The 411,018-nt window shown below is 37.8% G+C and overlaps 3 protein-coding genes across 3 annotated transcripts; 2 read left to right on the top strand and 1 right to left on the bottom strand.

Moving 5' to 3' along the window:
• The first annotated feature begins 32,481 nt into the window (after positions 1-32,481).
• On the top strand, positions 32,482-58,962 carry STK17B (serine/threonine kinase 17b). Its single transcript, XM_052635888.1, has 8 exons — positions 32,482-32,577; positions 42,274-42,435; positions 48,124-48,336; positions 52,328-52,472; positions 53,602-53,728; positions 55,249-55,297; positions 56,467-56,646; positions 58,678-58,962. Exons 2-8 carry the CDS (start codon positions 42,314-42,316, stop codon positions 58,958-58,960), a joined length of 1,119 nt encoding a protein of 372 aa, XP_052491848.1. The 5' UTR covers positions 32,482-32,577; positions 42,274-42,313; the 3' UTR covers positions 58,961-58,962.
• Positions 58,963-108,531: 49,569 nt separating this feature from the next.
• On the top strand, positions 108,532-363,262 carry DNAH7 (dynein axonemal heavy chain 7). Its single transcript, XM_052658581.1, has 65 exons — positions 108,532-108,546; positions 113,454-113,516; positions 131,480-131,542; positions 136,716-136,824; positions 137,552-137,699; positions 147,973-148,060; positions 149,727-149,907; positions 152,127-152,202; positions 153,980-154,105; positions 159,539-159,658; positions 162,866-163,049; positions 163,649-163,828; positions 169,484-169,756; positions 170,503-170,630; positions 172,851-172,929; positions 178,766-178,990; positions 181,351-181,497; positions 183,157-183,842; positions 185,723-185,909; positions 195,625-195,818; positions 198,189-198,387; positions 201,411-201,551; positions 207,629-207,841; positions 210,639-210,748; positions 215,670-215,838; positions 218,739-218,841; positions 218,962-219,089; positions 228,782-228,994; positions 231,786-231,884; positions 237,994-238,242; positions 242,771-242,920; positions 245,067-245,249; positions 245,611-245,787; positions 246,279-246,410; positions 247,925-248,149; positions 252,040-252,237; positions 254,841-254,996; positions 255,733-255,901; positions 258,182-258,308; positions 259,526-259,745; positions 263,472-264,344; positions 266,308-266,537; positions 273,168-273,498; positions 275,894-276,240; positions 277,355-277,535; positions 279,780-279,965; positions 289,111-289,274; positions 296,705-296,859; positions 304,311-304,501; positions 308,636-308,769; positions 309,512-309,847; positions 314,627-314,753; positions 315,701-315,895; positions 320,579-320,671; positions 328,564-328,740; positions 329,468-329,629; positions 331,775-331,975; positions 338,582-338,743; positions 345,290-345,475; positions 347,601-347,738; positions 351,699-351,929; positions 354,545-354,697; positions 356,469-356,646; positions 360,547-360,650; positions 363,056-363,262. Exons 1-65 carry the CDS (start codon positions 108,532-108,534, stop codon positions 363,260-363,262), a joined length of 12,075 nt encoding a protein of 4,024 aa, XP_052514541.1.
• Positions 363,263-366,079: 2,817 nt separating this feature from the next.
• On the bottom strand, positions 366,080-402,718 carry SLC39A10 (solute carrier family 39 member 10). The gene is made up of 9 exons (XM_052636021.1): positions 401,705-402,718; positions 399,623-399,830; positions 390,273-390,442; positions 388,016-388,204; positions 382,909-383,029; positions 381,338-381,706; positions 380,148-380,228; positions 371,549-371,739; positions 366,080-366,238 (listed from the first exon to the last, which is right to left on the bottom strand). The coding sequence occupies exons 1-9, from the start codon at positions 402,716-402,718 to the stop codon at positions 366,080-366,082; spliced, it is 2,502 nt and encodes an 833-aa protein (XP_052491981.1).
• Between the last annotated feature and the right edge of the window lie 8,300 nt (positions 402,719-411,018).

Genomic DNA, 411,018 nt, shown 5'->3' with positions numbered 1-411,018 from the left:
AACATGGTTCAAGCCAAACTGGCAGCACTTGGCCCAATCTCCAAATTAGTGCAAGTTAAATAGTATAATAAAAACAAATATATTTCCTGAAAATACATTCATTTAAGCCCTAAGTTATAACAGAATATTCATTTTCTTGCTTATGAGTACCTGCATGGTGTGTACTATAGGTTTCAGCTTTCATGGGACACAAGTGGAAAATGAAACCAAGTCAATATGAGGTAACCTTTAAGATTTGCAATAAGGTGGTCTGTGACAATGTATATGCAAAGTGATATGTGTGTAATTATGGCTGAAGACAAACTGTTATACAATGAATTACTAATGACAGATTTTATGCTTTATAATGCATGAAAACAATTTTAAAATAATTAGCAATTAATCACAGCGTATCAGGAAAAAAGTACACAGTGAGTTCTGTTTATTTTTTATAGTTTTATTATATTTGTGTTCTCTAAGATGTAGATAAGAATCTACCTATCATACTATATGTATCATCTGTTCCATTTTCATGTTCCATGCTTATTCGGGCATCATGCTTGTATGTATCCTTTTAAGCACTCTCAAGGGAACAAAAGGGCCTTTTATTTTTATAAAGGTACAAAAAATTCCCCAAAATATTTTGCACTGAATGTACCAAAGTTGAAGGGACATTATAATATGACTAACAACAACTCCATCACTTGACAAGTATAATAGAAAATAGCTTCTAAATCCAACTTTCTTCACAGTGCCATGTCTACCACTACAAGGACTGTGCATCTAAGTAATAATTTTTTAAGACTCACTATATGTGATAGTATGATATGCATTTATTTAAAATGCATTAGACTCTTCCATCCATCAAATACTTTACAGGATGGCATTTAATACAGATATTTCGTATTTCCCCCACTGCTTTTTATTTGTACAGCATCATTAAACACTAAGCTCAGTTAGGGAGCCATCAGCAACACCCAAGAGATCAGCTCTCTTTAGTAATAAGAATTCCATTTTCCCTCATCAGTGAAGACATCACAAATTGAAAGTCTCAGTACTATATTTCTAAGTCTGCATTTTCACTGATGCATAATTTTCTTATCAATATTAAGAAACAGTTTTTCTATAATATCTCAGAAACTGCATGACATCACTAGTGTTGTCTCTACTTAGTTTATCAGAGGGTGTTTTTCATTTTTATTACTTTGGGGTTACTCACCATCATGGTTTATTTCTTGACTTATGGCCTCAACTAACCAGGTGTTCGATATAATTAAGTTAAATTGAGGGTAATAAAATCATTGGAGTAAACGTTTGGTTTGCCAGCCTATGGTATTACAGGCATTGCCCAAACACTTCTTTGAGAACAACATTTATAGTAGCCATGGAATTCCTGTTATAGGGTGTTAGCAATCTTATGTTTTATAGAGGTCAAATGCATGATTTTCATAGATGGTTGATGATGGTAAGAACCGATTACACTGTTGGTTGAACTACATTTACTATGGGGACCCTCAAGAGGAATACTACTTGTTGTATTCCTACACTAAAGGCAGGTACTGCAGTGTGGAGAAACATTCTGGGAAAAAAGGTTACAACAATCTGGAAGTAAGAAGGAAAGATTTATCTGTGTACTATAATTGTATCGGAAAGAAAGGGAAGAAAAAAGCTTAACTGGAAATGTTAGTTTGTACTTACTTATCATGAATATAAGTATATATTTAATTTTACAAACTATTTTTACTTGTTTGTATTTTTTTCATTATAAGGGAAAATAGTATAACATACTTTTTAAAAAACACATTTTTGATGGTATATAAGATGTTTCAGAGCTGGCATTCCCTAAGTAGCTGATAGAAGGTTTCAAAAATACAGCATTTCTTTCAAAACTATTTTCATAGACCATGTTAGTTTGCATTTTGGTTTGTGACACTTTGTTGTCATTGTCTGCATTATTAGGTAAGAGATTTGAAATAAAATATATCTCTTTTATTATTTCTTTCCAAATACCAATATAATCATTAATTGCTACCATTCTCAGAATTGGAAATTATCCAAGATGTACCTATTACATCAGAATAGCATGATAACGGATCTCTTATTTTTCATTTGTATCAACAAAAGAATCTGATAATAACTATTTAAAACATTAAATAACATTTCCACAGAATAAATTCAACTTTAATATACTCTACAAATAGAAATATCCATAAATATTTTCTTCTGTACTATGAACCTAGATAATTTGGCTGTCTGGTCTTGTTTTCTTTAAAATGCTCACAAATGATGCATATAGTATACCATTTTATAAAAGACAGTCATGATGCATCAAATATATGTGGACATCTCTTAGGTGAGAGAAGAGGCATTGGCATTCACTCTGTGCCAGCTGCTATGGTTGATGGTTGAGCTACAAGATTCAGAATCTGTCCTCAAGAAGCTTACAGTCTAGTGGAATACATACCAAGGTTCAGAAAATATTTTAAGTAAAATTTGATATGTTCTACAGTCAAGAGAGCAGCTTGTCCATCTGGGAGTTCGAGTGATGACTTCATATGTGGGAGATACTGTGGCTAAAAGATATATATAAATGCTCTTTCTGTTGATACCTAATGGCATATAATAGTATGACGATACTGGTCAAGTGTGGAAGAAGGAAATGGAGTGGAGAAGGAAATGTAACCCACTCCAGCATTCTTTCCTGGGATATCCCATGGACAGAAGAGCCTGGCAGGCTATGGTCCATGGGGTCACAAAAGAGATACAGCTGAGTGTGCACACATGCATGCACATGGAAGCCTGGAGTTTATTTACACACATGGTTTAAAATGTGAAGGTGAGGAACTGAACCATGATGGACCAACCCAAGGATCTTCAAGTTATCCCCAAAATGACACAGTGAAGTTCAATAGTTTCCCTGTTTCTTTCATCTGCACTATGGTGTATTAGGTTGGTGCAAAAGTAACTATGGTTTCGGACCCTGAATTTTAAGTCATTTTAACTAGGCTCAGATACATCTTTATTAATCAAAATAGGAACCATCACAGTCAACACACTTTTGCCTGTGAGAAATAAGTTTGTTTATTCCTGTAGCATAAAAATCCATGCTTCAAAATTTGATGAACTCTTGGAAAGCATTTTCCCTGAAAAAAAATTGTTGAGATGCTTGAAGAAGTGGTGGTCAGTTGGTGAGATGTCAGATGAATGCAGCAGATGAGACAAAACCTCGTGGCCCAATTTGTTCAACTTTTGAAGCGTTGGTTGTATGACCTGCTGTTGGGTGTTGTGGAGAAGAATTGGGCCTCTTCTGTTGACCAGTGCTGGCTGCAGGCATTGCAGTTTTTGGTGCATCTGATTGATTTGCTGATCATACTTCTCGAATGTAATGGTTTTGCCAGGATTCAGAAAGCTGTAGTGGATCAGACCAGCATCAGACCAGCATCAGATCACCAAACAGTGACCATGGCCCTTTATTTGGTGCAAGTTTGGCTTTAGTAAGTGCTTTGGAACTCCTTCTTGGTCCACCCACTGCGCTGGTCATTGCTGGTTGTTGTGTAAAATCCACTTTTTGTAGCATGTCACAATCTGGTCAAAAAATGGCTCATTGTTGCATAGAATAAGAGAAGATAACACTTGAAAAATGATGGGTTTTTTTGGATTGGTGGTCAGTTCATGAGGCACCCACTTACTGAGCTTTTTCATCTTTCCAGTTTGCTTCAAATGCCAGACAATCATAGAATTTTTGACTTGGGCAACTTCTCATGTAGTTGTAAGAGGATCAGCTTCAGTGCTTCTCTCCATTGGTCATTGTCAACTTTCAATGGCCAGCCACTGCATTCCTTATCTTCAAGGCTCTTGTCTCCTTTGCCGAACTTCTTGAACGACCACTGCACTATATGTTCATTAACAGTTCCCAGGCTAAATGCATTGTTGATGTTGCGAGTTGTCTCCACTGCTTTACCACCCATTTTGAACTTAAATAAGAAAATTGCTTGAATTTACCTTTTGTCTAACATAATTTCCATAGCCTAAAATACATATGAAATAAACAGCAAGTAATAATTCATTAGCAAAAAACATAAAGCAAGAAATGCACATTAAAATGATGTATAACATAACCACATTTAAGAGTGTATTCCAGCATCAAATGGCAAAGTTCAGAAATGCAAAAACAAAGTTACATTTGCACCAACCTAATACCTTTGTTTTGCAGTGTTAAAAATCCCAATTCCTGAGACCATCCACCTCTGGGGTCAAAATGTTTTTCCTTGTGCAAAAAAAAAAAAAAAAAAAAAAAAGAATGTATCTTGGCCAAAGAAGTGTGATTGCAATTTTCTAGCATCTGTTACTTTGTAATTAAGGAAAAGTTCTGTAATAAATGAAGGAAAATTTGTTTCTCTTGTATAACAATCAAGTTTTTAAAAACTGCATTCAAATGATTAACAGTAATGGTGGAATATGTTTAAATAGTGCTTTAGAGTGTCTCAGTGCTTTCAGGTGCTTAGTTTGTCTTGATCTTCACATTACTCCATGGAGTAGAAGGTATCAAGTCCTGTCTGCATTGAGGCTGATTTTCACAAGTGGCTTGTGAGCTCAGTTTCAGTACTTCACAGCTACAGTTCCAGGTTTCATCTTGAGAAATGTGGACACTAATATGTATACCAGCCTATTCCAGTTTCACTGAAATTTGCAAGCTGCTTGTCTACCCAAACTCTCATTTTTTCAAACACTCTTAAAAACATGACACCTTCTGAAAAATCCTTGAAGAAATTAGCATATTCATAGAAAAAACTCCCAATATCCTTAATGTTTCCATTTTACTATGTATTATGAGAAATTAAAAACAAAATGCAAAATTTGATTGCTTTTGGTGGATTTCTATATTATAGTAAGTTTAGTTTTCTCAAATATTATTTGGAAGCAAGATAATGAAACAGCACTTTAATCAGAAGCCTGATTTTATTTTTTAATTTTAAACAAGGATGGATCTAGAAAACTCTGATAGCTGAGTTCCAATGATATGGGTGAAGGGATCACTGCAGGTTCTTTTCCTCTTTGTCTTCCTCACATTGATCCAACTTTTTTTCCTCCTTCTGCACAAATTATGACTTGATCACTTCTAACTAAGGCAAACATCTGATAATGAGTCTTTCCAATCCAACCCAGTTTTGGAAACTACCACTGAAGATGAAATGATGCTGCACCATCATTACAAACTACTTACCATACTGCATAGTACAAACACAAATAAAGACCATGGCCTCACCCTCAAACTGAATCTGACTTTCAGGCCCTTTGGTGTTCTTACCTGCTTTCTGATTTAATTGATGAGTGAAAATGCTCTAAATCTTAGACACAGACACCTTACTTCTATGAAATTGAGTTTAAATTCATGAGAATGTCACTTTCACTTAGGTTCTAATTTTGCGAAGCCTATATTGCCTTTCTAATTCGATTGTGTTTTCTAGCTAGATTTGCCTGTCTCACATGGAAGCAAAGGGATGTCATAGACATCAAGCTTTCTAAATTGTGGCTTAAGGCCAACCACTTGCTGCCCACTAGAAGGATGATAGAAACAAAAAAACCAGAAAAGGTGCAACCAGTAGTGGTGACCACCCCCCACCCCTGCCAAGAATGTAATGCTAATTATGGACCAACTGTCAAGATTCAGGAGTGGTAACTGCATTCCAAGGAGCTGGCACAGAGGATATGTTGAACATGTGTGCCCTACCCATATCCGAACAATCAATAGCACTGTTGCAGGGAGAAAGTTAAAACAAGGGTGAAAGGATCACCTTATGGCTTGGCGGCTGTGGGTAGAAACATATACTTTGGTTTCTGACTTTGAGAAAAAGAATTTTGTGCTGCCCAATGAGAGCACTGCTTGGTAATCAACCTAGTGGATTCCCTTATCTTCAGTAGGGTGATAACATTTTTCTGTATTGCAAAACAGAATTTAGTCCAAAAGTATTAAAGGTAACCATAGCTTAATTGGGAGATCCAACGATTTAGCATTAAATTGGGTTGTGGATTACTTTTAACTTAATCGTTGTTACTATAATTGAACTTTAGGGAAAAAGAGAGCACATGTTGCTTGACACATTTCTTTGTTTAATTTGTTTTTTAGCAGACATTCTTTGACGTTACAGTCACTTCCAAAACATTTTTCATGGTTTCTAATGGTAACTTATGTGTTCCCTGGTCATGTATAAGCAAAAAACCTAAGAATTGGGTTACTGAATTGCAAATAGAGATCTAATCTGCAATTCCAATCTAATCTAATCTGTATTTCCAATTTTTCAAGAAATTAATTGAGGCTGAAATAGATTTGCTTAGATTTAATCTATAAGGTAGTTTATTTGGCTTTCATGGTCAAACAGTTCAGCAGAACTGGAAGGCCCTAGTTGTATGGTTTCTGGGAAACATAGGAAAATTAAACTTATACATGAAATTTTTATGTGGAATGGCCTTGGGCAGGTGTTATCTTTCTATCCAATTTTCTTTTAGGATATTACAAGCCTGAGCAATGTTGATAGGTAAGGTGTATGATTTAAGCTGAATCAAATATTACTGATGCAGCTAAGGAATCAGTAAACTGGTTACCATCACCTTCTATAAGAAAGGATGGATAATGTTCAAGAAATACCTTGGAAGGACTAACCAGGAAACACACAAAACTGAATGTTCCTTTAGGACCTTAATGCTCTGAAAGATGGTATTACAACCTATTTTTCTTTATATGGTATCATAAGTAAAAAATTGAGGCTGTTAATATGTTGGAAGGTGCATATGATCACATGTTTTTATAATAGGGATGCAGGCATTCCAAAGTAAATGAATAAAGATACATGCATCTCTCTTGCCTCTTACTGAAAGTATTAATCTAATTTTATAATAATGATTACTTTTTAATATTTAGGCTCTGTAAAAAGAAAAAAAGCCACATTTATGTCCAAGATTTCAGTGGAGCACAGATGGTGTATTTTTTTAAGCCTTCAAATTTCTTTTCACAAATTCCACCCATTGTGTCTATTACACCATGTCACAATTAATAGCTATGTTTCTATTTTTGTTGAGTTGATTTAAGCCTCATATTTATTCAATGTTACTTTTAATAGAGAACAATAATGGGAAGTATTTGCTATTGACATTGAGATTATACAGCTCTCATTTTACCTTATATTTAAATTTCATCTTTTTTTCTCCAAGCAAATAATACAGACTGTTGACATCCTAGAAATGAATCATGGGTGGTCTTAAATGGAGCCTGGGACTCTGAAATGTAGACTTGTTTGTTTTCTGGAAAGTCTGTATTCTTATCCTTACCTGAACCCCTGACTTTTGTGTTGTATTTTTTTATGATTCTGAAATGCTTTGAGGGAAAGATATTTTATGTGTACAACTTGTTTTATTTTCATACTGATCTCTATTTTTGTTTAAAACCATGTTGCATCATGAAATCACTTAATCCAAAATAAATCTTCTTTAAAAAAATAGATTATGATTTTTCTGTGATACATTTGGGGAGGAAAAAAACTCAAGAGGAAAGAGAGCAGAGTAGGGATAAAGGTCTCGTGGGATTAGTGTACAGCTTTGTGGATACAGGAAGTTCTCTTTTCATGATATTTATAATTAGGAATCTATTTTGTTTATCCCTAAAAGATTATTTTACTATTTGGTAGTGCATAAATTAATGTTAAAAGAATGAATTAACACAAATCATAATCTCTTAAGTCACATGAGTTGAGACTGTTTGCTAAACCATCTTGGTTGAATGCTTATTTCATAACCACATATGCACACTACCACCACCACTACCACCCACATCAGTCTAATTGAGGGGTGACATATTCACAAGCCTACAGGGGCCAGACAAGTAAAACAATATTAAAACAAGCATCTAGGTGGGTGTATTTATTGAGTGCAACTAGCTGGGTGTAAGCAATAGAAAATGGTGGGTTTGCCTAAAGGAGGCATTGTAATCCTTTGCTCCAGCAGATTCTACTCACATGAAATTCAGGTCAGTGTTGAAAGATTTAGGTCAGTGTTTATTTGTCAGGAGAAACTCAGAAATCTAAAACTTTAGATTTCTAAAATTGTAGTATTTCTAGGTCTCTTTAATACTGGGTGAAAGTGAAAGCATTAGTGACTCTTTGTGACCCCAGGGACTGTAGCCCACCAGGCTTCTGTTCATGGAATTCTCCAGGCAAGAACACTGGAGTGGGTAGCCATTCCCTTCTCCAGGGGATCTTCCCAACCCAGGGATCAAACCTGGGTCTCTTGCATTACAGGCAGATTCTTCACCAACTGAGCCATCAGGGCAGCCCCTTAATACTGGGTGGCTCAAAGCAAATAAGTCTGTAGGTTGCATTTACCTTGCAGGTCTTCTGGTTTGGAACACTTGATTTACTCTAATTTTATTTTATGACTGGCTAGTAATATAAGTGAACTGACCAAATAAATACTACTGAGACATGGCAATTAATAGGAGATATGGGGAAAGGTGAATATATGCTGGAAGGGTAGATAGTCATTAAATGATATACTTGAAAAAGATGCGTGCTTACCAGTATCTTTTTGAAAACCAATTTGTGTTCATTCATTTAAGTTGAGAATCTATGTCAAGTTTTTGTGAAATAGATGTGCCATTAAACTCATGTATTTTAAACTAGAAATGAATTTCCTATATCACATAAGAGCAATTAAAGCAAAGACTCATCTTCTATAACTAACTGAAGTTTGATATTGTCATTGAAAGAGAAGAGCAAGAGATTAACCTATGACACTGACTTCATGGTTATTGTGTCATAATGTTCTCTCTATAAACCTTTGACCTCACCATGCTTTCATTATGATAAATTTATCTACCTTCATTATATTCTTTTAAGAAAACTTGAAACTCACTTGGTGAATGTTTTCAGTTCAGTTCAGTTCAGTCGCTCAGTCATGTCCAACTCTTTGTGACCCCATGAATCGCAGCACGCCAGGCCTCCCTGTCCATCACCAACACCCGGAGTTCACTCAAACTCATATCCATGGAGTCGGTGGTGCCATCCAGCCATCTCATCCTCTGTCGTCCCCTTCTCCTGCCCCCAATCCCTCCCAGCATCAGGGTCTTTTCCAATGAGTCAACTCTTTGCATGAGGTGGCCAAAGTATTGGAGTTTCAGCTTCAGTATCAGTCCTTCCAATGAACACATAGGGCTGATCTCCTTTAGGATGGACTGGTTGGATCTCCTTGCAGTCCAAGGGACTCTCGAGAGTCTTCTCCAACACCATAGTTCAAAAGCATCAATTCTTCGGCACTCAGCTTTCTTCACAGTCCAACTCTCACATCCATGCATGACCACAGGAAAAACCATAGCCTTGACTAGACGGACCTTTGTTTTAACAATGCACAATACCCACTATCAGTGTAATCACCTACAGGACGTCTTTCTTGATTTTTTAAAAAAATTTCATCCTTTACCCAGAAAGCATTTAACCCTTTTATCAAGGATTGGAAAAAAGTTTTTTTCATACTTTTCTCTATTTATTGATCAAAAAATGTTACCTATTAATGACATTTTTTCCCCTTTAAATAGATACTTTCTTCTAAACAGATATTAGGCTGACTCATATAGCATTTGTCAACCACAGTAAACTTTGGAGTAAAAGCAAGTTGAAATGGAAAAGAAAGGCAGAAAAACAAAATGGCTGTCTGCGGAGGCCTTACAAATAGCTGTGAAAAGAAGAGAAGCAAAAAGCAAAGGAGGAAAGGAAAGATTTAAGCACCTGAATGCAGAGTTCCAAAGAATAGCAAAGAGAGATAAGAAAGCCTTCCTCAGCGATCAATGCAAAGAAATAGAGGAAAACAACAGAATGGGAAAGACTAGAGATCTCTTCAAGAAAATTAGAGATACCAAGGGAACATTTCATGCAAAGATGGGCTCGATAAGGACAGAAATGGTGTGGACCTAACAGAAGCAGAAGATATTAAGAAGAGGTGGCAAGAATACACAAAAGAACTGTACAAAAAAGATCTTCACAACCAAGATAATCATGATGGTGTGATCACTCACCTAAGCCAGACATCCTGGCATTTGAAGTCAAGTGGGCCTTAGGAAGCATCACTACGAACAAAGCTAGTGGAGGTGATGGAATTCCAGTTGAGCTATTTCAAATCCTGAAAGATGATGCTGTGAAAGTGCTGCCCTCAATATGCCAGCAAATTTGGAAAACTCAGCAGTGGCCATAGGAATGGAAAAGGTCAGTTTTCATTCCAATCCCAAAGAAAGGTAATGCCAAAGAATGCTCAGACTAACGAACAATTGCACTCATCTCACATGCTAGTAAAGTAATGCTCAAAATTCTCCAAGCCAGACTTCAGAAATACATGAACTGCAAACTTCCAGATGTTCAAGCTGGTTTTAGAAAAGGCAGAGGAACCAGAGATCAAATTGCCAACAACTGCTGGATCATCAAAAAAGCAAGAGAGTTCCAGAAAAACATCTATTTCTGCTTTATTGACTATGCCAAAGCCTTTGACTATGTGGATCACAATAAACTGTGGAAAATTCTGAAAGAGCTGGGAATACCAGACCACCTGACCTGTCTCTTGAGAAACCTATATGCAGGTCAGGAAGCAACAGTTAGAACTGGACATGGAACAGACTGGTTCCTAATAGGAAAAGGAGTACATCAAGGCTGTATATTGTCACCCTGCTTATTTAACTTATATGCAGAGTACATCATGAGAAACGCTGGGCTGGAAGAAGCACAAGCTGGAATCAAGATTGCCGGGAGAAATATCAATAACCTCAGATATGCAGATGACACCACCTTTATGGCAGAAAGTGAAGAGGAACTAAAAAGCCTCTTGATGAAAGTGAAAGAGGAGAGTGAAAAAGTTGGCTTAAAGCTCAACATTCAGAAAACGAAGATCATGGCATCCGGTCCCATCACTTCATGGCAAATAGATGTGGAAACAGTGTCAGACTTTATTTTTTTAGGCCCCAAAATCACTGCAGATGGTGATTGCAGCCATGAAATTAAAAGATGCTTGCTCCTTGGAAGGAAAGTTATGACCAACCTAGATAGCATATTGAAAAGCAGAGATATTACTTCACCAACAAAGGTCTGTCTAGTCAAGGCTATGGTTTTTCCAGGGGTCATGTATGGATGTGAGAGTTAGACTGTGAAGAAAGCTGAGTGCCAAAGAATTGATGCTTTTGAACTGTGGTGTTGGAGAAGACTCTTGAGAGTCCCTTGGACTGCAAGGAGACCAACCAGTCCATCCTGGAGGAGATCAGTCCTGGGTGTTCTTTGGAAGGACTGATGTAGAAGCTGAAACTCCAATACTTTGGCCACCTCATGCGAAGAGTTGACTCATTGGAAAAGACCCTGATGCTGGGAGGGATTGGGGGCATGCTGCGATTCAATGGGTTGCAAGGAGTCAGACACAACTGAGCGACTGAACTGAACTGTAGTTGAAATGAGAATATCTAATAACGACACATTGTATATACTGATAGAAATGAAATTCACATATTTTATTTGCCCAGTTATTATAGGTCATGTCAAAAGATGTTTAGCTGATGTCTAGTTTAATGAACTAAAAAGAAAAGCCAGCAATTTCCAAACCATAAATCTCTGTCAAATATATATTTCTTTGATAATTTATAATATTGTTATAAAATACTACCTCTTGCAACACTACTTTCTTGGACATAAAAATAATTCATGTCTATCTGGTATTTAGTTGGCATTGGAAAATGGAACTCAAACCCAAACTCTTGAACCTTGTCATGACACTACCAACATATGCTCTCCCTACCTCTCACAGAACAAAACAACCGAACAAACCACTTTAAGTTTGCTAAAGAACTATTCACCAATTAGGGAAGGTTTACTATTATTCCAGTTTCAATCAGGAAACCATATCAACATTTCTTAAATGTTGCATCAAATCACCAGTAGTGACAGAGGATGCTCCAAATATGGAAATGTAGCTTGAAGTCAGCTCCACCAACACAAAATCATATGTATGTTTCATTTACTTTCAAGTAAAACTTTTATATATCATCAGACTTGGATTTAATTTGAAAATATGGATTTTTCCCATTAGCTTTAATAACAACTGCTTGCCCACTGCCCCAGATATAAAAGAAATGTGATGACCCAGTACTTTACCACTTTAATTTTGTCTGTTCCTTGGCCAGACATTGGGTAACTTGGGGTATGCACTCATTGGTTTGAAAAGCAATGTCTATATCATCAGAATCTCTTCCTCATACAATACTACTGATGATTTGGAGCTAAAATGTTTGGGTTTGTTTTCTCTCATCTGCAATTAAACTGTCTGTTATAACACTCAAAATGATGTTTAAGGAGGAATGAAGATAATAGGCTGTCTGAATCTTGGAACCAAGCAAGAATGCCAGTAGTTTTGTGGTGGGAGTATATGCACAGATCTTTACTAACCAGCCACACAGTTTGGGTGTGGTGATGGTTGTACACGTACACACTAGTAAACTAATGATTCCTAGCTGACTTTGACCTGTCCTGAGTTAAGGTCCTTAGTTAAGGTATAAATCATATATATTTAAAATCATATTTTTGAAGTTAGCACTTACTGACTCTGGGAAACATACAAGATGAGCCTGGTGCATCTTATAGTGCTGGAAACTAAGGAAATACTTAAAAAAAAAAAAAAAAGACTTGCAATGGGAGTGTGTCAAAGGGATATAGGAGCCAACCAAAAAAGCTGGAACAATTTGAGCAAAAAAAGTAGTATTGAATTAAAATACAACATATAAATATCCATGAGTCCATATTGATAATAAACACTTGAATAATTAATAAATGAAGAAGAGAGAAATCATCCATGCAGGAGAATTCCAAGTAATTTGTGTAGATACTCCACCTTTAAATGTTGGTTGCTCATAATAACTCCCTTCCACAGAGCACAGTGCAGAATAGGGAAGCGAGAGAAGAGAAACTTTAAAGTGAAACCACCTGATCAACACTACCTCAGCCAGGTGACCAAGCCAATATATCAATGGTCATAAATCATGTGGGTTGTATATTCCCTTGATATGATATGATAAAAATAACACTTTTCCTCTGTGGTCTTTCCCAAACCTATAACTGCAGTTCAACCATTAGAAAAACAGATAAATTCCAATATAGGGACATTATAAAAAATACCTGGCCTGTATTTCTTAAAACTATCAAGGTTATCAAAAATAGGAAAACCCTGAGAAACAGAGAAATAGTCACTCAAAGAGGAGCTTAATGAGACATAATGGTATGTATCCTGGACAGGATGCTGCTGCTAAGTCACTTCAGTCGTGTCCGACTCTGTGCGACCCCATAGATGGCAGCTCACCAGGCTCCCCCATCCCTGGGATTCCCCAGGCAAGAACACTGGAGTGGGTTGCCATTTCCTTCTCCAATGCATGAAAGTGGAAAGTGAAAGTGAAGTCTCTCAGTCGTGTCCGACCCTCAGTGACCCCAAGGACTGCAGCCTTCCAGGCTCCTCCGCCCATGGGATTTTCCAGGCAAGAGTATTGGAGTGGGGTGCCATTGCCTTATCCCCTGGATAGGATACTGGAAAAAGGACATCATCTAAATACCAAGGAGAAATGAATAAATCATGGACTTTAGTTAATAATAATGTATCACTATCATGAACTCACCCAACATTCTTGCTATATTAATAAATAGGCTGTTGATGAGAACATTAGGCTTATTCTTGAATAAAAGAGTGAAAATTCTGGTCCCAAGTTTTAGAGAATGGTGTGAAGCAGTGGCTTTCCCACTTGGGTGTCATATAGCAATAAAATTCAGCCCCATATAGGGCTCCAGAATCACTGCAGATGGTGATTGCAGCCATGAAATTAAAAGACACTTACTCCTTGGAAGAAAAGTTATGACCAACCTAGACAGCATGTTGAAAAGCAGAGATATTATTTTGCCAACAAAGGTCTGTCTAGTCAAGGCTATGGTTTTTCCTGTGGTCATGTATGGATGTGAGAGTTGGACTGTGAAGAAGGCTGAGTGCCGAAGAATTGATGCTTTTGAACTGTGGTGTTGGAGAAGACTCTTGAGAGTCCCTTGCACTGCAAGGAGATCCAACCTGTCCATTCTGAAGGAGATCAGCCCTGGGATTTCTTTGGAGGGAATGATGCTGAAGCTGAAACTCTGGTACTTTGGCCACCTCATGTGAAGAGTTGACTCATTGGAAAAGACTCTGATGCTGGGAGAGATTGGGGGCAGAAGGAGAAGGGGACAACAGAGGATGAGATGGCTGGATGGCATCACTGACTCGATGGACGTGAGTCTGTGTGAACTCTGGGAGTTAGTGATGGACAGGGAGGCCTGGCGTTCTGCGATTCATGGGGTCACAAAGAGTCGGACATGACTGAGTGACTGAACTGAACTGAACTGAACTGATACAACCCAAAAGAAAAATGTGGTTAGTGATGGCAGGGAAATGATTTAGTGTTATGAACTTTACATGTAGTTGAACATTTGCTAACAATTTGCAAGTATCATACACCCTTACAGTTATTCTCATAAAATGTAATAAATTTTAACACCCACATGAAGAGAAAAGCAATCTCAGAATGAGGAACTATTATTTAAATTAATTAATGTTTATTAATATTCAAGTTGGATTATGTTATTTATCTGGATGATGGTTGCAGGATGTATATATATATATATATTTAGATTTTATCAAGCTATACACTTAAAATAGGATCAATTCTTATATGTAAGTTACAGGCCAATTAAAAAATGTTTTAAAGAAAGCAGATTTGTTTTAAAAGGAAAAACGTATGGTCTTTGACATATGATAAATCAATGTCCATATTCTGGCTCTCTGTATTCTGTTTAATGACCTTGGGTAATCTCACCAATCTGAGTCTCACTTTTTTCATTTGTAAAATAGAAAAAAATTCCTTTCTCATGCAGTACTTTTATGTGAAATGAGATAATGTGTATTGAGCCCATTGCTGTGCACCTGGCAAATGCTTAGTATATTGACTTCCCTTTCCTCTCCGCCCCAGTATACTGGCCTCAAAGTTTCTTACCACCAGCTCTCAGGCCTATTTTTAGGGAAAGGATGACTGACTTAACCTTGGTCCCAGAAGTTATCCAGCCTTCCCTGGGCCAGATTACCAACTCGCCTATTCCTCAAATCTTTGGCAACTGGGAATATTCACATGTCTGCCCATCCATTCATCCATCCATTGTCCATCCATCCATCTATCCATCCATTGAATCAATATTTATTGAATTGCTACTATGTTCCAGGCACCATGATAGGTGCAGGGGAAACACTGCTGAATAAAGCAGTCACGATTCCTGTCTGTTGGGAGTTTACAGTCTCATGGGGAAGACAGGCAGTAAGCAAATAAATCCATAATTATTAATTATTATAAAAAGTGCTGTAAAGAACAGGGTGCAGCAATGGACAGGTGAGAACTGGAGGTGGAAGAGAAGTCAGTCACTGGAAGATCAGAGGGAAAGCTTCTGCAGTATCCTATCATTGAAGTCTTATAACATCCCAAATAATTACAGAGTACACATAAAAGACATAATCACCACCAAAGTGAATCTTCTCACATATGAATGCTTGTTGTAACATCTATTCTGCTCCTTAGAAGAGTTGTTTGCATACTTCCTGTTTCTTAGAAGTTAGATACCGGGTAAGTAGATTTTTGCTATAGTAATACAAACTCATTATTTTGTAAGCTGTTACAGATTTAATTTATTCTGACTTTTCCTAATAAACTTTGTTGTACTTGCAGGCAACCAAAGAATGGATGATTGTAAATGTCTCTTAATAAAAATTTTTCCAGCTAATAAACAAGGAAAATAAAATATGTTTAGAAAACTCATCTGTATAATATAATGAGTCACGAAGATGGGACACAAAGGGAAATTAAAATGAGAACAAGTAACGTACTACTTGGGATGTAGTACAGTATACTGAGCAGGACATTGGATTTGTCATCTGAGTTCAAATTTTGTCTGCATTTCTAGCTGTATGACCTTAAGCCAGTCATTCAACTTCTCTGAGCCTGAGCTGCCTCACATGAAAACCAAGAATAATAATGGTGACCTCAAGGCAGGTGGTAAGAATTAAATGAAATGATATATACTTAGCATTTTGCATGAAGAAGTATTGCCATGCATTATTTAGAACATTCCTGTCATTTCACTACAAAACTTAAATCCTGTGTACTTAGGTAGTCTCACCACAGAAATTTCAGCTTTTAAAAGTAGGTACATTCCTTTCTCTTAAATTTCTTTCTCAAACCTTGGCTGTTGGTTTGGAATTCTTAGTTTCTGTGCTAAATGTTATTTCTTTAGGTGATAAATCATTCCTGATTTTCCTAATTCTCACCCAAAATGACCTCAGGCAATCCAAGGAATAAACATGACCAGGCCGGCTGGGGAGAGGTGAACACTAAGCTTGAGGTGACACCAGGGCTCCTGGCGCTGCATCCTCCGGGGGCTCAGCCTGCCTTGCCATCTGGCCTTTGGGCTCTCCTTTCCTCTCCATTGTTCATGGTTGCTTTGTTGTTGGGCTTCCTGTAATGTTTCAGTAAACGACGAGTGGGAGAGGAGAGAACAGTAGTCAGATGATTTTGCTCTGGATCGTCCTGTCTCTCAGGGGTGGCCCAGCCAGGTCTACAGTCTGCAGTTCTAGGCTGAGCCCTCACCTCACTTGGGAAAGTCACTCTCAGAGTCCATTCTCATTTGTAACATGGAACAGCTCTAGCCTTGCTTACAGTAAATGCAGGGTTGTTGAAGCTCAGACAAAATATTGTGTGTGAAAGCTCTCTATTCACTCTAAAATGCTGTCCAGACTTCAGGTGCTATTAATACTAGTCTATCCTGTGCCACGTTCACATGCATGACTGGCTGGGAAGCTTCTTATACCTGCTCAGGACTGAGCTGCAAGAAGGGGATTTTTCTAGGTCAACCAGTAGTGGAAAATGTCTCAAAGGTATTGCCTATTTTTACTTTGAAAGGGCAACCTTCTCAGAGATAGGCTTTTAATAGTGAGAAGAACTCCAGGCTTGGAAGATTTAAAACTACATAAAACTAATCTATTTTGATGCATTGTGTAGTTTATTTGGGCAAATATATAGGTGCTGTTGGCCAAAGTTGAACTGAGCAAGTCTCATTGAAGTGATGAGAACTGATCAAATCTTTGTTCTGCAATTTCCTGTTCTTAGCAAGCAGAGAAAAAAATACACCCTAGGTAAGAGACAGGAAGAAATAAAGACAAATGAGTTTGTCTCTGCAGCTTCTCCCAAATACACCCTCAAAAACCTCATATTTTAAAAGATGCACCCCCAAATTAGGTTTGCAAGAAGTAGGTTATCATTGGTCATTACATCTGCCTGTTTTTCAGTGCCTCAACTTATTCTCAAGGTAAGGTTTGCTGATGAATGGTTTTCTGTTGACTTCTCCTGTAAACAGACCTTTCCTCTGAGAAGTTAAATGTGGAAATATCCAGATCCAAGACCCCTAAACTCAAACCTGGACAAAGAGCATGAGAGGGAAAAAGTAATGGATTACTGCGCCCATATGTTTTTGCTAAATTATTTCGAGACACTGCTTCAAAGGATCCTTAATCTGAGGTAGTATTTCAATTGTAGAAAATGCTTTTCCTAGTCAAAATTAATTTAAGCCCCTCTTAATCTGAGTTAGCATGAAATTGGGAGATCTGTAGAGCCTAACTTGTCTTTGTACTTCTCACTTTTGAAATCTAGCAAGAAAATGAGCAGAATAAAAATGTTTTATAATTTGCTTGCCAAATTTTAAAAGGCAGAACCATTCCAGGTCCTAGGAGCTCAAACAGAAAAGCATTATATTTTATATACCACATTAAATAATAAAGAAAAGTAACCTAACAAGAACCAGTTTCAAAATCCTTTCTGGATAATTTGGTACATTTGAAATCTAGTGTGCTTTTCTTGCCTTTCTTAAGCACTGTATAAAACAAGATACTCTCAAATGTGTTAGAACATTTCTGTTTTGATTGGCTCAGAATGACTGGAGGTCTTGAAATGACTTATAATGAACTAAGCACATGGCATGGTGTCATAAGTCATTCTCTTCAGAGCCTCTTGCTTGTTTTATAGAAATTACATAACTGGGAAGTAACAGATGAAAATCTTATACTGTGCTGGTTGAAAGTTGGATCATAATTCCAAAATGTAGGTAAAAGTTTAGAGTAGAAGGCCAAAAGTTATTTTCATCTTTCAAAATGGTAAACATTTAAATTTATTTGTGTAGTTACTTGTTTTCTATAGTAGATAAAGTAAAGGGTAAGTTTATTTTGCTTTTTCTTTCCTTTAATTAATCTTGGTTCACTTATGGAATTTCAGAAAGGCTGATGTTGAAAGAGGTCAGGATGGAAGTTAACTAAGAAACCAGTTTTTGGTAGAATAGTCAGAGTTATTAATTGCAAGCATTAAGCATCTTTGGATGTTTGAAGTTGAAAAGGAATATTATTTAAAGCATACTGTGCAGCTCTAGAACAGAGATCCCAGCTGGAGAGTCAGTGTCAGGACAAGATAACCAGGAATAATAGCCAGATTCACATAAGTAGATTGTTCAGGTGAAGACACCGCTGCTGCCGAAATTCAGGATTCTACAGCAATATGTGCTGTTGACACAACTTATGGTGGACTAACGAGGTGCATTAGAGCTACTGCTTCTAGGACTTTATCTCCTTGCCACTTCTGCTTCCGTTATCAAGTTGTGTCTGGCCCCAGCCTCACTTTCTCCAGATTCTAAGGCTCAATGTGTTCAGGCAGTTTGATAGGACCTAAGGTAATTGCTTCTGATCTAGCTGCAACGGAGGCTGGAAACATGAGTATGTGGCACTTCCACTTCTATAAACTCAGAAGGTGAGGAATTCTTAAAACACTGGAGAGGTTGAGATACAAGGTGACAGCAGAGTGACAAGTGTCCCAAAGCTGAAAGAGCAAACTGGTCACTACGATTAGTACAGTAGTTCTCCATCTCCAGTTCTCAAGCTTTCTACACTCAAAACTTACTAAAGATTTCAAAGAGTTTTTGCTTATATAGGTAATTTCCATCAATATTTATCATATGTATGAATTAAGAGGAATTTTTAAAAGATGTAATACTTTAACAATTACATATCAATAATAACAATTATGTCAACATCAGTTTAGTCAGTTCAGTTCAGCCGCTCAGTTGTGTCCGACTCTTTGCGACCTCATGAATCACAGCACGCCAGGCCTCCCTGTCCATCACCAACTCTCGGAGTCCACCCAAACCCATGTCCATCGAGTCAGTGATGCCATCCAGCCATCTCATCCTCTGTCATCCCCTTCTCCTCCTGCCCCCAATCTCTCCCAGCATCAGAGTCTTTTCCAATGAGTCAACTTTTCACATGAGGTGGCCAAAGTATTGGAGTTTCAGCTTCAGCATCAGTCCTTCCAATGAACACCCAGGACTGATCTCCTTTAGGATGGACTGGTTGCATCTCCTTTTAGTCCAAGGGACTCTCAAGAGTCTTCTCCAACACCACAGTTCAAAAGAATCAATTCTTCGGCACTCAGCTTTCTTCACAGTCCAACTCTCACATCCATACATGACCACTGGAAAAACCATAGCCTTGACTAGACGGACCTTTGTTGACAAGGTAATATCTCTGCTTTTGAATGTGCTATCTAGGTTGGTCATAACTTTCCTTCCAAGGAGAAAGCGTCTTTTAATTTCATGGCGGCAATCACCATCTGCAGTGATTTTGGAGCCCCCACAAATAGTCTGACACTGCTTCCACTGTTTCTCCATCTATTTCCCATGAAGTGATGGGACCAGATGCCATAATCTTAGTTTTCTGAATGTTGAACTTTAAGCCAACTTTTTCACTCTCCTCCTTCACTTTTGTCAAGAGGCTTTTTAGTTCCTCTTCACTTTCTGCCATAAGGGTGGTGTCATCTGCATATCTAAGGTTATTGATATTTCTTCTGGCAATCTTGATTCCAGCTTGTGCTTCTTTCAGCCCAGCATTTCTCATGATGTACTCTGCATATAAGTTAAATAAGCAGGGTTAAAATATACAGTCTTGACGTACCCCTTTTCCTATATTTTATGAAAAATAGCTATACTACCCAAAACAAAGGAAGTGATAAGGAAGGTATTATTTTACATGTTTGCAATTTGTCTGATTTCTAGCTTAATAGGAAGTGGTTGGATTCTCACAACTGCTTCTCCATTAACCTTTTGGTTAATGGATTACAGATTACATTCTGTAATCTCTGGAAAACTAAACCATACACTTGTGAAAGAATAAGAGAGAAAAGGGTAAATATCATCTTAATATTATTATGAAAATAGTTTTGACATTGGAGACTCCTTAAAAGGTACTGGGGTCTCCCTAACACAGTTTGAGAATTGTTAGATGAAAGATTTGCTTTGTGATTGTAATTAGGTGATATATAGTATATTGAAGCACACAATTCTCTGGATCCTATTCTACATCTACATATATATTTTTATCTAAGACTTGGAAATTTTGCTTGAAGGTTGACAGGATAGAATCTGTATCAAATTATTATGATGATGATATTTTTAATAGACTGCAAAAATAATAGCAGGACTCTATTTGGTTGTTCAATGGGGTTTTGTCCTTTCCTTTGATCTCACAGGTTATTTCCAACTCTAATTTCTGACTCTATAGTTCCCTAAATTTGCATATTATAAGCAATGGCAGATTCATTTACTTTTTTTAAACAACCTTGTTATTTTAGAACAGGTTTAGATTTACAGACAGTAAAGAATCTGCCTGCAATGCAGGAGACTCGAGTTTGATCCCTGGGTCCGGAAGATCCCCTGGAGAAGGGAATGGCTACCCACTCCAGTATTCTTGCCTGGAAAATTCCACGGACAGCGGAACTGGCAGGCTATAGTCCATGGGGCTGCAAAGGGTGGGACATGACTGAATGACTAACACTTAGATTTACATAATCATTGCAACGATAGTCCAGAGTGTACCGCACAACCAGTCTCCTATGATAGTGTCTTACACCTGTAAGACACATTTTGACATATTAGTGATTAATTCACTAGTGTTAACTAAAGTCCATAGTCTATTCTGATTTTCTTATCTATCTCTTGTTTAATGTCATTTGTCTGCTCCAAGATTCCATCTAGGACACCACATTATGTTTAGTCATCATTCATCTTAGGTTCCATTTGATTGTGACAGTTTCTCAGACTTACCTGTGTTTTGATGACCTTGACAGTTCTGAGAAGTATTTTGTAGGCCAAGTATTTTGTAGGATGTCTCTCAACTGTGATTTGTCTGATGTTCTTCTCGTGGTTGGACTGGGTTATGGGTTTTGTGGAAGAAGATCACAGAGGCAACATGTCATTTGCATTACATCAAATAATGGGTGTGTATTATCAAAATGACTTACAACTGTGGTGTTAACTTTGATCCCCTGGCTTGAAGTACTATTTTTCATGGTCTTCATAAAGTTGCTCTTTTCTTCTCAATTTCCATACTGTGCTCTTTGGAAGAAAGTCATTATGCACAGCTCATACTTAAGAAGTGGGGAGTTAGACTCTGCCAACTTGAGGGTGGAGTGGCTACATAAACTGTACATAATTCTGCATGAGAGGTTTGTCTATTCTTTCCCATTTATTTATTCAATCATTTATATTTATATGTACTCGCAGATATTTACTTTATACTTTGGTATATAATCCACTAGTACTTCTTTTATTATATAGCTCAAATTGTTCTAGCTTTAGTCACTGGGGGCTTGTCCCATTGGCTCCTAAATCCCTTTGACACACCACCATCATTGTGTGGTCGCTTGTTTGTTGGTTGGTTGGTTTGCACTTCCTTCTTTCTCATGCTACAGTGTTCCTGGCGCAGCTGTGTGTTTCCTGCCCCAGTCCTAGAAGCATCAATTTCTCCAAAGAGCTTTGTTTCCTTTTGTTGAAGAACAGTATTAGAAACCAAGACACGAGTGAGAGGTGTACTTATTGCTCTTGGGGTGTCATTGCTTTTATGTGCTCTCAGCTGACAGAGCAAGAAGATATGTGTCCTAACCCACGTACACACAGATATCTATAAATAAATCTATATGTAAACATCTGCATCTATGTTAAACTAAACGTTAGTTCATACCAATATCTCTAATCCATTGCACATGGATCATTCTACACCCTTCTCCTCTTGTATTTGTTATATACTTGTAAAATTATTTTAACAGTGAAGGACTTTTGGAATGGAGGTATGAGTGGAAACAAAAGAATGAAAAGAGCCAGAACTCCAGTGACTAAAGTGAATTAAACATCCAAGAACCTGTACTCTGTTGTTCACAGCTACAGTTATATCGTATCCACAGTAAAAGGCCTTACACAGAGTAAGCTTAAATCTTGTTACTACTCCACGAGTAACTCAGGTTACAGTTATATAGTATATAACTTCCTTGTCTCTTGAAGTTTCTTAACTTTAAAGTAGGCAAATATAGCACTTTACTCATAGGAGTGTGAGGAGTAAATGTTTACCAAAAAAGCAAATTTAGAACAGGGCCAGGATCAGAATTTATGACCAATTGTTACTATATACACTATGGGTAAGCATCTTATAATTTATACTTTACAGATGAAAAAAGAGAGGCATAGGGACGATATAACCTGCTCAAAATCTCATAGTTAGTAAACTGCAGACCCACTTTCTCATAAACTATGCCCTTTAAAGGGTTTCTGAACAGCCCTATACGTATATCTCTTTTATTACGTTAAGATATCAAGTGCCACTCTGTAAATCTAAAGGGAAGGCTAACTACTGAAAACACTCAAGGATGCTTTGAATATTCTCAATGTCTCTTATATGAATTCATTGTCACATGGATCATTCTAGCCCCCTCCTCTTGCATTTATTATACTTGTATATCTAGTGATCATCATTATCATTCCCACATTACCAACATTTTCATGGCAGGAAAGGACTCAGCTAGTGGAGTAGATGAGCCTTCTCAATGCTTATGCTGTCACCTTCAGCCAGTTGAGGCAAAGGTTAAAAGTTAGCTCTGCCTTATCTATACATGTGCCTTCTTGTTATAAGAGACTTGCTTAGTGAAAGATTCCTGGAAGCTTTACTATTTCTTACCTGTCATGTGTTCTGGGGAATGTGACACCAGGTCAAGATTCACGGAATATGCAGTTGGTAAAAGAAGTGTCTTAGAAGTACCAAAGGAGATGCTTTGTTGGACAGAACCTGTAGACACTTATCTACTCAAGTCAAGTCAATGACAATGTTACACTCTATATTTACTTGCTCCACTCCATATCTCTTCCCCTTTGAACACTATGACTCTAATTCTTTTGTCTTGCATAACCCTCTCTCTGGACGTCACTATTTGTTGAACTTACAGTTTCATTTTGAGCCTGGTGTCACTGCCAGGTAGATTCTGAAGAGGGAAGCAGCTACCTCGCTCTCCCCTTTCCTTATAACCATGTCGCCCCCACTCCCCTCCCCATTTCTCTCTCTTAGCATCAGTTAGAAGATTTGAGGGAAATCATAAGTATCTTATAACATCATCTGACAAATATTCGTTTAGGACCTACTATATCTCAGGGATTTTGCTAGTCGCAAGATGCAGTGTTGAGCCTGATACACATAGTCCTCATCCTCTGGGAGCCTGAAGACCACTGGAAAGTAACATCAGCTTGTATGAAGTGGGGGCTTCCTCTTGTCAGGCACTGGGCTCTCTGTGTGCCCTTTCACACTGAAATCTGGAAGCAGCTATTCCGACTGTCCTCATTCTGCAGGGGAGAAGACTGAGGATTGCCCAAGGCCACACACCTGGGAATGGTGGAGCTGGGACTTGAGTGCAGGTCTGTCTGATGTCACACACGTAACCACAAGTCCATCTTCTCGCCCGTCCCTCTCTCTCTCTCTCTCACACACACACACAATCACACACCCACCCTCAGGAAGCAGGACCTCAGAGTTTGGTGTGTTTGTGGCTGGATAGAAGCTCTTTTCCAACTTTGCTGCAGTTTCTACTGAATACTTTGATTTGCAAATATAAAGGACTCTCTGAAGCACAGCCTTAAACAAATTGTGGTAGACAGCTGGGAGAGGACAGCTGCAGACAGAAAAATGTGGCCGGATGCCCCAGGCGCGGGAGGAAGAGATGTGCAGTGAGGCGGCTGCGAGCAGAGGAAGCAGTGATAAGCAGAGGTAAACTGGATTGACAGATTAGACCACCTGGCCCCCAGACCACAGTGGAAGAAGGCCTTAAATACTTTAGCATGCCCTGTCTTTATCAGGTTATACAAATGCAACTAGATTATAAGTATGTTTTTCTTTGCCTATATTATTCAAGTGATTAGTCAAGTAAATTTAAAAATCCTCTTTCTTCCTGGAGAATGTCTGACATAATGAGGTAGAAAGACCTCAAGATTAAAAATAAGGAGATGTAAATTCTTGTCCAGATGAATGCCAATAGTCTAATTGTATGATCTTCTGCAAGTTACTGAACTTCTCTCATTCTAGGTACTCTTTCTTCTAATATAAGGAAATAGGACTGCTGAACCATAAGGTTTTTTGAAGTTCCTAACTGCTGTGGTGCCATGATGTACCAAGAACCAACACTGTGTCTACTGCATTAAACAATTTAAGATTCAGAGGCAATTAGCAAACATGTGTCTAGCCCTTTGGACTTGTGCTGTCCAGTACTGGAGCTGCTAGCCACATGTGGCTATGGAACACTTGTAATGTGATGGAACTATAATTCTATGTCACCTTAAATAAATTTGAAATCAGAAAGTGGTGCTGTATTCAGTTACTGAAAACTTTTACATTTGAAACAAGGTAAGGATATGAGTCTTTTTTCAGTGGTTCCCTGAGCTCAGTTGGTAAAGAATCCATCTGCAATGCAGGAAACCCCAGTTTGATTCCTGGGTCAGGAAGATCCCCTGGAGAAGGGACAGGCTACCCACTCCAGTATTCTTGGACTTCCCTGGTGGCTCAGTTGGTTAAGAATCTGCCTGCAATGTGGAAGAACTGGCTCAAATCCTGGGTTGGGTAGCTCCCCTGGAGAAGGGAACAGCTACCCACTTCATTATTCTTGCCTGGAGACTTCCATGGCAGAGGAGCAACGCAGGCTACAGTCCATGGGGTTACAAACAGTGGACATGACTGAGCAACTTCCACTTTCACTTTTTTTCAAATTTTGTACAATGTAAATACAGATCAAGTGTTTCTGATGAAAATTTAGCATCTAAATTGAGATGTATTGTACATGTAAAAGACACCAGATTTAAGACAATATAAAAAAAGGATGTAAAATATCTCCAGGAGATCTTCCTGACCCAGGGATCGAACTTGGATCTCCCATGTTGCAGGCAGATACTTTACAGTCTGAGCCACCAGAAAGCCAAACCAAAATATCTCATTAATCATTTCTCATGTTGAAATGACAGACAATATTTTAGATATATGGGATTAGGTAAATGTATTACTAAAATTAATTTTATCTATTTTTTACCTTTAATGTGATCATGCCCCTTCATGAATCACAGGCTTTTTATGGTGAAGGGGCTTGCATAACTCAGTGCAGCTATGAGCTATGGCTTGCAAGGCCACCCAAGACGGACAGGTCATAGTGAAGAGTTCTGACAAAATGTAGTCCCCTGGAGGGGAAAATGGCAAACCACTCCAGTGTTCTCAACACAAGAATCCCATAAACAGTATGAAGGCAAAAAGATGATACCAGAAGATGAGCCCCCCAGGTCTGAAGGTGTCCAATATGCTACTGGGAAGAGTGGAGGGCAATTACTAATAGCTCCAGAAAGAAAGAAGTGACTGGGCCAAAGTGGAAACGATGCTCATTTGTGGATGTGTCTGGTGGTGAAAGTAAAGCCTGATGCTGGGCAAGATTCTCTTAGAAGAAATGGAGTAGCCCTCATAGTCAACAGAAGAGTTCAAACTGCAGTACTTGGATACAATCTCAAAAATGACAAAATGATCTCAGTTTGTGTCCAAGGCAAATCATTCAGTATCACAGAAATCCAAGCCTATGCCCCAACCAGTAATTCTAAAGAAGCTGAAGTTGAACAGTTCTGTGAAGAGCTACAACAACTTCTAGAACTAACACCAAAAAAAGATGTCCTTTTCATCATAAAGGACTGGAATGCAGAAGTAGGAAGTCAATAGATATCCAGAATAACAGGCAAGTTTGGCCTTGGAATACAAAACGAAGAAGGGCAAAGGCTAACAGAGTTTTGTCACAAGAACATACTGGTCATAGCAGGCACTCTCTCCTAACAACACAAGACGACTCTACACATGGACATCACCAGATGGTCAATACCAAAATCAGATTAATTATATTCTTTGCAGCCAAAGATGGAGAAGCTGTATACAGTCAGCAAAAACAAGGCCTGGAGCTCACTCTGGCTCAGATCATCAGCTCCTTATTGCAAAATTCAGGCTTAAATTGAAGAAAGTATGGAAAACCACTAGGTCATTCAGGTATCACCTAAATCAAATCCCTTATGATTATACAGTGGAGAAGATGAATAGATTCAAGGGATTAGTTCTGGTAGGCAGAGTTTCTGAAGAACTATGGATGGAGGTTTATAAATTGTATAGGAGGCAGTGACCAAAACCATCCCTAAGAAAAAGAAATGCAAGAAGGCAAAGTGTTGTCTGAGGAGGCTTTCTAAATAGCTGAGGAAAGATGAGAAGTGAAAGTCAAGGGAGAAAGGAAAAGATATATCCAACTGAAAGCATAATTCTAGAGAATATCAAGGAGAGATAAGAAGGCCTTCTTAAATGAACAATGCAAAGACACAGGGAAAAATAATAGAATGGGAAAGACTAGAATCTCTTCAAGAAAAGTGGAGATATCAAGGGAATATTTCATGCAAGGATAGGCACAAAAAATGACAGAAACAGTAAGGACCTAACAGAAGCAGAAGAGAGTAAGAAGAGGTGACAAGAATACACAGAAGAACTATACAAAAAAAGGTCTTCATGACCGTGATAACCACGATGGTGTGGTCACTCACCAAGAGCCAGATATCCTGGAGGGTGAAGTCGAGTAGGGAACCAAGCTAGTGGAAATGATGGAATTCCCCCTGAGCTATTTCAAATCCTAAAAGATGATGTTGTTAAAGAGCTGCACAAAATATGGCAGCAAATTCTGAAAACTCAGCAGTGGCCATAGGACTGGAGAAGGTGTTTTCACTCCAATCCCAAAGAAGGGCAATGCCAAAGAATGTTCAAAGTACCATACAGTTGCACTCATTTCACATGCTAGTAAGGTTATGCTCAAAATCCTTCAAGCTGGGCTTCAGTAGTATGTGAGGTGAGAACTTCCAAATGCATAATCTGGGTTTAGAAAAGGCAGAGGAACTAGAGATCAAACAGTCAACATTGGTTGGATCATAGAGAAAGCAAGGGAATTACAGGTAAACATCTGCTTCTGCTTCATTGGTTATGCTAATGCCTTTGACTGTGTGGATCACAACAAACTGCAGAAAATTCTTAAAGTCATGGGAATACCAGACCACTTTACCTATCTCCTGAGAAACCTGAATGCGGGTCAAGAAGTAACAGTTAGAACCAAACATGGAACAATGGACGGGTTCAAAACTGGGAAAGGCTATATGTTGTCAAGCTGCTTATTTAACTTACATGCAGAGTATATCATACTGACATGTGGTCAGCATGTAGTGACTGACCTGTGTGATTGGGGAGGGTCACTTTCCCTGGAGAGAATGTGGTGAGTGTGCTGGCGTGATCAAAGACCTCCATCCCTTGTCACTTCTTCGGGTTCCCTTGGAGTGACTGAGGAGCACCGTTGTGTTAGTTTCCTAGGGCTGCCGTAACAAATACCATAGGCTTGTTGGCTTAAATGACAGAAATAAGTTTTCTCACAGATCTTGAGGCCAGAAGTCAATGGTTTCAGTTTCTTCTGAGGCCTCTCCCCTTGCCTTACAGATGACCACTTTCTCACTGTGTCCTCCGGTGGTCAGCCTTTAGTCTGTGTAGTCTGGGTCATAATGCATTTTTCAAAAGGTTTTTTTTTTTGTAAATTGAGGTATAATTGACCTATAATATTAGTTTCAGCTGTACAACAAAAGATTTGATATTTGTATATATTGCCAAATGATCACCACAATAAATGTAGTTAACATCTGTCACCTACAGTTCAGTTCAGTTCAGTTCAGTCGCTCAGTTGTGTCCGACTCTTTGCGACCCCATGAATCGCAGCACGCCAGGCCTCCCTGTCCATCACCATCACCCGGAGTTCACTCAGATTCATGTCCATCGAGTCAGTGATGCCATCCAGCCATCTCATCCTCGGTCGTCCCCTTCTCCTCCTGCCCCCTATCCCTCCCAGCATCAAAGTCTTTTCCAATGAGTCAACTCTTCGCATGAGGTGGCCAAAGTACTGGAGTTTCAGCTTTAGCATCATTCCCTCCAAAGAAATCCCAGGGCTGATCTCCTTCAGAATGGACTGGTTGGATCTCCTTGCAGTGCAAGGGACTCTCAAGAGTCTTCTCCAACACCACAGTTCAAAAGCATCAATTCTTCGGCACTCAACCTTCTTCACAGTCCAACTCTCACATCCATACCTGACTACTGGAAAAACCATAGCCTACAAAAAAGTCTTTTTCTAGTTATGGGAACTTTTAAGATATACTCAATTGGTAACTCTTAAATATGCAATATGGTATAATACGGTGACTATAGTCACCATGGTGTATATTACATCCCCATGACTTATTTATTTTATAAGCTTGTGCCTTTTGACCCCCTTCACTTTTTTCTCTTATTCTCCAGTCCCTGCCTATGGCAATGATCAGTCTGTTTCCTGTATCTACAAACTTTGTGTGTGAGTATGTGTGTGTGTTGTTTTGTATTTAATTCCATATGTCAGTGAGATAATACAGTATTTTCTTTGTCTGTCTGACTTATTTCTATTAGAATAATGCCCTCAATGTCCATTTATATTGGATAAATGGCAAGATTTCATCATTTTTATGGCTGAATCATATTCTGTTGTGTGTGTGTATGTATATATACACAAATATATGTGTATATTTATATATTTTTTTCTTTATCCAGTCGTCTATTGATGGACATTTAGGTTGTTTTGCTATTTTGACTATTGTAAATAATACTGCAGTGAACATGGAGTGCATATATCTTTTCCACTTAATGTTTTCATTTTCTTCAGATAAATACCAGGAAGTGACATTTCTGGATCACAAGGCAGTTCTGTTTCTAATTTTCAGGGGAACCCCCATAGTTCCATCACCAATTTACATTCCCACCTGCAGGGTACAAGTGTTCCTTTTTCTCCCCATTCTTACCAACATTTTTTTTTTTTTGATAATAAGTATTCTGAGAAGGGTGAGGTGATATTGCATTATGGTTTTTATTTGTATTTCCCTGATGATTAATGATATTGAGTATTTTTTTCACGTACACATTGGCGATCTGTATGTCTTCTTTGGAAAAGTGTATATTCAGATTGCCCGTTTTAAAATCAGATTGGATTTTTTTTGCTATTGAGTTCTATGAGTTCTTTATGTATTTTGGATATTAACCCCTTATCAGATATATGATTTGAAAACGTTTTTCCCATTCAGTAGGCTGCCTTTTCATTTTTGCTGAGGTGTAATCTTCTCATCTTGGATTCTGGCCCACCTGTATGCTCTTGCCTGCCTGCTCAATCACTTAGTTGTGTTAGACTCTGTCACCCCATGGACTATAAAAGCCCTATCTCCAAACTGTGTCACATTCTGAGGTACTGGGGGCTAGGACCTCAATGCATCAGTTTGGTGGAAACACATTCAGCCCATAACAATCACCATCTCTTGTCAGTGTGTGGTGTTCAAGGATCAGTTTATTGAACTGTGTGGTCAGCAGCAGTGACCACAGAATGACCAGGAGGTCACATGGGGATTTCCCACTCGAAGGATGAAGGCAAGGACATGCACCTTTGACATGACTATGAATGACTTTAGCAAATAAGGTAGGATGAAGGGTGTTTTGACTCCTGAGTTTTACTGCAAAATCACAGATGGTACAGTCTGTTCCTCAATACCAGGAATCTCTTGTTCCTTGTACTACAGAGCCTGAGACCAAGTAAGCATAGCTGAATGCTCTTGACATAAGATGATTCAGCAGGTAAAGAGTCTGACTGCAATGCAGGAGTCACAGGAGACACGGGTTCCATCCCTGAGTTGGGAAGATCCCCTGGAGAAGGAAATGGCAACCCTCTTCAGTATTCTTGCTTGGAGAATCCCATGGACAGAGAAACCTGGTGGGCTACAATCACAGGGTTGCAAAGAGTCAGACACGACTGAGCAACTAAGCACACAAATGCTAGCCGGCAAATCTGACCCCAAGGAGCAAGGGTTAACAATCTATTTAGGGGAATAAGAGAAACACAAGGAACAAGTTTAAGTCCTGCACCTAGGAAGAGAGGGCAAAGAGATGATCAGGCTGGGAGTAGAAAGCAGAAATCAGTAAAGATTTGTGATTTCTGGAAGGTGTAACTTCTTCAAGTTGGAAATTTATGAATAGGTGCTGGTGAAGAGGATGGTGAAAAGCTGGAGCCTAGGCAGAGGTAGAAAAAAACAAGACATGAAAAGACTTACCAGCCTAGCAGGGATTGGTTAGAGCAGAGGGCTTGTGACAAGGAAGCTTGGTTTAAAGCAGTGATGGGAGAGGGAAAGGTCTGCAGTGTAAAGGGATGTGGTTAGATGGGATTAGTGACAGAAGGGAAGATAGACTGAGTGTGAGGAGACTGTTAAGAGCTGGCTATTGATCAAATGTCGACAGTGAGGAGGTCCAGAATTAAACACACAGACACACACACACACAAGCATAGACAAAACAGAAATCACCACCATACTGCAGGCATGAGATTTCTGTAGGTTACTGGCCCAGTGCTAAGCCTTCTAGGAACCGCCCCATGTTCCTAAAAGAAAAGATGGAAACAACAGTCTCACTGCTTATTTATTCTTAGATAATGATAGCTGAAAAATCCATTTCAGCAGGCAGCTTTATTTTTTCTCCATCTTAACTTTAGGCTTGTCAGTCCAATTGTTAGCAACAAGAAAGTATATAGATGAAGGCAATATTCTCCAAGTGACAAGGTTTAGGGAATAGACACATTAAACTGGGATGAGTCAGTTAAGTAACAAGAAGAATTTTGTGAGTTATTTTATGTACTTATCTTGGGAAAACTACAGTATGGAAGAGGAAATGGATGGCTTGATGGAAATTTGCTTGGAGAAATCTGTTAAAAAATGATTCCCCTCCCGGTATATGTTTCCAGTGTTGTTGATGTTCACAGTCACTAAGTTGTGGACTCTTTACAAGCTAATGGACTGTAGACTTTGGGGCTCCTCTATCCATGGGATTTCCCAGGCAAGGATACTGGATTGGGTTGCCATTTGATTTCCAGAGGATCTTTCCAGACCAGGGATCGAACCTGTCTCTTCTGCATTGACAGGCAGACTCTTTACCACTGAGCCACCAGGTTAGCCCTATTTTTCCAATAGTCTTATACAATTATTAAAATACCCTTCAACTTTGTCTTCCACGAGACTTGCACATTTTTCTTTCTCTTGAATATATAACAGATCCTGAGTAGCTTGCTGAGGGGCTTTCATCTTTTCCCTTAGCACCCTAAATGCATAAACAGTCATTCATCTTATTTGGACTCTCCTTCCACTGACTTTAGCCACGCCTCAGAAGACCTCAATTCGCTGGAGCGGACTTGAGAGGTGGAGCCCAAGTTCCATAAATCCCCAAGCGATGTTGATGCTTGCCAAGTTATAGCAAACTGGAGCCTCCACTGGCCGAGTGTGTTCAGGTGATAAGGAAGATGACTGGGAACAGTCTGAAAACAGGCACAGAAGTTTGGGAATGAGTCCGAAGCAGCGACTAATTTTGCTTCTTCCCGGTCCCTAGTTTGCCGATACTCAGTCCTTGTGGATTGACCACTCTGAAGGCCGGGATGCACTCGGTTGGAGTTACAGCCGGTTGCGCGGTCAGGCTGCCGCCCACCTCACTCTTTGCTCGCCGTAATTGCTGGAGCGCCCTACCTGCCGGGCAGCTCCGCCTAGCTTCCTAAGGCCGGCGCCTGCCGCACCCCCTCACCGCTGAGCCCTGCCCCGCAGCACGCGCTGTAGGCCGGCGCTCCGCCCCTCCCGTCACGTGACAGCCCAGCCCTCCGCGTGCGCTTGGATTGGTTCTCGAGACCCAGGGGGTGGGTTCTAGCCTACAGCCCTGCCCCGCAACGCGGCTGCAGTTTTCAAACCTCAACTGTACGCTCCCGTCACCGTCTTCGCCGCCGTAGTCGGGAGCCACCTCACTGGGGAGGTCAGGTCACAACTGTTAGCCGTTGTCCGGAAGGGTAAAAGTGGGTCCTGCCACGCTCGGAGCTGCGCGGCACCTCAAGGGGCTAGAGCTGGAGAACGTGTCCTGTCGTGGCCACCTGCGTGGGGCGGGATTGGAGCCCCCTTGGAGGGGGCAGCCCCGGGAGAAGCTGCTGCGGCCCGAGCGGTCAGTGTCTTCCGCTTCGCGCGTCCTCGGTCCTGCTGGGTTTGGCGGGTAGGCTGGGGGCTGCGACTCCAAACCCCCAAGCAGCCCCCTTTACTGGTGGAAAGGAGACCCAGATCGTGGGAGGGGTCCCGAGGAGGGATGCCAGCAGTGTGGGCGGATCCGGGGTCGGCTTAGATCTCCGGTCTGGGGAAGATGGGCTCAGACACCGTCGTCCCCGGGTGGCCCGACTGCTCCGGACCCCTTGCCGCATTCCGGCTGGAGTCCTGCTTCCCTGGTTCCTTTGGGTGCGGCGCTCGGGACGGCGGCTGGACCTCCCAGTGCCTTTCTCAGCCGGGTCCGTGGGTGTGTGTGCTTGTGCATGTGTGTGTGTGGCCCGATCTCTTCCCGGGTCTCATTCCGCGGGACCCCCTTCGCCACCGGCTCGCTCGCGTCCTTTCCACGTCGCGTCGACGTGGTCCCTTTGGACCACGAGTGGGACTCCCACTCAGGTCCCATCCGAGTTCACAGCTGGGGTGTGGGGCCCAGGACGTGTTCACATCTGGACTCATGGACACATCCTGCTCACAGCTGCCTTTCGTCGGGAGAAAGTTTTTGCTCATCTTGTGGGACATTTTCAGTTACTACTTATGAACAGATTTTTTTAAAGTCAGTGAATAGAGAAGTCGAGTTGCAGTTGTTTCCGTGATTTCCTGCGATCTGGTTTTATTTTGACGCCATGTAATACAACTGCGTGACGGCTACGGTTTTGACATTTACTCAACTCTGTTTTATATAGGGAAAGCGCTTCATTTGAATTCCCTTAGAGACGAAGCTGAAAGAGACTGTGGGTGGCTAGTAGCTGATGTTAGTTCTTTCTCTGGCTGTGATGGGACAGAGGCCTTCCAACATCAATCTGCAAATTGAAGTTAAGGAAAAGAAAACATTTTAAAGCCACATATTGATAAGATTTCAGTTATATTAGGTCTGTGTGTCACATTCGCTGATTGTTTTGCCAGCGTGTAATGTTTACATCTCTGGTACTGATGATGTGCAGTGATGTGTGATACATTGATTGCCCTTATAGGTTCTCAAGAGTTTGAGAATGTGTGCCCTGAGACAGCATGGTCTACTGAGATGGCTGGGCAAGTGGCAGCATATATAACCTGGCATTTTGAGCCTGGGCCCACAATCTTATTAAAAGATGATAAACCTACTTTGTCGTTGATTCACCACTGGTTTTATAGTAAATTGTCCAGAAGTAGTTTTCAGCAACTTCCAAAGTGTTTGTTTTACAAATATTAAACCACATGCCCATAAAATGCTGTGTGTTTGAAAAAGTTGGTCCACAGAAACAGTGTCCTAGTTTAAAACTCCTCTTCTTTCCCCTTCACCCTCCTCTGAGCAGATGTTCAGTTTTAAATTTTTTTTCCTGTTTTAATAGCTGAAGTTATTAGTAGCTGCTTTATTCTTGAGGTACCTATCATACATTTTACATCACTTTTCTAAAATATGGACTTGAAATTAAGGTGAGCTATATTTACGTGGCAATATATTCAAGTTTTAAAAGTAAAAATTGTGTTATCGAAGTCCTTTCATTTTTGTGTGTGGACAGAATAGTTGTAGATTCTCTTGGGCTCATTGAAAACGGAATTACTGGTTGGCTAAGATAGAATCTGGCTTCCCTTATAGCTTCAGTTGGTAAAGAATCCACCTGCAATGCAGGAGACCATGGTTCAGTTCCTGGGTAGGGAAGATCCCCTGGAAAAGGGATAGTCTACTCACTCCAGTATTCTTGGGCTTCCCTGGGGTGGCTCAGCTGGTAAAGAATCTGCCCACAGTGCCGGAGACCTGGGCTCAATCCCTTGGTTGGGAAGATCCCCTGGAGAAGGGAGGTGACCCACTACAGGATCCTGGCTTGGAGAATTCCATGGACTGTGTAGTCCATGGGGTCACAAAGAGTCAGAGGCGACTGAGCAACTTTCACTTAAGATAGAATCAGTTTTCAGGAAAGTTGAGACTTGACTAGTTGATCACTGTGCCAGAATATTAATAGCAAAGCTGAAGAAGATACATGAATTTGATGGCATGTTTCCAATCAAACAATTCTATCTTTAAACTTGCACTGAGAGTTTTTTTACTAGTGTTAAGTAAACATTTAAATACATTTTAAATGCTTGGTTTTTGAAGCTGTTTGATAATTATAAGAGAGAATTTTTTTATCAAAATTTCCCTGTTTTTACTTACAGACCCAATTTTAAATGCAGGAATCAAGGAAATCCATTGCTGACACTTTCACTTGATCCTAAAATTGTCTTACAATTGCATGTATACTATATTGCAGTGCGTATTGGCAGCTAAGTAGGATAGTGCTACTAGATGTATTGCTTTTAAAGGATTTGGGTTTTTTTTTTTTTTTTTTTTTTTTAGGAATTCTTTGTGTTCTGTGGGTACTGGTTGTGTCAAAAACATTAACAATTGTTTTAGTTATTTTAGTATTTTACAATTTTGATGACAAAATTCAGTGATTTTAAGTATTTTGTATTCTACGATAGACTTATCAAAGGATTTCTTTGACTATTTCAGTTAATAAATGTTTGTAAGAATTAAGTTACATATGTTTATATAAATATAATGTGACAAGTATAGTTTTCAGGACATGCTTTATGAACTTTTGATTTTTTTGATTTATTTATTTATCATTTTCCCCCAAAATACATGTAACCTTGAACTTCAGGACCACTCTAACATCTAAACTAGTGAGTTTCTTTTCATTTATATGCAGCATGTGTTGTGGTGTCCTAGACCCTTTGCAACTTCTTTAAAAGAGGGACTAGTTAATACTTTTAGCATTTAAAAATTTTAATATTAACAGTGAAATGATAGTTTCATCTTTAATCCTAGGATCATATTTCATTTTGCATTGTAATACTTACTGAACAAACAGTACTTCAGACAAACAGTACTTCAGAGATGCTATAAGTAAACAGTACTTTATTTTGCAACAGAAACTCAATTTTCCATCTGATGAATGAAAAGCACCGTATGTTTGTTGGCCCACTATATTTCCGTTCTCAACATCTTTCCATCCTGGTTCACAATTATAGGGTTTAACTCTCCTTCTGAAGGTGGAAAAGATAGCACCTGGCCTTACTGAAGTGACACAGAATCAGGTCTAAGGTCATTACCTGGGACTTTAGCCCTTGGATAGTGTTTACTAGACTGGTTAGACTAGAGTCAGTTAGCTGGCTTCTTGTTGTGATTTTTCAAAGGATTAAATTCTTGGATTATACTTTCTATTCAGTCTTAAAAAAACCCAAACAAGCCGATGAACCTGTTAGTAGAATACTCAGAGGAAAGGTCTCTTCCGTGAAACTGAAAATCATCATCGTCCCTTTCCCTACACCAATACCTTTGCTTCTAATCAATGACTAATTAGAAATGGATTCTTCTGCCACACTAGCAGAAAATTCTTTATTTTGATGGATTCTAGATAAATAAATCTCCAGTTCCTCTGTTTCATAGGGAAAACTTGGTAGCTGTAAATGCTCGTGCAGAAAGAAAAAGCTTTTTTTCCCTGTAATCTTGTGCCTTACTTTGCTTTACATTGCCTTTCAGATGTCTTCATGAGGATCTTAATTTATCAGTCCTTTTGCAGGACAAGTATCTGGATTTCTTGATTGAAATAGTTCTTAAAATATTGATGTTCTTAGCTGAAGTAGGGGTATAATAACATGTGGCTACCTAGTCTGGAAAGATAGGTAAATGCAAAATAAATGATCTGTTGGTAGTATATTATAATACATGATATAATAATTTTATCCATGTTTCCAGACTTCATGGCTATCCTGTTTAAAACTGAAGTTCTCTGATAGCAATTTAAAATATTTCTTATTTTATTTAGCCAAATATTGAATTAAGCAGAGATTAGCTGCATTTGAAGCCCCAATATTATAATTTCAAAATGGATCTCAAATTCTGCTAAACCCTCGAAGATGTGAGATGTACCTAAAAATTCTTGCTGTATCTCTTAATTCTTAAGAAATATTAAGTTAATATAAACTTAATATTCAATATTATGTTCAGTTCATCAGACATTTAAAAAAATTCCTACCAGGTGCCAGACACCATGCTGGGAGTTTAGGCAAGAAAGCAAATGGTTGTTATCCTTTAGACACTAAATATAATTCCAGTCTAACATGTTACATGTTGAGGTAAAGAGGTATGTCAAGGGTCCTCCTGTTTGAAGCATAAAGTACAGGCATTAAAGACAACCTGTGGGTTTTAAGCAAAGCTTCCTGGGGGAGATGACATTCTTTGTTGAGGTAAGAAGATTAAATAAAAAGTTAACCATTTAAGGAAAGGTAGAAAGGATGTTCAGACAGAAAAGTGTAACAGAGATGTGGAGGCAAAATATGAGATACAAGTGTGGCAGGAAATAAAGCTGGCCACGAAGGGTTTTGTGTGTCTTGGTGTCAGGGTTTGAACTAGGTACCAACGAGCTAATGCAGGGATCAAAGCAGACAATTTAATTCTCTAGATGTTTTTATTTATTGTCATATGATGTGTTAGATTTTATGAAACATTTTTATAAGATAACTTTGAGGTGAATATCATGATGAGCATTTTTAAATAGAGCCATTTAGAGGTTTATAAGGGTTTTTTTTTTTAAATCTTACTATTGATCACATCATATTTGCTTTCTCCCTTCTAGTAAACTTAGTTCCAGATAAAGCCTAACATTTTCCCTCTTCCTTCCTTCACTGATCCCATCTGAATTCTTCTTGTAATTATTGTAAAGAGAGTTAATGAAGAAAAAAATCTCTACAAATAAACGAGATTCCACTCTTCCTGGCAGTACTGTGTAATTGGAAGCTTTATTGTATCTTGCCTTCTTCTATTATCCTCTTACTGTTTTTAGTGCCTAATTATGTCTATAATTGTATACCTACTCACACATACGCACATACACATTTTGCCTACTAAATCCCTTGAGATTTTTTTTTTAGTGTAGCCTAATAAAGCTTTATGGGCTTCCCATGTGGCTCTAGTGGTAAAGAACCCACCTGCTAATGCAGGAGATGTAAGAAACAGGAGTTCGATTCCCGAGTCAGGAAGATCCCCTGGAGGAGGGTATGACAGCCCTCTCCAGTATTCTTGCCTGGAGAATCCTATGGACAGAAGAGCCTAGTGGGCTACAGTCTATAGGGTCGCAAAGAGTCAGACATCACTGAAACAACTTAGCACAAATGCAGGGAGTAAAGTTCTTTAAAGGGATACATTGGTAATTTGGGCTTCCCTGGTGGCTCAGACAATAAAGAATCTGCCTGCAATGCCAGAGACACCAGTTCGATCCATGGGTTAGGAAGATCCCTTGGAGAAGGGAATGGCTACCTACTCCAGTATTGTTGTGAGAATTCCATGGACAGAGGAGCCTTGCAGACTGCAGTCCATGGGGTCACAAAGGATTGGACACAACTGAGTAACTAGCACAGATTATTGGTAATTTAGAATCGGTTATAGATTGTGAATTATGGAAGAAAGCAAGAAAAGGTCAGTGATTGCTTGTTGGAGTTAAAGAAAATTTCATGAGAAATTTAGGAAGATGCAAGACAGAAAATTAACTGATAACCTTCGTGTGCCCAAGAATTAAATCTTACGTAAAGGGTAGCATGGTGTTTGTGGAGGGATTGGTGGACAAAGGTGACATTCTTGCTCTGTTATATACAAAATTGGCCAAAGGATAGGAAATAGAAAAATATTTAGGCTGTGGCAACTGGTGCAAGTGCTGTAAATAGAAGGAAGATATGATTTATGGCATGCTGTATGGATCCCTAAAGCAGTTTGTAATATAGGTGTATTAGCCGTCTGTAGATAAGTTTAAAGTCTAACCTTCAGAAATGTGTTTTTCCTTTTTTCTGGGACATAGTTTGTGTTTCCAGCATGTTGAGAGCCAGAGTGAAATGTAACACAATTCAAAAAAATGATTTTTGAACCAGCATGTGTTTTAAAAACTGCTGATTGTCCAGTGCTGCTTTCAGCTGCATTTATAGCCATACAAATATACAAATATCCATAGGTCATTCATCCATTGTGATGACCAACAGTACATGTGAGGGGAAAAAGTTTGTTAGGGTAAAAGACTAAGCATACTCCAATGTCTAGTATTAGGAAATGCTATTAAGTAGCTTGACTATTAGGCCCTGTTTATATTATCATGATTTATTCCAGTCCTAAAAAAACACTAGCTTTTATTTTCCTTCTAATAACTAAATAGGTATTATAAAACTTAATACCTGTTAGTATAATATTTAAATATCACACTTTGGATTTTTTTTAAGAGGGATCCTGAGGTGAATTTGAATTTTCACAAGTAATATAATAATAAAGGCATATATCTTAAGGTTACAAATTATTATTTATTATATAGAACTTTGATGTTAATTCAGAATTTATAAAATTCTTTTTTCTGGGTGGTATTAAACAGGGTATTGATTCTTGCTTAGTATTTACCCTAAATGCCTGTATGATCTTTGCATAAGAATGGGCCTGTTACTTGCATAATGAACACCATCTGCTCTAAATAAATGCAGAGAAAACATTGAGGCCTTAAAAAATCTGAGCAATAATGGCTCATGTACTTCCAGCCAAGTAAACCCTTAATGTGTAAAGAGATGTTTTACTGTTGCACATGGGTTAGTTTCTGCATTTAGAGTCTAGTCATATATATTCACAGCCATCTTTTTTAGCCAAAGACATTTGTTAGTTTTTTGTCTATACTAGCTTGATATAGATAACTTAAACAAAGGAGAGTATAAATACTGCCATAATTTCACAATCCAAAGATAACCACTGTTAATATATTGTCATAGTTTCCTGTATTTTCATCTATTTGGTTTTATATTTAACAATATTATTTAAAACATATTTGAAAATTATATATAACATATATTTATAACAAAATTAACATTGTATATAAAGTTTTATCTTCTTTTTTTCATTATATGAGTTAAAATATTTGAAAGCACAATTTTTATTAGGTATGTAATATCCTGTTATTTAGGTATATTTAACCATTTCCTTATTGTTAAACTTTGGGATGCATTCACTCTGAAAGCTTTTTGGTTTTTTTCCACTATCCTAAATCATGCTTCGTTAAGCATGTCTTTGACAACATCTAAGATTCATATTGATTCTTTTGAAACTTGAGAACAGAAAATAATTATAAAATATATGTCTGTTTTACTAGATTCTTATGAATAGATTGCTTTTTAGCTGATGTATTACAGCATAAGATAAACATCTTAGATTCTAGAATCTAGATAAGGTGAACATCTTAGAATTAAGAGCCTACACTCTGTCTCTGTGGGTAAATTTGCTGTGTTCTTGTGCTCATGATTCCTAAGGCCTGATGTGGAACAGTGTTGGGAATGTAGCCCAGTTTGTATCTTTGATACAGGTATATCCCTTCTTTCTGTATATATGCTAATAACATAAGTATGATCATAAGCATACACATCTATAGACTTGTAAATTTAGGGAAAAAAATCTTAAAGCCCAAGAATGACCTGAAGAAAAAAACACTAAGCATAGAAATTGGTAACCATATTGATTTTTCAGAGAGGAATATGTGAACAGTGAAACTGAATGCCATCAGAACTAAGGTATATAAATAGTTCATCAAAACGGAATAAAAAAGACAGATTTTAAGAACTAGTTTAAGCTAACTTGGAGTGAGAGTTTTGTATATGGAGAGAGGGTAAGCTATCAGTGGCAGGGACTGTCACTGGAGATCTTTCAGAGAGTACTAACTATTTGTTTATTGAACTCCATAATGTGCTTTCACGACTAGCACTGTACCAGTGTCATTCTTCATGAGTTTGTATCTTAATTTTTAGTATTTAGGGCACTGCAAGATAGATTCTATGATTCATCCATAGTTTAGGGGCAGCAGAATTGCAGCTTTCCTCGCTAGTAATCAGGAGAAATGCAAAGTAAATCTCAAAACTGTCTGAATGGGGCATATGTCGGCAAGGAAATGATAAGCTCTCCTCCCCAGAGCTAGTGGGATGAAAAGAAGGGACCAACTCTGTGATTAATTGTTTTTAATTCAAACAAAAGAATAAGATTGAAACCTCCAAGCATTTGTTATATTTGTATCCCTTCCGACACATTTGAAATACTACTTTCTTTCTTTTTAAAAGTAGCTGTATTACTTTGCTAGGCTGCTGTAACAAAGTACTGTAGATAGGGTGAGTTAAGCAACTTGAAATTAACTTTCTTACAATTCTGGAGAATAGAATTTTGAGATCAAGGTGTCAACAGTCTTGGCTTCTCTGAGGCCTGTCTCTGGCTTGTGAATGGCCTTCTTCCCTGTGTCTTCATCTGGTCTTCCCCTGTGTGTTTCTGTATCCTAATCACAATTTTTTAATGAAGATACTTAACTTGGCGTATTGCTTTAAGGCCCACCCTAATGGCCTCATTTTAATTTAATTACCCATTTAAAGGCCCTTTCTCCTAATATAGTCACTTTCTGAGGTACTAGGGGATTAGGACTTTAAGGTAGGAATTTTGAAGGGAGGGACATAATTCACCTCAGAACAGCAGCAAAGGTAAATGCCTCATAACTGGTATGATGGATAAATGGGATTCAGACTCAGATGCGGCTCAATCCAAATGTTATTTTCAGAGTGGTACTCTGCTAATTTTGGAGCACTAGAGATGTACCTCAAAACTAGTTAGGTCTGTTTTTCCAAAGGCCAAGAGAAAAAAAATGCCGACTTAAAACCAGGGAAATACAGAAACTGAGATCACTCCCCTCTAATCACACTGTTCACTTGCTAAGTTGAATATAGGTGGCATTTGAATGTAGGAAGGTATAGAACATGTCGAGTAGGAAATAAACGGAGGAAAAACGTGACAGAAAAGGAAAAAAGCTTAGGGATTCTTGTAAGAGTGTGCTAGAAGAATAATACTGGATCTCTGTTACATAGGCATAGCAGAAGGAAGTATCTAAAAATATGTAGTTTGTCATTATATGAATTCAACTAATGTGAAATAGTAGTTTTAATATTAAAACTGAATACTTGTAAATTTCATAAAAGTTCCAGATAAGTATGAGCTTCAGATACAGATTAGAACTCCAGAATAGGGCTTTATGTGTAGTTGCTCACTCATCCGACAAAATTATACAGCTCTTCATACTCTGTGCTGGGTCCTGAATCTAAGACCCATGAAGCAAGTCTATTTCTTTTAGTGACTCAGATGTCAGGAATATAACTCACAACATGTGAATTTGCCACTATATTTGTTTGCCCATGTAAAATTAAATATAAAATGAATAATTGTTTTTCTATGTTAAATTATCGTTATGTGCAGATACAACTTTAAAGAATCAAAGTTTTAAAATGAAATTGAATGATTATATTACAATATTAACTTTTTAAAAGAATTTGGTAGGTCTTACAGGCATTTTCAGTAGTTTTATTCTGAAATGAAATTCAGTAGCTTAGGTGATACCAATTTGTGTCTGGTCTTTGTTTTTCTTTTTATGGGGTAGAATATGCTTTTAAATCTTCTTCCGTCTTTTTCTTTTTTTTGGTTGTACCTTATAGCTATATTTGGAGCTGTACAGTATAACGCATATCCTGTCTGAGATAACATTTTTTTCCCCTTAATTGCATATAAGTTATACCCTGCGTCTCCTCTTTTTTTAAACAGATAAAAATAAGTGACTGAAGAAGCCTATCTGGGAGTCATCATGTTGAGGAGAAGATTTGATTGCCGAAGTATTTCGGGCATGCTAACTACCACTCCTCAAACCCCAATTAAAGTAGAAAACTTTAATAATTTTTATACACTTACATCTAAAGAACTGGGAAGGTAAGGAAACTTTTGATGTGTGTGTGTTTAAAATCACAGGATTTCTTTGTCTATATGTTTATAAAACTCACTTGATTATTATTTAGCAATGATTAGGAAGAAAAGTCCTCATCTCTGCTGATATATACAGGGATCTAGTCTTAAGTGACCTGGAAATCAAATCCATGGAGAGTTACTGAGCCTGTATGATATATCACACCTCACTTCATAGCCCATGGTGGGAAGTCAGGGCTTTTACTTGAGTTTGTCCAAGGGAAGAGGCAGCTTAGCATAGTGGACTGTCACATCCAAATTTGGGGTTAGCCATTTGCTATTTGATCTCAAAGCACTGTTCCTCTCAGTTCTGTAGTTTCCTCATCTGAGAAGTGGGGATGAAGGCAATCGTATATATTTTATATGGTTGTTGTGAGTCTTAAACAAGTTAATATTTATAAAATAGTAGAATGCTATAAAGATTTTGTTGAATAGCTTTTCTAATTCTCAGGATATTGTGCCAGCCTAAAAAAATGTGGAGATTCTCCTCCTTCTCTTTTCTAAACAAAATGAATTAATTCATGTTTGATAATATAATTCCATATGACAAACAGTGCATGTTCTGTAAGTAAAACCTGTATTTATTTACACTGATACTGATCCGTTTTTGTTTAACGAAGGTGTAAATTCCTTCAGGCCGAGGAGTGACCTGAGATTATGAGACCTAAATTTAACACTACCATTTGAATATATATGAAAATTACAAAAGATATACCAAATAATTTGTTATGTATTCAGCATTTTGAGCTTTAAATTTAAACACTTAACAAAGGGAGGATGGTGATCATTTTCTGTCTTTAGTTTGATTTTTATGTTAAAATAGTAAAAGCCTATGTTTGTGTTGATGGATGCACAGTAAAATAGTATGAATGATTTTTTTGTGTTGATAATGTCAATGTGAAAACAAAAATTGACTGAAACATGGCAAGTAATTCTGTTCTTGGTGGTCTTTTATGTCAAAGATGAAGGCAAGTCCTGGCTTTTTCACTTGTCAGATATTGGGAGCAGTCTTTCTTTTACAAAATAAGGGTGATAATATCTATGTCATCAGACTAAGAACCAAATATGAAGGCATATTTATTTCATAATTCCAGGCATATTTATTTATTTAATTTTGTGCATAAAATATTTGGGCCTTTTAATGGTTTATGAAAAGATATAGTTTTTAAAACCTTTCATGGTATTTTTAAGAAATAGTTTAGTTCTAAGTCTGTAATTATTTCTCTTTGCATTATACAGGAAAGAGTAAGTGTTCTTTAGTTGACTGTATCTCATTACTCATTAAATAGTCATAGAGTCTTTGCTTTGGAAGAATTTCAATGGTCAGTGGCTTCTAATATAATTTTTATGCAGTGCAGCAATTTTTCCTGTAATTTTCCTGACAAGTTTTTTTTTATCCAGCCTCAATTTGAATGTCTCAGGAATAGGGAACTCACTTCCTCAGAATATGTCTGTTCCATCTTGTGGGCACTTAGGCACAGAATTCTGTTTTCTACTAATCTCTACCTAATATACATGGTTCCCCTTTTGTAGCTGCATATAATATCCATGTAAAAATCCTTTAGAGATTTGAATGTAGCTAAATGTTATCAGTTTCGTTAGATGCTCATCTTATGACCTGATTTCCAGATGGTGTTCCTTGATCCATGTATCCTCTTCTGGATCACTTTGTAGCTTTTTATCCTCAGTCTTAAAATGAAACAGTCTAGAATGGATGCAATATTGTTAATATCTTACCATCTGGAATACAACAAAACTGTATTGAGATAGCCTGTGTGGGAGCTAGAAAGACTTGATTTTTTTTCTTCAGTGGTTTTAGAGAACATAAACTTTGGGAGCAATATTAATAATTTGAAATTGTTTTGTAAATGGGGTGCCATCATAAATAACAATCATAAACTTGACTCAGTTTATAACATTTTAGAGCAAAAACTCATGATAAACTCTGATGAAAACAAATTCAGATTCCTAATATTTCATCTTTTAATAACTTCATAAAAGAGACCTTTTTTCTTTTATTTGATATGGCCTAATGAGTCACCTGGTAAATACTGATATGTCTCATTAATAAACCTTGATAAATTGAAGTCATGACCTTTCATCTGCCATGAACTTGCTTTAAATTCTTTCAATATTTTACCAATTTTGATACTATCCCACACTTTGCAAAGTGAAAATTAGGATCATAATCTTGTTTCTTCTGAGGCTTATACATTTTGAAACATACAAACATAATAATTCTAGAACGTGATGATTACAAAATTATCTTTATAAATAAGTTTTTAAATTAGTTTTAAGATGTTTAATGTTTTATAATTTTTCTTTAAACAAATGAGAATAAGATATGTAAAAGTTAGCAGTTAATTTTTGACTGTTCTCAAAAAGCTTTGCATTGTTCCTGTTTTTTAACATGTTGGGTAAGTTTTTTCCACCCCTCCCCCAACTGAATCAAGGTTTCATAGGACTTCTTGTGGTTAGAAGGGTGAGGCAGATGCAGAAATAAACGTCAGCTTCTTTTGTGGCTTACCCTCCCCCCTCCTTTCACATTTTATTGTCTGTTCTAGAATGTAGAAGAGTAACTAACTAGACCTTTTAGCTGCTGGGAAATCTAGTTAGCCTTGCCCTTTTAGGTTATACATTAAGTACTATTGTTAAGGTTTTAAATTTTCCTAAATGTTTCTGTTAAATTTCATGTAGGGACATTATGTGTTAAGTATTATTTTATGCGTGTGCTTAGGCTCTCAGTCGTGTCCGATTCTGTGCAACACCATGGACTGTGTAGCCCACCGGGCTTCCCTGTCCACGGGAGTCTCCAGGCAAGAATACTGAGGCGGGTTTCCATTTCCTTCTCCAGGGGATCTTCCTGACCCAGGGATGGAACCCACGTTTTATATCTCCTGCATTGGCAGGCAGATATTTTACCACTAGTGCCACCTGGGAAGCCCTAACTATTATTTTGGATACTTCTAAATGACAATTAGCATTTTAGAATGGAAAACAAATACTTGGTTTTTTCCCCTAAGTCATCTGATAATTATGGTAAAAATATTTGAAGATCCTCTGGAGGAGAGAATGGCTACCCACTGTAGTATTCTTGCCTGGAGAATTCCATGGACAAAGGAGCCTGGTGGGTTACAGTCCATGGGATCAAAAGTGTCAGACACGACTGAGCGGTTGACACACATAAATGAATATGTGTGTAAAATTTTGAGTCTCAAAGAAGGTTTAAAAATGTGAATGCTTTAAGTACAGTATACATAATAGCACAATGTATGGTACTGTACTAGGTCCATAACTCTTGCATTCATTCAACAGATATTTCAGTTTCTATTATGTGTTAGTTAGTGAAGTGTAGATTTTATGATTAGTAATTGGGACAGATAGGGTTTCTGCCCTCATAGGGCTTTTATTTAGCCATGAACATTGGCAAATAAGTAATTACCAACATTGTTTGGTCATCTTTGCCCTGCATTAACAAGTACTATTCTTGTAAGCCTCATGAGAATACCTGAAACAGTTAAAGTGTTATTTAATTTTGCTCTTTGTTTCTGAGAGAATTCTGGCTTGTAGATATAATTATAAAATTACAGCAGAACTTAATTGTTACAGCTGGTACTGTAAACTATTTTAGATGGACAGAGTTCTTGGCTAACTAGCCTTTGTTTCCTAAATTTTACAAGGTGAATTTCTTCCTAAAACTTAAAATTTCCTTTTTGTTTTAGACAAATTTTCACTTCTGAATCTAAATAAGAATTGGCAGAAGTGAATCTACTTCTTTAAAAAAAAAAACTATCTTAAAGGAAGGAATTATTTTGTAGTGGTCAGAATAGAAAGCTAGGATTTCACATCCTGCAATTTAAGTCATGGCAGTCCATTTCCATATATGACCTTTCATGAGTCATTTAATCTTAGTCTGACTCAATTTATCCAGTATAAAATCTATAAACATGGACACTTTGAATATAAAACAAAGGGACTGACTGAGTTTTTTTGTGAGCTCATTGAAATGCTTTGATTTATATTCCTTTTGCATATGGTGAGAAAATACAAATTAAACATTCTCAAATCTTAAATGAAAAGTTCTATCACAAATAAGTTTATGCAGGCAAATTTTCTGAGTTGATATTTATTTTGATATATGTAAAAGAATCAAAGTATAGCTTTAGCACTTTCTTAAAAATTTTTTTTGCATTAGTAGCTATACCTTTTCATCTTAATTTCCAATCAGTCCTTTTCATTGGCACCAATTTTGAGGAAATTGAGAATATAAAGAGTAGGGATCTTTGTCATCCTGCCCTTGACAATAGTAAATAAAAATGCATACGCAGTTTATTCTGTCCCTGACTTCTACCCCAAATCAAAAGTATATTAAAAATAGGTTTTTATTTATACCTGATTTATTGCTATTCAGTGAGTCATTTGAGCGTTAGGATAGAAGTTCTTAATTTTAGAACCCATGAACCAGGCTTAGGAACTTTATGGATAGTCTTTGAAATCTAAAAACCCTCTGGAATTATGTGTAAAACTTTTCTTTTTAAAGGCATGTGTACATTTTCTGGGTAGGCAGTCAATAATTTTTATTAGTTTCTTAAAACAATCTGACTCAAAATAGCTGAGTCTTTGGGAAACAAGATTTGGGAAAACTGTAGGCTTAGAATACACAGGCTTCCCTTGTGGCTCAGCTGGTAAAGAATCTGCCTGCAATGTGGGAGACTTGAGTTCAATCCCTGGGTTGGGAAGATCCCCTGGAAAAGGGAAGGCTACCCACTCCAGTATTCTGGCCTAGAGTTCCATGGCCCGTGTATAGTCCATGGGGTCTCAAAGAGTCGGACACTACTGAGCAACTTTCACAATCTTTACTTTAGAATGCATAGGTTTGCCAGAGTCTTTCAAAAATTGGCTGAAATGTTGAACACTGTTATTGGATAGAGCTCAAACATGCTTCTTCCTAAAATGATAAACATGACTTTAATAATGTGTTTGTACATAGCTTTTGATAACCATGAATTTTCTTAGTTAATCATGAAGTGTCTTTGGATACTTTCCGTAAAACATGTACACTTTTGATATCTGTTACAAGCTTTGTGGACTACTGAGCAATACTAACAGATACTCTGGTAAAACAACTGACAAATTGCGATAGAAAGCTTCAAAGGTTGGCAAAAGTGATGTTGAAAGGCAAAATGTTTACACTAATAGACGTAAATAAGATGAATACCCATTTTTGCATTTAATTTTTTTTGTTTGAAGGAAAGCTAAAATTTTTAACAGAGGGAAATAGACCAAGATACATATCTTCTCTGGAGTCTGCCAGACAGAATAATATTTACTCTATAGGATTGTTATCATACTTAAACAAAATAACTCATATCAAGAGTATGGCATGGAGTTGGTGGGCAAATGAGATCTCTCCCTACAATGGTAATGTATCATGTTAATGATATGATGGTGAAGAATAAATATAATTATGTCTTATATTACATTTTCCATTTGTATTTTTGTGTGATGATACTATAAATGTTATAAAAGTACATGTAGTGTTTGATTGGATTAAGAGAGCAAAGGTAAATTCCTAATGGCATGGATGTTTGAAGGATTGATAAAGTTATAAAAGTATCTGTGTTATACTAACTTTTGTTCTTACTTTTCCCCCAGAGGAAAATTTGCTGTGGTTAGACAATGTATATCAAAATCTACTGGACAAGAATATGCTGCAAAATTTCTAAAAAAGAGAAGGAGAGGACAGGACTGTCGAGCAGAGATTCTACATGAAATTGCAGTACTTGAATTGGCAAAATCTTGTCCCCACGTGATTAATCTTCATGAAGTCTATGAAAATACAAGTGAAATCATTTTGATATTGGAATAGTAAGTATACTCTTTAAAAAATTGAAGTAAGTTTATAGTACCTATTTGAATTGGTGGGTAAGGTGCTTGAAATGTCAAGAACAAAAATGATAAAAGTATAACAAGAACTTGTAAAGATTCCTGTTAATAAAGTATTAGAGGAACATAGTATATATTCATATATTTTCAGAAAACTTATAATGTGTAGCCTCACACAGATACCCCAAAATGAATTAAACAGCATTCAGAAAAGAAATGACAATACAATGTTTATAGAGTATAGTGAAATTGAGTATACTTTCATTGCCAGTGGCACAGAAAATAGAAGTTTTCTGCAAAACAGTCTGATGGGCAGATAGGATTGAAATAATTTGTATATTCATTTATTTGAAAAGCACATCCAGTGAAGTTACCCAAGGAGAATTTAAAGGTAAACTTGCATGAATGAAAGATAAACCATGTAGTTTGATTTTAATCTTCTGCATGTTAACTTTATTGCGTTATGGGAGTTTTTTAAATGATATTCTCGACTTCCTTACTAATTTCTAAACTGTGCTTTAGAAAACTGTAAAAGACAAATGTAGATATAAATAGTATATAGTACATAGATTTATGCGACAGTGTAACTGTACTAAAGTACTGCTATCACATCCACTCACAGATGCACAACATATATACAAGCACATAAGCAAAAAAACATAAATACTCCAAATTTCTGAATTTCTTAGTTGAGTTCCTTCAAGGGGCAAACTTTTCAATAGCGAGGAAGGGTAGAAATACATCTGAGTTTACCTTTCAGGACAATAATGATAGAAGTGGCTTCCCTGATTACAGAGAGATTGTTTCTTCTCTGTAGTCACTGCTCTGGGTGCCGTGTTTTAGCACAGGGTCTGTTAGTCTGCTGCTCCTCACTGCTTTCCATTTATGCTTCCAGCTTCTGCTAACTTCTGCTTCTTGTGTTATCGCTTCTTCTCCTCCTTTTAACTCCTCTTCATTTCCTGCTTACCGTAGCTTCATCTTTGGAAAGCTATGGTAAATTATGGTAAAGAGCATTCCCTCTTTTGTGGGAAAAATGGCAGTCCTACAAAAGGCACTGGTCAGCTGGTCAAACTAAGAGGTAGAGACAGTGTGGTTGGCTGACAGCCACAGTGTGTGTTTGATCTCGTTACTGAAATAAACAAACCCTTAGGATACTTTTCCTGGTATAAAAATGACATCTATTTATTGTGTTAGATTTAGAACCTATAGAAAATAGAAATCATTTGTTAACAGTGGCTATTTTATGACATATTCCTCTATTTTGAAATTATTTTATTTTTCTATGTATGTATACTTTCAGAAACAAAATCGTGATCTATTAAATGTATGGTATTATAACCCTTTTTTTCCACTTAAGAATATGTTGTGTGCATTTGTGTGTATATATATATATATATATATATATATATGAAATATAGTGTTTCTAAAAATGAATTTTAATTTAGCAAAGACTTTTAAAGTTGACTTCATAATCAGAGTTTAACAAGCAGCCCCCAAATTCAGAAAGGCTGGATGTTGGCTAGATTTGGAATTAATATTTGTTGACTCATTATAATAATAGCTAATATTTATTGAATATTTATTATGTGTCAAACACTGTATTAAATACTATAGGTGATCTGCTTTGATTCTTATAACATCTGTTGTACTCAGTACTTTATGTGACTTAACTGGTTTAATTCTTAGAGCAAGCCAGTGAAGTTAGAGCTGTCATTTTTTGTCGTGTATCACTATGTATCAGTAGAAGAAACAGAAGCATGTTTTGTCCCAGCTCAGGTGACTAGTTAGGCAGAGTCTGAATAGAAGTCAGGCTGCCTTGTTTTAGTGGGTACTTCTACAGGCAGCCTGTCCTCTTATGTCTAGGCACTGGGAAGTGCTTTACATATATTTTCTCAAGTAGTTTTCTTTTATTTTAGTTTGAATTTTAGAATTAATGAGGATTCTGTCTATTGAATTAACTTTAGAGAGTGTAATGTCAGTGTTGGTATATAAATAATTATGAAGTGTTCAAGAAGGAATTTTTCACCTAAGCATTTTATGCTGCCATATACTGCTGTATACTGAAGAATTTAGATCTCTCTGGTATTTCCCATAGTTTCGGGTATTTTCCATATTTTAATAGTGGCTAGGAATCCATATTCCATACAATTTTCTTTTAATTTTTAATTATTTGGCCTGATTTCTTATCAGATGTGTCTTATAAAGGGCCTAGCAAAGAACTTATTCTAAGAGAATCTGAAGTATCTCTTCATTTTCTTATCTGCTTACAACTGCATTATTAACCTTATCTGTAGTGTCCTTACAGGAATATATTTTGACCACTTGTTTTGAGAAGATTCATTTCATTAAAGCTGAATAACATAACCAGAAAGGGAAGAAGTGAGGTATCCTAAGTAGCTTGGCTTGTGGAGTCCCTCTTCCCTAAGGAGACCTTGAGCAGGGTTATGACAAATAAACAATTGATGTGTAAACTGAGGGGCCACATGTGTAGTCTGAATATTAGCTATTCATAAAGATCAGTTTTTTTTTAGATGAATGAATTTCTAACATTGTCTTCCGGTACCTAACTTTGGAGGTCACTACTACAATGTTTTATAGCAAAGTAAAATTTTCATACTCAGATTGTCTTTACTATGAAATCTTGAAGTCAGATCTTGAAGTTCGTTTCTCATGAACTCTCTGGGAGTTTGGGGGGCTGGAAGTCATTGAGATATGAAGTAAACATTATTGAAGCATTACCACATGTGCCTTAGCAGCTGTCCCACAGATTTCTCTGAAATACTGTAAAGTGTGAAGCAACAAAGCCCTGCAGCTTCTAATTGGCATGCTCTGTACAGATGCCCTGATAGCCTGGTTACCTCTGCAAGTGTGAAGGGTCAGTCCTATGACTTTCAATGAGACTCAGATTTGTGACCACTGATTCTTTTTCCTTCTTGTGACTCCAGATATATATGACATACTTCTTCCTCTTGACAGTCACCAAGACTAATGAATTGTACTTTCAGCTGCTCTGAAGAATGACTGTTTATTCCATTATTCATCCATTCAACAGACACTTACTGTGTACCTTCTATGTGTCAGACACTCTTCTTGTTGCTGTGGATACAGGAGTGAACCAAAGGGGGGGAAACAGTGTTCTGTGAAATAAATGAGTTTCTGATTTATCATATAGAGTAGGCTTTACTTGAGATATTCCCAAACATACCTTATAAGTTTTTATTAATAACCATCTAGATTTTTTGGGGGTGATTTCTGACAGTTTTTATTTCATTCATGTAGACTTAGTCCTTAGGAAAAAAGGACTAAATCAGTTCAGTTATATCTCTGTTTTACAAATGAGGAAGCTCAAATAAGTGATTGACCCTAAATTATATTCCTGGCAAATAGCAGATTTATGATTTAAATTTCAATCATTTGATTCCAAATCTAGGAATTTTCCATTATGCATTTGTTGGCATTCTTTAGATATTCAGTTCTTATAAACAAAGAAAAAAAATTGGGGTTCTGGCCCCAACTATTCTTTGTAAAGCTGCAATGCAGGATATTGGTTAAGAATGTAGATTCTCATCCATATTATACAGATTCAGATTCTGCCCTCTCACTTAGTTTCACCTCTTTGTACTTATTTCTTTTATCTGCAAAATGGGAATGATACCCATGATTCACATGATTGCTTTGAGAATCAAAATATCTATCTATATACAGATGACAGGTATGTTTACATATAATGAATAAATGAGTAAAATAGAGCAGAGCTGAGCTCATAGGTAAATACTAGCACCCAGACTTTAAACTATTCTTGTCGTTTATTTTATTTCTTAAACATCCCTCCCAGCACCAAATCAAATGTGTATGTATAGAGAGATTAAAGTTTAGGTGGCCATATCTTTTACTTAAAGGTATATAGTATTTAAAAGTTGTCATTTTTAGATCAATGATTTTTCAAGTTTCTATTCTTTGAATTCTGTTTCAGTGCTGCAGGTGGAGAAATTTTCAATTTGTGTTTACCTGAGTTGGCTGAAATGGTTTCTGAAAATGACATTATCAGACTCATTAAACAAATACTTGAAGGAGTTCATTACCTACATCAGAATAACATTGTGCACCTTGATTTAAAGGTAATGTAATGTAGTTTTAAGTACCACTACATCTCTCTTCCTTCTCTGCTCTTGCTTTGCACAACTGACTGCAAACTGTTATTGAGAGGAAACAATAGTTCATGCTTGTCTAGACTGTGCATGTGCTAGGTGGACTTACTTCTGTATTGACTGGTAGAAGACTGCATTTGTGAGCAGCTCAGATTAATCACTGGGCTTTTAAAAACCATCATTACATATGTTCTAATGCTACCATCATGTCACTGCATCCTGTTCTTATTGCCACATCTTGGACTTTTTGTCTTATAAAACCGTCTCTCTGAAATACTTAATTTTTAGCTACCTCTTGAAGATAACCTGTTGGTCCTTACTCCTTTGCTCCCATTATGCTCATTCATCTTTCTCTTGAGGCTTTTAGTCTCTTGGCTTTTCCTTTCTCCACACCCCACCCCAGACCATTCAGGCCCCTTCCCAAACCCTGAGCTAACACTTCAGCCTCTCGTTTTACTATCCTTTCTCCTTATCCTTCCTCTCTAGCCATACAAGAACCTTGAAATCTGAATCAAATTGTCTCTCATTGTTTGAACACTGGACTCTTCCCTTCCTGGATGATCTCCTTTTCATATACCCTCCCATGCCTCTTTCTATCTCAGGTACAATCCTGGGAATAGTCAGACACAGAACCATACCACTGTACTGAACCATTAGCTCTTTCTGGGTGTAAACACATGTTTATTTGGTCATGCCTTCTTCCGTGCTGTTCCCTAGACCACTTTTCTCACTGGCATGCTTCTGTTTAGCCTTCAGGATTCATCTTAAGCATCATCTCTACTGCAAAGCTTTCTTGGGACTTTCTTATGGGCAAAATTAAGCGATCTTTACTACTGAGTAGTCTGTATATCATAATCAGTTAATCAATCAATGTATCCATCTTTTTTTATTTAAACCAAGAATACTCTTGAAGTGTATTTTTTTCTTTATTTATCATTGATTATATAGCTCCTCCTAAGTAGTAGTTTAGTAAATGTTTAGTGGATGACTCAATAAATGTTTAATCGCTAAACAAATTCTACTTAAGTTACCTCTGATTTGAGTTTAGTATTCTTTTTTTGTTTTATATTATTTATCATTTCTTGTTGTGCTTTATTAGCCACAGAATATATTATTGAGCAGCATATATCCTCTTGGGGACATAAAAATTGTAGATTTTGGAATGTCTCGAAAAATAGGAAATGCATGTGAACTCCGGGAAATCATGGGAACACCAGAATACTTGGGTAAGAATTTCCTTTATTTTATATACCACTTTGAAATTTATTAATAAGTGATACCTATATAGAACTATTTTAGGGCATGTAACTCCAAGATCTATTTGGTTCAAGGATTTTAGTGCATTGAAATTTGGTTTTGACACATTTAAATGAATTGTAGTGAACTGAGACAATCACAGTTTACAGGACATTGGACATATAAGTTAAAAGTTTAATGTTTGTGTGTAAAAGCTTTGTACATAAAGAAAAATAGGTAAAAAGGAAGTTAGGAAGCAGAAGAAAATGAAAAAAGAGGAAAACTGAATCAGTGTTACTGCATTTGAAGCCTTTTTGTTTAATAGATGTCACTTTTACTTCTGTCCTAGTGAGGTTTTTGCTGAGAGTTGTAAAAGGAGGATTTTGAAAAAGAAGGGTGTTAAGTAAAATCTGTTATTAGATAATCTAGGAATATTGTGCTAAATCAACAAATTAGATCATGGAGATGAAAGATGTTTTTTAAGTCTTGTAAAGCAGCACATAAATGGTAAAGTATTTTAATTTGTAGTAACAATCTTTTTACACTTTTTTCTTGTTGCTCATATTGATATCCCTATGCAGGCATTGAAAAGATACAAGTAAACAGAACAGGTACTACTCAGCAATGGAGCTGACTTTCCCAAAATGAAAAACAAAGCAAATTACTAACTTCTGAATTCTGATAGAGGCTACAGTGTCCTAGAATAATGATTGTAATTATAGATAATATAGCTCACAGAAGTATGTGAAATGTAGCAGGTGGTGCATGCAGGCTGACAATATATGTGACTCACAGGCTTTATTAACCAGACTGTTATGCTTGCAGAAGTTATGAAATCATACTGTGAAACTGAAAAGTTATTCAAGTATAGATACTAGTTTGGACTCTACTAATTTGAAATTTATAGTAATGTTCAGAAAGTATAAAGAATTTATGTTGTAACATTAAATATTTTTGGTGGGGAGTGGGCAAAGGAGGAGACAGTGGAAAATTAATTGCTTAGGAAACTAGGTTTTACATAGTTTAAAAGGGATATTTAATCTATTTGAAAATCTAAAACACTTCCAGGAAGCTGGTTTGTTCATAGTGTCATTTTTGAATGCATATGAGTCCATTTACCCTGAGAAGAAAAACTGAAATCATTCTAATAAAGTAACTCAAACTAATTCCTAACAGAGTAATAAAACTAAAATTGTAAAAAGAATTTAGCTTCTAACATTTTACTTCTTCATAGTTGCTTTTTCTGAGGTTAATCTTAATCGTTTTTTAAAAAAATACTGCATAACTACTGGTTACTCCCAGAATATAATTGGTGCTTTTGAACCATCTGGTTATATAATTTTCTCAACATTAGGTATATCTAAATGTCCAATCACAGGATAATAAATACTGTGCTAAATTTCTGCTGATATATTGGTACTTCTTTAAAATTAAATCCAGTTTACTGCAAAGCAATTTTCATGTTTTTAGATTTGTCAGTATTGAGTTTGAACTTTATTTTCTCTTTCAGCTCCAGAAATCCTGAACTACGATCCCATTACCACAGCAACAGATATGTGGTGAGATTTTGTTAGTTACTTGTATTCCTTTATTAAGAGCTGGTTAGTACATATGCTGTGGTTCTTTGGCTCAAAATGTAAATAGTAAGGCTATCTTTAAAAGATTTTATTTGACTATCATTATTATGCCACAGGAAAACATTTACCTGTTCATTCTTTTTAGTAACACTTTGGCTCTGAGCCAAAGTACAGGAATAAACAGGAAAATCCCTTTCCTTGGAGGAAGACTCCTTCTGGTAAAAGAACAGAATAGTCACAGTACTATGCTATATGTTCTATAATAAAGATAGAATACTATTTAATAACCATGAAGGAAGCAGCAGATAAGCACCAGATGGGAGACATATGATCTTGGTCTAGAACTAGAAAGATATTTACTCAGTAGAAAAATGAGATTAGATCCATTTAAAAGTTTAGTTTTATAAGAGTATATTTCTTGGGTATTGTGAGTTTATATGGTTGACACAGACAGAATATTATAGGGTAGAGATGGCATTGATACCAGAACTTTACTTGAGACCATAGTGGCAGACTGACTCCATCAGACCAAGAGGAAGAGTTTAGTTTGCCATGTAGGGGGATGAAATGGATTTGCTAAGAAAAAAGGGTCCTATGGCTAAAGAAGTGGGTGAAATAGGTGCTATATATGTATTGTCTTTTTCTGGTTCCTGAACACAGGAGTTGTCATTAACATATTTATGGTTCTAAAAGTTTTGCAATTAAAAAGAAATCTGTCTGCCCAGTACTGTGCTTTACCAAACCTGCAGCCTCTGTTTGTATGGAATCCTATTTATGTCTCACGGATCATTACTGTGTCATTGAACACCATTTGGGAAATGCCACTCAGGACAGCTTTGTGTACTTGATAAACAGGTATCTGTGTGAAGGGCAGACTGTAGATATAATGATACATATTTAATACATTATTTTTATATAACATACATGTGTATTCCCTCAGTCTTTTTCTGTGAGGCAAACTTTGAGACAACATAATTATTTCAGCTTTAATAGTATACTGTGGGAACTTTAAAAAGCAGTTTAAAATCTGTAGTTTAACTGCACAAGATTTAAGGACAGGAATATGTCAAGAATCAATTTTACTTTATATACATGTTTTAAGATTAACACACATTTTAAGTTCCCATCTTCTCAGTTATTTGTTTTTTCAGGAATGTTGGTGTAATAGCATATATGTTGTTAACTCACACATCCCCATTTGTGGGAGAAGATAATCAGGAAACATACCTCAATATTTCTCAAGTTAATGTAGATTATTCGGAAGAAACTTTTTCATCAGTTTCACAGCTGGCCACAGACTTCATCCAGAGCCTTTTAGTAAAAAATCCAGAGTAAGTAATATTAATTTACTTAAACACTATTACAAAATAAATTATATATGACTATTAAGAAAGATACATTATAAAACAGTATAAAATTATTAGATGTATGCTCTCTCAAGTTTCAGGTAAAATGGGAAGAGAGGTGGTATGAGAGATCATTAAATGACAGATCCATAACTTCAAACATAGGAAATATAAAATATGTAACAGGAAATTTTGGAATGGAGAGAGATTTGGGTTGTCTCTCTGTCAACCTGCTACTGTCCTCTGAAATTCCTTAAAATGATTGTAGTAGAACTGATGGCTCAGCAGTAAAGAATCCACTGCAGTGCATGAGGCACAGGAGACCTGGGTTCAGTCCCAGGGTCAGGAAGATCCCATGGAGGAAGAAATGGCAACCCACTCCAGTATTCTGGAAAATCCCATGGACAGAGGAGCCTGGTGGGCTATAGTCTATGGGGTCACAAAGTCAGGCACAACTGAGCAACTGAACACACACACCAGAGATTTATAATATACATGGCTGGTTATGATGAGACTTTGTTGTGAATTATTTATAGTGAAATAACCATAGTTGTATAACAAGTTCAAATACTGATTGTCAGATTTTTAAGGGCCAGATACTCTTTGCCTACTAAAGAAGGTACTTGAAAGTATGTCTTAAAACTCTTACCTCACTCATTGGCGACTTCAAAGCAGGAAAAGAAAAAGCTGACCTCCTTTTCTTTACCTGGATATGTCCTGAATGTGTGTACTCAGTTGCTTAGTCGTGTCTGACTCTTTGCAACCCTGTGGACTATAGCCCACCAGGCTCCTCTGTCTAGGGAATTTTCCAGGCAGGAATACTGGAGTGAATTGCCATTTCTTCCTCCAGGGGATCTTCCCAACCCAGGGATGGAACCCACGTCTCCTGCATTGCTGGTGAATTCTTTACTGCTGAGCTACCTGGGAAGCCTCCGGATCAGCCCTATTTACCTTAAAATGCCTTGGCTGCATCTAACTCAGAAGCTGTGATATACTGTCTTGGGCTGGGATCCTGGTTTTGTTACTTGTCAAGTCTTCTCACTCTGACAGTTACTTAATCTCCTGGAGGATTCACTTTCCTTATTTGCTTAAGAAGAAAACCTACACTTAATGCAAGTCTTAACAAACACTGACTAGCTCTATTTTGGGCTTCCCAGGTAGTGCTCTTGGTAAAGAACCTGCCTGCCAGTGCAGGAGACATAAGAGTCGCGGTTCGATCCCTGGGTCAGGAAGATCCCCTGGAGGAGGACATGGCAACCCACTCCAGTATTCTTGCCTGGAAAATCCTGTGGACAGAGGAGCCTGGCAGGCTACCATTCATAGATGGTTATTTAATAGAAATAGTGATTATTCTATGTGTTTATGGTTTTACACTGTTTAGTTTTCTTAAATATTTTTCACTTAGATTCTAAAATTTCCGTCATGAGCACCTTAATTTTTTTATAATCATAAAAATGGAACATAAAGACTAAGGAAACCTACGTTCTAATAATAATGGTGGTTATGTTAAGGTTGAGGTTTTCTTTCTTTCTGAAATATTGTGACATTTGAACATGGTGCTTTCACAAGAGAAAACAAAATTTAAAAAGTAAAAATATTAGATAAACATCTTTGAAGAGTAGTCTCTGTTTTCAAGATTTAACTGTTACTACTTTTTAAGAATAAAGTAATTAATAATAGAGATTATAATTTACTTACATGTATTTTCCTGCAAAGGGTTTATAAACCCAAGAGTCTTTATAATTTTACTGATTTTTATTTGCAAGGCTAAAATATGTTCCCAAGTGTTTTGACTAGATAGTCCTGTCTGTAAGCTTCACAATAAATTGAATTTTCAGTACATGTCAGACTTAAACAAACTGTAGGTGTTCCACTTTTCTTATTATTGTTCCATCCTGTACTATGGGTGTGTATTATTTTCAGAATAAATTTTAAAAAGCCTATAATGTACTGAACTACAGACATTTCCAACCCGATTTTTAGATCTCAATCTTTTCTTGGTGCTTTCGTTCAAAGGAAAAGACCGACAGCCGAAATCTGCCTTTCTCACTCTTGGCTACAGCAGTGGGACTTTGGAAACTTGTTTCACCCTGAAGAAACCTCCAGTTCCTCTCAAAGTCAGGATCATCCAGTAAGGTCCTCTGAGGACAGGACTCACAGGCCCTCTTGTAATGGCACCTGCAGTGACCGGGAAGACAAAGAGAATATCCCGGAGGACAGCAGCACGGTGTCCAAGAGATTCCGCTTTGACGACTCGCTGCCCAGCCCCCACGAGCTTGTGTCTGATTTGCTCTGTTAGCACTTTCTTCCTCACCCCATTTGAACTGAGTCTGGAATCTGAAATCCACTCCAGTGTGAGATTGTGGTTTGTAGCTTCATATATGGCATGTTTATATTGTAAATGCACTTTTGCATTGAAGAATTTAGGGAAATGTTTGAATGCTAAATTAGTAGTGACTAGCACAATTTCATTCCCTATACTGAGATATCAACTCTTCAAAAAATATTTAAATATATAACAAAAATAAAATTGTACTTGTGAGTTTACATGTTAATGAAAGAGTTTGGGTTCAAATCAATTTATCAGAATGTCTTCCATATCAGGAAAAAAGTGATTTGGGTTATATTATGGTTGATGTAAACTAAACAAAATGAAGACATTTGAATTTAATAGATTCTCCAAGGTAAGCCCTATACCATGCCTCTATTGACAGAATTTTGTTTAGGATAACAGTTTCAAGTTTAAATAAAAATATAGCTATTCTATAGATGCTTGAGATATTTAACACTTGAAAATGCTTCTCAATCATGGATATTTTGAAACTGCATTACATATGATCTGTTATATGAGACAGGTCCTTTAACCAGAGCAGAGGAAGGGTTAGAAACTGGATTAGGGATATTCTATAGAAGGCAATGGCACCCCACTCCGGTACTCTTGCCTGGAAAATCCCGTGGACAGAGGAGCCTGGAAGGCTCCAGTCCATGGGGTCGCTGAGGATCGGACACGACTGAGCAACTTCACTTTCACTTTCATGCATTGGAGAAGGAAATGGCAACCCACTCCAGTGTTCTTGCCTGGAGATTCCCAGGGATGGGGGAACCTAGTGGGCTGGCATCTCTGGGGTCGCACAGAGTTGGACACGACTGAAGCGACTTAGCAGCAGCAGTATACAAGTTAAAACAGAGAAAAGAAGAGCATGGCATAATTTTTAACTCAAATGTCTTTTGCCCACTCTCACCATACTTCAGATTTAACAAGATCTAAAAGATGGAGATTAGAAGCTATACAAGTGTAGAGGGTTTTCATCCTCCAGATTCTCTAGAGTAGAAGATACTTAGATGAAACTGAATGTGCTCTATTTTCAGTCAATGAAACATATTGAATGTAGAAGACAGTACTGACAGACTTACACAACTTGCAGAATTTTTAAGTATCTTCTGAGTCTTGGAGTACAAGCCAATCATTCAGAGTTGTAAAAGTATGCATAAAACATATCATAGCACAGTAGGACTGCTAGCACAATGCCAGTCAGCTGCACAAGGTGAATGCGATCATAGAGCAGGATGACATCAAGCTCTTCTAGAGTTGTGAAGAACTCTTCCTAGTGTGTGACAAGGCTCAGCAGAGTGGCCTTTAATGGTGTTTCGCTGGGGCCACTGCAAGTAATAGTCCAAGGAGAGCAGAATTATGGGAGGCCGGTGACTATGTCCAGTCCTAAGGGGGTGGGGATTGACTCCCATTGGGTAATCTTTGATGACTTTCCACCTGGAGACTGTTTAAACTCATGTTATCAAGTTAAGGTAACTATAACTTTGCAACCATGATACTGTGTCAAAAGAAATTCGGTTTTGTCAAAAGAAATCCTTGAATTTTTTTCCCTTTGAATTATATGTTATTCTAGAAAAACTTCTTGAAATTTTGTGAGATTCCAAATAACTTAAAAACTTTTAAATAACCATCAGATTGCTTTATTTAGATAAATGGAGAATTCCTATTACATCTTCAACATTTCTTGAAGGAAAAGTTATTTCTGCTTGTGTGTGTGTATATGTGTAAATGTGTTTGTATAGATGTATGTATATATGTATAGATAGATGAAATAAGTCCTTAAACAACTTTCTGTTAGAGATTCTTCCCTCCAGTATATTGCACTCAGCTCAGGTGTTGAAGAAGCTCTCATCTTAAGACATGTAAATATACATTTAACTTCCTTAAGAAGTAGTTATCGGTTCAGTAAACTAGTCACTGCAGACTTCTGTATATCTAAAACTGATGAGATTTTCCTGAATCATTGGTTGTCCATTTATTTGCCTTCAGTATTAAGCTAATGCAGGTAAAGTTTAGTAAGTCATTGGAGAAAGAGCAAATTATTACTTTTACAAAAGACCATATTATATTTTTTAATTTCCAGAGGAACTGTGCCATACCAAAAATCAAGCAATGTTTGAATTTTGAATTATAAACTGTTTCTTAAAAAATATTTTATGCACATTTACTTTTATTCTGAGGAATCTTAAAATAGTTTATCTGCTTCCCCTTAGTTAATAGAATACACAAGGTTATAAATTTCCATACATTTTTCCCTACCAATTTTCATTGTAAAGCAACTAGTTGTTACCCAAACAGTATAAAAGTTCAATTTTTTCAGAAAGATGAACTTAAAATTTTCTCTGATTGATATATGAGAATAAACCAATTTTTAGAGGAACTTATTCACAAATAACTATTACTTACTAAATTTTTTTCTTGATAATTATAAAATGATTCATACTTTCTTCCCGCAAGATTGAAAGCAAGTGTTAATCAAAACGGTTGATATATGTCATTGAAGTGGGAATATAGAGATCCCCTCAGAGGTGAATAGATGTCAGTAATCATCTGAAGATTAATGTTATATTGTGATGAGTTTATAAAGTATAATTTGCTTTTTGGTTAGGATCTTTGGGATCAATGGGATTAAAAATAGAAGAGGTGTAGCTGACAGTCACGTGTCAGTTCAACTTTTTTCCCCCACACTAAAATTAACCTAACTCTGAGCAGTAAAATTATCATGGCACTTTAAAGAAAGTAAGCAGGACCTGTTCTCCAGGTTGTAATGAGATAAGGCACCTGTGCCAGAATATAAATCAGCACACTGCTTCCTTTCTCAAGAAAGTCTTGTTATAAAAGAAATAGCCGATTAGTGACATAATAGATTTCCATTCTGGCACAAGTTCTTTCTTTCATTTTCAGTGAGTCACAAATCATTCATAGACCAAAATTTGAATAGCCTTTCTGTAAGTAACATTTATAACTGTTGATATTTTATAACTGTTTACATTTCCTCTGTTTATATTTGAATTTTCAGTTTGACATCTGACTTGGAAACTTGTCCTTATTCATTGTTGTGTAAGCAATTGTACTTTAATTTTGAATTGTATTAAAATAAGTTATCTGACTTCCAATTTGGGGAATTATTATTAGTTTATAATTTTATGAAAGTTTAAAAAACTTTAAACTCAAGTATAAATTTCACACAAATTACAACTGCCGTCCATCTCAACTTTTATTCAGTAATCATGTTGCTTAAGGCATATTGCCTACAATTGTTTTGAATACTCTAGTAAAAAAAATTACATCAACTTAATGATCCTTTTGGTTACAAATTAAAAAGCATTTTTTTAACATTTGTGGTTGTCTTTGCTTTAAAGTACTTCTAAATTCGTTATTCCTAAATGCTAACCTCCTTGCCTGGAGTCTCTAGTCTTTGACCCACATCGTCTTTGAACTCCTTTTCTAATACAGCTGTGTTTATTAGACCCAGTCTGTTGGATAAAGCACATAAATTTGAAAACAAGAAGGGCTAGTCACTTCTAAGTAATAATACTTTTGAAAAATGTCAATGTATGGCAGTGCACTGTGTTGCATAGAGATGAGTAAAATCACCATGTAAGAAATATGAAATGTGATGAGAAAAATGATGTGCAGACTTGACAATTCATAGGAAGGAGGTATTGAGAAAATTTGGAACTTTTTTTCAGTTGTGTGAGCACCTTCAGGTTCCATATCTTCTTTCTCTGACACACAGCCACTCCCTAGTTTTTCTCTTTAGCCCCTTTTCCTCCTAGTCACTGAAGTTACATGTGTCATCTTTGTTTGGATATAAGTATCCTCAAATGTAAGCTGATGTAAGTAACTAAGTAAAAAAAAAAAAAACTAAGTAAATTGATGATCATATTCTCCCTTTCTGTATTACCTCCTCACCTGAACTTCCTGGATTCATGTTATCTCCCTTAGTTAGAGGTGAGGTGAGGTGAAGTCGCTCAGTCGTGTCCGACTCTGCGACCCCATAGATTGTAGCCCACCAGGCTCCTCCATCCATGGGATTTTCCAGGCAAGAGTACTGGAGTGGGGTGCCATTGCCTTCTCCAGAGGATCTTCCCAACCCAGGGATCGAACCCGGGTCTCCCACATTGTAGGCAGACGCTTTACCGTCTGAGCCACTCTCTAGGTGTCATTCGAAAAATTTTGTTCTCTTACTGCACCTCTTTTTATTAATTAATTTCTATCAGTGATATTTCTTTATATATTTTGTAGCCATTTCCTTTCAGCTCATACTGGGAAAAATTATTACATTTATATCTAGACTGTCTAGATCATGCAGAAAAATGTCAACAAAATTTTTCTATAAAGGGCCAATTATTAAATCTTTTAACCTTTGCAAGCCATACAATGCCTTGTCACAACTACTGAATTCTGTTCTAGGAGTATGAACTGTTCAAGAATATCTCTAATATGCAAGGGTGGGTGCAAATGTGGTCAGCATCAAATGAATAATATCACATTTAGATTCCATGCCAACTCCATGCTGTGGTCGACTTTCAGAATAAGCAAAAAAAAGGGATTGTTTTATAATTAGTCGAAAGGATTCCACCCTCTGTGGTTCACCACTGGAATTTAAATTTAGTGATTGTAATACCCCTTTGAAAGGCCAAAAGAAAGATATGTGCTAATTATACCAATATTTCTAGCCAGATGGTAAAATGCAAGTGGGTCACCAATTACAGATACAGTTGTAAGTTGTAGAGGCACTCTAGTTATACTGAGTAAACAAATGAGTGCAAAATGTATGTGGAAAAAATTAGAAGACAGTATTATTGAACAAAGAAAGATTCTCCATGTCACAGATATATCTTCCTCTATTAATCAATCACTATGAGTAAATTTATGAGGCTTCCTGGTTTTAACTGAATTCACTGCCTATACAGTCACAGGAAATCAAATTTTAGAAATGAAAACATTGCAATTTACTTGTTTCTTCTTCTGAAAGAAGTTGTTAGCCCAATTTATTAAGAACGTGATTGGTTTTTTAATTGGGATTTGCACAAAAAGGCTTCTGAAATAAATGAATATTTAAGTAATCACAGACTAAAGACTGTTGAAAACAAGCTATAAAGGGAGAAAAAGAGTTGTGCCATTTATTTAGGGGCCTTTTTGGCTGCTTTAACCTGTGTGAACATCAATTACTTCTTCAACAAAACAGTAGTAATCAGCTGTTTGCTGCTTTGATTAGTTCTGGCCCTAATTCATTTAATACTAATGATTAAGCATGGGATACTGCAAATAAACCTGTCTCCTTTATTCCCAGAAATAGAATAACTACAATGGCCAGTGGCTGAGGCCATTTTTATCATCAAATTTGTAAGAGATTTAATTACTTAGGCTTTGCTCCCCTGTCCCAAACAGCATGCAACATTGTATCTAAGTATCTGTTGAATTTTTGAAGATCTTTATGGTATGTAAATAGGTGTTGTGTGTTTATATAAAAATATTGGCTATGAAGATATCTATTCAGAGGTATATAAGATGTTAATTAAAAGAGGAAGAATATAGTTTACTAAGGGCCCAAATTAGGGATACCAAGGGAACATTTCATGCAAAGATGGACACAATAAAGGACAGAAATGGTATGGACTTTAACAGAAGCAAAAGATATTAAGAAGAGGTGGCAAGAATACACAGAAGAACTATACAAAAAAGATCTTCACGACCCAGATAATCACGATGGTGTGATCACTCACCTAGAGCCAGACATCCTGGAATGCAAAGTCAAGCGGACCTAAGGAAGCATCACTACAAACAAAGCTAGTGGAAGCTATTTCAAATCCTAAAAGATGATGCTGTGAAAGTGCTGCACTCAATATGCCAGCAAATTTGGAAAACTCAGCAGTGGCCACAGGACTGGAAAAGGTGTTTTCATTCCAATCCCAAAGAAAGACAAAGCCAAAGAATGTTCAGACTACCACACAATTGCATTCATCTCACATGCTAGCAAAGTGATGCTCAAAATTCTCCAAGCCAGGCTTCAACAGTATGTGATCAACTTCCAGATGTTCAAGCTGGATTTAGAAAAGGCAGAAGAACCAGAGATCAAATTGTCAACATCAGTTGGATCATTGAAAAAGCAAGAGAGTTCCAGAAAAACATCTGCTTTATTGACTATGCCAAAGCCTTTGACTGTGTGGATCACAACAAACTATGGAAAATTCTTAAAGAGATGGGAATACCAGACAACCTGACCTGCCTCTTGAGAAATCTGTATACAGATTAGGAGGCAAAAGTTAGAAATGGACATGGAACAACAGACTTATTCCAAATAGGGAAAAGAGTATGTCAAGGCTGTAAACTGTTACCCTGCTTATTTAACTTATATGCAGAGTATATCATGAGATGCTGGGCTGGATGAAGCACAAGTTAAAGATTGCCGGGAGAAATATCAATAACCTCATATATACAGATGACACCACTGTTAGAGCAGAAAGTGGAGAAGAACTAAAGTGTCTCTTGATGAAAGAGGAGAGTGAAAAAATTGGCTTACAACTCAACATTCAGAAAACTAAGATCATGACATTTGGTCCCATCACCTCATGGCAAATAGATGGGGAAACAGTGGAAACTGACAGACTTTATTTTGGGGGGCTCCAAAATCAATGCAGATGGTAATTGGAACCATGAAATTAAAAGATGCGTGGTCCTTGGAAGAAAAGTTATAACCAACCAAGAGAGCATATTAAAAATCAGAGACATTACTTTGCCAACAAAGGTCCATCTAGTCAATGCTATGGTTTTTCTAGTAGTCATGTATGGATGTGAGAGTTGGACAGTAAAGAAAGCTGAGCACCGAAGAACTGATGCTTTTGAACTGTGGTGTTGGAGGAGACTCTTGAGAGTCCCTTCGACAGTAAGGAGATCCAACCAGTCCATCCTAAAGGAAATCAGTCCTGAATATTCATTGGAAGGACTGATGGTGAAGCTGAAACTCCAATACTTTGGCCACCTGATGTGAAGAACTGACTCATTTGAAAAGACTCTGATTCTGGGAAAGATTGAAGGTAGGCGGAGAAAGGGATGACAGAGGATGAGATGGTTGGATGGCATCACCAACTCAACGGATATGAGTCTGAATAAACTCTGGGAGTTGGCGATGGATAGGGAGGCCTGGTGTGCTGCAGTCCATGGGGTCGTAAAAAGTCAGACACGACTGAGTGACTGAATTGACTGACTGACTGAAGGGCACACATGAGTTGAGAATTATATTTGACCCTTTTATTCATGCTGTTTCATTTAATCTTTACAATTCTGCAAATTGCATACAGTTGGCCCTCTGTTATCCACTGGTTCTGCATCCATGGATACAACCAACAGCAGATGGAAAATATTTGAAAAAAATTCCAGAAATTTTCCAAAAGCAGAATTTGTGTTCTGACGATTGTATTAGGTCTTATAAGAAATCTTATGGTTTAAAGTACATTGAAGACTGTGCATAGGTTTGTTATATGAAAATATTATATTTTTTATAGGGGAATAAGCCATCTGCAGATTTTACTATTCTCAATTCTCCTGGAATCAATCTTTCACAGATACTGAGGGATGATTGTATTTCTTTCATTTTGTAGATTTCCTCAAACTGAGTCTCAGGTTAAGCAATTTTTCAATTACCTAATTATCACAGGTGGGGATTTGAGCTCAAGTCCACCTGGGTTCAAATGCCTTCTTTGCCCTTTCTATCACACCAGATTGGAATTAAATTTTCCAGTATTAAATTTTTAAAAAATAGGAGAAAGTGATTAGAATCTGCATCATTTAGGAAAATAGATTAAATTTTAATTTATACATGCTTGATTAAAAACTGAAAATGTATCATAAAGTCAATTAAAGTTAGGACTGAATCATCTAAGTCATAGTATTTATTTAGTGCTTGCTAAGTAGGAAAGACTAGTTAAATATTTATTTGACTGTGCCGCAGCAAATGGGATCTTTAGTTGCAGCATGTGGAACCTAGTTCTCTGATGAGGGATTGAACCCAGGCTGCTACAGGGGGAGCACAGGATCTCAGCTACTAGACCACCAGAAAAGTCCTAAAAGCTGCTTCTTAAATACACTTCATAAGAAGACCTTCTTCAGGCAGAATGGGCCCTGAGACACAAAATGCCAGATTCATTGAAGGGACCAAAAAAATCTCCAGAGAGAGGTGAGACAAGGGGCTGGAGAGGAGGGCAGCTGCTGGGGCAGGACTTTTACTTGAAGGTCATGAGATGTCAGTTTTAAATGAGAGTTTCACATCAGTTCAGTTCAGTCGCTCAGTCATGTCCGACTCTCTGCGACCCCATGAGTCGCAGCACGCCAGGCCTCCCTGTCCATCACCAACTCCTGGAGTTCACTCAGACTCACATCCATCGAGTCAGTGATGCCATCCAGACATCTCATCCTCTGTCGTCCCCTTCTCCTCCTGCTGCCAATCCCTCCCAGCATCAGAGTCTTTTCCATAATCTTTTTAAAAATATGTACTTGACTGCACTGAGTCTTAGTTGCTGATGCAGGATCTTTTAGTTTAGGCATGTGGGATTCCAGCTCCCTGAACCGGGATCAAATCCTGGGCCCCTGTATTGGGAACACAGAGTCTTAGCCACTGGAACACTAGGGAAGTTCCAGTTTCACATAATCTTAATTCATGTTTTTCATTGTTTGGACACTGTGTCGAGACTATTGAAAGGAAGTAATTTGAAAGCAGAGACCTACTGGGGAGAATTATTTCAGTCACCCTGGTAAGAAATGGTAGTGGCTGAAGAAGCTGAGAGAAATGGACAGATTCGAGTGAGATTTGAGATTTAGAACTGCTGCTGCTGCTGCTGCTAAGTCGCTTCAGTTGTGGCCGACTCTGTGCAACCCCATAGATGGCAGCCCACCAGGCTCCCCCATCCCTGGGATTCTCCAGGCAAGAACACTGGAGTGGGTTGCCATTTCCTTCTCCAATGCATGAAAGTGAAAAGTGAAAGTGAAGTCGCTCAGTAGTGCCTGACTCTTAGCAACCCCATGGACTGCAGCCTTCCAGGCTCCTCTGTCCATGGGATTTTCCAGGCAAGAGTACTGGAGTGGGGTGCCATTGCCTTCTCCTGTGCTAGCCAGGAGAAAATAAACAAGTCTGCAGCCCCTACTCCTGGAGTCTTCTTCCAGCCTCTTGGCGCGCACCGTGCCTTTCATGGGTTCAGCAGTGTGCACAGTGAGATAGGCGAGACAGCTGGCACTGTGAGCAGGATCAGCAATACAGTAACCTTTTCAATGGCAATCAATTTAGTAATAGAGTTAACAGTGGAGGAGGAGCGTGTTTGAGAGGAAAATGAGTTTGGCTTTGGAATGTGTTGCTCGATTTGCCTGTGGCTGGCCATGAAGCCAAGGTGTTGTCCTTGCAAAGCTGACTGAATGAGGAAACTAACTGGGGGGTGGGCCAGTGAAATTGAACAATGCCCTTCAGTGCCTTCCGCAATGCAGCTCTCCATATTAGAGTCATATTAACCTGCAGTGAAGTCACGTCTTCAGTAAGGCACGGTTTGGGAGGAGAGAGGTAATATAGGATGAAGAGAACTGATTGGATGAAGAGTGGAATGAATTCAGAGAGGCGGTTTTTTTTTTTGGTAGCATACCCACCATTTCTATCAACAGAAATTAGAGCATAAGACACTTGGGTGTTTATGGGTTGCCCTGACAGAGTGGTGGTAGGTAAACCTGTCTCTACTTCTGTAAGCACCTCATTTCCTTCTTGATGCTCCCCCTCCCAATTCCTTTAAGGCTTTGTACTCACGTTTTCTCCCTCTTATGAAAATTGCATCTCAGAAAGGAATATATTCATGCAAAAGTGAAAATGACTAATATAAACTTTAAAAGTCATCCCTAGTGGCAAATTATATTTTCTGAAAAATAACCACAGAAATATTTACGGTTGCTCCCCTACCCCAGCCCCACTGTGTGATTGTAGGAATAGGTGTCATTTGTGAGTTGTCAAAATATGCCTGTGAAAATTAAACAACAAACAAAGGCCATCTAAATTAAACTGGCTATACTACATTTATTCTTAGAATGCTTAGAAATGGAAATAACCTCTATATGTGAGATTTATATAGAGTTTTTGTCAAAATGATTGCAAATGTAAATAAATCTTTTTCCAGTTCCTGGATAAGGAAGCTCATATTTATTTTGAATTATAGGAAAAGTCTGTGAGTTAAATTAATTTCTCTCAAAAATAACTCTTTCACTCAGGAAGCATAGTCTAACTCCATTCTTAAAAAGGCAGGGATGTAAGAGTGAACCATCTGAAACTTGACCAGAGACTGTAGTAATTATCTCCTGTGACTGTAAGAACATTTCAAACATGTTTAAAGAAATTTGATACCAAAGAGTGCTTTGCAGTTAGGCAAACTCTCTTGCCAAAAATATGGTGGGTCCTTATTGGTACATTTAAATTATGAAAAATGAGCCAATGTCTGAATATTTTCCACAATGCGCTGAGTATTCTTTTTAAATAACAGCTTTATTGAAACATAATTTTCATACCAAATGGTTCACCTATTTAAAGTGTGCAATTCAATGATTTTTAATATATTTATTAAAATATATCAACCATCACCACTGTCTAATTCCAGAACATTTTCATCTCCCCACAAGAAAACCCAAACTTCTCAGCTCTAGGCAACTGCTAAACTACCTTATGTCTCTGCATGTTTGCCTAGTCTATACATTTCATATAAATGGAATCAAAAAATGATCTTTTGTGACTAGCTTCTTTCACTTAGCATCGCTTTCATTCATATGGTCATATATATCAGCACTGCATTCCTTTTTATTGCTGAATAATATTCTTCTGTATGGATATATTACATTTTGCTTACCCATTCATCAGTTATTGAACATTTACCTTTTTACTTTTTGGCTGTTAAAAATAATGTTGCTAATAAAAGTTTTTGTGTGGATATATATTTTCAAAGCTTTGTGTGGATATATATTTTCATTTTTCTTGAGTATATAACTAGGAATAGAAATGCTGGGTCATATGGTAGCTCTATGCTTAAACTTTGAGGAACCATCGTGTTTTCCAAAGTGACTATATCAATTTACATTCCCACCAACAGTATGTGGGTTCCAGTTTCTCCATATCCTTCCCTATACTTTTTACTGTCCTTTTGATAACTGACATCCTAGTGAGTATAAAGTTAAAATTCTTATGGTTTAGATTTTGACTTCCTTGTATGGATGTGAGAGTTGGACTGTGAAGAAGGCTGAGCACCAAAGAATTGATGCTTTTAAACTGTGGTGTTGGAGAAGACTCTTGAGAGTCCCTTGGACTGCAAGGAGATCCAACCAGTCCATTCTGAAGGAGATCAGCCCTGGGATTTCTTTGGAAGGAAAGATGCTAAAGCTGAAACTCCAGTACTCTGGCCACCTCATGCGAAGAGTTGACTCATTGGAAAAGACTCTGATGCTGGGAGGGATTGGCGGCAGGACGAAAAGGGGACGACCGAGGATGAGATGGCTGGATGGCATCACTGACTCGACGGACGCGAGTCTGAGTGAACTCCGGGTGATGGTGATGGACAGGGAGGCCTGGCATGCTGTGATTCATGGGGTCGCAAAGAGTCGGACACAACTGAGTGACTGAACTGAATGACTAACGATGTTGAGCATCTTGTCATGTGCTTACTAGCCATTGGTATATCTTCTTCGAAGAAATGTCTAAAATCTTGTGCCCATTTAAAAATTGGACTATATTTATCTTTCACTGTTGATTTTTAGTTTCTACATAATTGAGATTCAAACAAGTCTCCTTAATTTCTAAGGAACTGCATCAAAGAAAATAAATATAAGATAAATATTTTGTGTCAGCACCAAAACTGAGACAGATACATATGTGTGCAAATAAATATAATGTATAATACTTTCATGTTTTAAGCAATGAAAGCTCATTACTTGAAATAACAGAGCACTTAGAGTATACAAATATACTAATGAATGTGCAAAATATACAATAACAAGAAACAAAGTTAAGCAAAATGACCTTGGATAATTCTATGATACATTATGTGAAAAGACATGCACATGCATACACACACAGTATAATCTCAACTATGTTAAAAATATACATATAGGAAAAAGTCAAGAAAAAGTTGCCAGTATACTAATCATATTGGCACATGGGTGGTGGAGTGATAGATGATATTTCTTCATGCTTCCTGGTTATCTACAATAAGCATGCATTTCTTTTATAATCAGGTATTTGATAGGGGAAGGAGCAAAGCTGCTTCAGCAAAAAATGTAAAACTAAAATATCATATTGTCCTTAAACTCTGATGATTTTGGAAGTTCTTCATGACACTTTATTATATATCTTTTTGAGTAATGCCAGGAAGTTAGTCATCTTAGCGACAAAATCCCACAGCCATTTATCTTGGACTTTATTCTTCCAAGACTTTAAGATACTTCTTGGAGGGTAGCTTGGCACACTGAAACATTTCCTTGTTCACAAACAATACTTTACAGTATTAACACATTCCACCACCTTGAAAGGTCTGTTAAATCCTGATCAAGGACAATTTTTGTTTGCCTTTTTTTTGTTTGTTTGCTTCATATATTATTGAAAGAGCTGCCTATCAAGCTTTGAAAAACATATGTTGTGCTTCCATAACCCTATGCAGTTTCTTTCATCTCAGAGGCCAAGGATATTCCCATGATGTAGGCAGGCCATGGGTCTCTGGCCACAATTCTTGCAACTGCTATCATTTCAAGACAAACCACTAATTGCTGAGGAATTCTCTGGGAGCTAAAAAAGAACTTTGCTTCCCTGTATACTTCTTGAGCTCTCCAGCATATTTCTCTTGTTCTCAGGCCCCCACTTTTCATTATACATGACAGTTCTCATTCCCTGCTCTCCATGTGAATGTATTTTAAGGCAAAACTACTTTTGAAAAACAGAATATTCTGGTGGGTTTAGATTCGTAGCGACAGAGTACTGTTGGCACCAAACTGTGGACACATCTCCAAAACTGTTGTCTGTAAATGTGATAGCAATTTTGCTAAAAATAAGGACCTTCTTTGCGATTTATAGAGGTATGGATAGAGAAGCTAGTGTTGTCCTTTATTTTTCAAATGCCCTTTCATTTCCTGCTGTGTGCTGATGTTTCAAAGCCTCCACATGAATTAAAGTTCCAATGAGATTTGCCATAGTGGTTTCTTGGGAATGTCCATAAATATTTTTTTGCTTTGGTTTTTATTCTCAGCAGAAAATGTTGCTTGTGATTATCCCTTTTCTAAATTATATCTCTCTTTAAAATCTGAAAAAAATTAGCTTTTGTCTTTTCCAGGAGGCAAACATTTTTTTTTCCCCCAGACCTGCTCAGGACTGAGGGGTTTTAGTACTTTAGGGAACATGGAGCTAGAGTTTTCAATTACTGATTTGACAAAAAGCATCAGTAAACTTACCAACATTTTCCTGGATTAAGTCAACTTTTCTTACATTTTTACTGTAAGTGATCATTGTTTTTAACCAGGTTAATTATTTTACCACATAATGTGGTCACTGTTCCTCATGCTCAGGCTCTGAATAAATAAATCAGGCCCTTCCTTGTATTGAGGCACTCATCTCCTAGCTTTAGCAACATTTACCAATTTACTCAGTGACCTTCATCTGTCTAGGCACTTAAGAGTTTGGTAGCATTTAAACAACCTTAAAGAAAAGAGAAGAATTATGGAATTCAAAAAGGATCCCTTGAAGCCTAACCCCTGCTGGGATCTGGGTCACAAAGCAGTGAGTATATTGTTCCCCAAGGCTTGGCAATATTAAATAATGGTGAACGAAGCCTCTTCTTCCACTGATTTTTCTTTTTTTTTTTTTAACAAAAGGATTCCATTAAGACACACACACACACAAAGTAGGAATGCAAGGGTATTTCCAAGTTCATTTCCTTTCCAAGGACTGCACTCTTTATTCCCTGGGGAACATGAGCAAGTAGAGCAATGTGGGCGGTTGTTGACTGATTTTGCTGTTTGACGTCCTCCTCTGGCTGGGCACAAAGACCTGAGCAGGAGGCTTCAGATATACCAATCAGATGATGAACCAGTGGATGGGAATTATAGCTAAAGTTTACTTGTTTTGCCATGTGTATTTCAAATTCTATTTTTGCCACTCCTTCTCTCATTTAAATCTCACAATCCCTGGAAGGAGTAGATATTATTGTTATTCCTTTTTTCCTGGAGTTAGTGAGTCGGCCAAGGTTATGCAGCCAGTGAGGGGCAGTGAAAGGAATTTAGTGCATCCACCCTTTATACCAATGAGCGTTGGCTTTCTACCCCTATTATTTTGGACTCAGTTACAAAAGTACCTACATCTGTCAGCTCTTCCTATTATTTCCACGTGCTTCCCACGGATAGGAGTGCAAGTTTGCAAATCTCAGCTCTTTGTCCACTGAAATAGTGCAAAACCACTATATTATACAAAATGTCTATATGTTTACAGTGTCTTCAACAAATATTACATTCTAAATTACTTGAGATTGAAATGATATAAACTAGTAAAATATAAATTTTAATAAAGTTACTATCACAGAGATTTCAGGGTGAATACTAGGTATCTATTTGCTTTAATAGCATTTAGAACTTTATCCATATTTAAGAAGTCTTGCATCATAGTTTATATACTTTTTAATAAAAAATTGCATTATAATTTATAATTTTAATTAAAGTGGTAAGTGGATTCACCTTAGAAAATACAGAAAAACAAAAATTGAAAAATAATGAAAAATAATTAGATCCCTTGTTTAGGTATAACCACTATAAGGATGATGATTCTTTTACTTAATAAATCACAAATGTATTATTGCCACAAAATACATTTAATGATTATATTCTATATTATTGTGTGGATATAGCATCTTTTATTTAACCAATATCCTATTTTTGGACATTTAATTTTTTTTAACTTCATTATTGAAAACAATACAGCAATTATTCTTATAGGCAAATCTTTGTGTACATTCATTGTTATTTCCTTTGAATATAATTTCTCAAATGTAGAATTTTAAAGTAAAAGAATACATAGAATATTGGGAATTTTTCCCTTATGGGAAAACTGAACTAATATTTTAAGGTCCAACAGCTAAGTGAGAGTGCCTCTTACTCTATCCTTGCCAATACTGAGTATTTTCAGTTTTCAAGATATTACCAATATTATAGAAATATTATATTTTAATATTCATATTTTATCATTATGAGGCCAGGCATCTTTTCATGGTTTATCAGCCACTTGTATTTCTATTTTTATTACATTTTGAGAAGCAATATTTAACAAAATTTGGGCCAGTCTAAGGGACATCAAATATTGTGATGATAGGTTAACAAAAAATCTTTAGATTTTTATTTTGGGGGAGTCTGCTTCCTTTATGCAGATGCCACAGGCATAGAATTTGGGGTTGGGGGGGTCAAACCTTAAAATTCAACACCAAGCTATGGCTTTGGTCAGCTTGGTGTGCTTTTCTGCTCTGATGGCCATGCACATGGGCACTACGTGAACATCTGAAAATAAAATATACAAACAGATGATTAATCAGACCCAAAGTAGACCTTTTCCTGACCTGACTCAAAACTAAAATGCTGAATTGATAGTTATTTGTGGCTACAAAAATATTATTGGCAAATAATCTGGGGCTATCAAATTCAGTTCCATGTGTAACTAAATTAAAGACCCACATCCTTTTCTCCAAGGAGATTGGTATACCAAATGTCTTTGATGTTGAATAGTATTAAACAGAATTCTAGCCAATGAACGAAGTTTCTATTTGTGTCAAGTGTGATAAGCATGAAGAGTGATAATATTAGTGTTTTCTATCTAACAACTTAATAATTGAACAGAGATAGTGGGAAAATTCCTGCCAAACAAATACAGATGTTCTGTCCTGAGAAAATGAGTTGTAGTTTTGTGGCATCTTAAAGGATCCAAAACAAATGCAAAACAAAAATACTTCAGATGGTGGCAATTATAGGTAGAAAGTTCCATGGAATCGTGCATATGTTTTGGGTCAAAAAAAACACAAAAAACAAAAACCTGTTTCTGAATAGGCAACGTAATGCCAGTATTATTCCCTCTTGTGTTGTTGGTGTGCTTTCTAGGATTTGGAAATCATCATTTGAATTGGTATATCTGCTTTCAGCCCTTACCCAGTGCTGCAGGCTCACACACATGCACACTCTTCAGTCAGGTTTGCAGTTCCTTAGCCATAAATTCCTCAAGGTACCAGACTTTGCACGTCCCAACTCCAACACCTAGTCTGGTACAGGGCAGTTGCTCACCAAGTGTGGGTCATGGAACAAAAGCACAAACCTACCAAAATGCCCCAGGATAAAGCATTCTGGCAGACCATCCTGGCATCATCCCCTCTACTGTCAGATGAGAAGACCAAGGCTGATAGAGCAGAGACTTATCCAAGGTTGTATAATTACTGACAGAGCCAAGACCTGAGCTCACATCTCCTGGTCCTAGAATTATGTTCTTTCAACTATTGAAGAAAACCAGCTTCTGCATTTTTAAGCCTCCAGTCACTATCATAAAAGTAGATTTATTAATAATATAAAGGTTATTTTTTCCATTCTGTATTTATTTATACCTTCTCTCATTTCCCAGATAATTCAAAGCAACTGATGTATGCACACCCTACTCCAGTACTCTCTTGCCTGGAAAATCCCCTGGAGACAGAAGCCTGGCAGGCTTCAGTCCTTGGGGTCGCTAAGAGTCAGACATGACTGAGCAACCTCACTTTCACTTTTCACTTTTGTGCATTGGGGAAGGAAATGGCAACCCACTCCAGTGTTCTTGCCTGGAGAATCCCAGGGATAGGGAAGCCTGGTGGGCTGCTGTCTTTGGGGTTGCACAGAGTCAGACACAACTGAAGCGACTTAGCAGCAGCAGCAGCAGCAGATGAATGTACAGTGAGGGAGAGAAAAAGGATTATGCACTGGGAAAATATACATCAAGATTATAATAGCTAATGTTTCATGAAGTACTATGTGCCAAACATTGTTCTAAGTGCTTTACGTAAATTAACTCATTTAACACATACAATGACTCTGTGAGGTAGTTACTACTGTTTCATAATTGTACAATCATAGGAAATGAAGCACAGAGAATTCCAGTAATTTTCTCAGGTCACAAAGCTAATATGTGATGAAACCTGGCTATAAATCTAAGTAGTCATGGCCCCAGAGCCAAGCTAGTGCTCCTTTGAGATATCCTTGGGGTCTGTAATTTACCAACTTCTATCTTCAGATCCCTGCCCTCGAGAGCCATGCCTGTACATCTGCTTTCACATGTGGTTCTGAGAACCAAACTACAGGCTCCTCTCTCAGAATTATTACACTTCCACTTTGATAGACACATATTTATTGAGATCAGCATGTGGTGAGATTTTTTTAGTTGTGCTCAGGAGGAAGCTTGATTCGTAGCAACTCTGGGTCCAAATTTTGAGCTCCCTTATTTACTGGTTGGGGCTTCCCTGGTGGCTCAGACAGTAAAGAATCTGCCTAGTGCAGGAGAAGGAAAGTTATGACCAACCTAGATAGCATATCCAAAAGCAGAGACATTACTCTGCCAACAAAGGTCCGTCTAGTCAAGGCTATGGTTTTTCCAGTAGTCATGTATGGATGTGAGATTTGGACTGTGAAGAAAGCTGAGCACCAAAGAATTGATGCTTTTGAATTGTGGTGTTGGAGAAGACTCTTGAGAGTCCCTTGGACTGCAAGGAGATCCAACCAGTCCATTCTAAAGGAGATCTGAACATTCCCTGTTCTCAGAATCTATAATTCTTTAGGCAAGAACACTGGAGTGGGTGGCCATTCCCTTCCCTAGGGAATCTTCCCAACCCAGGGATCGAACCTAGGTCTCCTGCATTCAGTTCAGTTCAGTAGCTCAGTCGTGTCCTACTGTTTGTGACCCCATGAATTGCAGCACGCCAGGCCTCTCTGTCCATCACCAACTCCCAGAGTTCACTCAAACTCATGTCCTTCGAGTCTGTGATGCCATCCAGCCATCTCATCCTCGGTCGTCCCCTTCTCCTCCTGCCCCCAATCCCTGCCAGCATCAGAGTCTTTTCCAATGAGTCAACTCTTCGCATAAGGTGGCCAAAGTACTGGAGTTTCAGCTTTAGCCTCATTCCTTCCAAAGAAATCCCAGGGCTGATCTCCCAGAACTCCCTGGCAGCTCTCTCTGTAATTCTGAGAACACCCAGACTCCCACACAGGAGCCTGGCGGGCTGTAGTCCATGGGGGAGCAAAGAGTCAGACACAACTGAGTGACTAACACTTGTGTGATCTTGGGCAAGGCGCCTATATTCTTTGTGCCTCAGTCTTCTCATCTGTTGCATTTTGACAATATTACTATCATATATTTAGTGGAACATTAAATTTGACTGTGGATGAAAAGCACTTGACACAGTATTTGGCATACAGTAGTAATTGATATTGCTGCTGCTGCTAAGTCACTTCAGTCGTGTCCGACTCTGTGCGACCCCATAGACGGCAGCCCACCAGGCTCCCCTGTCCTTGGGATTCTCCAGGCAAGAACATTGGAGTGGGTTGCCATTTCCTTCTCCAATGCATGAAAGTGAAAAGTGAAAGTGAAGTCGCTCAGTCGTGTCCAACTCTTCGTGACCCCATGGACTGCAGCCTACCAGGCTCCTTCGTCCATGGGATTTTCCAGGCAAGAGTACTGGAGTGGGTTCCCATTGCTTTCTCCAAATTGATATTAGCTCTTATAATTCATTATAAGAAAATATAGCACTTTTAAATCTCTACAGCTAGGCCCCAGTGTGGTCACTTTCTCAGAGAATAATCTGGATCATCAGGACTAAGAATATAAAATCAGGTCTAGGTAATATAACCACTGACTATTTGCAGTTTAGGGTCAATTAAACCTGAGCTTTTGATTCAATTGGCTGACTTAAATTTGGAAATACTATCTCATCCAGACTCAGGTATAATTTGTCTTTTGAATTTTTATAGCTATAGGCTTTCTAGATTTGTTTATTGTTTTAAATGTAAATTTTTAGAGTATAATGCTAATTATAGAAATTAGAAATTGTAGAAATGTATAAAGGGGAAAAGTCATCAATAACCTCATCTTCTAACAAATGTGAAAATTGAATAAATCATAATTATCAGTTGTGTCACACTGTTGTCAGTGGCTCAGCGTGGACATCTTTTATTTTGTTTCTGTATCACTGTATAATGTAATGAATAGCAAAAGACCCTGTGCCCTGTCAGGAGCTACAGGGCAGGAACTGACCTCTATCTATTTGTATTTTCCCTATTCCTCCTAACCCCATGCCTTGCTGCCAGCGAGAACTGCTACTGCTGCTGCTAAGTCACTTCAGTCATGTCTGATTCTGTGCGACCCCATAGACGGCAGCTCACCAGGCTCCTCCATCCATGGGATTTTCCAGGCAACAGTACTGGAGTGGGGTGCCATTGCCTTCTCCACCAGAGAGAACTACTGTCCCACATTTTTGTGTTTATCACCACTTTGTTTCTTAGTTTTGTCACACACACACAAGCATGCACATGTATATCTACATGTGCCTAAATAATGTAATATTTTGTTTAGCTTGTTTTCATATATTTATTAAGATCCATCTATGTTGCCTTAATATGACTCATCTACTCATTTAAAATTTTTAAAATATTTTGTCATGTGCCTACGTGCACGCTAAGTCGCTTTAGTCATGTCCATCCCTTTGCAACCCTATGGATTGTAGCCCAACAGGCTCCTCTTTCCATGGGGTTCTCCAGGCAAGAATACTGGAGTGGATCCCCAGGCCTTCCTCTAGAGGATTTTCATGACCCAGGGATCAAACCTACATCCCCTGTGACTCCCTAACTACAAGCTGATTCTTTACCACTGAGCCACCAGGGAAGCCCATTATGTCCCTATACCACAACTTATTTAACCTTTCTTTTGTTAATGGAATTAGGAGATATATTTCTTCCAGTCTTTAAAAAATGTTTTTTAATGTTGTTAAGATAAAATGCCAAACACAATGTTGCTTCTGTCTTCTGCCCACCTTGTACTAGTCAGTATATTTAAGAACTTTGTCATTTTGTTTTAAATTTTAGAGAGAATAACATTTTTTGCAGTGGATGTATCACAATTTGTATGTGTGCCTGTGTGCTAAGTTGATTCATTTCTATACAACTTTTTTGCAACTCTGTGTACTATAGCTGCCATGAAATCAAAAGATGCTTGCTCCTTGGAAGAAAAGCTGTGACCAACCTAGACAGCATATTAAACACCAGAGGCATTATTTTGCTGACAAAGGTCCATCTAGTCAAAGCTATGGTTTTTCCAGTAGTTATGTATAGATGTGAGAGTTGGACTATAAAGAAAGCTGAGCACCGAAGAATTGTTGCTTTTGAACTGTAGTGCTGGAAAAGAGTCTTGAGAGTCCCTTGGACTGCAAGGAGATCCAACCAGTCCATCCTAAAGGAAATCAGTCCTGAATATTCATTAGAAGGACTGATATTGAAGCTGAAACTCCAATACTTTGGGCACCTGATGCGAAGAGCTGACTCACTGGAAAAGACCCTGATGCTGTGAAAGACTGAAGGCAGGAGGAGAAGGGGACAACAGAGGATGAGATGGTTGGGTGGCATCACTGACTCGATGGACATGAATACTGAGCAAGCTCTGGGAGTTGGTGATGGACAGGGAGGATATGGGGTCACAAAGAGTTGGACACGACTGAGGACTGAACTGTAGCCCACCAGGCTCCTCTGTTTATAGGATTCTCTGGGCAAGAATACTAAAATGGGTTACCATGCCCTCTTCCAGGGGATCTTCCTGACCCAGGGATTGAACCCTGGTCTCTTTATGTCTCCTGCATTGGCAGGCAGGTTCTTTACCACTAGCACCACCTAGAAAGCCCATATCATAATTTATTTAACTATATTTTTATTTCCAGGCATTTTAGATTGTATCTTATCTTGGCTAACAAAATTACCATATAAACAAATATTATTGGATGTAAATTTGTTGGTGAATTTTGTGTCATTTCCTGGAAATGATTTTTGGAAGTGGAAGCATTGAGTCAGATACACAAACATTGTCGAACTCTTGTCATGTAAGGTAACGTAGTCACAAGTTCCAGGGGCAGAGCAGGGCCATCTCTGGGACAGCTTTCAGCCCTCCCCTGAAGGTAAACTGAACCAAGCTTGGAGATGAAAGGGATGAGAGCTGCTGTTACAGCCAGGTCACCCATATACTCTGGAGAGAATGAGCATGATGAAGACATTGTTAAACTGCAATTATTGGCTCCTTTATATTATTACCAGGCTCAGCTGTAATCTTTTCTAGTTGGTAGCCCTAATTTAACCCAAGATGATCAATCCTTCTTGTCTCATCTTCATAATAATAACATTTGACATTTAAATTGAGTCTCTGTGCTCTATTTTAAGAGATTTATCTGTACTAAATCATCATAAACCTCTGCAGCTGTTATTGCTGCTAATCCCATTTTACAGATGAGCAAATTCAACGGCAATTGCCTTGATTCACACAGCTCACTGTCTATGTGTACTTATTTTTATATAGGAGCTAATAGCCTGTGACTTGTAGCTCTCTTCCAAAGGTGGAAAGTGAATTTAGGTTCTTACCACCAGGAATCAGTAAAGCCAGTAAGAATGCTTTTCCTTGGCAATGTTCACCATATCCAACGGGGTTTAAACAATAGGAAGTATATCCTCTCCCTAAACAAGAAGTACAGAGGTAGGGTTGAAGGAAGGGTTAATCCAGCTGCTCAGTCATGTCAAGGTTCCTTTTATTAGGGAGGAAAACCTTTCCCAAAGCCTCTAAGCAGTGTTTTCTATTTTTTTTAAAAAGCTTGATCCCTGCACCAATCACTGGCTGAGGGGAACGGTAGGGCATGAGTCATCCCTGGGCCTGAGCCGATCTGCTATGGGCACACTGCTGCCTGAGCTCTGAATGAGGGCACTGGTCTGTCAGCACAGGGGGATGAGAGGAGGGCAAGGGGACCTGCCTCCTGAGGCACACACCCTCACAGAGTGCAGAAAGGAAGCTGTCCAACACACTTAGAACAGACAGTTCTCCAACGGATCCCAGGGATATCTCCGGCCACAGGAAAACACTAGGCCCTGGGACCATTCATTGGTGCCATGGAAACAGACTTCACAGCTGCTCCTCGGCCGCATCCAGGGTGCAGTGCAGGGGCATGGTGTCCCCACAGCCCAGTGAAGCATCGCTGGGAGTGGTGTTTGCTTTCCTCCTTATCAGCACAGCTCAAAGGATCCATGTGGTAAACAGTTCTCAACAACTTTGAAGATAATATTTTTTCACAAGGAAGGACGAAGTTCTTGTCATGGCCCAAATATGCACCTTTTCTGATAAGGCAACTTTCATATTGACTGGAATTTTTTTTGAAGTCTGTTTGCATTTTTCCCAGAATAACCTATTTTACCAAAAGTCAAGCACGTGACATCTAATTTATCTCCCGAGAACAGAGGCCAAGCTGAGTCACCCACACAGGAACTCAAATCTTCACTGCTTGTGGCTACAGGAGGCGGAGCAGGAGCCTAAGCTCAGAGCTCTCTGCTCCCGCTCCCACAGCATCAGCCCATGTCAGCGTTCGACTCTGGATGCTCGACTCGTGTGTCATAGATGAGTGTCATAGTTACTAAACAAGTCATTCCTGCATCAGCATTCCTATTGCCATTGGACCATTTCCATGTTCATTTCTTAAGAAAAGGAGGAATGTTTAGCCTGGAGGTTCAATCAGCTAGTCACACATATTGAAGCCGTGTTCTTTCTTTCTGAACATCCAAACAAGGGAGAGCAGACTCCTCATTGTTAATCAGTGACCCAACAACGGGCTGTCTGCTGGGGGAACTTTTCCTGTCTGCAGCAATGGCCTGGCCATGCTTCTGGCACAACCAGGGACAGGCAGCCTTGAACTGACTGGCATGTTAAAAATACAAAAGGAGGCAAGCAGCAGGGACCACCTCTGGTTCTGACTTCAGCTCACATCACCGTGTCTCTTGCCTCCACTGCCATTTCTGCTTTTCCCCTGTGGATCAAAGTCCCAGGAGCGATTACCCCTCAGCAAGTTCAATGTCACCCTGTGTACAGCTGGGGTCCTCCTTGAAGTTTGAGCCAGAAGGTGTTTTATGTGTAAATACAACCTTATGAAGAGTCCAACGCGTTTCTGATAACTCCTAATAAATGGTCCTGTAGGTCAGCAGAGTCAAGGATGAGGTTAGATGGGAAGTTTAGGTTTGGCGAAGTATTAAGGGCTTTTAGGCCCATTTGGTCACAGAGGTGCCCCCACAGTCGCTGCTCTGCGGCATTATCTATCTTCAGTCTCTGGCCGCTTTCGCAGGCCTCCGCCAGGACCTGGCTGAATCACTCAGGTGCTGCAGCATCTGAGAAAGTCATTCCTTGTGTCAGTCACCCATGAAGAAAGCTGAGGGAGGCACTGGAAACAGTGTTCTTGTCTCTGTCGCCCCTCCCCTCTCCCTACAAGTATTGCTTTGCACTTTTCTTTGCTGCTTTGTATTGAGAAATCCACATAGTGCCCTGCTGGCAGGTCTAAGATAATTCCTCTAATTGAAAGTGAGAGGTTATCTGCTTTGCTTAGTTTAGCATGAGTCACTGGTATGCCTGAAAAATGAAGTCCTAGCCTCTGTTATTGACACTGGAAACTACACAAAAGGAATGAATCCCTGCCGTTGAGGACACACATCGTGAGCCTCACACCAGCGGTGCCCTGGCTATGCAGGGCAATGAAAAGAAAGTCAGATCCCTAGGGTGAAGGTGATCATGAAAACCCCAGATTTTATTAGAGAGGTCTTTGGGGAGCATAACATATTGAACTTTAATATTATGGACTTGAAGGGAAAGATTTCCTTTGTAGTAGAAAGCCTCTGTTATGTTTTGGAGAAATTTTCCAGTAAATCATATAACAGCTGCTTTACTGTACAGGCCTTGAAATTTTATCCTTTCATTGGTTACATACTCTTCGGCTTTTGGAAACTTCACATGTGTCTCTCTACCAGTAATATTTTGTTCCCAAAATATCATCTCCTGGGGAGGATTTAATAAAGGCTGACCCAACAAGAAATGTTTCTGAGCAAACCTTTTGGATATCTTTGGCTAAGTACCATGTCCTATTTAAGTACATCTCTATATAAGATTCCATGGACAGAGGAACCTGGCTGGCTACAGTCCATGGGGTCGTAAAGAGTCGGCCATGACTGAGCACATCAGCACTATGTAAGACTATTACCAAAAATCCAAAAGACCATCCTATAGCGATAATGATTTTGTGACAGTGTTCACCATCTTGTAATAGAAAAGAGTTTTGTATGTGAGTATGGAAACAGTAACTATACTGGATGCTAGAAGTGGTATATGGTCTGTGTGTGTGTGTGTGTGTGTGTGTGTGTGTGTGTGTGTGTTGGAGCAGTGGAAAGGCATGATGAGACAAAGCCTTGGCAGAAACGTGACCAGTGGAAACTCTCTCCTTCAAATTGTTGATGGAAGATTCCCTTGACAGAGGAGAAAAAACCCTCCAACAGGGATAGAAACAGATAACTTGCTTAGTGCCGCTTTACTGAAATGAGCCTGCAATTTTCCAGATTTATTCCACATGAAAATCACCTGGAAGGTACATGATACAGAACAGAGTCGTGATGTATTGATTTCTAGAAGAGGCTCCTGGTCAGTAAGGATTGAAAAATAGAAAAAAAAAATAGACTAGAAACTCACCAAACATGATTTTAGTTCCTAGGACAAGAATTATCATTGAAATCCTTTATGAAAGGAAGATTCCCACTGATAGGACAAGACAGAATTGGAGGGGGAGAGGGAGGAGCAAAAGACTTTGCTCTGAGAAGCCCACTGGACACTGGTCTCAGTGTGTTATTAGGCAGAAATATAGGAGCTAGTCAATGAAAGCATTTTCAAGATTTTTCAGTGATAAATTAGAAAGAATATGAGCAGGAGAAAAGAAAAGAAGACTTGAAGATGGATCATAGGAACTATCAGAACTGAAGCACATAGTGTAAAAACTGGGGTGGGGGGGGAGTGGGTGGAGCCTCAGAGGCCTTTGGAATAGATCCAGCAATCTGTGTGTGTGCATACATACAAACACATAAGATTTACTCTTTGTGTTGTACATTCTGTGAAAAATATATAATTACATATATTCACCATTATGGTATCAAGTTTTTATTTTTGTAATTAGAGAAAAGCTTATAAAAACAAAAATAATGATTATTACACACACTATAGTGATAGGTATTTCATTGACTCTAGTAGGCTTAATTTACTGTAAAGGCTATGGCTTAATTTCACTGAAAGTAGACTAACTCTGAGTGTTCATTTCTATTTATTTCTTCTACTAATAATACCAGTTTTAACCTAGAAATATATCCTCTTTCCCTGTTAATTTATATGTGTATCCTTTGGGTCTGAGAAGGCAATTAATTTCATTGAGGTCATTCTCCAAAATATAGAACAAATGGAATATTTTTGCTTCTGTTCAATTACATGTCTAAAACTATGCCAGGTATATTTGGGGGATATCAGGCCTGGGAAGGTCAGGGGAGACTGTAGAGGAAGTGGTCTTTGAACATGGTAAAGAAGAGAGAATAGTATTCAAGCAAACAATAATGTTAATATGTTGGAAGTTGACATTATATGAATTCTTATAGCAATTCATTATATGAATTGTTTTTTTAAAAATAGACCATTTGGATGCTTGAGCAAACACTTAATTGATAGAGTACCTTTGAATTTGCTTAGTAAAGTTAAATAAAAAAGGATATAGAAGAAAAGTAAGCTCAGTCAAAATATTGTTGTTTTTTAGTGACTAAGTCACATCCAACTCTTTGTGACCCTGTGAACTATAACCACCAAGCTCCTCTGTCCATGGGATTTCCCGGGCAAGAATACTAGAGTGGGTTGCCATTTCCTTCTTCAGGGGATCTTTCCAACTCAGGGATTGAACTCAGGTCTCCTGCTTGGCAGGTAGGTTCTTTACCACTGGGCCACCTGGGAAGTCCCAATTGAAATATGGAGGATCACAACCTGAGTAGAAGTTCTATGTTGCACAATATAGAGACTGTATAGGGAAGAGAGTGGTGGGAGACAAGACTGGATTGGTAAAGAGGGAGGAATTGGAAGATAGTCTTCTGAAACAGAATTTGATGACATCAAACCCCAAGATGGAGCTGTTCTGCATCATTTTAGTGTTGGTTTTTTTTTTTTTTTTGCTTTTAAGTGTGTGTATAGGATAGACTTCTAAGGGATTCCTGCCCACAGTAGTAGATATAATGGTCATCTGAGTTAAATTCACCCATTCCAGTCCATTTTGGTTCACTGATTCCTAAAATGTCGACGTTCACTCTTGCCATCTCCTGTTTGACCACTTTCAATTTGCCTTGATTCATGGACCTAACATTCCAGGTTCCTATGCAGTATTGCTCTTTACAGCATCAGACCTTGCTTCTATCACCAGTCACATCCACAACTGGGTATTGTTTTTGCTTTGGCTCCATCCTTTCGTTCTTTCTGGAGTTATTTCTCCACTGATCTCCAGTAGCATATGGGGCATCTACCAACCCAGGGAGTTCCCCTTTCAGTATCCTATCATTTTTGCCTTTTCATACTGTTCATGGGGAAGAATACTGGAGTGGTTTGCCATTCCCTTCTCCAGTGGACCACATTCCATTAGACCTCTCCACTATGACCTGTCTGTCTTGGGTGGCCCCACATGGCATGGCTTAGTTGCATTGAGTTAGACATGGCTGCAGTCTGTGTGATCAGATTGGCTAGTTTTCTATGATTATGGTTTCAGTGTGTCTGCCCTCTGATGCCCTTTTGCAACACCTACCGTCTTACTTGGGTTTCTCTTACCTTGGACGTGGGGTATCTCCTCACGGCTGTCCCAGCAAAGCGCAGCTGCTGCTCCTTACCTTGGAGGAGGTTGCCCATGCTGACCTTGAACGTGGAGTAGCTCCTTTGCACCCTCCTGCACCCACGCAGCCACTGCTCCTTGGACGTGGAGTTGCTCCTCTCAGCCACCGCCCCAACCTTGGCCGGGGGGTAGCTCCTCTGGGCCGCCGCCCCTGACCTCAGACATGGGATAGTTCCTCTTGGCCACTCCTGCGCCGTCGCAGCCTGGCACTCTTGGTTGACCCCTGACCTTGGGCATGGGGTAGCTCCTCTTGGCTGCGTGGTCCGTCGCAGCTGCTGTGCTTCTGGATCATCGAAAAAGCAAGAGAGTTCCAGAAAAACATCTACTTCTGCTTTATTGACTATGCCAAAGCCTTTGACTGTGTAGATCACAATAACCTGTGGAAAATTCTGAAAGAGATGGGCATACCAGACCACCTGACCTGCCTCTCGAGAAACCTATATGCAGGTCAGGAAGCAACAGTTAGAACCGGACATGGAACAACAGACTGGTTCCAAATAGGAAAAGGAGTACGTCAAGGCTGTATATTGTCACCTTGCTTATTTAACTTCTATGCAGTGTACATCATAAGAAATGCTGGGCTGGAAGAAGCACAAACTGGAATCAAGATTTCTGAGAGAAATAACTTCAGATATGCAGATGACACCACCCTTATGGCAGAAAGTGAAGAGGAACTAAAAAACCTATTGATGAAAGTGAAAGAGGAGAGTGAAAAAGTTGGTTTAAAGCTCAACATTCAGAAAACGAAGATCATGGCATCTGGTCCCATCACTTCATGGCAAATAGATCGGGAAACAGTGTCAGACTTTATTTTTTTTCTGAGCTTCAATATCACTGCAGATGGTGATGGACGCCATGAAATTAAAAGACACTTACTCCTTGGAAGGAAAGTTATGACCAATCTGGACAGCATATTAAAAAGCAGAGACATTACTTTGCCGACAAAGGCCCATCTAGTCAAAGCTATGGTTTTTCCAGTGGTCACCTGTGGATGTGAGACTTGGACTGTGAAGAAAGTTGAGCACCAAAGAATTGATGCTTTTGAACTGTGGTGTTGGAGAAAACTCTTGAGAGTCCCTTGGACTGCAAGGAGATCCAACCAGTCCATCCTAAAGGAGACCAGTCCTGGGTGTTCATTGGAAGGACTGATGCTGAAGCTGAAACTCCAATACTTTGGCTACCTCATGTGAAAAGTTGACTTATTGGAAAAGACTCTGATGCTGAGAGGGATTGGGGGCAGGAGGAGAAGGGGATGACCAAGGATGAGATGCCTGGATGGCATCACCAACTCGATGGACATGAGTTTGAGTAAACTCCAGGAGTTGGTGATGGACAGGGAGGCCTGGTGTGCTGCGATTCATGGGGTCACAGAGTTGTACATGACTGAGCAACTGAACTGAACTGATGGGATAGACTAGGGACCAAAACCAATCACCAAACAAACAAAAGAAAACCAGCCAACCAAAGAGACCCAATTTAAAGACTCATACAGTTACATGAGTGTTTGGAGTGTAGATTTTAAAAGTGGCAGTAGGATTAGAAAAAATAAATGATCTATAAGACTGTCTATGGAAAAGTAATGATAGAAACTGACAGGATTTGGAAGACAAGGAGAAAACCAAGATGAACTCAAGATACTGAGTACAGACTGCAGAAAAAATAAAAAAATTGGGACAAGAAGGTCAGTTTTGTTTCTGCAGCTCTGGACAGAATTACATTAAAAGGGAAAATTCATGTGGATCATTAGACATAGATATGTGTTCAAGTGACAGAGCACATAGGAGGGGACACAGACTTGGGATCCATAAGCCTTAAGGTGATAAAGAAGCTTTAAGAGTAGATGAACAATTGGTCTGAGATCTGAGGGGTGAGGGGACCCTCTGAGCTTTAAGGAATATCTACAAATGGATGGACAAGCAAAGAAGAGCCTAAAAAGCATGAAAGAACTAAGACAAGGCTGAGCAGTCACACAAGATCACAAAGGAGAGCATTTTAAGCAGGAAGTAATTAGCAACATCACATTCTGAATAGTGCTGGTGGTAGTTTAGTCACTAAGTCATATCTGACTCTTGAGACCCCATGGACTGTAGCCCTCCAGACTCCTCTGTCCATGGGGCTCTCCAGGCAAGAATACTGGATGGGTCACCATTTCCTTCTCCAATTCTGAATAGTAGTTAAGAAAAATGAAATGTGGGTCAAGTTCAATTAATGACACTAGTCTAGTTGAATGGACTGAGAAAATAGAAGCCAGAGTACAGAAGATTTTCAAAGAGATCAAGTGGCAAGAATTGGAAAATGGATTAAGTGGGTAAAGACCACACATTTAAGGAATTGTATATGAAAGGAGGGAGAAATGGTGTAGAATTTAGAAGATAATATCAATTAAATGTTTGAGTCAGCAGCTAAGAGATATCTGAATGTTTTTCTGCATTTATTTATTTTTTTAATTAAATTTTTATTTTTACTGTCACCTTTGCCTGAGTATTCTTTAAGAAATAATTACCATACAACTCATTATTTAAAAATAATGTTGCTTCCATTATAATACTAGTATTTGAAGGCACATTCCTGTATTGTTTGTTTGAGGAACATGGAACCTTGTCTAAGTGCTCCTTAAAGGGAATGGGGCCAGCCTAAAACAGAGCCACATTGCACGTGGATCACATCACAGAGTTGCTCTGTGATTTAGTTGTCCTAAATCCTAAAGATTTAGGACAATGACTTTCTTGTATTATGGTTTGACACTTGGGGAAGAGGTGATTCATTTCATGGGTGAGTCTTTATCCACCATGACCTTGAAGAGCCTCCTTATTCCAGCTTCAGCACCCTTTTATTCTGCAGTTTTAATAATAAATGATGATAGGAACAGTCTCATTGCTGCCTCTGTGTATGCTGAAGGGGGAGAGTTCAAGCCCTGAGCTTTTGAAGTGGGAGCACTGACTCCAAGACCCTAGACTACCGAAGAACTAACCCTAGGGAGTATCAAATAGTGAGACTCACACAAAGGAAACCACCTGAATACAAGACCCAGCATCACCCAACCACCAGTAGCACCCTGTGCAGGGTGCCTCCTCTAAACAACAAACAAAACAAAAATTCAAACCCAGTCATCAGCAGACAGGATTACCACCTCACTCAGCCTTGACCATCAGAAGAAAAACAAGCAAACAAACAAACAAACAAAAACTCAGCACAAATCTCACTCTATACAAAGTTTACACAAACCACTGGACCAACCTTAGAAGGGTAGACCAAAAGGAAGAAAGAATTCAACCTTGAAGGCTGGGAAAAAGAGGCCTCAAACACAATACATTAAAAAAAAATAATAATGAAAAGACAGAGAAATACTACACAAATGGACAAACTAGAAACACAGAAGTCCAAATAAATGAAGAGGAAATAGGCAAACTACCCAAAAAAGAATTTAGAATAATGATAGTAAAGATGATCAAAAACCTTAGAAACAAAATGGAGAAAATGCAAGAATCAATTAACAAAGACCTAGAAATTAAAGAATAAGCATTCAGAGACAGACAATATGATTACTGAAATTAAAAATACTATAGAAGGAATCCAGAGAAGGTGATGGCATCCCACTCCAGTACTCTTGCCTGGAAAATCCCATGGACGGAAAAGCCTGGTCGGCTACAGTCTATGGGGTCACGAAGAGTCGGACACGACTGAGCGACCTCACTTTCACTTTTCATGTTCATGCATTGGAGAAGGAAATGGCAACCCACTCCAGTGTTCTTGCCTGGAGAATCCCAGGGATGGCGGAGCCTGGTGGGATGTCATCTATGGGGTCGCACAGAGTCGGACATGACTGAAGCGACTTAGCAGCAGCAGCAGCAGCATAGAAGGAACCAATAGCACAATATCTGAAGCAGAAAAGCGAATCAGTGAGCTGGAAGATAAAATGGTGAAAATAACTTCTGAAGAGCAGAATAAAGTAAAAATAATGAAAAGAACTGAAGATAGTCTCTGAGACCTCTGGGACAATATCAAAAGCACAAACATTCAAATTATAGGGGTCCCAGAAGAAGAAGAAAAAAAGAAAGGAAATGAGAAAATTTTTGAAGAGATTATAGTTGAAAATTTCCCCACCATGGAAAAGGAAATAGTCAATCGAGTCCAAGTGGCACAGAGTCCCACACAGGATAAACCCAAGGAGAAACACACTAAGACACATACTAATCAAACTAACAAAAACTAAACACCAAGAAAGAATATTGAAAGCAGCAAGGGAGAAGCAACAAGTAACATACGAGGGAAACCCCATACACTTAACAGCTGATCTTTCAGCAGAAATTCTGCAGACTAGAAGAGAATGGCAGGATATAATTAAAGAACTGAAAGGGAAAAATCTACAACCAAGATTACGGTACACAGCAAGGATCTCATTCAAAACTGATGGAGAAATGAAAAACTTTTCAGACAAGCACAAGTTAAGAGAATTCAGTACCACCAAACCAGCTTTACAACAAATGTTAAAGAGACTTATATAGTCAAGAAATACAAGAGAAGAAAAAAAGATCTACAAAATCAACCCCAAACAATTAAGAAAATGGCAATAGGAACATCAGTTCAGTTCAGTCACTTAGTCGTGTGCAACTCTTTGCAACCCCACGAACCACAGCACTTCAGGCCTCCCTGTCCTTCACCAGCTCCCAGAGTTCACCCAAACTCATGTCCATTGAATCAGTGATTTAATCCAACTATCTCATCCTCTGTCATCCCCTTCCAAAGTATTAGAGGTTCAGCTTCAACATTAGCCCTTCCAGTGAACACCCAGGACTGATTTCCTTTAGGAGGACTGTTTGGATCTCCTTGCAGTCCAAGGGACTCTCAAGAGTCTTCTCCAACACCACAGTTCAAAAGCATCAATTCTTCAGTGCTCTGCTTTCTTTATAGTCCAACTCTCACATTCATCCATGACTAGTGGAAAAACCATAGCCTTGACTAGACGGACCTTTGTTATATCAATAATTACTTTAAATGTAAATGGATTAAATGCTCCAAACAAAAGACATAGACTGGCTGAATGGATACAAAGACAAGACCCATATATATGCTGTTTACAAGAAACCCACTAAAGACCTCAAGACGCATATAGACTGAAAGTGAGAGGATGGAAAAATATGTTCCATGCAAATGGGAAGCAAAAGAAAGCTACAGTAGCAGTCCTCATATCAGACAAAATAGACCTTAAAATAAAGATTACAAGAGATAAGCAAGGAAGCTACATAATGATCAAGGGATCAATCCAAGAGAAAGACATAACAATTGTAAATATCTATGCACCCAAAATAGGAGCACCTCAATACATAAGACAAACACTAACAGACATAAAAGGAGAAATTGTCAGTAGCACAATAATAGTAGGAGACTTTAAAACCCCACTCACAGCAATGGACAAATCATCAAAACAGAAAATTAATAAGGAAACACAAGTCTTAATTAAATGGTACATTAGATGAGATGGATTTCATTGAAATCTTCAAGACATTCCCTCCAAATGCAGAAGAATAAACCTTCTTCTCAAGTGCACATGGAACAGTCTCCAGGATACACTACATCTTGTGTCACGAATCAAACCTCAGTAAATTTAAGAAAATTGAAATCATATCAAGCATCTTCTCTGATGACAATGCTATGAGGCTAGACATCAATTGCAAGAAAAAAACTGTTAGAAACACAAACACATGGAGATTAGACAACACGTTTCTAAATAACCAACATGTTACTGAAGAAATCAAAAGGGAAATCAAAAAATTTCTAGAAACAAATGACAATGAAAACATGACAACTCAAAACCTATGGAATGCAGCAAAAGCAGTTCTAAGAGGGAAGTTTATAGTGCAATACAATCCTACCTCAAGAAACAGGGAAAACATTGAATAGACAAGCTAACTTTACCTAAAACAACTGGAAAAAGAAGAACAAAAAGCCCACAAAATCAGTAGAAGGAAAGAATAAAGATCTGAGCAGAAATAAATGAAAAAGAAAGAAACAAGAGTATAGATTAATAAAAGTAAAAGCTTTTCCTTTGAGACGATAAACAAAATTGACAAACCTTTAGCCAGACTCAAGGAAAAAAGAGAGAAGAATCAAATCAACAAAATGAGAAATGAAAAAGGAGAGGTAACACCAGACAATGCAGAAACACAAAGGATTATAAGAGACTATTATGAACAACTATATGGCAATAGAATGGAAAACCTGGAAGAATGGAAGAAATGGACAGATTCTTAGAGAATTTCAATCTCCCAAGACTGAACCAGGAAGAAACAGAAATTATGAACAACCTAATTATAAGCACTGAAATTGAAGTTGTGATTGAAAATCTCCCAAAAACAAAAGCCCAGGACCAAATGGTTTCACAGGAGAATTTTATTAAACATTTAGAGAATAGATAATGCCTATCCTTCTAAAACTCTTTCAAAGAATTGCAGAGGAAGGAACACTTCCAAACTCATTCTATGAGGACAATCACCATGACAACAAAACCAGACAAAGACAACACAAAAAGAGAAAACTACAGGCCAACATCACTGATGAACATAGATGCAAAAATCCTGAACAAAATTTTAGCAAACAGAATTCAGAAACACATCAAAAAGTTCATACACCATGATCAAGTTGGGTTTATTCCAGGAATGCAAGGATTCTTCAATATATACAAACAAATAAACGTGATATACCATATTAACAACTGAAAGATAAAAGCCATATGATAATAGATGCAGAAAAAGCCTTTGACAAAATTCAGCACCCATTTATAATTAAAACTCTTCAGAAAATGGGCATAGAACGAAACTGCCTCAACATAGTAAAGGCCATATATGATAAGCCTACAGCAAACATTATTCTCAATGGTGAAAAACTGAAAGCATTCCTCTTAAGATCAGGAACAAGACAAGGGTGTCTGCTTTCACCACTATTATTCAACATAGTTCTGGAAGTCCTAGTTACAGCAATCAGAGAAGAAAAAGAAATAAAAGGAATCTAGTCCGGAAAAGGAGTAAAGCTCTCACTGTTTGCAGATGACATGATACTGTACATAAAAAACCCTAAAGATAGTTATTGGAAAATTACTAGAGCTAATCAGTGAATTTAGCAAAGTTGCAGATTACAAAATCAATACACAGAAATCACTTGCATTTCTATATACTAACAATGAAAAATCAGAAAGAGAAATTAGGGAATCAATCCTATTCACCATTGCAACAAAAAGAATTAAATATCTAGGAATAAACTTACCTAAGGAGACAAAAGAACTGTACAAAGAAAATTATAAGATACTAATGAAAGAAATCAAAGATGACATATGCAGATGGAGAGATATTCCATGTTCCTGGGTAGGAAGAATCAATATTTTGAAAATGAAATGACTATACAAGCAAATGCAATCTACAGATTCAGTGTGATCCCTATAAAATTACCAATGGCATTTTTCACAGACTAGAACAACAAATTTCACAATTTATATGGAAACACAAAAGACCCTGAATAGCCAAAGCAGTCTTGAGAAAGAAGAGTGGAGCTGGAGGAATCAACCTTCCTGACTTCAGATTATACTACAAAGCTACAGTCATCAAGACAGTATGGTACTGACACGAAAACAGAAACATAGACCAATGGAAATAGATAGAAAGCCCAGAAATAATCCCATACACTTATGGATACCTTATTTTTGACAAAGGAGGCAAGAATATAAAATGGGGCAAAGACAGCCTCTTCAATAAATGGTGCTACATGTAAAACAATGAAATTATAACATTTCCTAACACCACACACAAACATAAACTCAAAATGGATTAAAGACCTAAATGTAAGACCAGAAACTATAAAACTCTTAGAGGAAAACATAAGCAAAACACTCAATGACATAAATCAAAGCAAGATCCTCTATGACCCACCTCCTAGAGTAATGGAAATAAAAACTAAAGTAAACAAGTGGGACCTGATTAAACTTAAAAGCTTTTGCACAGCAAAGGAAACTATAAGCAAGGTGGAAAAACAACCCTCAGAATGGGAGAAAATAATAGCAAATGAAACAACTGACAAAGGATTAATTTCCAAAATATACAAGCAGCTCATACAACTCAATGCCAGGAAACGAACGGCCCAATCAAAAAGTGGGAAAAAGACCTAAACAGACATTTCTCCAAGGAAGACATACAGATGGCTGACAAACACATGAAAAGATGCTCAACATCGCTCATTATTGGAGAAACGCAAATCAAAACCACAATGAGATGTCACCTCACACTGGTCAGAATGGCCATCATCAAAAAGTTCTACAAACAGTAGATGCTTGGAGAGGGTGTGGAGGAAAGGGAACACTCCTGCACTGTTGATGGAATGTAAATTGATACAGCCACTACGGAAGATGGTATGGAGATTCCTTAAAAAACTGGGAATAAAATTACCATATGACCCAGAAATCTCACTCCTAGGCACATACCCTGCGGAAACCAGGGTTGAAAAAGACGCATGTATCCCATTGCTCATTGCAGCACTGTTTACAATAGCTAGAACATGGAAGCAACCTAAATGTCCATCGACAGATGAATGAATAAAGAAGTTGTGGTATATATACACAGCCATAAAAAGGAATGCATTTGAGTCAGTTCTGATGAGGTGGATGAACCTAGAATTTATTATATAGAGTGAAGTGAGTCAGAAAGAAAAAGAAAAATATCGTGATCTAACGTATGTATATGGAATCTAGAAAAATGGTACTGAAGAATTTATTTACAGGGCAGCAGTGGAGAAACAGACATAGAGAATAGACTTATGGACATGGGGAGAGGGGAGGAGAGGGTGAGATGTATGGAAAGAGTAACCTAGAAACTTACATTACCGTATGTGAAATAGATAGCCAATGGGAATTTGTTGTATGGCTCAGGAAACTCAAACAGGGGCTCTGTATCAACCTAGAGGGGTGGGATGGGGAGGGAGATGGGAGGGAGGTTCAAAAGGGAGGGGATATATGTATACCTATGGCTAATTCATGTTGAGGTTTGACAGAAAACAACAAAATTCTGTAAAGCAATTATCCTTCAATAAAAAAGAAAAATAATGATAAAATTTCATTGTCTGTTTCCATTCTATGTATGTAAAAATGGAGTCATAAATGCCAACTCTTAGAGTTTTACAGTGTCACATTACCACTCATACTTTTCTTTACTGTTAATAAGATTTGACAAAGAGGTTTAAAAAAAATGGCTTGCTGGTGATGAAAGTATTTATCATATATTCTGCTGTATTTTATCTGTGAGTGATAATCATTACATCATGGTAACTAATCTGTTCCAAATGAAAGTGAATACTCATCAAAAATCATGGCAGAGATACCAGAGTATATGGTACAAATGTAAGTGTAATATGCTATGCTTTTGGGTTCTTTCTTTTTACGAATCGATGGTTTAAATAGAAGAGATAAATTTCAGATGTTGTCCTCAGAATGGTCTAAACTACCTACACAGTTAATGTGCATGAGTTTCATTGTCAAGCTGCATACCACAAAGTAAACTGAATGAAAACTGACATGGAAATACATCTAAACACAGCCTACCTCATGTAGAGCACTATGACATATATTAAAGTTAAGCACTACAAAATATGACATAATATCAACTGTGCCTTTTAAGAAGCCACCTGGCTGGGGAGAGACGTGTAAATGAAAGGGTTAAGTAGGAATGCCAGGCCTGAATTGCCAGATGATTGAATTGGGTAAATGTTAGAGGTGTTTGGAGAGGTGAGTTTATTTAGGCCGGGAATATCTCTTGGAAAAAGGAGGATCTGAACTGGACTTTCATGGGAGTGGGGAGGTGGAATTTACATTTGTGGAGGGAAAGCGGAAGTCATTCCTCCAGGGATAGCAGTCCTCAGCAGACTTCCAATGCCACCTCTCTGCTCTCCTGACTCACGAGCCCATATTTATGAGTGGTTGATCACTTGGAAAGGTCCTATATATATCCTTGTCCTGTAGAGCACAGGACAATATAGCTGCGATGCAGCTCAGGTCGCATTCTGTACATAACCCCAGCACTTGACCAATGCCTCATAGCATGCAATCTGTGAATATATGATTTACAGTGTTGTGTTATAGAGCATTTCACATGGAAGGAGAGGGAGACCCAGGGAACTTGGAATGCTTTTTTCCCTAGGAGCTAAGCGAGATGCTTTCCCTACAATATCTGAATCAGCTCTACAATTCTAAAAGGTTGTGATTTCAATTTAGAGAAAAGAAAAGAATAGTTCAGAAAGGCAAAGTAATGTTTGCCTTCACCACCAGTAGAGATGAAGTTAGGATTTATTTTGGAGATATAATTGTCATGTAACATTGGTTTAAGTTGTTCAGCATAATGATTTGATATATGTCTGAAATGATCACTTCCATACATTTAATTAACATGATCCAAAGTCAGGATTCACAGCAGTTTGATTTCAGAAAATCACCTCTTTTCCTATACTAGATTACGTCTCTATGAATAGAAAAGATATTTTTTCCCCCTTCAATTACCAGAAGCATTTCAGTGTTGAAGTTACAGAAAGGAGGACTTATTAAATTAGTTACAAGGTCAAAGAAAGTATTTGGTAGGCTGAGAGTTGTTGGATCAGGCACATATTCAACCTTTGATCAGGAAAAGAGGACACTTTAGAGTATGTTCCTTGGAAAGATTACCAAAGTAAATAAAGGGAAAGTTTTCTAGCTGCCCCAAGCAATCATGAAAACACTACATATCTATGTGATTACCTAGCAAAGTTGAAGAGCATTTTATTGGGCAAATAAAAAGCCCAGAATGAAGTCAGTGCCAATAACCTTTAAGTCACCTGAAAAACACTGAACGTGATGAAGTCCAGCACGTTCCCAGTGTCCACAGACATAAGGTCCAGAGTCAAAGCTTTTGACACTTCAGATTACAATGAGCATATTACCAGAATTCCTTGGGAGGAAGAACTGATGCTTCTCTAAATAAAAATGGCCCAATTTCTGTATTATTGCTTCACTTTGCCCAAGAGAAAAATGATTAAGATGTCACTGGAAAATATAGCATATAATAAACATATATGAATAGCTTTTCAGCAAAACCTGGTTTAACAGAGAAATTGGGTTACTTTCCAAGCATGTGTAATTTATTTTACTGTTAAGATATGATTAATTTCTCAATGATTGCAAGAACATCAAAATTTTTAATATTCTATGATTCTATGGTAAAAGAGTAATTGTGCAGCTGTATATATCTCCCTCTAGTGTTCAAAGAAACCAAGTGCCATCACTTTGTGTTTTTCCAGATCTGGTTGTGATTAGTTGAAGGTCAATGTGTGGCAATAAAGCAGCATCGTTATTTGTTTTTATGGGAATTGGTCCATATATAGCTAGGTATTTTCACAAACAAATACCACATGCATGAATTGTCAACCAAATGTCATAGGATTCTTTTGTATCTAAGATATCCATTATAACTCTTTGTTCTTGCATAACTCTCTGTTAAAGGGTTGACAGAGTATGTAATTTTTAAATTCCTAGTTTTCAGAAAGAGAATATGAGAGCCTTGGGGCTTGATCCTTGGACCACCTTTCTTTCTTGTTTCTGTTTACTCTGTCTTACTCGATTCCTTTTAATCTCACGGCTTTAGTTACCATCTGCCTATGGCTGAGCTTCTAATCTGTTCCTTGCCCAGAGCTATACCCAGAGTTGTATAGCTTTCAGTTTCCTCAGTGTCTCACTTGGATGGCTAATGGGCGTCTTACATTTACTGTGTTTGAAAACCTACTGTTTTTTTTTTTTTTTTTCTTGCACTGTCCAGCATGTATCTCCCTGCCCCTGCTTTCCCCCTTTCAGTTAAATGTACTACCATCTACCAAGCAGCTCAGGCGAAAACAAACAAGTAGCCAGACAAACAAAAAAACCCAGTCATTTCAGCCTAGTCTTATTACTTACATCTTGTCTATCAGAAAGTCCTACTGGGTTTTTCTCCCAAATATTTCCCTTCTCTCCATATCCACTACTTTCTCCAAATTCGAGCACCATTGTTACTTCCCTGACCTTCCCCAGTAAAAGTGTTAGCTGTGTCTGACCCTCTGTGACCCCTCCAGGCTCCTCTGTGCATGGAATTCTCCAGACAATACTGGAGTGGGTTGCCATTCCCTTCTCCAGGGGATCTTGCCAACCCAAGCATCGAACCCAGGTCTCCTGCCTTGCAGGGAGATACTTTACTGTTGGAGTCCCCAGGGAAGTCAAAACCCCAAGAGGCTCTTAACTGGCCTTCCTGCTCCCACTCCCACCCCATCTCAATTCATAGTTTCTCCACCTGTTTAGAATAAGATCCTTCTTCACTGTGTTCCTGGCCCTCTTCAGGCCCTGGAATATGTCACATTTATCTTCACGTTCGAGTTCATCCATCACCTGGGAAACTCACTCCTGACATCTGTGAAAGGCTAGTCCCTTTTTGTCATTCAAGTCTTAGTTTAAATGTCTCCGCCTCAGAGAGAACTTCCTTGACTGCAAGTCTCTCTCATTACCCTGTTTCATTTTCTTTTCGTACTTTCACCATCTGAAATAAGTAATTGATTAATATACCTATTTTGTCGTGCTAGCTGTCTCTTTTTGTTTATGAGAACAGGAGGCTGCCCTACTGTCTCTCTCAAGCCTAGAACACTCCCTGGCCCATAGCTGGTGTTCAACACATATTTGTCCACTGGGCAAGATGAAGATGAGTACAGGTTCATAAGGAGAAAAGGGCATGGGCAGAGAATATTATGGTATTCTGAGCTCTGCTTTAAGTTGTACACTTGATTTTCTCAGCCTCACACCACGCCCCACAACCATAAAAAGATGTCACATTTCCTCAAAAAGAACATGTGTAACTCACACTCCTTCCTTTCACACATGTTACAGTTTCAGAAGTGGAAGAGGAAAAGATGAGTAGTAACAAATATCTTAAGTCAGAACTCAGCAGCATAAACTTACATAGTATATATGAAAGGAAAATAAATATCTTCTCATAAAAGATTCCCTTAGAACCAGAACAAATTTGGGCATAAAATCCTTAAGCAAGCATTTGTTCATGTCTAATAAAATCATTTTAGAAAAAAAAATACACCAAAAGCATCAAAGAAAACACAAGGTCGTAAAGGCAACTGATCTTGACACTCCAGGAACCAAGGTATCAGCAAGTCAACTTCTCTTCTTTATGCGGTCTTTCATATTTGGTTAAACTGAAGTAACCAGCTTCTATTCCCAGATACCTTCTCTTAAATGGACTTCCATCTTTGTAGATTAGTAAGTCAAAAGCCTATAGATCATGCTACCCAAATTAAGCACTAAGTAATTGCACGATGCAGTCTTTCAAGGAGACAAATAACGGGAGTGATAAAGTGTCTTTCTGTAACTTTTGAGGAGTCCTATGGTCCAACACATCTAATCAAAAAGTTATTTCTAATATGTTTGGAAATATGTCAGGGTTTTGAGCCTGCCTTAACCTGAATGGTGAGGACAGAGATTATATCTCAGCTACAGTCTACTTGGTGACATTACTGCCTGCTATGAGAACTGCCATGGGAATTCAGTGCCAGGAGCCACATTCCTCTTGCTTGACACTGATCACGTGTGTGCTGTGTGCTAAGTCACTTCAGTCGCATTCAACTCTTTGCGACCCGATGGACTGCAGCTTGTCAGGCCCCTCTGTCCATGGGATTCTCCAGGCAAGAATACTGGAGTGGGTTGCCATGCCCTCCTCCAGGGGATCTTCCTGACCCAGGGACTGAACCTGACCCATCTTCTGTATAGGCATGTGGGTTCTTTATTACTAGTGTCACTGGATCACAGTGTGGCAAATACAAAAAAACTCTTTGCCAAGTTTTGAAAAAGTATTTCTTTCCATGATTCTGGCAAGGTGCACAACAGAAGACAAATTTAGAAACAGAATTCATCAGATGAGAGATTGACCCCAATGGGGAGCTAGAAATGAAGGCAATGTAGAAAGTCAGATTTCCCTGATGCTTCTTTCAATTATGGTCTTTGAGTTTGGGGTGAACGGACCATGAGACAGCAGAGCACCGAAGAAGAAAAATTTGCACATGGGGGAAGGGTTAATGGCTGACTTTTCCAGGTTCACCTCTGTCTAGATGACTGCTGTAATTCCTTGTCTCTCGCTGGCCTGTAGACAAGTACCCTCCATGAAGCAATCCAGTTGGTACAGGGATTCTACCGATTACCCTAATTCCTTCTACACACCTGGGAGCTATTGGGTTTAGTTCTTTTGTCAGCACGTAGAGTGGTCACTCGGAGAAGGCAATGGCACCCCACTCCAGTGTTCTTGCCTGGGGAATCCCATGGACAGAGGAGCTTGGTGGGCTATAGTCCGTAGGGTCACAAAGAGTTGGACAGGACTGAAGCAACTTAGCAGGCACATACAGGGTGGTTACTAAATCAATGACACCTCTGTGTGTCTCTTGGTTACTACTGGTGCTGTGAGCACTTAAAAGTTTTGCTTTTGGTTTGTTTCTCATGTTCTTTCTACTTTTTTTTTTTTTTTTTTTTTGCTTCTCTTTGGCTGACTCAACCTTCCATTAATCTATGAATATTCAGATCTTTTCATTGTGCCCTGGGGCTATGAAAGCATCCTACACCTTTCCCCAGTCTCTGAACCTTACTGAAGTTTGTCTCTCCCTGAAGATGTTTTTCCTATGTGGGATTTTCAATTCTTCCACATCCCAAGTTCAGGACAAGAGGTCCTCAGCATTTATTTCTCTGTTTTCTAGTAAAAAAAAAAAATTCTTACTAATTTTAGGTTTATAGCACCTGCTCTCCTTGTCTCTTGCTTCATTCATTGAGGACTTGCTCATGGTTTTCCTTTCCACTCTGCTACTTCAACATTCAGGGGAACAAATATAGTCTTAGCAACTTAGTTCCTTGATCACCCATGGCCAAAGTTCTTTACTTCCGTCATCTGTGTCTATGGCTATGGGGACCTTGTCAATACCTGGAATTGCTTGATTTCTGAAATGACAGTCAGTAGTCAATACCCTCATTCCTATCCTTTCTGCTTTGATGGTTAGTCCCTCCCAGTGTGTTACCCTCACAAAGACCACCACCTAGTCTATTCAACAGCCCTTTCTCCTCTACTTATTTTAGGTTCAAGATTATTTCAACTTCACTCTTATCAGATGCCCCATTCTTTTGCTCTGTTGTTGTTGGAGGTCATTGAGAGCATGTGACTGCCAGTTGACCCATAAGGTGGACCCAGGCAATCAGAGGCTCTCCACCCCCTCCCCTGTCCTTGAAATGTATGTTCTTCTGTTCTCACAGTGGGAGCTGTTTGCAAAGACACAGTCTTATAGAGCAATGTGTTGTTGAGACTACTTGGACCATATCTATGTGACTGAACCCCATTAATGCCTCTATATAAACTGAAGATACCGGCAGGTATGTGCAGAGATATATGCATCTTGTGAGCACCTAAGACAAGTCTCATGTGTAAGTTCCCTGGTTTATTAAGCCTGGCACCTGCCAATCTTGAATGGCCTGTCTTCCTCTTTCTTTAGTCTGTCTGTGAGTCAAAAGTTATCCTGCTGACATACCAGCCTGGGAAATGTGTTTTTCTTTTCTGAGCCTGAGCCTGGTCTGTTGAACATCTTTGGAGTGTGGATTTCTGTCACTAATTCAGAGGCTTCGGCTTCATCTGGGCCTTTCATAAATTTCCTCGATCGCTTCTGTTCTCTTCCCTTTTTCTGCCAAGCAGTCATTTCAAACCTCTCCATTCCACTTAAGTTTTCCTTTAACCCCTGACACCTACTTTCCATCTAGTTCTTTTCAAGTGATTTTACTTTCTACATCACAAAGAAAATGAAACTCACTTTTGGAAATGCCCCCCAACTACACACCAGCAAACTGGTGTGTAATCAACACCCACACCCACAACACCCACATCTCCATTCATCCTTCCTCCTTTTATGAGTGTCCCTACAAGATGTCTCTTCATCTGGAAGTAATTCTATCTCCTTTCAACTTTTTCCTTCATCTTCATCCTCTCCCTTACTATTTTCATAAAATAGAAGCAAAGCACTCCTGTTTGAAAAAATAAGGTCCTTGTATCCATGCCTTCCCACAATCCCCACTCTATCTCTCTTGTTCATAACACAAACGTTTGTCTAAACTGACAGTCTCCTCCGCTTCATTCTCCCACCTCTGGTATCTGGACCCACATCCCCCTGAAATCCCTTTGCCACATTCGCCACTGACTTCTGTATTGCTTTATCCAGTGGATACTTTTGAATCTCTGTGCCAAAGCATTTGACAATGTCAACCAAATTCTCCTTCTTGAAATATTTTTCTCTTTGGTTTTCATGAGCCTATATTCTCAGTTTTCAATTCTCTTTGGCCACTTTTCAGTTCTCCTTCCCAGGTTTCCTTCTGTCTAACATTGTTTGCTTTTTTAATACTAGATTCTCCTCTGTTCTTGCCCTATACACTCCCTGGGTCATCTCATCTATGGATGAATGGATTGAATGTCACTCATATGATAGAGTCTCAAGTCCATGTCCTTAGTTCCAAAACTATCTTCTGAGCTTTCACTACTATGTATAATGAGTTGTGTGTGATTCTTTGTGACCCCATGGGCAATAGCCCACAAGGCTCCTCTGTCCATGGACTCTTCTAGGCAAGAATACTGGAGTGGGTTGCCACATCCTACCCCAGGGGATGTTCCCAACTCAGGGATGGAACCTGTGTCTCTTGCATCTCCTATATTGATAGGCATATTCTTTGCCACTCTGTCACCTTGGAACCCCCCAACTATGTACATTATCTACTGGCCGTATGTGCTCTTGCGTGTCCTGCAGGTATCTCGCAGTTGCCATGTCCCTCACTGGACTCATCACTTTCTCTTTAAAGTCCACTTCTCTTCCTCTTTTCTCTACCTCATCATTCCATACGGGTATACACAGCAGTAAAATGATCCTCAACATTTTTTCTCCATTTTAAGCATTCACATTCTAATGAAACTGCCTCCTAAATATCTCTTGAATTTGTCTACTTCTCTCTTTTACTTTCATTATGAGCCCAGTTCTAGCCATCATCATCTCCTGCGAACTCTCCTAATACCCTCCTATCAGGACCCCTTCTTGCCTTCACCTTACCTTTCCCTCTTCACTATAATGAAGCCAGTGTGCTCTTTCAGAAATGCAAATAGGATCCTGTCATTTCTCCTCTTCCTCCTCCTCATTTGGCTTCAATTTTCTTCTTTTGTAAAAAAAAAATTTAGTCATTGTAAAATACACATAACACAAAATTTATATTTTTTAACCGTTTTTAAGTGTACAGTTCAGTGGCATTAAGTACATTTACATTGTGCACCGATCACTGCCATTCATCTTTGGAACTTTTTTCATCTTGCAAAATGGAAGCTCTGTACCCTTTGCTAAATAGTATCTCATTCCCTCTACTCATAACCCCTGACAACTACCATTCTGTTTATATAAATTGACTAAATACCTTATGTGGGTAGAATCATAGCATATTTGTGCTTCTGTGACTAATTTTAGTTAGCATAATGCCTTTGTAGTTCATCCATATTGTAGCATGTGTCAGAATTTCCTTTCGTGATAAGTCTGAATATATAATTATTGTGGCCATCAATAATGAATTTAAGAAATTGTGGAGAAACTGCCACAGAACACTATGCAGCGTCAAAACGAATGAGTGCATGATATGGATCCATCTCTGAGATATATTGTGAGTAGGAAAAGCAAACTACGGAATAGATTGTGTCTATTCTATATGCAAGAATTGGTACAAATGAAAGAGATATATATGTTTGTGTACAGACATTTCTCAAGGTCTGCCAAAGAAACTAGTAACACTGGTTGTCTCTGGAGAGGTGAAAGATGGGTCCGGAATGCTAGGGAGACATATTTTTGTGTAAAATTTTGCTCTATTTGAGAATTTTCATGTGCCTGTATAACTTTTAAAAATAAATACTAGTATGCACATGATGAAAAATTTCCCATTGTATTACCACATTTTGTTTACTCATTCATCCTTTAATAGACACTTGGGTTTCCTCCACCTTTTGGATTATTGTGCTTAATGCTGCTATAACATATGTACACATATGTTTGTGCTTTCAATTCTTTTAGGAAAATAGCAGAAGTGGAATTGATGGATCATATGGTAATTCTATTTTTAATTTTTTAAGGAACTGCCATATCGTTTTCCACAATGATTGCATCATTTTGCATTCCCACCAACAGTGTGAAAGTGTTCCAATTTTTCCATATCTTCTACATCCAAGTGTTTCATCTTTCCATATCTCATGGTTTTGATTTGCATTTTTCTGATGGTTAGTGATGTCAAGCATCTTTTCAGATGTTTATAGGTCATTTGTAAATCTCATTTTGGTAAATTGAATCCTTTACCATTAAAAAAAATCAGATTGTTACTGTTGAGTTTTAGAAATTCTCTATATTTCTGGCTATTAATCCTTATCAGATGTGTGATTTGCAAATATTTGCTCCCTTCTGTTGGGTATATTTTCACTCTGTTGATAGTGTCTTTTGATGGACAAAGGTTTTAAATTTTGCTGAAGTCTAGTTTGTCTATTTTTTCTTTTGTTGATTATGCAATTGGTTTCACATCCAAGAAACCACTGCCAAATCCAATACCATAAAGATTTTTCTCTATGTTTTCTTTTTAAAATTTCATATTTTTAGCTGTTACATTCAGGATGTTGATCCATTTTTAGTTAATTTTTGTATATAGTGTTAGGCCAACTTCATTCTTTAGCATGTAAATATCCAGTTTTCCCAGCTCTATCTGTTGTACACTGTTTTGATTCTGTAGGTTTGTACTAAATGTCAACATCATGAAGTGTGAGTCCTTCAATTTTGTTCTTTTTCAAGAATATTCTAGCTCTTCTAGGTCCCTTGAAATTTCTTATGAATTTTAAGATGAGATCTTATTTCTGAACAAAACAATTTTCTGTGGCAGTCATTTGTCCCTGAAGTCTAAACTCCATACCACTGTTACCAGGGGCTTCCCAGGTGGTGCTAGTAGTGAAGAACCCACCTGCCAATACAGAAGATGTAAGAGACATGGTTCAATCCCTGGGTTGGGAAGATCCCCTGGAGGAGAAAATGGCAACTCACTCCAGTCTTCTTGACTAGAGAATCCCATGGACAGAGGAGCCTGGTGGGCTACAGTCTATAGGGTTGCAAAGAGTTAGACGTGGCTGAAGCGACTTAGCACATACATGCACTCTTACCCAGTCCAAGCTCATACCATTCGCCACATGACAAGCCAATAGAGACAAAAGTTGTTGGGGCAAGGTAACAACTTTATTTGGAAAGCCAGCAGACAGAGAAGATGGTGGATTAGTGTTGCAAAGAAACATCTTAACCAAGTTAGAATTCAAGTCTTATTTATACTCAAAGGTGAGAGGGTGTTGCTGGTTGTTGCAAATTTCATGGTGTCAGAATTCTTTGTTCTTGCAGCTGTCCAGGTAGATAAGGCCATGATGCTCCTGGAAAGCTCTCACAACACAAATGTTATTTTCTGTTCTGCAACATTTTTTTTTTCACTCTCTGTATGAATGAAACTGTTACACCTTTATAGGTCAGAGCCTTGAGAATGGGCTATCCTGTGCATTTCAGGCTATAGACAACATTCTTGACTTGTAGCGAAGACACTAGAACACAAAAGTTAAAAGAAACAGATCCAAAATGGAGTTAGATTTGTTCTTCATTATTACGTCCTGTTTTAGAGAGGCCTTTAAAATACAGCACCTGCGTGTCACCTCAGCTTCTTCTCCAGATTTTCTCTAAATTGCTCATCTACTCTCCAAACTTTCAGAACTACTTTCAGTTCTTCCAACAGCCATCCACCCTTGTTTAGGGCCTTTTATTACATGCTGTGTGGTAAGTTGCTTCAGTCCTGTCTGACTCTTTATGACTCTATGGATTGTAGCCGGCCAGGCTCCTCTGTCCATGGGATTCTCCAGGTAAGAATACTGGAGTGGGTTTACATGCCCTCCTCCAGGGGATCTTCCTGACCCAAGGATGAACCTGCATCTCTTAAGTCTCTTGCATTGTCAGATGGGTTCTTTACCACTTGTGCCACTGTGGAAGGCTCTCTCTCTCTCTGTATGTGTGCATGTGCATGTATGTATGTGTCAGTTCAGTTCAGTTCAGTCACTAGTTGTGTCCGACTCTTTGCGAACCCATGAACTGCAGCACACCAGGCCTCCTTGTCCATCACCAACTCCCAGAGTCCACCCAAACCCATGTCCATTCTGTCAGTGATTCCATCCAGCCATCTCATCCTCTGTCCTCCCCTTCTCCTCCTGCTCTCAATCTTTCCCAGCATCAGGGTCTTTTCAAATGAGTCAACTATTCGCATCAGGTGGACAAAGTATTGGAGTTTCAGCTTCAACAGCAGCCCTTTCAATGAACACCCAGGACTGATCTCCTTTAGAATGGACTGGTTGGATCTCCTTGTAGTCCAGGGGACTTTTAAGAGTCTTCTCCAACACCACAGTTCAAAAGCATCAATTCTTCAGCGCTCAGCTTTCTTTACAGTCCAACTCTCACATCCATACATGACCACTGGAAAACCCATAGCCTTGACTAGACAGACCTTTGTTGGCAAAGTAATGTCTCTGCTTCCTAATACACTGTCTAGGTTGGTTATAGCTTTCCTTCTAAGGAGGAAGCGTCTTTTAATTTCATGGCTGCAGTCACCATCTGCAGTGATTTTGGAGCTCAGAAAAATAAAGTCTGACACTGTTTCCACTGTTTCCCCATCTATTTACCATGAAGTGATGGGACTGGATGCCATGATCTTTGTTTTCTGAATGTTGAGCTTTAAGCCAACTTTTTCACTGTCCTCTTTCACTTTCATCAAGAGGCTCTTTAGTTCTTCTTCACTTTCCGCCGTAAGGGTGGTGTCACCTGCATATCTGAGGTTATTGATATTTCTCCTGGCAATCTTGATTCCAGCTTGTGCTTCTTCCAGCCCAGCGTTTCTCATGATGTACTCTGCATCTAAGTTAAATAAGCAGGGTGACAATATTCCGCCTTGATGTATTCCTTTTCCTATTTGGAACCAGTCTGTTGTTCCATGTCCAGTTCTAACTGTTGCTTCCTGACCTGGATACAGGTTTCTCAAGAGGCAGGTCAGGTGGTCTGGTATTCCCATCTCTTTCAAAAATTTCCACAGTTTACTGTGATCCACACAGTCAAAGGCTTTGGTAGAGTCAATAAAGCAGAAGTAGATGTTTTTCTAGAACTCTCATGCTTTTTTGATGATCCAGTGGATGTTGGCAATTTGATCTCTGGTTCCTCTGCCTTTTCTAAAACCAGTTTGAACATCTGGATGTTCACGATTCACATATTGTTGAAGCCTGGCTTGGGGAATTTTGAGCATTACTTTACTAGCGTGTGAGATGAGTACAGTTGTGCAGTAGTTTGAGCATTCTTTGGCACTGCCTTTCTTTGGGATTGGAATGTATGTGTGTATATATATATATATATATATATATATATATATATATATACACATGTGTGTATGTGTGTGTGTGTGTGTGTGTATATATATAAAATCTGCTTTCTGTCTTTCAACACAGTTTGGCTATGCACTTCTCACATCCCTTCCACATTTTCAGGAGTAAACTAAGAAGTTTGTATTTTGTGTTCTGCTTGGGGACTGCAATTCCATGTTGTCAGCACTGCATCTTAACTGCTTACTTCAGTACTCCCCTAGCCTGTGCTGAAGGGATGGCGCCTTGGTAACTTTGTACTCCTAGTGCCAAGCACAGCATCTTTCATGCAGTAGACTATCCAAGAATGTTGATTGAAATGAATTCTTGATGGCTCTTTTTCTGGTGTTTCTTCCAAGGGATAGTTTTGTAGTGTGTGGGAAAAGTCAACAAGGGGAGTTGGAAACCCATGCAAAATAGAAGAAAGGTGTTTACTTGTTCTAGACTTTGTATGCTTTGTTCTCCTACTTTGGCTCACATCAGCAGTGAAATCTGCAATCATTTCATTCCATGAGTAGTCCTCTGAGACCTTCTAGGCACAAAGTTAAATAGGAAAATAGGAGTTAAGGCAGGGACCTGGAGCACCCAGCTATGTTAGGAGGTTGCCGAAGTGTGATGGTCATCAAACGGTGTTTACTTCTCCAGGCAGAAGGAGGAGCACCCACTGCGTTTAGTTGTTCAATGCACCCGCTGCGGAAGTACCACTTTGGCTCAGGCGCCCCCCAGCGCCTTGGAAAGTGCCTCCCACTGGAACGCGCTGCTAGTTCCACAGTGCGGTCCGGGAGCACCAGATGACCGGAAAAGGAACCTGCGCGGGTCTGTTGCTTAGCAACGAACGCAGCCGGGACGCTAGACGGCCCCGGAGCGGAGGAAGCAGAGACTGCCGTGTCGCCGGGGGTCTTGTCTCTCTTCCGAGGAGTTTCGTGGGGGCGCTGGCAGGAACGATCCAGGAGCCACCCGGTGCCGCCAGCGTATCCTTGCAGCCATGAGCAGCGAGCAGGTGAGAGGTTGGCCCCTGGGTAGGCTCCTCCCAGCGGCGAAGCTTCCCTAGTATTTCAAAAGTGATAGAAGCCTAGGTTTGCCGGACTTCCCAAGTGTGACGCCGCGGGTTACAGCTTCTTTATCGCACTTGTGCTCTGGGATACTGAGATTTTTCGGTGAAAACTTTTATATGTACTCTTCCCAATCGTTTGTACTTGTTGTTGTCATAACAACCAAACACGTCAGTGGAGCAGTGCGTCAGTAGTTTAAATTACAGTTCCAGAGTGCTCCCATTGTACTAATGGTGGGTGTGTTTGGGTGGGGAAAGCTCCGGGTGGGGAATTGCCTTTGATTTGGGCTCTAGGATTGGAATACAAGCCCCTTCATAGCGGTGCAATTTTGGGCAAATCACTTGATCTGTCTTCTCTCTCTTTAATGCAGAAGGGAAGAATCAGAACAACTATTCCTTCCTTCTAAGGATATTATGAAATTCAAATAATATAAGATACCATGGTGTGGTCAGTGTCAAATGGAATTTCTTCTTAGGACAAGATTCCCATGGCATGTAACAAAAGATGCATATAAAACCTTGTGTTAGTCACTCAGTCGTGTCTGACTCTTTGTGACCCCATGGACTGTATCCATGTGTATATCTTAGTTACACCTCGCAGAACTAATTGGGCTTCCCGGTGGGTCAGTGATGAAGTTCAGTTCAGTTCAGTCGCTCACTTGTGTCCGACTCAGTGATGACGAACTGGCTGCAGTGCAGGAGCCACAGGAGACATAGGTTCCATCCCTGGGTAGGGAAGATCCCCTGGAGGAGGATCCCCAGGCTCCTCTGTCCATGGGATTCTTCAGGCAAGAATACTGGAGTGGGTTACCATTCCCTTCTCCAGAATATAAAACTTTGTTGTTGTTCAGTCACTCAGTCATCTCCTACTGTTTGCGACCCCCAGGACTGCAGCATGCCAGGCTTCCCTGTCCGTCACCATCTCTTGGAGATCGCTCAAACCACCTCGCCTTCTGTCATCCCCTTCTCCTGCCTTCAATCTTTCCCAGCATAGGGCCTTTTCTAGTGAGTTGGCTCTTTGATTCAGGTTGTGAAACTATTGGAGCTTCAGCATCAGTCCTTGCAATGAATATTCAGAATTGACTTCCTTTAGGATTGACTGGTTTCATCTTCTTGCAGTCCAAAGGACTCTCAAGAGTCTTCTCCAACACCACAGTTCAAAAGCATCAAAACCTTGGCTAATCATTGTTAGTCAAATCCATTTCATCAGGCTTCACTCATCAAGTTCCCTTTTAATTTTTGTCACAAAAGACTTGCAGGCTCAGAGTTGTTTTTTAGGAGGTTGGAATCAGCTCTGTCTATTTATGTCTGAGCTCATTAAGACTGGGTAGGCTCGCTGACCTTGCAACTGGCCATGTGCAAGTTATCTGGCTTGGTGACCTTTTGACATCAGAGGGCTGACAACTCCACTCTTAGACCCTGTTTGTTCTTGTTGAGTCAGTATGTTGTCCTGTTCGACTCTTTGCGATCCCATGGACTGAAGTCCACCAGATTCCTCTGTCCATGGGATTCTCCAGGCAAGAATACTGGAATGGGTTGCCATTTCCTTCTCCAGGGTGTCTTCCCAACTCAGGAATGGAAACTATGTCTCCTGTGGCTCCTGCATTGCAGGCAGATTCTTTATCACTGAGCCACCGCGGAAGCCCCAGATCCTTCCCGGTGGGTCAGTGATGAAGTTCAGTTCAGTTCAGTCGCTCACTTGTGTCCGACTCAATGATGAAGAACTGGCTGCAGTGCAGGAGCCACAGGAGACATAGGTTCCATCCCTGGGTAGGGAAGATCCCCTGGAGGAGGAAATGGCAACCCATTCCAGTGTTCTTGCCTGGAGAATCCTGGCAAGAATCCTGGCAAGAGGAGGAGCCTGGCAGGCTATATAGTCCATAGGGTTACAAAGTGTTGGACACGACTGAAGCAACTTAGCACTCACAGAACTAATTACGACGCCTACCACACCAGTTCCCAATCACCTTTCCCTAGGCACTAGGATCCCCTGGCCTCCTCCGAAGGCCCTGCTGCTCTCCCATGAATATCCCAGCCCCCAGTTTTGAGATTTGCTGTCCTGTCTCCTTCTTGGCTTCCTTGTGAGTTAAGCCCTGTTTTTGCCACAAACCTCCCAGTCTCATTGTTTTGGCTTGCTCTGCCTGTGGCCAAGGAACCTTGCTCTGTAACATAGTTGCAGTAGTTACTTTACGGAACTGTTTATTGAATTGAAGGGTAGCTGTAAACAGATGCTGAACAATGATTGAACTGTTAAATGTCAGAAGAAAATAGGAAGACGTTAAGTGTGGATGTTATTCGGGGCTAGCTAGAAAACAATGGTTAACTCCCAGCTTGTATGGAAGAGGCCCTCTAAGCCTCCGGGTACTGAACGGAAAACAGTTGCTTTTAAGCCTGCAAACTTTGCTTAGCTTCTTGGTTTGACACTGAACTATAGTTCTTTCCTTTACAAGGCTTTATGATATTTGAGGTGGGGGGGTGGTGGTAGTGTTAGAGTTTACTGTGAAAATGTTAAAAGTAACATTGAGTTGTAGATTACATGAATCAATATTTTCTTGATGCTTGCATCAGTCTCTGAGCTAATCTTGAATCGTATTCTATGGTGTAGAAATTTAAAATACACATTTAGGATATTTGCACTGGTATTTCTCAATAGCTGTTATTTCACAAAGCCCCAATTGACGAGTTTACAACTAAAAAGCTTCCACTAAAAACCATTTGGCAGTTAAGTTTTGCTTTATCTTAATAGAAGTGATGTTTGGAAATTACACTTCCCTCCCTGCAAAAGAACCTATATTATTGAAAAAGCAGTGGGCTTTTGAAAGAACAGGCATAAGCATGTCTAGAATTATTCACATTTTCTATATACTATATTTTTTTTAAGCAGCAGAGGTACCTCTCTCACTGCTTTGATCTGTAACTTAAAAACTCTTGATACTTTCATTTATGCTAAGTTTGAGTATAATTTTCCTTTTGAAAGGGTGGAAGTTTTTATATTTTAACCTGAAACAAACAGAATGGATTAAACTTTTAGAAATGCCATTTTTATGTGACATTTACTTATGTATTCATTTAGTTTGAAAAGTGAGCAGGTGGTAAAATCATATTTGCTGAAGGAGATTTTAATATGTTCAGCTCATTAGTGGAAGGTTTAGAGTGATATGGCATTTTTCAGGAATAGCAATTTGAACTCTTAAGTTAGGTATTTACCAGAAATATAAATCTCTCGCAACTGCTCATTTCATTTTTAAAATTACTTAAAACATAAGGCATTTTGAGTTTCAGTTGAAGAACTTTCCAGTGTTTAAAAATACAAATATCCAAAGAGCACGAAGCGCCCCCCCCCCACCCCCCAAAATCCACTACAGATTGTGGGCAAAGAAGAGAGAAAAACTGTCAGCCTATCTCTACCCAAGTACTTTTTCTAGTTGTGAAATTAAGTAGCTTTGCATTTATATGCTCATTGTGTTTTCCTTCATCCTATCTTCTTTATGTTATTGCTTAAAAAGGAGATGAGAGTAAAACAGTTGGGTATGAAGCCAACAGCTTGGTGATAATTTTAACAACCATAACTCAGAACATATTATAACTATATTTAAGTCAACCTTATTAAATTTTGAGAGGCGGTAGTTGATTAAACCAGACAACTTCATAACATTATTGTTGATTTTAACCAGGCACATTCATAGATTCTGGTCATTTCATCAGAATGGTTAAATTTGGATTACACCAGGCTTAAAATATCTCTTCCAATAGACCAGTATCTGAAAATCAAAATAAAAGCTAACTTAAGGAAGACCTTAACTCTTAAGCAGCTTTAATTCTGGTAATGTAAAATCCGTCTAGTCAAGGCTATGGTTTCTCCTGTGGTCATGTATGGATGTGAGAGTTGGACTGTGAAGAAGGCTGAGCACTGAAGAATTGATGCTTTTGAACTGTGGTGTTGGAGAAGACTCTTGAGAGTCCCTTGGACTGCAAGGAGATCCAACCAGTCCATTCTGAAGATCAGCCCTGGGATTTCTTTGGAAGGAATGATGCTAAAGCTGAAACTCCAGTACTTTGGTCACCTCACGCGAAGAGTTGACTCATTGGAAAAGAGTCTGATGCTGGGAGGGATTGGGGGCAGGAGGAGAAGGGGACGACAAAGGATGAGATGGCTGGATGGCATCACTGACTAGATGGATGTGAGTCTGAGTGAACTCCGGGAGTTGGTGATGGACAGGGAGGCCTGGCGTGCTGCTATTCATGGGGTCGCAAAGAGTTGGACACGACTGAGTGACTGAACTGAACTGAAAATTATATTAGGAACCAAACAGGAAACAGATGGCATGCTTAGAAGGGTTAAATTGAAGAAAGTTTATAAAAGGACCATTTGGAGAGGTGTGGGCAAGGTTAAGGGAGGAAGCCAACAGAGATAAGATGGCACTTAAGGATTAATAACAGGAAGTCTTCTCCATTCCTAGGTCTTGCACTTCTGCTAAATTGATTCCTAAATATTTTATCTATTTCAATACTGTTGTAAATTAGTTTCTTAATTTCAGTTTTGGATTATTCATTGTTAGCATCTGGAAGTACAGTTTTTATTTGTTCACTGTTATTGTAGCATCTAGAAATACAATTTTTGTGTATTAATATTGAATCCTGTGATCTTGCTGAATATTCATTAACTATAATAATCTTTTGTAGATTTCTTATGATTTTCTGTACACAATAGCCTGCTATCTGTAAAGTATGTTTTAATATATTTTAGATGGTAATGTTTTACTTTATATTAAACACTCAATAACATTTGGTTGAATTAATCAATTTCAGCATTAAGAGAGTAACAGTTTGGTTTGTGTGTGTGTTTTTTCATGCAGGATAAACCTCCCAGCAAAGAAAAATCCAAGACGCAAGTCAGATTTTTACCACAGTTGTCTACGGTAATTTACCAATATCTCATCACTTAAAAATTTTTTTAATTTATTTATTTTTAATTGAATGATAATTGCTTGACAGAATTGTGTTGATTTGTGCCAAACATCAACATGAATCAACCATAGGTATACATACGTCCCCTCTATCTTGAACCTCCCTCCAACTTTCCTCTCCATCCCACCCCTCTAGATTGTTATACAACATGGTGTGATAATCTTAACATCATCAGTACAAATAGGTTCACCGTTAAAACATGTACTTTGAAATGTTGAAGCACATTCATCTAAAATATTTCTTTGGAGTTTTTTTTTTTAATCTGAAAGAATCCTTAACTTCCAAGTATTAGAAATCTTCTCTGTATGAAGCCACTCACATTCCATTTCATAGTTCATTCTGAGATTTTCAAATATGTTCTGGTTTGAGTTCCTTGACTCATACAGCAAATTCCCATTGGCTAAATATTTTACATATGGTAATGTAAGTTTGCATGTTACTCTCTCCATACATCCCACCCTCTCCTTCTTCCTCCCTTCTACCTCCCACGTGCCTAAGTCTGTTTTCTGTATCTGTGTCTCCATTGCTGCCTTGCAAATAATTTCATCAGTACCATCTTTCTAGATCCCATATATATACGTTAGTATATGATATATGGCACATATTTTATTGCTTTTGTAATAATGTTGTTTACTAGTTTTCACAGTTGCGAATAAGTTACTGAATTTCTGATTAAAAATTTCTGTGCTCCATTTCTTTTCTGATGGAGAATACCTAGGAGGTATATAGTTTAGGGAAAATAGCAGTCTTAATAAAGGAGCTGTAAGCTGTAATTACCTAGTATGTGCAGAATACTTGAGTATTCTGAAGAAAAGAATTGTGAAGATGAGTTAGCAGAAGTAGTGCTAGAGTCGAGAAACACAGAGTTGGATTACAGGTTTTTCACTAGTGGCTCTATGCATGTTGCAGAGTCACTTATCTCTCTGAGCCCCAGTTTGAGTTTAAAATGAGAATAGCTAACTTGGTTTCTGAAGAGATGTCTCTTCTAGCACTTTTAGCTACAGGAGATTTTTTAGATCTTGGCATTTTCATGATTTTGATGTTAAATTATCGTTGTCATGTGGAAAAGTTAGTTAAGAGACATTTTCAGCTAATCAAGTGCTGGACAGATTAGATTTTACTGCAGTAAGATTTACTGTCAAATAATTATATTGAGTTTAATATCATTGAGTTATATTCTGGTGATTCCTGGAAGTTGAGTGTAACTGGAGGTTCAAAGCAGACATTATTTGTTTTGGAACATATTTGAAAATCTCAGAATGAACTGTGAAATGGAAAGTGAGTGGCTTCATACAGAGAAGATTTCTAATACTTGGAAGTTAAGGATTCTTTCAGATTAAAAAAAAAAAACTCCAAAGAAATATTTTAGGTGGATGTGCTTCAACATTTCAAAGTACATGTTTTAATTGTGAACCTATTTGTATTGATGATGTTAAGATTATCACACCATGTTGTATAAAATCATAGCATCTTCTTTTAGATTTGTAAATATCTAAAATATTCTATGTTGAGACAAAGAGATGTAAAATGGAATAGACATTTTTCTCTTTAAAAATTTAACTAATTTTAAAATGGAATAATATTGCAGCTAGTTTAAAAAGATATTACTAGTTTATAGATTTAGAAATATCAACTAAATTTAAATTTGCTTACTGAATAAATATTCAGTGGCTGAGATTAATAATCCTTTCTAGCCTGTGAAGCATATAATTGTTAAAAATGCTTATTTGGCTGATTTAAACCTTACACTGTGCTCATATTTGACCATATCTTGCAGTTTTTCTTTTGTATCATTTGAGTTTTATGTCTCCTTAAGAGACCATCTGATCTGCCTCTTGAGAAACCTGTATGCAGGTCAGGAAGGAACAGTTAGAACTGGACATGAAAGAACAGACTGGTTCCAAATAGGAAAAGGAGTATGTAAAGGTGGCATATTGTCACCCTGCATATTTAACAGAGTACATCATGAGAGTACATCATGAGAAACGCTGGGCTGGAGGAAGCACAAGCTGGAATCAAGATTTCCGGGAGAAATATCAATAACCTCAGATCTGCAGATGATACCACTTTTATGGCAGAAAGCAAAGAAGAACTAAAGAGCCTCTTGATGAAAGTGAAAGAGGAGAGTGAAAAAGTTGGCTTAAAGCTCAACAATCAGAAAACAAAGATCATGGCATCCAGTCCCATCACTTCATGGTAAATAGATGGGGAAACAGTGGAAACAGTGTCAGACTTTATTTTTTGGGGCTCCAAAATCACTGCAGATGGTGATTGCAGCCATGAAATTAAAAGTTGCTTGCTCCTTGGAAGGAAAGTTATGACCAACCTAGATAGCATATTCAAAAGCAGAGACATTACTTTGCCAACAAAAGTCCGTCTAGTCAAGGCTATGGTTTTTCCAGTGGTCATGTATGGATGTGAGAGTTGGACTGTAAAGAAAGCTGAGCGCTGAAGAATTGATGCTTTTGAACTGTGGTGTTGGAGAAGACTCTTAAAAGTCCATTGGACTGAAAGGAGATGCAGCCAGTCCATCCTAAAGGAGATCAGTCCTGGGTGTTCATTGGAGGGACTGATGTTGAAGCTGAAACTCCAATACTTGGCCATCTGATGCGAAAAGCTGACTCATTTGAAAAGACCTTGATGCTGTGAAAGATTGAGAGCAGGAGGAGAAGGGGATGACAGAGGATGAGATGGTTGGATGGCATCACTGACAGAATGGACATGGGTTTGAGTGGACTCCAGAAACTGGTGATGGACAGGGAGGCCTGGCGTGCTGTGGTTCATGGGGTCACAAAGTGTTGGACAAGACTGAGCAACTGAACTGAACTGAAGGAATAATATTTGAAAGTTATTTCCTTTATTTAAAAAACTTCATTTGAATGTTAAGGATTGTACTCAAACTTTTCTGACATTAAAGATTTGGACAGGGGGATACTGATTGCCTTTATTTACATTTTTGGTAAAAACTGATGTATTCTTAAATAACAGACATTGTAAATGTTTGGAAGAACAAATGGTAGAATTGGAGCCATCAGACTATTTTAGCAATACATGGCTTTTCTTTTTTTGGCCGGGAGTAGGGGTGGGGGCGGGGAGTAGGGGTGGGGGCGGGGAGTGGTGGTGGGTGCGGGTGTGGGGAGGGATTGCAGAAAACACTGAAGTTACCAGCAGTTTTTCTTTTAGCCGATTCTACCCTCATAGCTTCCATGACAGTAGACTCTTTCACTAAAGGAAGAAAGGTGCTGTGAGTGGGGTTGGGGTAGTCGACACTGCTCAGATTACCCTGGGTCATAAACAGACCGCTTGCCCTGTGGTCTCTGGTAAAGCACCCACTTTTTTCCAAACTCAGCTTCTAGTATTGTGTGCTCCACCCATCCAGAGAGTTTTTAAGCATACTGTGTGATGACCCAAAGTTTGGAGTTCTCACAACTGGCAGAAGTTGCCAGTTGTATTTAAAAAGTTATGGATTTGCATCCCATAAATTCGATGAAAAAATAAGCCCCAGGCATCTAAGCCCAAATGAGTATGTGAGCAATAAGGCCTCTCTATCTGAAAGACCTTGAATGATTTTCATTACAGACCTTCATGCTCTCAGAGATGATCCTTGTTAAAATCAAGGGTGCCCAGCACTGGTAGCTGCCAGACTTAGAGCTGGGGACCTGACTCTCACCCTTGCTGCACACCTCACTCAGAGCCCTCCCACGAATCTGAAATCCTTTATGGAGGAAGGAGAGAGTAAACAAGTGGGGAGAGGTGGAAGGATAGAAGAGCATTGCTTTTGATGTCTTAGATGATTTCCTGTGAAAAAGCCTGAAGATATGACATGTGTGCAGTTGGAGAGGTGATCCCAGAAAGCAGGAGGAAAGGATCAGGGAGAGTAAAACTAGGAGAAACCAGTATGAGGCAGCTGGGATGAACTTGCCTGAACTTCATCTGTCTGAAGATGGTTATGGTGGAGGATGGTAGCATCTAACTCGTCAGCTCTCATCCTATGTTGATGCAGGTTACTCTTGAGGATGTTAGTATTCCACCTGCTTCCAGCTGCCCATGTGTGAGTACAGAATGGGCTACCCTGAGGGTCTTGTGCATGCATGCTCAGTCGTATCTGACTCTCTGTGACCCTATGTTCTGTAGCCCACAAGGCTCCTCTGCCCATGGGATTCTCCAGGCAAGAAAACTGGAGTTGGGTAGCCATTTCCTTCTAGAGGGAATCTTCCCAACCCAGGAATCAAACCCGTGTCTCCTGCATTGCAGGCAGATTTTTTAACCACTTGAGCCATCGGGGAAGCCCCCATGTTATGGCGTCAAAGAAGCCTCACAGCACAAAGCATAAGACACTTTTCTGAGCAGAAGCTCTGCTCTTTCTACGTGAATAGAAGGCAGTACAGAACTGTTCACTGCAGCCACATCTGAAATCAAGAGGTGAGGCCAAGAGGATGTGAAAGAAAGTGTAACAAGAGTTGCCTTGATAGAAAAATCAATGGATTTCTTAGTCCAGCCTCTCAAAAGTAGAGGGAAGGAGTGGCAGATGTCTAAGTCATCTCATGAACTGCTTATCAGCATTAAAAATATGTAGATATTTCTTCAAAATTCACCCCTCTGATTTTATTGGAGATTAGCATTACTTAGCTAGATGGTATTCTGGCTAATGTGTGACTGCTCTTTTTGGTTTGCCAGAGGGCCACTATTTATAAAATATTATATATATAATATTTGTATATATTATATACAAATATTGCATATATATTATATGTATATAATTTTTTGCTGCAATGCAGGGCAGAGAAAAACATGAAGGCCCTCGCCACCCTTCACCTGGGGTGCTGATGAGAATGGGGTGGTAGCTCAGTGTGCAAAGGGATGCTGTAGAGATTCTAAGAAGTCAGGTGTATGGGAATTGGTGTACAAGGCTGGGGTTAAGAAGACGTTTTGTACTTCTGTAGTAGCTCTAATGCAGTAGACCTCATCTGGGTTGCCCCTGTATCCCAGTATGATAATTTTAGGGAACTTGGACTGTGTATTTCTTTCCTTCTATCATTTGCAGCTGTACTCTTAGGCTTTTGCTACATCCTCTTTCTCTCCAAAGGGAAGCCTTTTGCTCTGAGGACAGCTGTTGCACTTTTAGCTCATAATATGTTTTACCCTTGTTTCCCTTTATACCCTATAGCCTACTGGGGATTAAAGAAAACAGTCATTTGTGGTATAGCATGGTATAGGCATGAAACAGTCACCTTCTTTGGGAAGTATTGTTTGAAGCTCATTGCAGTTTTCTTTCACTTCCCATTTTATTGAGATACAACTGTATATATCTCACCCTCTCCTTCCTCCCCCTACAGCTGTGTCCATACGTTTGTTCTCTGTCCATTGCTGCTCTGCAAATAGGTTCATCAGTACCGTCTTCCTAGATTCCATATATATGTGTTAGTATGTAATGTTTGTTTTTCTCATTCTGACTTCTTTCACTCTGTACAAGAGACTCTAGGTTCATCCATCTCATTAGGACTGACTCAAATGCATTCATTTTTCTTGCTGAGTAATATTCCATTGTATATATGTATCACAGCTTCTTTATCCATTCATCATCAATGGACATCTAGGTTGCTTCCATGTTCTAGCCATTGTAAATAAAGCTGCGATGAGCATTATGTGTCTTTTTCAATTTTGGTTTTCTCAGGGTATATGCCTCAGAGTGGATTGCTGGGTCATATGTTGGTTTTAGTCCTAGTTTTTAAAGGAATTTCCATACTGTTCTTCATAGTGGCTGTATCAATTTACATTCCCACCAATAGTGCAAGAGGGTTCCCCTTTCTCCATACCTTCTCCACCATTCATTGTTTGTAGATTTTTTGATGAGGGCCATTCTGTCCATGTGAGGTAGTATCTCATTGTAGTTTTGATTTGCATTTCTCTAATAATGAGTGACTTTATTTTTGGGGGCTCCAAAATCACTGCAGATGGTGATTGCAGCCATGAAATTAAAAGTCACTTCTTCCTTGGAAGGAAAGTTATGACCAACCTAGACAGCATATTAAAAAGCAGAGACATTACATTGTCAACAAAAGTCCATCTAGTCAAGGCTGTGGTTTTTCCAGTGGTCATGTATGGATGTGAGAGTTGGACTATAAAGAAAGCTGAGCGCAGAAGAATTGATGCTTTTGAACCGTGGTGTTGGAGAAGACTCTTGAAAGTCCCTTGGACTGCAAGGAGATGGAACCAGTCCATCCTAAAGGAAATCAGTCCTGGGTGTTCATTGGAAGGACTGATGTTGAAGCTGAAACGCCAGTATTTTGTCCACCTGATGCGAATAGCTGACTCATTGGAAAAGACCCTGATGTTGGGAAAGATTGAAGGAAGGAGAAGAAGGGGACAACAGAGGATGAGATGGTTAGATGGCATCACCGACTCGATGGACATGAGTTTGAGTGAACTCCGGGAGTTGGTGATAGACAGGGAAGCCTGGCATGCTGTGGTTCATGGGGTCGCAAAGAGTCGGACACAACTGAGTGACTGAACTGAACTGAATAGTGAGTGATGTTGAACATCTTTTCATCTGTTTACTAGCCATCTGTATGTCTTCTTTGGAGAAATGCCTGTTTAGGTCTTCTGCCCACTTTTTGACTGGGTTGTTTGTTTTTCAGGTATTGATTTCTATGAGTTGCTTGTATGTTTTTGAAATTAATCCTTTAACAGTTGTTTCATTTTCTATTATTTTTCCCATTCTGAGGGTTGTCTTTCCCCTTGTTTATAGTTTTCTTTGCTATGCAAAAGCTTTTAAGTTTAATTAGGTCCCAGTTGTTTATTTTTGTTTTTGTTTCCATTACTCTAGGAGGTGGGTCATAGGGGAATCTTGCTGTTGTATATCTTTTTTTGACAAATGTTTATTCAGGTCTTCTGCCCATTTTAAAAGTTGGGTTATTTGTTTTTTAGCATTGAGTTTTATAAGTTCCTTGTATATTTTGGATATTCATTTCTTATTGGATACATCATTTACAAGCAAATTCTCTGATTTTGGAAGTGGGTGGCCTTCCATTTGTTGATAGTTTCCTTTGCTGTGCAAAAGCATCTTTTTTGATGTAGCTCCACTTGTTTATTTTTGCTTTTGTTTCCCTTGCCTGAGGAGACATAGCCAAAATATAAATATATATATATATATATATATATATATATATATATATATATATATAACTAAGACTGATGCCAAAAGGCATGCTACCTATGGTTTCTTCTAGAAGTTGTATGGTTTCAGATCTTATATTTATGTCTTTAAATACATTTTGAGTTTTTCTTTTATATTGTGTGAGAAAGTAGTCCTGTTTGATTCTTTTGCGTATAGCTGTTCAGTTTCCTAATATCATTTATTGAAGAGACTGCCTTTCCCCATTGCATATTTTTGCCTCCTTTGCTGTAGATTAATTGAATGTTGTTTCAATCGAATGCACTGTAAAACTACAATGGTCAAAAACAGACACACAGTGCAATTTGAGATAAAGGAGTGTGATACCTCTAGCTTTGTTCTTTCTCTGGATTGTTTTGGCTCTTCAGGGTCTTTTGTATTTCCACATAAAATAATTCTTCCAATCCATGATATTGGGAGTCAGAGATACTGAATAATACCTTGTAAACTGAGAAGAAACTTTGAGGTTGACAAATGAGGCAGGCAATTCATAAAGTGCATGTAGCAAGTATATTGTGGGTGCCTTACACACAGGCAGGAAATGTTGAACAAATGATCTAGAGGCATTCACAGGTGCACTTAGAACCACTGAAAGGGTGCAAGGGAGTTTAAAAGGACCAAAGCCAAAGACAGAGTCTGACTACCAAGAGAAGCATGTCTACACAGATGGGAACTGGGGATTTTTCCTCCACTTGAATGTCTTATGACCGTTAACCATCTGTGTCAGCAAAAACATAGCTCCAGTTTTCAGGTATCACACGGAGACAAAGGTAAAAGTTGAATGGGAATTCATCTGGCTTGGGCATATTCCTTGTGAATTAGGCTAAAGCTTAATCATGTATAAAGGAGAACGGGGTTGGACAGTGGGCCTAAGTTAGAGTTGACAAAAAGGAGTTAGTTTGGTCCAGTCACACTCATGAGCGTGGTGTATCTTTCCATTTCCTTGTCTTCAGTTTCTTATCAGTGTCTTGCAGTTTCCAAGTACAAGTCTTCTGCCTGCTTATATTTATTCTTGTATATTTTATTCTTTCATTGCATTGTAAAAAGATTGTTTACTTAAATTCTCTTTCTGATAGTTTTTTACTGTATAGAAACAGCAGATTTCTGTATTAATTTTGTATTCTGCAACTTTACCAAATTCACTGAGTTTTAGTAATTTTTTGGTAGCATCTTTACAATTTTCTATACATAGTATCATCTCGCCTGCAAACAGTGAGTTTCCATTCTTCCTTTTCCAATTAGGATTTCTTTTCTTATCTGATTGTTGTGGTTAGAACTCCCAATACTATGTGGAATAAAAGTGGAGAGATTGGGAACCTTGTCTTTTTCCTAATCTTAGAGGAAATTCTTTCAGCTTTTCACTGTTGAGTATGATGTTAGCTGTGTGTTTGTCATACGTGACCTTTGCTATGTTGAAGCATATTCTCTGGTGGCCCAGATAGTAAAGAATCCACCTGCAATGCAGGAGACCTTGGTTTGATCCCTGGGTTGGGAAGATCCCCTGGAGAAGGGAGTGGCTACCCACTCCAGTATTCTTGCCTGGAGAATTCCACCGACTGAGGAACCTGACGGGCTACAGTCCACGGGGTTGCAAAGAGTCGGACATCGCTGAGTGACTAACACTTTCACTTATATTCATTCTGCACCCACTTTGAGAGTTTTTATCATAAATGGATGTTGAATTTTGTCCAAGACTTTTTTCTGCACCTATTGAGATGATCATATGGTTTTTATTCAGTTTGCTAATGTGTATCATGTTGATTGATTTTGCAAATACTGAACCATCCTTGCATCCCTGAGATAAGTCCCACTTGTTAATGGTATATGACTCTTTTACTGTATTGTTGAATTTGGCTTGCTAAAATTTTGATGAGGATTTTTACATCTATGTTCATCAGTGATATTGACTGTAATTTTCTTTTTTGTGGTGTCTTTGGCTGGATTGGTTATCAGGGTGAAACTGACCTCATTAGAATGAGTTTGAAAGTGTTTCTTCTGCAATTTTTTGGAATAGTTTGAGAAAATGGGTACTGATTCTTCTTTAAATGTTTGGTAGAATTGACTTGTGAAGCTGCCTGGTCCAGATTTTGTTTGAAAGAGTTTTTGTTTTATCACTGATTCAGTTTCATTACTGCTAATTGGTGTGTTTAAATTTTCTATTTCTTCCTGATTCAGTCTTGGGAGATTGTACATTTCTAGGAATTTGTCCATTTTATTGGCATGTAACAGTTCATAGTAATCTCTTGTGATCCTTTGTATTTCTGTGATATAAGTTATAACATTTTTCATTTCTGATTTCATTTGGGCCTTTATTTATATATTTCTTAATGAATTTGGCTAAAGGTTGATCAATTTTATCTTTTCAAAGATAAAAATTCTTAGTTTCATTGATCCTTCCTATTTTTTTTTAAGTCTCTGTTTTGTAAAGGTCTGTCTAGTCAAAGCTATGGTTTTTCCAGTAGTCATGTATGGATGTGAGAGTTGGACTATAAAAAGAAAGCTGAGTGCCGAAGAATTGATGCTTTTGAACTGTGGTGTTGTAGAAGACTCTTGAAAGTCCCTTGGACTGCAAGGAGATGCAACTAGTCCATCCTAAAGGAGATCAGTCCTGGGTATTCATTGGAAGGACTGATGTTGAAGCTGAAACTCCAGTACCTTTGCCACCTGATGCAAAGAACTGACTCATTGGAAAGGACCCTGACGTTGGGAGAGACTGAAGGCAGGAGGAGAAGGGGACAGAGGATGAAATGGTTGGATGGCATCACCGATGCAATGGACATGAGTTTGAGTAGGCTTTGGGAGTTGGTGGTGGACAGGGAAGGCTGGCGTGTTGCAGTCCATGGGGTAACAAAGAGTCGGACATGACTGAGCAACTGAACTATTTTGTATATTTCTGCTCTAATCATTGGGATTTTATTTCCCTTCTACTAATTTTGGATTTATTCTTTTTCTATTCTTTAGGTATAAGGTTAGGTTGTCAACTGAGGTTTTCTTATTTCCTGAGGTTGGCTTGTATTGCTATAAACCTCTCTCTTATAATTGCTTTTTCTGTGTTTCATAGATTTTGGATTGTGTTTTCATTTTCATTAGTCTCCAGGTGCTTTTTATTTCCTCTTTGATTCTTTAGTGGCTCATTGGTTGTTTAGTAGCATATTGTTTAGCTTCCATGGTTTGTGGGGTTTTCTTTTAGTTTTTTTTCCTTATAGTTGATTTCTAGACCACTACAGTTATGATCAGAAAAGATGCTTGATATAATTTCATTCTTCTTTAAGTTATAGAAACTTGTTTTGTGGCCTAGCATGTGATATATCCTGGCAAATGTTCCATATGCACTTAGAAAGAATGTGTATTCTGCTGCTTTTGGTTGAAGTGTTCTGTATATATGATCTATTAAGCCCATCTGATCTAATGTATTGTCTAAGGCCAGTGTCTCCTTATTACTTTTTCTGTCTGGATGATCTGTCCATTGATTAAGTCAGGTCTTAAAGTCCCCTACAATTATTCTATTATCATTACTTTCAATTTCACTATTTTACCTTTTAGTCTTCCTTTTAGTTTTGTAAGTGGTTGATCTTTCTTTACTGTATATTGCCATTACCAATGAGATTTTTTTCCTTTCATAATCTTCATATTTCACTTAGAGAGCTCCCTTTAACATTTCTTATAAAGTCAGTTTTGTGATGCTGAACTCTAGTTTTTGCTTGTATGTAAAACTGATCTCTCCTTCAAATCTGATTGATGACTCTGCCACATAGAGTATTCTTGGTAGTAGGCTTTTTCCCCCTTTCATCCATTTAACTGTATCATGCCATCCCTCTTCGGGCCTGCAGAGTTTCTGCTGAAAAGTCAGTTGATAGCCTTATGAGAGTTCTCTTGTCTGTAACTCGTTGCCTTTCCCTTGATGCTTGTAATATTCTGTCTTTATTTTTTTCCATTTTAATTTACAGTGTGTAATGTGGAGGCCCTCTCTTTGGGTTGATCTTGTTTGAGACTCTCTGTGCTTCCTGAACCTGGATGTCTATTTCCTTTCCCAGATTAAGAAAGTTTTTGGCTATTATGTCTTCAAATGTGTTCTCTTCTTTCTCTTTTATTCTGGGAACCCTATAATGTGAGTGTTGGTAAATTTAATGTTGTCCTGGAGAACAACATTAAACTCTTAAACTTCTTATTGAAAACTTTTTTGCTTTTCAGCTTGAATGATTTCCCTTACTCTATCATCTAGTGTTGATCTATTCCTCTATATCATCTGTCTCCTAATTTTGCCTAATTCTATATTTTTATTTCTATTTAATTGGTAAGTTGGATACTTTTCCCAATCTTGGAGAAGTGGCCTTATGTAGGAGATGTCCTATGGGACCCAGCAGCATACTCATCTCTGGTCACCAGAGCTCAATGCTCTAGGGTGCCTTCTGTGTGGGCCCTTCTGCCATGGCAGGATGACTACTGACTACCTCTACTCCAGACTGATTGGTTGCCAGGCCCTTCCAAGTATGGAGGCTGCCAGCAACTGATGGACAGGGCTGGGTCATGAGAAGGTTGGTTGCACAGCTCCAGGCAGTCCTGGAGCTAGTGCCAGCCCACTGGTGGGTAGAGTTGGGTCTTGAGTGGGGCTGGCTGCAAGTTTTGGTGTCCCAGAGCTAATATCAGCCAGATATTATCTGTGGGCTAAGGCACGAGAACTGAGGGTGCTCCTGGGACTGGTGTTCACTTGCTGTTGAGTGAGGCAGTGTAATGTTGCTAGTGCTGGTCCACTGGTGGTTGGAGTTACATCTCAGAATCTCTGGCTTTGAGGGTCCCAGAGTTGCTGTTGGCCCCACTGGTGGGTGAGGCCAGGTCCCAGTGCTAATGCTGGCTCCCTGGTGGATAAAGCCAGTTCTTGGTGTGCCTGTCTGCAAGGTCCAGGAACTGGGAGCTGGTGTCTGCCTGATGGTAAGTAGTCCAGTTCCTGGGCCCCTCTGATGGGTAGGACCAAATTTCTAGGTGGCTGGGAACTGAAAGGGGTTGATGGCATCTAGTCTGCTGGTGGGTGAGGCTGTGTACCAGTGCTGGTAAGCTAGAGGGAGGGTTCCACAACAGCACTTACTAGCACCAATGTCCTTATGGTAGAATGAGCTCCCAAAAATGGCTGTCACCAGCGTCTGTGTCTCTAAGTTGAGTCCCAGTTGCCTCTTTCTGCTCTGGAAGGCTGTCTGGTATCAGCAAGTGGGTCTAACTTAGGCTTCTTTCAAATTATAGCTTTTGCTCTGGGCCTTGGAGTGTGTGAGATTTTGCATGTATCCTTTAAAAGTAAAGTCTGGTTTCCTACAGCCTTCTGGCTCTCCCAAAAGCAAGTATGCTGGCCTATAAAGCCAAATATTCTGGGGGCTTGTCTCCCTGGTTGGAGGACTCCTTGGCTGGAGAGCCTCATACAGAGCTCAAAGAGATTTCTTCAGGAGAATCTCTGCAATTGAGATTATTCTCCCTTTTGTGTATCACTTCAAACTACGACACAATTGCACTCATCTCACAAACTAGTAAAGTAATGCCCAAAATCTTCCAAGCCAGGCTTCAGCAATATGTGAACTGTGAACTTCCAGATGTTCAAACTGGTTTTAGAAAAGGCAGAGGAACCAGAGATCAAATTGCCAACATCCGCTGGATCATGGAAAAAGCAAGAGAGTTCCAGAAAAACATCTACTTCTGCTTTACTGACTATACCAAAGCCTTTAACTGTGCGGATCACAATAAACTGTGGAAAATTCTGAAAGAGATGGGAATACCAGACCACCTGACCTGCCTCTTGAGAAACCTATATGCAGGTCAGGAAGCAACAGTTAGAACTGGACATGGAACAATAGACTGGTTCCAAATAGGAAAAGGAGTACATCAAGGCTGTATATTGTCACCCTGCTTATTTAACTTCTATGCAGAGTACATCATGAGAAACGCTGGACTGGAAGAAGCACAAGCTGGAATCAAGATTGCCGGGAGAAATATCAATAACCTCAGATATGCAGATGACACCACCCTTAAGGCAGAAAGTGGAGAGGAACTAAAAATCCTCTTGATAAAAGTGAAAGAGGAGAGTGAAAAAGTTGGCTTAAAGCTCAACTTTCTGAAAACTAAGATCATGGCATCTGGTCCCATCACTTCATGGCAAAGAGATGGGGAAACAGTGTCAGACTTTATTTTTCTGGGCTCCAAAATCACTGCAGATGGTGACTGCAGCCATGAAATTAAAAGATGCTTACTCCTTGGCAGAAAAGTTATGACCAACCTAGATATAATATTGAAAAGCAGAGACATTACTTTGCCAACAAAGATCCATCTAGGCAAGGCTATGGTTTTTCCAGTGGTTATATATGGATGTGAGAGTTGGACGGTGAAGAAATCTGAGCGCTGAAGAATTGATGCTTTTGAACTGTGGTGCTGGAGAAGACTCTTGAGAGTCTCTTGGACTGCAAGGAGATCCAACCAGTCCATCCTAAAGGAGATCAGCCCTAGGTGTTCATTGGAAGGACTGATGCTGAAGCTGAAACTGCAATACTTTGGCCACCTCATGCGAAGAGTTGACTCAATGGAAAAGACCCTGATGCTGGGAGGGATTGGGGGCAGGAGGAGAAGGGGACGACAGAGGATGAGATGGCTGGATGGCATCACCGACTCGATGGATATGAGTTTGAGTGAACTCTGGGAGTTGGTGATGGACAGGGAGGCCTGGCGTGCTGTGATTCATGGGGTCGCAAAGAGTCGGACACAACTGAGCGACAACTGAACTGAATTGACTATGTAACATCTCTGTCCCTCATACATGTCTTATTCTGTCTTATTGTGGTTTCTTCTTTTTATCTTTAGTTGCAGAATATGTTTCTATAAGTCTTCAGGTCATTCTCATAGAGAGTTCTGTAATTATTTGTGATTTTGGTGTGCCCATGGGCGGAGGTGATCTCAGAGTTTTCCTGCTTTGCCATCTTGGCCCTAATTCCTTTCTCTTTACTTTTTAAAGGCTTGGTTAACCAATTTATATTTTTTCTTATGATAAAGTCAATTATTTTAAGGTCAGTTTAACTAACTCTGTAAGACTGAATTGTTAGTAGGCTGAGATGAAGCAGATTAACAGGGTAGGAGAGCAGGATAAATACATACACAAATTATATTTCAGACAGAAATTAAACAATAAGAGAATTACCAAAAGAGTGCTATACATATTTAAAAATTGCTCATCTGCTATTGGAGGGTTTTTTTAAAATCTAAATTTAGTATTGGTCTTGAAGAAAGTGTTGATTTTAACAGGGATATTGAGGGACACATTGATGGCTCTGTTAGGGTACTTAATACTAGCTGAAATAACAGACAGACCCTCAAATCTCAGAGACTTAACCTAACAGAGATTACCCCTTGATCATGTGAAGTCAGATGAGAGTCAGTTAGCTCTCCTTCACTGCCAGAGTCCAGCTCCAGCAGCCAGGGAATCAACCTGAAGAGATGAGTGGTGTCGGCGAGAAACTATGCAGGCTCTCATTTTCTTGGACTGAGTGTTTATTTCAAGCTTAAGATTATCTTTTATACTTTTACAAAAGCGTTAGGTCAGAGGTTTGACATTTTCAGTTCCCACTGACCCAGATTTGTTGTCTCCATAAATCATTGTTGCCCCTCAAAAGGAGTTCCTGCCTCAGCAATTCTCTTATCTACTTCTTCTCATGTGTCCTTGTGAATGCATTGAAACTCATGCTAATGTCTGAGTTCACTCAGACTCACGTCCATCGAGTCAGTGATGCCATCCAGCCATCTCATCCTCTGTCGTCCCCTTCTCCTCCTGACCCCTATCCCTCCCAGCATCAGACTCTTTTCCAATGAGTCAACTCTTCGCATGAGGTGGCCAAAGTACTGGAGTTTCAGCTTCAGCATCATTCCCTCCAAAGAAATCCCAGGGCTGATCTCCTTCAGAATGGACAGGTTGGATCTCCTTGCAGTCCAAGGGACTCTCAAGAGTCTTCTCCAACACCACAGTTCAAAAGCATCAATTCTTCAGCACTCAGATTTCTTCACAGTCCAACTCTTACATCTGTACATGACCACTGGAAAAACCATAGCCTTGACTAGATGGACCTTTGTTGGCAAAGTAATGTCTCTTCTTTTCAATATGCTATCTAGGTTGGTCATAACTTTTCTGCCAAGGAGTAAGCATCTTTTAATTTCATGGCTGCAGTCACCATCTGCAGTGATCTTGTAGCCCAAGAAAATAAAGTCTGACACTGTTTCCACTGTTTCTCCATCTATTTCCCATGAAGTGATGGGACCAGATGCCATGATCTTTGTTTTCTGATTGTTGAGCTTTAAGCCAACTTTTTCACTCTCCTCTTTCACTTTCATCAAGCAGCTTTTTAGTTCCTCTTCACTTTCTGCCATAAGGGTGGTGTCATCTGCATATCTGAGGTTATTGATATTTCTCCTGGCAATCTTGATTCCAGCTTGTGCTTCTTCCAGCCCAGGGTTTCTCATGATGTACTCTGCATGTAAGTTAAATAAGCAGGGTGACAATATACAGCCTTGATGCACTCCTTTTCCTATTTGGAACCAGTCTGTTGTTCCATGTCCAGTTCTAACTGTTGCTTCCTGACCTGCATATAGGTTTCTCAAGAGGCAGGTCAGGTGGTCTGGTATTCCCATCTCTTTCAGAATTTTCCACAGTTTATTGTGAGCCACATAGTCAAAGGCTTTGGCATAGTCAATAAAGCAGAAATAGATGTTTTTCTGGAACTCTCTTGCTTTTTCCACGATCCCCCTCCCAGGTCATCATTTGTGCTCCTCTCTCTGTCTTTAGTAGGTTTGTTGCTGCTACTCTAGGAGATGCAGTTGAGACTTAAGGCTAAGTTTCCATCTTTTCTCATTTTGGAAATTTCTTTGAATACTGTGTTCCACACCATCTTGTATCCTGCATGAAAGCGTGTAATTTTTAATACTGGCTGAACTGTGTACTTTCTGAAGGCAGAGACTACCTCATTGAAAAAGTCCTCATGGAAACTTCCCTGGTGGTCCAGTCATTAAAAATCTGCCTTTTAATGCAGGGGATGTAGGCTTGATCCCTGGTCAGGAACTAAGACCCCACATTCCCCAGAGCAACTAAGCCACTGTGCCATGACTAGAGAATCCATACACCATGATGAAAGATCCTATACGATACAACAAATACCCGATGCAGAAAAATAATTATTTTTTTAAAAAGTCATCATGTATACGTTACTCACAAAAGTGGTGCACTACTTACCTCACAGAGCTGTAAAGAGAACTGAATGAGGTAATTTTTGTAAACTTCTTAGTACATAGCACATGGTATGATCAATATAAAATATATTCTCATCACTATAAAGATTGACAAGATAATTTAATTTTTTTTGTACTCTTTACTGTGTCTTCAAAATCTGTGTATTTTACTGTTAAACACATCTCCCTTCATATGAGTCATGTTTCAAGTGGTCAGTGGCTCCAGGTGGCTAATGGATGCTGCTTTGGATAGTGTCGCTGAAAACGCAGAAATAGCAGACATAAAGCCATTCCTTTTGGGACCATGGAGAGTGGCTCAGGGAAGAGACTTGGAAGATGCATTCCTTCTCCAAAGCTTACATTAAGATCTCTTGGAGAGGAAACGGCTGTGGCCCACCCGGATGGCAAAGGCATTTGCTGAAATTTTGTAGGTTTAGACTGGGAGGTAAGCAAACCATGTGCTTGCATGTGGAAGAATTTGAAAGGAAATCTCCCTCTGCAATGTAAGGGAAACTTTCTGGAAAGCTGCCCTTAGGGATGCCCATGAAAACCTGCTACCCTGCTGGAGTGGGTCTGCCACTGGGTCAGCCGCACACCACAGGCTGGGAAGGTGCCCACGGGCAAGGATGCTAACTGGCAGCTGTACCATGGAAACAATGAGAAAAATCCTGGAACCAGAAATAGAGTCCCCTCCTCTCACAGGGTTGTTTTGATACCCTTCATTAGTTCCGGTTGGCAAAAGACAGATGTTTAGAGTCCTGTTCAAGAATCACAAAGGAGAGCAAAAAGGGTAGATTTGGAGCTGAGAGGCAATAAAATGACCATTAGCAAAAAGCATAGCTTATATATGTATTTTTACATTTATTTATTTTTAATTGAAGGATAATTGCTTTACAATATTGTATTGGTTTCTGCCGTACATCAACATGAATTAGCACAACTTATATTATCTGCTTTATAGATGGAAGTATGATTCTCAATAGTGCCTTCTCTTACCTAAGTGAAATTCCTACTGTGGAATCATACTCTACTCAAAGTATCAGAACTTTTTCCTGAAAGTTGGTGCTAAAAAGTACATGTTACTTCCAGTAACTTGAGGACATGTTAAGCTGAATACACTGTCAGCTTAGTTAAGTGGAGCATTCTGGTTATCAGAGGACAAAAATGGTATTTTAGTGATAGAGAAGGGAGATGGAGCAGAGTAAGCCCTGGACACTAACTAGATTCAGATAAATTCCAAGGAGATGATGTAATGAACAAGAGGCTTTGCACATTTTTAAAACTTTCTGATAGGTATTGTTGGATACCACTTTCCTTTCTTGCCTTGCCATATTCCAAGACAAACATTGAGAATTAAAAAAAAAAAATAGAGTATGCCTTTGAATGAATGTTTTGGATACTAAGTGCTTTACTCTAAAATTTGATTGTGAGAATAAGTTTTAGCTCTAACAGAGTAAACCTTTTTTTGTTGTTGTTTTTTGTTTTTTTTGCATGTAGGATAAATCAGCCAGCAAAGAAAAACCTAAGACACCAGGAAGAATTTTACCACAGTTGGCTACGGTAATTTACGTGTACACTCCCGTTGGGTTTTAGCCCTTTTAAAAATGTTTATTAGTTTTCAAACTCGTAAATAAGTAATTAAACTTATGATTTTGAATTTTGTGCTCAATTTGATTATTTTCTGATTGAGAAATTATGAGGTGCACATAAAAAAACTTTTAATAAATGTAAACTATGATTTCCTACTATTCTCTACTGAATATTTTAATATCTGGATAGAAGTGTTTCCAAGGCGGTCTAGCAGAAAATATTTCACTGTTGGAATTAGGGAGTGAAGCTGGGGGTTACGTCTTGTCACTAATGGCTCTGCCATCTAAAGGAGTCACTTACGTCTCTGAGCCTCAGTTTCTGAGTTTGAAAGTAAGAAGGATTAATGATTTTTGAGATGCATCTTTCAACACTGAAATTTACCATCTTTTTAAAATTCATCATTATGACTATAAATTGTCATTGTTCTGTGGAAGAGGCAGTTAACAAACATTTTCAGTTGACAAGTACTGGGAAAGATATACTTGACTGTAATAAATTTTTTCCATTTAGTAGTTATATTGACTTTAATGACATTTAGTGTGCTCTTGTAACTCCTGGAAGTTGAGCTTAAGTGGAGGATCAGTGCTAATAATGATGGTTTTTTTTTTGATTGTGATAAAACATACATAACATACAATTGATCATTTAAACTGTTTTAAATCTATAGTTCATTAATATTAAGCACATTCATATTGTTGTACAGCCATCACCACCATCCATCTTCAGAACCCTTTTTATATTGCCAAACTGAAACTCTATACCCGTTAGACACTAACTCTCTGTTTTGCCCTCTCCTCAGTACACAGCAACCAGCATTCTTTCCGTCTCTATGTTTTTTCTTATTCTAGGTACCTCATGTAAGTAGAATCCTACAGTATTTATCTTTTGATGTCTGGCTTATTTCACTTAGTATAATACTCTCAAATTTCATCCAAAGGATTATTTTTTGAAAGATATTTTAAAAGCTGAGAACAAACTATAAAATTGAATTTGTGTTGCTTTATACAGAAAGATTCCTGATAATTTAAGATGGGGGGCATTTTTCACTTATAAAACTTGACTTACTATTCTTAGATAAAGTAAATGAACATTTCAAAATATACATTTTAACTGAAATTTTTTTTTAATAATGCCAGATTATGCTGCAAAGTTCCATAGAATTGAGACGTATCTTTTCTGTGGTTCTGCAAAATCTATCTTAAATTTTCTAGCTTAAAATAAAGGACTTGAAATGGAATAGACACATGTTTAAAATTTGATAAATTTTAAAACAGAATTACCTTCAGTTTGTTGCATCTTGTTAGTATACAGATTTAGAGATGTAAACTCAATTAAAATTTTTTGACTTACTAGTCAGTTGCTGAGTTGAATACTAATCCTTTCTTGTCACTGGCATATACTAGTCTGAAATGCTTTTGTTGGCTAATTTATACCTGGTTTTATGTTCTTGTTTGGCCACATCTTGCATTTTTCAGCATTCTTTGAGTTTCGTGTGTTTTAGGGGAGATCATATCTTTTTTTTCAATTTCTACCTAATCAAGTTTTTTAAATTTTTTTAAATTTTTAATTTTTTAATATAAACTTATTGAGAGATCATATTTTTAAGAGATTTTGAAAAGTCCACTGACAAGCGACTAAGAAACTTTTATTTGAATATTAAAATTTGTTCTTGGATAAAATTTTCCAGCAGCAGTTAAAACATAGAGTGATTTTCATTACTGGCCTTTGTTTCTGGTGGTGATCCTTGTTGAAATCAAGGGTAACCCAGTGCTGGGGGCTCTGATCCTCTTTGAGGTGGGGACCTGATTCTGAACCTTTGTGAACATCTCACTCACCTGAAATCCTTTATGGAGCAATATCACCGCAGAAGATTGGCAAGGCAGATGAAAGGATGGAAAAGCATTGACTTACTGTCTTAGCTTACTTTCCTGTGAAAGAAGAGCTTGAAAAAAGGATTTGTGTACAACGACTTCACTTTCACGTTTCACTTTCATGCACTGGAGAAGGAAATGGCAACCCACTCCAGTGTTCTTGCTTGGAGAATCCCAGGGATGGGGGAACCTGGTGGGCTGCCGTCTATGGGGTTGCACAGAGTCGGACACGACTGAAGTGACTTAGCAGCAGCAGCAGTTTATTTAAAAGTAGCGATAAAGGATTGGGAAGAGTAAAACTAAAAGCCAATGCAAACATGGGCCATCAAGTTCTGGATATGAAAGGAAGACACAGATTCAATTCTCAATGCTTAAAAATAAGTACATTTTACTTTAAAGGCTGCCCATGTGGGCTTCTTGAAGAGCCATAGGTTCTAGCAATAGTGGGTCTGTATTCTGGCATTGTAGTAGCTGGCTTGAGCTAATTAACTGTTGCATTTTTTAAGACAGAGGTTTTCTCCTAGGCCACAGTCCCCAAGGCCCTGTAACGTTTCTTAGCACTGAAGCTGCGTGCCAGTTAGCTATCATCACTCGCTTTACTCCCTCTTTTATGATACTTGCCAGAATTGTGTAGGTATAAGAATTTATGACCCCTGCCTTAAATGACAGAATGAACGTGTGAGTTGCCAGGGTAATCTAGCTGCTAAAGTCATGAGAATAGGAAGATCCTCTGGAGCTGGAGTGTAGAGGAACTCATTAGCATTGGGTCGGGCAAGATGGAAGGCTGAAAAATCACTTGCCAATGTCTGGGGCTGAGTAAACTCTGTGGAATGAACACCCAAGTTAGGTAACAGGCACCCATATCAAACCAACAGCAGAGCACTTGCTAATGTATTCCAAATGTCACACACCATGCCATTCACAGGCTTTAATATGATTTGCTGTTGGGTGTTTATGCCTTCAGTTCAGTTCAGTCACTCAGTCATGTCTGACTCTTTGCGACCTCATGGACTGCAACATGCCAGGCCTCCCTGTCTATCACCAACTCCTGGGGTTTACTCAAGCTCATGTCCATTGAGTCGGCGATGCCAGTCAACCATCTCATCCTCTGTCATCCCCTTCTCCTCCCACCTTCAATCTTTCCCAGCTTCAGGGTCTTTTCAGAAGAGTCAGTTATTCACATCTGGTGGCCAAAGTATTGGAGTTTTCAGCTTCAGCATCAGTCCTTCCAATGAATATTCAGGACTGATTTCCTATAGGTTGGACTGGTTGGATCTCCTTGCAGTCTAAGGGACTCTCAAGAGTCTTCTCCAACACCACAGTTCAAAAGCATCCATTTTTCGGTGCTCAGCTTTCTTTATAGTCCAACTCTCATATCCATACATGACTACTGGAAAAACCATAGCTTTGACTAGATGGATCTTTATTGGCAAAGTAATGTCTCACCTTTCTAATATGCTGTCTAGGTTGGTCATAACTTTTCTTCCCAGGAGGAAGCATCTTTTAATTTCATGACTACAGTTACCATCTGCAGTGATTTTGGAGCCCCCCAAAATAAAGTCTGACACTGTTTCCCCCATCTATTTGCCATGAACTGATGGGAACAGATGCCATGATCTTAGTTTTCTGAATGTTGAGTTTTAAGCCAACTTTTCACTCTCCTCTTTCACTTTCATCAAGAGGCTCTTTAGTTCTTTACTTTCTGCATAAGGGTGGTGTCATCTACATATCTGAGGTTATTGATATATCTCCAGGCAATCCTGACTCCAGCTTGTGCTTCATCCAGCCCAGCGTTTCTCATGATGTACTCTGCATAGAAGTTAAATAAACAGGGTGACAGTATACAGCCTTGACATACTTCTTTCCCAATTTGGAATCAGTCTGTTGTTCCATGTCTAGTTCTAACTGTTGCTTCCTGACCTACATACAGATTTCTCAGGAGGCAGGTCAGGTGGTCTGGTATGTCCATCTCTTTAGGAATTTTCCAAAGTTTTTTGTGATCCACACAGTCAAAGGCTTTGGCATAGTCAATAAAACAGAAGTGGATGTTTTTCTGGAACTCTCTTGCTTTTTCGATGATCCAACGGATTTTGGCAATTTGATCTCTGGTTCCTCTGCCTTTTCTAAAACCAGCTTGAACATCTGGAAGTTCATGGTTCACGTACTATTGAAGCCTGGGTTAGATAACTTTGAATATTACTTTACTAGTATGTGAGATGAGTGCAATTGTTTGGTAGTTTGAATATTCTTTGGTATTGCCTTTCTTTCGGATTGGAATGAAAACTGACCTTTTCCAGTCCTGTGGCCACTGCTGAGTTTTCCAAATTTGCTGGCATATTGAGTGCAGCACTTTCACAGCATCATCTTTTAGGATTTGAAATAGCTCAACTGGAATTCCATCACCTCTACCAGCTTTATTTGTAGTGATGTTTCCTAAGGTCCACTAGACTTTGCATTCCAGGATATCTGGCTCTAGGTGAGTGATCATACCATCATGATTATCTGGGTCATGAAGGTTTTTTGGGTATACTTCTTTTGTGTAATCTTGCCACCTCTTCTTAATATCTTCTGCTTCTGTTAGGCCAATACCATTTCCGTCCTTTATTGTGCCCATCTTTGCATGAAATGTTCCCTTCGTATCTCTTAATTTTCATGAAGAGACCTCTAGTCTTTCCCATTCTGTTATTTCCCTCTATTTCTTTGCATTGATGACTGAAGGCTTTCTTATCTCTCCTTGCTATTCTTTAGAACTCTGCATTTACATGCTTATATCTTTTCTTTTCTCCTTTGCCTTCACTTCTCTTCTTTTCACAGCTATTTGTAAGCCTTCCTCAGACAAACATTTGACTTTTTTGCATTTCTTTTTCTTGGGGGTGGTCTTGATCCCTGCCTCCTGTACAATGTCATGAACCTCTGTCCATAGTTCGTCAGGTACTCCTAAATATCTAATCCCTTGAATCTATTTGTCACTTCCACTGTATAATCATAAGGGATTTGACTTAGGCCATGCCTGAATGGTCTAGTGGTTTTACCTACTGTCTTCAATTTAAGTCTGAATTTGGCAATAAGGAGTTCATGATCTGAGCTACAGTCAGCTCCCAGTCATGTTTTTGTTGACTGTATAGAGTTTCTTCAACTTTGGCTGCAAAAAATACAAGATGTCCTAATTCGTTTGAGAAAATGTTGTGTTTATATATTCTTATGAATTTATGAAAAAAAAGCCTTTTTTCTGATCTTGTTTTGTTGATGCTATCTGAAATTTCATATTTCAGGTGAGTACAAAGCCCCAGTGGCAGCAGGCGGCTCCATCGTTCCATTTGAATATAAAGCAGGATGAAGATATTCCAGAGCAGTTTAGTGTTAAAAATGAACAGTCGTATGGTAAGAACTCTAATATTCTGTCTTAGATTTAAGGAAATTTCCTGGAGGGAAAAGAAAATTACAACATGTAGTTAAAGCAATGAAACTGGAAAGTTATAATTATGTTTATATCAAGTGGAAAAATTTACCCCAAAAGTGTTTCCTCAGAAAATACTCAATTTCATGTCTTAGTTGTTTCAGACTGTTGCAAATGCTGTAAAAGCTGATATTTTAGGAATTGCAATGCTTATAATAAAACTTTGATTAACTGTTTTCAGAATTTGCCTCTGTGTCAAAGACTAATATTTTTTCTAAGGGGGATTGTAATAGGTTGTAAACATTACTTCTAAATTATTCACATTAATATTTTTCTTTTGACTTATTAGATTGATTACAGTAAATGTTAACATCTTTTCCTCATAGTTCTTTAAATTTGCTAAAATAATTTTATATTCTGTGTTTATAATAATTTTAATGTTAAGAAGGTTCTATGCAAAATAGTTGAAATTTATTTGCATTTATCAAAATATAAAATTAATTGAGTATTCTTGAAATAAAGGTTTCCATTATGATGACATCAAATGAGATTAGTTTAACTTCAAGAAAGGAAATGTGGTTACTTAAGAACTTAAAGAATGTGGTTTTTTCATTAAATGATGCTGCAGTGTTTTATTTTAACCAGTTAAATATTTTCACTTACCTGAAAGATCACTAATCTGCACCTTTCTTTTTCCTTTCTTAATTCAAGCTGAATACAAGGAACGCTTTGGGAAAAAGCGCAGGTTACTTGACCAGATTGATGATGGTTGTGCTGGATCATCTGCTTCCAGAGGAAAGAGCAAATCTCCACAAAAAGAACGAGAGGACTTCAGAAGCACTCTTGTGAATATCATCATGTAAGTTCTGTGAGCTAACCAGTGTGTGTTACCCTGGTTAGAGTCCTTGGAAACTCTTTAATCTAAAATTATAAGAATTCTGTGCATCTCTAAGGATTCCTGAAAGCCTTGTTGGAATGAGGTTAGGTTACAAATAATGAAAGATTGAGCTTAACTCTATTAAGGCGTCCCATTTTTAAACATCATCAGCTGAAAAGGTATGCTGATGAGAATGCTCAGTAAAATTCTGTATAGGGATAGAAGAGAGTTTTACTCAAGCCAAATTTAGGACTGTAGTCTGGGAGATGCAGGTTCAGTATGGATCTGAATTTGTAGTCCTCTAGACTACAAAATGGGGGAGGCTTGAAAAGGCAAAAATCAAGAATTATATTTGGAACTGGCCAAAAGGAAGGATGCTTGTTCAGTAAGGGGTGGTTGGGGTACAGAATAGTTGCATAGTTACAAGGAATTGTAGCTGACAGCTGCTAGCAGATATTATTTTGAGGTATCCTTGAGGTTGGTAACAGTTCAGAAAATACAGGTCCTCAGTTATGCGGAAATATGTCTGAAACCACATCCACCTGGCTCAGTTTTAAATGCCTGAAACAGTTACTCCATTTAGATTTTTAAATTCAGTCTTATCTTTAATGAAATTCAGTCTTCTCTTTAATGGTTAAAACAGATGTACAACACATGTTTGATAGGTCATAAGACAGGCTGTTGGAGTTAGCATGAAGTTCAAGCCAAATCATGTATAAGCCAGAATGACTTCCCTGAACCTCAATGTGTGAAAATTTCTTCCATCAGGTGTCAATATTAGTACTTGATATTGGTTGAGAGAATGGGCTTTCTGGTTTTAGATACGGTGGTTGGTGGAAGATTTAGGGCAGTTTTTTTCCCCATCTTGTTTATGCAGGTGGTGTGGTGAGTTCCCTGTAGTTGTAGATCTTTTTGTGCACGAAAGGAAGGAACTGGGGTAAAGTGATCAGCAGCATGGTCAGGGCAGGGCTTGCCCAGTCTAAAGTGCAGATCTGTTTATGGAGTACAATGCAGATGCAAGTTACCAGTTCCTCTCTGCCCGTTTTTTTTTTTTTTTCCCCATTGCTTGGTGCTAGTTGTTCAGCAGCCCGTTTCTTTCAGTATGACTCAAGGTGCACACATTGCCATTTGTGAACAGAGTTTAGTGACACATTGCATTAGGTCACTCACAGGAAAGCCCCGTTTTACTGTCCTCATGTGACATCTTACTGGCTGGATAGGCATCTTGAGGGGAGGGCAGTGGTCACTACGTGCCACAAACAGAAGGCAGTTTTGTGGGCCCCTGTGCAGTTAGAACCCAGGCAGGAGCCTCTGTGGAGTGGCTAGGAGTTGGCTCTTGCCAGGCACCACTGGGCTTTACCATCTTGGCCCACTTATACCACTTTTTTTCAGTTAAGCTCTCTCAGATCACACAGACTGTAAAATCAACATTTCAAGCCATGGGTGGCTAGGCATCTGGTTACAAATTCTTAGCAGCGACTCTTTCACTTCCCAATGTCCTGGTCAAAACAGATGGTCTTTTTGACACTACGTTCCTGTGCCTGTCATTTTTGGTTCTCCCCTGGTTGAGGATAGAGCCCATTTTGGGTTTCAGCTTTATACAGGGGTGTGAATTTTCCATTTAACTCTAGCCTACAAAATCATCTCCTGACCCACATGAACATTAAAGTCCAAGGCTCTACCCCACAAGGGCAGCCATAACCTCAGGGCTTGGCTGTTCTGTGCCTTATCATTCCATCTTTTTCCTCTTGAGTATTTCCTTTTTCCTTGAGAACTTGGCTATGCATTCAAAGGAATTTTGTGACATATTATTCAGTGAACAGAGTTTAGTGACGGGGAGATTTTTCAGATTATCTTTTCTGCCGAGTTTTAAGAAACAGAAGGCTCTTTTTAGCCATAAAACTCATGTCCATTGAGTCAGTAATGACATCCAACCATCTCATTCTCTGTTGCCCCCTTCTTCTGCCCTCAGTCTTTCCCAGCATCAAGGTCTTTTGCAATGAGTCAGTTCTTCGCATCAGGTAGCCAAAGTATCAGAGCTTCAGCATCAGTCCTTCCAATGAATATTCAGGATTGATTTCCTTTAGGATTGGCTGGTTTGATCTCCTTGCTGTCCAAGGGACTCAAGAGTCTTTTCCAACACCACAGTTCAAAAGCATCTATTCTTCGGTGCTCAGCCTTCTTTATGGTCCAACTGTCAAATCTATACATGACTACAGAAAAACCATAGCTTTTAGACAGTCTTTGTCAGCAAAGTGATGTCTGTGCTTTTTAATACGCTTTCTAGGTTTATCATAGCTTTTCTTCCAAGAAGCAAGCATCTTTTAATTTCATGGCTTTGGTCACCCTCTGCAAACATTTTGGAGCCCAAGAAAATAAAGTCTGTCACTGTTTTCCATCTCTTTGCTATGAAGTGATGGGATCAGATGCCATGATCTTACTTTTTTGAATGTTGAGTTTTAAGCCAGCTTTTTCACTCTGCTCTTTCATCTTCGTCAAAAGGTTGTTTAGTTCCTCTCTGCTTTCTGCCATTAGGGTAGTGTCATCTGCTTATCTGAAATTGTTGATATTTCTCCTGGCAATCTTGATTCCAGCTTGTGTTTCATCCAGCCTGGTGTTTCACATGATGTACTCAGCATATAAGTTAAATAAGCAGGGTGACAATACACAGCCTTGATGTACTCATTTCCCAATTTGGAACCGGTCTGTTGTTCCATGTCTGGTTCTAACTGTTGCTTCTTGACCTGCATATGGATTTCTCAGGAGGCAGGTAAGGTGGACTAATTACAATTCAGTCTGAGTTTCTGGACTTCAGTAGCATGTTTAACCCCATTATTAGTTATTGGTATTCTTATATATGTAGGCTTAATTCTAACAGCTTATTTTGTATTTTCTATTGACTATATGTTGCCTTATTTAATCTTTTTTATTATTTCTGTTGAATTGAATTTTCCATTTTCTTCCTTTATTCCTGTTGTCTTAAAAGTTATAAAATGTATTTTTATTGTTTTAGTGGTTATCCTAGCATTTGAAACTATATATTATAATCTATAGGGGGCTTCCCAAGTGGCACATCGGTAAAGAATCCACCTGCTAATGCAAGAGATGCAGGTTTGATCCCTGGTTTCCAGAAGATCCCCTGGAAGAGGAGACGGCAACCCACTGTAGTATTCTTGTCTGGGAAATAATCCCATGGACAGAGGAGCCTGGCAGGCTACAGTCCATGGGGTCACAAGACTCTGACGCAGCTGAGCAACTGAGCACACACATGCACACACACCCATTGTAATTTATATTTTCTTAAGTTTAAAATGTATTTGATTCATTTTCTGCCTGAGTAATATGAAAGGACTTTGGAGTGCTTTAGCTTAGCTCTGAACTTTCCTTGCATTTTTCATATGATTGCTTATTTTATTTCTACCAATATTTCTATAATATTTTAGTTTTACCAAGTCCTTAAGTTCCCCATACTCTTTTTTTTCCTCTAAAGTTAACACTTACTTAGATTTACTAACATGTCTTCTAATTTTTTAGAAAATAGTCTTTGCCTCCTGCTTCTTACCTCTAGGTTAACATTTTCTTTTTTGCTGAAGTCCATTCCTTAGTAGCTCTTCCAGTGAGAATCTGTAGAGAGTAAATCCAAAACTTCCATTTTATAAAAGTCTCTACTAATTTTGTCTTTCTCTTGAAATGATGAGTAAGCTGGCTGCAGAGTTACAGGATAATAGTAATTTTCCCCTACAAATCTGGAAAACATTAGATTGAAAAATATTAACATTTTCCCCATTTGGTGGTGATGGTTTAGTCACTAAGTAGTGTCCGACTCTTGCACCCCATGAACAGTAGCCTGCCAGGCTCCTCTGTCCATGGGATTCTCCAGGCAAGAGTACTAGAGTGGGTTGCCATTTCCTTCTCCAGGGGATCTTCCCAACCCAGGAATTGAACCTGGGTCTCCTGCATTACAGACAAATTCTTTACCAACTGAGCTACGAGGGAAGCCTCCCCTAGCTTTATTGACAAATAAAATTAAAGTGTATGATGTGATGGCTTAATATACATTGTGAAAGAATTTCTACAGTCAATTTAGCACATCCATCACCTGACATATTTAAACCCCTCCCTTTTTTTGATAAGAATCCTTAAGTTTTACTCAGTTAGTAAATTTTATTTACACAACACAGTATTTTCTATAGCCGTATGATAGCATGTATTATTGTTGATGAGAAGCCTGTGTTGCTTTGTTACTACGTTGCAATCTGTGTTTGTACAGTCAGTTTGTCTTTTCCTTTTTTTTCTCTGAATGTTATATTTTCATAGTTTTCTATATAGGCTTTAAAAAACACAGCTTTATTAAAGATATAATTTATATACCATTAAACTCACCCATATTAAATGTACATTGAATGAATTTTAGTAAATTTCTATTGTTGTACAACCTTCACCAAAGTCCAATTTTAGAATACTTCTGTCATCCATAAATTCCCTTTTGCCCATTTCAATTAATCCTCTCTACTGCTGGTTGCCCTAGGCAATCATTGATCTACTTTCTATCTCTGTAGTTTTATCTTTTCTAAAATTTCACATAAATGGAATTGTACAGTATGTATGTATTAGAAATCCATCTTGTTTATTGTTTGGGGCTATTATAAATGATGCTGCTATGAGTTTTGCATGCAAGTCTTTTTGTGGACATATGTTTTCACTTCTGGGTAGATACCCAGTTGTAGAAATTCTGTGTTATGTGTTGATAGGAGGTGTATGTTTAAATTAAGACAATTCTAAATTTTCTTTTGCAAATCATCATACTATTTTACATTCCCATAAGAATGAATAAAGAAGTTTCTAATCTCTCCACAGTCTTGCCCATGCTTTGTCTTTTGTTTTGTCATTCCAGTAAATGTACTGTTGTATCTTATCACTGCTTTAAGTTATTATGGCTCTAATGACCAATACGATGGACATCTCTTTTGTAGTTGTTTGGCATTTGCATAATTTCTTTGGGGAATTGTCAATTTAAATCTTTCTGTTTTTCAATTTTAAACTTTTTGCCCATTATTAAAAATTGAGTTGTTTGTCTGAGTATTGCATTGTAAAAGTTTTTTATATGTTTTCTATGAAGTTCTTTATCAGATATATCCTTTGAAACTATTTTCTTCCAGTCTATGGTTTATCTTTTAATTTTCCTAAGGAATTTTTTAAGAAGCAAAAGTTTAAAGTTTCAAGCTTGATTTATTGATTTTTTTAAAAATAGTTCATTCTTTTAGAGTCATATCTAAGAAACTTTTCCTATCACAAGATTGTAACTATTATGTTTTTTAGATATTTCAGCTTAACTCTAGTTTTAGTTTTGGCTCTCACATTTATATGTATGCTTTATTTCACTGTGTATGTTGTGAGGTAAGGGTTAAGGTTTTTTTTTTTTTTGCGCATAGATATCCAAATGTTTCAGTCCCATTGGTTGAAAAGGCAATTTTCGTTAAATTACCTTGGCACCTTTGTCAAAAATCATTTTACTGTATATAGGTTTCTGTTGCCCTTCAACTGTCTGTATTTACACTGCTGTTATGTTGTCTTGATCTCTATGGCTTTATATTAAGTTTTGAAATCAGGTAGTTTAATTCCACAAAATTCTCTTTCAAAATTGTTTTGGCTGTTCTAGGTCTTTTGCATTTCCATGTATGTACATTTTAATGTCATCTTGTCACTTTCTTTATAAAAAGAAAAGCTTACTGAGATATAGTAGACAATGTATTGAGTATATAAATCAATTTTGAGAGAATTGCCATTTCAGTAATATTGAGCCTTCCAGCCCATGAACATGTTATTTCCCTCTGTTGATTTAGATTTTATTTAATTGCTCTCAATAGTGTCTTATATTTTTAATGTACAAATCTTAGGCTTTAAAAAAATTATTCTGAAGTACTTCTCTTTTTGATGTGAATGAAGTTATTTAATTTCATTTTCTGGTTGTTCTTTGTCAGTATATAGAAAAATGACTTTTGCTTGTTAATCATGTATCATGAGACCTTACTAGTTACTAGTTCTGGAACTTTTTAAAAGGTTCCTTAGAATTTCCTACATATCAACCATGTTCTCTGCAAATATAGATTTATTTCTTCATTTTCAGTTTAGATGTTTTTCTTTTCTTTCTCTTTCCATTTTGCTCTTGGTAGATCTTTCAGTACATTGTTCAATAAAACTTGTGACAATGAAATTTCAAATCTTATGGGAAAGCATTCAGTCATTCACATTTATGTAGCATGTGAAATGTAGGTTTTTAAGATATTCTTTATTAGATTAAGGTAGTTTTTTGGTGAGGTTTTGTCATGAGTGGGTGCTGGATTTTTGTCAAATGCTGTTTTGATGTCCATTGCGATAATCATTTGATTTTTATTATTTTTTAAATATGGCAGTTCAGTTCAGTCACTCTGTGACACCATGGACTGCAGCATGCCAGGCTTCCCTGTCCTTCAGTCTCTCTCAGAGTTTGTTCAAACTCATGTCCCTTGAGTCAGTGATGTCATCCAACCATATCATTCTCTGTCATCCCCTTCTCCTCCTGTCTTCAGTCTTTCCCAGCATCAGGACTTTTTCCAGTGAGTCAGTTCTTCACATCAGGTGGCCAAAGTATGGGAGTTTCAGCTTCAGCATCAGTCTTTCCAGTGAATATTCAGGACTGATTTCCTTTCAGATGGACTGGTTGGATCTCCTTACAGTCCAAGGGACTTTCAAGAGTCTTCTCCAACACCACAGTTCAAAAGCATCTTCCGTGCTCAGCTTTCTTTGTGGTCCAACTCTCACATCCATACATAACTACTGGAAAAACCATAACTTTGACTAAATGGACCTATGTCGGTAAAGTAATGTCTTTGCTTTTTAATATGCTGTCTACGTTTGTCATAGCTTTTCTTCAAAGGAGCAAGCGTCTTTTAATTTCATGGCTGCAGTCACTATCTGCAGTGATTTTGGAGCCCAAGAAAATAAAGTCTGTCATTGTTTCCCTTACATTAATTGCTTTGTATATGTTAAAGAAATCTTGCATTTCTTTTAATTTCATCGTTATTTATTTTTGTGTAATCCCTTTTATACATTTGTTAAAATTTTAAGGATTTTCAAGTCTACAAATGAATAATATGACACTGTACTTATCTTGTGATGTTTTTGGCTTTGGTATCAGAACACTACTGGCTTCTTAAAATGAGTTGGAAAGTGTTTCCAACTACTCTATTTTCCAAATGAATTTGTGTAGAATTGGCATTAGTTATTCCTTATCTGTTTGATAGAACTTATTAGTGAGACCATCTGGACCTGCACTTTTCTTTGTAAAAAGGTTATTACTTACTGATTCAATTAGTTCACTTGATATAGATCTCATCATATTTTTTATCTTTTCTTGAATCATCTTTAATACTTTTTTGCCTTTTAAGAATATTTTCTTTTTATTTAAATTGTCTAATTTGCTGGCATAAAGCTATTCAGATAACTTCCGTGTTCTTAGCCTTTGTGCTCATTTCCTCCCTTGGTACCTATTGACTGCAAGTCCAGACCTTTTCCAGGAGTCTCCGAGGCAGATTTCAATCTCTCCTGCATGAGTTATTGTCTATGGTGTTTTAAATTGTTTCATCTCTTCTGTATCTTCTTTTCATGTTTGAGAAATTTGTTGAAATAATTCCTCAACTGATGACCCTCTAGTTGCTTCATAATCATCGGCTAACATTACTACCATTTTCACAGAAAAACTTGAAAAAATAGATGTTTGTGTTACTATCTTGAACCAAAAATCTCTATTGATAAAGAGAAAAAATATCAATTTCGTTCTTTCATTTTTGCAAAAAAAAAATACATCATATTTTCCCTATAACCAGGTAAAAGTGTTTCTAGCACTGATTGATTTATTTCTGAAAGGGATGTTGCTTTGATGGAAAGAGCATTGCAGTGTAGAAGCACCTATGGATAATCAAATCCTTGTTTAACATTTAATTAATGATGTGTAAAGGGGAAGTTATTTAATCTCTTTGACATTGTTTCTTCATCTGTACAGTGGGAATAATTATATCACTGTGCCCTGTAAGAGTAGATGTATGATTTAGAGATAATATATGTGGAACTATTTAGGGCTTGACTAGGTGATCAGTAAAGAGCTTCTATTACTGTTTCCAGTGAGCAGAATTTTTGCCTGTGGCCACAGAAAAATAGAGTCATGGAGTATTAGAGCTGAACGGATCTTTGTTCTGATGGCAAGAATTTCTGCAGCCTCTCTTGTTGCCCCCAGCCTCCTAACTCCTCCCCTCTCCCAACCTTGCTGCATCCTTTTAGGTCCATGTTACTCTCAGAGGATGAAATTTGAGTGCCAGGATTCAGAAAATTAGATAAGATAAGCATTTCTGCCATTAAAAAGAAAAACAACCCAGTTATTAAGGTCATATACTTTATAGTGGCAGAATCTGAGCCCAGATGTCCTGATTCCTGAAGAACATGATGGTCAGTAGTATCTTTTTACTATGCAAACATAAAACAATAAGGTGGTTTCTTTTGCAGTTAAAATAACCCTTCTCTTTCCAACCGTAGAATATCTTAACGATCTCTCACCACTCCTTTCATACGCTTATTCCCTCATTTGATAAACATTTATTCAGTTCAGTTCAGTTCAGTCGCTCAATCGTGTCCGACTCTTTGTGACCCCGTGAATCGCAGCACGCCAGGCCTCCCTGTCCATCACCAACTCCTGGAGTTCACACAGACTCACGTCCATCGAGTTAGTGATGCCATCCAGCCATCTCATCCTCTGTCGTCCCCTTCTCCTCCTGCCCCCAATCCCTCCCAGCATCAGAGTCTTTTCCAATGAGTCAACTCTTCGCTTGAGGTGGCCAAAGTACTGGAGTTTCAGCTTTAGCATCATCCCTTCCAAAGAAATCCAGGGCTGATCTCCTTCAGAATGGATTGGTTGGATCTCCTTGCAGTCCAAGGGACTCTCAAGAGTCTTCTCCAACACCACAGTTCAAAAGCATCAATTCTTCGGCACTCAGCTTTCTTCACAGTCCAACTCTCACATCCGTACATGACCACTGGAAAAACCATAGCCTTGACTTAAAAGACAGAAATCCTAAATCCTAAAGGATTTATGTTCTTTTTATTTAAACTGTCTAATTTGCTGGCATAAAGCTGTTCAGGTAACTTCCTTGTTCTCAGCCTTTGTATTCATTTCCTTCATTGGTACCTGTTGACTGAAAGTCTAGACCTTTTTCAGGAGTCTTCTAGGCAGATTTCATTCCTAAATCTACTACATACTGAATTAAACTGAGACATTACCTGAGACACTGCTTGAGACATTGCCTTGACTCTTTCCTATGGTCCATTTAATTGAAAAGAGTAAGCATGAAGCTCACGGAACAGTGGATTCTTAGATTTTCAAAAGACAAAATAAGTCAGAAGATCCATTCTGAATACCTTCTTTGGTATGATATTTAAGACAGGTATTCCATAAACCTCTGGCCTCCACTCACTGGACAGTTGGTGGGAAAAAGTATTTTATTACACTGTCACTAACCTATATCCATCCCAGATGAAGTTGGGATCTGCAGCGTGATATAATCAATGATAAGGAGGGTAAAGCTGTTTGAGAACAATTTATTTCTTTGAAGATGTGAACATAGGAGCCCCAGAGGAAGTCGCAAAATGTGGATCACATCTGGTACAGATTTTGAAGTAAATTATAGCTAGAAACATTACAGTATTGTATGAACAATTAGTCAATAATAAATACATAGCAGCATATGAACTTCTATATCACTTGTTGCTAACTTTTAATGTGGTCCTAGAAATCTGAGAAATGGTCTTTGGAAGAATATATCTGTGTCTTTGGCAAAACTATACTCAAAATCTTTCCCATCCGTGCTTTTCTAAACCTCGTTTATAAATAGTCATACATATTTCAGGAATAATGCAAGAACATTTCTATAAAATTTCAGGAGAGAGATGATTTTGGAGCAGTGAAGAAGAATGAGTAAAGCTTATCAAAAAGGATGTGGCCTCTGATTTAGATATTTCAAATCACTTCCAGTATACCTGGGTGTGTGTCTATGAATAAAGAGAAAGTAATCTGGGAGGAATATGGTACCAAGTAAATGTTTTACTATTTTAAAAATGTTCAGTAATGTACTTTTCTTATTTTTATAGACTGCAGTCTGATAAACCTATTGATATATGTTCTAACTGACCTTTATATACATTTGAATACTGTTTGTCATTTTCTTAGGCAAGAAGATGCTGCCTTAGACTCAGCGACTCCTGATGAAAGCACACTTCCAAAACTAACCACTTCTGCAATAGAGAAAGATATCTTGGTAACAAGATATTTCTTTGTCAGTATAATTAAAAGTAAAGGAAGCCCTTGAAGGTGCTTTTATGCTTTTGAGATTATTCTGCACTTCTTCCTTATGGAACTGTGTGAATGTAGAAGTAAATATGAAGTTCTATAAAATTGCTCTGTTGGATGACTGAAGGAAATTGTACTTTCCCTTGTCTCCTAAGACCACAGAGAATCTCAAGTCTCCTTGCTCCTGTGTTAAAGCTAACCTCATCATGTATAGCTTTTCCATGTCTTTATTCTATGAGAAATTATCTTAGTTATGTAATGTACGTTTCACAAACCATATCAGCTTACTTTAGAAAAAGTGATTCTTTAAGGATTTAAAATATAAAATTTTTAAAAGTAAATATCAAAGACTTTAACGTTGCTAATTTGAAAGTATTTTGATATTTGAATTCTTTTCTAAGTGACTTGTAAAAGCTTGTGAAAATACATTGAAGTTAAATGTCCATTATTAGAGAAATACTGTCACATCTTAGAATGAATTCCTCATGCACACATTTAACAACATTTGTAAAATTATGGTATAGACTACCAATAGGCCAATTGAAAATTTCATAAATCCTATGGTATAATATTTCTGAGATTAATGAATAGGGAATATTAATTCACTTACAGCTTTTAATATCTACTTCTGATTGACAATAATACAAGGTTCCTAACGCCATTTTCACACAATTCTACTTCCACATGGGTTCTGTTTAGTACATTACATATTTGGAAATCTAACTTCATGTTTTATAACATACTTATGAATTAAGATAAGAGCTTTGACTTTCTTGAAATAAAAATCATTTTTTAATATAAGTAAGTAAGTAAGTGAAGTCGCTCAGTCGTGTCCGACTCTTTGTGACCCCATGGACTGCAGCCTACCAGGCTCTTCTGTCCATGGGATTTTCCAGGCAAGAGCCCTGGAGTGGATTGCCATTTCCTTCTCCAGGGGATCTTCCCGACTCAGGGATCAAACCTGGGTCTCTTGCATGTAGATAGACGCTTTACCCTCTGAGCCTCCAGGGAAGCCACAAATAGGAGAGATCAAATAATACCAGGACTTCTCAGGTGGCACAGTGGTAAAAAACCTGCCTGCCCTGCAGGGGACCCAAGGAAAGTTAGGTTGGATCCCTGGGTTGGGAAGATCCCCGGGAGTAGAAAATGCCAACCTGCTCCAGCATTCTTACCTGGAGAATCCCATGAACAGAGAAGCCTGGCAGGTTACAGTCCATGGGATCATGAAGAGTCGGATTCTACTGAATGACTAAACACAGCACACACAAATAATGGCAATATGAATTGTAGAAGATAATTTTTTATAATTTGTAAATTCTTTGTTCTAAAACTTTAATTTTGCTCAGTAGTTTTATTTTTGATAAATACTCTTATTATAGTACTACAGTGAAAGTGCTAGTTGCTCAGTCATGCCTGGCTCTTTGCCACCTCAGGGACTATAGCCCACCAGACTCCTCTATTCATGGCATTCTCCAGCAAGAGTGGGTGGCCATTCCCTTCTCCCGGGGATCTTCCCAACCCAGGGAATGAACCCAGGTCTCCTTCATTGCTGGCAGATTCTTTACCATCTGAACCACTAGGGAAACCCATTATAGTACTAAACCCATCTCCATTTCTCGCTCTCTTTTCTATAGAGATATTACTATTATATCCACCATGGAATTGATACGGACCATGTAGCACCAATGGAAGACTCTTGGCTGGAGCATGTATTGAATTTAGTCCCCCAGCATCTGAAAGTCCTCACTAACAGCATACTTGCATTGTCTGATGAAATGAGAGAAGATTATCTTCTTAGTGTAAAAAAATCCATAGGTAAATCAGTGTTTCTCTTTGCTTTATGATTTGAATGTGTCATATTAAAGATGAATTTTTAAAAGTTTAAAGTTGACATCTATACTTAAAGCTATTTATTATATTTATTATGCTGTTTATTGTTTGCTGTTATATTGCTTCGCTGTTATATTGCTTCGCTGTTATATTGCTTCAGGTCTCAAGCAAATTTCATTAACAAAGTGTAGCAAAAAAATTTCAAAACAGTCTTTCTATTTGTAAGGGTATATCCCCTCAACAAAGAACATAACTGAAAATTTTAATGTTAGTTAGCATTCAGTTCCCTTCAGTTCAGTTGCTCAGTCATGTCCGACTCTTTGCGACCCCATGAATCACAGCACGCCAGGCCTCCCTGTCCATCACCAGCTCCGAGAGTTCACTCAAACTCATGTCCATCGAGTTGGTGATGCCATCCAACCCTCTCATCCTCTGTCATCTCCATTCTTCTCCTGCCCCTAGTCCCTCCCAGCATCAGGGTCTTTTCCAATGAGTCAACTATTCGCGTGAGGTGGCCAAAGTATTGGAGTTTCAGCTTCAGCATCAGTCCTTCCAATGAACATCCAGGACCGATCTCCTTTAGGATGGACTGGTTGGATCTCCTTGCAGTCCAAGGGACTCTCAAGAGTCTTCTCCAACATCACAGTTCAAAAGCATCAATTCTTCAGCACTCAGCTTCCTTCACAGTCCAACTCTCACATCCATACATGACCACAGGAAAAACCATAGCCTTAATATTACTGATATCATAAAGTAGAGTGTGATCAATTACAAAATTATTGCAATGGATCAGAGGTTAGCAAACTACAGCTCACAGGCCCAATTTGGCCCACTTCCTGATTTTGTAAATAAAGTTTTGCTGAAACATAGCTATACACGTTCATTTGCATATTTGCATATTTATCTATAGCTGCTTTTGTACGTAAAAGACTGAGGAGTTGTGATAGAGATCTTGTGGCTCACAAGTTGAAAATACTAGCAATCTAACCCTTTATATAAAAGTTTGCTGACTCGTGGCATAAACCAATACACTCCAAGACTGACTAATAATCAGCATCATTTAAAAAATTCTCATTTCTGGACCCATCTGAATTAAAACCTCTGGAGGCAGGGCTTTCATATCTATGCTTTTTTAAAGAAAGGTTCTCTAGTTGTTTGTGGTAGTAAGCCTGATATAACTGACTCTGTGTCAGATTGGGAGAAATTATATTGCTTTGAAATGGTCTGGGAACCCTTCAACGAGGAGACAATTCATTACATTTAAGACTGCTGTTGAGTGTCTCGGTCATGTAAAGAGCCAAATTCTTGCCCCTGAAGAGTCCGTAATGTAATAAGAGGGATGAACAGATTACTAAATGATAAAGCAGAGTAGGAAATACAGTAAGGAGAGAAATCGAGAACATGCTTTAAGGGAGAAGAGGTCATGTCTGACTTGTTAGGAAGGACTCGGGGGTACCTGAACTCAATCGTGAAGGATGAACATGTACTAGGAAATGTGCATGGCCTAAGAAATGGTGGAAATGATAGTAGACAAAAGTGAAAGGCTCTTCTGGGCTTGCAAGCCCTTCTGGTGGCCCAAGAAAAGGGTGCATTTCAGGAAGAGGGAAAGTATATTAAGGGCCTTACAAAAGGCAACTTCTTAAAAGCATTTGAGGGTAAAGGAGAGTCACTGAAAGATTTTAAGCAGAGGGGTAGTAACATATTTGCATTTTAGAAAGAGCATCTTCAAAGAAAAGTAGGAATAATAGAATTAACTGAATTAAGGACCACAGAAGCAGAGGGAGCTCACTTTACTGATTTCTTAACAAGATAGTTCTATGCTCTTGAGCAATTTAAAAGAGAACAGAGCAATATTTATCTTTCCTCAGTGAAGGGAAACTACTGCTCTGTATTGATGACTTTCAATTCAGTCAGACTACTTTCAGTGGTACATAGTTCAAAAGGAAAATGTAATATTAAAAGCAATGATTTTCAAATGAAAGAATGGGACATCATTAAGATGGAGTACATACATTCTCAAAGACACAGACATCATAGATTTTCTCATAAAAAATTAAAAAATCTTGTGTTTATTAATACACAAATTGCTCATTATTTTAAAATGCTTAATATAAACAATTTTAAAGGAGTTAATTTTGCAGTTGTTTGGGAAATACTGTAATTACTATAAGATTGTTGATCGGAACTTTTCAATTTTCTTTTAGTTGATTTTGTTTTGAAAGATCCTAGAGAAAAGGAAGATGACAGAAAGGTAGAGGAACTTCCACCCCATCGTGCTGAGTAAGCAATTAATTTTCTCTAAGAATACTGGCTTTTTGATCATCTCTGTGTATGTGGATATCTTTATACACTGGTTATATTTTCTCATATATATGTTTATAATTTGTGTACTTCATTTATACAGGTGGTTGTACTATCTTTATGTATTTAAGCCCTAATATGTTATGTTTGGGCTTCCCAGGTGGCTCAGTGATAAAGAATCTGCCTGCCAATGCAGGAGACAGGGGTTCCATCCCTAGGTCATGAAGATCCTATGGAGGAGGAAATGGCCACACACTCCAGTATTCTTGTCTGGAAAGTCCTATGGACAGAGGAACCTGGCGGGCCATAGTTCATGGGGTTGTAAAGAGTCAGATACAACTAAACAAAAACACATTATGTTTATAAATTGTTGGATAAATGGATAGGCAGGCAGACGTACTGACAGATGAATGCTTATGTGGTTAAAATATAAGTATGCTGGTGAAAGAACTTGACACAGATCTTTGTATTTCCACAGCTCCAATCATGGGCTTCAGATATGATGCAGACATGAAAACTTGATGGCATTCTGAATGCCTCAAAACATTGGGAATGTTATAGAAAATATGCAAATATAGAACATATTTCATTTTATTACATGGATTAAAATATAGAATGCATAATATGAAAATTTACTTGCTATATATTTTCCCTAAAATAATTAATGTTTAGGAATACATCTCTTAAATAGTTTGAATAGAACTTATGTAATTAAGTAACCACTTCAGTTTTGCTTTGTTTCTTTCCTATCATTTAAAATTGCCCCAAATCGTTTATCTTAACAACAAAAAAAAGGAGTCAATATATTTTCTATGGAGAATATTTTTCTCCCAGGTATAGACAAAAATTATCCTTTGTAATTGTAAAGATGGTATGGCCGCAAATGACAAACTGAATTAAACTTACTATATATTACAACAAGACTGAGTGTTTAAAATTAATGAGTAAAAACAATTGCAGACATAAAATATAAATGTTTAAATATACTCTGAAAGATGAAGACGGCCCATCTTTAATATATAAAAGATGATTATTCAAGTTGGAAGAGTTACAAAATATTATTATTAAACCCTCTATCATTCGTGTCTGAGTCTTTATGACTCCATGAACTATAGCCTGTAGAGCTCCTCTGTCTATAGAACTGTCTAAGCAAGAATACTGCAGTGGGTTGTCATTTCCTTCTCCAGGGGTTCTTTCCGACCCATTGGTCGAACCCTGGTCTCCTGCATTGCAGGCAGATTCTTTACCATCTAGCCATCAGTTACAGAGTACATGTCTTTAAATAGAATGTTAGTGTTCCTGATCTTGTAATGACCTTTAAGTCAGAGGTGAAATTTAAGGAGATTTCCAGGCTAGACTACATTCTTAAAATGTTTTAAAAACCACAGGGGTATAAAATGTTTAAATATTTCCTTTTAAAAAAATCTTTGAAGATGTACATAGAACATAGCTGGCTATTCTTTTCTGCTTAATTACTGTTAGTTATTTGTGGACTCCATCAGATCAATCTTTTAGGGAAAAAAATGTCCTTATATAATAAAAATTCAAGTATAATTTTATATGCATTAGAAAGTATACTAAACCATAATGAGTATGACTTTTATATACTTTAAAGCATAATTATATAACATGTTTTATTATTACCATGAGGGATAATTTAAATTAAACTCAAAAAAGTATTACTCAAAAAGTATTTTGAATGTTATAATATTTTTGATTTTTAAAGAAGATTATTAAATATTTTCTCTGTTTTCAGGATGGAAATTCTTCCAAAGCCTTGGAGGAAATCATTTTTAGCTGCAAGCAGTTATATTCGGGATCACTTGAATGCAATGAACCCTACAATGTTATCAGTGCTAGATTTGTGGCACAGTACTTTTAAGTAAGTATTTCTGGCCTTACTGAATTTTTTTTTTGTTGTTTGTTTTTTAAGAGAGATGAAAGCTATTCTATCTTAATTATTTCATTTATTATTTTAACTATAAATTTTAAAATTCTTGCAAATTTAACCTAAGTATTTAAACATGGTTTTAAATAACATAGAATTATATGGAGTAATAAGTGAGCATCGCCATCATCTCTAATCCAGTTCTCCCTTCCCCACCCCCCACCCAATTACCACATTTATTTTAAGGAGTAGTCATAGTTAAAGAACTGAATTGCCATGACTTGTTTTAAATCCCATGGAACATTAGCTGCTACAATAATCTGTATTGTTCAGAGACCTAGGAAATACTGCCCATGTGACTGGCATGAGGTGAAGTTTCTGGGCAACTGTTGGAGATTATACATCTCCGTGTGGGTGATGTTGTGGTATGAACACTGATGGGCACTGTGGTGCTAAAGGTCTTGGCCCTAGGGCTGAGGACAGTTTACCTCACAGTTTAGAAGCTCAAGCTTTGTATGCTTCCCTTGTGCCATCCCTTCCGAGGCACTGGGGGGAATCCTAGCAATAGGCACACGTGGACATATGTATTTATAAAATATGCAGAAGTAATATAGTTTTATATTATTTTTCTCAAAGAAGACCTCTCAAAACCTGGGTGGATCTCTGTCTCGAGGACACGGCACCCAGGTCTCCAGGGTGGTCCGTGAACCTTCTCTCACCCTCCCAGCCAAAGCCGCCACAGTTTACTTGCAATCTGCTCTCCAGGGCCTCTTGGTTCTTAATAGCAGGTATTGTTATGAGGGCACAATAATGAGCACATTTTCTCACCTCCTGCAGACCAACGAAGGGAAAGCTAGGAGCTCTGTGTGCTACAGAAGTGCAGCTGTTGTTTCTGTTCTGGGAAGCCCCCTGGACATACACCAGGGAGGCCTCACTGACCAGCTTCTCTGAATTCCTTCCGAAGTTGGGATCCTTAGCACACAGGAACCCCTAACCCTAACCAGGAAGCCAAGCCACCCAGAATCACCCCAGCTCTGCCACCCTCTCATCAGAGGCTCTCTCCAGTTCCCACCTGTGAGATGAATGTGGGTTTGCGGTGTCTGAGGCCCCTCCTCACCCTCCCTCTGTTCCTCTTTCCCCTTCTTCCTTTGTTTAACAAATTTTAATTTAATCTCTTTGTACAGATATGTATGTAATTATATATGATCACACAAATGTGATATATGCTTTTTAAGTGCAATGCTCTTTTTCTTTACTTTACCTGACTTCACCCACCTGGACTTTCTTTTCCTCATGGCTTCCCTTCTTTCCACCAACCCAGCGAAAGACGTGGGACCATTAGTGGGACATCTTCTCATTTTTTTGCTCTGGGCCCATGTAGCCAAATGTATATGTATGGCCACACACATGTATATACATACATAGCATAAAACTGGCCTTTGTCAGTGAGACTACTTAACTGTTAGAAATGACATCCTTTCAACTTTCCGTTGCATAATGTGGATTTATTTGTCTTCTTGAATTTGTCTTATAGGAATAGGAAGAGGCCATCTCCCTGCCTTGTGCTTTTTTCATTCCTTTCTTTCAGGTACTGGTTCTCAGATATCTCTCCTGGACAAGGCCTGTGATCTAGTTTTGTATGTAATGATAAGATCATACAATATAGTATCTTGCTTTCACAAAGGGTGTTTATATGCACTAGTACATTTTCAAAACACTACCACAGTGTTGTTTTTCTTTTGTTTTAAAATACCAGTTCACAGGTGGAGCTGCCAGAATACACTGGGCTGGACACTGGAGGATGAGCATCATTGCCTAATATTGTCGTAAAGGGCTTGACTTTGTCTGTTACACAGTGAAAGGAGGCAAGAGACAAAATCAAAGGAGAAAGGGGAAGAAGTAAAAACAACAAAGCTGAGATAAGAAAACAGTAAATAGTATATGTGTCCAAAATTAGTGTTCAGGGTTGTAGTGGCAGAGATATATTTAGTTGTAGCAGCTAAAGCAAGGACAAGTGAGAAAGGAGCTTTGTGGTCTGTGGGTGGGAAGAGAGCCCTATCAACTCCTATGTTGCCTTTGTTGGTGTAAGTCATTTTCACTCTGTGTGAATATTAAGAGTGGGCTGGGCTGTCAGAGTGCTGCTCCTCTGAGTAGAAGCCAGCATTGGACACACAGGGCATCCTTACTCTGAGTCTGCCCTGAATCTCAGCAGGTCTTGAAAAAATAGGCCATCTTTGTGTGACCGTCTGGTGGTTCAGACAGTAAAGAATCTGCCTGTAATGCAGGAGACCTGGGTTTGATCCCCGGGTTGGGAAGATCCCCTGGAGAAGGGAATGGCTACCCACTCAGTGGGAGATCCGAGTGACTAAGCATACACACTCTGTGTAACAATGAGTTAGGGGTGAGTTGGGAATGGTTATGCAAAAAATCATTGGAATGACTCTAAAATGCCTGAATGTGGAATCCTAAAGGGATGCTCTCTAGATGAAAATGTGCAATTTCATGTCACTCAATATTTAGGCTTATAGAAGCCACTTAATGTCAAAAATGGTATTTATAATGTAGTCAAAAATGTACATAGCACCCAGGTATTTTTGCTTGAAAAATGGTGTATGCAGGGGGACACATATATATACAGTGTATATATTAGTGTATAAATTATCATAGAAATTACAGTAGAAATCAGAGGATGTCAAAGAAAAGATAAAGTGGATTTTTTAAATTCATGGTTTGACCAAGGTGAGTCCAAAAAAATATTACTAGAACACCATGGATTAATTTACTATACAGTACTCAGGGAGGATACAACTTAATTACTCTTTAAATTAAGGGTGCTTAAAAAGGTGCTTAAACTAACTCATAAGAAGAGACATGCAAAGAAATTGAAATAAAAACTACATTGAGATATCATTGTAATTTTCATTGGATTGACAAAATTCCAATATATTAACATCATGCATTGTTAGTGAAGCTTGAAGAAATGGGCACCCTTTTGAGGGGAATCTGTTCATATCTATGAAAATTATAAATTCATTTACACTTGAATCTAGCAATTTCATTTCTGGGAAATTAGCTTACAGATAAAAACCTGAAAATATAGCAAGTGATAGAGATTCAGAGTTCTTTATTGTACCAGGTGTTAAGAGGATAAGCCTGGAAACAACCAAGTAATCATTGATAGTAGACTGGTTCAGTAAATGATGGTACAGTCACACAATGGAATACAGCTATGAAATACAAATGAGAATAGTATCAATGTGCTGCTATGGAAAGGTCTCCAGGAAGTTTTAGTAAGTGAAGAAAGCAAGTGCCGAGCACTGCCTAGAGTGTGCTACTTCGAATGCAACAAAGGAGGATAACTGACAAGAGCAGAACATGTTTCTAAATTCATGGAGCAGGCAAGAAACGTGAGCACTTGGGGTGTGATTGAGGCAACTTGGGCCCAGTAAGAAGTGAGATTGTAGCAATTCCCTGGTGGCTCAGATGGTAAAGCGTATGCCTGCAATGCGGGAGACCTGGGTTCGATCCCTGGGTTGGGAAGATCCCCTGGAGAAGGAAATGGCAACCCACTCCAGTACTCTTGCCTAGAAAATTCCATGGATGGAGGAGCCTGGTGGGCTACAGTCCATAGGGTCATGAAGAGTTGGACATGACTGAGCGACTTCACGAAGACGTGAGATTAGCTTTGAGAACTAGAAATCAAAGTCAGAGACTGACTTGATGTTAAGTCCAGAGTGTTGGGCCAAGACTGCTGAAGACCATTCTGCCTGAAATCAGTGATGGATCCAAGGATCAAGGTAGGTTACAGACTGTGATGAGCATCAAGTGGCAGGTGTGAGGATGGGAGGGATCCATGACTGACTGCTGAGTCTCCAGAAATTGACATCTGCTTGCTTGCAGCAGGTAAAGGATAGGAAGAGTTCAGGGAAGAACCCGACATTCAGTCTGGGTGATTTGGGACTGTTATTTGTTGAGTATCTTTTTTTCCTGACTCTTTCTGTAGTCTTAATCCAGTGATTAAAACTATTGTTCTCCTAGATTGTTGTAGGAATTGTCCTGAGAAAGTAAGACCAATGTCCGGTAGTACTTTTGCCATCTTAAAAATTCAGCCTTTTGACCAAATAGGGGCGTTATCAGGGATTTCATGAGAGAAGTTCTGTAAAACTTTTGTAAAAGCCTGTCAGTCTCAAAACAGGAAAGATGGGTGCCCTGTGCTTAGAACTGTCTCTAAATCAAACACCAAGGAAGTGCAGGGAAAATTGGTCTGGTTGCTCAATGGCACAGTGGATTCCAGGGCTCCTGCCCTAGCAACTGCCCTTCTTCAGGGCTGCTTCACATGGCACGCACCTGCACCCTAATTTATAGCTACAGCTTTAAAGCAGAAGGTCACATTGAACATGTTGAGCTAGAAGCCTAAAGAGAGCAGATTATGTTTAGTATGTGCCGTCATGCTACATTTTAGAAATATTTTATGTAAAATTTTGCTTTGCACTGCTCAGTTGTCCAGAATAACGTATTACCAATGATTCTTCAGCAATGGCTATACCGACTTTGTGCATAATATATCACTGATGTCATGTACTGAACTCATTATAATCTAGGAGATGGACTTCCACTTGTGAAAGGAATCTAAAGAGATGTGAAACGTGTTTTATTTACTAACCAAGATTTTATATTGGTCTTTAAGCAAAAATTAAATGTAATGTTTTAATAGTGTTTACTACCTTTCAGATAACATAGAAAATGTTTGATCATGTAGAAATTGAAAAGCAATTTCTTTAGGAAAGTAATCTGTGGTTAAACTGAGGTGCATAACAATGATACTAATAGATACTATTACTCTTTAATGGGCTAGAGAAAATTCTTGAGTGAAGCATGTTTGTAACAAGAATCATAGTGTTGTAGTCAGAACTGAAAACTATTGGCTGAAGTAAATACAGTTTTCTGAAAAAAAAAAATAAAAACCACACAAGTTCAAAAGATTTTTTTATACACTGGGTCATAATTAGGTGTGAGAACTCCCTCACCTCATGGCTTCCCAATATCCAGGATTGCTCTCTTTTCAGAATGGGTACATTTTTGTTTTCAGAGGAGTGGACCTTGTAAGCTTTGAGCCCTACCTCTTTTCCTGTTATAATTATTCTAGTTTGAAGAAAAATTCGTCTAACTATCCATAAAATTTCAGTTATTATATCCTTCTATTGTATAGCACTCTTTCATAATAACAGGAACTGTGTTCCTGTTGAATTTAATTATATTATTTTAAAATTAAAAGTTTTATGTTCTAGAATATTTTTATGAAACATAAATTTTAGTGATAAAACCTAGGAATATTGTTTTTGAGAAGGGAATAACCAATTAGCAAAATATCAAATACCAAACAAAGCCACTCATACGTAAATCACTGTTCATTGACATCTCTTGCAGAAAGTTACGGTTAGTTGATATAGAAGAATTTCACAATCGTCAGGATGCATTGGAGCTGTCAACTTTTCAGACAATTGTCATGAAACACATGGAATCTGCCAAAGAGACTCTACTGAAAATGTAAAGTTTTGAAATTTCATGTACAAAAAACATACATTTTAAAATGTGATGATTGAGCTACTATAGTTTAACTGCTTTCAGAAAATCTCATTTTAACAAGTTTGTAATCATTTCTGATTGAGAGTTAAATATGACGTCTTTAACTGTCTTGCTCTGTGATGTCTATCCAGATGTTCTATGCAGCATAGATAGTATAGAAACTAAGATGGTTATAATTGATGGTTTTTTTTCAATGTCTTGTTTCTATGCTATCCTCTGAAGGTAGGGTTGGATAACACGGGGGCGGGAGGGTAATGATCATCAATTAATCATTCTCCAGATACTTCTTTGAGTCTGCTATGAAGACATGCAAAGTAATATGCCTATTACATCTTGATTTTGGATGGAGGATACAGAAGAGTTTAAAGGGAAAATATTCTTTAAAGGAGTTTACAGTTGTATTGGGAGGGTAGACCTATCAAATGAAAATTAAACATCATTTCGATTTGGCCCTTCAAAATGCAATAGCCACATATGATAATTATTGATACTGGTGCCAGATACTATGTTCTGAAACAATACAGGAAAATTCATTAGTGAAGTGAACTCGCTCAGTCGTGTCTGACTCTTTGCGACCTCGTGGACTGTAGCCCGCCAGGCTCCTCTGTCCATGGGATGCTCCAGACAAGAATACTGGAGTGGGTTGCCATTTCCTTCTCCAGGGGATCTTCCCAACCCAGGGATCGAACCTGGGTCTCCCGTTTGGCGGGCAGATGCTTAGAGGTCATTAAGTTATTACAAATAGAACATTAAAATTGGATCACATTTAAGATGGCAGAGGACATGAAACTCCAGCTTGGTTTTATGATTTCTGAAAGGTACTTAGGAAGATACCTTTTAACAGCTTATGGCTAAATCTTTCCTTTATGTTTTTTCTTCACTAATACATTAGAAGCAAATTCTTCATTTGATATTACTTGAAAGAACTTTAGACTTTTATATAATATTAGTATTTATTTCTTATAAAAAATAGAGAAGAAGTGCGGAATGAAACTTCATAATTAATTGCAGAGAAGAATATGACCTCATAAGCACAGAATAAAAATAAATATATCTTATTCTATAACTTTAGGGTTCTACCCCAGGATTACATTTCCACTGCAAATTTTAGTAGACTGGATGTCAAAGAAAAGAGTAGAGGATAAACCTTTATTGAGTTATTTTGCTGAAAGATGTAGATTGATTAACTGTATATCTTGATGCTGCTTAATTGATTCTGAGGGAAGAATGCTCTGACCATGCTTTAAATAGGGATCCAGGATGTGTTTTATCATGGCTGAAAGGCAGAACATCAGCTCACCACAGTGGAGAAACAATTAGTAAATGATTAATTGTGACGTCTTCTTAGTCCTCGTCCTGCACTTCTATTCAGCATTTGCTGTAGTTTATCACTACTGCCTTCTCTTAAGTCTCTGTTCTGTGTCTCTGTGTCTATTTCTATTTTGGTCTCTTTTTCTGACTCTACTTAATCTTACTGTCTTCTCTAAGAATAGAGGCTGTGCAGGTATTTGCTTTCATTTTTCTTCTCTATATTCTCAACAATTTCATGATTTCTTCTCTCTTAGCTGTCTTAAGAGCTTATGTTTTCTGAGCTCTGTGTCCCTCTTATAAAATTTCTACTGTATATCTCCAGTCGAATGAAATGTCAGCACCTGGTTCTCAACATTTCCATAACAGTATTTATTCTTTATTCCAGACCTGCCATTCTTCTTCTTCTGGACAATTCCCAGGCCAAGTTGAAAAGTTTTTTTACTTTTTCTATCTCTTTTACTCATCATCTACATCTTCACCATCCCCAGGCTGCCTCTAGCCATAATCAGTGTATCTTTAACTATTCTTTTTTTGTTGAGATACATTTCATTTGTCTTCATCTCTTGCCTGAGCTACTGGAAACTTCTCAGTCCCCTTAGTATCTGCTGTATCTGGCTTCGCTCTCTCCCCTTAGTATTTGCTACCTATCCTGTTTACCTGTTGCTTTAGCAGTCGTGACCCATTGCAGAAGGATATGCTGTTTATTCATAGAGCATAAGCTTGTCCCAAGTTCTTGTGTTTAACTCCCAAGTTCTGCAAAGTCCTGCGTACTTTGCCCCACTTACTTATTCCGATTTTCTAGTCTGTTAGCTCTGATACGGATAGCAAAATGATTAGATATATTTGCCCTACCTCTCCCACCTATTTTTCATATCTTCTACTTCAGATCCTTTTCTCATGGTCTTTTCACTTCATTTTTATCTGTTCTTTAGTGAAATTGCCCTCTTCACTATAAAACTCTTCTCTAAGTAGAAAATATGACTCTATCCTTTGATTTCAAATGTATCTGCTTTTCTGCTATGACATGTTGCCTTCCCTATTCTAAAAGATAAAGGATTATGTCATATTTTTCATATCTCCTGAGGCACTGTCCCTAGCACAGGGGCACAAAACATGTATTTGTTAAAGGGACAAATACATACATTTAAAACTTTGATCTCTCTGGGAGCATTCAGGCAACTCCAGAACTTATACTGATTGCTTAAAAATTCTATCTTATAAAAGAGGTACAAATATTCCTTAATTTTAGTGTTGGACAGTGGTTTTGTAAACTGAAAACTTGGCTTATCACAACGTGTCTGTGAATATGAAATTCATTGTTTTCCTTTTATTACAAGGATGCATATACATTTGAAACTTGTTTTAAATCAATCACTCTTTTAGAATTTCTCATTAAGGAGGATAAGAAAAGAACATACTTGATTTTCTTGTTTTGTATCTTGTTTTCAACTATCATTGTGAAATAGAATAGCATAAAATATCAAGTGGGTTGAACCAAAAAAGGCTTCCCTTGATTTAATGTTACTCACATTTTAGCTTTAAATTGACAAATCCATGGGAAGCATGCCTTGTAATATTCAGTAAAGATAATTTTTATAATATCCAAAGAGTGTCATACATGGAGTTCAAGTTATGTTTTTATCAAAGCATCATGTCATTGAGCCATTTTCCATTGTCTATGATTAAAATTTCTTAGGAGGGATGAAATATGCTAGCACTTACATTTCAGAAAGTGGATAATGTCACTTGGCAATATACCTCTCTATGAAGACCTTTGGATGTTCAGAAGTTACTGTTAATGTAAGAGGAGTAATTCACTGAAAGTATTAACTTTTAAAAGTCTTTTGTTCTTTGAAGGTGGTTTCCAGAAGTGCAGAATATTTATTACCAAGGTAATAAAAAGAAACTATTGCCAACTGGTGACAGCAGTGCCAAAATGGAATCTTTTTTCAACTGTGCTGCTACACTTATGACTTTACAGCTGCAGGAACTCGCTTTGGTTTCCATGCAAGATTTCACAGACTTAATTGCACAACCTCCAGTAAGTAAGATGCAGTCATACCAATATTCACTTACCAATTTATTTTCAGTTCTTTGAGAGTGGATAATTATAACTTTTACCAGTGAGAGATCAGAAAGTATATCTTTATACCTATTGCACTTAACTGTTTTAAAAAAGACTGTGTCAGCCTACATGTGTAGAATATATTATTATTATTATATTAGTGAGGTTAGTGGGAATAAGTGAAAATTCCCATCATTGGGAAATTTGGGTCATGATGACTGGGGAAGACTTCTTCAAACAATGCTTTTCTTGCTGGAAGAAGGTCCTGTTACAGGGGAGCAGTCTGGGAATTTGCATATTCTCCTCTTGGGCTCCTTCTTGTGTGATTCTAGAGCCCCACTGCTATACACGTCTTCCTTTTTCTGGCCTCTTGACCCTATAGGAGATGCCAACAAGTCTAGCTGGGAATGGCTCTTATCGTTTTTGGTACAGCTCCTCCTTGGGTTAACTGTCTAGGTCATGAGAGGAAGGGTATATTCTCCTGGGACCAGTGCCCTCCTTAGTCTCTCACAATTGATATGCATATTTATGGATACTTTATAATATATACATTTTATATAATTTATTTGTTGCAGGATTCTATTAGAGCCTTTGAACATCCAGGTTTTGTCATGAGGCTGATTCTTGATAACGACACCATTAAGTTTGAACCTGATTTCAATGATTATACAGACATTCTTCTAAATGTTTATGATGTCATGATTAAGGCTGTGAACTTTGTGCCAAGAGTTGAGACAAAATTGTATTCCAAATGGGTAAGTAGCAACGATATTCTGATTGCTTGAATTTGTATGACAGTATTTCCTTCAAATAACTTCTAGAAGGTGTAGACTGGTATCCTCCGCTTAACGGAATATAAATGACTTAATCACATTGACTTATAAGGCAGTTTTGCTTGAAAACATACTATTTTCCCATTAGCTTCTCTTTAATACCAGTTTCTTAGACCAGTCTTTCATTGAACTCAGCTGAAAACTTTCTGAGGGGGAAGAATTAAAGTTGTGATCAGGTCTGGCTTCCCTTCTCTCTTTGGCTGAATATTTAGCAACATTCTGCTGAACTACAATATTTTAACAGTAGTTATTGCACTCTAGTATCTGAAATGAGCATGTCTGAAAATTCATTTACTTAAAAGCTTTTCAAGTTTCCTAAGTCCAACCATTAGCTTTCTTTTTCCTTTTTAATTTTTTAAATAGTTTATAAGTATGTCATGCATAAGAAGAGTACAGGACTCTTTAAAGTTTTAAGGCTAATGTTTAAAGTTTTAAGTAGTAATAAAGTTAACACCTTCATGCCTTCAATCTAACTCATACAATGTGACCTTTAAGCTCTGCCCCTCAGTTGTCCTTCCCTGTTCATAGTTTTGTTCTTCTACCTTCTAGCAAAGGATTCACTATCTTGCATTTTGTAGTTATTATTCCAAATTTTTAAAGATAAACTTACTATCAATATGCAGCTGCATATTAAATTTCTTTTTAGTTTTCTCATATTGTTGTATAGATGGAGTCATCTTATAAATAGTCCATGACTTGTTTTATTTTACTTAACATTGTGATTGTGACATTATTCATTTTGAGAATATTATCATCTCCATAGATCTAACTTTTTTATTTTCTCAGGACCCATTAACTTTTTTTTTCAACTAAGCCTGATCATTTTTGATAGTCTCTTGTACTTAGTTATATATTCATTACTCTTATCTGTGTGCCAATCGGAGTCCTGCTCCTGGTGGTTTATTTCTGTAAGTTCTTTTCCTTTATTACTATGGCCTTAAGTGTCTGCCTGCAATGCAGGAGACCTGGGTTTGATCCCTGGGTTGGGAAGATCCCCTGGAGAAGGAAATGGCAACCCACTCAAGTATTCTTGCCTGGAGCATCCCATGGACAGAGGAGCCTGGCGGGCTACAGTCCACGGGGTCGCAAAGAGTCGGACACGACTGAGCGACTTCACTTGTACAATTGAGAACTTTATGCAGGACGTCTTTGAGGCCTTGATTTGAATTGGTTCCTCTGGAATTTGCATATTGATAGGTGCTCTTGAGGCCCCTGCAAACCCAGTACCCTTTTAGACAAAATTTTTGCCTGAGGATTTGGCGGACAATACTGATAGTATGAACATTTTCCCAAATCTGTATGAGAACAGGTTTGTGATTACAAATGCTTAAGATAACCACCCTTTATCTTCTCCACTGAAAAACAAGGCCCAGATAAGACATTTACTCTTTATTGCCCCCTCAACTTGCAGCCTTCTGAAATTTTATGTCCTGAGAACCCTCATTTTGAGGTTGTGTCACCTCTCAATGTTCCTGGTTTTCTGTGGGGATACCAGTTATGACTTCCCACCTTACGTATTTTATGATGAATATTAATAAGATTCACACTGTTGTTGTTCAGTCACTAAGTCATGTCCAATTCTTTGTGACCCCATGGACTGCAGTACACCAGGCTTGCCTGTCCTTCACTATCTACCAGAATTGCTCAAACTCATGCCCATTGGGAGTTAGTGATGCTATCCAATGATCTCATCCTCTGTTGCCACCTTCTCCTCCTGCCCTCAATCTTTCCCAGCATCAGGGTCTTTCCCAGAGAACCAGTTCTATGTATTAAGTGGCCAAAGTACTGGAGCTTCAGCTTCAGCATCAGTTCTTCCAGTGAATATTCAGGACTGGTTTCCTTTAGGACTGACTGGTTTGATCTCCTTGCAATCCAAGGGGCTCTCAAGAGTCTTCCTCAGCACCACAGCTCAAAAGCATCAATTTTCTGGCACTCAGCCGTCTTTAGGGTCAAACTCTCACATCCATACATGACTACTGAAAAAACTATAGCTTTGACTATAGGGACCTTGTCAGTAAAGTCTGTGCTTTTTAATACACTCTCTAGGTTTATCATAGCTTTCCTTCTCAAGAGCAAGCATCTTTTAATTTCATGGATACAGTCAGTGTCCACAGTGGTTTTGGAACCCAAGAAAATAAAATCTGTCACAGTTTCCACTTTTTCCCCCATCTACTTGCCATGAAGTCATGGTACCAGAGAGTGTGATCTTCATTTTTTGAATATTGAGTTTTAAGCCAGCTTTTCACCTTCATCAAGCGACTCTTTAGTTCCACTTCACTTTCTGCCATTAGAGTGGTATCATATGCATAGGGTTGTTGATATTTCTCCTGGGCAGTCTTGATTCCAGCTTGTGATTCATCCAGCCTGGCATTTCGAATGATATACTATGCATATAAGTTAAATAAGCAGGATGACAATTACAGCCTTGTTGTACTCCTTTCCCAATTTAGAACCAGTCCATTGTTCCATGTCTGGTTCTAACTGTTGCTTCTTGACCTGCATATAAGTTTCTCAGGAGACAGGTAAGGTGGTCTGGTATTCCCATCTCTTTAAGAATTTTCCACAGTTTGTTGTGATCCACATAGCCAAAGGCTTTCATGTAGTCAGTGAAGCAGAAGTAGATATTTTTCTGGAATTCCCTTGGTTTCTCTGTGATCCAGTGGATGTTGGCTACTTGAGCCCTGATTCGTCTGCCTTTTCTAAAGCCAGCTTGTTTATCTGGAAGTTCTTGGATCATGTACTATGGAAGCATAGTTTGAAGGATTTTGAGCATTACCCTGCTAGCCTGTGAAATGAGTGCAATTGTGCGGTAGTTTGAACATTCTTTGGCATTGCCTTTTTTGGGGATTGGAATGAAAACTGACCTTTTCCAGTCCTGTGGCCACTGCTGCGTTTTCCAAATTTGCTGGCATATTGAGTGTAGCATTTTAACAGCATCATCTTTTAGGATTTGAAACAGCTAAATCACCTCCACTAGCTTTGTTTGTAGTAATGCTTCCTAAGGCCCACTTGACTTCACATTCCAGGATGTCTGGCTCTAGGTGAGTAACCACACGATTGTGGTTATCTGGGTTGTTAAGACCTTTTTTGTATATTTCTTCTGTGTATTCTTACCACCTCTTCTTAATCTCTTCTGCTTCTGTTAGTTCCTTGTCATTTCTGTCCTTTATTGAGCCCATCTTTGCATGAAATATTCTCTTGGTATCTCCAGTTTTCTTGGAGAGATCTCCAAGTCTTTGCCATTCTATTGTTCTCTATTTTTTTGCCTTTTTCGTTTAAGAAGGTTTTATCTCTTCTTGCTATTCTCTGGAATTCTGCATTCAGTTGAGTGTATCTTTCCCTTTCTCTTTTACCTTTTGTATCTCTTCTTTCCTCAGCTATATGTAAGGTCTCCTCAGACTACCACTTTGCCTTCTTGCATTTCTTTTTCTTCAGACTGGTTTTAGTCACCACCTCCTGTACAGTGTTATGAACCTCCACCCACAGTTCTTCAGGCACTCTATCTACCAGATCTAATCCCTTGAATCTATTCATCATCTACCCTGTATAATGATATGGGATTTGATTTAGATCATACCTGAATGTCCTAATGGTTTTCCATACTTTCTTCAGTTTAATCCTGAATTTTGTACTAAGGAGCTCATGATCTGAGCCACAGTCAGCTCCTGGTCTTTTTGTTGTTGCTGTTGACTGTATACAACTTCTCCATCTTCAGATTGATTGTATTCTTTGCAGTCAATTTCATTGTTGATCATCTGGTGATGTCCATGTGTAGAGTAGTCTTTTGTGTTGTAGGAAAAGGGTGTTTGATATGACAGTGTGTTTTCTTGACAAAACTCCCTTAGCCTTTGCCCTCCTTCATTTTGTACTCCATGGCCAAATTTGCCTGTTACTCCAGGAATCTCTTGATTTTCTCCTTTTGCATTCAGTTCCCTATGATGAAAATGATATCGTTTTTGGTGTTAGTTCTAGAATGACTTGTAGGTCTTCATAGAACCATTTAAGTTCAGCTTCTGCAGCATTAGTGGTTGGGGCATAGATTTGGATTTCTATGATGTTGAATGGTTTGCCTTGGAAAGCCATCAAGATTATTCTGTAGTTTTTGAGATTGCACCCAAGTACTGCATTTTGGATTCTTTTTTTGAGTATGAGGGCTCCTCCATTTCTTCTGAAAGGCTCTTGTCCACGGTAGTAAATATAATGGAATCAGGAAACTAAAATGGACAAGCTTCACATTAGACCCAACAATTTCACATTGCATAAATTTTACAATATGTATTTATTTATCCTAAAGTTCTTTTTCAGAAAGGATGACACCAAACATCTACTGTGCCCCAAGAGTAGGGTTGAGATGATAGTGAAGGTGGTGGGATTCACTAATGTTCTCATGAAGCATCTAGTTCTTAAAAAGTGTGATTTCCTGAAATGCCCTCTAGGGGACATAGTGGGCAAATGCACCCTGGATTCCTGACCAAATTACCTAGTTCGCTGAGGAATCATTTGATATTATCAGTTTAAAAGCTGTAGGATATTCACTACTGGCAATGATTTTATTTGTGGTAGTTAAAAATCCCTTTTCTGGAAAACAGGCAGAGAGAAAGAGAGAGAGAGAGAGAGAGAGAGAGAGAAAGAGAGAGACAGTGTGTGTGTGTGTGTGTGTGTGTGTATTTAAAGTATATCTTGGTTCAAGATAATAAACCATATTTGCACATTTACTTGTCTGTTGAGATTTGTTTGCTTATTTAAAATAATTGTCTGATAACATTCTTGCCCATGTTATTCTAATGGTGGTAGCAGAATGCAAATTTTGCAACTAGGGATTTTAGTCTGTTCTAGTTGCTGTTCACAGAATCAAAACTCAGGGTCTAATCAATGAGTAAACAGTCTTTCTTTGTTCCAGATAGATTACTCCTCAAGGTGACTAAGTATTGTGATCAAAGACTACAATCAAGTGACATTGAGCTGACTTATTTAAAAAAAAATAATGTACAATACAAGCACTACCTTTTAAGCTAGCATATACAGTTGTACAAATAAAATGTGGATTTTGCTGTTTTGATATTCTAATTGTTAATTTGTGCATGTTCTCAAGTGACTGCTCTTTCACCCATACAGAAAAACAAAACACACCTAGACAGCCTCTAAGAAAAACAAAACATTATATGAAACCTAGATATTTAAAATATGCTGTGATTAGACTGAATTTCCTTCTGTAGACATAGATTAGAAAAATCAGGGTATCTTGAGAGTAAAAAGACAGTGTGCTAAGATGGGCATTTTTACATAGCTAAATGATATGGTGTGCTTACTTGATGGCTCAGCCGTCAAGAATTCACCTGCAATGCAGGAGATGTGTCTTTGGTCTCTGTGCCAGAGAGATCCCCTGGAGAAGGGAATGGCTACTCACTCTAGTATTCTTGCCTGGGAAATCCCATGGACAGAGAAGCCTGGCAGGCTCATGATCTTGCAAAAGAGCTGGACGTGACTTAAGTGACTAAACAGCGCAACACAAATGATATGGCTACCTTAATTTAAGATAATTTAAATGACTCATATAGTTTTTATCCCTTTGTTTAGGAAAGTAAGTCTAAACCAACAGTCTTGAAGCCAATAATTCTGAATGAAATTGTCGAAGCTCACAAAGAAAAGATTAAGGAGGTGGTTATGCGTGAGAGCGTGGCACCCATTGAGCACCTCAGATTTTATGACAAGTATGATTTTTTAATTACCAGAAAAGCTGAGCAAGATGCTGATGCTTTCCTTGCAGAAAATCATCATTATGAGAGAATAATACAAGAAATTCGCAAATACCAAAAACTCATAGAGGATATACAGTACACATCTAGAAAGGTAAATCATCCATTTTGTACAGCTGTTCTTTGTACCTAGTGATCTTTTCCCTGGTTTATTAGCATATATTCCTACACTGTACAGTGAAAGAATTAGACCATTATTATCTACAGATAACTATTTACTGGACTTTTCTATATGCCAAGCATGTGGTAAGCCCTGGCTATATGGAAATAGACAAAACATAAGATTCTTCTGCTCAGAGAGCTGAACGTCTACCGTGCAAGCCTGACTTTTAAGTACTTTCTTTAATTTGACCCGTGAAAAATATGAAGAACTAATTTTTTAAATTGCTTTGGTGTTTATAAATACTTTGGAAAACAATGGTAATTATACCAAAATGTGGTTACTTATTTAGTAGAAGACTAGTAATTAAACATTTTCTACTTGTGTCCTTTTTTTAAATATTTTCCAAAATTACTACCATGAACATTCATTACTTTTTGTACAGAGCAAATATAACATTTAAATCTTGCACTGTCTATATAGCAATTAGTTAGTTCTCTGAAGTTTTTATATCCGTTATTGTCCTGAAATATAATTGGCTTAAGAATACTATTCAAGGAGATTTACTGAGAAGATAGTGGTAGAGTATTTAAAAAACCCAGCCTACATCATATTAAAAAAAAAACAAACTCAATTGTATTAGATCATACACACAAAATCAATATTGTGGAAAAGGCAAAATTGTGGGAATCATTTATGTCATTTCATGTTTATTAAACTTCTGATACCCAACATTGCAGACTATTCGTTTAGGAATGTTTGAAGTGCGCTGTGAGGAATTAATCAGAGCTTTGGTGAAGCGAGCAGATGTCATTTGTGGAAAACTTATTGCTAAAATGTTCAGAGATCATCAGGAAGTAAATACAAGGTACTGTGTGTAATACTTTTATTTGGTGGGCGGGGGGTGCGGTTTAAATAGAATCAACTGTCACCTAAAGTATTGGATAAAGCAGTGTCATAAATGACCTAAAAGAAAAGATAAAGCCAAACTTATTTCTACTTGAATCTATTTAGTGTCTTTTTTTCCACCATGAATATGTCTTCCCAGTTTTCTGAATTAAGGTGGTATTAAAATGCATTTGCATTTCTTTTGTATAAGTCATGTGGACATTATCTAACTTCACATTTTTAAGTTTGTGTAGTCAGTACACAGAGTGAGTTTTCAAAGTGGATATTCAGAGTAGTTGTCAAGGATCCCAAATTTGGAGCATCATTTTACTGTAATTACCCTTCATGTCCATGGGAACATGTTATCTTAACTACAAACTCATTTGTTGTTCAACCTGGAGATTTTAAGGAAAACTAACTCTTGTTAAGTAAACTCAAAAATGCTAATAATGTGTAAAGCAGAATACCTATTTAAGGCTAGAAGTGTAATTAGTGTAGTTTTCTAACACTGGTGATAATGTGGCTCCATGAGCCTCTTTCCTGATATCAGTTACATGGAATAAACCCCCCAACTAATCAGAATTTTTATAGTTATAGTGTTAGAGAAAATATTATTAAAAAGAATACTTCTTTTAGCCTTTGTAGAAGCCTAGAGGAAGGTCAGGCACAGCATTAGGAACATAGACTATGAACAAGGCTGCTGAAGTTATATTGCAGAAGTGGACACCCAATCCAGTAAATTACAACAGGGAACAGTAGAGACGGAAATGATCAATTTCCTTCACAGGGAAGGTTGGAGGAGAGGGGAAAATCAGGGAAGGCTGAAAAGTTGCAGTGATAATGAATTCCTTTTGAAGGTTGAGTAGGAGTCCACCAGGTGAACAATGTGGATGAAAGAATTCCAGTTAGAAGATATAGTATGTAGAAGGAAGTGAGATATGAAATGTCATGATGTGCTCTAGGAACAAGGAGTGGGTTATGTTGCTTTCACAGATACTGTGAGGGATGAGAGGTGGGGTTGCGGGGAGGCTGAAGAGGGTGGCACCACATGAAAAAGGGCTAGGACTTGGGTGGCTTATCTAAGACCCAGAATCACATATTCATCTTAAAGTACCTTTTCCTCTGCAAGTGTAGAATAGTGAATATGTGTTTTACTTATAACATTTCATGCTGAGTGAAATATTTAATTTCATAGCTATTTCCCTGCCTCTTAGCTGCCCCTAGAGCTCATGCCAGTTCTACTTTTTCCCTTTTTCTCTTAAGTATGCCTCTCACCAGACTCACAGTATTTACCGAGGACACACCAGGACTATTACAGGAACTGTTAGGTACAAATACCCTTAACTCCTTGCTCTCATCTGTCTCAGCTCACCTCTGCACAGACCCCTTCCTGTCTGACTCCCCACCTTCTCACAGGACAAGGGTCTGGCAACCATTCATTGTTCTTGTCTCCACCCATAAGCTCAGCCTCATTGCCTCCTATCTCTCTGGACCTGTGCTTTTGAGTTGTCCCCTCTGTGTCTCATCTTAAATCTCTCCTTCACTGTTGATTCTGCCTCTGAAATTTGCAAACAGGTTCAAAACTCTCTTCCATTTTCCATCTTCCACTTCAACTCAACATCATCACCATCCATTCCCTCTCTTTCACCTCACAGCAGTCTTCTTGAATAAATTTCTAGGCATTATCTCAACTTTCTTAACCTCTCACAACTCTGTCTTTTTTCTTTTTAATTTCATGGTAAGTTCATTATTTGTATTGCCCACAACTCAAGTCAGTAGGAAATATTTGCATACTACCAGAAGTTTCTGAGTACACCAGCCCATTTTAACTGTGCCTTCCAAGTAGACCACCTTTTAGTACCATCTCAACTAAATCTCTGGTAGCATCCTTGAATCTCTAGGTTGGAAGTGATTGTTCATAGTCTTGTCTTGCATACTGGAATGTGGACTGTCTGAGAACCGTTACTACATCTTCCACGTTTCTGAGTCTCTGGCACTTAATACAGTAGTTAGGAACATGGTGAATGATTAAATGTGTATTGAATGAATAACTAAGTGAGCAAAAATTTGCTTTTAATTACTTAGATGTCATATACATAAGATAATCTATTTTTCATGTAATGGAATATTAAAACAGTATACATGAATATATTTAGGAATAAAATTTAATTATATAAATGGCTTTTGTCTGGTTTTTCAGATTATGTGAGGAATTTGAAAAGATATCTGAAAAAGCTCTTAGCACACCTCCAAATACAGCAGAACTAATGGAAATGAAGGTATTGTTTATAAGCTCTGTATAGTCATATGTGTGTGAATAAATTGTTTTGCTTATTTTTCCCAGTTTTTTATAATTATTGACATGATAATATAGCAACAGATCACTCCAAAAGTTAAAACAGAGGCTTAAGTTACACACATACACTCTCTCTCTGTCTGTCTCTCTCTGAAGCTTGGTGATGCAGGCTGGATACTCCTAGACGGTTCTGACTTAGCCAGATCAACTAGTTCTCAGTTGGATTGACCATTATCATTACCTTCAGTAACTTTCTTCTGCTCCACTTTCCTCTCAAACTTCAGCAGTCTCACCTGTGCATGTTTTCATGGAGTGATAGAGACAGAAAAGCAAGCCCAATTGCACATATGGTTTTTAAGTTTCTACTTGTGTCAGAATAGCAAGTAACCTATTGACCAAAGCAAGTCACATGGCCACAGAGTCTGTGAGAGGACACCCTAAGATTAGATAGTGGAAGAGGTGAAATATTGGAGTTATTAATGCAGTCGTCTGTCTACAAGGATCTTTTTGAGAGCACTGTTAATAATCATTACTATGCTAACAGGCATAAACCAGGGCTGTCTTGGGAAACCTGAGTTATGTGGTCATCCTTCATTTCTTAAATCAATGAATGTTTAATCCTTAAGTAATGTTTTGCTTTGTTTTCCGTAGGTTATCTTTTACTCTATCATATATTAAACATTTCTGTGGTAGTTTGCTGAAAAATATTTTGAGCATAGGACTATGGTACTGAAAATATAAGATAAGTCTCCTGTGGTTGAGGTCTGCCTGATCATGAGTAAAATAATAGAAGACACCTGGCTGATCATCTTTTTATTTTGTTTCTTTTCCATTTGTGTAATGTTAAGCTTTTATAGGAGCTTTTTTTTTCCTTTTCTAGCAATCGCAACGGAGAAGGCAATGGCACCCCACTCCAGTACTCTTGCCTGGAAAGTCCCATGGATGGAGGAGCCTGGTGGGCTGCAGTCCATGGGGTCGCTAGGAGTCGGACACGACTGAGCGACTTCCCTTTCACTTTTCCCTTTCGTGCATTGGAGAAGGAAATGGCAGTCCCCCTGGGAGAATCCCAGGGACAGGGGAGCCTGGTAGGCTGCCGTCTCTGGGGTCACACAGAGTCGAACATGACTGAAGTGACTTAGCAGCAGCAGCAGCAGCAATCGCAAGATCCAAAATAGAACCTTGTGCTTCTAGATTTTAAAATATTTAAGCAAACCCAGAAAAACATGTAAAATCATTCAAAAGTTTGTATAGGTAAGAAATTACAAAAGGAGTTCATATGATTATGTACATTAAATTAATCACTTAAAGAAAATTTTATTAAAATCATTAGAACCAGCTTTTATATATCAGCCTCTATATATAATTCCTCTATTTCCTTTTCAAGTATTTATACTTGGATTGGGACTCTTGGCACCTGAATGTATGTCTGTGTATCAAATACAAACATACCTATGGTATTTTTTTTTAGAATCTTTTATATTTTATGTTAGTTGTTGCAAAAGTGATATTTTAATATGAATGATTTTAAAGGTAGCTAGAGAGTTCCATAGCTGGAAATTCCTTTGAAAAATAATGAATATTGAGTATGAAGAGTGTTATTTATTTACCCCCTTAGCCATCACTGGAATTCTGTAGGAACTTGGAGTTATTTGGTGTGAATTTCTGTTTATAGCAACATTTAACAGAATTAGCAAATAGCACTCACTACTTGATGTTATATTTCTGTATCTTGAAAAAGTTTATTTCTGTAAGGTCATAAACATCTCATTTTACTCAATACAGAAGTCAGTCATTTTTTTATCAGTGAGAGGAAATAAAAATCCATTTGTTTGACTGCTTAGAAAGCTGATTAACCAAATTGCAGCAGTGTATTTGCAATTAGACCTTTATTTGGATTTGCAACAACAACAAAAAAACAACAGCCTAATTAGAATGACATATGAAAGATTTCAAGACAGTGTCTTTTTTTTTTTTAACTGAAGGATAATTTCTTTACAGTATTGTGCTGATTTCTACCAAATATCAACATGAATCAGCCATAGATTTACCCATGTCCCCTCCCACCTCCCTCCCTATCCCACCCCTCTAGGTTGTTCAGTTCAGTTCAGTTCAGTCACTCAGTCGTGTCCGACTCTCTGCGACCCCATGAATCGCAGCACGCCAGGCCTCCCTGTCCATCACCAACTCCCAGAGTTCACTCAGACTCAAGTCCATCGAGTCAGTGATGCCATCTAGCCATCTCATCCTCTGTCGTCCCCTTCTCCTCCTGCCCCCAATCCCTCCCAGCATCAGAGTCTTTTCCAATGAGTCAACTCTTCGCATGAGGTGGCCAAAGTACTGGAGTTTCAGCTTTAGCATCATTCCCTCCAAAGAAATCCCGGGGCTGATCTCCTTCAGAATGAATTGGTTGTATCTCCTTGCAGTCCAAGCGACTCTCAAGAGTCTTCTCCAACACCACAGGTCAAAAGCATCAGTTCTTCGGTGCTCAGCCTTCTACACAGTCTAGGTTGTTACTGAACCCCAATTTGAGTTCCCTGAGTCATACAGCAAATTACTATTGGCTATCTATTTTACATATGGTAATGTATGTTTACATGTTACTCTCTCTTTTTTTCCTCTTTATTTATAAAAGTAAAAAATAATATGGAATTATATGAAATAAAAGTTCCTCTTTTCCATAATTTCTTTCTTTGAGGGTAACAGTCCTCTCCAATTGTGTGTGTATGTGTGTGTGTGTAGATAGATAGATAGATAGCTGCTGCTGCTGCTGCTAAGTCGCTTCAGTCATGTTCGACTCTGTGCAACCCCATAGACGGCAGCCCACCAGGCTCCCCACTGGAGTGGGTTGCCATTTCCTTCTCCAATGCATGAAAGTGAAAAGGGAAAGGGAAGTCGTTCAGTCATGTCCGACTCTTAGCGACCCCATGGACTGTAGCCTACCAGGCTCCTCCGTCCACGGGATTTTCCAGGCAAGAGTACTGGAGTGGGGTGCCATTGCCTTCTCCAAGATAGACAGCGGAGAGTGACAAAAAGGAAGAGCAAGAGAGAGCTGGTTATAAGAAATTTAAAAGAACTTTAAAAGCATTAAAAACAGGTACTTACTTCCTGGACAGGCAGATATGGGGTATAATACAGGTTGGGATCAGTAATTGCCAGTTTTCTCATTTTTCTGTAGGGTAGCAGGTTTCCTTCACCATTTATATATTTAAGATATATGCATAAGTTAATGGTTCCAAAGAACTTTGAGAGAACCACATGTATATGTGTACATACACATGGGCACTTCTATGTTCATGCACATATGTGCACACACACACACACACACACACACACCCCTATATATTCACCCACTCACACAAAAAGAGATCTGCTTTTGCAAAAATACAATCATTACTCCTACAAACTATTTTATTCACTTAATAGTGCACCTTCTCTGTACTTCTAAGTAAATGGGCCTCTTAGTTTCTTCCAAAATCAATAGCCAATTACTTCAGTACAATATATTAAATGATTTGTCATTTCACTCCTGATTTGAAATGCCTCTTTTTCAACAGTAAATTTCCATACATGCTTGAATCTATTTCTGAGCTCTATTCTTGTCTATTCTCTACTCCTGAAGCCAGAACAGGAACTGTTTAAATTACTGCCTCTATATAGTGCATTTTGCTGTTTAGCAGAGCTAGTCTCTATCACTTCCCTTTTTCATGATTATCTTTGCCTTCTTGAGTATTTGGGCTCAGAGGGTAAAGCTTCTGCCTGCAATGTGGGAGACCCAGGTTCGATCCCTGGGTCAGGAAAATCCCCTGGAGAAGGAAATGGCAACCACTCCAGTATTTTTGCCTGGAGAATCCCATGGATGGAGGAGCCTGGTAGGCCACAGCCTATGTGGTTGCAAAGAGTTGGACATGACTGAGTGACTTCACTTTGTTTCTTTCTCAAATATTTACTCTTGAGTACTTTCAGAGACTTAGAATCATATCAAATTTAGTTTCTTTTAATACCCTTGCAATTTTGATTGAAATTGCATTGACTTTCTAGACTGGAGGAGAAACTGTTAGTCGCTCAGTCATGTCTGACTCTTTGCGACCCCATGGACTGTAGCTCGCCAGGCTCCTCTGTCTGTCCATGGAATTCTCCAGAAAAGAATATTGGAGTGGGTTGCTATTTCCTTCTCCTGAGGAATGACTTCCTTCATAGTTCGGTTGGTAAATAATTCACCTGCAGTGCAGAAGACCCCAGTTCAATTCCTGGGTTGGGAATATTGCCTGGAGAAGGGATGGGCCACCCACTCCAGTATTCTTGGGCTTCCCTTGTGGCTCAACTGGTAAAGAATTTTAAATAGTAAAGTGACATGTTAAATAAAACTAATTGTTATTTTTGAATTTTAAAATCTGTTCTGTTTTGGGTACGTATAAACTAGAATTCTGCCAAACTGTTGCTTATATATACTATCTTGTAACATGCTTTCTTGAGATATTTTTGTGTTCTAGAGATGAAGATTCTTACAGATGTGATATGGGGACTGTGAAAGTGAAAGTCACACAGTCTGACTCTTTGCGACCTCATGGACTATATAGTCCATGGAATTCTCCAGGCCAGAGTACTGGAGTGGGTAGCCTTTCCCCTCTCCAGGGGTCTTCCCAACCCAGGAATCGAACCCAGGTATCCCACATTGCAGGCAGATTCTTTACCAGCTGAGCCACAAGGGAAGTCCACTGGGGTCTGTAAGGAGAATCGGCCTGCAATGCGGGAACCCTGGGTTCAATCCCTGGGTTGAGAAAATCCCCTGGAGAAGGGAAAGGCTACCCACTCCAGTATTCTGGTCTGGAGAATTCCATGGACTGTAACTATGGGGTCACAAAGAGTTGGACACAACTGAGCAACTTTCACTTTCTCCAGAGGATCTTTCCAACCTAGGGATCAAACCCAGGTCTCCCGCATTGCAGGCAGATTCTTTACTGTCTGAGCCATCATTTACATCTTTATAATATTATATCTTAATATGTATTTCTATATTTGTTTGGTACTTTAAAAATGTCCTTCAATAAAGTACCGTAGTCTTCCTCATAGGTTTAGCACATTCCTTGTTAAATTTGTCTATAGTTATATTTTAGTTTTTTGCTCAGCTGTGTCTGACTCTTTGTGACCCCATGGACTGTAGCCCACCAGGCTCTCCTGTTCATGAGATTCTCCAGGCAAGAGTACTGGAGTGGGTTGCCAAGACCTCCTCCACAGAATCTTCCCAACTCAAGGATCGAACCCAGGTCTCCTGCATTGCAGGCAGATTCTTTACTGTCTGAGTCACCAGGAAAGGCACATTTTAGTTTTTATGACTAAAGTCTTGCTGCACTTGTGTCTGATGCAGATTTACAATTTTACATTTGTTAACTATGTAAACATTATTTGACTGTCTCCTCCACTAAACTTTAAGCTCTCTGAGGGCAAAACCCATGTCTGTTTTTGTCCCACTGAATTGCCAGCACTTGGCACAGTATCAGGCATACAGTAGGTGCCACAAAATGCTATTCTGAAAGAATTAATGGTATCACTCATTGTCTGCTTCTTTTGTTCCGGAGAACTACAGCATTCCTTGGTTTTCCAGTGCTTTTTGTCTGTTGTTTAGTATTTCTGTCCCCCTCCCCACCACCAGCCCTGCTCTTTCAGGAGGGATGAGAAGCAGACTGTGCTGCAGTCCCCTGTTTAAACCAAAAGTCTGTCCTTCTAACAAGTCTGTACATATTTATGCAGTGTATTTCCACAGGCTATTTTTTGACATGAACTCTTCCTAAAAATGCCATCTGTAATTTTTTTCCCCTCAGGCTTATATTCAGAAAGTAGAAACAGTTGATATGATTGAACTGGGACAAAGATTGGTGGAGTCTAAAAACTGCCTCACCTTCCTCATTGAGTGTACCAGCTTTTCCCCAGCTGACATTAGGCTAAATAATAATGTCTTCCAGTGGTATGGAAGAATGGAAGAAATTTTTGATGAACATAGGAAAATCATTAAGGATAAAACAGAACAATATCAAGAAGGTCTTAAGGTAGGCATCATGGATATTTTAAATTATTTTCATTTTCTGGAAATATTTAGCTTCCGACATAGCACTGTCAGCGCCTCTATTTCACAGTTCACATATTTTAGCTCTTTCTTCCCATTAATCTTAGTAGAAGATAGTACACATATTAGATGAATGTGGCATCATTTCTTGGTTTTTCAAGGGAGAAAACTTTTTAATACATTGCCCACAAATGACTTTTAATGAAAATATTATCTTACACAGTTTATAGTACTCTCTTGAGTTTGCTCCCTTGGTGAGGTGTGCCTTCACACTGTGTAACTGCCAACTTGCCTAAGTACTCCACCAACTCTAATGTTCAGTAATTTGAACCTTTTGTGTGTGTCCTGCAAGCAAGATGGTTTGTGATTCGCCCTATTTGTCCAGCCTCATCTCCTACCTCTTCCCACTCCTTGCTCTTGTCTCTTCAGTAACCCTGAGCAACTTCTGGTACCCACTCTCCTACACCTCTCATCTCTTGCCCACACTCTCCAATTTCTTCTTCTTCTTTTTTTTTTTTTTAGTGTTTATTATTCACTTGCTTGTGCTGGGTCCTCATTGCTGCACAGGCTTTTCTCTAGTTGCAGTGCACAAGCTTCTCACTGTGGTGGCCTCTTGTTGCAACGCACAGACTCCACGATGCACTGGCTTTGGCAGTGGTACACACAGGCTCTGGAGCACAGGCTCAGTAGTTGGGACACATGGGCTGAGTTGCTCTGTAGCATGGGGGAGCTTCCCAGTCAGGGATCGAACCCACGTTTCCTGCACTGGCAGGCAGATACTTATCCACTGAGTCACCGGGGAAGCCCCACACTCTCCATTTCATCTGGAGTGCCCCACTGTCCCCCACACATGCCTGTCTATCCCGCAGAGTCATTGACTTCCGGAGAAGCCCTTCCAGTCAGACCTCAGTGCTTCTTCTCCTCTGTTCCCATGGTAGTTTTAACACTCTCCGTTGGGCTAATTATATTTTCAGTTTTTTCTCCCACTAGTTGGTCACCTCTTTGAGAGCAGGCCTTTTATTTTTACTTTTTCTCTATTTTTTTTAACCCTACTGGCTAGCACAGTGCCTGACACACAGAAATGCCTTGAGTGCTTCATAGCTATGATCTGAATAAATGACACCATATTTTCAGTCTCATTTTGCAGATAAGAGACTTAAGGCTCCCAGGTGAAGGTGAACAGACTTGTTTCAAGTCAGCCAGTAGAGCTGTTCTTTGATAGCAAGCCTAACCTCTGTCTGCCACACTATAGCAAATATAATTTATTGGCAGAATATGTTTGGAGCATAAATTATAGAGTTAAAAATTTCTTAATCCTTCATTTTAAACTGCAAGGGTATATTTAAGTATTTATTTCTGTTTTACATTTAGGCCACTTCAGAATTTTTTAAAACCTGTAGAAAACATCATGAATATTAGATGCTTATGCTACAATATAATAGATTCTTAGGAAATCACTGGGTGACCCAGAATTATCTATACTTTGTGGTAATGTATACCATTCTACAAACTATACTTCACATTAATGAATTTTTCTTCTCATTTTCCTTCTCTCACTGGGCCAGAGCAATAAATTGCCCAGGGAACTAAAGAGGACAGAAATCAACCTAGATAATCTATAAAATATGAAATTATTTTTAATAACCTAAATTTGAGTTTTGAGTGTTTTATTAAGAGCTGTTTAAGAACCATTTAATTTGGAATGTCTTTCCAATGACATTTTGTAAGAAACCTCTCATTAAAAAAACAGACACGTTTGTTTAACACTGGAAGAGTTTGGTTTTTAGGCTTGTAAATCTGTATGTATTTTTCTTTATTTCCTATGAAGTGAACTCATGGGACAAGAAAAATAAATTCAGAATGCTTTGTTTTAGCATTACTAATTGAAGAGATATCTAAATATTAGAATGCAAATAAAGAAATTCAGTTTTTTCCAGTTAGTAAAAATGCTGCAGTTACCTTCATAAGTCTTTAAAAAATTGGAGTACTCTTAGTCCCATACTTGATTATCATGAGATTTTTTTCAAGTGAATATATATTAGCAAACTAAAGAATGCCATTGTTTGTTCTTATACATTTTATTCATTAGAATTTCTTACATTGATGATAGAGAGGTAAACTTTCTCTGATTTATTAATTATAGGAATCTTAACCCATTAGTTTTAAATCCAGACTCTTCTACATGTTTTGGATCCCAGTAATCTTCAAAATCGTCCTTTTCTTTATATTTTGCCAGTGATGAAATGTAATAATTCTGATAACCGTTATAAATTCCAAAATTTTCTCTTGATGCTTAAGGGTTTTTACTCTTAAAAATAGTTACAAAAAACTGTTTTTTATTAGTTACGGTGTGAACGGTTTGTGGAGGAATTGGAAAGTTACGCTAAACAGTCAGAAGAATTTTACTCCTTTGGAGATCTTCAGGATGTACAACGGTACCTGAAAAAGGCTCAGACACTAAATGCAAAGTTGGATTTAGCAGCAGACAAGGTATAAGTTAAAAATTCTTCTAGGATGAATTAGTTCAACAGAAAGAGCATTTGACTTTGTATTGGGCATTCACCTTTAAGAAATGGATTCAAAGAGTTTAACGACATTTAATTAGAGATTAACATATATGGCACAAATAGATTTTATAGCCGCGCTTCAGGGAGAAGCAGCATTGCTGTTTTCTATTGGTAGTGATAACATTTTAGGGGCCTTCCTCTTTTATTTTAAAGATAGAGTTGTATCTGCATCTGCTTTTGGAGTTTTATTTTGTGTCTCTTGATCATTTACATTATGTGATAGCATCTGGTTACTGTTTAGATTTCCCACCTTCATGGAAGCCAGCTTAGATTTCATGGCTGTGTTTTAATGGTCCATTGTTTTCTCCCATCAAGCCACTTTGTTTCCAATACTACTGTCTCAGAAACCAGTATTCTCAGTTAGAAGCTGGGTGGGGAAAAGCCATACTCTTTGCCATGTAAGATGTTTGAAATTTTTAATTATATTTTTTATAAAAAGGGGAAATAGAAAAACGGCCTTTTGTGGTGGTTCAGTGGTAAAGAACCTGCCTGCCAATGCAGGAGATGCGGGTTCAATCCCTGGGTTGGGAAGATCCCCTGGAGCAGGAAATGGCAAGTCACTCCCGTATTCTTTCCTGGGAAATCCCATGGGCAGAGAGGCCTGGTGGGCTACAGCCCATGGGGTTGCCAAAGAGTCAGACACAACTTAGCAATTGAACAACAACAACAAAATATGAAAACAGACCATATTACGATTCTCTAACATTTCTAATATATTACAAGATTTTGATATTTTAATTCAGGTAATTAAAGAGTTTATAATAATCTCAGATGTGTAAATATATGTTGAGAAAAGAGACATTGTAGTTTTTTTTAAATTGATGCCACTGACATTTAAGTAATATGCATAATTTGCATATCTAGCTCACTCTTCAATTCAGTGGATTACTCCTGTATACCCCCTACATCCTTACAACTTTACTACTTTGCTAAGAGGAAATTAATGCTTTCTTTACATCTCTTATCCTACTTACCTTTAAGACCCAGCTTCAGTTGTAACTTCTCTACAGGAGCATCTATGATTGTGCTATTTCAGAAGGCTCTCTTGTCTTTGAGTGATAGCATTTAAAAAAATATACTATTCAATTTATATTAAATGGCTACTGTTCTAAGGCATTTCTTCTGTTGCTTATGTAATAAGTAACTGGTATTTAACTCCTCAACTGGATTACTAACTCCTTGGAATTGGTACTTTGCAATATACTTTTTTTCTGTTTTCCATAATACCTAACACAATGTTGTGTGTTTAAAAGTATTTAAATTCTTATTTAATAGAAGAAGCTATATCCTCAGTATATCTTGATGGACAGAGACTTCTTTATATGTATAAATTTACTATTTTAACTAACTTAAGAAGTCATTGTTCTCTGAAAACGGTAATAAAAAAGAAATAGGAACAGCAAAAATGAACAAACAAAATACATAGGAAAAAGAGATTATTATTTTCCAGGTATGGCCTAATTTAAGTTTACCTTCAGCATTTGATGAGAGATTTTGGGGGGTCACATTGGATATATTTTTAAAACTTAATTTTGAATATCATTTCCTTTCAGCGAAGTGTGTTTAATACTTGTCCTTTCAGATTGAGCAGTTTAATGCTGAAGAAGAGGCATTTGGTTGGCTACCTTCAATTTATCCTCAGCGTAAAAAAATCCAAGATGGTTTGAACCCTTATCTCCGTCTCTATGAAACTGCTGTAGAATTTAGCACCAAATATAGAGCATGGACAGAAGGACCATATAACAAGGTGAATCCAGACCAAGTGGAAACAGACGTTGGAAATTACTGGAGAGGACTCTATAAGCTGGAGAAAACCTTTCACGATTCTCCCAATGCGTTGGCAATGACCAAAAAAGTAAGAGCAAAGGTGGAAGATTTCAAGCAGCACATTCCTCTCATTCAAGTGATTTGTAATCCTGGTTTGCGCCCCAGGCACTGGGAGGCCATGTCCAGCATCGTTGGTTACCCGCTGCAGCCAGCAGATGATTCCACTGTCTTCTCTTTCTTAGATATGAATCTGGAGCCATATTTAGATAGGTTTGAGGGTATTAGTGAAGCAGCTAGCAAAGAATATTCTCTCGAAAAGGCCATGGAGAAGATGATTAATGAATGGGATGCAATGGAATTTGTCATTCTTCCTTATAGAGAAAGCGGGACATCTATTTTGTCATCAGTTGATGAAGTTCAGATGTTGTTGGATGACCACATTATTAAGACACAAACTATGCGAGGATCTCCCTTCATTAAGCCTTATGAAAAGCAAATGAGGTAATGTGATATTTTTATGACAGTGTTTATAGTATGTTATCAAAATTATTACTCATATATAATATACAGTTCTTTGTGAAAATTGAGTCTGCACTTTATACTTAATATTTTAAACAGTACATTGGAAGGGATATTAACCTTTATTTCTTTTAGAAGAGTCTTGATACTTTTGCTGTTATCTATATTCAGAGCAAAGGTAGTAGACAGTGTCCAGATATTCTTTTTTATTGCCCACAGTCCAATCTCATATATTTGATGCTCAAAAATAATCTTGTGTCTATGAACATAGTTATAGAACATATAAACAATAAATTGAAGACATTATGTATTTTTCCAAATAGACTAGTTAGTTTGTTGTAGATGACCCTTATCCTGTCAGTTTTTTTTTCAGTTTTTATAATCTGTATTAAGCAGTTTATATTTTACCTTAAAAAAGAGTAAATCCAAATCAGACTGCCATCTTTATTGTGAATTTACATGGCAAGGGAAAGCTATCTGCTTGGAGATATCAGCCTCTGGTTATGGGTACATTATCCTAAACCTGAGCTTGCCCAGCTATTGGTGTTGGCTCGGTCTCTGATGGCTCTGCCTTCTGCCCAGCTTGCTCCAATGTGTTCATCAAGAGTAATTTTTGAACTTCTCTGAAAGTGGCATGTCTAGATTCTATTTTTAAGAATAATGCATGAGCTCATTAGCTAGTGAGAAATTTTCTGCATTAGTAGGGATTAGATAGAGAGAGAGGGAAGAGCACCAGAAGGAAGCAAAAGCATTCATTTCCTTGTGTGAAAGACAAATTTATTGATGCACATGGAAAGGAAAGGCATTTTTAAAAGACATTTTAAAATGCCTGGTGACTTTTTGAACTCCCATATACATTTCTTGGTGTTTGCAGTCTAAAATTACAGATCACCACTTATAAATGATGAGTAATATATTAATCTATACATAAAGCCATCCCATATCTAAGTTTTGTTGCCTTTAACCAATCATTCTTCTTTATGGCTATGTTATCTCATAGCATAGTGATTACAACTGTCTAGGTTCAAATCTGGCTCTTTTGTTCATTAACTTGATGCTTACCTCTATGTACCTTAATATCCCTACTGGTAAATAAATATTACATTCTGGACCCTGCCTCTGAGGGCTTTTGTGAGGGTAGAGCAAATACACACAAAGACCTTAGAACTGTGATTGTAAAATTGTTAGTTTATGCTGTAATTATAATATTTATTCTTAAGGAAATTTAGTCATTTTTCCCTCTATATTTATAAATGAACCAATAATTCATTTTAATTCAAAAATGCCACACTAATATATGGGGTCAGAAAGAGTCAAACACGACTTAGCAACTGAACAGAACAGAATATACTTACGATTGTGTAGGATATTTTAAAAATGCCTGTTATATCTTATCAATTGGAATATTTTCTCTTGGAAAGATAGCCGTTGTGGGTCCAAATTTTTTTTTAAATGAAAAAACAGAATTCATTCATCCAGAATGAATCTTGGATGTAATTACCTTTCCTAAGAAAAAGTTCAGAGTGCCTTTGATTGAGAATACCATTACTATCTGCAAAATCTCATTCTTAACTCATACTCTTTGGCATGGAATTGGATTGCAGAAAGGTTTATTGAGATGACATGTATAGAAACCAACCCGTTTGTAGATAGGTGCATCTGTATTAGCATAAATGTTGATGCTATTATTTAGATACAGATTTTTTAGAGCCAATCTAGTGATTTATCTTTGATTGTAGGTAGATGAATGGAAATTGGCATAACAACATTGCATGTACTGTTAACAGTCTAGTTTTGAGTTTTATCATGTGAAACAGTTCTTGATTTGCTATTGATAAGCACCACTGTGTTTTGCTTCTCAGGGAGTGGGAGGGCAAGCTCCTGCTGCTTCAGGAGATTCTGGATGAATGGCTCAAGGTCCAAGCCACATGGCTGTATTTGGAGCCCATTTTTAGTTCTCCTGACATTATGTCTCAAATGCCTGAGGAAGGGAGGCGATTTACAACTGTGGATAAAACATGGAGAGATATAATGAAAAGTGTCCTACAAGTAGGTAAAAATCTGTGAGAACATGATTATTCTGTTGAAGTAACATTTTTTTCAAAACAATCCAAGTAAGCCATTGTCTTTTCCCCACATATCTAATATCCCACATTAGATATTATTTTAGAATCCCAGGAGCAAGAAACATCAAAAGGAAAATGGGTGTTTTGTCCTGATTACTTCTTGAGGTCCGAGTTGAACTTCCATTATTTAATGACAGTGGTTCTAGCAGTGGTTCTTGCCAGATGCTCTGGTAGAAAGATAGCAACGCATGCCCAGCATGGGGTGTCCTGTCTATTCTCTGGCTCCCCATTATGGCTGCACCACCTCTGAAGTGTTCTGCGGTGAGAAAAAAAGCAGCATGCCAACCACTCAATCAAGAAGTTTCTCTGTAGGGACTTAAAAAAAAAGAGCTGCAAATATATATATATATATATCTAAAGAGCCCAATAAATACAAACAAAATGCTGTCTTATCAATCAAGCAATTAACAGATACAGTGGAGAAATTATAATTTGAGAGGATTTAATAAAAACCAGTAACACTCAAGAAAGTATGGTTTATGTTCAGTCCAAAAGACATGCCTGCAAAGCATAGTTTGTGTGTTAGTGGATGTTAAAATTAAAATAGAAGAAATATTAGTTATTATATCATTAAATGAATGTGAACTTCTCTCTTGGTGTTTTGATCAAATATTGATACAAGTTTATTATAAAGTAGGGAGAGGATTATGTTAAATTTTTTTCTATCCTAAAATGGAAATATGTTTATTTTTATTATTTAAACTTTTTAAATTGTGACTACAATCCTAAATGTTGATAATATTGTATCAATGACAATTATATGATTTGATAGGAAAATATCCCATAAGATGGACATGGGTCTGTTTATTTAATAAGTTTACTTTATTTTATGTAATAATACTTGAAACAAAACATTGTATAAACCAAAATTTTGTAGAATTAATCCCATTGGAATTCCATATTTAAAGAACCTACTGATAAGTCACATTTTTCTTTTTTTTAATTCATTTCTAATTAATTTGCTTTGTAAATTTAGCTTCTCCTTTTATATATTATTTCCCTACAACATGGAAAAATCCTTGTAACATGTATATGTTTTTGTTTGGAAGAGGATGATGTTGCCCCCCATTTTTGTTGCCCCCCAAAAAGAATAAAGCAGATGCTTGTATTCTCCTAGTTAATATAATTTTAAAGGTTAAAAAAATTGTTTTTTGGCATTTGATCAAGAGAAGTTGCTCAGTCTTGTCAGACTCTTTGCGACCGCATGGACTGTAGCCTACCAGGCTCCTCTGTCCATGGTATTTTCCAGGCAAGAGTACTGGAGTGGATTGCCATTTCCTTCTCTAGGAGATCTTCCCGACCTAGAGATCGAACCCAGGTCTCCTGCATTGCAGGCAGACGCTTTCCTGGCTGAGCCACCAAGGAATCCAAATCAGGCATTTCATCAAAATGCTCTTCAAAATTCATATTGCTAAGAAAATTTAATAGTTCAATGCCTTGAAAGAGCAGTTATACTGAGACTAGTAATAATGGAAACAGACTTTTAATTCTACAAAACTGCTGAATTAAAAACATATTAACAAAAAAGCATTACTTACTCTCATTCCCAAATAAGCAGTTTTCTTTGCATGACACTTCATTTACTTTTGCTATAAGATTTGATTATCTTCCTTAACTGCCTTTACCTTTTCTTTTTTTCAGTATGTTAGCATCAGGACAGCTTTTGTCTATCTATAATCTCCAAAGCCTTAAAAATAAACCTAAGTCCATATTCTCTTAGGAAGGCTAATGAGGATGATCTGTACAATCGAGATGGATTAAGTGCTTGGTACAAAAAGTCATCACTTTCACACTTCAGCTCAGTTCAGTCACTCAGTCGTGTCCGACTCTTTGCGACCCCATGAATCACAGCACGCCAGGCCTCCCTGTCCATCACCAACTCCCGGAGTTTACTCAAACTCATGTCCATTGAGTCGGTGATGCCATCCAGCCATCTCATCCTCTGTCATCTCCTTCTCCTCCTGCCCCCAGTCCCTCCCAGCATCAGGGTCTTTTCCATTGAGTCAGCTCTTCGCAAGAGGTGGCCAAAGTATTGGAGTTTCAGCTTTAGTATCAGTCCTTCCAATGAATACCCAGGACTGATCTCCTTTAGAATGGACTGGTTGGATCTCCTTGCAGTCCAAGGGACTCTCAAGAGTCTTCTCCAACACCACGATTCAAAAGCATCAATTCTTCGGTGCTCAGCTTTCTTCATAGTGCAACTCTCACATCCATACATGACCACTGGAAAAACCATAGCCTTGACTAGACGGTCCTTTGTTGGCAAAGTAATGTCTCTGCTTTTCAATATGCTATCTAGGTTGGTCATAACTTTCCTTCCAAGGAGCAAGCGTCTTTTAATTTCATGGCTGCAATCACCATCTGCAGTGATTTTGGAGTCCCCCAAAATAAAGTCTGACACTGTTTCCACTGTTTCTCCATTTATTTCCCATGAAGTGATGGGGTTTCTAAATGTTCTTTTAGAACTATGCCAAGAGGAAAGGCTCAGAGGTTAAAAACAGAATGTAAATGATATTGTTAATATAAATGGCTTGATTGAGGTTGTTTTGATTCCTTAAGGCATAAACATGAAATAATTTTATGTTTTGCTATCTTCTCCCAACTACACTTGGCCAAAGGCTGTTTCTCACTGGGAAAGGCTCTCCTACTGAAAGTTCAGTGTAATTCCAGAATTTTCCAGCCACTTTTGGTTAGGATAATTTTGCCTATGAAGACTGAGCTATACCTATTAGAGAGCCTCAGTCTCATGTTATATTTAGAGCTCTTCTCTTCCACATAGTCAGGTACACCTGAGGCTTCTTTGGAGTGTGTGGGTGGGGACTATGCTGTCCGGCACTGCTTTTCCCTTTCCTGTGCTTACCACCAGGTACTGGGACAGGAAGGAGGCAGGGATGACGTAAAGGGAGGGGGAGAAGGTAGAAAGAGGAAGGGAAAAAAGAAAGGGAGAAAGAAAAATTCACTGGTGTAACTGATCCAGCCAAATTATCTGCTCTTTTTGTTGGTGGTCATAATTTGGATGACCTCCTGTCTCTGATGCCCATACGCTGTGCCTTTACTCTTGGTCATCACAACTAGTCTAGCTTTTTGACCAACTATGGGCAGGTGAAGTCCACAGATTAACTTGTAGTGCACAGGTGAAGACCCGGACAAGTTCTGGTTCCCAAGAGACTCTACCTTGAGCATCTCCCCTAGGTTTTGTCATCCTTGGCTTCATCTTCACACTGATTGACCAGTGATGGCTTTTGCCATGTTCTTCTCATATGTATCTTTTGCCCCATACTACAGCAGTATTTCACAGGTTTGTAGCCCTTAATTTCACCTGGGGTCTGCAGCATCTGGGATCCATCTTCTCTACCTCTTAGTAACCTTGAGCACATGGCCCTTGCCTCTCTGGTCATCCCACCACACCACGTTCTCCCAGAGCCTTTTTTTTTTGTTCTGATAGCACTGTAGCAGGTCAGCAGACTAGTGATAGCACAGACTTCTGGATGAAGACATTAGCCTTCTGTCTTTACACGCACTTGGAAAGTTTTCTAGGGGCTCTCTGAGAAGAGAGAATGTGGGAACTAATATGGGAACAATGAATTGCCTATCATTTGGAGTTGAAAGAAGTGGATGATCTTTTGCATTTATCCAAATTTGACTTTTGATCCACATGAATCTTTTATATTTCCTGAGTTCAGTTCAGTCGCTCAGTTGTGTCTTACTTTTTGCGGCCTCTTTCATACAAGGCAGGAAAAGACATTCTTGAATTTCTCCCCAAACTTTTTCCTTTTATACTCTAACCCCATCTCAATAAATATGAACGCTACTCTTCCTGTTTTTCAGGCCAAAAGCAGAAGAGTCATTGTTTTTCTTTTTCCTTTTACTGTCATAAATATCACTTGGCACCAAGTATCTCACCAGTTTCTAGGGAGCTGGAAAGCTAAAAATTATGTCTTCCAGACTCCTTAACAGCTAAGTTTCTGGAAATGAATTTGATTTTGATGGTTAGGTACACTCATCAGGGATTTGGAAGGCATACTGCAGCCATCTTCTTGCCATTTTAGCTATTTCTGCTGTCAAAAAATGTCTCTTTTTTTTCCTTTTCTTCAATGTCTGGTCACCAGATTGATGGGTACTTAAAGATGATGATGATGGTGGCTTCCTGACCCCCCTCTCTCATCCTAGAATCACAGCCACCACGGTATGCTTTTGAATGCAGTCATTCCACTGGTGGGTCCTTTTTTTCTTACTGGGGCAGAGATGACCCTTCCAGAAGATCAGTTCCACAGGGTTCTCGGAGTTTTTCTGGAAAACCAGACTGGAGTGTGCTCCCCTAGACCTTTTAGTGATTTTTCAATCACTTAATCCCCTATGTTAAATTTCTTTTTTGCTTAATTACCTAGAAAGATCCTGCACTGAATTCTGAATACAGGTATCAAAACCTCAAAGTTGGGATCTAGGATTGTCTACCTGACCCACTTGGGCTTTAGGGTAGTTAAAATCTAGTTACCATCTGAAAATGGAACACTGGTGGTACCTAGCAGGCAGTGCAAAATTCACTTACCCAAATTATGCTACTGGTCTCGTGAAGTGAAGAGTCTGTTTTACAAGCAATGCTTTGGTGGACCAAGTGGCTGCTGGAACAGGTCAGTACAGTACAAATTTGAAATACAAGGGATGTGAGATGGGTTGAATTTTTTCTAAAACCCTGGGAAAACTAAAGAAATGGTCTAATTAAAGGCTTAAATTCTCTGCTCAAGATATGGTCAGAGGATTAAGATGCTTCTATGATTACCCTCAGAGAGCCTCTTAATTCTCATAGCTACAATTCTGACATAGCCAAAAATGACAGTCTGATCCAGCAGATTGCCAAATTACAATGTAATTTAATTCACAGCCTTGTCAGATCTGTTCTGTGAACGATAAATTCCTTATTGGGAAAGAGTGGGATGGTGAGAACTGAGAATTGGGGATATTTGAGGGAATTTGATGAACTCTGGTTGCCCTGACTCTCACACTGAGAGCTTCCCTTGCCAGAAGCCTTTTCAGAATTCTAAGGAGTGTGGGAGGTATTGTATTGTAATAGTGCTTGTCTGGGGAGAACCAAAGTTAGATGCAGTCTAATGGATTGATGTGACTGCACTTACCAGACATTCGTGTTTCAATGAGATAGTCTCGGAGATGTGAGTCATTCTGTTTACTTACTTATCTCTGCCAAAACCTGCCTTAATAAGATTTAAACAAAGACCGGTTTATAGGTTTCTGCAAAATATGCTTGCATTATTCAGAAGCAAAAATTACAACCCCTCCCCATCTTAGGGGATTGACTCAAAGCGTAGTAGGAAGGGAATCCTTTCAGATGCTATAACGTCAATTAATATTAGTTGTTTGGGGTTTTTTTGACCTTGCCTATAGAGATGGTCAGAAGTGTGGATCTACATTCAGTTCAGTTCAGTCGCTCAGTCGTGTCTGGCTCTTTGCGACCCCATGAATCGCAGCACGCCTGGCCTCCCTGTCCATCACCAACTCCCAGAGTTCACTCAGATTCACGTCCATCGAGTCCGTGATGCCATCCAGCCATCTCATCCTCTGTCATCCCCTTCTCCTGCACCCAATCCCTCCCAGCATCAATGTCTTTTCCAATGAGTGATCATAGTCAATAGTAAGCAGTTTGGCTATATGATCAAGGACTTAGAAGACACAAGATTGAAAGATTGGTAATAAGGAGATCTATCAGCAATCACAGAATAGACTAGAATATGAGTATATCTGTGCTCCATGTAAATGTTTAATAAAAGGTAGTGCTGCCAAAGGAGGCACTTAATATAGTTGACCAGTTGATCTATTTGTGAATGTCAGCCAGCATATGCCATTGTATGCACAGTGAGCTGTGAAATGGAAAAATCACATAATATATTGCCCAAACTGCAGAACTTTTGAAAGAGCAATTAATAAGTAAGCGAGGAAAGCAAGCATAAGCCAGAACTCTCCTCATCAAACTGGGAATATGTGGTCACCCAGGCTACAGGCAAAGAATTCATAATGACAGAGATGGGAATTATGGAAGGATTCGCCATTATGGGCTGTCCCTTAACCAACACTGCAGAGCGTCCAAGCTGCCAACATCAGAAACGAACAAAATGCTTCTGACACAGGATCACACCTGAAGGGACCAGGCAGCCATTTAGAAGGAATTAAATACAGTGCACCTGTTTCAGAATAGAAGGGATCAGTGATGTGTCTGCACCAGAGGACTTTCTTTTCCAAGTTTCTGCCAACACTGTCATTCATTGACTTACTGAATGACTTATTGTCACAGTTTCCATACAATACTGCTTCTGCTATGGTATTCACATTACAAAGGAAATGAGGCAATTAACTGATACTCTTTAAGATTTGCAGATCCTAATGTGAACATTGACCTTATAAAAAGTGGAATGTCTCATGCTGAAGACTCAGTTGATATATGAGCAGGAAGAAAATAGTTTGTGAGTTTGGCATGCAGTTCTAGAGGATACATAGCCCATATTCTCAACCAGCTCCAAATAGTTTCTCCCATATGCACAGTTCATGGATCTGGGAATGAAGGAGTGAAAATGATGGTGACTTTTCGTACTAGTTCACCCAATAAACGACTCACAACAGTTCTGCTTCCCAACTTTTGGTCTTGCTAGTTGAAATATCTTAGTATCCAGGGGAGAAATGCTTCTGTATGGGACATAGCAGTAGTTTCATTGAGTAGGAAGTTCTTGATTTACTCACTTTACCCTTTTACCTCTCTGTCCTTATAACTTTCCACCTTACTTACTCTATTCTAGCCACACTAGCTTCTTTTTTTGAATCACACATGCCAAACATACTCCGCCCTAGAACCTTTGTACCTACTCTGGACTCTGTTCTTCCAAATAATCTGCAAAGCTGATCAGTGTCTTTGCTTCCTGGAGTCTTTTCTCAACTGTTCCCTTTATAAAGAGGCTCACACTGAGCACTGTGTTTAAATTAAAACCTGCCTTTGCCTTTTCTGGCCATCCTGATGCCCCCTTTTCTTGTTTGCAGCATTCATTACCTTCTAACTGACTATATGATGTATGAATTATTTTGTTATTTATCACCTGTGTCCTCTTGGAGGCTGGGGTCTTTGCTTTGTTCACAGTTGTGGCCCAAGCACTGAAAACAGTGTGGGGCATGTAGCAGGCTCTCCAAAATTATTTGTCCAGAGTGAATGAATAATTAAATTATTAATTATTAATGAATAATTAAATTGAGATTGATCCTTGAATTGTTGCTAGTTCTAAGAATTCTGAGTTCATTCTGAACAACCTTCTCTAAAAATTCAGTGTTAGATAACTCCTGAGTCCTAAGAGCTGAAGTAATCCTAGAAACATCCTGCATCTTGAAAGGATTTCTATTTTTGGTGAGGTCGAAGGATCTGAAAGTTGCAAGGCAGTATAAAGGTCTACTTGGTGAATCCATGTTTCCTTTCTAATTCTTAATAGGTTTAGTGAAGATCTGACCAGTTTTCTGTTGTCCAGGGGTTTCTGATTAGGAAGTTTATGCTTTTGGAAGTTTAGTGAACTGGCTCGAGCTTAATTCCATTAAGTGTACTTTCTATGCAGCTTCTCATGGCAGCAGTAATTAGAATGCCCTCTGTATACCCCCAATTAAAGTTTCGGGCCCTGATATCACCGGTATTTGCTTTAGAAATGTAAATTAGCCAGTAGTTTGTCATTTGAACTGATGAGAGTGGTGATACTTGGGAAGCAAAAGAAGACACCTAAAATTTGTAAAATTATCCTTTAACCAAAAAATATGGTAGTTAATAATTTCTTTTCCTCTCCGGAAGATAAAAAGTAATTTAAGTGTCAAAGGAGTTGCACTTAGTTTCACGTTTCTGGTAGCTTCCTGTTTTAATATCTTACTGTTCTATCTTGACAGCATTAGCTAATGAGTTGGTACAGTAGGAAAACTTCAAAACTTTCTTTTGTTGGTACAAAACAACTTCTTTAAGTTTGTGTTTCTGTGAACTGAACTCATCTTCATTCACTCAGTCAGTCAACAGATATTTATGGAATGCTTACTCTGTACCAGAATTTTGTGGCAGTGCCAGTGTGGAACTTAAAGCCAGTTTTATTTTACTATGATAATTATCTCACCAGAAGGAAGGCAGTTTATAAAATGTTCATTTTAGCTCCATTAAATCGATAGCATGATGTAAGTGACTTGGTCCATCCATTCCCCCAGGGTAGTGTCTGTTTGTCTCTTTCTCTTCAAGAGACATTTATAGAAGGTGAAATGGAAAGGGTAATTTCAAGCATATGTGTGTTCTAGGCACCATACCAGGTGCTTCCAATATTTTGTCTAAATGATCCTCATAACAACTTTGAGAGACGGCTTTTATCCCCATTTTAAAGATAAAGAGACAGAGGCTCCGGTTAAATGATCCAAAGTCACACAGGTAATAAGAAGGATGTTGGTTAGGAACAAGGCTGTGCTTTCCTTCATCTGACGCAGTTTCTATTCTGTTTACCTTCTCATGGAAAGAGAGTTCCTAGTCAGGATAATGATTACTTGTCTGTATTTTTTTCTTAAGACCATATACCAGGGTACATAGATTATCACATATATTCATTCAGAACTAGCATATTTGATTCAGAGTCTTAAACAGATCTAGATTAATAGGTTTCACATCAGGAATTCAATAAAATTGTTTTCCTACTCAAATGCTAAGTGTTTCCAGAAGTACTTCTTCTGTAATTATAATATTTAGGGAAAGAAATATGAACTGTTGTTTTAAATAACTGAATTTTTAAACTTTCAAACCTGTGATCTAAAATAGCAAATTGTGGTATATTCTTTGGCTGAAAATAAAACATTGTTAATTTGTGAAAGGAATTTTTCACATTTATTAACAACTCATTTTTTCCCCCCAACAAAGAACACCATACTTCTCCAGAAGGTGGCACTCTAAGAGCATCATTTTAGTTTTTTTAATCAAGTATGAGTACTATTCCATACTTTTTTTTAATGAGTTGCACATTAAATTATGACCTGAGTCTCTGTCATGCTGACTTTTGTGTGCATTTTAAAATGTTTATTTGAAGTATAAAACTCTTAGGAAATATAATAAAATGCCTTTAGAAAATTGCGCCACTTTAAAGATAAGTGAATTGTATGTGTTGCATATTTCATATGAACCTGTTCTACTGAAAAAAACAGGTATTAATGATAATTATTTTGTTCTTTGATTAAATTGCTGTGTTCCCATTATGTTGTTATCTTTTAAAACAAAGCAGAAAATTATCTTTCTTTCCAGTCACATTGAAAGTCTATTAACAAAAACATTTTCCTGCAGTGGAATCAAATTTCTGTATGAAACAATTTACAGTTGAAATTTTTGATTGATCTTTCAGTGAATACCAAACTCACTTTGGCTAAGTACCAAAAATAAGTTTAGTGAACTGAGGATCCAGTTAACGTGGCTTTTATGTAATTAAAGAGGCTGGTTAGATCTAGACCAGGCAAGAGCACTTTAAAAAAAAAGTATTCACTTTAAAATTTGTGTAACCTTTGTTATATTAAAACTATGCAACCTCAGCTATAATATGAAGTCAGTATCTAGTATTTTTGAGTTGTGAATTTTCTTTTATTTTTAGGATAAACATGTTCTGTCAGTTGTAACTATTGAGAGGATGCTGGAGAGGCTGAAAAAATCTAATGAGCTTTTGGAACTCATTCTTAAAGGACTTAATGAATATTTGGAAAAGAAACGTCTCTTCTTCCCCAGATTCTTTTTCTTGTCTAATGATGAACTTCTTGAGATCCTATCTGAGACTAAAGATCCCACTAGGTAAGTAAGACATATCAATATTACTATATATATCATAATGCGTACATCATACATGGCTAAGTTGATCTGCTTAAATTTAATTTTCAGAATAATGCAGAACTTGTATATGATTGTTGTTGTTGTGTTAGTCTCTCAATTGTGTCTGACTCTTTGCGACCCCATGGACTGTAACCCTCCAGGCTCCTCTGTCCATGGGATTCTCCAGGCAAGAATACAGGCGTGTGTTGCCATTTCCTTCTCCAGTTATATATGATTATGTTATGTAATAACTTAAGACTGTTGTAAATCATTCCTGTAATCAACTTATTTGATGATTAAAACATAAGAAATACCATTGAATTATATTTTTCTAAGTCTGGGATGGGTTTCTCTTTTTATCACATATTGTCTTACAGATTTTTCAGAACACATCACTATTCTGCATCCCATGTAGAATAAAAGTAGTGCCCTCTCGGTGCCTTGCAGTCACTCACCAGGTACTACACCATGATCCTTCCTGTTCATCCCCCACTAGTTTTCTTCTTGATTATTCTTCTACAGTCCTTGCAATTCTCCCATAGAAGAGTCAGCCTCCTCCCTCAGCATATTGTTCTCTTGGCCTAGGATCCTCCTCACCCAAATATTCACAAGACTTCTTTTGTTGTTATTCAGTCGCTAAGTCGTCTCCAACTCTTTGTGACCCTGTGGACTGCAGCACGCCGGGCTTCCCTGTCCTTCACTATCTTCTGGAACTTGCTCAAACTCATGTCCATTGAGTCGGTGATGCCATTCAACCATCTTATCCTCTGTCATCCCCTTCTCTGCCTGCCTTCAATCTTTCCCAGCATCAGGGTCTTTTCCAATGAGTTGGCTCTTTGCATCAGGTGACCAAAGGTTTGGAGCTTCAGCTTCAGCCTCAATCCTTCCAATGAATATTCTGGATTGATTTCCTTTAGGCTTGACTGGTTAGATCTCCTTGCTGTCCAAGGGACTCTCAAGAGTCTTCTTCAGTACCACAGTTTAAAAGCATCAGTTCTTCACTGCTCAGCCTTCTTTATGGTCCAGGTCTCACATCCTTTCATGACTACTGGAAAAACCATAGCTTTGACTATACAGACCTTTGTCGGCAAAATGATGTCTCTTCTTTTTAATACCCTGTGTAGGTTTGTCATAGCTTTTCTTCCAAGGAGCAGGCATCTTTTACTTTTGTGGCTCAGTCATCATCTGCTGTTATTTTGGAGACCAAGAAAATAAAATCGGCCCATTTCCATTTCCTTCTCCATCTATTTGCCATGAAATAATGGGATTGGATGTCATGATCTTAGTTTTTTGAATGTTGACTTTTAAGCTAGCTTTTTCACTCTCTCCTTTCACCTTCATCAAGAGGCTCTTTAGTTCCTCTTTACTTTCTGCCATTAGAATGATATCATCTGCATATCTGAGGTTATTGATATTTCTCCCAGCATCCTTGATTTCAGCTTGTGTTTCATCCAGTCTGGCATTTCACATGATGTACTCTGCAAAACCTGCCACTCAGGAAGGCCTTCCCTGGTCACTAGATTGCAACCCCTTCCACCATCCCCTAATCACCTTTCCTGATTATCTTCTCTGCCTTGTTTTTTTTTTTTTTTCCCAGCAAGCTTTCTTTGTCATCTGGCTTACTCTATAATGTGCTTATTTGCTTACTGTTTGATTTCCTCCAGCAGAACATAAGCTCCATAATGGCTGAGGTTTTTTACCTTTTTATCCCTACAGCTGATTCCTTAGAAGGGTGTCTAGTATATATCAGACAGTGATTAGATATTTGTTACAATCCCTAGTTTTGTGTCTTGTGCTTTCAGAGTAAGAGATAAGCAATCTAGAACATGCCCAAAATGAGGAATTTAGTCAGTTCCATCTATATTACAGTGTGTAACCAAAGTTGGGCACCTTCCAAGTAGTTGATTTATTTAAAGTTCTAATCCTGTTGTATAATTTGCAAGCAGTCTCTGAAGATCCCAGTTTAAATATCAATATACTTAGGTGCATTTGAAGATTCTTCAGATTAGTGTTTTATCTGTTGGTCGAGATTGATTTGGTCCTTATATTACTTTTTATGTCTTTCAATTCATTGTGCTGGAAACAAAGCCTCATGTAGCTCTTATAATAGTTGTAATTTTATAGGTCTTTTGTGATTATTCAATTAATGATGACCTCCCACTTGACTCATGTATGTATATGCCATGTGTATGTTTTTTTTTCCCTTCAACACTTCATCTGCAGCATCTAGCAGGGGCCTCACACATAATGCACATTTATGAATTTTGAATAAAGTTTGGAATACACAGAACATTGATATTTAGGGAATTCTTTTATTCGGTTAATTATTTTAAACATTCTTTTTCCTGACAGAGTGCAACCTCACTTGAAGAAATGTTTTGAAGGAATTGCAAAGGTGGAATTTACAGAAAGTTTGGACATTACTCATATGAAGAGTAGTGAGGGAGAGGTGGTGGAACTCATAGACACCATTTCAACAGCCAAAGCCAGAGGTCAAGTGGAGAAGTGGTTGGTTGAGTTAGAGAGAGTGATGATTAAATCCATCCACAAGGTAGCTGGCTATATTTATTATTATTTCTAATAAAGATGATAGAATATTAATGTATTACTGATAAATGCACTGTTATTTAGACAAACTGAGTCATAAATTATCAATTCAATAATAATAGATTGAAGGCAAAGATATGGTCTGTGGTACTATTTTTGTAATGACTCAACTTGGGTTTTTTATCTTGAGTCCGTCTCATTTCTTGTGCTTTTGATATTAGATACACTTTAATCAACATGGTCTATCTTTAGTCTTGTCTAGGAAGCACCTCTCTACAGTTTCACATCAGTTTCTATGGCGCTTTCTTTTGTTCTATGCATATGTAACATATGTACCAAAATGTTAGAAAATCATTAACAGTTACTTCACATCTCACATTAACACATTATCATCTCAATCATTTGTAATATTTTTTTTTGTTACTAGAAAATTTTAAGTCATGGAGGCAAATAGATATTAGTTGAGCAGTTAAATTCATTTTTTACCATAGTGTGAACTTATCATTCAAGTTCCTTACCAGGAGTAAAAATCATGATTCATCAGGGAAGCTTGAGGGCAAGAACTAAAAGGAAACATGACATCAGGTCCTAATCAACAGTTTTCAAATTCTATCATACATTATTGAAAAATTCATTGAAATCCAGGTATTTAATATACATCATGTACCTTAATGCCCCTTTCTGTCAAATATAATTTGAGTATCTGCTTGAATTATATTTGTTCAATAGGTGTAAAATCTTTTGGACAGTTTCCCATTTCTCCCTATTATGGACTAAATTATAATGAACATACTTATGATAGAGATGGCTTCTTTGAATTGTTTATTTTCTCATGATACCTTATATATATAGGATCACTGGACAAAAGAGAATGAGCTTCCATAGGTCTTGATAAGTATTGACAAACAATGTTTTCATTTATGTATCTATTAACGATTAAATGAATTCTACTTTGACCACTACTTAAATTGATTACATGGTTTGTTAATTGATGTGTGCAGTGATAATTCATTAATTTAGACATATTTAATACTATTTCAACTAAACTTTTAATTTTGCCCATGTATTCAGATAAAATATTTTGGTTATCATTTCAGACTATTAAGTTGGGTTGGCAAGGAATGGTATAGGAAATATCTTTTCCAAATGTTCATGTGTAAGTTGGTGGGAAAATGCAAGTAAATGCAGTATAAAATACTGCAGATAGGAGATGTGCGTTACTGTGTTGTATGTTATTTGGATGCTTGAAGGGCTACTGTGTGCCTAAAGTATGTGATTTTGGGTCATTTGTAAATGATAAAATATCGTGTTCTTGGCACCTTTGCTCCTTACCTTATTGTGTTATCATGGGTTTAATGTAGATTATACCACCAAAATATATTTAATTTTTCATATAGGGTATACATAGTTTAGTATTATATTTTATATATGATATCATAGAACTTTCTGTAATCATGTTTGTCCTCTTCCAACTATATAGAAATCTGTGAATTAGATTATATGCTTCCCTCTCCTTCTCTCCACAGAATCCTTCTAGAACACATATATATTTCATCCTTGGCATTTCTCTACTGTTCCTTCTAGTCTTTCCAGTGTTTCTCCCATTTCTCCCTTTTCACCTGCCTTTTTTGTGGCTACTTCTGGCCTTTTATTAATACATTTTCTTTATTATCAATAGTCAGCATTGCCCTTCATTTCAATTCAGCTCTGTAAATATCCTAGCTAAACTATAAAAGTCCAGAAAGGTTCACATATCCTTATATATTTCTCATAAAAATGTAACTTTGACAGCCTTTTCAGAAATTCAAACACTGACATGGCTATCACCTCATCAGTTCAGTTCAGTTCAGTTTAGTCACTCAGTTGTGTTGACTCTTTGCGACCCCATGAACCGCAGCATGCCAGGCCTCCCTGTCCGTCACCAACTCCTGGAGTTTACCCAAACTCATGTCCATTGAGTTGGTGATGCCATCCAGCCATCTCATCCTCTGTCGTCCCCTTCTCCTCCTGCCCCCAGTCCCTCCCAGCATCAGGGTCTTTTCCAGTGAGTCAACTCTTTGCATGAGGTGGCCAAAGTACTGGAGTTTCAGCTTTAGCATCATTCCCTCCAAAGAAATCCCAGGGTTGATCTCCTTCAGAATAGACTGGTTGGATCTGCTTGCAGTCCAAGGGACTCACAAGAGTCTTCTCCAGCATCACAGTTCAAAAGCATCAATTCTTCAGCGCTCAGCTTTCTTCACAGTCCAGCTCTCACATCCATACATGACCACTGGAAAAACCATAGCCTTGACTAGATGGACCTTTGTTGGCCCTTACTATTTTTGGTTGATATAATAAATTAGACTGATTGAAAAAGTGGGTCTATGGATCCACTGAAAACATATGTAGCAAAGCACATGACTTAGACTTCCTGAATTTACAACTGTCAACTCTCTGTGAATGAAGTCTATATCCACCCTGTCAGCATAGCCTTTGGCATCAAAGGGAACGAGATGTGGAGACATAGGAAAAACTTTAGAGGAGTTATGTAGTTTTCCTGATGTGCATGTACACATGTGCACATGGCTGAGTGGGGATCTGATTAAGTTCCAAGTAAGTAATTATCTGAATTTGAAGGATCTCATTTTGGATTTGAACTTACATTTTGTAATAAAATTGCTTTTTTTTTCAATCCGAAATTGTCTAAGACATCTTTGGCTGGTCAAAGAAATATTTCATATAATATGGTTCATACAAATAGATTACATATCAGCAAAATAAAATGCTATATAAAATATTTTTTTGCACACTGCTGCTGCTGCTACTAAGTCGCTTCAGTCGTGTCCGACTCTGTGCGACCCCATTTGCTCACAGGTGTATGAAAAAACTTTAAATAGTCTATTCACATGATTTGAATATTCATAATTGGCTAAAATGTAAGAAGTAGAGCAGTACAAGTTAATCCATTTAGAGTTAGCTCTTCATTGTTTAGCTTGTTCAAGTAAAATGTGAAACTGTTTACCTTTAAGCATTTTCTTTTTCAATTAGGTAATTAAAGATGCAATTCTTGCCTATACACAATATGAACGAATTAATTGGGTAAGAGAGTGGCCTGGACAAACAGTTCTCTGTGTATCTCAAACCTTTTGGACATTAGAAGTACAAACAGCTATTGCAGAAGGACAAGAGGTAGGTTTTTATTACCCCGAGGTTTTTCAACATTTCTTTAATAGTGATTATTGCCAAAATACAATTATTCTAAAAAATTAAGACCATCTACCCAAAAGCCAAGGATCCTGGAGCCTCAATCTTGTTATTATATACATTTTTATGCTTTCAAAAATAGTGATAATAGGACAAAGAAACTTCCTAAACTTAGAAGGATTAGGAAGAATTACATAATATAATTCTCTTTTATGCCCTCAATAAAACTACACTATGAAGTATGTTGTGCTAAGTTGCTTCAGTCATGTCTGACTCTTTGCAACCCTATGGACTGCAGCCCGCCAGGCTCCTCTGTCTATGGGATTCTCCAGACAAGAATACTGGAGGGAGTTGCCATTTCCTATTCCAGGGGATCATATACCCATGTGAATGCAGAGTTCCAAAGAATAGCAAGGAGAGATAAGAAAGCCTACCTCAGCAATCAAGGCAAAGAAATAGAGGAAAACAACAGAATGGGAAAGACTAGAGATCTCTTCAAGAAAATTAGAGATACCAAGGGAATATTTCATGCAAAGATGGGCTTGATAAAGGACAGAAATGGTATGGACCTAACAGAAGCAGAAGATATTAAGAAGAGGTGGCAACAATACACAGAAGAACTGTACAAAAAAGATCATGACCCAGATAATCACGATGGTGTGATCACTCACCTAGAGCCAGACATCCTGGAATGTGAAGTCAAGTGGGCCTTAGAAAGCATCACTACGAACAAAGCTAGTGGAGGTGATGGAATTCCAGTTGAGCTATTTCAAATCCTGAAAGATGATGCTGTGAAAGTGCTGCCCTCAATATGCCAGCAAATTTGGAAAACTCAGCAGTGGCCACAGGACTGCAAAAGGTCAGTTTTCATTCCAATCCCAAAGAAAGGCAATGCCAAAGAATGCTCAAACTACCGCATAATTGCAGTCATCTCACACACTACTAAGTGAGTCAGTCAGTCAGTTCAGTCCCTCAGTCGTGTCCGACTCTTTGTGACCCCATGAATTGCAGCATGCCAGGCCTCCCTGTCCATCACCAACTCCCGTCATTAACCCAAACTCTTGTCCATCAAGTCGGTGATGTCATCCAGCCATCTCATCCTCTGTCGTCCCCTTCTCCTCCTGCCCCTAATCCCTCCCAGCATCAGAGTCTTTTCCAGTGAGTCAACTCGTTGCATGAGGTGGCTAAAGTATTGGAGTTTCAGCTTTAGCATCAGTCCTTCCAAAGAACACCCAGAACTGATCTCCTTTAGGATGGACTGGTTGAATCTCCTTGCAGTCCAAGGGACTCACAAGAGTCTTCTCCAACACCACAGTTCAAAAGCATCAATTCTTCTGCACTCAGCTTTCTTCACAGTCCAACTTTCACATCCATACATGACCACTGGAAAAACCATACCCTTGACTAGACGGACCCTTGTTGGCAGAGTAATGTCTCTGCTTTTGAATAGCTATCTGAGTTGGTCATAACTTTTTCCAAGGAGTAAGCATCTTTTAATTTCATGGCTGTAATCACACTAGCAAAGTAATGCTCAAAATTCTCCAAGCCAGGCTTCAGCAATACATGAACTGTGAACTTCCAGATGTTCAAGCTGGTTTTAGAAAAAGCAGAGCAACCAGAGATCAAATTGCCAAGATCCGCTGGATCATAGAAAAAGCAAGAGAGTTCCAGAGAAAACATCTATTTCTGCTTTATTGACTATGCTAAGGCCTTTAACTGTGTGGATCACAATAAACTGTGGAAAATTCTGAAAGAGATGGGAATACCAGACCACCTGACCTGCCTCCTGAGAAACCTGTATGCAGGTCAGAAAGCAACAGTTAGAACTTGACATGGAACAACAGACTGGTTCCAAATAGGAAAAGGAGTACGTCAAGGCTGTATATTGTCACCCTGCTTATTTAACTTATATGCAGAGTACATCATGAGAAACTCCGGGCTGGAAGAAGCACAAGCTGGAATTAAGATTGCCGGGAGAAATATCAATAACCTCAGATATGCAGATGACACCACCCTTATGGCAGAAAGTGAAAGAGGAGAGTGAAAAAGTTGGCTTAAAGCTCAACATTCAGAAAACTAAGATCATGGCATCTGGTCCCATCACTTCATGGCAAATAGATGGGGAAACAGTGGAAACAGTGTCAGACTTTATTTTTTTGAGCTCCAAAATCACTGCAGATGGTGATTGCAGCCATGAAATTAAAAGACGCTTACTCTTTGGAAGGAAAGTTATGACCAACCTAGATAGCATATTGAAAAACAGAGACATTACTTTGCAAACAAAGATCCGTTTAATCAAGGCTATGGTTTTTCCAGTGGTCATGTATAGATGTGAGAGTTGGACTGTGAAGAAAGCTGAGTGCAGAGGAACTGATGCTTTTGAACTGTGGTGTTGGAGAACACCCTTGAGAGTCCCTTGGACTGCAAGGAGATCCTGGGAAGCCCTATGAAGAGAAGATATTAATTGACTTGTTTTGACTATTTTAATTTTTTCTATTATTTTTTGGTTAATATTTTGAGTAAAGCTTGTTTTTAGTTATTCTAGCAGATATATGAATTTACTATTATTAATTGAATTGCTATTATTAATTAAAAACAGAAAATGCATTCAGTGCAACATTCTTATCCTTAAAGTAGGATTTCAAGCAGATCAACTTTCACTTGACTGATGGGCCAATCAGAATCCAGCAATTGCAAATGTTGTTTTAAACCATGAATTTTAAACATGTTTTTTTTACGTGGAGTTTGGGCTTATTGTCTGTACGGTATTGGGGAACACTGAGTGTTGGGTTTGAGAGTCTTGTATTCCTTGTAAGCAAGCAGATGTCATAGAGGAACAAGCTGAGTAACACATGCTTAGTTCATTCCAACTTACCACTTACTTCTCCTCTGGGAAAGAATAAAGATATGGGGCAGGAAATCAGGGATTTTAGGGGAAAAAGTCTTTCTTCATGGAAATCAAAGCATGGGGATAAGGGTTTCTCTTACTGCAATAAGCCCTTGGATACTCCTGGACTCTTGACTCTCTGTCTCCATGTGCATTTTTCCTTTTTCCCCAGTGAGTCCAGAAACTTCATTTTGTCTTCTCATTGTGAAGCTACCATTCAGCCACCTCCCCACACAAAGGGATTCCTCCATTGCCAGTGTGGGTTACTGGGGATACGTGTAGCCTTCTGGTTCTTACTCCTTGCTGGCCCCAAACCACCAGGACAGCTTCTTCATTCATTGTTGTGGGAAATAGAGGGGACAAAGAAACAAGTTTGTTGTGAGCAAACTGGGCAAATTCACGGGCATCTTCCATGTTTCTTCAGTTTAAATGTGGTGTTAATTAAACTGCACCCGTCTGCCAAAACCATATTTTTCTCTGATAAGAATAGGTAGGAGTTGAAGTAGAGGATTTAAGTGTAAACCTTTCTTGTTTCTACTTACCTCCCAAGCATAATTTGAATCTCAAGAGACACACAGTTCAAGTCATTCCATTTCAATGTGTCCTCTCCTCAAAAATGCTGCTGCTGCTGCTGCTAAGTCGCTTCAGTCGTGTCCGACTCTGTGCGACCCCATAGACGGCAGCCCACCAGGCTCCCCCGTCCCTGGGATTCTCCAGGCAGGAACACTGGAGTGGGTTGCCATTTCCTTCTCCAATGCATGAAAGTGAAAAGTGAAACTATCTGCCTGCAATTCTTACCATATCGTATAAAGATACAAATAGTTCCCCCCCCACCTTGGTTTACATCAGTATCCACTGATACTGAGATGAGGTTATTTATTCACTCATTTATTAGTTTACTCCATTTTTTCTGTCACTTATGGTACACATATAGAACTATTCACACAGAAAGACAAACGGAGAATCCATGCCTTGAGTGACTGTTATTCCAGGGGAACTCAGCTTCATAGATGTAGGTCCTCTAAAGCTGTAATTTAGTGGGATTTAGAGAGTCTTTGCTGTTGCCTGCTAGATTGTTCTCTTCTGTTGTATTTTGTGGTGTTTTACATAGCTTAATTTCATTCCATGAAATTAAGCTTTGTATGTGTCCTTAACAATCCTTTTCTTTTTCCTCTGCTTGTGAATACTCTGCATCAATATGCCCTTCATCTGCTCCTGTGTGCCTTGTCCCTGTCACATCGCATGCATATTTGATTTATTTAAGTTCTGTAGCAGCATCAGGAGGGGCACATGTTTTAGTATTTGAAAGCACTGATGATTTAAGAAAATTTAATATGTAGTTCTATCTTGGGAGGATAGCATATGTTTTTGTGTTTTATATGTTGATAACTTTTTCCTTAATTAATGTGTGGTTCACATCTGAAACCAATTACTTTACTTGAGTAGCTGGAGACTTCTTGGCAGCCTCAGAGAAGACTAGGCATTTCCACTCGCTGCAGACACCCCGAGTTGTCTAGAGCTTAATGCTATAATGGCACCTTGTTGTACGTCCTGCTCCCAGAGGACCTGTTCCCCTCAGGATCCATTTCCATTTATTTATTCAAAGAATATTGACTGTGGAACTAGTCAGTATGAGGCATTAGAGGGGCTAAAAATGCATGAAGTAATCAAAACTTGGGTTATTGAAAATATGTATATGATTTTGAGTAAATGTATCATTGTGCATATCACCAATTCAATGGACATGAGTTTGAGCAAGCTCCAGGAGTTGGTGATAGTCAGGGAAGCCTGGTGTGCTGCAGTCAATGGGATCGGAAAGAGCCAGACATGACTGAGTAACTGAACTGAACTGAGGTATGATAAAAGTATTTTATTCCAGACCAGATTTATTTTGGCAGATTATATAATAGTAGTTATTTTTAGATTCATTAGTTTACTGTACAGAACAGTTTACAATGAAGAAAATATAACAAAAACAATTTGGTATCATGATTTATTCAATTTAGCCAATCTGAATTCTCATTGATTCATATGATATAGTTCCTAAAAAACTTAATTTATCCCAGTTTGAAGCTAAATTTTAGTCCTAAGTCTGGCTTTTCCAGTAAAGTAAAAATATATTCTGCTAATGTAAATAGTTAATTCTTGTTCAGTCGCTAAGTCGTGTCTGTGATGTAATGGACTGCACCACACCAGTCTTCCCTGTCCTTCACTATCTCCCGGAGTTGGCTCAAACTCATGTGCGTTGAGTCAGTGATGCCATCCAGCCATCTCGTCCTCTGTCGCTGCCTTCTCCTCCTGCCCTCAGTCCTTCCCAGCATCAAATCCTACTCAGAAGCTTTTGGTACTCACAGCTCCCTGTGAGTACTAGAAGGACTCATGGGATCTAAGATAGAGCATTTGGAATTAGGATCTCTGTTCATCACTCTTGCAGTTTCTCTTTTGTTGTCTGTTTTTCATCTCTGCTGGTCTCTATGGGCTTTATTCTGCAGTGAGGATGGAGGCTTTCAGTAACTTCAGATTGGTGTACTCAGTCTTCCAAGTCTTGTGAGAAGCACTTTTCTTCCTATCAGTATAGTAGTCCTTGGAAAGAATTGTGATTTGCTCTGGTTAGTCACACATTCCCTCCTTCATGTTGCTTTGGAGATGGGACAATATGATTGACAGCTCACCCCAACCACAGAACATACAGGCCTGAAAAGCAGAGAGGGAAGGATGTTGGATAGCCACAGACCATGTATGTTTACTTTGTCTGGCCTGATTGAGATTGTTCACCTAATTTATTTTTCTTGTTCAGTTGCTAAGTCATCTTCGACTCTGGGACCTCATAGACTGTAGCATTCCAGGCTCCTCTATCCTCCACTATCTCCTGGAGTTTGCTCAGATTCATGTTCACTGGGTCAGTGATGTTATCCAACCATCTTATCCACTGCTGCCTCTTTCTCCTTTTGCCTTCAGTCTTCCCCACTGAAAGATTTTTCAACTGAAAGATCGTTGCCATTGAAAACCTAATACCTTTGTAGTAAAAAGAAATTGATTATTTTTAAGTTATGTAGTATTGCAAGTTATGGTAAAAATGTAGATAATACTCTACTCTGTATGTGTGCTAGGTCAACAAATTTTTGTTCAAAGGGATTCTGACCACATTGAGTAATTATATCTTATTTTCTTTCAGGCCCTTGAGGAATATTTGGAAAGATGTAACAAGCAAATTGATGATATTGTCACCTTGGTTCGTGGCAAATTGTCCAAGCAAAATCGTGTTACTCTGGGAGCCCTTGTGGTGCTGGATGTCCATGCTAGAGATGTTCTCACAACACTTGTTAAAAAGAAAGTTAATGATGACTCGGACTTTGAGTGGTTAAGTCAGCTTAGGTACTATTGGCAAGTAAGTAATATTACTGAATGTTATTACACAGCAATTTCAGATCACAACTGTTTAATTTGTACTTGCTAGCTCACATCGGTGATAGTATTGGTAATATAGGATTTTTCTTGCTGATGGCTAACTATACCCAAACAAGCCTTCACCACATTGAAGATTAAGGCAGCCAAAAACTGTATGTCATGTGTAGGAAAACTATGTGTGTATCTATATCCAAATATATAGTTACATAGAAATAAATATTCACATATAGACACACACAAACTGTGAGGAATTATAAAAACTTACTCAGTTGAAATTAGTCATTATGCTTGCTGAATCTGCAAAATGTTGAAACTAATCAGTTTAAATTTTTTTTGACTCCTGATACATCTAAAGAATGTACAAATCAGAATGTTTTAGTCTGATTTAGTCATTAAACTTTTCTCATATTGATCAGTTGAAGGAACCTGAAATATGATCTGGAGGAAGGCTTTTATCAGCGGATCTGGGTGGCTGGTGATGGCAGTCACCATCAGGGAAGCAGGAGGAGCAGAGACAGTACAGTGAACAAGGTTCGGCCTGTTGAGAGTGGGAAGAGAGAGCTGATGATTGGAGATACAGACTCGAAAATTCTCATCATAGTCACTTTTGTGAAAGGTTTTGGGGATGTATGGAGTGGAAGGAGAAGAGATAAAAGAACCAGAACCCTGGAACACTATATGAGGCTGTGTGCATAGTGGTTAGGAGTTCAGACTGTGGAATCATAGTTTCTAATGCTATATCTTCCCCTTACCAGTTGTGTGACTTTGGCAAGTTAAGTTGCTCTCTTCAGGCACCAGCTTCCTTAGATATAAAATGGTGATGATGATAATACTCTATAGTGAAAACTCGTGGAATAAATGATTGAAAATAGAGAAGAATAATGAACTATCTAAAAGAATAATTAAGAAAGCTGCTGCTGCTGCTGCTAAGTCGCTTCATTCGTGTCCGACTCTGTGCGACCCCATAGACAGCAGCCCACCAGACTCCCCCGTCCCTGGAATTCTCCAGGCAAAAACACTGGAGTGGGTTGTCATTTCCTTCTCCAATGCATGAAAGTGGAAGGTGAAAGTGAAGTCGCTCAGTCGTGTCTGACTCTTAGCGACCCCATGGACTGCAGCCTACCAGGCTCCTCTGTCCATGGGATTTTCCAGGCAAGAGTACTGGAGTGGGTTGCCATTGATCCCATTTATAATTGCTAAAAAAAAAAAGAAAAATACCTAGGAATAAATTTAACCAAAAAAAGTGAAGGCCCTATAAACTGAAAACTATAAGACACTAATGAAAGAAATTTAAGACATGAATAAAGGGAAAGATCTGTGTTCATGGATTGGAAGGATTAACATTATTAAAAGGTCCATACTTCTCAAAGCAATCTACAGATTTAATACAATTTCTATCAAAATTCCAATGGCATATTTCACAAAAAACAGAGCAATCCTAATATTTTTATGGAAACAGGAAAAACCCCAAATAGAAAAGCAGTCTTGAGAAAGAGCAAAGCTGGAAGCATCACATTTCCTGATTTCAAGTTATATTACAAAGCTAAAGTAATAAATGAAGCTAAAGCTGAAGTAATAAAACCAGTATGGTATTGCCATAAAATCAGACACATAGATCATTGGAACAAAACAGAGTCCAGAAATAAATCTACATATATATGGTAATTTATGACAAAGGAACCAAGAATATAAAATGTGGAAAGGACAATCTCTTTAATAAATGGTGTTGGGAAAACTGGAAAACCACATGCAAAAGAATGAAGTAGGACTGTTATCTTACATCATACCTCAAAATTAATTCAAAATGGATTAAAGAATTGAGTGTAAGACCTGAAACCATAAAACTCTTAGAGAGGTAAGCACCTTGACTTTGGTAATAGGGATTTTTTTTTTTTTAATTTGACACCCAAATCAAAGGCAACAAAAGCAAAAAAAAAAAAAAAAAAAAAAACCCACACACAAGTGGGACTACATCAAACTAAAGGCCTTTTGTACATCAGGGAAGACCATCAACAGAAGGAGAAGGCAACCTACTGAATAGGAGAAAATATTTTCAAATTATATATCTGATAAGAGGTTAAATCCAAAATAAAGAACGCATACCATGGGGTCTCACTTATATGTGGAATCTAAAAATCAAAAGAAAATAAAACAAAGAACAACACGAAACAAGCTGATAAAGAAAACAAACTGGGGGTTCCCAAAGGCTGGGGGTGCGGGTTGAAAGGTGAGAGAAATGGGTGAAGGGAGTCAAAAGGTTCAAACTTCCAAGTACAAAACAAGTAATTCATGGGGATGTAATATACAGCATGACAACAATAGTTAATAATACTGTTTTGTATGCTTGAAAGTTGCTAAGAGTAGATCTTCAAAGGTCTCACAGGAAAAAATTCTGTTACTATGTATGATGATAAATGTTGATTTATTATGATGATCATTTTGTAATAAATGTAAAATGGAATCATTATGTACCTAAAGCTAATATAATATTGTATGTCAGTTATACCTTAATAAAGTAGTGTTAGCAAAGTGAAAGAAAATACGAGAAAGAACAAATATATTTTCCAAAGTTCTATGGGAAAAATTGAGGCCAGTGACTTCAAATCTTATCCAAGGAAATTAGATGTCGAATTGTTCTACTGAATTAAATTATGTCTGAAAAGTGAATTTTAAAGATATTGTTTATAGTATGGCTATTATTTATTAAAGAGCTTGAGATTTCATAGTATTTTAATTTTACAGTTTAAGCTAACTTCATTTTATCTGATTTATATTAGGAAAATAATTTAGAAACAAAGATGATCAATGCTGGCTTACGATATGGATATGAATATCTGGGCAATTCCCCTAGGCTGGTTATTACTCCACTCACAGACAGATGTTACAGGTAAACTCATTAATTTAAAGATCTAATTGGAAAAAAAACTTTCACTCATCTCTAGATCATTTAATTTTTTTAAGGACCAAAATATATCCTCTGTTATCTTTCCTGGACTATTAATTCTTTTCTCAACTTGACTTCAATTTCTTTCTCTGCTGACTTCTTCCTCTCGGCTCTAGACCTCTCAGCCCTAAATATTATTGGGCAGTGCTATTGCTTTTTTACATTGTTAGTTTCTCCTTCCTTCTTGAAACTTTTTGACTGTTCCTTTGGATCATTTGAGGCATCCTGTTTCATCCCTTGAATTGTATTTTCATGGAGTGCTTTGTGTCATGCTTCGTGGTTTCCTGAATGTTCTCATCTACTCTTAGACTTTTTAAAAAACTTATTTATTTATGTATTTGGCTGCACACGGTCTTAGTTGTGGTATGTGGGAGGCTTGATCTTTGTTGTGATATGAGAACTCTTAGTTGTGGCATGTGGGATCTAGTTCCCTAACCAGGAATTGAACCCGGGGCTATCTGCATTGAGAGCTTGGAGTTAGCCACTCGGCCACCAGGGAAGTCTCTACTCTTTAGGCTTTAACAGCCTGCATCCTGAAGATCCCCAAACCAGTGCCTCCAGCCAAGGCCTCTCTCCTGTAAGGTTTCACCACACACATACTGGTAGATATCTCCATTATATATCTCATAGGTATTTACATGTACATTATTTTCTGTTGTCCTTCTGAATAATAAAAGACCTTTATTTTTAACTTCCAGTTTCCATTCACCATATTCCAGATTTGTTAAATACTAAATTAAACTTCATTTTTTCATTTTCTTCCAACATAACTAGTTTATTGACTAAACTAGTTTCAGGATGCAAGCAGAAAGCAGTTTTATCCTTTTTTATCACTATTCTTTTAAACTTGCTCTATCAAATAGTATCCCCATTTATGGATAAAATCTAGGATACTCTACTCTTTCTCGGATATTCCCTACTCTTTCTGGTGACTCTAATATATTAATAAATAGAGTTATTCTTTTCAGATGTTACAAGTCCATTTAGGTATAAAATCAGTTACTATTTTTCATCCGATTTAAAACGTCCCTTCCTCCCAGTTCAAGCTTGACTCAAGCTTGTGGCCTGCGTTTGGGAAGGTGTTGATAAATGTGGTCAACCTTTTGTCATTATTATCCCTATCCATTGCGCCCTCCCCTCAGTAGCCCTTCTTTTGGCTTCTCCAGTGCTGGAAGTTGATAGAGGAGAGGTGAAGGAAAGGAAGAGGTCGGTTTACAGGTGACAGGTGTCTGGGGTGACAACTATCTTTTGCTATCTAGTTCCTTCCATGATGGCACACGTTCAGATGTTCCAGATGTCCCAAGGGATGTTTATGTGGATTTGGGGAAGCCCTCAGTCACCTGATCGTCCCACCTGTGGAAAATGCTTTCTCTGGCTGGCTGCTGGTGACTTTTGCTTCAGCCTCTACTGAGGTCGACTACACACAGACCCTCTTCCTGGGGTCTACTCTGATTCTGCGTGGGTCTACTGCACCTGGGCCCACTCAGCTTAACTCAAGGCTGGCTCCCTACCAGTGGGATCTAGATCTTGTCAGATGATGCACATGTGTTTTGCCATCAGTAAGAGTGCATCTTTCTTACTGTCCCTGTTTTCTCCTACTCCGCCATCAGCAGAAACTGCAGGCATCCTCTTGACTAAATATTTTAAAGCTCCCAGCTTGGGGGTTTAGTCAAAATCCTAATACAAGCTGATCTCTATTTATATACTGTTACACATTTTTACAACTAATATGTAGGTGAGTGAAGTGAGTGAGTGAAGTCGCTCAGTCGTGTCCGACTCTTTGTGACCCCATGGACTGTAGCCTACCAGGCTTCTCAATCCATGGGATTTTCCAGGCTGGAGTGGGTTGCCATTTCCTTCTCCAGGGGATCTTCCCAACCCAGGGTTCGAACCCGGGTCTCCCACAATGTAGGCAAATGCTTTACCCTCTGAGCCACCAGGGAAGCATAGGTAGATTTGCCAAAAATTTTATCATCATCTTTACTCACCATGGCTTTTTCCTTTGTCTAATTTTTGGTTTAATTTTTCTCCTTCTGAAGCAATAACTTTTAGTTATTGTTTAAGTGAGGCTCTGCAAGTAGTGAGCTATACCAGTATTTATCTAAAAATGCCTCTTTGTTTAGTTGCTCAGTTGTGTCCGACTCTTTGTGACCCCATGGACTGCAGCATGCCAGGCTTCCCTGTCCTTCACCATCTCCCAGAGCTTGCTCAGACTCCTGTCCATTGAGTTGGTGATGCCATCCAACCGTCTCATCCTCTGTTGTCCCCTTCTCCTCCTGTCTTCAATCTTTCCCAGCATCAGGTTCTTTTCCAATGAGTTGGCTCTTAGTATTGGAACTTCAACTTCAGCATCAGTCCTTCCAGTGAATATTCAGGACTGATTTCCTTCAGGATTGACTTGTTTGATCTCCTTGCAGTCCAAGGGACTCTCAAGAGTCTTCTCTAACACCACAGTTCAAAAGCATCAATTCTTTGGTGCTCAGCCTTCTTTATGGTCCAACTCTCACGTAAATACATGACTACTGAAAACACCATAGCTTTGACTGTATGGACCTTTGTTGGCAAAGTAATGTTTCTGCTACTTAATAGGTTTATTGTAGCTTTTAATATGCTGTCTAGGTTTGTCATAGCTTTTCTTCCAAGGAGTAAGCGTCTTTTAATTTCATGGCTGCAGTCACCATCTGCAGTGATTTTGGAGCCCAAGAAAATAGTCTGTCACTATTTCTGTCACTATTTCTATTGTTTCCCCATCTCTTTGCCATGAAGTGATGGGCCCCGCTGCCATGATCTTAGTTTTCTGAATGTTGAGCTTTAAGCCAACTTTTTCACTCTCCTCTTTCACCTTCATCAAGAGGCTCTTTAGTTCCTCTTTGCTTTCTGCCACAAGGGTGGTGTCATCTGCGTATCTGAGGTTATTGATATTTCTCCTGGCAATCTTGATTCCAGCTTCATCCAGCCCTGCATTTCGCATGATATACTCTGCATGTAAGTTAAAATGCATCTTGCTCTTCTTTTTTTCTTGGTCTTCACGATATTGTTGTTGTTCAGTCTCTCCGTTGTGTCCAACTCTTTGCTACCCCATGGACTGCAGCACACCAGACTTCCCTGTCCTTCACTGTCTCCCAGAGTTGGCTCAAACTCATCGATTTAGTCGATGATGCCATCCAACCATCTCATCCTCCGTCACCCTCTTTTCCCCCTGCCCTAAATTTTTCTCAGCATCAGGGTCTTTTCCAATAGATTAGCTAGGTGTAAAACTGTAGATGAACAGTAATTTCCCCTCAGCTCTCCAAAGATATTATTCTACTGGCATTTATTGCTACTGCTGACTAGTCTGTTATTCTAATTATTAGTTTTATTCCTTTATAAGTAACTTTCTCCGTTGTAGTTTTTAAGGTTTTGTCTTTATTATTGATGTTCACTGGATGTTATTAGATGTGAAGGAGTTTTTATATATCCTACTTGGGACTTTTTCTAGTTAATATCTTTTTCAATTCTAGCAAATTTTCAGCCATTGTTTTTAGAATTTTGCCTTTTCCCCTTTCTTTTCCTTCTTTTTTCTTATTGTTGGCCTCTTTCCCTGGATGATTTCCTCCTACTTATCTTCTAGTGTGCATAATTCTGTTTCTGTATGTTTTCTCTGCTATTTATTCTGTTCATTGAATTTTCAAAAGTTCAGAGATTATATTTTTCATTGCTAGATTTCCAGTTTCCTCTTTTATAAGATTGACTTCTTTTTTTCCTCACAGTTGTCCGATGTCTATTGCTTTTTATTTAAAATCTTCCTAAACCACCAGAATACCAAAGAAGGCGGAGTGCCATATATACAGTAGCCCTCTCAGACCATTGTCCAACTGCCTAATTGCCTTTGTCATTGCAAGTCTGATTCTTATTTTGATCTCTCTTTCTGGTTTTAACTGTGAGCTCATTTTAGTAGGATTGTTTCCCCAGGTGGTCTTCCATTTCTCAATTGCGGAGGTGTCCATGTGGAACAGTTTTACATTTATCTCTGTGAAGGGCTCTAGGGTTTTCTCTTGTCCAGAACAAAATTTTAATGCTAATTTCTCAGTTTGGTTTCATATGCCTATCAGTAGCCATTACCTTCTCCAGCAGATCTTTCTGATCCAGGGATCAAACTGGGGTCTTCTGCATTGCAGGTGGATTCTTTCCCAGCTGAGCTACCAGGAAATGGAAATTTGATGGCACCCTTTATGAATGATGTCGATTTCTCACTGGGCACTGCATGGAGTATAAGCTTCCTGTCCCTTCATTGACTCTTCTTTGTCTCCTGAATAGGCTGCTGAAGTAATTTTAGTTTCCATTTACACCCAAGGCAACCTTTCAAATCTTCTAGGTTTAAATAGTGAATCCATTCCAGCTCCTCAGCTTGCTCAGTTCTAAGAACTTTTGTTTCTGTGTGGGTATAAATGCACTTGTGTTCATTTACAAATTCCAAACCAATGTGCACCTCTACAACTTTAGCACCTAATTACTTTTCCAGCTATGCATTGTCTTTTCTTTGATAATTTGCTTTTCGTTCTCTCAAAAATGGTCCTATATTTCCAAAGTTATCATTTTTTATGTAGCATTTCCGTATGCTTGCAGTAAGGTAATTGGATGGTTCAGGATCAACTGAATTCTCCAGAAGTCAGCATTGAATTTCAAAGGTGAGTTTGTTCTGATTTTGTCACATATACAGCTATTCAGAAGTAAAATATAAAACAGACAAAGATTTTCATAGGTTAGTAGGAAGGAAGGAATTTTTGGTGAGGAAGTAGAAAATTTGGCTCTTGATTTAAATTTTTTCTGAATGTATATAAAAATCACATTATTACACAAAGATTGTTTATTTCTTATATTTTAGAACCTTATTTGGAGCCCTTCATCTGCACCTTGGAGGAGCACCTGAGGGGCCAGCTGGCACTGGAAAGACTGAAACTACTAAAGATTTAGCCAAAGCTGTAGCCAAGCAATGTGTTGTTTTCAATTGCTCTGATGGGTTGGACTATCTGGCTCTAGGAAAATTCTTTAAGGTTTGAGTGTACTCCTCATTTGTGATATGATAACTTCTCAGAAAGACTTTTTATAATGAAACATAATTTGATGCATATAAAAGACTTGCTGTAAGTAGAGTTATATCAAAAGCTTATTTGAGAAGGAGTTCTACCTCCCTCTCAGATAGTAAAGAATTCACCTGCAACATAGAAGACCCAGGTTCAATCCTTAGGTCAGGAAGATCCCCTGGAGAAGAGAATGGCCACCCACTCCAGTATCGTTGCCATAGAATTCCATGGACTGAGGAGCCTGGTAGGCTGCAGTCCTTTGGGATGCAGGGTGGGACATGACTGAGCTGACTAACACTTTCACACTTTCTACCTCCCTCTTCAGTCCTTGCTTTATAAAGGGTCAGTATTCCTGATAGTAATGAATGAGTGGTGTCCCTTCAATACACTGGGCAACTAGAAGTTTGAGAACCATTATTTTAAGTGAAAGTCGCTCAGTTATGTCCGAGTCTTTGTGACCCCATAAGTATAGTCCATGGTATTCTCCAGTCCAGAATACTGGAGTGGGTAGCCTTTCCCTTCTTGGGGGATCTTCCCAACCCAGGAATTGAACCCAGGTATTCTGCATTGCAGGCAGATTCTTTACCAACTGAGCCACAAGGCAAGTTCAAGAATATTGGAGTGGGTAGCCTATCCCTTCTCCAATGGATCTTCCTGACCCAGGAATTGAACCTGGGTCTCCTGCATTGCAGGCAGATTCTTTACCAACTGAGCTATATTGCATCCTGTAAATACTGAGTTCTCTAAAGACTTTGTTATTAATGAGTTATGATTCAATAATTTACTTTTATAGACACATTCTATTTAATCTTTTTGGTGAACTTGAAATCCCTTTGTTTTTTCTTATTCTGAGTCAGACTCCCACTCTTACGAGTTGGTAAGATTGCAAAAAGAGGAGTGAAAGATATAAAGTCTCTGGCTAAGTCCATTGAGTAACCTTTGAGCATCTGGTCATTTTGATGCTTTGTTGCTATAGTTTGTTGTTCCTTAAAATATTAGGTGGCACAATTGAACACAAAATTATCCATGTGGGATTATGAGTTCCACTTACTTGTTTTTTTATTTTATATTTTTGTATACTTTGCAAATTACAATTTAATGATTCTTTAATCCTTAATTTTCAAAGATAACTCCAGAAAAAGTTAACATTGAAAAAATACTCAAATCATTTGTGTACCTATGACTGATTCATGCTGATGTCTGGCAGAAACCAATGCCATAGTGTAAAGCAATTGTCCTGCAATTAAAAATAATGTTGATGTATGGCAAAACCAATACAATATTGTAAAGGAAAAAAAATAATAATAATAAAATAAAATCTGAAAAAAAATAAATTTAAAAAAATTACTAAGCTATCCCACAGTATGAAAACATTATAAATAAAGAACAAATAAATGTGTTTTAGGATTAAAAAAACTACTCACACTAACAAAACATAACAACCCTACCCTATGAGTAAACTATTCCTGACTGAAATATGGCCTAGTCATTTAATAAAATATTTGGAACATCAGAAGTTTCTATATTTGTGACACTGAAACAATTAGAATGATAGTAAAATAAAGGAAAATATTATAATAAGTAAAATATGAAGAAAACCTTTGAATGATCAGTAGCTATTTCAATCATCCTATATAATGATATACAACCTCACTGTAATGCTTATTAAAGAAATAATCAGCAAATCTAAAAAATTCCCTGTGTACTTTAAATAGCCATTATATTCCTAAATGTTTCAAGAAAATTCTGGTATGCAGTGAGTTTTCAAATCTATATAATAATATTCTTAATTCTTTGATATAGATTCATATATTAAAATATTGTTTTGTTATTGATAAGTATTGATTATATGGACAATTTATATTAGGATCATGCTGAATAATAGGGGTACAGAATTAAAAAGACAGAGATCTTACTAGAACCTCACAATCTGTATAACTCTGAACACGTGAATTCATAAGCATTTTGTTCTCTGTGATTTCTAATCCTTTTATTATGTCATGTGTTAGATTTCTAAGTCTTAGAGTCTTCACTAAATATTGGAAATGTACTATTCTTTGACATGCATGGTGTTCATGTTTAATCCAGTGTGTTTGAATAGATGGAACTGTACACAAATCCAAGGTTAGCCACTATTAGATATGTGGCATTGTACTAAATACTTAGCATCTTATGTGACATAGCCTTAGTTTCCTTGTATAAAAGATATATACAAAGTGCCATGCATCATGTCCTGCATATTATAGGTAAGCTTAGTGAAATACACATACATACATATACAGTCTAGAGAATGTACATTCAGTAATCATTTTTGCATTTTTAAAGAATTTAATTTGAATTTGGACTCAGCTACTCAAGTCTGACTTTCTAGTTTTTACTATGACCAAATGGCACATAGTTACTTTTGAGGTAGCTGTAAGTTAGAATTGCAAGCTGGGGCCTCCGATGGTGTTAGCTGGTCATTAAGGTACTCAGGTTACAGGGTAGTCTCATTGACAACAGGAGTCACCTTATTTAAAGGATTATTACAATCCATTCTATGGAGTCCGTAAGGAAAAAGTGAATAAAATCAACTTGTAACTAAAAAATAAGAAAGGCTTTAAAATTATAGATATGCATCTAAATGCCAAAAGATACACAGAGAAAGTAAAACAGAAATCAATTGGAAAAATTTTCAATTCATCAAACTCTTTATTCATGCAGAATAATGAATTGGTAATAAAAGAGTAAGCTGTCTTTAAAGATAAAGGTGAATAAGCAATTTCCTTGATAGGATATTAAATCTGTGAGGAGATGAGGTGAAAATACAACATTTCAATGTAATATTCAATCAGATAAAATTGAAAATTTTCATTACTCTTTTCTCCCAGGGACTGTTATCTTGTGGTGCCTGGGCTTGCTTTGATGAGTTTAACAGAATTGATTTGGAAGTGCTGTCTGTGGTTGCTCAACAAATTCTTACTATCCAAAGAGGTAATGGACTGGTTTGTCTCTGCGTTGTGTGGAAACAGTAGAAATATAGGACATAATGAATGGCACGAGTCCCATTTATATGTGGAATTGCTAAGTCATTTCATCCTTGATGACCCACAGGTATTAATGCAGGTGCTGATTTACTAGTGTTTGAAGGAACTGAATTAAAACTTGACCCCACGTGTGCTGTCTTTATAACAATGAACCCTGGATATGCTGGACGATCCGAGCTGCCTGATAATCTAAAGGTACAGAAAAGGCAATTATGTAATCGGTTCCCTTGTTGTGATTTACAAAGTTAATATATAAAAAGAACATGCTCTTCTTGAATTTTACATAAAACAGTTTTAGATGTTATATTTTAGACAGCTGTTTTAGAAAAATTTTAAAGCTTTGATTACCTTTAAAAAATATGCAATTTCTAGAACTTCTGTTTTAAAACTGATGGTAAGTATAAAAATTGGAAAACATAGGAAATATTGGAAAAGGTACCCATTCTACTGTTTACTATGTGGTATTCCTCAATATTAAATGTTGAAATCAGACAACTGTGAATACTGGGGGAAGGTCTGTTCCTATTAATATTATAATATGGGCATTTTTCTATCTTTATGAACATGATTCAAACTGTAAATAAGTTTATTGAACTGTGTTTACAGTTTGAAATTTACATTGTATCTAGTTTTCCTTTATAGATAATACTGCAATGGGAAATGGGAAATTTTTACTTAAGGCATTTCTCTGTTTTAAGGTATTTCATTAGGAGATTCATAGGACCAAGAGCTGGGTTGCTGAATTGCCTTCTAACAGAGGTTGAAACAATTTACGTCCTATATCAATTTTCAGTTCTCCTTAATACATAGCACTGTTTGTTTTCTTGTAAGAACAAAATAGCTAATTGACTAGACTAGAATCTTCATTAAAAAAAAAAAAACTTTGATTATTACTGAAATATGACCTTTCCCCCATTTCTTTGTTAGACCTTTTATATCCTTTTCTGGTGAACTGCAAGTTTATGGCTAGTGCATGGAGAAAAAAAGGTGAATAATAATACAGTGGTAATTGCAGATCCAAAACCAAGTCTTCTGACTCTAAGTCCTACATTCCTTCCATTATTCACATTTTTAGAATGACAGCTTCTTATATGAGGTGAGGTATTCTTGTTTTCCACCAAAAAATCTTTTGATTGGACCAACTGCTGCCAAGAATTTTTGTGGTATTTCTATTCCTTGCACTTTTCTTTGCTTGATGTGATGTTTTAGTACTTTGCCTTTGTGAAGGAAGGTATAATTTAAAAATAGAAACTGGTAAATTCTCCTTCATCTAAGAAGCATTTTGTGACTTTTTATTCCATATACATTTGGAAAAAATATACATTCCAATATACATTGGAAAAAAGCCAAATGGCTGTTTGAGGAAGCCTTACAAAGAGCTGTGAAAAGAAGAGAAGTGAAAAGCAAAGTGGAAAAGGAAAGATATACCCATCTGAATGCACAGTTCCAAAGAACAGCAAGGAGAGATAAGAAAGCCTTCCTTAGCTATCAATGCAAAGAAATAGAGGAAAACAACAGAATGGGAAAGACTAGAGATCTCTTCAAGAAAATTAGAGCTACCAAGGGAACATTTCATGCAAAGATAGGTTCAATAAAGGACAGAAATGGTATGGACCTAACAGAAGCAGAAGATATTAAGAAGAGGCGGCATGAATATACAGAAGAACTGTATAAAAAAGATCTTCACAGCCCAGATAATCACAATGGTGTGATCACTCACCTAGAGCCAGACATCCTGGAATGTGAAGTCAAGTGGGCCTTAGGAAGCATCACTATGAACAAAGCTAGTGGAGGTGATGGAATTCCAGTTGAGCTATTTCAAATCCTGAAAGATGATGCGTGAAAGTGCTGCACTCAACATGTCAGCAAATTTGGAAAACTCAGCAGTGACCACAGGACTGGAAAAAGTCCGTTTTCATTCTAATCCCAAAGAAAGGCAATGGCAAAGAATGCTCAAACTACCACACAATTGCACTCATCTCACACACTAGTAACGTATTGCTCAAAATTCTCCAAGCCAGGCTTCAGCAATACATGAACCATGAACGTCCAGATGTTCAAGCTGGTTTTAGAAAAGGCAGAGGAACCAGAGATCAAATTGCCAACATCTGCTGGATCATCGAAAAAGCAAGAGAGTTCCAGAGAAAACATCTATTTCTGCTTTATTGACTATGCCAAAGCCTTTGACTGTGTGGATCACAAGAAACTGGGGAAAATTCTGAAAGAGATGGGAATACCAGACCACCTGACCTGCCTCCTGAGAAACCTGTATGCTGGTCAGAAAGCAACAGTTAGAACTTGACATGGAACAACAGACTGGTTCCAAATAGGAAAAGGAGTATGTCAAGGCTGTATATTGTCACCCTGCTTATTTAACTTCTATGCAGAGTACATCATGAGAAACGCTGGGCTGGGGAAGCACAAGCTGGAATCAAGATTGTCGGGAGAAATATCAATAACTTCAGATATGCAGATGACACTACCCTTATGGCAGAAAGTGAAAAAAAAAAACTAGAGAGCCTCTTGATGAAAGTAAAAGAGGAGAGTGAAAAAGTTGGCTTAAAGCTCAACATTCAGAAAACTAAAATCATGGCATCTGGTCCCATCACTTCATGGCAAATAGATATGGAAACAGTGGCTGACTTTATTTTTCTGGACTGCAAAATCACTGCAGATGGTGATTGCAGCCATGAAATTAAAAGACGCTTACTCCTGGGAAGGAAAGTTATGACCAACCTAGACAGCATATTAAAAAGCAGAGACATTACTTTGTCAACAAAGTCATGTATGGATGTGAGAGTTGGACTATAAAGAAAGCTGAATGTGGAAGAATTGATGCTTTTAAACTGTGGTGTTGGAAAAGACTTTTGAGAGTCCCTTGGACTGCAAGGAGATCCAACCAGTCCAACCTAAAGGAAATCAGTCCTGAATATTCATTGGAAGGACTGATGCTGAAGCTGAAAACTCCAATACTTTGGCCACCTGATGCAAAGAGCTGACTCATTGGGAAAGACCCTGATGTTGGGAAAGATTGAGGGCAGGAGGAGAAGGGACGACAGAGGATGAGATGGTTGGATGGCATCACCGACTCAATGGACATGAGTTTGGATAGACCCCGGGAGTTGTTGATGGACAGGAAGGCCTGGCGTGCTGCGGCTCATGGGGTCGCAAAGAGTCAGACACGACTGAGTGACTGAACTGAACTGATACATTTGGAAAGCTCTTTTGGTCTAATTTTTTTATTCACTCTTGGTTTTCTTTTATTCGGCAGGATTGATCTGAATACCTAAGTATTCGTAAAGGCAAAATATCTGTGAGCAGTTAATCAGTAAAAAACGGGGGCCATCATGGGTTGAGTCTGTTAATGCCCTGTGTGGACTCCTCCACGTTTTATTTATTGTGCATGTTAAAACAGTGGTGCTTGGAGTAGTTTCTTTCTATTTTAGGTCAAAAGCTGTTCTCAAATTCTAATAGCTTTTTGTTGTTTTCATTCCTTTTGTGCAGTCTTCTTGGTTGGCTAGAGCTGCTATAAGACATCTCTTTTCAAGTACATCTGGAAGTACCTAACAATTTGGAAAAATGTCTTAGCCTGAAATGAAAGATATATAGATAAAAATATATGGGCTTCCCAGATGGCACTAGTGATAAAGAGTCCATCTGCCAATGCAGAAGAAGCAAGAGACACAGGTTCGATCCCTGAGTTGGGAAGATCTCCTGGAGTAGGAAATGGCACCCTACTCCAGTATTCTTGCCTGGAAAATTCCATGGATTGAGGAGCCTGGCAGGCTATAGCCCATGGGCCTGCAGAGTGTCAGACATAATTGAGTGTCTGAAAACTATCTATTTAAAGCCTGCTGAGACCCAGAAAGTGTTTTCATGTCTTCAGGATCATCCTTGAAGCTTCCCTCTTCTTCACCCAGCGATTTCAGTCACTTACCAAAACCAGTCTTGTAACTCCTGCCGTTCCTGGCCAGTGCTATGGCCATGCCTTGCTCCCACTCCTCTTCAGTATTCTCTTACATGTCTTACTGCAGTGGTTCACCTATCACCGTTGTGATAGCTCTTTCTCTCTCTCTATATGATGTGTATATGTCTCACATATTCTTAAACACACACATATATATATATGTATGTATATAACATATTCTTATTCCAGTCATCAGCTTATGGACACTTGGGTTGTTTCCATGTCTTGGCTCTTGTAAATAGTGCTGCTGTGAACATGGGGGTGCATTTATCTTCTCAAGTTAGAATTTTCATTTTTTTTCCCCCAGCTGTATGCCCAGGAGTTGGATTGCTGGAGCATATGGCAACTCTTTTTAGTTCATGGAATACCTCTATACAGTTTTCTGTGGTGGCTGCACAAATTACATTCCCACCAACCATGAAGGAGGGTTCCCTTTTCTCCACACCCTCTCCAGCTTTTATTATTTGTAGACCTTTATATGATGATCATTCTGACCACTGTGAGGGGATACCTTGCTGTAGTTTTGATTTGTATTTCTCTACTAATTAGAGAAGTTGAGCATCTTTTGAGATGCCTATTGGCCATATGTATGTGTACTTTGGAGAAATATTTATTTAGGTCTTCTGCTCATTTTTTGATTGGGTTGTTTGCTTTTTTGCTGTTGAGTTATATGAGATGTTTCTATATTTTGGAAATTAAGCCCCTGTTGGTTGCATTGTTTGCAAATATTTTCTCCCAGTTTATTGGTTGTCTTTTCATTTTGTTTATAATTTCCTTTGCTGAGCAAAAATTTTTAAGTTTGATTATTCCCTTTTGTTCATTTTTGCCTTTATTTCCATTGCCTTGGGAGACTAAGAAAATATTGGTACAATTTATGTCAGAGAATGTTTTGCCTGTGTTTTCTTCTAGGAGTTCTATGGTATCTGTCTTATATTTAAGTCTCTAAGCCATTTTGACTTTTTTTTTCACTTTTGGTGTGTGTAAAATGGGAGGGAATGTTATGACTTCTTTGATTTACAAGTGGCTGTCTAACTTTTCCAATACCACTCGCTAAAGAGACTATCTTTTCTCTATTGTATATTCTTGCCTTCTTTGTCAAAGATTGACTGTAGGTGTGTGGGTTTACTTCTGGGCTCTCTATTTTGTTCCACTGATGTGTCTGTTTTTGTGTCAGTACCCTGCTATTTTGATTAATGGAGGCTTGTAGTATTGTCTGAAGTCTGGGTGGGTATGCCTCCAGCTTTGTTCTTTGTCCTCAGGATTGCTTTGGCAATTCTGAGTCTTCTATGTTCAGTCACTAAGTCATGTCACACCCTTGTGATATAAATTTTAGGATTTAGTTCTGTGGAAAATGTTATGAGTAATGTGATGGGGATCTCATTAAATTCATAGATTGCTTTGGGTAGTATGGAAAATAGGCATATTCTATATCTTCTGATGTCACAAAGTCAATAACATGATACATTGTGGCATCCGACTCTAAAGGCACAAGAAGAAGAAAATGCAAGTGAAACTGGGCTCAGTTCCAGTGACAGAGCCTGGCCTCTGTGACACAAGGCTGCTCTGCATGACAGAAGGCAGAAGTAGGGAGCTGAAGGACGTGTGACTGTCTGGAGAGATTTGAGGGAGTCTGGTGTTCCAGGTGAACAAGAAGTCAGGGGTTCATTGAGGGTTTTGTCCTACAGTCAGGAGGATTTGCAAATGCTAACATTCTGATACATAGCTTTCCTCAGAGTAAGAGTGTGAAACACTCCATTAGTACAGAGAAAAAAAGTGAAATAGATCCTAAATCCTCCATTTCACTCAAGTAAAACCTAGCTCATTTCTGAACAGGTCACAACATTATGAAATCTATTTCTAATTTCTAAAGCAAGAAATGGTAACAAGTTACTGCTTGAGATTTTGTTGTTGTTGTTCTTCCAAACATATAGTTCTTTGAAAGCCTCCTCTAGGAAGTATTTATAATTCCTTATGTATTGCCCTTCTTCCACCCTATAGGGCAGAGTCAGTAGAATAATTATTCTCAATTATTTATTTCTGCTGAGGTAAACATGGAGGGTAATGCTAACACCGATTGCATGTACTGGAATTTATTCAAGCTCTGGCAGTTTACCTGGATCTATACTTTCCCGTTTTTTTTTTTTTTTTTAACACATAAGAAAGTATGCCATGGGGTAAGCCAGAATCCAAATTAATTTTTAAAGCACTAAATTACCCTTTCATTTCATGCAAGGATGCTCATGATAAAGGACAGAAATGGCAAGGACCTAACAGAAGCAGATGAGATTAAGAAGAGGTAGCAAGAATACACAGAAGAACTGTACAAAAAATATCTTAATGACCCAGATAACCACTATGGTTTGGTCACTTACTTAGAGCTGGACATACTGGAGTGTGAGGTCAAGCAGACTTTAGGAAGTGTTATTATGAACAAAGCTAGTGGAGGTGATGGAATTCTAGCTGAGCTATTTCAAATCCTAAAAGATGATACTGTTAAAATGCTGCACTCAGTATGTCAGCAAATTTGGAATACTCAGCACTGGCTACAGGACTGGGGAAGGTGAGTTATCATTCCGGCACCAAAGAAGGACAATGCCAAAGAATGTTCAAACTACCATACAGTTGTGTTCATTTCACATGTTAGCAACATAATGCTCAAAATCCTTCAAACTAGGCTTCAGCAAAATGTGAGCCGAGAACTTCCAGATGTACAAGCTGGGTTTACAAAAGGCAGAGGAAACAGAGATTAAATTGCCAACATTTGTTGGGTCATGGAGAAAGCAAGAGAATTCCAGAAAAACATCTGCTTCATTGGCTATGCTAAAGCCTTTGACTGTATAGATTACAACAAACTGTGGAAAATTCTTCAAGAAATGGGAATACCAGACCTCCTTACATGTCTCTTGAGAAACCTGTATGCAGGTCAAGAAGCAACAGTTAGAACCGGACGTAGAACAATGGACTGGTTCAAAATTGGGAAAGGAGTACGAGAAGGTTGTATATTGTCACCCTGCTTTTTTTTAACTTATATGTAGAGCACATCATGTGAAATACTGTGCTGGATGAAGCACAAGCTGAAATCAAGATTGCCGGGAGAAATACCAACAACCTCAGATACGTATCTGATGTCACTTTAATGGCAGAAAGTGAAGAGGAACTAAAGAGTCTCTTGATGAGGGTGAAAGAAGAGAGTGAAAAAACTGACTTAAAACTCAACATTCAAAAAACTAAGATCATGGCATCCTGTCCCATCACTTCATGGCAAATAGAAGGAAAAGGTGGAAGCAGTGACAGGTTTTATTTTCTAGGGCTCCAAAATGACTGTGGACGATGACTGTGCCATGAAATTAAAAGACGCCTACTTCTTGGAAGGAAAGTTATGAAAAACCTCAGTTGCTCAGTCGTGTCCAACTCTTTGTGACCCCATGGACTGCAGCACGCCAGGCTTCCCTGTCTATCACCAACTCCTGGAGTTTACACAGACTCATGTCCATTGAGTCCATGATGCCATCCAACCATCTCATCTTCTGTCGTTCCCTTCTCTGCCTTCAGTCTTTCCCAACATCAGGGTCTTTTCTAATGAGTCAGTTCTTCGCATCAGGTGGCCAAAGTATTGGCGTTTCAGCTTCAGCATCAGTCCTTCCAACGAGTATTCAGGACTGATTTCCTTTAGGATGGACTGGTTGGATCTCCTTGCAGTCCAAGGGACTCTCAAGAGTCTTCTCCAGCACCACAGTTCAAAAGCATCAATTCTTTGGCACTCAACTTTCTATATAGTCTGACTCTCACATCCATGCATGACCACTGGAAAAACCATAGCTTTGACTAGATGGACCTTTGTTGGTAATGTCTCTGCTTTTTAATGTGCTATATAGGAGAGTGAAAAAGTTGGCTGAAAACTCAACATTCATAAAACTATGATCATGGCATCCTGTCCCATCACTTCATGGCACATAGATGGGAAACAGTGGAAACAGTGACAGACTTTATTTTGGGGGGCTCCAAAATCACTGTAGGTGGTGACTGCAGCCATGAAATTAAAAGACACTTGCTCCTTGGAAGAAAAGTTATGACCAACCTAGACAGCATGACAAACCTAGACAGCTTATTAAAAGGCAGAGACATCACCTTGCTCACAAAGGCCCCCTATAGTCAAAGGTATGGTTTCTCCAGTAGTTATGTACGGACGGATGTGAAAGTTGAACCATTAAGAAGGCAGAGTGCTGAAGAATTGATCCTTTTTAAATATGATGCTGGAGCAAACCCTTGAGAGTCCCTTGGACAGCAAGGAGAACAAACCAGTCAATACCAAAGGAAATCAACCCTGAATATTCATTGGAAGGACTCTTGCTGAAGCTCCAATCCTTTGACCACCTCATGCAAAGAGCCAACTCACTGGAAAAGACCCTGATGCTGAGAAAGACTGAAGGCAAAGGGAGAAGGGGGAGGCAGTGGATGAGATGGTCAGATAGCATCACTGACTCAATGGACATGAATTTGGGCAAAGTCTGGGAGATAGTGGAGGACAGAGAAGGCTGGCGTGCTACAGTCCATTGAATCACAAAGAGTTGGACATGACTTAGTGACTGAACAACCACAAAAGAAAGTTTGTATCACCCTAACTTAGGCATTGACCAGCTAAATCACCAGTTCATTCATTCATTCTCTATTTTATTGATTAAAAAAAGTTGTTGAGAACCTACCCTTTAAAAGAGGTACCATCTTTATAGTAATTCTCTTGCATTTCCACCCCCCAGGTATGTAGTAGTTTTAAGCACATGTTTAAGCATCTCTGTTACAAATTGTTTGTTCATGCTCTATACTTTTAATATTTTATTCTTTCCTTTCTTGAACGCTAAACTTATTGATAAAATAGCAGTGCTAAGACCTCTAGCTAGTAATTAATGTAATGCATTGGAACTATCTTGCTTGATGCAAGTCTTTTATTCTCAATTAAGTATCATAACAGATCACTAAGGCAAAATGTCCTTATTCTCTCCCTCCCTTGTGTTTTCGGTAACTTAGCTAGTTCCCAAACGGTATTTATAACCTGTCTGAACGTGACTGCCATTCCGTACAATTATTATTCATTATTTGAATATATTGTCATTTTATGTAACAGTGTTGTTCTCCTGCTTTAGTATAAGACAGCCATGTTTTCATGCTCGAGCCACTGAAGTAAGTCCTGATAGAAACTCACTTTTTAAAGTTAAATTTTCTTATTTTTTCCAAATATATTCAGTTTTCTATTTGCCTTACATCACACAACATTTGTCCCACAACATTTAAAGTACCATGAGGAAAAATTATCTTAGAATTAGGAAAATGGATTTATCTCTAGTAATAATCATCCCGTACTTGTTTTCAGCTTTTCCCCCTTTATTATGCTTGAACTGACATGGTGGCTGAAGACGCAAAAAGGTTAAAAAATATCTCAAAATTCATCACTTATGTAACATACCCTTGTTATTAGGAGTTACCTTAATCAGTTAGATATCTAGAGATCTTCACTTAGAGCACAGTCTCCCAATACCAGCCACTTTCTAACAGCTCCAATGAGAAACCCAACATCTCAGCAGAGTCTAATGCTTTTTCCTTGTAACATGTCACTTTCTACAAAGGAATAGAACATAATGGATACTTAATACTTGAGTTAATAATTCACCAAAACCCTAAGTATGACAGAAATTTGAAGTGTTCTCAAAGCATAATTTCAGAAAAAATATTTGGATAGAAAGTTAATGATTTCTTCATTATATAACAATAACAAGAAGTCACATTTTAAAATGTTTTACCTATAGGATATGGATATTATAACAATATTATTGCAAAAAAGCTATAACATTGTAGCATGTTATAAAGAGTCAAGCTGTCTTCATGATGGCCTGTTTATAAAAGCACCTTTTCTCCACTCCCATAGGCGCTCTTTCGGACAGTAGCAATGATGGTGCCTGACTACGCTATGATTGCTGAAATCGTCCTATACTCCTGTGGCTTTGTCACAGCTCGGCCACTGTCAGTGAAGATTGTGGCTACATATCGCCTGTGTTCAGAGCAGTTGTCATCACAGCATCACTATGACTATGGAATGAGAGCCGTGAAGTCAGTGCTTACCGCTGCCGGGAATCTAAAGGTAGAAACTCAAGTAACTTCTTACTCATTCATTTCCTGTTTGTAAATCTCAGGACCATGCGTCTTTACAGAGCTCCAATAACTGATTGATTCCATCAACTGGAAAAAAAGTTGCCTGTTTTACTAAAATAATTGATCATTTGCACACATGAAAAAGGACATTTTATGATTTGTAAAACTTTAGCCATGTGATTAGTGATTTGAGTTCCATCCCACAGTTTTAATTGTATGAAACTGAGTACTACTGAGGAATAAAATTCCTTGCTGCTGAGAAATACTTGGAAAGCATTTAGTCTATGTGAACATATGTAATTTTAAAGGAAACAATGTATGTATAATTAATACAAATGTACAAAATTCCTAGACATTGTTATTTAATATAATTATAGAGTTGCAGCCAACTACGCACTAGCAGTAATGGGTTTGCAAGGTGCAATGGTAAAAAATCCACCTGCCATGGCAGGAGACACAAGAGACGCAAGTTCTATCTCTGAGTCAGGAATGTCCCCTGGAGTAGGAAATGGCAACCTACTTCAGTATTCTTTCCTGGAAAATTCCATGGACAGAGGAGCCTGGTGGGCTAGAGTCCAGACGGTTGCAAAGGGTCAGACATTGACTGAGCATGCACACACACATACCACCAGTAATGGATTTGCAGTATAATGTGTGCATTTTAAGATGGTATGAATCATAATTATATTGATTAAAAGGGCAAATATTTTAAGATTGGGGTAACTTTTCATGGGAAGTATTTTGTAGAAACATAAAGTATAACTGTTCTTTTTTCTTTATGAGAGTAAGCAAGATAGGCCATGTGTGCTAAGTCGTTTCAGTCGTGTCCAACTCTTTGAGACGCTATGGACTGTAGCCTGCCAGGCTCCTCTGTCCGTGGGATTAATTAACAGCAAAATGCAAACTTTGACCTTGTAGCTTATAAAAATTTTCATGTTCATGACTGTGGGAGATTTTAAAATATATCCTGTGTGATTAAAAACAATGGCATGCATTTTTGACTTCTAAATGATGTTACCAGGAATTCTGATACATAGTGGTGATATTCTATTTCACATTTGTCTAACATGACTTCAAGTCATTATTTTTAGTAATAAACAAATGCAACTAGAAGCAACAATTTGTATTAACCTGACGTGTCATGATTGCATTGTGGTCAGATAATGGGAAAGATAATGCTTTGTTCTACTGTATGTCATCACTGACATCTTGACTGTGGAATTGAACTATTAAAGTTACGCAGCAAATGAATTCTGCAAATGAATCCTATCATTCTTTGTCAAAAGCTAATTTAGAATTGTTGAATGTGTTGGCTTGAATAGTTTGAAGTTTGTTTCTATTTTATCAGGAAACAATTTAAATGTTTGTTTTAAGATGATAGCCTTTTGACAAAACAGACTTCTGACACTTCATAATTGCTGTGTGGTTAGGTTGATGCAAAGACAAAGTCCGTGTTAGCAGAGCTAGCTTTAGGTTTGGCAGCTCTGGTAATTCAGAGACAGCAGGCCTTAACTGCCAGGCATCATTGACTTTGTAAAGTTAAAGCCAGTTAAGTAGGAGCATGGAATTTGCTAGAAAGATTCCAGAGAACAGGATGAGGGTTCTGGAAACCTAAACTGATGATGGTGGGAATAGCTTTGGTGTGAAATTTTGAATCAAGTATAGAGGTTGAGAGAAACATTTCTGAGTTCAGATTTTTTTTGTGAATTACATGAACCATCTTATGGGCATGAGCAACAAATTGAGTTCAGCCACGTTTTTAGTAAACCTCTGTTTACCAGAGGTGTTTTGGAATTTAATATATATTTTCCAAAGCACCCTCTACTCAAGTGACAGTGCATTAACCAGCCCTCCCCACGCTGCCAGGGGAACACACTCAAGCATGCTAGTACCAAGTGTGCAGTCAGAAGGTGGCATGCCACCCTGCCCTCCCACTTATGGTCAGGTGGCTTGTTCTCGAAACTTGCTGAAGCTAGTTGGTTATGTTATTGTTGTTATGTCCTTTAATTAATTGTCAATGAAACTGATGGTATATGAGCATGAAAAGAAGAGGTTTGTTTTTATGAAAACTGAGTTCCTTGTTTAAGAAAGACTGAGTAAAGATGAAATGCTAAAAAGTTCACTTGGAATTAGATGTGGATAAGAAAAGTAAGACTGAAAAAGAACAATTCGTGAGGATGCTACATTTAGATTGTCTCCTAAGTATCTTTGAAGAGAATGATTATCTTTGAAAAACAGAAACAACAAAACACAAAAAATCTAGAGCGGCGACTCATTATTGACTGTTTTTGGTTTTGTTTTGTACAAGAAAAATTGTGCAGAACTCCACCCTCAGAGAAAAAGCCTTGACACCAAAATATGGGCAAATGAGTGAATATTTATATGTTTTAACTTTAAATCTTTTAATGAGTCCCCATTTTTAATGATTATTTACACTTATCAACTGACTGCTGGTTTTGAATGCATAGGACAGGCAAGGTCTTACCCAGGATAGAAGCAATGGCAACTCCCAAACTCTGAAAATCATGACCAATAGCTTTTTACCGAGAGTGTCTATGAAAAGGTAGTTAGTTAAACTTAGAATTTCATTATGTACTAGTATAAAATTCAACAAGTATAATCGTCAGTTTATGAAATTAATAACAGCCCAGTGAAATGAAAATAAATGACATCTTTGCATGGGTTTGAAGGCCCTCTGGGGCCTGGGTGCTTGTGTGTATGAACAGGCATGGAGTGCAGTTAACAGATGCAGATGTCATCATGAGTATATTTTCTTTCAGCTGAAATATCCAAATGAAAATGAAGAAATTCTGCTGCTTAGATCTATTATTGATGTAAATTTGCCAAAATTTTTGTCCCATGATTTACCACTCTTTGAGGTAAGAATATTTTGTACTCTAATATATCAAAAGTCTTGTAAAAACGTATTTATCAAGTGTCCAAGTTTTCAGGTCCCATTGAGAAACTTCCAGTGTAGAAAACAGAGAAACATAGGTCACTCCATGTTTTATTTGAAATGTGTTTAGCTAGCTTTGTTGTTACAAGTAACTTTTAACAACTTGGGATTTTTTTAAGTAGTACTTTTTTTCTACTGCAGAATATAATAAACACACAAAAGTCACAGAATTTTTGCTTATAAATCTCACTAGGAAATAGACTCCATGGAGGAAAGTAATTGGTTAAACACACCACCGAATCCCTTACACAGAGGGATACTTTGCAAATGTTTGTCAAAATTAATGATCGAAGAAGTAAAAAATAAGCTTGATTTCTTCAAAAGAGTGCAGTGTCTTTTATGAAATTGGTTTTTTTTCAGGATAATTTAAGAACTAGGTTTCATAATATTGTTATATTTAAAACTTGGATTGTAAGTAATTGTAAAGAATTATTAGAGTGACGGTTAAAGTCCTGTATTGTCATGTGATGTCATTGTTTCTCTTTTCCCATTCTCAGCAGAAGTGACTGGGGTGGTGGGTAGTGGGCTGCTGACACGTGGTGGAGGTCCTCTGTCTTGCACTGCCGTGAGGTATGGACAGTTAGCTTCCAGCGTGTAGAGACTGAGATCAGAAGACTCTCATAGGGAGGAGAGAAGTGACTCTGCCACTGTGGTGTGCTCCAGTGCCCTTAGCTATCCCTAGGAACAGTGTTGCATCATTCTAAAAGAAGCTCCCGTTAGTATTTGGAATTGACGGTGCAAATATTTTACAGATCAAGTTTTCAGGGAATTGGTTCAAAATTTCTTGTTAAAAATTTCCCTCAGTTTCTTTGGTCCTAGTATACTGTACAGATTTTCCAGGAATAAACATAAGTAAAGCTATATTTATTTTTATGAAGTAGAGGTATATCTCATTTAGATGTATCCTCCTATAGCTGTGTATTCATTGAGCAAATATTTCTTGAGCAATATTTTACAAATGGAGCATAACTGGCATTTTCAAATAGGCTAGTTCCCAGTTGTGAGAGACTGTCCCATACGCTACAAACTCTTGGCATCCCTGGTCCCCCCAGTATCTCTGGACTTGCACATTAATACAACCAGAAGGACGACTCCATGTATTCCCTACTCTCTACCTGGCAGAGAGGAACTTGTGAAAGGAATTGGTCTTGATTGAGAGCCACTAACTACCAGATATGGAATTGTCTGCTTCTTTAAGGTTAACCATAAATAATTTGAACAATCTGAGAAGATATTTTTGCTTACTTAGCAAACACTATGCATTTACAATGGACCCAACCCTATTCTAAGAGCTTGATGAATAGTTACTCCTAAGCACTGGTGGCTCAGATGATAAAGAATCTGCCTGTGATGTAGGAGATCTGGTTTTGATTCCTTGGTCAGTAAGATACCCTGGAGAAGGGCATGGTTGCCAAGCAAGGCTTTAGCAATACATGAACTGTGAACTTTCAGATGTACAAGATGGTTTTAGAAAAGGCAGAGGAACCAGAGATCAAATTGCCAACGTTTGCTGGATCATCAAAAAAGCAAGAGAGTTCGAGAAAAACATCTATTTCTGCTTTATTGACTATGCCAAATCCTTTGACTGTGTGGATCACAATAAACTGTGGAAAATTCTGAAAGAGATGGGAATACCAGACCACCTGACCTGCCTCTTGAGAAACCTGTATGCTGGTCAGGAAGCAATAATTAGAACTAGACATGGAACAACAGACTGGTTCCAAACAGGAAAAGAAGTATGTCAAGGCTGTATATTGTCACCCTGCTTATTTAACTTATATGCAGAGTACATCATGAGAAACACTGGGCTAGAAGAAGCACAAGCTGGAATCAAGATTGCTGGGAGAAATATCAATAACTTCAGATATGCAGATGACACCACCCTTATGGCAGAAAGCAAAGGAGACCTAAAGAGCCTGTTGATGAAAGTGAAAGAGGAGAGTGAAAAGTTGGCTTAAAACTCAACATTCAGAAAACTAAGAGCATGGCATCTGGTTCCATCAAAGTGAAGTGAAGTCGCTTAGTCATGTCCGACTCTTTGCGACCCCATGGACTGTAGCCCACCAGGCTCCTCCATCCTTGGAATTTTCTAGGCAAAAATACTGGAGCGGGTTGCCATTTCCTTCTCCAGGGGATCTTCCCAACCTGGGGATCAAATCCAGATCTTCCGCATTGCAGGCAGATGCTTTACCATTTGACCCACCAGGGAATCTCAACATTTCATGGCAAATAGATGAGGAAACAATGGAAACAGTGGCTGACTTTATTTTGGGGAGCTCCAAAATCACTGCAGATGGTGATTGCAGCCATGAGATTAAAAGACACTTACTCCTTGGAAGGAAAGTTATGACCAACCTAGACAGCATATTAAAAAGCAGAGACATTCCTTTGTCAACAAAGGTCCATCTAGTCAAGGCTATGGTTTTTCCAGTGGTCATGTATGGATGTGAGAGTTGGACTATAAAGAAAGCTGAGCACCGAAGAATTGATGCTTTTGAACTGTGATGTTGGAGAAGACTCTTGAGAGTCCCTTGAACTGCAACGAGATCCAACCAGTCCATCCTAAAAGGAGATCAGTCTCGGGTATTCATTGGAAGGACCGATGTTGAAGCTGAAACTCCAGTATTTTGGCCACCTGATGCGAAGAGTTGACTCACTTGAAAAGACCCTGATGCTGGGAAAGATTGAGGGTAGGAGAAGAGGAGGACAGAGGATGAGATGGTTGGATGGCATCACCGACTCAATGGACATGGGTTTGGGTGGACTCCAGGAGTTGGTGATGGACAGGGAGGCCTGGTGTGCTGCAGTTCATGGTGTTGCAAAGAGTCAGACATAACTGAGCTACTGAACTGAACTGAACTGAACCCACTCCAGTATTCTTGCCTGGAGAATCCCCTGGACAGAGCAACCTGGTGAGATACAGTCCATAGGGTCGCAAAGAGTCAGACACTACTGAGCAACTAACACGCCCCCAGTAGGACAGGAGCTGTCATTATCTCCGTTTTACAGCTGATGTAAGCGAAGTAGAGTTGATAAGTTACTTGGGGCCTTGCCCAGTATATGACAGAAAGAGAACTGCAGCCGCTTAGCCAGGCTACATCCTACTGCATTGTCTTTGTCTCCCCTTTACCCAAAGGAGACTTACTGCTCTGCACTGGAGTCGGTTTCTCTGTAACAGCATTTAAAGAACTAAATTTAAGAGTGGTCAAACTGAAAGGTTGTCAGTTCTAAGGTGTAACTCAAATGCATGCGTTCATGGTAAGCTCTTCTGAATTTTCGCTTTCATCTTCAGAGTGAAAAGAAGAGTTGTATTTCTCACATAGGTTGCTATGAAGTGAAATGAATGTCGCTCAGTTGTGTCTGACTTTTTGCGACCCCATGGACTGAGGTCTCCAGGCCAGACATGAGTTCCCCAGACATGAATTTTGCAGGCCAGAATACTGGAGTGGGTTGCCATTCCCTTCTCCAGGGGAATCTTCCCAACCCAGGAATCGAACCCAGGTCTCCCATGTTGCAGGCAGATTCTTTACCAACGGAGCCAACAGGGAAACCCTAAGTTGCTATAATGCTTATGAAATAGCCTGAGTGGTGCATAAAGGAATGTTTCTTAGACCTTGAAAGTGACTTTATATTTTCATATAAACTATATGTGGAATTACAATTCTTTCCAATTCTATATTATGTGATTATATTATTTTTCTAAAGCTTCCATAACAGAGCACCACAAACCTGGTGGCTTAAAACAACAGAAATTTATTTTCTCACAGTTCTGGAGGATAAAAGTCTGAAATAAGCTGTTGGTTACCTCTGAAAGAAGATCAAGATTCTTTAGGAAAGAACCCTTCCTTGCTTTTTCTTAGCTTCTGCTGGCTGCTGACGATCTTTGATGTTCCTTGGCTTGTCATTGGTGGTTCCCTGGTGGCTTCAGCTTCTGTCCCCATCACTAGAATGGCCTTGTTTCCAGGAGTCTTTGAGTTTGCATCTTCCTCTCCTTTATGTTGTATAGATACCAGTCACTGGAGTTAGGGTCCAGTAGGATCTCATCTGATCTAATTACATCTGCAAAGATCTTATTTCCAGATAAGGTGACATTCTGACATAAATTTTTGAGGAACACTAACAGAATTAACAGACTACCCACTACACTGATTAAAATACTGTTAAACTAATTTTTATGTATGATATGAGGTGTGGATTCAAGTTCATTATTTTGATAAATCCAGGTATCCTAGCATACTTTGTTCAAAGACTATTTTTTTAAATCTTTACTGGATTATTTTTGCTTGAGAATGAGTTTTCATATGTGTCTGAATCTATATTTGGTCTCCCTCTTCTGTTCCATTGTTATATTTTGTCTATTTTTATGCTAGTATGATACTGTTTTTATAATAAGCCTTGAAATCAGATAATGTTCATCTTTTAACTTTTTAACTGAAAAAAATGTAAAACTACAACATCTGATGAAGAAAACAGGACAAATCTCTTGTGAATTTGGGTTAGGTGAAAATTTCTTGAATACATCACCAAAAGCACAATGCATGAAACAACAAATTGATAAAATAGGCTCATCAGAATGAAAAACTTTGCTCTTTGAAATACACGGTAGGAGAATGAAAGACAAGTTAGAGCTATAAAAAATAGTTGCCTGTTAGATGTATGGTGAAGCACTTGTAAGTAGAATGCTTAACAAATGGTCAAAACTTCCCATGAAGAGAATAAACCCATTAAAATAGGCAAAAGATTTGAGATTGAGCAAACTCTGGGAGATGGTGAAGGACAGGGATGCCTGGTGTGCTGCAGTCCTTGGGGTCATGAAGAGTTGGACATGACTTGGCGACTAAAGAACAAGAACAACAAAAGATTTGAACAAACATTTCACTAAAGAAGATATACATATGGCACAAAAGTAACACAAAAGTGTTACTTTTTAGCAAATACAAATTGAAGCCATAGCAAGATACTGTTACACACTTATTAAAAAATACTGATTATACCAAATATTGAAACTCTCATACACTGCTGAGGGGAATTTAAAATAAGACAACCATTTGGGAAAGCAGACAGTTTCTTCAAATGTTAGACACATACTTGCCATTGTGTTGCATTAGTCATTCAGTAGTGACTGACTTTGCAACCCCATGGATTGTAGCCTACCAGGCTCCTCCATCCACGGAGTTCTCCAGGCAAAAATACTGGAGTGGGTTGCCATTCCCTTCTCTGGGGGATCTTCTTGACCCAGGAGTTGAACCCAGGTCTCCTGCATTGCAGGCAGATTCTTTACCATCTGAGGGTACTATCTAAGTATTCTACTTCTCAGTATTCACTTGAGAGAATTGAAAGCATTTGTCCATGCAAAGACTTGTGTGTACGTGTTCATGGCATCTTTATTTATTTCCAAAACGAAAAACAATGAAAATGTCCATCAGCAGGAAAATGGATGTAAAAACCGGCACCTCAGTATGGTGGACTACTTCCATGCAATGAACTATTGATATGTGCAGTGACATGTTTGAGTTTTCAAACCTTTATGCCGAGTGAAAGAAGCTAGATTTAAAAAAAGTAGTACACATAATGTGTAATTTCATCCCTATTAAAGTCTAGGCAATGAAATTAAAAATAGAAACAGAAAGCAAATTAGTATGTGTGCTGATTGTCTGGGGATGGAGGTAGGTGTCAAGGAGAGGGAAGAGGAGGATTACAAAAGATCATAAGGAAACTTGTGGCGATGGTTGATATGTTGATTATCTTCACTGAGTTGGTGGTTTCACTTATCAAATTATGCCCTTTAAATATAAGCAGTTCATTGTATGTCAGTCATACCTCTATGAAGCTGTTAAAAATACTGAGCTATTATTTAATGGCTTTATTTTCATCAGTATTAAATATGAGGATGTGAGAAATTTTATCAAGTTTATAAACATATACATATGTGTATAGATGTACACATATACATACAAACATATATAGAGAGATAATATGAGAGTTTATAGCTATGTAATGTCAATATAAACATCCAAATCACCTATCATCAGGGAATTACTTCAGATTTGTTTCCTGGGGTGAAATTACCAAAACCAGATTACAACGATTTGCTGGGAGCTATCAAAGACAACTGTGACTCCATGAATTTGCAAATGACCAGATTCTTTTCTGAGAAGATTCTTCAGATATATGAAATGATGATTGTGCGTCATGGCTTTATGATTGTTGGAGAACCATTTGGAGGAAAAACCAGTGCATATCGCGTCTTAGCTGGAGCATTAAATGACTTATGTGAAAAGGTAAGTGTGGTATTAATACATCAATTTACCAATAATCAGCTTTGTGTAAGATAGAATGTATGGTCACTTAAAAGGATACTTTAATGCAGCAACTTAAAATTATGAAAATACAGAGAAAATAGAAAAGTAATATGATTCAAGTAGGAAGTTCAGCATATAAAGAATATGCCAAAGATTTGCCTCAAAGCCTTTGGTTCTTTTTTAAAAAGTTTAATTATAAAGGTAACATGTTCATTGTATAAAAAAATCTGAAAATGTGAAAAAACCTTATACTTTACTAGAATAATTTATAATTTCATAGGAGAGTGTATTTTATTTTCTTGGTGTTCAGATTCATAATGCAAACTTCCTCTAGTGCTGTCTGCTAGTGGTATTGAATTGAAGTGTGTGTGTTGTGTGTATGCATAATAGAATATGTATATAAGCATAGTAAATAATGATAATTATATTATTCAAAATTACTGTCCTAGTTGACTCAGTTTGATCTACTTTGATATGCTAAAGGCGTGAGGCTGTTTTAAATTCTCCAACTAATACTGCATTTGTGTCTACTTATCTTTGTATTTCAAATAATTTTTGCCACATATGTTTCAATGTTTGTAGCCAACTGGGATTTGTATCATTATACCTTCATTGTGGAGCCTCCCCCTTCAGCCAGTATAGTATTATGTACTTGTGTTATTTGCCATGGATCCCCTGTGTTTCAGTATTGCAACCCCCGCTTTTTCCTTGCATACATATTTGCCCATGTTTGGTAATTGTGACTCTGACTGTCACTGTGATTTACTTTTTTATGGAGAGTAAATAGTTTGACTTTTATTTTCTCCATTTGATGGCCTTATCTTCTCATTGGGGAATTTAGATTCATTTGTATTTATTATCAAACTGATGTGTGCTTATTTCTGTCATTTTTCCCTTGATGCTTTTATCCTTACATGTGCTTTCCTTTCTTCACCTCCCTTCCTTTCCCTTTATCTGTCTTGCCTTCTTTTGCTGAGTTTTTGTTTGCATTCTTCCTCCTTTGTTGTTTTATTACTATATGAACTAATTATTTTGCTATAAAAATAAATCTCTAAAAGCCAAATGTGGTGCCACTAAAAGATTTAAAAAGGTGAAGGTTATGACCATGTATTCTGGGACAATATAAAGCCTCAAAGTGATTCATTACCAGGAAATTCGAAGAGTGACATTGTGGTAAGGTAAATGCGGCTTCGTAGTCACTGCCTACAACCTGCAGCTTCACACTAGCTCTGCTGCATTTGGGACAAATCTTTCTTTGATGGCAGCAACTTTGTCCTGACTGAGATATTCTAATAGAGCTTTCCCATGCTTCTGAGTTAAGGATGACATATTGTTATTCCCTTTCTGGGAACAAAGAAGAAAGCAATGACCTTGAGTTTATTTTACTGCTTCATATTATTATTCCCATATCTTTTCCTCAGTTTGGTATTTCATGCCCCAAGCTCCACTGCTGGTGGGCAGAAAGCAGTGTGGGAGAGTTGAACTTAGTATGTTGTTACATTCAGGTATGACCTAAATCAAATCCCTTACGATTATACAGTGGAAGTGACAGTTGGATTCAAGGGATTAGATCTGATAGATAAAGTGTGTGAAGAACTATGGATGTAGATTCATGACATTGTACAGGAGACAATGATCAAGACCATCCCCAAGAAAAAGAAATGGAAAATGGCAAAATGGTTGTTTGAGGAGACCTTACAAATAGCTGAGAAAAGAATAGAAACAAAAGGCAAACAAGAAAAGGAAAGATAGACTGATCTCAATGAAGAGTTCCAAAGAATAGAAAGAAGATATAAGAAAGCCTTCCTCAAATATCAATGCAAAGAAATAGAGGAAAACAATAAAATGGGAAAGATTAGAGATCTCTTGAAGAAAATTAGAGATACCAAGGGAACATTTTGTGCAAAGATGGCCACTATAAAGGACAGAAAAGATATGGAAGCATAAAATATTAAGATAGGTGACAAGAATACTCAGAAAAACTATACAAAAAAGATCTTCATGACCCAGATAACCACAGTGGTGTGATCACTCACCTAGGGCCAGACATCCTGGAACATGAAGTTGAGTGGGCCTTAGGAAGCATCACTAGGAGCAAAGCTAGTGGAGGTGATGGCATTCCAGTTGAGCTATTTCAAATCCTGAAAGATGATACTGTGAAAGTGCTTCACTCAATATGCCAGCGAATTTGGAAAACTCAGCAGTGGCCACAGGACTGGAAAAGGTCAGTTTTCATTCTAATCCCAAAGAAAGGCAATGCCAAGGAATGTTCAAACTACTGCAGAATTGCACTCATCTCACATGCTAGCGAAGTAATGCTCAAAATTCTCCAAGTCAAGCTTCAACAGTACATGAACTGTGAACTTCCAGATGTTCAAGCTGGATTTAGAAAAGGCGGAGGAACCAGAGATCAAATTGCCAACATCCATTGCATCATTGAGAGAGAAAGAGTCCTAGAAAAGCATCTACTTCTGCTTTATCGACTACGCCAAAGCCTTTGACCGTGTGGATCACAACAAACTGTGGACAATTCTTCAAGAGATGGGAATACCAGACCATCTGACCTGCCTCTTGGGAAATCTGTATGCATGTCAAGAAGCAACAGTTGGAACTGGACATGGAACAACAGACTGTTTCCAAATTGGGAAAGTAGTAAGTCAAGGCTGTATATTGTAACCCTGCTTATTTAACTTAGATGCAGAGTACATCATGCAAAATGCCAGGCTGGATGAAGCACAAGCTAGAATCAAGGTTGCTGGAAGAAATATCAATAACCTCAGATATGCAGATGACACCACCCTTATGGCAGAAAGTGAAGAAGAACTAAAGAACCTCTTGATAAAAGTGAAAGAGGAAAGTGAAAAGTTGGCTTAAAACTCAACATTCAGGAAACTAAGATCATGGCATCTGGTCCCATCACTTCATGGCAAATAGATGGGGAAACAGTGGAAACAGTGTCTGACTTTATTTTCTTGGGCTTCCAAATCACGCAGATGGTGACTGCAGCCATGAAATTAAAAGATGCTTGCTGCCTGAAAGAAAAGCTATGTCCAACCTAGACAACCTATTAAAAAGCAGAGACATTACTTTGCCAACAAAGGTCCGTCTAGTCAAAGCTATGATTTTTCCAGTAGTCATGTATGAATGTGAGAGTTGGACTTTATAAAGAAAGCTGAGTGCTGAAATATCGATGCTTTTGAACTGTGGTGTTGGAGAAGACTCTTGAGAGTCCCTTGGACTGCAAAGGGATCCAGCCAGTCCATCCTAAAGGAAATCAGTCCTGAATTCATTAGAAGGACTGATGCTGAAGCTGAAACTCCAATACTTTGGCCACCTGGTGTGAAGAACTGATTCATTTGAAAAGATCCTGATGCTAGGAAAGATTGAGGGCTGGAGGAGAAGGGGATGACAGAGCATGAGATGGTTGGATGGCTTCACCGACTATGAACATGAGTTTGAGTGAACTTTGGGTGTTGGTGATGGACAGGGAGGCCTGGCATGCTGCAGTCCATGAGGTCTCAAAGAGTCGGACACGACTGTGCGACTGAACTGATCTGAAATGAAAAAAAAAAAAAAGATCGTGAATAAGTAGAGCACAGTGAAACTATTCTGTATATGTTGTAATGGTGGATACATGATATAATGTATTTGGCAAAATCCATAGAACTGTCCAATACAAAGAGTAGACCTTAGTAAGCCATGGGATTTAGTCAATAACAAGATATCCATATCACTCATGATAATGCACCACACCAATGCCAGGCTTTAATAATACAGGAAACTGCGTGTGGGGTGGGAAGTGGAGGGAATATATGTGGATATATATACAATACTTTCTGTTCAGTTTCTCTGTAAACCTAAAGCTCTTCTAAAAAATACTATCAGTTAGAAACATAAAAAAGCTTATGCCTAGGTCTATTAATATCTTATTAATTCCATAGAACAGTTTTCAAGGTTTTAGTGGAAACTGTCAACTTAACAATATCAACTTTTTCACAACATGAAAATGGTACATATTTCCATATATTTTAATTATTTAATTTTCACTCAAAGAATGTTTTGTAGCAAGAATCATCCAAGTTCAGCCCATGGGGCAAATTCAGCCCCAGACCTGTTTTTGTAATGCCAGTGAGTTTAGAATGGTGTTAACATTTTTAAGGTTTGTAAGGAAAAACAGAAAAGAATATCTAACCCGTAAAGCATATAATAACAACTATTTATAGATCTCGACCAACATTTACTGATTTATCCCTAAGTATCTTATGAGTTTTTAAATCCATTTGTAAATTGTACTTCTAAATTTTATTGTTAAGCTTTTCATTGACATTATTTAGAAAATACAGTCAGTGTTTAGATAATGACCTTGTACTCTGGAACCTTGTTAAGTGAACTCTTTACTTCTGGTAGTTTCTTTTAGAGTCTTTAGGATTATCTACATACACAATCATGTTTTCCATGAATAAAGACAGTGTTCTTTTCAATAAATAAATAATTGTTTTCTATTAAGGGGTTAATGGAAGAAAACAAGGTTCAGATTACTGTTTTAAATCCGAAGTCCGTCACCATGGGCCAGCTGTATGGACAGTTTGATTTAGTGTCCCATGAGTGGTCCGACGGGGTCCTTGCTGTCAGTTTCAGAGCATTCGCTGCTTCATCAGTAAGTGCCAACACTTTGCATTTCTACTTGGAAAGGCTATGAGAGCTCTGATTTTTTCAGTTTCGAGTAAACTTTTGTATTTATAGTTCAAGGTACATATTTAAAGTGCAGTACTGAATAGTGTGGCAGAGCTTCTGTGAAGAGCACTTGTGAGTCTACAAAGACGGCCAGAGACCATGGGGGCAGGCATATCCTCCTCACTATGCACAGAAGAAAGGGCACGAGGAAAGGAGGCTGAGGAGAGCATTTCTGGCGCTCATTTTCCAGGCTAGGTGACCCAGCAAGGAGAGCATCTGAATAACAGGAGCCTTTTGATCCATCAGTAACAGTCTTTGCCCTGCTGCTCAGCTGGCTGTCACTGTCACACCCACTGATTGTTAGATAGACTCCAGGGCTGAAAGAGCAAATGGCAGACCAACTCCAGGACTTCCCTCTAGTGTGCTGGGAGAGCATGAGCTGTCTGTGGGAGGGAAACGCGAGGGATGTGCCAGCTGCTGACCTCTGGGAAGGGGAGTGGGAGCTTGCCCCTTCCTGGCGTACCCTGCTGAGGGGCTGCTGCCCACTCTAAGAAAGGCCACAGACCAATAAATGTTACCTTGGTTGTTGTGTTAGCAGTCTCTCCATGGACTATGATCAGATAGAGACAGCTTGTTAAGGCTAGTCCTACAGGAAAAGGGGCCTAGGCTAGAGACATCTAATTGTTTTGTTAAATCTTATATATATATATATATATATATATACACACACACACACACACACACACACACATATATATATATATATATGTTAACCTTTATTCTGACTACCATACATCCTAAATTTGGTGCTGTCTACTCATTTAAGGACAAGACAGTCATGAGTCAGTGTAATGACAGAAAAACGTTAAATCGCAGCTATACTTTTATTTCCCTGAAGGACCTTGAGCCATGAATAACGTGAGGATCGGCTCTCACAGGGCAGAGATCTTGCACAGTGTCAGGAGGTACAGGTGGGGCACACAGAGATCTGGGACCACTGATGAAACTTCTCAGATCCTTTCTTGTCACAGTAAATGTGCTCCGGCCCAGATTAATGTGTGAAGTCTCTAGATAATGTGTACTATCGCATCACTTATACAGAAATAATCATGAGATACCTCTCATTTTATACTTAGCTACATAGTATGTGTTATATTTTCCAGGAAGCTACATCCCATAAATATTAGCCTCAGGAAGGTTAAGTAGCTGTCCCCAAGTCACACAGCTGGGAAATAGTAAAGCCAGATTAAAAGTGAGGTCTCCCAGTTGTTGCAGGGCCCACCTGCTTACCGTCAGCAGAGTGTTTCTCAGAGTGGACCCTAACAGGCTTAAGAACCCAACAGCAGGAGGAAAAGTTGATCTGAAGGTTTTCTCTCCAAGACAACGCACTCTTCCATGCTTCCAGAGCTAGCTTCTGAGTGTGGCTATGGGTGACTTGAGTCCAGACAGACCCACTGTCTCGTGGATTAATGCTTTTGATCACAGGATGGAGAAGTTGTTAAGGTGGATTCAAATCCCTCACTACTTCAACTCAAGTGTGCATTTGCTGAAGGTGAACCCAAGGCATCATCTGTGTCCACAGGATGGCTTCTTCATCAGGGTCTGGAAAAGAGAATCAGTTTTTCTCACTGTGGGACTGTGAACATTATATTGATATTAATGCCAGATATTATATGACCACAAGACAGTTCAGCCCAAGAAGGATGAGTATGTGGGTGAATTCATTCAGTGGAGGGAACAGAAAATTTAACCTAACACACAAGAATAATTGATCTGGAGGAATACTAAATAGAATGTCTATATAGTCAGACAGTCTGAATTAAAACTGTTTTCCCTGGCAGTTGCATTTTTTTTCACTTTTCTAAAATATGTTGTATATGATTTCAGAGACATTGGAAAAGACAAAATCTTAAGATGTTAAAATTTGTCTCATCCATGGCACATATTAGGCTTCTTTAGTGAATATGTATGTATATTCGCACAAATATGCACTCTATTCCAAAGGTGCCTTTACATTTTGATGGTGAAATTAGTTTTAGGAGATACGCTTTAAAATTGTAAAATAACATGAATGAACTCTTTCCTTCCATAACCATTTTTGCCCTTTATTCACCATCTGCATGAACCAGACACCAGATAGGAAATGGCTAATCTTTGATGGGCCAGTAGATGCAGTATGGATTGAGAATATGAACACTGTGCTGGATGATAACAAAAAGCTATGTCTGATGAGTGGCGAGATTATCCAAATGTCACCACAGATGAATCTTATTTTTGAGCCGATGGATTTAGAAGTTGCTTCTCCTGCCACTGTAAGTTCTCAATTTTCACATCTGCTAATAAATTTGAAATGTTATAAGTGTGTTTATTGTTTAGTAATTTTGACTCTAGCTGAAAAAAAGTATTTACAGAATTCATTCTAATAGCCATCTGTGATTCTCCAAGGGCAGACATGTCTGTTGACATACCTTGACAATGATAAGAGTCAGGGATATTTCCCTCTTTGTCTAGGACCATTTGGTAAAGTCATACATGAAAATTTAGATGAGGAAATTGTATAAAAGTATGCCTTTTTCCTCCACAAGTTTCCTGAAAACTGTAAGAAACAGATGTACTGAGTCATCCTTCTTTTATAAGCAGTACCTTGGTGGTAAACAGTGATTGTTTTTCCAGGTTTCCAGATGTGGGATGATATACATGGAGCCTCATATGCTAGGCTGGAGACCACTAATGTTGTCTTGGATAAATCTTTTACCTGCTACAGTTACTGTTATTCAGAAGGAATTTATAATAGGCTTATTTGACAGAATGGTTCCTGTTTCTGTTGAATTTATTAGGAAACATACAAAGGTAAGAGGGATGAAAGTTTTAAGATTTAAAAAATAAATGGAAAATCCAAATTAGCCATATATATACATTTTAATGTCTACTTTATTGTCAACTACCAGATATTAAAATAATTTCTTAATTAGTTTGATTAAAAACTCTTATTAAAGTTTAAAAATTTTCATTAATATAGTTCTCCAAAAAAGTTTTTTAAACAAAGCATCTTATGGTTTGAGAAAATGTATGGATGATAATCTTTTCCCTTAAAAAAACAAACTTGAAGTCCCACCTAATCACATCTAGGTGAAAATACTCTAAAAGGTGATCTCTCATTTCTGATGAACTATTACTTTAAAAATAGTTTCCCTCTTATAAAACTAGAATTATAATACTAACACCTTTTTGTAGATGTTTTGGCTGTTATAACTAAATGAGTTCAATAAAAATTAGTTGATACTGTTTAAATTAGTGCCTCATTTAAACTGCTTCATAGACTTTTTTCTCTGATTTTTCAGGAATTATCTCCTACTTCAGATACAAACTTAGTCCGATCCCTAATGAATCTGATAGACTGTTTTATGAGTGACTTTGCTGATGAAGTCAAAGTAAGAGAGAGACATGATCGAGAAACTTACTCTTTACTTGAGGTAAGTCCATGTACTCTTTACATGAGGTAAGTCTTTGAATCTTGCAATAGAAAAGGATTTATTGCTTTCCCCAGTAAATTTTCCTAATTAATTAACCTCATTTTTCCTGGAACTGGAGGCTGGAAAATGGGTGGAAGCTGAACAGTGAGAAAGAATCAGGTCCCAAATACCAGGTGCTGATAGGAAAACTCCTTGCCTGGTGTTGTATTGAGTCATGAAGTTTGGGTGGAGCCAGTGACCCCCACAGATCTGCTACTGATACCTTGAATCATTTGGCCCAGTCTCAAAGATGATGGCAGCTCTGTTGGTAAAGAATCTGCCTGCAGTGCAAGACCTGGATGCAGTCCCTGGGTTGGGAAGATTCCTTGGAGGAGGGAATGGCAACCCACTCTAGTATTCCTGCCTGGAGAATATCCATGGACAGAGAAGCCTGGTGGGTTGCAATCCATGGGGTCACAGTCAGACAAGACTGAGCAACTGAGCACAGCACGCAGCAAAGATGATCAGTCCCCAAAATGTCAATGACCATTTGACAACAAGATTCACTTCCCCCTTCAACCTCCAATTATAATTTATTTTTTCTTCCCTAATATTTCTCCTTTTTCATGAGATATAAATATTTAAAATATACGTGTGTATATAAATATTTAGAATTAAGAAAGCAAGAAGATATATAATCTATAAATGTTTTAAATATAGGAATAAAATTATCAACAGACCTTGAATCTTCTTTAATAAAAAATTACATATGGCTAATGGTAGCACTTTTAATGTAGTCAGTGTTACTTTTCTGCTTTTTTTATGAAATGCATTTTAAATTTCATTTAAAATAGTTTTCAAAAAGAGTCTGAATAATCTAGGTGTAGATGAATGGTGTCAAGCTAGAGTTCACAACTTTTATGAGTATAGTCAGAACTGTTTTAGCTTTGGCATGGAAAAGGAGATTTGATTTTGAAACAAACAAACAGACCCTCTTATTTGAGCGGTGTCTTGTTCTGTTCCCTCTGCCTGAGTCATAAGAAAGCTTGCAGGACTTTGGTTCTAATGATACAGTCAATGCTTGGATAATTATTACAACAGGTAAATGAAAGTGTACGAATTTGTTTTACTTTACAAAACATTGTATCAAAATTTAATACACATATATTGTGAGTTGATTATTCTTTATTAAAATATGCTTTTACTTTAATAAAAAGTTATCTCAATGTTCTTTTTAATATCAAAGTTCAGCTGTATACTTGAATTAGCACCTGATTTACCAGACTAATCATTCTGTTTTTACTATGCCTAGAATTTATGCTTTGCATTATATTGTCTTCTCTGATAGTAAGATTTTATGACATGTAACTTAATAGAAAAAACTAATTATTACAAAATCCCGAGATTACCTACTACCATATATCAATTTATTCATTTCCATTCAAAGATATTAATCTGGGTGATCTGATTTAAGCTTCAAGGATGGATTAAAGTTATTCTTTAATGCATTCTATCTTCTCATCTCTCCAAATCAGGGCATTTTTCTGTTTTCTTTGATCTGGTCTGTCGGTGCTTCTTGTAAAGATGATGATCGGTTGAAATTTAGTAAGATTCTTCGAGAACTAATGGAAGGCCCAATTTCAGATATAACTCGAAATAGATTTAAATTACTGAGTGGAACTGAACAAACATCTTCAAAACGACTAACTGTTCCATTCCCTGAAAAAGGAACAATTTATGATTATCGGTTTATCACTGAGGTAAGAGTTTTGAAGCAAGATCTGCACCTGTCAATCAGGCAGGGTTTCCCTGGGACACACAGGGCACAAATTGGCTCTGTGGCCACCTTGTCACCACTGTCTACCTAAGAGACAGCATGGAGTAGAAGATGGTATGCTGGATGTGAAGTCAGGCACATCTGGGTCTGGCTTCTTTCTGTATAGCCTTGGACTGGTTTGTAATCTCCCCAAGGCTTGTTTTTCTCATTGATAAAATGGGATAAATAAAAGTGCTGATTGGTCCGGCTGTGCCATTACATACAATCATACATTAGGACATCCACTCTAGCAGCAGGTGAGTACTGCTCAAGGACACACCTCTGGGAGGTTCATGGTGCAGGTTAGCGCCTCACGGGCTGAGTTCCTGCAGGACCGCAGATGGGTTGTTAGGAATTCAGCACTTCCCAAACAGAATGGACAATATACCCTGGGTGGTGTGTGTTCACTTGTTTGTTTTTGTGTAACAGCTCCCATAAGTACAGTACTTGAGGGCAAAGTTTAGGCATACGTGTTATTTAAATATGGGCTTCCCGGGTGGCATTAGTGGTAATGCCCGCCGGTAAAGCACCCGCCTGCCAATGTGAATTCTTCCCTCCTGGGTTGGGAAGATCCCCTGTAGGAGGGCATGGTAGGCCACTCCAGTATTCTTTCCTGGAGAAATTCATGGACAGAAGAGCCTGCTGGGCTACAGTTCATAAGGTTGCAGAGTCAGACATGACTGAAGTGACTTAGCATGCATGCGTTATTTAAATAGACGCAGCTTTTAGTGAAATTGGGATCACTCTATATCCTCACTGGGCAGTTTCATATCCTTCTTCCCTTAATAAAGGGAACAACTCTATCTCACTGATGCTGCTTTAATAAAGCTTATTTTTCTAAAACTCCCTATATTCTACCATTTCAGTGGACCGTGATCAATTCAGTTTCCTAATCTTGCACATTGAAGTGTTTTTGTTGTTTTAGTTTTGGTGCTTTGGTGAGTATTCTTGTATACAAGTCATTGTTTACATATCTGATTGTTTCTTTAAGATAGGTTCATCAAATGGGAATTAGCGTATCAATTAAAAAATTTTTACAATTCTTGAGAATCATATTGCTGAACTCACCTCAGAAGACACTCTTCACCCTGCCAACTGCAAGATACCTTTTTATCTTTGCTAATTTTATGATATCCTAAATTTTCAGAGCACTTTGCAGTTTATTAAGTTTTCCCACAATCACTTTTATCTTATTTCCCAGTGAAATGGAAAGATAGGATTATTTTCCAGATTTTACCATTGAGGGAATTGAGACTCAGAGATATTTTGTGGTTTTCCCAGAATTGCACAGTCTCTAAATGACTATCTGTTCCAGGTTTTCTGATTCTTAATTTTTCCTTCCTTGTAAGGTGGCGAAAGATTCATGTTAGAAAGATTATTAAGACTATCAAAGGAAGCATTGTTTCTTCATCAGTTTTAGAAAGTTCTAGTGATTTCTTTGAAATACTGTTTTTAGAGTAATGCAAATTTAGCCTCCTTATATTTTCTACTCTGTGCTCAACACGTCCAAATGATACAAAAATGAATAAAGGACAGTACTGTCTTGTGTGAGTTCCTGAATTCTTCAGGAGAATGTCATGTGTCAGTTCAGTTCAGTTGCTCAGTCATGTCTGACTCTTTGTGATCCCCTGAACTGCAGCACGCCAGGCCTCCCTGTCCCTCACCAACTCCTGGAGTTCACACAAACCCATGTCCATCCAGTCAGTGATGCCATCCAACCATCTCATCCTCTGTTGTCCCCTTCTCCTCCTGCCCTCAATCTTTCCCAGCCTCAGGGTCTTTTCAAATGAGTCAGCTCTTCACATCAGATGGCCAAAGTATTGGAGTTTCAGCTTCAACATCAGTCCTTCCAATGAACACCCAGGACTGATCTTCTTTACGTTGGACTGGTTGGATCTCCTTGCAGTCCAAGGGACTCAAGGGTCTTCTCCAACACCACAGTTCAAAAGCATCAACTCTTCAGCACTCATAGTCCAACTCTCACAGCCGTACATGACCACTGGAAAAACCATAGCCTTGACTAGACAGACCTTTCTTGACAAAGTAATGTCTCTGCTTTTGAATATGCTATCTAGGTTGGTCATAAATTTCCTTCCAAGGAGTAAGCGTCTTTTAATTTCATGGCTGCAATCACCATCTGCAGTGATTTTGGAGCCCAGAAAAATAAAGTCAGCTACTGTTTCCCTATCTGTTTGCCATGAAGTGATGGGACTGGATGCCATGATCTTAGTTTTCTGAATGTTGAGCTTTAAGCCAACTTTTTCACTCACCTCTTTCACTTTCATCAAGAGGCTCTTTAGTTCTTTTTCACTTTCTGCCATAAGGGTGGTGTCATCTGCACATCTGAGGTTTTTGATATTTCTCCCGAAAATCTTGATTCCAGCTTGTGCTTCCTCCAGCCCAGCATTTCTCATGATGTACTCTCCATATAAGTTAAATAAGCATGGTGACAATACACAGCCTTGGTGTACTCCTTTTTCTATTTGGAACCAGTCTGTTGTTCCATGTCCAGTTCTAACTGTGGCTTCCTGACCTGCATACAGGTTTCTCAAGAGGCAGGTCAGGTGGTCTGCTATTCCCATCTCTTTCAGTATTTTCCCCAGTTTCTTGTGATCCACACAGTCAAAGGCTTTGGCATAGTCAATAAAGCAGAAATAAATGTTTGTCTTGAACTCTCTTGCTTTTTTGATGATCCATACACTAGGACAAAAGAGTTCCATATGTCAAGGTCCAGGGACCTGGGGCATTTTTGGAAACAGTAGACTCATCAGTGAGGCTGGGTTGTGGGATACTGGAAGATGTGAAGGAAGATGGGTCTGGATTTTAATATACTTTGAATGGCCACGAGCTTTTACTGGATTTTGTAAGAATGGAGAGGGCAGTGGTGTTTTTCTAAGGAGAGTTAACATACTTTTGAAATTTTTGTTATAGACGCTGCCTTAGCAAATGAAAACTTTAGCTCACAAAGCTAATAGGATGCAAAGATACAGTGTAATGTTACCTCATAATAATAATAATCTCATATTAAGAAATCTTGTCTGTTCTGGATATCTCTTACACATCAACATGAATTTAGCTAATAATATTGAGACATACACTTAAAAATGGTTGAAGGTAAATTTTAGGTGTTTTTTTTCTTTACTACAATTAAAAAAGGAGACATACTACTATAAATAAAATAGATAACTAATAAGGACCTATATATCGCACCGGGAACTTTACTCAGTACTCTAATGATGTGTATGGAAAAATAATCTAAAAAAGAGTGGATATATGTATATGTATAAGTGATTCACTTTGCTGTACAGCAGATACACAACAGTGTAAATCATCTATACTCCCATAAAATTTTTTTAAAAGAGAAAGAAATCTTGCTTGAAATAATAAGCTGATGTTGCAAGTACCATTATAAAAGTCAAACAAATGCAGCTGATGGTCTATGTAGAAAAATATTATGTATTGGTTAACATTTATTGAATAATATTCTTTACTCTTTAACACATTGATTAGATCAGTTTTCTCAATGCTATTAAAGAATCTAATATTTGGCAAAAGTAACTGATCTTTGGGTTGATATAATCAGTGGTTCCAGGACATCAAATTATTACATCATTGCCATTTCATTTTTATCCATACACAACCCCAATATCTCTTTAATTTAACACAAAATTTAAAAACTTAGAGTGAAGAGTTTTAAAGGATAAAAACAAATGTATACGTATCAAGGATTGTTGGTCTTGATCTTTCGTCTTTTCTGCAGCGATGCAGAAGTACAGAGCTTCTGAATGTGTTTTAGAACATGACATTCACTATTTGGTTATTTGTTGTGAACAGGGAATAGGAAAATGGGAACCATGGGTAAAGAAGTTAGCTGAAGCTCCTCCAATTCCTAAGGATGTGATGTTTAATGAAATCATTGTGCCAACTCTGGACACAATTCGATACTCTGCACTAATGGAATTGTTGACCACCCATCAAAAGCCTTCAATATTTGTAGGACCAACAGGAACGGGAAAGAGTGTTTACATTATTGTAAGTATTGTAGAAATATACGTATTAAAATGTGCATAATAATCCAAAGAATATTATTTCTTAAATGACCTGAACTGGTAGGCAGTGTTTTTAAAATAGTTATGTATTTCTACATTTCTGTGTTGGAACCATAGAGGATTTTTGAGTAATTATCAAATTATCAAAATTACCAAAACGTCTCTTTCCAAAGAGGATTTATCTTTGAAAATTGATTAAAGATATGCTACTTTATATCACTAAATTATTGTCCATTTAAAAGGTATTTTAATGAAAATAGCTTATATAGGACAAAGAATTTTATCTGCCTTAAAAAAAACAGTGTTTTGGTTGATATTTAATTTTCTAAATGATTGAATATGTGAACATTACTGTGTGGTAATAAGACTGATTTTCTTTAATAATTTCTGGGATCATACCCACTGTGTGTTAAGAAAATGTTAGCTGTTATAAAAGATATGCCCCAAATCTCAGTAGCTTTATGAAACCTGAGTTCTCTTGTGTTTAAGGGGTCATACTAATCGAAGACCAGTTCTTGCCTCTACTTTCAGATTTCTGAAAGCAGAAGGCTGGCTGGAACTAAGAGTGAATAGCACCTCCAGCCTTTGGCATGGCAAATAGGTGCAAGTTTCTCCCGGGTCAGTTGGACAATGTAAAATGTATGTGAACCTGATCATTCCTGGGACTCCTTTCCATATAACTGCCCACAGCAGGAAGGGAATGCCACTACTCCTCTTCAGTCAGCAAACTGTGCAATGTGAATGTTCCTTTGGAGTATCTAAGGAACCTTCCCATCTGCTCTTCTCAGAGAGCAAACATTTGGAAGCTGCCCTGGAAGCAGGCAAGATAGTCTTAATCAGGAGGAATCACAATGACCCCAACGAATAGGACTTTTGCCTTTTCCCTGCAGCTGTGCTCACTACCCAACTGTGGGATAGGAAGAAGATAGAGGAGGCAGGTGGAGGAGAGGGGAGGACCTGTTGGTGGCCCCTCCCCCATTGCAGGTTCCCAGTCGATTCTCTTTTCCCCAATTGTGGTAGTATTTGTTTATAGTTCTTTATCGATTCTATGTTTAATACAGCCCCCCCACTTTGGGTTATGTAGTCAAATAATTGTTCTGGTGTTATTTGTTGAATAATTTCTTCCCCAAGAGATTGAAATGTTGCTTTTATTGTACTAAGTGCTGTATGTTTCAAGGAATATCCAAGAGTGGGGAGGGAAGAAGTTTAGACTGAGATTTTAAATCAAGGTGTTGAGTTAGACTGAATTTTTTAAAAAGTGTACAGAAAGCTAAAGGATTTATCTAAGATACTATCAAGAATTAGGAAATGAAGACATGATTCAAGGAGGTGGGTGGGAAAAATAAAGCCTTCTGTCATTTGTACTCCCATCAAATGGCAGTCCAGCTAATAAACTGCCCAGGCCAAAAAAAAAATTACTTTTCACAACATTGGAAACATACTTCACATATTATTTTGTAATCTGCTTTTTTTCTTCTTAATGTACTGTAAATACTTTCTTATTTTATTATTCTTCTACAAGATGATTTGTAGAACACAACATCTTGGTTAAGAATCATTGTAATTGTACCTTCTTTCCAGTTAATTCCATTTTGAAAGTACAAATTATATTATGTAAGCTTCCTAACTTAAAGTCAGATAACTTGTAGAAAGATAATAAGCTGTATTACAGAGAACTTTGATCTGCAGAGAGACAAGTGGCAGTCTAAGTTATTGTCTCATTTCTGAGACTTTAAGCCAAGTTTCTTAAGCTCTGAGTCGCTATGATTTTATGATGAGTAGGAGTGTATACTGGAGAAGGAACTGGCAGCCCACTCCAGTACTCTTGCCTGGAAAATCCCATGAACAGAGGAGCCTGGTAGGCTGCAATCCATGGGGTTGCTAAGAGTTGGACATGACTGAGTGACTTCACTTTCACTTTTCAGTCATGCATTGCAGAAGGCAATGGCACCCCACGCCAGTACTCTTGCCTGGAAAATCCCATGAACGGAGGAGCCTGGTAGGCTGCAATCCATAGGGTTGCTAAGAGTTGGACATGACTGAGTGACTTCACTTTCAGTTTTCAGTCATGCATTGGAGAAGGCAATGGCACCCCACGCCAGTACTCTTGCCTGGAAAATCCCATGGACGGAGGAGCCTGGTAGGCTGCAGTCCATGGGATCGCTAAGAGTTGGACATGACTGAGCAACTTCACTTTCACTTTTCACTTTCATGCATTGGAGAAGGAAATGGCACCCCTCTCCAGTGTTCTTGCCTGGAGAATCCCAGGGACGGGGGAGCCTGGTGGGCTGCCGTCTATGGGGTCGCACAGAGTCGGACACAACTGAAGCGACTTAGCAGCAGCAGCAGCAGGCGTGTGTACTCTGCATGGTGTTTTTGGAAATCAGAAAAGCCATGTGCCCAGGGCCTGGACAGATAGACATTCCATTGACTTGGTAACTGTTATGTCTATTGATTCCGTCTCTTTTCACATTATGAAACTTGAAGATTAAATTTGAGTACATCAACAATGATGCTTAGTGGTTATTTTCAAGTGTCGAAACATAATGGCAACTATGGCTTATCTTATTTCTTGCTATTATACAGAATTTTCTTTTAAATCAACTTAATAAAGATATCTACAAGCCTCTGCTGATTAACTTCTCAGCACAAACTACAGCAGCCCAAACGCAAAATATTATCATGTCAAAACTGGACAAAAGAAGAAAGGGAGTTTTTGGTCCTCCTTTGGGCAAGAAAATGGTAATTGCTCTCTGTTTCTATACATATAATACAGCACTGTTACTATTCTTGGGCATTGTTACATTCAGAAAGGAAACCAGATATACTAGAACTTGACATCTTTTTGTAGTACAGTTTTTATTAATGTATCACAAATGTGGGTTAAGAAGTCTTCTTAAAAGTGTTTTTATATTGTATGTGCATTTGGCAACTTGACATTAAAAACAAGCAGTTGCCTTTTGAATTCAAAGTAGAATATTCACCTGGGAAATTATCTTCCTTCCTAATTCTCTCATTAACATTTTTACTCAGCAGAGTCTTTGCTGCTTGCTCTCTAGGCCTTTAAATAACCAAGCTCTCAATTAACTTTTCTGTGTTCCTCTGCCAAGAATACCCTTCTCAGCCTCACTCTTATCAGTCAGAGTTTATAATCATTTGAAGATCACACCTTTCTCATTTATTTTAATTTATTGAAGTTGTACAAGGAAAAAAGAGAAAGCATATTGAGAAACAAGTTATATGAGAGGATTAATAAGTTCTATACTGTTAACTATAAAGGTGAGTAATAAGACTGTCTCCCTGTTCCTTGGTAACATGGATGCTAAGAGATAGTCCTGATGTGCAAAGAAATCATCACTTCTCACTTATGTACTTCGCAAAAAGGTAATCTTATTCTTTGCCTGAACATTGTTTGCACCATAGGACACTATATTAAGATGCTAATGTTTTCTAATACCTTTTCTCCTTTCATTCTCAGGTTGTCTTTGTAGATGATGTCAATATGCCTGCTCGAGAGGTGTATGGGGCCCAGCCTCCCATCGAGTTACTTAGACAGTGGTTAGATCACTGGAATTGGTATGACCTAAAAGACTGTTCAATGATTAAACTAGTGGACATTCAAATTATGTGTGCTATGGGACCTCCAGGTATGTTTTCAGAGTTTGTGATCACTCTGGCTATGTATAAAGAGCAGGAGAAAGAGAAATCCTGTCAGACAACCTGAGTTACAGTGTTTCTATATTTTCTATGTCTCTTTGTTTGTTGTAACCTAACAGAGTGACCGCATTGATCAACACTGCACAGTGGCTTGCCTTCTTTGTGGTCTGTGCTGTGTGCTGTGTTTAGTTGCTGAATTGTGTCCGAATCTTTGCTATCCACTGGACTGTAGCCTGCAGGCTCCTGTGTCCCTCGAGTTATTCAGGGAAGAACACTGAAGTGGCTTGTCCTTTCCTTCTCCTGACCCAGGGATCGAACTCATGTCTCCTGCATTGCGGGCAGATTCTTTACCTGCTGAGCCATCAGAGAAGGCCTGTTTGGGGTGATTCTCCCCAAATCATACAGCTCTCCCAAATCCTTTTTCTTCCATGTTATCTTCCGTGTTTGCTCCCCATTTCCTCTTCCTGCATTTTGAGGTCTCAGATCCCCTGAGAACCCAGATTCCCCTGCAGAAGCTCATTTTCTTCTGTTTCACTCCTTAAAGTTTCAGCTGTATGAAACATCCCTGCTTTCTCCTATCCCAATCACTTCCCATATTAGTGAGTCTCTGGATTTAGACGAACTGTTGAGGTAAATTTAAGTAGGAAATGATGAAAAGAATGAAATATTAGATATTCTTCATACTTTTCAAGGGAAGTTTATAAACTCAGCGATCTTTATGTAGGAAAAATTTTTCTTTTATTTTAGATTATCTGAAATAGCTTGATTTAACTAATTGGACATCTTTAACTGTTCTTTTCCTGAACTCAAGCTGTTGCTCTATATTTTTAATAACTTCCTTATTTCAATGTGCCATGTCTTAGGGAATTTCACCACTATTTGCTTCTGAACCCTTGACCTTTATCTGACCTGTAATGGAGACAGTTTGCTCTGAGTCAGTAATTGCTCTCAGCACCCTTTTGGGGCCACTTTGAATGCTATTTCCCCCTTCTTTTTTTTTTTTTTCTAATTCTATTACTCCTGGGTCCCAGACTTCAGTTCTGCTTTGCCTCTTCCCATCCCCCAGCAGTCATTTGTAGTAAGTGTCTACTTTCCTTGCCTCTTCGGGGACTGGACAGGAGAGCAGACTGAATCCATGAGATACCTTTTCCTCTTGGACCTCATTTTCTAAGCAAAGACCACCATTGCTGAGTGTTCTCTGGGAGGAAAGATTGAAGACACAGCTGGGTATATGATCTTACACCTTTCTTTCTGTAGCCCTTTCTCCATCTCCTTAAACTTGCCCAGGTAAATCAGTGTTTATTATGAGCTTCTAAATACATAGCAATACCTAACTGTTTTGATCTATAATTATAGACTACTAGTTATATGCTTTCACACACTGTTTATGTTTTTAGAATCAGCACAGTATAATGCAGTGATCAAAGCAAAGTACAGATTTACTTGGTTTAAAGCAAACGTAAAACCTGAACCTATAGGTTTTTAAGCAAAGTATATAGTAAAGATATTACGCATTTTTAAAACCACTCTTTACTGGAGATTTCATGATAGAATCCCTTTAAAGAGACAGTGCATTTTATTGATACATGTGAGGATGATAATATAAACCAATTTTATAAAATGGTGTTACATTCTAAGTCTGTTTTTAAAATTTCATATTTGAGATCGTAATAATTATTTTGTGAAAATGAGATATTCCTCCAGTTTTTAAAATTGAAAGCAGCCAGTGAAGTGGCCATGTGAACCACAAAGACTAGTCTTAGGGAAATTTATTTCAAGATGTGAGGGAAGAACGAGGCTGTATGTCAAGGTCATGCTGAATTTCAGCCATGTGAAAACGACCTTAAAGTGTGGTCAATCAGAACCATCAGGATTATATTAACATTGCATACAATATTATATTAATATTATATAGTATTGTCCTAATATTGTATTGTAATGAGAATGTTTGATAGTTTATTGGTTTGGGCTGTGTATGAATCATGGAGAAAGTGGACACTGGGTCTTTCTGTCTGCTTGGATTTCCTTTGGTAAATAGACCTGACCAAGATTATATCTGATTGAACTTATACAGATCATTTTCAACTAGAAAACAATACTTTGAGGTTGAGGAAAAAACTGTTTTAAGATCAAGGTTATCCAAATAATTGATTACTTCTCTCTGTGTGCCATTTGTCCATCTTTCACGCTGTTTTATGCTGTAAAGTGTAGAGAAAATACTCTGTTATATACGAGTAGCATTGTTAAGGATTGTCCTTTTTGATATTTAGGTGGTGGTCGAAATCCAGTAACTCCTCGATACATGCGGCATTTTAATATTATAACAATCAATGAGTTTAGTGATAAATCTATGTTTACAATATTTTCTAGAATCTTAACCTGGCATTTAAAAACCTGGTAAGTAATTGCAAGTGTGTTTGTTTTTTTCCTTAGTGGGTATAAAATCTTTGGGGAACATGTCAGTATAAGTAGTGCTTCTCAAACTTCCACAAAAGCACCTCCAGACAAGGAAGAAGGTAACAGGCAGCAGTTTCTTCCCTCTGCTCCCATCTCCAGGAATGGGAACAGAACACAAAAAGCCTGCATGATCTCTCTCTTTTTCCTTTATTTGTCTGATGTCTTAGATTTTAACCTAAAAATTCATACACATTTTGCATCTTGTTGTGTAATATGTCCATGCTGGAACAATCAATATTTTGAATTTTTGCCACGTAGTTCAGTTAATGCTGGAAAGATTGCCAGGTTTATCCTGTGACTTTGACACCCTCTAGTAAAACTCTTGAGTTCCCCAGGGGTGTCCATGTCCAGGTTTGAGTATAGCCTTGGAGCCTGTGCCCTGGGTAAATGTTGCTCCCTAGATCTGGACACTCAGCACTTCTCCACAGGATTCTTGGATGTAGGGAGCCAAGTGGCCATGAGCAGTACACGTCTTGGCTCCCTGATGTGGACACCATTCTCAGGAAATTATCATTCCTTGTCTTATGCAGTGGTGATGGAGGGGAAAGCTGACTGCTCATCAAGCCAGAAGTGAAATAAAGCCAATTTTTTCAAATGGATATTCTCTCCCCAGGTTCTTTCTACCTTAATCATTCCTTTGCCCTTTAAAAGAAATCTTGGTTCACTATTTCACTTTGTTTTAACTCTCTTTTTTTCTTTTTCCCCTTTCCCTACTTTTTTCTGATTTTTTTTCTCCCTTCCCTTTTTCTGAAACTACCCATTTCACCAGTGTTCTTCAAGGATCCTATCTATATGCAGCTAAGAATGCCAGGTAGTAGAAGAGGTTAGGAAGCATCATCTAGTAGATCCTGGGTTTGAGTTACATAATATGAGTTCCTTGGCTGGCTCTTCTGCCCATTTATTTAAGCAGTTTTAAGCTCATTAAACTGGTCCTGCTTACTCATGGAGTTCCTGTGAACATAAAATAATGAATGGAAAGTAGCTTTAAAAGAAGTAAAAATTCTATTATTATTATTAAACAAGAAGTGGTAATTTTATAAACTAAATCAATTGATTTAATATAAGAAACTTTCATATTAGTTGTACTAAATATCACTATGTATCATAATTCTGTGTTTGCTAATATTTTCTTTCTTTTCACTTAAAAAAATTTTCAGTTATAAATTTCCAGATGACTTTCTAGATTTGACAACACAAATTGTAAATGGTACAATGACTCTGTATAAAGAAGCAATGAAGAATCTCTTGCCTACTCCAGCTAAATCTCACTACCTGTTCAACCTCCGAGATTTCTCCCGTGTCATTCAGGGTGTATGTTTGTCAAGACCAGAAACAGCAGAGACCAAAGAAGTGATTAAACGTCTTTGGGTTCATGAGGTAAATCTCTGTGCTACTAAAACATGATTATGCAAGAAACAAAGATTTTATCATGCCAAAAACTGGGTGAAGAAATATCCAGCAATTGTTGAAATGCATTCCACCGTTTGGCATTATGAAGGTCAATGGTCAGGATAATTTTTAAAAATACTTCACACTAGCATATTCTATGACACTTAAGAAGCTTTATCTCTGATTTTCAGGACTTTCTATTGATTTATAGGCTGTTTCAAAAGAGCTATCATTTTAAATCTCCTTTAAGTGACTTTAATCCTTTCAGTTTGACTTCAAATAATTTTGAGATGGAAATACTTTTGTTTCTTTGTTAGTTCATGAGTGTTAGCAGACTTATTCATAATAGCCAAAAAGTGGAAACAATTCAAATATACATTGGCTGATGAACAGACAAACGAATGTGGGCTCTGTGTGTGTGTGTGTGTGTGTGTGTGTGTGTGTGTGTATACATACACACAATGGAGCTCTTTTCAGCCCTAAAAAGAAATAAGGATATATGTTACAACATGAACAAAACTAGAAAACATTACACTAAGTGAAAGAAGCGAGACACAAAAGGCCAAATTCAATATATTATTTTTCCATTTATATGAAATGTCTGGAATAAGCAAATGCATAGTGACAGAAAGTAGACTAATTGCTGCCAGAGGCTGTGGGGACATGGAGTAGGAATAGTAAGGAGTGACTGCTAATGGGTATAGGGTTTCTTTGGGGGGTGTTGAAAAAGATCTAGAATTAGGTGGTGGCAATGGTTACACAACATTGTGAATATTCTAAAAGCTGTTGAATTATATGCTTTAAAAGTGAATTTTATGATATGTAAATTATACATAATTAAAAGAATTTGTAATCAAGACTTTAAGATAAATAAGTTCAAAGCACAAATACAGGATAAATTCTTCCCTGCAAAGGTTTAGATTTATAATGGAAACTTTTAAAAACATAAGGGATGGCAATAGAATAAAAGTTCCCTGTGGGGGAGGGAGGAGGGCAGCTATCCACAGAAGTGAGGGTGAGAGAGTCTGCTAAGGTATTGAGAATGTTCTGTATCTTGATCTTGGTGGTAGTTATGTGGGTGTATAATGTGTGAACATTCCTGGAGATGTACACTAAAGATTTTTGTACCTTATGGTAAGGAAATTTTAAAAAAGTAAAAGAATCTTCCTAGTCATCATCCTCAAAATTTGTAAGTCAACAGTTACAGAATGGGGCCCTAGATGCAGGTGTGTTGACTGTCTTTGAGAAACACTGTCTTGGGTTCTTGCTTAATTGCAGTTAGATGATATTATACTTGATTCATGCTTAAACCCTGATGCCCAATATATGTGGTTGGCTTAGTTTAGTTTCCTTTCCTCATTAAAAGAAAGGGGGCTTCAGTGTCTCAAGCTAAGGAAGTGACTATTGTCATATTTTGGGAAACCCAGTTGTCCAGGAGAGAAATAGCTTTTGCACTATTTGGTCAGAGTAAGCGGGAAGCTTCTATCATATCATTTATGTAGCCACTGGTGTTATGGAAAGGGATGACACTAGTATGTCAACTTGACAGCAGTGAAAATACTAAAATCATTATTGTTAAACATAATTAGGCTGATTCCAAGGCAGTTTGTAATAATTATTTCTCAGTTCTACAGTGCTTTCATACCTGTTGTCATTTCATTTTTTGCCATGCGTCTATGCAATTTGTAAGGCAAGTATTACCACTTCTGTTTTATAAGGTGAAAAAGCTGATACATACAGGATTAATGTTAGAAATTTAGCTGACAGAGATATGCATTGCTTGTATCATATGAGTATTGGTCTGTTGCTGCTGCTGCTGCTGCTAAGTCGCTTCAGTCGTGTTCGACTCTGTGTGACCCCATAGACGGCAGCCCACCAGGCTCCCCTGGGATTCTCCAGGCAAGAACACTGGAGTGGGTTGCCATTTCCCTCTCTAATGCATGAAAGTGAAAAGTGAAAGGGAAGTCGCACAGTTGTGTCCGACTCTTAGCGACCCCATGGACTGTGGCCTACCAGGCTCCTCCATCCATGGGATTTTCCAGGCAAGAGTACTGGAGTGGGGTGCCATTGCCTTCTCTGATTAGTCTGCTAGTGCTGTCATAATAAAAGTACCACAGACTGAGTATCTTAAACAACAGAATTTTACCTTCCCATACCTCTGGAGGCCAAAAGTACAAAATGAAGGTGCTGTCTGTGTGGATTTCTGATGAGGCTCTCTTCCTGGCTCACAGAGGGTTTCCTTCACACGGTGTCCTCAGAGGCTCTTTCTTCTGTGTTCCTGCCATGACAGAATGAGGGCTCTGGTGTCCTTTCCTTTTCCTACAAGAACACCAATCCTGTAGGATTAGGGCCCTACCCACATGACTTTTTAAAATTCAATTACCTTCTTAATGGACCTCTCTCTAAATACAGTCACATTAAGGGATAAGGCTTCAATGTACAGATGTGGTCACAGGGGAAACAATTCTGTCCAAAACAGACTGTAAAGTGAAAGTAAAAGTCTCTCATTTGTGTCTTACTGTTTGAGACGTTATGGACTATATAGTCCATGGAATTCTCCAGGCCAGAATACTGGAGTTGGTAGCCTTTCCCTTCTCCAGGGGATTTTCCCAACCCAGGGATCGAACCCAGGTCTCCCACATTGCAGAGGGATTCTTTACCAGCTGAGCCCCAAGGGAAGCCCAAGAATACTGGAGTGGGTAGCCTGTCCCCTTTTCAGGGGATCTTTCTGACCCAGGAATTGAACCCAGGTCTCCTGCATTGCAGACGGATTCTTTACTGACTGAGCTATAGAGATATTCATACCACTCTGAGGAAATATTAATAGTTATGTAGCAAACGATTATTTTTATAGTCTCTCAACATGTGCATGTAAGTGGAGATCTATTTTAGTATATTGCATCTGCAGTTACTTACAATAAAAATAATTAACATGTCCAAAACAAAGTTCCCTCCATCTAAGACATTCTTACATTTTCTATAAAATATGCTTCTATAAAGACAGTAATACCTATGCTGCTGCTGCTGCTAAGTCGCTTCAGTCGTGTCCAACTCTGTGCGACCCCATAGATGGCAGCCCACCAGGCTCCCCTGTCCCTGGGATTCTCCAGGCAAGAACACTGGAGTGGGGTGCCATTTCCTTCTCTAATGCATGAAAGTGAAAAGTGAAAGTGAAGTTACTCAGTCGTGTCTGACTCTTAGCAATCCCATGAACTGCAGCCTACCAGGCTCCTCCGTCCATGGGATTTTCCAGGCAAGAGTACTGGAGTGGGGTACCATTACCTTCTCTTAATATCTATAGATTTGCCAATGAATTCAAAATATTATCTGGCTGGGAAAAGGCAACAATCACTGCAAGGGAGTTGCAAAACACTAGACACTGGGGCCCAGTTCTGTTACCTGTATCTGTATGACCAGCAAAGGCAGTCACCTACCTTCTCTAGTCCTTAGTGCACTTAATACCTCTATAATCTGGTGCAGTCTCCCTAATTTACCTTCATTTATTGGTAACAATGTAACTATGTTTTATTCCAAATATATGATCAAATTTAATATTTAAAATAAATATTATGCCATTCCTTGTTTAGATGTGCTTTTAATAAAACCCATGGAAATTTCTTGAGAGTGCTTTTTATATTACTTCAGATTAGCACATAAATAACACTTTAAAATAGGAAAATCGATTCTTAAAGCTGCTTTTTAATTATTGTACAGGTCCTGAGAGTATATTATGATCGCCTTCTGGATAATGCAGACAGAAGTTGGCTTATCAGCTACATTCAAGAAATCTTAAAAACATATATGGAAGAAAATTTTCATGAGCTTTTTCGAAGTTTGGATTTTGATAATGATGGGATAGTGGGAGAAGATGATTTACGCAGCTTAATGTTCTGTGATTTCCACGATCCGAAGAGAGAGGATACCAACTACAGAGAAATTGCAGATGTGGATGCTCTCCGGGTGATTGTAGAAGCTCACCTAGAAGAATACAACAATATGAGCAAAAAACCAATGAACCTTGTCTTGTTCCGGTTTGCCATCGAGCACATCAGCAGAATTTCCAGGATCCTGAAACAGCCTCGCAGCCATGCTCTTCTTGTTGGTGTTGGAGGGAGTGGAAGGCAGTCCGTCACCAGATTAGCTGCCCACATGGCTGATTCTTCAGTTTTCCAGGTTGAAATTGCCAAGGGCTATGGTAACTCTGAGTGGCATGAAGATTTAAGAGTGATCTTAAGAAAATGTGCTGAAGGGGAGATGCAGGGTGTTTTCCTATTTACAGATACTCAGATTAAAAAGGAGTCATTTCTAGAAGATGTCAACAATCTGCTAAATGCTGGGGAGGTTCCAAATCTCTTTGCATTGGATGAGAAACAGGAGATATGTGATAAGATGCGTCAGATAGATCGCCAGCGGGATAAAACCAAACAAACAGACGGAAGCCCCATAGCTCTTTTCAACATGTTTGTTGACCGCTGCCGCAACCAACTGCATGTCGTCCTTGCCATGAGTCCCATTGGCGATGCATTTCGGATTCGTCTTAGAAAGTTCCCTGCTCTAGTAAACTGCTGTACCATTGACTGGTTTCAGGTATTGTCATGTACATTTTAGATAGACTTCTAGAAATACTGATTCCCCATCATAAGCATCACTTATTTTAGAGTCCACCCCACCCCCTGCAATTGTGACTCAGCAAAATTTTCTGATCAATAATAATATATTTTATGAAATAAAAATTCAAAAATCATTGTAACAGAAAAACTTTTTATTACTAGTCTATACAGTCACTGACATCAACTTATTGTAGAAAGTTTCAGGATAAAGTTGTGTATCTGACAGGTTCCTGACAGGGAAGAAAGAATACCTGGGAAGGCCTCACTGAGGAAAGTTGAATGAAGGAACTGTTCATGAAGGTGTGGGCAGGATTAAAGGAACTTGAGAGGGATGGTGAGGCAGGAAATGGTAAAGCATAGCAAGAAGATGTTACTACAGCTGGGTTTTAAGGGGCATAGGGAGGAAAACGTGTTACCAGAGCTTGAAGCTGTGGAAGTAGGAAAGTCTGACGGGACCAGGAACCCCAAAACTAGAGTTCAGCTTCTGCTAGAAAGCAAAAGGGATAGAAATGCCTCTACCTCTCTCTTCTCCCACCCTCCAGTCTCTTTCCATTAGAAAACCTGGCAGAAAGTCAAAAAGAAGAAACTCCCAGTGACCACTTTTTCTAATAAATTTCAGTATCAGAAGTACGGACATACAGGGGCATAGGGTAGGAAGTTTGTGAGCTGTGGCAGAGATCCTGTGAGTGAGATCTAACACATAGGAATTTTTTACCTTGGGGAATGTACATAGCCCCTTTGTCCCTCCAATGTCTGCTAAGATTTCATGAAAAAACATATTTATTGAACCCTTGTTTTGTAGCAGATCTTATTCTAAAGCTGGAGATGAGTCAGAAAATGAAATAGACTAGGCTTCTACTTTTCTTGAGTTTACTTACATACTTACAAATTAGTGAAAAATAATTCCATCATACAGGGTAGCATAAATGGAGTAAAAGGTTTTCTGAATCAGTGACCTTTAGGAAGAAACATAAAGGGCAAAAAGTGTCAGTACTGAGAGGATCTGGCCAGAGACAAGAAATTAGTGAAGACAAGAGCTTCATAGGAAGAATGAATAGGGTGAGAAAAACTCAGGGTGACAAGGGCATAGTACCTGAGGGGGAAATCATAGAGTTGGGTTGTAAAGGTGGAAAGGGCCAGATCAAGTAGATATTTACAGGTTAACTTTGGATTTTGTTTTGAATATGTTGGGAAGTCTTCAAACAATTGTAAATTGAGAGTGTGAAATTAGCTGTTAATAATCTGCATTTGATGCAATCACTCTGACAACTCCATAGAGTACACAAGCATGGTGGACAATTAGGACACTGTTGAAATATTCCAGAAAAATGATAACAGAGTTGAACTGCAATGGTGATTATAGGTGTAGAAGGAAAAGAGTTGGAAGCTATTTTAGGGATGGTGCCCGTAGAACTGAATTTCGAGATGGATACAGAATTGAGGTGTTCACTAAGTTGGGAAGATTGCAACCATTTAGGGGGAGATATGGGCCATGATTCAGACTTGTTGAGTTTGAGGTGATTATGGAAGAAATCAAGGAGGTAGCTATTCATCTAATTCTGGAGTTTAGGGTAAAGGATAGTAGCATTTGCCTCAGAAACTTGGGGAGAATTGAATGAGATAATAATAGCAAAATGTGCAAAAAGACACACATACTATAAATATGGTTCCTTTTTTCTTCCTTGCTCTTGCAATACTCCTGTACAATTTCTCTAACTCCTGAACAAACCAGAAAGAGTTAACAACATTACATGCATTAGCTCCTGGCTCCCTGTCCTAAGCAGTCAAGTACTTGCGGGGGAGTTTATCCTGAGTTTCTGTCCCATTCCATTCCTCATGCTTTCCCCTGCATTTCCACCATCTGTGAAGGACCTCAGTAGTAGTAACAGACTCCTGTCAGTAACTTCGATGATATGCTGAAGCATTTATCTTACATTCAGTCCTGGCCTGAAGATGCACTACAGGCAGTTGCCTCCCGCTTCCTGGAAGACATTGAAATGTCAGAGGAAATACGAGATGGCTGTATTGAGATGTGTAAAAGCTTCCACACTTCTACTATAGATTTATCGACATCCTTCTATGTTGAACTTCAAAGATACAATTATGTGACACCTACCTCTTATCTTGAATTAATCTCTACCTTCAAACTGTTGTTGGAAAAGAAAAGGAGGTAAAAATGAAATTTCTTATTCCTAAGTAAACTATGGTGGTTTTAAAACATTTGTGTGGACAAAAATGACATAGCAAAGATGAAGATTTTTATTTCATATATGTGTACACTGTGAGTTTTGTTGAATCATTTAATGATTTACTCCACAAACATTTTTAGGTTAGGGAGCAGGGCTTATTCTTTTGTGCACATGATTGCCTAGCACATCATAAATGTATAATCATATTTAAGGAATGAAGATGTGCCACTCACAGCTGCAGTAAGGCCCCAGGGTACTTTGACAGTAGTATTGGGTAAACATTCAGTTCAGTTCAGTTCAGTGCAGTTGCTCAGTTGTGTTCGACTCTTTGCGACCCCATGAATCGCAGCACACCAGGCCTCCCTGTCCATCACCAACTCCCGGAGTTCACTCAGACTTGCATCCATCGAGTCAGTGATGCCATCCAGCCATCTCATCCTCGGTCGTCCCCTTCTCCTCCTGCCCCCAATCCCTCCCAGCATCAGAGTCTTTTCCAATGAGTCAACTCTTCACATGAGGTGGCCAAAGTACTGGAGTTTCAGCTTTAGCATCATTCCTTCCAAAGAAATCCCAGGGTTGATCTCCTTTAGAATGGACTGGTTGGATCTCCTTGCAGTCCAAGGGACTCTCGAGAGTCTTCTTCAACACCACAGTTCAAAAGCATCAATTCTTCAGCACTCAGCCTTCTTCACAGTCCAACTCTCACATCCATACATGACCACTGGAAAAACCATAGCCTTGACTAGACGGACCTTAGTTGGCAAAGTAATGTCTCTGCTTTTGAATATGCTGTCTAGGTTGGTCATAACTCTTCTTCCAAGGAGTAAGCGTCTTTTAATTTCATGGCTGCAGTCACCATCTGCAGTGATTTTGGAGCCCCCGAAAATAAAGTCTGACACTTTTTCCACTGTTTCCCCATCTATTTGCCATGAGTGATGGGACCAGATGCCATGATCTTCGTTTTCTGAATGTTGAGCTTTAAGCCAATGTTTTTGCTCTCCTCTTTCACTTTCATCAAGAGGCTTTTTAGTTCCTCTTCACTTTCTGCCATATGGGTGGTGTCATCTGCATATCTGAGGTTATTGATATTTCTCCTGGCAATCTTTGATTCCAGCTTGTGTTTCTTCCAGTCCAATGTTTCTCATGATGTACTCTGCATAGAAGTTAAATAAACAGGGTGACAATATACAGCTTTGATGTACTCCTTTTCCTATTTGGATCCAGTCTGTTGTTCCATGTCCAGTTCTAACTGTCACTTCCTAGCCTGCATACGTATTTCTCAAGAGGCAGGTCAGGTGGTCTGGTATTCCCATCTCTTTCAGAATTTTCCCCAGTTTATTGTGATCCACACAGTCAAAGGCTTTGGCATAGTCAATAAAGCAGAAATAGATGTTTTTCTGGAACTCTTGCTTTTTCCATGATCCAGCGGATGCTGGCAATTTGATCTCTGGTTCCTCTGCCTTTTCTAAAACCAGCTTGAACATCAGGAAGTTCACGGTTCACGTATTGCTGAAGCCTGGCTTGGAGAATTTAGAGCATTACTTTACTAGCATGTGAGATGAGTGCAATTGTGCGGTAGTTTGAGCATTCTTTGGCATTGCCTTTCTTTGCAATTGGAATGAAAACTGACCTTTTCCAGTAATTTTTCTTCAATAAGTAATTAGATAAATAAACCTTCTCTTTAGGTATTGAACAGCTGGAATCTAGAAACAGTCGCTCAATAAACATAGCTAGCTTTCCTTCTTTAAGTAAACTCTTATTTGAGAACATCAATACAAACATCAGTAAACTTATACACTATAGAATGTGTCAATGTGAGCTGCTTTGATGTTGTTGACGTTAACTTACACATGCAGAAAAGTTGATTCAATAGTTTCTTTGATTCTAAAAATTAATACTCAGTCTTCTTGGGTCAGGAAGATCCCCTGGAGGAGGAAATGGCAACCCTTTCTGGTATTCTTGCCTAGAAAATTCCATGGACAGAGGAGCCTGGTGGGCTACAGTCCGTGGGGTCACAGAGTCAGACATGACTGAGCACATGACACACTTTCCACACAGGCAATACATATGTATTATAAGATGTAAAAATAAAGACACACATATATTATAAGATGTAAAAATAAAGACACATATATTAAGATGTAAAAATAAATTACCTGTGAAGTTAGATGTTTAGAAATTTTACTAACCACCTTTAAGGAGGTCTTTTACTAGTGAAATTTATTTAAGCAATTTATATATTACATTTATAAATTTTAACATTATTATTACCCTGATTTAACAGACTAAACTTTCCCAGCTACTTACTTTATATAAAATCTGGTAAGTTAAACTTATACATATGGTAAGCTTTAAGTTTTTTTAAGTGTTTGACTATTACCTATAGACTTGATGGGATTTTTTTTTTTTTTTTACTTAAAAATACGGATTAACTCATTGCTCAATTATGTAACTTATCAGGGCTTCCCTGGTGGCTCGAACAGTAAAATATCTCCCTGCAGTGCAGGAGACTCACCAGGAAAGTCCCCTGGAGAAAGAAGTGGCTATCCACTCGAGTATTCTTGCCTGGAGAATTCCATAGAGGAGCCTGGAGGGCTACAGTCCATGGGGTTGCAAAGAGTAGAACACGACTGAGCAACACACACATATATATTGAGGTACAAGTTCAGTTCAGTTCAGTTCAGTTCAGTCACTCAGTCTTGTCCGACTCTTTGCAACCCCATGAACCGCAGCACGCCAGGCCTCCCTGTCCATCACCAACTCCCGGAGCTCACCTAAACCCACGTTCATCGAGTCGGTGATGCCATCCAACCATCTCATCCTCTGTCGTCCCCACCTCCTCCTGCCCTCAATCTTTTCCAGCATCAGAGTCTTTTCAAATGAGTCAGCTCTTCGCATCAGGTGGCCAAAGTATTGGAGTTTCAGCTTCAACATCAGTCCTTCAATGAACACACAGGACTGATGTCCTTTAAATATTAAATATACTCGAAACACCAAATGTGCACAGAGTCCTTGACATTGCATTAGTGGTAGATCTTTCTAAATTTTCCTATGGCTATCTCATTATCTCAGGCATTTTGAAGTACTTTTTCTTGTATTATCTAAGATGCTATCTAGACTGGTGGGAAACTTCTCAGCAATATTTACAGTGACTTTGGTAATGCCTTCTACAGCAGAGGTGTCATAGCTTCCTATTCATCATGGTCCACACCCCATATTGAATCATACTACCAATAGCATTCTTTCCATCTACTAGTGAAATCTGCAAGTCCCACCCAAGGCTACTACATAACTTGACTGAATTTTATTATTTCTTTGACTATCAAGATATTATCTTTCCATTTAGATCTTAGGATTTTAACCTAATGGAATCTTGCTTTTCTCCCCCAATATTTTCCTATCCAGGAGGATTAAAACCTCTTGGAGAGTCTGATTAATTGAGAGGTATCACTTATATCTCTCTTTGACTATATGCTCACAGTATTTCAGGCCATCCTAACTGGAAGAAAGATTGTAAAAATGAGATACAAACTGAGAGAAAAGTTGAAAATAATACTTTTCTAGGCATTTTTATATATTCTTGATGACATTGCAAATTTCCTCTTATTAAAAATGTTCTCCTTTGCCTCTACTAGAGTCCCCACCATATAGTTCAGTTCAGTTCAGTTCAGTCACTCAGTCATGTCCAACACTTTGCAACCCCATGGACTGCAGAGTGCCAGGCCTCCCTGTCCATCACCAAGTCCCGGAGTTTATTCAAACTCAGGTCCATTGATTCAGTGATGCCATCCAACCATCTCATCCTTTGTCATCCCCTTTTCCTCCTGCCTTCAATCTTTCCCAGCATCAGGGTCTTTTCAAATGAGTCAGATCTTTGCATCAGGTGGCAAAAGTATTAGAGTTTCACCTTCAGTCCTTCCAAAGAATATGCAGGACTGACTTCCTTTAGGATGGACTGGTTGGATCTCCTTGCTGTCCAAGGGACTTTGAAGAGTCTTCTCCAACACCACAGTTAAAAAGCATCAATTTTTCGGTGCTCAGCTTTCTTTATGGTCCAACTCTCACATCCATACATGACTACTGAAAAAACCATAGCTTTGACTAGACAGACCTTCGTTGGCAAAGTAATGTCTCTGCTTTTTAATATGCTGTCTAGGTTGGTCATAGCTTTTCTTCCAAGGAGCAAGGATCTTTTAATTTCATGGCTACAATCACCATCTGCAGTGATTTTAGAGCCCCCCAAAGTAAAGTCTGTCATTGTTTCCATTGTTTCCCCATCTATTTGCCATGAAGTGATGGGACCAGATGCCATGATCTTAGTTTTCTGAATGTTGAGTTTTAAACCGACTTTTTCATTCTCCTGTTTCACTTTCATCAAGAGGCTGTTTAGGTCTTATTTGCTTTCTGCCATAAGGGTGGTGTCATCTGCATATCTGAGGTTATTGATAGTTCTGCCAGCAATCTTGATTCCAGCTTGTGCTTCATCCAGCCCAGCGTTTCTCATGATGTACTCTGCATAGAAGTTAAATAAGCAGGGTGACAGTATACAGCCTTGATGTACTCCTTTTCCTATTTGGAACCAGTCTGTTGTTCCATGTCCAGTTCTAACTGTTGCTTCCTGACCTGCATACAGATTTCCCAAGAGGCAGGTCAGATGGTCTGGTATTCCCATCTCTTTCAGAATTTTCCACAGTTCGTTGTGATCCACACAGTCAAAGGGGTGGCATAATCAATAAAGCAGAAGTAGATGTTTTTCTGGAACTCTCTTGATTTTTCCATGATCCAGCGGATGTTGGCAATTTGATATCTAGTTTCTCTGACTTTTCTAAATCCAGCTTGAACATCTGGAAGTTCACGATTCACATATTGTTGAAGCCTGGCTTGAAGAATTTTGAGCATTACTTTACTAATGTGTGAGATGAGTGCAATTTTGCGGTAGTTTGAACATTCTTTGGGATTGGAGTGAAAACTGACCTTTTCCAACTACAGTAACCCTGTAGTTACTCTTCCCTTAATAGCTGAAGTCTTCAGATATCTTTATAGCCAGGTAGTATTGTAACCTGGAAGCAAGCACTCAGATTCCCTGCTGAGAAGCCAGTGTTGTAGCCAACAAGGGGTCCCGTGGGTTGAGCCGCCACATTGAAACTGCTTCATGGTGACCGGGGGCCAGATCTTTCCTGTGCTTGCTCCACAAGGGTTCCACTGAAACCAGACTCACAGATTATGTGGTATTCTCTCTCAAGGCTCTCAGTTCACATTGCTGTAACATATTTTGCTCAGAGGAATCAACATCACAGAATTATAACATGTCCTGACTTGGAATTTTTTTTTTTTTTTCAGTGACAGCCTTTTCAGTTTTCTGGCTCAAACCAGTTAAGCACTCAGTTGAAGAGTGTGCTTCCATCTTTAGACAGTTATCGGGTTGGTTAGTTACCAATGTCAACCTACTTTTTGAAGAGAATTTCTAAAATGCGTCACTTTTTACTTTGAGACATTATGGCATCTCAGATATTTTAAATGAAATAAATTATAAAGAAGCATTTTCTCTGCTCATGATGTGTAATTATCTCTGGAACATATATGAATGCAAATCAAAAATTTAAAGTATATTAAAATATTACATTATTTTGAGATCAGTTATTATTACTTTGTAAGAATTTTGTACCAAAAAAAAGAGTTGAGCTTTATTCTCTGGCCACTTGTATTTTAAACGAAAAATTCCTATTTCAAGATACTTAACACATATTAAAATTATGTGCCACATTTGGCAATGTTCAAACAATATATTTTGGGTAATGAAGTCTATTTAAAATAATTGATTATAAAAAGATCTTAAGGAAAATATTGTTGTTGGAATAAACTTCCCAAGATGACTAATTACAGAGGCACATCATTCATCTTGATGGAGGAGGTTCCTTGCCTTATACTTAGTATATTTTTCTTTTGAATTTGTTATATGGTTAGATACTGTGACGGAGAAGGCAATGGCACCCCACTCCAGTACTCTTGCCTGGAAAATCCCATGGATGGAGGAGCGTGGAAGGCTGCAGTCCATGGGGTCGCTGAGGGTTGGACACGACTTCACTTTCACTTTCACTTTTCACTTTCATGCATTGGAGAAGGAAATGGCAACCCACTCCAATGTTGTTGCCTGGAGAATCCCAGGGACGGGGAAGCCTGGTGGGCTGCCGTCTATGGGGTCGCACAGAGTCAGACACGACTGAAGTGACTTAGCAGTAGCAGTAGATACTGTGATAGATACTGGCAGTACAAAAAACCCCAAGACATACTATCTGCTTTTAATTGCACATAATCTAAAATTGTAGAGTTCATATTTTTTACTGTTAATATATGCAAAAATCTTTCAAACCCCTTTTTAAAAGTTGAAGTATGCTTGATTTACAATGTTGTGTCAGTTTCAGGGGTTAAGCAAAGGGATTAAGTTATATATATGTGTGTGTGTGTGATTTTTCAGATTCTTTTCCATTATAGTTGTCCACTTCTTTAGTTATGCCTTGAAAAAATCTGAAAAGCTAAAGATTACTTATATTTTCCTTGAAGAAGAAGCCTAGAGCCTGAGAGCTAACCTTGTTTTACCTCTTTGCTTTCAGTGAAGTCATGAAAATGAAAAAGAGGTATGAAGTGGGTTTGGATAAACTGGATTCTGCTGCATCTCAAGTAGCCACAATGCAGTTCGAGTTAGAGGCTCTACATCCTCAGTTAAAAGTTGCTAGCAAAGAGGTTGATGAAATGATGTTGATCATTGAGAGGGAATCTGTAGAAGTTTCCAAAACTGAAAAAATTGTGAAAGCCGATGAAACAATAGCAAACGAACAAGCTATGGCTGCCAAAGCCATCAAAGATGAATGTGATGCTGACCTGGCGGGAGCTTTGCCCATATTAGAGTCAGCACTGACAGCCCTTGACACCCTCACTGCACAGGTAAGAGCACAGCCTTCGGCTTGCTGGGAGACCTGTTAGCGTAACTTAAGGAAGTGCTTACCATTGTGTGCTGCAGTTTGGTCTTGTCTTTCCAAAGTCTCCACATTGAATGTGATTGAAATCACTTTCAAATTGGCCAAAAGATTCCCTAATTGACCTGGAAAAAAGAAATGGACCTGCAAGACTAAGACAGTTTTGGAAAGAAAGTTTCCAAATGTTCCAAACAACCATAGATCAATCATTATTTCAGGAACTTTGCAGAGCAACTTTAATTGACAGGGGCATAAATATACACTTTTATTCTATGTACACTTTTTCATATTTAGAAACTTGTAGCTGGATACGCCTTACAGTATATATGGTAAGGTGTTGTGTCAGTGTTTGTCAGTGGGTTTTGTGTGTGTGTGATACATATGACAAGTTATTATGATTTATAATTTATAACAGTATAAAAATTTATGTTTAGAAAGTTAAGAAAGATTAAAATGAGTTTTGAAAAATAGTGTTGGCAATCTCAGCTAAACTTTTGGGTAAATTAGTAGAGGATGGGACTTCCCTTGTGGCTCAGCTGGTAAAGAATCCACGTGCAATGCAGGAGACCTGGGTTTAATCCCTGGGTTGGGAAGATTCCCTGGAGAAGGGAAAGCCTACCCACTCCAGTATTCTGGCCTGGAGAATTCCATGGACTTTAGAGTCCATGGGGTGGCAAAGAGTTGGACACGACTGAATGACTTTCACACGCACACACAGGAGAGGATGTGTTAGATCTTTTCTTCACAACTTCCTCCAAAATAGGTTTCAGATAGAAATTTAAATATAAATTGTTATATTATAAAATAGTATAAAATATAGGTCAGATGTTAATAATTGTGGAATATAAGCTAGGACTGAAGATTTCTTTGGTATAAGAGAAATCAGAAAATAAAACACTAAGCAATATTGTTTGTAATATATATGCTCTGGATACGGTCTTGTATTTTTCATAAATAAGAGTATTTTTGTACCTAAAAATGTAATGGTATATTTTTGTACCTAAAAAAGTAATGAATTTTAGTACCTAAAAATCAACACATTTTATTTCATATAAACACCATGGATAGAAGTTTAGAAACAGTAAGGGAAAAAATCTTTCAACTGCATGGCAAACAAAATATTAATATATTCTGTGTGTAAACCTCTTATAAATCACTAAGAGAAAAAAGTAGCTCTAACATTATATAGTAAATGATATAAAGAAGTACTAATTCAAAAAGGAGGAAATGCAAATAGTTAATAAGGGTATGAAAATATATCATACCTCACTTGTATTTAAAGTCTATACAGTTTATGGAATTCTCCAGGCCAGAATACTGGAGTGGGTAGCCATTCCCTTCTCCAGGGGATCTTCCCAACCCAAGGATTGAACCCAGGTCTTCCACATTGCAGGTGGTTTCTTTATCAGTTGAACTACCAGGGAAGCCTAAAGAGTACTGGAGTAGGTAGTATGTCCCTTCTCCACTGGATCTTCCCAACCCAGGAACTGAACCAGGGTCTCCTGAATTACAGGTGGATTCTTTACCAGCTGAGCTACCAGGGAAGCCCCAAAAGAAATACAAATCAAAATAAAATTTCTTTTGCCTGGTAGAATGCTTACCCCTGTTGTTAAGGGTATATGTAATAAAACAGGCACCCTTATATATTATCTGCAGGGCAGTTTGTCAATATTTGTCAAAAGCTTTAAAAAAAAAAGAGACATTAAGACTTTAATTGTAATAGTAAAGAAGAAAAAGGCATGGAGTGTTAGAATTAAGGTTCATATCTATACATCATAAAGCTATGCAGCATTAAAAGTGATGTAAATGTTTACTAGTCCGAGAGTATGTTTATTATATATTATTAAAATAGAACAGTTTAAAACAGTATGTATATTAGATATACTATGATTCCATTGGTTAAAATAGGGCAAATACACTGGTTTATAGCATATACATATGAAAAAGATATAGAGAAATATAAAGTAAGATGTTTACAGGAGTTAACTATATATGATTGGTTTTACAGGAGACTTATGTACAGTTTCTCAATATTTTTCTGTTTGCATCTCTAACTTTTATAGTTTTTAAGAAGCAGCAAAGCTCTTACTTTGGGACAGTCAATAAAAAGCTCTTTCATGTGTTCTTGAAGTGGATTTCATGTCATAAGTGATCTCAGGGTATTTTCCCATTACTCTTTTTTATTTTTAACTTTGCCTTTGAGATAAACTTCTCAACACTTCATGATACAATTCTATCACTGTCACCAGCTTCTGACACTGTCACTGTCAGTGAATAGCGAGTTTCTATCTTATGGTTTAGTTTGAAAATAGGAACTAAACACAAGTCATATGTAAACAATTCTTGCATGTTGTTATTTCAAGGACATTACAGTGGTAAAATCCATGAAGAGTCCTCCCGCTGGTGTCAAGCTTGTTATGGAAGCTATATGCATCTTGAAAGGCATCAAAGCTGACAAAATCCCTGACCCAACAGGTACAGGGAAAAAGATTGAGGATTTCTGGGGTCCTGCCAAAAGACTTCTTGGTGACATTCGATTTCTGCAGTCACTTCATGAATATGACAAGGACAATATTCCTCCAGCTTACATGAACATCATAAGAAAAAATTATATTCCAAATCCAGATTTTGTTCCAGAAAAGATAAGAAATGCTTCCACAGCAGCCGAAGGTCTGTGCAAATGGGTCATAGCAATGGATTCATATGATAAGTAAGTAGTGACAAAAAAGAAAACAGACTTTTTTTCTCAGGGTTCTTCAGGTAATATAAAACCTAGGAACTACATAGGTGAGAGGCTCCTCAGAAAGTCAGGTCTAATGCCTGCTCTGACATGTTTACTGGAGGCAAGACTATACCAACTACATAGTATAACACAATGATATTTAAACTTTTCGGACTCAGGAACATTTTGTTGTTTTTGTTCAGTGGCTAATGAGTTAGACTAGTTTCCATAAACACTGTAATATTTTACGTGTATGTGCTTATTCTCCTTTCCCCAACTCACCAAAATTGACACTGGCAACAGTTTAATATTTATCTATGGTTTTTTAAAAAATCACTTGTTTAGGGGCTTTCCTGGTGACTCAAACAGTAAAGAATCTGCCTGCAGTGCAGGAGACCCGAGTTCAATCTCTGGGTTGGGAAGATACCCTGCCTGGAGAATTCCATGGGACAGAAGAGCATGGCGGGCTATAGTCCATGGGGTCACAAAGAGTCAGACGTGACTGAGCGAGTAACACACATATGCAGTCACTTATTTGAACATATTATATATATTTGATATCTATTTTGAGAATCATATTTTATTGCTGGTATTAACTTTGTCCAATATAAGGTGTAGAAATCAGTGTAGGTTTTATGTGAAGATGTGTTTTGAGTTATAATAAGGATTTCAGAAAAGTAACTCATGTATTCTACTATTGTATGAAAATTGTGTAAATCTTAATTATGTTGAATTTGGTTCACAGTGCTTTTCAGGTCTACTATATCCTTCTACCTTTCTGTATGTTCTACTAATTTGGGGAGTTTGATATTGAAACTCCACCTAAAAATCTTAATTTATTTACTTAAAATAATTGTAATATATAGTAGTAATATATATAAATTATGTAAAGTATTATGTATTATGTATGCATATATAAATTATGTAAATTATGTAATATATAAAATTATGTAATACATAATCTTGTTCTGTATTTTCCAAGTCTCCTGTAAATGTGATATCATTCTTTCATAATTAAAAAAAATTAAAAAGTAAATTCAGTGATGAAAAGTACATTAGAATATTAAACATGTATTTAATTTTCCAATTTTACTTGTGGCAGAGTGGCAAAAATTGTAGCTCCCAAAAAGATAAAACTGGCTGCAGCTGAAGGGGAGCTAAAAATTGCTATGGATGGTCTCAAAAAGAAGCAGGCAGCACTTCGGGAAGTTCAGGACAAGCTGGCCAGGCTTCAGGACACACTCGAACTAAATAAACAAAAGAAAGCTGACTTAGAAAACCAGGTATAGTATAATACAGACAGACATAGGCAAATCTTCAGTTACTCTAAATAAGAATAATGTTCACGCAGCCTCAAAAACAGCAATACTGTTTTCTTCCTGGAAAACTTGTCAGGAGTTGACAAACAGTGGACCACAGGATAAACTCACCTTTCTATGGCCCACAAGCTAATAATGACTTTGACATTTTTAAATGATTACATATTAAATGATCATACAAGTTTCTATATAATATTCTCAGTTTTGCCTCTTGGTCCATGAAGCCTATAATATTTATCTTTTGGCTCTTTATCCCACAATCGCCAACCATCTCTACTATAGATTACTAGAATATTGAGCTAAATTATTTAAATCATTCTTCATTATGAGTGAGAAAATGGAAAACCAAACTGTTAAGTAACAGTTATATAAAATTTAATGGCAGAGCTGAGATTAGGACTCAATACGCAGAACCATAGTGTGTCCACTGGAAATGTTTTTAAGACTGAAATCATTACTCCAACTTAGTGATACCTTTTGTAAAAAGTAATTGCTAGGATCTGATTATGTTCCCCAGAAAAGTTCAAGTATTTTGATATACAGTCAATATTTATTGAGTGCTTATCATGTGCAAGGCACTGTTGTTCTGAGAGCAATGTATATTATGTCACTGATTCTCACAAAAGCTTTCTGAGGGAGGTAATCTTTTTAGATTATTTTCTAGAAACTAGAGCACAGAAAAATTAAGCAACTTGCTCATGGTCAACCCAGTTTCTAAGTTTAGATCCAAGTCCAGGCAATCTGACTCTAATAGTTTTCTCTTTCCCATCCTACTAGGCTGCTTCTTTCTGTACAATATGTGCACAAATTCTTTATTTGTACAACCTGTGATATTGTGCTAATCTTGAAAATGTGTCCTATTATTTGGCATGGTCTTCAAGTGATCAATTTTTGTTTAAATAATATAACTAATAGATAGATATGTGGTTGCTCACTGTAAACATTTTTCAACTATGCTGTATGTTTGAAATTATTTGTTTTTCATAATAAAACATTAGAAAATTATGGTAATATAAAATGAATGTGTGTACTAAAAGCTTGCTTTTGGAAGAGAAATTTTGGTTAAAATTTTTTACATAGTAGTTTCTGATGACAACTTTATTATGGTCCAAGACCTGATTTAACATTTTAGTTGAGAGAAGAATGTGTGAAGAAAGAAACCAGGATGAAAAAGGTAATAAAAACAGGGAAAATTAACAGGAAAGGTTTTTAAAGAAGTATCAAAAATCTTACTAATTACATACCTTCTGCTTTTTTAAACCCATCTTTGTATAAACTCTTATGGTATTTTATATATTTAACTCTAAAGGCATTTATTATAATTAATATAAATATTAATAGCATAGGAAAAAGTACAAGCCAAATTCTCATTCTAAAATAATCTAAATATCTATGTTTTTATCAATAATTTACTTCTTTTCATGTAAATTATTTCATTTTGAATTTTAAGATAACCTTTACTTAATCTTGTCATCCTCTAAAAATAATAAGTCACTTAAAATTAATCAAAATAATTCAGATATTCCACTGGAACATTGCTATTGCATGGTTTAAAATGGCTTTTGCCCAAGTTTTCCAGATTTGTAATTATACTTCCTCTTTTTTGAAAATAACATTACTTAATTATGTATAATCAAACTTGGTTGACAGTCTTATGCACAAAGTAGGCTCTCAGCTATTGACTGATGTCCTAATTTAAGGTTAATTGCAAGTGTCTGAGTAGGCTGACACAATTTAGCAGCTTGGAAATTGTGCTTTGTAAGTAAGCATAAATTATTAAAACCTTTAAACATTTAACCTTTAAAATTATCATTAAATCAACCGTAAGTTAAATGAGGGGAAACGTTCATAGAATATTTAAAATAAAATGCACTTTGATTATTAAAATGGAGGGTAAAACTTTCAGTCTCTCATAACCGTAGCTCATTTCCTTAAATAGAGCAGTTGTTTGTGTTATATGATAAATATCTGTTATGAGTTTCACAAATTAGATTAAAATACTCTCTTTACTATGAAAAAAGTCTAAAAGATCATGGACTGTCCTCTTCATAGTGAACTACTGCACATTTTTCTTCCACAGAAAGATAAAAAAGGAAAACTCCAGGTGTAACTCTGTAATTAAAAATTTATCCCTGAGGTTAAAATCTGGAAGAATTTTTAACTTACTCTACTCGTAGGTGTTGATAAAAGTTTACTTCTATTTTTGAGGTTGACCTGTGCAGCAAAAAGCTAGAACGAGCTGAACAATTGATTGGAGGCCTTGGGGGTGAGAAAACACGATGGAGCCAGACAGCTTTGGAGCTGGGGCAGCTGTACATCAACCTGACGGGGGACATCCTCGTTTCTTCAGGAGTCGTGGCTTACCTGGGAGCCTTCACATCTAACTATCGACAGGTAGGGAATACTTGTCAACCTCTGGAGTCTCCTCTTGATCCTCCTGGTACACCCAACATTAATCTTGGATTTTGTTGTTGTTGTTGTTTGGATTTTTTGCTAAGTATGAGGGACAAAAATGTTTGCAAGTGGTTTTTAGTTGTGTTTTTTAATTATTCAGTAAGTTAGCTTGGTGACAAAAAAAATGCTATTTTAAATACTCTTCTAATTGTTTTAGAATTGTTTTTTGAAACAAAAAGATCTACTTTAGGACATCATGTGAAATGGTTCAGTTCAGTTCAGTCACTCAGTCGTGTCCAACTCTTTGTGACCCCATGAATCGCAGCACGCCAGGCCTCCCTGTCCAACACCAACTCCCGGAGTTCACTCAGACTCACGTCCATCGAGTCAGTGATGCCATCCAGCCATCTCACCCTCTGTCGTCCCCTTCTCCTCCTGTCCCCAATCCCTCCTAGCATCAGAGTCTTTTCCAATGAGTCAACTCTTCACATGAGGTGGCCAAAGTACTGGAGTTTCAGCTTTAGCATCATTCCTTCCAAAGAAATCCCAGGGTTGATCTCCTTCAGAATGGACTGGTTGGATCTCCTTGCAGTCCAAGGGATTCTCGAGAGTCTTTTCCAGCACCACAGTTCAAAAGCATCAATTCTTCAGTGCTCAGCTTTCTTCCCAGTCCAACTCTCACATCCATACATGACCACTGGAAAAACCATAGCCTTGACTAGACAGACCTTAGTCAGCAAAGTAATGTCTCTGCTTTTGAATATACTATCTAGGTTGGTCATAACTTTTCTTCCAAGGAGTAAGCATCTTTTAATTTCATGGCTGCAGTCACCATCTGCAGTGATTTTGGAGCCCCCCAAAATAAAGTCTGACACTGTTTCCACTGTTTCCCCATCTATTTGCCATGAGTGATGGGACCAGATGCCATGATCTTCATTTTCTGAATGTTGAGCTTTAAGCCAACCTTTTCACTCTCCTCTTTCACTTTCATCAAGAGGCTTTTTAGTTCCTCTTCACTTTCTGCCATAAGGGTGGTGTCACCTGCATATCTGAGGTTATTGATATATCTTGATTCCCGCTTGTGCCCTAGTGATAAAATTTTAGTTCTTATAAACAAGTATAAAGGTATCAGGATTTTTTTGATGTTTTTAATCAACTACTCTCAATGAATTTCAATAATAAATCATTTTCAAATCACCTCAGAAGCTAAAGCTTCCTAAACCTTCAGTTTTAGTTTAGGAAAAGATGAGCCTACCTAAAAACAATTGATCAGGGACATCTTTCCTAAGAAAATAAATACCAAGTTCCCTGCTTCAAATTCCCACCCCTCTGATGAATTCTGCCTCAGTCTTATCCTTGACCCCACTCCTAACCCTACTTCTTCTCCCAGCTTTTTTCTTCCACTTTTCAGTTTCTTTGTCAGTGAGACCCAGCATATTCTTCAGCTCTCTTTAGGAATACAACCCAGGACATGGCCCTGCCAAAGCAAAAGAAGACAATGAGAATAAGGAGAAATTTGAAGCATTTGGCAATAGCTTCTGGTGTCAAAGGAGGAGAGAAAGAGTAAATGAAAACCCACTTCTAAAGTGGTGCTTTGTCACTTTACAAAGCATTTGTTTTGTTCATGGTCTCAGTTGAGATTCACTTGATTTCAAGGTTTCTCTTAAGTAGGGTTGATTCTTGGAGGCCACTATTTTGGTTTGTTTGCTTGCTTTTAACCAAACTGGTTTAAATTCCTCATATTGATCATGCTTCTGTCTTCAGGCTTCTGGGTTCTCGAAGCCCTTGTCCTGGCACATGAGTTTAATATTCTTCTTAGCTTTCCGTCTTCATTTGATTCTGAACAACTATCTATGATTATAGCCTCTAATGAAAGTGAAAGAGGAGAGTGAAGAAGTTTGCTTAAAACTCAACATTCAGAAAACTAAGATCATGGCATCCATTCCCATCACTTTATGGCAAATAGATGGGGAAACAATGGAAACAGTGACAGACTTTATTTTGGGGGGCCCCCAAATCAGTGCAGATGGTGGCTGCAGCCACAAAATTAAAAGACGCTTGCTCCTTGGAAGAAAAGCTATGACCAACCTAGACAGCATATTAAAAAGCAGAGACATTACTTTACCAACAAAGGTTCATCTAGTCAAAGCTATGGTTTTTCCAGTAGTCATGTATGGATGTGAGAGTTAGACCATAAAGAAAGCTGTGCACTGAAGAATTGATGCTTTTGAACTGTGGTGTTGGAGAAGACTCTCGAGAGTCCCTTGGACTGCAAGGAGATCCAACCAGTCCATCCTAAGAAAGATCAGTCCTGGGTGTTCATTGGAGGGACTGATGCTGAAGCTGAAACTTCAATACTTTGGCCACCTGATTAGAAGAACCAATTCTTTGGAAAGACCCTGATGCTGGGAAAGACTGAGGACCGGAGGAGAAGGGGACAACAGAGGATGAGATGGTTGGATGGCATCATCGATGCGATGGACAGGAGTTTGAGTAGGTTCTGGGAGTTGGAGATGGACAGGGAGGCCTGGTGTGCTGCAATCAATGGGGTCGCAAAGAGTTGGATATGACTGAGCGACAGAAATGGTATGGACCTAACAGAAGCAGAAGATATTAAGAAGAGGTGGCAAGAATAAACGGAAGAACTGTACAAAAAGGATCTTCATGACCCAGATAATCATGATGATGTGATCACTAATCTAGAGCCAGACATCTTGGAATGTGAAGTCAAGCGGGCCTTAGAAAGCATCACTACAAACAAAGCTAGTGGAGGTGATGGAATTCCAGTTGAGCTATTTCAAATCCTGAAAGATGATACTGTGAAAGTGCTGCCCTCAATATGCCAGCAAATTTGGAAAACTCAGCAGTGGCCACAGGACTGGAAAAGGTCAGTTTTCATTCCAATTCCAAAGAAAGGCAATGCCAAAGAATGTTCAAACTACCGCACAATTGCACTCATCTCACATGCTAGTAAAGTAATGCTCAAAATTCTCCAAGCCAGGCTTCAGCAATATGTGAACCGTGAACTCCCTGATGTTCAAGCTGGTTTTAGAAAAGGCAGAGGAACCAGAGATCAAATTGCCAACATCCGCTGGATCATGGAAAAAGCAAGAGAGTTCCAGAAAAACATTTCTGCTTTATTGACTATGCCAAAGCCTTTCACTGTGTGGATCACAATAAACTGGGGAAAATTCTGAAAGAGATGGGAATACCAGACCACCTAACCTGCCTCCTGAGAAACCTGTATGCAGGTCAGGAAGCAACAGTTAGAACTGGACATGGAACAACAGACTGGTTCCAAATAGGAAAAGGAGTACATCAAGGCTGTATATTGTCACCCTGCTTATTTAACTTATATGCAGAGTACATCATGAGAAACGCTGGACTGGAAGAAACACAAGCTGAAATCAAGATTGCCGGGAGAAATATCAATAACCTCAGATATGCAGATGACACCACCCTTATGGCAGAAAGTGAAGAGGAGATAAAGAGCCTCTTGATGAAAGTGAAAGAGGAGAGTGAAAAGGTTGGCTTAAAGCTCAACATTCAGGAAACGAAGATCATGGCATCCGGTCCCATCACTTCATGGGAAATAGATGGGGAAACAGTGGAAACAGTGTCAGACTTTATTTTTTGGGGCTAAAAAATCACTGTAGATGGTGACTGCAGCCATGAAATTAAAAGATGCTTACTCCTTGGAAGAAAAGTTATGACCAACCTAGATAGTATATTCAAAAGCAGAGACATTACTTTGCTGACTAAGGTCTGTCTAGTCAAGGCTATGGTTTTTCCAGTGGTCATGTATGGATGTGAGAGTTGGACTGTGAAGAAGGCTGAGCGCCGAAGAATTGATGCTTTTGAACTGTGGTGTTGGAGAAGACTCTTGAGAGTCCCTTGGACTGCAAGGAGATCCAACCAGTCCATTCTGAAGGAGATCAACCCTGGGATTTCTTTGGAAGGAATGATGCTAAAGCTGAAACTCCAGTACTTTGGCCACCTCATGTGAAGAGTTGACTCATTGGAAAAGACTCTGATGCTGGGAGGGATTGGGGTCAGGAGGAGAAGGGGATGACAGAGGATGGGATGGCTGGATGGCATCACTGACTCGATGGACGTGAGTCTGAGTGAACTCCGGGAGTTGGTGTTGGACAGGGAGGCCTGGCGTGCTGCGATTCATGGGGTCGCAAAGAGTCGGACACGACTGAGCGACAACTGAACTGAACTGAGCGACTGTACTGAACTGATAGCACTGACATCTTGTAGTTCAGATAATTAACATTTAATATGGCACTATTACCTTGTCTTAGACTTGTTTGCTTAACAGTTTCAGACCTTGAGGCTTATAAAGATTAAGAAAATTGCTCATAACCACACAGCTGGCTAATGACAGAGCAGAAATGAGACTTGTCATTACCTGAATCCTCATTGAGCCCTCTTTCTACTCTTCTACACCAACTTGGACTAATGGAAAAAGTAGCTGCAGAGCCTCCTACACTTCCCTGTTAGTCCCCACCATACCCTGGGTGTCTGCACTGGCTCCAGTGCCATGCTGAAAGTCAGAATCCTGGGGCACCCCTCCAAATCCAGCCCTCTCCAATGACTCCTTCCAAAACATAGCCTCTTGTGCTCACTCCCTAGTCACCTGGTCCCACTAGAATGAGGGCTGCCAGTTAGACCACCCAAACAAATGCTTCCAAAGAGCATTGAGACCAGAACTGAGACCTTTAAATTTACTGACAAGCAAAGCAACACTTCAGCTAGACACAAGATCTAAGCTCGTAGCTCCTTCCATGAACTCACATCCACTGTCCCCACCTCTGATTCGAGTAGACACATCATCCCATCCCATCTAAGAAGACTTGAAGGCAATTTCATCTCTTCCTTGTTTTACTGTAGCAACCTAGGCTTTTACTTATCTAGTCTCTAATGTCACTGTTTCTTCCTTTGAATTTATTCTCCACATCCTACTCTGTAATCATTTATCTCTTTCTCCTGGGTTAGGGCAGCTGGCAATTCATGTCCCATCAAAAGTTTCCCATTTGATTCTAAACACAAGGGTAATAGTAGCAACTTCACTTGTCTACCCAGATCCCCACCTGGCTTCCTGTGCTTTCAGATCAAACAACCAGTGCCTGTGGCTTATTTTGGCTGACTTCCCTTGGGTTCTTAGAACCCACTTTTCCCAGTGCTTAGAGAGCTAAAATTGCCTGGGAATTTACTTCCCTTTGAGGCGGGCCTTAATGAAAGACAAATGTGAGAGCCTGAAGGTCTGTCTCCCTTCCTTCTGGTTGACACAAATCCAAGGAATAGCTTACACCCACTATAGGATCAAGCTGAAACTACCTGTGCAGAACTTTGGCCAATCCACCACCTTTTATTGGCTTCTTCCCTGTCCTTATACTGCCTCTCTTAATAGCTCTTCCTTAATAAATCACTTCACATAAATCTTCATGTCAGAGTCTGCTACTAGGAAACTCAAGTTAGGCAAAAGGCTTTAAAACAATCTTTTTTTTTTTTTTTTAACTCTAACAGCAAAGGTTCTGGATACCAAGAGCCCATAGTAAGTAGCTACAGCCCCTCTGTCCAGTCTTGAGCCTGAGTAGTTGTCAATTATTCATCCACCCTTTTAGATTTTCTATTACTCCCCATGATAATCCGTAGAAAATTCTAATTCTCCTGACATAACCGGGGCCACATATTTAATTGTAATGCCCATGCCAGTCTCAAAGACAAAATTCTACATTGCTGTAAGGACATACAGGCCCTGGAGTTGAATTAATTTAAATTTTAAAGAGATCTTTTCCCTACCGATAATCAAAGTCAAAACTGCTCTGGTGGTGGTACATGCTTTCACCAAATTGTTGTTCAGTCGCTCAGTCACATCTGACTCTCTGCGACCCCATGGACTGCAGCACACCAGCTTCCCTGTCCTTCACCATCTCCTGGAGCTTGCTCAAACTCATGTCCATTGAGTCGGTGATGCCATTCAACCATCTTGTCCTCTGTTGTCCCCTTCTCCTCTTGCCTTCAATCTTTCCCAGCATCAGGGGCTTTTCTAAGGAGTTGGCTCTTCACATTAGGTGGCCAAAATATTGGAACTTCAGCTTCAGCATCAGTCCTTCCAATGAATATTCAGGGTTGATTTCCTTTATGATTGACTGGCTTGATCTTCTTGCTGTACAAGAGACTCTCAAGAGTCTTCCCCAACACCACGGATCAAAAGCATCAATTCTTTGGTGTTCAGCCTTCTTTATGGTCCGACTCTCACATCCACACATGACTATTGGAAAAGCCATAGCTTTGACTGTATGGACCTTTGTCAGGAAAGTAATGTCTGCTTTTTAATACTCTGTCTAGGTTTGTGATAGCTTTTCTTCCAAACAAGATGTCACCCTGAATGGTCAGTTTTCCATTTCCACCATCTATTTTGCCACCTGATTATTAGCCAGGGTTCTTGGCTTGTATTTTTAGGTGCTTGTTCAGAGGCCCTCATGTTAATTTAACTTATTCTCTGTTGCTGAATTCTTACAGATGTTGAATTGAGCCACTTAAATTTCTAACCAGAGTTCATCTGTGATGATACACTATACCTGTCAACTAGAGAGAGCATTCCACAGCAGCTATTGCTTTCATTTTCCCTAGTCTTTCCTGTATCATTGGCTATGAAGCCTACACCAGCATCAAGCTATATCTTGGAAAACCTCCAAACCTCCCCCCAAATCTTCAGACCAACAAAAAAAATCAAAACATGCCCATAGGAACTGTGTACTAGGGAGCAAACTGGAAATGCTACCTGCCCCTCCACTCTAATGGCCATCTGTTCCTAATACCAACAACCAAATCAAGCCAAGAAAAGGCAGAGGAACCAGAGATCAAATTGCCAACATCCACTGGATCATTGAAAAAGCAAGAGAGTTCCAGAGAAAACATCTATTTCTGCTTTATTGACTATACCAAAGCCTTTGACTGTGTGGATCACAATAAACTGTGGAAAATTCTGAAAGAGATGGGAATACCAGACCACCTAACCTGCCTCTTGAGAAATCTGTATGCAGGTCAGGAAGCAACAGTTAGAACTGGACATGGAACAACAGACTGGTTCCAAATAGGAAAAGGAGTACATCAAGGCTGTATATTGTCACCCTGCTTATTTAACTTAGATGCAGAGTACATCATGAGAAACTCTGGGCTGGAAGAAGCACAAGCTGGAATCAAGATTGCCGGGAGAAATATCAATAACCTCAGATATGCAGATGACACCACCCTTATGGCAGAAAGTGAAGAGGAACTAAAAAGCCTCTTGATGAAAGTGAAAGAGGAGAGTGAAAAAGTTGGCTTAAGGTTCAACATTCAGAAAACAAAGATCATGGCATCTGGTCCCATCACTTCATTGGAAATAAAAAACTCAGATGATACTTATTAAGTATTCATGACTGTGCTGTCTTAACTCAGTGTTGAATCATGATTAACAACTCTGAATTCCCTTTTATGAGCAGTTTGCTAAGCCCTCACCTCAACCATTTCCCTTATCAGGCTATGATAACCTGGGTTACAATAGGCACATACCCAACTTCCAGAGGGCTTCCCTTGTGGCTCAGCTGGTAAAGAATCCACCTGCAATATGGGAGACCTGGGTTCGAGTCCTGGGTTGGGAAGATCCTCTGGAGAAGGGAAAGGCTACCCCCTCAGTATTCTGGCCTGGAGAATTCCGTGGACTGTCTCGTCCATGGATTCACAAATAGTCGGACATGACTGAGTGACTTTCACTTTCACAACTTCCAGAGACCCCCCCAGGTACCTAGTCCCTTCTTCCCAGTGCCTGTGGAACTACTCAAGAGACCAGTGCTCAGGAAGCCCAGGAAACCTAGCCAATTCCACCCCACTCTGCTTGACATTTGTAAACTGCCCCCTACAGTTCAAGCTCACCATTACCCTGTGTCAGGTGTAGTCTCCTGTTGAGGGGGGTTTCTCTTATTTGGAGCTTTGAGTAATGGAGTTCTGCCTCTCATCTAATGAGTGACTTTATGTTGTGTCCCACCACCCAAGAAAGCTTTAATCATACCTAAGATCATATAATTATGACACAAAAGCCTGACAGGAAACACTTTAATCAAAATAAAAGTATCGTCTATAAATGGACAGTGTGAAATTCTGTGCCATGGATGGGCTGCAGTGAGAACATCACGATACCATGTCATCAATATTCCTGCCAAAGGTGCATAATCTGAACTGACTCTTGAGAGAACATCATACAGATGCAGTTGTGGGCCATTCTGGGGAATAACCGGGTAATCAAGGTCATGAAAGTCATCAGTTGTCCCCAAACCATCACAGCTTTTTCACGTGCCAAAGGAATATTGGTCCAGTCTACTCAGCAGGAACCTGAGGGAGATGGCAGTGCCCACCATGCCCTCTCGGCTAGGCACACACTTGGTACACACAGCATCCTCATTTGCCCATGGACTGGTATCAATACCACATATATATGCCCCTTCCTACCCTATTTTCTCTCCAGGCATGTTTTTCACTGTTTCTGAACCCTTTGATCTGTAACCTCATATTGGACCTTGATTTCTGATTTTCTGAGTATGAACCTAAGCGTCATGCACCATTTTGTATTCCCGAGCATCCTAGCACACTGTGCCCTAGGTGGGGTATCCAGAACTCCAGTGTGTGCCCTGATTCTTATTTTGCCTAAGAGCCCTGCTATAGTCCCATCCTCAGAATAAGTGAGAGTCTGATACAGATGTTTTCTGTGTCCCCTACTGGTTCAAATTGGATTTACTTTCATACTACAGTATTATAGTAATACTGATTTTCATAACTTAAAGAAAATATATAGAAAAACATGGTAACCTCCATCTACTTTGTCAAATGAAACCTTAGAATCATAATTGGCAATTATTTTTTCCGTATATGAAGTTCTGAATTCATTAGTAAGTAATCTATCTAAAATTTACCTTAACAGTAGATATAATTTTCATTTGAATACATAGTAGAGCTTCTGAATTATAATTTTACTTCAAAATATGATGAACACAAATCAACTTTAAGGTAGTTTCAACCATGATTTGTTGGCTCAAAGTATAATTGAGGATTTTATGAAACAGCCTCATTTTTATATCTCTCTGTGTATGTCTCAAAGAACCAAATCAAAGAGTGGACAAATTTGTGCAAAAGAAGAGATATCCCCTGCTCTGAAGATTATTCCCTTATGAATATCCTGGGAGAAGCAGTGACAATTCGAGCCTGGAATATTGCTGGATTACCTTCTGACTCATTTTCTATTGATAACGGGATTATCATAATGTAAGGAAAATTTTTTCTTACAAATGTTCTCTGTCAGTCAATAGATTTATTTATCTGTATACCTTTTTTTTAATGCAGCTAGTAAACTTTTATAGTACTGAAAAAATTGCTTAATAAATTAGTTAAATTAAATATGGATGAGCACATCCTTCTCCAATTAATGTTGGAGCAGTTGAGTATTGGCTGCTGCTGCTGCTAAGTCCCTTCAGCTGTGTCCGACTCTGTGCAACCCCATAGACAGCAGCCCACCAGGCTCCCCTGTCCCTGGGATTCTCCAGGCAAGAACACTGGAGTGGGTTGCCATTTCCTTCTCCAATGCATGCAAGTGAAAAGTGAAAGTGAAGTCGCTCGGTCGTGTCCAACTCTTAGCGACCCCATGGAATGCAGCCTACCAGGCTCCTCCATCCATGGGATTTGGGAGACAGTAGTAATTAAACTAAAAACCTCAGATGACTTTTGCTTAATTTTTAATCAATTTTTAGCAAATAGCGCAAAACCCTGCCATAAGTAAGTGAAGTCCCAAATTTTTATTCTCATAGAACACAGGGTTTTGTTATTGTAGGTTAATGAAACATCCAGGGGTAAGTTTGTGGTGATGATGTCTTGGTCCCTGCTGGGTGTGGGACCGCCTTATGTGGTATGGATACATTTCTGGGTCCTGGACTGATTGGAGCTTTTCAAAAAGTGTTGCTATTCCTAGAATCCCCTGGTTAGTAGATAAAACCCATGGAGATGAGGTTGGGAGGATACTGGAGGCTCATCCAACCTTGCCTTTCCTTGGGGTCTTGCCTTTCAGAAGCCAAGGACTTTACTCCGCCCTACTGTGAGGACAATTATTAATTGTGTTATTTTCAAGGTCACATTATGAAGGGTCTTCAATCACTGGTCCAGTCTTCTTGGAGGTTTTAGCATGTTAGGAATAGCACAAGTAAACCATCGGTAGGAAACATTCAGTTTTGTGTTACGTGTTTTGATTAGTTGTTAGTATACTACTGAAAAAATACTTGATATGACATTATTAAAGTAAAAATGGTTGAGGCATGTAAATTTTTAAAATAGAATTAGCCACTATGGGTAAAAACCAATTATTATTAAGTTTTTATGAGTAATATTTATGAAAATTATTCTACAAATTAAAATTATAGTGAACAAATTTCTTAACTGTTCAGCAAATGATGCTGACATATGGATTTTTATAGCATTTATTTACTGGACTGTTGTAAAAGGACTAAACTTTCCTAGGAAATGCTACTCAGCCACAAAAAAGATGAAATCTTGCCACTTGTAACAACATGGATGGACCTTGAGGGTATTACGCTAAGTGAAATAAGTCAGATGGAAAAAGACAAATACTGTATGTTTTCACTCTTGTGTGAAATATTAAATAAGTAAGTAGATAAATAATAAACAAAACAAGCAAACACATGGATCCAGAGAGCAAAGTGGTTACCAGAGAGGAAGGAGTGTGAGGGGAAGGTGAGAAAGGTCAAGGGAATCAAAGGTTTGGTAATGAATGGAAACTAATCCTTTGGTGGTGAGCATGCTGCAGAAGTCAAAATGTAATATTGTACAAGTAACAATGAAAATAAAATTTTATTTTAAAAATTTCAGTAGAAAAATAAAGAAGTCTACCTTTTACCTTGTCCAGCTAGACCGATTATCTTCAGCCTAAATAATAGTCCAGTTGTTCTTGTTGCTGCTGCTGCTGTTTTCCTCTCAGAAAAAACCTTTGCTCTTCCCAAACAGTTGGGAAAATAATGGATCGTGTCCCATATAGTAGTAGTTATGCATTTATTATTTTGATTTGCGATTTATATTCCTTTGTTCTACCTAGTAGGACATCTAAACCTACTCCTGTAACTGTTATGTATTCAGTGGAGAATAATATACTTGTTAGTTTCTAGCAAATAAATACCCTTTCTTTTAGCGTATTTCTTTCCAGTCATATTTCAATAATACTGAAACTGTTAATGAATATTTCCGCTTTTAAGATTCCAAATCTTTCAGTGATTATTTTTCAAGATGAACTCCCACTTCAGGAAGTAGAAGAAGCTTTAATGAGCCATAACCACTATGTGTTTGCTATGTTTGTAGAAGTGTTGTATTACTAGCAAGAAGTAATGGTAGAAACCTTACTAAGAAGGAAATAGTAACATTTTTCATTCTTGGTTTTTTTTGTCAATGATTTTGGTAATCTTTTACTGAGAGGTTTCAGGAAATATGTTAAGGTGATCATTTTGAGGGCCTCCCAGGTGACTCAATGGTAAAGAATCCATCTACCAGTGTAGGAGATACAGGTTTTTATCCCTGACTGGGAAGATTTCCTATAGTAGGAAAAGACAATAGGCTCCAGTATTCTTACCTGAAAAATTTCTTGGACAGAAGAGCCTGGCAGGCTACAGCCCAAAAACGGTCACAAAGATTCGGACACAACTGGGGGAGTGAGCACGCATGCTTGATCATTTTGAAGTATCAGATAAGTCTTCCTTGTCAGTGTCTTCTTCCTTCCCCAGAGATACTTCCTTGATAATAATATCTAATACAGAGCACTTACTAAAGACCTGATTTTGTGTTAGGTACTTTTCACATACTATCCCAGCTAAGGGAGGAGTTGATAATTTAGGAAACTGGAAGAATATATAAAATTTGGACAAGTTAGAACATACATAACTTTTAGAGCTGCTGACACTTGAAGGTCCTTGGCTAATCAGAATTTCAAGGACTAGTGATAACATTGAATGTAACTGGATAATATCTGAATGTTTCACAGGGAAAGTATTGGGATTATTTAGCAGCTTGGTGAGTAGGTCAGACCTATATCTAATATAACTCTTCTTCTAAAAAATGTCTTTAAATTTTCATTTCTACAGGAGTCAGATAAATTAGGTTTATTTCAGCAGCAATAATTACTGAGAACACCCACCTTTATTTGTCTGTTTTGATCTAATTTTGTGTATGTATGTGTATGTGTGTAAAGAGGAAAATAGCAAAATCCTTCGAAATGCACCACTGCTATGTATCCAAATTCCTTCCTTCCATGCAGACTTCATATAGCATCATGTTGTTCAGTCACTAAGTCGTGTCTGACTGTTTGTGACCCCATGGACTGCAGCACACCAGGCTTCCCTGTCCTTCACTATCTCTCAGAGTTTTCTCAAACTCATGTCCATTGAGTTGACGATGTCATCCAACCATGATGTGGTTGATATCATGAAATTATATGTAACGGATTATTATTTTTCTGTTTTTCATCTTATTTTTTGTTGCCCTCGTCACCATTTCTTGTTATTTTAGAATATTTGAATGATCTACCATTTTTAGTATCCCATTTTAATTTTTCAATTTTTAAGTATAATACTTTGCATTATTTTTCAGTATAAATTTTCACAATCTATCTAGAGATATTTTACTAATTCAGTTAAAACATAGAAGCCTTGTAACTGTACAAGTCCCCTCCACCCTCCCCTGATTATGCTATTATAGTCATATGTATTACAAGCATTGAAACTCTGCCCCTCCACCCACACTCAGTGTTTTGCCTCAGTATTCATATACATTTGAAAGAACTTAAGAGGGGGAAATAGCCTGTTCTATTTACCATTTTTGTTCCTTCTTTATTTCTAAAATTCACTGTAGCATCATTTCCCCTAAGGGTGAAGAACTTTAGCATTAGCATCTGTTTAGAGCAGATCTGCTGGCCCATAATTTTGAGAACATCTTCATTTTGCCTTTATTCTTAAAGGATATTTTCAGTGGACATGAAATGCTGGGTTGACAGTTCTTTTCTTTCAACACTTCAAATATGTTCTACTGTGTTCTGGTTCCATGATTTCTGATATAAAATCTGCAGTCTTTTGAATAATTGTCCTCTAAATGTAATAAATCTTTACTCTCTGATGCTTTAAAAATATATTTTTTTCAAATCTTTGGTTCTCAGCAGTTTGATTATAATGAGGCTGGGTGTGGGCGGGGGAGGTTTTTGGTTTTTTAGTTTCTCCTTTTCAGAATTGAGTTTTGTGAAGCTGTAAATTGATGTGTTTCACTGAATTTAGGAAAGTTTCAACAGTTTTTTCAAATATGTTTTCCACACCAATCTCTTTCTTCTTTCTGGCCCAAATGACATGAATGTTAAATCTTTAAATATTTTCTCACAAGTCTTTGAGACTCTATTTCATTTTTGCTATCCTTTTTATTATTCAAATTGGATAATTTTTATTCATAGGTCATCAAGTTCACTGTTTGTCTACTATTGAGTTCTTACAGTGAAATTTTTATTTCAGATATTATCCTTTTCAGTTCTAAAATTTTCATTTGATTCTTGTCATACTTTCTATTTATCTGCTAGAATATCTCTTTCCATTTGTTTTTAAAAGTACTCACCTTACCAAATGCAGTGTTGTTATAATAACTGCTTTAAAGGGTTTTTTTCCTGATAATTCTAGCATCTGTTTCTCTGAGAATTAGTCACATTCTGGTTCTTTGTATATTGAGTAATTTTGGATTGAATCCTGTTATAGCAGCCTGAACAGGTTATGACACCCCTCAGACTCTATGCACAACAGAGGTCCCTTTTTCCAGCTCTTCTATCCCGAGAGAGAGATTTTCACTCAGTGTTTTAGGTGACTTCGTCACCACCGCTCTGCTGTGGTAATGCTGTGATGTGGCAGGGCTTGCCTGCGGGTAGAGGAGAGAGAACAGAGAGATCCTCTCAGTGCTCTCTGGCTCACACGTGATTCTTTTCAGTCTTCTATTTTGAGTTTCTGCTACCTGTGCTGCTGCACAGTTCCCTGCATTAGGCCTATTCTCAGATCAAAACCGGAAGAGAGAGAAAACACACACGTGCACGCACACATGTGCAAGAAAGTCACCACTCCCTTATTGGTCATTCCTCAAGCTTTAGCTTTTCTTCCATTCACTTCTTATTACTTACTTTTTAGAATCTGCAAATTGTTGATTTTTGTATTTTATTCCACTGCCTTCAGTGTACTCAGTGACAGATACAAGTTCTAATGAACTTCGCCAAGTTTGGTCAACACCAGAAGTCCTTTCTGCTGATTTTGAGATGGTGTTCTTTGGACCAGTATTCTTCATTCAGGTGTAATCTCTTATAAACTGTCCATTTTAAGAATGTGTTAATTTATATGGTCTGCGTCAGATTTTTTTTTTTTTTTGCTGTTGCTACTTTAGTGGATTATCATATGCAAACTTTATTTGATTTAGGAAAAGAGGATAAAGAAGAGTCAGCATGGTTCCTCCCTCAGGATATATAATTTAGTGGAGTGATGCAGCTAATAAATTAGACAATTACTATAATAAAATATTATCATTATACAGAAGTACATAAATGTAATATGGATGAATGGCTAAAGAAGTTCCATGAGAAAAGATATCAAGACAGGCTTTATGGACTGACAGCATTTGAGTTTCCCATGAAATGTAGGTAGTACTTGAACATGAGAGGGTGGGACTAGGTACGTTTTGGACAAAGAAACATCATGAACATGGCATTGTACCTAAAAAAAATGTGGAAGTAACAGAAGGAAGAGTGAGACATTTTAGTTTCTTTAGGGAAGCATAAATGCTGTCTAATGCTCACATAATCCTCCAACCTTAAATATATTTCTAAAGTGTATGACAGAATGAAATCTTAAATATGTTTTGTTTCTAATTTCCCTCTCACTTCGTTTAGTTTCTTATGGATAGGATCCCCTTTTTATTAGTTTGTTGCATCTAAGATATTGCACTATTCTTTTGGTCTCATTTCTTCCTCAATATAATTAATATTATAACATGAGTTCTGTCCCCTCACCCACTACAAAATCATATGTTGAAGATATAACCCACTATGTTATTATATCTGGAGATAGGGCCTTCAAGGTGATAGTTAAGGTTAAATAAGGTCATAAGTATAGAACCCTTTTCCAGTGAGAATGGTGTCCTCCTAAGAAGAAGGAGAGATAACATGGACATACCTGCAGAGCAAAGGCCACCCGAGGACACAGCAAGAGGTCTGTGTTTTCTGCAAACCAAGGACAGAGACCTCGTCCAGCACCTTGATCTTGAACTTCCAGCCTCCAGAGATGGTAGAAAATAAATTTCTGTTAAGACAGTCTGTGGTAGTTTGTTATGGCTGCCCAAGCTGATTAATACATTATATAATGCTAATATTGGAGAAGTGTGGTTACTTCCATTTGGGACAAATTATCCAAAGAAATTCTAAGTTTGTGTTATAATGAGATGGAAATGAATATATTATCCTGATTCACCCCCAGCTTTTTTTTCTTTTGTCCCAGTCACCTTTTATTTCCTCCTCCTGCTCTTCCAATGCTCTGCATGCATTTGCTGTGGTCATTTATGAAAGAGTACACTTCCCTAAAGAGTATCTTTAGGGAAACTGGCCAAAGTGACAACTTGTGTTTATTGAAACTTCTAAGAAAAAGAAAAAGAATGGTAATCTTAATGCTGTTTACATTTTGCAGAAAGTAGAAAGCTATGTGGTTGGATACTATGTCCAGATGGCTGAAACTGGTTAACTCTTTGTGACCCAACAACACCCTGAACTGTAAACTGGATGCCTTGTGGTGGTTCACTGCTCTTGTTCTGATCCTGAAAAAGGAGATATGAGTGAGAATAAAGCAATAAGTATGAGCTCTCTCATGGGGCAAACCCTGACTTTCATAGAGTATATTTTTGTCCATAAGAAGCTCACACTCTCTGGGCAAGTATGTAATGAACTATTGGCTTGGCAAAAAAAATCACTTGGGTTTTTTCATAAGATCTTATGAAAAACTCAAATGAATTTTTGATCAACCCAATACAAATGTGACATTAAGTTTACAAGTGCTTGAAGTTACTGGGTCAAAAATTGTGTTAACACTTAAGGGTTGATTGTCATTATGAAGGTTAGATGATACAAAATTTTGCTTCACATCTTTATTTTTTTAGACCATTATATCTTTAATGGTCTAAATTTCAAAGAGATATGATGTCTCCATCTTTTCTCTTTCCCTCTTGTACAAATGATAGCAGATTGAAGATGAAGAAAAGAAGTGGCTTGCCCAAGGTCACAAGAGTGATAAACAGCAGGGCCTAGTGAAGAATTGGAGTTTCCTGATTTCTGGTACTCTTGACGGTTATGATTGTGATTTAAGTAGCAAGAACAGCAAACATTTTCAAAAATATCCTTTAACATTTAAGAAATTGTAATTTTCCAAAAAGAGTAAAAGAACTTGTGTTAAGTTTGCCAGATGGCTTTTATAGTTGTCATTCTGGTAGCCTGTTCAATTTAAATGTCTCTGCTTCAAGAACTACAGTTTCTCAAAACAAGTTACAAAATAAAATAACACTATAAACTGTAAGAAATTGATACATGCATCTTTAAATAGAGACAAATTGTGACTTGACCAGCATTGTCTTCCCTTCCCTTTCAGGAATGCAAGAAGGTGGCCTCTGATGATAGATCCTCAAGGTCAGGCTAATAAATGGATCAAGAACATGGAAAAAACCAATAGTCTTCACCTTATTAAATTAAGTGACCCTGACTATGTCAGAACTTTGGAAAACTGCATCCAGTTTGGTACCCCTGGTATGTAGTTGAACAATAAGCATGCATTACAGAAATATCTGGAAATGGCACAGTTAAACCCCAAATGACATAGGGTTTTTTTTTAAAGGTATTTGAGTCAGGCTTATCTTAAATGATTACTTTGTTAATATCTTTCATTATTTATTGATAATGAATCAAGTGAGAACTTTAGAGGTTATAACTCTAACAGGTTAGTATGCTTTCCTTGTCCAAAGATTCATTTGAGATGTCTCTTCTAATTTAAATTAGCTGATTTCTAGTATAGCTAATTTAGCTGTTGTAATTTTTGTCTGTTGTTTGCCCTTCCTTAGTTCTCATGATAACTCTACTTCTACAATGAAAAGGGCCACTTGATATGCCAAGAATATTTTAACACATTAATCTAAATATTTCTTTATTCTTCTCTCTACTTATACTTATCCTACAAAAGTGGCAGAGAAGGGGTATGCATTTTATGTGTCTGACTTGCCATTTATACTGGAGAAATTAAAAACATGCCAAGAATTTTTCAATGAAGTTCTATATACAGGCCACACCTGTGTACATAAACCAAAGTACTTATAATTTGAGTACGTTGGGGTTATTAGCCACATTTTGAATCCATATTGTCTATCAAATTTTGACTATGTACCTGACCAAGTAAACTGTCAACATTAGGAAAGGACAACATGTTTAGCCCCAGGACAAGTTAAGCAAATCCCAGTTGCTAATAGAACCAGTGACACATGGAAAGAATAAAAACAGATATACCAAATAGACTTACTGACAGTTTATTTTTGCATATTAATATATTAATTGCAGTTTTAGGCTTGGTTTGGAGAAGAATGAGGTGAAAAAATCTTAGTCTACCTATAAAATGTTGTGTTTATATATATGGACACACAAACACTTACACAAGTAGTATTTCATTCATCTGACTGGTGTTCTTATAGTATAATGATATGGAGTTACCAAAAAAGAGGCAACCTGATGACTGCTGGAAACACCATAGCTTTGACTAGATGGACATTTGTTGGCAAAGTAACATCTCTGCTTTCTAATAGGAAAGCATTTTTTGTCATAGCTTTTCTTCCAAGGATCAAGCGTCTTTTAATCTCATGGATACAGTCACCAGTCGCACTAATTTTGGAGCCCAAGAAAATGAATTTTGTCACTGTTTCCCCATCTATTTATCATGAAGTGATGGGACCAGATGCCATGATCTTAGTTTTTTGAATGTTGTGTTTTAAGTCAACTTTTTCATATAGTACCTCTTACTTACATTAGAATCATACATAGTTACATATAATATAGTTTGTATAATGAGAAAGGCCATACAGACAATCTGTCCAGTGTTTTTTAAACTATGGGTCGCAACTGTAGGAGAGAGAACCAACTTAGTGGGTCATGACCAGCATTTGTAAATGAAATGCAGTGGAGTAAAACAAATTAAGCTATATAGCATAGAGTAAAGTAAGCATTATTTCATGAAATTGTTAAAGTTTTATATGCACATGTGAATAGTAGATCAAGATTTAAAATGTATTTCTTACTTGGAGTTGTGACCACAAATGTATAAAATCTAATAGTAATTCTAATCAGTCAGTTCAGTTGCTTGGTCGTGTCCAATTCTTTGCAACCCCATGAATTGCAATACGCCAGGCCTCCCTGTCCATCACCATCTCCCGGAGTTCAATAAAACTCACATCCGTTGAGTCAGTGATGCCATCCAGCCATCTCATCCTCTGTCGTCCCCTTCTCCTGCCTCCAGTCCTTCCCAGCATCAGAGTCTTTTCCAATGAGTCAACTCTTCACATGAGGTGGCCAAAGTACTGGAGTTGCAGCTTTAGCATCATTCCTTCCAAAGAGCACCCAGGGCTGATCTCCTTCAGAGTGGACTGGTTGGATCTCCTTGCAGTCCAAGGGACTCTTAAGAGTCTTCTCCAACACCACAGTTCAAAAGCATCAATTCTTCAGTGCTCAGATTTCTTCCCAGTCCAACTCTCACATCCATACATGACCTCTGGAAAAACCATAGCCTTGACTAGATGGACCTTTGTTGGCAAAGTAATGTCTCTGCTTTTCAATATGCTATCTAGATTGGTCATAACTTTTCTTCTAAGGAGTAAGCGTCTTTTAATTTTATGGCTGTAATCACCATCTGCAGTGATTTTGGAGCCCAGAAAAATAAAGTCAGCCACTGTTTCCACTGTTTCCCCATCTATTTGCCATGAGTGATGGGACCAGATGCCATGATCTTCGTTTTTTGAATGTTGAGCTTTAAGCCAACTTTTTCACTCTCCACTTTCACTTTCATCAAGAGGCTTTTTAGTTCCTCTTCACTTTCTGCCATAAGGGTGGTGTCATCTGCATATCTGAGGTTATTGATATTTCTCCCGGCAATCTTGATTCCAGCTTGTGCTTCATCCAACCCAACGTCTCTTGTGTTGTACTCTGCATAGAAGTTAAATAAGCAGGGTGACAATATACAGCCTTGATGTACTCCTTTTCCTATTTGGAACCAGTCTGTTGTTCCATGTCCAGTTCTAACTGTTGCTTCCTGACCTGCATATAGGTTTCTCAAGAGGCAGTTTCAGGTGGTCTGGTATTCCCATCTCTTTCAGAATTTTCCACAGTTTATTGTGATCCACACAGTCAAAGGGTTTGGCATAGTCAATAAAGCAGAAATAGATGTTTTTCTGGAACTCTCTTGCTTTTTCCATGATCTAGCAGATGTTGGCAGTTTGATCTCTGGTTCCTCTGCCTTTTCTAAAACCAGCTTGAACATCTGGAATTTCACAGTTCACGTACTGCTGAAGCCTGGCTTGGAGAATTTAGAGCATTACTTTACTAGCGTGTGAGATGAGTGCAATTGTGCGGTAGTTTGAGCATTCTTTGGCACTGCCTTTCTTTGTGATTGGAATGAAAAGTGACCTTTTCCAGTCCTGTGGCCACTGCTGAGTTTTCCAAATTTGCTGGCATATTGAGGGCAGCACTTTCACAGCATCATCTTTCAGGATTTGAAATAGCTCAACTGGAATTCCATCACCTCCACTAGCTTTGTTTGTAGTGATGCTTTCTAAGGCCCACTTGACTTCACATTCCAAGATGTCTGGCTCTAGGTGAGTGATCATACCATCGTGATTATCTTGGTCATGAAGATCTTTTTTGTATAGTTCTTCTGTGTATTCTTGCCACCTCGTAATTCTAATAACCACTACATTTTATTAACAAGGTAAGTAAGGTGACAGAGGATGTTAGTTATATGGTTTAACTAAGACTGTGTCTTCAGGTAAGGGAAGTGTTAAAACTAGTCCCCAAATCTTCTGCCTTTGTCCAGTGCTTTCTGTGTCACTCACAGTTGCTTTAACCTACTTTTTGGAATGAAATACTTTAAAAATGGATAATGATTATTCACAATGCCTTCCACCATTAATCATCAGGGAGAAATGAAAAGTTTTAAATCTATTATAGAAAGAGAAGCAGATGGCAGATTTTATAGCTGTTTTTATATTTAGCCTTCAGGGAAAAGAATCAGTTACTATTACAATTTTAAAACATAAGCAACTAAAGATTCTTCCATTTAAGTAGTTCTCTTTAAGTTTTGACCTATTCCAGGAAAGTGACTTCTGATCCCTGCCAGGTGGCCTGGGTAGAGAAAGCAGAGGTTTTGCCTTCACCCACCTGCCTCTGCAGACCTCCCTTTTTTGTTGTTTATATTGAGCTTTAAGATAGACTCCTCTTTGAAAAAAGTATCCTGCTGCTTAAAGAAAAAGTTTGAAAGCCAATGTTCTAGAAAATAAAGGTACATCTGTATTAGCTACACCAGTGGTCAAGGTGTGTGTAGAGTGTTATTCATGTTAATATTCTGATAAGTTAACAGTTCACACTTGAATAAGGCTGGAAAATCAAAGAATGCCTTTTTAATTTTTTAAAAAAGAAATCAGTTTTCAAGGAGCTTTTAATGGCTTTGCATTAACTCTGTGAAAAAAAATTTGCATTTAGGGCAAAACTCATCATTATTTGAGCCTTCCTTGGGCAAAGCTACTTCTGGTTCAGTGTTTCTTTCATTTCCTCATTTCTTTGTTCATTCATTCATCTTACAAATATTTATTTTGCAGCTGGCATATACCATTGAAAACACAGCATGAAAATACAGACTTGGCCTCTGCTGTCTTTGAGCGTATTTGTATAAAGAGAGATACAGAGATTATGCACGGGATGAGGGTTAGATGGGAATACATGGCAGCTGGCAGTACATGGAACAAATGACGTAGTTTCACATCCCTTAGCTTTCGTCTGTACCCTTCCATCATTTTGGTGAATTCCTTCAAATTTAATATGCAGTTCAAACACCTCTTTCTATGACATCTCTCTCAAGCTGTTCAATCAAGTGCCAAGATTAAAACATTTGCAGATTTCTACAACGGACCTTAGTGTTTTGTATATAACTGTTTCTCAACACCAGCTCTTTGAGGGTAGTCAGTAAGTGCCCAGTAATTGATTAATCAACTTTGAATGCAATATGCTGCACAGCTGAACACAATATGCAAATTTTTTCCTACTAATTTGAAGTCTCACATAGGATAATGTAGATAGTAGTGTAGTGTTAGTAGCTCAGTCATGTCCAACTCTTTGCAACCCCATGGACTATAGCTCGCCAGGCTCTTCTGTCCATGGGATTCTCCAGGCAAGAGTACTAGAGTGGGTTGCCATTCCCTCCTTCAGGGGCTCTATCCTGACCCAGGATTGGATCCAGGTCTCCCACATTGCAGGCAGATTCTTTACCATCTGAGCCAGCAGGGAATACTATATTGTAGATAATTCATTAAAAAAAAACAAAACCACAAAAACGATGTCAATTACAGTGGCTCAGTGGTAAAGAATCCGCCTGCAGTGTGGTAGACTTGAGTTTGACCCGAGTCGGGACGATCCCCAGGAGAAGGAAATGGCTGTCCATTCCAGTATTCTTGCCTGGAGAATCCCCATGGACAGAGGAGCCTGACGGGCTACAGTCCATGGGGTCACAATCAAGTGACTTAGCATACAGCACATATGAAACAAAAACCTAGGATGACATTAACAATGCAGAGTAAAGAAATAACAAAATTTCATACACACACAAAACAACAAAAGACTTGAGTAAGGCATTGTTTTTTCACTGATCAAATCATTCTTGTACCAAAATGTGCTTCAGCTGAACTAAAGAGTTAAGTATGAAAGACAAAAAGAGAAGACCTAAATGCTAAAACATGAGGGAATAATAATTGCCTTTGGAAAAGAAGTTTCTAAGAAAATATACAATGGAAAAAAAATTTTTAAGGTAAAAAAAATAATAGATTTGACTCTACAAATTTATAATTTAAGCCAAGAAACATTATATATAAAACAATTTAGAGAATATCAATCACAATTTATGGAATTTATTTGTATCCCAATTTAGCAGTCCAACACTAATCAAAGTATTTTAAAACAATGGGTAAACATATTTGCTGACTTGATATTTGATGAAAAATTTTTAAGATATATTAATTTTTAAATAAGAGTCTTTAACTTTCAGAGATACCTACTCAAATATTTGCAGATGAAGTTTTATGATGACTGGAATTTGTTTGTAAATAATCCAGGGTGAGATAAGGAATAGATGAAACAAGATTGGGTGAAATTGGCAAGAATATACCATCCTTTTTACCTCTGAAAAAAGTTTGAAAATTTCTACAGCAAAAAGTTGAATTTTAAAAAGATTTATAAACAGATTTAAAACCAAGCAGAGAACTGGGGGTGATGTTTGCTACAAACAATATTAAAAAATACAAATAAAGTTTTAAAAGCTAGCACATTGTGACACTTGGTGCCCACTGTTCCCTAGTAATCATTCTTGCCTCCTTACTGTTAGCATTTCCTGTGTTTACCTGGGCACATTCCATTCAAAGTAAAGGAATAAATTTCCTAACTTCTGTGAATGTAAGTAGAAGTGCCATTTGTGAATCCCAGAAAATACCCTTAAGCGATACTTTTTTCTTTTCTTTTTTTTCTTCTGATGGCTGCAATGTGCATTTTCTTTGAAAGACTAATTTGGCCCACAAGATAAAGCCATATGCCAAAAATGGTGAAGCAGCAAGATAGCAGGAACTTGGATCTCTGACAGTTTAAACACACTGTCCTTTCAGTCCTGGACAGATTACCTCAGGCTCCTCTTTACATGAGAGATAAATTCCTTCTTGCTTGTGTCACAATTACTTGGGGTTTTTTAATCACTTGCAGCTAAACCTAATGATGAAAACATGCCCCACGACAGAAAAATAGGCAAATAGCTTAGCATACAGTTTCTAGAAAAAAAGTATAGTTAGGCAAAGAGCACCTAAAACATCAAGCCCAAAATACACATTTTGATAGCATTTTTTACCTATCAAATTATAGAAGTCATGAATGTAGTTCTTAATGCTTATAGTATCACATAGTGGTTTAGAGAGCTGTGCAAGGAGAGGGATTGCTTGGTTCAAGTTCCTGCTTTTGTCGTTCACTAGATGAAAACTTTATTATAGTCACTTGCTTCAGTTTCCTCATCTGTAAAACTAGGTTGATAATATTTGATGCTTTTCAAAGTTGTGAGGATGATGAGAAAAGGCCAACATGATGCCTAGTGTTTGTGAGTATCAGTTCAGTTCAGTTCAGTCGCTCAGTCGTGTCTGACTCCTTGCGACCCCGTGAATCGCAGCACGCCAGGCCTCCCTGTCCATCACCATCTCCCGGAGTTCACTCAGACTCACGTCCATCGAGTCCGTGATGCCATCCAGCCACCTCATCCTCGGTCGTCCCCTTCTCCTCCTGCCCCCAATCCCTCCCAGCATCAGAGTCTTTTCCAATGAGTCAACTCTTCGCATGAGGTGGCCAAAGTACTGGAGTTTCAGCTTTAGCCTCATTCCTTCCAAAGAAATCCCAGGGCTGATCTCCTTCAGAATGGACTGGTTGGATCTCCTTGCAGTCCAAGGGACTCTCAAGAGTCTTCTCCAACACCACAGTTCAAAAGCATCAATTCTTCGGCGCTCAGCCTTCTGCACAGTCCAACTCTCATAGTGATATTGAATAAAACAGATTTAAAAATAGAAGAGCTGCAATGAACATTGAGGTGGCTATATCTTTTCAAATTCAGTTGGGATTGCAGGATCATATGGCAACGCTATTTTTAATTGCTTGAGGAACCTGCATACTGTTTGCCATAGTAGCTGCACAAATTTACTTTCCCACCAACAACAAAGGAGAGTTCCCTTTTCTCCACACTCTCTCCAGCATTTGTTATTTGTGGACTTTTTAATGATGGTATGGTGCACTTCTTTATACTCAGAAGACAAAAATAGTTTTATGGGCAACCAGAAACAGCAGCAATTTAGAAGGCTGAAAGAATTTTTAGAGTTGGAAGTTTATAGTCACTATTTAAAATAACATGAAATCTTTTTCTGATTTTATACCAGTGTTGCTAGAAAATGTGGGAGAAGAACTGGATCCGATCCTGGAACCTCTTCTACTAAAACAGACCTTTAAGCAGGGTGGAAGTACATGCATACGACTTGGGGACTCTACCATTGAATATTCACCAGACTTCCGCTTTTATATTACTACCAAGCTAAGAAATCCTCATTATCTTCCTGAAACTTCAGTAAAGGCCAGTATCTAAAATAAATGTATTTTTTACTAGCTTTTGCAAGTCTGTATTTTCCTCCTGAGCCATGAAGAAAACAGGTCTTTCTAAGTAAAATGGATTTTGTCCTTGTTTGGCATTTCCTGAAATTGCTATAATAATTTCCAAATGTTGCTTTTGTGTGTGCATGTCAGTAATAAAGGAGCCTTCAGTATGCAGTGAAAAAAGACCATGATAATTTAATTTCTGCAATCAATATTATTCTTAGATTTTCACTGTTAAAAATAGATGACACACATGCACATTCTTTCTTTGCCATAAATGATAATATGCTAATTCTTAGAATGAGGATTCAGGAACAGAGCTTCATTCTTTCTCAGGATGAGTTTGCTGCCATCTGATTTTAAGGAACTGATTTTAGTCACTTTTTCTTTTAAAATAATAAACATTCCTTTAAAAGGTAAGGTTAAAATGATAGTCAGTGACTAAAATGACTTGAGATGTTGAACTGTAACCAAGCTTCAGGAGCTTATTCCATTCATTATTCCCAGTTCCTAGCCCTCGTCGGCATTTGATGTTTGACAAATTTTTGTAGAATGAATGAATGAGGGAGGGAAGGATAGTTTTCATTTATAGAAGCTCAGAGGAGAGGACGTTAAGAAATATTCAGATTTTGAAAGAAACATATATAGAGACAAGATTTATCCAGAGAATTCAAACACTGTTCATTATTAGAAATATTTAAATGAACATAGGCATCTCTATAGAGCCAGAGAAAACACGAAGATGAAATAATTCATGCCCTCAAAAGTGAAAATACATGAAAGGTAAAAAGCTCTCAAGAGGTTTACACTGTAAATAATGTATATGTCAAGTGACATTTTTTATGACTAGAAAGGCATAGAAGGATTCAGAGTTGGGGACACACTTTAGACTGGACATTCAAGGAAGCCAGGAAGACTGGGGGAAGGTGGAGTGACCCTTGAGCTTAGTTTTGGTTTTTTTTGTTGTTGTTTTTTTTTGAGCTTAGTTTTTAAAACACAATGTTAAAATATGAAAATTCTTAGCCACTGTTTATAATTATTGAAACAAATATGTTATCTAAACACCTAAAAATTTTGTTAAGTACTACTAGGAGAGGCAATATCTGCTAGTAGTGAAGAGCATGGATTCTGGAGTTAGACTTCCTTGATTCAAATCTCGGCTCTGTCACCTACCAGTTGTGTGACTTTGGCCATGTCATTTAACCTCTCTGTGCCTCAGTTTCCTCATCTATAAAATGGGAATAATAAATGTCTAGCTCATAGAGTGATATGAAGACTAAATAATCTATGTAAAATGCTTATAATAAGACCTAGCAATACTATTATGATTGTTAACTATTAGAATTATTATTTAACTTTCAAATTTAAGTGGAAAAGAATGACTCATAAAAGAAAATAAAATCCTGATGCTGCATTACCAAAAAGCATTTTTAGTAAAACACATGGAACATCTTTTTTTACTTTTCAGTAAAATTTATGAAAAGATCACAGATAACATAAATAACAATTTATGTACAGTAATGACTAGTTATAGTTGAAGTCATAAACCACTGTGGATAGGGAACTATTTTATGATTCATTCTTGAAATCCTTGAGATCCCTAGAGTGTCTTATTGCTTCATTATTTTTAATTGCTGGGATTGATTAAAGAGGGATTAGAAAACATAGTGAGGCAGTTACTTGCTTTCATTTACAAATTAAAATACTTCCTCTTGATCTTATTTTTAGGATCTTTTATGTACCTTTTGCTTTCAAAAGTACCCAGGGGATGATACTGTGCTGCTATAATTCATTTGAATCTAAATGAAAATGAAATTTGAAGCCATATTTGTATGGTTTTAAATATTTGTTAGCAAAATGGCTAGATTTGTAAAATCTTGATGTCAAAAGATCTAACATTAATGGAATATGAATGAATACTCCTTGTGTCTGAGGTAGAAGTTGTCAACAGACATTTCTCTGAGCACTGTGACCCTGGTTTGGGGATTGAAACGAATGTAATCTGTATACTTGGTTTCTCAGCCTAACAGGGAAAATCTCTTAGAAACGTTAATGATAATTTTTTCATGACTAAATTCTGAAGCGGTAGAGAATTGCATGACAACATTTAATCATTTTTAATCGCTCAATTTAAAGGATTGTTGTTTATTATTCCATATAAATGTATGATTACAAGTGCCTGTGTAATCACACTTAGTGGCATCCAAGGCCTGCCATGGGGCAAGCTGGGGGAGAGGTTTAATCGGAAGACAGTAGCATGGAGAAGGTGACTGGTTGTGGGTGGAGGAGGCCGTCACCCTCACAGGGGTACATCAAGGAGCTGTTTTACACTTCCTGCTCACAGGTAGGAAATTTCTCACAAAAACAGAATTACTCTGTCTCCAAAGAGGAAGTAATTCTCTTACAAGGAAGGTGGGAAAACACAAGTTCTCCCAACTCAGCAGTCAGGGCTGAAGCATATGCAGATGGTTTATAGTCTGTGTGTCTGAGATTTCACAGTCAGTTCAAGGTAGGTACATTGAAAGGCATGTGAAAGGGAGAAGTGGGAAGTGATGCTCAGGACACAGGTGCAGACCTTAATTCAAGACGTGAGGGCAGAAGACTGCACAATAGATGCTTTAAAAAGCAGGGGAACAAGGGAGGTCAAATAAGCCAAGATCAGGTGTTTATTGGCTTATGGATCCATTGGTGACCAGAGCTAGAAAGTTGCTATAATTTATTGCTGTGAGTATTGATGGGTATGTAGAGGCAGGAATGCAAGCAGATTGTAGAGGCCTAAGAAATGAAGTGAGGCAGAGACAACAGAATATACAAATAACATTTTCAGTTATACATTTAATAGTTACGAAGGCACAAAGAGAGATCCTTCAAGAGCTGAAAGAGACTGTGTGGATGGTTTGTTTTTTGCTTTTTAAAAAGAGAGACCTAAGCATGATTACTTTCCCACGTATGGGAAAGACTCAGGAGATGGGTAACTTTAAGACTCAGGCAGCAGAGACCTGTGCGTAAGAGCCATTAACTGCTGAGATGAAGCAGGGTTAGCGGACTGCATCTTGATGGACGCTGGTGAACTGTGTATTCCTTTGTTCATTATAGTGGCTGAGTATCATACTGTAATGTAACATGACACAATATAATGTGCTATATTGTGATATGATTATATAATAGTATGTTACGGTTGCTGTTGTTGTTTAGTCACTAAGTTGTGTCCAACTCTTTGTGACCCCATGGACTGTAGCCTGCCAGACTCCTTCATCCATGGGATTTCGCAGGCAAGAATACTGGAGTAGGTTGCCATTTCTTTCCTCAGAGGATCTTCCAGACCCATGGATTGAACCCTGGTCTCCTGCTTGACAGGCGATTCTTTTCCCGTGAGCCACCTGGGAAGCCCCTAGGTTTTTCTGAAACATCTTAAGGAAAAATCCAAACGAACTTTTTGGCAAACCTAATATATACTCATGACAAGTCATCACTGTGTTCTTTTTTCTCTTATGTCTCTGTTTGTTTCTCTTATCTCCTCTGCTTTTGGACACCACTAAGCTCCTTAAAACATAAATCAGCCGGTCCAGCCAATACATAGGTTGGCCTGCAGCCTGACTCTGACTGACTTCAGGATTAATGGGTTGTCAGAAGTTGGACGAATTTGAAGTAAGAATTAATTGATCACCAAACACAACTCTCTGAAGTATTACATTTATGACCATGAGAAACTTTTGCAGGTTTTTAATTCAACAATCCAGCTTGCCTATATCCTTAATCACAGTCTCCACGAATTCCACCTTTCATATATACTGTGCTCAGTCACTCAGTCGTGTCTGACTCTGTGCAACCCCATGGACTGTAGCTCACCAGGCTCCTCTGTCCATGGGATTTTTCAGGCAAGCACACTGTAGTGGATTGCCGTTTCCTCCTCCAGGGGATCCTCCCAACCCAGGAATTAAACCCACATCTCCTGCCTTGCAGGTGGATTCTTTAGTGCTGAACCATCAGGAAAGCTCCTTCATGTATACTTCTGTGATATTAGAGTCAACTTTAAGATTAGAATTTGAAGCATATAAGCAGAGGCTTTCTCAACAGAAATATTGATGCAATTGTTGTGTACTTTCATTTACAGGTGACACTGTTAAACTTCATGATCACTTCTGAAGGGATGCAGGATCAGCTTTTGGGAATTGTGGTAGCACGAGAAAGGCCAGATCTTGAAGAAGAAAAGCAAGCTTTAATATTACAAGGAGCTGAAAACAAAAGGTTTTATATATTATAAAATACAGAATTATTCTTAACTTGTTTCAAGATCACTTAGAATCAATTAAAGTACATATTAAAGATCTACGTTGTTAGGTTTAATAGGTGCATTGAAAAGAAAGACTTGAGTGGAAAATAAAAGGTATAACAGTCTGTATGTTAATTTGGAAAATTGCATTGCAGAGTATATTTTTTACATACAAGTTCTCAGGCACTGAAAGGATTAGAAGGCCTGCCACAAGTCAAGGCAATGTATTTTCAACTATTCCACCAAGTTTTAGCACAAAAGTTTTAGTATTCATTATGTAGCTGAGGCTACCTGTTTTTGCTAAAGCATAGTCTGAATGAATAGGTTGCATATCACTTTCTGCTTGTAATATCTGTATCATAGGTAGAAAGGGTAATGCTCTATAAATCATGAAATATTTCAGAAAATAAATGGAGTGATACTTTCTCTTCAACTGGGAGCTGAGCTACTTGATGGCAGAGTAGATGGGCTTACTATCTCTCTCTAGTTACCACATAAATGATCATTAGAAAGAGAAGTGGAGCAGAAAGGCCTGTCTTTTTGACATTTTGCAAAATAAAGAATTAATTATATGGCATCACCGTTCCGGATATTTGTCACATGTGATGTATGTCTTTAGATTACATGCTCTCTGTTTCTTATAAAAGAATATATACATGAAGTGATTTTTTAATGATTTCTTCTTTTTCTGAGAAATATATTTATTTTTAATTCCAGGCAGTTAAAAGAAATAGAAGACAAGATTTTAGAAGTTCTTTCATCTTCAGAAGGCAATATATTAGAAGATGAAACTGCCATTAAGATATTATCTTCCTCCAAGGCTTTGGCTAATGAGATTTCTCAAAAGCAGGAAGTAGCTGAAGAGACAGAGAAGAAGATTGATAGCACCCGCATGGGCTATCGACCTATTGCCGTTCATTCCACCATCCTGTTTTTTTCTATTGCTGATTTAGCAAACATCGAGCCCATGTACCAATACTCACTGACCTGGTTTATTAACCTTTTCATCCTGTCTATTGAAAATTCAGAGAAGTCAGAAATTTTGTCCAAAAGGTATGTAAAAGCAATACTAATTAATGCAAATAATAACTAATGCATGAAATATAGTAATTGGTGGCCTTCACTGTTGTTTCAGCATGGTGTTCACCTTACAGCCATATAGCTAGAATGAACTTGATTAATCACTGTAACAGAAATAAATTTGAGGGTTAGACATTGAACAGATGTGTCCAAATTCAGTCTGCCAGGAAACTCTTTACAGAGATATGGGATTATAATGTAATACTGAAAAGAGGAAGTATTGTTCATCATTTGCAAAATGTATTTATGATTGGAGGTATGGAAAGAGGAAGTAATATCTTCCTAAAAGATACAATTCTTACTTTCTGTGAGCTTGCATTACAAAAGTTACAAATTCATCTTTTAATATGCACATATATAAAACTGACAGATAAAAAAGTTTAAAAAAAACAGTCTGCTGTGATTGTGATATTTGTTTTTATAAATACCTATTTTTCTGTTGGCTATTGCAAGAAGTAATGGAATAGTCTATGAGAGAATAAGAATTTCTTTTTTTGTTGTTGTCAGTGACATAAATTTTAGCTTGGTATTAAAACATGTTTTTAATAGAGTCTAACATTAAATTATTTCTTGAACAAGATAATAATTACAATCTTTGCCCATTATAACTTTATTGATCAACACAGAGCTAGATATTTCAGTTTTCTAACTATTCATACTCACAAAGGAAACTTAATTTACTAATATCATTCACATTTAAGAATTACCTTTTAGAAGTCCAAAATGCTCATCTCCTAAGTCTAAAGTGAATTTTTCATTTATCATGGTAGAATTTTGCTAAATGTTAAATATTCTTAGACTGAGTAATCTTTGGTTAGTATCATTCATTATTTTACAAGCCTGTATATGAGACTAATGAAGGTATAACACTGACACTTGGCTTAGCAAACAACTTTTCAAATACCTGCCCACGAGAAAGTGAAGAAAGGGAGGAAGAGGATTTAGGGAAGGAATGCATGATGGTAGAGTTTAAAAGTTTCTCTTTATATTATGAAATTTGAAAATATTTCTCTCAGTATCTGACATTTTCAAGGTGACCAAGGATTACTGAAATACAGAAAACAGAAATTTAAGTGACCTTTCTTATGAAAGTTCCCAGCCATTTGCATTATGTTACTTACTTGAACAAGCATGTCTGGTTTTCACATTAGATTCTGAGTTCCCTGAGGCAATAATTTTTTTTAATATTCCTAGAATCTAGAACTTATCACAGAGCTAATCACATAGAGTGACACAGTAAATGATGTTCTGCTTTTCATTGCAGTTCTTAATTTCTATCTTGATTAAAACAAGACTACCAGAGTGTTATCATTTTAATTAATTTAAAGTCTGTTGGAGTCTAGAGAAAAAACTTTGACTTTTCTCTTAAAGACCTATTTTGTATATAAGTTTTATAAATTTGGACAATTTTAGACTTTAAAAATAGTTACTGGTTCCTTTACTATCTCATTTATATGAAATTTATATGAAATTAGGAGGATATGATATCTCTTTCTTCATAACTATAATATAGCCCCTTACAATTTATAGAAAATCAAATTCTTTTACCCAGATGTAAGATTTGAATGATGTCCAGAAAACAAAATGTGCCTTTTTCTTTTTAGTTAAAATCCTTTCATTTAGAAACAATGAAAATCATATTTATGACTACAGTGATCTTAAAAATATAATTCTGCAACCAAAGAGTAAATATTAAAAAATACATTTGAAAACTTTCAAGTTATTGTGATACATACAGAAACATGCAGAAATCAGGAGCATTTGCAAAATAAAATTTTATGTGGACACACCTGTGTAACTAACGCCCAAGTCAAGACATAGGACATTATCAACGGCCCAGAAACCACTCCATGTCCCCTTCTTGTCACTATAACCCACATCCCCCCAGGTAATCACTGTCCTGACTTTTCAAAGCTAGAGATGAGTGTTGCCTAATTTAGAATGCTATTTAAATGGAATTACATGGTCTGTGCTGTTTTTTATCTGACATCTTGCACTTAACATTGTGCTTGTGAAATTTATATTGTTTTGCACAGTGCAAAGAAGTAGTTTATTCACTTTCATTGTTAAATATGGGCGCATTCCCTATGCTTCTATACTGTTGGGGAAGTGTAAAAGCATATCTTCTCCCAATCCAGAAAATTTCTCCACAAAGTAGTTGAGAAAGAAAACAGTGTTTTACTGAATAAGTATTAAACTAGAATGTGATCTGCAGCACCAGCAGCAGTCCACTAAGCGAGTACAGACAAAAATCTAACTTTCCTGACTTTAGCAAACTGGCTTCATCCAGAAGAAAAACGAATGGCTTATCTTTATGATAGGATGTAGTTTGGCAGCTCAGAGTCAGGTGCCCATGAAGTTAGCCCATGAAAATGGCTCTCAGATATTCAGAACGGACATTCCTGGGTCGTAAAGTTGACAAAAGGCTTACCTATATTTCAAAGAGAAGGTACTTATAATTTTAAACTTTCAAAAGTAAATGCTCTAAGGAAAAAGAGGAGAGGGAAATCTCTTCTTAACATTTTAAGTATAAAAAGATTGGACCTCTTATTTTTATTTGTCCTTTCTCTATACCACAAATTTTTCATTCATTCTACTGCTGAGGACATTTGGGTAGCTTCCAGCTTGGAGCTGTTATGAATTTTTGCTGTCTTGTACACTCTCGTATGTGGCTTTTGTATGTACATTTATCTGGTAAGTACTTATCCAGGAGTGGAATTGATCATAACAGAGTATATATATATTTCACTTTAATAAATATTGCCAAATAGGGTTCCAAAATGGCTACCACAAGGGAGACTCTACTAGTAATCTTGTTTAATCTTCCTTTTTTTATTTTTAAGTAAAAAGTAGGAGGAAGCAAGATCTCATTCAGAAATTAGAGTTCTCATAGAAATCATTTTTTTATTTGTCAATCATTGATAAACATCAGATAATCTGTTAAATATGTATAATTTTTACTTGTCAATCATACCTCAGTAAAGCTGGACAAAAAAGCATTAGATAACCTGTGGTCTCTGGGCGCTGATTAGTTTATAGCTAAAACAAAAGCATAGAAAGGATATGACTACTAACAGTTAGACTACTAAATTGTTGGAAAATCTTAATATTGATCTAAAATTATCATGAGAGATAAAAATATCTTTTTTTGTTTGTATTCTTATTGTTGCTATTCATAATAATTATTATTTAGTAATACCAAACATATGTTATAACTAAAATATAATTACTGTATATATACTATGAAATAACCATAATAATTGGAATCATCTGTCTTTATAAAATTTAAATGCATTAGAATTTATTATGGCAAAATAAATAACTGTAGCAAAATGTACAGAAACAAAAATCTAACTAGAATATAATTTTGTTACAGGAACCACACTTAAATCAACCTCTGTCTCTCACTCAAAAATACATGCAAGATCACACATGCCTGTGTGCACACACAGAATTTTTTCTTTCCCTTCTACTTTTGTCAAGATAATTGTCCCATGTTATTAAATGTTCTTTTGAAATATAATTTTTAGCAGCTGTACAATATACTTTTTATGAATGCACCATAATTTTCTTCATAATTTTCTTATTGTAAGATTTGCAAGTAGTCTCCAGCTTTTGTATTATAAATAACACAGTAATAAATATAACTGTCACCATCATTGATTTTTTCCTGTGACTAAATCCCCAAATTAGGACAAATGTGTTCACTTCCTTCAGACGCCTGATATAGATTCCTTTTCTGTAAGGTTATTCAAATGAACAAATTCATCAGAGGGAGCATGAATACCTTACAACACTGTATCACACATCAGCATTGAAAATAATAATTTTTCTCATGTTAAGGTTTACTATGAATATCAATCGTACATGTTAGCATTTACTAGGACGTTGTTTGGAGAAGGCGATGGCACCCTACTCCAGTACTCTTGCCGGGAAAATCCCTTGGACAGAGGAGCCTGGTAGGCTGCGGTCCATGGGGTCGCGAAGAGTCGGACACGACTGAGCGACTTCCCTTTCACTTTTCACTTTCATGCATTGGAAAAGGAAATGGCAACCCACTCCAGTGTTCTTGCCTGGAGAATCCCAGGGATGGGGGAGCCTGGTGGGCTGCCGTCTATGGGGTCGCACAGAGTCGGACACGACTGAAGTGACTTAGCAGTAGAAGCAGTAGCAGGACGTTGTTAGTTGCAAATATTGTGATTATTCATATTTCTATGACTTGTCTATGTGGTAAATAAAAATGTAGTTTATCAAGTTATATTATTAGTCCAGCTTTTATAGATTTATAAACAGAGTAGCCCTCTTCTAAACTTAATTTAATAAAGAAACTATTAACTTTCATCTGTTCATTTATAATAACATATCATATAGAACATATGTAAAAGTTTATGAAATATGGAAATCCAGTTTTGCCACAAGAAATGTTTTATAGTTTTAAATAGTCCAAAAACTGTTAAGTATAATAGATTAATATACCATGCATTGACCTTTTTTCCAAAAGGAAGATTAGATTTGTAACAAAAAGTCAGTTGATGGTAAAAATGCAATTCTGCTGAAGTATTCCTACATTGTGTAACTCTCAAATTGGTGTCCCCAGTTAATGAGAATCCTTGATTTGTTTCGAGAGTAATTAACCAGAAAGTTTATTAGAAGAACACACATCTAAATGGTTTATAATAGGTTTCCCCAAGAGCATTTTTTGAGAGAATAATGCATTTTTATTTATTTACTTTTCTTTCTGTTGACCCTTAGGCTTCAGATTCTCAAGGATCACTTCACTTATTCCCTTTATGTTAACGTCTGCCGATCCCTCTTTGAAAAGGATAAACTACTTTTTTCCTTTTGTCTAACTGTAAATCTGCTGATACATGAGCGATTGGTCAGTACTATTCTAATTTATGGGGAGAAAGTATTAATGTGAATTCATTAATTTATGAATTTGTGTGGGAATATATATAAAAGGATTGTTAATAGTTAGCAATCATTATAGTGAAGGCAAGATATCACAACTAGACTGAATTTCACAGGTGAAAAATAAATTAAGCAGAGTTACTTATGTAAATATTGCTACTTAAATTTTTGTATGTTTTAGCTTGAAATAGTTTCTATCAGAATCTTATATACAAGGATGCATATAAACTTACTAGATGTATTGATATATGTACCCCAAGTAATAGTATAAATGGTAATGGTTTTAGGAACTTTTACAAGTTTGTCAAATCTAACCATTGGGCTTAACAATACCATTCAATAATTTTAGCTATGTTTCAATCTGTTTACTTAAAATATGGGAAGCACTTTAAGAATGGAAGAGAGGTGTGTAAATTCATTATTTTATACACATGTGTTTAAGCTTTATTAATTTCATGTGGCACTGTATTAGTTGGAATTTGAAGAAATGTTTATTTTAGTATTTCTTGCAAAAATTTCATAGCAGTAACTCATTATATTTTATAGAAAATAATTGAAAACATGGCAGATTACATGGCTTTCTGTCTTCCCACAACTTTTACAGACAATAAAACTCTTAGCAGTTATTTTGGAAGGCATATATTAAAAAAGAATAAAATTCAGATTTCCATGTTTTGATCAGAAATTCTGGAGGAAAATTATCAACAAGTAGCTCTAAAATGAAACTATTTTGAAAACTGGTTATAATGAATACATTGTTTTCTTATGAATCAATACTGACCTATACCAATAACTAGAATTTTATGGGGGGATATTTGAAACTTGAAAATAAGTCAGTTTTTTAAAATGGTTGTAGGTTACCTATGTATATGATGAACTCATTTCTGACTCTTTACGCTACTTTGTTTTCCAAAGATTAATAAAGCTGAGTGGAGATTTCTATTAACTGGTGGCATTGGCCTGGATAATCCTCATGCCAACCCTTGTACATGGCTCCCTCAAAAATCTTGGGATGAAATATGTCGACTGGATGATTTGTCTGCCTTCAGAAACATTCGTAGGGAGTTTATGCGCTTAAAGGATGGATGGAAAAAAGTATATGACAGTTTGGTATGTTTTTAACTCTCTTGCTTGTTGCAAAGTTTTTAAATGGAGAAAATAATGTCAAATAATTTATTCTTGTCTGTAAGTAAGCATTAAACAGCTGGTCAAATATAATGTTTCAATTAGGCTATCCCCACTTTCTAATTGGCTCTGTTTGTACTTCTCTTTAAATTCCTTGGAATCTGTAAAGATGCAAAAAAGTTGCATGGTCCTTAAAAGTACTCTTTTTGGATTTCCATGCCAGGTTTTTATTATCAACTTAGACTTTGGCAGTCATAATGGCAGATGACTTAAAATTTTATAGAACAGGTTTTGTTTAGATTTTCTGAACACAGGGCACAAACTAATAAATATTTTGTCATTTGACAAGAGGGAAAAAATAATAGTTCTCAAATAATTTTCATGAGACCTGATCTTGCTAGTTGGAGATTACTGTAGCTAACATATACCATGATGCTCAGTTTCCCTTCTGGAATATAAACAAATTGTTGCCTTCCTTCACTTTTTCCTTAGCACAAGGGCTAATATTGTGATTCCTGGTTAAGTTTTTCTAGTGTTTCTACTTTTTTGATATTTTGCTTTCCTTCAGCTTAATATGCAACGGTTCTTTTTGGATTTGGGGTTTGGAGCGAAGGAAAAGCAGGATGTGTGGAGAACACTTTGGTGACCTGTTTATTGTACTATACATGATAGAATGTGTCTGCACATGAATTTAAATATTTTGGTTTGGATCTCTTTTGGATTGATCCTTGTTAGTAATAAAAAAAATACTTTTTCCAGAGGCAAATATGTTTTTCTATGTAGTTGAGTCTAGTTTAAATAGAAATTTCCCTATGTTGAAGCATGGAAATTTCTGACCTGAGATACCCATAGCTTTCCCAGCTGTTTCAAAGATGCAAGGATCTTCTTTTCCCATGTTTATTCCTCCTCCTGGGATCTTGATACATCTCTTCTTGCATATTTTTAATAACATTCTTTGGCTGCTTCTTTACTTTGTGTGTGTAGGGAGGGAAGGGGAAGGAAAGCGCATGCGCTCAGTTGCATCCAACTCTTTGCAACCTCATGGACTGTAGCCTGCCAGGCTCCTCTGTCCTTGGAATTTTCTAGGCAGGAATACTGGAACAAGTTGCTATTTCCTACTCCAGGGAATCTTCCTAACCCAGGGATCCAACTTGAGTCTCTTGAGTTACCTGTATTGGCAGGTGGATTCTTTACCACTGTGCCACCTGGGAAGCACCTTCTTTAATATACACATTCCCAAATATTCCTTTCTTGAATAGGTATCAAAATTTATCAAAATAAAAAGTAATGCATAGCATTCTTTGTTTGCAATAAATGTTTATTTTTGTAAATAGATAATGAGAGTAGTTTTTGCTGACTATATAGAGCTTCTCTATCTTTGGCTGCAAAGGATATAATCAGTCTGATTTCGGTGTTGACCATCTGGTGATGTCCATGTGTAGAATCTTCTCTTGTGTTGTTGGAAGATGGTGTTTGCTATGACCAGTGTGTTCTCTTGGCAGAACTCTGCTAGTCTTTGCCCTGCTTCATTCTGTACTCCAAGGCCAAATTTGCCTGTTACTCCAGGTGTTTCTTGACTTCCTACTTTTGCATTCCAGTCCCCTATAGTGAAAAAGACATCCTTTTTGGGTGTTAGTTCTAGAAAGTCTTGTAGGTCTTCATAGAACCATTCAACTTAAAGCTTCTTCAGTGTTACTGGCTGGGGCATAGACTTGGATTACTGTGATATTGACTGGGAGCTGACTGTGGCTCAGATCATGAACTCCTTATTGCCATATTCAGACTTAAATTAAAGAATGTGGAGAAAACCACTAGACCATTCAGGTATGACCTAAATCAAATCCGTTATAACTATACAGTGGACGTGAGAAACAGATTTCAGGGACTAGATCTGATAGAGTGCCTGATGAACTATGGACAGAGGTTTGTGACATTGTACAGGAGACAGGGATCAAGACCATCTCCAAGAAAAAGAACTGTAAAAAAGTAAAATGGGTGTCTGAGGAGGCCTTACAGATATACCCATTTGAATGCAGAGTTCCAAAGAATAGCAAGGAGAGATAAGAAAACCTTCCTCAGCTATCACTGCAAAGATATAGAGGAAACTAATAGAATGGGAAAGACTAGAGATCTCTTCAAGAAAATTAGAGATACCAAGGGAACATTTCATGCAAAGATGGGCTCAATAAAGGACAGGAATGGTATGGACCTAACAGAAGCAGAAGATATTAAGAAGAGGTGGCAAGAATACACAGAAGAACTGTACAAAAAAGATCTTCATGACCCAGATAATCATGAAGATGTGATCACTCACACTCACCTAGAGCTGGACATCCTGGAATATGAAGTAAGGTGGCCTTAGGAAGCATCACTACAAACAAAGCTAGTGGATCTGATGGAATTTCAGTTGAGCTATTTAAATTCCTAAAAGATGATGCTGTGAAAGTGCTGCCCTCAATATGCCAGCAAATCTGGAAAACTCAGCAGGGGCACAAGACTGGAAAAGGTCAGTTTTCATTCCAATCCCAAAGAAGGGCAATGCCAAGGAATGCTCAAACTACTGCACAATTGCACTCATCTCACATGCTAGTAAAGTAATGCTCAAAATTCTCCAAGCCAGGCTTCAGCAATACGTGAAGCATGAACTCCCTGATGTTCAAGCCGGTTTTCGAAAAGGCAGAGGAACCAGAGATCAAATTGCCAACATCCGCTGGATCATGGAAAAAGTGAGAGAGTTTGAGAAAAACATCTATTTCTGCTTTATTGACTATGCCAAAGCCTTTGGCTGTGTGGATCACTATAAACTGTGGAAAATTCTGAAAAAGATGGGAGTACCAGAGCAACTGACCTGCCTCTTGAGAAACCTTTATGCAGGTCAGGAAGCAACAGTTAGAACTGGACATGGAACAACAGACTGGTTCCAGATAGGAAAAGGAGTATGTCAAGGCTGTATATTGTCACCCTGCTTATTTAACTTCTATGCAGAGTACATCATGAGAAATGCTGGGCTGGAATAAGCACAAGCTGGAATCAAGATTGTCAGGAGAAATATCAATAACCTCAGATGTACAGATGACACCACCCTTATGGCAGAAAGTGAAGAAGAACTAAAGAGCCAGTTGATGAAAGTGAAAGAGGAGAGTGAAAAAGTTGGCTTAAAACTCAACATTCAGAAAACTAAGATCATGGCGTCCGGTCCCATCACTTCATGGCAAATAGATGGGGAAACAGTGGAAACAGTGGCTGACTTTATTTTTCTGGGCTCCAAAATCACTGGAGATGGTGACTGCAGCCATTAAATTAAAAGACGCTTACTCCTTGGAAGGAAAGTTATGACCAACCTCAGTTCAGTTCAGTCACTCAGTTGTGTCCGACTCTTGCAACCTCATGAATTGCAGCACGCCAGGCCTTCCTGTCCATCACCATCTCCCAGAGTTCACTCAAACTCACGTCCATCGAATCAGTGATGCCATCCAGCCATCTCATCCTCGGTCGTCCCCTTCTCCTCCTGCCCCAATCCCTCCCAGCATCAGAGTCTTTTCCAATGAGTCAACTCTTTACATGAGGTGGCCAAAGTACTGGAGTTTCAGCTTTAGCATCATTCCTTCCAAAGAAATCCCAGGGCTGATCTCCTTCAGAATGGACTGGTTGGATCTCCTTGCAGTCCAAGGGACTCTCAACAGTCTTCTCCAACACCACAGTTCAAAAGCATCAATTCTTCAGCGCTCAGCCTTTTTCACAATCCAACTCTCACATCCATACATGACCATAGGAAAAACCATAGCCTTGACTAGATGGACCTTTGTTGGAAAAGTAATGTCTCTACTTTTCAACATGCTATCTAGGTTGGTCATAACTTTTCTTTCAACCTAGACAGCATATCAAAAGTAGTCATGTATGGATGTTTGAATTGGACTATAAAGAAAGCTGAGTGCTGAAGAATAGATGCTTTTGAACTGTGTTGTTGGAGAAGACTCTTGAGAGTCCCTTGGACTGCAAGGAGATCCAACCAGTCCATCCTAAAGGAGCTCAGTCCTCGGTGTTGATTGGAGGGACTGATGTTGAAGCTGAAACTCCAATACTTTGGCTACCTAATTTGAAGAGCTGACTAATTTGAAAAGACCCTGATGCTGGGAAAGATTGAGGGCAGGAGGAGAAGGGGACGACCGAGGATGAGATGGTTGGATGGCATCACCGACTCATTGGACATGATTTTGAGTGAACTCTGGTTGTTGGTGATGGACAGGGAGCCCTGGCATGCTGCTTTTCATGGGGTCACAGAGTCGGACACGACTGAGCGACTGAACTGAACTGAATGAGAGTAGTTAGTTGGCAGGGTGTGAAATGCCTTTGGAGAAATAATGGGAAAAAGATCTAATGCACATTTATTGTAGTAACAGGAACCATTTGTGCTATTGATTAGTGTTCATATTGACACTAACCTACTTATTTAATGTCTTAGTTTTGATTTTATTGGCAGTTAAAATTTTCTTTTTATTTCTTATTTCATAGCTTTGCCCCAATCTAATGTAATTTACATTAGCATTCTTAATTTCATTTAATCATTTTATGTGTTCTTTAAACTGAATTTAAAAGTCCAAATATTGGGTTTTGGGGTTTTTATTAAGTCTTCCAAATAATATTGAATTATATCCACTGTCATTTTAGGAACCACATCATGAGGTTTTTCCTGACGATTGGGAAGATAAAGCGAGTGAGTTTCAAAGGATGCTTATCATTCGTTGCTTGAGGCCGGACAAGGTAAATGCTGTCTTTGAAAGCTGCTCAGTGAATTCCAGACCTTCCTAGCTCCACATGCCAGCCAAACATGTGTTTCCTTATGTAATCCTTGGGGGTGGGTTGGTAAAGGAGTCTGCAGGAAATAACCCCAATTCCCTCTAATGCAGCCATTTTAAAAAAAGTGTATATTTATTATAACTGCACTAAATTAGTAATTCACCAGATTATGTTTAATAGTTTATTTATGTTACAGCTCTTCCTTTTATCCCTGGAGAAGGAATGGGCAATCTACTTCCTTTACATTTTTGTTCTTACTGTTTTGATGAAATTGGTCAATGTTGTTTACATGAAGCTGATTTACTACACCTTCTGGTTCCTCAAATGCTATCCTGTACATAGTTCTTTATTGGCTTTTGGAAAGCTAGTAGAATATTGTTTTTAAGATGTTCATAATCGCTCACCACAAAGGAAAATATCAACACTATTAATTTTCATTTCTTTAAGTAATAAATTATGTAACCAGTGAATCAGCTGACCTGTCATATCAACAAATGAGAGTACTCATTGATATCCTCATTTGCATTATTAAACTCTATTTTAAAAAACAAACTGTTCACTTAAGCGTAAAGACACGTATCCACAGAGATATCCACATAATTCTGAGGAACTGTAGACATTGGGAATGTTGGAAGAAAAACTGAAAATATATTCTAATTGTCCACTGTTACTACTTGAGTAAAAGTATACATAATTACTTCAAAATTTACTGTATTCACAATTTGAGTTGCTAAGGATATAAGATAATACTTCCTTTCTAACAGCAATAGAAAGATCAACACTTGTATGATGAAGACAGTGTTTATTTTTTTAAAAAATTTTCTACACATCAGTGATAACACAAGGTAGAGGCAGTCTTTCTTCTGTAAGTCAGGGTCTGTTTGATGAACACGTGTCATTCTTTCTTGAATTGGCAGTGTGGCCTTAGCCAGGGCTTAGTTATCCATTAAGCATAGGACCTCGGGTCCATGATACTCTTAGGAGTTCATGAAAGTGCTTTAATTTCTTTTAAAATGAGAAAATATACCAGTTTGTTATATTTTAATTATACAAAAACAGTTGAAAAATACATTTTTTTCTATTTATTGATGGAAGAAGGGGTCCACAGTATGCCAAGGGTCCCTGAATGTCATAGTGCTGCCCAGTTTTAGATGCTGGAAATAGTTCCCATTGTTGAAGATCTTTATTTAACTGCAGCTTGGGGGCCCTTTTAAAAATGAATCTTCATTGAAACTATTAGCATTCAGCCTCAGAAGTTTTCACTGCAAATATTAAATATGAAAGAATATGAAATAGTTCAAACTCTTGTCTAACATGACTTCTTCCTTTAAAATTTTTTTTAATTTTCAAAGATTTTTTACTTTGTTTTCTAAGATAAAAACTGTTACACTGAATGGTTCTCTGTGTACCATTAACTTTCTGCCCTCAATATTTGACAGAAGAGTTTCTGATCACAGTCTATATTTTTTAGTTAAAAGTGATTAATGAGCCATTTCCTAACTGCAGCAGTTTCATCTATAAATTTCTTTTCCCCAGTTTGTTTTGAAAAATTTGACATTTTAATCTGAAAATACATTGAGTACCAAATAGATCAAATATTATTTTCCATAGTCACTCTCTTTTTCAAGTGAGTATGAGGGAGCTGGGAAATTTAGATATTCAAGCTGAGGGACTTTTGTTCATTTTTTGAATCAGTTGAGGTTAAACTTACAGTCCTACTTCTCTTAAGTCTCTTAACTCCTCTGCAGAATGCTTTAGCACTGTGTGTTATAACTTTTTCATATATGCTTCCATATCTCCTCTACAGTTTTCTTTGCATGGGTGGAAGAGTGTAAACATTAATACTTCTCAGCAGTATTCCTGGTTCTCTCCTGTGTATACTCGAGGTGGGGGCATTGTGGCCATTAACCTTGTTTTGGCCAGTAAAATGTGGGCAAAAGTGTCAGGGTGGAAGCATTTAGCTATCATTGTGAGAGTCTCCAGAATATTCCTCTTGCCATCAAAATTGGGGAATCACATGTTGATATTTAAGTGCCATAAACAGGCTGGAATGCTGAGTCAGAGCAGGGAGAGTTTGTTGCCTGGACACTCAGATGACTTTTCTGAGATGGTAAGCTTTTGTTGTGTTAAACCACCGATATCCTGAAGTTGTTTGCTACTATAGCATAGATCAATTTATCCTAAGTTAACTAGTTACCATTTAATTAGTTACTGTTACCTATACTATCACATCTGTAATCCTGAATATATAAATAATTATCAGATTTCCCTGGTGGCTCAGATGGTAAAGAACCCACCTGCAATGGAAGAGACCTGGGTTCGATCCCTGGGTTGGGAAGATCTCCTGGAGAAGGGAATGGCTACCCACTGCAGTATTCTTGCCTGGGAAATCCCATGGACAGAGGTGCATGGAGGGCTACTGTTTATGGGGTCACAAAAGAGTCAGACATGACTGAGTGACTAACACTTTTTGGACATCTTTCATGGGTCAGATGGTAAAGAAACTAGTTACCATTATCTATACCATCATACCTACAATCCTTAATATAGAAATAGTTATTAGCATGCTCTTTTATTACTTGCAACCTCAAACCCTTCAATCTTGCTATTACCAGGTACTTTAATTCCTAGTCATAAATCACTGATTTTGGAACCTATGTATTTAAAAATGATATATGGCTATAGTATTATGCTTTGAAAAGAATAATTTTCCAAAGCAAAGTAGTATTAGCATGTCAGAGAAAGGAACAGTGCTATATAAGGCTAACAATTGGGCTGGTGCTGCTAAGTCGCTTCAGTCGTGTCCGACTCTGTGCGACCCCATAGACAGCAGCCCACCAGGCTCCCCGGTCCCTGGAATTCTCCAGGCAGGAACACTGGAGTGGGTTGCCATTTCCTTCTCCAATGCATGAAAGTGAAAGTGAAGTTGCTCAGTTGTGTCCAACTCTTCGCGACCTCATGGACTGCAGCCTACCAGGCTCCTCCGTCCATGGGATTTTCCAGGCAAGAGTGCTGGAGTGGGGTGCCATTGCCTTCTCCAACAATTGGGCTAGTACTACATAAATAGATTTTATTTCTTTGCTATCTCTAAGTCATGAAATATATATATCTCCACTAGGGAAATCGTAATTGTTTGATCTCTGACATAAAGTATATATTATTTGTCACCATAGTTTTTTTCTGTCTCCTTTCCACTGCTCTCCCTTCAAAACCGACTCCATCCCATGGTAAGAAGCCACAAATGCTAGGTTCTCTAATGCTCTAATTTGGAAAAATGTAAAAGATGTTCACTAAACCACCAGTAGGAAAAATGAAATGTTTGCACTTTCCTTGGATTTCAATAGTTTATAGTGCTTTATTGACAAAAGCATATGAGATGTATAAATACTGAGGTATGGAATGTTTTGAGCCCATTTACAAAATGAAGAGCTTCTGGCCACAGTTTTCTTCTTCTGGACTGTAAACAGAAAGCAAATTAAACAGCTTTTAATAAGAAACTTGTCAAATATAAGCTAATATGTTTCTCTAACCTCAGATAAATCTTGTAGGAACTTGCAAGACACAGAAAAACATACATAGAAGACCACAAACTTCTTTTCTGCCTTTGGGAAGATGGGTGCCTAAATTAGTCTGTAATTTTTGTTCCTGACAGATTTTATTTTATAGTTCTTTGCTTGCATAATCAGATTGCAGGAGCAAACCCAATTCCATCACCTTCCAAATTGAATAGCTTGCAGTTTCATTTGCCTCAGAAGTTACTGTTTAGTCTTGGGAACAGCTGGTCTCATTCAGTTGTTTTTTTGTTTTTGTTTTTTTTAATTTTTGTGTTGACTATTGTGTTTTAATTTTTTTAATTAGAAGAGAAAATTCCATGGACAGAAGAGCCTGGCAGGCTACAGTTCACGGGGTCACGAAGAGCTGAACACGACTGAGCGACTAACACACACACACACACAACTGCTTTACAGTGTTGTGTTGGTTTTTGCTGTATAATAGCATGAGTCAGCTATAAGTATACATATATCCCCCCTATCTTGAGCCTCCCTCCTCTCCTGTCCCACCCCTCTAGGTCATCACAGAACACCAATCTGAATTCTCTGTCATACAGCAGCTTCCCGCTAGCTAGCTATTTTACACATGGTAGTGTATATATGTCAACCTACTCTCAATTCATCCCACCCTTTCCTTCTCCCACTGTGCCCACAAGTCCACAATTTCTATGATCTTATTCAGTTTTAATGTTAAAAATGAAACAATGAAAATTATCATTTGAGCACCCCTAACTGGGTCTTCCTGTACTACCAGAAGACTCACTTCCTGTCTGCCATTTTTTTACAAATTCAGTGAATGACCCCGGCCTGAAACACTCAGAGCTCAGACTTCCTAAAACTGAAACCATGTACTTAAAAGCCATGGGCTTTCGATCTGTTTGTAAAATTGTCGTTTAGTGAAGAGGTTAGCCTTGAGAGGAGAGAGGTTATTAAAAACTATTTTGTTTTTCTTTGTTAATTGTTATTGTTCTTAACCTAGGGAGAAAAGACAGCCATAGCAAAAGAATAATAGGGAAAAGGGCAAGGACAAGGTCTGAGACAGGAAATGGGGATATTTTCAGTTTTCTACTATCAGCTTGATATCTGTTCCCATTCAAAATATCTGAAACATGAAATAATTTCCTTGGAATAGAAACTTTATATGTAGGTGAATTTATTGTTCAGTAATATTTGTTTAGAATTTCTATAATTAGAGTCCCACCTTCATAAAAGAGAACATCCTAATTTATTCATTCACTCAGTAGATTTTTATTTTATAGGAACAATATATGAGTAATCTCCTTAGGTATATCCATACCATTGTGGCATTTATACATTTTGTTATTACTCTTCTATACCTTTCTGTAGTTTTAAATTTTTTATTGATGTACAGTTGACTTAGAGTATTGCATTAATTTTTGGTATACACCAAAGTGATTCAGTTATACATATATATATATGTTCATTTTCAGATTCTTTTTCATTATGGTTTATGATAGAATATTGAACATAGTTAGTTCCCTGTGGTATAGAGTAGGATTTTGTTGTTTATCTATTTTATATACAGTAGTGTGTATCAGCTAATCCTGAACTAATTTATCCCTCTCTCACCTCCTTTCCTCTTTGATAACCATAACATTGTTTTGTATGTTTGTGAGTCTGTTTCTGTTTTGTAAATAAGTTTACTCGTATCGTACTTTAGATTCCACATGTAAGTGATAGCATATGATGTTTGCCATTCTCCAACTTCACTTAGTGTGATAATCTCTGGCTCCTCCATGTTGCTGCAAATGGCATTACTCCATGCTTTTTTATAGCTGAGTAATATTCCACGGTACATATGTACCACATCTTTTTGAAAAGTTTTAATTTTGTATCGGAACATAGCTGGTCCTACCACTTCATGGAAACTAGATGGGGGAAATTTTGAAACTGTCAGATTTCATTCTGGGGGGCTCCAAAATCAATGCAGATGGTAACTGCATCCATGAAACTAAAAGACATTTGCTCCTTGGAAGAATAGCTATGTCAAACCTAGAGAGTGTTTTAAAAAGCAGAGGCATCACTTTGCCGACAAAGGTCCATACAGTCAAAGCTATGGTTTTTCCAGTAATGTTTGGATGTGAGAGTTTGACCATAAAGAAGGCTGAGCGCCAAAGAATTGATGCTTTCAGACTGTGGTGTTGGAGAAGACTCTTGAGAGTCCCTTGGACTGCAAGGAGATCAAACCAGTCCATCCTAAAGGAAATCAATCCTGAATATTCATTGGAAGGACTGATGTTGAAGCTGAAGCGCTAATACTTTGGCCTCCTGATGCAAAGAGGTGACTCATTGGAAAAGACCTTGATGCTGGGGAAAATTTAGGGCAAGAGGAGAAGTGGGGGACAGAGGAAAAGATGATTAGATGATATCACTGATTCAATGGACATGAGTTTGAACAAACTCAGGGAGTTGGTGAAGGACAGAGAAGCCTGATGTGCTATAGTTCATGGGGTTGCAAAGAGTCAGACACAACTTAGCAAGTGAACAACAACAACAACATAGCTGATTAACAATGTTGTGATAGTTTTGGGTGGATAGGTACCACATCTTCTTTATCCATTCATCTGTCAAGGGACATTTAGGTTGGTTCCGTGTCTTGGTTATTCATACCTTCCCATGTTTGAATGAATCTATTGTGGAAACATTAAAAACATTTAAGTAAAGATATCCCTTCACTGTTTCTTTGCTCCCAATCCTCACACACTCAGTCTCTCCCTCTCTCCTTCTTTCTCAATACACACATCTACCTGCACATATTCAACACTATTTTTAAGGTATTGTGCCTTGTTAATGAGTGTTTCTTACAAATCTTGTATGGATAGATATTCTGAGATGCACTATTAAAGTTTGGAGATATTTGTAACTTTCTGTAGAGAAGACCACCTTTTTGAGTTTCTTTCTATCTGTAAATTGCTCCTGCAATTCCCTTTAAGTTCAGAAAAGTTACAGGATGGTGAAATCAGTGTTCTAATTTGGAGTGTTGTGTATACACACACCTCTATCCTTGAATATGAGCAGGTGTCCAGTTGGAGTGATTCCAAAGCTTTCAAGACAGTCTCCTTGTTCTTTTCACTTCGTTACTTCTCTTTGTGAGATCAGTTCAGTTCAGTTCAGTCACTCAGTTATGTCCAACTCTTTGTGACCCCATGGACTGCAGCACACCGGCTTCCCCGTCCATCACCAATTTCCAGAGCTTGCTCAAACTCATGTCCATCTAGTCGGTGATACCATCCAACCATATCATCCTGTCATCCCCTTCTCCTCCTGCCTTCAATGTTTCCCAGTAGCAGGTCTTTTCCAGTGAGTCAGTTCTTCACATGAGGTGGCCAAAGTATTGGAATGGAGCTTCAGCTTCAGCATCAGTCCTTCCAATGAATATTCAGGCCTGATTTCCTTTAGGATGGACTGGTTTGATCTCCTTGCAGTCCAAGGGACTCTCAAGAGTCTTCTCCTTGGATATGTTTACATAATTTGTTAAGCTAGATACATGGATACTGGTTTATTAAACTTATTACTTGCTTGGCTTACACCTGAGCCATTGCCCAGAGATGCCAGGTGTGGACTCTTCATCAAAAAGAAGGAATGATATACCTAAAGCTGTACCTCAGCCGTACTGCTTACTGCAGGTCTACTTCCACATCACTGCCTCAAAGGGACACATGAGCCCCAAAGTTCTTTTCTTTCTTAAGCGTGTTCCCAGGAAATGCACAAGCATAGTATCAGAAAGTTTATATGACGTACTTTTGCCTCTTTTTTGAAAGTATGCTTTCTCTTTCATAGTGCTTTTCCTTTTCTTTGTTTTTTCAGCTACATCAATCTTTGTTGGCATGGGATTGTATAAATCACACTAGAATCTACTTTTGAGTGGTGGGCTTTGAAACATAGTCAAGTTGTACTTAAAAATTAAGTAAAGAATTAAGGTTTTTTATATTCTTCATCCAGGGTATATTGAATACTAACTAAATGGAAGAAAAATGCCTTTGAATTCTGGTGTCACCACCCACCTTTTATTGTTTTTTTTTTCTTTTTTTTTTAAATATAAATTTATTTATTTTAATTGGAGGTTAATTACTTTACAATATTGTATTGGTTTTGCCATACATTGTTTAAATAATGTATACTTTCCATCTAAAAGACAACTGTGCCTTTGACTCTTTATCAATGTTTACAAATACACACAAAAAATGGAGAGTACTTTGTTATAAAATACCTTTGAATATGAAGCTTTTAAGGGTTTAGGCAGATTTCAAATATTCCTTGAAATCCTTTCTTTTCCCTTTCTAGGTTATTCCAATGCTGCAGGAATTTATAACCAACAGATTGGGGCGTGCATTCATTGAACCACCCCCATTTGATCTATCCAAGGCATTTGCAGACAGTAACTGCTGCGCACCCCTGATATTCGTACTCTCTCCTGGAGCAGATCCCATGGCTGCCCTTCTAAAATTTGCTGATGATCAGGTGCCTTAAAACTCTATTGTTTTCAGCTGCTTCTATCTGTTTGTGTCAATAAACTGTGGATATTCAGACAGGGCATTCTCCTCTACTGCTCCCAGAACTCAAGGACTCTTCCACTGTGGCATTCAGATGGTAATTGTTCTAGAAATAGACTAGGGAGTCACAGACACCATCTCCCAAAAGTGTAGATGAATAAGGATATAGGAGAAATGAATTCCAGGCAAACATTCCCACAGATTTCCCTAAATGAACTTGAATGGAAATTAGAAGTTAATAGGTATTTTTACCTGAACTTTATGCAGTAACCAAATTAGTGAAGATATAATTATTCAAAGATCTGGAGAAGACTGGGGTAAGTTCACTGCTTTATTCATAGTTTTCAGCTTTGAATTTTAGGAGTTGCTGCATGATAGCAGGGCTTGTTCATCTCCTCCTATTGAAAGTCTGTTTAACTTTTTCCTGCCTATTGTCTCAACAGTCAAAGACCCTACAGGATGTTTCATTTATTGCCATGACTGTTTCCTTCATGAACTGGCTTGTGTTGTATCTTGTTTATTGGCTTCTTAATTGGGAAAAGTTTTCTAGAGCTGTGTGTGCTTGGGAGCTCTGAGGGATGCAGCATGATTAAATTTTGTATTTAATGTATTTAATATGAACATTTCCTGTGATGATAATATTGGTTCTTCTTCAAAATTTGATTTTAAATGACATCTTCACTATCCTCATACAGGGATATGGAGGAACAAAACTTAGCTCTTTATCTCTTGGTCAAGGCCAAGGGCCCATAGCAATGAAGATGTTAGAAAAAGCTGTCAAAGAAGGCACATGGGTTGTTCTTCAGAATTGTCACCTTGCCACCTCTTGGATGCCAACCCTCGAAAAAGTTTGCGAGGTAAAAGTGCAAGATTATTTTGATGAGACGGTAGTCCCCCAGTGTAATTAGTGATGCATGTATCATCTAAGTAACTCCCCTCCTGTCCTGTGATTTGCGGGTTGCAGGTTTAGTGGCCTGGCTGGATTTTAGGGGAGGTGGGCTCAAGTTAGGAGCGGGAGGACAGCCCATGGCCAGGCCTTGCCTAATTCCTCCTACTAAGGGCGAGTTCTCATCCCACGGGTCAGAAATATCCTTGATCCAGAGGCACAGCCCCAAAGATAAGAATAAACCACAGGGTAAATATAAAGCAATTTACTTTTTAGAGCAGTGGACCAAAAACAATGAAAAAAGCTTTTCAGGGGAAATTCATGTGGCCCCTCTAAACTGGAAGGCTACAGGATGTAACTTTTCTGAAATTCACTTCTCCCCCACACAGCCTGTCACTCTGCCACAAAGGCTGAATCTGAAACCAGAAGAGCACTCCTCCCACACACCTGTTGTAGTGGGTCATGGTACTTCCCTATCTTTGTGGTCAGAGATTCCAGAAAGAAAACCCCATGTAGCTCAGCTGAGTAAACAGAAAACCTGGCACTTGGTTTCAACAGAGAAAAATGTGTCCAAATAATTACCCATGACTCTAGCCCTCTCCTCACTTACAGTCCTTCAGGCTACTAAACTGATAGAACTTGCGTTATCCAGACATCCACCTGACACTAACGCAGACTGTGGTGTTCTTTATGCCACTTGTCACCGTTTTGCTTTGTCTATCTCCCACTAGAATGTAAGCATGCACTGTTTTTGTTCCCTGGTTTACCTCTAGCACCTTGAATAATGCCTGGCTCACGGGACATAATCAGGGAATCATTACTGAACTTGTGAATGAATAATGCTTCACTGCTTAGAGCCTTTCCATGGCTTTCCATTTTTGGAGACAATATTCATGCCCCCATCATGGTTTCTTCATCTGAGCATTGCCTGCTTCTCAGGCGTTTCTGTCTTGACTTCTGTGCTCCAGCCACTTGGCCTTTTTTTCACTTTCACTGGGAGAACATGCTTTCTCGAGAATGTACGCCTCCATAATAAATCTTATTTCTATCTGAAAAACTTCTTTAGTATTTTTTGCCTTACTAACATCTTCTCATGCTTTGGGCCTTATATTAGAGGCTTTATGTTTGTGCCTGTATCCTCACAGTTCCTCTGTCTCTAGGCTGTTCTCTTGGCCTGTCAAATCGTATCATATACCCATTAGAGAGTCAATCCAAGAGACAAGAGCTGCCTCCAGTGAATAGTGAAATTGACCCAGAGTCCCATGAGTGATGCTACCTAAGTCACCAGGCATAGGTCAGTCAGTAGGAGAAAAGGATGGCACCTTCACTGTTCATTAAAAATATATGTCCCTAAGCATCCTTCCAATCTCCCCACCCACCTCTTTACCACATGAATGCTCAAAAATTTTTTTTTACTGATTAAGATTTGCAATCTAAAAAGCACAGATATGACTGACATGGACAGTTGGGAGGAGTTAGTGGAACAGAAGAGAGGGCAAGCCTGGTGATATTATTCCAAGGCCTGATACTGCCTTCGCAACAGTCATGAGCGTTCTGTCATCCTCTATCCTCCTAGCAGGCCTTACTGTCCCCATAAACAAGTATCGCTAATAATGGTATGGTTTAGCACTTCAGGATACACCAGTTCTTCTTGCCTTTCAAACCTCCCTCTTTTTGTTCATCCCTACTTGGCTTAATATTGATTTTTCTGAGTGTGTGGCTTATTCTTACAGCTTGGCTACAGCAAAAAGACATCATTCTTAATATGGCTCTGGGGCAGAGAAGTATTTCTATAAATATTTCAGCAACAGCAGTGAAGACACAAGATTTTTTGGAATGTCTTAGTCTTTGTCATGGCCAACGGATTTATGTAATGCCTTTGTAAACATTATGGTCATGTGTTTTAATTGTATCAGGGAGAGTGGCAACCCTCTGGGCCTTCCCAGTGACATATGTCCTTTCAGTGGCAGTATTAGATTTTAAGGCTTTTGCCTTCAATTGCAGCAGTAAGCCCTATTTTGTACAACTGTTTCCTCTCACTTCTGGCCCACATGATCCAGAGATTTTCCTTCCATTTTATGTATCTTATGTATCTGATTTTTTGTTGTTGTTGCAGGAGTTAAGCATAGAAACAACGCATCCAGATTTCCGAATTTGGTTGACAAGTTACCCGTCTCCAAATTTCCCCGTGTCTGTGCTGCAGAATGGAGTGAAAATGACCAACGAAGCACCGAAAGGTCTACGGGCTAATATCATTCGCTCCTACCTCATGGACCCGATCTCTGACCCCGAGTTCTTTGGCAGCTGCAAAAAGCCTGTTAGTAATGGCTAAGTCTTGTTACCTCAGCCCCGTAAAGCAACTCAAGTGGCCCCCGGTGGTCCTGGATGTGTGTGCTGAGTAAAACTGCAAATTAAGTAGGCCTCGTGCACTGCGGTGCAGTTGGTTTTGATTACTGATTATTGACTCTACCGAAGTCAATTTTATTAATATTTTATTTTAATCTTACCACTAGGCTCATTCCTGCTCAGCTGATACCTGGTGGGGTATTATTAATTATGCAGCCTTCTATTTAGAAAGTCAGCTGCAAGCCATTCCCCATACAAATCTGCAAGGTTGGAGAATCCTGTTTCAGGATATTAGCTGAGCCCTTTGCTATTTGAAGCCATATCTTTAAATTAAAACATAAAAATATTTCCTCCATATAACTATAATGAGAGCCAAAATGATTTTGCTCCCTGATTGATGGGACTCATAAGGGTACTTTTTTTAGCATCACAAGGCAGGCAGGGAAGCCACCCACTGCTTTCATGATTAGAATTCTGTGTGTGAATGTCTGTGACCTAAAATTGTTTCTCAGTGTTTTGCCATAATTAAAAATGGAAGAACTTCTTTTTAAGAGGGTTATGAACCTTGGTAAGTTTTTACCATTAAAAAACCCACACTCTTGATGTTGGAATATGTTTTAAATACACATCAAAAGAAAACATTAAAGAAGTACTTTCATTAAACAAAGTCTGGGGTAATAAAAAAAGGGGAGCCTGTATTTAAAAGTAAGTCAGACCTTAATAGTTCAAGACCTGCTATATGACAAACTTTTGCATTGATTTGGCCCAGAGAGAGCAGGTTACTCCCAGGTAGGTGATGAGGGCATTTCTGCACATGATAGCTAGACAGAAGCCCTTTTGCAAAATGTCACTCCCTTTCTTCTAGATCCATAGGTCTCTCCAATAGTTGTCACAAACATGAGAAGTCCAGGCATTTATGAACTGAAATTCAAACCAAAAATCTCAAATGCCAAAGCAGCACACCATAGTACATATATTTTAGCTTTTCATTTTGAAATAATTTTAAACTCACAGAAAAGTTGCAAATATAAAAGTAATATAAAGAACAGCTCTATGCCCTTTACTTATATTTGCTTCCTATTAACATGTACCATCTGTAGGAAAGTTAGATATGTCACTGCCCTTTATTCCTAGATAAATATTTCAGTCTTTTTATTTCTTAAGAATAGAGATATTATCTTATCCAATTACAGTTATTATTGTAGTATTATTTTAGCAGGGATACACTATTGTATCTAATATACCCAAGTTTGTGTTTGTGTCCCAAATTTGTCAGTTGATGAAGTAATGTCCTTTAGAACATTTTTCTCTGATTTACCGGGGGATTGGTTCAGAGTTAGGATCACAGTTAGTTGCCATGTCTTTTTTGTCTCCTTTAATCTGGACCATTACCTCAGCCTTCCTTTGTCTTTGATGGCCCTGACATTTCTGAAGAATTCATCTCCCTGGATTGTTTTTAATAGAACACGTCTCACTCCTTGAGATTGGTTTTAGGTTACAAGTTCTGAGCCACAGTGCCACTTGGGTGAAGTCATCTTCTCAGAGGCTTGTACTGGGAGGCATGCAATGCCCATTTATCTCTCACTGATGATACTAATTTTGATCCCCCAGACGAAGTATGGTCTAATTTCTTCTCTCTATAATAACTGCTTTGTCCCTTGTGACGAATAATCTGTGAGAAGACACTTTGGACCATGAAGATATCCTCCTCCTCATCAAAATCTACCTAGGACCCGGATTTAGTAGCCAGTGATGATTCTTGCTGGACCCACTTATTTCCTCTGGTGATTTCAACTCCAGAACTCCCTCCGCATTTGACACTTGACATGCTGTTGTCAGCAGCGGCCCTCCCTTCTATCTCATTTATTTATCTTTTATAGGTGTGCTCAAGTTTTGTCCAGAATTGGTCAGCAGGACCAATAGGTCCCATTGTTTATTACTATTATTTCTCTTTCTGTTATAAGCTGCTCCAGGCTTATCTGTACCCCAGTCTTGGAACCAGCCATTTTTCTGAAGAGCGCTGGTTCCTGTTCCACGGGGAATGGTATTAGAGACCAAGATTTGGGTGTTAGACATGTAGCATTTATTGTCTGTAGTTCTGATCCTTTTATTTATTTATTTTTTTTTTCAGTTTAGAAAGTTTCTATTTATTTATTTTACTTTACAATATTGTATTGGTTTTGCCATACATCAACATGAATCCACCACGGGTGTACACGTGTTCCCAATCCTGAACCTCCCTCCTACCTCCCTCCCCATACCATCCCTCTGGGTCATCCCAGTGCACCAGCCCCAAGCATCCTATATCCTGCATCGAACCTAGACTAGCGATTCGTTTCTTACATGATATTATACATGTTTTAATGCCATTCTCCGAAATCATCCCACCCTCTCCCTCTCCCACAGAGTCCAAAAGACTGTTCTATACATCTGTGTCTCTTTTGCTGTCTCGCATACAGGGTTATCGTTACCATCTTTCTAAATTCCATATATATGCATTAGTAGACTGTATTGGTGTTTTTCTTTCTGGCTTACTTCACTCTGTATAATCGGCTCCAGTTTCATCCACCTCATTAGAACTGATTCAAATGTATTCTTTTTGATGGCTGAGTAATACCCCATTGTGTATATATATACCACAGCTTTCTTATCCATTCATCTGCTGATGGACATCTCGGTTGCTTCCATGTCCTGGCTATTATAAACAGTGCTGCGATGAACATTGGGGTACACGTGTCTCTTTCAATTCTGATTTCCTCGGTGTGTATGCCCAGCAGTGGGATTGCTGGGTCATAAGGCAATTCTATTTCCAGTTTTTTAAGGAATCTCCACACTGTTCTCCATAGTGGCTGTACTAGTTTGCATTCCCACCAACAGTGTAAGAGGGTTCCCTTTTCTCCACACCCTCTCCAGCATTTATTGCTTATAGACTTTTGGATCGTAGCCATTCTGACTGGCGTGAAATGGTACCTCACTGTGGTTTTGATTTGCATTTCTCTGATAATGAGTGATGTTGAGCATCTTTTCATGTGTTTGTTAGTCATCTGTATGTCTTTTTAGAGAGAACTTTGAAACATATACATGTACTCACAATATGTGTATGCAAATCTGCATACACACATATCGTGCATACAGACAACCCCGTGCACACACAGACATTCATATACATGTTTTAGAAGTAACAAGTTCCTACCAATACCTCCAATTTCTGTTGCTCTACCCTGGGTTCTTTCCAGCTTTTCCTCATTCCGTATTCACTTGTCCCTTCTTCAGTAGTGAGAAGCCAGGCTCCCACCTCAACGCATTTATTGATTTGCTCAGTTCTCGACTATATCCAGAAGACTTGCAGAATCAGCACAGCATGTTTAACTTCGCTTCTCCCCCCTATGTGGTTAAACTTATGCTCCTTTCTGCTCATCTCACATTTTCCCTTTTGATTTTATTCCACGGGGGTAACCTTCACCCTGCCCTTGGTTAAAACTTTGGGCAGTCTCCTGGCTTTCCTGATTAGTGTCAGGTAATTAAATGACCTAGAGTCATTTTAAACTGCAGAGCCAGTCTTGAATCAGAAGTCAGAAAGTGCAACATGATATATTAATTGATATTTTAACTTTTATTGAAAACAGGTTTCTGCTCTCTAGTAAAAGGATAGAGTTGGCATCATTCTCTTTTTTTGTTGAAGTATAGTGTATTTATAATACTGTGCTAGTTTCAGGTATACAGCAAAATGATTACGTTTTTCTCAGGTTATATTCCATTGTAGGTTATTATAAGATAAGGAATATAATTCCTAAGTGTTATGTAGTAAATCCATGTTGCTTATTTCATGTTTGAAAGTGAAAGTATTAGTCAGTCAGCCATATCTGACTCTTTGTGACACATGAACTGTGGCTCACCAGGCTCCTCTGTCCATGGAATTTCCAGGCAAGAATACTGAAGTGGGTTGCCATTTCCTTCTCCAGGGGATCTTCCCCCAGGGATCAAACCTGGGTCTTCTGCATTGCAACCAGGTTCTTTATTATCTGAGCCACCAGGGAGATTTATGTTTACTTTATGTTTAATAGTTTGTATCTGTTGATCCCATACTCCTTCCTCTTTTCTTTGATAACCATTAGTTTGTTTTCTGTGTCTGTGAGTCTGTTTCTGTTTTGTAGATAGATTCATTTGTTTTATTTTTTAGATTCCATTTATAAGTGATATCATACTGTATTTGTTTTTCTCTGAGTTATTTCACTAAGTAAAATATTTTCTAATTTCATCCATGTTGCTGCAAATGGCAATATTTCATTCTTTTCGTGGCTGAGTGATACTCCATTGTGTATATGTACACATCATATCCTCTTAAGCCAATTATATGTTGATGGAAGCCTGGGTTGTTTCCATGTCTTGGCTGTTGTAAATAGGGCTGCTATGAACCCTGTTGTAAATAGAGTACATGTATTATATCATTTTGAGTTAGAATTTTCTTTTTCTTTCAGATATATACCCATAAATGGAATTGCTGGATCTTATGGTAGTTCTATTTTTCATTTTTGAAGGAACCTCCGTACCGTTTTCCATAGTGGCTCTACCAGTTTACATTCCTACCAACAGTGTACAAGGGTTTCCTTTTCTCCACACCTTCTCCAGCGTTTGTTACTTGTCTTCTTGATGATAGCCATTCTGACTATGTGAGGTGGTAATACTGCATTGTGGTTTTGATTTACATTCCTCTAATAATTAGCAATGTTGAACATCTTGCCATGTGCCTGGAGCTCTTTTGACTTGGCTGGGATGTGAAGCTGACTGTTTCTGCCTTGTGAGTTCTCTCAGGGGTTCTTCCTTGGCTCCCTTTGCTGCTTGACTTCTTTGTGCCTCCATCACCCTCGGCAACACCTCCCCTTCATCTGGCTGTTTCCTCTCAGCCTTTGGTTCTCCAGCCTTCACTTCATACCGGCTCTTACTGTTGGGATTTCCTTGCCCCATGACACAAGTCCCCTTGAGAAGAAAATAACTGAAATGACTACTGGCTGACATTCCTAGTCCAGCTCCCTGTCCACTCCTTGGGATTCACTCCAGATTGGCCCACCATGTGAAGGAGAGCTACTGATTTCTGCACCAAAGTCCACAGTCCGAGGCCATAGGCTGCTCCATACTCCTAGGCATGACTTTTGCATTTTTCCACTCTATCCCAGGGAGAAGGCAATGGCACCCTACTCCAGTACTCTTGCCTGGAAAATCCCATGGACGGAGGAGCCTGGTAGGCTGCAGTCCATGGGGTCGCAAAGAGTTGGATACGACTGAGTGTCTTCACTTTCACTTTTCACTTTCATGCATTGGAGAAAGAAATGGCAACCCACTCCAGTGTTCTTGCCTGGAGAATTCCAGGGACAGGGGAGCCTTGTAGGCTGCCATCCATGGGGTCACACAGAGTCGGACATGACTGAAGTGACTTAACAGCAGCAGCAGCACTCTATCCCAGATGCAGGGTTCATGTATCAACTCTCTCAGTGGCCCCATGAATTCTTTCTTGGTAGCTTGGACCCAACACACCCCTCTCCTCTTCCTGGATATAAGGACAAGGGGACTCCCAGTACAGCAGCTGCACTTTCCCAGGATATCTCTTCACAAATCCTTTCTCAGGCTCTAGTTTGACCATTTTTATATCCTTGTGGAGGGTACAAATAATTAACATATTGCATTGTACCTTCTGAGTTCTGAATCAACATGGAATGTGTGTTTGACAGTGATTCTAGAACTTTTATGGGCTTCTTAGGTGGCTCAGGGGGTAAAGAATCCACCTGCCAATGCAGAAGACACAGGAGATGCGGGTTCAGTCCCTGGGTCAGGAAGATCCCCTGGAGGAGGACATGGCAACCCACCCCAATATTGTTACCTGGAGAATCCCATAGACAGAGGAGCCTGGAGGGCTGTAGTACATAGGGTTGGACATGACTGAAGTGACTGAGCATGCACACACGCATGCACATAGGACTTCTGTAGTAACATAAACACTGTGAGGCTGCCCAAAACTTCAATCCAAAAGTGCTTGTTAGAGTTTCTCAATTGATTTGAACTATCTCCTTTGAAATTTCTCCATGGTGATCTGGGAACAAACATTGGAATTCATAGTTTTTGCTTTGCAGTGCTTAAGTTGAAATCCTCCAAAATCATGTATATATACATATATCTGGAGAAGGAAATGGCAACCCACTCCAGTATTCTTGCCTGGAGAATCCCATGGACAGAGGAGCCTGGTGGGCTACAGTCCATGGGGTTGCAAAGAGTTGGACACGACTGTGTGACTTCAAACACACACACACACACACACACACACACACATACATATATATATAAGGTAACATTGAATTAGACAAGCTCACTATACTTTCTGAAACCTGGTGTACGTAGCTGTGTGTGTCAACTGAACATGCATACAAATGAGCATATTTTTGCCTAAATAGCCAGTGAAAAAGTTAATTCTGTTGACATGGATATATTTATCAGCAAAAGTAGTTACTTCGATTTTAAAGTATGATAAGCATAATGCAGTGTTGGGGAAGAAAGAATGATGCTATACCATTTCTTCTCATTACAGGAGGAATTCAAGAAACTACTATATGGCCTCTGTTTCTTTCATGCTTTGGTACAAGAGAGACGGAAGTTTGGCCCCCTGGGGTGGAATATTCCTTATGAGTTCAACGAGACTGATCTCAGAATCAGCGTACAGCAGCTGCACATGTTCCTCAATCAGTATGAGGTACTATAACAGTTACAGCAAGGACATTACCTGTTGTGCACTTTATCACAGAGTGTTTGTACAGTGAGCAAGGATGTCTGATTAATTTCTCCTTTTATAGAATGAATAGCAGAATATGCATTAGCTAACAGGGTTCTGCATGTATGGCAGTGGTCCACAGAGGAGGTGGGACCTAGGTAGCAGTGAGAAGCTGTATCAGCTACTGCAGCCTTAAAACAAAGTTGTTGTCTCTTTGGACTTTAAAATTGTTCCTGTGCAGTTTATTTTTGTTTAAACAAATAAACAAGAGGATTTTTCCGTGAGGGAGAAAATAATGAATAGCAGGATAGTTTCCAAAAGTTTTTTTAACTAGGATTTTGTTGTAATAGGATATTATAAATGCCCTAGTAGGTAGTTAGGATGTCAGCTTATCTGTTAACAATCTGTATTTTATCATTTATTTTGATACATAAACACCTATGGCAATTTGAAAAGTGATCATACTGTACGTATTTTGTAAAGGGTTTGGGAACATCAGCCAGTCTCAAAAATGGAAAAAAAAAAAAAAAAACCAGACTGATTTCCCTCTGTTCATGGCTTTATTTTGAGGGAAATGTCATAGTACTATTTTTCTAGAGTTTGGGCTATTTGTCCCAGATCAGACAAACTACTTAAGCCAGTGGTGTTAACGTGAGTTACAGATCCTGGGAAGAAGCCCCACAGTGTCATGTTGTTGTCATATCAACCACATTTTGCCCCCTTGCTCTCCCTGCTCTGTCTCTGTCTCTCTGAACTGAACTGAATATGAAATTTTAAAATACTGTGTGTGTGTATTATGTATGTGTGTGTGTGTGTGTGTATCATGTATAGCGGTAACATTTGGGTACACAGAAAAGATAGCCAGAGGCAGAGATTAGAATTATGCCGTGACAAACTGAGGAACACCTGGGGCTACAGAAGCTGGAAGAGGCAAGAAAAGATCCTCTTAGAAGTTTTGGAGGGAGTGTGGCCCTGCCAACACCTTGATTTCAAACTTTTAGCGTCCAGCACTATCAGACAATGAATTTCTCTTATTTTAAGCCATCTATTGGCAGGCCTAGGGAACTAAGACAGAAGACCAACACAGTACCCATGCAAGAGATGCTGAGAGTTTAAACCAAATCATTTGGACTAGGATGGGAAATGTGGAAGAGATATAATAGATATGTAGGGACAAGGATTGAAAATGACCTAGATATTAAATGGTAAAGGAATAGGAAGAAGTCTCTTAATGTTAGATTTTAGGTCTCAATTGGTGGTCCATCCACTGATTAATCCAGACAGGAAATAGTACCAGGAATTAATAGTTGTATAGCAGACGGGTTAGTGAAATGGGGATGGTTGAGTGGATAAATAATTTAGTCTTGTACATTTTTTACATCTGAGATGACTAGGTTGATAACCGTGATATTTGATAGGCTTTTGGCATATAGATATAAAGCCCAGGAAAAGAAAGCACGAATAGAAAGCTGTAAATTGTTAATGTGTAGGGAGAAGCCTGAGAACACCTGAGATTTAAAAGAAAGGCCTTGTAGAGTAAAAATGAGCTAAAGCCTGACAGCTGGTGAGCATCCAGTATCAGTAGTAGGAGAGAGGACGGGAGAAATGAAAAGTGCAGACAGAGAAGCCAGAAGAAAAGGAGAGAGAGCACACTGAGTGAATAAGGAATATCAGGAATTGTCTGTCATAGCAAATCCTATGGGACTCTCTCACTGACATCTAGGACTGACTGACGGGATTCCTACTGTTAAATGACAATTGAGCAGTACTTCCCGTTCCTCGAACAGATTAATCATACAACCAACCGAACAAAACTGCTATGCACTCATCTCATAAAAGCCATCTAGAGATACAGGGAGATTTTTTTTTTGAGGAATGTGATTCACAGTTCCCTTTGATATTGAATCTAATGGAATTCTTCTTCAGCAATCAAAACTTTGTTCTTTGTATTGAAGTGCAATTTACCTGCAACATTCTATTAGTTTCAGGTATACAACATGATTCAACCTTTGTATATATTGCAAAATGATTACCACAATACTTTTAGTTATCTGTCACCATAGAACTAAAAAAATTTTTTTCTTGTGATGAAAACTTTAAAAATTTACTTCCTTAGCAACTATCAAATTTGCAATATGATATTACTAATGTCACGATGCTATACTTAGATCCCCACGAATTATAACTGGAATGTGTGTCTTAGTCTCTTTTATCCATTTTGCCTTCCCCACAACCCCTTGCCCCATGGTAGTCATCCGTCTATTCTCTGTATCTATAAGTTTTGTTTTGTTCATGTTTTTCAAGATCCTACATTTAAGTGAAATCATACGGTATTTGTCTTATCTCACTTATTTCGCTTAATACCCTCAAGATCCATTCATTTTGTCACAAATGGCAAGACTGCATTCTTTTTATGGCTGAGTAGTATTCCATTGGTATTCCACATCTAGTCCACATCTCCTTTGTCCATTCATCCATCAATGAACACTGACATTGCTTCCATGTCTTGGCTATTTAAATGATGCTGCAATAGACATAGGGGTGTATATGGCCTTTCAAGTTAGTGCTTTCATTTTTTTTGAATAAATACCCAGAAGTGGAATTGCTGGGTCATATGGTAGTTCTATTTCAAAACATTTTTTGAGCAACCTCCATACTGTTTTTCATAATGGCTGCACCAATTTACATTACCACCAACATATGTATTATTTCCTGTCTTTTGATAATAGCCATTCTGACAGATGTGAAAGAACATCTCATTGTGATTTTGATTTGCATTTTCCTGGTGATTAGTGATGCTGAGTATCTTTCCATGTGCCTGTTGGCCACCTGTATGTCTTCTTTGGAAAAATATGTATTCAGATCCTCTGTCCATCCTTTAATCAGATCATTTGGTTTTTGTTATTGAGCTATATGAATTCTTTATATACATATTAATTTTTAAAGTAAATAAGAAAAATTATAAAAGAAGAAAATGCAAGTAGGTATATATAATGTACTTGGCTGATGGGTAATTCCCAGAGGTGTGTGTATGTCATTGTGTGTGTGTGACTATGTGTGAATAAAAGTCCCACCCCTCACTGTCACCATAAGTTCACCCCAAAGCAACCAGTTTCACAGTAGGGCCTGTCCAGACTTCTTCTTGTACACAAATAGTTAACATATATACATATATATAGTATATGCACAAATTTTCTTTAAAAACAATCATATTTGCATATCATTTTCAGCTTGCTGTTCTTACTCACATATGTTGTAAACAATCATAGTATAGATGTTTGTCTCAATGGCTGCATACACAGCTTCTCCTTTTTGACTATCAGGATTTTATTTCCTTTTCATTTCTTACTATTCAATAATGGTGGTGATGGTTTAGTCGCTAAGTCATGTCTGACTCCTGTGACCCCATGAGCAGTAGCCTGCTGGGCTCCTCTGTCCATGGGATTCTCCAGGCAAGAATATTGGAGTGGGTTGCCATTTCCTTCTCCAGGGGATCTTCCCAACCCAGAAATCAAACCTGGGTCTCCTGTATTGCAGAATGATTCTTTACCAACTGAGCTTCGAGGGAAGCCCTCCACTATTCAATAATAAGCAGAGTTAAAATGAGTAACTTCATATATCAGCATAACCTTGCATACTTGTTGCCTGGTTCTATGCTCTCTCCCAGTCCATGGTCTAAACCTTCTTGTTACAACGGAGCAGGGAAGCAGTCCCAGCATACAGCTGCTATTTCTACAACCCCAGACGATGGACCTGGGCCTCTAGGAGAACACATTCCTGGGTTTGATTGATTGGCCCTGTTGTGATGAAGCAGCTGAGATAAATACCAGTGTACCCATCAGTTCTCAGGGGAATGTTGGGAGGTTTAACCATTATATGTAAATCAAATTCTTCCCTCTCCAGATGTCATTTTATGTCTGCCTCACAAAGCACTCCCAGGGGCCAGCTCATCCTCATATATTAACTATTTAATTTGTGCAGGAGTTTTTTTTTAAAACAGTTTTATGACCTATCAGCAAGGCAAACCCAAGCAGTACCTGCATCTGCAAACTCCCCTCATCACCATGCCGGCTTCTCCCTCCTGCTTCTGCTTGTTTCTCGACCAGGTCTTGGTCCTGAGGTGTTCTCCAAAATTCACTACCTTCTCTTCCAGTTCTACCAAAGAGCTAGTCTCAAAATTCCCAACCCTGAATTCAGTAAATTCTTCCTTTGAAATTAGTACCACCTATTCTTCCCAAGAGCTATTTTTTTCTGTTGAAGGGATTCCTCAAAGTGGGATCACTGGGATGTACAATGTATACACTTAAACCTTTAGCAAATAACTGCAGAAAGATGTGTAGAACAATTAAAAAAAAAAAAGATAGGAAAATATCCTAAAGTAAAAAATTTCTATATTTTAGTAGCAAACATTTAAAAACATTGCTATAATAAAAAGCCATAAACAATTAAACATCATAAAAATAAAAGACAAGATGACTTGGAGAAAATATCTAAAATTTGTATAACAAACTGATCCTGTATCTTAATAGAGCTTTTAATAATAAGAAAAAAGATATTCATTTATGTGAAGAAAACACTTAAAAGAAAAAAGTGGATTATTTAACAATAAGAAATACAAATGGCGAATAAATATTTCTCAAATGTCAGAATCGAAAATAAAATTAAGATATGTAGCATACAGTATGGTGACTATTGTTAATACTATACTGCATATTTGAAAGTGGCTAAAGAAATCAGATCTTAAAAGTTCTCAACACAAAAAGTTTTTGTAACTGTGATGATGAATGTTAAATGAGCTTGTTGTTATCATTTCATAGTACATACAAATACCAAATCATTATGTGGCATACCTGAAACAAATATGTTATATGTCAATTATATCTCAAAAATTAATTTAAAAATTAAAAACAATTTTATTGCTTAATTATCATTTTATCTAAACGATAACACTCAGTTTTGTTGTGAGGAGTGAGAGAAAATTCTTTATATTACTGGTGGGTATGTAAGTATTTAGGCTTCCCTGTTAGCTCATCTGGTAAAGAATCTGCCTGCAATGCAGGAGACCTCGGTCAGGAAGATCCGCTGGAGGAGGGCATGGCAACCCGCTCCAGTATCCTTGCCTGGAAATCCCCACGGACAGAGAAGCCTGGGGGCACAAAGAGTTGGACATGACTGAGCAACTAAGCACAACACATCTAAGTATTTATGGTTAAGCTAAACAAAATTGCAATATGAAAAATCAGTTTATTTGCATTCATAAACATTTAGAAATTATGTATACTAGTGAATACAATAAAAAAGCAAAGTAACAGGGAAAAATATCTCTACAAATTTGATAGAGGTCAATTTATTAAAGAGTTTATACAAATAAAATAAAACTATTAAAACTTTAATTGAAAAAATGGATGGGAGGCTACTTATAGAAGAACAAATGTTATTAGAAATTAAAAGATCATAAATTTTATTAGTATTCTAGAAAGTGCAAATGAACGTAATATTAATTATCTTTGGGCAATCAAATTAGCAAAGATTTTAGAACTGTTTTAACAACTACAGTTGCTACAGTCTTTCAGGAAAGTAGTTTGATAACATTAATCAATTGCTTTTTATAAATTCCTTTCCATTGACGTAATTTCCTTTTTAGGAATCTAGACTAAAGAATCATTAGAAAATTTAAGAACCGTATATTTAGTGAAACATAAGTTAACAAAGTAGAAAATTAGGAGCCACTAAAGTCTTCAGTATTAGAATATGATTATTAAGATAGTATTTTCATATACTATTTTAAGGAACAGTAAAATATATAATATGAGATTTGGTGGAAAATTATATGCAGAATTGTACATACAGTATGATTCGAATTGCCAAAATATCAGTATATACAGGTATAAAAAGGTGGTGAAGGATATTAAAACTGATTATCTCAGATTTGATTGGTTTTGAACGTCACTTGCTACTGCTACTGTCACTTAGCAGTGGTGGATTTTCAAGGATGGGATTATGTTCTAATTTATTTTGCATCAGGCACATAGTAGGTGGTGCACTAATGCTGGTCGAATAGTAGGTGAGTTCACAAGTTATGGATCTTTCCTGGTGGCTCACATGGTAAAGCGTCTGCCTACAATGCCTACCAGAGACCCGGGTTCAATCCCTGGGTCGGGAAGATCTCCTGGAGAAGGAAATGGCACCCTACTCCAGTACTCTTGCCTGGAAAATCCCATGAATGGTGGAACCTGGTAGGCTACATTCCACAAAGAGTCGGACACGACTGAGCTATATCACTTTATCACAAGTTATAGAGGATTTCTTTTCTTTGCACTGACGGATTGAAAATGACAGACCACAAAAAGAGAGAGACCCTGGGGAAAACTGCAGCAACTTAGCTGGGAAGCGAACATACAAAGGGAAACTGTGGTGATGCAAATGTTTTGTAAACTGTTTAATAACGTGAGCAAACAAGAAACACGGTTCTGTATGATGTGGGACTGCTAAGTCTTGCCTGGTTGAGCAACTTGAGCTCTCCTATAGGACCTGCCCTACGACGCCCTACGCTACATGACCGGCGAGTGCAATTACGGCGGCCGCGTGACTGACGACTGGGACCGGCGCACGCTGCGCAGCATCCTAAACAAATTCTTCAACCCGGAATTAGTTCAGAATCCGCACTATAAATTCGACTCCAGTGGCATCTATTTTGCGCCTCCTGCTGGGGATGTAAGTACCTATGTTCTTCCAGAAAACTGAAAGCAGTAAAGCATGAAATTCCTCTGATATGGTGATTTTTTTTCTCCCCCAGAGGCTTTTTTTTTTTTTTTTTTTTTGGTTAATCATTGTGTGTTCTTCAGTCTTACAGGGACAGAGCAAACCCTATGCAAAGACGGAGTTAGTAGTTTCCTGTTTGCTGTAATGTGAGGACTATCAGAAACATTCCTCACCCAAGAATGGCTTCCTCAGTGACCTGAAATTCTCTTACTGTGAATTCAGTCCTTTGGGTCAAAAGACATTGGCCCCAATTAAAATGAAAATGCACATGAGAAGGGAGTTACAAAAGAGTATTAACAGTAATAGTTAATATGTAGATCATGCTTAATTATTTACAAAGCAGTTACATGTAATTATCTCTTTAGAGCATCGAATTAACATTGATGCTATTATTCCTTCTCTTTTACAAGTAAGAAAGTAAGTTCACTAAACGTAAATGACTTGCCCAAGATCCCAAAGGTAGAAAGGGACAGAGCATCACACCTGCTTCACAAGACCAAGGTTGTTGGCTCCTATTTTTTCCAGTCCTGTCTAACAGATGTATTTGCCTTCAGATTATCAAACAGTAGACTTCTAGGGACTGCCAGTGTAATTAAATTGGTTCTCATTTTATTCCCAGAAGTGAAAAGGGCACATATTGAAAGTTACACACACAGCCACAGGCAACAGAGGCACATACCTTGACTCCGCATCCACTTGGATGAGTTCTACCTGAGGGCAGACACCGAGAGAAAGAGAAACACCGGCTCCAGAGTCCAGGTCACAGATTGGGTGGGGCAAGTCAACACAGGGAGTCGTGGTAACAGGATTTCCAGTAATGAATTGGAAAGTAAGAAGATGGCAAGATAACATCAGGTTGTGTAATGAGCCCCATATTGAAAAATCATCAATGACCAATTGCCCCACCTCACTGTATGTATATGTGTATATATGAATGTGTATAACTATACATATCCTTCCCTGATTATACATATCTTCCCTGGTTGCTCAGATGGTAAAGAATCCACTTGCAATGTGGGAGACCTCAGTTCAATCCCTGGGTTGGGAAGTTCCCCTGGAGGAGGGCATGGCAACCTACTCCAGTATTCTTGCATAGAGAATCCCCTTGGACAGAGGAGCCTGGCAGGCTACAGTCCACGGGGTTGCAAAGAGTTGGATATGACTGAGCGACTAAGCACATATGAGCATCAAGAAAAGTATGGAATCTTTTTTTTAATCTTTTTATTAAATTTTTTATTTTATATTGGAGTATTGCTGATTGACAATGTTGTGATAGTTTCAGGTGGACAATAAAGGGACTCAGTCACGCATGTACGTATATCCATTCTCCTCCAAACTCCCCTCCCCTCCAGGGTACCACATAGCATTGAGCAGAGTTCCCTGTGCTCTAAATAAAAGTATGGATCCCTAGGTTGGGAAGATCCCCTGGAGAAGAAATAGCTACCCACTCCAGTATTCTGGCCTACAGAAATCCATGGACAAAGGAGCATGGCAGGCTACAGTCCATAGCGTCTCAGAGTCAGACACGACTGAGCAACTATCACTTTCAACACTCATGGAATCTTGTTGGAAGTTTATGTAAATATAAAATATGTGTGCATGAGTATAAAAGATTTATATTAATGGTGGTTATCTCATGATAAAATCTCAGGTAGTTTTTACTTTTATGAATTAAGTGGATTTATCACAATAAAAGAGTAAATGGAAAAATCAGAGTAAAGCATAAAAAAAACTACTGTGGTAAATTAAGAACAGTCATCAGCAAATGTAGCACAGAAACATTTCTGTGGAAGAAATTTCTAAATGAAGTAGCCAGGATATTCCTCTCTCCATTTAAAAATTCATTTCAACTGAGTGGGACATTTTTTTTCTCTTTCTAAATGTGTCCATATCTTCTCCCCACCTTTTTTTTTTAATGCTTTGGCCCTGGATGAAAGAAAATGAAAGCATTCAGTGCCCAGTCTCACAGGCTCATCCTCTCAACAACCTGAGTACTGAAAATACCTCTTTTCAGTGAGCAAGTTCTATAGGATAATTGATTTCTAACCTCCTGGCTTCTTGTTATTTATCTTTGCAGCACAACAGCTACATTGAATACACAAAGACACTGCCTCTGACCCCAGCTCCAGAAATCTTTGGGATGAATGCCAATGCCGATATCACTAAAGATCAGTCAGAAACTCAACTGCTGTTCGATAACATTCTTCTCACACAGGTATGTGATCTATGCAGCAACTGGATTCTGAGGCTGGAAAGGATGGTCCCCAAGCAGCATGAGCCCACACGGGAGAGGCCCAGGCACAGAATTCCATTTGTTCAAGTGGAGAACCATTTTTAGGAAAAGAAAAAAAAATATGTACCTTAAAAATAAGTTAGAGTAAATGAATGTGTGAGTTTTGTTTTCATGCTTTTGATTTGGAAAGCATCTTTGAGTATCATTCTGCTGCCAGCAGTTCTTTGAGTAGCATTCTTTGAGTATCTCTGAGCATTCTTTGACATCATTCTGCTGCTAGGAATTCCATTTTGCCTCTCTTGGCTTGAATCATGCCCCAGAACATATAATATGTCCTTTATAAATTTCTTAAAGTGGAAGAAGACTTCCAAAGGTGCCTGGAAGCAGTTTGATGCCAGAATTCATCTAGAATTTTCCCTATTTAATTTTCTAGTCTCTTACTAATGCAATATTTTTAATGGCTTATCTTTATCAAACATTCCAGAACATTTAACCTAGTTTGCATAGTTTCTTTTCTCATCAATATTTTATCAGATTATATAATATTTAAAATATAATAGTAAGTATGAAATGAATTAAAAGATTTAGGAGAACTATTGCCTCTGAGACATGCAGCTCTGTTGGTGAGAGCATAAATGTAAGGGCACATCAGAGAATGACCTCTTAAGGCACCAGGATTCAGCATGCCATGCACAGGTTAGTTCATTTGAAGGAAAGATGTTTAATCTTACTTGTCTGTTAAGAGATCATGTCTTGTATTGTTTTCTGTTAGAAGATATGCTTGTTCATTTTAGTTCTGAAAGCAAATTAGTCCAAATGGTGAATTCCCTTAATGATTGCATGAAATTTTAGTACGTTAAGGATGATTATTCATCAAGCAAATTATTCCCCTAACTGATTTCGAGCTGATCTTTTTTTATTTTTATGGAATCTCAAAGTAATAATAATAATAATGATTAATTATTTTATAGTGCTTCTTGTATGGGAGCACTGTTCATTTAAACCATTTAGGTTTATGCATAACAGTGTAATGCTTACAACAGTCTTGTGAGGTAAGGTGCTAATTATTCCCATTTTACAGCTAAAAGACTTAGACACAGAAAGATAAGTAGTTAACTCAAGGTCAGCTAGTACAATTTAAAGCCAGGACTCTGAGCCAAGTAGTTTGACTCCCACTAGTTTTGGCTCCAGAATCTGTGTTCTAAGCTGTGCAATACTCTTTCTAGATGTTAAAAATGGAATAAACCTCAAAGGCAGATAACCAGAGATGCTAGGGGAACTAAGAACTGGAAAGAAAGAAAGAAAGTTAAAGAACCGGATTGAAAGAAAGAAAATGAAGTCGCTCAGTCGTGTCTGACTCTTTGCGACCCCATGGACTGTAGCCTGCCAGGTTCCTCCGTCCATGGGATTTTCCAGCAATAATACTGGAGTGAGTTGCCATTTCCTTCTCCAGGGTATTGTCCCAACCCAGGGATCAAACCTGGGTCTCCTGCACTGCAGGCAGACTTTTTAACCATCTGAGATACCAGGTAAGTCCAAGAACCAGACTTCTCTGGTGGCTCAAATGGTAAAGAACCAGATTAGGAGAATGAAATAGTGTGCTATCATAGATGAAAGAGTTCATGGAACTTCTGGCTCTGGTCTGTTTTAAAATAACATCTGCTAATAAGGCAGAAAGGACAAAGACCATATTTTAATATCCATTTTATATGTTAATACCACTAAGATCAATTATTGCTTGAACAGGAAATTATATTTATAAACAGACAAGAATACATAGATCTTTAGCAACATTAGTGCATGTAGTGTGCAATAGTCTGACAACAGGAGAGTTATAGCATCTTTGGCTTTTTTTAAACTTGACCGACTGTGCCACGTTACAGAACACATAAAGCAGTGGTCTTATTCCAACAGAAAAGGACTCAGAATCAAACAAGTTTAAATACACTTGGGGTATCTTCTCAGTATGTGATAAAACAATGTCTTTCAATATTCTCCAAATCAGATTGGCAAATACAAATTAATGTAATGGGTAAGCAGGAGTTCAGTGATTCTACATTGAGTTTACCACAGTTCAGAGGCATCAAAATAGACCAGAACAGCGGTTTAGAGAGCAAGGTCATGAGGACAGGACCTTCACATTGTGTATTGAAATAAAATATCTTTTGAAGTGAGAGGAGCTAGTGGGGTTGAGAAGGTTACTTTTGGAGAGCTGTCTTACCTATGCTGAACTGCCAGACTTGCTTTTGAATAAGAAAATTGTTTCAACCTAAAATATTGTTAAACTAGAAATGGAAAGGTTGAATTCCATGATGTCTCCTTGAAAATGGATCCCACTTATCTTTATTTGTTTAATAAAAGGAAAACAACTGTTAGAAGATTTCAAATGGTATTTGTGAAAACTGTTAAGAAAAGATGGTTAAAAAAGAACCCAAGTTAAATAATTACAAATAAATAACACCCTTTTGTTCTTAATTCTCGGTATCAGTTGGGTATTACTTTTATTTTATTTTATTTTATTTTTTTTGAAGTTTGACACTAGGTTTGTTTTTTTTTTAATTTTTACTTTATTTTACTTTACAATACTGTATTGGTTTTGCCATACATTGACATGACAAAACGTATCTCCCCAACTGTGTGATTTTGGTGTGTGAGAAATAGGTATAGCAATATTTGTGTTACTAAAATATTTTTCTTACATTTTTGAAGGGTTATAGGCCTAGGATTTATTTTGGGGGTGGTGGTTGGCGGGGGTTTGGTGGAGGTGCAGCTCTTGTTAGAAAACAGGAATGTTTTTAATGAGTTTATAGTACATTGTATGTACATCAAAATACAAATAGAAATCAGCATATCATTCTTCAAATGCAACAGAAATAGATATTTCACTAGTTTTGAACAAATATTCATTACCTTCTTTGTTATCTGTAATTTGTTTTATATATTTGTTTGTAAACCTAGTACTTTGGGATCGTGGTAAAGGATTACTATATTGGCATAGCCCCCCCTTTTTTTTCTAGCTTGTAATTAATACTAACAATTAATTTTTTATTGCACATTTTTATAGGAAGGTGTTAGGGTACCATTAAAAATCTTCCTAGAAACTCGAGTAGAAGTTACTGTCAATATGTATGGAATAGATCCAATATAGAAACTAGAAAATATAAAATCTGAAATTAAACTAAACACAATTTCCTGGGGCTGAAAAAAAGTGAGATGTATTCATTTATATTCTAATAGTGCGTATTCTCTCTCCATGCACACACACACACACACACACACACACACACACATTTATTTTGAGGATTTAAAAGGTTTTCTCAGAAAATACAGATTCATTTATACAGTGCCACTATAAACATAAGAAATAAAAATTGAAATGAAATTCCCTTCCTTGCTTCCAGTGTGAATTACTAAAGTCTGCTCTATCTCTATAACTCTTCCAACTGCTTGGAAGATTAGAGCTTATTTTCTGTGCCCTCTTGGGTTCAAGGAGAAAGCTATATCTCTGCTTTTGGCAACCAGTAGGCACCAGAGTTATTATTAGCAAATATATTTTTGGCAAGCTTTCTCATAGCAAAACCAGATTTCCTCCTTCTAGGCTTTGATGCCCATCATCACTTGACCACCCCACCATGGTGAATGCTTTTGCTCCCTCTGTCCACAGCATCTGCCCCTCCCTCAATTCCCAGAGAGCACAGTGCTTCCTCCAGACCTCCTTTTGCCATTGAACATTGTACATAACCTTCTAACAGCTGTTTTCCTCCTGAAGCTCCATTCCCATGCCTGTTAACCATCACTTCAATAAGTCTTATGTGGAGAAGAATCATAGATAAAATAGCAAAGTAGTACTCATTCTTATAAAATTTACTTTAGGAATTTTCCTATCCAGCAATTCTAAGACTTTGGTGAGCATTTCTGATTCATAGTTTAAACTCTTCCCAGTCTCGTTCAGCAGATGCTGGTGCAAAATCATCGGATGAAGTGGTAGATGAGGTTGCTGGTGACATCTTGGGTAAACTTCCAAACAACTTTGACGTTGAGTCTGCAATGAGGAGATACCCAACCACGTACACTCAGAGCATGAACACAGTGCTTGTTCAAGAAATGGGACGGTTCAATAAGTTGCTGCAGACCATAAGAGATTCGTGCATTAACATCCAGAAAGCAATCAAGGTAAGGGCAAGTCCAGCAAGAAAAAAAAATCATCGAAATAAACAAATCATTCATTTACTCAGCCAGCATGCATTGGGCACAGATTCTATGAAAGCGCTTTTCTTGGTTCTGAGATAGAGAGAAAATCCCTGCCCTTAAAATGTATATGGAATTCTGGGGCTGGCAGTCAATAAGTGGGTAAGTGAGTATAGAGTATGGTACATAAAGCAGTTACTTGCTGGATGAGATATATGCTAAGAAGGCAGAAAGCGTTAAGAGGTAAGAAAAACAAAGCTTCTGCCCTCACTGAGCTTACCTTAGTGAGGAAGACAAACAATTAACAAATAAACTTTCAGTGAATGGTAAATTCTATGGAAAAAAATAAAATGGGATAACGATGTGGAGGGTGAGAGGTGAGAAACGCAGTCATCTGGAGTCAGGCCGTTCTGAAGAGAGGCCCGATGGGAGGGGCAGGTCATGGAATGTTTGGGCAGCGGGTTGAGCCAGCAGGAAGGCCCTGAGAGCAGCAGCCTGGCATGGCCGAGGGGTACCGTGGGAAAGGCTGACTTGGCTCAAGCAGAGTGAGCACAAGGGAGACGGTAGAACAGAGAAAGGGAGGCACAGGCTTGCGATGGCCTTGTCGGCCAAGGCTGGGATCTTCAATTCTATTCTAAAGTGTAAAGGCAAAGGGAGGCCTTCAGAGGAATTTAAGCAATAAAGTGAAATGACCTGTTTTGTATTTTTAAAGATTGCTCTGACCTCTGTGGGACGGATTGTAGGGAAACCAGAACATGGGCAGAAGCCAATTATAAGATGGAGGTCTTCCAGCTGAGCTGGTTTCTTGCAGTAGCAGTGGAGGTGGAGGAGAGTGGTTGGATATGAGTTATTGTTGAAAGAGGAGTCTATCTGGCTGGCTGTGGTATGATCTGGCAGGGCTGTTTGGCTAAGTATTCAGTATCTTGTGTTTCTCCTTAACCTGGTTCTCCCTATTTCCTTCCTTCAAAATGAAGGCCTGGCTTTCCACATTCTAGAAGATAAAAGGGGAAAGAGGCCTGAGGGAGCTCGTCAGCCGATACATGCGGATTCACTTAAATCCCAATTTGGGTATGGGAATTCTGACACCAACTAAGCCTGGCATTCTTCCCCTCTAAGGGTTTCTTCATTTTCCTTTCCAGGTTTCATTCAAAGTAGGTGATGTGCAGTTTTGTGGGGAAAGACCCAGGAGTCTGTTTTTTAAGGCAGATCTCAACAATCTTCATTTTAGTACCACCTTCTTCTCCCTAGCTAAGGCCATCAATTCCGAATATTTGGAATATCCTAGTTGATTCTCAGCTTTGCCCTCTGCCAGTTTAGGATTGAGTTTCTCCTGACAACTAAGTCAGCTACCAACAGTCCCATGCTTTCTAACTCCCAGTATTGTTTTGCTTCTTCCTGCACCTGTAGGCTTATGGGGTTTTTTTGGAGGTGTAGTATTTTTTGTTTTCAGGGGGTGGATTTGGCCATACCACACAGCATACAGGATCTTAGTTTCCCACCAGGGATTGAACCTGTGCCCCCTGCAGTGGAAGCATGGAGTGTGAACCACTGGACCACCAGGAAAGTTCCTAGGCTTATGCTTTTAAGAAATAAATTCCTTTACTGTTGTTTCAGGGTTTGGAGAATGAGGAAAATGAAATGTGGGTGTTTAATCCATTAAATTTACTCTAAAATTTTCTCCATATGTTAGTTGGAATGATAGTGTCAGCTATGGAGAAAACAGAAATGATGGCAACTGGCCCAGTTGCAAGATCACATAGGAATTTTCAAGGGCTTCAAAGTTTTACCATCTGTTAGGATCTTCAATTTTATTCTAAAGTGTAAAGGTAAAGGGAAGTCTTCATTATGCAGTGAAGCAAATGATCTATTTTACATTTCAAAATGGGATAAAATCAATTAGACTTCACAGTTGCAATCCAGGATATTCAACCTTTCAAAGCACTTTTTATCATTTTGCTCATTTTATATTTATCACTATCCTTTCCAGGACAGAGGTATGTTAGTTGTCGGTTTAATAGAGAAATAAACTAAGTCAAAGTTAGGCTGTGACTTAATAGGCAGTGAGAAGCCAAGTGTTGATTAAAATCTTCCAAGCTGGGCAGAATGGGTAAAGGTAGTCAAAAGGTACAAACTTCCAGTTACAAACTATGTCCTGGAGTTACAATGTACACTGTAGTGACTATAGTCAATAATACTGTATTGCATATTTGAAAGTTGTTAAGAGAGTAGATCTTAAAAGTTTTCATCACACAAAAAAATATAACTATGTTTGGTGATCAATGTTAACTAGGCTTATTGTAGTGAACACTTCACAATATATACAAATATTGAATCATGTTATACATCTAAAAATACTGTATGTCGGTATTCTTTATATTTCAATAAAACTTTCTATTAAAATTTGATTAGATTAAAATTGTTAATATTTTTCCAAGAAATAATTCAAAGATTCCATATCTTGTGAATCAAAGAAAATACCTTTTCTTCCTCCCTTTTTTTTTTGCTATACTTAACTAATCATAACTGTAAACAAGTTTTATTATAAAATTATTTAAATGCTAGAATACTGTCATGTCAAACAATGGTTAAATGTGTTTCAGGGGCTTGTAGTGATGTCTACAGATCTTGAGGAAGTGGTTAGCAGTATTCTGAATGTCAAGATCCCAGGAATGTGGATGGGGAAATCATACCCAAGCCTTAAACCACTTGGGAGCTATGTGAATGACTTCCTTGCAAGACTAAAGTTTTTGCAGGTGAGTTCATCCGAATGCTCATATATTAGGCTTCTTTTGATTTCATTTTCTTCACTAGGATTTGCGACTCCATGTACAGTAGTCTGCCAGGGTCCTCTGTCCACAGGATTCTCCAGGCAAGGATGCTAGAGTGGGTAGCCATTCCTGTTTCCGGGGGATCTTCCTGACCCAGGGATCAAACCTGGGTCTCCTGCATTGAAGGTGGATTCTTTACCATCTGTACCACCAGGGAAGCCCATAATAAGCATTATTGTCTAGTTTTTCTGTGTATCCCAAGCATAAATGACCACTACTCAATATCACATACAGTTTATGTAACTATTGAAGTAAATTGTCAAAATACTAATATTGGAAGTAGAATTTCCAGAAGCTTCTTTAGGAGAGGTGTTCATGTTCAGTGAAATTAGGAATTCAAATCAATGACATTTGAAGAGAAAAAGGGACTCGTTGTGTTGATATTTCTATTGAATATTTAGCTTTAAGAGATGCCTACAATGGAGCATCCTACAAGGCCAGACAAGACTAGTAAGGAAAATTATTTCTTCCTTGTGCTGCACTCTTCTAGGTCATGAAATCACTAGATTGCTATTTCAGCCCAAGTCAGTAATGGGCTAATTGTCTTGGAAATGTAGAGTGGGCAGAAGCCTGCCTCCTAATTACCTGGCAATATTGGTTCTTAACTATGTTCTTATTAACAGTTCTATTTGTTAGAAGTATTAATTTCCAAAGTACTATATATAATGCATAAAAAATTGCCTGTGAGGAAATTTCTCCAGGGATGGATTGACTAAACTCCCCTTCTATAACATAGGCCTTCTGTAGTACCAGACTTGGTACTAAAGAATTAAGACTGTTCTTGACTCTACCTTGGATGCTTATAGGGGAAAGTTCTTCAAATTCACTTCTTCAGACTGACTTCTATAATTTACCACTTAGTCAGTCAGTACTCAACTACTTGTTATATGATATGAACAGAGTTACCCAGGTATCTTGATACTTACAAAGATCTTAAGCTCTCACTACCCTGTATCCTCTGGGCGTTTATTATACAATATAATGTCTTCATAAGTTGGATTCATTGTATTTTAGTGAAGTAGAAGGAAGAACTTCTAAAGGAATATTCTACTGGGTACTATAAACCAGAGAAGAAAAAAGTGAAAAAACATTATCATCTAACCAGACGTTGTAGGAAGATCTTCCTTTATTCAACTAAACATGATCTAGCAGGCAACAATGTATATTAGAAACTCAATATTGTAGGGAACTTTTCTGAAAGAATCACTGCTCTGTGCTCACTCAGTCATGTCTGACTCTCTGTGACCCCAATGGACTGTAGCCCATCAGGCTCCTCTGTCCATGGGATTCTCCCAGCAAGAATGTATCCTTTTAAACCTCCAGGGGATCTTCTGGACCCAGGAATCGAACTTATGTCTCTTACATCTCCTGCATTGGCAGGTGGATTCTTTACCACTAGTACTACCTGGTAAGCTGCAAACAATCACTGGGCATGTATAAAACAGTCATTTGTATCTGCATTTATACCATTGCAGGAGTTGGTGCAATGGATATGAAATTGACACCAGAACACATGCTGAATATGCTGGCTATTTTTCAAACTTTGAGAGTCTGGCTTTTTATTCCTCCAAGTGTTAGCTTATTAGTTTACTAGAAAATAATAGGGGGAGTATTAAAGGGCAAATTTTATTAAGCAATGTTGTATTCAAAGTGGAAAAGGCTCTAGTGTCTGGACACTTCTGCTTTGACACCACAGCAATGGTACGAGGTCGGCCCTCCTCCAGTCTTCTGGCTTTCTGGCTTCTTCTTCACACAAGCCTTCCTGACTGGTGCCCAGCAAAACTATGCCAGGAAACACACCATCCCCATTGATCTTCTTGGGTTTGACTATGAAGTGATGGAAGACAAAGAATACAAGCATGCTCCAGAAGATGGTAAGTGGCAGTAGTGGAATGAGTTGGCTTATATCTTGACATGTAACAAAAACATCACTTCTTGCTCAATTTTCTCAGCTGTTAAAAAGGCAGAATGAGCAAAAGAGAGCAAGAATAAGAAAAAAATGGGGATGAAATGAATCTGAATAAAGAGTATATATCCCTTGCATTGTTTCAGTTTTACACAACTTTGTAATTCTGAAGTTATTTCTAAAACAATATGTTGGCTAGAAGGTAATCATCAAATTAACAATACATGGGATAATCAGCCATAGTCTTTTTATGGCTTGTTGTTTTAATTGATATACAGTTGATTTCCCATGTTCTGATCATTTTTGCTGTATAGCAAAATGATTCAGTTATACATATGTATATATAATATATACATGTTTTATAAATATACATATACACACACATCCTTTTATATTCTTTTCCATTATGATTTATCATAGGATACTGAATATAGTTTTCTGTACTTTGCAGTAGGATTTTGTTGTTTATACTTTCCATATATAATAGCTTACATCTGCTACCCCCAAACTCCCATTCCACCCCTTCCCCAACTCATTCCCCCTTGGCAATCACAAGTCTGTTCTCTATGAGTCTGTTTCATAGATAGATTTATTAGTGTCATATTTTTAGATTCCACATATAAGTGGTATCATACGGTATTTGTCTTTCTGACTTCACTTAGTATGACAACTCCAGGTCCATCATGTTGTTGTAAATAGCATTATTTCATTTTTTAGTGGTTGAGTAATATTCCATTGTGTATATGTACCATGTCTTCTTTATTCATCGATGTATCAATGAACTTTTAGGTTGCTTCCATGTCTTGGCTATTGTAAACAGTATTGAAGTGGACACTGGGGTGCATGTATCCTTTTAAACCATGTTCTTCTCCAGATATATGCCCAGGAGTGGGATTGTAGATCATATGGTAGTTTTTTAGTGTTCATTACTCTGAGAGATGAATCCAAAAAAGATATTGATGCTGCAATTTATGTCAGAGTACCTATGTTTTCTACCAATGTTTTCTACATTCTACCTATGTTTTCTTCTAAGAGTATTTTAGTATTCATTATAACATTTACATCTGTAATCCATTTCGAGTTTATTTTTGTGTATGGTGTTAAGTGTTCTAATTCACTTTTTTTACCATGTAGCAATTGTTTTCCCAACACTATTTATTGAAGAGACTGTCTTTTCTCCACTGTAGAGTCTTGCCTCCTTTGTTGTAGATTAATTGACCATAGGTGCATGGGTTTATTTCTGGGCATTCTATCCTGTTCCACTGATCTGTATTTTTGTTTTTGTGCCAGTACCATACTGTTTTGCTGACTGTAGCTTTGTAATACAGTCTTAAGTCAGGGAGCATTGCTCTGGCTATTCAGGGTCTTTTGTGAGGTCTTGTGTATTTTGGGGCCATGAAAAAAGCTACTCACTCTTAAAGTGACTTTAAAGTGGCCACAATGCCATTGTAAGTCTATCTAGATTTAGTATCATATATTCTACATGTATTTGCCCAAGATTTGTCTTAACTGAATCACCCTCTAGCACCCAGTAGTTCAGATATCAATGGGAAAAGCACTACAAAGCAAGAAGGGGGCAGGAAGGAGTGAACAAGGGCTGGGGATGCTGCCACCTCCACTCTGTGCTGACCACAACTCACAGAAGCAAAGTTTCTCACAGACCATGAAAGTGAAAGTCACTCAGTCATGCCCAACTCTTGGTGACCCCATGGACTATAGTCCATGGAATTCTCCAGGCCAGAATACTGGAGTGGGTAGCCTTTCCCTTCTCCAGGGGATCTTCCAAACCCAGGAATTGAACTGGGGTCTCCTGCATTGCAGGTGGATTCTTTACCAACAGAGCTATCAGGGAAGCCCCACAGACTAGGAAGGGCTGTTAAAACGGGACCCAGTTAGTATCTCCCGTCATTTTGTTTTGTGTTTCCCATATGGCCCATGAGAGACAAAAATTTATTTGTCCCCATCACATTTCTTATAAAATTGTTGTTAGGTTGGAGGGAACTTTTATCCCCATTGCCACTGTTCTTAAGGGGTTAAGATGAATTCTTCTCTTTACTCCCTCTGACATAATCTTTCTTTTCCAAGTAAGGAATAGATCACCCATTAGTTAAAGCCAGACATTTACTGGGCTGTGCTTACCAGTCAGCAAGGTCAGAGTATTAAAAGCTCTCTGGGACCTGACTGCAATCTCCTCTACTTTCTCTGTTCCCGTCTGTTATTGTGACTGGCCTGCAGACTTATATCTGGCTGGAGATGTGGGCATGTAGGATGTGCTTGCAGACCTCAACTGGCCCCCTCAGGCAGGTCCACCCCTGACCTGGCTCCAGGCTCAAGATGTGTTTTGCAATTCAGCTTTACTAGAGTTATTCTTGGGAAGTTATTGCACAAGTGCTTTGCCAGCAAATAAAATTGATCTTTTATTCCAGCTATTCTTTCCATCAGTTAAAACCTAGAGAGAACAGAGGGTAAGTCTTCCCCTCAACATCCATCACTGGGCTATCTACATATGGCCTTTAAAATTTATAACTAAAATTAAATTTAAATCTCTTGGTCCCACTAGTCATATTTTCTATGTTTTAATAGCCAATCATATTGGAAAGGGAGAAGGCAATGGCAACCCACTCCAGTACTCTTGCCTGGAAAATCCCATGGACGGAGGAGCCTGGTAGGCTGCAGTCCATGGGGTCGCTGAGAGTTGGACACGACTCAGTGACTTCACTTTCACTTTTCACTTTCATGCATTAGAGAAGGAAATGGCAACCCACTCCAGTGTTCTTGCCTGAAGAATCCCAGGGACAGGGGAGCCTGGTGAGCTGCCATCTATGGGGTCGCACAGAGTCGGACATGACTGAAGTGACTTAGCAGCATATTGGAAAACACAGATATAAAATATTTCCATCACTGGAGAAAGTCCTATTGGACAGCACTGCCCAAGTGGATTTTCATATCCTATTTTCAAAAACTTCTTTCATCAGGATAGCTGATTTGATTCTAACTGTACAAGATAGACAAAAACAGGCATTCAGTTCAGTTCAGTCGCTCAGTCATCATGTCTGTCTCTTTGCTACCCCATAGACTGCAGCACACCGGACGTTACTGTTTTACAAATATCTTCCAATTGTTCTCTGGATAAAAAAACAGATATAGAGTTAAATGAATTGTTCAAGATCACACCGCACATTAGGAACTCTTCACCTATGTCTTCCTAAGTTCTTCATTGCCTCCCTTCATATCTGTGCAACAAATTACAATGAATATTTTTGTGTGCCCATTTGAATTGATACCCATATCCAATTCATGAAACTTTATACAAGTGGATAGCCAGGGATGTGATCCAGGTTTCATGGATTCCTTAATTTTTGTTCTTTAGTTGATCATGTATGACATTGCCTTTTGGATTCTCATACAGACTGAGGTGCAGCCTTGGAGTGAGAAGATTCTAAAAGGGGAGGAGAAATTTAACTTTCAGGACATAAGACATCAGCAGAAGGGTGTTTTGTTCCCATGCTGCCTAGAAGCCACTGGGTCCCTACAGTGACATTAAGAACTTCTGTAGATTTTGTGGACTCAACATTATAGTCATTGGTCAATTAAAATATAAACCAATGTTTACCCAAACAGAGAACTTCATGTAAACTAATTTAAAATTCCTTTCCTCCTTTTGTCTCCCACATCAAGTTTTACTAGGCAAAGTATAGCTATTCTTAAATTAAGAATATTAACACAAACTCAGAAATTGACTTTTAGAGCAGATCTTCGTTTGCTGACCTAATGTCACTTGCATAGTATTCACCTGTAGGAATTTCAGCGTCACAACTCAATCTGTATGCATATGCAAACTGTTGTATTAACCTGCTTATATATTTAGGTGTTTTCATTCACGGACTATTTCTGGACGGAGCTTCCTGGAATAGAAAGATCAAGAAACTTGCAGAATCACATCCCAAAATTCTTTATGATACAGTGCCTGTGGTTAGTATTTTCTAATGATATTTATGTGGGGGGCTATTTTATACACGTACATAACATATGCAGTCAACTCTTATTATTTACAGTAGTTATGTTTTATAAACTTGCTACCAACATTAGTGAATACCGAACTCCTAGGCAACATATAAGATTTTTGCAAAAAACCTAAGCAGAAACACCTAGGCAAAAATCAGGTGGCCACATTTTCATTAACTGATCAATATATAACTTTATTTGTCTTCTGTTTAAAGATACCTTATTTAATATATACTGTTGATTCATTAACATTGAACTCATGGACTATAACTCAATCCTAAACAGTATTTATAAGGCATATCACAACCTTCTTGTATGAGGGAAATAGACAGCACCTCAACCCTACACTTAGGGGCCTTTTTAAACAGAAAAATTACCAACCGAAAAACAAAATGCAAAAAAGCTTAGCATCGAAAGGATACTTGTTTATATTATACTTGTAAGAGTTGAAACAAGGTGGCAGAATGTCACCAGGTTCAACTTCAGTTGGGAATATGCTTGCTGGTGACTTAGTTTTTGCTGCTCTGGCATGCTTACGAATGAACATGAAAGCACAGAATATCAATATTAGGATTAGGACTAAATCTTAATGATAGGCAAATTTGCAAATATGGAATCCAGGAATAATGAGGACTGACTGTATACATGTATCCACATCCACACATAGGTTTATGATTTCTCTTACATATACATTGACCTAAAAATGTGAAACTTGCAGATTAAAAGATAATTATATGAAAACCATCCATTTAAAAAAATTGTTTTCTAGGTACCAGTCTTAAGCATGGGCACACTAAGCTATATAAATACTAAGTTTCCAGCTGTTACTGCATTATGAGAAGATGGCTAGAGAGATTTTCACATAATTTGAAGGGTCAGTCTGGGATAGTGATAAAATATAGGCTGAGTTTTACATGCTGCTGCTGCTGCTAAGTCGCTTCAGTTGTGTCCGACTCTGTGCGACCCCATAGAAGGCAGCCCACCAGGCTCTCCCCTCCCTGGGATTCTCCAGGCAAGAACACTGGAGTGGGTTGCCATTTCCTTCTCCAATGCATGAAAGTGAATATTGAAAGTGAAGTCGCTCAGTCATATCCAACTCTTTGTGACCCCATGGACTGCAGCCTACCAGGCTCCTCTGTCCATGGGATTTTCCAGGCAAGAGTACTGGAGTGGAGTGCCATTGCCTTCTGGAGCCACTCAAAGACAGGCAATAATCCTTCAGAGCAGTTCTAACAGATGCAGAGAGGGACCAGCTGACAGCCGATTGCAAGAAACCTGCCATGTATACCAAGATACTGTGGGCAGATAGAGTTTCAAATGAGACCCAAACTGAAAGTCACAAGGGCAAAATGTATGCAATTGCAGGAGTCCGATCTGGATCCGTACAGAAACTCAAGTTTGTGAATGAATAGGATTTTAAGTAGATAATCTTCTGAAAAGTCACTAGTAAGAAAAACTCTCATTAAAAAAATCCACTTAGTTGAAACAAACCATGTCCAACTTGAGTGTTAAGTCCTTGTATTTAACAGTATCTTAAGAACAGCTTTATAGATCTCCATATTATGTGGGAGAGAGACTAGCACCCTTATTAGCGTCTTCATACAGTTTGTGCTTAAACCTGAGAAACAACAACAAAACAAGGAATTCCAAACAATGGGGATGTCAAGAATTGCTATTAGTACTGGACAAAGGTATTCAAGTTCTAAAAATGAAACACTGTTTCCCCTTTTTGATCATAGTTTGTTCTTTACTCTTATATTCAGAAATTAACTTGCTCTAAAATTTTATTGAGATTAGTGAGGTTCAACTGTGCTTAACATTCTAGGAACTTGACTAATGACTAAGAATAATCATAGAGTTGTATTGCAGTTATAAAGGCAACTATGTTTTAAACAGCCCAAAATAATAGCCCTTTGAAAATAGTCACCTAACATGGGGGAGGTGATCTAGTTCAACAGTCACTGATAAAAATCCTTTCAGAATATTATGGGATTGGCCTTTAATAAAGCAACATAATTTTGATATCAGTGGTAGCAGTTCTCACCTTTGAAAAGTATATCTGATTTTATTATTAGTGTAAACACCAAAAGTCATCCTCAGGTAGGTGTGGTAGGGAGATGATGAATAGATGGGTAGTATGCTTTCTCAGAGTAGATCACTATTTTTTCTTATTTAGCTTCTAAACTGGTTCTGAAGATAATTCTGAGAGCTCTAAATGTTTTGAGCAATGACAGCACTGCTGACAAAAATAAAATCAATTTAGCCCATAGAAATTTGTAGACATAACTAACCTTATGCCAACAATCGCACATTAAGTTCTGTAAATATAACAAACAGCCTTGACTTAAATTTTGTCTACTTCCTTTTTCTAGATGTGGCTAAAGCCCTGTAAGAGAACAGATATACCAGAACGACCAAGTTACACTGCCCCATTGTATAAGACAAGTGAGCGGAGAGGAACACTGTCAACCACTGGCCATTCTACGAATTTTGTGATTGCCATGATTCTTCCCTCTGACCAACCCAAGGAACACTGGATTGGACGGGGTGTAGCACTGCTGTGTCAACTTAATTCATAATTAGAAGGTGTCATTTCCCTGTTTTCATATTCTTTGTTAGATAAGGCAGTAGAAAATATATTTTACTTTTTAAAGAAGTGATTTGGTTTAAATCAATTTGACTAAAGTTATACTTAATATTTAAAATGACTCATACTTCAAAATTAGGAACTATTCTAACAAAGATTAAATAAGACACACTGGTATATTTGCTCTTTTTGAGTAACTTTATTTGGGGAGCGTTCCATAAGCATTAGGAACATACATAAAATGACACACCACTGTTGACAATGAAAAAACAGCATTTGATCATTTCCAGCTTTATAAATTTTAAAAAAATGATTCAGTTACAACAACAAAAAAAAGTTTAGATATTTTAGCAAGTATCACCTTGCAGGACCATAATCACATTTAAGCCACTGACTTACTGTTAATGGAAAATATTCACACTGCATCTAGTTACTATAGTATTTCTAAGCATAATCACAGCTGATTGAATGCAATGTGATATACACCAAAATTCATATGAATGTCACACAGTGACAGCATTGTACAAGTAACATTAATGACCTCCAACAAACACATGTTAAATTAGACTGGTCAAGCTAAATGGAATGTTGGAGCCAAACAGAAATGTAGTGGAATTCAGATTGTCTATTAAGACTTGAAATTATACATTAGGATGATGTAAAAACTAAATACTGGTGGAACCCCAAGAAAAATACTAGCAGCAACTGTTACAGCCCTCTTAGAAGTTTAAAAAAAAATCTAGCAAATAAAGATACTACCATTTTTGAGAGAATATAAAACTTTATATACTTCAGCATACCTATTTGCTTTAAATCAGGCATTTATTTTTAAGACTGGGAGTATATTCCAGCTGTTGCTTTTCATAAAAGTTTTAAAATTAAGCAGATTTAATGCTGGAATGCAGAATCCTCCTTGGGCATACAGACCCCCAAATGAACTATAAATATACCTTGGTTCAGAAAGCAAGATATCTGAATCACTTGAAGTTGGCAGTACTAAATAAAATATCAGCACCTTTTAGCTAGGTTGCTTGAAGGGTCAAGCAATGAGATGAGGACTGTCCTAATTCAGTGCCCAATGCTGAAAGTAATCTATGTATAAAACTCCTACTTGTTATGGGAAGCCATGAAGAAAGCAAGAAATAATTTTTCAAATCCAAGCATAAATGAAGGAACTAACACCTAATGAGCCCCTTGCTTACACCATACAGGAGAAACACTGGCAATACTCTTAACACCTGGAGGCATGTGCTGCTCTCAGTTTTGTTTTAAAGTTCATGGAGTAAGAGAAAAGGAACTGGGGAAAGGAGGAGGACTAACTGAAAACATTTTAAATGGAATGGAAGGAACGAGTTTGGCTCTTAAATATCTGAACAGTAAGATTTTTAAAGCCGCTACACAGGTAGCCAAGCAGATCAAAACAAAGCTGCCCGCAGGTAGTTCAAATACAGTTTACCTGGCATAAATGAAGACCATGTGGCACAAGATGTAAACAGAAAAGCTACATGCATATGATTAGTACTACAAATTATTAGGTCAAAAGTCAGGATAAATGTGGCTTGCACTTCTCACAAATCATTCACCATTTATGGCAGGAGAACAGGGCACCTAAAAAAGAGACTAATCCCTACCAGGCACGAAAAGCATATGTTGGCACAAAATGATAAGTGATTTCAGCCGAGTTACTTAACTGCATCTTCCAAGTAACTCAGTACCACGACAGCCAGGGCACCAGTGGAGATCACACTCAGAACCATTCTTACACTCAACGTACAGATTATGGACATGGTAAACTTGCTGACTTACAGCCTTACTGCCAGCCACAGCATGTGCTCTAGGTTCCAGTGCCAAACTGGTAGAGCACTGTGTACATTTAAAACTTAAATTTCCCAAATAACTAATTATTTCTGTTAAAGTAGGGAATCTGAATATTTAGACCACGTTTGGATTCTTCATTTTGCTGATATTTTCTAAAGGGTTACAATTTTAAGGAAAAAAAAACAAATATTTTACCACATGCTCCAAACCCCTTACCCTCACCAAAAAACCTGAAACAAAAATAAAAGTTAAAAAAAAAAGCCCAAACACCAAGTATAATATTAATACAAAGAACCATTATGAATCTTTCATTAAACTGAAGCTCACACAAATGTACAGTCACAAATTTCAGTAGTTTAGGCTGCAAGTTTAAACCCTATGCAGATATATACAAAAATAGTAACTCTAGATTCAAAGAATAAGGGCCTTTTCCCAATGCTAAATCCATACTCTAATGCAGCCTGAGCTTTCCTCTAGGTGCTACAGTCCTACCTTATGCAGCTTCAAAGCTGTGTCATGTTGATCCCTATTACCATATGTAGCTGAATTAAAGGACACTACAATTCACTTTTAGCACAAAGAAAAGTCTGCCCAAAGTCCATTTAAAATATTTTTAAAGTTTAAGTGATTTTTTTCTTTTTGGTTCAATTTCTATTTCTGCATAGCCACAGAAGTTTCTACTAATAGAGACTACTTTAGTGTTTTTTATATGATTATTTCTTTATAAAAAGTCTTAATCAAACCTATATCAACATTGGTTCATGGAGTCCCATTTTCTCCTTTCTTTATCACAAGTTTTATATTTTTAAAAGACCCCTTCATGCAGGGAAAACAGTACTGAGCACTGGTCTTTGTGGTTAGGCTCAAATCTATGAACTTGTAAGTAGTGCAAGCCACTGACTTTTCTTTGAGCAACGTGCTTACAGTACAAGGAACAGATGCAAAGCTGCATGGTAACATTCTCATCATCAGCAGTGATTGCTGGGAATGGTCAAAACTGGAGGTCAAACACAATTTTGTCTTCATAGAGGGCAATTACCAGCATAATGGCAAATCCAAACAGCAATCCTAAATTCTGAAGAATGAATTGCCCCACTGGACAGAAGCCATGTTCTTCATTGTCACCATCACCATGCAACATTTCTGGAAGCTAAAAAATATTTTAAAAATATTTTAAAACAATTTTGTATAATCTCATTTTTTAAAACATTTTCCTACTTAAGAAAGTTAGTGACTAAAGTACAACTACTAATAATTTTGAACATGGTGCTAACCATATTTTAGTCAAACACTTAGAAATTTTATGCTCTAGCTATGTACTAAATAAACACTAAATCTGTGCCCTCCTCACCTCCCAACAGAACACATCATATATGTATTAGTTACTTTTTAAAAGTTTTACTGTCTACCAACATTTCTGCTAAAGTATAAAACTTTAGCAGTTTTGCCAATGAAACTCAGAAAAGAACACTACAATTCCCACACTTACTGATATATCTTAAGCTCACTGAGAAAGTAAGATTCCTTTGGGGGCTATTTCATTCAAAACTATCATTTATTCACCCTTTTCCATCTAAATTCTCATTTCCAACTGAACATTTCACCAAGGATACAGAGTAACAAGACAATTCCAAAATTGATACCTCTATGCTCTTAAAAGCCATTATTTTTCTTCCAAAGACAGACAGAAATATTGTATCAAGGCTGTGCAGCAGTACTACCAAGTTATGCATGCTATCTTCACAATGTCTTCTATTTTCCTAACAGTGATAACATTTTTAAAATTTGAAAGTTTCCAATATCTTTAAAGGCACAGTGCACTGAAAAGTATAGTTCAGCTTCTAAAGCACAAGCATATACCACATTTAAAAATAATCCATAGAAAAGTATAAAACTAAAATCTTTAATGTGTCTAAGTAAAAAGGATTTGCTGAAGGATGAATGTATGTGCATTATTATAAGCATACATTCTTCCCACCCAAACATAATCAAAATTTAAAAAGAACTATTTCCAATTTTCATATTCATTTTTGTTTGTTTTTCAAGCTTGCAGTGAATATCTACAGGACACTGATATGCTACTCTATTTGACACTAAGCTTTTACTCCAAACAGTATCTTGGTACTCTGGGGTTTAGGGAGGAGAAATGCAGTGTTAAGTACATAATGTCTACAAGGAAGAAATATCATTATTCATTATTAAATAATGAATACAATTAATCCAATTACCATGCTTTGACAGTGCTACAGTGTATTTAACAATCTCCTGAGAGTCCTATCTAAGAACTACTTCACGCTGGTTAGCTGTTCGGTTTAAAGAAGTCTGTGCAGTAGTGTATGCTAATGGAGGTTACTGTTCTTATCCAGCAGAATTAAGTAGTAGAGACCATTATAAATGTCAGAGGTGGATAACTGTGACAGACACTATATGGTCCACAGAGTTTAAATATTTATTATTGTTTCTTTTACAGAAAGTTTGCCAACCCCTAGATTAAGACTAAAACTGGCAGGTTCTTACCTATCATTTTAGAAAGAAGACTACTTTTATTGTTACAAAAACTTTTTCCCCAAGATTTTATGGCTACAAAAACTTTTAACTTTCCTTAGTATTTAAGGATAAACAATATACGTTTCACAGAAATATTCCCTCTAGACATGTGCACATATCAACAAGAAGAGGCACCATAGTGCCTTCCTCACACTCAATTCTGTCCTGAATGCTAATGCCAATATTGTCTGTCATAAGCACTGTTAAGAGCCAGTCAGTACCTACTTGTAGATCATAGGTGTTAACATGCAACAGTGCTTGTTGATAAACAGGCACTATCCAAAGCTTCCAAAAAACCAGAAACTTCCAACTTGTTATCTGTCTAAAACTAAAACTACTGGTATTGATGCTATCTTACTTAATGACTATATAAATCAATATAAACTTCCTCCTTCTAGCTAAAGTGGTCTTTATAAAACAAAAATGAGATAATGTCTGTCATTGTTGCTTAAACCTTTTAATGGTCTCCCAAAATTCATAACATAGACTAATCTTTTTAGCATGGCAAATTCTGTGACTCATGATCTCATCACCAACTACCTAATTAATGACACTGTAGGTATATTACCTAATATATGTCCTAAATGAGTCCTAAAATATATGTGGATAGTTTGTCCCTGTCTTTTAGAACACTTAGGTGTTTTCAATTGAGACATTATCACTACTCTGCAAAAAGTATTTTTTTATGAAATATGATTCATTTTTATTTGCTTGCTTTATTAGCAATAATCATCTTATTTCCTCAGAAATATAGTCCCAGAAGTAGACTGACTGGTAAAAGAAATGATGTTATTTCTTATATGCCCTTTCCTCTTGATTCAGATAAACTCTTCTACCTTTTTTAAATACTTGGCTCAAATTTCCCATTCCAGAAAAACTTGCCTAATTTTATTTCCCAATTTCTTAGCTAGACTCTAATTCCACAAACATGGTACATCAGTCTATCATAACATGCATCCAAAGGATTGTAATTGATGGCTACTTTTCTTCATTAGACTATAAATTCCTTACTATAATGACACTCTTGTTCTTTTTACAAGTTTAGCTCTCTAGTATAAGAATTAGCTCATTCACTCTTCATTCAATTAATTATGAATTAATTATACATCTCCAGCAGTAACTGAAATATTATAAAAATGCCTGCCTTTCAAGAACTGATTGCCTAATGGGGCACAAAATGAACCCAATAAATAAATAAAATGTTCAGTGTGTTATTAGTAAATTTAGATACCAGTGCAAATGAGAAAAAGTAAAGTAGGAATACAGGATGTGAAATGTTGGTGTGGAGACTGAAATTTTAGATAGGGTGCCTCAAGAAGTAAGGGAACTGGCCAGGAGAATGTCTCAGGAAAATATTCCACAGGAGTAATCAGCGAGAGCCAGGACCCTGAGGCAGAGTATGCCTCCTGGGGGAGCAGAAGTGAGGTAATGTTAGGAAAATTAGGGATGGAAAGGGAGAAGAAACAGGAGGATAAAAAACCTTGAAGATCAAAACAAGAACTCTGTACTTCTGCTTTAATGAGATGGAAAACCACTGAAGGGTTTGAAGCTCACAAGTGATATGATCTAATCTAATCTTATAAGGATCAGTTGAAAAAAAAAGGTTACCCAAGGTGTGGTGATAGATATAGAGTGTGGTGGCTAGGACAAAAGCAAAAAAGCAGGGAGAACAGTTAAAAAGAGATGATGGTGCCTGGAATGAGATTGGAGTATAGGTGCTGAGGAGATGGAGCCCCAGTATATGAGGAAGGGACAGAAAGAAGAGAGTCAAAGAGAGATACTCAAGGTTTTGATCTGAGAAAGAATAAAGAAGAAAAATGTTATCATTAATAGATGGAGGATTTTTAAAAAAAAAATAGATGGAGGATTCTCAAGGAAGTGCTGGGGTAAGGAGTAGGGTTGGCAAATATCAAGAGCTGGTTTCTGAATATATTAAGTTTATAACACCTTTTAGATACTCAGGTTAGCTGGTAGATAATGCTAATCTGGAGTTAAGGAAATGGCCTGGGCTAAAGATGTCAAGGAAGTGAAAGTGTTAAGTCACTCAGTCATGTCCAACTCTTTGTGATCCCATGAACTGTAGCCCACCAGACTTCTCTGTCCATGGAATTCTCCAGGCAAGAATACTGGAGTGGGTAGCCATCCCCTTCCCCAGGGAATCTTCCCAACTCAGGGATCAAACCTGGGTCTTCTGCATTGCAGGCCAATTCTTGACTGTCTGAGCCACCAGAGAAGCACAAAAAATGTGATGTGTGTGCTCAGTCGCTCAGTCGTGCCTGACTTTTTGTGATCTCATGGGCTGTAGCCTATCAGGCTCCTCGGTCCACAGGGTTTTCCAGGCAAGAATATTGGAGAGGGTTGCAAAGTTAGAAATTATCAGCCAATAAATACTTAAAGCCATGAGACTTTAGCCATGAGACCAGGTAAGATTACTGAGAGGACTTTCATCAACATTCAGAGGTAAGGGAAGAGAAGAAAATCCAGCAAAACACTAAGAAAAGGCCAGAAACGTGGGAATTCACGAAATAGTGGTGGTACAGAAGCCAATGGCCAGGGAAACATTCCGAAGAGAAGAGAATGATCAACAGCCAAATGCTACTGTTAGGAAAAGTGAAATGAAGACGAACAGGGTGGGTGACCAGCGGATTTAGCAATGCTCTGGTGAATGGTAGATCTGACAAAGTAACCTGGCAGAGCACTCAAGGAGAAAACCTAATGAGCTAGACTCATGAGAGAAGAGAATTAAAAAGCAAGAACGGGTAATTGCTATAACTGGGAAGGAGAATAATAAATAGGGCAGTAGCTAAAACTGAAACTGGAATTTAAAAAGATCCTCTTCCACCCTAACTTTTTAAGATAGGAAAAGTAACATGAGGTTTATATACTGATAGGAATGATCCAGCAGGAGGGAAAAATAAATGATGCAGGAAAAAGGGAGAAATTTAAGGGAGTTGGGTTAGAGAGGGGATAGATAAGATCTAGAGAACAGTTTGAAGGAGCTGGATCTAGCTAGGAACACAGACGTTTTTTCATAGTAACAGGGACAAAAGCATTGACACAGGAAATGAATAGAAATGGTGATGGGAACTAGTGGGAAGTTGTCTCAGTGGCTTCAGTGTTCTCCATGAAATAGGAGGTAAGGTCATCAGCTAAACATGAGGACATTAAGTGAGGTGTTAGAGGCTTAAGGAGAGAGGAGGTAAATGGCTGCTTCTGGATATAAAATAAAAATTATTTTTTCTTACTTATTTTCCAAACTTGCTATAATAAATATTCTGTAATTAAAAACTTAGGTTATATAACTGAAACGAGACTATCTAATAGAGTCTACTAGGTAGAAAAGTGAACACAGTTATCTAGTTAAAAACAGAAATTAACCAAATTATTCTGCAAACACACTGCCTAACATATTTAGGATATAAAAGTAAAATTAAACTAATTAGTGTTACAGATTTATTAACTTTAAACTGAAGTTAGAAATAAGGGCAATTACATAAACCCCTTGCAATATAAACCATTTTCTGCAGAAGGCTGGAGAGATATAGTACTTCCTTCCTATTTGCTATTAAGCAAGCTCAAAGAATTATTTTGTTAACCATAAAAAAACACTTCCACCCCAATATTACAAAACCTTCAAAGTACTATAGTAATTATACCTTTAAATATTATTGATGGTTACTTTGAATAGTAACATTATTTGATCAAAAATTTTCAAGATAACTGGTTGCCAAAGAAGGAATACTCCTACTTAAATGTCTTTTCTTAATAGATTATTTAAGATATCACATGTCTTTAAAATGGGTTATGTTTATTAGTCTTTCAAACTACATCCAAAGAGTTCTTCCCATTTTTGGAAGTTCATTCTATTTACAGGTTTAGTATAAGAACAAAAATATAAAATAAGCTGTCTTACCATATCCACCAAGGCTACGTAGAGGAACATGCCTGCAGTGATTGCAAAGATCCAAAGTGTGATGTTATTGGCATATTGACCAACAGCTGTGCCTATGAGCATGCCTATGTAAGCCATCATGGCAGAGAGGAGGTTGTATACAATTGCTTGCTTTACAGTCATGCCTGCTTTAAGAAGAACTGCAAAATCACCTGCAGTTAAGACATAAAGTAAGTTTTAAAACCACAGGATTTTACTTACAAATTCAGGAAAACACCAACAAAAAAAAAACAAAATTAAGAATGACATAAAAAGATATATCTTTATAACTGAAATTTTATAATGAAATTTTATTTTACTTTTTAAACCTTAATACATGTAAAACCTTGGGTGAATCCCAAAGGCATCATGCTGAAAGAGAATCTGGAAGGTTATATATGATTCCATTATATGATATCCTCAAAAAGATAAAACGACAGTGATGAAGAGCACTTGGGGTCACCAAAGGGCAAGGATAGAAAAGGGATGTGACTACACAGGGACAGCATGAAGGGGTTTGTTGAGATGATGGAACTGTTATCCTTGATGGTGGTAGCAGTGACACAAATCTATATACATGTTAAAATTCAAAGAACTGTATATCAAAAAGCAAGGTCAATGTTACTTGATAACTGAAATGAAAATTTTACAGAACACCAAAAAGATGTAAGAAAAAAGAACTTCACCACAGCACTTTTTGTGAGCAACAAATAAAGCTCTCTACTCTGATCTCTGCCCTCTCTAAGGGAAATGGGCCAAGTAAGAACAGAGGTTAACAGATTCTAAGTATATTGTATGCAGTTTACATTTATGTTTTCTTTATTCCAAAAGAAAAGTTAAATCTTAATTCTGAAAGTCCTAAAAATGTAAAAAGAATAAAAAGACTTTTCTCACTCATCTGTCTAAAGCTGCTAAATAAAGGATTAAATATTGATTAGAGAGACATTACTAGAAGGGCAAAATGTTGCTAGAACTAAGTCTTGAAGCTAAAGGGTCAAAAGCAATAGTTTCATTAATTGTAAATTTTTTTGTTTTAGCTACTAAATATACAAACATCCAGTCAATTACTGAATGTTCAGTAGATGCAAGTTACTATACAGAATACTGAGGGCTGTTTCTTTCCCATGAGAAGGTATCTTACATGACTAAAAGCACATGATCTAGGTGTGTCTGTGTGTTTTTTTAAGCTATGATTACATGATTCTCATTTATAATAGATAAGTAGAAGTTAACAACAAAGAACTTAGTGCAAGGCATTATTTTCCATGTTCTAATGAAATGCTATAAACTACTCCTGCAACATTATTCAGAAAGAATACAATCGAGGCGATTACCTACCAATGGCTTCTAAACTGCCATTCTCCAGTTTCCACCTAATATTACTATACATCCTATATCTTCTCTCTCTCATCTTAAATACTTAATTCTCCTGCTGAGACTTGGAGTCAATGTCAATTTTTATCTCTTCTCTAGAGTTTTAAGTTCCTCTGGGCTTTCTTCCTCAGCTTCCTCTAAGCAAACAGTTCCCTAACTTCTTCCTCTACAAAGTTCCTCACCACACTTTCAATAATTCACCCATCTATTGTGTTGAAGGGACAATTTCGTTTAGCAGGGTTTAGGTAATATAAAATGAGACTACAGAAGTGACTTTTAGGTTATAAAATATAGTGTTTCCTTTTATAATTTCAAATAGAATTTTTAAAGGAGCATTATTGAATACTCATTGAACCAAAGTATCTAAAGTACAAACATCAATTCTGATGCCTTCCTGATAGTACTGGGTGGGAAGATGATTACTTTCATCCCTGAATAACCACCAAACAGCAAGAATTAACTACACAAGATTCCAGATGAGATATCTAGTTAATACTTTTTAAAATTAAGGTATAACTTACATATATAATCCTCCCCTTTTTTGATGTTGAGTTTTGACGAAAGTATATATTTTTAAAAAGTATATATATTATGTAAACATAACTATCAGACTCTGTTTCTTTACCTGCCCAAACCCCGAAATTTCCTTAGGCCCCTCACTTCTAGTGATCTGCTTTCTGTCCCTACAGTTTTGTCTTCCCCAGAACATCACATATATTATGTAGTCCTTTGAGTCTGTTTTTTTTTTTCCCACTTAGCATGATGTAAGATTCATCCATGTTACAATTTATATCAGAAAATCATGGCTTTTTACCACTAAGTAATATTGCATAGATGAACAATAGCTTATTTATCCCTTCAGTAGCTTAAAGACATTTCGGTTGTTTCCAATTTTTTGGTAATTGTGAATAAAGCCACTATACACATTCATAAATAGATTTTTGTATCAACCAAAACTTTTGTCTCCTGTATGTAGATACCTAGGAGTGGGATTTCTGGCAGCAATTTATGGGAGTTCTGGTTGCTCCTGATCCTTTCCAGCCCACAATGATAAATCCAGTACTGAATTCTCATGTCTTTATCTGTTATCTGCATAACTTCTTTAGTGAAATGCCTGTTCAAGCATTTTACCCTTTTTTTTAAAAATTGTTGAATTGTTGGTTTTCTTATTACTGAGTTGAGAGGTCTTTAAGCATCCCAAAAGATTTTGGTCAGATATATATTTTCCGAATACTTATTCCTAGTCTTTGGCTTGTCTCTTCATTCTCTTTAAGTGTCTTTTGTGTTGTGTAGAGTTTTTACTTTTTAGGAAGTCTACTTTATTACTTTTTTCCTTAAAGTAAGTAAGTAAAGTCACTCAGTCATGTCCGACTCTTTGTGACCCCATGGACTGCAGCCCACCAGGCTCCTCAGTCCATGGGATTCTCCAGGCAAGAATACTGAAGTGGGTTGCCATTTCCTTCTCCAGGGGATCTTTCCGACCCAGGGATCGAACCCGGGTCTCCCGCATTGGAGGCAGACGCTTTAACCTCTGAGCCACCAGGGAAGCTTAGTAGAGATGTTTTTGGCATTGTATATAAGAACAACTTGCTTAATCCAAAATACACAAGATTGTCTGTGTTTTCTTCTAAACTTCTTTTATATTTAAAAATTTCATTTAGATCAATGATCCATTTTTAATTTTTGTCTACGGTAGGATTTTTTTTGCAACTAGATATCCAATTATTGCAGAAACATTTGTTGAACTATTCATTCTACATGGAATTTCCTTTGCACTTTTGTTGCAAATAAGTTGCTATATGTGTGTGGATTCTATACCTCATTCCACTGATTTATGTACCTATTTTTTAACCAATATAAATTGTTTTGATTATTGTGGATTTACAATAAGTCTTAAATTTAGCCTTGGTTTACTTTTTAAAGTTCTTCTGGCCATTCCTTTCCCTTTCCATGAAAGTTTTTGTAAAAAAATTCATTTATCTCCAAAATACTCAATTCAGATTTCAATTGGGAATGTACTGAATCTATAGGTAGAATTAGTATCTTAGAAATGCTAAGTCTTTTGGTCCATAAACTTACAATAGATCTTCATTTAAGTTTCCTCTGATTTCTTTTGTTGGCAAATTGTAGTTTTCAGCATGCAGATTCTATTGTAGATTTTGTTAGATTTAACCAAAGTATTTTGTGTTTTTTGGTGTTACTGTGAACATTACTTTTTAAAAATTTCAATTTCTAATTGTTCAATGCTAGTATATAGCAGTATAAATGACTTTTATATGATGTTTTTATATCATGATGAATCATTTAAGAATCTATCTTTGTCCTACTCTTATCTCAGGTTATAATTTCCTCAAAGTTATCTGCATATTTTTCTACCCTTCTCTTCTCAGTAAGAACCTATATAAACATTTGAAAAATAAATCAAAGGAATCCTCAGCTGGAATTTTGTCAAAAGACAAATCAATATTCTTTCCTTTCTGCTGACAATGGATATCATTAGCACAAAGAATGAGGTGTGCCTACCAAAGGTGTTATATTAATGCAATCCAATGTTATAATTATGTTAATATCTGCTAATATGAAATCTTTGAGTTTTTTTTTTAAGTATATACTGTAAGGTTCTTTTTGTCTTAATTAATGCATGTATACAGATGTATAAGTCTAAACAGTGAATGTTCAATTTTCCCTGGACAATTTAGCACATTATGAGTATCTTATTTTGAATTTATTTAATTCTTAATACTCATGAGAAGGAAGGAAAAAATGGACAGCATTATAGACAGCCACTCTAAGCTGAGTCTTAACACATTATTGACCAGGGATTTTTTAAAAAAACTAACTCCTGTGGCATTAATACATCTCCAGTCAATACTGTGTTAGTAACACAGCTACATTTATTTATCAAAATGTTATTTCCTTAAGTTAAAACATTGGTCAATGTCAAGAAAAGAGTTTGGATCATCTACCTTTTTGGATTATCCTCAACCTCACTTCCCCTTTATACATTCTTATATAGGTTTTCTCATAAATTATTTTTCAAATGTTTCAAATATAGCTCCTTATGGAAAGGGTAGAAAAAAGTGGAAAGAATGCAAAAGAATAATATTGCAACTTACTTAAATTCAGCTACACAAGTTTGGCAAAAACAGAAGAAAGAGTAGTAAATCAGGTAATCTCATATTCATTACCATACACCACAGCAAACATGAAATGAGAAATCTGGGTTTTCTGTTTCCTCTGATGGCTTCAATTTCTGCACACCTCTTACAGGGGACCTCCCTATATTATTCTAAGGTTTAAAAGTACATGTTTTTTTCATATCACATTCCCAAACACAAAAAAACCCTACCTGGAACACAATTAGAGAAACAGAAATCTGTTCAGAAGAGGAACATCAAAATTTGGAATTACTGAGTGGACTGAGGATCAGTCTCCAAGGTACTAGAATGTAAGTGACCCTTGAACAATGCAGGGGCCCAGTCGAAAATCTGTGTATAACTTAATAATCAGTCCTCCATATACTCTATTCCACATGTGCAGATTCAACCAACTGCAAATCGTGTAATACTGTGGTATATACTATAGACCTTTAAGACACAGTAATGGGCACTTTGGTAAAATAGGGCATCTACTGATTAGATTATCCACTCATACTTATTTGGAGAAGAACAGAATGTAGAGAGAGGCATAGAAGCTTCTGAGTCAGAATTCCTAGGCAAGGAGAAAAACCAGTCCCTTGGAGGCTGAGACAGATGCTTGGCAGTTGTATAAGTTGTATAACTTCGGCTTCCTCAGTGGCTCAGTTGGTAAAGAATCTGCCTGCAATGCAGGAGACCTGGGTTTGATCCTTGGGTAGGAAAGATCCCCTGGAGAAGGACATGGCAACCCACTCTAGTACTCTTGCCTGGAGAATCCTATGGACAGAGGAGCTGGGCAGGCTACAGTCCAGGGGATCCCAAAGAGTTGGAAATGAATGAGAAATTAACTTTCACTTCACTTTCATATACTATAGAAAAAAAATTCTGCACGTACATTGACCAGCACAGTTCAAACCCACGTTGTTCAACGGTCAACTGTACATGTTTTTCCCCTTAGGGTATCACTTTAGTATAAAAATCTAAGAATAGTTTTAAGAATTCATAATCAAAAATTTAGCTAGGAAAAGACAGGTTTTATATCAAAGTATCCTAGAATGTGACATATTAGGCTGCTTTGCCAACATCTTAAACTGCTAAGTGGAAAGAGAACTTGTCCCTATCCACCTGCCTAGTGTCTGTCGCAGCCTCAAAGGGACTGGTTTTTCTCCTTGCCTAGGAATTCTGACTAAGAAGCTTCTATGCCTCTCTCTACATTCTGTTCTTCTCCAAATAAGCATGGTTAATCTAATCATAGTAGAGACATATATCTGGCCCTGTTTTACCAAAGTGCTCATTACTGTGTCTTAAAGGTAAAAACTTCCTTTAAGCCACCTCTACATTGTAGATGGATAAAAAAAAGCCAAAGCCCTTCAGGCCCACTCCAGAGGAGGAAGCTGGGTCATTTCTTTATGATCTTCCTTTTCCAGGAGCTTAGGCAACTAGCATGGGGCAGTTTGTCAACTTAGCACAAGGCATTGGGGGAAAACATACATTTTCATGTCTCACTCCTCTCCTTCTGGCAGAGCAGATGTACATCTGGATTGGAGTTTCCTCTTACAGCAATGTAAGAGCAATAATGTTAGTCGCTCAGTCGTGTCCAACTTTTTGTGACCCCATGGACTGTAGCCAACCAGGCTCCTCTGTCCATGGGATTTCCCAGGCAAGAATACCAGAGTGGGCAACCATTCCCTTCTCCAGGAGATCTTCCCGACTCAGGGATCAAACCTGGGCCCCCTGCATTGCAAGCAGATTCTTTACTGTCTGAGCCACCAGGAAAGCCCCAAATAGTCACATCTTAATCTCTGGTTTGTAGGGTAGAACAGGTAGAGATTTGGAGTCTCAATATTTCACTGAGGTGTCTTGGCTCAGGGTTTCACCAGAACTCTGCACTGGCTATCAAGCAAGGGCTTACTTAGCCAATAAGCTAGGTACTACATTTGTTTTATGTGTAGTTATCATTGTGTGTCACTCCTTCAATAAGAAAGTACAGGGGGAAAAAAGCAGTAAGTGACAGGAAGGCAACCATCCCTCATTTCCAAAGTCTCTGCTGTCAATTCTGTGCTGAAATGGAGCATGGCAAGTGGGTCAAGGAGAATTCAGTATAACCATACTTAATCATAAAGTGGCCTGACATATTCCTTTTAGGGGGTAGTGGGTGGGTAGGAAGGAAGCTGAAGGCTTTCCTGGCATACTATGGATGTGTGTGTGTGACTATCCAAGTTTATTACTAAGCAAACTTAAAAAAAAAAAAAAGGGTTAAAACAATTAGGCAATGTTTCTTATATATAAAAACTGACAGTCTTGATTTGTGTTGCTACTGAAATGCAAGGAAGTTATTTGGTACATCATTCTCTTACTAGCATAGGAAAGCAGTTAAATGTAACTGTGAGATATAATATCTCACAATGTAAGATGTAATATCTGCACACAAAAAACCTACATTATAAGAAGATAGGATATCTAAAAGGGAAATACACTAAGCATTAAAAGAAGGACCTAGAGAAAGTAAGTGATAAAGTTTAGAGGAAAGATAAACCTGAGGCATGGTGTAGTGGAGGGCAGTACTGAAGTTAGAGGAAAAAAGACTTAACATGCTACACTAGGGACAGACCTAGCAGGACAAGCCAGTTAGGAGGGAATGAGCAAGGAAACAGGTCAGGCACCCAGAGTGCAGGTTTGATGAACTGTGTTTGGGTGAAGTCGAAAACAAGTAACAGCAATTCAGTGAGTGAGGCTGAAAAGGTAGGTAGAAGCCAGATGTGAAGGTCACTGAAAGGAACATTAATGACTCTCAGCTTTTATTTTACATGTAAAGGAAGGGGACTGAAAGATTCTGATTAAATAAGCAAGTCACATCTAGTCACATAGTAACATCGACATATGTCAAGACAATAAGTATCTAAGACACACTGGAACAGAATGAAACCAGAACTATAAGTACTCCCTATGGAAAATGCCCAAGGAAAAGACAATGAAGGGTCTGGATAAAGGATTATGGGACATAAACAAGATATATAATTATATGCCCAAGGTTGACAAGGTAAATAAAACTATAATGAATCAAGTCCTAAAGAATAAGCACCAAGTAAGCAGTAAGAGATCTTTTTTAATTTATATGAGCAGTTAGGAATTAAGAAAATTATATAAGTTAATTCTACTCAAAGTGAGCCAATCAGTGTACTACCAATCAAGATAAACAGTCAAAATGATAGACATTTCAGTCAGAAGAAAGGGCACAGAAGAAATTCCTTGGATACTCAAGAGATGCATTTTTTTTCTTCCAAATTTATGTCGCCTTCATATCCCTCATATTTTCTATGTGAATATATGTTCATATTTTTTCTTCCATTTTTCAATTTATAGGAGGAAACCAAAACATAAGAAGAGAAATTTAAAAAACAATTGCTGGATCAAAAAATGCCTAGTAATACAATAAAGAAATATAACTGTACACCTTATAAATTGGCAAAAATTAGAGAGTTAATGCTAAGTGTTACTAGGGATGTAGAAACAAAGGAATTCTCAGTTATTACTGCTAGAGAGGACACTAGTTTGGTCATTCTCCACAGTGATATGATACTCTCAGGCATGCATATCTTAGGATCCATCAGTTTTGTTCCCAGGTATATATCCCATTAGATGTTCTCACAAGGGTCTCTCAGCATCAAGTCTACAGATGTTCAATGCACCATTATCTGTGGTGGCAGGAATTTAAAGGATACATGGAAAGTCCAACTACTGGGTGCTAAGCATGTAAAAATGTGGTAAATACACACCTTCAAGTACTAGGCAGAAACATTAAATTAATTCATGGAGTTAAAAATATACTGATTAGTAAATAAGTTAAGAAACAGTGGGCTATAACGATATTGTTTACATAAAATAAAAATACATAAAAAACAATACACACTTTTGGAAGCACATTAACAAAAATTTCAGTAAATAAGAGAATGATGACACTGAATACTTGCCATCAGCCATTTTTTATGTTTTAACATCTCTAAAATTTAGATGCATTTATATTAACTCTTACATTTGATGAAATCTGATAAATTTTAAGATCTTGTTACCTAATTCATGTGGCAGTTCATGACAGAAGACAGCTATAGAAGTACTGATTCCTCCCGTCAATCCAGCACTGAAAGCTGCTCCTAAGGTTGGGGGGGTGGAAAAAATCCAAGTGACATTTACTGATCTTCTCTTTTTCTATTTTCATTCATAATGGCAGGTGCATTCTCTTTTACCTAATTTCATAATGTATGAGTGACTCACTAATCTCATATACTATAGTTTTTGAACACAGAGAGTGAAGTACAACAGGTATGTGACAACCAGAGAAAGCTAATCAATGAAATAAATATTCCCTATTGAATTAAATTCTTTATTTGTGTAATCTTCTAATTCACTCACAGCATCAGAGCAGTAACAGTTTTAGTGTTTCAACCTCTGACCTCAGTTTTAAGTCATGTAAGTCTATAACTGCACTTGTTCTTGCAAACTAATATTTATAGATATTCAAATATTTAAAAGTATCCATATCCACATTTTTCTAGGTCTAGAGCATGGATGGTATAAATTATTATTTGTCAGATGGTCCTGAATACTGAAATCAGAGGTATACATGCGTTTGCTACTACTTATAAAATTCTTTACTCGTTAATGATGACAGCCACTGAAGCTTCAAAAATATGATCTCTCCTGAAAGAAACCAGTCTACTTCTGAATAATTATTTAATAGTCTGGATCTCAAAAGAAAATTATGTATTGATCACATTTAATGTTCTCCTAAACTGGTAACATCAGTTTATATTAACAAGATTCTAATATATGTTTGGATTTGATATAATGGATTTTTATCATTGTAAAATTTTTCTTCACTTTTTAAAGTGTAAAAAAAATTTTAAACCCAAGATTCAAATTCATTTGTTCTTATTCAGAAATGTATAAATGAAGGTATTTGAAAATATGTTAAGGTAGCTTTTTCAATATGGTAACTATCCCTTCAATAAGAAATCAAGTTACTAAAGAAGTATACTGCAGACATCTGTTTACATGTTCAAAGAAAAACCCACTGAAAGTATACCTTTATGCCCTCAAGTAGACTTACCAAAGACACTGACATCACCTTTGGAAAAGCCAATGACAGGACTAATATATAACAGTATACTTGTTAAGCTCCAAGATTAGTACTAAAACAGTGGAAAACAGAAAATTGTCTTAAGGAATAACAAATTATAACCCAAGTTTTAAGCCTACTTACCAATTGCTAACCCATCACTGAAATTGTGGATGCCATCTCCCATGATTACCATCCAAGCGATATTAGCTATTCCTGTTTCTTTCAGATCTGATCCAGAATGACAGGGACCATGTGAATGATGAGAATGTTTGTGGTGCCACTGATGATTATGCTTCCTCAGCACAGTTTTACTCTCATCATGGTGGTTATGTGCAGTAGCATGGAGGTCGTGCTCATGAATGGCATGCATTCCATCACTGTGAGAATGGTCCATGATTTTCTCCTCTTCTATATGAAGGTAATTTTTAGGAGGGGATTCTTGCTGGCCTTCTAAATCAGTCAGTTCAGTTTCATTAAGTCGATCTTCAGAAACAACCGAGTCATCAGTTCCTACATTTATAATGGCAAAGGATATGCTTTATCAACAAGTACATGAATGCATATTTGCTTAATTTAAACCCAGACAAAACAGCAGTGTAAGGTGAAAGTCTTTTATAATTCCTAAATAGACATTAAAAAACAAATAAATAAGGAAATATACATATGCATACACATAAACTGGGGTTTTGAGAGTCTAAAAGATGAATCAGATGAAGTAAATGAAGGGAACTGAAATCAACAGCAAAGAGAGGATAGAAACTGGCACTCATGAAGACATGTGAAGCTTAAGGAGCATATCACCAACAGTTGAAAATAAAAGTAGAAAGTTACTATAGAATTCCCATGGTAACAAAATAAACCCATAATTTTTCAGAGAACAAAGGAACCTTAAAGTTTACCCACTCTAACTTTCTCTTATCATTTAAGAAAACAAAGAAAATTTAAATCACTTGCATCCTCTGGGTGCTTTACATATCTGAACAAGATCATTTCTAGATCATTATGAAAATGAAGTTTAAAAACCCATAAGTGATAACATCTGTCACATTTTTTAAAAATGAAAGTTGGCCTCTCATCTAGTTTACAAAAGCTATTATATGACAAAGATTTGCTTCACAAAACATATTTTGGGGTAGAGTCTACAGTTAATATCTAGGCGGTCTCTTCTAAAGAAAATCATTAGTAATATTCAGGGGAAAACATTTAAGTTCACAAATGAGAAAACTTATAGTTAAATATTAGGTTTTCCTGAAAATTTTAAGCTACCTCATCATTACATCAATACAAAACACAATAGATGAATGGAGGAGCAGAGATTTTTATGTACAAGATCACTCTCCTTTAAGTACAAAGGTCTACTCTCCTTTTCTCACATGAAAACAATCATATATGGAGGGCACAGAGATTTTTGCCTTACCAAGAAATAAAACACTAATTTAAAGATGTTTTCTTTTTTTTTTTTCTGTAAAGTAAAAAGTGCAATATCTTCCTTGCCTGGTAATATAATGAATTGGCCCTATATCCCAGTATAATAAATAAGGCTGAAAATAATCATAACATGAACAAAATCAGTTGAGACACATAAGGAAATAAAAGAAACTAATATTAGAGAAGCCACAAAGACAAATTTCAAACAACACAGGTACAGTTTAGATGCAAAATTTCAATTTTTATATTTTAAAGGTTTCTCTTTAGTCAGAACTGTTGTCTACCGGCAAGAGGCTTGAGCTGAAGCCAGTCAGCATCTGGTGTATTATTTAACTTATGATCTGAAAGCTTCCTTCCAATAGCCGATTCTTCTGTGTTCTGCTTCATAAACCATTTCTGTTTTCCCTGAAAAAAAAAAAAAGAAAAATCTGGTATAAGCATTAAATCTGCAGGCACAATTAGCTACAGTATTCACTGTTAACATCTATGGGGATAAATGGTGGTAATTTTATAAAATATTTAGAAAAGGAGAAAAAACTTTTAGAAATTAATCAAAAGATCTAACTAGATGAAAACTCCAACTAAAGTTGCATGTTTCTTTTCAAATATTCAACTAAATGGTCTAATTCATATACTTCCAAGATAAAAATAGGGTAAAGAGTACTGTATTATTATGTGCAATCCAAACAAAATGTGAGATATATATGTAATATTGCTCTCATTTAATACTGTGTAGGAATAGGAAATTTTAAAAAATGAAAGCTTATTCCTTTGAATTTCTTTCTGTATTTATCACAATGCCACTTTCCCCTATATGTGACAATAATAGAGACAAACTTGAATTAAAATCCCAAGTCTACAGTTTACCTTTATGACACGTGGACAAGTTAAGTTTATTGACCCTAAAAATATTCATCTATAAAATGAAAATGAGATTCTTACAAGGATTAAATGAGGTGATATATGAAAATGACCAATTAATTACTACTGACTTAACAGCTTTGCAATAAAGACAACTTTCCTTTCTCATTTAATCTGTTCTCTAATAAAGTCTGTTATATTTCATTGTTTAGTTTTGAATTTACCTACATTCTCTCTTGATAGTCTGGCTTCTCATCAGTCTATCACTAACAACTCTTCTGACTTAAATTTATACTTCTAATCAATGTTCATTTTTTAAAAAGCAAATAACTATTTTAGAACAGAATGAAAGTAAATCCTTTCTGGTTTTGCTTATAGCCTCTGAACTATGTTTCAGATGTTTAAGTCTTCTAACTGCTGCATAAGTAGATTTGTTACAGCTGACTGAACGTGCAGTAGAGTCTCCAAAAGATGGTCACCATCAATTTCTTTTCTCCCTGTATAAGTATTCTTTTCCATCCATAAGGAACCTTACGGTGGAATCTATTCAGAAAACTAAGATCATGGCATCCGGTCCCATTACTTCATGGCAAATAGATGGGGAAACAGTGGCTGACTTTATATTTTGGGGTCCAAAATCACTGCAGATGGTGATTGCAGCCATGAAATTAAACAATGCTTACTCCTTGGAAGGAAAGTTATGACCAACCTAGACAGCATATTAAAAAGCAGAGGCATTACTTTGTCAACAAAGGTCCGTCGAGTCAAGGCTATGGTTTTTCCAGTAGTCACGTATGGATGTGAGAGTTGGACTATAAAGAGAGCTGAGCACCAAAGAATTGATGCTTTTGAAGTGTGGTGTTGGAGAAGACTTTTGAGAGTCCCTTGGACTGTGAGGATATCCAACCAATCCATCCTAAAGGAGATCAGTCCTGGGTGTTCATGGGAAGGACTGATGTTGAAGCTGAAACTCCAATACTTTGGCCACCTGACACAAAGAGCTGACTCATTTGAAAAGACCGTGATGATGGGAAAGAGTGAGGGAAGGAGGAGAAGGGGACGACAGAGGATGAGATGGTTGGATGGCATCACCGACTCAATGGACATGAGTTTGGGTAAGCTCCAGGAGTTGGTGATGGACAGGGAGGCCTGGTGTGCTGTGCTTCATGGGGTCGCAAAGAGTCGGACACGACTGAGTGTCTGAACTGAACTGAATTCCTTGTCCCTAAATTTTCACAGGTCTTTTGACTTGCTTTGACCAAACAGAATCCAACAGAGGTGATTCTGTGCCGGTTCTGACCTAGTGTGAGATAAGCCTGGCACCTTTGCGTTTTCCTCAGGGAATTTGCCTACTATGCTATGAAGAAGCTCAGTCTAGACTCTGAAGAGAGGCCATGTGGAGGAGTACCAAGATGCAGAAACAGACTGAGGCATTCTGAGACCTTTCCAGCCCTGAACTGCCCTAGTCAACCCAGACCAGAGGAGTTTGAGTGAGTCACGCAAGCTGACACCGTGTGAAGCAAAAGAACTGTCCCACTGAATCCTGCCTATTTTGGGGGCTTGGGGTTGTTCTGCTTCATAGCAGTAGATAATAGAAACTGAGGAAACAGAAAATGTTCAAAAGAAAGTAATACGGAGACACCCTAAAGAGAAGGAAAGAAACAGCAGCTTTAACATGAGATGAAGAAAAGAAAAAAGGAAGGAGGAGACAACAACAGTACAAAAGTCAATGAGACAGATATAGAAAGTAAAACACCAGCTGGGAGTCTGTTTAACTGCTTTGTTTCTGACTGTTGACTTTCCTAAAAACTTGCCAAGTGACTACCCTTAAAGTCCCAACTTGCTGAAACCAGTCAGCATCTGGTATGTTACTTAACTTGTGTTCTGAAAGCTTCCTTCCAATAGTTGATTCATCTACACAGAACAACAAATGTCTGTTCTACTCAAGTATCACTAATTACCTTTCTTCAAAAAACACTATATACTTTTTCATCTTAGGTTACTTATTGTCCTATTTATCATAAAGGAGGAGAACTGATTTATCTACCTAGACGCTCTTCTTTGGTATACTTGAAGAATTCCTTACTATTACATTTAGAATGCCACGTAGAGAATGGTATACTTTTCAGATTTTTACTTCCCACAATTTCAAATATACAAAAAATTGCCATGTTTTGACAATTCTCTTCTCATGCATCAGTTTGCTTTATACAAATGTGTTCAATTTTGTCAGTAAGTCTAGGTTCAAAACGAGTTCAAGATTAAATTATAAAAATTTATTTACTTTGAACTATATCTTAAAGGACTACATTTCAAGGTTCACATATTGCTGAAGCCTGGCTTGGAGAATTTTAGGCATTACTTTACTAGCATGTGAGAGTTGTGCAGTAGTTTGAACATTCTTTGGCAGTGCCTTTCTTTGGGATTGGAATGAACATTGACCTTTCCCAGTCCTCTGGCCACTGCTGAGTTTTCCAAATTTGCTGGCATATTGAGTGCAGCACTTTCACAGCATTATCTTTTAGGATTTGAAATAGCTCAGCTGGAAGTCCATCACCTGCACTTGCTTGTTCCTAGTGATGCTTCCTAAGGCCCATTTGACTTCACATTCCAGGATGTCTGGCTCTAGGTGAGTGATCGCACCATCATGGTTATCTGAGTCATAAAGATCTCTTTTGTATAGTTCTGTATATTCTTGCTACCTCTTCTTAATATCTTCTGCTTCTGTCAGGTCCATACCATCTCTGTCCTTTACTGTGCCCATCTTTGCATGAAATATTCCCTTGGTGTCTCTAATTTTCTTGAAGAGATCTCTAGTCTTTCCCATTCTATTGTTTTCCTGTTTCTTTGCATCAGTGTTAGTACACACAATTGAAGAAAATTAGAGCCCCACAATAATTCCACAACTTTTTTAGAACCCTGCAATTTGTATTGTGTTCTAAATTTGTTATTTACAGAGAGGGACTTTAAATTGTTTATCTAATCAACTTCTAGATTCTCTCATTTAAATAATTATCTTAATCACATTCTCTTCCCCATGCCATGACTCAAGACCTCTTCACCTCTCCTCTAAAAATCCTGCAGTAATCGCTGATTCATTTCCTTCCAGTCAATTTTACCTTGGCATCCCTCCCACCATTGTCAATTCTTCACCTATCCACATGACCTTTCACGTGGCCCTTCACAAGCCAAATGCTGTTAAATCTTTTCACTTTTCTCTAAGTTGATCCTTCAGAAGTCCTTTGACCATTCCTGAGAAAACACTTCACTGAATGCACCATCTTGATCAAATCTCCTCTGGAAGCAATTAAATACAATGCCCTGACTAAAATATGGCCATTAAAATTAAATACACTACTTGGAATATGATATGAAAATACAGATGAGAAGTAGAATTTATTTCCCCATGCATTTAATAACAACTGGAAATCATGATGCATGAGTCAAAGTTTCAGAGCTAGTTTGTGGCTAGACAAGAAATAGAATCACTCTTCCTGAATCCCAGCTCAGAGTTCTATTCTAAGCCATATGTCCCAAGAGGATATATACAAAACACATACATACACAAACAAGAATATATCTGTAAAAAAACAGCATTAAAGTTCTATTATAACAGTGGACTGTATATATTATGGCGACAATGACTATCCACTGTCCTTGAAGATTTTTTTTTTAATATTTGTAGCTAACTAAGAAAATGTAAAAGTTTTCTAACTTGTTATTTTGTGAAGCTTTCTAAAAATGTCCTCTAGGATTTACTTAAACAAAATATACTGAAAACAATCAGTATCCATATCACAATCATGTTAATGAGATGTATTCAAGAAGACCCTTAGAGACAGATGTGAACAGGAAGTGTGTAAATCATAGTGAATGACAGTATCTTATTTTCTTGTGGGAAAAATTCTTTTAGATATTTGTCTTATTCTACTAAATGTGACCCAAAAGACAGTTCATGACAAACAGGGCATTTAATCAATAGTCCAAGTACCATCTCTGAAGTGTTTTGTTACTTTACATGAACCACCAAATCCTTAATTTCATTAATATTTTCTTCCTACAAAGCCTTCTGAATCTAAATTCTTCTTACCTCTAGTACTTACTTACACCACTGGCAAGGCATTTCTGGTATAGAAATTTGTTGTGTGAAAACATTTTCATTAAAAGATATGTCAATGGTAGCCTCTAATACTTGAAAATATTACCTATGAAGACCAATTAGACTATTTATATATTTTTGCATTTTTAGTAAGCATAAATTGGCCAATATTTTTCCAAACTATTTAAGTTAACTAGATAAGAAGCAACACAAAATTAACTGAAACTGGACTCCTATAGCTTGATTATAAATGCTAAAACAAATATAATGACAAAAAAAACTGGCAAAGATCAGTTTTTCCTCTGAAGACAGTCTATTCAATGATATTTAATACATACCAACACCATGATTAAGAAAAACACAAGGCCTTCCCCAAAACAAAGGTTTTTGAGTTCTACCTTTCAGAAAACAAATAATTAAAAAATACTTACCCTTTGCTGTTTGTAGTGCTTAAACATTCTAATGCAATGTTCAATGATAAATAATAAGTAAATGCCTCCTAGAGCAACGAGTCCTTTCAATACAGCATCATATTCTTCCAGAAACTTCTTAGATTCGTGTCCATGAGAATGTCCATGCCCGTGTGCATGTTGATGACTGTGATCATGTCCGCCCTGAGACTATTAATGAGAATAAGAAAAGCTTCTAAACCAGTAATTCAATGCTACTTTGCGAATATAATCTCCAGAAAAGAAAAACAATCCCCTGTTACATCACTTGAATATAAGTAGTCTTCCATTTAATTCTGTTATACTCAGTGGCCTGGAAAGTACTACACTTCATGGTAACTCTAAAACAAAGACCCAAAATTTCAAACAGCTATCAGGGTTAAGATATTAATACATCCTATAGTGAGAGAATCAATCCAGGAGTAAGAATAGAGGGAATGATGGGTCCTTTGTAAACTGAAGTAAATATCACCCAGATATAAGACTTATTATCTGTAAAACTAAAATAGACTAATTCACCAGCAGGTAACCATTTCTAACTCCCTATAATCTAACTTTCTCTTAAGCTAATTTTTATAATACTTTTCTTTATTAATTATTTCAAAGAAGTGATGAGATGTTATGTCTGTGTATACTGTTGAACATGAGCAGAAGTATATACTTAAACATGTGTTTAATTTTCTACATTTTAAATCTTTAGCAAAAATAAACATGTATACAGAAACAAAGCTCTTTTAAAACTGCAAAACATGTAAGTTCTATCATATTAATCTTAGAGAATGTTAAAGAGAACTGGTCCTCAGTATTTTCCCTCTTTGTAACATTTATTTACATTCTTTCCTTATTTGCAAGTGGTCAACAGAAGAGGTTGCTGAACCTCTTAAAGAAGATAAGACCATTACAAAAGGTAATAGCTTCATTTAATTAACACTTAAGAAAATAAATAAGTTAAATAGCACTTAAACATTGTTTGCACTTCAACTATTGGCCCAGTTCTGAAGCAGACTGTTGCTATGCTTGGTGGCTGGGGAGAAAGGGCAGGCAAGGGGTTAAAATAAATGGGAAAGTAAGTTATATATAATGAATCAACAGCCAAAAAAAAAATGCACATTCACAGTCTTAATATTAATTTTTTAAAAGGCAATGCCATACATTGTTCTAGACACTAGATTGGGAATTCTCAATCAGGAGTGCAGAAAGGAAGAACAGGTGTACACAACACACAAATACAATACTGTCTCCCAAATACTCCAGAAGGGAAGAGATGAGAACATAAATATTCAAATCTATAATTTTACATTCAGAAAACAAAAAAGCTCTGTTGTTTTCATAATCTGAAGGACAGGCAGTAATACTGGTTTAAACATTATTAACTGGTGATAAGCCTTTTAAAAGGTTGATAAGCAAGGGAATAGGAGTGTGGTGCATGTGCCTGTACAAGTGCTCGGTCAGGTCTGACTCTTAGCCCACCAGGCTCCTCTGTCTGTGGGACTTTTCAGGCAAGAATACTGGAGTGAGTTGCCATTTCCTCCTCCAGGGGATCTTCCCTACCCAGGGATGGAACCCGCGTCTCTTGCGTCTTCTGCATTGGCAGATGGATTCTTTACCACTGCACCAACTGAGAAACCCAGGAGTGCGGACTTATGATCATATCATTAGAAGTGTTCCCAAATGGAAGAACACAAGTGGTACACCAGGTGAAAAGATAAATGGCCCCATGTGTAAAGAGCTTAAACATCTAAAATCATTAACTGAAGATGTCTGCCTGTTCCGCTCAAATAAAGATGCCTGTGGAGCACTGGCTATGTGCACAATCATTATAAAATACCATATACATTTCTTCTAATGGCTTTCTTGAGAAACCACAAAAATAAAACACTCACTGATCACTAAATATTCACTTTCAGAACTGCTAATAGAGCATTTTTCAAATTTCAGCTTCACTGAGGTGTAAGTGACATATGTAATTGTAAGAGAGTGAAAATGTGCATTGTGATGATACAATATGTATATGTTGTGACAAGTGAAGATAAAAGTGACACTATCAGTTTTTGCTATTTTAAAATCTAATAAATTCAATTTTAAAAATACTACTTAATTTAAAACTGTACAAATGAAAAAATACTTCATCCTATAAGCAATAAAACAACAGAAAGATTAGTATGCTATAGTTTGCTAATAAAGGACCCTTTTAGCTGAAATACTTTTACTTCTTAAAAAGACTGAAAAGGTTTCTTACATGGGGCAGTAGATGAAGAAGGGCGTCTCCACTCATTGTTCCTACAGCTAGTGCAACAAGGAATGTAAGAAGGAATTTGAAGCATCCTTGGTTAATGATGGGAACCAAGATCACGCCTAGCAAGGAAAGCAGGCTAATGACAGTGATAGAAATGATACCACAAATCCACGCTGTAGGAAGAAAGTAATGATCAATATTAGTATGCCATTATAAACAAAAAAGCTCCAAAGAATAAACATAAGGTAAGTGGAAGACTGATTATCCTACCCAGACTATGTTTTTTAATAAACTTTGTATTTTGGCACTACTGTGTTTAAAAACAAAACAATTATATTTAAAAAAAGAATTAAACTCAGACCAAGCTAGATATAGTATTTTCAGTGATCCACCTTATTAGAAACAGGGGCTTAAAATGACTTAAGGCTGTGGTTCACTTACACTATTTAGCTTTAAATAAAATTTTGCTAATGTCTAAAGGCACAGTCATAGCAATAAAACTGTTTACTTAGAGACTCTCATTATAAAACTCTCCTGTGAGCATTAAAGAATCTAAGCATCCAACACACTATAATCTATGGAAATCATTCTAATACAACATCTAAGAGACTTTTAAATATCAGCTCCAAATAGAAATATACTCAGATAAGACCCAAAAAAGCCTTATTACTGGTTGCTTTATTGTATTTCTTATTTTTACAAAGGATAATTCAGTCCTATTTTCCTTGATATCATCTTTCTTCCATACCCAGTTACAAATTCCCTTTCCCCCAATTTAGTTTTCTGTACAATTTACTACTTTTAACAGTATATAGTTTTAACTGGATCAGAACACAGGAGAAATGTTTTCATATGACTTGTAAGAAACAGGTGGAATTTTGTGCACATTTCTTCTTCTAGGCTATTCATAAACAGGTATCACAAATTAATGCCAGTGGTTCAGGGAGTGAGGCATTTTCATTTAAACTGAGAGATTACTTTTTTTAATGGCCTAAAGAAATGTTTTAAACTTTAATACAGAAAATTTCACTGAAGAGTGATACTTTTGAAAAGGTTTAATCTAAAATGATATTTTCCTAATCAAACCTAATAGGACTATACATCTGCTGAAAGACTTTATGTTAAGTCTTATGATAAATGAATAAAGGAAAAATGCATTTCTTCATCAAGATAACTTAAAATTTTGAAAGACAAACAGAAATAAAGATAGATAAAAAACTTTAATTGACCTGCTAAATGCTAAACTATCAATAAAAGTGTGTTTATTCATTGGACATTTTAGTCACACTATCCAATAACCTTAACACTACAGCTAATTATCATTAGCTAAATTAGTTCTGAATAAAACAATAGGTCATCTGTTATTAATGGAAGCACTGTGATTTATCCTAAACGTAACAGATAATTACTATGATATAAACACTGGGAAGCTAAAGGGTCAAAGAAGATTGAAACATAGCCAGAGACTGAATACACTGGCTTCCATCCTTCTTAAGGATTTGGGGGCAATAAAGTAACAGAAATTCAATTCTCAAAGAATCAAGGTCAGGGAAAGACTCATTATAAAGGCTACATCCTGGTTAGTGGATCCAAAAAATAAGGAGATTTCTCCCAACTATGGTTGGGACTACCAGGCACAGGGAACTGGAGTTAAACAAACAAAAAATAAATGTCATATTAAGAAAAATATAAGGTCAAACAAGGTTTAAAGACTGACTTCATAATGATGACTAAGTTAAGTTACTTTATTTGTGTGTGCCCCATGTAAAGATTGGAACAATAAAATCAATGGGTGGGAGAGCCTGGTTGGAGAAAAGAGACTGTAAGTATACATGAAGTCAAGGAAGCAATAAAGTTACTGGTCAACTAAACCAAAAAAGGTTTGTCAAAACTACTGCAACTCTCTAGCTCCAATCAAACTACTGGAGGGAAAATAATTAAAAAGGGAGAGAACAAAAGATACAATAACTAAAAGGGAAACACCAAGCCTAATAATGAAAACATTAAACCTGAAGATAAAATGTCTTACATATTAATATACAACTCTCCCTTCCCAAATATATTTTTCCTTAGTTTGTCAATTATCCAATCTAGAGGCAATATATCTCAAAAAGAGCCAATCTAAAAGATACTTTAATCAAGAAATTAAAGAAAAAGAGCACAGAATAAAGAGTCTATGAAGCCATAAACATTTCAAAATGTTCTGTGATGATTTACAGTCTCAAGTGACTTTTGGTCAATTAGTCAAAACTCAAATTACCAAATAAGTCAAAATCGAATTTGGTAACAATCAATCACCAGTATGCTAACAGGTGAGCTAAATACATTGTAGTGTAAGTCGTTCAGTTGTGTCTGACTCTGAGATCCCATGAACTGTAGCCTGTGAGGCTCCTCTGTCAATGGAACTCTCCAGACAAGAATACTGGAGTGGGTTGCCATTTCTTCCTCCAGGGGACATCCCAACACAGGGATCAAACTCAGGTCTCTTGTATTGCAGGCAGATTCTTTACTGTCTGAATCACCAAGGAAGACCAAATACATTATGACTGAAGACTGATTAATAGCAGATTGATACACATATAAATTAGAAAAGTGTTTACACATGTAATTAAAGGAGAGTCTGTGTGTTAAAGGGTATACAAGTTCATATGGGCACGAATGGGTATATGTCACATATTACACACTCCCAGGTACAATTTCTCACTGATCAGTGTTATATCTCTTTCTCATCCACCTTATAAAGCAAATCTGTAAACTAAAAGAGATGTCTGAAAGAGAGCAGCTCATTTAATGATTAGAAAATCACCGGTATTTGTGCTGACATCTGAAACTTAGAGAATACAAGAAAACATAATCCCGCAAAAGCAAAAGCATTATATGAATCAATCCCAGGTCACGGCATTGCCCAGCTTCCAAGATGAAACTCAGATACATGGATGCCTGTATTCATTAGATTATTCACAATAGGCAAGCATACATTGATGAATGAATGGATTAACAAAATGTGGTGTATATATGCCATGGAGTATTACTCAACCATAAAAAGGAATGAAGTTCTGATACATGCTATAACATAGATGAACCTTAAAAACATTATGCTGAGGGTCTCTCTGGTGGTCAATGGTTAAGAGTCTGTGTGCAATGCAGGAGATGCAAGGTTGATCCTAGATCCAGAAGGATCCCACGTGCCACAGAACAACTAAGCCTGTGCACCACAACTATTGAGCCTGTGCTCCAGAGACCAGAAGCCGAAACTACTGAGCCCAAGTGCCACAGCTATGGAAGCCCGAGTGCCCCAGAGTCTGTGCTCCACAACAAGAGAAGCCACTGCAATGAGAAGCTTGTGCACCGCGACTAGTTCCCACTCGCCACAGCTAAAAAATGCTCGAACAGCAATGAAGATCCAGCAAAGACAAAATAAATAAATAAATTTATAAAAACAAAAATAAAACTAAACAATTTCCTACATTAGGAAGAAAAAACATGTTAAGTATTTCACAATAAAGCAGACAAAAATACAAACATTGTATGATTCCACTTAAATGAACTATCTAAAACAGTCAAATTCAGAGACAAAAGATTAGAGGTTACTGGGGGCTGAGGTTAAGGGGGAAATGAATTATTGCTTAAATGATTACATAGCTTCTATCTGAAAGTGAAAGTTGCTCAGTTATGTCCAACTCTTTCCAACCCCATGAACTATACAGTCCATGGAATTCTTCAGGCCAGAATACTGGAATGGGTAGCCATTCTCTTCTCCAGGGGATCTTCCCAATCCAGGGATCGAACCCAAGTTTCCCACATTGAAGGCATATTCTTTACCAGCTGAGCCACCAGGGAAGCCCAACTTCTATCTGGGGTGGTGGTTAAAACAAAAAGTTGTAATAATAGCGTGATGGTTGCACAACATTGTGAATGTAACAAATGCACAATGGTTAAGACAGCAGATTTGATGTTATATATATTTTAGCATAATAAAAAATAGTTAAATAGCTAAAATGGCAAAGTCAAAACTAAACCCAAAGTCCTCTCTTAATCCACTGTTATTTCCAGTAAATCATAGTATTTTCAGAGAGTTCTTGGCCAAGTGACATCACTTTTGTCTCTCCTGGAGTAGCTTCATATAAAAGGGGAGACAGCTTCATATAAAAGGATTTATAAGAAAAATAAGTATAATTAAACATGACAATAAGAATAAATACTAACTTTATTAATCCAAATGGCAATCACTCTTTCAAAATTTGAGCTAATCAGGACAGAGGAAGAGGGACAAAAGATTACTAACAAACTTGTTGCTATATAAGATTTTCAGAATACATGCCATTGAAAATACATGTAAGCGTAAAGCTAATTAATTTCACATATCTATTACTTACTTTTGCCAGTGCCAAGAAATAAAATTTAGAGCCAAATTTCCTATTTCAGGCAAATCAGAAATTTTTAGTTATTTTCTATAGATTACAACTATTCCACAACTGTTTCATTAGCAAAACAGCCCTATTATCCCATAAGTTTACGTTATCCTATGTGTTTTCTTATGCTGATTTCTTATTAATTTTAAATAATAATTTTAGCTTCCTAGCACTATAAGGAGTAGTCATTCTCCTAACAAGTTATAAACATTCTTCAAGGAAAATTACTATTTCTTTGACCTATGAGTAATAAAAGTTGTTTTGAATTTACTGTCCTTGAAATACTTTCCCATGGTATTTAAGTACACACTTATTTCCACAATTAATAACATACACATTTAAAGCTCAAATATCATAATTTCCTAGTTGTAAAAAAAGCCAATAAAATTGTTTTGATTTCCAACCAAATTATTTGTCTTTTTTAAATCACAATTTGTTTGGTATAAAGCCAAAAGAAACCCAAAATAACAATAAATGATAAACAATGAAAGGAATCTTGTAAAATTTATACCAACCTAACACTATGCAAACTATTAAGTACAACTAGCAAATGTTTTCTTTATTTGTACCCAGGATACGGTATGCAATAAAAAACATTAAATGTCTGAAACAAGCTTCACTTATTCTGCAAATTAGGTTGCTTAAAACATTAAAGGTCTTCAAGCTTAGTTATTCACCAACTCCCTTTCTCATTATCTAGAGAGAAAATGCATGCTTTTAAAAAGAAGCGCTCATCTGTGGAAACTTTCTAATTAACTTGGTTCAAAGCATGTGCAAGATGGCAGTTTTCTACACTGTTTCAGCATTTTAATTGGTGGAAAATGCTTAGCAGCCTATTCACAACCTCCCCTCCCCACCTTGGTAATTAAGCTAGGGTCAACTCTACAACTAAACGAGCCAATCTTGAGAAACAAATGATTTCTAACATACACAGTATATAGCATATTTGGTTTACAGCAGTCTTTGAACAGTTAATGAGGTAGTAGCTGTGTCACTATGGGAGATTTATACAGAACAAGTTAACCTTCTTAAATGTTGCAGCAGTCATTAAAAATAATTACTAGCAGGGCATTCTAACAATTATTAACATCTATCAGGACATAATTAATTCAAGTTTCATTTCTGACAATGCTAATAACCACCTGCAAACAACTAATCAATATTCACTATTAGTAATGTACTTGTTTTCAAAGCAAGTATACTTTTCTCTAAGGCTTTTTAGATTGAATAAAGTGCAATTTTCAATATTACTACAGTCAAGCATCTGTCAACAGTTTTGTTAAAATATGTAGATTGTATCAATATTATGACATAGACAACTCTAAGTCATAACCCACAGCAAATGTGAAAACAAATAACCACAGTTTTTTAAGAAACTGTAGAAATGGAAAAGGGTATTAGTTTTAACTCTAGATGCCTCAGTCTTTTCAGCCTCTATTTTTCCTCTGTAAAGAACACATGAATTTTATTTTTAATTAAGATAAATAATCTTAGACCTAGCACACACTTTTATTCCTGCCAGTGAGAATTTATGAGTGCCTGAGAGAGACACTGGCTCTCAAGGTGTTTAGTTATCTACAAAGATCAATGAGCATGAAGCCAGAAAGGGGACATATTTTGTCTACCCAAAGATCATTATTCAAGTCTAGTGTGTGGACTCACTTTCTCTGCCCTTTCAGATCTTATCAGACTGAACCCAGCTTGTCTACTAGACTATTCTTAGATTTTTTTTAATGACTAATCTATACTTAGAGTAATACTTACATCAATATTTACCTGTACCACTTTCCTGTCTACATCTGCTTTATCTGTCAAAACACTAAACTCTCCTTATCTCCCTGTCACTTACATTCTGGCCAAGCACACTTAAAAGCCTTTTCAGGAAGCAGTAGAGCATAGCACCGGGAAAGAGCACAGTGGTTACATTACAGGCTTTAGATGGAGAATACTCTAGTTCCTATCACAGCTCTGTTATGTGATTTGGGCATGTTACTTAACTTCTCAAACCTCTTTTCCTCAGTAAAGAGAAGTAAAGAAAAACGTCTAGCTCATCGGAATAACAAATTAAACTCTTGTAAAAGTGGTGTTTAAAATAGCACATCGTAATAAGGTTCTAATAAATATAGGCTATTAGGATTAATTTATCCATTCTGAGGTTATTATTTTCCTATTGCAAAGAAATTAACCAAGAGTAGGTAGGAACCTAAGAGACTTAGTTATATATTGAGGGCATCTCTTTTATGCGTAACTCTTTTAAGCATTAAGGAATGTCTCTGCCTCAAACGGAACTCTTATACTAGAATGCGATATTCATAAACATGTCTACCTTATTGCTGTACTGCTCTACACTACGAAAACTTTTAAAATGCTGCCCTTTCAATCTTTTATCTATTTTATCAAAATTCTGTTTTTTTCAGCTCATATTCATACACATAAATTTAGTTACTTCAATTACTATTCAATTGGTACAGAATCTGCCTATGATGCAGGAGACCCCAGTTCAATTCCTGGGTTGGGAAGATCTGCTGGAGAATGGATAGGCTACCCACTCCAGTACTCCTGGGCTTCCCTGGTGGCTCAGCTGGTAAAGAATCTGCCTGCAATGTGGAAGACCTCAGTTTGATCCAGGGTTGGGAAGATCCCCTGGAGAAGGGGAAGGGTACCCACTCCAGTGTTCTGGCCTGGAGAATTCCACGGACAGTCCATGGGGTTGCAAAGAGTCGGACATGACTGAGTGACTTTCATTTCATTTCAATACCACTATATCTTCGGCATTTCAACCAGAAGTGCATTCAACATGATTTTGCACATAGGAAGTTCATGAAATACCACTCATGCTTCTTGAGAACACTACTATCAATGTACACTAGGCTGACTTACAAGTGTTCTTTCTAGGTTAGAAACAAAAGCTTATAGACTAATATTAAGTAATTTATTCATTCAATCAATATATGAGTATTTACTTTTTGTCCAAAGTATCTTAGGCACTAGTGATGCTCAGATGAAAGACCCAGTAACTTCCTTTAAGCAACTAAAGGCAAACAAAAAGATAACTAATCCAATTATTAAGATCCCTGAACTCTGTACCATGATGGCAATATCCACAGGGTGTCAAGGTAGGGGACTTAATTAAACCTAGTACAGTCAGTTAACTTATTCCAGGGAGACCAATCATTGAGGAATCACAGTGGTCAGCCAAGCAGAGATGCTTACAAAGTAAAAAGGCAGAGAAGAATCATGGAAAACCAGCATAATCTATTATCACGATTTGTTAAAATTAGAGGGAAGGGGAAAAAAATGAATGGTGGAAAATAGAGATGTGATAGTAGGTAGACATGGATCATATTCTGAAAAGCATGATTGGGGGGTAAAAACAAACATATAAACTTTGAACAACATAGCATAATGCAGTATTTTAAAATAAATGAGGAAAATACCTAGCACATCACATCAAATCCATGTCCTCATAACTACTACTACTTACAATATTAAAAAATGTCAAGAAAAGTACTAGAGATCCAATGAAAACGTTAAGTAACATTAACAATATATGGCAAAAATCACAAAGGGGATATCAGAATTTCCTAAATTTGGAAAATAGCACAGTGATTAACCTCAGACTTGGTGGATTTTATCATTTATTAGGTCTGGGAACTGTGGGCGAGTTACTAACTTTTCCATGCCTTACCTTACTTATTACCCATAAAAACAAGAATCATATAATAGCTTCCTCAAATAATTCAATTAGTATTAAAATTTAGTGAAGAAAAGTATGCAAAACACTTTGCACATATGAATACCAAAATGATTAAGCTTCCCAGAACTGAACTCTACCACACTCACTCACTAGTTTTGAGACCTTGGGAAATTTTTTAGGGTAACATTCTATTTTTTAGGGTAACATTCTCTATTTCATAGGACTGTTACAAGGAGTAAATGAACTGAGTATAGAACAGTGCCTACAATACATGTTTGTAAATAAATAAAAGTCCATGTATTAAATAAATACTGGCTATTACTAAAAGAAAAATCTATGTCAGAGTGTCCATATAAATCTAGCTTAAGTGCTAAGCATGATCTATGAGGGGAACAGAAACACAGGCAGGGAAAATTATGGAGTTATTTCAACAATTCAGTAAAGAACCAATGAGGATATGAACTAAAGTTATGAGAGTGGAGAGAACTGGAAAATACTTAAGACTCAACTGGACTCAACAACTGATTATACAAGTGAAAATAGGAAATGAAAACGGAAACCACAGATAGAGGAAAAACATCAAAGATTTTCAGATTTTATCAAAAGAATAAATTGGAATGACATTTGTGATTCAATAAGAGGTACAAATTTCCTATGGAATAGAAGTTTCAGAAGGAGGTACCTGTAAACATTAAAGTGGAGCCAACTGGATATGATGAAAAAGTACAAAGAGAGAAGTTTAAAAATAGTTTTGATCTTACCCATTTGGTATTACTCTCTTGAAGTTCATGTGCCAATCACTGGCATTCTGAGACATTCCAAGAGTTTAACCACACTAGCTTCTCTTTTCACATCCTTAAAAATTTTGTAATCTTGGCTTTTCACTAGAGCCCCTCATCTTGCTAAATATTAAGTAATTATAACATCATGTAACTTTAATTAACGACCCCCTTATTAACATTTGCCCATAAAGAATAATCTATTTATGAAAAACCTGCATTTCCTTTCCAATCTATTAGTTCTCTGTACACGACACAATGTTCCTATGTAATGCCAGAAGAGATGAGTAAACTGTATTATGCCTGTCTTCCTCCAATCTTTTCTAAACACACATACTTAAACATGATTAAAATATACTGAAAGACACAAAAATAAGGCAATCATTTGGAATTGCCTTCTGATTCCAACTATATTTTTTTAAAAAGTACAGAGACTCTTTTGAGGAGTAAGAACTTAAATCTTACCTGATGCCCCTATATTTGCCTTATCTTCAGGAACCTGATTTTTATCCTTATTTAAATCTTCAACTAAAAGTTTGTCAAAATGCTCAATACAAAGTCGGCTGTCAATCTGATATAACAAAGCAGGGCAAAGGTATGTAAATAGATCAGATGAGATTGGAGAGTTGGCACGATGACCATGGTATTTTAACAACTGAGTGACGTTCAAACACTGCAAGAAAATTGATAAAACAAATTAAGAGTACTTTAAGAAGATTAGGCAGAAAAAGTACTATATAGTAAAATATATTCTAAATATAATTTAAAAATAATCTGCAATATAAATATCTACTACAAAGAATGACTTTTAATAGGAACTTATGATAGGAAAGAATTCAACCTGATTACCCCAAACTTTTTATGGATTTTATCCATTCTCCACTGCAACATATAAAAGATAATGACTTTCTGCCATTAACAAGAATGATTTAAAACTATATTCTCAAGATCCTGAAGGAGTGAAGAAAAAAAATATCACTTCCCTAGTCAAACTACAATCATCAGTTGCTCGAGATTCTTATTTGGTGAAACTGTTAAATAGACTTAAGAGTACTTTAATAACTTTATATTAAAATATAAAAGCATACAGACATTTTTACTACCTAAGGTACCCCAGAAGAATATCATATAGCGAAATTCTATCCCAGTGCTAAAACTGCAAGATTACAAAACGCAGCTTTATCCACTAGAACTTTTGAAGTTCAAAGTATAAAAAAACTAACAAGAAAACAAATGACAAAAAAAATCTGGACCCATCATTATACAAATATCTAACACTAAGGGAATGGAGTAGCTCTTTTCCACATATATGCACTCTGGTTGCATGCTTGCTTACTGTATCTACAATGCAAAAACACAAAATCAAAACATACGAACAAATGATTTTTCTCATGTCAAGTCTTTATATGAGGTACTACTACCCTATCTAATGCATAGACCATTTCCAGAAATCTTGAAAAAATCCCCATTATGCATCAGGCCTATGAGGATACAAAATAATAAGACTGGTGATCCAGACCCCGCAACTAGAATCGAAGGAGTAAACACTAATGTTTAGTTATGATAATGTCTAGTTATTATCAACAAGAGACTCTAGGATATTACCCATAGTAATAAATTAACAATTTCTTTAAAAATACACTAAGATTTTAAAATTTGCTGAAAACCAAATATCTAGTGATTTGTCTAGTTAAGAAACAAAGATATTTACTTAGATGTAAAACACATTTCAGTAATAAGAGACCAAAACAAAGGTTGAGGTCATCTTCCACAATAGATGCTGCTGCTTTTTATGTATCTGAACAATAATAAATTCAACAGCTTTTCCTAAACTGTAATGAGAGCTAAATATAAGAATAAGGGTATTGATACACTTTTAATGAAACAAAAATGTTTTTAAGGTGAATAGCTGTTTAAAAATTACGAAGTAACAAATCGAATGTGAAAGTATTGAAAGGAGAACAAAAATTTAGAAGAGAACCATCCCATTGCTATTGGCACTTCTCATTATTTTATCTGTTTGCATTCAGTGTTCATCTGTCAAAAGCATGAGAAAAGACTAATCTGAGCATGTAGGTCCTATGATAAAGTGACAGAGAAAACAAACCTACCACATATGCAAAATACCTGACTTTGGAGCTAGATCAGTGACTAGAAATCACTCTGTAGTTAATTCAATAAGTTAATTATTATGAAAGAGAAACTGTCTAAACAAAAAAAGGACTTCAACTTTCAAGCATCTAGAAACAGTAAGCTAACTTGGCGAGTCAAAGCAAGTCTTAAGCAAGAGAGTAAAATAAGGAAAAAAAGAAATATATTTTCTGACAACCTTTAAACATTTAGAATTGAAGGAACCCAAATGTGAAAACAAACAATGCAAGTGAAAATGCAGATAAAAATCTTTAATCTGATTTTTAGCCCTTAATGTATTTTGTAACTGGAAACAAGTTTGAATACGGTCGTCTATTCCTCTGTTACTTTTCTTTTTCCCTAAGAGTACTTCAGAATCATCTGAGAATTACAGAGCCACTGCCTTATTCTGCTTACCTCATGCTGACGATCATCTTCATTATGATCTTTGTGACTAGCAGCTGAATAAATTGCACTTTTTTTAACATGTGGTGCTTCTCGCTTTCTAGTATGTCGAAGTTCACCTTCAATATCAGGATCAAGATCTTGGTGTCCATGACCAGGATCATGACCATTATGTTCTGGAAGACGTACATGAGAATGACCTGGGTTATGTACACGATCAGGTTTGTGGACCCGATTATGTTCATACTGTTCACCCTGATCATGGTTAGAGGGAAAACCTGGTGTAATAACCCCAGAATTTTCATTACTTTTCTTCTCTTTTCTCTTCCTCTTTCCTTTTGGTAGCTTACTTTCAGATTGCTCCTGTGTTTTATTGGTCTCTGTTGAAGGTTCATGGCTAGGCTCCCCATGCTCACTTTGAGTAATGGAATCATTAGGAAAATGGCGAGTAGTGTTATGATCAAGGTGATGGCGCAAACAGTGGTGATGACATAAGCGATGACTGTGGTCATGCATATGTTTATCATCAGATTTTACAGACACTTCAATTGTCTCTTTCTCTGGATCACACTTACGGTTTCTTTTTGCTGATACACTGGTCACAGTTTGATTTTCTGAATTTAAATGGTTATGGGAATGCTGGTGGTTATGTGAGTGAAAATGCTTTCCCTCTTGAACTGCCAAAATATCTAAGTGAGAAACATGATCGTGGCCAAGATCCTCATGATTAATCTCAACTACTTTTATCTCTCCAAGGCCCAAGTTTGTTAAAAGTTTCTCCAGACCAAAAAAGGATAATCTTCCATTTTCACCATAACGGTCAAAAAGTTTTTCAATATAATATTTTTTTTCATTTTCAGCATCCAGCACTGAAAATTCGCTTGACTCCGATTCTGTCATTCCACGATGGTGTCTGTGATGCTCTTCAGAACCATGGTCATGTTCTTCATGGCAATGGTTGCAATGATGGAAAATAAATGTCAGCAAACAAATGAGGCAAAATTTTGTGTGCATATGTACCTTCATTTCTATTTTTCCTAAAGGGAAAGAAAAACAACCATTAGTTTATACTTATGCACATTAAAAATAAACAAAACTTTTCAGCTGTTGCCAATTTACTAGGCAAATGTTTTACCTCATTTCTTTCATGATTATGAACTGTCCTTTCCTAATTCAATCCCCTATAAAAATAGCCCCTTTTATCAGAATATTGTATAGCCCTTCAAATTAATACACGTTTGCTTAAAACTCACTTGCAAGATTACTGACTCCCTTTTAAGCACAATACTTTATAGTCTATGTACATTTATACAGGAAATGTTGGCTTCCTTCCTATCTGGTCCTTTACAAAAAAGTTTATTGGTTTCTGTTCTTGAGATCCTGACCAGTACAATAATGCAGTAAGATGAAATAAAATAAAAAATGTGTAAGAATCGGAAATGAAACTATCATTATTCACAAATGGCAGGACTGGGTATGCAGAAAGTACAAAAGAAACTGTAAGAATTAATAAGTTAATTTAGTACAACTGCTAGACCCAAGGACAATTAACTGTATTTCTCTATGCCAGCAATAAATAGATTATGAAATTAGAAAGTTTATAATTCATAGCAGCAAATAGCTAGAAATAAATCTAACAAAAGATGTGTGAGACTTTTTCATAAAAAAAGGATAACATATTTGGATGTTATAGAGATCCAATGTAATGCCCAACTAAAATTCCAAAAGTTATTTTATGAAAACTGATGAGGTATTTTTTAAATTTATTTATTTATTGTTGGTTGCCCTAGATCTTCATAGCTGTGCAGGGGCTTTCTCTAGTTGTGGAAAGCGGGGGCTACTCTCTAGTTGCGGTGCGCATGCTTCTCATTGCAGTGGCTTCTTGTGTTGCAGAGCACAGGCTTGAGGGCACATGGGCTTCAGCAGTTGTAGCCCTTGGGCTCCAGAGCACAGGCTCAGTAGTGGTGCCACATGGGCTTAGCTGCTCTGTGGCATGTGGGATCTTCCCAGACCAGTATCAAACCCATATTTCCTGCATTGGCAGGCAGATTCTTTACTACTGAGCCACCAGGGAAACCCCTTGATGAGGTATTTTTAATGCTTATATGGAAACAGAAAGGGCCAACAAACAAGGCACTCTGTCTACCAGTTACTAAAGATAGTGTGGATGGATATTTGGTGTGAGAACAAATAAATAATGTAGTACGAAAACAGAAAAATTCTCTTTTCCTTGGAGCTTAGTCAATTAGATATCCATAAAGAAGAAGAAAACTTGACTCCTACCTCACACCACATGTAAACATCAATTATAGATAGATTATAAATGTAAATCTAAAACAGTAAATTGTAGAGTAATAAAGGGTCTAAAACTGTACTGCCCAATTTAGTATGTTAAAAAATTTACTAAGAAGCACCTTGGCCTCAGGCTTAGTTTGTTCTTAAGCAGACAAAACAAGTTATTTTAAAATTAGTTTTATATGGTGATATCATTAGTTAACACAATGTAGCTTTTTACAAATATCCATAAATACTTTAAATTGGGTTATCATGTAATTATATTACATACCTTTCAACAAGAACCCGTAAGCAGCAAGTTAATTTCACATAGTCCAAAACTTCAGCAGACTCTCACTGAATTGAGTGCTGTTCATTATTTTTGGAAGTAGCCACATGCAGCTACTTAAATTTAAACTAACAAGTTAAATACAGGACTTCCTTGGTGGTACATTGGATAAGAATCCATCTGCCAATGCAGGGGACAAGGGTTCGATCTCTGGTCCAAGAGAATTCCACATGCTGAGGGGAAACTAAGCCCATGCACCACCAATTACTCAGCCCGTATGATCTAGAACCCATGAGTCACCACTACTGAGCCCACATGCTGGAACCACTGAAGTCCATGCTTTTAGAACCTGCGCTCCACAACAAAAGCCAAGACAAAGAGAAGCCTGTGTATTGCAACTAGAGAGTAGCCCCTGCGCTCTGCCACTACAGAAAAGTCCAAGCACAGCAATTAAGACTCAGTGCAACCAAAAATAAAAATTAACTTTAAATAAACAGCTTCTTGGGAGATCCCTGGCAGTCTAGTGGTTATAACTTGGTGCATTTGCTGCAGTGGCCCATGTTCAATCCCTGGCTGGGGAATTAAGAACCCATAAATCACATGGCACAGCCCCCCAAAATAAAATAAAATAAAATCTACTTCTCAGTCATGCAGGTACATTTTAAATATTCAACACTAATACATGGCTCATGGCTCTCACACTAAACAGGGTAAACACAGATCATGTCCATCATCACAGAAAGTTCTCCTAGAGAGCATATTTCCAGAATATGGAAGTGAGTCATTCAAGCAATTTTAAAGTTCTCTAGAATAAACAGGTCAAAGTCATTTTCATCCTGTATTTTATTTAACCCACTATATCTTCAGATATTATCATTTCAACATGCAACCAAAATTTATTAATGAAATTTATAACATTTTTTAATACTATGCCTTTGAAATCTGGCATTTATTTTATACGTCAGTTCAGTTGCTCAGTTGTGTCCAACTCTTTGAGACCCGATGAACTGCAGCACACCAGGCCTCCCTGGCTAGCCATCACCAACTCCTGGAGGTTGCTCAAACTCATGTCCATCGAGGTGGTGATGCCATCCAACCATCTCATCCTCTGTCATCACCTTCTCTTCCTGCCTTCAATCTTTCCCAGCCATCAGAGTCTTTTATAATGAGTCAATTCTTCCCATTATGTGGAGAGAGTATTGGAGTTTCAGCTTAAGTATCAGTTCTTCCAGTGAATAATCAAGATTGATCTCCTTGCAGTCCATGAGACTCTCAAAAGAGTCTTCACTACCACCACAGATGAAAAGCATCAATTCTTTGGCACTCAGCTTTGTTTATAGTCCAACTCTCACATCCATACATGACTACTGGAAAAACCATAGTTTTAACTAGACCACCTTTGTCAGCAAAGTAATCTCTCTGCTTTTTAATATGCTGTCTAGGTTGGTCATAGCTTTTCTTCTAAGAAGCAAATGTCTTAATTTCATGGCTGAGGTCACCATCTTCAGTGATTCTGGAGCCCAAGAAAATAAAGTCTGTCATGGTTTCCATTGTTTCCCCATCTATTTGCCATGAAGTGATGGGACCTGATGCGACGATCTTAGTTTTCTGAATGTTGGGTTTTAAGCCAACTTTTCCACTCTCTTCTTTCACTTTCACCAAGAGGCTCTTTAGTTCTTCAGTTTCTGCCATAAGGGTGGTGTCATCTGTGTATTTGAGGTTACTGATATTTCACCCAGCAGTCTTGATTCCAGCTTGTGCTTCATTCACCCCAGCATTTCACATGATGTACTCTGCATGTAAGTTAAATAAGCAGGGTAACAATATACATCCTTGACATACTCCTTTCCAGATTTGGATCTAGTCTGTTATTCCATGTCCCGTTCTAACTGCTGCTTCTTGATCTTCCTACAGATTTCTGAGGAGGAAGGCAAGGTGGTCTGGTATTTCCACCTCTTGAAGAATGTTCCCGTTTGTTGTGACACACACAGTCAAAGCCTTTGGCATAGTCAATAAAGCAGAACTAGCTGTTTTTCTGGAACTCTCTTGCTTTTTCAATGATCCAACTGATGTCGGCCATTTGATCTCTGGTTCCTCTGCCTTTTCTAAATCCACCTTAAACATCTGGAAGTTCATGATTCACGTACTGTTGAAGCCTGGGTTAGATAACTTTGAGCATTTCTGTGCTAGCATGTTAGATGAGTGTAATTGTGCAGTAGTTTGCACATTCTTTGGCATTGCCTTTCTTTGGGACTGGAATGAAAACAGACCTTTTCCAGTCCTATGGGCACTGCTGAGTTTTCCAAATTTGCTGGCATATTGACTACAGCACTTTCACAGCATCATCATTTAGAATTTGAAATAGCTCAACTGCAATTCTATCACCTCCACTAGCTTTGTTCGTGGTGAGGCTTCCTAAGGCCCACTTGACCTCACATTCCAGGATATTTGGCTCTAGGTGAGTGATCACACCGCTGTGGTTATCTGGGTCATGAAAATTTGTTTTCTGTAGTTCTTCTGTGTATTCTTGCCACCTCTGCTTAATACTTTCTGCTTCTGTTAGGTCCATACCATTTCTGTCCTTTCTTGTGTCCATCTTTGCATGAAATATTCCCTGGGTATCTCTAATTTTCTTGAAGACATCTCTAGTCTTTCCCATTCTATTGTTTTCTTCTATTTCTTTGCACTGATCACTGAGGAAGGCTTTCTTATCTCTCCTTGCTATTCTCTGGTACTCTGCATTCAAGTGGATATATCTTTCCTTTTCTCCTTTGCCTTTGCCTTCTCTTCTTTGCACAGCTATTTATAAGGCCTCCTTGGACAACCATTTTGCCATTTTCCATTTCTTTTTCTTGGAGATGGCCTTGATCACTGCCTCCTGTACAATGTCATGAACCTACATCCATAGTTCTTCACACACTCTATTAGATCTAATCCCTTGAATCTATTTGTCACTTCCACTATATAATCATAAGGGATCTGATTTAGGTCATACATGAATGGTCTAGTGGTATTCTCTACTTTCTGCAATGTAAGTCTGAATGTGACAATAAGGAGTTCATGATCTGAGCCACAGTCAGCTCCTGATCTTGTTTTTGCTGACTATAGAACTTCTCCATCTTTGGCTACAAAGAACAGAATCAACCTGATTTTGGTATTGACCATCTGGTGATGTCCATGTGTACAGTTGTCTCTTGTGTTGTTGGCAGAGGGTTTTGCTATGACCAGTGCATTCTCTTGGCAAAACTCTGTTAGCCTTTGCCCTGCTTCATTTTGTATTCCAAGGCCAAATTTGCCTGTTACTCCAGGCATCTTTTGAGTTCCTACTTTTGCATTCTAGTCCCCTATAATGAAAAGGACATCTTTTTTTGTGTATTAGTTCTAGAAGGTCTTGGAGGTCTTCATAGGACAGTTCAACTTCAGCTTCTTTAGCATTACTGGTCAGGGCATAGACTTGGATTACTGTGATAATGAATGAATGGTTCATCTTGGAAACAAACAGAGATCCTCTGTTGGTTTTGAAACTGCACTCAGGAACTGCATTTTGGATTCTTTTGTTGACTATGACAATTCCATTTCTCCTAAGAGATTCTTGCCCACAGTAGTAGATATAGCAGTCATCTGAGTTAAATTCGCCCATTCCAGTTCATTTTAGTTCACTGATTCCTAAAATGCTGATGTTCACCCTTGCCATCTTCTGTTTGACCACTTCCAATTTACCCTGATACATGGACCTAACATTCCAGGTTCCAATGCAATATTGTCCTTTACCTCATTGGACTTTACTTCCATCACCAGTCACATCCACAACAGGGCATTGTTTTTGCTTTGGCTCTGTCTCTTCATTCTTTCTGGAGTTAGTTTTCCACTCCTCTCCAGTAGCATACTGGGCACCTATCGACCTGGGGAGTTCACCTTATACTTGGACTTTCCTGGTGGCTCAGATGGTAAAGCGTCTGCCTACAGTGTGGGAGATCTTATACTTACAGAACTTAAAAAAAAAAAAAGTATCTATTTTTAATTAAGGATAATTGTTTTACAATATTGTGTTTAGTTTTGGCCATACAGCAACATGCATAAGCCATAATTATACATATGTCCCCTCCCTCTTGAACCTCCCTCCCACTTCCCATTGCTCTAGGTTGTCACACAGCCCCGGTCTGAGTTCCCTGCGTCATACAGCAAATTTCCATACAGTAGGGTATAGGTTTCCATGCTACTCTCTCCATTTGTCCCACCTTCTTCTTCCCAGCATGGTGTCTACAAGCCTGTGCTCTATGTCTGTGTCTTCACTACTGCCCTCCAAATAGGTTCATCTGTATCATTTTTCTAGATTCCATATATATGCACTAATATACAGTATTTTTCTCTGACTTACTTCACTTTGCATAATAGGCTCTAGGTTTATACACTTTGTTAGAACTGACTCAAATGCATTCCTTTCTATCACTGAGTAATATTCCATTGTGTATATGAACCTCAGCTTCTTTATCCATTCATCTGCCGATGGACCTCTAGGTTGCTTCCATATCCTAGCTATTGTGAACAGTGCCACAATGAACACTGGGTACATGTGTCTTTTTCAATTTCAGAATTCTCAGGGTATACACCTAATGTTGGAATTGCTGGGTCACATGGTAGTTTTATTTCTAGTTTAAGGAATCGCCATACTGTCTTCCATAGTGGCTGTTATCAATTTACATTCTTACAATGTAACAGTGCAAGAGGGTTCCCTTTTCTCCACACCCTCTACAGCATTTATTGTTTGAAGATTTTTTGATGATGGCAATTCTGACCCAGGCGAGGTGATCTCTTGTTGTAGTTTTGATTTGCATTTCTTTAATAATGAGTAACGTTGAGCATCTTTTCAAGTATATATTAGCCATGTGTATGTCTTCTTTGGAGAAACATTTGTTTAGGTCTTCTGTCCACTTTTGGATTGAGTTGTTTTTCTGGTATTGAGTTGCATGAGCTTCCTATGTATTTTAGAAATCAATAGTTTGTCAATTGTTTCACTTGGTTTTTTCCCCATTCTGAGGGTTGTTTTTTCACCTTGTTTATAGTTTCTTTTGCTGTGCAAAAGCTTTTAAGTTTAATTAGGTCCCATTTGTTTAGTTTTGTTTTTTTATTTCCACTACTCTAAGAGCTGACTCCAGAATTAGTTATAGAGGATCTTGCTGTGATTTATGTCATAGAGTGTTCTGCCTATGTTTTCCTCTAAGAGCTTTGTAGTTTCTAGTCTTACATTTAGTTCTTCAATCCATTTTGAGTTTACCTTTGTGTATGCTGTTAGGAAGTGTTCTAATTTCATTCTTTTACATATAGCTGTCCAGTTTTCCCAGCACCACTTATTGAAGAGACTATCTTTTCTCCATTGTATATTCTTGCCTCCTTTGTCAAAGACAAATCCACACACCTAGGGGCCCCCTATCTCTGGGCTATCTTGTTTCATTGGTCTATAGTTCTGTTTTTATGCCAGTACCATACTGTCTTGATGACTGTAGCTTTATAGTATAGTCTGACATCAGGATGGTTGATTCTTCCAGCTCCATTCTTCTTTCTCAAGATTGCCTTGGCCATTTGGAGTCTTTTGTATTTCCATACAAACTGTGAAATTTTTTGTTCTAGTTCTGTGAAAAATGCCATTGGTAATTTGATAGGGATTGTACTGAATCTGTAGACTGCATTTAGCAGTAGAGTCATTTTCACAATATTGATTCTTCCAACCCAGGGACATGGAATATCTCTCCATCTGTTTATATCATCTTTGATTTCTAGCATCGGTGTCATAGTTTTCTATATACAGCTTTTTTGTCTCCTTAGGTAGGTTTATTCCTACATATTTTATTGTTTTTATTGCAATGGTAAATGGGATTGATTTAATCTCTGATTTTTCACTGTTAGTGTATAGGAATCCAAGTGATTTCTGTGTATTGATTTTGTATCCTGTGATTTTACTAAAGTCACTGATTAGCTCTAGTTAATGTTCGGATATACTATCTTTAGGGTTTTCTTTGTATAGTATCATGTCATCTGCAGTGAGAATTTTACTTTTCCAATCTGGACTCCTTTCCTTTTTCTACTCTGCCATAGCTGCTGCTGCTGCTGCTAAGATGACTCAGTCGTGTCCGACTCTGTGAGACCCCATAGACGGTAGCCCACCAGGCTCCATGCCATAGCTAGGACGTCCAAAAATATGCTAAATAATACTGGCAAGAGTGGGCACTCTTGTCTTGTTCCTGATCTTAGAGGGAATGCTTTCAGTTTTTCACGATTGAAAATAATGTTTGCTGTGGGTTTTATCATATACGGCCTTTACTATTTTGAGGTAGGTTCCTTCTATGCCCATTTTTTTTGTTTTTGTTTGTTTGTTTGTTTTTAATAAATGGGTGCTGAATTTGGTCAAAGGCTTTTGACATCTATTATCATATGATTTTTATCTTTCAATTTGTTAGTATGGTGTATCACATTGATTGATTTGCATATATTGAAGAATCTTTGCATCCCTGGTATGAACCCAACTTGATCATGGTATATGATCTTTTTAATGTGTTGCTGAATTCTGTTTACTAGAATTTTGTTGAGGATTTTTGCATCTATGTTCACCAGTGATACTGGCCTGCAATTTTCTTTTTTTGTGATAGCTTTATCTGTTTTTGGTATCAGAGTAATGGTGGCCCCGTAGAATGAGTTTGGAATTGTTCCTTCTTCTGTGATTTTCTGAAATTTTCAGAAGTATAGGCATTAGCCCTTCTCTACATGT

The sequence above is a fragment of the Budorcas taxicolor genome, chromosome 2 (assembly GCF_023091745.1).
Source record: "Budorcas taxicolor isolate Tak-1 chromosome 2, Takin1.1, whole genome shotgun sequence".
NCBI classification, from domain to species: domain Eukaryota; kingdom Metazoa; phylum Chordata; class Mammalia; order Artiodactyla; family Bovidae; genus Budorcas; species Budorcas taxicolor.
Note: the sequence above shows the minus strand (reverse complement) of the source record. Positions and strands in the feature narration are given on the sequence as shown.

Bases quoted from the DNA above. Each gene is read 5' to 3' on its own strand.
- STK17B (XM_052635888.1), top strand. From the start codon at position 42,314: ATGTTGAGGAGAAGATTTGATTGCCGAAGTATTTCGGGCATGCTAACT. The intron at 52,473-53,601 runs GTAATGTAATGT...GTGCTTTATTAG, and splicing joins TTGTGCACCTTGATTTAAAG to CCACAGAATATATTATTGAG. The intron at 53,729-55,248 runs GTAAGAATTTCC...TTTCTCTTTCAG, and splicing joins GGGAACACCAGAATACTTGG to CTCCAGAAATCCTGAACTAC.
- DNAH7 (XM_052658581.1), top strand. The intron at 228,995-231,785 runs GTAGAAACTCAA...ATTTTCTTTCAG, and splicing joins CCGCTGCCGGGAATCTAAAG to CTGAAATATCCAAATGAAAA. The intron at 315,896-320,578 runs GTATGTTTTTAA...CTGTCATTTTAG, and splicing joins AAAAAGTATATGACAGTTTG to GAACCACATCATGAGGTTTT.
- SLC39A10 (XM_052636021.1), bottom strand. From the start codon at position 402,718: ATGAAGGTACATATGCACACAAAATTTTGCCTCATTTGTTTGCTGACA. The intron at 399,831-401,704 runs GTAAGCAGAATA...ATTTTCTTGCAG, and splicing joins AAGATGATCGTCAGCATGAG to TGTTTGAACGTCACTCAGTT. The intron at 366,239-371,548 runs GTAAGACAGCTT...AATATTTTTTAG, and splicing joins ACGTAGCCTTGGTGGATATG to CTTCCAGAAATGTTGCATGG.